Source organism: Nothobranchius furzeri, chromosome 13 (assembly GCF_043380555.1).
Source record: "Nothobranchius furzeri strain GRZ-AD chromosome 13, NfurGRZ-RIMD1, whole genome shotgun sequence".
Taxonomy (NCBI): Eukaryota; Metazoa; Chordata; class Actinopteri; order Cyprinodontiformes; family Nothobranchiidae; genus Nothobranchius; species Nothobranchius furzeri.
In genome coordinates, this window is record NC_091753.1 from 48,373,143 (window position 1) to 48,904,502 (window position 531,360).

The window sequence follows — 531,360 nt, forward strand, 5'->3', positions numbered from 1 at the left end:
TAAATGTCACTGTTTACATCTCTCTGGGATAAAGCCCAACTCATATTATGTGATGTCATGAGTAATCCATTGTCTTGCTATGTAACACATAAAAGAACTGAAGCCTTCTCACACTTGAGTTGGCCAGGCAGAGCCCGAAGAACCAAATGTCCTCTGCCTCTCTAACCTGTGGACTCCATATGAGTCTCGGTCGATTTTTACATGTTATATTTGTACGGATGATGCGGTGATCAGAAAGAATAGCTTCTCTGGCCTTGTGATAAAACCGTTAGCTGTCATGTTCTTATAAACTGTTCATGTGGTGCCTGAAATGCTAAATTCCAACATCTTTAACGTGTTTATTTTAATGGTGGTCGCATTCAAGTCGCGGATTTCTTCAGAGCAGGCTCTTGGATAGATCTGACTTAGTAAAAGCATCACGCTCACACTTAGAAAGAACTCCAGTGTGTTAACGATGCTGGCTTTAAGACGAACGGACTTATTTTTTAATTATTCATAAAACTTTATCAACTGTGTTGTTACAAATGGCTCAGATTATACTTTTCACAGCCTCTGTTGCTCTGGACCGCTGATCCTTTTCTTCAAAGACACAGAGGTACAATACAGCTTTCTGCGAGTGTGTTTGTAATAGTGATGCAGCAGGGGATGTCAATGCTTATCTGAGCCACAGATTGTGTGATGAGTACCCGGAACACTAACAGGCCAAGGAATATGTTTACTTCATGTTTACGTTCCAGTGATGTGAGACATGAGTTGGAAAATGCACTTCATAAGTTCAGCGTGGTGTGTATAGTCACACCAAGCATAAGCTAGGAGGTACAGAGCCTGTCACATGGAGACATCTACCAAGTGTTCCTGAAGTCCTTTGAAGTCCTACTGGGCTTATAATTGTTGAAATATTGCAGCCAGCTGTAGGTTACACTGCACATATTTGTCTTATACAATTTATATTTAATTCTAATAACTCCCCCAGACATTTTCTAATATTTTGTGAACCTTTTGCATTACATGCTTACACTCTACTTTTTTACTGTCACTCATGTGTGAATGGTCTGAAATGCAACATCTGTCGGATCATTGACAGTCCAAATAAAGAGGTTCAGTTCTTTTGCAATTTCACTTGTGGTTTGTCTTTTTTTTTTTGCCTGATTTTTACACACTACGAATTAATTTAAATTGATGACATACGAGTAGGTATTTTTTTTAACTTTACACCAAAAATTTTATTTTGGGAGATTCACTACCGGTGAACGTTTACTTCCGGGTCACACCATTTTTTTTTCTTATTTTACCCCGTAGCGGTTCATGAAGCTGATATGCGCTAGCCGCCTTGTTAATGTCATTAGTTTTATAAGGAAGATAATAAAAGCTTTTTGATGTGGAAACTTGTTCAAAGCGGCTCAAGGTATGTTTGAAATGTCCAAAGCTGCGGTGAGGGGCAAATATAAATATTAACTCAAACAAGCATTTCCGCTTTGACTAAAGAGTATCCGAAAGCTAGCTGTAATGCTAACTTAGCATTTACCAACGATAAACAGAAAGATGTTCACTTCGCAGATTAAGTAAAACTATTTACTTTATTTTAATGCATTTGAGAGTTGAGTCAACCGTTTCGCATGGCCATATTAGACATTTCAAACAATCATCTTCAGCGAACATTAGTTTTAGATTCAGGCAAAGAGTTGGAGCATTTTCTAATCCTGTCCGAGCTTCCACTATCTCAGCAGATGAATGTAATAGTCAGCCGGTGTGATATTTGGAGACAAAGCTAGATCTGAGGTGTTATTTATTACATAAATGTACAAAAAATCCTAATTTCATTATCACATTTTAAAAAAACAGCAGAGGTTTCTCCTGATATTAATGTAAGATATGTTTAGACAACAGTTTAAAATTATTACTATTTATGGAAATTGCATGTTCATACCAAACGTGTTTCATGTGTGTTTTTGCTTTAAACTGACATAATAACGCTGATGGCATCAACTAAAGATCTATTGAGTTACGATCTGTTTTGTTTGAGGAAAAAAAAAACCTAAACATTAACCGTAACACATTTTAATTTCATTTTGCAGGTTCATGCCTGCATGGCCTCGATTCTTGGATAAGTCTACCATTTAAGTCGAGCAATGTGGATGGATAATTTGCTAAAAGAAGCCCGTGATCATATGACATTTCATTGCAACTTCCTGAGCTATTTCTGTTTTTTCACATAATTCATTATGTCATTACCAAATGACTCAGGAAACCGAGGGAAAGAGCGAGAAAGGGGAGCCCGTCCAAAGGTGCGACAAAGCCGCTCAGAGGAAAGAAGAGATGCAGGCAGTGGCCGGAAAAATGGAAAGGGGAAGAAAAAAGGAGTCTCCTTACATGAAACGGTAGCTGAGCGGCCTGTCAGTGATGGGTTTGAGTATGGCGAGCTGTTAAATGAGCTGGAGGCCAGGAGCTTAAACTCATCGTCTCCTCAGGATAGTTGGAGATGGCAAGGCTCGGATGTTGTGTCATCGTCATTAGGACCAGACCCTGCTGCCAGACCAGGTTTGGGAACAGTGAGCTCCACCACAGACTTACCTTCTCTCAGTGAAGCAGAGGGTAGGGGGTCAAATGCCAGTCGCACTCTAAGGCAAAAAATACAAGATGCCGTGGGTCAGTGTTTTCCAATAAAGACACTCAGCGCAGCAGCACCAGCACCAGCTCCACCCCCACAGGCCTTTTCATCATCGGCTGCCTGCGCCTCCTCCAGGCGAAAGATCCATCTCAGTGAGCTGATGTTGGATGACTGCCCTTTCCCTGTAGGATCAGAGCTGGCTCAGAAATGGTATCTCATTAAGCAGCACACAGCCCCCATTACACAGCCTCCCCTGTTAGACTCTGCAGTCGTGTGCAGCGCTCCAACTTCAGCGATGGCCGTTGCGGTGGAAGACGTGGATGATAAGTTACGAGAGCGCAGGCGCATCAGCATCGAGCAGGGCGTTGAGCCACCCCCCAACGCAGAGATCCACACGTTTGAGGTGACGGCCCAAATTAACCCTCTCTACAAGCACGGCCCTAAGCTGGCTCATGGTATGAATGAATTAGCGGGGACTGATGGAGTCTCTGCTCAGCAGCAACAGCAGCTTCTTATCCAAAGACAACAGCAGCATCAACTTTTGCTACAGAGCTGTTTGGACACTCTGGATGAAGTTGCGGCATCGACCTCGACCCCTGAAGTAAACTCTGACCCTTTGGTTGACCCGGATCTAAAGATGACCAGTCTGACCTCAAGAGCTCTACGTCCTCAGACTGAGCATCATAAATCTCATGAAGGCTACCGCATTCACACCCAGATTGATTACATTCACTGTTTAGTTCCCGACCTGCTGCAGATCACTAACCTCCCGTGTTACTGGGGAGTGATGGACCGCTACGAGGCAGAGACGCTGCTGGAGGGGAAGCCCGAGGGCACCTTCCTGCTTCGAGACTCCGCCCAGGAGGACTATCTCTTTTCTGTTAGCTTCCGCCGCTACGGCCGCTCTCTGCACGCGCGCATCGAACAGTGGAACCACAACTTTAGCTTCGACGTTCACGACCCCAGCGTCTTCCACGCGGCTACGGTCACAGGGCTGTTGGAGCACTACAAGGACCCCAACTCCTGCATGTTCTTCGAGCCTCTTCTGTCCAACCCCATTCACCGCACGCACCCTTTCAGTTTGCAGCACATCTGCAGAGCAGTAATAAGCAGCTACACCACCTACGATGGCATTAACATTCTCCCCATTCCAAATTCTTTAAAGAAACACTTGAAAGAATATCACTATAAACAGAGAGTGCGCGTGCGGCGGATGGATTCTTGGTGGGAGTGATGAACTCTCAAAAAATGACTTAAGAACACACTCAGATGCATTTTAAGCCTCCTTAAATAGACTGTTTTCCTGTATTAACTTACACTACTGTACTTATTTATTTAACTCCTAATGTACATTGTCACCGTTGTACCAAACCACTTTGATAAGGCAATATGTAACCTCACTGATTTTGCACACTCCTGACTTCTTATAGCTGCAAATAAACAAAAATGTTTCAGATCTGTGGTGTTCAGGGGACTATATCTCGTCTGTGTTTTCAAGTGTGACTAAATGAGTTTAATTATCTGATGAGAGGGGTATGAATCCAGTTGATTATAATAGAACTGTTCCTCGGTCGCACGCTGAGATGTTGAAATGCATCCTCACACAGATTGTCAGGGAGGTGTTGAAGTGTGGCATGTTTTCAGGATTCGACTGAGGTACCGAACTCAGGACTTTTGATCATGTTTGAGAATTTTGTTTTGTATAACATCAGGTCTTTTTCAAATTCCAAATGCTTGTTGGAAATTGAAGAGCAGTCCTCTATCGTTGGGAAACGATGGTTCAATGGCAGAAAAAATGCAAATTGTACAATGTTGGTTCTAATATTGAAGATTTGATTTTCACCGAAAATTCCAAATGCTTCTCCAGACCGGAAGGGGAAAAATTCTCCTTTTCATTTTTAATCTTAACATTTTATTGCTAACTCAGAAGTCTGTAGAATTGTACTGAAATATATTAAAACAAGGGATTAGATTATTGGCACGTCATGTCCAAAAATACAAACCAGCACCTTCTTCAGTTAATATTTTCTAATGCATCTTTCAACAGAGAAACATTTGATTGTAATCATTCACACAATAATAACATATTCAATATTTTGATAATTATACTTGAAAATACATATTTTCAGAAAGGGCACTCGAGCCATTACTCTGCCTTCTTTTCAAAATTCCCACGCAGCAGTGGATGGTGGGTAATACCCTTTGCTGAAGTCCACATCATGGTTGCAAAAGGGGCGTGGTCAACTTCTGCACTGGAGAATCGGGACACCCTGGCCTACACACTTGCACCCCTGGATGGGAATACGCAATTGAGGGATGCAACGGCAGAAGTGCGAGTATTGGGATTGGGTCTAACTAGGTGGTGGGGAAAAACCATTCTTAACACCGTCCTTCGCCTGTGGTCTTTTACATAAAGCAGTGATTAACCTTGTAAAAACAAGTGAGCGTTAACACAATTTGCCTATTTAATATCGGAGCATTTTTTTGCTGGTAGTGACGTTGCAAAACCTAAAATGCTGATAATAGGGAGTTTGCAAATTTGTACTTTGACAGGAATTTTTAGTGCTGTTTATCATCACTATTGAGTGGACGACGGACCAAACTAGAAAAATATCTTGTTTTTTGGGATACCTAGCTAGGTGTGTACAGCAGCTGCAAATACAGGAAAAATACTATTTTTCTCTTGCAGTTATAGATGTTTTAATACGAAAACCGTGTTTTTCTTACATTAGTTACTTAGCTAAGTAGTTTATAGTGTGCAAAAGATTCAATTTACATATTATTTAATGAACCATAAAATGTGAGATTCCAATGAAATCAATCTTATGGATCGTTGGCTAATTTAAACCAGAAGGTTGGAACTTTTTATGGCAGGGATTATGTAACCATTTCGTATTAACTCAGAGACAAAAGAAAGAGTCAAGTTTTAAAAGTTTAAAGATTTATTACTAAACAAATTAAAACTAGACTACCTTTAAACACTAAATGTATGGTGTAACTAGGTGAAGTAGGACTGAGGATGGTGTATGTGTGAAATGTTCAGAACCAGCAAATCCGGAGAAACGATTAGTTCTGATGGGAGTGAAGGTGAAGTTTCGCGCTAAGCTTTGGTTTGGAGATTTATAACACACATTGAGACACCATTCTGCCGGCCTACGGAAGTCCCCGTTAGATCAGGAATGTCGAGGTCCAACTTGACCTTCTCTGGAACCGAAGCCAGTAGGAAAAGCAGCGACTGCCGACCAGACCATTCTTGAGATACTTCCCGGTCACGACAGTTTTATTGGCATCTAGCGAGACCATGAAGGGGTCGTGATGGTTCCGCTTTTATTCTGAAAGGAACCGTTGCAGCAGGTGGAACATGCAACAGATTTGATCCAGCGTGTCGTCAGGTTCTTTCGGCTGAAGAGGAAAGTTTACGGATTGGCCACTCCGACAACTTCTCTAGAAAGCTTTGAACTGAAGTTAAGATGATGTGGGCATAGTTTTTTTAATTTGGATGTTTTGATTTATGGTCGAATCAAAAAAGGGACAGATTTACCAAGCACCAACTAAACCACGCCTCAGATCTTCCAGATCTGATGCGAGATCTGTGGAGATGGTCGTGGATTTTAGGAAGCTTACCACAGTGCTGCCCCCCCCTCACAATATCCAACAGCCCAGTGATAATGGTGGACTCATTCAAGTTCTTGGGAACTATCATTTCCAGGGATCTGAAGTGGGAAACAAACATCAACTCCATCGTCAAAAAGGCTCAGCAGAGGATGTATTTCTTACGGCAACTAAGGAAGTACGGCCTACCACAAGAGCTGCTGATCATCTTCTACACTGCTGCAGTCGAATCCATACTTTGCTCATCCATCACTGTCTGGTTTGGGTCAGCCACAAAAATGGACAAATGCAGACTACAGCGTATTATTAAAACAGCAGGAAAAATCATTGGTGCCCAACTGCCCTCTGTCCAGGAACTGTACATCAGCAGGACCAGGAAAAAGGCAGTGAATATTGTACAAGATGCCACACATCCTGCATCTACTCTCTTCCATCTCCTCCCATCTGGCAGACGCGATAGATCGCTGTACACAAAAACTACCAGACACAAGAACAGTTTCTTTCCTTCAGCCATTTCTCTCCTGAATCTGTAGATTATTTTACCATCCTTTTACTATAGTTTTTAATACTTATTCAGTATACTTATGGATATGTGTGTGTGTGTGTGTGTGTGTGTGTGTAAATGAACATGTGTGTGGGTATACATGTTCTTATGTGTTTTTAGGTATTTTTATTCTCATTTATTGTGGTTGTTGTATGTTTTAGTGAGCAAACATCTACCAAAGCCAAATTCCTTGTAAATGTAATTTTACTTGGCCAATAAATGAAATCTGAAATCTGAAATCAAAAGGTAATGTGTCATGTGATTCTTAACGTTACGTGGATGAGAATGTCTAGTGCAGCTAGTTTAAAGTTATATTACTCATTATAATACTACTGATCATAACATTGTCATTTCACAGATTGGTTCACATTTTATTATTGGACTAACACTTTGTTTGATTAGCTTTATTAAAAACAGAGTTCTTCTGATTTATTAAAAGAAAGAGTCCTTTGTCTTCATTCTTCTCTTGAGCTGGAAATGAAGAAACGGTTTAGAAGCAAATGCATGACCTTGAGGCAGTCTCATGCAGATTAGTTCTTCCTGAGGAGAGAGAGAGGGTAAATAACCTTCGGTGGAACAGCCCCTTCATGACGTTACAAAATAATATGCAAGAAAAACCCCAGTCTTTATTTTTGGATAGCCCTGCTTACAGCTCCGGCGATCTGCTAGATTAATGTGATGCAACCGTCCTTTCGCGGGTGTCATTTGAAGAAAAATTACCAAAGAATGAAATGAAAAAACTAAAAACCTGCAAAAAATATCTCTTGGGTTTCCATGCTGGAGTGCACATTTGTGATGCACACCACTGTGCAGGTCTTCAATCACCCCTCATGTTTTGCTTTAGGCCCTTTTGAATTGCAACATTTCTGGCTACATCCATTAGCCACTAATGGTGAGAATAGACGTGAAACAGCCTTGAAAAAACCTAAGGGTACAATGCAACTCTTCATTAGCGTGTTGCTAAAGGTAATCTTTAAAGGTGTGATATTCCACGAGCGACCATACACGGCTCAGATTCTACATCAATCAGCTGCTTTGCTTTCAGCCCATGTCACAACCATCTGTGGGTCCTCCTACGGGGTTAAACTGCATGCAGCCTGCGCCAACTGTCTTCATTAATTTTAAAGTAGAGGATCAGACGTGGCCTTTATGAACTTGTCACCAGTGATGCGGTTGTATTATCAGAATGCAGAGTCTGACTGTTGAGCTGCCTAGTTTCATTAGGTTAGAGTCCCCCCCCCCCATCTAATTTTAATATGCAGACCCAAATCTTTGTGGAGGAAAAAAAAACTGATCTGGCTTTACTTCCTGCTGTTTGAAAGAGGTAGGGTGTCTCTACTCTAATCTCTTATTCCCATTTAATGACAAAAATTATCATAATGAGCTGACTCAGGTGGATCTCTGTAAATGAAAGGAAAATGAATATATCTGGAAGCTTTGGAGAATGACACCTGAGTTGTCATGGAGACAAAAACCTTTCAGCTTTGAAAATCTCTAAAGAGAAAGGGATGTTTAAAAATTGCTAATCATTGACCATGTTAAAGTGCACAAGTTAACCCTAACCCTAACACATTAGCTTAAAACATTTTTCATGCCTCTTAACAACGTTCAAACATCATGTAGCTATAAATGTTGTGGAGATAAAAAAAAAGAAAATAATTAAATTGGTTCTCTCGCATTTGTCTAAAAACATCAGCCAATGACACTTTTCAGACCAAAGTCTCGCCAAACTGCCAAAATGTCCACACTTCTCTGGGTCCTCCATTCATTACACTCTTGTGTATTCAGAAACAGAACATCACTGGTGTAAGAGGTCCTTCGCTCAATAATATCAGAGAAGGAGAAACAGCCAGCTGCTACCACTTCAACTTTAGCACAAACTACCAGAGTCCCAAAAAGAAAAACACCATTTGAAGTTAGTCAACAAAAGTCGCTTGGACCTAGAAAACAGTGACTGGTATTTAGCTCTATCTTGTTTTGTCTGGCATCGCGGGTTTCCGGTTCCAACAGAAGCATCTCAGGGAAGATACCGAAGGGGAGGGATGACTGTTTCGTGATCGTGTTTGCGTTCAAAACCTAGCTTGTTTGTAGATTTGTCACCTTTAATGCTTGACCGTCCTGATTTACGTTAAGTCCCTCTGCGTTGAAGCTGTTGCTGATCAAAGAAAGAGTCACAAAATGACAACTCGAGGAAAAACACATCCTCAGTGATCTTCTGAATCTCCGTGATGCCGTCTTCTCCCTGAGATGGCTGTTTTGATTTGATATGCGGAACGTAAATCATCTGTGACAACCACTCATCCAATAAAGAAGCAGCTATAATTTAAACAGCATGCGTTGAAAATGCTAACTCAGGACCTGTGGCCTTTGTATTCTTAATTAAGTCACTATAAAAGCTGAACTATAAAATGAGATTTACAGTGATGGAAGACATTTGACCTGACATGCATAGACAAGTGGCGCTATTCTCTGAACCTTCCAAACAAGCAATCTCAGCCCCTTGACAGCTCAAGGCGTTTGCCTTCTATTTTTTACAACAACGCCGAGCTCTGCTGGATGATATGCCATCACTGTGGGCAGAAATCCTCCAATAAGATATTCTGCGTTGGGAACGGTCGCAGCGATTTAATGCTGCTCAGAGGAAGCGAGTGCCTAAAAATGGGTGTTTTGCTTCTGCCCTTGTCATCAACTGTGGACAATTAATCTTCAGCGTGACCTTTAGATGCGTCCTTGGATGATTTCTCCTTCTCAATTTAACCAATTCATCTCCATTACAATGATTAATACAATACACGGCTGTCTATAATACAGTTCTAGTACTAAATTGCATACATTTTACTTGAAAAGTACAGTTTACACTCCAGTATAGTCGATTCAGTGAACAACTAAAAGACTTTCTATGTTGAGCAAAATGGCTCACGTCCTTTTCCCCTAACATGCTGTACTAAATCAGCACAGCAGGGGGCTCTAAAGAGCTTCTGTGTGTTGTGGCTGTTCTCAGGCCTGAGGATTTCTCTGCGGGAGGCCTTGACGTGGTGGGATTGAGTTTGGTTGCTGCAGCTGGCAGCACTGTGGCACTCATCGTGCAGGTATTACAGGTCTTGGGGGCGGAAGGAGGACTCTTCTTTTCTTGGATCAAATGGCCCAGAGGAACAGGGTGCTCAAGAAAGCAGAGAGCTGATTGGCTACACATACTTAGAGTGCCTTTTCCCCCCTTCCTTCCTTCCATCAAGAGAGAAGATTTCCCCTCCGAGCCTAATCTCTGCTGTTGGGATGACAGGGGTGGAGAATAAGCTTTGAATGTTCATAACACCTGACGACAATTACTTTCCCAAATACTATAATCTGCCAGTCATAATCTATAAAATGCCTTAAAAGGGCTTGACATTGCATGGATTAGGCTTATTTGTAGGAAACACCCATAACCTCGTGGTCTGTTTTGTAGGTCTGTGCCTTTTACTGGGTTATTTAGACCCACAGAAATTGTGGACTATTATGAAATGTGTATATCTGGGAAAGTAATTCTGCAGAGAGTGTATTGCACTGATTTCAATGTTTGCTTTTTTCTTTGCTATGCATAAAGTCTGACACGTTTCTTTAGACTGGAGGAGCAATCCTCCGTTAGAAGAAAAAATACCAGAAGTGAGAAAAGAGATATTTTTTTAAGCCAGCTGAATTGCAACCTTGTACATGACTCAGAACATTTTTGCCTACTTTCAATCACTTTTCAGATGAATCACTTATTGTCACAATAATGTAAAAAGCCATTCCCCCTCCCCATTATTAGCTTTTGAAAGCCTCACAATTCCCCTTGGGACGTACACAGTCACACAGTGGCATTGTTCCGACTGATATCTGTTTCCCTGGAAGCAAGCCTTTGATTGCACAATAGTTCCACCTATTTTAAATCAACTCCACTCTCTGTCAGGCATGCGGTGCCCCTGCAACATTAGTATTCTAATTTAGAGCCGCTGGTGTTTCGACTTCTCTATCTCCTGCTGACTAGTTTCACTCTACCAGAACAGGGACATCCCGTTCGATCTTCAAGAAGCTGCTGAAGACCCAGCCCTTCAGAGAGCATCTCCCACCCTTGCACTTCCCATCCCGTTTTAATGCTCCCCCTTTTTGTGCTCTTTCTTCTATTGTTGCATTCTAATTCTAAATTTTCACATCTGACAGAGCCTGACTAGAGTTCCTCTCTAGCCTGGCAAGCCAAATATGAATCTATAGTCTGGCCACGACCCATAGGAAGAGCCCATGCAGGGGGGAATCCACGGTTGTCTTTTAAGCTGTCTCTGCATGTTATCGGACAACGAACAACGTGACGTTCTCGCTGCTGTGGATGTCAGTCAATAGGGCAGTCCGCCATACACCGTCCAAGAAGATGCATGTACTTTTCCTAAAGATTACCTATATCTGCTTTTGACTCGAAGAAAAGGCCAAGTCTAAAAAGTCCAGAGTTTATGCCAAAGCCGTTTGAAACAAGCCGTTGGTATCTTGTTCTGTTCCGTCGCATTATCCCACCCATCAAATCGATAGAGTTCTGTTACCCCTTAAAGCTGAATGTCAAGCAGACAGGCATTGGGTTCCATTTTTAAAGTGAGGGTCAAGGCCTGGGTGGAGACGTATATTTCATCCACACTTCCGACCGCACCCCCCTCAACTCCCCTGCGCATGGACGTAATTTTCACTTTAGAAGTGTGTGTATGTGTGTGTGTGTGGGGGGGGGGGGTGGGGGGGGCACGGGGGGTCTTTACAGTATGCTCTACACAAACAGGCTTCAACACAAACGGTTGTTTTCCGCTTGGTCCTAGAGCTTAACCAGTGTCAGTTTATTATAGCGTAGTGTTGTTTTTGGATGGTAAAAAGTGCAGGGGTCAAAACTTGACTTTGGAAAAAGTGGGGGGGGGACATGTCCCCCCTGTCCCCCCCCCCCCCCCCCCCCCCAAATTACGTCCATGCCCCTGCGTGTGCTGTTGGAGTTTCTCAGTCTAAGAACTAGCTGTTAATGAGCGCGTGTGCACTCGCGCGTGCACGCAAGCATGCACTCACACAAGACTTACCCCTCAGGAGAAAAGCAGACACAGATTCTGCAGCATTCTGGAGGATTTCCTGTTAACCACGATCATTAGATGAAAAGCGGAGGAGGGCATTTATTTCAAGGAGGCGAGCGGCTCAGAGAGCCGGCGTGTCATATCGGCAGGTGAGTGGCTGAGCCAGGTGGAGGTGCGGCTGACTCACCTGGAGACCAGTGCGGTGCAGTCACGTAGTGGTTTGCTGACAACGTCACGTTTTGCAGCTTAGCCATCAGCCACAGCTAACTCTACATACATGTGGAGCAGAGTTTTTAACCTGAAGATGGAGATATACATTATGGTTGTTACGACCTCAGCCTGGTCTAGGTTCAGGGAGGCCTAACACAGGAACGTGAGAAAAGAAAAGGAACAATCTGACACCAAGTCACAATCAAAAGAAAGTCCTTTTATTAACTAAAGGTGTCCCTAAGGGATAAAAAAACCTGTTTAATGAAAACAGGAGTTTAATTCAGGCTGCAGGAACAAATGCTGAGGGCTTAAAGTAACTAAAGGAGCAAATAACAATGGGAACGGAAACTCACTGGTTCTGAAAATAAACCAGGAACAACGGAGCTTGCCCGGAGGCCTTACCAAAAGGTCCACTGGTGAACCAACTCACCCACGCAACAGTCAACTCTGTTAAGAGCAAAGAAAACCGGAGCTCAACCGGTTTTCTTATGCGGGTGGAAATTAAACCAGCCAGGGGCAACCGTCCACAAGTTCTCCAAAGTAAGCAATCTTTCACTCCAATCCTCTCTCCAGTCCTCTCTCTGTCAGCCTCAATCCTCTCTCTCTCTCTCGCTCTCTCCTCTCTCTCCCCTCTCGCGCTTCTGTCCTCTCTGAGCAGCGCTGATCTTTATCTGCTCCAGCTGGGTGATTCCTGATGGGAGTCAGCTGCATAGAGTGAAGCCAGGGAGCTGGGCGCTCTCCATGGTCCTGAAAATGGTGCAGGAATAAGGGTGCAGAGTAGAAGCGGAGTGCTGGAGAACTCAGGGTCCGTAACAATGGTTTAGGGCTGAAATATTAAATTTAAAGTAAGTTGCACTAAACTGCCACAGTGATTACACATGTGTACAGCACCATTAGACACTCATCTATACAGGTTATCAGAAAAAAAAAAGAAGTTAATTTAGGCGTTACTCGCTCTTTAAAGTCTTTGGTATGACCTGACTGTGGATTTGAATCATGATCTCCCAGGCCCAGGGCAGACACTCATACCACTAGGCCACTGAGAAGGTTTGTTTTGCTTTGGCAACTGTCCGTCTAGATTTCTAGGCAAGTTCTTCCCTGTAATGATTTTTTGTCCGCTAGTGAGCACAGCTCGATTCGGCTCAACTCAACTCTACACGTTCAGGTGGTTTTCTGTTAAAACTGAGAAATAGCTCTAGTTAGTGGGCTCATCATAGCAGGGTGGCCGTGGGATTTCTAAAAATAATGTGAGGTGCTTTGTATGCGACACAACAATAGTGCAAAGTGATTTGTACCTGAAAAACAAACACAATGCAACATTGGAAGACATCGTAGCAATTAAGGGTGTGTGTTGGCAAGAATCTGGGGAGACACAAGAGCTGGCAATAGTACAGGGGAGAAGATACAATAAATTGTGATACAAGCCAGATGATATTTGCAAAAATGAATTTAATTGGAATAGTCTGACACATTGGGTTGCACAGTGGCGCGGTGGTTAGAGCTGTTGCCTTGCAGCAAGAAGGTCCTGGGTTCGCTTCCCAGCCTGGGATCTTTCTGCATAGAGTTTGCATGTTCTCCCTGTGCATGCGTGGGTTCTCTCCGGGTACTCCGGCTTCCTCCCACAGTCCAAACGTCCAAACACATGACTGTTAGGTTGACTGGTCTGTATAAATTGTCCTTAGGTGTGAGTGTGCGTGTGTGTGTGTGCATGGTTGTTTGTCCTGTGTGTCTCTGTGTTGCCCTGTGATGGACTGGCTCTCTGTCCAGGGTGTACCCCGCCTGATTGCCCATTGACCGCTGGAGATAGGCACCAGTCCCCTGCGACCCCTGCGACCCTACGTGGACAAAGCGGGTTCTGGTTGGATGGATAGTCTGACACACACAAGCTCCATCTCATCACAACATCTCGTTGTTCTATTGCAGGGGTATTCAATTCTGGTCCTGGAAGTCTGGTATCCAGATCGTTTTAGTGGTTTCTCTGATTCAACACACGTGATTCACCTGTGCAACAGCTCATCAGGCTCTGCAGAAACCTGTTAATCACCTGCTGATTGAAATCAGATGTGTTGAAACAGAGTTAAAGCTAAAATGTGCTGGACCTCCAGGCCCGGAATTGAATATCCCTGTTCTATTAGAATGAAGGCAATAAAAACTGCTGCCAACTAGCAGTCAGAGTTTGCATTGCACTACCCGAAAAGGGTAAATTCTCGATTAAAAAAAATCACCACTTTTAAATATTGATTCAGTATCAAAACACAAAATACTACTATAGTTCAATATATTTATATTTTCTCACATCCCTAGTAACAAAGTTGAATATTTTGCTAGTCAGTGGCTTTCTGCCGAACGAGCAGCGAGGCAGAACATTTTGGAGTAACCGGTGACTCCGCCCCCTAGACTCTAACATCGCGTTTTCAGCTCGGTATGCTTAAAACCACATCAAAGTTGGTACTGAAAAAGGGGCGCCAACTTGTTACCCATTGCCTGTGGAAACGGTTGGAAACCACGATGAGTTGAGTTCCTGTCATTGGCCGGAAGATTCTGTCATGTTCTGGGGCAAATGTCTAACCCAAGACATGCAGAATCAGGAGACGAAGACGATTTAAAGGGAAACATTTTTTTTTATTTAAACGGAGAACTAAGGGCACACTGGAAGTCCAGCGGATGGGGAAACAGGAAGCAGCGTCTAGAGGGAAAGCAACAGAGGTGAGTATAGGGATTTGTGGTCCAAGGTGGGGTGTTTGTAGGAGGAACTTACGGTACGGAAGTTCAGGAGAGCTAGGGAGGGGATGAGCCGGGGTAAGGTCCAGGAGTAAATATGAGCGGTCCGAGAGGGTGAGAGATGTAGTTCCGAGATGAGAGAGTGGAGTTGGAGAGGGAGCGGAGCGGGTCGGCTGAGCGGGTGATGGTGAACCAGGAAGCGAACCGGTGAGAGATCCTTGCAGGGTTGGGTGGAAATCCAGAGATGAAGCCAACCTGAGGTGAGTAATCCAGACAAAAAATTCCTAATATTAATCGAGGTTTCAAAAACATTCACAAGAGTTCAAAAGACCAGAGACGAGTTAGTACGAAGGGCTAGAGACTACCAGTCAGTGATAATCTTCCGGCGTCGAGTCATGTTCACCATCCTCCTTATAAAGCCACCCCGCTGATGAGCTGATGAGGATCAGCTGTCGCTCCCTCTCCTGCAACCAAAACACTCAGAGTTGGTGAATGACGAGAAGCGTACTCACCCCGGCTCATGCCAGTTCTGCCGAGTAGGTACGAGTGGAAAAGGCATTTAAGTTGTTCATTGCTAGCCTTGATTATAATTTCATTGTTACATCCTTATTGGTGAGGGTGAGGGTTCACTTTGGACAAAAGCGTCTGGCAAATACCCAAACACGCATAAACATTGTTCCTCGTTACTGGTATAGGCCGTTGTAAGCAAAAGGGGGCTTCTCTAATCCAGCTAAAGAGTACAGGTGCTAGGTTGTCAGTCCTACATTTTAACAAACTATATTGGAACAAAATCCAGTCATCTACTGTTTGATTGTTTTTTGAGGTCCCTGCAAATTATGTAATTTGACAATGAAATCGAGTTGTAATGTGTATCATAATGAGTTTTTACAAACAGAACATAATGGATGAACAGATAGAACAAATATAATTATAGATACGCATTGTTTGTTCAAAGAAAAATGGTTCATTAAAACGAGGGCTTACAAATCCTGTTTAAAAAAGGCCATGCATCATTTTTGAAAGGTTCAGAATAAAAATTTTAATTGCCTAAAATGATACATTACCTTGCATAACACCTGCTCTGTGACTAATTAGGCTGCTGCTGCTGTGGTGACCGGGAACACGTAGACCTCGTCAACTATTGTAGGAGTCATTTCATTTAATGGGCACCTTTTAGATCAAGTCAAAAATTTAAAGTATTCATGTTTTAGTCCTTTTAGTTCTGTCTGGGATTAGATGGGTCTCATTAGCATCAAGCATATTGAATGCGGACTCAAAACAATAAGATCTAAGGCTTATATATGGTGCTCATATAGGAGGCAGCATATGACTGGCTATGGGTATTTAAGTTAACAAACTTCTTGTGCTTTCTGTGAGTCTGAGTGCTATAATAATACATGACTGGTTTATGTATAGTTTCAGATCTTATTTTATGCAGGTTAACGTGTTTTCTCTGGGGACCACACGCTGCATCGTGGCATTTTAATATGGTTGATATTATCCAGTGGCGGGATTTAGGCTTTTCTGTTTCATTTTTTCCGAGTGCGGTCTATCTGCAGAGGAAACTGTCAGGATGTTTTATTACGTCTCGAGCAACATGGCTTTCGTTCAATTCAGACTGTTCAGCAACTCACACATCATTAGGAAAATTCATTATTTCATTCATCGCCCCGTTTAAATTTGATTCTTATAATAAGACTCAAATAGATGATTTATGACTGTTTATGCATTTGCAAAAATAAACAAATAAATAAAAAAAGAACATTCATAATTTATGGAACACACTGATACAAAAACCATGTTTCCATTATGGCAGGTTTACTCATCCGTGAAAACTACCTGCACTGGGTCCACTCTAGCATGGACGGCAGTAATAACGCTGTCAGAAATGCAGATAAGAACCAATAAGGATTTGTTGTGCCTGACTTGGCAGTTTGAATTAGGTGGTTTTAATCATATCACCCATAAGAGGCTCATGACATTTTGTGTTGTTGCATAAATTAAAAGCTTTGCTATTATTTATGTGTTCAATTTTAGAATTAACCTCGGCTAAAGCAGAGGCGCCGCATGCCGACAGGCATGGCAGAAAATTGTTAAGGCCCCCAGGTCACAGGGGGCCCCTCAGAGGGCTGAAAAACGAATGAAGTCGGAACAGCAACTCTTGTGAGACTGAAAATCTCTGAAAAGGACAAGGAGACATCCACACATTTCCAAGTCTGCACCGAACAACGGGTCTTTTTGCTTGGGGCCCCATGAAACTTAGTAACTTTATAATTCAGATTTCAGTTAATGCAGCTTTTAATTTAGCATTATTAATAAATTATTTGTGATCTGCCTCAAATTATTTAATTTATTAGACCCAAATGGAAAAAAATAATTTTAATCTGTAGAGAGCTGAGCCTTTATCACCTTTCTACTTTTCTGTTTGCCTTGGGATCATAAAATATATATATATATATAAATAAATAATAAAAAACTGAATTATTGAACAATAAGTTTTTGATATTGTTGAAAATATTAAAAATTAAACATACAAAATACTAAGGCATTTTCCCTTTTCATTTACTCCTATAAAGCACCTTTCACCACCAATCAGAGGGAGCCAAAGTGCTGTAGACTGCAAACATACAACAATTAACATCAAAAAAAACATTCACACACACATGAAAATCAGCAAAAAATTAAAACCAGCCTAAAAACATTACTTAATACAAATCCAGTTCTTTATTAATTCACTGAGATTTTCTTTAAATACAAGAAATTAATGTTTTAGCCATTTAAAAAATGTGTCTGTTTTTTTCTCACACATTTAGAACCGTAATCATACATAATCATCACACAAATAACGCATTTCATGATGACTAAACCATAAACTCTTTTAAGATTTCAGAGCATCATCAGTTGGGACAGCCAATCACTAACTGGTTTTAACACATGGCTTATAGCCATTGACTGGGAAGAAAGCACATAGGGGCTGACAAATGTTAATAAAACTGAACACAGGTGTGGTGAAACAAACAGATGAACCTGTGACTGTCCTTTAAGCTCCACCCCCTTCTGGATATTAGGAAAAGCCATGCAGGCACAAATAAACCTAGTGCATTTCTTTTGACCAGCACAGAAATAATAAAGAAGAGAAGAAGTATAGCTACTAAGATGAGAGTTAAAGTAGGTGCAGCTTGCACCAATTATGAAGAAGGATTTAACTAGGAACTACAAGACGAGCAAGTCAGGTAAGATGGTATTTGTTTGTAAAATTGCGTGTTAACACCTGGTTGGCTCCATTTTGGTTCTGAAACGCACAGCCTGTGCGGGCCTGGCTGAGGTTCTGTTGATAGATTAAAGTTTTGATTTGCATTTAATTGTTTTTAATGTAAAATTTGTACACAGTTTATTTTAAATTAAGCAGATTTGAATAAAATTCTGGTTTGTAAGTACTGAACATGATCTCAGCTTGGCGTGGTCTTGGCTCGCAGCTGTTGTTGTAGAAATCTGAAGGTGGATGGGCTAAAGCAGTGATTCTCGACTGGGGGTCTCGACCCAAAAATGGGTTGCGTAGCCATTTTTAGTGAATCACACATCTTTATCAGGGCAAAAAGTTACAAAAATGAATCATGTAGTTTTATTTTTAATTGGATTTTGGTCTCTTGGACTGGAGTACACTCCTCAACAGCAGGTGGTGATACATTCAGGAAGTGCTAACCGCTTCCTGCATTTTTACAACACAAAATAGGACACAATTGTACGCAATCATAGCACTTTTATTTCAAATGAGTACACATAACTGCTGCTACTTTTCATTAAATTCATTTGAGAAGTATTTCTTGATTTGGGTCACGGCTAAGATGTGATGGTGGGTCTCAAACCCAGACCAGTTCAGAATCACTGGTATAGAGCACAAGAACTTCTGAAGTTACATTTTGGTGAATATAAATGCACTATTTAAACAGCAAGTTTTCATAATTCACATCTATCGCCTCTGTCAGTGCGCCCCGGGGCAGCTGTGGCTACATTGTAGCTCATCACCATCAGCGTGTGAATGTGTGTGTGAATGGATGAATGATACACTGTAGTGTAAAGTGCTTTGGAGTCCTTACTCTGAGAGGCGCTATACGAGTGCGGGTCATTTATCATATCTACAGTTACAGCTACATCACGGTTGCTACAAAACCTTGAATTCCCAGATTAAAACTTTTCAGCAAATTAAAGTTTTTAACGTTTGCATTGAATAAACTGTGTGGTCAAAATCCAGAAGCTGCTTTTGACGTTTCGAGTCCAGACATAAAACCACTGATAGGCGTAAAAGATGTCAGTAGAGTTGATTTATGTAAAAACATGAAAGTGTGGAGAATTGAATATCTGGTTTTAGCCTGACAGCAACGATATGCAAAAAACTGGAATTAATCTAATCTGAAAAGACGTGTATTCAGTGTTTTTATGCACGATTTGCTTAAAAATTCAAAATCCTGGCAAACTAAATGTTTTTGTGAAAAATGGACACTCCTGCCATTAAGTGCTGCAGCAAATGCTAAAGCAAAAAACAAAACAAAACAAAAAAACACCAGAAGAAATGATGACTTTTAAGTGACAAACCTTTAACACCTTCTACTGGTCGAAAGCCACATGAGGAGACTAGACAGTAAGTGGTTCTGACTCTGGAGGTACAAAACTGAAGCAGCTCGTTCAGCAAATAAAAAAAGAGCTTTTTCTCAAAAATTTTTTCAGCCCATTAAAAACATATATGACTGATATTTGAGATAAACCTCACCTATTACAGATAAAAGCAACAGAGATGACAAGAAGACACCATTAATATATGAAAAAGAAGCGTTCAGGAAAAAGATGCTCAAAATGGACCATTTAAATAAAGATGGGAGGTGTGCAAGTGCTACATGATGAGATGAGATGAATACAAGCCCACTGGGATCATCCTGACCTTCTCAGGCAATGGCTGTCTTAAATTTTTGAAAATGTAGGTATTTTCTGGCTAACTACTGCTCCCGGTAACATGCTGCAGGTTATTGATGGTTGGAGTTCACCTTTTGATTTAAATGAGCTGTTTGTACCTGCCAGTGTGATGTTTTAACTTGCTTTGTCTGTGAAATTAGTATTTGTCTACCAAATACTATCAAATGTGCATGATTAAGATCCTATGCAGATATGCATTTTTTCACTCAAAACAATGTTTGTGAGTGCAACTGATGCTACCTAAAGTTAGTATGTATTTAAAAACAAAAAGAATCGCATGTTCGGGGATTAAATTACTTACAAGGTAGCAAACATGAAACCGTTGCACTTTAATATTTAATACAACATTGCTTGATAATCATTTTTAATTAAAGGAGCAATGTGTAAGATTTTTACAGCGAAATAATCGCAAAACAGACTAATTACTCTATCACGTTGGAAAGAAGGTTACACTGAAACAGATTTCATTCTCAGCTCCTTACTCCTTTCATTACTCCTTCCCAAAAAAAAAAAAACGAAAGAGGAATGTAGTATTTGAGTAAGGTTACTGTGTCATCAGTCAGTTACAAACTAAATACTATATTTTACTTACTTTAATGAGTCGTTCAAAACTATAACAGCAAGACGGCCACACATAATCAAACAACCGAGAAATTTTACCGTAATAAGTGTAGTAAGTGCTCCCTATTTTAAAACACCCAAGAGTGATAATACTAGATATAATAATGTATTTATGTACTTATCAATGTACTGTGTATGTCATCTAGAATCTTCTGGTGCTGCTCCGTAAGTGGGAACAGCCATGAAACTCACAAAACAGTAGTGAGAAAGTGATTTTATTGCTTAGGAAAATAGCTGCAGTAACCACATTTGACCACAGGATGTCATTGTTACATTTTGCATGTTTGAAGCTTGTCCACAGGTGAAAAATTGCTTCAAAACCAGTAAAATCTGTCATTTCTGTCCTGACTGGGGATTTTTGCAGATTATGAATTTTTTTAACATTCAAATGTCAAATTCAAAAACTATATTTTTAATATTATTCATTGAGTAGCCTCTGACTGAATACACGGCTGTTGAATCAATGTCTGGTGAAGAGAATGATCGGGGTTGTCCATCATGTTCTTCCTTCGTCCAATTGACTCTAAACACCAGAACTGCCCCAAGTAACAGAACTGACCTTTTTATATCCGCTTGTTCAATGTTTTACAATCACTGACTCTGATGCTGCAGATGGGATTCTCTCTGTAACAGACTTCTACGAGATCATGCAGCCTCTTACTGCAAACACTGAAGGATCGTAGCTTCCTTAAGAAGCACCGTCAGCTCTGTTGCTTCTTGAATACTGGTTAGTATCTCCTGTCCAGTCTGCTGCTGAACACTGAGTTATTTACATTCCACCACCTCCACTTCAATTCAGTTCAAATTCAATTCAATTCAAAAATACTTTATTAATCCCAGAGGGAAAATGATTGCTGTAGTAGCTCAGAATAATAACAATAATCAACTCGTCAAAGAGTTGTTGTATATTACAATGGCTGTTGGCAGGAAGGATCTCCAGTAGCGGTCAGTGTTGCAGCGAAACTGAAGAAGCCTCTGACTGAAGACACTCTTCCGTTGTTGGACAGTCTTGTGAAGAGAATGCTCAGGGTTGTCTATAATTTCCTTGATTCTCTGGAGAATCCTTCTTTGCATTATCTCCTCCAGTGGTTCCACAGTCGTCCCCAGAACAGAACCAGCCTTTTTATTAGGCTGTTGAGCCTTTTCAGGTCCCTGCTTCTGATGCTGCTACCCCAACAGACGATGGCTGAAGAGATTACACTCTCAACAACAGACTTGTAGAAGATCTGCAGCATCTTGCTACAATGAAAGGACCTAAGTCTCCTCAAGAAGTGCAGTCTGTTGTGTCCCTTCTTGTAAACAGCTTGGCTGTTCTTTCTCCAGTCCAGTCTGTTGTCCAGGTGAACTCCAAGGTATTTGTACTCTTCAACCACCTTCACTTCTTCTCCCATGATGGAAACAGTGTTTGACTCCACCCTGTTTCTTCTGAAGTCTAAAATCATCTCCTTTGTTTTGTTCACGTTCAAGGTCAGATGATTGTTTCCACACCATGCCACAAAGCGCTCCACCAGCTCTCTGTACTCAGCTTCCTGTCCATCTCTGATACACCCGACAACTGCAGAGTCATCTGAGTATTTCTGTAGATGACAGGTCTGATTTGTACTGGAAGTCTGAGGTGTACACAGTGGCGGAGATTGATATGTGCAACATGTGCGGCCGAACAGGGCGGCAGTCTGCAGGGGGCGGCATTTTTCCTTTTTTTTTTTTTTTTCTAAAAAAAATTTTTTTTTTTAGCATCAACCAATACATAAACAAAACATAGAAATCGCATGTTCTTAATAATAATAGTGATGATAATGCTAATATTTCTGTAATAAAAGCACAACAAAGTGTAACCCATATCAACTACTCCCTCTCACATGACCCACGTCAGCTGATGTGAGGTCCCTCTCCTGATTGGCTCCTTCCACGTCGCGGCAACCATGAAAGCTGCTCCTGCCGTGGCTGTAAGCTTGTTGCTTGTAGAACGGTGTTGGAAAACAAAGCGTTTTTCTCCCCTCAATTCATTTATACTCTCATTTTACCTCAGCGGTAAGTGTTCTTAACATCTACCAATAACACCCTTTTACTTGTCAGTGACCAGTCGATCGTTTTCGCTATAAAAAATGACCTTGTTCGGCGGAGTTCCCACCGCGAGCAGAACTCCGGTTCAAAAACGCTGTTTTTGAAACACTTTTATTTACTTAAGCACTTTAGTGGGCTTAATTTGAAACCAAGAGCAATCAAATGATTATTGTTATGTGTTGCCTTGAATTCGGCTATGCTGTCTGTCAGACAGTTGTTTTCTTTTATTGTTGTTTTTATATTTGTTTGTAGCAAACGCTACTGGAATGCATAGATTGAGCTACGTAGCCAAGATGATTAATAATTGACCTGTTGTACATTCGTGATATGTTTACCGGTAAACTGAATAGAACTTGATGTGCTAATGAACACAGGGGGATCTCGCACAGGGCGCCATTTAGGCCAGCTCCGCCTCTGGGTGTACAGGGGGAAAAGGAATGGTGAGAGTACAGTCCCCTGTGGTGCTCCAATGTTACTGATCGCCTGGTTTGATGTGCAGTTCTTCAGCCTCACAAACTGTGGTCTGTTTGTCATGTAGTCTTTAATCCCCATTAGGGGCATAGTGTTTGACATATTCCCACTTCTTCTAAAACGAGCTAGGCTAAAGTTCAAGTGGTGCTGCAGAATCCCACATGGTTGATCTGCATAAGCTTTTTGGACCTTAGGGCTCATACCTGCTGTTTCTTGTTTTGGTTTAGTATCTCCTCCTGGAGACAGAAATGCAGGAAGCACCTAAGGTGGTTGATGACAATGATGGTGCAGCAGCAGGATCTATGACCAAGGTGGACGATAAAACATTTGAGACAGTTGAGGTGTCACAGGGAAGCTGTGCATCAAATGGATGTAGGTCTGTGTATCCGTGGGCAGGAGCGTTGGACCTATTGATGAATTTACCGTAAATCCTCTAATACAGGCCCGGGCCTTTATTTGACTCAAGCTCATCAAGCTCCAGGCCTTTATTGGAAGGAGGGCCAGTATTAGAGGCAGGCCTCTATTTCTAATTGAGCAAAATGAACTAATGGTTCGCTGGAGTTTTTGACAATTAAAATTGCGCCCACATTTTCAAAGTTAAACACATTTCTTTTAACAACGGTAGTTTCTGCTTCAGTCCTCTCCCCCCTCCCCCTGCGCAGCAGCCGCAAACTCACTGATGCGCCTGCAGCCTCTCGGAGTTCCTGCTGCTCTAAACATTAAAATAATTATTTCATTTTCTGTTCCTCACTTCTGATTACCTTCAATGGTGTCTGTTTGTTGCAACAGCAGGTACAAAAACTAACTTGTTTTTATTTGACTATTTTTCTGTCCTGCCTGTTTATTATCTTCCTGCATATCCTCTCAATCCTAAAGAAAAACTGCTACCTGGGTTCATATATATTCACCTCATGAGTTACCTTTGAACTGCAGTTTTAAAAGATCTACCGACCGCAAAAACAGCGGAGCGCTCGCTGTTTGGCGGCCGTATCAGTGATCAGTGCGTCGGAGGACAAGGTGATGCGCGCAGCGCCCTGCTCCACAGCAGCGAAACGCATCAGGCGCAAATAAAAGACAGAAAACATTAAAAGAAATGAACTGACATGAACGATCGCGTGTTAAATTAGTTTTTGAGGTGGCGACACCTGATTGTTACTGTGGCCGTGCTCAGGAGGCAGATCTACCGACCGCGAAAACAGCGGAGCGCTCCCTGCTTGCCGGGCGCATCAGTGATCTGTGCGTCGGAGGACAAGTTGATGTGCCCCGCTCCACAGCAGCGATACACATCAGGCGCAAATAAAAGATTGAAAACATTAAAGGAAATGAACCGACATGAACGATCGCGTGTCAGTACCTACGGTCTGGCACAGCGCGTTGCCCCCCCCCCCCCCCCCCCCCCCCCCACCCCCCACCCCCCCAGCGCAGGAGCTTGTCACCTGCTGACAGCAGGCTGCTGTCTTTTCCGAGGGCTGCATCTTGCCGGTCATTATCACGTGACAGCGACTAGTTGATGACAGGCATAACAAGTCACTACAGTAATCCCTCGTTTATCGCGGTAGATGCATTCCAGACCTGGCCGCGATAGGTGAAAATCCGCGAAGTAGGGACTCCCAGCATGCCCCTCGCGGGGATTCCCTTCACGTTGCACCTACATCACAAACCGCGGCTATAAACGGAAGTCGCCTTTCCAGCTCACCACTCAGTCATCGTTTCTTCAGATTCATGATCAGAGTTTCCAACCTACCGATCAATCCAACGAACAATCATAGTAAGTTGATGTAACCCAGAAGCTAGAACCTTAATGAGGTATTAACTAATTGGCTTACTAATATGATCCATCCTCAATTTAGATAAAATATAAAATATAAATTAAGGAAATTAACAATACTAATTAATAGATATCTAATTAACTAATAGATAATTTCATAATGAATTATTGGAAGGGTGAATAACTAAAATAACGAGTTTAATATTAAACATCGGTTAAAACAAGAATCTTGAACATCCCTAACAGAAACAGAAGAGGAAAGCTGTATACTATTGGTCCAGGTGGGAATCTGAAATTTCATTGGCTGAGAGAAATAAGTCCCGCCTCCGCGAAATAAAACCGTGCGACGCAGCTGAGCGAGAGGAGAGACAAACGGCTGTGCAGCACGCAGATACAGAAAGCAAAGACTGAGCGGTTAGAGAGAGAGAGAGAGAGAAAAAAAAAACAACGGTCGAGGCCGTGAAGAACCCTGATTTGGGTGCCGCATAGATAGAGGGAGAGGCGGACTTGACTCCTTCTAATAAGAGCTAGGAACTTGGAACCAACGCGGTGAGTAAAGAAAAAAGAAGAGAAAAAGCTAACGATGCAACTTAAAAAAAAAAAAAGGAAACTTAAATAGCTTATCAAATTAATTCCATTCTTATAGATTTGTGTGGAGACGACAGAGTGAACCAATCCTCTGTAGGAGGGAACCGTTGGAGCGCGTTGGTGAGTGAATGAGATTAAATTCAGTAAATTATTAAATTCAAAAAGCTAATTACAGCAACCGAGGTGACAGCAGTGGGCTGCTAGACGTTAGATCCCAGGAGTTAACATCTCAAACTACCAGTTAACGGTGGTAGGGCATATAGGAGTTAACGGCTCAAACCGCCAGTTAACGGCGGTAGGGCATATGGGATTCCCAGGAGTTAACGGCTCAAACCGCCAGTTAATGGTGGTACGGCCTAGATGTACAAGGTCCTCAGGGGCGTTATAGCTAACGCCATAGAATTAGCAATGCGTCCCTTAACCAAACATTTAATAATAAAAAAAATAGATAAATAAAAATAAATAAAAGCTAACTGATTAGGGAGGAATTATTTTACAAAGGTGGACCAAAGGACCAGAATTTATATTTTGTTGAATTTTGTTATAGAACATTTTATTTATTTATTTATTTATTTATTGTGTTACAGATATACAAGGTGTCACAATGCTGTATAGAAACACAACTAAATGTATCCTTGTTGTCATGAATGTATTTCTTGTTGAATAGTGTAGAGTAATAGAATCTAACTGAGCCTATTGAGCTGAACAATTGTTGTCATATGTAATTATATTTCCAGAGCTACTGAGAATTATTTTAATAGACAATCAAATTGATGTTATGTTAGTTGAACTGTGAACCCAAACATGATTGGCTATGCCAATAGAGTGAAGCATTTGTTTAAGTCTGTAAGACTTTATGCTGTGATGTGACGAGAAGGGTCGATGCCAACTTGCTAACAGTCCTGTTGTTTACAGGCTGGGTTTTTTTTTCCTTGGGTTTGATCCCGACTCCTATGATCACTCACTTGGAACGAGAACTGGATTTCTTCCTGACGAGGGAGATGGCGAGCCTTAACCACTGAACGAACCAGGACATCTCAAGTAACTGAAGAGCAGACTGCTCTCTTCTGTGAACAATCTCAACGGTGCGGTAGGAAAAAATCGCACCACCGGACTCTGACTTTCACCCCAAGCGTGGGGATTTGACATGACGCCGGCTGACATGTGACTCATATGATCAAATCTCATACCGAGCATTTTACTATTGTCGATTGTTTTCATCTGTTTTTGTGTGTTATCTTTATGTGTTATATTTCCCATTATTATTAAAATTTAGTATATAAACCGTTTCATGCTATACCCGTGACTCCAGTCATTCTTAAACAACCTCCAATTCTCCCCGAACCTAATTATTGGCCCATTTGTTTATTTTTTCTTTTAATTATCTTATTGTATCCTGTAATCCGGTTACATAAAACTTGGCGAGCCAGCCAGGAGAATTGTAGAGTTGTTACCTTAGCTAACCATTGACTGACATCATAAGAGTGCCTGGAGGTCACAGTGGTTTGCCATTTTGGCATTATTGGTACTTTTGAGTGTTTTAAAATGGAAGTTGTGAAAACAGAAAAGGTCAAAGTTTCAAATGCTGTTTTAATCAGTGGGTTAACTGATACAGACCTTGATAACGAAGTCTTTGGGTTTATGGAAGGATTCGGACCAGTTAACAGGCGCATTAAGTTACCAAACTGTGATCAGATTATTGTGGAGTTTCAACATGAAGCCACTGTTAAGGAATTAAAGAAACAATGTTTACCCTATGACAAACCTTGTACTAGGAACCCAGATGTTTTCTTCCATATTCAAGACCTAGCCAGCGCGTACAGTCTAGAAACTAGCACATCTGCCACTGATGCCTATCTGTCAGAGCTCAGGGACATAGCTGCGCGTAGCAATCAATCATTTAAAGACCTTCTAATGGAGGAACTGGCAAAAATTGGGGAATCTTTAGGAAGGGATACCCATGCATCTGAACCAGTCACTGAACCAGAGCCAATGCTCCATAGTGACCAAGTTACATATTCCCTGCCTTTAACACCAGAAGTTAACTATATGAACAACTCAAAGGACAATTGTCCACCTACAGAGACTGGAAAACAAAACCCTTGCATTCCACCAAATCTTTTAAACACACCTGAGGTTCAGCGAGTTATTGTGGAACACATTGTTAAAAGCAGTGAGGTTATCCCTCCGCCTACTTCACAATACAGACTAAAACCGTTCTCAGGGCGAGTTCCACACCCTTCTTTTGAAACTGACTATGATACTTGGCGTAGTAGTGTAGTGTTATGCATAAATGATCCTTCACTCACCAAGTCCCAAATTGTACGAAGAATCGTGGAGAGTCTGTCAGCCCCAGCAGCGAGCATCGTTAAAGCTCTTAGTCCAAAATCCGACCCGGAAACGTACCTTGAACATCTCGATTCAGCTTACGCAGCTGTCGAAGACGGCGACGAGCTCTTTGCTCGCTTCTTAAACACAAACCAGGACAGTGGTGAAAAACCTTCCGATTACTTTCAGAGGTTATACACCTTGTTAAACCTAGTTATTCAGAGGAATGGAATTTCCTCCAGTGACGCCGACCAGCAGCTGCTCAAGCAGTTTTGCAGAGGCTGTTGGGACAGCTCGCTGATTTCAAACCTGCAACTCGAACAAAAGAAAGACAACCCGCCTCATTTTACAGCACTTCTCCTCAAACTGCGCACTGAAGAAGACAAACAGGCTACTAAAGCAGCACGCATGAAACAACACTTAGGGGCACAACGAACTAGAGTGTATTCAAATGTGCAAACAACATGCTCTCAGAGTAAAAACACTTGTGAACTGGAAATAGATGATAACTGTGATGACTTACGCAAACAAATCGCTGAGCTCAGGAGCCAAATTGCACAGCTTAAGGTTAACAACACAGATAAAAAGGCAAAGAAAACTCAAAAAGAGTCAAAACCCCGTGTGGGGACTAAAATTCCAGATGAGCCCAAACAGATTCAGCAGATAACAGCAGTGGTGCCCAGACCAAAGCCTGGATACTGTTTTAAGTGCGGAGAAGATGGGCACATAGCTTCTAGCTGTAGCAACGAGCCAAATCCAGCACTAGTTGCAACTAAAAGACTTGCTCTTAGACAGAAGCAGCGCGAGTGGGAGATGTCAAAGCCAATTGCTCAGTCTCCTCCTTTAAACCGGTAGAAGCTCCTATCGTGGGACAGATAGGTGCTAAAGTAGAACCAAGTCCCTCTAAGGAAAGGACAGAGAGACTTTTTTGCAAGCCAGTTCATGCTCATTCAGTGCCAAAACTTCCCAAAAGATTAGTGGGTGGGCGATGCACAGCTACAGTCTCAGTTAACAGTGTTGAATGTAATTGTTTACTGGATTCAGGGTCCCAGGTAACCACCATTGCCAATTCTTTTTACCAAGAACACTTACCTGACCTCTCAATTAAACCCATCAGTAATCTGTTAGAAGTCGAGGGCGCAAACGGTCAAGCAGTTCCTTATTTAGGATACATAGAGATAAGTGTCACATTTCCAAAAGAGCTCGATCAGTCTGGACTTGAGTTACCTACCCTTGCGTTAGTGGTTCCGGATATAAGCTCAAACTCTGATACACCACTACTCATTGGCACAAACACACTCGATCCTTTGTATGAGCAATTGTCTGCCAATAACTTACCTGATTCCAAGGCACTCTCTTATGGGTACCAACACGTGCTAAAAGCCTTAGCAGTCAGAAAAAAACAAAGCAAAGATGGACGAGTTGGTGTGGTGAAGCTTCGAGGGAGAACCCAAGAAGTTCTCCCTGCAAATAAAAAACTGTTACTAGAAGGGTTTATGCAACCCAGCCAAAACAAGCATGAGCCTTATGCACTCATTGAACAACCCACCAATGGTTCTCTACCAGGGGGTATAATTGTAGACTGTTGCCTCATTTCCTTACCTTCACATGGTCCATACAAAGTACCTGTTGTACTAAGAAACGAAACTAACCATGACATCACATTACCCACTAACTGTGTGATCGCTGAGTTAGTTAAAGCCGATCGTGTTATGCCATATCCAGAACCTGACAAAAGTGATCAGAAAGTACTTGCGGCGTGTAGTTCGCAGCAACAGACTTCACCTTCAAACCCTCCTCTCAGTTTTGACTTCGGTACTTCGCCCTTGTCCGAAGAATGGAAAGGGAGGATCACCAACAAACTTAACACTTACTCCGATGTGTTTTCGCACCACGATCTTGATTTTGGTCATACACAACAGATAAGACATCACATCAACTTAAAAGACGAGACCCCATTCAAACAGAAATCTCGGCCGATCCATCCACATGATTATGAAGCCGTGAGAAAACATTTGGAAGCCCTCTTGGAAACCGGTATAATAAGAGAGTCGGAGTCTCCATTTGCCTCACCAATAGTGGTGGTTCGGAAAAAGAATGGTGAGGTACGTCTATGTATAGACTATAGAAAGCTTAATCTGCAAACCATTCGCGACGCATATGCCCTGCCTAACTTGGAGGAGTCCTTTTCTGCTCTCGCTGGATCACAGTGGTTTTCTGTGATGGACCTCAAGTCAGGTTACTATCAAATAGAGATGTGTGAAAAGGATAAACCTAAAACTGCTTTTGTTTGCCCGTTTGGGTTTTATGAATTTAACCGTATGCCACAAGGAATAACAAATGCTCCAAGCACTTTCCAACGGGTTATGGAAAAGTGTATGAAGGACATTAATCTGAAGGAAGTGTTAGTTTTCCTAGACGACTTGATCGTCTTTTCCAACTCCTTGGAAGAACACGAAACCAGACTTTCTCACGTTCTTGAACGGCTTAGAGAATACGGACTCAAGCTATCACCAGATAAGTGTCGTTTTTTCCAGACATCTGTGCGTTATCTTGGACATATAGTATCTCGAGATGGCATAAAAACCGATCCAGATAAGGTGGAAGCACTCAAAACATGGCCGAAGCCTCAGACTTTGAAGGAACTCCAATCTTTCTTAGGATTTACCGGTTATTACCGACGCTTCGTTAAAGATTACTCAAATATTGTCAAGCCACTAACATCTCTCACGGCTGGTTATCCACCCAAACGGAAAAACTTTAAAACACCACCATGTAGATCAAAGTACTTGAACCCCAAAGAACCCTTTGGGAATCGTTGGAGCCAAGACTGTGAGAAGTCCTTTCAAACTATTATTGAAAAACTTACCACTTCGCCAGTTCTTGGCTACGCTGACGCAAAACTCCCATATCTAGTACACACAGATGCTAGTACGACCGGACTCGGTGCAGCGCTATACCAAGTGCAAAACGGTGTCACACAGGTAATCGCTTATGCAAGTCGCGGTTTAAGCTCTAGTGAAACTAGGTACCCTGCGCACAAGTTGGAGTTTCTAGCCTTAAAGTGGGCCATAACAGATAAGTTTCATGACTATTTGTATGGGAACACATTCACTGTCATTACTGATAATAATCCGTTAACTTACCTCTTAACAACGGCAAAACTCGATGCAACGAGCTATCGTTGGCTAGCTGCGTTGTCCACCTATAATTTTGACATCAGATACCGTGCAGGTACACAGAACGTTGACGCGGATGGCCTGTCTAGGAGGCTGCATGATAAACCTGAAGACAACTCAAAATTCACTGAGGAATGCCAACGACTAGATGAGTTCCGATCTCATCTTTTATCCTCTGTCAAAGAAGTTGAGCTTCAACTTCAAGCCGAAGCAGTGAAGGCAACATGCCAAAAGCACATGGTCTTGGATGAGACTGATTCTCCTTGTGGTTTAGTTCAGTCACTTGCCATGTCTGCAGCGGCCATTCCAGACCTATTCCAGTTGGAAGACAATAGTGACAGTTTCTTTGCTGTGCCCAAGTATAACCATGCTGACCTTGTCTCCTTGCAGAGGAAAGATCCAACCATTGGCCGAGTCATTCAGCTGTTTATGACTGACAATAAACCGCCAACTGATACTATTGCAGAACCCCCGGTGGTTCTTAACCTTTTGAGAGAGTGGAAACGGTTTGAGTTTCAAAATGATTTACTGTACCGGAGACGCCAATTAGGACCAGAGACATCATTGCAGTTAGTCTTGCCTGATTCATTACGTTCAACAGTCATGCAAAGCCTACATGATGATATGGGGCATCTTGGGGTTGAACGTACGACAGATCTCATTCGGTCCCGTTTTTACTGGCCAAGAATGGCTAGTGATATCGAAATCAAAGTTAAAACTTGCGAAAGATGTATCCGTCGGAAGGCCCTCCCTGACAAAGCTGCTCCAATGGTGAGTATTACCACCACCAGACCTATGGAGTTAGTTTGCATGGATTTTCTCTCCATAGAACCAGACAGTAAGAACACTAAAGATGTCTTAGTGATTACAGACCATTTTACAAAGTATGCAGTGTCCATCCCAACCAAAGATCAGAAAGCCACCACCGTCGCGAAGAACCTGTGGGAACATTTTTTAGTCCACTACGGGTTTCCTGAGCGTCTTCATAGTGATCAGGGACGGGATTTCGAATCACGTACAATCAAGGAACTTTGTTCTTTACTTGGTATCCGTAAAGTCAGAACGAGCCCTTATCACCCTCGTGGCAACCCCGTTGAACGGTACAATCGTACATTACTCAGCTTGTTGGGAACTTTACAAGCCACTGAGAAACATCACTGGCGCGATTTTGTAAAACCACTTACTCACTCGTACAATTGTACAAAAAATGACGTGACGGGATACTCTCCCTACGAGCTAATGTTCGGTAGGCAGCCTCGGTTGCCTATAGATATTGCCTTTGGGTTACCGCATTTGAACAAGCCCTCTATAACTCATTCTCAGTATGTTAAAGAACTGAAGAGTCATCTGGAACAGAGTTATGACATTGTCATAAAAAACTCTCAAAAAACAGCGAGGAAGAACAAAGAACGGTTCGACAGAAACATTCGTGAGTCCACACTAGGTGTGGGAGATCGTGTTTTAGTCCGAAATCTTCGCTTAAGAGAAAAGCATAAATTAGCAGACAAATGGGAGCAAACAGTGTATATAGTTCTCAAACAGATGGAAAACTTGCCAGTATACACTGTAAAACCAGAGAACGGAGAAGGACCCAACAGAACACTCCACAGAGATCTTTTACTGCCTTGTGGTTTTCTCTCTTCATTAGAAAATGAAACAGAACGCGTTACGAAACCTAGCAGACCTCATACAAGACAGAGTTCAGCCTTAGAACCTGACCCAGATGAGCCACTTGACGAAGAGGTAGATGAGTTTTATTACTCTGATCTTCCACAAGTGCTAAACCGACCATCCTATCAAATAGAGGTCACCTTGCCAAATAGGGAACTCATAGCAGATTCAGGACCGGTAAATAATATTCAACAACAAAACACACTATCCTTACACACAGGGGATCGCAAGGAACCAACCTTAGCTGGTAATGAAAATGCTGAATTGTCCTTACTTGACAAAGGCATCAACACCGAAACATTCTTACCTGACAGAATGAGTGAAACTGCGACATTCTTACCTGAAAGAGTGAAAGAAGCAGCAACATACTTACCTGAAAAAACGAAAAAAAACGAATTATACTTACCTGACGTAGAAACGGGGGATGAAACTAACACAAACCTACCTCAATTGGATGGTGTCCTAAAGTCGCAGCAACGTGATGTAAGTTTTGAACCCATCATACACGATCAGACACATACATCTGAAAAGACCAAAGTCTTAGAGAATAGCTCATCAGCTCTGTCGGAAACAGAGAGCTCACTTCGTCCTGTCTCAGTTGAGAATCAAACCGAAACGGATGAGCATGATACTGTGCAACCAGAGATGTATGTCAGGAGATCTGAACGAAGTAGTCAGCCTCCTCAAAGACTAACTTACTCTCAATTGGGCAATCCACTAGTGACCGTAGTTAGGTCCCTTTTCCAAGGACTTAATAAAGCTTTTATTGACTCTCTTACTCAAGAAGTTGTGTACCCCGTAGAAACAATGCACAGGGACGTGCATGATATTTAATGGGGGAGGATGTAACCCAGAAGCTAGAACCTTAATGAGGTATTAACTAATTGGCTTACTAATATGATCCATCCTCAATTTAGATAAAATATAAAATATAAATTAAGGAAATTAACAATACTAATTAATAGATATCTAATTAACTAATAGATAATTTCATAATGAATTATTGGAAGGGTGAATAACTAAAATAACGAGTTTAATATTAAACATCGGTTAAAACAAGAATCTTGAACATCCCTAACAGAAACAGAAGAGGAAAGCTGTATACTATTGGTCCAGGTGGGAATCTGAAATTTCATTGGCTGAGAGAAATAAGTCCCGCCTCCGCGAAATAAAACCGTGCGACGCAGCTGAGCGAGAGGAGAGACAAACGGCTGTGCAGCACGCAGATACAGAAAGCAAAGACTGAGCGGTTAGAGAGAGAGAGAGAGAGAAAAAAAAAACAACGGTCGAGGCCGTGAAGAACCCTGATTTGGGTGCCGCATAGATAGAGGGAGAGGCGGACTTGACTCCTTCTAATAAGAGCTAGGAACTTGGAACCAACGCGGTGAGTAAAGAAAAAAGAAGAGAAAAAGCTAACGATGCAACTTAAAAAAAAAAAAAGGAAACTTAAATAGCTTATCAAATTAATTCCATTCTTATAGATTTGTGTGGAGACGACAGAGTGAACCAATCCTCTGTAGGAGGGAACCGTTGGAGCGCGTTGGTGAGTGAATGAGATTAAATTCAGTAAATTATTAAATTCAAAAAGCTAATTACAGCAACCGAGGTGACAGCAGTGGGCTGCTAGACGTTAGATCCCAGGAGTTAACATCTCAAACTACCAGTTAACGGTGGTAGGGCATATAGGAGTTAACGGCTCAAACCGCCAGTTAACGGCGGTAGGGCATATGGGATTCCCAGGAGTTAACGGCTCAAACCGCCAGTTAATGGTGGTACGGCCTAGATGTACAAGGTCCTCAGGGGCGTTATAGCTAACGCCATAGAATTAGCAATGCGTCCCTTAACCAAACATTTAATAATAAAAAAAATAGATAAATAAAAATAAATAAAAGCTAACTGATTAGGGAGGAATTATTTTACAAAGGTGGACCAAAGGACCAGAATTTATATTTTGTTGAATTTTGTTATAGAACATTTTATTTATTTATTTATTTATTTATTGTGTTACAGATATACAAGGTGTCACAATGCTGTATAGAAACACAACTAAATGTATCCTTGTTGTCATGAATGTATTTCTTGTTGAATAGTGTAGAGTAATAGAATCTAACTGAGCCTATTGAGCTGAACAATTGTTGTCATATGTAATTATATTTCCAGAGCTACTGAGAATTATTTTAATAGACAATCAAATTGATGTTATGTTAGTTGAACTGTGAACCCAAACATGATTGGCTATGCCAATAGAGTGAAGCATTTGTTTAAGTCTGTAAGACTTTATGCTGTGATGTGACGAGAAGGGTCGATGCCAACTTGCTAACAGTCCTGTTGTTTACAGGCTGGGTTTTTTTTTCCTTGGGTTTGATCCCGACTCCTATGATCACTCACTTGGAACGAGAACTGGATTTCTTCCTGACGAGGGAGATGGCGAGCCTTAACCACTGAACGAACCAGGACATCTCAAGTAACTGAAGAGCAGACTGCTCTCTTCTGTGAACAATCTCAACGGTGCGGTAGGAAAAAATCGCACCACCGGACTCTGACTTTCACCCCAAGCGTGGGGATTTGACATGACGCCGGCTGACATGTGACTCATATGATCAAATCTCATACCGAGCATTTTACTATTGTCGATTGTTTTCATCTGTTTTTGTGTGTTATCTTTATGTGTTATATTTCCCATTATTATTAAAATTTAGTATATAAACCGTTTCATGCTATACCCGTGACTCCAGTCATTCTTAAACAACCTCCAATTCTCCCCGAACCTAATTATTGGCCCATTTGTTTATTTTTTCTTTTAATTATCTTATTGTATCCTGTAATCCGGTTACATTATCTTACTTACTTCTGGAAAGCCCGGCATTTCCGTGTCACTTCGTTGACGCTCGAACGCTGGGGGTTTCCTAGATCAGCCGGCGTTTCACCGACGCTATCACTTCCGCTTCTGTGAAACCACAATCCCTATTGAATTATCGTATGATCACATTCTCTTTTTGTGGGTAAAACTCAAGAAAAAAATTTTTTTTACTTGTTTTTTTTTAGTTTTATTACAAAAAGTGCATTTTATGATGAAATTGATGAAAAGAACAAGAATTTCTTGATATTTCGCATAGAAAAATACCGCGAATCAGTGAAAAATACCGCGAATCTGCGAATTCCCCCTGAAAAATGCTCCAAAGAAAAAATCTGCGAAGCAGCGAATCCGCGATGAACGAACCGCGAAGTAGCGAGGGATTACTGTATAGTGAAGTTGACTAGTTCATACCCCTACTGCTGCTCTCCAGAGTGTTCTGCAGCATAATCAGCACGTTCTCTTTGAACTTGATAGTGTAATGACCTGGCTGGGGTTGTAAGCCAGGTGCATTCTGGGTATTGTGTTATATGTGTTTCCTATCGTTCTGCTAGTTCCTATGTGCTGATTTGCGTGTTGTGTGAGTGTTATGTAAGCCACAGTGAAGGTGATGTGTGTTCTGTGGAGCGGGTTGAATTAGCATGGTTAACTGACACCGTGACTCTGTGTGGTAGGAGCGTGATAGAGGATCGTGTCTGTAGCGTTACAAAGCATTGAAGAAAAAGCCCAATAAAGGTCCGCGTGAACCCCTACTGCCTCTTGCTGGTTGATTTGGGGACTATAACCCTGCTGCTGGGACGCTCGTACTTGCTTGTCACCACATTACACCCGGCCACAATAAGAGACCGGCCATTATTTACCTCCGCTGACTCCGACACCGGCCCAAATTGGAGACCCGGCCTTTAATTGAATACCGGCCTGTATTGGAGGATTTACGGTATTTAGTTTTACAGCTTTGTCTATACTTCCATCTATCTGCATTATCTAAATGTTCTTCACGTCTGACCACACATCTCATACACGGTTCTGCTGGCTGAGTTGTACTGCTTTTAGCCAATCAGAGGTCAGATCATCGTATATCGTTGAGGAAGACTCCAAATTCATCTTAGTGCACGTACAGATGGAAGTCCCAAAAAAAAGACGTAAGCTCAGAGGTGACAGGGCGTTTTCTGTAGCCACCCCTAGGCTCTGGAATGTGCTGCCGTTGAGCATTAAGGTCGGCCTCTTCACTGCCTGGTTTTAAATCTTTTTTGAAAACCTATTTTTTATTATTTGGCTTTTAACTCAGCATGAGAGTCTTTTTAGTGTTAGTTCCTATGGTTTAGTTTTTATGCATTTTTATGTTGTGTTTTTTTTTTTTTAATGTTTTAATTTCTGTGAAGCACTTTGGTCAGTTTTATGCTGTTGTAAGGTGCTATACAAATAAAGCTGCCTTGCTTTAAGCCTGATTTATACTTTTCCGTCTGCGTCGGCGCAAGGGCTCTCCGACGGGCCCAGAGGGTGACAGACATCCCCAAAATTTTAAACATCCGTCGAAAGTGATGGAGAACGCAAGCTTGTGATTGGTCACGCCGCCACTTCCTGTATATTTGTCACCAGCACCGCTGTAGCTCCGTTGGAAAGTAAACAGATATTTAGCAGCAGACCCGGTGTCAGTACAGGATCTGCTCGGGTGCAAGATTGGCTCTGGGTCCTTCGACTGCCGATGACGTCAAAGTATGTCAAACCCTCTCGGACAAAATACACTACACATCTATACTGTTGGAAAGAATTTAGCAGTGTCGTTATTAAAATAATGTTTCTTACGACGTAAGTTTGTGTTTATAATGGTATTTGTAAAATAAAACACTAAATTTTATTCATAATGTTGAACTCCTCTTTGAGCACATCCCTTGAAGGATCATAGGTATTAGCAAAACCTGTGAAATTGTATTTGCAGGAAAGAAGTGTGTCCCGTTTATTGATGTATTTTGTGTTTGGAGTTTTTGACGTCTTGTCCATGCGTAGTTCAGTTACGCTCATAGCTGCTAGCCAAAACTCTGGAGTTAAAAGATTTCTGGCTTTACTAAAATACCTGTCTGTACTTATTTGATTGATGGTAGTTTTACTTTCTATTAGACTCCAAATGCAATCATTTGTCACGTTTCTAATTCATAATTTGTAAGAATGTAATCAGTGATATTAGCATTAGCATTCCTACGGGTTTTTCCATGTATATTAGCATTGCGCTAACCACTCGCTGCCAAATTGCAGCCTTAATTTGCGATTAGAAAATCTCCTTTTGTCACATCGCAATTTAATTGCACATACAATTAATTGTTCAGCCCTAATATACATGCAGCTCTATGTTAAGTGTATTTTCACAGAGGTAATGATGGATTTCTTTGTAAAAGTTGTCCATCCTTCCAACAGAAAAATTTGCTTGGACCGTGATAACAATGTAACGTGATTACGTAACTTCCGTAAGGTTCATGTTCACCCAATCAACTACTTTGACGTCATCGGCATTCGAAGGACCCCGAGCCGATCCTGCACCGACACCGGAGCAGATTGAAGAACGCATCGCGGAAAAAGTCTGAAAATAATAACATTTATTCACCCGTGAGTGAACGAGTACAAAATGCGGAGCAAACGTGGACAGAAAAGATGGTAAAAGTTGGTTTGGAGGTGGCGACCGCATGAAGGGGTGGAGGAGAATGAAGGACAAATTTGTCTGTGTTATAAAGTCTCTGAAATATATGAACACATAAGTTAATACCTACACTATCGGGGACTGGATTAGTCAGTGTTATGGTGGCAGGATACCACAGAACAGCGCTACGCTTTATGTGAAAAACTGTCCAACACTCTGTGTACGTCTCTCCATTGCGGAGCTCATCGAGAAGTATAAATCAGGCTTTATTCTGCAGCCTCAAAGTCTCCCTGAAGAGTTTTGTCAGCTTCTTGTGACCACCGAGTCACAGGTTGTCTTTTGACAACGGGGCTGTCCACATTTTATTACCTGGATCACGGCTTTTGTGTTCCAGGTAATATACATTTTAGTATTTGTTAATTAAACCATAATAAAAGAAAAAAGTGCAACATCACTAAAGTGACTTGAGACAGTTGTGTAAATGAAATGCGTTCAGGGAAGAATTATAAATAAAGACTGCTGTTGCAGGGAGCAGATGGTCCTATCATAATATTTGCCACTGATGTTTTTTTCTTTACAACTCACTCACTTGCCAATGTTTTCTCTCCGGTAATAATATGAAACTTGTTAGCTATCGCAATCTGATTTCAAATTGGGGGACAGGCTGATGAAGCTCTGAGTACTTCAGCTCATTATCATTATGTTTAAATGGGCTTAGCAGGTGTGAAAGTCCTTTTTATGTGAACCATTCCCGCTCAAATCATTCATTGATTCAGTTCATTATTGTCTGCTGGAGACATATAGAACAATAGAGTTGAGGAACGTTGGGGATATTTTGCAGTGGAAAAATCGAGCACTGTAATTCCAAGACAAATAATCCAGTTTAACTTAATCTAGATACTAGAAAGTCACAGGTTCAAATCCCCTTTGTGGGCTTTCTGAGTGGAGTCTACACATGCGTGGGCTTTCTTCAGGTAACTCGGTTTGTTCCCATGTATGCTAGGCTAACTGGAGACTAAATTATCCCAGTGAGTGAGTGAATGGTTTGTGTATATATGTGTTCCTGTGATGGACTGGTGATCTGTCCAGGGTGTACCCCGCCTCTTTGACTCCTGGAGCTTAGCACCAGCTCCTTGTAACCTTAGAGTGGATTTTTTTTATGAGAGAGAGACTAAGAGTGTTTCTCAATGTCAAGGCGCCTGGCCTTGCGAGGCGATGTCTTCCGAGGCCAGGCGCCTTGCTAACGAGGACACTGTCCTTCCTTGGTCAAAGAAAATGGTTAAATGGAACAGACTTTTGCTGCGGTCACGTAACGTCACGTGACACGGGAGATAACGTTATATTTAGTACTTATTAGTTTCAATAGAAATATAGATCGAGACTTTTACTTTTTAAATTGTGTATTTATTTGTCAAATTAAATATGTAAGTAAGTTACTACCTGCAAAGCTGCAACTACTAAGCTAATTAACCAACCATAGCTAACTTCTTTGGATCTAAAAAACATTTTAAATTAATTGACTTACATTTAAACTTGAAATTCAATTCAATTCAAAAATACTTTATTACTCCCAGAGGGAAATTTGCCTCCAAAGTAGCTGCTGGCTTCTGATCTGCCTTTGAAAATACTGCGGTGCATTCTGGGAAATTTTGACCAAGTCTAGGCTACAAGTCACCTCCCATGTATCCTTGCTCAGCTAGCTAAACGGCTAACAAACGGAGAACACACGCCTCGGTAGAACATTAACATTGGAACACGCTTTGGCGGTTCTTGATGACGTATCTCCTAGGCAACCGGGGCGGGACCAAGACATCAAGGCGAGGTTCCTTGGCACCCTAAGTTTCAGGTAGACTTATATAATGAATATTTTGACAGCTGACTGACTGTAATAAAACAGTTGAGAGGGGGTTGTATTTAGTATTTAATGGACTACATTTAGTTCCTTTTGTTTCTGCTATTGTGTATGCTCTCACACATCTTCACTGAGCTTCTGATCCAGGAAAAACCATAATACAGATTATGTGATGCCACATGGACATGAAAATTATTGCAAAACGTATTTCCAGTGTGACAAAATGGTCCAAATGTATTTAATTTACAAGATATTCTGATAAACCCTAACCCACTTAAAAAAACACAAACATTGCTGCTTCAAGTAGATCGAAAGCCTCGTGGCACCTGGCCCCGTTGTAAATGAAGAACCTTGACAGGCTGGACACATTAATGACATTATCCCACTACAGTGAGCTGACCCATTACAGGCTGCACCACAAAGGATTCACTGAGGTGTTATATCGCAAACACTTTAAACCACCCTGGTCTGTTTCACTAATAGAAAAGGTTATGTCAGGCTGCCATTTGTTTAGTATAGATTAGCATTTACCACTTTTGGTCTCATTGAGGCTGATTCAATAATATCAATGATTATTAGGCAGCCTAGAGAGGAGCTTCAGGACAGGACAATAACATTTCTCTTTATCACTCGAATGCAGACAGAAAAGTCAGATTTTGTTTCTTGCATGTGAAAGAAGCAACGGTGATTTGGCATGATTTACTTTTTAAAATCTTGTTTTTTTCTCATGTAAATGTTCAGAAAAACCCATTTCTCCAACACCACGGGTGGATTATGTTTCAGTTGAGTGTGATTTACGGAATATCTGACTTGTATACCGTCATGGTCAAACGCAGGGGTTTACTGCTCAAACACAGAATGTGTTTACAACATTATTAATTGAAAAGCAGCAGCTTAAACATATAAGTGTGTCAACATTTGTAAACTATAGGACATTAATGTTTTAGTGACATAACTGCAACTACAATGTTGCGCAAACATTGTTTGTTTCTGAATCTCCTCTAAATGTCTCAAAAAGCTGAAATCAGGTTGAATCAAATGAAAGCCGCATTCATAAAATCTTCCTGGAGGTTTTTCCTAGAGTCATCTTTTATTGAGGAAAATTGGATAAATGTCTGCCCACTATCAAGTTTACAAGCAAAGGTGTTGGATTGTTCCACTTTTCAAGCGGCTGAGGATAATTGCTCAAGAAATCACACCTTTCCTTTGCTCTTCAAGATCCACTTGCTCTAGGTGTTTTTCATTTCCTTTTTGTTAAAATGGAACAAAGAAGAAATAAACCCCAGAAAAGAGATAAATGGTCACATTTGTCTTAACTGCATTCCAGTGGATTCCATATTTAACCCAGCTTGGCTCCAAACAGAAATAGATGCTGCTGATATTAGTTGCTGGGAGTTCAGGCTGTGATTCCCTACCAAGAAAAGGGACATTCCCAGTTTAAGCACTAAAACTGATGGGGAAACGATGTCCAGTGGTGATGAGGAGTAGGCGTGGCAAAGCAGTGAAGGCAAATCTGATTACACTATGGTTTGGCTCAACAGCAACTCTTTGGCACACAGCAAATTCGATCCAGCTGCCAATTTCTTGCTCCTGTGGCCTGGCATAGACAGCAGGAACTAATGTTCTTGGCATAAAGCGTCTATTGTGTTCTTCCTATTAGATCTACAAAGTAGCTAAATGAGAACTGTTATGTTGCAGGCTATCAATGATCTTACTACAGTGGTGTACACTGGATCTCAGTTATTTTTATCGCCACCTGTTCAGAAATATGCAAAGTAACTGATCTGTCTAAGGGAAATATTACCAGAAGAAGTAATTAATGTTTTTACTAAACAATATTTTATATTACATGTGTTAAGATTTATTTATTCAACACTTTTTTAAAAAAACTTTTCATAAAATTGTGCGTGAAAAAAGTACAACAGTACACAGCCTGAATTTAAATAACTACTAAAAGACTGAATTAACAGCTGTTTTTACAATGAATTTCATACAGGTGATGGTCCTTTAAAAACTAATAAAAATAGTTTAAAATTTTAATTTTTACACTTTGCCCTTTGAGACCAGCAGTGAACAATGATTCTGAAATGTCTGAATATTCATCAACACTGTGGCTGTTTGATTTGTTTATTTATTTATTTTTAAGTTCTCAGTAGTATGGGGAACCCAAAATGTTAAAGGCACACTTGGCAGTTTAGCTTGATTTTAGCACCCACTAGTGTCCGTTATTAATCATCTGTGGTCAAAGCAAAAGTGCAACTTATCTCCTCGCTGTGCGTTCATCTTTTTAATACATTAATCTAACAGCTGAAATGTCTCCTCAGCCTTCATTAGTGTCCACAGGAGTGAGTGATACTTAAATGAAACAAATGAGCTTTGTTCATGATCTAAAACGAGCAGGACACATGCTGGAAGCAGACTGCAGCGCCAGGTATGCAAACAAAGTTTTTTTTCCAAGTGTAACAGGTGCTGGCCTGGCATTCTGAAGTTGTAAATGCAGTATTCTGGCCACAGAGGGCAGTAGGGGTTTGAGTGACGTTATTAACCATGTAAAAGGTCATTTTTAGCACACACTGGCTCAAGAAAATGATTTAAAAATATGAAAAAGTTGCAAAGTATCCCTTTAATGTTCAGTTCCCTGTTCCACTTCTTTACCAATCTAGTCTAATGGCATGGCACTCCATCATGTTAGAAAGGGTGTTGGGTATGTCCAAATGTAGTTTTTTTTAAATATTTTTTTTTTACCGTGTCCTGTCTGGCTGTGAAGCAAGCAGAATTGATGTCTGAATGCTGGTAACAAGCCTTACAGATTTACTCTCAGGTGGAGCATCAAAGCGTCTGCTTTTAATGTCACGCCCGATACTTAAAACTTTATTGTTATTGTTTTTGAATGCTTTGTAATTCCAACCAGACACGGAGACAGAGGTGAAAGAGAAAGGAAAAGAAAAGGTGGGGAGAGAGGAGGAGGAGGAGGAGGAGGAGGGGGGGGGGGTCCACAAAAATAAACAATAATGAACAAGAGTCTGCTTCTAGACCTGCAGAAAAAGACAAAAAAAGCAAAAGGGCAAAAAAATGGGACACAACAACAATACAACAAGATCAAGCTATCACTGTGTCAACTTGATGAAGAAATATATAATCAACATTTGTTAGGTATTTTTATTTATTCATCTTTGTTGTGAAATCTTTTGTTAAATGTGTTGGGGAAAAACCTGACCTTACTTGTTTTTATGTTTGGGTGTTTTAGGAAACTCCTTTCTGCTTTAGGCATTTTGATCCAGTATCTGAAGTTTTCCTTTGTCCTGTGCATTCTAAGAACAGAGTGTTTTCCATTAGTTAAAAGCAAACTGGTCAGGTAGGAAAATTAGCTCAAATCTAGAAACTTCTCTTGTGATTGTGGAATTTGTGGGCGTGAATATTTTGGATTCAATAAAACCCCCTCCATGAGCTCGGGCTCCTTTGTGAGAGGAAAATGGCTTCCTTGTTGTATGGTCTGATTCTCTCACCCTCTGCAGAGTTTACACTTTGCAGAGCTTGTTGTCTGTTTAAGGTTTGTTACAATTTACTAAATTAAGAATCTAATCCCTCTGTGTGGGTGTTCTGACTTCCTTTAAGGTAATATAAGTTTAAGGTATTATAAGAACAATAGTATAAATTAAAATACGCAACATAATAGTGAATAATGCTAAATTAACTTGGAGAACATAGATTAAAATTACCTATCAACATTGCTTAACTGAAGAATCACAATAATAAATCACAGTGCATTAAGTGCCCACCATAGTCTTAAGACCTGTGTTTAATGTGCCCAAGCCCATACTTTTGAGAGCACCATGTGAGCACCTGTGTGTGTACACGCGCTTGCTTATGTAAGGTTTCTCTATAGGAGCGTCCAACAGAGAGTGTGAGGGACCACAGATCCACCCCCCCAAAGATGCGTAGGAGATGGGGGAGCTCCAACTCCCAGAGATCCAGGCGCTGCCCCAGAACACAGGATGTTGGGTATGTCCAAATGTAGGGTTAGCGTATGAGCAGGGAAAGAGCCCCTCTGATCTCGGTTAGCCTCAAGACGGACGCATTTTTTTCCAGTAATTTTGATGATTTTGTGTGATAATTGGCTGTGAAACTACCAGTATGCACCATATGCTAGAAAATGGTCCCTCCATGCAGACGGGTAAAATGTAAAAGTGCTGGTATTGCATGCTTGTATTATGTACCAGCCCTTTTAAAGCATTTTGGCCATGAGAATACACCGTGCCCATTATTAAAATTGTGAGAAAATGAGGATTTATTGAAGGACAAATTTAGTGTCCTTCAAATTTGGATGGCCTTGTTGCTTCGCTGACTCATTTGGTCTTAAAATGTGTACTCAGGATGCAGCCCCTGGATCTGGTCATAATTATTGTTCATCACCAATCTGTTCAGGAGGAGTTCCTCTAGGAGGGTGTTTAGGTCTGTTTCTTTTTTTATGACCGTGTTCTGAGGGTGAACTGTGAGTGGGCCCACTCCCTTGGCTGATAAGTGACCCCACACATAAATGGTCTTGGGAAGCTTTGCTGTTGGCCTGACACGGGGCTGGGGATGCATCAGAGAAGAGAAAATGACTTTATCCAACACATCCTCACACCCGAGGAGCGTCAAAAAATGACGATGGGTGACTAAGTGTTTGTTTCCGACGTGTTGGGTGCCCCAAAGTGTCGGGAGGCAACGTGCTGTGCCGGAGTGTTGTTTTCCAACTGCTGCAGTAAAACGGCGATTTCACTGAATTGTGACCTTTACCCTCTTGCTATTTAACCTTCCCCTCACCTCCATCCTAACCGTAACCCTCTTGCGCTTTCAAAACTTTGTTTCTAGTTGTAACGTCCCTCTCAAACATGGTTAACGAGAAGTTTAGAATGAGAAACTGAGTTAAGGTTGGGATGTGGGTGAGGGGAAGGGGAAGGTTAAATAGCAAGAGGTTAGAGGTTAAAAATGTGCGTTTTTCCGCAGGCGTTGGAAAGCAATGCTCTGGTACAGTGCGTCGCTTCTCGACGTGTTGGGACTCTCGTTGGAAACAAACGCTTGATCACCCACTGTCATTTTTCAACGCTTTGGGTGTGAGAATGTGTTGCTTCCTCAGCAGTTCATCATTCACAGAATTTCTAAGTGGTTTATTTGCTACTCTTGTATAGTGTTCTTCCTAATGTGCTTGCAGATGCATGCGCATGCCTTCTGCTATTACCGAGCAAACTCTGCACCGCTGGTGTGGTGACAGTTCTGGTGCTTTCTTGAGGTCCATGAAGCTTAAATCATAAATTCAGTAGAAATGGGTTTTAGGGATTAACTTAATTTTCCTAGCAAAGAGGGACTTTGCAATAAATTGTTGTTCATCTGATCACTCTTCATAATGTTCATTAGTTCATGCATAATTAATCCAGTGGCAGCAAACTTTTTGACAATTTTTGTGGGATTCTTTCAACTTTTGGACTGTATTAAACACAAATCAGCACAGCCTTTTCTTATAGTTTGTCTGTTCAGAGCTGCATTATTTTGGCTTGCTAGGTAGCCGATCTTTGAGCCACTATTTTGGGATATCCTCAAGCACTGATGATGCCATCTGTAACAATTTTTATTAACACCTGCTACACTCGTGTTGCTTATGATCACGGTGCATTCTCCGTGCAAAGCTCTCTCTCCCAATAAGTTCCCACCAAATTATCTTGGTCTCCTTTGATACAACGGTAGTCGGCAGTACTCATGAGATTTCCTTTCAATTTTTTTTTCACCCAACATCCAAGTGATAGACCCTTCTATCTTTTTTTTTTTAATTTTATTTCATTTCACCATTTTTGGAACTCGTCCATAGAGGCTGACATCATGCATGATGTCCTTTGCGCTATCTGAGCTGTCACAGAAATCCTATTTCCATTAACGACCCAAGTGCCAAGTCCGAAGCACTTGACCATCTGCTTTTTGAGCTATATCGGTCAAATGGTGCTCTGTCAGTGGCATCTGTTTAGGAAGATGGGCACCACTGCTCTAATTAGTGGCACACTCTGTGCCTCTTGATGACCACAAGAAGAGTATCAGTATTGTACCACAATGATCTTTTTCTGTATTTTTTGTTCTTTTTCACAACACAGTTACACCTTTTCTAACTTACATGTGGGTATTGATGGAAATATCTCAGTGATATTTTCCCAAAGAGCCTATATTTTTCAAAATATCACTCTGAAGTTACTATTTACAAGAGTATTTACAAGAGAGGAAGTGCCTCGCCTGCACATTCAAGGCACTACTGAAAGGTGATACGACTTTGTGTGCCGTATGAGATTACAGGATTCCTGGACATGCTGCCTCCACACATTTGTCCATCAGCCTGCCACTTGCACAGTTATTAGCCTGGAGTAGCTTTCAGGAGCAGCTTGCATTGACCTGACAGCATGTAGCTTAAGGGTGGCCGCTGATTGACGGGACTGAATTTTATCAATGAGAGAACAGTGACAGTCCAAATGTGCCTGTTTAATAAGGATGTGTCGGTTCACATGTTAAACCAAAATGAAGGGCTAGGTTCCTGCTGATCGCTTTGATGCATAAATCATGCAGATGCACCGTTACAGGACATGAATTTAGTAAAAGTAAAGCTGCTTCTAAAAGCTTTACTCAGCGATGTCTGATATCATCGGCCATCGGTTTTGACATTAAAACAGCATATTGGAAATTCTTGGTGTTGGGTTTTACTCTTTTAATGCCCTTATTTTTACATAGCATGCACACATTATACATCTCTTCAGCTACATCTTCTCAGTGTCAAAATATGACATCTGAGGTAACGTTTTTGAGATATTTTTGGGTCAACTGGTCTAACTCAAACGGAAGTAGTGTTTCAAAGACGATGTTTAAAGTTTAGGTATTAACAGGATATATGTGATGCTTTTAAACTAAAATTATTTACTTTTTCCTTTTTGTTATGAGGCGGGACTCAGTGGTATCAGAAATTAAGAGTTAGCTTTTATAAATATTAGGGGTTGTATCAGCTAGTCGACTAGTTGACTTCACTACTCTGTAGTGACTTTTTATGCCTTTCATAGACTAGTCGCTGTCATGTGATAATGACCAACAAGATGCAGTCCTCGGAAAAGACAGCAGGTGACGAGCCCCTGCGCGTTGGGAGGAGACGCGCTGTGCCAGAGCGTTGGTATCTGACGCCTGCGGTAAAATGGACATTTGACTGAATTGTGACCTTCATCCTCTTGCAATTTGCCCTTCCCCCTCACCCCCATCCTAACCTTAACCAGCTTGCGAATGCAAAGCTCTGATTGTTGACGCGCTCCAGACATCTGTGTCCTGAGCACGGCCACAGTAACATTATCAAATTAGGTGCCGGCCGCCACCTCAAAAACAAATTTAACACGCGATCGTTCATGTCTGCTCATTTCCTTTTATGTTTTTTGTCTTTTATTTGTGCCTGATGAGTTTCACTGCTGTGGAGCGGAGCGCATCACCTGTTTTGTCCCTCCGGTGATTTCACCTCACTGGTGCGGCCGGCGCGCAGCGCGTACTTTGCTGTTTTTGCGGTCGGTAGATCTTTTAGAACTGCAGTTGAAAGGTTACTTGTAAGGTGAATTTATATGAAGTCAGGTAGCAGTTTTTCTTTAGGATTGAGAGGAGACGAAGGAAGATAATAAACAGGCAGGACAGAAAAATAGCCCAATAAAAACAAGTTAGTTTTTGTACCTGGTGGTTGCAACAAACAGACACCATCGAAGGTAATCAGAAGTGAGGAACAGAAAAAAAAATAATTATTTCAATCTTTAGAGCAGCAGGAACTCTGAGAGGCTGCAGGCGCATCAGTGAGTTTGCGGCCCCTGCACAGGGGGAGGGGGGAGAGGGCTGAAGCAGGGGAACAGTAAAGATGCAGAAACTACTGTCGTTAAAAGAAATGTGTTTAACTTAGAAAATGTGGGCGCAATTTTAGTCGTCAACCCCCCCATTACACCCCCACCCCCACCCCCGTGCGTCGGAAAAAAAACGCTTGGTCACCCGTCGTCACTTTTAGCCGCTTCAGGTGTATGACGTCATCAACGACTAGTCAAAGTCAACTCGATTTTCATTACTTGACGGTCGGCTTTAAAAAAAATTAAGTCGTGCAACCCCTAATCAATATATCCAATATTGATGAAAAAGCCCACATCAAACATTCCCGCATCACTACCTTTTTTTACCTCAACACGGCAGCGGAAGTAAAATAAGGGAAAATTGGGGAAAAATCAAGGTGTTACCTGCGTCTTTCTGGGCGGGGGGTAGAGCGGGTTGTCCGATAATTGGAAGGTTGTAGGTTCGATCCCGGCTCCTGCCCGAGAATGCTGCCATTGTGTCTATGGGCAAGACACTTAACCCACCTTGCCTGCTGGTGGTCAGAGGGACCAGTGATGCTTGTGTTCTCACTTCCTTCGGTGCGCCCCAGGGCAGCTGTGGCTACACCGTAGCTCACTATCACCTGTGTGTGTGTGTGTGTGAATGCGATGAAATGGTATCTCATCATTATGAGATGGCTAAGTCATAATTATTATCTTTCAATCAGAGTGGTGGGAATGGGCCTCCAAACACTAGTTTGTCATTGTAAGTATTTTTTTTTCTTTTTTACCTTTTTAAAAAAAAATTTTTTTTTAATGTTGGACATCACAAATTTAAGCTTGAATATCTTTCAGAGCACAATAAAATTGAATCTTTAAGCAGTTTTAAAACAATATTTTTCGACTACTAGATATTGTTTGTGTTTTGAGTTTGGAAGGGCAGACCCGTAGGAGGCCGGGTGTGTTTAGATAAAAAGCAATCCATAATGGGATGGTAGCAGGGCGACTCCAAACCGAGTTGCCTCGGGGCAGGTTTGGCGCTTATCTCTGGCCTCATGTGGAATGTGCATGTTGTTGTGTCTCAGCAGCACACAGATATTCACGTCACAGTGGCTCCTGGTTTCTTCACAGCTCCACAAAAAGGCGTACGGATTGCGTAAAGGTGGTTTTATTTTACTGAGCATTGATAACAAGGTTATAATCAGGCCAGATAGTGAAACGAATCAGAATAGAACAATTACAGGAACATTATCACATACTTTTAACGCTTTTCTGTATGTGAGCATTACTGTTTAACTAGTGGGAGCTTGTTCCTTCAAGATGGGAGAGAAATAGGTGAGGATGTAGTGTTTGTGCAGGATTTTCTGCTCTTCAACAAGAAAACGGTACAGAAATGGCAGAAGCCCTGTGGTCCACACTGCCATGTTCTTAAACCGCTCTATATTTTTTAGAAATGAATTTTTTGTGTGTTTGGGCTCGTATAAGAGAACATTTCGAAAAGTTAAAAACTGATTGCTTCTGTTGAAAACCTTTGCACACCAATTTATCTGATAAGATAAAAATTTAACGCAAGCAGCAAGATAAATATTTTTATCTGCCAGCTGTTCATTATGTACAACTTTGGAAATGCAGCTGTTAATTCCTTCAGTGACGCATATTTTTAATTATGTGAAGCTGCAGGGTTAAGCCGCTTTGCAATGATAGCATGAAAATACATTATGTGTGAAAACAGTACAGTTTTCATATGACTGTCACATTCTAGCAGGATAAAATTAAAGAAAATGTATTTTTAAAACCAACTTGTCGTGTTTCAAAAGCAAGTATGTTCCAGGCCCTACAGGGGATTCTACTACAAGAGACCACTGCAAATGTATTGATTAAACAAGTGAATCACACATTTAACAACAATGTAAATTTGGTTTTAAATTCTACTACCCACAAATTAAACTTGGTTTATGCTTGACGCATTCACTTTCCGCTTGGTGATGCGGCTCGCGGATGGAACGTGCTTCACAACTTGCAGCGTTTATGGTTCACGCGGCTTGTCTCTGCAGTGAACCAATATTCTCCCAAACTGTAGGGGGCAGCATGGAGCTCTACGGCATGCATCCAACACTACACCATAGTAGAAGTAAAAATTCCTGTTGTTTACAACATGGCATTCCAGCATTTTTTAACAGCGTCCTCATCTTTTCCAACAGTGCGAGCTATTTCTCTCCAGGAATTATTTACAACATGTTGATCACGGTGATCTCTGAGAGCTGAATCATACAAATGTCTGTATTTACGAACCTCTGCCATACTAGTTCTTGCCAGTCCGCCATGTTTTTCCGCGTCCGACCGTCTGCGTGGTTAGAAAATTTTCTAGGTGCGTGGTGCGGAAAGTTTGGGCCATGCGGAGGCGCGGTGGAGGGGCGTGGTTGTTAAAATTAGGGATGAGCCGGACACTCGTTTCAGACGAGTATCCGTACGGATAAAGCATTTTTGATGAATACGAGCATGAAACGAGTAAAACTCGTAAATATTTGTAATCGTGCTGAAGGAAAATCCTCATTGGGTAACTGACTGTCTTCATGCGCTGTGATTGGCCAGTCAAACAGAGTGCCCGCCCCTCCCTACACACAAAACTGCAGCCGGGAGCTGACGGCTCAGTCCGCGTCCGGCCCATCCACGCACACACACAGACAGTAACGGATCTCTCTGTGCTTGCTTCACTGTTCACGTTTCTTCAGTACTCCCTATGTTTTCTTCAGTTTGCTTCTTTTTAAAGTTACTTTTACGTTATTTAAAGTTACTTTTATTGTAATGTACGTGGTGCATTTGACAAGACAGAGCTGAAAATGGCTCTTGCTGCATCAGTCACTGCCTCCCGCTCCGGTCGGGATTTTTCCCCCCTCTCTCCTCTTCCTCAGGATCCACTCCCTCTTTCCTGTTCACTCTCTCTCTTTCTTTACATTTTTAATCACAATTGTCTATTTTTTGCTCATTTTAAATATATTTTAATCATTTTATAAATTCTTTTTTCTATTTTACATGTTTTGTTTTTGTGAAGCTCCCAGTGATTTTTATCTTGAGAGGCGCTATAGAAATGATCTTTTCTTTTCTCTCTCTCTTAATTCATGCACTTAAATATTAATGTTCTGATTTTATTGAAAAACTTGTTCTGTAATAGTTCCTTTACCATGGTGATCAAAAACATTTAATCTCAACTCTAAGGCTGCTCTGTAAATAGTTTTCAAATAAACAATACACATAGCAACTTCTGATCAGACTTAAAATAATGTATTGATGTAAACCACACCCACTTCCGGCTAAACTACACCCACTTCTGGGTTAGGCCACGCCCACTCCAAGTACAGATACAGATACAGATAATTTAGATGGTTGAACAGATACAGATACAGATACAGATAGTGGTGTACTCGCTCATCCCTAGTGAAAATGATGCAATTTTGCTGCGCAGAGCCGTGCGGACCTCGCGGACGCTTCAAGCATAAACCAAGCTTTATACATCACAGCTACTTCTCCACTCACTCAAAATGTCAAGTGACTGATTTGAGATGTACTTTTTGAGATATTTTAGTTTTTTTTAACAACTTTAGAAGTTGTTGTTATATTTTTCATGGATGTTTAAAGCTTATTTATGCATTATATAAGATAAAATGTGATGTTAATGACCTCAAATTATTTAGTTATTATTTATCTATGAACCTACATTTATTGGTATCTGTTTATACCAGGCGTGGGGAACCCTGGTTTTTGAGGGCCGGTATCCTGCACATCTTTGCTCCAACACTTCTGATTGGTTGAGTCACCTGTGCGGCAGCTCATCAGGCTCTGCAGAAGCCTGTTAATCACCTGCTGATTGAAATCAGGTGTGTTGAAGCAGGCTTAAAACTAAGATATGCTGGATAGCGGCCCTCGGTGGACCAGGGTTCCTCACACCTGCTGTATACCATAAACGGTAAATGGCCTGTATTTGATATAGCACCTTTTAGAGTCCTGGAACCCCCCAAGATGCTTTACAACAGTTATTCACACACACATTCACAATGTAGCCACTGCTGCCCTGGGGCACACTGATGGAGGCGAGGCTGCCAGCCACTGGCGCCATCGGTCCCTCCGACCACCACCAGCAGGCAGAGGAGATAAAGTGTCTTGCCCAAGGACACAATGACTGTGACAAACTGAGCGGGGCTCGAACCTGCAACCTTCCGACTACGGGGCGAGCACTTTACTCCTGTGGCACCATCACCCTACTATCAGTATTTGAGATATTGGTAAAAAAACAAACAAAAAAGCCAGTATTGAATATCCCTAATTATTGGTCATTGACTTTTCCAAAACGTGTCATGATTTATATTTTTATGTCCTGGTGCACTAACATTTATTCTAAAATCTTTATGGTGTGATTAGATACAACCAAAGCACATCCATGTCCAAATCTCTATTTTAATCTGCCATCTATGAGTCGAACCAGCCTTTAGTTCATATCAAGCGATTATTTAAACCTAGGAACCATCATAGCATCCCCCCCCTTTTAAAAACTACTGACAGAGGGCCACAGGGTCTAGTCACGTTCATTATAACAGACAGCTGAGAAGATTTGGTTTCTGCTGCAGTCACCAGGCGGCTGTAATCAGGAGTCTGGCTCTGTCTCCATCTTACCCAGTAATTAGAAGCAGGGAGGATGTTGAAAGGCGCATTCATTTAAACCCGACATCCTTTTGTTTTATAAGAAATTAATCTCCTTGTTCGGTTCCTCCTGCGCACCATCAGCCTGCTCGTGTGATCGCAGTCCTCCATTATAACATGTTTTTATTGTTTTAAAATAAAACTTAGATTGCCAAGCACATAAAACTCTAATCAAAATATGCACAAAGGCTCCTGTTTTAAAAATGGGTTTCAGGAAAATGTGTCGAGAGGTGCACTTCTTGTTCTGCATGCCAACAGGAATTCTTGGCTTGCCGCCCTCGTGGCGTGCACTGAGGGAATCCCAAATTTCTGTCGTAAACGCACAGGAAGCTGACTCCTTTCGGAAGACTATGAATCATCCTGTTATCTCCATCTCCTGAGTAGCAGGGACTTTTGCTCTCCAGTGTATCGCTGTCGAGCCACAGCAAATGCAATGCTACCGGTTATGAGATTTCAACAGCGTTTGCAGAATTGGACTGTGGGATCAAACTTGCATGGCTGCACATACGCACACAGTATTAAGCATCGAAGCAGAAAGTAAGTACCAGGTGGGAGCCTGAGTCACACAAACGGGAGGATGATGGAGAGATCCGTTCAGTAATGAGCTTTTTAACTAGTCCCAGAAAGGTGGAATGAAGCGCAGTCATTAGTATGCCCGATGGGTGTCGAGTCATACCTTTTGGCCTCGCCGCTGTGACTCAAAACAACTAGACTTCCAGTCAGCTGATTAAATGCAGAAAATCCCTCGGCTTGATTTTTTTCCCCCCTAAATGGTGTTGGAACCTAAAGCCATGTTTACATTCTAAATATCCTTGGGATGTAATTTGTCCTCACCAGGAATGTAATTCGTCTGAATGTGTTTAAAATAACACTGAAAAGGTTGATCGTTTTAGTTTCTTATTCCGTTGTTCATCCGTGTGTTGAGTTTTTCACATTAAAGCAGATCCTAGAATTTAAAACCACATTTACCTTGTTGAATGTGGGCAGCTTGGGACTTCTGGCATACAAAAAAGGTCTGTGCCGTCGTCGACCTGCTAAATAAATAATGTTGTTATGGCCACAAAGAAAAGGTTTGTTCTGAGGAAAGCTGGTTTAGAAAGAAAAACAATGATCTTTTTATAAAGTGCCTCTCAAGAAAAAAAAAATCACGAAGCGCTTCTCAAAAACAAAAAAATGTAAAAAATAAAACTGATTTGTAAAAAATATGTTTAAAATGAGGAAAGTAAATAAAAAATGTGATTGAAAAATGTAAAGAGAGTAAGAAAATTATAGGAAAGAGGGAGATAAGTGGATCCCAGAAAAGGTGGAATAGATAGAAAGAGCGGTATGAGGAGAGGATGGTGATGCAAAAGTCAGCCTGAACAGGTGAGTTTTCAGCTGCTTTTTGAAGACCACTGAGTCCACTGATCTCAGGCTCAAGGGGAGAGTTTAAAGTTTAAAGGTGAGGTTCACTGAATTTTTTTAAATCATTATTAAACATTAAAATGATTGAACATTAAAATGGATTTCACCTATCTCCTGCATTAGCTTCTGATAGAAAATAGACAGTGAAACTCTAGGATTTCAAAAGCCTGACAGCGTGACATCACACTGTCACTTAACATTCATGGACTCACCCATCTTGACTCATGACAAGGAAGGCTGTTGTTGGTTTAGTGTCCAGGAAACCGCAGAGAACGTCTCGACTAATAGAAGCTAACTGTTAGCAGCAACTCCACCACACGGCAAAACTCCTCCAGGCTTGTGGTATTTGTGGAAATTAAACATCAACATTGCAAAGTGAACGGTCAGTGGTAGGGTCACATTGTTTTTATCCAATCTTAGGTGAGATGTCCAAATATCAGGAAGTAGTACTCCAAATGATGCCGTCTGAAGCTGTCCTCTGATCTGGCAGTCTTCTAGATCCTGAAACAGGCGCATCGGCAAAATCTTCCGCAAATTCAATATCCAGTTTCACTGCTTTGCAGATGACACCCAGCTCTACATTTCCAGTAAGCCCAACTCGACTCTCCCACCATCCTCCCTTACACTCTGCCTCTCTGAAATCAAATCATGGTTCACCTCTAATTTCCTCAAACTCAACGGCAATAAAACTGAACTTCTTCTTGTTGGCACTAACTCCACCCTCTCAACATCTGACAGCTTTTGCTTAACTATTGACAGCGCCACAGTCTCCCCCTCACCTCATGTCAAGAGTCTGGGTGTCATTCTTGACAGCTCACTTTCTTTTCAGGCTCACATTAATAACATAATTCGGTCAGCATACTTCCATCTACGTTCCATAAACCATCTCCGTCCCTCACTGACCCCTCACACTGCCGCCTTTCTCGTCCACAGCCTCGTCACCTCCCGTATCGACTATTGCAATTCACTTCTTTATGGTCTCCCCAACAAACTCCTTCATAAACTGCAACTGGTCCAGAATTCAGCAGCCCGTATTATCACCAGAACCCCTTCCTTTCACCACATCACCCTGGTTCTCCAGCAGCTTCACTGGCTCCCAGTTAAATTCAGGTCCATCTTCAAAATTCTCCTCCATACCTTCAAAGCAATCCACAACCTCTCTCCTCCATATATCTCAGACCTTATAAGTATTAACACCCCGTCCCGTTCACTCAGATCTTCTTCTTCCATCCATCTTGCGGTTCCTTCTGCCCGTCTCGCTACCATGGGGAGCAGAGCTTTCAGCCGCTCTGCTCCCCGTCTCTGGAACTCACTTCCCCCAGACATCAGGAACATCGACAGTTTTACCCTTTTCAAAACAAAACTCAAAACACACATGTTTAAATCTGCCTACAACTTCTGATTTTATTGAAATGTTTCTCTCTGTTTTTTTCTTCTTTGGGTTTTATTATTGTTTTATTGTATTTTATTACGTGTTTTGTGTAAAGTGACCTTGGGTGTCCTGAAAGGCGCTTTTAAATAAAATGTATTATTATTATTATTATAGATCCTGAAACAGGCGCATCAGGACTTTTTGTACCCGGAGTACAACCTACAAAGCATTCATTCCTACTAGAGACCACTGCAAATTTACTAATTAAATCAGTGTAGCACACATTGAACAAGTCATAAGCATCAGCACTCCAGCACCTTAAATCTGCATGCAACCCACTGAAACGTCTGCAGTATATAAATGTAGGTCATGATTATGCTAACTGCAGGCAAATGCTAGCCAAAGCTGCTGTATAATATTGCCAGAGCAATTGCTAATGCTAGCCCAAGCTACGGCTAACTTCCATGATTGAGCCTCGAGCAGGATCATTTAGCCGTCAGGATAAATCAGCCAATCAGAACACAGCTCATTTAATATTCATGTCCTGGCTGAGTTGGCCGGGTAAACCAATATCTTTTCAATGCAGGGCTTTGTTTGGGGGTTGTAGTTGAATTCATCAGAGCTCCTGAGCCATTGTAACATCTCTTATAGGACACCTTTAATTGGTTCCACTTGTGTGAGCTCATTAGGTTTGTGCCACCTCCCAGATGCATCTGCTAGGATGTGATTTAGAGCAGAGTGTTTCTGAATTTATAATAATCATTTTTGCTTAACATTTTCTTCTGAATAGCATTTATTGTGCAGGTCTAATTACTCGGATAAGTCCTCAACATTTTATTTTTGCAGAGAGACCAAGCCTTAATGAACATTTGTTTGATAGCAGAGAATTATGATTGGATCTCTGATCTGGATGCAGGAACATGAGTTACAAAGGTCACTTCATTGCCTTCGACAGACATAATAGATATTTTACTTGCGTCTCCTCGTTATGGCTACTGCCAGGATGTATAGAAAGGGTCAGGCTTCACATCGGCTTTGTATTCTCAAGCATGAAATTATATCCGAGCTCCTGTTTAGTAAGACACTCTGTCATGAATTTTTTTTTTTTTTTTTTTTTTTTTTTTTTTTGCTCAATAAAAGTACAGGTTTAGATGGCAGTGCAAATCCATGGTCGGCAATGTGTTAACAGCAAGCTGTTCCCTGGTTTAAATGGCCGTGTTCATACATGATCCCAGGGACAGGAAACCGTAAATCACTGGCTGACTTCACCGGTTGGTTAATTGAATTCTGCAAAGAGAAAAATAGGTTGAAGCTGGCCTTCTCCCAACATTCAAAGTAAATCTTGCTTCTGCCAAATTAGAGTTTCCCAAGTAAGATTTAAAAAGGCTTAAGCTGCATAAAGCCAGCTAATAATCACTGTTACAGATACATGGGGGCTCTTTGGATCTAGAGCTCGTTGGAGGAATTTGCTGTAAAATCTCCCAATATCTCCTCAAATGAAACAACCTGGATAAGTGAAAACATGCAGGAGTGATTTTTATCCAGCTAATGATTGTGGCATTTCTAAATGCCTTTTTTTTTTAAATGGGCCACGCTACCTGTCTTTGAGGGCAGATTTGGGACAGCTGGTGGTCAGAAGAAATGGAGAAAAGGCTAACCTTTCAAAAATAGTATCACATTAGGTCATCCATCCTTGTCTGTGTTTTCATTGTTGAGTTTCGTGTGAAGGGGGGGAGGAAAAAGAAAAATCACAGCAATCTCAATGCATCTGCAACTGGCAGCTGTCTCATGCAGCCAATCGAAAACGTATGGCACAGTGAAGCAGCAAAGGGCTGGGAAGACTTACTGCCCCACAGCGTGGTGCTCTTCTCTGACACTTGGCCACAGTTATCCCCCGAAGTGCAAGGTCAGTTCTTATCTCAGTTAACATATTGATTCTGTGAAGTCTTTGTGTGGAGAAAGCGAGAAGGTATTTCAGACTTTCCTTCCCTGTCAGGGATTCAGCTATTTACAGTATGTTACGTATCACATTGCAGTCTGCGACTACCGCTTGGTGAAAAGGCCGTTCTCATCCCAGGATCACATCATTCGGGATCATAATTTTAGTTAAAACCTGACTGGATGATCCCTAATCATGTTGTTTCTCTCCTGACTTTGACCGACAGAATCAAATTTGCAGTAATTTTGTATTTTCTCAAAGTTAACATTGATCACAAGCACGGTTATCGACTACAGTAGCTTGCTTAATTTGCTGTGTGGCTTGATGATTGCTGGAATAATTATCACCTGACTAAATAGCTCCTCGCCATTCGAAAGAGACCCGCAATTATCGTCTAGCGGCACAATATGTTGGGATTAATTTAAGGTATCCGTTACAAGTTGGAACACACCCAGCTATTAATTTTAAAGGAGCAGGTTTGTTGAAACTGGGGCTGTTTTATAACTTTGAGCAAAAGTAACCCCAGAATTTTCTAAAAAGCAGGATCATTTTCCAAATATTAACAAGATACTTGGTGCATTTGTTTTTATGTATGTGGATCCTAAAACATTTTATTTTATTTGGATTATTCATCTGACACAATGTCTTTTTTTTATCACAAAAAAAGCAAGGATGTAGCTGACAAATGACATCAGCATCATAGTTGTGGCATCAGCATACCTGTTTGTTTTATAACAGTGTTGAGCTGAGAACTGTTTCCCCACCAGCTTTCCTCCATTTTAGCCTTAAGCTCTATAATTTTGAGAAATTAAAATAAAATGGCCAAAAGTATGGAAGCGTACTGACATCAGTGCAGCGCAAAAAAAAAAAAAAATAGAAACCGTATCTTGTTAATAACAACATATAAGTCATTTTGACAAGAGTTTCTTGAATATCATGTTTAATATCTCGTATTAACTCTAAATCGTAAAATGACTACAGTTCAGATGTTGCATATATGATGTCACAGCAAACTCTCTACTCCCCCACTTAATACAAGGCCAGATTTATTGTGGTTTTGTCCACATTTAATGCTCATATTTAGTCCTGGAAGAAGGATGCGTAGCTCGCTAATCTCGGTTACTTTTCTTCCACGTCTGGTTCTCTTTGTCTTTTCACACAAAACTTAAAGTACCTTTTGCCACCAGTTAAAAAGAAATGCTTTCTCTGCATCAACATGTGTCTTTTAAAATGACGCATATCAAACAAGATCAGAAATGAGCTTTTATTGGCTCGTAGGCATTAGGGGACCCACAGCCCGAAAGTAGCTGGGCGTGACTTAGGCTCACTATTTAAAACCTAGCCCGGTAAGCAAAGCTACATTGTGGCTTCTGTTAAAACAGAAATCAAACATGTAGGCTGTGTCTAAATTCAGGGTCTGCATCCTACGATCCTACCTCGGCCGGATTCGTCGGCCGGTTACGTCACAGCGCCGCGACTCGGCCTGTCCCAATTCGAAGACTCCTTCAAATGCGGTCGACGAATGCGGCCTTCTTTTCGCCTGAATGAAGGATGGGTCGGGTGTATCCTTCAATAGGTAGCATTTCCCAAGATGCCTTGCGGGCCGGCCGGCAGAAAAACTTAAAAACAATGGCGGACAGTGAAGCGGGAGCTGTCGGAGAGGATTGCGCATATAAATGTCAGTATAAACTTGAAAACTGTCAGTTTAAGGACTTTTTGTGATACATGAACGTTATTTTAGTTAGAAATTTTTAGTAAAAGTGCTTGTATTGCGGTCTCGGCTCGTATGTTCGGCCGCGCTCGGTGTCGTACTTCTCCCGCTACGTTTCCCCCTGATTTTAATAGAAGTTTGTATTTTAGGACCAAAAGAGAAAACCAGGGAATTTATTAAGCTTAGGGCGGAGATGGACCACATGATCACCGGAGCAAAGTATTCGGCGGCTGTGGCATGGAGGTACAATAACATCTCATATTTTAAAAACTCGTTTGAGTTTATTTTTTTCTGCGAAAACATGAAAGGAATAACCCGTTGTCCTCTTTTCTCTTCCTGTTTCTTTTCTTACATGTTTGTTAAGACTATTCTGGAGAAAATGGGCATCCAGGGGAAGGTGCCAGCGATGAGCTTCTGGAGCTGATCAGGGAGGAATTGAGGCTGCAGAGGGAGGCAGAGCAGCAGAGAGCACAGGAGAGAAGGAAGAACTTTGACAGCTTTTTACTTTGCTAGAAAAAAATGGTTAAGGAAGATTAAACATGTACATGTAAAAGAAATATCTAAATAAAATCAGTTCTGCATTAAACTCTTGAATTTTATTTTGTTTACAAATGAGAATTGTTTACTAGAGGGTATCCGCTGGGTCTTGAAAAGTCTTAAAAGGTGATAAATCGGTTTTGGTCAAATTAAGACCCTTAGAAAGTATTAAAAACTATTAACACATCTTTGCTCAGGCTCAGCTAGTCTAAAGTATTTTCTCTGAATTAGCTCTCCAACAGTCAAGGAAATGATTAACCCCCAGAGACCCACGGTTGTAATATTACAACATCAGATTTAAGTCCACAAAAATAAACCTTCCCCATTTTTTTTCTTTTTAAAACCACATTTACATTGCTAATAGGTCCTATTGTTCAGTTCTGCAACACTATTGGCTGTTAAAATGTGTAAATAGACCCGTTTATCTGGCCTCCTATAACAACATGTGAGGGGTTAAAAAATATTTTGCAGTTGTTTTCTAAATTTGGGTTTCTGGGGGTTAAAAAGCTAAATAAAACGTCGAGCTCCATCGTTTAAGGTTCCTTCTGCCCAGCGGTTCCACGGTTGCTAGGCGACGGAACGTTCGCCGAGGGAGTTCATGAAGGCTAGGCCTGTCCAAATTCACAGCCGTTAACATCCGGTCTACCCGGCCGACGGAGGACGCAGCCCACGTCGGCCGGGTGGGCTGGGTCCTTCGAAGGATGCAGACCCTGAATTGAGACACAGCCGTAGACTCCCGTGGATCGGCTTTGTCTATTGGAGCTGCTGTAGTGGCCGGCTGCCATCTTGGATGGGTCTCCCTTTCCCGCTCTTTTTATTTCTACTGAGGAACGTGTTTACCCAACTAACAGACACATTTTATTATGCTTTATCAAAAACAGATACTTGGTATGGCATGTTAGTTAAACTGTAAATATAGTAAATAAAAAAAAATTAAAATATAAAATCCCAACAGGTGTGCTAGAAAAGTCAATAGTAATCCCACATGATCTCTTTTCAATAGTATGCCGGTTATTGCAACCATAGGCTGCAAAACAGGCATAGGTGTCCACTCTGCGTTGACTCCAGGTGGGTTTGGACTGAGGAACCCACCCAATATGGCGACAATGCTGTTACGCCCTGGGGCATCTGCAAATTCATGTCTATGGCTGTTACTGTTTAGATTGCTAGGGTTATTAAACCATCCACCACATTTAATTACAAAATCGGAAAGTGGAATTAGAAGCCAAATAAAAAACATGCGCCCCCTAGTGTCTGGTTTGAATGCACAAACTTTCTCTATGATGACCAAACATCCCTCGGTTATAATTTTTCACTTGTTTTTATTGATTTCTTCACCCTCTCTCACCTTGCATCAGCATATTCAAATATTAATTTTTGTTAGATGCTCAGCTCTAATTAATATTTTGATAATTAAAAAAAATCTTGATTATTTGCAGTGGAGGAGGTGGGACTTTCAGCACCATTTCTGTAATGAGCTCACTCTAGCTTTGAAAACCCAACATGGCTGCACCTGCAAACAGGATATATTGATTTTATTATCCTACAACTGAAGAACAAAGATACAAACATACCTACTAAGTTTATTCTCACCATCAAAAAAAGAACGTTTACAACAAAGTTCTCATTGAAGGTATAAAGGGCAGCAATCTAACCCAACATTATGCTGGTGATGAAGGTTTTCAGTTGTCCAGGTCATGGTAATCCAAGGGGTTCAAAATAAGGCAACTGGACTTCTTTGGGTTCTGCCATGGTCCGAGGTGAGCTGCCTGTCAATATCTTTTTTCTCTGAGTCCTGTTTGCTGGTGGGCGTGTCTGAGGGCCAACAGCTGCAGTTGATCCTGTCATCAAGGTCCAGGGGATTTAAGGAGCAGTGTGAGACAACACCTGGCTGGATAGTTACTCTTTTGGGTAGCTCTAGCCACGTAACCTTCCTCGAAGTTCTGCATCTTGTTAGAAAACCTGTCACCTGAAAGTTTCAGACAATTCTCCCCTGTTCGCCTCCAGGTTTCCCACTCCATCTCCCCTCGTCTACATAACCAGCCCAGACTCCTGCACTCCAGCTCACACTGCTGTTCCCCTGGCCGTCCGCTCTCAGCCGCTCACCTGCCTTCACCAGCATCTGCAACAACCTCACCTCTGGACAAACTATATTTCACTCTGTGGACCCCTTCAGCTCTCCCGGACCTGACCAAGCTCCCTCCGTGCCTCCTACCGCTACTGGAAAACGGTAAGCTCCCATCTAAGCCAGTATCTCCACAAATCCTCCTGGAAACTCGCTCTGTCACCCTCTTCAGAACCCCACCTTGGAATCCTGCTACCTGTATGCAGCACCTTCAGTTCCTGTTGCTACTCCTTTAGCTCATTTATAATCTTTTTTTTTTTTTTACACTTACCTGTTTCCCGTGTGTGAATCTGCATGTCGTGGATCAAGAAACTGCCTCCCAACATGACAGTTTATTGAATATCTAAATAGATTGACACCGAATCTTAACGAAACAGATTTTATATTGTTTAATGATAAAAAGAACAGTGATGTGTAATTGGAAATAGATGGGATTGCAATTCAAAGAGCAAAAGAAACTAAATTTCTTGGAGTTCTTATTGAAGAAGACTTGTCATGGAAATCCCATATTAGTTACATAAAAGGTAAAATTGCCAAATCCTTAGGAGTATTACATAGAGTCAAGTTTTTACTGACTAATTCTGGCTTGTTGGCATTTTACAATTCACTGATTGTTCCATACTTGACTTATTGTGTAGAAATCTGGGGAACAACATACAAAAACTATACACAACCCTTATTTATTTTACAGAAAAGAGCTCTGAGAATCATCAATTATAGTGGCTGTAGAGAGCCATTGAACCCATTGTTTATTAAATATAAATGACAGAAATGTCATGATTTAAAAGACTGGAAAATCTTACAAACCATGTATAAAGCCATTTTAGGTACTCTGCCAACAAACATTCAGGGGATATTTGAAAAGAGAACTAGTAATTATATGCTGAAAGAAACTGATGTGTTTACAAAACCTAGATTTAGAACTAAAATTAAGGAATGGAATATATCTGTAAATGGTGTTAAATTATGGAATAACCTTAAAAGGGAAATAAAAAACCCCGTCATTTACTATATTAAAAAAATGTACCAAATTGAGTGTACTAAATAATTATGCAAATGTTAATTAAATCAATGATCATGATCGCACTGGAATCTAGAACAGGAAAAAGTTTAAAATGAATCTGTATGTGTGTCTGACAAATGGAAATTGTATATAAATTGATTGTTTCTTTTGGAAAAGGGGTCAGAAATTATGAGATGTTTTTCTTCATTCTGCTCCTTTTCATTCAAATTAGATTTTTTTGTTATGCATTTCTTATTGTTTATATGTTTTATTTGTTTTTATTTTGAATTAAATAAGAGACAAAAAAGAGATGTTTTGCTTTTTATCTGTGGAGCTTTGTCAATTTTGACTAAAATATGGAAGGATCAACCCTATAAAATGTTGCTCAACGAGCAGAAACTGCCTATGTCTTCCTCTCAACCCTACCTCCTGTCCGACAGGAAAAACCTACATTAAATAGAAGGGAAAGGCCTCAGGTTTCACCTGTCCAACACATGTTGCAACAACCTAATCCCCAAACCGTTTCAGTCGGTAAATACAAAATGGTAAATGGCCTGTATTTGTATAGTGCCTTCTTAGGGTTCTACAACCCCCCAAGGCGCTTCACAACACAGTCATTCACCCATTCACACGGTGGTGGGGATGAGCTATGATGTACCCACAGCTGCCCTGGGGCGCACTGACAGAGACAAGGCTGCAGATCACTGGCGCCACCGGTCCGTCCGACCACCATCAGCAGGCAAGGCGGGTTAAGTGTCTTGCACAAGGACACAACAACAGCATTCTCTGGTCAGAGCCGGGATCGAACCTGCAACCTTCTGATTACTGGACAACCCACTCTACCTCCTGAGCTATGATGTAAGGTCACATCTTGTTGCATCTAATCAGTACAACGATTCTCCCACAAAAGAGGCTAACGACATAGATGACTCATTGGGGGGGGGGGGGGGGGGGGGGGGGGAGGTATGCATAGGTAGTTTCTGTTCTTTAAGCAACCTTAGAGAGTGAAAGTTTAAAGCTTCACCCTCCCATATTCCAGTCAGAACTGACAAAGCTCCTCGGATGAAAAGTGGAACGTCTTAAGAAACCAAAGAATTCCAGTTGCCTTCATTGGAACCCCGGATAACCCAACTCTGTTGTGCATAAGAACGTTCATCTTCAGTGCTCCTTTTCACTACACACTGTTGAGTCTGCCAGCACCGGAGGGCAACGTTCTAAACAGACTTCTTTAAAAGTTCAAGCTGCTTTTTTATGCATTAGAGAAGCAAATAAAAGTGTGGAATGACGTTTCATTCTGAAACTTTACACTTTGAGGAAATCAAAACAGCTGCAGGGAGTGGAACCCTGGTCTCCATTTGTGAGTCAGAGGCACCGGAGCCTCCAGTTTTAGACCTCATGTCATTCCCATTTAATATTTTCATTACACCGATTACACACAGAAAGCTCTGGAAAACCCATGTCGTTGTTGTAGCAAATTTAACTCTCTGCCCTCAGGAAATTAACTGGGCGATGTTGACCTTTGGTGAGATAAAGATAAATCCCCAATTTGGGAGATGGCTCTTTCATGAGGACACCATCCTGAAATAGAGGGAACTGTTTTATCACGCTTCACTTGTGCATGAACAGTAAAGCAGTCCCGCAATTAGAGTTTGGTGGTGCACCTCCTCCTTTATCCATTCTTTTCTTCCCACAACCAACAGCTTAAACCCACACAGCGCGTCCTTAGCGGGAAGATCAAATGCCGGTTTCTGATCTTGATCCAGTCAAATTAGCAAGGAAGTTCTACGAAATGTGGAAATATTTTAATATGAATTGTATAATGAAAGCTTAATTTAAGGGGTCGGTGTGTTATGGTAATTTTCTTCGTGCCTTGTCTGTGATGTTCTCCCTTTTTATAATAATTGCCCTTTTCTTTGTGTGCTTTCTCTGAACTTATCGTGTAGTTTTCCTTTTTACTGTTTTCATCTTGCATAAGTTTGGCAAGTGCATGCATTATTTAAAGGTGGAAATTTATGAAAAACAATCATGTAAAATCAAAATCCCCAAGAGAATAATGTGCTGCTAATATGTCATTAAGGTCATCCAGCGGGACAGTTTTTTTTCTTAAAATATCTACATATTTCTATCGTTTAAAAGCCAGTTTCTTTGTTTTGGCAACAATCTTTTTAAATCATCTTAAAGCCACAGGTGTGCTGTTCAATGCAATGATTTTTTTTATTGTTTTATATAGTTGTATCAAATTCAAATTCAAATTTTATTTGTCACATACACTGTCGTACACAGTACGAAATGTAGTGAAATGCCTTTACACAACTGCTCGTGACCTAAGGGTTGAAAATTAAATAACTGTACACCACGAATTAGAATGAAGGGTAAATTTAACTGGGAAAGAGTAAGGTAAAATATATTTGAATTAAAGTTGAATAATAGAATAGCTTTACAGCAAAATACACAATACAATACAAATTAGAATTAAAGGTAAATTTAGCTGGGAAGGAATAAGATAAAATATATATAAGTTGAAGTTGAGAATAAAATAACTGTACAACAAAATACACAGTATGTAAATGTATAAGAATGTATGAAGAAATAAAAATATCTATACAAAATAGCAGCTGAACAAGTATTAAATGGAAATGAAAAAAATATATATCTATAATGTCCAGAGTTGTGCAAACCACATTTTAGTGACTTTGTAGTGCAACTACGCTTAAGCAAAGTCCAGACTGTTCGGTGTGTGTGAGAATGATACACTATGATTCACTTAATCATAGTTTAAAGGAAAAGTTACTTTACACCAGAAAATGAAACGATTTTTTGGACGCTAATAGGTAGTAAGGCCTTTCATGTGAGAAACGGCCTTCAGCTTTTGTGGCAGCAAAGAAAATATTTAACTATTTAAATGATATTTCTATTTAATCCTTGCAAATATACTTTCCATTCCCCCAACTCATATGAAATTAAACCAGACGGTATGTTATTGTCTTGCTAAACATAGAATTATTATGCGTCTGTTTCTCTTCAATGTGAGTTTAATTTGGTATAGAAAGGATAGGATAAAACAGAACATGTTTTTAATGTCCTTAGATGCAGTATTTAATTTAATTATACCACTATGGTTACATTTGTAACTGTTTTAAGGTAAGGTAATCCTTTAAGGTAACCCTGGAGTTCAAGCCAGAAATGAAGGTGAAGACCCCAATTTACCAGCTGCAGGATTGGTTTTAAGCTCCACCCCCTTGAACAAACATTTTACTCAAAAAAAAACTGGGATTTTCTTCTTGAGCGTTTACTTCTCCTGAGTTTCTAAATGTTGCTACAATTTAAATGCATTTTAGTTCATCTTATTTAAAGGGAAACTAGGCTTGCTTTAGCACCCCCTAGTGTCCGTTTGTAGAACCAAAAGCAAAATTAATCTCCTCGCTGCGCGATCGTCTTTCTAACACATTAATCTAACAGCTGAACAACTCCTTCATTAGTGTTTACAGAAGCGATTCATCACTAAGTTAAACAAATCAGCAGTGCTCATGATCTAAAACATGCAGGAAATGTGCAGCAGCGCCAGGTATGTCAGCTCAAAACAGACCGGACTGGCAACTCTGAAGCTAAGTGGAATAATCTGGCCACAGGGGATGATGGGGGCTGGCATTAACCCTGTAAAGGCTGAGTTTAGCATATTCTAGTTCAAGAAAATGATTTAAGAACATAAAAAAATCTGAAAGTATGGCTTTAAAATATAAATACCAGTGTGGGGCCCTCTTCAGGTTAAAACTCTGCACTACATTAATTTGAATCAGACATAGCTAATGCGTAAGAAGTACCCACTACACAGTGATGTTACCGGTACTGTATAATGTGGCTGCGCTGCAATAGTCTGCAGCCAAGTCTTGGCCACACCTCCAGCTGGCTTGGCCAATCACTCTGCCGGGCGACCCCTCCTTTTGGCACATTTTCTTAAAAAGGAAGTGCAGATGGAATAAAATTCTGGGAAGGGGTGGGGGCTTGCTCTTTAATAACAGCAAAAAACAAAAATCCTAATAATCACTGTGTGTTGAAATGTACACATCTTTTGATTGGCGTATTGATTTTAATCAAATTTAACTACTACATCACCGACCTACCACTCGTAACTTAAAATGACCACGCTAAGGTATTGATCTAAGCAAGGCCATGCTGATTTTTCAGTTCTCTGTGATGTAAGCCATCCTGCTCAGAAAGTGTTTGCTGTCAAGTTTCTCATTACTACATCATCCCTCTTTAAATCCTACCGAGGATGCCAAAAGAAGACTGATAGCTTTCTGTAGCAGCATTTGCAGAGCCCGATAAGCCAGGTTTTGGTGGTGTTAGCAAGTCAAAAACCCTTCACTATCAGCACAAGTCCTGCTACAGAGGCCAGCTCCAGATGTGGCTCTGAATTTACTCTGGCATGGATAACTAAAAAAGATGTTCTGAAACATGTTGTACAGGTCACCACACAGACCTCCTCTTTCATTCGGCTACTTTGGATGCAGCTTGAAAATAAGCTGTGCAGTCAGCGGGCTCTGCAGCTGCAACATGCCCTCCAGCAGGTGTGATGTCAGTACCATGTAATACAGGATTTTCAGTGGATAACCCAACTGGCTGTGTATGAGAATCTTGCACAAATGACTTCAGGCTCAAAAAGAAATGACTTGTTGGTTTGTGGTTCAAGGAAGAGATTGTAAAGTGTGGAGACACAAGCATATTACAAAAGACACAACTATAATGGCTTTTTGTTTGGACAAGACCAAGTTTGAAATAATTATATCTGTTATTATTTCTGATATGCAGCAAATATTTCACTTTACAAAATCAGAGTCATCCCTGTTTGCATCTCTACCTGTCACTTGGCCTCGTCCCTCTGAGGCCTCTCCTGAACCTCTTTCTTTCATTAAATGTCATTGATGGACAAAGGCAGCTTTGCACAGAAGATGTTCGTTTGACAGCCGCACAGAGGAAACGTCTTTGAAATGGCGTCCAGCCTAAGAAGATATAAACCTAATTCACAATCTTTAAATTGGAAGGAAAGGTTCCAGAAAGAGGATGGCTTGTGTGCAGTGGTGCCCCCAGAAACTTTTAATGGGGGGGGGGGGGGGGGGGGGTTAGGGTAGCGCCTGAAGTTGGTTCTTGTGATAACTCTGAGATCATTTGGCTGTTAGTTGTGCATCGAACACTACTTCATTCCTTTTCATGAAAACAATACGTAGCCAACTCATTTACCTCAAATAAAAAGAACAAACAAAAAGGATCGCAGGGGGGCTGGTGCCTATCTCCAGCAGTCAACAGGCAAACAGGCAGGGTACACCCTGGACTGGTTGCCAGTCCATCGCAGGGCAACACAGAGACACACAAGACAAACAACCAAACGCGCACACACCTAGGAACAGTTTAGAGAGACCAATTAACCTGACAGCATGGATGTAGTTTGGGTTATATTATCCTTAACATAATTGGTCTGTCTAAATTGTGTGCGCGCGTGTGTGTGTGTGTGTGTGTGTGTGTGTGTGTGTGTGTGTGTGTGTGTGTGTGTGTGTGTGTGTGTGTGTGTGTGTGTGTGCTTTCCAAAGTCAATTTTTGTCCCCTTCACATTTTTCTATCGTAAAACAATATTTCTCTATATTAAACAGACACTGGTTGAGCACTGGGACCAAGCGGAAAACAACTGCTTGTGTTTAGTCCTCCAAACACACCCACATCACCCCGCATCCCTGGAGGAGGCTGGTAATTTTCCAGGGCAGGGCTTGGCCACCCCTTGGGGGCACCACTGCCTTTACTTACTTGTAAGTGATCCGTTTCATCGATTCAAGCCAATTTAACAGGACTTTGAAAGAATCTGGCCCCAAATCCGGTGACAAAATAAAAAAAAGACAATTTACACGTTTAAGAAATATTTGTTTACCTTTTGATTATTTTATGTGCATCCTTTGGCATGTTTGAGTGTGTTCCCTTCCAAAGAACCCTAACCCTTCAACACAGATGCGTGCGGAGACTTAGATGTTTATAACTTCCTTTAAAAAATAACTATTTTGAACTGTCTTGTCTCAGAAAATGGTGCCCAATTTTACGGCTTCCAAATCTAATCCCATATGAACTTTTTAAAAACGAGTCACAAGATGGTTTACACCAGTCAGTGCTGACAGCTAAAATAATGAGTACTATGCAGAAGTTTTACATTTACTCCACAACACTGCTAATTTTAGGTACTGGGCAGAGAGGATCTTTTCTTTACTAAAGCAACTATACGGATCCTTCTGAGCGTCACCATTAAAGGTTACATACTGCTTTTTATGGCAAACTAAGACTATTTTGTTACCTCAACCACAAAGTTCAAAGGCTCCTTTAGAAACTCTCTAATAGCAGTGTGACATAAATGAACTGGGGGAAAGCTGCAGCGGCACGACGGAAGTGTGTCTGCCTGCCCTTTTTCTAGAGGAAACTTAACACTTGTGCAGAATTCTCAGAAGTAACAATCTGATGCAAAATACTTTAACCATTTAAACCACCTTCAGAGCAGCTGTTAAAGCCAACGTGGTTTCACTGGGTTTAGCTCTGCAGGACTTCTTTCCCATTTGGCATGCTCAGCAGTTGCCATGGTAAGGTAAAGCTAGAGGCGGAAAATTCAGGACATGAGTGAATAACCACTAAACACCACCACCACCTCATAAAGCAGCCTGCGCTGCAGAATGCTTTTCAAAAGCTGAAAACCTTCTCTGTATGAACTAGGTGATATTTTGACCAAAGGCAGCAGCTGTCATTTCAACAGAACCTCAGGAAATGGTCAAAATGGGCCCTAATGTGTCTCCTTCTAAAAAGCTATCAATAGGAACAAAACAAAATAATGAAAAAGTGTTTTATTTGTGTGCATCAGGACTTTCATTTAAAGGGGCATTATGGAAGTTTGACAGCCAAAACATGTATAGAAATAATAAATTTCTTCTTCATACATTCTCCTGCAATGCCCTGGTCCTGTAGAGTGAGCCCTGGCATTTTTACTGTGATTGCCTGTTTTTCTGTAAAATCACAGAAAAAGAGAGTTGCTCGGGTCGAGCAGGCTGCTTCATGCACGTTCACGCTCAGGCATAGCCCGTAGCATTTGCTATCCGTAGCTTTAGCAGCAGAGGGAGAGGCAGTGCCACTTTGTCGCTGTTCCTAACGCCTAGTGACAAAGCTAGCTACATTTCTGAGGACCCTTAGCTGCTTTCTGTAGAACTTTCTTCTAGATATTTCCTGCAAATTAGCAACAAAATAGCCATTTTCGCTCCGAACTGTTCTTTGGTTTGACGTTGTTTCAGCTGTCATCTAGCATATAAATGATACAGATACAAAGGACATCACTGGTGCATTAGCTCACCTAGTAAGACGTTGGACTCCCCTGCAGTAGACTTGGGTTCATTTCTGGCTGTGAACTTAGTTTATTTAGAGTTTCTTTTTTACAATAATGGTATATTTTTTTACAGTAAGATGCCCAAATTTTTATTTGAGACTCGCCAAACGGCATTGAATTTACCGATAAAAAAAGATGTGGGTTCAACTTTCATTTTGGAACAATTTTTCAAGCAAGGGAAGGGAATGATCTGAGCATGCAGGAGGACTAACCCATCATAAACCTTTGTCGGCTGTGCTGAAGAGAAAGGTACAGAACCAAATGATTTAATGAACTAGCTGCGCATTCTCCTGTCCTCCCCCCCCCCCCCCCCCACACACACACACAGGACTGTCTCAGCTGTTATTTTCATTAAGGAGTGTGCACGTACAGCATGCACGCCTTGTGCACGAGCCTACTATTGATGCTGCCATTATGCTTTTCGCCTGAGGGGGCAATCGCGAGCATAAAAATTCAAAGTCCACAAAGTCCCTTTAATACAGTAATGGCATTCTGGAAAACAAACTAGTTTAAAACAATTTATTTTTCATGCCTCTTGTAGCGGTAATGAGTGGCTACATATGTAACAAATGATCAATAAGATGTGATAATTCCATATATAAATATGAAATATCGACCTGATGGATCTTTGAATGTTTAATCAGAAGATTATAGTTTATTTTACTTATTCAGGGACCATAAACACACTTTGTATTAATTCAGACAGAGTCAAGTATAGTTTAGGGAAATAGAAATGAATTCATTTTTATAAAGTAATATTTATACATGACAAGGTATGAATGAGATGATGGAGTGTAATGGATGAAGTGATTTAATGTGACGTGTGGAATGCTGGAATGGAAGCTAAATGTTTTAGCAAAACCTTTAAGTATCTGAGAGTTTTTCAGTGATCAGGCATGGACCTGACCACTTCGGCAAAAGTTTCTCAGCCAGTTTACCAGAGGTGACTTTTGTCTGACCGGACTAAGGAGCAAAGATGTTGTGGCTTCTTTGGCTAGTTGCACATCACACACTTGTTGTTCTTTCTTGGAGGCCAAACAGATGGTGTGTTTGTGTCTGCAAATGAAAGGTTACTTTCTGGTCAGTTTGTTGGTGAAAATGTGACCACTGGTACGTTACAGTCTTAACGTTCGAACATAGTAGAGCTTTAAATATGCTGTTGAGATAAATAAGTAAAGTGGTTCAGAAGCAACTACTGGACCAGCCGGCTGACATCTCGACAAACCGCCGCACATCCCCGGCCGGGTCCTCCATTTTTTACACACTCACATATTTAGCAACAGAACACCACTGGTGTGAGAGGTTCTAACATCAGAGGAGAAACAGCCGGCTGCTACCACTTAAACTTCAGGAAAAACTGCCAGAGTCCCAAAAAGACAAACATATTTTACAGTCACGGGCAACAAAAGACATTTTGACGTAGAAAACGGCGCTCTTTCATTTCCTCTGGCTGCACGGGTTTCTGCAAAAGTGTTTCAGGGAAGACGCCTGAGGGATGGAGTGTGTTCCGTTACCGTCATTCAAAACGTAGCTTGTTTCGTAGCTTCAGCTTCTTTTCTTATTACGCAGCTTAAATAGTTATTTGTGATCAGAAAGGAGTTTGCTTGCTATCGATGACATTCTTGATTTACTTTGTAAGCATTTGTTGTTATAGGAATCCATAATTTATCGTGTGTGTGTGTGTGTGTGTGTGTGTGTGTGTGTGTGTGTGTGTGTGTGTGTGTGTGTGTGTGTGTGTGTGTGTGTGTGTGTGTGTGTGTGTGTGTGTGTGTGTGTGTGTGTGTGTGTGTGTGTGTGTGTGTGGTGCACTGATTCCTTCTTATGCTTTGGCCAACAGCATAAACTTGACATTTGAAAAGGCTCAGCTGAATATAACACCTTCAAACAAGTTTTGAGAAAAACCCTCAAGTCAAATCCGAGCCTTTTCACAAACTATCTGATGGATCATCGTGCTATTTAGGGCTGTTTGCATGTTAAGTTCCAGTTACCTTCTGAGGAGTTTCTTACCTTGTCTTTCTGATTTATTTAAAGCGGAGATTCACCAAGGCTGTATAATTCTTTCTGAAATATTATTTAGGGATGTACCATGATTAGCTAATTTAAAACTGCCGTTTGGATGAGTTGGTCTGGAAACAAAAAGGCCAAGAATGCATGTTGCTTTAGTCATGATCACGTTGTGAGTCAGCCGGCTCGGATCAGAAAAACAGAAACAGAATTAGAAACGCTGAAGTACACCTAAAGGCTAGCCAGCAGTCTGTACCAAAGTCCCAACAACTTTCCTCTGCTGCACATATTCCTGTTTCATCCTCCGCTTCCCTGCAGTCTATTCTTTGGTTTAAAGTTTCAGAAGCCCTTCGCTAAGAACCACTGCTTCTGTGAGCAACGTTTAAACAGCACTTGCAAGAATCTCTTACCTCATGCTGAGAAAGAAAATCTCAAAGAAACTTTTATCAGCTTGGATTTCCCTGAGGAGAAATAAAAAAAGTAATGTTATTTTGTGGTATTAGCTCATCTATTTCTCAAGCGTGGTGGAATCCATGACTGCTAAAGATCGCTCGCTGTTAACGGCAAATAGAGTTCTGAGAATGTCTGATTATCTAGAACTGAAGCTCCCCTTTTTGTGCAGGATTCATGACATAACCATACACCGCACATCTGAAAGGCTCACTGATGGCATCAGAACAGAAAGGTCTTAAATAATAATAATAATAATAATAATAATAATACATTTTATTTAAAAGCGCCTTTCAGAACACCCAAGGTCACTTGACAGAAAATACTTAATAAAATACAATAAAACAACAATAAAATGCAAACAAGAAAAAACAAAGAGAGAAACAGTTCAATAAAATCAGAGGTCATAGGCAGATTTAAACATATGTGTTTTGAGTTTGGTTTTGAAAAGGGTAAAACTGTTGATGTTCCAGATGTCTGGGGGAAGTGAGTTTCAGAGACGGGGAGCAGAGCGGCTGAAAGCTCTGCTCCCCATGGTAGCGAGACGGGCAGAAGGAACCGCAAGATGGATGGAAGAAGAAGATCTGAGAGAAAGGGACGGGGTGTTAATACTTATAAGGCCTCAGATACATGGAGGAGAGAGGTTGTGGAATGCTTTGAAGGTATGGAGGAGAATTTTGAAGATGGACCTGAATTTAACTGGGAGCCAGTGAAGCTGCTGGAGAACCGGGGTGATGTGGTGAAAGGAAGGGGTTCTGGTGATAATACGGGCTGCTGAATTCTGGACCAGTTGCAGTTTATGAAGGAGTTTGTTGGGGAGACCATAAAGAAGTGAATTGCAATAGTCGATACGGGAGGTGACGAGGCTGTGGACGAGAAAGGCGGCAGTGTGAGGGGTCAGTGAGGGACGGAGACGGTTTATGGAACGTAGATGGAAGTATGCTGACCTAATTATGTTATTAATGTGAGCTTGAAAAGAAAGTGAGCTGTCGAGAATGACACCCAGACTCTTGACCTGAGGGGAGGGGGAGACTATGGCGCTGTCACTAGTTAAAGAAAAGCTGTCAGATTTTGAGATGGTGGATTTAGTGCCAACTAGAAGAAGTTCAGTTTTATTGCCGTTGAGTTTGAGGAAATTAGAGGTGAACCATGATTTGATTTCTGAGAGGTAGAGTGTAAGGGAGGATGGTGGGAGAGTTGAGTTGGGCAGTGTTTTGTTTTTATTAGTTAAACATTTTAGGAACACAAATTTGTTCTCTAAAGCACAACTTATTGTTTTTCTTTCATAATTTGTCACATTTAACACCATAAATGAAACGTTTTTCATTTTATGCCATTTCAATTAATATTTTTGGTTGAATCTAATGGCTGAAAACCCAGCTTTTTATTAAACTTGCTTCAGTTTTATGCACATTGAATTTCTTGTTTTGCAGACTTGGACTGGTTTTAATTTAATCACAGTCTGATATCAAAGTCAAATAAACCATAACAAGCACTTTCAGTTTGTTTTTCAAATGAAGCATCCTAAATCCAATATTTGTGCCTGATGCTGTGATTTTTCTATCTGGTTTAGTTGAGCGGGAAAACCATCAGGAGAATAAAAAAAAAGAGACTACGTGATAGAGCAGGTCTTTTTAAAATGTCCGACTTGAATTCAAAAGTTATTCAGAGCAGATTATGTTTTCAGTTTCAGATACTATGATGACCTCTTAAGAAGCGCTTTCTTTGTTACAAGGACTCGTTGAATTTAGCCTCATCATACCTCGCTACCCTAATACTCTTCTGTCCTTCCCTCGTGTTTTAAGACCTACATATTAAAGCAAGTCCTGATGTCGTGCTTGGGAGTTGGGATTCACAGAAGCTCATGAGGGTTTTGAAGTTGGAACTGGACCCGCAAGGACAACCAGCGTTGCTTAGCAACAGCACATCATCTTTAATACTTAATTAGGTCACTTTTTAATTTGTCGTCTGTCCGTCCATCATCCATCTATCCATCCGCCCATCCATCCATCATCTATACATCCGTCTGTCCATTCATCCCTTCATCCATTTGTACTTTGATTCGTCCCTCAAACAGTCCCTCTGTCAGTTCTTCTGTCCGTCCATCATCCATACATCCCTCCATCCACCCATCCTTTCATCCATCTATCTGCCAATCAATTCATCCATCCATCTGTACTTTCATTCGTCCCTCAATCTGTCCATCCGTCAGTTCTTCTGTCCATCCACCTGTCCCTCCATCTGTCTGTCTGTCCGTTCACCATCCATCCATCTGTTCACCCATTCGTCTGTTAATCCATTCATTCATCCTTCCATCCTTCTGTCCGTCCTTCCATCCATGCGTCCATCCATTCATCCCTTTGTTCATCCATCCTTTCATCCGTCCTTCAATCCATCCATTCTTCCATCCATCCATGCATCAATTCATCCATTCATCCATTCATTCATCCATCCACCTGTCAGTCTGTCCATCCATCCTTCTGTCCATCACTCCTTTTGCCAATCCATTCATCCTTCCATCTATGCATCCATTCATCTTTTCATCAATCCAACTAACCTATCCATCCATTTATCCGTACTTCCACTCATCCATCCATCAATTCTTCCGTCCCTCCATCAGCCTGTCTACCATGCATCCAACCACCCATCCATCCGTCCATCAATCCATCCATTCGTCCGTCTATCCATATTCACAGTATCATTTTGTTGCTCATTACCTGAGTTCATCATCTGATAAATCAACAGTTTTGCCTTTTGAGTCCGTTTCCTCTTCCTCTCCAGCGTAGAGCTTCCCAGGGAGGCAGAGGATTTAGATTTTACAAACTCTAAAAAAAATAATCGCAGCTTCACGGAGGACTTGACCAATGTGTCCTCACCACAGCCAGTAATGAGATGCTGAGATGCTGTTACAACTCTTAATTTGCCAATTAATATTATTATCTTGTCACCAAGTGTCCCTAAATGAACTTGAAGAAAAGCTGCAGTGGGAGAGGCATGTGGCTTCATTTACACAGCAGGAACATCCCTCCATGTCTGTGTGTACAAGTGGGGAAATTGGTATTTGGTCTTTGTGTACTTAATCTGTGAGGCTCTCCTCTCCATTTGTCAGGTTGTCTGAGTTTGTTCTCTCGGTCGGTGTTAGTTCCTGTCCTCCCATTCTCTTTTTCTCTGGCTGTAGTGTTTAGTGACTCATTTTGTGTTATGGTATGTCTCGCTGACTAAACGTTGTTAAAGGTGTTGCATTGCCCTGTTATTTTAGGTGAATATGCAATAAAACCCAGCACAAGCCTGCAAGATTTCATTGTATTCGTTTTTGATCTCTAAAAACGAATAATCTGTGTTTTTATCCTACATTGGCTAGTTGTAAATGGCCTGTATTTTACACAGTCACTTCCAGAGTCCTGGAACCCCCCAAGGTGCTTTACAACACAATCGGTCATTCACCCATTCACACACACATTCACACGCTGGTGGGGATGAGCTACGATGTAGCCACAGCTGCCCTGGGGCGCACTGACAGAGGCGAGGCTGCCAAGCACAGGCGCCACCGGTCCCTCCAAACACCACCAGCAGGCAGGGGGGTTAAGTGTCTTGCCCAAGGACACAACAGCAGTGACAAACTGAGCGGGGCTCGAACCTGCAGCCTTCCAATTACGGGGCAAGCACTTAACTCCTGTGCCACTGTTGTAGCCATTTTAGTTACTTTCTATTATTAAGTCACCATTGAACATGTGCCATTCACATGCTGTTGATTTGATTGCTGGTTTAATCAGACTTGATTAAATGCCAACACAAATGTCAGTTGGATTTGTTAACTGATGGCATGCAATAATCATACTGATCATCATCAACTATCTTTACCTGAGATGTTTTTTTATACCTATCACAAAACCAGCAGAACATTGGCCTCTGGAGGCCCGTCTCTACCATCAGAGATTACGGGTAATTTTACAGGACCTTTACGTTATGTGCATGTCTCGCTTTCACTGGGTGGGCCTAAAAGGACCACTTTCCGAGCCATCTCAGGGACCATCAAAGCACACGCGTTAGAGTATGAACTCCGAAAAAGGCCTGGCAGCGTCTCTGGGAGGTACTTGTGTTAAACTCGGAATGATTAGTTGTTTTCAGTGGGAAATGATTTCAGCAGACGTCGCCAAACAACCGGCATTTGTATAAGTGAAAGGTGAAGAAGAATGGAAGGAAAAGAAAATAAGCAGCAGTGACGCTGCTTTAAAATCAAAGTTCCTGCTTTGTGATCTCCTGGAGCGCCGTAAAAAAACGTCTTTTCTTCTGATCGCTAAACACCGCTTTTACGCCGCCGCTCGCCCTGTCCTCTGAATGGATGAAATTACGATGTACTTTGATAGAATAAAACAATTCTAATGTTATTAATGTCCTTGGATGCCTCTTAGAGCTGATCCGTGGTTGGTCATTACCAAATGGTTGTGATATACTAACATTTTTGCAAAGCCCCCCCCCCCCAAAAAAAAAACTTTTGCATGTCATTAAAAGCCTCCGTAGACTAGCTCCTGCTCAAACAAAATTTTATTTAAAAGAAATGGAAAAGCAGAAGATGTCAACCAGGACAGGATCCTACAGAGAGAAGCTGGTTTTATTTAGAAGAAGCACCTTTGGACAGACATTTTTCTAGTATCGTTCCTCACATCCAGTCTGATGACAGTCTAAAGTCACATGACTTTGCACATTCATTAGCATCTTTGTTTCATTGTCTGTTTTACAAGTAATCAAATTTTTTTTGGGAATATTAACAGAATAGAACTTTTCATCACTATGCAAAACGCTCCAGCTGCTCCTCAGCCTTGAACAGGTTTTGAGGTTCCTCGACTCTCTGCCTGAGGGAAGGAGGGTGAATAATTTATGGGATGGGTGGGTAGGGTCCATCTTTTATTATTTTCTTTGCTCTGCATCTGTTAGAGAAGAGCGGCTGCTGTCGGCTTGTTTTTGAGCAGGTGTGACCACTTTTTGAGGAGCGTTTGTATCAACCTCAGAGCTGTTCGCATATCCAGCCTTTCATGAAAGATGTCCAGATGCTCTCCACCGTCACCACACACTGATGAAAAGACCAGCAGCTCTGAAATCAGACCTTCCGGATTGTTGAAAATTGTTAAAACCAAGTGTGCTGTTGTTGTTTGTTGCCCTTGTCTGGGTTGGGGTTAGAACATGTGAAGGCCTAAAAGGCCATATTAGCAAAATGCTTCTTTAACACATGACTGGGCTTTGATAATAAACTACAGGTACGATTTCAAAGTGCTTCTACAGCAAATACACCCAGCAGGGATCTGAGATCTTTAGGAAGCAGTCAGCTGGTAGAACCCCGGGTCAGAACCTAACGGGCGAAGCCGCCTTTAGCTACTATGCTGCACACAGATAGAATCAGCTTCCTCATGACCTGAAATGCGCCCCAACTCTGGAAACTTTTTAATCAAAATTGAAAACTTGTATTCATCAGCCTTTGAATGAATGTTCTTATGCTGCACCTTCTGCACTGTCACTGCTCCCACTTTAACTTTGTCTTCTTTCTGTTTCTTAAATCTGAAATTGATTTCTGTATTTAAAGAGCAAGTCACCCCCTACCAGAGCCTAACTCCACTCCCATTTCCTGTTTGAAAAATGCACCACAAGGAGGCGTTGCCTGGCAGACTGAGAGGCTCACACTGGCATTGTGACATCAGATGGTACCAGCTAACATCATAGGCCACCTCTTAGCCAATAGTGATGGCTGGTTTAAATTAAAATGCAGAGTTTTTACCTGAAGACGGCTGACAGTTTTAGGCAGAATTTTTAACTAAGGTGCACTAAATGGCCAAATTGTTGACTACACATGTCTACAACACGATTAGGCACTCATTAATATAGTTTATCAGCAAAAAAAGTTGATATGGGGGGAAATTGCTCTTTAAATTTATCTAAATGTGCATATTTTAATGGTGCTGTCACGTTGATTTTAAAGTGCATGCTATTGTCACTCATGAAAAGCACATTGAATTGGCTCTGTGTGTGAAATGTGCTATTTTAAAGCTGCCTTGCCTAATAGGAAAATAGAAACATATTCAAATGTCAAATATCAAAACAACTGTTTAAATTTATAAGGCATGCCAGTTTGGACATAATTGTACTCTATACGTTTACACACAGATTACGCATCTTGTGTTTGATGTGTGCTTGTTTTTGTTCTCTTTGGGTGTCTTTCTGTGCATACCGGTGCTGAACAAACATTCATTTAAATAAAATGGTCCAATAAACCATATTTGAGAAGGTGATTTTTTTAAATATAAACTGAAATAAATATTTGTTCATCTCTAATTTCAGAGCATGAACACTATTAATCAGCCATTCTTTTCTTTGAGCGAGAAAACAATACAGCAAACTGCATTTTTCCATAAACACAATTGTGTTTGATTAGAAAATGACCCCATAAACATGTAAATGTATGCAAATTAGTGAAGTGCTGCTGTTAAACATGAGCTTTACGGTTGTCTATGTGGGAGTAAATTTTGACCTGAGCGTCCTGGTGGGTGAATCAGGACACCTCGGTATTAGATTCTGTTCTGGATCTGATGAAACCAGAGATGGGAGTGAGAGGAGGGGTAGAACATGATTCTTTGATCTCCATCTACTTGAACAAGCTCTGGCATAAATTGCCGCATCAACTATCAGCAGTGAAAATCAAATGAGATCTACAAAGCGGGAGCCCTGTCTGGTTCATGTGCTCTAACTATTGGCAGGATCCAGCAAGATATCATCAACAAAGTGGGCTTGCAGAGATGAGGCCAACTGATAGGCTGCAGACGTGTGATAGCTGATTGCTTATGTCTTTTTGATGAACAATCCTTTTTTAGATAGTCTCTGCTCACTCTCTTCCTCTCAGATGGTAATTACATATGTGCTCCGTGTGTGCATGGCACTTAAGATCAGCTTTAAGTTCAAACAGGAACTGACTTGATAAGAACTGTTGAATGATAAAACTGGAGAATTGTTCTTTGCTTTCAGCAAAACTTAACTTTTGTTAAGTAATATTTTTATTTTCCACTCTTTACATCAACTTTTCTCTTCAGACTTTAGTCACATAAGTTTGCCAACATATCTATCGTGATGGTTGACAGTGATCAGCATGTCCTACACACTTCAGCTCTTACCTGATAGATAGCTCCTGGAACAGCTTCAGTTTGGAGAAATAGACATTAGTTCTAATCAAAAAGATGAGCTAAACACCCGTCTCTGTGTGATCAGTTCCAAAGTGCCTCAAAACAACTCTGAGCTCAGAAATTTCAGAGTGCTATTGTTTAAAATGTCATACTGGTAACATTCCAGAGTGATTCCTGTCACATCAGGTAGAACTGCAGCAATTTCTGATGCAAAGAAATCTTGAAAGGAATCTTAAATAACTACAATTAATGAGAAAACAATTAGCAGTTTTCTGCTCCTCTGCCCTACTGGTTGAAAGTGGAATTACAACTGTTGTAAACAACCTTTCTGTAGTTGGCATTAACTGTGAGCTAACACTACACATGCCAGCTAATACGAAAATAAACTACGAAGTAAAAGGATCCACACAAATCCAGCAGCAACAAAGCCAGGTCACCATCAGTCCTTGATTTTGTATCCTCCTTTAACTCCTTAAACTTGTGTAGGCCACGTGAATGTTCACTCTGGTTTTAGCTATTTGCTTCAACTTTAAAGACGTTATTCTCTTACTTTTACTTCCAAGCTCCACCATGATGCTCACGGAAAAAGCAAACGTCGTCTTCTTGTGCTTTTTATTGACCATCGGCAAACTGAAACAGCTATCTGCTAGCAAAACAGCTGTAAAGAAGGTAAAGAGCACCCCCCTAGAACAAATATGAAACTGGTCAAGCGTCTAACTCAGTAATCACTGAGATCAATATTAAAGCTCTAGCTCAAAGTTTTAAAAACTTTTAAGCATTACTTTAACATTTAATGTAAATGAAAAATATTATACAGAACTCACCTCTTGTATCGTTTTGTGCAGCCATGTGAGTCTACTTCCGTCATTAACACTCAAAAAAACATCAATCCCTTTTCTATCAGTAATTTTCTTGAATAAAATGGCTGAAATTGCATCAGGATTCAGTGCAAAAAACTTCCTAAACACGTTTTTTATAGACCTCAGGAAGGTCACATGTCCCCTCTCATTTAATATTTAATTATTAATAATTAATAGTTAATATTGATGTTTAATTTTATCTCGATAAACATCAAGTCAATAATTTTACAAAAGTGAAAATGTCTAGTAAAACTAGATGCACCAGGGCAAGGTGGTTTAAGCGTCTTCCCCAAGGACACAACAACAGCAACTGACTAACCAGGGCTTGAACCTGCAACCTTTCAATTACGGGGGCGAGCACTTAACTCCTGTGCCACCGTTGCCCACATTCACAGCAAACAGGTGCACTTTTCTGGCACATGGATCCATAATATATATAGAAAAACAGAATCTGGTTAAGGTTACCATTTACCATAACTGGGAGTTGAGATGGCGCTCGCGCGGGTGCACGCAGCGAGCTGCTCGTCCTCTTTATGCAATGGAACCTTGCGTTTTATTGGATTTTATTGGCGTTTTATTGGCTTTTATGTATTTTTGTTGTCTCTGATGCTTTTTTGAATGGTGTGGCTTCTCTGGTGACTGATGATCGAGCTGCGCTGCTGAGGCTTCGTCCTCCCGTTGATGTAGCGGGTGCTGCGCGCTGGGAACCTCACGGATGGCGTTGCTGTCTGGACTGCCCGTGTGCTCTCTCCCCCCAAGCCGTGATGTGTCGGCCCTCTGTCCGCCCCAGCTCGAGAAGGAAGCATCGGAGAAGATGGGGAAAGAGAGGTAGCCGGCGCGTGAGACATCAGGCTGGACTTCCTGGATCCCTGAAGAAGCGGCTGGTCCAATTCGGCCCAGCTTCTGACCCGGTGGTTCTGAGATGTCTTATGGATTACTCTGCACCCTGCCTAGTGAGCTTGGCCGGTTCTGAGGGTGAGCTGGCACAGCGCCACGGCCAGTCGGCTCGAGGATCTCGCCAGACTGGGGTTTGCTGGGAGAATCTACGCTCGGTTACAGGCTCAGAGTTAAAGGAGACTGTGCCCGTGCGCGATCCCGGTGCCGCAGCCCCGCCGCAGACCCGCCGCAGACCTGGTTTGGTCTAGTCAATGCCAGGTCTGTGCTGAACAAAACTTTTACTCTTCGGGATTTTTTTAGTCAGCATGGCTTGAGTTTTCTGTGCATCTGTGAGTCCTGGATCCCGTTTGGTGACTCAAGCGCCCTGCTGGAGCTGGTACCACCTGGCTGCTCCTGTTTTAACATCCCCAGATCACGGGGCAGAGGTGGAGGGCTGGTTGTTGTTTTAAAATCCAGCTTTCCTTGTAAATGCTTAAGCTTGGTTTATGCTTGACGCATTCACTTTCCGCTTGGTGATGCGGCTCGCAGATGGAACGCGCTTCACAACTCTCAGCGTTTATGGTTCATGCGGCTTGTCTCTGCGGTGAGCCAATATTCTCCCAAACTGTAGGGGGCAGCATGGAGCTCTAAGGCATGCATCCAACACTAAACCGTAGTAGAAATAAAAATTACTGTTGTTTACCTTTTTTGTAATTTGTAATTTGAATTGCTTTTATTTTCGATTTATTCACCATATTTAACTTTCTCATGTACCATGTTCAGCGCCTTGGGCTTCCCGAGAGGATTGCGGAAGGCACTTTGTAAATAAAGCTTTGATTGATTGATTGATTGATTGATATATGTTTATATAAACTACTATTAAGGTTTTGATGCTTTTTTACTCTCTCTTTTTTACTTTGCCTGCAAACATTTTGGTCTCACACAGAATTTTTCCACTGCACCTTTAAAAAAAACGAAAACGGAAAGATTGTAGGTTCTTAGTTGCGGCATGAAGGTAACAAATAATACCAAACAAAAAAAATAAATGCACACCTCCACACACCTTTCACAACCCCAATCACATTTTCATTCCTCTCTGTATGACTCTAAAATGTCAAACTCTGAAAATGAATATAAATAATTGTGATGTGTCACCACGACCATCGCACAGAGATCATTATCCCACACTTTGGCACCCCAGAAACGAAAATATTAACTGCGTTGTTATGAAGAAGATGCGGTGAAATGCCAATTTCATAGAAATCACACCTTTACTTGGATTATAGATTACATAAATAATAAAATAATCAGTTCACCTCGTCCTCCATAGGAGAATAGGAAAAAGACGGAGAATAACCACAGTTAATGACTACACAGCTTGCAGGAACCAGTGTAATCGCCGGAAGCTGCATTGTTGCCTTCAGCTAACACAAATGAGCTTCATCAACAGGCCATAACAGCACAACATGACTCTTTTAACTCATTATTACATTTCAAAGGACAAATAATAAAAACAATTGTGAGCAAACATCACTTGGAGTTGCAGCACTCGGTTCATAAATAACACCAAACTCATATGAGTCATTTCTGCAACAAACTATGGCTGCTTTCAGACAGCAGGGACCTTTTCATGGTTCTTCTAACTGTTGGAGACGGCTACTTTTGTGTGGGCTTGTGTGTCTGGAGGAACTGTGGCTGACTGTAGTTCAAAGAGTAAAGAGGAATGAAGGGAACTATTGGTGACATGTTGCTGTGCAATGATTGGTCAAAACAATATGACCTTAAAACGGGGGTACGTGGATTAAAATTTAGGTAAAATGCTCAAATTTTTCATTTTGACTCTTAAGACCCCGGGTGAAAAACGTCTAAAACCCCTTTTTCCTACCTACTTATGACTGTTAAGCATTATGGATAGCTCCTCCCAGTGCTTTCCTTATTCAGCACCATGGAGAGAGGCACACCGAGGAGCCACAGCAGCTGCAAATCAACTCATCAGAAGCTGCAGAGATTTAAGGTCTTGAGAAGAGGTCGGGGGCAGAGAGGCAGATAAACTCCGGGTTTTTGGTCTAATATTCTCCCCTTGGTCGTATTGTGCTGTTGCCTGAAGCTAAGAATAACTTTGAAAACCTCCCTTCCTGGTTTGTAGTCCTTTTAGTATTTTGTGGACTTATGTTATGGTGATGTTTCTATGGGGTGGCTGTAGTAGGCTTAGTGTTTAAGTGGCCTAAAATGTTTCTTTCATGTACAGACCGTAGTAGCATATCCTTTTTCATTAGTTTGTTAACATGCTCACTTTATCCTCTCCGTGTTGTGCAAGAGAACCACTTTTTGTCACCTGTAGGTAATTTATTTATTTTGTTATATTTTGTTTGTAAAGGAATGAACCTGTTCCTGGTTTCAAAGAACCTGCAGCAGACCTTCTATTTGCCCCATTTGTGAGTAACTTTCGTCAGCCTTTTTGTGCTGGTCCCCTCAATACCTCCCAGACTCAAAGAGGGGGCGTAACACCAACCCTGTTTTATAACATTAAGTAGGTAATGTTTTATGATCTATGCTTCCCCTTAGTCCATTCCCTGGCTTCGACAGCAAATGGAATCCTTTACACAGGTCTAGTGTTGACCAATACAGTTGTGTATCCACAAGAGGGCGCTGTCCCTAGAATGCACTATGGAGCGATGCAGTGTCACACACCACCAACCTAGCTTGAATGCTAACTCGTCCTGCATTTAATGAATGTCGGGAGGGGAACAAAATGGGGTTTTATGCTTTGTGTAATGGTGCAAAGTGTGCTAAATTGGACAATTATGTTAGCCTTTTATTGCGTTAGCAGGGTGCTACCATCGCAAGTGCCAAATCCCTGCTGGTTTTAGAGGTTTCCCTTCGTGAAATCTGCAGACTTGATTAAAAAGTGATTAGCAGCTCCTGCAGAACCTGATGAATAAGGAGATAATTCAACAGTCAGGTATGTCAGAGCAGGAATGTAACAAGACTTGTTATTTAGTGCTACGTGTGTGTGTGTGCCATGCTACAGACCCCAGCTTTAAGGTGATTATGCCCAAAACATTTTTATTGTGATGGGTTTGAAATATAAGTGAAATTTTGGGAGGAAAATGTAAAATCTAGCAAAGATGGGTTAAAACGTGTATAATTTTGTAACATTTGCAAACCTAAATGAATCATAAAACTGTGAAGCTTTAGGGTTCAGTGGGTTTGTATCTGATGGAGCAAATATGTGATGCTCCATCCTGTCACATCAGCCAATTATGATGGAAATCCTATGAAGATGTTGTGGCTAACGGTTATAACGGGTATGCGAAAATACTGCAAAAACACAGCTTTAATTAAAAATGTACGATTCAGTCATCATCCAGAGATGCAGGGAGAAGTCAGTGAGTTATCTGTGGCAGTTCTAATAATTGATGTGCAAAATAAACTAGGATGCAAACAGGGATGCATGTGCAAACGTCTGGAAAAGAGAAGGATTTTGGTTAGACTTAAGAAAAATGTATTCATGGTTGAAATTATTTCTTAGAAATTGACTCATGCACTTGATTTATAACCGATCACGTGGACAGCAGTTTTAAGCATCTTGAGTATCACTTGATCATTTTAGGATTTTAGCACTCCATTATAAAGGCAGCCCTGTAGGATTAGTAAAAATAACAAATAAGAGTATTGTGCTCCAAGTGTTGTGTGTAACTACATTAAACTGTCAAATTGTCACCACAGACAATCAGAATGCACATGGAAAATTACTGGCTACAACACTGGAGTGAATATATATACAGCCACAGACAGATTTATGTTTATGTATTTAGCAGATGCTTTTGTCCAAAGCGACTTACGAGTGATAATCTGCATGTTGCCCTTGAGGCTAACAACAACAATAACAACAACTTGTCATCAATCATGGAGAGGAGGGAACAAAGGAGTGGATGGTAGAGAGGGGGGACGGGTGCAGGCAGGGTGCTAGTTTAGAAGATGCTCTCTGAAGAGCAGGGTCTTCAGGAGTTTCTTGAAAATTGAAAAGGAAGCCGCTGTTCTGGTAGTGCTTGGAAGGTCATTCCTCATTTGTGGAACGATGCATGAGAAAAGTCTGGATTGTCCTGAGCGTGGTGTAGGCACTGCTAGCCGACGATCCTGTGATGACCGGAGCGGCCGGGCCGATTTATTACATTTAAGGCTAAAAAATATTTTCTAAAGAGGAGCCCTCAGTTTTGTCAGTCAGGAAAGCGGTTTTTGTTCTAGTGAAAAGGCAGAAACCATCTCCGCTATTGCCTTTCCCAGGTGATGAGATCACAATCTGTTTCCCTGAAATTTGGTTTGGGATTTATAAATTCTGCACATCAATAAGACGTTTTTGAGCACAAGGGACAAAATCTGATCTTTTCAGAACAATCCACAAACGTTTATGTTTATTTATTTGGCAGACGCTTTTATCCAAAGTGACGTACAATTTTTAACTCGTAGGGCATGCTGTGATCTGTGGGGGAAACCGGAGTGCCCGGAGGAAACCCCCGCATGCATGGGGAGAACACGCAACTCCACGCAGAAAGGCCGCAGCAGAGTTTCGAACCTGCAACCTTCGTGCTGCGAGGCAACAGTGCTAACCACTGCGTCACTATGCAGCCCCCAAATATTCTGAGCATTAGGGGGGTGATGAAAATCGCGATGCTGATGTTCTCTGTTATTTGCACCGACATTGAGACACAAAGTCGATTTTTAAAACACACAAGAGTTAATAGCACAAGGACGGATTGTTGTTTCATGGCTGCCGGGTTAAACATTATAATCGTGCTTTACCTGCGGTTGACCTGTTGGTCTTTTAAACATCCTGCACCTCTTGAGCTGTGTTGCAGCTAAACGTTTCAGCAACAAATGAACGTGTGGAAGTCGTGGAAACAGTTGCCCCACGTCTGGTCCTGCATTGAAATTCCAGTCCTGTGAAAGACACAAACATGGAGAGGAAAGATAACAAGCTCTGCTCCTAATCTCCCTAAATGTGTTTGAAGCAGGTGCTTCCTGTAAAATGGGGACAACACACCAAGATCAAAGCAAATTGCTTCATAAATTCTGTCATCCAGTTCTGCATTCAGAAGGAAATGACCTGAATGCTATTCAGAAAACTAACACGTCTGTGTTTGCATCTTGAATTTGACTCTGAAAGCTTTGCAGGTTTTGGGCTAATTTGCAAGGCTGCACTAATATGCAGTTAGATTTAAAGGGGTGGAACACTGAACATGTTTTTTAAATAATTATTTCTGATTATAATCAATCACTTTGAGTTTTTCATGCAGAAATGAAAATAGTCTCCTACACCTATCTCCTGCGTTAGAAAATAGACGGTGAAATGCCAGGATTTGAAAAGTGGTTGCTTGAACTCACCCATCTTGGCTCATGACAGGAAAGACTGTTGTTTTAGTGCCCAGGAAACATTGAATGCTTTGAAGGTCTCAGCAAGCAGAAGCTAATCATTAGCAATAGCTAATCAACCACATGGCAGAAGCTCCTCCAGGATTGCGTTATTTGTGGAGATAAAATATCTGGCAAACAGAATTAGTGGTAGAGTCACGTTGCTCTTATCTAATCCAAGGCAAGATGTCCAAATTTCAGGAAGTAAAACTCCAAATCCTGCAGCTGCAGACTTGTCCATGCTGATCCAGGCGCATGGGCTTTTTTTGCCACCCCAAATACGACTTGCAAGGTATTCATTCCTACTAGAGACCACTGCAAATGCATTGATTATATGTGTTTGAGACATTTTAAAGGTGAGGTTCACTGAAAAATGTGTAATACTTCTTTTATAGAATATGGTCAGCAATGCTGAGTTTCACATGCATGCAGAAACGTGAAAATAGACTTCTACCCTTATTTCCTGCATTGGATGATGAAAGACGGAGAAACTCTCAGATAAAAAAAAGCCACACAGATCTACGTCATGCTGTACAATGAGCATTCGTGGACTTGGTTCACCACGAGAGAAGGCTGTTGTTTATTTAGCAGCCACCAGAGCAGAAAGCATCTCAGCTAGTAGAAGCTAACCATTAGCATTAGCAACTCCACAACATGGCACCACTCCTTCAGGCTTGTGTTACTTGTGGATGCAAAACATCAACATTGCAGAGGATGGAGGCGATGGAAGAGTCATGTTTCCGTTAGCCAATCAGAGGCGAGATTTCCGCATATCATGAAGATTAATGAGTAAAACCCTCTCCAGGCTAACTTCTACCTCCTGATCAGGAGCGTCATTGCTTTTTTTGTGCTAAGGACCACAGCAAATGTGTTGAAATAAGGAGTTTTAATTTTAACTTTAATTCATTTGAAGATCCTGTTAAAAAACAACAACAACAAAATAAATGTTATTTTGAAGACATTGCTGTGCTTTAAGAAAGGTCAACATATTAATGAATGTCACATCCACACGAGCTGCTCCGAAGCACGTCAGTAGATAAGTGGCCATGAAACAAATCAATGCTCTGTGTTCAGTGTGTAATGATAAGTTCACAGCAGCTACAAATGTGCTCTTTTTTCCCTTTTGATGCTTTAATCAGGACTTTTCTGTCTAGACTGGATGTTGCATCTTCAATCAAAGAAAGCAAGATTCCTCTGGCCTTCTTAAAGCTGGTATTTTGTCCCATTGTTGGTGGAGTATACACTGAGGACAATAACTGAGACAGTTTAAAAAAAAACTTTATTTAAAAGAAAATAAAGCCGAGTTTGGACTCATGAGTTTCTTCATATAATTTAAACCCAATAAAACGTTGTTTTTTTCCTCTGATGGGAAAACAACTTTGCATTCAAGAAGGCATTTCTTGTGACGTTTTTTGTTTTTCGTTTCGCAGAAATCAAATATCAGACAATGGCTTTTATTCAAAACAGTCCAACAATGTCCCATCGTTATGCAACGCAGCTTCGGTAATGAGAAACAGATTTGATTTTTGAGGAAAAATTGCTTTTGTGTTAGGGGGAAAAAATGCACAATATGCTGCTTTTCTACCCCCCCCCCCCCCCCCCAAAAAAAAAAAAAAAACAGAATTAAATCTGTCCCGCTTTTTCCAACATTACATAATGGATGGATGTTTGGAAGCTATTGTGGTGCTTGGGTTTGCAGATGCAGTGCGTCGATGGAGATGCTTTAAAAATTCAGATCATATTGCAGAAAGCATCTGAAATTGGTGACCATATGATCCTGTCTGCTGTGATTACCTGCAGCAATAGTAACTGATTACTTTGGTTAATCAGTTGCATAAAGAGAAGAGTGTGATATCTGAAGTGGTCATTTCCACTCCTCCTGATGGGGAGATCAACACAGCTGCTGGTTTTTACAGCTCTTGTTGCTGCGATCAGAGCTTATTTGCACCTTGTTTATGAAACTGTAATCCAAGTTGGCATGAGGGTAAAGGTGTGCATCACTCTGCATTTCTGATCCTGAATGTGTGTAGGCAAAGGGCAGAAATGGTTTAAATTTGTGTTGTGACTACTTCTAAATTCATCACATTTCAATAATAACACCAAATAGTTTAGAGTAAAAGAAAGCAAACATTCAAAAGTGGCCATATCATAGAAAATCCACTTTATGGAGCTTTTTACCATGTGATATTGTTATTTCCTCTTGTAAAACAAACAAACAAACAAACTCATTGTGGCTGCATTCATGCATTTTCCTGTTTCACCTGCAACTATTGAGTGTTACTTTGAAAATCTTGTAAAGCGTTAATGTAAACTAGTCCAGTCATCAGACCCTGCTCCTTTCCCGTAAGCCAGTCTCAGGTGTTTATTCAACTCATTTATTTTAGTGTTTTTAAAAATAACAAAATTACAAAATGAACACACAAACACAACTTACAAATATCTGAATGAAAAGTGGCAGATAGAAGAAGATCTTAAATATAATCTGCCTCACTCGCAGCAGTTAAATCACTAATAAATAAAGTGTGTTTAACTAATTAACATAAAGACAGCTGCGGAACAACATGCCAATGGTTCACAAACATACTTCATGACAAATGACAACAAAACATACATAAGAAAGAAAAAAAAATGATTTTTTTTATAAATGGCCTGTATTTGTATAGCCCCCCCCCCCCCCCCAGGGTGAATCATAACACCATCAGTCATTCACCCAATCACATACACACACACACACACACACACGCTGTGAGGATGAGCTATGATGTAGCCACAGCTGCTCTGGGGCGCTCTGCCTGAAGTGAGACAGGATATTTCTTAGTAAATATTTCATTTGAGCTTTAAATATAAATTTTAAAGTACTGTTAGACCAGATTGACATTCATGGTAGATCTAAATGACAAATGATTGATTTAATGGCAAAGTTTGACAGAAATATATGACAACATCAAATTTCAGCTCAATATCTGCAAAACTGAAAGGTCATTTTTAAGCTTTAGCTGTGGTAGCCATCTTGAATCGGGTTTGTTGCAGAAGGTTTATCTTATTTCCTGAGAGTTTCGTCAGAATAATTTGCTAATGAACTCACACTCCCATCACAAGGACGATAACCTTGTGGGAGAAAAGAGAAAACAAAATACTGCCTGTTAGGCTTTCCCTTAAAAATACACATTCATTTAAAACATGTCAAAAGGGGAGGAAAGGATGCATAAAAATAAAGTCATAAAAATGATGTAAATTCAGCGAGGCAGCACTTTTTTATGGTGGAGAAAAAAACGGAAACATGACATTTGTGTTAGTTTCACCCAGCTGCATTTTAAACCGATAAATAAAGATAATTAGGAAGATAAATCTGTCAAAACCATTCTTCTCCGTGTGGAGTTCAAAAAGGAAAGTGCAATATTCCTGTGTATACTTTCATCCATCTGGCCTTATGGAGGGTGTTCTGTGTTATGTTAAACTAGGTGTTGGTGTGCTCAAAGCATGAATAATGTGCCCTTTTTATAATAAGCATCACATTTCATGGTTATTTTATTTTTCCTTTAGAAAAACCATTCACGCCTTGACAGAGGAAAATCAACAGTCATAAATGCATAAATAGCCCAAGCATGGCCTCCCAGTTAGAGACCTATTCAAGTGTTTGAATAATTTTCAATTTTATTAACGAGGAACAAAAGGTATGATTCTGAGGAGAGAAGTGACCTCACGAATTAGAGGGAATGTAGATGTAATGAAACTTTTACTTGTGGTAATTTTGATGAGAGAGCAATCTTTTTTTTTTCCAGTCTTCTAATCCGTTCATTTTCAGTTTTTAATTTCCAGCCAACTTGGGCAGCTTTTCAGTTTTATACACCTTGCTTCCATTTCAGCTGAGTAAATGATAAATGGAGGTGCAAGTCACAGCGCTTCCTGAATACCTACTTCTCAAGCCTCATTCGAACGAAGACAAGCCACGAGGAGCTGCCTGTCAATTAAAATAATTGTCACAAAGGACACAGAAGCTATAAGAAGATAGAAAAGTGTTCTACAAGCAGTCATTATCTCAATTGACACTGTAATTAGAATGTGATAGTTAGCAGAGGAGGTCAAGTTATAGTTTGGGAGACCGGGGAAACCTTTCATTCGACCTTTAAAGATCTGTAACATTTAGCCGACTTTTCTATGGCGCAAGCTTTGTTCTAATGCAAGGGTCTTTTAAAAATACTGCTTTGAATATTTAAAGGTACAATATGTAAAAAATTTACAGTGTAATAATCACAAATCAGTCTAATATCTCAATCATGGAAGGTTATATTGAAACAGATTTCCTTCTCAGCCAGCCTGGGGGTGCTTTTGTGGGTTGCACAGTGGTACAGTGGTTAGTGCTGAAGCCCTGCAGCAAGAAGGTCCTGGGTTCACATCCCATGACTGTCTGGTTATTCGGTCTACCTAAATTTTCCATGTGTGTGTGTGTGTGCTTGGTTGTTTGTCCTGTGTGTCTCTGTGTTGCTTTGCGATGGATTGGCAATCTGTCAAGAGTGTACCCCACCCGTTTGCCCGTTGACAGCTGGAGATAGGCGACCCTGCATGGACAAGCGGGTTCAGATTATGGATGGATGGATGGTGATCTTGCCGCAGCAAGGAAACGTCCAGCTCCTGAGCAGCAGTCGGCGTGAATGGCAGTTCATCCTGAAACTGTTCAGAAACTGGACCAGTTCCACACTCCATGTTAATGAGGCATGAGATTTCCCACTAAAACCTTTTGGATCCAAAAAACATCACTTTTTAGTTTTTTGTTTAAAAAAAAAAAGAAAAAAAAAATCAAAACACAAAGTATCAATTGTCAAGTTTAATCTAAGTAATTTACAGTTTCAAATTTAATATCGGGGTGGTTGATGTTTGGACATTTCAGATAATGAGGAATTAGAATTTTATACTCTGACACCTAAACTCTGGTCCCATTAATCAACAGACAGGAGCTCAGCTAAGCAGGCGCCTTGCACTCCGAAAATTAAAACAATTGATGTCTGCAAATCAAGGGAAGGCTGTTGAAAGTCCTAAAGTGTTTTGAGGTACTCATTACCTCAGTTTGTGATGCAATTAAGAAATGCCAGTAAAGATGGACCGTGGAGGTCAAGCTGACATCTGAAAAAAATAACTTTCTCTGAGAGCTGATCGTAGGAGAACTTGAGAGACAAATTAAAATTCCCGTTTGACATAAGATAATCTTCCTGGCAGAATTAGCAGACTTTTGGCTGATGGTTCAGACTTTAATTATATTCAGCCACACCGACACAATTACCTTCACAGAAGAGTAATTAGATAAAACTCTCAACAGGTTCTCATCACTAAATTTATATTTCAAACTTTGCAACTGAACATGTCTAGAAGGACGAGATGCAGAACTATTCCTGTAGATTTCTGATATAGATATTTTCAGGTGCTTTAAATAGAATAAAACCTTGAATTTCATTACAGAAACCTCTCTAGCTGTGACACAAAACCAAGAAGTTAATGATTATCAACCAAACCATGGAAATGCGGGGGCTGTAACAAGAGGATTGTTTCTATATCAGGACCACCTCCAATTCCTCTGCGGACTAGCCTACTTCAAGACAAGTAAATCAATGATTTATCTGGCTCTCGTAGTCCCCAGATTATTTACAATCTCTGTTTAAATCATGAAAGAGCAGCACAAGTAAGATTAGACCTCTGGTGAAAATTACACGAGGAGGGCTGAAGACTTGTGGCCCGCAGCAGAAAGTTTTCATGAGCAAAACTTTATAAAATAATGTTTTGGTTGGAAACATGCATAATGCAAATTTCCATTTTTTATACCAGAGTTTTAAACTAAACCCATTTTATGTTGTAGTTACAGCTGTTTAGTCAAATATTTATGAATTCAGTTCTTTTATGAACTGATAAACTGTGAGTTTATCAGCTGAAGTGACATCCTCTGGTCTCAGAAAAACATTGTCCTTAACTCCATCTGACATAGCAGCTTCAGGCAAAACGGCTTCAGGAAAAAGTCAGTCAGGTGGCAGTGGTACTGTTGTCAGTAGTTATGTTACGGTAGCTTTATAGTTGCTTTATAGTTGCATTTATTATAAAAACATCCAGTCTGTGTGAAAGTATTGCACACCTAAGAACAGAGGAAAAGAGGCACTTTTATCAGGTCACAGCCAGATTTTTGGCCAAATTCATCTTCGACATTTGGCAGAGGCAGAACATCAGGCTCCTAATTACTGTGATATAAATTCCACCAACTCATTGTAACATAAACCATGACAAAAGTACAAGGAGGAGTCATTAAACCTTTTGTGCTGTTGTTGGAAGCCGGAATAATACATCTTCCCTGGACGCTGATGACGTATTTGATGTGCAGCGCCACCTGTAGGATGCTTCTATCTAACTCGCCTCTGATTGTTTGGTCTGACATAGTTTTAGTTGAATTCAAAGATACTTTATTAATCCCAGAGGAAAATTAGAGTTTCAGTACACACAATTCTGAGATCAGACATACATACAAAGACACATGACAAGAATTGGTGACTGTGGTCATTCGCAACCCGAGTCGCGCTACCTTAAAACAGATCAGAGGGGTTTACATGAGGATTGGTTCAGGCGGAGGAAAAAATAGACACTTCAAAGTTACCCTCCACAGGGAGGGCAGCTTTGCTATGTAAAAAAACACCTCAGACAGAAATACAACAGACTTCAGACATTACACAACATAAGTTTCCACCAGGTGGGGTGCTGGGATTTGGGACTCTCCACACGTCAGCAGCAGCAGCAGCCGCGATAAGCAGTGCTCTTCACCTCAGTCTGGAAAGGGGTGGGATGTCGTTGGGTTTTAGAGAGCACAGTAACTCCTGGAACGATTCAGCGGCCTTCACAGCTCGCAGTTCCGCCCAGGCCGGGATAGGGAGACAGAGTTGCCATGGCGACGGCAGCATTCCACATTTCTTCTGAAGGGGGTATTCGTTTCAGCCTCACGGGCTCAAGGGCACCAGATTCAGATAAGAAATTGTTTTGGGGCCAGACAGAGATGATTTCCTCTCTGTCTTAGAGTTCCGCTGGTCCTCAACCTCCCAAAATCCAATGATGGCGTAGATTAATCTATCCCAATCTGTGCTGATTCGTCCACTCGCTCCTTGATCGCATCCGTCTTTTGTGCCAATGCATGAATCTCAGCCAAAGTTCCAAGCTTACGACTCATCTCGACAATTATATGAGTCTGTGCATTCACAGCGCGGTGCAATCCATCTCTGAGCACCGGGAGTGAGCCAGTATTCCTCGACAGCTCTTTAATTTTCTGGTAAGTCAGGTAACCACTCAGGCCAAAGAGCTGGAAACCTGACACCAACACCACTGTAAGGTTATGAAGTTCGTTGTTTTCAACTCCACACAGCTGCCCCTGTGCACAATAACACCCGTGTAGAAAAACCAAGGTCGGGTGTTCCTCAGACTGTTTACATTCCAGGAGAAGAGTCCGAAGGAGAAGAAAAAACTTTACTTAATCAAAGTACTTTATTTGTGATTAAAATTATTAAGCAAAACAGATGTTGATCAACAATAATTCAAGTGAATGATCTGTGAAATAAATATGTCATGAGTTATGTTTAATGAAAACAGGACAACTGCACAGACATACTGACCCTCATCTCCATAGAAACGCATGACACATTGTTCCAACCAATCAGAGCTTTCGGCTGCCGCAGGAGAATCTGGTGTTGACTTCAAGTGTCCAATCCACTTTACTACAACTTATCAACAATTCAGAGATATAAAACAAGGCAACGCCATTTTAAGCTCAGTTCCATTTTGACTTCAGTTCTAGTCACCGTCATCCTAAAGAAAAGCACAGCCTGGCCAGATGTGTTTTCGTCTTTAAACTAAGAACTGTGAAGTTGGAGATTTTCGTCATTTAACAACCAGACGACGTCCTTTCAAAATAAGAGCACCTGCTGACGCCGCCGAACGGTACCGGGGTCGACCCTCCAGACGGGCTTTGAAACGTTGCGACCGCTGCACCGACAGCTCCAGCGTACATCCGAGGTTCTTGGACCTGGCATTTCCTGATCTACCTGGGAGGCCCCCACTGGGTACGTACACGGCAAAATAGCGGCTCATGTCATCACTTTATAAGCCTCGTGATATCTAGTCATAACAAAGACTACCAGATTCAATGATGTCATCCTAAAGAGTCTGAACCAACCACACACACACACACGCACCAACACAACATCCAAATCCATTTTCATCCATCACAGAGTTAGTCCTGGTAGATTGTTAAGGATTTATAATTACGAAATTAAAGATTCTCAAACGATCCCATCTCTCTCTCTTTTCTTGTCTCAAAGTCAATACAGAGTGTTTAATTAAACTCCCTGATGATAAAAACAGCCTATTCTTCTGTTTATAAAAAGTGATCTACTTACAGTGTATTAAAATACAACTCTAGATAGTTACATCACTTCAATTCCGTTACACCACGAATATCCAGACGTTTTCAGAATCCTCTACAGACAGTTGGGGGAGGCAAATCAGGTTCCACTGTTTCCAGGAGTCCATAATGTGCCCAACTGGATCTGTCTCAGAGGGGCAACCGGGAGCCCCTTCTCCCGTTCTCATCGTTGAGAAGATTTTGTCAATCGTGTCGAGAGACCAGCTGACCAGGCCCATTTTAAATCATTTCCAGTTTCCAGAAAAATGTAGAAGCTCCGTACACCCAAAGGCAGACAAAGAGCCTTGGGGATAAGATAGGGGGGAGAGGAGGTAAAAAAGCATCTGTGCTCTCCAAGAGCCGGAAGAAGAAGCTGGCCGGTTTCAAGTCTGATGGGTTTTGAGCGAAACGTCACCTGATGTTTTGTTTTAACTCTATGGTCAGAACGTCTGACAATGTTTTCCTGAGACTTGGGGATGTCCTAAAATGTACACCGTAGCTCACATCTATAGATGACTTTTAGAACGTTTCATTAAAATCCATCAAGCTGTTCATGAAATATTTCTGCAACACCACAGGGAAAAGAACCCATGCCTACACACACACACACACACACACACACCCTCCATCTTTTTGTGGGTGAATAAAACCACAGAGAGTCAACGGAGTCAACCATTTTAGCCCAGGCATCGCTGAATCCATGTTCTTTAACAGTAAAAGGATGCTACTTTATTGGTGTCATCAGGACGTCTCTCAAACTGCCTGTTCTGACATCTCATCAAAAACTCCACCTGGGGGGAACCACGTATGAGCATGCTGGGACAAAGCCTGGCAGGCTATCAAATGGATCAGCCAGTAACCTTTCTGTCCGTTTACGAGCCGTTTTTGTCTTTCACAGCTCATCTGCTGGGATTTTATTTCTTTTTTCCTCTTTTAACTGACTCTGGTGTGGCATGCTGTGCAGGCCACTGTCATATATCGTTTCAGCTCAGCATCTCTGTGTCACTTTAATAGAGAGAGGATAGCCGGTATTTTTCATGGTATTGGAATTGATACCAGAAGATTTTAATGCCCCTTTATATTGCCGTGCAGCGATACGGAGCCAGTCGGCTGTGCAGCATTTTAAACGTGTTTCCTCGTAGTGCTGCATTGTGAATATCGATGAGGTGTTGCTCTTTTGTTTAACTAGACAATTGTGAAATGCAGCCAAGCAAATGTTTGAAGCTTTTCAAGTTGCACAATAAAGGTCTGCGTAAAAGTGGCTTTGATTTCTATTGGATGACTTCTATTCATGATATGCACATATAATTTTACAATCCTGCAGCATGTTGGAAGCTAAGTACCATGAGGGTGAACGAAATAATCATCGCAGCTGGTTTTAGATGAAATCTACACAGCAGCTCAATCAGATAAATGTTTGGAATTACACGGATTATCTAAATCTTCTTGTCTGCGGGAAAAATTCTGAACAGGTAAACCGGGGTGATGGCTTAGCCAGCTTGTTTGCCAGACAGATGGAAATGCAGCTTTCTATTTATGCCGGGCATGACACACCAACCCCTAAGGCAACGTGGAGAAGGAGGAAAAGAGTCTAGGAGGGAGCAGATAAAACGAAGATGTTTGGCGGTGGTTAGTCCGCCTTAAGGAGGTGAGTGTTAGAACAGTTTCACTGCATCTGTTTGGGTGTTTTTATTACAAGACGACCATCCACAGTTATGAGGGGAAGTACTGACATGCACAGAATCCTTTTTGACAAATTAAGGCCAATGGGGAATACATTTGCAGTAGTGGGTTTATAGCTGTGACTTACTGCAACGGAGCAAGTGTCCGCACTCTTACGAGATTTGATGACATCCTGCTGAAGTCCTTCCGTCTGGTTTGTCCCCTCTCCAACCTTAACCTTTACTCTTTCTGCCTCTGGGCCATTGACTGGAATCATGGTGAGTCACAAAGGTCAAGCAAGACCTGTCAGATTTTTATTTTTTCATAAATTGACACTAGGAACCTTCCAAGGACAGTGAGGTGAGAGAGCCAACTTTTACCCAGTACACGTAACTATGGTTATTGGAAGTGACAGATAATTTTTGATAATGATGGCATTAAAATATGCACATGTTTGGGATTCAGAACCAGTTCTAGTATTCTAGCAGGTTTAAACAACAAGTTGTGCTAGTGTGGAACGGCATTTCTCAACTGTATGGGTAAAAAAAAGGCAACAAAATAAGATTAAATGAAAAATTGTAAAGTGGAGGACAAGGTTCATATAGGAGGCAGAAAATCCTTTTGTCATGAATAAAATATTTTATTTCTCCTGCAGCTTTTATTGAGATACCATAAATCTGCTCTCTTAAATAAAAATCTCATCTTATATTGCAGCTATTGTGTATGCTTACAGATGCGTGCATGCTGCTGAAATGTCTGCAGACTTTTTTGGTTGAATTATTTCAGAGTTTAAGTAAATATTAACAGATTCACTCTACCAAATGATATTTGTCTTTAAATGGTTACTAAAATTATTATTTTAACTGAATGTTAATGATTCACTATAATCTTTTTGTGTGCTCTCATATGTGACCTTCACTCATCCTGTCCTTTATGTTTATTTTTTGGATTTCAGCAGCATTGAGATGGAGGCCATCTTCTGAAATCCCATATTTCTCACCTAGGAAGCCTTTCTTTTCTAATCATAGACTTCAAAGACACTTTTACTCTTGCAACTAGCAACCATTTTCAAAAGAACCTGGTGAGAATGGCGAGGAATGAAGGCTATCGCTCCACTCATAAAAAGAATGCACATGGGCAGGAAGTGAAAACAAACCCAGGAATGCACACGTATGATGACGGCCTTGCATGAAAGCTTCACCAGAATGACTGACATTTATGCGGACCAATGGCACAGATGATCCATCCGGAAGAACAAGATCCTCTTGAGCAACAATGGACAGCTACATCTTATAGCTTGACCCTCCCATATTCCAGTCAGATTGACAAATCTCCTCGGATTAGAAGTGAAACATCTTAAAGAAACCAAAGAAGTCCAGTTGCTTTCATTTAAAATCCCTTTGGATAGCATATCAAGTGGATTGCGATTCAATGATTTCTGATGTCTCCAGTTCAGTCACAATAGCATTTTGATTTGATTCGAGAGGACAGGGAGAGACGGTTTCTTCACTGAATGATTTGACACTCCTCGCCATGACTCTGCTAGCTTCGTTGTTAGGTGATGTGCAGGCACCGGTAGAAAACGGCATGTCAGCGGAACTCCTTCTGGATTGATGACCATATGGTGACAATGGTGACCATGATGGTGACCAATCGATGTATTGATTTATCGATCGATATATTCTCACACTACTTCTATGTACCCCCTAGTGTAATGGGCCATTCCCATCTGTACCGGGTCGGCCCGGGCCGGGTAGCCCCAGTCGGCCCCAGCCTGGCCCGGTTGATTCCACACATCCTTGCCTTAAGCCCATGTGGGCTGATTCTACCCACCAATCAGAGGCTTGCTCTAATGGAAGGTGTGAATTTGCTGTCAGCAGTGGGTGTGTTGGCCCTGGTCGGCCTGAAGCAGACCCCCTCGAGAAGAGGGCTGAGAATGAGCCTTGGTTGGCCCGGGAAAATACCAGGCCACCCAGATATGTAAACAACCTACGCTACCTGGCCCGGGCTGACCCGGTACAGATGGGAATGGCCCATTAAATATCAGACCTCATACCTTTCCAAGCACTGACTCGTATGTTTCTGCTCCAGGTATTCTAGAATGTAACAAAGCTATTGCTCATCAGTCAGCTTGGTGGTTTTGCTGGACTGGATGGGGTCCTTTCTGTTTCTTTTGAAAAAAGCGAGATCTAAATGTACAAAATACAAGAACAGTGCTATTGATTGTACTTGTTATTTGTCTACGTGAGGGTTGATCCACCATAAAAACTCTTATTTACCTCCCCGTACGCCACTCGATTCCTTCCACATTGGCTTCCAGTAAAAACTTCATAACTTTCACCTCATTATGCCTCTGAGCCCCTTCGCATCTCTACACCTTCTCGTTTTCTACACCTTCCTCCTGCCATCTTCCTCATAACACCCCTTATGCTTCTGCTGCTTCTACAGTTATTAGAGCCGTCAGCAGTGCTGCCCCTCACCTCTGAAGCTCCTCCATCAGTAAAACATCTGGAACACTGACACGGCTCATACCTCGGAGGTAAAAGGAGTGACGATTTTATACATCTGATTGCATGAAGTGTTTGTGACGTGTCCTTGGATACATTAAATGCATTTTTATTAGGGATGGTTCTGTCAGCCTAATGTGAAATGATGGAGGGGAGCACTGAGATATGCAGTGTGATCATTTGGTTTTGCCTCTGGTAAGGTGAAAACTCTATCATGGTCGACAGCTGGGTGTTTCAGTGAGATTTTCTCTGGAAAAGGGAAAAGGTAAGGGTACTGACTAGCGAGGGATGTGCCTTTCTGATTAGCAGGAGAGTGTTTTTTTTATGTTTTCTGCAGATCTAATACTGCACACCCACGTTTGCTTTACAATTATCCTCCTTCTGTTGGGATGTAAAAAAAAAAACGTCCTCCTCTGGCAGAGGACAAATAAAAGGAGCAGGTCTCAGACCGTGTCAAAGACAACATTAACGTGAAGAACACTGATCACCTCCTTCAGTGCTGCTGGAGAACTGAAGGTCTTGAAATTCACGTGGGTGTTTTTTTTTCTCACACATACCACCCACCTAAAGACTGAAGCTGATCGGTGTATTTCCTGAAGCGCATCACAGGACAGAAAATAAGCAACTGTGCCATTAACTGAAAAGGCTTTCATCCTGTCAGATGAAGACCGCTGTGAAATCTTCCTTTAAAAAAAAAAAACAAAAAGACTTCTGGGCAAATGATTATAAAGTGATTGGTGAATGCTGTGTCCCCAGTTTCCCTTTCTAATCAGTTTTTTTTTGTTCTGTTTGATTACTTAAAAGGTTTTTGCTAGCGATCACACAGCTGTTATAGGCTAAGACGATTTCATGGTGTTCTGTTCTTGTGCCATGTTGCATTTTAAGCTTGAACTATTGATTTAGCGTTGCACTTAAGATCCCTGGCTGATGGCCTTTTTCTCTGGCATTTGAACAAAGATCGAGATGATATAAAATCCTCAATTATTTGTTATTTTTAAGGTTGATTTCAGCTGAAAGACCAGGCTTTAACCAAAGATTGAGACATCACATAAAAATACAAACTTGTGAGTACAAGACCAACTCACAATTTGCATTAAAGGCCTGACAAACATTTTCTTGGCTAACACTGGTCTGTTCATTAGTATTTAAAATTTTCACCATTTTGTCACCATGTAAAAGTTAGTGGAATTCATTGTGTCACAACTTATAACTTCTACCTTCTAAACTTTCAACATTTATAAAATGCCAAATTGTGCCACTGTAGTTTAAGTGCATCCATGTTTTAAAGACACAACATCTGCCTGAAGCAGGAGTCTGAAACCTGCGGTTCTAGAGCCGCATTTGGTCCTTTGGCCTCGCTAAAGTGGCTCTTTGTAACTAAACCAAGAATGACTTGAACCTGAGTAGCGTTTGTATTTAAAGCCATACAAGCAACTTTTTCCATCCATCCATCTTCTGAACCCGCTTTGTCCACGTAGGGTCGCGGGGGGGCTGGTGCCTATCTCCAGCGGTCAACGGGCAATCAGGCGGGGTACACCCTGGACAGAGAGCCAGTCCATCGCAGGGCAACACAGAGACACACAGGACAAACACACACACACCCACACCTAAAGACAATTTCAGACGGACCAATCAACCTAACAGTCATGTTTTTGGACGGTGGGAGGAAGCCGGAGTACCCGGAGAGAACCCACGCATGCACAGGGAGAACATGCAAACTCCATGCAGAAAGATCCCAGGCCGGGAAGCGGACCCAGGACCTTCTTGCTGCAAGGCAACAGCTCTAACCACTGCGCAGCCGCTGCAACTTTTTCATATTTTAAAATCAATTTCTTGAGCTAAAACTACCCTTTACAAAGTTAAGGACATGTCACTCAGACCCCACCACATCTGTGGCCAGAATATGGCACTTGCCACTTCAGAGTGCCGGCCTGGGCCCTGTTGGACTGGGTAAAGTGAGGCTGACATGCCTAGCACTGGAGTCTGTTTCTAGCATGTTTCCTGCATGTTTTCGCTGGGCTGATTTGTCTGATTTAGTGATGAACCACTCCTGTATCAAATCAAATCAAATCAACTTTATTTATATAGCACTTTTCATACAAAAAATGCAACTCAAAGTGCTTCACATTTTAAAATGGCCCCACAGAACCCATATTCCCATCCCAGCTCCCCTCCCCAAGTATAAAACAATTGACAATTATGGTTCCCCTCCCACAACCAACTTCCAATGCGGACATACACTCACCCAGACACTCGCACACTTGCACACGCACACACATACGTGAACAACAGAGTAAACAACAGGCGGAGTTCAGATGGGTCAGGTGATGAACGACACACCATCAGCAGAGCTATCTGCCCTGACAGCAACAGATCCACGGCAGCAGCCAAGACACCGGCCCATGATGCCCGGGGGGGGGGAGGGCGGAAACCCCCCACTACTGCCCGGGCACTACCTGAGGAGCGCCCCGGTCGTCGCCGCTGACCACAGGCCCCAAGGCAGAGGGCTCCGCAGAGGAAACACTGGAGGATTAAAATATAGAACTGTAAAATAACAAAAGCTAATATGGATAGAAAGTAACTGATAAATTAAAAAGTGACTATAAAGATGGTAAAAGAAAACATAATAAAGTAAAAACACTAAGATGTAAATAAAATTAAATTAATTAAAAAGAGATAAACAGGTATGTATATATACATACATGCATATATATATATAGGCAGAACTTGCGAGTTTAGCAGCATTCTCGCAGGACGTCCTTATCGCCCGTTCTTTCATTTGTCCACGACAAAGTTTGGGACCAGAAGTTTTGTGGATTAATGCCGACAGGATGCGCCGTTGGACTTCCAGCTGTAATCCACTGAACTGCTCAACCGTGAAGCATTTCATTTATATTTTAGTGATGAAATAAAATGAAAATAACCAAATCAAATGAACAGAAAATGACAGCAACAGGATAATTGGGGAACTTTAAGTGTTAAATGCTGACGTGCAAATGAAGTGGAACTGGGATGAGAAGCACAAGACAACTTTATTTTGTCTGCACACACCGAGGAGCTTGGTTCATCAAAGAAGGGAGGTCAGGGTGTGCTTATCATGGCCAGGTGGGTTTCATTTAATGTCATCCTCAGCAGTAGCAAGCGGGCTGTTTGTGCGACTGTGGCTCTCCAACGTGAAGAAATCTCGAGTTTGTTGGAGTGAAAATGTACCCGAGATGTTTGCAGCTTGTGCTGCTCCCACATGCTCAATTCTAAGTTTAGAATGGATCTGTGTTATGCTAAATGCAGCGTTTCAATGAAATCACACACATTTACATCACTCAAACCAATTTGTAAAAGCTTGAAGTCATCAAGAAAGATTTTATTTTACACATGTTTTCATTTGTCTACTAAACAAATGCAAGTATGGAATTCCGTCGAGACAAAATCATAATTAGCAATGTAATTAGGATTGTTTAATTTTAATGTTGATTTACACAAACATAACAACAGATGGCATTTTTTAAACTTTTCGTTTTTTGCTGTAATTTCTCATGCTCCATTAAGGGCTTCAGAAATTAACAACAGGAACTGCAGAAGTTTCTCATTTTGAGAGGAAACGGACTGTAATGTGCTGCAACCTGAGCCGCAGAAGCGCAACATCTGCATGTCATTATGGAGGGATTTTCAGACTCATTGAAAATTTCTATAATTATGTTTGTGGATATAAATGGTTTTAAATGAAGATGAGCAATAAAGATGCATAAAAGACTAACAAATTTTTAATCAACAGTAAGGCAGTGACGCGTGTTTAAAATGATTTTGTTCAGCAGAGAAACTTTCAGCTGGTCTGCGCCTGCACATGCTTTCAGTACAGGTCTGTATGTAATGGAGACAAATGACGTCTCAGCCTAAAAACAAACTGATGTCCATGCCATAAGATTTGAGTGTAACTTGCCGGCTAAACATGAAAACTTCATGGTGAAAATGATGAAAACATCATAATTATCATGTACCGGTGCACCAAAATGTTGGGAATGCGAATACTCAGACCTGCCACCTGTCCCTCGTGTAGCGGAGGAGTGAGAATTTGAAACATGGCCAGAGCCGTGAGCATGCGGACTCTGCTTTAGGTGAGTTGGGAAGTCCGACTTACAAATGTTGCTTTGGTGTCTGGTCTGCGGGAGGCGATTTGCTTTGCAGCAGTAGCAGCTCCAAATGTTGGAACAGTTTTCCTTCAGATAACCAGGCCACTGAGGCCTAGTCCACACATAGCAGAGTTTTTTTTTAAAACGAATATCCGCCTCTCCAAAAACTTGCATCCACACCACCTCGTTTAAAAAAAAACTCTGTCCACACGTACCCGGATAAATACGTTGTTAAGGACATGCCAGACCTGTAGGCGGCAGTACTTCCCCCGTTCTTAACCTCGTCCTTCGTCTGTGGTCTTCCGCAAGGAGCAGTAATTCCGCTTGCAAAAACAAACAAGCAAAAAGCGCTTGGACAATTGATAAAGCGAGCGCAGCTCTGAGGGCATCCATGCTGTCGGCTAGTGTAAACACAGGTCGCACACGTGATGTCAGCATTTTTTTGTCGCGGAAAGTGACGTTGCAGACCTTGAAACTCCGGTTTTGTCTGTCCACACGCAGACACCCAAAACGGAGAAAACGCAGATCTTCACTTTGGCCGGAGTTTTTAAAAAGATCCGTTTTCGTGTGAAAAAACTCAGTTTTCATGTGGATGACAGGCCAAAACGTAGAAAAATATCTACGTTTTGGCAGATCCCCGGCTACGTGTGGACAGGGCCTGAGTCTATTGGCTTTCTGCTGAAAACTCCTCTTTGCTCCCAGGTTTTAATTTAAGCAGAGAATGAATATCAAATGGAGAAAAACGTTGTTTCGTCATTTTTATTCTCTTTAATTTGTTTTAATATCTCTTGAATTGCTTTTTTGGCCGCTTTTAACCATTTGAACAGTAAAACACTTGATAGCTGCATCTTGACGTTTTCTACCAGAGGTCAAGAACTCATATTTTTTGTTTTATCCAAAAGAAAAGAATGATGTAACCTTTAAAGTTGAAAGTTTTGTCTGAGTGAATACTTAATTTTGTTTTAAAAACTGGAAACTTTTACTCTCAAAAATGACCTTTTTTTGTTTGAATCATTTTTTTTGACAGAATCAAATTAGTTTAAAAAAATAAAATTTTTGGAATAAAAATTATTTTTTCTTTTTTAAGTAAAACATATAATTAGATTTTATTGATAAATCAACACATTTAAAAGAAATACAGGTTTACGAGGTAAGGTTTTCAGTTTATTTATTTTTTATTTTTTTGCAGCTTTTCCATTTCCCAGGTTTCCCAGTAATTATTCAGGTTCATGCTGAAAGCCAAAGATTATAGTTGCACTTATGAGGTGCTGGGGTTGTGTTGTTTCTAGCTAAACCCTTTTAAAGCTCACTGAAATCACTGAAATGCCATTTGAGTTGAAGCCTTGATTACTTATTCTCAAAAATTATTAGAAAAAAGTCAGAATTGTAAGATTAATTCTGACTTTTGGCTGCGCAGTGGCGTGGTGGTTAGAGCTGTTGCCTTACAGCAAGAAAGTCCTGGGTTCGCTTCCCAGCCTGGGATCTTTCTTTATGGAGTTTGCATGTTCTCCCTGTGCATGCGTGGATTCTCTCCGGGTACTCCGGCTTCCTCCCACAGTCCAAAAACATGACTGTTAGGTTAACTGGTCTGTCTAAATTGTCCTTAGGTGTGTGTGTGTGTGTGTGTGTGTGTGTGTGTGTGTGTGTGTGTGTGTGTGTGTGTGTGTGTTGCCCTGCGATGGACTGGCTCTCTGTCCAGGGTGTACCCTGCCTGATTGCCCATTGACCGCTGGAGATAGGCACCAGCCGCCCCCCCCCCCCCCCCCCCCCCCTGCGACCCTTCATGGACAAGCGGGTTCAGAAAATGGATGGATGGATCTGACTTTTTTTTTAGAGGTTTAATCCAAAAAGGTTCAAATGAAGGCAACAGGACTTCTTTGGCTTCTTGAAGAAGTTTCACTTCTCATCTGAGGAGCTTTGTCAACTCTGACAGGAATATGGGAGAGTCAATGGTAAATGGTAAATGGCCTGTATTTGATATAGCGCCTTCTAGAGTCCTGGGACCCCCCAAGGCACTTTACAACACAATCAGTCATTCACCCATTCACACACGCTGGTGGGGATGAGCTACAATGTAGCCACAGCTGCCCTGGGGCACACTGACAGAGGCGAGGCTGCCGAGCACTGGCGCCACCGGTCCCTCCGACCACCACCAGCAGGCAAGGTGGGTTACGTGTCTTGCCCAAGGACACAACGACAGCGACAGACTGAGTGGGGCTCGAACCTGCAACCTTCCGATTACGGGGTGAGCACTTAACTCCTGTGCCACCGTTGCCCCAGTCAAGCTTATAAACTGGCAGTGTCACTTGTTGCTTAAGCAGAAACTACCTATGAATACCCCCCCTCCCTACTCCCTGATAAGTCGTTAGCCTCCATTGTGTAGGAGTCATTGTATTGATGAGGGTTTGACCTTGACTGAAACTGTTTGGGAATTGGGTTCAGATCTGTGTTATAGGTGCTGGAAAGGTGGAACCTGAGGTTTGACATAGATAGCTTCCTTTACTCCTCTCTCCAACCATCTATCTTCTCTGTCCAAAATGTGTACTTTGTCATCTTCAAAAATGTGTCCCTTGTCCTTCGGCTATAAGTGGACTGCAGAGTCTTGACCTGAAGAGGTGGTTCTCCTGTGTTATGTAGTTGTTTAGTTTCCCTAACATAAAGGTCTGGACAGTCTTCACTGCACCAGCCTGCATAAACAAAGCCACTAAGCCTCTGTTTGGGTGTCTTGTCCTTTGATTAGTAGTAGTAGATTAAGTAGTCTCTGTCCTACATTTGGCGATTTTGGCTCTAGTCACCCTACCAGGACGTTACCCCCCCCACCCATGCATTTCAGTCTGTGCCGACTGACAGCAGCAACCCCAACCACTCCCCAAACAACTGCAGATAATAATTCCTGGCGCTGCCCATGCCTGTCTCCCTCTCTCCCACAGCAACCCAAGGGGAAGGAGCAGATCTTCCCAAAACCAGCCAGTCTGCAACAAAGAGAACAGACACCATCTTCCCACACAATGTTTGGAGGGAGGAGAACTTTCATGTCAGTTGCAAATGCGGAACCTGGAGCATCTATGTCCCTACAAAGCTACAGCATTTCAAGATGGCGTATGACTCTGGAGTGCCTACCACAGTACCACAAAATACTGTGCCTTTAAACGTGGAATAAAACAGTATAAATCTGGCCATGTGGAAAGTAGTATCTGAATATCAGGAAATATTGTTCGGCTCCCCTCTGCTCTGGATAATTTCTACTACCCTGAAACAGGAGCGTGAGAGCTTTCCCCCCCCCCCCCCCCCCCCCCCCAAGGAGATCAACTCACAAGGCATTCGGTTTTCCTATAGACCACTGCACATGTGCTGGAAACAAACAAGTGAACTTGGTCTTCAAATGTCACTTGAGCTTTATTTGCATTGATGGTGGTGACATTATTGTGCTTTTTTCCTTCTAAAAATGAATTCTCCAGCTCATAAATATATATAGAAAACAAAGTTGATGCTTTCGTCCCTTTTTTCACGAGAATCATACACAACAAGGGGCTGTCTGCATATAAATGGTGTATAGAATTGCCTCAAAGCAACAAACACTCTAAGTTTATTATCTAGTTTTTTGCAAACTCAACAGCAGCTAAAGAATTAATCACATATTTTTGCTCTCATAGATTTAAATATTTTATTAGAAGCAGAAAAAATGTTGCCTTCTCTCACATGGCAGTGAAATAACCCTCCCACATCGAGAACACTTGTTTGTAGCTTTTGTAGTTGTATCCTTTATTTGCTCTTTGCCCAAAGCCTTTTCATCCTCTTGACTGCACAAAAAAAAAAAAAAAAAAAAAACAAGTCAGCTCAGGTCATTAGGATGTATTTGGCAAACAGCGCTGGCTTATTTCTAGGACCGACAAAGACTTTAACTTTGATAAAATCACAGTGACTTCTCTTTTTTTCTCTCTTTATTTGTTTCATTCAAAGTGTTAAATAAGTAAATAATAGAATAAGTAATCATTTAACCCAATTTCTTGAAGGTCAACCACCTTGTCGAGCACATTTTAATGAAAGAAAAATTTACTAATATATATATATATATATATATATATACAAACAACAACAAAAAAACATACATAAACATGAACACCAAACAATGAAATTTGAATGAAAAGGGGCAGAAGGAAGAAATATCTTATATTATCTGCACCTATTTACAAACCAAACTTTTTAACCCTTTGATGCATAATGGTCACTACAGTGGACAGGTACTCAAAATTGTTATTTATTTTATTTATGCTATTAAGCACAGCTGTTGAAGACTTTATTGCATGTGAGCCCCTTCATTTGGACTTCAGTAAGCCAAGCCAACATATTTCATGTTCAGAATGCACGCTGTCCACTGAGATGGACGTGTAATAAATTATTAGTAAATTAACAAAATGTTACAAAACATATATGTTGAAATTTGTTTCATTCACACCTAAAGATGTATAAAAATTGTTTAAATAATCATGGTTGAAGATTTCATAATTCATGCATCAAAGGGTTAATAATGCGTCCATACAATTCTCAATAAACAGCAAAACAAAACAGATCCATTTTATATTCTTTTAACTTACAGACCTAATCAGACACCAACTGAATTTAGGTTATTGCAGTTCTGTAATACACTTGATTTGATACATTTTTTAAATATATTTAGTGACTTTGATTCTTTTATGTCTTTGTCATTTGATAAACTAAACTGCATCATGATAACAACCCTGTGCAGTGACGAGTTTATGCAATCTCCTCTGTGGCGCCAAAACAATGACGGCTGAAGCGAAGCCTTAAGGGTTTGTCTTTACTAATCACGCTGCCAAGGCTGCTGATTGCATTTGCGATAATCAATGTGATGTCTTTAAAAAGAGGGAGGGTGGAAAAACGAGTAAATGAAAAGGGGAAATTTGCACCATCTATGAGGGATTTTCTTCATAACCCGCTCACCGACCAAATGATGGGATGAGGGCTTTTATTTGTCAAGACATAATTAGATTCTAAGCAGCAGTAAATCAGGTGTGTCCATGCTTGTAGTTGCTGCTACCTATTGGAAAGTGATCAGGATGAAAAATTGGTGGAGCTGCCGAGGGGCTGAGAAGATGCTTGTTTCAGCATGTTGTACATGTCACCCTTCCCACCACAGCTCCAATCAATGCTGCCTTGACAAATCTCCCCTTGGGTATGAATCATATTTTCAAGTGTTTGAAGGGCATTTGCTCACTATAGCCCTCACAGTGACCCAGCTCCGGCTAACATTTTACAAGCATTTCACACCGAACAGAAAACCCACTCGGTATTCACCAACTGACTCCAAGGTGTCATGCCCGTGCTGTACTCTATTATTTATAATGAGGATGCAGTTTCATTTATGGAGAAGGTATTTTTAAACAGAGGTTTTTTTGGTTGTCATACAAATAGGCATAAATACTAGATCCCGACACGTCTTCCCACATTTGCTGTGTTTTGACAGCTTCTGCGGATGAGAATGCACCTTGTGAGTTGGTATCATAAACTCGTTGACCTACGGTGATCAGGTGACTTGTGATCTCGCTTTGATGTTCAAATCTTTTTGGCACTTCTCCCGGTGGCACATGAATGTACACATGAAGGGACTTTGGTTCCCTTTTCAACACATTCTGATTTACATGCGTCAGTTCTGATGATAAGCGAACCAGATCAGAGAATGCGGGACAGATGAGGAGCATACTTGACAAGCAAATCAGATGTGTTGATGTTCAGAAAAATCCAAGCCTTCATTCTTCCCTTATTTTAATTTTAGCATTTGAACTTTCCGCAGCATTGGAATGAAACTGCAGCGTCAGCTGGATCCACGAGAAGCCAGTTTAACAATGACTGACACGAGGCAATAGTTTCTAGTAAAGTCAGGGGCCACCGTGCAAGCCTTGCCACCATTATTGATACAGCCATATGGGCTCTAAGTACCTTAGAAAATCTCTGTCACTCACCGCAGTAAGCAGCTACTAGCAGAAACATGACCTGAATCTGTTTTATGCAAAGTGGAAGTCTTACTGCAGAGTGTGCTGCAAAGAAAATGCCAGTTTCTCTTGATGTGAGCTCATCTTGGATACATTGGACACATTCTTTAGTCAGATGAGTCCACGCTATATCTTGTTTTGATGGGAAAAAGTATGTGTGTCAAAGATTTAAAACAATTAACCAGCAAAAAGTTGCCAAGTATCCATTAATAATGGTATATGGATGCATCAGAGTTCGTATTTGGCAATTACCTCTGATGCAAAGGCTAACTAGCATAGAAATCTAGACCACTGTAGCAGTAGCCAAATGTTTTGCTCTGCAGTTCAGTCTTGCCATTGCACAATTGTAGCCTCTACAAATCAAAACTACAAAATTGGTGTTGGATCAGGAACGGTGCTCAGTTGCTTTGGCATCAACTTTGAGTGATTTAGATACAGATAGAGGTGTAGCGTGATGAATTGTCCATCTTTGACCTAAAGGCCCTGCTCTATTTGCTCTGCCCAAGCAAAACCATAAGTTTCTGACACAAGCCTAATCTACAAGATATGGGCCAAGGCCACTCATGCTCTGTGCTTTTATCTAAACTGTTGCTTCCCCGGACAGCACAAGAAAGAAGAAAGAAGACGAAGAACCCTTCTCTTTAAACAATAATCAAACAACTTTGTTAGTCCAAGTAATCACGTGAAGCTAATGTTCAATCAATCTGTGAAATGACAATATTAATTACTTGATATTATAATCCTACGATAGTATATAATAAGTACTATAACTTTAAACTAGACACTAGACGGATCACACGTATGGTTAAAATCACATGACACATTCCCTTTTTCTGATCCAATCAGAACCTTCCAGATCTGATGCGAGGCGTGGTTTTGTTGGTGTTTATTTTGTTGGCAAATTCTGATTCGACCATAAATCAAAACATCCAAATTGTAAAACTATTGCCCCACGTCATGTTAACTTGAGTTCCAAGCATTCTAAAGAAGTTATCGGAGTGGCCAATCCGTAACTTTCCTCTTAAAGCCGAAAGAACCTAACTACAAGCTGGATTAAATCTGTTGCACGTTCCACCTACTGCAACGGTTCCTTCAGAATAAAGCTGAACCATCACGACCCCCTTTCAGGGTCTCGCTGATGCCAATAAACTGTCGTGACCTGGGAGTAACTCAAGACTGGAAGGGTCGGCAACCGCTGCATATCTACAGGCATCGGTTCCAAGAGGGTCCAAGGTGGACCCCCGACATTCCGGATCTAAATGGGGACTTCCGTTGGGGTACGTAGACCGACAGATGGCGTCTCAATGTGTGTTATAATCTCCAAACCAAAGCTTAGAGCGAAACACCATTTCACTCCCATCAGAACTAATCGTTTCTCCGGATTTGCTGGTTCTGAACATATTTCACACACACACCATCCTCAGTCTTAAGCCAGATTTATGCTTCTCCGTCTGCGTCAGTGCGGAGACACACAATGTCATTATCCGTCCTTGCGTAGGGCACGCAAGTACGTATGGAGTCGAGCCCACTTTTTTAAACATCCGTCGAACGAGACGGATTACGCAAGCTTGTGATTGGTCAGGATGCCGCTGTTGTTTACAGCGCCGCCATTGCAAAGAGAGCCGAGGATACTAGCGGCAGACACGGAGAAGCTTGAAGAATACCTCGCGAAAAAACTCTAAAAATATGAACGTTTAATTCTCCCGTGACTGGAGGAGTGAAAAGATGCGCAGCAAGCATTTTATTTGTGGACAAATGACAGGAAACGTGGGTTTAGAGGTGGGGAGCGCATGAAGCAGTGGGAGAATGAGAGACAAATACGTCCGTGTTAAAAGTCTCTTATATACACAAAAAACACAATATAAACACACTATCTTGGACCGATACATGACAGGATACCACAGAACAGCGCTACACCCTCTGTTGTCCTGCCGGGCAATTGCTTTGCAACACTCTCCAGGAGACAGAGAAGTATGAGAGCAAAACGCTTCCGTCAATCCGTGCGTGTCTGTCCCTTGCGGAGCTGATGGAGAAGCATAAACCAGGCTTTACTCCACCTTAGTTCATCATACACATAGTGTTTAGAGTCAGTCTTGTTTAAATTGTTTAGAAATAAATCTAACTTTTTAAACCTGACTCTCTTTCTTTCTTGGAGTTGATGCGAAGTGTTGCTCAATCCCTGTAATAAAAAGATCCGATCTTCTGGTTAAATTTACTCAAAGATCCATTAAGGTGATATTTCATATTTCAAGATATTTCACATTCTATGATTTCTAATTAAATGTAGGAACATATTCTCTACAGAGGTATTTAAGTCCTTTATTTTGAAAAAGTATTTATTTGCTGCTTCTTCTCTTTGATGGTGTATGGCGGACTACCCTGTTGACTGATTTCCGTAGCGATGCGTCATGTTGTTACTTGCTCTGATTGGTCCTTGTGCTGTCCAATAGCATGCAAAGACCATTTGAGAGACGACCTCAGATTCTGCCCCGACAAACAAGTTCATTCAAAGGACCATGGCCAGACTATGTATTTACACATTACACATTGTGTAATAAGTTTTAGGCAAGTGTAAAACATGCTGTAAAAATGCTTTCAGAAAAATAAATAAGTATTGTTTATTTTTAACAATATAAAAAATAAACTGAGTGACCCCAAACATACCACATGATTTGTGGTTATTAGGAAGCTGATTCTATCCGTGTGTAGCTAAAAGCTTCATCCTGTTTGGTTCTGACTCTTTATAAGTATTTGTAAGGCAGAATAAACTAAATTAAAGAGTCACCAATTTCTTTTTTTGTTCAGTGTCATTGGAAATAATGGAGATTTAAAGCCATGCTTTGGACCTTCATAAATCACTGTCTCGAGCCAGTATGTGCTAAAACGACCCTTAACAGGGTTAATGAAATGTCACTCAGACCCTGGCTAGAAAACTGCATTTGCAACTTCAAACTGATGCCTGTTGCAAAAATATGGAGCTGACATACCTGGCGCTGCAGTCTGGTTCCAGCACATTTCCTGCATGTTTTATTTCATGAACTCAGCTGATTTGTTTGATTTAGTGATGAATCGCTCCTGTAGACACTTAGGAAGGCTGGGGAGACATTTCAGTTGTTGGATTAAGGTGTTAAAAACACAAACATGCAGCAAGGAGATTTAATAACAGACACCAGGGCGTGCTAAAAGCAAGCAAAACTGCCAAAGGAGCCTTAGAAATGGGATTTGCATTTCTGAAATGACAATTTCTACAGAAAATGTAAGTTTTTGCATTTAGTCAAAAATATTAACAGTAGCTTGCTTTGTTTGCGTAATGTAAAGAGGCTCCCTGAGAAATGCGTACTTGTTTCACATGCATGCGATCATGAGTATAGTCTTCAACCCCTATCGCTTGAAGTTGTTGGGAGAAAATAGTCGGGGAACCAACACGGGTTTTAAAAAGCCAGACAGCTCTAGATCACACAGTAAAATTTGCATTTGTGAACTCACCGGTCTTGGCTTGCGACTGTGGAAGGCTGCTCAGAGCGCATCTCAGCTGGTAAAAGCCAACAGTTAGGGAAAGCATCTCAACAACATGACAGAAACGTTCAGGCTTGTGTTATTTGTAGAGATAAAACATCAATGTTGCAGTTTTTACTCAAGGAAGTAGAGTGAACAATGGCAGCAGAAGAGTCACATTGCGGTTATCCAATCAGAGGTGAGATGTTCGCCAATCATGAATATTAAGTGGAAGACTCCAAATCCTGTTGTTTCCTGCCTCCAGCTCCTTCGACTAACTTCTCCTTCCTAAAAAAGGAGCGGCAGAGCTTCTTTCCATAGAAAACAACTCACATTCGTTCGTACTAGAAACCACTGAAGATTTATTGAAATAAGTGTTTGCCTACTTTACGGAAACGTGTAAAGCAACACAATTTATAATACATACTTTGTAAAAGTATTTTTAGTGAAATATGCAATCATACTTTTCTGAAATTCTCATTTGGTTGCTATGAAATAATATTTTTTCTCCTCATAGACCATGGTGAAGAGTTTCTTTTTTTGTGGCCAGACAAACACAATAACCCACACATAATAGATATGAAAATTCAAATACAATCAAATTCTGCAGGAAGCCAACCACTGTCTGTTATGAGCTCCTTGTGAGATATAATATTACCTGCTATATATTCAGGGGTTGATGCTGTGTCAGTGGTAGCCAGGAAGCTAATGGTATCATTTAAATTTTATTTTGTGATTCATCAATACCCCCAGAAGTTCAAAAAGGGCCACCAGAACGACGCGACCGAGCAAGCAGGCTCTAATCTAGGAGCTGAAATGGTTACAAAATGGCAATCAAATCACTGTTGCATAAGCAGAGGCCTCTCTCTAACAGCATAAAGGAACCCTGTGCAGAGGCTGTGTTTCACTCAAGTGAGTGACGAGAGGTTGAACAAACACAAGAAAGTCATGACCTGGTTGCAGGGCAAAATAAAAGCTCAAACCTAACAGGTGATCCCTAGATTATTTCCAGAAAATGACGGTGCTGCTGCACGCAAATGATAACACTGCAGCTGCCATCCGCTCTTCAACTTTCACGGTGATACCTGATTCTTTGTATCAGCAGGAAACGGTTGCCAAGGGAACAGAATTACTTGACTGTTGATAAAGAATGTCGGGCAATCAAGAGGGAGCTGGAGGCACTGAATCACACTCTGATAGGGTTGCAGCACCTCCACTTTTTTTTCTGAGCAAGGATGTGGGAAACCTGACGATCCATCAGCTACTGCATGGGTGCTGGTCAGATCCGATGTGATCAGTGCTGTAGCTCTGTTGTGGTTCAGACGTCTATCTGGGGGAGGCAGCTGCAGCTGAGGCCATGTAAACCAGACATTTGTAATTACGGTCATTACCTGGCGAAAATAGACATTGGAAGGTCACCTACAAGGCACCGTCTCAGAGAAAGGCAGCAGGAAAATGTCAGTCTGGCATTCTCAGAAGACTTCAGATCCGTGGCGTCACATTTTTCTTTTTCCGCAGTGTTCTTGGTTGTACTGTAGTGAGTGAGGCTGTCAAATCTCCACACACAAGCCACTTGTCTTTATGTAACACATCTAATTCAATGCTACTTGTTTTGAGTGGAAACTGTCCTGTTCCAGCAAAGTGAATGTGATCAAGCTGGGAAATGTTGTGTTAAGAGGCACGTTCAAGAGGTGGTTCTGTTTGCACTCGGCAACAAAAAGTGTATTAGCTGCAAATCTGTGGGTGTTTTTAAAATGAAAATGTGCATTTAATGTTTTACTGAGTGTACACAACTTAAAGTCCAGCCTGACTCTCAGCTCAAAGGGTAGCACCACGTTTTTGTGTTGGTTTACATTGGCAGCATGCTAATGCATCCGTTGGATTAAACTAGATTCAGGAATTATGTACGATGTTTCAGAAATAGATCAAAGTGATTGGCTTATCGTGTACTGTGATATAATGTAGGAAATACGTCTTTTTTTCTGCTAAGGTGCAGGAGACTATTTTCATGTTCAGCCTGCATGAAAACTCTGACCGATATTATCAGAAATAACAATTATTGTCACGATGCGGCGGGAGGAGGTCGAACCCAAAGTGCAGAACCCAGAACGACTCGAGGCAGGAGAGGTTGTAAGAAAAATGAATTCCTTTATTTAAGGAGGAGGTGCAAAATCCAAAGCATGAAGGATCTGGGAAACTCGAGGAGGGCAAAAAACAAGGCTGACAACAGCAACAATGGACCGATGAAACATAGAGACGCAGACAGGGTTATATACACAGAGGGAACAATCAGGGAAACAGGTGACAGGTGTGTGGGGAGTGAGATCAGAAGGGATCAGGTGAGACTAAGGCCCTGTCCACACGTAGCCGGGGATCTGCCAAAACGTAGATATTTTTCTACGTTTTGGCCTGTCATCCACACGAAAACGGAGTTTTTTCACACGAAAACAAATCTTTTAAAAAACTCCGGCCAAAGTGAAGATCTGCGTTTTCTCCGTTTTGGGTGTCTGCGTGTGGACGGACATAACCGGAGTTTTAAGGTCCGCAACGTCACTTTCCGTGACAAAAAAATGCTGACATCACGTGTGCGACCTGTGTTTACACTAGCCGGCATCATGGAAGCCCTCAGAGCTGCGCTCTGTCACTACCCGATCCATCAATTGTCCAAGCGCTTTCTGCTTGTTTGTTTTTGCAAGCGGAGTTACTGCTCCTTGCGGAAGACCACAGACGAAGGACGAGGTTAAGAACGGGGGAAGTACTGCCGCCTACAGGTCTGGCATGTCCTTAACATCATATTTATCTGGGTACGTGTGGACAGAGTTTTGTTTTAAACCGAGGTGGTGTGGATGCAAGTTTTTGAAGGGGCGGATATTCGTTTTCAAAAAACCCCGGCTACGTGTGGACTAGACCTAATTAACTAAGTGGGGAAACGGAAGAAAACCTGGAGAGAGCACAAGTCCTAAAGGGGCACAGAAACCTAAGGGGAAAGCCTGGAGCGGGCTGGAGAACACAAAGAGACACATGAGGGGAACGCAGGATGTAGAACATGACAATTATAACAGGTTTTTTAGTGTTCCGCACCTTTAAAATCTTGCACTTGATCTTCACCCATCTATAGTGTGTTCATTTTGCGTTGTAGTGCAAGCAGCGAGGAGAGAGAGCTCACTGTTTGCTCATTTAAATCATGTTCAGCTTTAAAAACTGTAAACTGCATGTAATTATAATCCTCTTATACCCCCCCCACCCCCACCCCCACCACCACCCAAAAAAGGGGGGGGGGGGGGGGTTAAGAAAAATCAGCTCTGAGAATTCTTAGGAGCTGAAATGTTTGAAGATCAACCACAGTGTGTGTGTGTGTGTGTGTGTGTGTGTGTGTGTGTGTGTGTGTGTGTGTGTGTGTGTGTGTGTGTGTGTGTGTGTGTGTGTGTGTGTGTGTGTGTGTTAAAATGACTTAAATGATTCCATATGTTTAATGAATTCTCCGAAACAACCTGCTCTGGTTTTCTGAGCTCATAAATAACATGGAAAACTGAATATTTTCACTGAAAACTTTATTCAGAGTTATGAAAATCTAAATGAGACCTCACAGCAAATTTATGAAGAAATGTCTAAAACTGATGAAAGCTTCAGTAATAAGTGATCCAAAACTATGACCGTTCTGCATGCACTAAACAAACCAAGGTGCACACTCACTTTACTCACGTAACTGAAAAATCCATTCTTAAATCCCGTAACAGCCGTGAATCCTTCCTCTAGTTTGGAACTTGGCTGCGGGGATTTACTTCCACCCTGACTCAAAAGCATTTGTGACATCTTGCACTGATGGCTTGCGATAATGCCCAGCTTGCAGTTGGGTGCTCCAGGTGAAGAAAATTTTTTCGTGTCACAGTTGATCCCGGAGGTTTAAGAGGCGCGTTGATGTCGGGGTCAAATCTTCAAGGCGAACCTGAGACACAATTATAGCCTTTGCTTTGTGTACACGGTGTTGAAACAGAAAGATGTTCTCTCTTAACTGCTGCCAAAAAAAAAAAAAAAACAACTGGAAACAGAAAACCATCTAGAGTACCTCTGTAAGTAATAGAAAAGGGCTTTCTCTAAATTAGATACCGAACCATGACAAACAGCCTTAGACCAAGGAGACGAGAGTACATCTATCTACTGTCTGCCATATAAAGTAACTGAAAACTGGCTGTGAGGAAAAAGCAGGAGGATTCCAGCAGTTTTCCTGGAATAAACACACACACACACACACACACACACACACACACACACACACACACACACACACACACACACACACACACACACACACACACACACACACACACACACACACACACACACACACACACAATCAAAACTGGACAACTTTGTTGATGTTCCTGTACACTATGTTTAGGCAGTAGGGGACCCCTGGACTGGAAGCAGATGGGCGTGACTACATTATTCTGTTTTCTTTTTAACCAAGTTGTATTAACTATTGCCAATTCCATCCATCCATCTATTTTCATCTGCTTATCTGGGTCAGTTTGCTTGGGCAGCAGCAGAGAGGCCCAGACTTCCCTCTACTTGGGCCAGCTCTACTGGGGGATCCCAAGACATTCCCTGGTCCAACTACAGCGGGATCACTCTCCTGAGCATAAAGCCAATTCATGGATTCAGCAGAAGCAATGTGGTTTTTGTCCTGGCTGTGCAACACTGGACCAGCTTTATACCCTTACCCCGGGTTTCCACAGGAGCCGTCAGCAGCACGTTACTGCAGCAGCACGTCTTGCTCACGTAAGCTGCTGCTTGGCCCTTCCCACGAGACGCGAAGCAGCAGGGGAGCAGCTGTCACCGACCGAGCACGAAGTCACACGAGTGACTTCGTCAGTAAACACAACAACAAGCAGGAGAAAACTACAACATGGCTCCAAAAGGTTTGTGTTTTATGTTCTGTCCATTTTATAATCGCCAATACGGACCTGAAAAACAAACGAGACCGCTAGCTAGGTAATAACTTCTCACGGGGCCGCACATTTTTAAAAGTAAAGCAACCAGAAGGCAGTACGTTTCTTTATTCTGAAAATCTCGGGAGCTTCTCCTTATTTCCGCGTCCGATTTCCTGTCTTTCCTTCCCCAAAAATGTCGAACTTTACCTGTTTCAGAGGCGTTGCGCGTAGCAAATAGAACCGGCGCGTAAAGGCCGCGACATGCTGCTCCTGAGACGCGGCCGACTCGCGCTGCTGATGGCTTCTGACGGCTCCAGTGGAAAAGGTTCTGTTGACCACAGCAGTTCCTATCAGAAGCTATGACGTGCTGCTGCAGTAACGTGCTGCTGCAGTAACGTGCTGCTGACGGCTCCTGTGGAAAGCCGGGGTTAGGGGGATCCTGGAGAGTGTGTGGAAGTTCGCCCAATCTATACACATGTGTTTTGTAGATTTGGAAAAGGCATTAGACTGCATTCTTGGAGAGTTCCTGTGAGGGGTATTTGGGGAGTTTGGGGCACCAGGCCCTTCGATGTGAGCTGTTAGGTCCCTATATGACTGATGTCAGCTTGGTCCACATTGTCGGCAGTAAGTTGTGCTCATTCCTGTTGAGAGTTGGACTCTGCCAAGGCTTTAATGGGCAGGATTTCTAGACACAGCCAAGGTATTGATGGGATCCGTTTTGGTGGACTGAGGGCTTTTTGCAGGTGACGTGGTCCTGTTGGCTTCATCAGAACGTGATCTCCAGCTTTTACTATTGCTGATTACTTTCCATATTTACTCTTCCTTATTTCTTACTGGAGTGTATTTTGTGATGTTTCAGCAGAAATGCTGCCTCTGTTCTGTTTCTGTGATCCAGACCTGCTCTCATCAGTCATTACTCACCCTCGCCCTGTTTACTCCGAGGTTTTATGTTTGTATTTCCCGGATCTTCATGCAGTTACCTGTTTGGATTCACAGGGTGTTTGTTCTTATGGATTTTCTGTCAGTCATTTGCAATGCTTTTGAAATATTAGCTTTTTTTTGTTTCTGTGTCTATTTCCTTCACAAATCAGTTTTCAGGTGTTGAGTTGGGCTGTTACATACTTGGCCATTTATTCACAGTTCTTATATTGTCCAGTTCTCTCTTTTTGGTTCCTTGGATCTGGTTGTTTCTTCAGTTTTTCTTTTCGCATTACACATGCTGTTCAGTCAATGTCAGTTTTAGAGTATGTCTATTCAGTCTTTTCAAACATGCCGTCTGGTTTGGATTTTTGATTAAAATGAAGACACAGACACTTTACTTTTATTTCTGACATTAAAATACTCAATTGACAAAAGGGAATATTTTATTATTTTTTAGATATAGATACATACCTAAATATCTATACCTCTAGCAGGGATTCCCAAACTGTGGTGCGCGAGCTGCCGTTAGGGGGTGCGCGAGGTGAAAAGTGTAATGGCTGCGGAGCCTTTCACAGGCAATTGAAAAGACTTTTCAAGAATTTTTGGAAACTCGACATGACAACCCAGTGAGATTTGGGCTTTATCTGAAATATTTTCAGCTAAATGTGATAAAAGGAAACACACATTTCATTGTGAAAGGGTTCATATGGTAATGATTAGACAAAAAATATCAGCTCTGATTCTGTAAAACAATTAATATATTATTGTCATTGATTTGTGTAGTGAAAATTAGGGCTGCATCAATATAGGTATCGATCAATGTTATTTATTTTTTAACATACTAGTATCGATCCAGTAAGTAACAGGGCAGTAAACTGGGCTGATATTAACAACATTTTTCCATCTAGTTTCTGTTTGTGTATCTGTTTCAGAGTGAGGGGTGCTGATGTATAAATGTTTAGTCATGTGTCAGCGATTGTAATAATCTCAGAAGAGTAAATGTGTGTGGTATGTGTATATAATATCTATATAAGTGTGTGTGTGTGTGTGTGTGTGTGTGTGTGTGTGTGTGTGTGTGTGTGTGTGTGTCTGTCTGCACTTCATAGAAATAAAGTAAGACATTCAAAAATTCAGCTTGCATAATTTTCAGTCTATACAAACGCTGCTGATTTCAAGAGCATAAATGTTGACGTGTATATTTATATCAGTATATGTAAATATCGGCCATAACAGCGATATTATTGGATATTAGTGTCATCTCTAATTTAACATTAGTGCTTCCCTAGCTAAAAGGTCAATTCTTTTAATTTTGCACTAAAATTAATCTACCGTATTTTCTTATTGTCAGATTAAAATCTAAACCTGGTGTTCTTTCATGAACCATAAAATCTCTCTTGGTTGTAAATCTCAGATTCTTGTCATGTCGTAGACTCCATAACTCTTGATGAAACTGAAGCTGCTGTTGGTGCAGACTGGTCAGTCACTAAATTCTACATCAGCTCAAAAACCCTATTGGATGTGACAATTTTACAGCTCGTTGACACTGAACAAATTGTAAAATCACTTAACTAGAGATGGGTTGGGGATGAGGAGCAATGGCAATGGGACAACGAGAATTTACACCCCACCTGTCCTTCCGGTGACTCAGATCTTGGTTGCTCTCCATCAAACTAGTCCTAATCACACACTGACTCCAAAACTTACTGACTTTTTCTGAATGCAATGTTCGAAGTGGAAGCAGCAGCTGCTGCTGCCAAGAGTTTTTGACCTTTCTGAGGCTGTCTGAACAAACTGGCTAGCAAGAGGACGTTTTTTTTTCTCCTTTTTGCAGAATCACAGAAATTGTTGCTTGATGCATCATGGTGCAGAATTTTCTGAACAAAAATAGCAAGGTGTTGGGTTATGTGTTTGTTTTTGGGTTTTCATGCATATTTTGAAAAGTTTATTTCTTAATATTTAAATATTATGATGCAACACTGTGTCACGTTATGGAGGATAGTTCGGACCCAAAATGCAGATACCCAGGATGACACGAGGCAGGAGTAGATAAAGAAAAATCCTTTTGTTGGAGGAGCCAAAAAATAAAATAAATCCAAAAGGCTGGGAGCCAATAAATCCAAAGGCAGTTCAAAAACTAGAGGCCAAAAACACAGGAGGCTAGAGAAGGCTAAGATCAAAGAAACACTGGAGACAAGACAAGACTGACAGAATACAAACACACTGACAGCAACAATGGACCGACACAAGACAGAGACAAGACAGGGCTTAAATAGACTGGGAGGAACAATTAGGGAACAGGAAGCAGGTGTGTGGAGTGAGGGCTGGAGGGAAGACAGGTGACAACAATTATCTAACTGGGGAAGCAGAACCAAAGGAGGGCAGATGAACACAAAACCGAAGTAAAAGACTGAGGAAGGACTGACACACACAATCACACCCAAACACACAGAGTTGGGGAATGGACACACACACTCTGACACAGAGCTGGGGACAAACAGGCTGGAGCCACAACTGGAGGGGAAGAGGATAACTAAATGAACACAGGAGACATATAAATGAGACACAGACAAAGGACACATGAGGGCACTATGAAACACAAAAGGAGAACCTGGAGTGGGAACTGGAGGGGTTGGGAAACAAAGTGACACAGAACATGACACACTGTGATGGCCTGGAGAATTATGGGCTCGACACACGGGAGGCGACATCACCTCTCCTCCATTCATTTTCAATGAGACATGCGTGACAAAGCGATAATCGCGGGTCTCCCTCCTACCAAGCGAAACGCGAAAAACATGCGTGTGAAATTTTGCGCTCGTGCACGTGTCGTGCACAGGCGACCCAGCGACGCGATCCCAGAAAGTTGAAATATTTTGAACTTTTCATCGCTGTCGCTCGGACGAGGACCAATCAACGGAGGTTTCATTCACTGACCAATGAGCGGACAGGATGCTCCGTACACCTCTGAGCAAACATGGAGGAGAAGTTGATTATTATTATGTTTTATATGTAAAATCAGAAGTAAGATTTCACATAACTCTAGCAGCACCTTGTGAAACATCATATCTACCACTTTATTAACTCTGAACCGCTTAAATAACCTTAATTCCCTCCAACCTGACACAGCCAAACAAAACAACGGAAGTTTCAATTTTGCCATGGAACAGAATGCGTAGACGGCTTGGCCGCTGGCCGCTGCCGTGGGTTGCCTCCCGTGTGTCAGGAAATAAAAGCGACAGCGACAAATTTCGCTGATCGCGGTCGTTTGTCGCCTCCCATGTGTCGAGCCCCTTATCCAAGGTGTGCCCTGCTTCTCATACAATGATCGTTGGAGCCACACTCTCCACAACGTTGCACCGAAGCAACCAGGTAAAGAGGATGTCTGAAGTATTTTCTATTGTTTAATTTCATTGTTTTGACAGCTTTCAGATCTCTTTGTCCTAATTTACAGCAGATTCTTGTTAGCAGATAAAAAACTGCATGATTGGTGGCTTTTTCACTTGAATATCTAAGTGAAGAGTCATGGAGAATGATTGAGAATCCCCTTCATCTCCTTCAATGTACTCATCTGCGTACAAATGATACACATCCATTTTATATGTGAGGTGTTTAAAATAGGGGTTTTGACCAGTATGGCTTATGAAGGCATATGGGATATGGAAACATTTCTTCTAAAGCAGTGGTTTGCAAAGTAGTGGTCAGAAAAAACTAGGCTGAACAACAATTCAGCAATATCTATTGGTAGACATGTGGCGCAATAGGAAAAAATGGGGCAACAAAAAGTTCAGTTAAAGGTTTCCTTTCCTTTTTCATTATAGCCTGGTGTAACGTCCAGCAACGGCCAGTTTTTAGGTACTGTTTGACCATTCAACATTTGGTCAAAAAGGAGACACGAGACTGCATGTGTTCCCTTTAAATCAGCCTGCCTTCATCCCACCAGCTGGAGCTCAGAGCCTGCAGCTCTGACAGAGATAAGGAAATGTCACAACAATAACATTTTCTCCTCAAGGTCCCTCACAGAGCACCCTTTTTATCTAAGACTCCTTGATTCACAGAAGAAAGAAGATTTAAAATTATAATCATTAAATAAATGTTTGTTTATTGCTACTTATAATAATTATAAAATAACGAAATGTTTCACTAATCTGTGCTCAATGATATGCTTCAGCATGTTTACTTGACAAGGTCATAACCATATTGCACTCACACAAGAACAAAGTAAGGTAAAGTTAAGCCCATGACACATAAATAGCCTTTACCCCAGATCAGAGCCTCCGGTATCGAAGAAGGCGTTTCTGAGATTCTTGGTAACAATCTTCAAACTTGTCAGCCTCTGGTTGGCTACACAATCATAACATGAGAACATTAAAACCAGATCACTCTGGTGATTCATCAGTTCTAGAGAAGCTTCAGACCGGCCCCCTGAAGCACACCTCTTTAACCACCAAAGCTTTCGACACATCGTCAAAACCTTTTTGCACCTACAAAGCTGATACCACAACAGCTCCTGCAGAACAAGCTGATATTGTTTAGACTCCTTAAGAGTCCCAGACGCGCGGTTCCATCCGTCTGTCGTGACCCGAGACATCTCTGGACTGAAGGGTCGGTGCCACGGTATTCTACGGCCCTCCGGTGCCAGCGGTCATCCGACCTCTCTGACCTTCGGATCTACCAAGAGGGTCTCTGAAAACGGGTAATGTAGACACACAAATAGGGTCTGATGTGGTTTTTGATAATAATCAACTCATAGCTTAACGCAAACTAAATTCTTTTACATCCAGAACGCAACTCTCCGAGATACGGAAGTTCTGACTAACATCTCATTCACACATAGGTTTCATACATCACATCTAGTTCCATCCATCACAGTAAATGCTTAGTTAACATGTCATGTTTTAATTGTTGGTAAAATAAATCCTTACTTTTATAAACCTGACTGTTTTCTGAATCAAAACGAAGTGTGTACAATCCCCTAATAAATAAAGAATCCTAGAATCTTCTGATTAAAGCACAATAAAGACCAGGCAGGGTGATATTCTATATTTAAATAGAGTATCACAGCTTATTGAACATAAGTAGAGGTAATTTATCTGTTGAGCTCTTAAAGCACTCACTTTACCAAACCCTACACTGGATAGCTTAATACTAGAGTCCTTACTTTCCCCCAACCAATAAAAAACACAGACCCTTGCACGCCCTGTCACCAAGTCATCCCCTCTCATCTAAACAGATCTGAACAGAGAGCACATGATCTAAACACGATGGCGTATGGCGAGGTGGAGAAAAATGTTCACCAGTATAGCAATACTGAGCATAGCAAGTCTGATAAAAATAAAAAAAATAACAATGGCCACTCATTAAATTTGCAGAGAATCGATAAAAACCAAGCCTGGTAACAAAACCAACTTGTTCTGTCATAAGGTAATCACATAAAATAGCCAGGGATGTGCCTAAAATATATTTCCTACGTTTTTATCGTTAACAATAATTATTCATGTCGATCAATATTAGTTTTATTTTATTGGTATACTTTTTTCTATATAATCTAACCCTAGAAAAACCAGCTGAGAGGTTTCAGGCTTTCCTTAAGATGTTAAAATACTTAAACCAGCAATAATTGTGGTCAAAGGTCATTGCCCCTGTGGTTCTATGGTCAAATGGGGTTTGAACCATTGATCTTATTGTAGATATCAGTATTTTTATCAAAAAAAAAAGAAAAAAAAGTGCAGTACAGCCGCATAAATTTTAACGTTATCTTGTTGTCATTGAGAACACTTGTAAGGAAATTAAAGGCACCATATCTGGTTTATTTGTGTCTGTGCTGCAAATCTTATGCATGTTGGATTAAATGCATTGTTTGTCAAACACATAAACCTTAAATGGGTTAAGATTGTTATTCTTGGCAATAATCTGGACAGTAAAAATCTTTGTGGCTCTTATTGGTGCTTGGAATCCTTGAAAATGTTAGAATGTTTAATATTATTAATTCTTTATTTAACTAGGAGGGTCCCATTGAGATTAAAAACATCAATTTCAAGGGAATCCCGGCCAAGAGGCAGCAAAACAGCATTTTATTAAAAAAAAGTTATTACTGCTTGAAATTGGTCCTGACCTTGAATGAATGAATTGTTTATTCCAAGCCAATATGTCAAACAACCACACACACACACACACACACACACACACACACACACACACACACACACACACACACACACACACACACACACACACACACACACACACACTTTTTACATTGCAAAATACAGAAAAACAAGAAACCGCTTGGAAAGAAGTGGGACGAAGATAACTTATTTACTCCCACTCTTCTTCAGACCCTAATAAATTATAATTTATATGGTTGCTACCATTTTTACTTAAGAAATCAGTGTCAATGCCATATTTGCATAATACATACAATGGAATATAATAAATAGTAGAGTATGGTATAATATATACTACCGGTCATAAGTTTTAGAACGCCCGAATTGTTCCTGTTTTTACTGGAAATTGTGCAGTTTAATGTCACATTGCACTCTGAAATAAAAGCATAGTACAATTAAAGTATTTCTTCTTCCGGCTCTCGGAGGGTGCAGACACATTTTTCCTCCTTTCCTCCATATGTTATCCTCAAGGCCCTTTGTGTGCTGGGTGCATGGCTGCTTCTGCATTTTTTCTGTAAACTGAAATCACTAAAATGGCCCTGGTCAGTTGGTCACTCAACGCGATTGATACAAATTTTTCAACGATGAGAACGGGGGAAGGGGCTCCAGGATGCCCCTTCGGGACAGACCCAGTTGGACACATCATGGACTCCTGGAAACAGTGGAACTTGATTTGTTTTCCTCAGCTGTCTGTGGAGGACTCTGAAGACGTGTGGATATTTGTGGTGTTGGTGTCAGGTTTCCTGCTCATTGGCCTTGGAGGCTTCCTGGCTTACCGGAAAATTAACGAGCTGTAGAGGAATATTGGCCGGCTCCCGGAGCTCAGAGATGGTTTGCACCGCGCTGTGAATTCACAGGCTCACATAATTGTCGAGATGAATCGTAAGCTTGGGACTTTGGCGGAGATTCATTCATTGGCACAAAAGATGGATGCCATCAAGGATAGAATGGATGAATCAGCACGGATTGGGATAGATTAATGTCCATTATTGGGATTTTGAGAGGCTCGGGACCAAAGAACTTGAAGATAGAGAGGAAATTATCTCTGTCTGGCCCCCAAACAATTTCTAATTGGAATCTGGTGCCCTTGAGCCTGCAAGGCTCCAACAAAAACTCCCCTCTCAGAAGATATGTGGAATGTGCCGTCGCTATGGCAACTCAACTCTGTCTCCTATCCCAGCCTGGGCGGGACTGCGGGAAGGCCGCCGAATCGTTCCAGGGTCACTGCAAACCTCCAACCCTCAATGCTCCTCCCCCTGTTCAGACTGAGGTGACATGCGCTGCTTCATCGTGGCTGCAGGAACTGAAGTGTGGATAGTCCCAAACCCACCACCCCACCTAGTGGACACTTATGTGGTGTGATGTCTGAAGTCTGTTGCATATCTGTCTGAGGTGGGTTTTTTTTTTTGCAGAGCAAAGCTGCCCTCCCGGTGGAGAGTAACTCTGAAGTGCCTTTTTTCCCCTGCACCTGAACCAATCCTCATGTAACCCTCTTATCTCTATTAAGGTAGCGCGACTCAGGGTTGTAAATGACCACAGTCACCAATTCTTGTCATGTGTCTTGCCCATGTATGTCTGATCTCTGCATTGTATGTATTGAAACTCTAATTTCCCTCTGGGATTTATAAAGTATCTTTGAATTGAATCATGGAATCGATTTATAGACCAAAATGTATTCTAAACTTTTTACTGATCAAAGTAGCCGCCTTTGGCAGATATAACAGCTGAACACATTCGTGGCATTCTTTCTGCAATAGAAGTCAAATATTCTTCAGAAAGTTCTTCCCATATCTGTTGCAGAAGGCCCCATAAATGTGTGGCACTTGTAGGTTTGCTTTGCTTTCACTCTTCTGTCCAGTTCATCCTAAACCAGCTCGATGGGGTTTAAGTCTGGAGACTGTGCTGACCACTCCATGTTTTCAAGCTTACCATCTTGTTCGGTTTTCCTGAGGTAGTTCTGGCATAGCGTGGATTTACGTTTTGGGTTCATTATCTTGCTGTAGGATGAACCCTTGACCAAATAGGCACATGACGCTGGAGAATGCTGTGGTAGCCGTTTTACAAACCGAAGATTTCAAATTTGGATTCATTAGTCCATAATACCTTCTTCCAGTCTTCAGTAGTCCAATGACGGTGTTTCATGGCCCAGGCAAGCTTATTTCTCTTATTCTGACATCTTAGCAGTGGCTTTCTTGCCGCAACTCGTCCTGTCAAACCTGCAGCTTGAAGTCTTCTCTTCACAGTTGAAACTGAAACTTGCTTACTTCGACCACCATTAAGCTGTGCTTGAAGCTGTTGGCCCTTGAGCCGCCTATCACACAAGCTGTTAACTCTCAGAAACTTGTCCTCTGATGCAGTTGTGACTTTGGGTCTGCCAGACCCCTTCCTGTCAGAGTTGGCCCCAGTTTCTGAATGCCTTTTGATAGTGAAGGAAACTGTACTGACTGACACCTTGACTTCCTTTGCAATTTCTCTGTAGGAAAGACCAACATTTTTAAGTGTTATGATGGTCTGCCTCTCTTCCATTGGCCATTGGCCTTATTCTCGCCATTTTTGTAGCAACACACTGCAGTATAATACTTTTCAACTGATGCTCACAAGGGTATGGTACCACAGTAGGTTCCAACACTGCTTTTATGCTGACAGAGGTTGTTAGTACTCCAGAAAAGTTGGAACACCTGTGGGAATTAGTAGCACCAGCTTTTAAGACTTGATCAACCTCCATTGCTGCAGAACAGCTGTGTTCTCTGAAAAAGGCCTTTTTGTAAAATTCAGAAATGCACATTATTTTTCAGTTTTGAGTAACCTTACCTTTTTTTGTAACCTCTGGAAGTTCACCACTTAACTTTGTACTATTTCAAGCTATTCATTGGACTTGAATGACTTAAACTGCAACAAATAACTGGAAAAATTGGGGCATTCTAAAACTTTTGACCGGTAGTGGATTTTACCCATACCCACAATATACAATACCTTAAATATAATTCATCATCATCATTTTTGAACACAGTTAAAGTGATGCAGTAATTTCACTTCGCTCTGTAAAAATTTAAGTTGTAGTGTAATAATACTAATTTAGTCTGTAAGGACACACAAAAATAAAATTAGGTACAGTATATCTGTACAACATCCATTTCATGAGACAAAGATTTTAAAAAGTTGTTTTGAGCGTGCACATGTTAATCAAACGACCATAAGTTGTAAATCTCATTCACTTTTGAGTTTCTGAAAAGTGCTGGAATTTTCAGCAAAGGTGTAAAAAACCATTATTTTTCTGCTGAAGTTATTTTTCTTTATTCAAAGTGTCTAAGAGTGGTGCAGCCATGCATGACTAGAGCACGGCAGAAGCCGTTTGTGGCCCCGTAACACACACCTGAAAAACAAAACACCTGCTGGAATATGCTTTTCAACCTCTTTCCTTTTGAAGACACTGCACTACCTGAATCTGATTTCCAAGTCGCTGGTCTATGCTAAAGAGATAATTCAGCATATTGACAGTGGTTCTTAAGGACTGGGATTGTACTTTGCTCGTTAAGATTGAATCAAACTCTACTGTCTAAACCCTAATCTTAATTTCTGTGATGCTATTTTAAAGGTGTGGACCACTTGTTTAATCAGTGCATTTGCAGTGGTCTCTAGTAGGAATTAATGGATTTTAAGTCGTTCTCTGGGGAAAAAAGCTCCGGTGCGCCTGTTTCAGGAACTAGAAGTGAGCCACATCAAGGTTGAGCTTCAGACGGCAGAATTTGGAGTAGGATTTTCTGATAGTTGGTCAGCAACATGACTCTACCACTGACTCTGCAACATTGATGTTTTTCTCCACAAATTACATAAGCCTGGAGTTCTGCTATATGGTTGAGTTGCTAATGCTAATGGTTAGCTTCTACTAGTCAAGACGTGCCCTGCTGTTTCCTGGATGCTAAACCAACAACAGCCTTCTCCATCACTAGTCAAGCTGGGTGAATCCATGAATGTTAGGCCTGGAATTTACGTGCTGTTTAACGACACATACACGTGTTTAAAATGGCTGCCACACATTACTTGCATTGATTTAAAGCATAGTTTGTGCACGTCCAACGTGTCCAAACGCTGCACTATACAAGTAGCCAGTAGGCTGAGCTGTATCACTGCTGTCTTTTTTATCTGTTGTGACCTCAAAATTAACCGGTTACAGATCTGTTCTATTCATGCCATGTTTGTTTTGGTTGTACCCACAAACCCAGCTCTCTGTCTAGTCTGAGTAGTCTAGTGTGCCCCCTAGTGGAACCAGGGGTGGATTTAGGCCTGAAGAAGATCCGGGGCTTAACACACATGCGCGCACACACACACACACGTGACACGCACTAGTCAACATCATATATGTTACAAATCACAAATATTTTCAAATAAGACTCACAAACCTGAGTCAACACCAGTATCATCAAAGCTGGGGTTCTGTCTCGGTACCTTTTGTCTAAAAAAACGTCCTTATGTCCATCTTCACACATGCGTTTCAGGCAGAGACTGTAGAAGAAGCCAGGCACTGTAGAAGAAGCTGGCTACTGAAGGGCTTCTTCAGTGGTGGAGGCTCAGGCAGGCTGTATACCATGGTTTCTCAACCTTTTTCAGCTAAACGACCCCCCCAAGTCATGCTGAAATCCCTTACTGCCTACCAATGTCCCATGCAGAGAAATGGAAAGTTTTTTTAAATAAAAATCATAATAAAAAAATAAATAAACAATTCAGCCTTGAGTTTGAAACTGTTTCATACAAATATGTCATAAAAAAGTATCATAAAAAGTGTTTTTAGCTATTAGCAACAAGATATTGTAGGAAGCTAATAATCCTCGGTCCAGTAAATTTGAGCTTCGAGCAAACATACTGCTAATGCTACCTCTTTTAGAGTGTCTCTCTTTAATTACCTGAAAATAGTTCAGTTCCTTTAAAGCTTTGTCTGGATGCATTTTGGACTCCTTAAGCCGGGAGGATTTCATCGTTTCGTTTCAAAAAACTTTTCACAAAGCAGGCACATGGGGAGTTGTGGATTCGTGGGTGAAGGAATACGTCCATACCGAAGGTAGTGCACATTGTACTGTCGACACTTCTTTTTATTCTGAGCCATTGTCTGTTATGAATGTTCTGTACTGCTAGCGCCCACCATTAGCATCTCAGCGCCCCCTTCAGTGGCAAAAAACTTTCACCGCCCCCTTATGTAGTCTGAACGCCCACTGGGGGGCGCTACAGCCCCCGTTGAGAAACCCTGCTGTATACAAACTACTGCCAGCTGCTCCCTCTCTGTTGGACTTTGGCACTGCATGTTACTTCCACGTTTTGGATCTGGGGCTTTTCATAAAGCATTCGGGTCTTGAGCCCAAGTAGCCGGGCCTAACGCCGCCCCTGGGTGGAACAATCCAGTATTACATGCAGTGCCATGCCATGCAGCTGCAAGTATGTGAACAAAGACGCAGCCTGCTGCCTACACTAATGGGAGGTTAAAGAGCAAGTTTAATCCAGCCCTAAAGGGACAGTGTGACGTAGATCTGTCAGGATTTTCAAATCCTAGAATTTCACCGTCTATTGTCTATGACAATAGGTGCAGGAGACTTTTTTCATGTTCACACTGTATGAAAAACTCAGAGTGACACATTATAATCAGAAATAATCAGAAACAATTTCATTTTCAGCTAATCACACCTTATAGTATATTACATAGTCCTATATTGTGTGAGTAAGTTCACACATACTTACTTCCTGCACAAGACCCAAGTCATTTCTCTCCCTCTCACCCTCTTTCAAGTTGAACCTATTTTTGCGACTGTGTCACTGGTGGCAAGTTTTTAGAGTGTGACTCATCAAAGGCTCTGATTGACAGCCAGGAGGGAGACTAAATCCACGAGAGAGAAAGTGGTCGCATCCTAGCATGAAGCGAAGTGCACCTAATTAATGGGGCAAACAATTCGTCCAAGAAAAAAATGAAGGAAGCAAACTATTTAGGACACATTTACATGAAACTTGGCTTCAGGTAAACATGATAGGTCAACAGCTTTGGGCCCAGTGTGTCACCTGGGGGCAACATTTGTGCTTGCAGAACAAATCACATGAAAACTCAATGTGCCTCAGTAGAAAACACATGCGTGTATTATGAGCAGCACAGTAAAGCCAGAGCATGTGAGCTCCATCTGGCTAAGTTTTAGTTGGCTCACAAATTAATAAGTTGTCATGAGAAATTAGGTATAAAATATAGATGAACTCGCTCCTCTTTATTGTCTCTCTTCACTCTCATTATCTCATGTAGGACTTCTTGCTGATTTAATGTAATTTCAAAAACCGTCAAATTAAATATGCAAATTCTGCTTAAATATTTAGTCTGACAACTATTTTCATAATGTATGTCATGGTAAATGTGTGGTTTTCATGATATTCTTGACAAGAGTTGAAACAAGGAATTTGAATGGAGATACAACAGCTGAGAATAGTGGGCCACCGTAACTCCTGGTCAGTTTCCTCCTCCCAGAAATAAGTACCGGTAATTATTGTTTGGCCAAGGGACTCTAGGTTGTAGAGCAAACAGGAAAGCAGGTGTCCCGGTACATCCTGGAATGTGAATGCTTCAATTACCTTCTTCGTTTTCTTCGTGTCCACAAAGAAGTTAGCAGTAGCCCAGCTTAGTGTTGAGCACAGACATAAATACATATGCGTCATTGGGCACTGGAGAGGGTAACATCACATTGAGTGGGTTCCTCACTCTCCAACTGGAGTCAACGCAGAGTATGCATTTATGTCCATTTATTGTGCCGCTTAGTGTTGCAACAACTGGCGCACTATTGAAAACAGAACAGGTTGGACTTTTCAGGAACTTTTCTAGCCTTCCTGTTGGGATTTTATTCTGAATGCCATGCAAGGATTTTATTCTGAACTTGAGACTGTTCTCCACACCTTCATCTCCTCACGCTTAGACTACTGCAACTCTCTTTTCATGTGTTTGAGCAGAACCTCCCTGAACGTCTACAGGTGGTTCAGAATGCCTGTGCTCGGCTTCTGGCCAACTCCTCCAAACACACCCACATCACCCCGCTTCTCCTCCAGCTTCACTGGCTGCCAGTCAACTTCAGGGTTCATTGCAAGATCCTGGTTCTGGTCTATAGGGCCTTACATGGACAAGCACCATCTTACATTGGTGTTCTTCTTAGTCCCTACACCCCCAGCAGGCCCCTGAGGTCCAGTGATCAAAGCCTACTGGTTGTGCAGCGCACCAGGCTAAAGACCAAAGGTGACAGATCATTTGCTGCTGTAGCCTCCAGACTCTGGAACTCTCTCCCCCTGAGCCTGAGATCAGTGGACTCAGTGGTCTCCTTTAAAAAGCAGCTGAAGACTCACTTGTTCAAGCTGGCTTTTGTATGACCTTCTTCACCTCTCTCTATTCTGCTCTCCCCGCCTATTCCACCTTCCTCAGGATCCACTGATTTCCCTCATATCTATTCTGGAAAATCGATCTTACATACCTGGCGCTGCAGTCTACTTCCAGCATGTTTTAGAGCATGAACACAGCTGATTTCTATAATTTAACAATGAACTGCTCCTGTAGACACTAATGAAGGCCGGGGAGACATTTCAGCTGTTAGATTAAGGTGTTAAAAATATAAACGCACAGCGAAAAGATAAATTCAACTTTTGGTTTTACTAAATGGACACTAGGGGGTGCTAAAGGAAAGCCAAAACTGACAAGTCTCCCTGACTTCAACACAACTCATAAGTTCTCATTCAAACTCATTCATGCAGATAACTGCTCTCTAGATGAGTTTTAAAGTTCTTACGAGGCTGTTATCTTGAGTTCTAGCCTCTAAAGCTGGGGTATCTAAATCTAGTCCTGGAGAGCCGGTATCCAGCACTTTTTTAGTCTTAACCCTGTTTCAACACACCGGATTTCAATCAGCAGGCTTCAGCAGAGCCTGATGAGCTGCTGCACAGGTGATTCAACCACTGAAATAAACATGAGCAGAGAAACCACTAAAACATGCCGGATGCAGGCCCTCCAGGCCTGGAATTGAACACCGCTGCACTAAAGGAAGATAAATTCAAATGTCTGGACAGAAAACGTAGATTCCATTTTTATTATCACTCTTATTAATGTGTAAATGTTCCGGAAGAGTCCATTTTGAGCCGATAAACACTCCCTTCTTGCCTTCACCCCCTCACAAATACACTCTTCACGTGCACGTTTACCATGCTCTATTATTCAGTTTGTTGTCCTCTTTGTTCTGTCCCCTGCTTCCGTTCCGAATTTCTGATTTCCTTCTACAAGTTCTCTCCTTTGTCCCTCAAAGTAAACACCTCTGTGCCAGGACTGTTCCACACGAGATAACACATCAGAAAGAATTCCATATTTCAGGAAGGCGTGGGTTCGATGGTTGTGCTGCATGAGCAAACGCCTTTCTCTGTGTTAAGTTCTTTCCTGCAGATGTTTGTTCTCTTTGTGCTACGAGCCAATAGATGTTAGTCCCAGGCTAAAGTGTGACAATGTGTGGATTTAATGTTCAGCTTTCGTTCATTTTTCACACAAAACTCCTGATTTCAATCAATTACAATTGGAAGTTCTAGGAAACGTGGATGTCATCGTAATGCTTCATCTCCTGAATATAACAAAGAGAAAATAGCTTTCTCTGCTTGAGAACATGTTTAATCTCTGGTTGTGTGAAGTCACTGACTCAGAGTTTAAAAAGCAAACACAAAACCAACTCTCTGGTATTCACAGAAAAAAATGATTTGTTGGTGAAACTATCATTTTTAAGTGGAATTATCCGCCTCCATGTCTCTGTCTTGGTTTGTGTTTATTCAGCTCACCTTGGCATTGGGAGGCTTTCGGTGTTACTTTATTGCTCTGACAGCTAATCCTCCTTTTGCACTTAGGAGGGAAACATAGCAGCTGTTCCTACTCAATAATGACCTGAAAAAATTAAAACTGGATGAATTTATTAATTTTCATCAGACTAATCATAAACCTCCTCATGGAGAAGGTGTTGTCACCTTGGTAACTAAGGAGGCTGCGCTAGCTACTTTTTAAAGAGCAGGTTCACTGAGTCTTCTGCCCTTATTTCATGCTTTAGCTGCCAAAAATGAATAGTGAAATGTTCAGTTCAGAAAAAGCTACAGAGAGCTGTCACTCTCAGTGCATTTACATGCAGAATCAGAAATTTGAATGATTTCCTTTTAAAATGATTGTTAGCTCTCGACAGGACTACTCCTGATCGAGCCAAGGCACCTGGATTGTTGCATATGCTCCACCAATTCAATTCAATTCAATTTAAAGATACTTCCCAGAGGGAAATTAGAGTTTCAGTACACACAATTCTGAGATCAGACATACATACATAGACACATGACAAGAATTGGTGACTGTGGTCATTCGCAACCCGAGTCGCGCTACCATAATAGAGATCAGAGGGTTTATAAGAGGATAGGGCCAGGTGGAGGAAAAAAAAAGGCACTTCAGAGTTGCCCTTCACAGGAAGGGCAGCTTTGCTATGCAAAAAACACCTCAGACAGAAATGCAACAGACTTCAGACATAACACAACACAAGTGTCCACTAGGTGGGAAGGTAGGGTTTGGGACTGTCCACACATCAGTGCATGCAGCCACAATAAGCAGCGCTCGTCACCTCCGTTTGGACAGGGGGAGGAGGTCATTGGATTTTAGAGAGCACAGTGACTCCTGGAGTGATTCAACGGCCTTCGGTTGCAGTCCCGCCCAGGCTGGGATAGGAGACAGAGTTGCCATGGCGACGGCAGCATTCCACATTTCTTCTGAGGGGGGAGTATTCGCTTCAGCCTCACAGGCTCAAGGGCACCAGATTCAGGTAAGAAATTGTTTTTGGGCCAGGCAGAGATAATTTCCTCTCTGTCTTAAAGTTCCGTTGGTCCTCAACCCCTCTTAATCCAATAATGGTGTAAATTAATCTATTCCAATCCGTGCTGATTCGTTAACTCGCTCCTTGATGGAATCCACCTTCTGTACCAGAGCCTGGATCTCAGCCAAAGTTCCAAGCTTACGACTCATCTCGACAATTATATGAGTCTGTGCATTCACAGCACGGTGTAATCCATCCCTGAGCTCCGGGATTGAGCCAATATTCCTCAACAGCTCGTTAATTTTCCGGTAAGTCAGGTAACCTCCCAGGCCAAAGAGCAGGAAACCTGACACCAACACCACGAATATCCATACTTCTTCAGAATCCTCTACAGACAGTTGAGATAAGCAGATCAAGTTCCACTGTTTCCAGGAGTCCATGATGTGCCCAGCTGGATCAGAGGAGCACCCCGGAGCCCCTTCTCCCGTTCTCATCAATGAAAAAAATTTGACAATCGCATTGAGAGACCAACTGACCAGGTCCATTTTTAATAATTTCCAGTTTCCAGAAAAAATGCAGAAGCGCCGTACACCCAAAGACAGACCAAGAGCCTTGGGGATAAGATGGGGGAGAGGAGGAAAAAAGCGTCTGTACTCTCCAAGAGCCGGAAGAAGATCAGTGTCTAAATACACGATTGATAATGATTAAACTCCAAATCCTGCCATTTTCTGCCTCTCCTGCAGCTAACGTCTAATTCCTAACACAGGAGCGCCAGAGCTTTTTTTCCCACAGAGAACTACTCACAAGGAATTCATTTATAAATGATGAATGACCCACACCTGCATAGCACCTTTCAGAGTCAGAGAACTCCAAAGTGTTTTACACTACAATACACTGGAGACCATAGCACATGTATGGAAGAAATGAGTGAATGAGAGCTTTAAAGGTTCTCCTTTTCTGTGTTTCTTTAGTGAACGAGAATCTGGTTGATTTCAGCAGCATTTGCATCAGTTTGGTCGTTTTGGCAGCTGAAGTGGCTCTACTACATAGAGCCGTGTAACAAAGTTGTGCTCTTTTCACTTATTTCTGTGTGACCAGCCTGCTTCCTTTTCTGCAGACAGAAAAAAATTGATTCGTGGTTCCCGGATAGCTTTATCATCCAAATAGTGCGTGTTGTTTTGTGGCCTTTGCAGAAAAGGCTGATGCTGCCAATTCTGCTGAGAAAAGTGAATTTGTTTCACCGCCAAACACTTTAACATGATAGTCGTATGAAAGCATCCATTCTCAGTACATCCATCATCCATTTACGAACACCAAGGACACCAAGAGTCATTATTGGAAATAAATAAATAAATAAAAGTGAGTCACGCAGCTCACATTTCAAACAAACGCTTTGCGAGAACATATAAAAACAGTCTATCAACATGACGCTTTGACTCATTGTTCTTTCGTCTTTGGAGGAAGTGGTTTTGAAATGTTTGTGTCACATTTCAGCATTTTGCTCATATTGATGCCTCCCTGAACAGTTCCTCCATCATGGTGCGTAAAGAGATTTCACAGTGTCTCCAACATTATTGCAGGAGTTAATTGCTCAAAAGAGTCCCTGTGCAGTTAAACCCAAACAGGATTAAACAGCAATTGATCTTCCCCCTCGTGCTTTACGCTGACAACCTTTACCAATTACTGTATACTGGAAAGGAGCTAACAATCGTTAGTCCTCACTGCTAATCACACTCTGTTTTACAGAGCTGCAGTTTTGCTGCTGGTCTTTTCTTTGCTTTTTCTCCCCCGAACACGGCTCAATAAGACATTAATCAGGCAGGAATAATGGAAAGTCAGCATCTTCGGTTGAAAACATGATGTCAGTGCAAAGCTTGTCTTTGACTGTTGTAACATCTGCTGCATTTAATAACCCTGGTTTGGAAAATGATGAATGCCTTAACGTCTGCCTGTGCTTCCTCTGGCTTAGGGAGCGTTATGAAACAACATTTTACGCATCATAAAAACGTGTCGTTGCTAAACATATGCACTTAGACAGATCAGCCCATTAAAACGGATCACAGCTTGTCTAAATCTTACCCCATAGTGTGTCTTTTAACATGTTTCTTTGTCTTCTTTAGTGTATTTTAAGGTAGGGCAGACATGCTGCTTGGCAGTCGCACACTTTTGTCGGGACACACTTTGCTTTGATCACAGCATGAATTGCCCTGGCATCATTTTGAAAGCTTACGTAATGTCACGACATTTATTTCTGTCCAGAGGTGCATTAGTTTGTATGCTAATGATGAGAAGACTTCTACTGCACCTCTCAGTTTCTTCACGGTGATGAGATTTGGATTTGGAGGATTGTTTAATCTGTCAGTTCTTCCGTCTGGACTCAAACAAGACCTGTTTCTACTCAGTCCTTTAGCTCTACTCTCTCTATTATTAATGCCGGTGTTAAGTCTTCTTGAGTGTCTCAGCGTTAGGTTTCTTCTCCATGAAGATGCGTTCTTTATTTTCACTGTAAAACACTAATGTAGAAAATAACTGTTTTTATTATTTCAATTCAACAACATTCTCTAACATAAAAAACATTTTTAATCATTTTTAAAGATGTGGGTCACTCGTTTAATCAATACATCTGCAGTGGTCTCCAGTAGGAATTAATACCTTGCCTAATCCTAATCCTATCCCAGAAGCTCCTGGATCAGCAAGGAGGAGTCCGCTGGAGCAGAGAATGGCAGAACACGGCAGGATTTGGAGTCTTATTTCCTGATGTTTGGACATCTCGCCTGTGATTGGATAACAGCTACGTGACTCTACCACTGACTTGCAACGTCGATGTTTTATGTCCACAAATAACACAAGCCTGAAGGAGTTCAGCTGTGTGGTGGAGTTGCTAATGCTAACAGTTAACCTCTACTAGCCGAGAGGTTCTCTGCTGTTTCCTGGACGCTAAACCAACAGCCGTCCCCGTTGTGAGTCAAGATGGGCGAGTCCATGAATGTTAAGTGACAGTTTGATTTAGATCTTTCAGGTTTTTCACCGTCTATTTTCAGAAACTAATGCCAGAGATAGGTGTAGGAGACTATTTTCATGTTCAGCTTGCATGAAAAACTCAGAGTGAGCGATTATGATTAGAAATAATCATTTAAGAATGTTTTTCAGTGTTCCACACCTTTAATCAATTTGCTCAAGCTACTGTGGATTATAAAAAGCTCTTTTGTATATTTACTTTGCTCAAATCAGCCAGAGTGACAGATTTCTTCCCCCCCTTAAGAACTGGATCTGATTGTCCGCTACGTGCATTACATTAATTATTTATAGACTAGAGTATCCTGTTTGCAAAGTATTTTATGTTGGCAGAACCAAACGGCGACTACAAGATCATTTGAGTTGGCTTAACTCATCGGGTTTTACAGTGAAGATTGGCTGAACACTAATATGCTATTTGCACAGGTAACACTGACTACCCAATGGCAAGACACTTTATGTTACATCACGACAATGACCCGGCCACTTTACAGGCTTGTGGTATTGATCACGTCCCACAGTCTTTGAGACATGGGGACAGACGGAGACGGCTAAATCAGAAGGAAACTTTTTGGATATTTAAGCTGCGCGCTACTAAACATGCAGGCATTAATGATGACTTAGACTTTAGTGTTTTTCTTTGATTGGTTTAGTCTGTTTGAAGTTTTGGCCTCATTCTTGTCCCTTTTGCTCTTGATATTATAATTTTATTTCTATTGGGTGCATTTTAACCATTTGTATATAATGTATGATATTTGGTACATTTTATTTACTCTGTTTCTTTCAATTTAGTAAGGATGGCGCCTGATGGTGATTGTTGACACTTGTCATCTGTCCAACACATCTGCCATGCAGAGGTTTCTGATTGGTATGTGTTGGTTAAGAACTTCTCCTTCCTGCTGAGAACTGTTTGACTCCCTGACGGAGGCTACATTCGCCGAAACGCGTTGGAGATTTTAAAAAGGCCATATGTGACCTAGCCATTGCAATAAAGGCTTTTTAACTTTTTCTATTTGAGAGTGCCTTGGAGTGTCTCTTGTTTTGTCGACTGAATCTTCCCATCCAAAGAGCACCTCAAACCAACTTATGTTGAGTTCAGGAAGCGCTTCTTTATTAAAGGTATTTATAAATAGGATTTATTTGTTTAAACTCGTTAAAGGCAGAATTTAGTTCAAAAGTTTGTATGTAGAATTATGAACTCAAACTATTTTACTTTAGTTGGAAATTTAGTCCACTGAGGTTTAGTTCTTTTTATTTGTTTACAAAAAAGGATCATTAAACCAACTTTAATGGGTTTTTTTTGTTTGCTGGATGTAAAATAATAAAGCCTTTCCATGACAGCAGGAGGTGCGCTCTCAGGATGTGAGTTTGAGTAAAATTGTTTATTCCCAACAGATTTTTCCATTGCAGTATGTTTTGTCTAACCCAGTATCTCACTGCGCCGCAACCTTTGATGGCAGATGGTAAATGGCCTGTATTGGATAAAGCTCCTTCTAGAGTTCTTTAACCCCCTGAAGTGCTTTACAACACAACAGTCCGTCACCCATGCACACACACATTGGTGGTGGTGACAATCTACAATGTAGCCACAACTGCCCTGGTGTGCACAGAGAAAAGTGAGGCTGTCGAGCACTGGCGCCACCAGTCCCTCCGACCCTCACCAGCAGGCAGTGGGTTAAGAAATCTGGCCAAGGACACTACTCCGGTTATGGCCGAGCACTTGCCTCTTCTGCCACCATCCTGATGAGCAGTCAGACACAAAATTGCAAGGAAAATATGCTGAATGTGATGAATAAAACTTTTTGTGTAAAAATATAAACACAGTTGAGTAACATGGGGAAAGGGTTGTCACACAGTTTATATCCGTTTACGAGCACTTCACCTTCATTTGAATTGTGTAAGTAAATTTAAAGGGATACTTTGTAACTTGTTCATGTATTTAAATTATTTTCTTGAGCCAGTATGTGCTAAAATGACCCATTACAGGGTAGTGACATATCACCTCCTGTAGCCAGAATGTTCCACCAGCAACTTCAGACTGGCGGGCCACTCTGTTGGGACTTAGAAACATTTAAGCTGACATACCTGGCGCTGCACTCTGCTTCCAGCAAATTCCCTGCATGTTTTAGATCGTGAAAACAACTGAATTTTTTTATTTAGTGATGAATCACACCTGTAGACACTAATGAAGTTTGGGGAGATGTTTCAGCTGTTTGAAAGTCGAAAGCACAGCGAGGAGACAGGTTTTTCTTTCAGTTCTACAAATGGACACTAGGGGGTGCTAAAAGCTAGCCAAAACTGCCTAGATCCCCTTTGACAGTTCCAGTAGTGTGGGACGACTCTGCAGTTGGTTTGAGAGAACACGTTCCCTGCAAATATAAGCAACACAAGCAAGAACCTGCAATCCACAAGAGGAAGTGAGTCTAATCTCAAACCTTTCAAGAAACTTTGGAACCCCTGTCATGAACGCTGCTTGTAATTTGCCACCATCAGTCCCAGATTGACAAATCACTGGCTACAGCTGATTTAGTTGATTATTTAAACTTTACTTTTTTGACAAGGTAGCGTGCTTTGTGTCAGCGTCGGTCACACTGACAACCAGCAGAAACCATTTTTTTCTAATCCTTTTATGCATCACAGGGTGATTTCCTTTGAAAGATCTGCCAGCAGGACTGTCTTGAACTTTGACGATATTGATTAGGCAAAGCAGGCTCGATTGCTGGAACCTGCAGTTGGTGCTGCATAACACACGGTATTGAATATTGAATATTGAATGATTAGACCCTGGGGAAATTAATGAGATATCAGCAAACGGGTTCTATCACAAGTGGAGGTAAAATGACAGTGGCAGGGTTGGGGGCCGCTTTGGGGGTGGAAATGCCGTGAAGACTTCTTATCTATTGATATTGTGGAGCTGCAGGACCCCAAGGCTCAAATGAGACTCCTTTTCTCTTCCTGTGTACATACTTGACTTCTCTGAGGAAAGAAATGCATTAACATCTGTTTCACCTGAAGCACTTTGAATCCAACTGCGTGATCTCTGAATAAAAGGCTGCCGCTGTACAACAGAACAATTAGCTGCAGTCACCACTGTCACCGTTCCAATGCAAAACAACACAAAAAGAGACCAAACAGCTGTTCTGAAACATGCATATTGCACATCTTGCAAATTTCTCAACAAAAGCATGCCCTGAAAGCAAAAAAAGGAACTAAGTTGCAAGCTTTGTAATACCAAGCAGACCTGTGGTGTTGAGTGTTGGCGAGTATAGAGGGAACCTTGAACAGCCTGTGTTCAATGCTGCACAGATGTCCGATTGGAGTCCTGCATTGTCTCAATTATGGCCAAGTCCCAGATCTGCTGTTTGTGCCAGTTGGAAACAAAACATTGTATATTTACAATTTTATTTCTCTGCTGAGCTCTGCAATAAGCAAAAGGTGTCTTAAGGCATATATTGTTTGATGCCTGAATCAGGTTATTGTAGCACCATAATCCTATGCAACAACACTATATGCTGCTGGTTAGATACACAATCTGCATGATAAAAGACCCTTTTGAAATGTGGGATTATAGGACAGCACACTTTGTCTTATGTGCCCTAAACTACAAAGTACTCATTGTTTCCACATGGTGACAAGCCAAAAAAGCATACACTCTCCCCCTTTCTTCCGTCTATATGCAGTAAGCAGATAATCCCAGATTTACACACCGATCGTCCCGAGGCTCTATGAAGATTTGCTGAAAAAAAAAACATCAAAGAAAAGGTGACGTGAACATTGGGCCAAGAGTTTTCATTTAACAAGGTAGAGAAAAAGCTGTTGTTGTTGACTGCATGAGGTTTGCTAACAAAAAAGGTACTTGAAAGTGTTGTAAGGCCCATAAAAGAAAAGCGAAATAAGTTTATTTTCTTTAGTACCAGTGGGGGTTTGCCCTGCAAGTAAGACAGCTGTTGTGCAGTATCTAAGGCAGGATGCACTAGTACACTGTTCTGTTTTTAGCATCACCAGAGGAAAAACTACTGGCTATTCTGGTGCTTCTTCCCCTGTTCAGTTGGATAACCTGTCTGAGGTAGGATGTTAGCAAAGTGCTCCAGCCTTCGCCTTGCTTGCATTAAAAGATCTAATGCAATATGATGTAGCCGGCGTAGCGTAGATGGACCAAACTGACCCAAACATCGAGCTTGAGCAACCACACCTTTGCTTAAACCACTCGAACACGATTACGTTTCTCAGAGCGAGAACACCCAGAAACCCGACGGCATCTATGGATGACATATTGTTCATCGACGAGCTGCTCAGTTTAATACGGTGTTGCACCATTGAACACAAGTGACGCATAAATCCGTGGCTTTTCCCGAGGCTGATTCACCCCCTGCCCTGAAGCGTTTCCCCCTGTGATTCAGGCAGCTTTGACATTCACCTGCCTGCCATCATGGGCAAAGAAACAGACCAGTAGCTCTAACCTTTACTCAACCGGTGATTTAGCCTGCCTGCCTGCACTGATAACACACTTCATCAGGGTTGTCCTGAGTGGAGGAGATGAGGGTTGCTGTGCAGCGCTGCTGTGCTCAGGTAGGGCCTTTAGTCTCTGCCACCCATCCTCTGTGTGAATGCCAGATTCCTCCTTTCATCTCAGCCTCAGTAGAATCCATTTCGTACACCTACTGAACCCTGCCTCCCTTCCTTTCCACAGCACAAAACCGTCGGGCGGAGCCTTGAAAGTCACCTAAGTGCAGCTTGCACGGCCTCCAGATGCATCCACTCTTGAAAAAATGAGAAAAGCCTTGACATTCACTTCAGCTGCAACTCCAACAATAGTGGCACAATGATGGACTGCATGACTAATTTCCTTTATAATTCCTTTTTGCAGTTCTGCACAGTAATGTGTGTCATGTGACAAACGTTGATGTGCTCTGGAGCTTGTTAGCAGCAATTACAATGCCACAGTCAAGTTTGTGATCATATCTGGCAAAGCCTAATTAGGATGCAGCACATTATTAATTTTTTTAACTAAAGTGCCAGATAGATAGGCTTTCCTTAAAAGAAAGGTAAAAGAAAAGAAAGGAAATTCAAGCACCTGCTGGGAATGTCTTACATTGCACAGACTTGATATCCAAATCTTTATGCATAAATAAAGAACAAATTTATAGAAGAGGTTAACTAAAAAATGTATAATTTGTGCTTTTTTTTCTTTGACTAGTCACTCTGAGTTTCTTATACAAAGAGTCTTCTACTCCTATCATCTGTGTTAGCTACCAAATAGAAAATTGACAGGGAAACGTTTAGGTCAGGAAAACCCACACAGATCTTCGTCGGATAATAAATTTGCTTTCACGGCCTCACTCACTTTAGCTCGTGACCGTGGAAAGCTGTGTTGGTTTTGCAGCCACACATACTCTGTGTAAAATTCTATAATCTTATAGACACAATAGTTAGTTTTCTTTTTCCAGAACAATTGAGTCCTACTGAATGGCAGTAGATGCCTGCCCCATCCAAATGTGCTTTAATAACTAGCCACGCCCATCGGACGTCCGAGCCCATATCAGTCCGCAATCTGCAGCTGGGGTTACTGGAGGAGAGAGCAGATCGCGTCTTGGCTAGTAGAAGCTAACGGTTAGCATTAGCGACTCCACAACACAGCTGAACACGATGAGGATTATTTGTGGGAATAACATGTGAGGATTGCATTGTTTACCCAAGAAAGAATACTGAAGGGAGGCAGCAAGGTAGTTGTGTTGCTGCTGGCCAAACAGAGGCGAGATGTTTGCAGATCATGAATATTAATGAGTCAGACTCAAAATCCGGCCGTTTTCAGCCTTCCTACTTCTTGAAAAACGAGCTCCAGAGCTTTTTTTACTCCCACAGAAGATGATTCACAAGTCATTCATTCATACTAGAGATCACTGCGATTTGTTGAAAGGTGTGGAACACTGAAAAACTATTTTTAAATTATGATTATTTCTGATCATAGTCGGTCACTGAGTTTTTCATGCAGACTGAACATGGAAATAGTCTCCCACACCTATCTCTTGCTTAAGCTTCTGATAGAAAATAGACGGTGAAACTCTAGGATGGGAAAAGCTGACAGATCTACCATGTGCTGTCACCTAACATCCATGGACTCTCCCATCTTGACTTGCTATGGTTGAATGCTGTTGTTGTTTAACTGTCCAGAAAAAAGCAGAGAATGTCTGGACTAGTAGAAGCTAACCGTTAGCACTAGCAACTTAGCACCACAAGGCAGAAGCTCCTCCTGGCTTGTGTTCTTTGAATAAATCTACGTTGCAAATCAGTGATAAGAGTTGCGTTGTTGTTATCAAATCTATGTTTGTGTTTATGTTTATGTATTTAGCAGACGCTTTTGTCCAAAGCAACTTACAAGTGATAATCGGCATGTTGCCCTTGAGGCTAACGACAACAACTTGTCATCAATTATGGAGAGGAGGGAACAAGGAGTGGACAGTAGAGAGGGGGAATGGGTGCAGGGAAGGTGCTAGTTAAGAAGATGCTCTCTGAAGAGCAGGGTCTTCAGGAGTTTCTTGAAAATTGAAAAGGAAGCCGCTGTTCTGGTAGTGCTTGGAAGGTCATTCCACATTTGTGGAACGATGCATGAGAGGAGTCTGGATTGTCCTGAGCGTGGTGTAGGCACTGCTAGCCGACGATCCTGTGATGACCGGAGCGGCCGGGCTGAGACGTAAGCCTTTGCAAGAGAATTCAGGTAGATGGGAGCCGTACCATCTCGGACTTTGTATGCTAGTGTTAGCAATTTCAATTTTTTTGCGTGCTGCTAGCGGTAGCCAGTGGAGCTAAGATGAGATGTCCAAATATCAGGAAATTGTCAGGATCTGCTCCTACCCCTCTGACTATTGATCTCATCTGCCCCTGATTAGATGTTTATTGGACTCACCTGCCCCTTGTTATCCTGCCCATGTGTTCCTCATTGTTCCTTGTGTATTTATACTCCCTGTTTGCTCTTGTCTTTTGTTGGTCATTGTTGGTTTCCGCCCCGTTACGTTGCTCCTCTTGTATCATCCCACCTACCATCATTCATTAAATCCGTTTTATGTTACCTGAGCTGCATTTCTGCCTCCTGGTCCTGCTCCACCACACATGGGTCCACCTCCACCCACACCACATCGTGACAGAATGACCCAACCAACCTGGACCTGTGGTGAGCTCGAACACCTGCCTGGAGGATAATTTGTTTTTTGGTTTGATTCCGTTCCAGCGGAAGGAGTTCTGTTTCGAGGGGTTCGGCGCATCCTACCTGTTTCCGGGGTGGTTGAACCCATTCTCCTCTCCTGCTGTCTGCCCTGTCCTGTTTTTGCCTCAGGAGCTTAAGAAGTCCTGGAGTATTGGAGGAGTAAACCCCCTACGCACGCCAACGTTCTCCGAGTGGTAGGGCTCGTCTCCCCGCTTCTCTTCTGTTTCCATTCACCTGAGCCTCTGCCTGTGGATCCAGAGTATCCTGATGTGCACCTGCTCTGACCGGATTGTCGAGTACCTGCCGCTGATCCTGGTTCCCTCGCTCCGCTCCTCTACAGTTCATCAACCTTCCGGCTATCTCCAGATCTCCTCTAGATCTTCATCTCCGGTCCAGCCTAACCAAAGGGCTCCAGTTCATTCTGTCCTAGAGGTTTCGGTCCAGCCTGGTCAAAAGGGCGCCGGTCCAGCTTGTCAAAGAGGCTCAGTCTGCAGAGGTTCCGCCTGTCCGGGAGGTTCTTCCCCCGGCCCAGCAGGTCCAGCTGGTCCGAGAGTTCTCGCCTTCTGCTGCAGGGTCTACGCTTGCTGGTCCAGAGTCTACGCCTGCTGGTGCGGAGTCTATGCCTGCTGGTGCGGAGTCTACGCCTTCAGAGTTCCCGAGTCTACGTCCCCTCAGCCTCCCGAGTCTCCTGGTCCCCTTGTGTTTTTGTGTCGTCTGGGTGTCTGGTATCCGCCCCTTGAGGGGGGGTACTGTCAGGAGCTGCTCCTACCCCTCTGACTCTTGGTCTCATCTGCCCTCAATTAGATGTTTATTGGACTCACCTGCCCCTTGTTATCCTGACAATGTGTTCCTCATTGTTCCTTGTGTATTTATACTCCCTGTTTGCTCTTGTCTTTTGTCGGGTCATTGTTGGTTTCCACCCCGTTACGTTGCTCCTCTTGTATCATCCCACCTACCATCATTCATTAAATCCGTTTTATGTTACCTGAGCTGCATTTCTGCCTCCTGGTCCTGCTCCACCACACATGGGTCCACCTCCACCCACACCGCATCGTGACAGAAATAAGACTAAAACCTGCTGTCTGAAGCTCAGCTGTGGTGTGGCTCACTTCTTCACCAGTGCACCCCTTCCCCTTCGTGTACGACTTACAAGACATTCATTCCTACTAGAGACCACTGCAAATGTTTTGACTGAACAAGTGATCCATACCTTTGAAAAGAGAGAGAAATACATAAGTGTACGGCCACTTTAAGCATTATAAGCTTGGAAATGTTATTTTTAAGTTTGCTGCACAGGAAGTGAAGTGTCCGATTGTATGGTTGGGAATTGTTCTTCTGATTGCAAGGGGATTTGACAGAGCAGTCATCATCTAATAATGTGAAGCTGAGAGTTGTCTATTCAGCGCAAAAAAAGGTGTTCAGCAGAGGGTTTTTTCAGATTATTTCCCACCGACAGATGCTCTGTAAATCTGTGCTGCGAGTGATTGTGTATGTCGGGACAGTGGTGCGCGATTGCCGAGCGTTGGAAGGTGAGAATAGTCACCAAAGATAGACAGCTGCAGCATTGTGTTTATTGCCACTTCCTCTTGTGTGATCTGAAATACAGTAAAAAAAAATAAAAATCTCTGTGTGCCGAGCTCTTGACGGAACCCTTCATCTCGATGCCAAGGAGCTGCAGCCGCTTTCACTCATCCTCCGATTGAAGGACTATGATGGAACAGAAAAACTGTGTTTTTGCACTTTGGTCCACAGGAAGAATAAATCACAATGCTTGTGTGTATGCAATCAGACTCTTTTGCTCCTGCGATTGGAGGAACAAATTGTCTTCCTTGTAATCAGCCCCTCTTTCCCTGCTGTTCTCATCAAAATTCTCTGAATGTTCTGTTGCCATGGCACCTTGAAAAATCTGCTGCTGAGATTTTTTTTCTTCCTGAGATAGCAGTTCTCATTTTTTAGTCTGCTTACCTCACAGACAGAATCACTTAAGGTCAATTTATGAGAAATTGGGGTTTAATGTAAAAATAGATTGTTAGGACTGAGAAAAAAACTGAGGAGGGAGAATAAGCAACGAGTGCCGTTCTGCTGCGTAACTTCAGCAGGAGTTTTGTCACATTATTTCTGTCTGAATGCTCAAACACTCTCAGAAGTATGAGGTTTGAAATTGCTCTCGGCAGGACTGTGGATAAACCATCAGGTGCAGCAGTTAAAGTCTCTGTCATCCCTCCACACATCTGTTCTGTATACAAAACAAATATGATGGGCTGCACGCAGAAAAAAAGTCATTCTGAGGTGAACTTTAAATAAGTTCTCCCCAAAGACTTTCCTCAGTAGAAATATCAGGAGTGTGCTGTGTTTGGCTGACTCTTAACACCCTGGGCTGGAGTGATGCAGGAGTCAAGTTCACGTAAAAAGGTTTCTGCATCTCTGTTAGACTTCCATCTAGAGGAGTTACAACTGCACCGTCTAACCCCCAAAAAATAAACAAAAGCTATGTTTTAGATATGAAATTAGATCTTTAAGAAGGAATAAACACGATGACATCAAGAATAAAATAGAAAATGAACAGATTGAAATGAGGTGATGAACCCAGGTTTAACCTGTTCCAGACCCATCAGATTAAAGGGAAGGTACACTTTTTTATGTGGACTGATCACTGGTAGTAAGTGTCTTATTTGCAGTAGATAGCAGACAAATCAATATTTGATTCGGAAAAAGGGTAGAATGCCTTCTCCGGGTCAGGGATGAGGTCCTGCCCCAAGTGGAGGAGTTTAAATATCTCTTGTTCACGAGTGAGGGAAAACTGGAGCGTGAGATCAACAGACGTATTGGTGCTGCATCTGCAGTGATGCGGGCGTTGTACCGGTCTGTCGTGGTGAAGAGAGAGCTGAGTCGGAAGGCGAAGCTCTCGATTTACCTGTCGATCTACGTTCCTACCCTCACCTATGGTCATGAGCTTTGGGTAGTGACCGAAAGAACGAGATCGCGGATACAAGCGGCCAAAATGAGTTTTCTCCGAAGAGTTGCTGAGCTCTCCCTTAGAGATAGGGTGAGAAGCTCGGTCATCCGGGAGGGGCTCGGAGTAGACCCGCTGCTCCTCCACATCGAGAGGAGCCAGTTGAGGTGGCTCGGGCATCTGGTCAGGATGCCTCCTGGACGCCTCCCTGGTGAGGTTTTCCGGGCACGTCCAACTGGGAGGAGACCTAAAGGTAGACCCAGGACACGTTGGAGGGACTATGTCTCTCACCTGGCCAGGGAACGCCTTGGGATTCCCCCGGAAGAGCTAGCCCAAGTGGCTGGGGAGAGGGAAGTCTGGGTCTCTCGACTTAGGCTACTGCCCATGCGACCCGACTCCGGATAAGCAGATATGGATGGATGGATGGATGGATGGAGCAGACCAATCTCTAATCTCCCCTTCATTGGGAAAATATTGAAAAAGCTGTTATGATCCATCTGAACAGCTTTTTAAAGACAACAAGTTTCCAGTCAGACTCTGTGTAGCTTGTGATACTGTAGAAAGCAAAGAGACTTTCAGGCGTTGTCCATGGTTGGTTCTAATCTTATCTTGAAGACGGGGGTTATGTTGTCTCCATGGGTGATCACAAATTAAAGCAGATCACCATGATATATGGGGTCCCCCAAGGCTCAATTCTTGGACCACTGCTCTTCAATCTCTACATGCTCCCCCCCTGGGTCAGGTCATACACAATAACAACATTACCCATCATAGGTATGCAGATGACACCCAGATCTACCTAGCTCTATTGTCAAGTGACTGTGTTACCCTAGACTCACTGTCAGTGTTTGAAGCAAATTAATGACTGGATGCAGTCAAACTTCCTCCAAGTAAACAAAAACAAGACAGAAGTTATTGCCTTTGGAAATAAGAAGGATAGGGTGAAGGTTATTACTCAGCTTTACTCCAGAGGAATAAAGACAAAGACCCAGATTTGAAATCTTGGTGTCAAAATTGATTCAGACCTGAGCTTCACTGGTCACACAAAGGCTATAATTAGATCAGCGTTTTATCATCTGCATCAAATAGCACGACTCAGAGGTCTCATGTCCAGACCAGACCTAGAGAAACTCATTCATGCGTTCATCTCCAGCAGGCTGGACTATTGCAATGGTCTTTTGACTGGTCTTCTCAAAAAAAGCTGTGAAGCAACTGCAGCTTACTCAGAACGCTGCTGCTGGTGTCTTAACAAGAACCAACAGAACTGAGCACATCACTCCTGTTCTTAAATCTCTGCACTGGTTACCAGTAAACTGCAGAATCAATTTCACAGTACTTCTACTAGTTTATAAATCATTCAATGGCATGGGGCCAGAATACATGTGAGATCTCCTTCAGGTACTGTTTATATGCCAATCAGGGCTCTGACTTCCTTAGGAAACAGTCAGCTGGTAGAACCTCGGGTCAGAACCAAACAGGGTGAATCTGATTTTAGCTACAATGCTGCAGACAGATGGAATCAGCTTTCTCATGACCTCAAATGTACCCCAACTCTAGAAACTTTGAAGTCAAAATGGAAGACCTTCATGTTTTCATCAATCAGTACCGCACCTTCTGCACTGTAACTGCTCACCCTTTAACTCAAACTTTGTTTCCTATTAATTTTTAAATTATGTTTTCTGTCATTTTGATTTTAATGTTCTTGCTATTCTTACCAATGGAAAGCACATTGAATTTCCTCTGTGCATGAAAAGTGCTATAAAGCTGCCTTGCCTTGCCTTGGAGTCAGAATAATCCAATTTTAGAAAATCAGAGAGAATTTCTCATGGGGGTGTCAAACTAATGTCAGATTGGGGTCTATCCCAGCTACTTGAAACAAGTTAGGCTTAAAACATTCAGTTTTGAAATATTTTTATTGTGGAACATCAGTGTAGCCTTTCCACTGGATGCATAGCGGCGTGTAACGTAGTGTTCACATTTTTCCCACAAACTCAGTAACACGTTCCGTCTCACTGCTGCCACAAGATCACATATGAAGAATTGCAAACCACGCACAATTTCAGCAGTTCATGCGACAAGTTTCACCAAATAGAATATATACTAAGACATCACAATAGAGCTATAGACACATTATTGTGTGTGTGTGTGTGTGTGTGTGTGTGTGTGTGTGTGTGTGTGTGTGTGTGTGTGTGTGTGTGTGTGTGTGTGTGTGTGTGTGCGTGTGTGCGTGTGTGTGTGTGTGTGTGTGTGTGCTCTGTCTTCTTGATCCCCAGTGAGTCGTGGAGGATGGCTGCTTATACTGAGTCGGGATCCTCTGGAGGTTTCTTCCTGTTAAAAGGGAGTTTTCCTCTCCACTGTCGCTGCATGCTTGCTTAGTATAAGGATTGCTGTAAAGTCACTGACACTCGTCAGTGATTTGATGCAATTTGCTGGGTTCCTTATATAGGAAACACTATTTCTGATTGGCTTAATGAACTGTGAATTGGAATGTTTATTATGTGAAGTGCCTTGAGACGACTCTTGTCGTGATTTGGCGCTATATAAATAAACTTGAATTGAATTGAATTGAATTTCGGGACGTTTTACATCAGAAATTGGCCCAATCTGAGCAGCATTCAGTATAATCCCACTCTGCAGAAACCATCTAAACACATTCTGGAAGACTAATGTGTAAAAAACAGACTTGAAGTGCAAATTTAGCCGAGCAATGAGTCACTACACTTCTGAGATGCATCCAAAAATGTGTCACTTTGCAGCCAGTGGAGACCCACCCATAGACTATCACAGTGGTTTATAGTTGTGAATGCTTATAAGTCTGGTGCAAAGACTGGCAATGGTTAAACACGATGTTTGAATTGTTCGCTCATTCACTGCATAGGGATGTTTTTAGTAACCCCCAATTCACATTGGGAGTTTCTGCAGCACGTTATGGCAGTGGCACCTCTGTGTCAAAAATAAATCGGCTATGGTTTGATTACCTCGTTTTGCCACGCCACACTTTATTTATTTCTATATCCTTTATTTACCCAGATGAGTCGGCTGAGAACTCATTTTCATTTACAACGACGACCTGGCCAAGAAGCAGAAGCAACAAACACATAGTTAGGTTTTTCTTTGGTGTAAAGCTAAGATAAAAACAAACAAGATAAAAATAAGATAAAACAGACAAAAGACTGTTCCCATTTATAATATGTACAAGCAATCAAAACAGACTTGAAACACTATAAAGATTACTCGTAAAACGCGCTGCTAAAGATACAACTGGGTTCTATTTTTGCGGCGACGATCATCTGGGGCACGTCAATCTCCAAAGTCAGAGGGTTAGACAGGAAATCACCTGGTATTAGTATAAAGAATCCAGTAAATTTCAAAATAAAATACAGTTGGAGTTACTAACCCATTAACTTCCTGTGAGTTAGTCATTTGTAGAAGTATTCAATACTGGACATTTCTTGCACTAAATTCTGCCCTAAATATTATACTGTGGTACCATAGAAGTGGTGCATCAAGATGTAAAATAAATCAGTCAAAATTGACCAAATTTCACTGCAAACTGTGTCAGCAGGTCATGAAATTACTGGGAGAGTTTTCAGCCGTACACATTTTAAAATACAACACGGCAAATGTGATTAGTGATCAGATTTATGTGTAATTATATTCAGATCAGTATTATTGGAGACACACGTAGATATATTTTCTCGACTGAACAATGAAGAATAAATGCTGCCAGTCAATGTTTATTTTTGCAACGTGAAGCCTGTCTGAGAAAACAATAAGCAGTTATTTACTTTTAACACATGGCTGTCCTTCTATTTCATTAATTATTTGTACTTTATCCTTCATGACTGCTGTTATGTATTTCTTTTTATTTCTGATGTTTATGGTCCTATGTGGTCATTTTGAAGTGCTCAACACTAAAGCTGAATTGGATTGGAAATCTATTTTTCTTTTTCCACCGTGGACCCCAGAGAAATGTATTTTTCAACCCTCTGTATGTTTAGTACATATCGACAATAGATTTGACGTTGACGTAACTTTGAAAACGTCTCTGACCGTGCACACTTAGATCTTTCTGAATGCTGTCTACTTCATTTAAAGTCCTGACTACTATTACGCCCCAGAACCCAGCAGAACCACGCTTTTATGAAGAGTGCTTTAGAAATGAGGTTATAAACTAATAGCCAGATTTCCCCCCATTAGTCTTTCTCTCCCTGATTTATTGGACATATTTCAAGATGACAACGCCAGGATTCAACAGACTCAAACTGTGAAATAGTGGTTCAAGGAACAGGAGACATATTTCATTTACTAACTCGTCTTGTCACAAAAACAAAACCATTTAATCAAAAATGCAAATTTGGACAGAAGAAAGGATATTATTTGAGCTTAGTGAAACGTTACCTTAGCAGTCCTCTGTGAAACGACTGAGCAGAGCAACACGAGTCATAAACCATTATTCCTTCCTTCATTTTTAACACAAAAGCTGTCACTTTTTCAATACTTTTAATACTTTTGCAGTCTTTATCTGGAGAGAAAAAGCTCCGGTTCACCCGTTTGAAATCAGCTGGAGGAGTAGCTTCAGACGACAGGATTTGGAGTCTTATTTCCTGATATCTGTCGTCTGATTGGTGAACAGCAACACGACTCTACCACTGACTTTGTTTGCTTTGCGCCTTTGGTGTTGAATCTCCACAAATAACACGAGCCTGAAGGAGCTCTGCTGTGTGGTGGAGTTGCTAATGCCAACAGTTAGCTTCCACAAGCCCAGACTGTTACGACCCGGCTAGTGGGATTGCAACATAAGGAGGAGGCCTGGACACATGGTGCAAGTTAAAGAGTATTTTTGTTCAAATTTGGCCTTCAAAAGGCCTGATCCGTCGCCTTTTCTGAACCGATCGTTTTCCCGCCTATTTTCTTTCAGAAGCTAATGCAGGAAATGGGGGACCTCAGGTCCGAAGGGAACGTCCAGGCTTTTAAGAATAGGCTAAAGACCCACCTTTTTAGCTTAGCTTTTAACTGATTACTATTTATCTATAAATACATATTTATCTCTTTTATTATTTTTATCATTTTATCTACATCTAAGTGTTTTTACATGATTATGTTTTCTTTTACTATCTTTATAATCACTTTTTATCAGTTACTTTTTATCATTATTAGCTTTTATTATTTTATATGTTATATATCTTAAATCCTCCAGTGTTTCCTCTGCGGAGCCCTCTGCCTTGGGGCCGGTGGTCAGGGGCGGCGGCGGCCGGGGCGCTCCTCGGGTAGTGCCCGGGCACTGGTGGGGGTTTCTGCCCTACGCCACTGGGCGTCATGGGCCGGTGTCTTGGCTGCTGCCGTGGATCTTTTGCTGCCAGGGCAGATGGCTCCGCTGATGATGTGTCGTTCATAACCTGACCCATCTGAACTCAGCCTATTGTTTCCTCTGGTGTTCACGAGTGTGTGTGTGTGCGTGTGTGTGTGTGCAAGGACGAGTGTGCGGGTGATTGTATGTCCACTTTGGAAATTGGGTGCGGGAGGGGAACTGTAATTTTTAATTGTTTTATACTTGGGGAGGGGGGCTGGGATGGGAATGTGGGATCTATGGGGCCATTTTAATCTATAAAGCACTTTGAGTTGCATTTTTTGTATGAAAAGTGCTATATAAATAAAGTTGATTTGATTTGATTTGTAGACTATTTCCACCTTCAGCCTGTAAACTCAGAATGACTGCCCGTTTTCAAAAAAATAAAGAAAAAATGTGTTGCTCAGGGAACCTGCCATTTGAATCTAACCTACTACCCTCAAATGCATTTCAGAATGTATCATAAAATCTTTGTAACGCTTCTGAAAACCCCTAATTTAAGACATATGTCATTTAAACAAAAATGTTTTAGCCTCTGACACAAAAACACGACAACCTAATCTTTCAACACACCGAAATAGAACAGTAAGCACAAAGAAAACGCCAGACTAAGCATCCTTGTGTGGCTCTCCAGCTGCTGTTAGCCCACATGTTGTGACATGTTGTAGCCACAGAGGGCAGTGTCCCATTTGTGGAGCATTTATGCTGGTGGTGTTGGACTTACAGCTTTGCTCTCTGTCAAAAGAATCATTGTTTTAATCATTATAGTTTAGTTGTGCCTTTGTTTTGTTTGTTGTTGCATTTTGTTGTTTGCAGCAGGAAATGAGAACCGATTGTTTATGGTGCAGGTTTAAAAAAGAAAACTCCCTCCTCAGCTTCCCATTAAAGATCAAAGGAGATAGAAAACCATCCAGTTTCTGTTAAAGAACAACAGACAAAGAGTTATCAATAATAGCTGTCGCTCTCAGCCCCAGTGAGTGTGACATGTTTGCAGCCAAGCATAAAAATATTCAATAACATCCGAAATGCTTATAATCTAAATTGACTATATACAAGATATGCATAAAACATTTGTAAGGCTGCAGGCATGCAAAGATTCATTAACTGTAAAAGAAAGAAATGGTGGATGATTTAATGCCTCTGTGAGAAGTGAGACAGAGTGCTCTTAGAAAAACTGAATAACACTGTGCAGCAACTCCATTAGGAGACAGAGTGTCAAGGAATCATGTAGAAAGCCACTTTTAAGAGACCAGACGTCCTTCGTCTGCTTTTTTACTTCTTTAATTGCCAATCAGAAGGTCTTTCTTGGTCTGGTGGAAGGTAATTTAAATGTTATTATTACATCAGTGTGACCTTTTGACTCTTTCTCCATTTTAGAGTCTTAACCCAAATATATGAAATGGGCTGCCTAATTTTTTAAAATGTATCCAGTAAAATGTCAGAACTTTAATCACACCCGTTGACATATTTCTTAATGTTTCTAAATAAAAGCTCTGGAGAGCAGTCCTAAAAACCCTTTTATATGTTATATAAAAGCTAAAATCAAACACTCTTTACTCCTAAAGTTTTATAGTGTCCTCTAAGATGAGCAGGAGTCGTAATTTCTTCTTTTCCCAGCACTAAAATCCAGCACCTCACACTTCCCAGATGGCCTAATTTCTAGGCGACCTAATCCTACATTTGCTTCTGATAGAAAATAGACAGAAAAACACTCTGCTTAGAAAAGCCTGACAGATCTATGTCACACTGTCACTCAACATTCATGGACTCGCCCATCTTGGCTCACAACAGGGACGGCTGTTGTTGGTTTAACATCTGAGAATCAGCAGAGAACGTCTCAGCTAGTAGAAGCTAACTGTTAGCATTATCAACTCCACCACACAGCAGAACTCCTTCAGGCTTGTGTTATTTGTGGAGATAAACATCAAAGTTGCAAAGCAAACAGAGTCAGTGGTAGAGTCGTGTTTCTTTTAGCCAATCAAAGCAGAGATGTTCAAAAATCATCTGAAGCTACTTTCTCCACTGGCTGACTTCTACCATAGACATGAACATGTAGATGCCTCATTAGGCGCTGGAGAGTGCAACAGCGTTGCCGCCATATTGGGTAGGTTCCTCACTCTTCACACCCGACTGGGGTCAATGCAGGGTGAGCAGGTATGCCCGTTTTTTTGTGCAGCCTATGGTTGCAACAACCAGCACACTATAAACCAGTCACGTGGGATTACTACTGACTTTTCTAGCCTGTTGGGATTTCATATTTTATTTTATTTTAATTTAATTTATTTAATTTCTATATATATATATATATATATATATATATATATATATATATATATATATATATATATATATATATATATAAACTATCATGCCATACCATACGTCTGATTTATGACGGCCGGTCGTCGTCGTAAATGAGAATGAGTTCTAAATCGACTCATCTGGATAAATAAAGGTTAAATAAAAACAAAATAAGATCAAAGATGCTAGGCACAGGTATAGACATTGCTCCTCTGACAGAAACATAGGATCAACATCTAAAAACTCACAGAAAGTAGAGACTGCATAAACAGCATATAAACACAGACCATAATACACAAGGTAACATGCCTAAAACTAAAGAAAACACATAGGAATAAGACCCTTATTTAAAACAAGATGGCCACAAAAGTAGGAATAAAAACAAACAGAGGGAGATGTGATCACCGACCAAAAGCCAAGTGGTAAAAATATGCCTTCAGTACCGATTTAAATCTAGCAAGGACTAATAGGACGACTTACAAGGCATTCATTCCAACTACAGACCACTACAAATGAATTAGTAAAGGTGACCTTTAGGCAGTATGCATGCATTTGTTATAGTAGCAACAAACCAAAAATAGGTGAACAGAACTGTTTGCAACATGTATTTAGCAAAAGTATTCTTTTCTAAGATCTGGTGGCATTTACGCCTCATGAAAAGAAACTGGAAGAGGAGAAATATACTGAATTATCGCCTTCACAAAAAAGAGGGCAGGCACGTCAGGAAAAGTCTAGAGAAGGGTGTCAGATGCAGCTTCACGGATAATTAGTCACAAATGTGTTGCTGTTTTGCAATCAGAATACACTTAATAGACATGGTGAAATCAACTTTTATTTATGTTGCCTATGCATTTACCAGTGAATTATTTGTGCTATTTACTGTTAAATCAAACTCAAGGAGCAATTAGTGCAAATGATTTCTGGCAAAAATTACATTCTTTGTGCACCAGAGTCTGTCTCTTGATGTTCCGGGTCATGAGTGAAGAACAGGTAACAATTACTACGTTTACATGCAGCCAATATCCGGGTTATGATCGGGTTAAGGTCGGTATTCGGGTTTCTGAGTTGATCAGAATAACCCGTTTACAAGCATAAATAGAAAGAGTTACCCCTAACTTGCATAACCCGATTTAAATGCGGACGTTGGGGTAGCGTCAGGACGTATGGACTACGTCGAGACGCAATATGCGGTTACCTTCTTGTATATTTGGCTGTCTCTGTACTTTCGGCAGTCAACAAAAGACATAATGTTCATACTTTTCACCAGACCGATGAAGACAGAGGTTTCCTCGTCACTCCAAAAGTGTGGTGTTGTGCCGCGACTCGCCATGTTGCTCCCAACTTGTTGTTTACCTCCGGTGTTCTGGTGCATACAAGACGTCTCGCTACTCAAAAGACCAAGATTCCTTGCGAACAGAGCATGAGCAGAACACACACTTTGATGGGGATATCCCGATATGCGTTTACACAACCAAACATTCGGGTTAGAAAAGGGTTACCCCAGGTGTAGTAACCGGGTTTTTAAAAACCCGGTCATGAGCATATCCGGGTTTTTGGCGGTGTTTACATGGACCTGCGGAACCGGGTTATTGTGAATATTCGGGTTTTAAAAGGGTTACTGGCTGCATGTAAACGCACTGAGTCAGACGTTAGTAAACAAGATTATGAGTCTAATAAACAAAACAATGTTAATTGTTTACGAGTATCTTTTCAGAGTGGGGACCAGTCGGTCACGTGGGAAATAGGGCGGTGTCTTATTATTTTTTTGGTCATGCTGCAGAGATTTGAATTGAACATAAACGGTTCGTTTAGAGAAACGGTTGCTGATGTTCGAGCACAGTGACACAAAATAATTATCATTTCTAGCTAATCGTAGGATGAAGGTGAACATATTTTTGTTATGCTTTTCAAGTGCAGAATAACCGAACAAAATAAAAGACTTGACGTGTTTATTAAGTTCCACTTTGTTGAAAATGAAGCCTCCCTTTTGGCAGATAATTGTGCTATTAGCTAATGAGACAAAGAACTGAAAGGTGGTATTTAAACTAGATTTTCAAGCCCACAGTTTCAGTTTTATTGTGATTTGACAGACAAAAATACGAAGGCATCCAATTACATGTATGGTGTGTTAAATAGGACCGTTTTGTACTGTGATTGAGTGTACCCGTGTGGGTCTGTGACTGAATTAAGACTCTTCTAATCCATTACGGAGCTCCGAATGTGCTCTAATGATGCTGCTTTTCCTGTAGGCAGTGTTTTATTGTCCCTGTCACTGCGCTAATTTTAATCCCAGTTCAAGGTACGCATACACACGAGACCATTAGCTCATAGCTGAAATGATGGAGCAAGATTTTAAAGTTCCTTTGGGCTCAGGCAGGAGGGAGAAATGGTCAGATTTTGTCGGCTCTTAATGGAAATTGATTTGAAGAATTTGTTAAAAACAGCAACATCTGTGTTAAGATGAGGGGGAAAACAGCAGTTAAAGACGGATGCATTCTCAAGACTACGTTCACCTCATCCCAAATCGAGCAACCTCAGCATGTAATATGTTCCAGGTCATTAAGCACACCTCAGAGGATATTAGTGGCTGTGCGGTGGTGTCTACTGGAACTGAGCGCTGATCCCCTTCTCATATTTTGGATTTTAGGGGACGGCAAGTTCTCTGATTAGAGCGGATGGATCACACTGACCTAATCTGCTATTATGCTTTCAAAGACTACTGCGCAGTAATTTCATCACTTCAGGGAGTGAGGACTGTTAAGATGGACAATATCTCGATAACAGACTAATCAATCACTTTTAGAGTGCATTACTGTGAGAGGGAGCTTAGCCCCATGGAAGGCGGCCTGATATAAATAGCAGATTGGCTTCCTTCATGGCTGTTTTTCAATTTTCCATCAGTATTCTCTGCATGCGTCTCACGCGCTCACCCACCTCATGAACACACATCCTCATTCAGATCAGGCTCGGCGTAATCTCATTATGAAACTTGCATTTTACGGCACATTCTGCAGCACAACGATGCGCTGGAGGATGTGTTGAAAAGGCACAAAACTAGTTCGAGGCTGCATTTAAATTCCAATAAGCATTTATTTCAGCTCTTTAGACCAAACTGTGCCCCGGACACTAGTTAAGTTCCAGCTGGGGAGTTGAGTTTTGATCAAACATGTTATTTACAAGTTTCCTGTGTCTTCTGGTAGGTTAGCCCTCTGAAAATAAAGCATTGCTGGCCCAATCACTATGAAGTGCCCTTTAATTACAGCGGGCCACTTCTCTTGTACAAATAGTAGTGCGTTAGATAATTATGACCCCGTCATGTTGTTGTAGGAAAACAAAGATGGCGTGGAACATCTAGCTCTTCGTTATCTATTGCAAAATGGTGACTGGGTGAAAGAAGCGGTGCTGCAATGATTTACGCCTCCTAAAGTGGTCACTTTAAGGCCATCAAGTGTGCGTGCAGAACCGTGTGAGGATTATCTGTTTTATTCATGGCGCTTTTATTTCGTATCATTTGACAATTATTATGACGTTACATTTGGGAACTGTTAGGACGTAACTTGATTGTACATGTTTTGAAATAGCGAGGGACTCCACCTCTAAAACCTTTACATCATCTGTGCCAGAAAGGGGGATTTTCTCTAACAGGATAAAATCCATCCCTTCTAAAAACATTATTTATGCAACAACTTAAATTTTTTACTTTATATGCAACATTTGCAACCAAACTTCATAACATTTTTTGGGGGGGCGGGGCTGAAAAATGTGAGTGAAATTTTTTGGCACCGTGTGGTTCGCGAGCCTTGGATAGTGGCCGGAAGAACAAGATGGGGGATACAAGTGGCCTTCAGAGATAGGGCGAGAAGCTTGGTCATCCGGGAGGGGCTTGGAGTAGACCTGCTGCTCCTCCACACCGAGAAGAGCAGTGCCTGGGATTCTGGTTAGGGTGCCTCTCTGGTGAAGTTTTTCAGACATGTCCAACTGGGTAAAAACCTAAAGGAAGACCCAGGGCACGCTGGAGGGACTGTGTCTCTCAGCTGGCCTGGGAACGCCTTGTATGCCAACAACTTGGGGTGTGTATTGGCAGGAATCTGGCAGTACCGTTTATATCACAACACAGGGTAGATGACACAATGTATTGTGATTCAACAGCCGGACGATATATTTGTATTTTTAAGACAGAATTTAATTGAAAAACTCAGAGCAGATGCTTCCTAGACACACGGAGTTATCGTGATATCTTGTTGTTCCAGCAGAATGAAGGCAGTAAAAACTGCTGCCACCTAGCAGTCAGAGCTTTAATTGCACTGCACACAAGAAATACAGGTAACATTTGCACGTAAATTCTCAATAAAAAAAATAAACACACTGTTTTTAAACATTGATTTACTATCATAATCTGAAATATCGGGATATTTCAGTGTATCATGGTAAAAATGGTAAATGGCCTGTATTTGATACAGCGCCTTCTAGAGTCCTGGAACCCCCCAAGGCGCTTTACAACACAATCAGTCATTCACCCATTCACACACACATTCACACACTGGTGGGGATGAGCTACGATGTAGCCACAGCTGCCCTGGGGCGCACTGACAGAGGCGAGGCTGCCCAGCACTGGCGCCACCGGTCCCTCCGACCACCACCAGCAGGCAACGTGGGTTAAGTGTCTTGCCCAAGGACACAACGACAGCGACAGACTGAGCGGGGCTCGAACCTGCAACCTTCCGATTACGGGGCGAGCACTTAACTCCTGTGCCACCGTCGCTCAATGTTTTCTTACATCCCTATTAACAAATGATAAATGGACTGTGTTTGATATAGTGCATTCTAGAGTCCTGGGACCCCCCAAGGCACTTTACAACAATTAAGCTTTTGGAGTCAATCCTATTCAAGATGGCTGACACATCCAACCAACTGTTAAAAACACATATTTAGCTATAAATCAGCAAATGCAAAACATACCAATCAGAGAACTGGAAGGGTGGTAGCTCATAGTCATCCTCAACACTTTGAGTATTTGATCATTTTCACCAAAAGTTTGGCGTTATGAATTTGGCTATCTACCATTGAATATGAAACACAGACAACAATCATTAGATGGACTTCTACAGCTGATTAACATTTGGTGTCAACTTAATTTACTTTAATCTTGTTTTCCCGGCGCAGTACTGGCCAAAACACTACAGTCCATTTTGTAGAAACTCGGCTAACATGCTCAAAGGACAACACATTACTTGACACAGTTTCCTGAAAGGTGCAAAATGTAAGAATGAAGTAAGAATGACATCATGTGGTAAAATTTGGCAACTGCAATCTATTTTTCCAACAAAAAGCAACTCTCATCTGTCTCTACATGCTTGCTTAGTACGGGGATTGCTGTATGTCACCGTCAGTGACTCAATGCAATCTGCTTTTCTTTTGTATCGGAAACTTTTAACTAACTGACATGATGAACTGAATTCAATTGGAGTGAAGGGCCTTGACTTGTCATGATTTGGTGCTACATAAATAAGCTGAATTGAAGTAGATAAGAACATTAGTATATCTGGTGTTGGCACTCTTGGACGCTGTAGGGTATGGAGCTCTTACGACATTTATTACAGTAGCATGTCTCGGGCCAACACATTATCATAACCTAAGCGCTGTGGCAGAGCATCGGTTTCCGACGCCTGTGGTAAAAATATTACACTGACATTTAACCTCTAGCGTCTTGCTATTTAACCTTCCCCTCAGTCCCATCATACCCCTAACCCTGTTGTTCATTCTAAACTTCCTGTTAACCATGTTGGAGAGGGACGTTACAACTAAGAACAATGTTTTGAAAGCGCGAGAGGGTTACGGTTAGGATGGGTGTGAGGGGAAGGTTAAATAGCACGATGGTAAAGGTCAGAATTTGGTGAAATCTCTGGTTTACCGCGGTAGTCGGAAACTGACGCTCTGGCACAGCATGCCGGCTCCCAACATGTCTGTTTGCCATTTTGCTTTGAGCTTGTTGTTGTAGTTCTAAACGACACATTAAAGGAAGGAAATCATCACGATTTACTCATGTTGACTTGTATGGAATAGAAAAATTAGCTAGAGATATTTTTAGAATCCACTATTTGCTTCTAATTCAGCGTTAGCATTGTTAGCTCGATGTTACCTCATTGTTTGCCTCTAGCCTGCTTCACCCGATATTAGAGTAAAACAAAAATATACCGTGGCTTCTTAGAGGTACAAGAAATTATTTCTGGGTCGCTCCAGTTGTTTGGCTTCAGTTCTTTAAACACCTCTGGAGCTTTTTGCATTTGCTTGACAAGCGCCAGGTTGCAGCATTAGCTCATTGAGATATGGCAACCTCCCAAACTCACTGGTGGTAAACAAAGAGTACGTCCTTCTTTATTTTTTTCAAAAGGAGAACAACAGACAAACCCCATCCAGATGAGAATGAGCCCTGTTTCAGTATAACTGTCCTTCAAACACGATGGAAACCTTTTTGTAATTATTTCACTGTAGACGTTGTACACATTGCTCCTTTAAAATATAGCATGAATTGTTGGATTTCAACACTTTCTGTTGGCAAAATGTCTCATGAACAATTAAACAGATTTTAATTTAATTGTCTAAATTGATATACAATTTAGTCCTTAGTCAGTTTTTACAGATATTGACAACTTTGTAGATGAAAATCATTCATAGCACACCCGGGAGTGTGAACAGATAACAGATCTTGTGATGCTTTGTGAGACAGTGCACAATGACATTTTTGATTTTTAATCTATGGTACTACTCGTCAGTTCCACCAGACTTCCTTGTTCCTGTCATGCTTTCTGTCTCACTTCCATGCAAGCAGAAAACACAAGCGTGGATCAATAATCACAACGGAGGGTGCTTGGAACGTGTTGCAGATGTTGATATAATGATGAAGGATGGCTGCTTTCTTTTGCTGCTCTGAGAGAATCCACCATTTTCCTCCTTAGTGGGGAAAACACACATTTATGTTTCTCATGTCTGTTCATGAAGACGCTTGTCCCAGAGGAAAGGAGAACATACACGAGGTCAACGCGTGCTTATTATCACAGCCTTTAAAGATGGATAAGCATCAGAGCCTGAACATGGAGCTTTCACCCACAGAGGAGGATGGATGGTATTTTTGAAATGCAGCAATGACCCAACACCCCCTCCACCTCCTCCCTGTAGTCCCTCCCTGCCAGCCCTCCTTTGCAGCATCCTATTGAGCTGGACCATGATCTCCCAGCCCATCCTGGAGTATCAAAACACTCCCCTTTTCCTTCCTAAATAAACAAACTCTCTGGAAGTACCCAGTTTTCTCGTGCATATTTGGCTTTCAACGCAGCTCAAATGACATCACGTTGCTGCAATGCTGCATTGTCCATGAAAGGTGTCAGTCGTTTCCTGTGAGGACCCAGAAAGTGTCCAGGGTGGCTGCTTGGCTCTGCTCTGCTCCAGACATCATGGCGTGACAGCCGGGGATGCTTTTATTTGATCACGCAGGTGGACGACGCGTAAAAGAGGGCTGCTTTCCCTTTAATTCTCTTTTCTTTCCTCTGGGATACACAGCCAGATTTCCCAGCCTCATCCCGCGCCAAGCCCGGAGAAATCGACCGCGCTGGCTGCTTTAGAAGAAAGCGGACGGACCAAGTCGTGTATGAAAACTAATTGCTCGCATGACTGCGCATAGTATCAGAGGATAGTCTGGAGGGGGTGGTGAAGGCGCACACGGGCATCAGTACATGGGTGGGATTCCTTCATCCCGCCTCAGACCGGGGGAAGTTGGGACAACACGAGCGTCTGAGAGAACGGAGACTTTTCTTTCATTTTCACGCCAGCCTTCAACCGGCAGAGGATTTTTTACATCTCTGATTTTGGAGCGCCTCACCAGGAGTCCCGGACTGCAGATCTCCATCTCGTTTCACGAGAGGCGCGAGAGTTCTAGGGGATGTGACCCGCCGTGTTTATGCGTATTACAACCCAAACGGGGGCTGGATGCGTCCTCGGACTCTCCCGACTCGGATTCTGGTGGGATTTCAGCCTTCAGATCTCGATCGGATCGTTCTGGGATTTACTCAAGAGCATCATTATTATAAGTGACTCGATCTTAGGTGTGGTTGACTGAAGACACCCTCTTGTTTGAGACATTTCCGCCGCAGATCCGCACGTCCTCTGGATTTTGCAGCAACGCTTCGGACTAAAAAAACAGGAGGGGGGAGGCTTTTACGAGTGGATTAGGAATAAATAAACTCCACAGTCCACCACCTGCAGTTCCAGAGACCAGCGTGAGACCAGTTAAATAATCATGCGCACTGGGATCAAGTCTGTGGGATCTGCTCTATCAGTTCTACTTTTGGTGAGTCCCACAGACTTTGGTGACCAATGTCAAATATAGTTTGTCAGCTCTGACACAAGTGTGTGTGGTATCTATCTATCTATCTATCTATCTATCTATCTATCTATCTATCTATCTATCTATCTATCTATCTATCTATCTATCTATCTATCTATATCTATCTATCTATCTATCTATCTATCTATCTATCTATCTATCTATCTATCTATCTATCTATCTATCTATCTATCTATCTATCTATCTATCTATCTATCTATCTATCTATCTATCTATCATCTATCTATCTATCTATCTATCTATCTATCTATCTATCTATCTATCTATCTATCTATCTATCTATCTAGTTTCTGTGGTGGGGCAGTTTTTGATGCTTTTCCATCTGTTTATTAGTCTGAGCATGTTGGGCCTAAAGCAGCCCAGTCACATTGTTGTGCTGTGCACTGGATTCCAATCTGTCCATTAAAAAAATGATGGGTTAAATACCTGAGTCCGATTCCCACATGCCTGGGGAAATGGCCCGGGCGTGTCTGCATCAGCACAAGGCAGAGACCAGAACTTTGCTGAAACTGCTGCTGCTGAGACCCTCCCATGTCCAGAGGAGGTAGCTCAGAGAGAAGTGGCTGGATCATGAGTAAAACTTGTTAAAACGCAGGCCTGTGTGTGAGTGTGTGTTAGAGCCCATTTGATTTGGAGCTCCAAGCCGGCCCGAGGGCTGCCATCCGTAACAACCAGCAAAGAGGGTTTGGAGATGATAAAAGGCTTCCAGAACGTGCTGTGTGATAATGATCTCACTAATGCTGTGAATGACTGATGCTAATTATGTTTGCTGTTGGATTTTTTTCATTTGAAGCCTCTCTCGTCATTCAGCCCCAGGTCCAGCCCGGCACATGTGGGAAGTTGTTTACTGCACACGCTGGCTATCCTAGTTCTGGAGCATGAGGCTGAAGAAGTCACTGCCTGAACGTCTGCTGGTCTCTCAGGTGGCTCAAACAACGACTCGTTAGAGAAATAAGGGCTGGAGGTGGCGTGCATAGAGGTGTAGGACTGCACATTTGTTAGAGCGAGGTGGGGTTGGACGCCAGGGTGTTGCATTGAAGTCAAGTGCACCTACCTCATAGCTGTGCTTCGTCTCTGCACAATGCCTTGCAGGACGTCTCCCTGGGGGAAGGTGGTGGTACGGGCCAGCTGTGTAGTTCTGTCAGGATGAGGCCGTGAGTGCTACTGCAGCTTACAGTGCCTGAAAAACACTGACTGTATCTGCTGCATCTACTGTACACACCCTCTTTACCCTTATTAATGTAGCAGCAGCACTTCACCTCTTTAGCTCTGTCTGCTAAAGTCTGAGATAAAATAAGACACAAGGGTCCACGCATGGTCTTCTCGGTAATGTCGCCTAATCTGACAATGAACACATAAATAATATTGTGTCATCTCATCTGCCTATTGTTAGTATTTGTAAGTAAAGGTTTAATCCTTGTTTTTGTTGAGTGACCAGATCGTAAAGGTTCTGGCATAAACCTCCTGAAATTGGAGGTTAATGAGTTTCGCTCACAAGAGGTTCGGTACCCTTGAGCCATCCTGGATTTGTAATTTGAATTTGCAGAATGTGCTGTGGGACTCTTATGCATTTATTTACACCCCCCCCCCCCCCCCTTTCCCCCCGCTCTTTTAACCAGATGTATGTGATGCAGAGAGTGGTGATAATCACGTCTTTGGCTCGTCAGTGTGTTGCAGGATGTTACAGCAGAAGCTCAGAGCACTTGCTGTCATGTGTTCTCCTAATGAAATCAGACAGGATGGCCATTATCATTATCATGCATTATTGCCAACACCTCCATGTTCTGCAATGCTAATCCGAGCAACTGGGAAACAAACTCTCATCCGAGCAGGTAATGCATAAAAATAGTTGCCAAGCCATATGTGCAGTTTCTGCCTTAGTTGCCGTATACAGGCCATGAGTGGAGATTAATGGGGTCTCTCTGCTTTGTCATTCTGCCGTATTGTGTTACAGCAGCTGCTCTGGTGCTGGTGTCGTGTGTTCTCATTATGAAATCGGGACCAGGAGAAGGTTATCAGCCACAGCAGGAACGAAAGAATAACAGAAACACAAGCTATTGATCTAAATCCTGCAGTAGAAAAGACTCTATAAGGCGATGTATAAAGCTTATTTTGTTGGTGTTGCTTGTACAGTACATAAATAGCTATTTGCAGTGAGTCATGTCGGAGGCTTGACATTTTCAGGGGCAACATAATTTTCTCTAAAGATGACTTTATGATACTCGAGGCTTTGGGGTTGTGATGGACCATGAAATTTCATGGTGGGCATGTGCCTTGTTACAACTAGGTGTGTTTTTGATGCAGCACTCCACAAACCGATGAGAAAATTACATTTGCAAACAGAAATTGGTGGCACGATGTCAAAGTAGGAACGCCAGTAATGGACGTGGGGTTGATTATGACTGCAGACTAGAAATCCTGAGTGTGGTTCAGGGTGATCTAGATGCATATATAAACATGCACAGAGTGTTCTAACACCGTAGTTTTGAAATTGCATTGATGATCACACGTCTTTAGTGATAAACATTCATGTAGCGTTAGTTACTGATTTGGCACTCTTCAAATCTGCAAGGAAAAGTGCTGCGGGGAGAATATTTAGCCTTTTGTTTCGCAAAGCAACATTACAAGGCTGCAGATGAAGGGGGGCTGGGACGTCATCGTGGGGTTTTAACGACAAAGATGGTTTCCAGAAATCAAAATTTAAAAGAGAAATGATTTCAAATGCTGTATCTTTACTAAAACAGTAAAAAAAAATCTTAAATAATCAAACATGAACAGATAAAATGAAAATGAACTGTTAGTGCTTTCATTTTGCTCTGGTTTATTTATATTTGTGGCAGTTTGATTTATCCAAATGTTTTTTTTATTCATTTATTTTAAGTAACCATGTTTTTACAAGTGTTACTAAAAGTGATGTTTTATTTTGGTGTCATATTTTTCTTAGATGGAAGTTGACGTGTTGTTCATCTTTTGTAGTTTTTGTGGTTTTTTGTAGCCTTGCCAGCGGGGTTTGAAGTACACACAGGCCTTTGGGAGAGCTATAAAACTGGGGGGTGGGGGATGTTGTGTCCATCTGGTGTTCGTAACACTGCGAGGGAGAGATGTTGTGTGCCAGGTGTCTAACTAATCTCCATCAGAGCGAGTGAGAGTCAGGGTGTGTAGGACTGCGAAATGATCTGACTTTGACTGATTACTAGCCGAAAAAGGTGGAGGTAGACGTGGTGCGTTTGACAGAAGTCCAGGTAAGTGAGGATCCATATAAATAATTTAATATAAATTGAAACTTGGTCATTTTTGGGGCTCCCGCATGGTGTGTCAGTTGAAGGCCTTTGGGGGAGCCCATCACTCTTTTGAGGGAGCTGGACTCCCCTTAGCTCCCCCGTAACTCAAACCCTGCTTGCCAGCTATTTGTCAGTTTTTAGATTAGGTCAGACACTAGTTCTGATTTACCTACATTTGTCCTTTTAAAATCAACAGTGCAAAGGACTGCAATAAAACCCACCACTAACAAAAAAACAGGGTAATATGAAATTTTAAGTTCAGTGCATTTGAGCTCTACTTGCTAAATTTTCTTTTGTGCTAATCTGACGGACATAAATTCAAATTCAAAAAAACTTTAATCATCACATGAGGATAAATTGGGGGAGGGAAAAAAAAGGCATACCAGAGTTACTCCCGGCAGGGCGTAGCTTTACTATGCAAAAAAAATAAATAAATAAAAAACCCACCTCAAACATGTAAGTACGAACATCAACAGTTCACAACATGAGACACCGAGAGGAAGGCGGGGGGGGGGGGGGGGGGGCTGGGATCCTGTTTCCCCAGTGAGAGCAGCCCTATGGCGCTCAGCCACTGTAGCCACAGGTGGGAGGGAGATCTTGGGAGGAGCGCAGAGCACATTGACACCTGCAGGTTGATGACCTCGCCAGGCTGAAGTCCACCAATCCGAAGGCGGGGGGGTAGGTCGGGTTTTCACAGCATCTGTCTGTATTCCTTTGTGGGGGGTTTGTTGTTGGCATTCACAAGGCTGCCATGGCGTCAGATTCGGATAACAAGACTTTGTTTGGGTCAGGCAGAGATAATTTTCCTCTCTGCCTTGAAGTCTGTAACTGATCATTTAAATCCTCCAGTGAAGCCAATTCAGGTTTTAAACATTTCCATACCGTCCAGTGACCCTCTCCGAGATGACATCCATTTGCGCACTAATACCGGTATCGCAGCTAGAACATTGTCCAGCTTACGATTCACCTCGAGTAATGTCCCAGTCTGTGAGGTCTCCACACCGACGGTGCTTTCCGTGGGTGCGGGTCGCCCTCCAATCGCTCCCGTCTTCCCAAATTTCCAGAAAACCAGATATCCTCCCACTCCAATCAGAAGAAATCCAGTGATCATCAGGCCAAATATCCACACATCTTCGACATCCTCAATGGACAACTGAGAGAGGCATACGATCTTCCACTCCCTCCAGGAATCGAGCATATATCCCGCTGTCCTTTGCGGGCAAGTGGGAGCCCCCTCCTCCGTTCTCATCGTAGAAAAAATCTTGTCAATCGTGTTGAATGACCAATTAATCAAATCCATCGCTAAAAAAATAGGGGTTTTCAGAAGAAATGCAGAGAAGCGCTCTGTGGGCAGACAGGACAAAGAGCCTTGGGAAAAAAAGACAAGGGAGCAAAAGCAGAAGTGTCTGTACTCTGCGAGTGCCGGAAGAAGAAAAACTGACTGACACTTCTGGTAAGGCTCAAGCAAACACTAAGTTTCTAAATTTCCATGATAACATAGCAATCTAATGTTTTTCTGATGTAATTCATAACCAACATGTAAAATGGCTGAGTCCCTGCCCCAGACGAGACGTTTTAGATAAAACTTCCGTCTCATGAAATTCTTACATCTATTTTCTGTTTTTTAATTCTTGATTTTGTTTTGTGGATGACACAAATTAATACTCTCTTTTTTTACTTTAAGTCAGGCCGAGGTAGTCTAAAAAACTGATCTGTATATTACAAAACATGAATAAAACAAGAATGTGTTACTATAAACATATAGCCTTTTTATTGGCCAGCAACAGAAGGAAGCTTTTGAAGCTAACACCCCCCAAAGGTTAGCATTGAAATGTTTATTTCAGACATAAGTGATGCAGAGTCTGTTATCCAAGGATGGTCATTCCCTTATTAACATTTAACAACTCCTGCACTACAATCACCACTAAGGGTTTTCAGCACTGCATGAAACTTTGGACCCCTGCTGTGTCCCCGGGTCAGACATGATAGCATTGATGTGGTACAAATAAAAATACTTTTTAATATTTAGTCTTAATTCTGCAACGTTAATTAAATCACTTTGTTCTACGATGCAATGGCATGAAAGAGAAAGTCGCCTTACATCATTGATCAAAATAAGACTCAAAATTGTTTAGAAATGTTTAAAATATTTTAAAATTACACGTAAGGCAGACTGCAGGCGTGTGTCACTGGAAGGTTCAAATTTGCATGCCATATTAAAAATAATCAGTGTTGCAGAGTATCCATCTCCATTGCAGTAGCCTATCTACAGTTGTCATTGTGCAAGTGCTGGGTGCTAACGCGAGATAAACAAACCGCTTTCCCCATCTAAAAAAACACGAACGCTTGGACGTTGGTAAAAACAACCCGACAGATGCAAAATTCCAACATGTACACTCAGTTACTCATTACACACAGTGCTCAACAACACATTATCTCTAAGGCCTAGTCCACACGTAGCCGGTTTTTTTTTTAAATGAATATCCGCCGCTCCAAAAACTTGCATCCACACCACCTCGTTTTAAAAACAAACTCTGTCCACACGTACCCGGATAAATACGTTGTTAAGGACATGCCAGACCTGTAGGCGGCAGTACTTCCTCCGTTCTTAACCTCGTCCTTCGTCTGTGGTCTTCCGCAAGGAGCAGTAATTCCGCTTGCAAAAACAAACAAGCAAAAAGCGCTTGGACAATTGATAAAGCGAGCGCAGCTCTGAGGGCATCCATGCTGTCGGCTAGTGTAAACACAGGTCGCACACGTGATGTCAGCATTTTTTTTGTCGCGGAAAGGGACGTTGTGGACCTTAAAACTCCGGTTTTGTCCGTCCACACGCAGACACCCAAAACGGAGAAAACACAGATCTTCACTTTGGCCGGAGTTTTTAAAAAGATCCGTTTTCGTGTGGATGACAGGCCAAAACGTAGAAAAATATCTACGTTTAGGCAGATCCCCGGCTACGTGTGGACAGGGCCTTAGTTAGTTTTTTACTCTCAGTTTATTGTGTGTGTTGCTACTTTTTACATACGACCCACCTCTGGTCAAAAGCCTTTTTCGTCCACGCTTGAATGCAGTTTAACCAATACGTTCAGCTGGATCCCTTCATTTACACCGCCGCCTCCTGGATAACTTTAAATCTGAGAGTGTTGCTAGTACCGGCTCGCTAATCTTGAATGTAGGACCTTTCCCACCAGCCAAATGTATGGCACAAATATGCGCATGCCCTTTGATCTGCACCACACTGTGAAAATCCACTCTTCCAGCTTTTTCATGTGGTTGTGGACCTTACCCGGCTTTGGAAAATGGATAAAATATGTCCTCTCCGACATCCTATCTGGGTATCAGAGTCCGATTAGCACCGCCCCCAACAGCGGTGCTTATTTCTCTCATGTTGAACACATTCAGAAGACAAAATGACAACTCTGACACGAGCAGAGCTACTCGAAGCAGGATACACGCTTGCTTGTCCAGGGCAACATCCCACAATGCATAGCAACATTACAGCTGTTTTTATTTACTGTAGAATGTGCTGTTGGATGTGTTCCTAATATATCAATCATAGGTATAAAAATATCTGATACCATCCCACCCATATTTGGTTACACATTTATGACACTTTTGTAATCGGTGGGTTTTTTACGGCACATTTTACTCATTTCTCGTAAAGTTAAATATAAGTTTATCTGTTAGCGTGTCTGTTAACTGCTAAATGTCATCGTGGACTAATTCCTTGTGGTTATTTTGAACTGCAGAGATAAGAAGCTGATTCTAACATCATGAAAAAGTCATTTGTTTAGGCTGAAAAAGGTTCGTGGCCCTAACTTCAGAGGGAATTTTTAATTTTCCTTTGACAACGCTTGCTGTCTTTGCAGAACTCAGGCAATAACCGGAGATAAACAACAAAGGATCTGAGGATAATGTCATACAAAGCATGAAAGATTTGCAATAAGTGGTGTCAGTGACTAAAAAACATGGTTAACTGTGTGAAAATTGCACTGTGTGTGCAGACAGGAAGATGTTAAGAATGGAGAAAATGAGTGCCAATTAAGTTGGTAACAGGCAACAGAGTGAGATAGATGTTTCTCCCTAGGCAAAGAAAGTTATTTAGTGCTTAAGATGTATAAGAAAAAGTTCAAGAAATGGCATAATTACAGTAGCCAAAAAGATCAAAAGGGTAGCCACTAAAGCACTGAAGCAATTAAACTGCAGCCAGTCGCTGGGTTGACTTTCTAGGGTTAGCAAGCGACAAAGTGACAAGAACAAAGCAGCGGTGTACTTAAAGCGCCGAACACCGGAGGAACCGCAGGTAAATAACACACAGACCTCACGAGGCGAAAAACACATTCCACTTTTTAAACTTTGCTGCATCATGAATTTTTATAGGAGGGAAATGTAAGCGCTCTAAAATGTTGCATTCAATGTTGCTGTGATGTGCTACCTATGGACGTTTGATACGGCACATATGGGTGGCTTCTTACTCATCAGCGATTATTTTGTATAGCCTGCCGAAGACGTAAAGGATGATTTAATTTTTCTCCATGTAGGATGCAACAGGATGTTGGATTTGTTTGAACTTGTTCTAAAGTCAGCAAATAACGCCAGTGATCAGAAAAGTGCTCGGGTGGATTATAAATGATTCGGCTTGGCTGAGTTCAATGCTTTTTTTAGACTCCAAGTGGAAAATGTACTTTGCCTCATTTGTGTGAAATAAAAATGACATTTCCTCACACCATGGCGTGGTGAGAACGGATCAAAGCCGTCCAAACGTCTTTCATTGTCAACAAATTAAGATAAAAAAAATAAAACTGCAGTAAATAAAATCTTCTAAACCCTCCCAGAAAATCTCTAAAGTAACCACATCAAAGCAAACAAAAGGACATACCTTTTGTGTCTGGTCATGTTTTTCTTGTGTTTTCCTTTTTGACATTTCTATTCTGACTTGGTAACCTTTGAAAATAATGATTCGTGCATGTTTCCTTTCATCCTGGAGGCTTTCAGCTTCTCACGGCTGAGCGGTATATCTGAATACGAAAAGCTGTCATTTATTGTCACTGAGCATGAATGTGGGCTTGAAAAATACCTTTTAATGACACGGCTGTATTGCTGTGTTTGTTTTATCCAATGGAAGATAAAAAATGGAAAAGGACAAAACGTACCCTCTTGGTGCTATCTGGTCTTTCTTAAAATAAACACTAAAACGTAATTAGCAGTATCATTCTTGTCAATGGAAATTAAATATTAGGGATACACCAGTATGAAATTTTAGGCCAAAATATATGGAACTAGGAGTGGGACTACATTACATGTAACTTGTACCAAGCTTTGTAACGTGTAACTTGTTTTGTAACTGTAACTTTCGTTTAGTAGCATGTAATTCTTGTTTTGCAACACGTAACTTCCATTTTCTAACTTGTAATTCTTGTTTTGTAATATGTAACATTTGACACGTAACATGAAACTTTCATTTTGTAACTTGCAGAAAAAACAATGTACAAGTTTCAAATCACATCTCTCAAAACACAAATCTCGGCCTACAGTTACAAAACTCAAGTCTACAAGTACAAAACATTTTGTCCCAATTCTAGCTTCCTTTCCAAAGAACCAATGACGGGTTTGTCTGACCAGCCAGTCATGAGTCTTGAACCATTTTCAGATTGACGTTCTGGAATATGTGTGGACAATTCAGTCCGATTTTTAACCAGAACTGTGTTTTCAGACACACCACTTTTGTACCTGAACTTGTCCTTTCGGCTGCCTTTACACAGCAGGGAAAAGTTCCAGATGTCTGAGGGGGAGGGGGTGGGAAGGCTGTACCCAGATAGTGCGGTGGGCGTACATGCGTCATTTACCCAAACAAAACCATTCAGTCAAACATGCCGACGAAGAGATAGAATTCCTCTCACTGATCGGACTTATGTTGAGCATAATTCTGTGCACATGAAGATGCATAAGAGACCTGGATGATGAAGCTCAATGGTTAAAGGAATCACGAAAGCGGTGTGAAGTGCTCCGTCGCGCGTCCAGGAGACGGTACCGTGGTTCGCCGCATGCTGCAGGAGCGAGCTATCTAGGTGCGCACAGCGTCCCCCGGTCCCCTCCTCCTCCTCCCCCTCCTCCCTGTCCGGAACTCGACCTCACCAGTCTGAAGCAGTCCGGTCCTGTTACTAGGGGCTTCGTCCGGTTTAATTACGGAAAAGGTTATCCGGATGTTTGTATTCAGACACAAAGGTCTTACGGACAGAGTCCCGAACATTTCCGTTTTTCATGGCCTGTCTGAAGGGGGCTTTGGATTCCTGTCCACGACTATTCCTGTTGGAAGGAAGCTAGAATTGGGACAAAATGTTTTGTACTTGTAGACTTGAGTTTTGTAACTGTAGGCTGAGATGTGTGTTTTGAGAGTTGTGATTTGAAACTTGTACATAGCTTATTTTCTGCAAGTTACTAAATAAAAGTTTCATGTTACAAAATGAGAATTACATGCTACAAAACTAGTTTACACAGAGTGCTGTGAACTGTTCTTCTATTGTTTTTAGTAGGAATTTTTATCCTTGATTATTTATGCCTTTTTTATGTGTTTTACCTGGTTTTCATGCTTTCATTGTGTTTTGTTGATTTGATCAAGCATTTGGCTCTTTTATGTACAGCACTTTGGTTAGCTGCCATGCTATTTTGAAGCTTTTATCTAAATATTTACTACAGTTTTATTCCTCTTGTTACATGAGTATATTTTATTACTTGCTTTGCATGGTTTATATGATTATATTTTAGCACAGTTTTATTATTAAATATTATTATTTTACTGTCTATATGATTTTATTTATTACTTATTTTCTAACTTTTGTCATTTATATTAGTTCTTTTATTATATTTTTACTCATTTTAATCCAGTGTTGCCTCTGTAGGGGTCCTCTGCCCCGGGAGCGGTGGTCGACTGTAGCTTCCTGGGCGCTCTATAGGTGGGGGTCTATGCTCCCCCTCCACTGAGCGCCCTGACTTAGTGTGGAAGACCTGATGCTGCCGGGGCAGATGGCTCCTCTGATGGCATTTCATTGCCTTACTTTGCTGGGCTCATCTGGACTCAGCCAAATATAATTTTTACTTGTGTGTGTGTGTGTGTGTGTGTGTGTGTGTGTGTGTGTGTGTGTGTGTGTGTGTGTGTGTGTGCATTTAATGTCACATGAGGGAACTCAATCACTCACCTAGCTCAACCTGTGGTGAAACTTCTCCACAAATCCAATTTCCTCCAATTCCTTTCAGTCAGAACCAGTGAAATCCATCATGCCATCTACACGCCAAGCCTAATTTCCCCTTTACCTCTCCACCTGACAAACGCACCTTTACATGATCGACTAATCAGTAACAGCTGGTACAGCGCTGCGGTGCGTTCACTGACCCTGCTTAACGTAGGTGATCCGGAACGCATCGAAACAATTCTCATCAGAAGTGAAAAATAACAATACCTCCCCAAATGCTCACCTGGTTATGTGTACACACACACACACACACACACACACACACACACACACACACACACACACACACACACACACACACACATATATATATATAAACTGAAATGTGTGCTAGGTCAGGGGTAGGCAACCTTAGTCATAGAGCTGCAGTCTTGCATGCTTTCCAGCCATGCATGAAGTTGCAGCGTCTAATTGGCCGAACACACCTAATCCAGCGAATCAACAGCAGGAACAACAAAGATATTTGGAAAACAAGTATCTAGCTGAATTTGGAAAAAAGTATCTGTTTATATCAACCTGGTTTTATTTATCGGACCCGATACCGATATGTTAAAAACTGACTAATATCGTCCGATACCGGTATTTGCGCAGATGTATCGTAATAATATCAATAATGCAGAAATAAAAATAAAACATTCTGTTCTAACTTCATAATTGTAAACCTAATGATTCACCACACTGGCACATGTAAAAGTTATCCTAGAGCCAATCATTTGTAGTTGTCTACAGTTATTTTAGGTACATTTAGCTGACATGAGTTCCTTCTAATTTACTTTTAGATAATTTGGTTTTAGTTTTCTGATTGTACACCTTAATTTGGCTTGAAACAAAAAAACAAACAAAACCCCACCCATATCCTTTCTTGTGTTTGGCATTGCTTCTAAATACACATCCATAAAGTCAGTAACGTTCATTGAAAAGCAGTTTTATAGCAGGAGTTAAGTGTCTCTAAGTAAATAACTGGCGGTGCTTATTTTCCTCTCTGGTGCTATTTCATCATGTCAGGAAAAGTAGACTCACCAGGAAGACGTGATGAGAGACATCAGTCAGACCTCAAACTGTCACCAACGATGTGGAGGTAATGATGGAAATCTAACCTTTCTGGTGTTTATATCCTGCTGTTTTTGTGCAGGTGACAGGAAGCACTTCCTGTGATTATTTTTAACGATATTGGTCATCTAAGGTGTAATGATTAGATGAGTATGCAACAGCGGTGACAGCACTTATAATCTAGATCTGCCATATTCCACTCGTTTAAAGCAGCTGGAGGGCAAATATTGAGTTGGGGAAAGTGTGGAACCTGCTGTGAAGCACAAGGCGTTCAAACTACAGAGGTGTGTTTGTCCAGCCAATAAGATCCACTGGAGAGTACCTGCCAGGTCCATCCCTTCTGTTTACTCGAGGAAAAGATGTGGCATCTGTCATTCTACATCAGTGTGACAGACTGAAGCCTGGTTTATGCACCTCCGTCTGCAAGTTTGCGCTCACATGCACGTATTGATGGAGATGTTTTCCTCTTATACTCCTCCTTTGGTGTGTTTGTGTTGTACAGCAATTCTCCACCGGGACAGCAGAGGCGCGTATGAAACGGACCAGAAAAACCAAAAATTAAGCAAAGCGTTGCAACACTTAACATCTGGGCTGCATCCATCCAAGACGCGCTGCTTCGCAGATGTTGGAAACACACCCGTCCACTATGATTAGCTGAAACTAATGCTCTACAGACGTTACGCAGCACAGCGCTCACACATCACACACATGGAAAGCTGCGGTCACTCAGCATGAGCGCAAGATCAAATTCTGGAAACCCAAAAGAGATTGTAGCTCCTACTCTACTACTGTTTACCTTGAAGGTGATATTGATTTAGCTCATACTTTCAGTTGCTGCATTTGGTCATATTGATCAATACCTTCTACTAGAGCAGCATTTCCCCCCTTAAGCTCCCCGGAGCAAGCCAATTAAGAGAGCTGCATGCTCTCATACAGAATCTGAAATGTGCACAAACACACTCTTCCCCACAGTCCCATTAAATAATGCATAAGAACGATATATTATTGTGCAGCGCTTACCACCACAGGTCTCATCAGTCCTATTAAAACTTTCTCCTCTGAAGTAAGAAGCATTGGACGAAACGTAGAGCGTTTAATGCACTCCTCAAACATGACTGGGGCATTAGCAAAAAAGATTATGCCTCTGTGAATATGCCACTGCGATAAGAGACCTTCCTGTCCTTACCGATTGATTTGTTTGTCAGAAAGTCACATGGCGTACTCTCCATCAGGCTGCACCAGCCTCATCGGGGAAGTCTAAATCTGCTGCCTGTTAAAGGTTGCAAGACATTAGAAGCATTAATTGTTCTATTGAATCTCTGTGTGCTTCAGTTTTACAGACACTGGTGAAAAACTCAAGCCTGCTAAAATGGCTTGTTAAAGAGCAAGTCACCCCCAAATAAACTTTTTTTTTGCTGATAAACTAAATAAACGAGTGTCTAATCGTGCTGCAGACACGTGTCGTCAATAATTTGGCACTTCAGTGCATCTTAGTTAAAATTTAAATATTCTGCCTAAAACTGGCAGTGTTGTGCCGTTGTCAGGTAAAAACTCTGCACTGTATTTTAATTTAAATCTGCCACCGCTATTGGCTAAGAGGTAAGCTATGATGTAAACTGGTACATTATGATGTCACAATGCTGTCGTGAGCCTGTGTGTGTGTATTTGTTAGCGGCTCCGCCTTCTTGGTCTGCCAGGCAACAGCATTTGTTGCATTTTTCAAACATGAAGTGGGAGTGGAGTTAGACTCTGGTAGGGGTTGACTTGCTCTTTAATGATATTTTTCTTCAGCGATCAGCGCCCGCTGCTCTAAAACATCTGCAAGAATAAAATGCTTTACCCTATTTTGTTTGATTTTGTGCATCTACAAAGAAAAAAATGATAAAATGGCTTTCTTTAACGCCAAGGGTGACAAAGTAGTTGCAGCTTGAACAAGGGCAATCAAAAAGTATGTTGGGTTTTTAGGGAAGTATTGATTTCATGCCTTTGAAGTTGAAAAGTAAGCAGCCCAATATTTTTACAGCCTTAATGTGTGCAAGTGGAATTTCACAGGTGTGCTTGTGTGCTGATACGAATCTAACGAGATAAATAACGTGAAAATAAATAGCATTGGCAGCAGAATATCTTGGCTTAGTTCCACAAAATCTGTTAACTGTGGTGCAATCTTTATTAGATGTGATATATAATATTCAATACAGAACCAACTCCAAAAACATGATCAAATGGCTTTTTTTTTTTACAGAGCAGCCTTATCTCAAGGTGCAACTCTCTCTTTCTCTTTTGTCTCACGCTGCAGAATATTGCTCTTTAAATCTTTTTGACCTTTGACGGCTTTATACCTCTGAAATACTGAGTACATTCTCAGCAGAATAGATTTATGGTTCATCTGGGCAGAAATACAGCACAAATAATTATCGATCAGTGTTGTCAGCTTAATAGATTTAGAACATGTCCTCTATACTCTCTGCAGATGGATTATTTGTTTTTTTTAAGCATTTGCTTTATCATGCATTTGATCTTTATCCCAAATGTTAATTTGGAGGAGAGATAAACTGCCAGTGCTGCTTAAAGATGGAGTGGTTGTAACCTGCTTAATAAAGAGCCTGCACAATGTGGACGCTTTATTTGGCTGTATTTTTCTTTAAGTAAGCAGTATATCGCCTTCTTCAGCACATTATCACACACAAGCAAAAGGCTACTTACAAGGGGGGGGGGGGGGGGGGGGCAGTCTAAATGTGCTAAACAGTGAAAGGTTTCCAAATGTAATGAATAAACAGTAATAAAGTCTGAAGTGCTGAATAGTTTTTTAAATGAGAGAAATCTCTTTCATTTTATTATTTCACCTCAAATGTATTTTTGTGAACAGAACATCTGATTAAATGTATAGACAGGGACGGTTCTAAGGTAGGGTTCAGGTTGGGCCAGTGCCAAACAAACGTTTCTGTTATCCAGTCTGTAACAAGAAGTCCAAATGTCAGGAAATAAGACTCCAAATCCTGCCGTCTGGAACTATGTTCTCTTCCAGCTGCGTTCTCTGTGCTGAAACAGGCACACAAGACCTTTTTTCCCCCAGAGTATGACTGAAAGGCATTCATTCCTACATGGATGTAATTTTGGGGGAGACAGGGGGGGACATGCCCCCCCCACACACACACACACACTTTTTCCAAAGTCAATTTTTGACCCCTGCACTTTTTACCATCCAAAAACAATATTACGCTATATTAAATTGACACTGGTTGAGCTCTAGGACCAAGCGGAAAACTACGACCAAGCGGAAAACCTGTTTCCCATTAGAACATACTGTAAAGGTCCCCCACCCACACACACACACACAAACTCCGTGCCCCCCCCCCACTTCTAAAGTGAAAATTACGTCCATGACTACTACAGACCACGGCAATGTATTAAAATATGAGTGAAGGACCTAATAGCTGTGTTCTGAAATCTACTAAAATGCTGTTGTATCTGAAGGAATTTAGAGTTGAATTGTTATAATACTGTTTTAACAACACCATAAAATTTGGAGTACCCAACGTTGTCTCACAAATGTGCCTCTTTAACAGCAGCTGGCCATAGCACCCCCAGTCTAGACCCTCCCCTTAAAGGGACAATTAGCAAAAATTTTCTTATTTTTAAATCATTTTCTTGAGCCAGTATATGCTGAAATGACCCTTTGCAGATTTAATAAAAGGCCACCCAGCCCCCATTGCCCCTGGTGGCCAGAATATCACACTTGCAACTTCTCAGTTGCCGGTCCGGTCTGCTTCAAGGACGTTTCCTGCATGTTTTAGCTCATGAACCCAGCTGATTTGTTTAATTAAGTGATGAATCGTTCCTGTAGACACTTAGGAGCACTGGGAGACGTTTTGGCTGGTAGATTAAGGTGTTAAAAAGATGTACAGCGAGGAGATTGTTTCATGTTTAGTTGCTAAAAGCAAACTAAACTGCTTATTATCCTATCCTAGTATCCTGCCTTGCATCAGCCATAGCACAGGGCTGCTTGTGCTTGACTTTAAAGCAGCTTTACATAAGAACTCTATCGGCCGATGCCAACCACAAACCAGAGCAGTAGCAGAAGATTTTGTTCGACTGGTTGGTGGAGCCACGCCCCTTTGTAGCCTCAGGGAGCCTACACCTGACTCAGCTAAGTGCAGATGGAGCCAATCACAGTGCTCTGTTTGTTTAGGGAACTGGGTGAGCTTAGCACCAGAACGGCGACAAAACAAAACAAAAAAAAAGATGGCGGCGGTATTTTAAAACAGCTTTGGATTAAAATAATGCAGATTTGGACTTTTCTTTAGGACATGAGCAAACAGGTAATTCTTCGTTTTCTGCTCCTTTGATGGTGAATGGCGTACTGTTGACTCATTCCATCACAATGAATACATAACGTCATTCATTGCTCTGATTGGTCCTAATGCTGTCCAGTTGAAAGCATAGACGGTTTGAAAGACAACCGTAGATTCAGCCTCTACAACTGAACTGTCTAGGGGTCGTGGCCCGACTGTTACATTTATAGGATGGTAAGCTAGGATTCTGATCCATAATAAAGATTTTCAAACAGAACCTAAACAGCACTAAACACAAATGCACATGCACGCAAACCAACCTTCACCCAGTCACCCCACACCACACAAGCTCTACACTTAACAGATCCATGGTCCAGCACCTGAGGATCATCTTACTACCCACTAATCTCCCCAAAAATTTCATCTCACCTTATATTTCCCTTTTGACTTCATACAATTTGCTTGCAGCATGCAGCTTCTAGTTGATCTTTCTCAGTTTGGCTTTCAGCTCCACAAAACTAGTTCCTCTCCTTTGTGTCTGTTACAGTATGTTTGGAGCTAACTTTCCCCCTCTTCCTAATGGCGTTAATGAACGGTACCATGAGTATTTGTGAATAAGTGTATTTTTTCTTTTTTATTTCCTTGGGTGTTGGACTTAAAGGAAACCTAGAAGGAAAAGGTTTACCTGTGTTTCACATCTGTTGCGACCCCACTGATTGGAGTCTCAGCAGTTTTTGATATTTTCCCCCAATTTGTTCAGTAAAGTTAATAAATGTTGCAGAAGTTCTTGTTTCTGTGATTTCACTTCAGTAAAGTGTAATTTTGGTCTCATTTGAGTTTCATTCCCCCGTGACAGTCCACATGATATGAAGTATTGGTTAGCATAAAACAAATAGCGGTTTCTAACTTTAGCATCTTTAGCCCAGTAAAGTAATCTCTCTTATTTCTTTGTTTTTCCCTTTTCATCTACAATGATCTGTCTGCAGCTTTTATTTGCTGTTCTGATAACTTAACAAAAACCAGAGCAGTCTTGGCCAAATGTCAAGTTGCTAACGCCAACAGAAACCGCTATCTGTGTGGTGAAATCAAGACACTCGGGCACAACAAAATTAAACATTCATGATGTGTCCAAACAGCATGATACACTAATTTTATACAGTATGTATTATGGATGAATTTTTGGAAGGGGTGCTATTTGTACACACACACACACACACACACACACACACACACACACACACACACACACACACACACACACACACACACACAATAATTTTCAGCCCTACCATACTAACAGGAAATGACACCGTATGTCAGATGTTGTATGTCAGTAATTATTTTTGGTATTTTCAAAAAATAAAAACAACCTTCCTAAAACATATTACTTTGTTTATCATACTTTCTCTGAGGCTGTTTCACCATCATTAATAATAAATATATTGTTTATTTAGCTGCAATCCTTTTCTCTGCTTCCTTCGATCTGTGCACACTGAAACAAGGCATTTTTTAGAAAGAATTCTGGAATTTAAAGTATTTTTTCATGTAGCTAGACATCACTAAAATGTAAGTTTTTGTCTTTGACATAATATCAGAATTTAGTCATTTTTTTGCTCTCAAAATTTGCATAAACCTTTCTTTCCTTAACATCTGCTCTCTGTTTTGCTCTAGCCTTAATATTTTAATGTTTGCACATTTTCTGGACAATTTAGTTCATTTGGTGAACAGCCTGCTGAAGCCAGTGATGAAACAAGCCAAGGAAAGAAAAAAATCCCATGACTGTAACTATAAATTTGTTAAATTGTGTTGAACGTCACCATTTAATGTGACTTCCAGTCATTTGTCACACAATTTTCCACCTAATTAACAATGATATCATTGAAAACAGGAGAATCTCTCATGCAAATATGAAAATGGAGCTTTGAAGCTTTCATTTGTGTCAGAATTTGTTTTTAAGGAGGCTTCTATCCATCTGTGTAGCAATGATGTTAAAAAACAATGTGCACTGTATTGTTTTGCAGCCTCCGATGCTGTTAAAGTAGATTCCTCCCAAAATAAATGACTAGATTTTATTGGAACAATCAATGCATTTGACTCATGCATCATTTTAACACTAGAATTCCCAGTAACCATCAATTGGACGGCTGTCATTTTGGCCATTGAATGCAAGCTGGCTATGACATACTGGAGCAAAACGGGTCAAGCGCTCTATTATTAAGCTAGTTTATACCAGCTTCCCCCTCTCCGCCTGAAGCAGCATCATTTTAGCAGCTATTTCACACAGAGTTTGAAAAGCGAGCGAGTGCGCAAAAGCTGGAAAGTTGTATGCTTAATAATGGTGATGCTGTCCGTCATACGCGGGAAAACGTTATCACGTAAACAATAGAGCCGTTAGAATCATCATCAGAACACCCTACCACACACAAAATGTCATTAATCAGAACATTATACCACCGAGCAAACATAATAACTGAAGAAAGAGACCGTAAACAAGAGGACAAACACATACAACACGCTTTAAAGACCTGCGGATACCCGACATGGGCGATAAACGAAGGAAAACAACAAACAACAACAGAAAGAAAAGAACAACCAAAGACAAGAACCAAAACCAATGATAACCCTACCGTACATCAGAGGCATAACAGAAAAAATAAGAGCAAAAATGAAAAAACATAACATAAACACACCAACAAAACCATACACAATAGTTAGAAACAGACTAGTACACCCAAAAGACAAGATACCAGCTGGACTTAAATGTGGAGTCGTTTACGAAATCCCATGCAAACTCTGCAATAAAGCATAAATAGGAGAAACCGGACGCCAACTCAACACACGAACAATAGAACATAGAAAGGAGTGTGAGAAAGAGACAAGTCAAAAACACACAAGAGCAGCAAAACAAGAAGCAGAAAGCACAATAAATAAGTCAGCCGTAACATATCAATGCATAAGAGAAAACCATATAATGGACTGGGACAACACAAGGATCATAAACACCGAACAACAGAAATACAAAAGATGGATAAAAGAAGCTATCGAGATAAGGAGACGTGGATGTGGGACCATGAACAGAGATGTTGGGGTTTACTCGTTGGATCGTCCATGGGACTGTGTCATTGGTGAGGGGAGAGCAGCCAGCAGAGGGCGATAACATCCTCTGCTGCCCGCCGATAAACGGAGAAGGAAGTGACGCCACCATCAGCGTCAGCTCTGAGGAAGTTTTGCAGTCGGCAAACGAAACTGTCAGCAAGGTAAAAAAAAAAAAAACTTTTCTGTGTTTTAATTAGAACCAACAATGGAATTAGAAACCAGACACAGCAAGAGCATACCAAAGATGCTTCGCTGACAGGTTTTACCTATTTTTATCCTCATAGATTATTATTGTATCATATTGTAGTGAGTGACGTTTGACTGTCTCTGTTGATCCACATGAACAGATCTTGTCAGCCCAACTGAATTCTGGGATAATCCGTCCATTGCCTGTGATGTCTGGTCTGACGCTGCTGGTCTAATAATTATAAAGACAAAGAAATCTGGATGTTTCTGTCTGCCAAGTGCTCAGAAATGCACACATCTACTGTCCTTCAGCTAAATTTGCACCATCTCTTATCAGTGCTAGTCTTCCGCTGAACGCACCGTTGTCTTAAAATAACTCTCCGGGGTGCCGCTAACCTTCAACGCTGCCACTGGACTTTAAAAAGTATATTTTTATTTCTTGGCACGCTTGCAAAGACAAATTAGCTCTGGTATGCAGGAGGAGTTAGCTTTCAGTTTCTCCGCTGACTCTCTGGTGATGCGGGGAATCATCAATAACGACCTGCACTAAAAGCAGGTGGCTGACGTTGAACTGGCCAAAATGCTAGGTCGAGGCAAACTCAAGCGTTTGTAGAGAAATGGCAGTGACATAAGTGTCGGTCCTCGGCGTACCTGTCTGTCAAGGTGCACTGAGGAATGCCAAACAAACTCTTGTCAGAGCAGAAGCTTCTGCTTCAGGTTTCACGTGCACTGAGACGTGAAAAACATTCAAATGTTTATTATTAGAAAAATCACAAAACAGGATTTTAGATTCAGTTAAATAATTTCCCTGCATAGGACAAAAACAGCTTTTCTCTCGAGTAAAACTTGATAAATGAGAACTAGGAGCACCTTTTTTCATTAATGATGGGCAGCATTAGTTATGCAGGACATTCATCAACCTTGAGGGCCTCCCTCTGGATGTTTGGGTGGACGGAAGGTGACTCTGCTTGAACTGCCCTGTGAAAGACTTCACCTCCAGTTCACCATGATGCCCAGATGTATGCTTCTCCTCATTTCAAAGAAAATACCAAATCAGTCCTGCTGATGGAAGAAAATTGAAGTAAATAATTTGTTCTGTGGTTTGAAAGATTTAATAAAACATGGATCAGATATACCAGGAGGAAAGCCTGAAGCTGGAAATAACACGTAAACCACACAAATACAGAAGAATGATTAAAGATCGTAAATGGAAATGAAGAGATGACTCAAAAACACAGAGTTTGTTGGGTGACTCGTCACAATCAGGTTTTGTGAGACTCATTCATTAACAGTGGGTAAGTACGCAATTTATTAAAATATTTTAAGATCAACGGTACTTAAAAGTAATCAAAACTACGGCTGGGTTTGTGCAGTAAAGTTGTTCCACATCGTAATATCTGCTGTAAAGTACTCCACAATGTTGTAAACGGCGCCGTGGCGCTTGAGATACAACTGGCCACGGCCCTGCGCTTCTGGCACGCGGCGCGGCGCTCCCCGCGTGCCCACTCTCCTTAACTGTAATGGCTTCTATTTAAAATGAGGGCGCGACGCAGCGCATCTGCCTCCGCTGTGACCCACGCTTAAGAGGCATAACAAATGTTTTAAGCCAACTTGTTTTCCAAATATGCCACTGCAGATCTGACAGTTGTTACATTCTGAAACTTGAAAGAGACCCATGCCGACCTCTACTGAACCTGTGGAAAACTGCAGCAGCCATTTTGAAATGTTCCATGATTTTCTATTAGCCACATGCTGTCATTAGCTGGTCTCTGAAACTGTTCTGCAAAGAAGCTGCAGACCAAAACACACACACACACACACACACACACACACACACACACACACACACACACACACACACACACACACACACACACACGCGTTTTACTGCTGGCATGACCGTGAGCATCTCATGCATCGATGCCAGATCAATAAAATGTTTGATGCACTTTTTAAGAACTTTAGCATTTAAATTTTCAGGCAAAAACATTTGATTTGATTTTCTTTACTTTTAAAGCTGTAGTGCTTTGCAGCAAATATGAAAACTTTATTTAGGTTTAATGTTATATTCTTTCACTTTTAATAAAGTGGTAATAACGTAGACATATAGACACGTGACATGTAGACATATAACTCTACAGACTTTCCCTTCTGAGGACTGAACTACCTCTCTGGGTTTGATCTCTCAAAAATCTCTTTCATGTCTAAAAATAGAAAAGCGTGCCCAGCTGAGGTGATGTAAACCTGAGAACATTTTGTGAAAAGTTTCCCCCGTTAATTTTGCAAACCAGAAGAGGCTTAGAGCCACCAAGTTTCTCTCCAGGAACAGATCCCACCTTCAGCATCATCAGTTATACTTCACTTGGCCGCTGTCTCTCTGCTTTGCATTATTGAACGTGAAAGCACAATTTAATTGGGGAAATGTGAGGTGTTAATATGATAAACATAGACATCCTAAATACGTAGTATCAAATACTTTGCTTGCTTATTAGATGATCGGATGCTGCTCAGTGCCTCCTGCAGAGGAAATAAAGCTGCAGAGTGGGACAAAGAGCAAGATAACGTCGGAGAAATCCTCTACCTGGCAGAGTGCATGGCATCAGCTTTGTAATTGCAGATGGAGAACGCTTTGATCCACGGTTAGGAGGGGGAAGTCAATGGAGTGACTGTGATAAGACATTCACCACTTAAGCTCCTGTGTTTGGACTCCACTGTGTTTAAATTATAGAGGGATTTTATGTATCTCTGAAATTAGAAAATTGTCTTGCGTAATTATAAAATTTTGAAGCTTTTGCGGATTACGACTGATCTTATTTTCTTCATAGCTTCTGCGTCTGCGTTACAGCTAAGTGCACGTCCACTAAACTGTATTCTAAAGGATTTTGCAGTAGGGTGCTGTCGTATATTTGTCTATAATCATGGAACGCTTTATTTCCTTTAAAATAAATAAAAAAAGGAAAAAATCCCTGCGAAAATTGATTTTCTTCAGGCAGTTTAGTGTATTTTACCCCCGCTGTGATTAAAAGAAATATCCCAAATCCCTTCTGTAAAAGCATTTGACTCTAATCTGACCCAGGCTTTATCCAGTTCTGCTAAACTCTGTTCTGAAAAGCAAAGAGGCAACGTGTCACTCTGAAAGCAGCGAAACTTCCGGCCTGACGGCGTAACAACGTTATTCAATGTTGGCAAATAAACATATTTGCTTACTGAGTTTTTGTTTCTGCTGCAGGGAATTCAGTAAAAAATGAATAAACACACAAAACAAGGTGAGGTGCAACATACATTTGTAGCACTGCCCCTGAAATACAAGTAACACTTGAAAAATGAAGTCCATTGATTTCAACTTCAACTGAGAAACCCTCTAAAGCCAGGAACCCTTTGCATGGATTTATTATTTTTGGCAGCAGTAGCTCAGGAGGTAGAGCGGGTTGTCCAGTAATCGGAAGGTTGCAGGTTTGATACCGGCTGCTGTTGTGTCCTTGGGCAAGACAATTAACCCGCCTTGCCTGCTGGTGGTCGGAGGGACCGGTGACACCAGTGTTCAGCAGTCTCTCTTCTGTCAGTGCGCCCCAGGGCAGCTGTGGCTGCATTGTAGCGCATCATCATCAGTGTGTAAAAGAGTGAATGACTGGTTGTGTTGTGAAGTGCCTTGTGGGGCTGTAGAACCCTGAAGCTTGGTTTATGCTTGACGCGTTTACTTTCCGCTTGGTGATGCGGCTCGCGGATGGAACGCGCTTCACAAACTGCAGCGTTTATGGTTCATGCGGCTTGTCTCTGCGGTGAGCCAATATTCTCCCAAACTGAACGGGGCAGCATGGAGCTCTACGGCATGCACCCAACACTGCACCATAGTAGAAGTAGAAATTACTGTTTACAACATGGCATTTCAGCATTTTTAACAGTGTTCTCGTCTTTTCCGACAGTGCGAGCTATTTCTCTCCAAGCATTATTAACAACATGTTGATCACGGTGATCTCTGAGAGCTGAATCATACAAATGTCTGTATTTACGAACCTCTGCCATACTAGTTCTTGCCGGTTTGCCATGTTTTTCCGCGTCCGACCGTCTGCGTGGTTAGAAATTTTCCGAGGTGCGCATTACAGAAATTCTGGGCCGTGCGGAGGCGCAGTGGAGGGGCGTGGTTGTTAAAATGCCGCAAAATGACGCAACTTTTCCGCGCGGAGCCGTGCGGACCTCGCGGACGCGTCAAGCATAAACCAACCTTAAGAAGGTGCTATACAAATACAGGAAGCCAGTTACAATTCAGATTAGAGTGTGACACTTTGAGTCTAGAAAATGTAACCTTTTCATAATAATCTAATTGTCTGAGACTTTGAATGTGGGGTTTCATAAGACGTAAGCCATAATCATCAGAATGATAACAAATACATCATTGAAATATCTGGCTTTGAAATGAGTCCATCTGAAATAAATTAACTTTAGCACCATATTTTCATTTTTCAAGTTTTACTTTTACATTTTTAATATATAAATAAAATAATTATTCAAATAAATTAAGATAAACAGGTGATGGGATTTCATTCAGACTGTATTCTGTGTTTAATAAGGTGGACCAGAAAGAACATGCAGTCAATATTTCTGTTAAATAAATACATGATTTTATTTCATTGTTTCAGTTTTTTTCTTGCAAAATTGTTTATGTTCACCAAAGCCAAGTTTTAATCCAGAAAAGATTAAATCATCTAATTTTAGTTTAAGACTGCAATGATCCAAACCCAAACATGATAAAAATCAGAAACAAATATTAGGCTGCGGTAAAATTTTAAACTGCTGGTCTGGGTTAAATTAACAGAATAAATAAATAAATAAATAAATAATCCATTTGATTGATTTTTGTAAATAATAGTTAATTAAGATACACTGAAATAGGCCAAAGTTGAAACTGGTGTATTTTGGATCTCGTTAGCAGCTTCAATGCATTTCTACTCGGGTGTGAATTAAAATCGGGTTGAATGTTTGTGGTCCACATATCGGCCTAAATTCCACTTGGAGATAAATTAATCTGTTTTAGGGCTGCACGATATTAGGAAAGCCTGTGATATGCGATAACAGTGATTAATATTGCCATGACGACATTACTTGTGATAAATAAAAACTTAACTCAGGAACAAAAATAATCAAAAACAAAGAACTAAAAAAAAAGGACAAAAAAAGTCATAAAAATGAGAAAAGCAAAAGATGTGAGGAAGGAAAAAAACTGAAAGAAAAGGCAATCAGTGGATCCCAGGAAAAGCTGAATCAGCAGAAAGAGCAGAACAAAGCTACCTCAGGTGTTTGCTAACTTCAAAATTAAGTGCTGTCCGCCTCGGGGGCGGGCATCTAACCAAAGAGAACCCACCCAATTGGCCAAATGGGTGAAGAGCTCTATTTGATTTGTTAAAAAAACATCATGCTTCTGTTTGACAGAATCCATTTTGTGTAGCAAACATTTGAGCTGACCATTCAATTCAATTCAATTCAAGTTTATTTATTTAGCGCCAAATCACGACAAGAGTCGTCTCAAGGCACTTCACATAGTAAACATTCCAATGCAGGTCAGTTCATTAAGCCAATCAGAAAAAAAGTTTCCTATATAAGGAACCCAGCAAATTGCATCAAGTCACTGTCAGTGACTTGATGCAATCCTCATACAAGCATTTAGCGACAGTGGAGAGGAAAACTCCTTTTTAATAGGAAGAAACCTCCAGAGGATCCTGGCTCAGTATAAGCAGCCATCCACCACGACTCACTGGGGATCAAGAAGACAGAGCTGAAACACACACACACACACACACACACACACGCACGCACGCACGCACGCACACACACGCACACACGCACACACACACACACATATACCAAGTAGTGTTTCTGTGGTTACATTGCGATTTCTTAGTAAATATTCTATTTGGTGAGAGATAAACTTTATTGTGATATTTATCTGTTCTTTGCGATATGTATATTGCACATGCTGATATCGCAATAACAATATATTTGCGATATGTTGTGAAGCCCTAATCTGTTTGAAGTTTAGAATTTACTTGTATTTAAAGTAAAATTTAAAAAATCCACTTAGCTGAGTTCTGTTGGAGGTTTCATGCTGTTAAAGAGGAGTTTTCCTCTCTTCAGTCTCTACATGCTTGCCACACATGGGATGATGGTGCTGACAACAAAGAAGTCTGGAAAAAGCACCATCAGCCCATACGTGTCAGGAGTCTCAGAGAAACAGAGAAGAATTTTCTCCGAACACAACGTCCAGGTAAACTTTAAACCCGACAACACCCTCAGACAGAAACTGGTCCATCCAAAAGACAAGACACCCAAACAGAAGCTCTTATGCAGTCCAATGTAGTGAGGACTGTCCAGACCTTTACATTAGGGAAACTAAACAACAATTACATAAGTGTATGGCACAACACAGGAGAGCCACCTCTTCAGGTCAAGACTCCAAAGTCCACTTAAGGGCAAGGGACACACATTTCAAGATGACAAAGTACATAATCTGGACAAAGAAGATGGATGGTCTGAGAGAGGAGTGAAGGTAGCTATCTATGTCAAATGGGAAAAACCTACAATAAATAGAAAAGGAGAACTCGGGTCGCACCTTTCCAGCACCTATAATGTAGCTCTAATCTCAAATCTGTTTCAGCTTAAGTAACGCCCTCCTGCGTCTAGTCAAACAAACATTCCAAGACCGTAGTGTATAATAACAAATGACTCATTGGGGGACGGGTGTTCAATGGTAGTTTCAGCTCATTAACATTAGACAGCGGCATTTACCATAACAACCATTCCAACACAATAGGGCCTAACAACATCAACGGCTCCTTGAGGGGTAGAGAGGTGGGGTATTCATAGGTAGTTTCAGCTCATTAATCAACACCAGACAGGCGCCTTTACCTAGTAAACATCGGCGTGATCTTCTAGCTTCTTGTCTTTTGTTTGGCGACTTGAGCGCCACTTCCGCATTCCCGCCAGGCCGCGTTGTGGCGCGGTTTCTCCGTCCAAGTTTTTTAAGGTCAGTTTATCCTTATTCTTCAGTGGCTTCTCCTTCTGTTCCCTCCATAAGTGGTTTTTATAAACACCGTGGATCTAACCCTGCTATTTATGTCCACTAACTCCAGCTGTTTCTGCAGTTTCACCACACCTTCATCTCCTCACGCTGAGACTACTGAAACTCTCTTTTCACGTGTCTGAGCAGAACCTCCCTGAACCGTCTACAGGTGGTTCAGAATGTCTGTGCTCGGCTTCTGACCAAGTCCTCCAAACACACCCACATCACCCCGCTTCTCCTCCAGCTTCACTGGCTGCCAGTCAACTTCAGGGTTCATTTCAAGATCCTGGTTCTGGTCTATAGGGCCTTACATGGACAAGCGCCATCTTACATTGGTGATCTTCTTTGTCCCTACACCCCCAGCAGGTCCCTGAGGTCCAGTGATCAAAGCCTACTGGTTGTGCAGCGCACCAGGCTAAAGACCAAAGGTGACAGATCATTTGCTGCTGTGGCCCCCAGACTCTGGAACTCTCTCCCCCTGAGCCTGAGATCAGTGGACTCAGTGGTCTCCTTTAAAACGCGGCTGAAGACTCACTTGTTCAAGCTGGCTTTTGTATGACCTTCATCACCCCCTCTCTTTTTTTTCTGCTCTCCCCGCCTATTCCACCTTCCTCAGGATCCACTGATTTCCCTCTTTCCTATTCACTCTCTCTCTTTCTTAACATTTTTTAATCACAATTGTCTATTTTTTGCTCATTTAAAATATATTTCTAATCCTTTTCTAAATTCTTTTTTTCATATTTTTACATTTTTGTTTTTGTGAAGCGCCTCGTGATTTTTATCTTGAGAGGCGCTATAGAAATGATATTTTCTTCTTCTTCAGACAGCAACAGTTACCAAAACAACCATTCCAACACAGTAAGACCTAGCCACATCAATGACTCCTCGAGAGGTAGGGAGGTGGGGTATTCATAGGTAGTTTCAGCTCATTAAGCAACAACAGAAAGCTAAAGTTTTTAAGCCCAACTCTCCCATATTCCAGTTGGAAATGACAAAGTTCCTTGGATGAAAAGCAAAACATCTTCAAGAAGCCAAAGAAGTGCAGTTACCTTCATTGGAACCCCTTTGGATAACCATGACCTGGATGACCAAGAACCTTCAGCAGCAGATTTAATGCAATGTAACTGAAATGCAAATGCAACTAAACTGAAGTGAACCGAAATATGGCTTGTAACGTCTTAGTCCAACTGTGATTTGATCAATTATTTCTTCAAATGAAACACTGATAATGTCTTTGTCCTGCAAATCCAAGTTGCACCAGAAAAAATGTTTTTAATCCTCATAACAAATCGAAGCGTATCTCTTTCATGTATATTTAGTGTAAAAAAACTACTGAGGTTCAATATTAGTTGTAAGTTTCATCCTGTTGAACTTAGTATCAGCGGCAGGAAACAAGAGGCCCGGGTTCATGCAGAATTATGCGGTACAATAAGGCCTTTCAGAGTCTCAGTCAAACATGAAATTAAAGAGTTCCTCATGAATATCCTTACAGCTGTGAAAATCTTTGAATGTCAGTAATTTTAAGATTACACAGCTGAGAAAGCGAGATGTCTGACAGCTGGCTGTCACTTCAGTTGCTTAGGGGAAGAGACGACATCATGAGACGGTGAAATCCTCCGTGCATTTTACAGCTTTAAGTGACTTCCCCTCTGATCATTACACCTTTTGCCACAAGAATATTAATTTTTGACTGTGCTGTTTAAAAAATTGAAAGTAAACCATTGGTTTGCAAAACTCAAACTTTCTGATGTTTAAAAAAAAAACACTGCAGTCATTTTCTTGCAGTAATGAAACAGAGTTGAGTAGATTTCCTTCCGGAGACTCTGAACACTTTCCAATCTGTTACCTTCATTTCACTTGTGTGGCATTGTGACTTGAGCCTTTTGGTCTCACTCCATTTGTCTGCTTGTTGATGATACACACAGGTGTTATTTGCTTTGTTACCATGGTAGCGCACATCCTCCAAACCCGTGTTTGTGACATCCCGGTGGCTCAGCTGGATACAGTGTGTGCCGTGTAATCGTGATGCGTTGTTTGAATCCAGCAGGGAGGCTTCCTTACATATCGCTGTCCTTTCTTTTCCATTTTGTTTAACCGAAGGAGGATAAAGAAACACCCATTATTCGCGGCGGCATCACCAGGAATGAAAGAAAATAATTTCCAATGACATTTTTTTTATCTTATTCTAAATGACATAAAGAAAAAAACCCCCAGTAAATTCACGTTTTAAGGTTGCAGAGTTTGCAGCACTGTCCTTCTAAATGAGGGACACAATATCAATCAATCACCTGTCTGTTTCAATTAGACCACCAGCACTGAGACTTGAAGGTGAACAACAAGCTTTATTCCTAACAGATGCACCCGCATGTTTGACTGGAGGGGTTGTGTTCATCTCAGCATGATTCTAGACTAATCAGTGCACAACATATGGCTCATACTGCAGTCCAAGGCGACTCGTAGCTCTCACATGTCATGGTTCAAAGTGGTGTGGGTTTTGTGACGGAGAGGTCCTGGAACAGAGCAGATACCTGACACTTTCAGCGCTTTTGGACCAAACACTTTCAGAGGTTTTAACTGATTGTTAGAGGCTCAGTGGAAGATAAAAAGACCTACGTGTTTGCTTAAAGTTAGAGTCCCAGTGTGATTTCATCAAGGAGAAGAGATTTACGTATGGCTAATGCTCCCACCCCCTGAGCTGAACAGGCCTGGTGCTGGCCACATGGGTGCCCTAAGCGCAATAAAAATTTTGTGGCCGATCTCATTAATGTGATCGTGTGTGAACAGTTTAATAATAACGGGTTAAAAAGGCAATACTGGCAAGAAGTGCACCTAAAAGAAGAAAATAAATTACTGCTGACACAGGGAATCGAACCGGGGTCAGGACATGGCAAAGCAGAGATTGGCAGTTGACCCACTAGACCACCAAACCTAATAGAAGAGTATCTATGCCTAAGATGTAGGTGTTGTACGTGAGTCATCACGCGTGTTTTGTCAACGGTCTTTCACATTTGGGGTGTGGGGGTGTGCTAGCAGATCCGCTCTGTGATGCTGGCGTTCGGGGGGGGGGTCTCATGAAAGTCTTCTTGGGTTGGTGCCCCCCTGGCACCTTGGTACCCTACGTACAGTGCATGATGCGTGTGGGCGGGGAGCTGAAACTGAAAAGATGTCCAGAAATCCATAACTTCGGTGTTTGTTTTGGTTGTTCCATTGTAAACTTCTGGTGTCGCCTCATAGGGCATGTTGGGAACTGGAGCGCATTGTCATTGGTTGACAGCTCCCTCTTATGGTAAACGCTCATAAGCTCACTTAATTGATTCATTGAGCCAGGGGCCAGGGGAGGGACTTAAGGGAGTGCTAATTCCTGAAAGATGATCTACTTTATATCATAGAACAGGGTCAGAGAGTCGAATTTTGGCATTTTTAAGTTACTTTAAAATATCTGAACTGCATACCCCGGCTTTAAACACTAATAGGGGAACACTGACTGTGCGAGACCATGTGACATTCACCATCTATGAAAACAGCAATGGGTTCAGATCCATTTGTTGTTGTAAAACAGCATGTTGGAGGTATGGGAGAATAAAATGTGTTACTCAGACCAGTCTGAAATAAATAATCATCATAAAAATGTTATTGAAACTATAATACCAGAGCATACAAACAGCACAGGGCAGCACACAGGTCAGAGTTCACAAGCCTCACAGCCTCAGGGAAGAAATTGTTTGATGGCATTGTTTTTCAGACTATGAGACGGCTCAATCCCCTGCCTGAGGGACGAAGAGGTGAATAGTTCATGGGCCTAATGGGTGGGTGTTCATCATTAATGCTCTGGTTCTTCGTCGGCTGGTGTAAATGTCCTCTAGAGGAGAGGCTGTTGGAGCTGGAGCAGAATGTCTGAGGCATTTACTGAAATATTCAAAGAAAATCAAAACAACAGTGACATTTTTTTACTTTAGCAGGTGCTTGAACTGTGTTCGGCTAGCTCGGCCAATCAATGTACATCTTTGTATGCAGCAATGACCTCACATCACTCAGGAGTCCCTAAGGGCCTACTCTTAAACAAGAGCCTGAAAACGCTAATAAAAATAGTTATGAACACTGCAAACAGCTGAGGTATGAAGACAAAACAAAGGGGATTAAAGGTATATGGTTATAGCAGGGGTGCTCCTAGATAATTTTCTTAGGGGTGGCCAGAGAAAGTTTTGGGAGTGGCACACCAAATTGGTCCATGTGGTAACTCTAGAAGAGTTTAGCATGTATCAATGCGTTGCATGCTCCGTTATTCTTTTTTATTTAAAAAACATTATGCAACCAACACCTCAAATTTGAACAATATGAAATTTTCCCAAAAAAGACATTTAAAAACATTTGAATTGCTGTCATCACAAAAATTGTTGGCATTTAAACTTTTCTTTTGAAAATGGTGAGCAGGAGAAACAAGTACTCTTACAACATCCGATCATTTATTAACCTTTTTATATTTTTATTAGATTTTACCTTTATGTCTGATAAAATAATATGAAATTATAGTTTGTGTTAACATTATTGAATAAAATCTTTAAATAAAACAGAACTCCACCGTAGGCCATTCATCCCCTCTGCAGTAAGAATGTATAATTTCTCAGTTTAACTTGTACTGGCATTATCCTGTTACACAATACCATCGATGTAGTATTCAGTATGTGCTCAATACTTGTGCAATACCAGATTTGCATAGTATGTCTGTGTCCCTTATGCTGCAAACTTCTGGAACCCAAGTAAATTTTTTTTTGTGGTTTTTAGTGGTCGACGGTTACAATAATAGCTTACTGCCTATGAGTATATACATGTACCTTTGTTTATCTTCAAATTATTCTCTGTTTGTGCTGCTGTAGCCAGTGAATTTCCCTACTGTGGGATCAATAAAGTCTATTCTATTCTATTCTATTATAATATGATTAATTAAAATCCTCTGATGTGGCCAGTGGGGTGGCCAGCAATTCTTCAGGGGTGGCCCCTGGCGTACAAGTTTTATTGTAGAGGTATTAGCTAGCTTTTAGTAATTGTAAGTATTTTTTAGCCTGCATTGTTTAACGTTTTTTTTTTTTTTTTTTACCAATAGCTTATTTCATCATGGGACTGATGTTTAATGGCAACAGAGAGGAGATAAATTATGCCAAACTTCAAATATATCAGTACAACCAGGTTAAATCTTGTGGTTGTCAGTAAATGTTCACATACAGCAATAGTTCACATGTGCAAAGTCAGCATCATCGTTTCTCTAAGATGTGAAATGCAGAAAAAATGCTGTTTATTTTTAATCTCATGTTTGCAAAGAGTTTGCAAAAACCTCTCCACTATAAGGCCATTTGATCGTGGTTGACAGGAGCAAACACAGCAGAAAAAGTCAATTTTCTGGTATATCTGTGTTATTGTGGACAGGGCCTTAAAGGCCTCATATAAATCTCTAGAGAACAAACAAAACGATGTCAAAAGTAAAGTCTTCATCAGACTCGTACCAGCCTTGCAGTACAGATCCAGGGTTGAAGTTTCACATCAATTCTTTCAGCGCAAATTTTCTTCAGCACCTTAAGTGAGAAAGGAACACCAAAAATTGATGTTTTGTGTTTAAAACACCACACTTACTGGATAGACTCTGAGGGAAGCATCCAGAGTCGGCTTTATTTATTTAGCATTAACCTTAAAAAGCTCATAATTTAGTCATGTGGTTTTAAACCAGAAGCATCGTCTCAGTAAATCTCTTATTCAAGCTAAATAAAGTTGTTCAACCTCACTAGTAAATACAACAAAATCCAACCTGAGTTTAGTTTGCAGGTTTTCTACTGGCTTGTGGGTTTTTGGGGGTATTTTTGCAAATTCTCTGCAAATGAGCTCCGCTCAGCCGAAGGAGGCGGTCGGAGTAATCTTCCCCATCCAGCACAGCAGCACTCCCCGTGTTATCAGCAGTCTTCCAACGATTTACTTTGGCCGTCTCTGTCTGGCATAATTTACCTTCTTCTCAGTTATTCCACCACAGCCTGGACAGGACAGCCTGTGTTTACAGATATTATCTACCAGACTGGGTGCAGACTTCATCCCCCGTGATGGGTTGATCACATATAAAAGTTATCTCTTTACCTAACGTAATCCCCTCCTCAGCCTGCTCTTCAGTATCTTCAGAGAAAAAATTTAAAAGGGAAAATAGCTTTTTTTGTTTTTAAAGCTTACGTAAGTTAAAAAGATTAAGGAATCTTAATGATACTCCTCATTGGATGCCTTTTATGATAGTTTGAAGCTAAATGCATCTTTTGTTGAAAAATGAGGGAAGCCGAAGCAAGGCGATTTTGCTCTGCATGTTGATCTAGCCACGCTCCATAGGAACCTCAGCAGGTCTATCATTGACCTGAGCAGCCAATCACAGCGCTCTATCGGTTGAGTGGGCGGGATGAGGAGACGGAGTGGAACAACTAAGATGGCGGCAGCTCGTTTGGCATCAACTTTGAACGATTGAGAGTTGGGCTTTTCCTTGAGTCAAGAGCAGATAGAGGTACTTATGTACTACATTTAGAAAAGGATGCATATTTGCATCTTCTTCAACAGTGTATGATGGACTGCCCCATTCACTGACATTGGTAGCGCTGAGCATGTCACATTGTTTGTTGTCCAATAGCAAGTGGAGACAGTTTAACCCTCCCACTGTCCTAATGGGTGTGACCCCACGAGGACAGTTGACCATTGAGCAGGGTTGATGGTTTATCCCTTGAGGTCCATGTGGCGGGTGAGGAGTGAGCACCACCTCACCCCTGCCACATGGACCTCAAGGGATAAACCATCATTCCTGCTCAATAGTCAACTGTCCTCGCGGTAGGGCTGCTCAATTAATCGAATTTTAATCACGATTACGATCTGAGTTTTGAACGATTATAAAAAACAAAACAAGCCGATTATTTGCTCCTCCCGCTTGCGCTGCCCTGAGTTGCAAATGAAGCGCTCCTCCACAGTGTTGCCAACTTAGCGACTTTGACGCTATTTCTAGCAGCTTTTCAGACCCCTTTCTTGACTTTTTAATCCTAAAAGTACCTAGCGAACATCTCAGAAACATCTCTGGTAACCCTTAGCTACTTTCTGGATAACTGTCGTCGACATTTCCTGCAGGTTAGCTAAACACTCCGCCTGAGCTCCGGACCGTTCTTCACAACATTAGGAAAGGGAATGATGTAGTGATGTGTCGGTCGCTAAAGACAGCTCTCGGAGCCAGCTCCCTGTTGGAGTAACCAGAGTGAGTGACACACACCGCACCTGCGGACTCCTGAGCAGCTAAAAACGGCTAAATGTGCGCGTGCAGCGCGCTAAACACACGTGCAGCTTGCCCGATTGCTGTGAGACCGGGTTGGGGGGTGGGGGGTGCAGCTGTGGTTGGGACAATTATTACATTAACTGATGGACTTGTAAATAAATAGTTTATAAATAAGGTAGAAATAAGTTCCTCACGCTGATAACTAATAACTAACCTCTCTGAGGACACGGTACTAGTGCACTCTCCTACAGCACCTTGACACGACTCAATAAATGTTATGCAACATTTTGTGAACATCAATTTATTTGCATTTATTTGTTATAAATGCCACTGTATAATTCTTGCTGTCAGTATTTGCAAGATATTGGCATTTGGTTCTGTACTGGTTAGACTTAAATGAGTTAAACCAAGGTCTATAGCCCTTGGGTCATAGACTATGAGCTATAAGTATATTGGTCTTTTTATACTGGGAATCAGGAGTTATTTTAGTGATCATCTTGTTTCTTATTTTTGTCCTAATTGTGCCCTGAGCAATTTTATGACTGAATAAAAACAAATAAAATCATCATAAATTGAAAAATCGTCCTAAATAATCGTGATCTCAATTTCAGTCACAAAAATCGTGATTATTATTTTTGCCATAATCGAGCAGCCCTACCTCGCGGGGTCACACCCATTAGGACAGTGGGAGGGTTAAAATGGTAAATGGTAAATGGCCTGTATTTGATATAGCACCTTCTAGAGTCCTGGAACCCCCCAAGGCGCTTACCACACAATCAGTCATTCACCCATTCACACACACATTCACACACTGGTGGGGATGAGCTACGATGTAGCCACAGCTGTCCTGGGGCGCACTGACAGATGCAAGGCTGCCCAGCACTGGCGCCACCGGTCCCTCCGACCACCACCAACAGGCAACGTGGGTTAAGTGTCTTGCCCAGTGACACAACGACAGCGACAGACTGAGTGGGGCTCGAACCTGCAACCTTCTGATTACGTGGCGAGCACTTAACTCCTGTGCCACCGTCGTCAACTGTAGATTTCTCCCACAACTGTCTATGGGTCATGGCCAGACTATATTCACATATGTATACAGGATGGCTTGCTAGACTGAGAAGTTGTCATCGATTTGGTCAAATGTTGAAAATAATCTTTTACACAATCTCACAAAACATTACAATCTGCTGCATGGTCTGTTAGCACTTAGAGTATGTTTTGTGGATGACTCTGAACTACCAGTTCTTAATATTTTAGCTTAATATGAACCCCAGTCTCTCAACTGGATGCGTAAGTAGCATGTGACATAATGTGACAGACATGTTTTCAGACGTAGCTAAAACATTCCGCACAGTTGGTCCAGCAAGTTCACGAAATTATCGGAGCGTTGCAAGATCACATGTGATTTTGGCAGTTCACGCGATAAAAAGTAAGGAGAAAGACGGTAGCTTGTGTCCCAAAGGTCTGTAGGGCTTACCTCCACCTTGGATCCGTCACAGGTAATGACATACTTTGTTTTACTAATTAAGGAACTGGAAATCTGTACATGTGTTTTATTTTGGGAGTTGTGGAATACTTTACACTATCAGAACTGCTGTGCATGACGTGTTCTGGAAGCGCATCGTTTAAAAAAATAGACCCAAAGTGTAAATGTAGCTGAGCGTCCCAAGATGTGCACAGCCATCAACTATAATACAGATTATTAGCTGTGTAGTACACTTCGCGGACGTTAATGGATAAAAACGCATCCGGTAGAAATCGGGGGTTCGATTGACCAAGTTTTGTTTATTCTTGTGTTTATTGATTAGCTGTGGTGGCCATCTTGAATTGAATTAGCACACATTCACCGTTCATTTTAATTGACAAGATATTTAGCAAACACACACAGGCTAAAATGTCATTGCTACGAACAGCATGGTGGTGCAGTTGGTAGAACCGTTACCTCACAGCAAGAATGTCGCAGGGTCAAATCCCTGATGTGGTTTTTCTGTGTGGCATTTGCATCTTCTCTTGGGTATCTTCTGAGTACAAACCAAAAGCATTGTATGATTGCTTTGAGACGACATTATTAAACCCTTTATAAAACTTCTCTCCTGTCTTTTCCTTCCATCTTGTCAAAAAGACCACATGACAGGGCCCAATTAGGATACAGAAACCGTCAAACACTGTCCTTGCCTCAGAAGAGCCAAAAGTCAACATCTCTGTCAGGTTCACCAGCTGCAGGTGCAGAGGAAGGGTCACAGTGCAGTGCGCCATGAATAACATTTGTACACACCAGGCTGATGTACGCCCTTGCAAGTGTACTTTTCTGCTCTTTTTCTCTGGTGAGACAGAAACGCTCCATAGCCACAGTAATTTTCCTCTGGCAGGTACTGTTCTACTGTCTTTATCACATGTGTGCTCTCCGCTTGCATCTGTCTTTCATGTGAATGAGCCTGTTTTATGGTGCTCTCAGCTTTAAGTGTGAATGTAAAGTGGTAAAAAAAAAATAGAAAGATGTCCTTTGAGGCTGCAGTTGTGATTTAAAGACTGAGAACAGACGTTGGGCCGTGTTTAATTAAGCAGGAGCAACACAGAAAAATGGCTTTTTGTTAGCTTTATTTTGCCATCAGGTAAAAAAAAAAATTCTCTGCAAAATTCTGGCTCTCAAAGCGAAGGCAGTTGGAATAAAATAAGCACCTTTTCTCTCTCTCTTCTCTTTAGCTTGCCAACAGTCTCTCTGTGTTTTTGACAGGTTTATCCCAAATGTTTTGGAGGGCTTGTCACAGTTTCAGAGTTTAGACTTTCTGAGTTTTCTACACGTAATCCCAGAAAGGTGTTGAGATTAAGGCTGTGACCCATCTCCGTGCTTCAGCTGCATCTGAGGGCTAATTGTCTCATGTTTCCGGATTATCTAGATGTAATTCAGCGGTTCATACAAAGATCAACACCCTCGTTTTTTATCCTCTTCTAATTCAAAGTTGTATGAAAGCTGTGAAACATATTTGTAGCGTTTGTTCTCAACGCATCGCGCGGAAAGGGGCAGACACTTTGCAGTATGAACGATTCTGGTTGCATCCAGTTCAAGTATGAGTAGTAAGTTGTCTGGAAATGTAATAAAAGTTTAAAATTTGTGTTGGAAATGTGTTTTTCCGTCATGAGACGTACATAATTTATGTCGGTTCATACATTATTACGTCCTGTGGCTTTTAGAAGTAAACAGAAGCTTTTCAAATGATTGTGCTGTGATTTCCAGCTATGCTACACAGAAGAGGGGATGTTGATTTTCCTCTCTTAGTATTTTGCATAATATTTGCATTTGATTTAGCAGGTAGCTTCACAGCTCAGCCTGGCAAATATTCCATCAAGAACCTATCTTGTGTCTTTCTGATTTATATGTACTATATTAAAAAGCAGGTTCTTCAAGAAACCATTCTATACTCATTTTAAGAGCACACTATGCAACATTTTTCATATTTTTAAATTATTTTCTTGAGCCAGTGTGTGCTAAAATGGTTCACCGCCTCCTGTGGCCAGAATATTGCATTTGCAACTTCAGAGTGCCGGTCCGGTCTGTTGGAACTGACATGCCTGGTGATGCAGTCTGCTTCCAGCATGTGTCTTGCATGTTTTAGATCATGAACACAGCTGATTTGTTTGATTTAGTGATGAACAACTCCTGTAGACACTAATGAAGGCTGAGGGGACATTTCAGCAGTTAGATGAAGGTGTTAAAAAAGAACGCACAGCGAAGAGATACGTTTTGCTTTTGGTTCTACTAAGCAGACACTAGGGGGTGCTAAAAGCAAGCAAAACTTTGAAGTGTGCCTTTATAAATAAAGGCTAAACATGAAAATAGTCCTCTACCCCTATTTATAGCATCAGCTGCCAATAAAAAAACACTCGGATTAGAAAAAGCCTGACAGAGCAACGTCAAACTGTCACCTAAAATCCATGGACTCGCCCATCTTGGCTTGCAACGGGGTAAACGTTGGTTTGGCGTCCAGCAAATAGCAGAGAACGTCTTGGCTAGTAGAAGCTAACCGTTAGCATGATCAACTCCACAACATGGCAGAACCCCTTCAGGCTTGTGTTATTTGTGGAGATAAAACAGCGACATTGCAAAGCAAACAGAGTCAGTGGTAGTCGTGTTGCTGTTAGCCAGTCAGTGGCCAGATTTTTAAATATCCGTAAATAAGATCCCAGATCCTCCTGCCCTCTGCTCTCCACTCCTCCAGCCAACTACTACTTCCTGAAACGGGAGCGCCAGAGCTTTTTTCCCCACAGAGATTGACCACGCCGCGTTCCTTTAAGCCGGGCGTACACTGTGCAACTTTTTCACTCGTAGCACTCAGCTTCAGCTCAAACTGTACGACTTCCTCGCAGGGCAGATCTCACGAGTCATGCGCTCACACTGTACGACCCATTTCTCGGATGCGACCTGACTGCTCACACTGTACGTCTGGTAGCAACACGTTGGCCCTAAAATATGCTAAAATAGCAGTTTTTACTCAACACGTCAGACTTTTTTGTCTTGTTTTGCCTGTTGTCCTTCGGGAGTGCTGCAGGAGGACACACAGGGATTTATGGGTGTTGGATGAGGAAAACAAAATAAAGAAAGTAAATCTGTGTTTTGTGATCAGTTTAATTTGACACGAACACGACAAACACGCTTTCTTGGCAATCTTTGTGAGTAAAAAAACGTGTAGAAATTAAAACGAACAACGTGTGTTATTAGGGAAATAGCGGGCGAGCGGTGTTGATGCAGGATTGTGCATGCGCCGTGAGCGGTTCTGATACTTTTTGGGTCGCAGCTGCTTGCAGCCGCTTCAACAGTGCAATACCCTCACGAGGGACGAGCAAAATATCAAACACTCAAGAAGTCCGTGCGAGCTCACGATTGCCGATCGGTAGCTGGTCACGTGGTGTTAATCGCCTCTCGTAACCCCCTGTACACTACACGACGCTCAGCGCAAAACTCGCCCCGATCTTGTGGATTCTCGCACGAGTGGAAAATCGGCTCAAAAAAGTGAAAAAGTCGCACAGTGTACGCCCGGCTTTATACTAAAGACGAATGCAAATGTGTCAAAATGTGTGAATTGGTCTTTTAAAAAAACACTTAATGCAAGCTAATTTTAATGTGTATGCACTGCTCTAAATTATAACATGCAAAGGTCCCCACAGTGAAGTCAGACCATATTTTGAAAGATGTCATTATTTTGTCCTGATGTCGTTAGCCTTTAAACGTGTTAGATTAGATAACGCTCGGGTCTTACTTTGACAATTATGTTTATTTAATGCAACAGCGATCATCAAAAGAGCTCCGGCTGTCATTCATAAATAACTTTTTGGATAATATGGTAATAACTAAGATAGAATTATGAAAGCTTTCAGCGAGGCAGGTGATGAAGTGCCTCAGCAAGCATGTTGCTTGTGTGGGAGTGGTATTGTAAAAGAGAGAAAAAAAGATGAAGCTTGATTCAGAATGTTAATGTAATGAGATTTTTCTGCTATTGGTGTGCCCTTGTCCTCTATTTTTCTGCTCCACATGCACATCTTCATCAACATGCAAACATATGAGGGAAATATGTGTTCTAAAAATGCATATAAGTTATATTTACAGTGGCATGCTTATTCTGTTTCAAAATCAAATCTGGATTCATCATCTCGCAAATCTGATTAGTGTAATTCTCATTTCTGAAGAGCGAGCGGTGCGGCTGCAGTAGCACAAAGGATGAGACTTTTGACATTGAACTAAATTAAAATGACAAAGGCAGATAGAAAAACCATATTAAGATGTATAACAATTAGCAGCATGAGTCAGCTTTTAAAGCTCTGGGGACAAAAGCTTGCTTTGAATTTGGAAACATAAAAGGAAATCTAACTGAAAAATAAAGGTATCATAACTGAATCAATTAAGGTAAGGCAGAAGACTGTGCTTTGGTTCAGAGAAACATAAAATATTTTTTACATGTTCCGGTAAAAAAAAAAGGCATTTCATCCTTGATTTTATTCCCAGAGTTGGAGATCGTCTGTGAATAATTAGCTCAGTTTGAGCTTACTTTTTAAGAAGCTTAGAAGTACTGCGAGCTATAGTGTAAGCCGGCTTAGCGAGGTAAGTCTTGTACACCGACTAGTGACCACATGTTCTCGTAGTCGTCTGATGCAGCACATTTTCAGAATCTTTTCAAGGTTTACTGCAGCCTGGTCGTTGCCTGAAGGGTTTTTTTTTAAGCCTGAAAGGATGAAAAATGAAAAGGTAGCTGAAGAAATGTTATTGAATATGATGTTCTGAGCAGATTACCCACTCCTGTTTTAACTGGAATCCCACATTGTTTAAAGGTGTGGAACACTGGAAACCATTTTTGAAATTATTTATGATTACAATTGGTCACTCTGAGTTTTTCATTCAGGCTCAACATAAGAATAGTCTCCTACAACTATCTCCTGCATTTGCTTCTGACAGAAAAGTCTGACAGATCTACGTCACACTGTCACTTAACATTCATGGACTCCATCTTGACTCACGACGAGGAAAGCTGTTGTTGGTTTAACATCCAGGAGACAGCAGAGAAAGTCTCTTCTAGTAGAAGCTAACCGTTAGCATTAGCAACTCTACCACACAGCAGAACTCCTCAGTTTTTGTGTTATTTGTGGAGAACAAAAAAAAAACATCAACATTGCAAAACAGTCAGTAAATGAGCAGTGTTAATCCAACACTTAAAGAGTCAATTTCAACACTGAGTCAGTGAGCATATGGTCCCGCCCTGTACAGTGTAAAAGTTACACTGATCTCAGTGTTGCATACTCGGAGTCAATTTTACACTCTTTAGAGTTAAATTCCGTTTTGGAGTAAACCTTATTTAACTCTCACAATTGTTAAATTACTTTGACTCTATAAGATAAGTAACACTAGAGATGTGACGTTCATGAACGAATCAAATCTTTTGAATGGGTTTTCAAAGTGAATGATGAGAGCAGAGTCCCTGCAGAGAGCCGTTCTTCTTAACAAACCTCCCCGGAAGTCGGTCAAACTCACCTGCTGAAACTCCACCCACTGCTGTGACGGACGTAGGAGGAACCATAGATATGTATATAAACATGTATTTATATATAACCAACCCCATGCGCCTTCACGGACACCGCAGAAAGACGTTGCTCTTGATGCCCCCCCCCCCCCGCTTGGCTTCACTTCATTCAAAGGAGCCAGTCTTTTGAACGGCTCATTGAAGTAAACGACCGACGGCTGAATGAACGGCTCCCATGAAAGAGCCATAAATCCCATCACTATGTAGCACTCAAAGTGTTATTTTAGTATGACACTGCAATCTTAAAGTGGTGAATATGAAAATTTAACTCTAAACAGTGTTGCTGCTGTTGAACCAGGAAGCTCCAAGCTAGCTTGTACAGCTAACTCATGCTTCACACACCACATGCCTGTCAAGAGCCAATGAGAGCAGAACCCAATGCAAAGCATACATTAAACCATTCCACGTGAACCACTCCTAACCCTGAAAAGAGTGGAACGGCACAGTGATGTCATTCCTTTGAATGATCTCCTCACTTACGGTACCAACATGACACAACAAGTAACAATACATTTGCAACAGTGAACAAAGTAATAACTATGATCCCCCCCCCCAAATAAACATGCATAAACACCCCAAAATAGGACAAACTAACTAAAAACATGACTACCCACAATGCACTTTGCCCTCTGCAACTGAAGGAGAGGAAGAAGAAGGCGGAGCTTACCAGAGTACTTTTTACACTGCTTTGGAGTAATTTTCATCAACACTGGAGTATAGAGTAGTAACTCCAAAAGAGTACATTTTCTTTAACACCTGACAGGTTACACTTTAAAGTGTCATTAAAAAAACTGTTTTAACTCTGAAAATTTACACCAACACTGCAGGAAAAAGGGAGGTATTTTACACTGAATATCAATGAATTGACTCTGACAGAGTTCCCATCCTCTTGACACTGCTTATTTAACACTTAGGATTTTACTGTGTAGAGTCGCGGTTAGCCAATCTGAGGCAAGATGACCCAAAATCAGGAAATAAGGCTCCAAATCCTGCCATCTGAAGCTACTTCCTCCTCTAGTTCGATGCTCCATGCTTATACAGAGGCTTCAGGGCTTTTTCTCCTCAAGTACAGCTTAGGGGGTCCCAAACCGTTAAAACTTTCATTTTGGCAGCAATTAAAGTCTTTAAAATATAATTTCTTATTTTATTCTTATTTTATTCCAACTACACCATAATGACAATATAATAAGTCAGTGACCCTCCGTCTCTGCTTATTTCAGCAGCGATGGCACAGAGAGTAAGGTGAGAAATGTATAATGGCCTTGCAGCCGCCATCGCCTTTTAAAGATTTCCAGATTTTCCGAGCCATTACCTTTGAGAAATGAGCGCCTGTAAAGAGTGAAATATCCTGTTTGAGTGGTGTTTTCCACTCCAACATTGAGTCACACAGAAGGGGACCTTGTTTTTGTCAGTAAATCAACATGACCTGTGATTCTTGTGGTTGCACACAAGGGGGGAATCATTGGCAGGCCCCATTCTTCAGAACAGTTTTTGTCCTTTGCATAGAGCGCCGTTTCCAATGGATACGGGGAGCGACACACACCTGAAAGGCGCTTCAGTTTTCTAGTGTAACGAAACAACACTGATACGGAATGCTTCGATCTTCTGGTGTAATTATGTTGCTAATTTGTGAACGAATTAGCAACATAAACAAACACATAAAAAAACACATAAACAAACATTTCTATTTCCAGGAAAGAGACTTTGCAGCCATTAAAGCAAGTGGCGCATGTCACCGTAGTATACCTCAGAATCCTGTAGCATCCAGCTAAGGGCCATTAAATGCACCTTTTTTCGTAATTCAGACATCTCTCCATTTACTGTTTCCCCTTGGGAGTTTTTTTTTTAGATCACGATATAACTCCATCTGTCTGTATGTTATAAAAGACCTGCCTGAAAAAACTGAAGACTTAAAGATAAAGCTCAGATACCTGAGAAAATCTCTGCACTCTAAGAAAAATATCCATTTTCCTGTAACTGAGTGGTTTTAGTATTCAGTGCACCTCCACCAGCTCCAAAGGTTGGCTTGCACGCGTTTACTCAGAGGGCTATTGTGTAGGATTCATTTAATAATAATGTTTTCATTTAAATGTGCTTTTTGTTTAAACCCTGCAGTAATTACTGCTAGAGTTTAATCAGAATCAGAATCAGAATCAGAAAAGGTTTATTGCCATTGTTAGTGAACAAACGATTCACAAACTAGGAACTTGCTTCGGTACTAACGTGCTACATATAACATGAATAATATAATTAAAAAATAGAATAAAGTAGAATAAAGTAGAATAAAATTTAATAAACTAGCATAAAACTTTGCTATAAAAAATGGCAGGTAAAGGTAATATGGCCGATAACGTGACGTTATGTCAAGTACCGAAGACGAGCATGGTTGTGTGTTTATAAGCTGTTCACAAGTCTAACGGATGTTTAATGCTTTTCTTCTACATGTTTGTCTGAGTTGTTCTGTTCCCAGATCACACCAGGTTAGAATCCTGTTTAGCACTTGTGTTCCATCGATGATGTTGTTGGTAGTGATGCACCGATCCACTTTTTTCACATTCGATATCGATACCTAATATCAGAAGTTTCGTACCGGTCGATATCGATCCGATGCCGGTATGGAAAAACAATATTAAACTGTGTTACAAAATGAACCATTTGTTACTATATGAAAGACTGGGATCCTTCTTTTGTACAGGAGCACGATCTTTTCCTATTTAAAAAAATAAAAGAGACAAATGTAAAGAATAAACATTTATTTTAAGCCATCAGCTTCACACAGTTTGTAAAACATGTAAGACATTTAAATTTTACCCTGCTCAGTCAGTGCAGTTAGTGGTAGAACACCCACTATAAAACGAATAAAGAACTTGAGACTGAGAATAGTAGCTTGACTATTTTGGTTAAAATAAAATGGGACAAACCCTCTTTTAAATGGCTTAGTAAGTTCAAAATGGAAAATGCAATGCAAATAAATAAAAGAGCTGAAATTGAGTGGAGTGAAAAAGTTCCAAACTGCCGATCCTTTTGCTCGCCTCATTTTCAAATCAACGTATCAGCGTGGGACTGTAGCGCATGACTCACACCACATAGACATATACTGAATAGATCAATTCTTATGGATCAGGCCCATAGTCTCCGATACCTAATCTAGAATTTTCTTCTATATCTGTACCGATCCAGATATTAAGATCGGGTCGGTGCTTCTCTAGTTGTTGGTGGACGTTTTGCATATAAATGACAGGTCCTGCATTATAACCCAAGGAGAAACAGCATTTTGCACCTGTTTAATAACACAAATGTCATTAAAATCAACGGTTTTGTGAGAATACTCAATCTCCAGGAAATTCCCTCTAACACAGTAGCTATTTTTGTAAGAATCTCCTTCAGATGACATGAATTTTCTCAAAAGCCCACAGCAGATGACAACGGTGCAGACTTGCAGCTTCGCTCTGACTACATGATCAGGTTTCACAGATTTCCTGTATCCTGTTTCAGGAGGACCACAGGGGAAGATCAATTGAATGTGGGAATTTTTTTTCTTGTCCTGGTGAATTTAAACCCACTAGATTTGCAACGTAGAGATGGAATAAGACACATTTTCTAAAGCCAGTGTTGCAGATCACTGCTCTGCTGCTTGCCCCAGCCATGGGCATAAAGTCACACTGCATCCATTATTAATCAAATGCCTCTCAAGGACGACATCTGTGCAAATTGTTATGCAGGGTGTGTGGAAGTTACTTACCAGCAGTGACTTCAAAATTAAGTATTAAAAGCAGGAGTCTGGCCTTTCTTTATGCAGTCCAAGGATGTATCTTTGTGATGCAGAAAATGGCCATGAGGATTCTGCTGGAAATATCAGGCCTTTCTGTGTCTGAAGGAAACTGTATTTCTCTGAGATTACTCCGTTTTCTTATTTCGTTGTCAGAACAGAGTTCAGCAACAACCATTTATGAGCAAGGTTAATGTAATCATCAGCATATGCTTTAATGAGAACACTTTAAAGCAGGTGCTTAAAGGGTCATTTCATTCCAAGACTCACCGATTTAAAGAGCAAGTCACCCCTACCAGAGTCTTACTCAACTCCCACTTCATGTTTGAAAAATGCAACAAATGCTGTTGCCTGGCAGACCGAGAGGGCGGAGCTGCTAACAAATACACACACACACACACAGGCTCACAACAGCATTGTGACATCATAATGTACCAGTTTACATCATTGCATACCTCTTAGCCAATAGCGGTGGCAGATTTAAATTAGAAAACAGTGCAGAGTTTTTACCTGACAACGGCACAACACTGCCAGTTTTAGGCAGAATATTTAAATTTTAACTAAGATGCACTGAAGTGCCAAATTATTGACGACACGTGTCTGCAGCACGATTAGACACTCGTTTATTTAGTTTATCAGCAAAAAAAGTTTATTTGGGGGTGACTTGCTCTTTAACTTTTGTGGAGTTTTGATCGTCCCACAACTTAAACCAATAAGAGCTTTTGTAACCGTCTTGGATTTGAGGATGTTGAGATTGTGTCTCATTACTTTCACCAGCCCCTCAAACCAACAGGGTGTATTTCATTTTTTTTCCTCTCCCCCTGGACGGAAAACATCCTCCAAATTCGGACAGCCTCGAAACTGTAAGACTGAAATGAACGGCCTCAGGCTCCGTGGATGAAAATACTTCAGGGAATTTTTTAAACACTAAAAGTCTTTTATCTCCTTGACAAGACCAGAATGAGGTTTAAAAATCTCCATCAAAAATAGACGTTTTCTGATCTGACTAATAAAATGTGTAAATTGCAGACTAAAGCTAAAGCCTGAATGGTTTCTATAAATTCCCAGCAGACACTTTTTGCTGAAATAGAAAAAGGAGCTCAGCTAAAGGAATCCATGATTATTTTATCATAGCTGTCCGACAGAGGTGGAAAGTAACGGATGACATTTACTCACGTTACTGTAATTGAGTAGCTTTTTTGTGTATTTATACTTTTTAAGTTGTTTTTAAAATCTGTACTTTTATTTTTACTTTAGTATGTTTTTTTAAAAGAACTGTAATTCGCTACATTTTAAATCATATCCGTTACTGAGTAAAAATAAATTGCAGGCTTAATAAATTAAAAATATACCACAGTTTTGCTCAAAAACATCAGTTCAGCCCCTGTGATCCACTCGCTGTTTACCTACTCTCTCCCTCCTCTCCTGTGGGTAGGAACGTCCACCTTCGCACACCGTGTCACACCCTGTCCTGTCTCCCCTTTTGGTTTAGTCCTGTGTCTCTGTTAATTGCTCCCACCTGCCTCTCGTTTTCCAATCACCCAAACTCCCAGCCCTCTTGTATATAAACCCCTTCAGTTTTGTGTCTCGTGTTGGATCATTGTTTCTGTGTCCTGCGTGCTTCAGATTAAAGTTATAGTAAAACTTTCCTACCTGTCTGCCTGTCTTCCTCACCCCGTTTGGATCCTCACCTCATCTCCGCTTCGCTCACCGGCACGTTAGTGACACACCGGCGTTACATCATCAGAATTCTGCTCAGTTTGGTAGCGAGACTTGGTTCCGTGTTTGAAATGTGTTTCCCTACTGCAGCGGCAAAATAAAGTTTAGCACTCATAACAAGCGGATTCTCATAGCTCTGCTCATAAAACAGAAGACCTGCAGGCCTCTGTGAGTTAAAACATCCTGATACTGTTCAGGTGTAAATATTGTGCTCCATCCCTGTGTCTGAACTCAGAAGTTGCTTCTTGATGCCACAGATATGTGATTATTTAGCTTCTTTCTTTATTTTACTCCGGAATAAGAGATTAAATTATTACAAAAACTGTTTGATGTAGTTAAATTAGTCATGACGTGTGTGTGTGTGTGTGTGTGTGTGTGTGTGTGTGTGTGTGTGTGTGTGTGTGTTACACATATAGGACTGCATGAGACAGCGTGGTTTCATCAAATCCATGCATCTTATTTCTTGGTTGAAGTAATGGTGAACAAAAATAACTTCTATTTCATAAATAATGACGTCTCTACAGTGTCTACCATAATATTTTATCTTATATTGTACTTATTTTTGGTCTGGGGGTGTAACATATCATGATGCAAGCCTTTTAAAACATGTTCAAGTGTTACAAGAGCAGATAAATGCATGAATTTAAAGTTCATGTTTGGAGACCAACCTTCACAGTGTGGAGGCTCACGCTGGTGAGGAGACACCGTTAGTTCTAGTAACACCTGGGCTCCCAAGGCCTGTTCTGACAGGATGGACGTTACGGGACCCTTAAGGATTCCAGCTGGACGATTGGAGGATTATTTAGGAGGATTGGAATGAACAAACTGATTTCAGTGGTGAAGGGTTAAAAGAGTGAGTGAACCCACTACCAAGGATGAACTCTGCTAACTTTAAAAATCAGCTGCTCTAAATAAGCATGAAGGTCAGAGAGGAGCTCTAGGATGGACATGGATAAAGGAACTGTAATGTAGAGGTAAAGTAGGGCAGGGCCAACGTTAGCAGCTGTCATACGGTCCATCTGACATGTTTGAATTTCATTTGGCTTATGTGACAGGTTAGAGCGCAGTGTCATGTTAGTTTTGTCATGAAAACATTGAGATACCTCACATGCTGATGGCATCTAAAAAAATTAATTTATTTTCTCAAAATAAAGAGTAATTTTAATCATAATTGCAACCTGCCATTCTAGAAAAACCTCGTCCAATCAATGTGCACGTCCTGTTCTCAGTGAGTGGATAGAAATCCCTCCATCAAACTGTGTGTGTGTGTGTGTGTGTGTGTGTGTGTGTGTGTGTGTGTGTGCGTGCGTGTGTGCGTGTGTGTGTGTGTGTGTGTGTGTGTGTGTTACACATATAGGACTGCATGAGACAGCGTGGTTTCATCAAATCCATGCATCTTATTTCTTGGTTGAAGTAATGGTGAACAGAAATAACTTCTATTTCATTAATAATGACATCTCAGTAGTGACACACGAGCAAATTGTGAACTGGCGTTGTGATTTTGTGCTACTAAGATGTAGCCATCCTTACGCTGACAAAAATGTAACTAAGTAACTTACCTTGAGTACATTTTATTTAAAATACTTTTTACCTTTACTTGAGTAAAAATTTAGGCAAGTACTTTTACTTGTACTTGAGTAAAAAATTATCAAAGTATTGGTACTCGTACTTAAGTAGGAAATGTTAGTACTCTTTCCACCTTTGCTGTCCGATCAACCTTAAAGGTGTGAGTTAGAAGCTGTTCTTTGAGCCTCTATGTAAGACTGTTTAGCTCTGATACATGGCCAAATACAACTCCATAACAATGCTTTACAATGGAAGGACTGGTTTTCCCCTCCCAGTCAGCCAGGACGTAAGTATGAAACGAGCTCCATGCTGATTGGTCATTTTACCCTGATTGTTCTATGATGCTAGCTAGAAATCTAGACAGACAGAAACCAAAGCAAAATAGCTTTGCTGTGCGCGTCGGTTTAGCTGCGCTCCACTGGAGCCTCAGCAGGTCAGCCGTTGGCCACACTGGATTGGTGGTCCAGTCACAGCAACGTCTAGTTGCCTTTATTCCACAACAACAACAAGGTAATTGTAGGACTGCTTTGAATGGGGCCAGATTATGGAAAATCCACTTTTTGTAGCTTTTTATGATGTGATATTATGATCTCCTTATTAAAAAATTAGTTGCATTTGTTTCCTCATGAAAAGAAAATCTCAAGCCCATTTTTGGCTGCATTCATGCATTTTCCAGTTTTGGCTGCAAATTTAGAGTTTTAAGTCGGACTCACCTCGACACATTGCATTGGCTCTGGAACCCGAGACCTGGAGAGGGGTTGGACACTCTACTTTGCTGGAGTTGCTCCGGGTGAGAGGCGGAGGGCTGGGGTTGGCTTTTTGTTAGCCCCGAGACTCTCTGCCTGTGTGTTGGGGTTTACCCCGGGGGACAAGAGGGTAGCTTCCTTGCGCCTTCGGGTCGGGGAACGGGTCCTGACTGTTGTTTGTGCGTATGGGCCAAATATCAGTTCAGAGTACCCACCCTTTTTGGAGTCCCTGGGACGAGTGCTAGATAGTGCTCCATCAGGGGACTCCATTGTCCTGCTGGGGGACTTCAATGCTCACGTGGGCAATGACAGCTTGACCTGGAGGGGTGTGATTGGGAGGAACGGCACACCTGATCAGAACTCGAGCGGTGTTTTGTTATTGGACTTCTGTGCAAGCCGCAGTTTGGCCATAACGAACACCATGTTCGAACATAAGGATGCCCACCGGTACACTTGGTACCAGGGCAGCCTAGGTCACAGGTCGATGATAGATTTTGTAGTCGTATCATCTGACCTGCGACCGTATGTTTTGGACACCCGAGTGAAGAGAGGGGCGGAGCTGTCAACTGATCACCACCTGGTGGTGAGTTGGATCAGATGGCAAGGGAACATGCCGCGTAGACCTGGCAGACCCAAACGCATAGTGAGGGTCTGCTGGGAACGCCTGGCAGAAGAACCTGTCAAGACGGTCTTCAACTCCCACCTCCGGCAGAGCTTTGACCACGTCCCGAGAGCAGTGGGGGACATTGAGTCCGAGTGGGCCTTGTTCCACTCTGCGATTGTCGAGGCGGCTGTTGCTAGCTGTGGTCGTAAGGTGGCCGGTGCCAGTCGTGGTGGCAACCCCCGTACCCGCTGGTGGACACCGGAGGTTCGGGGAGCCGTCAGGCTGAAGAAGGAGGCCTACAGGGCGTGGCTGGTCTGTGGGTCTCCGGAGGCAGCAGACAGGTACCGGATAGCCAAGCGGGGTGCAGCAGTGGCAGTTGCCGAGGCAAAATCTCGGGCGTGGGAGGAGTTTGGTGAGGCCATGGAGAAAGACTATCGATCGGCTCCAAAGAGGTTCTGGCAAACTGTCCGGCGCCTCAGGAGAGGAAGGCAGCAACTCGCTCACACTGTTTACAGTGGGGATGGGGAGCTGCTGACGTCAACTGAGGCTATAGTCGGACGGTGGAAGGAATACTTTGAGGAGCTCCTCAATCCCACCAATGCGCATTCCGAGGAGGAACCAGAGCTGGGAGGCCTGGGGATGGACTGTCCGATCTCGGGGGCAGAAGTTGCTGAGGTAGTCAAACAACTACACAGCGGCGGAGCCCCGGGGGCGGATGAGGTTCGTCCTGGGTATCTCAAGGCTATGGATGTTGTAGGGCTGTCATGGTTGACACGTCTCTACAACATTGCGTGGTCATCGGGGGCAGTTCCTAGGGAGTGGCAGACCGGGGTGGTGGTCCCCATCTTTAAGAAGGGTGACCTGAGGGTGTGTTCCAACTATAGGGGGATCACACTCCTCAGCCTCCCTGGAAAGGTCTACTCCAAGGTACTGGAGAGGAGGGTCCGATCGATAGTTGAATCTCAGATAGAGGAGGAGCAATGTGGTTTTCGTCCTGGCCGTGGAACTGTGGACCAGCTCTATACCCTTGCAAGGGTGATGGAGGGGGCATGGGAGTTTGCCCAACCAATCCACATGTGCTTTGTGGATTTGGAGAAGGCTTATGACCGTGTCCCCAGGGGCACCCTGTGGGGGACGCTCCAGGAGTATGGGGTGGGTGGCTTTCTGTTAAGGGCCATTCAGTCCCTTTACCAGAGGAGCGTGAGTTTGGTCCGCATAGCCGGTAGTAAGTCGGACCTGTTCCCAGTGAGGGTTGGACTCCGCCAGGGCTGCCCTTTGTCACCGGTTCTGTTCATCACATTTATGGACAGAATTTCTAGACGCAGCCGTGGTGTGGAGTGTGTCGAGTTTGGTGGCAGGAGAATCTCGTCTCTGCTTTTTGCGGATGATGTGGTCCTCCTAGCTTCATCCAGCTCTGACCTTCAGCTCTTGCTGGGTAGGTTCGCGGCCGAATGTGAAGCGGCTGGGATGAGGATCAGCACCTCCAAATCTGAGACCATGGTTCTCGACCGGAAAAGGGTGGCTTGCCACCTCCGGGTCGGGGGAGAGGTCCTACCTCAAGTGGAGGAGTTTAAGTATCTCGGGGTCTTGTTCACGAGTGAGGGTAGGAGGGATCGGGAGATCGACAGGCGGATTGGTTCGGCGTCTGCAGTGATGCGGACGCTGAGCCGATCTGTCGTGGGGAAGAGGGAGCTGAGCCAGAAAGCCAGGCTCTCGATTTACCGGTCGATCTACGTCCCAATCCTCACCTATGGTCATGAGCTTTGGGTAATGACCGAAAGAACGAGATCGCGGATACAAGCGGCCGAAATGAGTTTCCTCCGTAGGGTGGCCGGGCTCAGCCTTAGAGATAGGGTGAGGAGCTCGGACATTCGGGAGGGACTCGGAGTAGAACCGCTGCTCCTCCGGATCGAAAGGAGCCAGTTGAGGTGGTTTGGGCATCTGGTCAGGATGCCTCCTGGACGCCTCCCTGGGGAGGTGTTTCGGGCATGTCCTGCCGGCAGAAGGCCCCCGGGTCGACCCAGGACACGTTGGAGAAGTTACATCTCCAATCTGGTCCGGGAACGCCTTGGGGTCCTGCCGGAGGAGCTGGTGGACAAGGCCGGGGAGAGGACGGCCTGGAGCTCCCTAGTTGGGATGCTGCCCCCGCGACCCGGACCCGGATAAGCGGAGGAAGACGAGACGAGAGACGAGACTCTGAAAATCTCGTAAAACGTTACTGGAAACTAGTCTCGTCATCAGGTCCTGCTCCTCTCCAGCTGTATCCCATCTCCTTTGGCCAGCACAGGATGTGTTGTGTATAATATAACCAACCTGGTAGTCCAGTGGTCTAAGTGCTCAGACCGACACCACTGCACTACCTCAGTCAATATAGCAAATGATTGACCTAAGATTCTCTCTTTGGCATGAATTTTTTTTTAATTTTTTCAGAGCAGGCATGGGTAGAGTCTCACTGAACTTTAGCATTTTATTTCCTGGTATGAATCCAGGCTGTCAAAAATAACTCGTATTTAAGACAAAGGACATCTCAGTAATGCCAACGGTAATATTTTATCATATAGGGTGCTCTCAAAGGTTTAAAATAGCATGATATGAGCCTTTAAAAAGACTGCAGGTACAGCCAGGTCTAAGTACAGAAATCCACAGGAAAGAACATTTTACAAAGACAGAAATGTGAGTTTGTGCGGTTGCCTGACAACAACACCGTTTCATTAAATGATCACAAACACATCGTCATCAAGTTCAATTTTGGCCTAATTACACCACCTGGGTTAACTTGGTGTAATGTTAACAGCTTAACAATGTTGTTTTCCCTTTGTGTGGCCACATGATACTGTTGCTATAGTGAGAGTTGTGGTTCTGATAGAAGTGTAATTAAAATCCGATTTAAGGAGCCGGTGACTGAAGGTCGATGTGGAAATTGGATCTGGTTTGACTCATCATGTTGCAACCAACAGGAAATCATTTCACATAACATTATGCCACTATTCACTCCCTTTTGTTCAGTTCCAGGAGATAAAGATGGGAATACAAAGAAAAAAAAGTATGATTGTTTGGCTGAAATTTAGAAATTGTGTTCCCTTGTGCCGCCTCCAAACACCTGCTCATTTTTCTTCAGTAAGTTTGATTCAACTATTGAGATTCATGCAAAACATTATAACAAATGCCAATTATTTTTGGCAGACCTTCATATATCACTGTGACCTCTCACAAACAAGTTCAGTTCATTATTAATAAAACTGGCACTAAGAAGAGTTGTACGCTGAAAAGAGTTAAACAGAAGACTCTTTAACACACAGATGTAACTGAACCTTTTTAGCATTTCTGGGGAAACAAAACTGCTTATGCTGGTGGAGATCATCAGTCATCCAGGTCATGGTAATCCAAAGAGGTTTAAATGAAGGCAACTGGGTTTTCCGCTTCTCTTCCAAGGAGTTTTGTCTATTGGATGAGAAGAGAAACGTCCTCCAGAAACCTAAGAATCCCGGTTGCCTTCATTCAAACACCTTTGGATTTAAAAAACTACTTACAAACTTTTTATTGTATACTCGGCTTGGTCAGTATTACTGTATTACCGTATTCAGCTGGTGTTAAAAAATAGCAACGGTGTCAGTTCCAATACCGTCGTGAACAGTGGTGGACTGTGACCAAAATTCGGCCCTGATATTTTTATGAATCGTCGGCCCTCCCCATTGGGAGAGCGGTGGGGGTGGGGGGGTGTTGCAGCCCGCGGACTCGTCTATAGGCCGAATGTGAGATCCAATATGGACTGAGACTGTTAAATTACGAGCAGGGCCAGACCGCTGTGACCGGGAGCCCTGGCCTTCCAGATCAGCTCATTCTCCATGGGCGGAGATCAGCGGGACATTAGCTACATGCTAACATGGTAAAACAACTCCTACGTCATTGCTCTATCGCATTTTTCTCGCTAAAAACGTCTGGACAAACTGTTAGCTTCGGATTACCACGCAGCTAATGCTCTGCAAATCACCAACTGTGGAGTAGTGTCGGCCCAAGCTGGGCAAGCAGCCCACTTGGCTAGGCGGCCCACCGGGACAGTGCCGGAATGCCGGATAGGCCAGTCCACCCCTGGTCGTGAACAAAACAGTGCATGCAGGAGACAAAGAATAAAAAAATAAAAATAAATAAAAAAGGTCATTTAACGTATAAAACAGATATGTGGTTGTATTTTCTGTTTTACTTAAATAGTTTCAAATGTTTTGTCCAAATTTTAGAGACGTTCCATAAAGTTTATGAATGGGATGTCGTCACATGACCGCACGTAGAGAAAAATGGCAGCCAGCTGTGGTGTCTGAAAGAACCCGACTTCTGCAGTTTGGGAGTATTTCGGGTTCAAAGCAAACTTATAAGGAGAGCCAGTAAACACTGATGAGGTAACTTGGTCAAACAAAGATGCATCGTCGTCGCAGAGGAGCGAGTTGAAATAGTTTTCTGTTTGGAGCCAGATGACAACACACTTAAATGGTGGAAAATAAGCCGCCAGCCTTCCCAGATGTTGCGACTAGCCCCAAAGTACCCGTGTGTCTGTGCCACAAGCTCATGGAAGTGGCTTTTCAGCAGTTCACAACGTCCTAGGTCGAAGCCAGAAAAGATAAACATGCTGTTTTTTAGGTGAACAATCTTTTTATAAGCTGCAATTTTTTTAAGTTGTCAATATTATGTGTGTTGTGTTGTTGTGGCGCTGAGTGAAGAAAGATGAATAATCTTAATTTCGTGCTTTGTCCACGTTCCAACCCTAATCCTGGACAAAATGGCTGAAGTGAGCTTTTGAGAAGAGGGGTGGAACAGCCTGGGGTAGAGCTGCTGCTCTTCCTTATCACAGGGGGTCAGTTGAGGTGGTTTGGGCATCTAGTTAGAATCCTACTGGGATGAAACCCCTAAACAGACACAGGACTTGCTCAAGGGCCCGTGTTAGAGCTGGGAAATCCACGGGATCCCCCTGATGAGGTAATGGAGTTTTTGTTGTGGGCATGTCTTGACCGTCTTCCTGGACTTCATAGCTGTTACTACAACCCGACATGCAACAGTGAAACAAAGATGGAAGGATGTTGAGGCAGTGAATGTCTGTAGGGACATGACAAACGTCTCTAGAAATGTTGAAGCAGATATTGTTGTTCTAGCCGTTTCATTAGGACATCACAGCTGTGAACAGAACTGTATGGATGCCCAGTTTAGACTTTTTCCATCACTGATGGTCTGTTCTGATTTGTTTTGGGAGTAAAATGTATTTTTCCATGTTCTGCTTCTTGTTTGACACACAAACTCATTTTCCCTGGGAGTAGTCCACAGTAAACTGGCAGCAACCACCGTGGATCCGTGGTATCTGTGAATTCTTGGACCAGCTAATAAGAGAGGGTGTCTGCTCATAATCCCATCCTCACTCGTATTCAAATTCGCTGTCGCAGTTGGAAATAAATCCCTTTATAGAGGGTGAAGGTTCACGGATGAAGTTTCAATGAAAGTCTCTTATCAAAACAGAGTTATTGTGGCAAGTTATTAAATTATCTTGTGAGCGACTCAAGTCCAGCCAAAGGGTCCTCTCTCCTGTCGAGATCCGTGGTTGAAAGGCATGGCTCTGTCAGCGCACACTCAGTGGCTGACATTCAGCTAATGGATCGTCACGCTGTTATATATTCACCACCCTGCTGTTTCTGTGAACTGGTTGGATTTGGGTGCGAAGGGAGTCGTGGTGGGCGTCTACTCGGAGCGTACCCGTGGGTAAACAGAAAGAAGCGATCGTTCACAGGCACAAGCCCTAAAACTGCACCCGCTGACAACAGAGTGACAGCGTGGCCTCTCTCAGAAGAAAAACGAGGAGTCAATTGACCAGCAGGCAGAAAGAGATTTGGTGTGTTCACAGAAATAAAGTAGTCTGAAGTTCACTTTGCCGTGGAACTTTACCTTCTACAAAACCTATAGTGACACTTAAAGGCAGCAATGGATCCCTCAAAAAAGCTGCACGAGAACTGCATAAAACGGTGAAAGCATCCTTTTTTCAGACCACAATTACTGGAAGAAATTGCCACTGTGGCCCCAGAGAATGAAATGGGCTTTCAACAGTGCTGTGACCTCTCACCTGTAAATGCAGTGCACTCTGTGACTCTGGTTTATAGAGCTGCACCAATGACGCAATCATTTTTCAACATGTATGCAATTTCTGAAGGGAAAAGGCATCATTTACAATAGCTATTAACACGTCATTACCCTAAATCTACTCCAAGAAACAGTGAGTTGAGGAAACTACCATCTGTCTCCAATTAGGAGCTTTTTTTTTATTTTTTATTTGGTGACTGTAAAACTCACAAGTTAGAGAAATCCCCAGCACCATCTCATTCAGATGCCGTCCACCACTGACTGTGATGTCTTTGAAGTTGAGATCCCAAATTGATTTTCTTTAAGTTGCTCCAAAGGGTTGGGGCCGCTATCTTATTAGCACCATCCCGATCTCCGTGACTCATTAAATCTGAATGTGAGATGTGTGCGTTTCTAAATCCGAGAGAAATCATCACTGCCTCCCATAATGACTCATCCGTCTCTTTCGAACGTACTGATGACAGCGGCTCGTGTCGTCCTTGTTTACGTTGTTCCGTCATGTAACAACAAAAACAGTCGCCTAGCATGCGGGGTGCGTCTGCTGCTCTAATGACTTCATGAGCCATGCAGGCGATTTGATCCTCAGAAGCAGAAAGCTTCAAGAGGGCCTTTTAGTGCAAGATGCTTAACCTGGCCAGTTAATCACCCATGCTAATTTTATCTGCTGTGAGTCCATATGCTGCACGTCAGCAGCCAACAATGGGCCGCTCTCATCTAAACCAGAGTCCAGTACAATCAGAGCATTATCAGATCAGCCCAGTTGCTCAGCTGAGTGGCAGATTTTGTTATAATTTTATGACACATTCAATAGCTAAATGATTTTGCTAACAGTTGTCCATTAATATTTGGATTTTTGATTAGAAATATGTTTATTAGAGATGCCAGGAACAAGATTTTAGTACATCTTTTACTAGAATGATCAGGAGACCAATTATTTAATGTTCATATCAAAACTTAATCAGTTAACTGGTGAAGGAGGCACACACTCGTTTAAAAATAAATCTGCTGCGGGCTCTATGAATGGAATGCCCTGTGAGTCCCTTTAAGGCAAAAGCTCTGGCACTCTTGTTTCAGGAAGTAGAGGTTAGTTGGACGAGTGGCGAGCATGTAACATCACAATTTGAAGTCTTTATTAATATTTATGATATGAAAACATCTCACATCTGACTGGGTAACAGCGATGCAATTCTTTTGCTGTTCGCTCTTCTTTTTGGAGTAAAAAAAGTGCAGCCTTGATGTTTTATCTCCACAAATAAAGGCATGAACATGCTCTGTCATGTTGTGGAGTTGCTAATGCTAACAGTTAGCTTCTACTAGCGAAGAGGTGCTCGGCTCTCACCTGGCAGCTAAACCGATACAGCCTTCTGTGTTCCAAGGTGGGCGAGGCCATGAATGCAAATTCACATCTGTGGTTTATTCTAATCTGAGCATTTCCCCATCTATTTACTTTCTGTGGCCATGGAAGACCGACTGTATTTCAGTAGTGTTGTGTTACGGCTGGAGCCCTTTTGTGTTGTGTTTTCATTTTCTGTGCTTTTTTGTGTTCTCATTAATGCTGCATCTGAGGAGCATGCCTCCAGACTATGGTCTGGTTGCTCACCCCTGCACCAGCTGAGCCGGGTTTTCATCAGCCGCGGATTGCTGAAAGGACCTGCTGGAGCTCCTCACCAATGGGGACAACAGTGCAGAGCTGCCTTTCCTCTGGTCTGTTGTCTCCCACGTAGGGCTTTGATATTGATTAGCGAAAAGAAATAAGCTGTACGAGTAATCTGTTACCTTTTTGAGATTTGTTATGTTGCATTTTAGTGCTTGAGCCTGTTTTTGGTTAAATGGGTTGTTTCACTGTGGTTTTTTTCTAGAGTAAGACAAAAAAAAATGGAGAAAAGTAAATAAAACCTTTGTTAATTTTCCTTTGTCATGCATCCTCCATGTTACCCCAGGCCCCCTAGACACCTGGGTTGTAACATATTGTATGTTTCTTTGTGAATCTCACATTTAGTAATGTTTAAACAAATAGATGGTAAATGCTAATTTGAATGAATTGGATAAGTTGCTTTTGTTTAGTTTTTATGGCTTTTGCTAAACCTGCTCTAGATCACTGAACTGAAACCATCATTTAAACCCATAATTCTGATGGCACAAAATGTCCACATGGAAAAAAACCAACATGTTTCTCTCACTGAGGAAAAACGTTCATGAGTTTCCACGAATGCAAAAACTCCAGCATTATAAATTTGATTGTAAAGCCCTTCTGGCTTTGTTCACTTATTACGATTCTTCTCATTTATTTAGTGTAATCAGGACCTTACTTCAATGTAAAAGTAATGGCACAGATTCACACTGTAGCCCGTTTTGAGTTTAGTGTGATTTAAAAGTTTGTCGTCGTCTTCCTCCGCTTATCCGGGTCCGGGTCGCGGGGGCAGCATCCCAACTAGGGAGTTCCAGACCGTCCTCTCCCCGGCCACCTCCACCAGCTCCTCCGGCAGGACCCCAAGGCGTTCCCGGACCAGATTGGAGATGTAACCTCTCCAACGTGTCCTGGGTGGACCCGGGGGCCTCCTGCCGGCAGGACATGCCCAAAACACCTCCCCGGGGAGGCGTCCAGGAGGCATCCTGACCAGATTCCCAAACCACCTCAACTGGCTCCTTTCGATCCGGAGGAGCAGCGGTTCTACTCCGAGTCCCTCCCGAATGTCCGAGCTCCTCACCCTATCTCTAAGGCTGAGCCCGGCCACCTTACGGAGGAAACTCATTTTGGCCGCTTGTATCCGCGATCTCGTTCTTTCGGTCATTACCCAAAGCTCATGACCATAGGTGAGGATTGGGACGTAGATCGACCGGTAAATCGAGAGCCTGGCTTTCTGGCTCAGCTCCCTCTTCACCATGGCCGATCGGTTCAGCGTCCGCATCACTGCAGATGGTAGGACCTCTCCCCTGACCCGGAGTTGGCAAGCCACCCTTTTCCGGTCGAGAACCATGGTCTCAGATTTGGAGGTGCTGATTTAAAAGTTGTTTCTGAAAATATTGATTATAATAATGAATATGTGTCTTAGCTGTGGAACCTAAATGGTTGTGTTACTGCTGTTTTTTTGCTTATATTAAGATACCAGTAAAGAAATTTGTCTAAAGCAACAATCCTTAGTCCACATAAATTCCTGTTTTAAATGTAACTTTTTTCATTTCTGATTTCCTGAATTTACAGATATTATAACCATAATCGCTTGTTTCTCTTCTCTATTATTATGTGATCATTTGAGGATGCTATGTGGGCCTGTCTTTGTACCTCTTCCTTTTGGTGAGACACTACACACACACTTTTCTTTCAGCTCCACTAAACATTTTTAATGCACTCTTGTTCTTCTCCAAAATACTCTCAAGCATGCTGGTTGTAGGCAGGTGTTTTTTTCTTTTGAAGCATTTTCTGCAGGTACTTATTTTTTTCATTTATTTATTTTATAATTTAGTTTTGCCACCACCCTTCCACCTTGTTGCTCACTCCAGTCGTGACGTATCTGTAACTTAAGAGCCTTACAATGCTGCTTAGAAAAATAGCAATACTGCTCACTCTTCACTGACGATTTCTTGCAGTGTACTGGAATCCTGTCGAGTTGTAAGCACAGAAAAAAAAAGCCTCCGCCCCGTCCTGGAGGTCCTGGAGGGGTAAACTCAAGCCAGTACAATTTAAATTACCATTAAAGGCAAAACAAAGGGTGTGCAGCATCAAGGAGAAATGGTGTTCAATAAAAAACATTCTGAAGGAGAATTTGTCTAATTGGCCTGCGCTCTTGTTCAATTATAAGCTAATTTTGCTGATTTTTAAAGCTGCTGAATGTTTGCTTAGCTGTTAAAATAGAAGCATAGCTAATTTAAAAGTTCTACAGCAAGTGAAGAAGGCTGTTACGTGCACAAGGTATGTGAGTCATTTCCCTCTTTTCAAGAAAGGGATAATAAGATTGCGGGAAGCTAAAGGTTGGAGCAAAGGGGGTTCAAATCCCTTTACTGTCTGAGAATGAATGAGAAGTCGTCTCTTCTTCCCGCGGCACGTGCAGAAGAAGAAAGTGGAAGAAAAGCTGCTAAGGATATGCGGAGGGGCTTTTATGCAGCTCTCGTTTGTTGTGCAGCTTCTAAAGAGGGCAGGAGGAAACCCCGAAAAACGTCATCATGAACATCAGTCAGTCATTATGACTGATTCATTTTAAGAGTTCAAACAAAAGTTTTTTATAGTAGAAAACGAGTTGCAAATAAAAACAGTAGGTGTTTATTGCGTTTTGCCTGACTTTATCTTTTGGAGACTTATTGTTTTATAAGTTAGGGTCTATGGTCAATACAAACATGCTTTTGAAGTTCTTTGCACAGAACATGCCTCACATAAAGTGATGTCAGCAGTTTTATTCTGGAATGTTACTTTCCAGAATGAATGATATAATCGAGATCAATTTAATTCAAGATGGCCACCGCAACGTGGTAGGACTCGGTTACCTTTATTGTTATCGAGCAATCAATAGGCAGATTGGTGCTGCGTCTGCAGTGATGCGGGCGTTTTACCGGTCTGTCATGGTGGAGAGAGAGCCGAGTCAGAAGGCGAAGCTCTCGATTTACCGCTCGATCTACGTTCCTACCCTCACCTATGGTCACGAGCTTTGGGTAGTGACCGAAAGAACGAGATCGCGGATACAAGTGGCAAAAAATGAGTTTTCTCTGCAGAGTGGCTGGGCTCTCTCTTAGAGATACGGTGAGAAGCTCAGTCATCCGGGAGGGGCTCGGAGTAGATTCGCTGCAGTTGAGGTGGCTCGGGTATCTGGTCAGGATGCCTCCTGGACGCCTCCATGGTGAGGTTTTCTGGGCACGTCCAACTGGGAGGAGACCTAAAGGGAGACCCAGGACACGTTGGAGGGACTATGTCTCTCACCTGGCCAGGGAACGCCTTGGGATTTTCCTGGAAGAGCTGGCCCAAGTGGCTGGGGAGAGGGAAGTCCAGGCCTCTCGACTTAGGCTACTGCCCCCACAACCCGACTCTGGATAAGCGTATGCAGATGGATGGATGGGGATCGAGCAACAATTTGATGCTGTAGCCAAGATGCCTTCCTAACACATAATCTGACTACTAACAGGTCTTGCGAGGTTTTGCAACATTACATGAGATTGCACATTGCAATATTTTCAAGATTTAGCTGAATACCCCAACTTCATCAACACACCTGACATGACAGGTGGTGGCAAAATTGCAAAATATTTATTTTGTTGTGACTGAATCACCCATCCTTTTTATTCATAGAAACAGCAGATCTCCCAAGCACCCCAGACAATAAATAAATGCAGCAAAGGCATCAATCCTCCAATACCACAATTTTATACACTGTGTATAAAATGAAGGCTTTACCAACTTCCTTTAACGCAACATACAATCATTTTTCTCAGTAATGCACAGCAAGTTTTTTTTTAAAGATTTATCATAGAAAACTTATTCCGAGGTCCACCATTTGTCTTTTCGGCACTGCCTTATTGAAATAGTGTTTTTCCTCTATCTGCTGACTGCATAAGTTCTTTATATTTTGCAAAGCCTCTATCATTTTTCTATTTACACTGAATAAAGTCCAACCACTAGCACAAAATTGGATTGTAGCGGCAGTGTTTCTCCAAGTGTAAGGAGTTTGCAGATGCCTGGTGAATTGCTGTTGGCTGTGCTTGTTAAGATGGCCTGGATGCGGCGGTGAGATTACGTTTTAATATGTAGCTCAGTTTTTATGTTATGAAAAATGGTTGCAAAGGGTCCCTCAAACCGTCTAGCAAATCACCAGTTTGCAAATCCCATTGATTACTGGTACTTCACATTCTTGTTTGATAAGGCCTTTTTGGTTTTGGCCATCTGAAATTAGCTGTAAGCAGTGGTGCCAACTGCCTTTGACAGCGTAGTTGAAAATGACCCAGAAAGTGGCCACGTTACTAGATGACACACTGTAATTTTCGTATTGATGATGTTGTCATGTTACACTGCATTGGTGTTCTGCTCATAGAAATGAATACATAGATGGCCCACTGGGTGCTGGAGAGTGTAACAGTGTTGTCGCCATATTGGGTGGGTTTCTTAAGCCTGGTTTATGCTTCTCCGTCAGCTCCGCAAGGGACAGACACGCACGGATTGACGGAAGCGTTTTGCTCTCATACTTCTCCGTCTCCTGGAGAGTGTTGCAAAGCAATTCCCTGCCAGGAGAACAGAGGGCGTAGCGCTGTTCTGAGGTATCCTGTTATGTATCCGGTCCAAGATAGTGTGTTTATATTGTGTTTTTTGTGTAAATAAGAGACTTTTAACACAGACATATTTGTCTCTCATTCTCCCACCGCTTCATGTGCTCCCCACCTCTAAACCCACGTTTCCTGTCATTTCCGTCCACAAATAAAACACTTGCTGCACATCTTTTCACTCCTCGTCACGGGAGAATTAAACGTTCATATTTTCAGAGTTTTTTTTGTGAGGTATTCTTCAAGCTTCTCCGTGTCTGCCGCTAGTTATCCTCGGCTCTCTTTGCAATGGCAGCGCTGTAAACAACAGCGGCGTCCTGACCAATCACAAGCTTGCGTAATCCGTCTCGTTTGACGGATGTTTAAAAAAGTGGGCTCGACTCCGTACGTACTTGCGTGCCTGCCGGATCCCTACGCAAGGACGGATAATGGCGTTGCGTGTCTCCACACTGATGCAGGCGGAGAAGCATAAATCAGGCTTTAACTCAACTGGAGTCAACGCAGAGTAAGCAACATCTTCCCATTTTTTGTGCAGTCTACAGTTGCAACAACCGGTGCACATTATATTTATTAATTATATATAAATTTATTAATTTTTGATCATATTGTAATTATCATGCCATACCACATGTCTGATTTTGTAAAAAAGCATAGTAAAATGTTTATAGTTGGGTAAACACCTTCCTCAGTAGAAATAACTGAACTGGGGGCGAATGGGGACCCATTCAAGATGGCAGCCCGCTGCTGCAACAGCTCCAATGGGCAGCGCCAGTCCATGGGGGTGTTTACGTATAAGATGTCTGTGGTTCTGCTCACATGATTCACGTGGTGGTCTTCAGTTTTTCCTCAATATCCAATATGAAAAAAAAGGGTTTTCTTGTAAAACATCTGGTTTCGTTCGTGGTGAGATTGGCGTCATTCAACCAAGAGAGGTTTCTGTCAATCCATGTAACATGATATGCAGAGTGTTCCCTTTCCAAGTGTCTGGAAAGTGTTCCGGATACAGAGTAGGATGTTTTGCTTATCTGCAGGGAGTGTTAAAGGTGTGGGAAACTCGTTTAATCAATACATTTGCAGTGGTCTCTGGTAGGAATGAATCCCTTGCAAGACTTATTACCCCCAAATTCCACTACCTCCGCTCCGCTGCGCTCCGCTCCGACACGAACGCCGGAGCAAAATCGGTCCCGTTGTAGTCAATCAGAGCAATTCCACTACTGCGGCCATGCTCCGGCAGTACGGCGCCGTGCGCTGCCCTCTGTTCCGGCGTCCGGCAAAAATAGAATCTATCCTATTTTTGCCGGACGCCGGAGCACCTCTGCAGTAAATGGACAGAAATCACAAACGCCCAACAGGAAAAGGAGCGAGCACAACTTCCGTTTTTCAGTGTGATGTAGACCTGTCAGGCTTTTCAAATGCCAGTGTTTCACTGTCTATTCTCTATCAGATGCTAATGCAGGAGAAAGGTGTAAGAGTATTTTCATGTTCAGCCTGCATTAAAAACTCAGAGTGACCAATTATAATCAGAAATTTTTTTAAATGATTTTTCAGTCAATCACACGTTTAGGAAAATAGCTGTGTCCTCCGAAATGTTGCAAAATGTGTCGCTAGGCACTTACTGGAAAAAAGTTGTTAGAAATAGAGACAAAGTTGCTAAGCTGGCAACACTGGCTGTAGAGATTATTTTAGGCATAATAAATGAAAAACACTCACTTATGTTATTAAAAAAGTCACAGTAATATAAATGCTTTATGTAGTTGAGGAGAATTCAGCGTGGCTGCAGCATAGTGGGTTTCCCATGACCTATTTGAACAATGTAATAATGTCTCTGTGGGACGGAGAGCTCTCTGTAAATGAGCCAACTTGGCGAGATGCCTGGACGTTATAGCCTCCTATAGTACAGGAGCATATAAAGAAAAAGGTCCCATTAGGAAGTGACCTTTGTGATGTTCGAGTAATGTTTCCTGATAACTAATCTCCTCCCCTTGGGGTTGCCTCAGATTTTTGGGAGATCACATTGACTTATTGTTACTTGTGTCAAAGTATTTTTTTAAAGGCCAAATTTGTCCTCTAAGCGAACCTGTTTGATCCAATGGGGCAGCTTTTTTTATTACTAGGAATAACATCGGCACGCCCACTGTAAATGTCAGTGCCACTTTGTCCTTTATCTCTTGAAAGATGCCAGCACAAGTAGAACTTGATGTATTTCAAAAGTGATCATGTGTTGTCCGAGTCACTTTAGGTATTGCCTGCCTTGCAGCGAGATTCGATTTTGTTGTCAGTGTAAATCCACTCTCCCTGAAGCATCCTTGGCTTCATCGCCAGCTCGCACGAGTATAAGTCTCCATGCTTTTCACACCCCTGCATCTCCACCTTCTGTCCCCACCGGAGCAAAATGTATTTGTGCTTATCCGTCATTCACTGCTGGGCTCTTCGTTTCTGCCTGCTATATCACCTACACTTTTGAAATTTTGACTGGGAGGAAACGAAACATCAAACCTCCCAGTGTTTTTCTGGGTCAATTGCAAAATGAAATACAGTGGGACTAGTCAGGGATGCAGTAGCGCTGGTTTCCATGGTAACTGCAGGGGCTGTATTTAGTGCAGTAGTTTCTCTGCGCCCCGGCTCTTCGTTTTCAACCAGGCAAAGACGGAAGAGTGAGGACCGATCCCATGAGGGGATAAGCTGAAAGTGGGGTAACGTCTCCCCATCGCCGTCAAACAGAATCTCTCAGCCCGAGGAGGCATCGTGTCAAGAATTCCATAACGGATTTCAGAAAGAGGTGATGCACAAAGGAGACACAAATAATCAAACTCCAAAGAAGTAGCAGGCATCAGTTGTCTGTTGATGCATAGTTCTGACCTTTGAAGTTAGTTTTGTTTGGCTGCAAACTGTCAAGAACAAATGGCGGAAATATTTTACATTGTCACTATGTGCTCAGGAAATGACAGCTGATGAAAACATGAAGGTTAACATGTGAAATGGAGAGCAGGAATCCAAAGTTCATGGAGAAAGTTTTTTTAACCTATCAGTTCTATAAACTGTTTCTTTTACCTTGACTTTCTTCACTGATCAAAACAGCTTCTTTTGCAAAGGAGCCCATTAAAGGTGTCCTTGAGTTTAAACAACATAAAGCTTGTCGAATATGGTCAGCTTGAGGTGTCTAATGTAGCATACCATAAAGTCTGCACTGTCTCCAAACTGCCTTCCTGTGTAGTTATAGTTTGGGTTGATTGAACAAGAACGGCCCAAAAGACATGTACCATGTTTGGACAATGCAACCATTTTTATGTACAGAGATTTTCTAGCCAGAGGCTATTTTGCAAACTTGGTCTTGGTTGGACTGTAGACGATAAAAACAACAGCATGTAAATTAGTAAGGATGCAAGGGCCAGGGAGAAAAGCTGGTTTTAACACATCTTAAGTTTAAACACACCCTTAAATTTGCATGTCCAAACCCACTTTGACATAAGCAATATACAAATGTTGGTCACAGTAATGCTAATCGCAGAACAACGGTAGTAGGTGTGCGACTCTAACAAAAACTCACGATTCAATTCATTCTGATTCTTGGAGTGAAGATTTGTTTCAAATTGATTGACAATCAATAATCTGATTAACATCCTTCCATCTATCCTTTTTCAGTGGATTATCTGGGGTCGGGTCACGGGGGCAACAGCCTAAGCAGAGAGGCCCAGACTTCCCGCTCCCCAGCCACTTGGGCCAGCTTCTCTGGGGGAATCCCAAGGCGTTCCCTGGCCAGCCGAGAGTCATAGTCCCTTCCTGTCCTGGGTCATCCTTTAGGTCTTCTTCCAGTTGGACGTGCCCAGAAAACCTCACCAGATTGGCGTCCAGGAGGCATCCTGACTAGATACCTGAGCCACCTCAACTGGCTCCTCTCAATGTGGAGGAGCAGCAGATCTACTCTGAGCCCCTCCCAGATAACTGAGCTTCTCACCCTATCTCTAAGAAAGAGCCCAGACACCCTCCAGGGAAAACTCATTTTGGCCGCTTGTATCCGCGATCTCGTTCTTTTGGTCAGTACCCAAAACTCATGATCGTAGTTGAGGGAAGGAACGTAGATCGACCGGTAAATCGAGAGCTTTGCCTTCCGGCTCAGCTCTCTCTTCACCATGACAGACCGGTACAACGCCCGCATCACTGCAGATGCAGCACCAATCTGCCTGTCGATCTCTCGCAACATCTTTCCCTCTCTCGTGAACGAGACCCAGAGATACTTAAACTCCTCCACTTGGGGCAGGACCTCATCCCTGACCTGGGGAAGGCATTCTACCCCTTTCCGACTCTTAGTAACAAAGAGTATCAATTCCAGAATTAACTACTTTCTTCTGTAAACTGGAAATCTGCCAGGTGTCTGTGAAGTAGTGAGGCGTGAATGTGATGAAAGTTACTCTGGAAGTCCATGCATCACTTGCTAGAATGATAAAGTACAGAAGCCGTTAACTGTCAAACAGTATGAGTAGCGAGTAAGTTTGGAAATGTTTGGAAAATTCCATCTCAAGTAATGAATCTTTATAAATGAGAATCTCAGTTCGAATGTGTATCGATTTATTTATTTATTTTCTGGCACCTTTAAACGCAAGCCTGAGCTACTGCTAACGCTAGCCCAAGCCACTGCCAAAGGTAGTCAGAAACTACTGCTAACAAGAAGAAAGCAAAAAATGAGAACGTTGGAGCGCCACTAATGTTCCGGAATGTACTGGTAATATCCAGGCTTCAAATTGATGCCAGATAGATCTGCAGCTTCTAGTCCGTGTCTCCTTTCTTGTTCATACGCACAAACCTTGCTCCACAACCTGCCAGTCACTCACGTTGTTCCTCGTTATTGGACCATTGTGAGCCCCATCGAAGTCTCATAAGATATATAGAGTTTGTTATTGTAAAAAACCTCTAGGATAGATACATTTGTTATGGAAGCATTTAAAGCGCTAACTCACACACTGAATATGCATTATTGTGGATAAATTACACTAAATGTTACTACAAGGTTCAGCATTGCCATGCTATACCCTGTGGATAGAACTTGATTGGAATCATTCTGCAACAGGATAAAGACCCCAAACACACCTCTGAAACTTAGCAGTCAGCCAGCTTACTGACTGTAATCAAGTGGCTAGCACAGTCTCTGGTGCTGAACCCTATTGAACTGTTGTGGGAGCTTGACAGTATAGCATGAAGGAAGACTCCATCAAGCCAATCCATCTTGTGGGAGAAACTCCGGGAAGCGCAGAGTGGATCTCAGCCAGAATTCCTCAGGTCTGCTGGGCTGCATTTGCTGAAATCATGTTTATTATTTTTTTTCAACTGTGTTTTACGAAAACATCTTAAATTTAGACATTGTATATACATGTATGCTATTCAGACTAATTTCATGTATCTTGTTTAATATCCCTCACAATTTAAGGCTCAGATCTTGAATATAAATGAAAATAGGTCACTATTTTCATTCTATTTAGAACATAAATGAACAACGTTTTCATCACATCTGGCCAGCTTCGGCGAATGTTTGCCAGCCTCAAAGTGCTGACATGAAGACATCATCACCCATTTGTTATAATCAGGCAGGCCTGCTGCTCATGACAAACATGCCACTTGGAACAAAATTCATTTATGTCAGAACACAAAGATGCATTTCAGTGCCAGGTGAGTGGGAGATGAGAGGAATTTTGAAGCTTGCTGGGTTGTTGTATTTAAATCAGGCTGAAGGAAAAGTGGGACGAGCAGACGGCTTTAGCTGTTTGAAGACGGAGTATTTTCCTGCATTTTGCGTCGAGCACCTGATAGACGACTGCCACGCTAAAACATAAATGACTGCAGTTCATTTCAGGTTTTATTTCTATCTTGCCCTGCAACTGTTAAGTAAACTAAGCTAAATATAAGAAATGTTTTGTGAAATTTAAAAAAAATAGTAATTAGGAGGGAAATTAGAGTCTTTACAAATTTTTCCTAAAGGGTTTTAATGGAAAAGATCTAATATAAACCATTTAACATTTAGTGAAAGCAACCATTGTACTGCTTTTAGACTTTTCTGGCTCTTAGCAAACATCCACTGAAAGTTTAATGATGTAAGAAGAGCAAAGAGAACTATCAGTATGTTTGGGTAGAACCTGTCAAAGATGGGACAGCTGGCGCTGCGTGTGTGCAGCATGTTGACTCTTCTAACAGCAGTTAATCTTCTAAATACAGTAAATATATTGCGCCAAATTTTAAGCGGCACTAATTTGTTGACTAATCTTTAGTTGTATCATAAATATCTGATTGCTACAAGTGAAAAAGTTGCACAGTGTACACCTGGCTTAACGCATCACAGACAGTAGGATTATATGATAAGATTATCTTTAGAGACATTCTGGTAGTTGCAACACATTCTCACACCCAAGGCATCAAAATATGACGACTTGGGACTCCCCAGAGCGTCTGGAGACGACCATCAGGGACAAACAGCTGACGCAGCATCCCAGAGCGTCGGTATCCGACGCCGGTGGTGAGACGGACATTAGAACTACTTGTGAACTACTTAACCTTCCCCTCACCCCAATCCTAATCTTAAGGTCACAGTTTATGGACCTTAAGGTTAGGATTGGGGTGAAGGGAAGGTTAAATAGTCGAATAATATCCGTGTGACCTCGCGCGTCAAACAGTGACGCCAACGGAGCCATGTGTCCCAGCGTGTTCCTGATCGTCGTCTCCTGACGCGCTGGGGCGTCCCGAATCGTCATATATTGAGGCTTGGTCACACGCGTCATATTTTGACGCCTTGGGTGTGAGAATGTGTTGGTAGTTGTGCAAAACCATGAGATTGTTGGGAGGGGCAGGCCTGGTCAAAAATCAGTGCCGTTCTCTTGCCTTGTCAACTGGACTTACCCTTTTTTTTTTACCCCAGCGTGCGGCGAAATACAGGGGTTTTACCCAGGCGCTCTTTTACAACAAAAAGTGATTCTGACGTGAAACATGGCCAGAGTACTTCCACACTGCTGATCTAGTGGTGTCACAAAATCACGGGAGAATGGCAACGGGAGTTCACACGATAACAAGCAAGGAATAAAATTGTGGCCTTTTTTCTGTTCTGTTCACATCGGGGGCTGTACACGAAATTATGCACATTTATCCGCATGTGACTTTTATTTTGAAGGTTTCTGGATGTTTTACACAGCCTTCATGTTTGACTTCCTGTCTGGCTCGATCTACACTGCAGAGGAGTTTAACATGTTTTGGAAGCGCAGTTCGTAAAAAATAGACTCAAAATATAATGATAGCATGCCTTTGCTTCGAGGACACGTCCAAATGTTACATTTTGCTGTCGGTGGAAAGAAACCCGTCCACTGTAATGGCGGCTAATTTCAACACCCATGGCCACTTCGCGACACTCAGATTTCACATAGACCGAAGGGGTTAAGGGGAGAGGTCCTACTTTAAGTGGAGGAGTTAAAGTGTCTCAGGGTCTTGGTAATGTTTAAGGCGCATTGGAGAATAATCTACAGTGATGTGGATGCTGAACCAGAGGGAGTTACGCTGGAAGATGAGACTCATGATTTATGGCTTGAACGTAATCCTCTGCTGGGTGGCCAGGCTCAGCCTACGAGATGGGGTGAGGGGCTTGGACATCCGGGGACTGTGCTGCTCCTCCACATTGAGAGGTGGTTCAGGCCCTTGTGGAAAGTTCATTGTTGTCAGAATTTTCCTCACAAGTCAGTAGGATTATTTTGCAACAATACCGATGCCTCTTGCCTGAATTTCCAATAGCGATCACGTCCTACGCGTGTAAATTTATTGCATCACAGTTTGTATCATCAGTGGTCATGCTTCATGTTCTCCACCTTTTGTATTTGCTCCTCCGTCAGCTAATATTCATTCATGACGCTTCCACTGGCAGCAGCTCAACATTTCGTGCATTGAATCTAACAATAGATCTGTTAGGAATCTGCAGCGAACCTGTCTACAGAGGCCATCTCAGAAATCGTGCCAGTGAGTTCTGCTAATGTCGGCGAGACACCTGTGAGAAAGCAGGAAGATTAGAGCGTCTGAAGAGCAGCTGGTAATGAAAAAAACAAGCTGGAGTTTTGGTTTTCCAGCAGCTACAAACAGGTAGAGTAAGACAAAACAATACTGACGCGTGGGCAAATAGAGCACAGCACGCCAGCTCTGTTCACCACAGCTTACATCTCTTAATATCTGTATTTGCACATAATTCTTGTAATCTCACACAAGCAGCTGGGTGGAATATACAAATGTAATCCATTTCCTCCAAGGATTACTTCACGATAAGTAAGAATGAAACCTCCGCACTGTTTGTGCAAAGTCTGCATATGTTTTTCCTTTGGAAGGCAGGTTTTAACAGCAAACGCTGTGCAAAATCAAAATCTACACTCAACGAAAACAAAGAACTGTGAACAATTAAACGAAAGTGTGAAAAATTTAAACCTTTAGTGTTTTTTTTTTTTCATTTTTAGGGGAACCAAGCACTGGGAGTGAATCTGCAGTTCATTCAGATCTGTTTCGTTGTGTCGCAGATACGTTTGAGAACTCACTTTAAAATCAAATCACACAGCAGACTGTCGGCACAGACAGCTGTGTAGATGAAAAATAAATGATTACGGTGCAGATGTCATCCCGTAGCAACGTATAGCTCGCAGGGGTGGTCATTTGGTGTTTACAGTTTCAGCATTCAATTGACAATTTAATATAACAGTCAACAGCTCAAAGATTACAAATTCACCTCTGTGTTCGATAGCCTGTCACAGAGCCGGGTTCATCTTCGTGTCATTATTTATATCATCTTATACCTTCATCATGAATCCAAACATCCCTGCTTTCTGTGCTGCGTGTGCACAGTGTGATTTTGAATGTCTAATGTGAATTTCACTTTAATAATAATAATAATAATAAAAATGCATTGAACTTATATAGCGCTTTTCTAGACACCCAAAGACGCTTTCACACACTCTTACATTCACACACTGCTAGTGATGGTAAGCTACTTGTAGCCACAGCTGCCCTGGGGAGGTCTGACAGAGGCGAGGCTGCCATTTGGCGCCGTCGGCCCCTCTGACCACCACTAACACAGGCAAGTTGGGTGAAGTGTCTTGCTCAAGGACACAACAGCAGGATACCCCAGGCGGGAGCTGGAATCGAACCCATGACCCTCCGATCATGAGGCAACCCACTCTACCACCTGAGCTACTGCTGCCCCGTTTAGTTTTAAAAAAGTATTTATTTACTTTACATTGCATATGAAAAAATATTTTGAAAGTTTATTTAAAAATAATTAATAAATTATGCACTAACACTTTGCTGCCAAGTATTAAAATGAGTCAATTTTAAATAAAGTGTTTTCACACATCATCTATTTTGCGATAATTTAACAGCAGTCGTTGCTGCTCATTGCTTCTCTGTTCAGTTCTGAGATCTGCAGCAGTTTTGGACCCAAAAGTAAAGGTCAAAAATTCATGCCTTTTTCATTTCTTTTTACCTCACTGTTGAGATGTTTTTTATAGTCAGTCCATGTTTAGATTAAAATGGTCTTTGTGGTTTTTAAACATATTTTAACGGTTTGAAATGTTGAAAAAGTTGGTTTTAGAAACCTCTCTGCAGATAAAAAGTGTAAGAGAATCTCAGGAATGGTGTGTCTGTTATTACTGGCCAATTTTAAAGGGAAAAATAGATTATTGGCCTCAAGCTTTTAAAGACGCAACCTTTATATACCATGCTTTATACAACTAACTCATCAGCTACTTCTGTGACTAAAATATCAAAATATGACCGATTCTAGGTTTCTGACTGAAAATAGACGATTAAACACTAGGATTTGAAAAGCCTGACAGATCTACATCACACTGTCACTTAACGTTCCTGGACTCATCTTGACTCATGACGGGGATGGCCGGTTATGTTTTAACGTCCAGGAATCAGCAGAGAATGTCTCGACTAGTAGAAGCTAACCGTTAGCATTAGCAACTCCACCACATGGAAGAAGCTGCTCCAGGCCTGTGTTATTCCTGAAGACAAAACATCAACATTGCAAGTATGTGGTAGAGTCACACTGCTGTTACCCAATCAGATGTGAGATGTCCAAACATCAGGAAGTAATATTCCAAATCCTGCCGTTTGAAGCTCAGCTGTGATGTGGCTCACTGCTAGTTTCTGGAAATGGTGCACCCGTATATTCTCTGCAAATGTATTATTTAAAAAGTGTCCAACACCTTTAAAGTTTAAGTAAGCAGTTTAGCAGATATGTGGTTACCTAGAATGATTTATTATTTCATGAGCCTAGCAGAAATTGGTATTAGTTTATGTCGGCTTTGGAAATTGAGACTTTGAGAAAATCTGTGTATCGCCGATATCACAACCTGAATAGTTCATGAAGGGAAAAATGTGAGAGTACAGGTATGGCAAGAATAAAACTGAAACCAAAGGTTAAACGGGTACAGAAAGAAAATCATACAACAAATAAAGTTTATTAAGTCAAATAAAAACATCTGAAACAAGCAACATGACAGAACCTCTGACGGTCTGCTGCTCTCTGAAACCATTTTAAAATAATATTGCAACATGCACGAATACGTAGAAAACTGATATGTTTTTTGTTGTTACACAAAAAAGCTTTAATAACTCCAAATTTCATGCCACTGAACACTAATTGCATTGTATTTCTGCCAATAGATCATCATGAATGTTACACTCCACAAATGTCCGTATGCAAATGAAAAAAGCACTAAAATCCAAAGCAATACATTTGCATGTTTAAAACAAATCAAAAAAGTTAATTTTTTGAACATTTGTTGGCGCTGCTAGCACTTTCTTCTGAAGGAAGAGCAGGGCAACTCCAGAGCATCAAAATAAAGCATCATCTTTCTTCGTGCCATTAATGTACGGGGCTGATTCTATTTGTCGTGCACACATTTTAATTTATTTCCTCCACAAAATGCTCAGCCGAGGTGTAGACAGAGGAAGGATATTCCTGGAAATAATGGCCGCTGTTTGATTTATAATGAACGAATCTGCAGAGGAGTAATCTACTTTTGTGATGCTCGGGGCCTGAGTGAAGAGCTGTACGACTGCGAATAAACACCACCTCCGGACTACAGAGCTGTCATTAATCAGGCCCTTAGCTGACAGTCCAGCGCCTGCTGCCGCATTCCCTTCAGATCCCATTCTAGGATATTTATGTTGATCGTCTCTACACTCTCTTCCCTCATCTGCTCCTTTCCACTACCTCCTTGTCATTAATTAAAAGCATGTAGCACATTTCAACTTACAGCTCCGTCTTCAAAGTGTGCACAGCAAATATCCCCTTGGAATCCTTTTGTATTGTGTCTTATTTTATTTTTTGTCTAGGAATCTGTTTTTCCATCAATGAGACCAGCTAACATGCTAAAATATCCTGTTCAGTTTAACTCTGGGCAACATGGCGTCTAACTGAAGTTGCAAAATGGGTCTTTTGAGTGAGAATGAAGGGTCTAAATTTATCTTGCTCGTTTAAGATACACCACTGAGTTTTGCAGCCCCGTGCTTATGCAAATGCAGACCCACTTTGATGGGACGAGCAGCATCTTAATCTGACAGTGTTTGCTGTTGGACAACAGAACATGCCAGTTACAAGATATCTGTATTAGAACAAATGTAGCAATTAGTTCAGATCTTTGAAAGAGGAACAAGTCATTTCTCACTGGTCATAAAGATAGCTCTTGGAACAACCTCACTTTTGAAAAACAGAGATTAGTTTTGACCAGATTGTCACAGGGAAGCTGGTTTAAAATTTGATTGGTGCCATTTTAAAAGTCTCTAAAGATTCAAAGGTTGGTGTGAACACTAAACTAAACATTCTTAAAGATGCTTAAAATCCTTGAAAGTGTTTGCAATTTAAAGGTGCAATATGTATGACAAATGACACAACTGCAGTCCATTTTTTAAGCAAAACTATTAATCTCTCACTCCTGATCCATGAGTTTTATGGCTGTTGCCATTTATGGATTAGCACTGGAAGATTCTATACGACATGAAAACATATATCAGACACAGGAAGTTGATAAGTAGGTAAATACATTGTCATATATGATGTTAACAATTTTGGGTGTTTTACGGTAGGGAGCACTTACTACAGTCATTATGGTAATCTGCCTTCCTCATAGAGGAAGTACGGTTGTTAATCGTCTTGCTGTTATAGTTTGGAACGACTCATTAAAGCAGGAGTGGGGAACCCTGGTCCTCAAGGGCCGGTATCCTGCATGACTTTGCTCCCACACTTCTGATTCAGTGGTTAATTCACCTGTTCAGCAGCTCATCAGGCTCTGTAGAAGCCTGTTAATCACCTGCTGATTGAAATCAGGTGTGTTGAAGTAGGGTTGAAACAAAAATATGCTGGATAGTAGCCCTCGATGGACATGGGTTCCCCACCCCTGCATTAAAGGAAGTAAAATGCCACGACTGGCTCTTTATTCACTTAACGCACATTGCACTGTAAGTTGTTGGTCATTGAAAAAGTAGCATGAGAGTTGTGTCTTTTCCTCTAATTTACCGTTAGCATTGTTAGTTCAACATTAGCCTCTAGCCTACTTCACCTGATATTAGAGTAAAACAAAAAGATGCTGTTGCTTCTTGGGGGAACAAGAAATAACTTCTGGGTCACTCCTGTTTACTGGCTTTGGTTCTTTAAACAACTCTGGAGATTTTAGCCTTCCGGTGTCGAATTACAAATGCCTGTGCTGCTGTGTTAGCTCGTTGCAGATTCAGAAACCTCACAGGCTCACATGGAGTAAACAGTAACTTCATCCAGCTTTTTTTGTTTAAGTATTACCTTCCTTTCAACATGATTGAGACTTTAGACTGTTTTGTGATTACTACATAGTGTAATTCTCACATATTGCAACTTTAGTGTATCTAAAGTTTTTATTTTTCATGAAGTTTTTTGAGAATAACTGAAATTTCTTGATACCCGTTTAGAAGTTTTCTTAGGTTTTGTTTGTGTCATCATAATTTTAAGGTGCTGGAAAATCTCAAAGTGCTTGAATTTGCAAAGGCGTTAGCAAAGGTGTAAGAACTCTGAATAACATATACCTTTACACAGCCTGAAATGTTGCATGAATTTGCTCTGATTTAAATAATCAATGCTTAGTAACCACAACAACTATTTTATTGCCATATCTTTGGAGGTGAAAATACACTTTTTACAGTCTACAATTCTATCCCTCCAGCTGTTGTTTAGCAAAAATATATAGATAAGTTCAAATGTTGTGCCTTTGAGGATTTATATTCCTTATATGCAATCCTGCAAAAATAAAACTGCTTTTGGGATATAAATTAAATAGATCAAAAACTCTGTTTTAAGCTAATTTTATAACCAAGTTTATTCAGTTTTGTGTTAAAAAGCTATAAAATTCAGGACATACACCATTAAGTTGAATGTATACTTGAATTTTATCTATTAATTTGAGGAAATATTTTTGTTTAACTATTATATATCAATGGCTAATAGTTAGCCACCATTCTTGCATATTTATGGCTTGTTTGTGGAATCATCTTAAAATTACCCCCTTTTAGTACTTTCCTTTGAACAATGTTTTTGTTCAACATGGTGGAAATTATCACAATACACTGTGGGCAAAAAAACTTACCGCAAAATTCCACTATCTCCGCCCCGCCCCCGCTTTCCGCCGCCGCTCGCTTCCGAAGGCAAATTATACTATACCCAATCTACAACGGTTCCGCTCCGGTGCGGAGACCTGAGGTGCGCAAACAGGCATGTGCGGGATTTTCGAGATCTTGCAATACAGTCCGAGCAATAAATGCAGAAGTTAGATCCAAACACCCGTTGTGTGAGAGAAGCATCGAAATGAACTGTTTAATCTGCCCATCATTTGTGTTGAGAGATCAGCAGTGTTTGGATCAACAAAGGGTGACTACTTTGATAGTAGAAACTGTGTTTATGGCTTATTTTTGTGCATTTAAAGTTCAACTGCCTTTTATAGTTATTAAAAGTTGTTAAACCTGTGCATATGAAACAAAAAACGTTTTTGTTTATCGATTTATTGTGAAATAACGGAAGTTGTGTCCATTGACTGCGGAGGTGCTCCGGCATCTGGCAAAAATAGAATCGATCCTGTTTTTGCCGGATGGCGGAACTGAGGGCGGCGCACTGCGCCGCACGGCCGCAGTAGTGGAACAGCTCTGATTGACTACAACGGGACCGTTTTTGCTGCGGAGTTCATGCCGGAGCGGAGATAGTGAAATTTTAGGGTTAGAGTTCAGCATGCCGCTTCGAACCAGACTAACTCTGCAATGCAAGCAATCTGTATTTGAATAAACTGCTCTGAAATTCTTGCGATGGGCTGTTTAAGACAAAATCTTACATTCTTTCAAAAATATTCCAGATATCTGCTGGAGATATGATTTTCTCGTCATTCTGCTGTTGTGTCCTTGAACAAAACGCCTCCTCACCTACCTTGTCGCCTCAGCTCTGTGGACGTTGCTTTTTAAATCCATAATCCCGTAACAGAAGCCGACTGTACCATTCCTTTAAGGTCCTGCTGTTGAAAGATTATTGCATTTGGATTTAGCCAAGATGGAGTTTTCTTTTTTTTATGGAAGAAGGCTAAGAAACACACAAACCAGATACACAGGAAGCTACAGTGTGTATAAATAACCTTACAAGACACTGGAGAGAATCTTAGAACACAAATGTTAAATCTGCTCATGCTTCTGCAAATGCACCACTTTACTCACCTCTGCAGCAAAAGCAGGTTGCTTTCATAAGACAACTGAAAGGTTCCTTTGCGAGTAGCTTTCCATTAGTGCTTCTGTACACCCACACTTCTTTTTCCTCTCAGAGGCACATGGTGCATCGTATATGGACTCTGCTATTGTTTGCTTATGCAGCAGCTCCCCTGGAATCTGTCACAGGGACTGTCAGAGATAGGGATTGTTTTATTCCTCGTCAAATCCTGTGTTTCTCCAGCTCTGCTTTTGGAGTTGGGGGGCAGGGAAATTAGATTTTCATGGCAGGCAGATGCCAAATTTTATTCTTTTTAGTTTTCCTTCAGAGCGGCACCGTGCTGACTGTAAATTCAAAGTGGGCTTCAAAGAAAATTTTGGCAAGTGAAAGATCCAAGGCTTATATGAATCTTTGATCAACTCTGTGGATTTATATTAAGATTAGCAGGTTCAAAACTTAATGAGGCTCCAGTTAAAGTTGGGGGGGAGACGTGAATCATCTGGGTTATATTTAAGGATTTCCCATATTTCAAGCAGCGTTCCACACTGGAGCCGTATTGAGCGTTAAGCATTCTTCCAGCCCATGTAGGTGCATTGTTGTGGGTGGGGATGTGTGCCACGAGGGCGAGCAATAAAATTATCAAACAAAACACGTACTATCCTCAAAGCTGGCCTTTCTTCAGAAGTTTAGAGGGCATGGTGTAAAAATATGTTGATGGTCTGGGGAGGAAAAAAATACGTTTTGAGAAAATAGTTAAAAGGTATCAAGTACTGAGTCCATTTAAAACACGGAGTCATTTATCAGGCATGAACATTTGCTACAGCAAGCCGACCGTGGAGTAAATAAGACAACGAGATGCTGCTGCGTGCTGCTGAGGTCACAGCTCGGGTCAGACGACAGCATGTGGGATTTTGTTTTTTATACATGCTCCAACTAAAAACACCATGAATGTTTTCCATATTTATGGGGATGTTTGTTACCTGGATACCTCTGGGAATATGTAGCTGGGAGCAAACTCAGATGTCACTGATCTGGTGACATTTTCTCACTGAGACTTTAGTAACAGTAGAAATAAAAAAGTAAATAAGATCTTAGATGTCCACAAATAGCAAACATCTGAAGGAGTTCTGCCATGTTGTAGAGTTGCTAATGCTAACGGTTAGCTTCTAAAAGCCAACATTTTAAACTATGTACAGCTTTAAAGCTACAATGGCAACTTTGGAAAACAAATGAGCTTAATTTCTTTCATGCCTCTTAACAACGCTCTAGCAAAGCATAGCAGCAAATATGTTGTAGAGATTAAAAATGACCGACAGAAAATTCTAGTGGTTCTCTTGCTTTTGTCTAAAAACCTCCACCATTAATACACACACACACACACACACGTCCTGCACACACAAGTGGAGTAAGATGGCGCTTGCGCACGGTCACGCTGCGAGCTGCTCGTCCTCTTTACGCACTGCCTTGCATTTTATCGGTTTTTATTGGCGTTTTATTGGCTTTTATGCACTTTTCTTGTCGCTGATCCCTTTTTTGAATGGTGTGGATCCTCTGCTGACATATGATCGAGCTGCGCTGCTGAGGCTTCGTCCTTCCGTTGATGTAGCTGGCAGCGCGCGCTGGGAACCGGGCTGTGCGAGCTTTGAACCTCACGGACGATGCTGCTGGTTGAACTGCCCGCGTGCTCTCTCCACCCAAGCCGTGATGTGTCGGCCCTCTGTCCGCCCCAGCTCGAGAAGGAAGCATCGGAGAAGACGAGGAAAGAGAGGTAGCCGGCGCGTGAGACGTCGGCCTGGATCCCTGAACAAGCGGCTGGCCCGATCCGGCCCAGCTTCTGACCCGATGGTTCCGAGATGTCTCCTGGATTACTCGGCGCCCTGCCCAGGGAACTCGGCCGGTTCTGATGGTGTATCGGCACCGCGCCATGGCCGATCGGCTCGAAGATCACGCCAGACTGGGGTTTGCTGGGAGAATCTGCGCTCGGTTACGGGCACAGAGTTAGAGGGGACTGGGTCCGTGCGCGATCTCGGTGCCGCAGCCCCGCTGCAGACCCGGTTTGGTTTGGTCAATGCCAGGTCTGTGCTGAACAAATCTTTTATTCTTCGTGACTTTTTTATTCAGCATGACTTGGGTTTTCTCTGCATCTGTGAGTCCTGGATCCCGTTTGGTGACACAAGTTCCCTACTCAAGCTCATACCACCTGGCTGCTCGTGTTTTAATATCCCCAGATCACGGGGCAGAGGTGGAGGGCTGGTTGTTGTTTTTAAATCCAGCTTTCCTTGTAAACAGCTTAAACCCACCATGTCATTTTCTTCCTTTGAACTGTGCTTATTTGAACTGTGCATCTCCCCCCGCCTGCTCGTTGTGCTGATTTATCGCCCTCCAAAGACTGACTCTAACTTCCTTAATGATTTCTGTGATCTTGTGACAGACTGCATCCTAAAATATGATTATGTCCTATTTTTTGGTCATTTTAACATCCATATCTGCTGTCCTGATAATGTGCTTGCTAAAGGTTTTTTTAATTTGCTAGAGTCATTCAATCTAACTCAATGGGTATCATCCCCAAATCATGCCAGGGGTCACACCCTGGACCTGGTTATCTCTTATGGTCTACCCATCATGAACCTTGTGACTTTGCCTCCTGTGTTCTCTGACCACTCTCCTATACTCTGTGATGTTACGTTGACATGTCCTGTCCCTGTGTGTGAAGCTCCAGCTACTAGGTTCAGAGCCCTGGATGCAGAAACTATTTCAAAGTTTGTGGACTGTATGTCTGTAAGGTTAGAGACCTTTAACCCAGATCCATCTAACGTTGATCACTATTCACAACACTTTGATGTACTTTGTAATCAGGTCCTGGACGTGGTTGCCCCTCTCAAACTGTGCAAGTCTCGACCTAGGAGGGAGCCATGGCTCTCTGATGTCACACGGGCTTGTAGGCGGGCGTGTAGATCCTCTGAGAGAAACTTGAAAAAGGATGGCCTACAGGTCTCGCGTGAGTTGTTCAGAGCATCTCTGGTTGCTTATCAGGATGCTGTGAGGGCTGCCAGAACGGCCTATTTTGCAGACATCATTGAGACAAACTCCAATAATCCTAAGATTCTCTTCAAAACACTAAACTCAGTTCTGGTGTATCAGGAGCCTAGCTCCATGTCTCCTACAGCTGCTGGAAACTCTGAAGCTTTTCACAGATTCTTTGTTGATAAAGTTTCAGGCATTAGAGCAGTCATTTCTGGTAACTCTGTTGACCCTGTTCCAGTTCATCCATTACCACCCACCCTGAGCTCCCTCAATACAGTTTCATACTCTGAGCTGAGTAAGCTTGTTGCGAGGCAGAAGCCATCTGGCTCTCCACTTGATGTTCTACCGCCTCGTCTCTGGAAGGCTGCCTTTCCGTGCCTTGGCCCTTCACTTGGTCAGATTATCAATGGGAGCCTCAGCACAGGTGTGGTCCCAGCTGCTTTGAAAGCAGCAGTTATTCGGCCGACCCTGAAGAAACCTGGTGCTGATGTCTCTGTGATAGAAAATTACAGACCTATCTCTACCCTGCCCTTTACATCTAAACTGCTTGAGAAAGTCGTTTATCAGCAGCTGGTCTCACATTTAGCGGACTCTGATCTGTTTGAAGTTTTCCAATCAGGGTTCAGGTCTGGCCATAGCACAGAGTCTGCTCTACTGAGGGTCCTAAATGACATCTATCTATCACTAGATCAGGGAACATCTGTGCTGCTTCTGTTATTAGACCTGACAGCAGCCTTCGACACAGTTGACCACGCGATTCTACTCGATCGCTTGGAACGATGGGTTGGGATCAAAGGGTCAGCTCTGGATTGGTTTAGATCGTATCTCCAAAACAGGACATTCTGTGTTAAACTGGGTGATGTTTTTTCTTCTTGGGAGGGGCTCCGGTGGGGGGTCCCGCAGGGGTCGATCCTTGGTCCACTTTTGTTTGCCATTTATCTGCTACCTCTGGGGTCAATCTTTCGTAAACATGGCCTATCATTCCATCTGTATGCTGACGATTGCCAGATTTACTCTCCATTGTGTCAGGAGAAAGGTCACTCTATTCAGTCCTTTGTCTCCTGTCTTAACGAGGTGAAGTCTTGGCTAATGGCCAACTATCTACATCTGAATGAGGGAAAGACAGAGCTCATTGTTTTTCACTCCAACAGCAGGAATGTGGATCGTTATGCTGATCTTGGCCCTCTTTCTCCATACTCAAAACCAGTTGTTACCAGTTTGGTGGTGAAACTTGATGTAGGACTTAAATTTGATGCCCACATCAATTCTGTGATCCGGTCCAGTTTCTTTCACCTGAGACGCCTTGCTAAAATCAAGCATATGCTGTCGAGAGCCCACCTGGAGCGGGTACTGCATGCCTTTGTTATTTCTCGGCTTGACTACTGCAACTCTCTATATGCAGGGTTGTGTCAGTCAACACTGCGTCGCCTACAGGTTGTGCAGAACAGCGCTGCCAGGTTCCTGACTGGGACTAGGAAACGGGACCACATAAGTCCAGTTCTGGCCTCCCTGCACTGGCTTCCGATTTCCTATCGCTCACAATTCAAAATACTCGTCTTTGTTTATCATTTCTTCCAGGGTGGTGCTCCCCCCTATCTGGCCACACTCCTGAACAGACACTCCCCATCACGTACTCTGCGCTCCTCTGACCAAGGCCTGCTCGCTGTCCCTCGGTCTAGGTGTCGTACCCGTGGGGACCGGGCTTTCTCAGTCCTAGCACCGTTACTCTGGAACCAGTTGCCACCCTCAGTTAGGCTGTCCCCTTCTCTGACAGTCTTTAAGAATCACCTAAAAACACACCTCCTCCGCTTGGCGTTTCCAGAACATGTTTGATTATGGCCCTCTATTATGTTGAATCCATTCCACAGTTTTCATTGGCACACTCAATCCATCCACTCAATCCAATTGTGTTTCACACATTTGTATTTTACCGGAATGTTTCATCTATCTTGTAATTTCCATTTTGTATTTTGTAATTTGAATTTCTTTTATTGTTGATTTATTCAATATAATTACTTACAACTGTACCATGTTCAGCGCTTTGGGCTTCCTGACAGGGTTGCGGAAGGCGCTTTATAAATAAAGCTTTGATTGATTGATTGATTGATTGATTGAATACATTTCAGACCAAAAGCAACCATTGGACAACCCGGTTGTCGGAGTCGCCCAACCGCCACATTTCTACGGGTTCTCCTTTGATTACGCACTCGTGCAATTAGCAACAGAACACCACTGAGAGGTTCTCCGCTCAATATCAGTGAAGCAGATCAGCTGGCTGCTACTCCTTCAACTTTAGGAAAATCTACCAGAAACTACCAAAAAGAAAAAAAAAAGTTTTAAGTCATGAACAACAAAAGACGTTTGGACCTAAAAACCAGCGAATGGTGTTTAGCACCATCTCGTTTCCTCTGGTACTGCAGGTTTCCAGTTCCGGCAGAAGCACCTCAAGGAAGATACCCAAGAGGAGGCGTGAGTGTTCCATGACCGCGTTTGCGTTCAAAACCTAGCTTGTTTGCAGATTCACCATAACAGCTTCAAGCTAAAGATGTCAAACGGTATTTGGGTTGCATTTTAAGATGTATTTCCGTTTGGCCGATTTTGATTTATTCTTTCAGCAAAAGCTTTTAGTTTAGGTCAGGTTGATCAGTGAGCTGAAAAAGCTTCATCTTGCACCCCTCAAGGTAATTTATTGTGGATTAAAGATGAAGGAATTGATGTTCGAAACGCTTTGACCTTTGTGCCACTCAAAGTTACGTCACCTTAGAGCCACAGTGTCTTTGGTGCACTTAGGTTTTTAGTCTGTGTTCTGACCCTGACACTTGATTCACACCCAAGATGCACAAAATAAAGAGGAAATTATTTATTTTTGCTATAAATGGTGAAAAGAATGTTTTTAACTTCAACTTTGGGTTTTGGGAGAAATGAATGGACTGGATTTGTGTAGTGGTTTTCTAAGTTTTTTTGACCTCTTAAGAGTGCTTTTACACTGGAAAGCACATTCGCTCCCACGCCTCTGCAGATTGGGGGCAACAAAAGGTTCGGTGTCTTGCCCCGACATTTGGGGAAGAGAGGATGGGGTCGAACAAACAACCTCTTGATTGGCAGACAACTGCTCTTCCCCCTCTGCAAAGCCACCACAGCTCTGCTAATGTTTTTGACAATTGTACAAGTAAATACAATTTGCCCATACTGAAAAAGTGAGATTCTTTGATGACAGCATGAATATTGAATGCTTTTACTTGAAAAAGAAAATGTATGCATCCAGAATGATGTTGTTCGTCACTGATTCAAAGCATTCAAACATGTTAATATTTTATCCAAGTTTCACGTCCATTTAAGGGCAGATCCTTTTAATTTTTTTTTTCTCACAGGAACATCTGTATTAAGGCATTGAGGATAATCTGTGGTGTGTGACAGTCAGTGGAATAGGTTTCTACAGCGTTAATAATAGATTAGGGATGCACAGTCAGAATAACATTTCCCAATCCTTGGCTGTGTGTAATGACTTGGATATGACCGCCATCTTGTTGGCTAGAAATTAAATCCCCTTCAATCAAATTCATGTTTGAAAATATGTGGCTCTGATTAAACGCCTTCTGTGGACTTCCATAGTTTTCAGCTTCTCTCATAAAAAAGACTGTTCTTCAGGTGTGGCCATCGAAATTTATACTGGACAATGTGTTTCTATAGGCTCCAATTATAAGTTTTTAAGCCAAAATGGGAGGTGGCCACCACCGCCGTTTTGACCGTGTCACAGGTTCCGTCAAACCTAGACAATTCCAAAATAAGGAAAACATGTGGAGCTGAGGGTGGGGCTGTAAGGCTGGGATCAAATGACAACACCCGTTGAACTGAAGCGATGTAGCTACAAGCTAACCCAAAGCTAATGCTGAGGTGGGAGCTAAGCTAACAGAGGTAGCTACCTTGCCACAACCGGAGTTAATTGTGCACAACACCAGAGCTTCTGAGTCAGAGATACGCCGGGCTGACCGCTGGGTAAAACCGGGTGGAACACAGAGGTCTCCCGAGATCTCCACAAGCCGGCAGCCTGCGCAGCAGACAGGCGCCGCGATCAGAGATGCGCCGAGCTGCAGCTGAGGGGAGGGGACCATTACGATAGTCAGAATCCAGCTCCACCAACATGTCATATTTCAACCCATTTTCTAAAGTGCAGCATTATGTTAAATGCACTGGGTTTTACCCTATTACATTTAAATTTCATGGTTTAACAGTACATGTTAAAATCTAAGTTCAGCTCGGCAGTGACCTAAAATACATAAATATAATTTTACTTACCAAAAAATATGAAGTGGAGACTCCTTGGACGCTCTGTTAGTGAAATTAATACCACAGCAAGTCATTTTGTCAACAATTGCACAAAAAATATCCAAAAAAGAACGCACATATGCTACAAATAATGGTCTAAGAGACTGAAAATCGTGGAACAGTTTTCAGGCGAGGCCGAGGCTCAGACTGAGGCCTTTCCCTGGAGCTAGCTCTGCGGTCATGTGGGTCTGATGCTCATTAATTATTCAGAATTTTAGGCTTTTAATACACTTAAACAGAAGAGTGACAAAAACATTCACCCCCCTCAGAGTTGTCATGAGTGTAAACTAGATCATTTAAACCAAAAACATGTTTTGGTACCAGGCTGTAAACATGTTTATTTCTGCTGTAAAATTGATATTTTTAACATGGGAGTCAATGAGGATGTGCTCGCTTCTGACACCAGCCCCAGCGGATGAGGGTGGAACTGCAATTTTTGTCACTTCCTGTTTTGCTTCATATCCAGACCCAAACTATGGGGGCTTGGGTGTGACACATGATTGTAAAACTTTACAGAAGAAACTAGAAATAAAGATGTGTGCTGATAACGTTTCTCCTTTGAACAACTCCTGCAGAATGATCTTCAAGCTTCACCTTCTGACATTTTCACTGGAGACTTTGGTCTAATGGAAAAATCATAAAATGTCACAAAAAAACAAGTCTGGCACATTGGTGGAACTTTGGAGATTGACAAGATTTTAAATTATCAAAAGGTGTTGAGGTAAAGTTTTTTCGTGAACATAATATCTTCATAGACCATGAAGCAAGACTTCTGTACGGCTTCGAGGAGATTCTGGTCAACCATCCGGTGTCTCAGGAGGGGAAAGTAGTCCACTACCAGCACTGTTTACAGTGGTGACGGTGTGCTGCTGACTTCTACGCGGGGCGTTGTGGATTTGTGGACAGAATACTTCAAAGGCCTCCTCAATCCCACCGGCACTCTTTCCAGTGAGGAAGCAGAGTCTGGGGACTTTGAGTTGGAACTCTCCAATCTCTGGGGCTGAGGTCACTGAGGTGGTCAAAAAACTCCTTACTGGCAAGGTCCCGGGGGTGGATGAGATCCCCCTGGAGTTCCTTAAGGCTGGATGTTGTTGAGCTGCTTTGGTTGACGTGGCTTTGCAGTATCACGTGGACATCGTGGGCAGTTCCACTGGACTGGCAGACTGGGATAGTGGTCCCCCTATTTAAAAAAGGAACCCGCAGAGTGCGTTCCAACTACAGAGGGATCACACTTCCGAGCCTCCCTGGTAAAGTCTATTCAGGGGTTCTGGAACGGAGGGTCTATAGGATTGTCGAACCTCAGATTCAGAATGAACAATGTGGTTTTTGTACTGGCCGTTGACCACTGGACCAGCTCTATACCCTTAGGGAAGTACGCCCAACCAGGGTCTCCCGAGCTGACCCCCTTAGACTTTTATCTTTGGGGTCATCTGAAGACATTTGTCTATGGTGTGAAGGTACGAGATGTGCAGCACATGAAACTACGGATACTGGAAGCCTGTGCTGGCATGCCTCCTGCAGTATTGCTAGCAGTGTGTGAAGAGAAGGACAAGAGAGTTGCATTGACAATCCAACACAATGGGCAACACATTGAACACATTCTATAAGTGGTCAGAAACTTGTAAATAACTCATGAAAGAATAAAGTTACGTTCAAACCAAGCACACCATTGTTTTTTTTTTGTGAAATGCCAATACGTTTGATGTGTCACATGACCCTTTTCCTACTGAAAAAACAAAAGTTGGATCCAAGATGGCCAACTTCAAAATGGCCACCATGGTCACCACCCATCTTGAAAAGTTTGCCCCTCACATATACTAATGTGCCACAAACAGGACATTGATGTCACTGACCTTTCCCATTTCCTTAAGGTGTGTTCATATAAATGGCCCACGCTGTACGTGTTTTGTAGATTTGGGGAAGGCGTATGACCACGTCAGTACCCTGTGAGTACTGGTCTTGAAATGTTTCCTGTGATTTTGTGACTGCGCAGGGCCAACTGCAGATAAAACGCATACGTTGAGTACACATCCAGTGGAAAGGCTGGGTAGCAGCTAATGCAAAATTAGCTTCATCATAATAAAACTCGTACTTTAACAGGAAATAGGACATCCGGATGTTCCATTAGCTCCATTAGACTATATTTCAAAACAATCTCAACTTTTTTAAACAAGCATTCTGTAGCTCTGTGAACAAATGGGGAAAAGTATAAAACGTTTTACACTTTGTAAAAGTTAAAATAATGATAATAACGATGATTCAATGCCAATTCATACACCCTCCATGTTTTCTTCCTATGTTTGGTTTATGTGCAGTTGACCAGAATGCCAAAAGGTTAAGCTCTGAACGTCTAGTTTGAATAATAAGGTTGACTTTAACCGATGAATTATTCTGTTATTTAATTTTTTGCCCTCTATGTCAGATTTCTGTGGTTCATTCTCACATATTAACATATGGACTTCATATTGTTTATATTACATTGTTATAAAATGCTAATCTTAGCCTGGAGACTCCTTTGTTTTTTATAAAGACGATATAAAAATTCACTCAATCCTGCAGTAAACACGTGCATTTTTGATGCTTTCTGTTCTGTTACACAGACATCAAGGTTAGAAGATCCTTGTTGCCATTTCCTTTGCGCTGCTGTAGTTGCAGGTGTCTAGGATAGATTGCCAGAGAAGAGTTCTCATGATACTTCAGTGGTAAAGAAGTGGTTAAATTTTGCAAAGTCGGAGGTGTCAGTGACCGGAGAGCTGTGCTCCATCCATAAAAGGTCTGACAGGCGAACAGCAAATCGGTTGAAAGCAGCTGAATGTGTGTTTTCAGCAGCGTTTCCCTGTGTGACAGGACAAGGGACTACTAGAAGACGTGTTTCCTATCAGGAAGAACAAGATGCCTCCGGCTGAATTTTTTCGAATGGTAAAATGATTGTAAACACGAGTAACAGAGAGGTAATAATTTAGCAGATGTACTATTTGCCACAGTGATACAATAAAACACTGTAGGGAGTGTTGCTGTGCATCTGGAAAGGATGTGTTAATTTTATTTATTTTTTTATTCTGAATGCGTTTCTCCAGTCGCTGCAGACCTCTTGTGCTTCAGTTTGTTTAGAATAATTTTCTATTATTTATGCACGCACGCCTTTCCCGTCGGGAATTCTTTGCAAATTAAAGGTTTCATTTGAGCCGTAAAACTGAGCCCTAATTTAAACAGGCTAATAAAAAAGTGAGGAATAGAGCAATTATTGTGTGTTTTGTTTTAGCGCTGGGCTATTTTGATCTTGTATTCATTGAATTGCATTTCCTGTCACTTATAGTAGAGCAAGTTGTGACAATATCACTTTATGTTCCCTTATCCTCTGCAGGATGTGAGCAATTCCAACTTGTGTGCTTTTTAAAAGGCGTCTCGTCGCATTACTCTTGGACAAGTACACAGGGCATTAAAAATGCAGTGAAACCAGGCATTGTTTATTCTCGCTTAATGGTATTTTGAGTAGCCCAGCGTTCAGAAATCGGCACTGTTGCTCTCTAAAGACTTGTATCAACATAAATAAGCTTCTTTAAGCTGTGCAGCAGCGCTGAAAGAGTCTGAGATTCCCAGGCTGTTGTTGAATGTTCATGTTGACTTTGGATTTTGAGCTTCAGAGGTCAGCTGAGATCTCAGATGTGTAATTATTTCAACTCTCATGCTGAGGTCAGGCTTGCTAAAAGCCTGTTAAGGACTTTTTTTTATTGACGTACACTTGCTGTAGGAACTGATTAATTAGTCATTTATTAGGTCATGTAAAAATCACCAATCAGTTCATTATAAATCTTGCCAGCTCTGCAAAGATTATACCTTTTCAACATTTCCGTAGCACACACTTACTGCACACATTCAACTTGATTATAAACAACAAGTATTACATTCATCGTTTCATTATTGAGTATTGTTTCAAATCCAGATCTAAAGCAAAAACTAAAAACCTTCAAATAGGAGCCTAAACTAAATGTTACAAAGACTTTATGAGTACCTGATGCAGATCATTACTTGTTTGCAGTACGATTTATGGTTACAAATAATGCCCAAATTAAAAGTATGAGTTAATTTAAACATACTGCTAGTTTTTGCTGCATATGTAGCCTTCTTAATACGTTTTCTATTAAAAATGTTCAGTTTGTGTGGGCGGGGCTACGGAAAGAGGAGTAAAAAAAGTCCCAGAGTAAGAGTTTCAGACAGATGAGACAGGGGAGTGAAGCCAAAGTGTTTTTGTCCTCCCTCTTTTTTTTCTTTTATGGTTTTCATGGGTTATGCTTTTGTACAGCTGGTGGATAAGTCATTTTTCCATGTCAGCATTTTTTTTGCTGTACATGTATGTTTTTTAAGTTAACAGTTCAATGAGAGCCATCTCTGAGATTTGAATGAAAACACAACCCTTTCTCCCCCTCATGGTCAGTGATGTGTGGAAGCCATTTATTGTGAAATAAAATGTACGTAAGTGGATGTTGAACACAATTGGCGAATGCTGCGCAGCACTTCATCTAAATTGCGTGAAGCTCTACAGGACGGGGGCGGGCATGTGCAAGACTATCACCTTTATGGCTTTCTAAAAATTCCTACATAAGTCCTGAATGGGAGAAAACTCTGGATTGCTGCTTTGAGTTTCATTCATTAATGACCTACATTTTAAAAAATATCGTTTTTTTTTTATTGGAAAACACACATCACTGAAAAAAAGCTAAATAATCTGCAGGCGTAACCCTACGTAGTTAAAAATCTTGTTTTTCCAAAACACTTCCATCATTAGGATAGAAATATAATTCCTAGATTGCTACTGTAGAGTAAGGCAGGGTGACTCAACCCTCCCACTGTCCTAATGGGTGTGACCCCGCAAGGAAAGTTGACCATTGAGCAGGGTTGATGGTTTATCCCTTGGGTCCATGTGGCAGGGGTGAGGAGAGAGCACCTCCTCACCCTTGCCACGTGGACCTCAAGGCATAAACCATCAACCCTGCTCAATGGTCAACTTTCCTCGCGGGGTCACCCATAAAGGCAGTGGGAGGGTTAAGGTATAGGTTTGTTTATTTATTTGGTAGACGCTTTCATCTAAAGCGACGTGTAATTGTTAACCTATAGGGCATGTTATGATCTGGGGGGGGGGGGGGGGGACCGGAGGAAACCCACGCATGCATGGGGAGAACATGCAACTCCACGCAGAAAGGCCACAGCCGAGTTTCGAACCTGCAACCTTGTTGCTGCAAGGCAACGGTGCTAACAACTGCACCACCATGCAGGTATATATGGATAAATGTAGAATTACATTTCTGTAACATTTTTATAACTTCTCTTTGATTTTAACACTTCTACTTAATGACTACCCTAACCGTGTATTTTCAGATGTAATGTACTGAACCGTAGGAACAACTTAATGGCAAAGCAGAACTTTTCTCCCTCATTTCATCTGAAACAGCTGGGAACATTTATTCAAACAATTTTGACAAAAAAAATACTGTTTGCATGAATAAATGCTGCATGGAGGCACAGTTGGCTAGCACATTTGCCTTGCAGCACTGAGGTTGCAGGTTAAACACCCAGCTGGCACGTGCAGATCGTGCATATTCTCCCCGTGGTCTCTCTTAAATTTATATCCTTTCTATAGAACTATTCACATGGCTCACTCACATACTGGAAGACCTTTTTTTTAAATAACTCAGTTCATTTAAATGTTTGTGAATCAAATTGTAAGAAATGTGTATCTCTGCGAGAGATTGGTTACAAAACTATAAATAAGATGATTGTAAAATCATTGAGACATAATTTAGACAGCCTTGACTAAATTACTATTATAAAATTTGCACAAATATGCATAAAGCACCCATCTACAAACGTTTGAGAACCAACTTTAAAGGTATATTTTGCTAATGTTCTTTGAGTGCCTCACAGCAGTTTTATTTAGTTTAATTTTGTATACAGGTATGTATGTACGTATGTACACGTGTGGTTATCTATGTATCCATGCTTATGTGTTTATATTTACCTGTGTATATCTATATTTATAGATATCGTTAATTTTACTATTATTTATTTACTTTCCTTTTCTTTTTTCTTTTTTTTAAGTTTGTTATAACTTTCTAACTCTGGCACCTTATTTGTTATTGGTTGTGTTGTAGGAGGACCTGCTCAAAAACGAGATGTTACATCTCAAGCAGTTTATCCTCCTGAAAAACATAAGTTAAATAAATAAATAAATACATTTTAAATCATTTTCTTGAGCTGTGCTAAAACAAGCCTTTAAATGTCACTCAGACTCCACCGCACCCTGTGGCCAGAATTCCGCACTTGCAACTTCAGAGTTGGTGAGACACTCCCTGTTGGACTTAGTAAAGTGGAGCTGACATGCTGGCACTGAAGTCTTCTCACTTCACATAATTCCTGCACATTTTAGATAATGAACATTTAGTGATGAACTGCTCCTGTAGACACTAATGAAGGCTGAGAAGACATTTCAGCTGTTAAATGAAGGTGTTAAAAAGAAAAAGGCACGACGAGGAGAAGAGTTTCACTTTTGGTTTCACAACGAGTTAAAATGAGGCGCTAAAGGCAAGCCAAAACTGCTGAGTTTCCCTATAATTTAGAGTTATTCAGATTAGTAAGAAATTGCAAATAATATTGTCACAGTTTTTAACATTTAGTGGCTCAAATTAAACAAAGAATAGAAATTTGACAATTTGGTTTTGAGCAAATCACCGTCCAGTAAAATACTGATTTAAGTTGGCCCTAGATGTGAATTTGTAAAAGATTAGCTGTCTCTGTGCAGCCCTGTGGTGGATGGCAGTCTGTCTAGGTGTAGTCCAGCTCTCACCTAGTGACCGCTGGACAAAGGCACTGGCTCCTGTTGACCCTGAACAGGAACTAATGGATGTAGAAAGTGAATGGATGTGTTTTAATTTTGTTTAGGGTTCTTTTAAGGTGTAAATCATTGAAAAAGGGTAGCGTTCCACCCACATTTAGGTGAACATGTGTTCTATTACATCAAACTTGTACATTAGGTTGGGCCTTCTTTCACTAACCAATTAGCATCCCTGGTCATGGTAGGATGGTAATTAGTTGCAGTAAAACAACTCATCCAATAAAATGTCCATCTGTTCACCGTTAGTCATACTTTACCCCATAAACAAAAGTTGAATTTAAAGTAACCTAAAAAATGACGTATTCATGGTTATAGTTGGAAGGATGTTCCAACCGACCAAACACATGTAGACTCTAGAAACTGGACCTCATAATAAAAAGTACAGTGTTTAGGTTCAGGCACATGGATCGTGGTGAATTTCTGCTCTCTGGGTTATCGGCCTCCGACAGCTCTGGCTCTCTCCGACGGCTGCTGCCGTCACTGCAGCGTGCATCACACACTTGTCAAAGCACCTCTCCTCCACCCACCCTCTTTCCGCTGAGAGTCAACACCACGGTCTCACCACACATGTACGTACGTGCTCGTGGACACCCTCACAAGACTGGTATACAGAAGAGCACGCGCGCACACGCGGCACACTCGTATACAGACACGTTCCCATTATGGTGACAAATCCCGCCTGAGCTGGCTCCCATCTGTGAGTAATGGTGCGGTGTGTTGTACGAGTCAAACTCCCCCGTCATCTGCCTTTCCCAGATGGATCCGCGGGGTGTCCAAGGGCTTTATCTGGTGGCCAAGATTGTAAAACGGTTTAGATCTAATCCTTGCATAATTTGGTAGGAAAACACAGAGAACTGTTATGTCTGAAGAGAGCACCTTCACATGCATTGGGGTCAGGTTTATCGTCATGACTCGACTGGCTTTAATCCATTAAACTATGACATAACCCCTCTTGGATCTTTGCCCTGATCCCCTTTTGTGTGTGTACATTTCACCCCGTCTTTATTTTGACCCCATAATGAGATTAACACCAGTGGCACCAGCACTTAAGTATTGCTTTAAGCTCTGCAGGGCGAGCCTTCTTCACCGGTTACTCTCAATAAGGCTTTGGTTACATAATCAGAGTCTCGGATCTAAATTTAAACAATGACACATTAGTGACGAATAGCCTGGTGCAAGAGCTTCTCGTAACGTGGCAGCCTGGTCAAGGCGCCTCCAATTACATAAAACGTTTGTTTTAACTGACAAGTTATGGTAATTACTGTGTTTATTAGACTGTGTGGAGGAACTTTCCATTAAAAATGAAGTTGCCAATCACCAGTTTACAGAACCTCCATGTTTATGAGTTGAAATAGTTTTTCCCAGCTTTTGATTTTGGAATTAAAGTGATAATAAGCTTCATCCTAAAACTGAATAAAATTAAACGTCAGATTTTCATGTTATTCCCATTCATTCATTTGGAAATCCTATTGTCAAATAGTTTTTCATTTTAAAAGTAAACCAAACAGAACTTGGGTGAGAGGAAACTCTTTTATTCTGTTTTCTCTCTCCTTGTCCCATGGTGCTTTGTTTTGTTTTTTTCCAACGTAATACTCAAGAGAACCATTTAGAACCAACGTTCATGTTTTTCTTCCTTAAAACCCTGATCTCTGGTTCTGTGGGACCTACGTGACACAATACAAGAGCAACAGAAACTCACATATAGACAGTGTAAAAGGTTTCTCATTTGACTTTGATAGAACATGCTAGAAGCATTTTGATGACCTTTGATTTATTTCCTGTAGAGATGACGATGATTTATCCAAAGTCCGTTTTCTTGTTATTCATCATTACCTTTTCAACTTTTATTGATCAGCGTTCATGAAAATGCCCCGTGTTGGTGTAGATTCTCATTCATCCATGACACATCAATTCTAAGTCTATAAAAATGTTACATGATGGCAACTGGGTTTATTCTCTTGTTGATAGATGGTTTACCTCTCATACTGGATCCTGGTATTACTGTCATGATCAGCTCCTGTGTCTTGTTGGTGTTAATTGGTCCCACCTGCCTCTCATTCCTTAATCACCTGTGACCTCTTGTGTTTCAGCCCTGTCAGTTTTGTGTTGCGTGTCGGATCGTCTGCGTAGCTCTGTTCCAGGTCTTTTTTGTTATTCTCAGTTTCTGACGTCTCCGCAAATTAAAGCGACTTTAAACCTTCTACAGCGGTGTGCTCTCACCTGCTTTGGATCCAAGCACCCTCACATCACAACACTTACCCCGGCTTTCCACTGGATGGGTAAGCAACATTTAACACAACTGATGCATTTCCACTGGATGCATAAGCGGCACGTAACGTAATAGATGTGTTCTTCCTGCAACCTCAGAAGTGTGTCCCTTCCCTCTGCGTTTCAGACGCAAATTGGTAGTTGGTCCCTCAAGGTGCTTGTCATTTTGCTAGAAGTTGAATGATCTGATGAAGTACTTGCTCAAACATTGTGTACTTAGAGATTTCAATCAAATCAAATCAAAGATACTTTATTAATCCCAGAGGGAAATTAGAGTTTCAGTACACACAATTCTGAGATCAGACATACATGGGTAAGACACATGACAAGAATTGGTGACCGTGGTCATTCGCAACCCTGAGTCGCGCTACCTTATAGGGTTGTCACGGTATGAAAATTTAACCTCACGGTTATTGTGACCAAAATTATCACGGTTTTCGGTATTATCGCGGTATTTTTTAAACGGTGTTGCATATGTTCAGAAAGCATTGATAGTCCTGTTCTACACAAACTGAAATAGTTCTGAAAAGGTTTAACAGTGTTTATTAAACCTAAAATAACACAAAGCCTTAGCAAAAGTGCAACTTTTCACAAGTAAAGGAACAAATAGCTTATTTTTCTGGAACTTGTTACAGTAGTCAGTGCAGGTTTAAATGATACAAATCCAAACATTCGAAACATAAACAATATGTAAACAAATCAAAGAAACACCACTTGTTTTCTCATATACTTGTTTTCTTCATTATCAAAATGAAAATCTAAAACTCCAGTCCACACTTGACTTGAGCACTGTACAAGTCAACCTTAAAAAATATGTATTTAAAATAAATATCCACTTTAAACAAATGACTAAAATAACTACTACACTATGTAATCAAATCCAAATGTTCAAGTATAAATGGCATTGAATAAGTAAACAAATCCATGACAAGGAACTAATTGTATACTGTATTTCTCTTCATCATCAACAAATAAGATGCTTCATCCAGCAACAGGGTGTCCGTGACACGGTTTAAATGCTGGCAGAGGGCGCTGCGGCTGCAGTATATAGTGACTCGTTGCATTCTCCCTCAACCAAAAGTCCTCACGTCATGCATTTCAGCTAAAATGCTAATGTTAACTTACCTTGCACTGGCTGTAGAGACGTGGGTGATGGTCACGCAGATGTGCCATTAGATTTGAAGTGTTGCTGCCTTCTGCAGACACTTGTTTCCTGCACGTTCTGCAAACGGGATAGCCGTCTTCTATTAACTGTCCCTCAGCATTTTTCAGAAATCCCAAATATGTCCATACTTCCGATTTAGTCTTCTTTGAGGGCTGATGGATGTCCTGGGCGCTGCCGTCGCCTCCTTCGGCCATTATTTCAGCTTCAAAGTTTTGGTGCCGTTGCAAATTAAAAAGTGCGTGTGCGCGCAGCGGGAACTTCAGCTGAAGCGACGGTGGCTGGTAAGGGTCATCGCGCCGAAACCGCGGCCACGGTAAACCCACCGAGATAATATAGTTTTTTAAAAACTGGACGGTTATTTTTATTGTCAACTTTTTTACCGGGGTTTACCGCTATACCGGTTACTGTGACAACCCTACTACCTTAATAGAGATAAGAGGGGTTTATATGAGGATTGGTTCAGGTGGAGGGAAAAAAAGCCACTTCAGAGCTACCCTCCACTGGGAGGGCAGCTTTGCTATGCAAAAAAAAAACACCTCAAACATATATGTAACAGACTTCAGACATTACACAACATAAGTGTCCACTAGGTGAGGGTGGTGGGTTGGGACTATCCACACTTCAGTTCCTGCAGCCACGATAGAAGCAGCGCATGTCACCTCAGTGTGGATAGGGGAGGAGCATTGAGGGTTGGAGGGTTGCAGTGACCCTGGAATGTTTCAGCGGCCTTCCCTCATTCCCGCCCAGGCTGGGATAGGAGACAGAGTTGAGTCGCCATAGCGATGGCACTTTCCACATATCTTCTGAGGGGGCAGTTTTCTTTGGAGCCTTGCAGGCTCAAGGGCGCCAGATTCTGATTAGAAATTGTTTTGGGGCCAGACAGAGATAATTTCCTCTCTGTCTTAAAGTTCTTTGGTCCTCAACCTCCCAAAATCCCAATAATGGACATTAAACTATCCCAATCCGTGCTGATTCGTCCCTTCTATCCTTGATGGCATCCATCTTCTGTGCCAATATCTCGGCCAAAGTCCCAAGCTTACGATTCATCTCGACAATTATGTGAGTCTGTGAATTCACAGCGTGGTGCAAACCATCTCTGAGCTCCGGGATCAGGCCAATATTCCTCGACAGCTCGTTAGTTTTCCGGTAAGCCGGGTAGCCTCCAATGCCGATCAGCAGAAAACCCGACACCAACTAATGACCATCTGTTGTTAAGGTCTTACTTTAACACAAAATTACAGCTTTGCTTGAAATAGGGAGCCTAAGTCTCGTCCCTTTCCAGTCGGCTCATGGGACCCTGGAAGAACGAATAAATGAATGCAAGTCAACGGAGCAAAACATTTTCTAACCCACTTTGCCTTACGGATATGTTGTACTGCACTTTAAGTGAAAAGTAATGATGGGTGTTTCGACCACGCCATTCACGTACTTTGAGATTTATCAGCCTGTAAAAGTTTGTAATTTGCATTACTACAAACTAGAAATCGGCACGTCGCATATGTGACATCACCACATAATCTCCTCTCCACAAAGGAGCTGCTACTTACCATATGACCAGATTTATGGTGGTCCTTTCCTCCTGTGGGAAGTTTGCTGAACTTACAGCCCTTTTCCCTGAGTTTTCTCCGTGTCAGTTTCGATTACGTCACTTTCTTGATGCACATTTGTAGTCCTGGACTTCACACAAAACGTAAAATAGCGTTTCCCCCCATTCAAAAATAAGCGTGTTCTTGGTATAAAAATGTGTCTTTAAAATTCACGGACATCATATGTGAAATCCATGGCACAAAACAAGCTCAGTGGCCTAGTGGTAGAGTGTCCACCCTGAGACTGGGAGATCAGGGTTCAATTCCTGGTCGGGTCATACCAAAGACTTTGGAAAAAATGGGACCCAACGCCTCCCTGCTTGACACTCAGCATTACGGGGTTGGATTGGGGGGTTAAACCACCAAATGGCTCCAGAGCGCGGCTGTGTCTGCAGCTCACCGCTCCCCCAGGGGATGGGTCAAATGCGGAGAACAAATTTCGCACACACACCTGTGTGTGTGACAAATGATGGGACTTTAACTTTAACTTTAAGACAAGCGGAATTAGAAAATAGCGTTTTTAGCCACATTGACTTGCATTCATTTTCTCGTTCTTCCAGGGTCCCATGGTCCAGAAGTAGATGGGTGTGACTTATGTTCCCTATGATTTAGGTATTTAGTGACCCCCCCCCCCCCCCCCCCCCCATCACCAGGGAAAATACACATCAATAATTTTATTTTGAAAGTTACCAGATGCTTTACACTGCTCATGTGTTTGGCTTCTCTTCTGGCCCGATCTAAACTGCTGAGGTTGATTCGTTCTGGAACCGTGTGTAAAGTACAGACCTGAAGCGTACACTTAGTGGAGCGACGTGACATTGTACTTGTGGGATATTTATTTATTTATTTATAAACTCATTTTTAAAGAGGATTAAACCTCTTGAGATGTACCATCAAACAAAAACAAAGCAAAAAACTGAGTTAATATGAAGAGACATCAGAAACATTATTGACAAAATGAAGAATTAACTGACATGGCGCATCGTAAATCTAAAGGTGAAAATTCAAAGCATTTCTGAAAATCAGAAAGAAGCCCAGTCGAGTATGTAGAGAAAATATAAAGTGGGGGTTTAAAAATGTCCTAGACGCCCCACTTCACAGCCAATGGAAACCAACCCATCCACTATAATGGTGGCTGTTAGCTGCGTATGTCACTTCACAGGGGATTATTAATCCAGTGGAAAACTGGGGTTATAAATTATTGTAGATTAATACACACAGATTAGAGCAGTTAGGGCGAGGCGTTGAGCCACCCTCCCATCAAGAGTGTCGTTATCTCCTGTTAATTCCTTCTGAATGGTTTAGATCACATGTTCCAAGGACTGGTTGTGAGTTCCCGTCCAAGATCAGGACTGAAGACAACTTTTCAAGCAAGAAGACAATTTGTCCAGTTGTCTTTATAAAAGTATTTTCACTCTCACGACCATGTTCCATAAGCATTGTGATAATAAAAAAAACATTTAGTGTTTAGAATATTTTTGGCCTTCAACCGCTAGCTGTGGATTACAGTAAATTCTTGTATTTGAATGAACTGAATTTTGGCTGCCAAAATACAGTAGGGCTGCTTTTTGCCAGCCAAATCCAGACTGAATACCAAACAATTTGCATAAAAACAAAGACGAGTTGAAGGAGCCAGCACTAAAAATGTCAACCATTGGCAAATTGGGAGATTATTCTGCATAACGCACACATGGTGGAATATAACAAGTACGTATATACTTGTTTTAAAGGCCAGCCCACACCCACATTATAAGAGTTTAGGCATTAATTGATGAGTCTTTATAAAACTCCTAATTTAAGTAGTTAGGATGCCTGTGTTTGTTAAATTGTGCAGGTTTATGTCCCCAAATGTGTGATTGATGCAAAAATGTAAAGCCAGACATTTTTATTATATTTTAATCCTGTAAATGTGATTATTTAACCTTGGAAACCCGCAAATGGTTGTCATTCAACATCTTTCACAGTGTCTGTAAAATTTATTTTATTTTACTGCATTTATTTTGTTTTATGGTGGATTTGTCACTTACCCACACAAAATAAGCACTGTATGTTTGCTCAGATCCTACACTAGTTAACAGGATTTATCGGTTGAATAGAAAACTATTGATAACACAAAAATAAGTCGAGTAAATAGCATCATGAAGCAAACGCCTCACATTATTTTCAAAAGCATCCGTCTACCAGCACCAGCTGATCTACACCCCAGTGCTTTATGGAAGAAATAGTCATGCCACACTTGTGGAGATGTGTTACTTCGTGTTCTGCTTCTTTTTTTTTTCTTATGCAGCAACCTTTTCTCTATTTTTGTCTGCCAGTTCTGATAAGAAAACTCTCTCCAGCTGTTCCCGGGAATGATTTGTCTTCCAATCACATTAGCTGTCTGAATCCAATACTGTTACCAGGAGAGTAGATGGCACCTCACTGGCTCCTAATGTATAAACTTCATTCTTAAGAAACAAACTATTTAAAGGTGCAATATGTAAGAAGGAAGTGAGAATCACATCCTGTGGTCAAATGGGGCAGCAGTAGCTCAGGAGGTAGAGCAGGTTGTCCAGTAGTTGGTAAGTTGCAGGTTTGGTTCCAGCTCCCGCCAGAGAATGCTGTTTTGTCCTTGGGCAAGACGGTTAACCCACCTTGCCTGCTGGTGGTGGTCAGAGGGACTGGTGGCGCCTGTGCTTGGAAAGCCTCGCCTCTGTCGTTGCTCGCGGACTGTTTCGCTTCCGTTGTTCCCGTGTTCTGTACGGGGGCTTGAGCGTGAAGCTGCCATTCGTTGTTGGCGCCACGCCTGAGTCTATGTAGGGGAAACACTGCTGGTGTTGGCACGCTTGGGTGTTTTACAGGAGGGAGCACTTACTACACTTGTTACGGTAATATTTCTCCATCATTGGTTGTTTGATGTCTTGTTGTTAGCTTGCCATTGTCGTTCTGAAGGAGTCATTAAAGTAAGTAAAACTCCACAGCTGACTCAGTCACTTCACACATAGTTCACAAGTTGTTGGTCTTTGAAAAAGTAGCTTGAGATATTTTGAGAACTGACTATTTGCTTCTAATTCATAATTTAGCTTTGTTAGCTAACTTTAGCTCAACATTGGCCTCTAGCCTGCTTCACCTGAATTAGAGTAAAACAGACAGATTCCGCAGCTTCTTAGGGGTTCAAGAAATAACTTCTGGGTTGTTCCTGTTTACTGGTTTCTGCTCTTTAAACAACTATGAAGGTTTTTGCAAGCTGGTGTCCAATCACAAATGCCACCAATGTTAGTTTCTCTGAATTTTGAAGCAGCTAAATGGGACTGAAGCTTGTTTGTGTGTCTGTGGTTGAAATGTGTAAAAGCAGATTTTCTGGAGCCTAAAAGTAGCTTGTAAACATTTTAGGGAATTTAAAAAGAAACATAAATAATAGTGACAGAAACAACAGTTGTCAAGCTAGAAATGTATATATTTTTTCATTGTTATTTTATTTTAAATAAAAATCCTTTATTATTGGTTAGAGCTCGTAAAGTAAGATGACTTGGTGCAAGTGTGCCTGATATATTTTTGGCTTTCCCTTCATTCTTTATGTAAGTTGTCTGTAAGCCAGCTGCCATCACCTGTACCTGAGGGCATCATCTTGTGATTGACATATCCAAAAATCTTTTAGCAAACAATCTCTCTGACTGCAGTCTTCTTTTTTGTGCTTCTCACTGGCCGTTCTTTGAGTCTGATAGAAATGTTATGAGCATTTGGCCAGTAATGTCATTTACTCATGCAGACACATGTGCATAGTTTTCCCCTCTCCCTTTTTCATTTTTGTCTGCCAAAGATGCCCTAACTGGTCCTGACTTTACATTTTATGGACGACTTAACATTTGAAAGAAGACATGAAATCTCATTTTACTGTATTAAAAAGATGCATGAAAAATCAAATCAGGTGAAAATGTCACACAGCGTGAGTTATTTGGAAATATTGCAAAATGACAGTTGGATAGCACGCCCAATATTAAATTTAAAGGGACTATATATGTAAAATCCCAGTTATAGTACATCAGAAATGGGGTTCTTGTCAAAAAAAATTGCTTCTTTTTCTCTTTTCATGAAACTCTGCAGCAGTGATTTTTCTGACCTTTCTGTCAGAAAAGTCCAATTTATCTTAATGGAAATCTGCCTTTTTGTGCAGTGAAGACTAAATCAAACCTGTGCAGCATCTCTGTTTAACCCCCACAAGACAACAGGCAACAAACCTTGTTTTTATAATGTTACAATAACGCCATGTTTCTTATCAGGCATGCGTTTTACTTCGGTTTGTTTTTCTTTTCGCCCATCATGTCGAATCTGAGTTATGCTGGCACATCTTCATGGACATGTGGAAGATGATTTACGGTGAGGCACAAAATTGGATTGGGCACCCGTGGTAGCTAGTTCTGATTCATGAAACTGAGAGAGCTGCGTTAGGGATGTTAGGCCTTAAAGAGTTCTCTTTTCCTTGGGATTATCTGGAAAGGAAGAAGTCAGATGGAGCTGACTGGCACGGCAAGATCAGCTTTCATCCAAGTGGAACACGTCTTCAGGCATGCAAAACATGCAGACTTAGTCACATAATCCCCTTTCAATATAAGCAACGATGTCAATACACTGACGTAAATCGGTAGGATACGATGGGTTTTACTGGCTTTCTGCTGATTTTGATCACAAGCTTTGCTTTTATTAGCTATTCTAGGGCCGTTGACTCTGTGGCAACAATAACATCTGTTGATAAAATTATTTGTGTTTTATTGTTTATGCACCAATGTTGTGGCATTTAGAGTTGGCATGAAAAACAAACAAGTTTATTTATTAGTTTGTGTACATGTTCAACTGAGAACATCAAATGATGGCTTTTCTGGTGTTTCGGTTTAAAACATGACTAAGCATGATTAATCACAACCGGGGGGGGGGGGGGGGGGGTACACTGACACAAGGCAAGTATTATTTTATTTGTAGTAGCCATGAAAGAAATTATCGATACACTGAAATATAGATGTTGTGTTATGATACTAAATCAAAAATTAAAAGCGGTTCTTAGATTTTTAAAAAAATAGAGAATCCACAATTTCACATTTACTGTATTTCTTTTGTGTGACGGCGTTCAAACTAAGACTGGGACGGTTCTTACTGCCTTCACTCAGATGATATGTATAATGTCTCCCCGTGTATTGTGCTCTGTGTGTGTGTGTGTGTGTGTGTGTGTGTGTGTGTGTGTGTGTGTATTAGTATCGTCTCCCCTTTTTATTGCGATCTGTATCGTGTTTTCGCTCCTGTATTGTGATATGTATGTTTGTGTGTGTGTGTATTATATATATAATATATATATATATAATAGTATTGTCTCCCCTTTATTGTGACACATATGCTGACATCTTGTGACATGGGGCGACGGTGGCACCAGGGGCGGCATCAGGCCCAGCTACTTGGGCTGAAGCCCCGGATGTTTTATGAAAAGCCCCGGATCTAAAACGTGGAAGTAACATGCAGTACCAAAGTCCAACAGAGAGGGAGCAGCTGGCAGTAGTTTGTATACAGCCTGCCTGAGCCTCCACCACTGAAGAAGCCCTTCAGCAGCCGGCTTCTTCTACACTCACTGCCTGAAACGCATGAGTGAAGATGGACATAAGGACGTTTTTTAGGCAAAAAGTACAACGACAGAACCCCAGCTTTGATGAGACTGGTGTTGACTCAAGTTTGTGAGTCTTATTTGAAAATACTTGTTGTGCTGCTGGTTTGCCTAAAGTTAGCTTATCAGGTAAAGTTGTTGGAGAAAGAAAGGGAATATTTACTATCATCTCACACAAAACACTAACAGGAACAATACTCTTCCCTGAATATGCTTAATATGTAGCTTCAGATTAAAAATTATGTGATACAAGACATATGATGTTGACTAGTGCATGTCACGTGTGTGTGTGTGTGTGCGCGTGCTTGTGTGTGTTAAGCCCCGGATCTTCTTCAGTCCTAAATCCGCCCCTGGGTGGCACAGGAGTTAAATGCTTGCCCCGTAATCGGAAGGTTGCAGGTTCGAGCCCCGCTCAGTCTGTCACTGTCGTTGTGTCCTTGGGCAAGACACTTAACTAGGGCTGCACGATATTAGGAAAACCTGCGATATTCGATAACAGTGCTTAATATTGCGACATCGATATTACTCACGATAAATGAACAAATACTAAAGTATGCAGTGTTGATGTCATCTGGCGTGTGACGTCTGCTCTGGGTTCAAAGCAAACAAAAACTAATGCATGAATTCCATTACAACATAACATTTTTATTGAAATAATATGCAGCTGCACCTGCTACTGTATTAGCAGCAAAACAACAAACTGCATGCATGCAGTTTCTCAGTGACTTTAAAACATCACCTCCACCATAAAACTTTTTCTGATGCTCCAAATACAGAAAAACATCCCTTACCAGGGTTTTTAGAATAAATAAAAAATCTGAAAATAAGTTTAAATGTTAAATAATAGTTAACATCACTTAGATGCAACAGCAAATTCTCTCATTGCTACTGAACATTTTCTCCACTTATGTGGTTATGATATAAGGCTGTTGCTGCTATTGGGAGGTGAACTGTGCCGGGCCAAACTAGGAGAATATTAAGATTTTCTGAGGGAAAGAGAAAAACAATTGTCACTGGGGCTAACGGTGGGTTGGTTCACCGGCACGTGTCGGAGTCAGCCCGGTTATTATCAGCTGCTTAACGACACCGAGCGGACTCACGTTCACGTTTGAAAGCAGCGCTGATTCCAGAAACCTCAGCACAAAGTGCGTTCGTTAATCTGAGCCAGCATGACGAACAAGGGAAGCGAGCGGCAGCGGAAAGCGGAGGTGGAGCGGAGATGGTGGAATTTTGGGGTAAGGGTCTACTTAGGGGGCGGGCGTATTACGTGAACGGACCCATCTGATTGGCCGCATATCAGAAGGACTACATTTGATTGGTCAAATACTTCAGCGTGAAAAACAGAGCTGGTTTACAAAAAGTTGATGTATGACACGGATGGAAATGTTTGACCCAAACATTTATCGCTGTTTTTGACGTGCTTTGCGATGGGCCTATCACACGTCCTGTTATTGCGATGACGATAATTTTTCGATATATTGTGCAGCCCTACGCTTAACCCACCTTGCCTGCTGGTGGTGGTCGGAGGGACCGGTGGCGCCTGTGCTTGGCAGCCTCGCCTCTGTCAGTGCGCCCCAGCGCAGCTGTGGCTACATCGTAGCTCATCCCTACCAGCGTGTGTGTGAATGGGTGAATGACTGATTGTGTTGTAAAGCGCCTTGGGGGGTCTCAGGACTCTAGGAGGAGCTGTGACAAATGCATGCCATTTACAATTTACCATGGATCGTCTCCTTGTGATATTTATCGCATCGCCTTCCCTTTCTTATGACCTGTATCATATCGTCTCCCATGTATTGTGATATAGATATTGTTGCCAATTCACACCCCTAATTTTTAAGATTTTTACATTGCACACAAAGCCCTTATCTGACTGCAAATGATTACGTCTGAGGAAAACGTATTTCAGGAAGTTCCTATTATATCCCATCAATATTTGGTGCTGCCACCTCCCAGTTCCTTCAAGCTCATTAAAGTTGTATTGCGTCTCATCTTACATTGCTTTCTCATGGATCTTCGGTGGTGCTGTTTATGGATGCTCATGCCTAGTTGATAAACTTTCATCATCAAGTCTTAAATGTTAGAACGCAGAGTGGTTGAAATTTGAAATTAAGTACATAAGATCTGCCCATTCAGCCGTGTTGCACACAATTATTTCTGCGGCTCTCAGTGAAAACGCAGAAGTGGTGAACGACAGGAAAACACCCTGATCACTGGAGACACTGAGCTCATTTTAAATCCATTTGAACTGAACTGAACAAAACAAAGTTTTAGTAATTATTACTTTAATCAAAACTTCTTAATTGGCTTTTACTCTTTTTGTGAATACTTTATACTGTGCTCCTCAAAATATACCGAGATTAAAATTGTCAGTTTTTAAAATTGTGGTCATTATGATTATTTATTACTGGTTTGTCTACAAGACTAGTGTAACTGCTGTTGCTGTTTATTTCTTCATTTATTCATTTTTCCCATTTGTAAGAAACTGGGTTGGTTGTTTCCTGTAATTTTATTTTGAAAAGCTACATGAGCTGCTCTGCCAGCCACACCCTTAATTTGATGAATACAAGCCAGGTGTGAGGAACACACACAGCCTGGATGAAGTGCTGGCAAGCAGACAGCTAATGGACTGAAATCATTCAATCTTTTGCTAAAGAACTAACTAGTAAAAGGACTTGAAGGAAGACAGATGGATTCCCTTTGTGTTTTAAGCAAAACAGCCAATAGGCCTAGTCCACACGTAGCTGGGTTTTTTTTGAAAACGAATATCCGCCCCTCCAAAAACTTGCATCCACACCACCGCGTTTTAAAAACAAACTCTGTCCACACGTACCCGGATAAATACGTTGTTAAGGACATGCCAGACCTGTAGGCGGCAGTACTTCCCCCGTTCTTAACCTCGCCCTTCGTCTGTGGTCTTCCGCAAGGAGCAGTAATTCCGCTTGCAAAAACAAACAAGCAAAAAGCGCTTGGACAATTGATGGATCGGGTAGTGACAGAGCGCAGCTCTGAAGGCTTCCATGATGTCGGCTAGTGTAAACACAGGTCGCACACGTGATGTCAGCATTTTTTGTCGCGGAAAGTGACGTTGCGGACCTTAAAACTCCGGTTTTGTCTGTCCACACGCAGACACCCAAAATGGAGAAAACGCAGATCTTCACTTTGGCCGGAGTTTTTCAAAAGATCCGTTTTCGTGTGGATGACAGGCCAAAACGTAGAAAAATATCTACGTTTTGGCAGATCCCCGGCTACGTGTGGACAGGGCCTTATTTGTCTTTATTTTGTTGCACATTATTGTATACGTTTTAATTGTAATATCCTGTATGTTTAGTTTCACGGTTTAAGGGAGGTCTAAGGAAAGGAGGACAGAAGAGGTCCACAACGAAAGGACGTTCAATAAACCCGTAAAAGAAATCACTTGCGTCTGTGTTGCTTGGAGGGAATCTCAACTAGAAAATGAGACCACCTCAATGTCTTGTGTATTATTTAACATGTGGTAATAAGCTGCAGGTAGACTTGAGACGCGTTCAGGTTTAAAAAATCCTCTGAAGCAGACAAAAAATGCTGTTTTCTCTTTTTATTCTTAACTCAGACACAGCTACAGGCAACAGATGTGTGATGAGACCTCTTTTTTTTCACTGAATGGGTAAATTTAACATGAAACCTTATGTTTAAATGGTGAAAGGACTGCCTGTGTGTGTGTGCCATGGTTTACAATAGGGGTTATTTTAATCGCACGTGCCTGGCAGCAACAAGGCAGCAGGAGCTACTTTGAGAAGTCTCGTCTGTAACTAAAGCGATGCTGCTTTGTTTCCAAGCTGGCGGTCATGTTTATATGTTTTTTCTTTGTTAAAATTTTAATGGCGTCAGTCCTTCTTTCGTTGGAGCAAGGCAGGTGACAGGACAGTCTCCAACACCCCCAGCTTACTCAAGCTGATGGTGCCACGAAAATGCATCACGCATAAATTAAAAAATTCACCACAGTCATAATCTTTAGAATCTCAATCGTAACTCTTGTGTTTTTCATAATATATTAAGTAAGAAAAAGCAAACATCTAAATGACTTTGCAAGAAAATCCCTTTATGACAATATGGTTAAAAAAGCATGTTTAGCTTGCAGGCTTGGACCTTCATCATATGTTGTGAACAATGGTGTGAATGAGAACGTAAACGTGTTAAAGTGACGGTGTAAGTGCAACAGGGGCAGTGCATACCGAAATCTTTGCAAGCAAGCAGTATTTTTGTGTTCGAGAAAGACTTTACCGACGGAGGGCCATTAGGGTCAAAAATCCATGGGAGCCAATTTTTGTATGAGTATTTCGTCATATTGTTACAACGCCTCCAATATACCAATATACTGGGCATCTTTTCATTCATTTTAAACAACCGTGAATATTTCAGTGCTCAATGGTACAAACTACACATACACTTTATATCATATCATTTCTATTGTCATATGTCACTTTTTCCTCACACATATTATAATTATAATTGTATTAAAATGGCTTGTCTCAAAATGCGGCTTGGCCTTTTCGGTTTTTGTAGATTTTTAAGATGTCGTATCTTTACTTGTGTGTGGAAAACAGACCAAGTTGTAGAAAAACATCTACACTTTGTGGGATACCTGGCTACACGTGCTCAGCGTCTGAGGGTCTGTGGGTGTGTTTTCTTTTCTGGAGCTCTCAGAACATCCTCTCAGCTGTTGCGTCTCCATTCAAATTCTGCCCTTTCAGAATTTTGCACAGACGCCAGCATATCGCAACTGCTTTGATAGTGAGTGATGTCACTGATCGGAGCCATAAAGCATTCACAGTAACATTAAGAACATTAAAAACATTTACTTCGTCTAAGTATACCATAATTTAATCCATTCAGAGGACGAGAGCAGCTGTGTGACGTAAAATGTGGCGTTCAATGACCAGGAGAAGCTTTGTTTTTTACAGTGCTGTGAGACAACAAAGCCCCATGAATGAAGTCGTTGTGGGGGAATTTGGCCGTGTTTTCCCGTGTCGAGAGTCTCATTTGAATCGATCAATGCATATTTTCTTTCACTTTCTTTTTGCTTCACCAACACCTCTTCTAATTTTACTACTGCCGGTTGTTTTGGACAAGTCTGCTGATGTCATTTCCTACTGAGTTACAATCAATAAGCGAGAGTTAACCAAAAGTTCTGCTCAGCTTCTCCACCGGGCCGTTCCGAGTACCTACCCCTGTTCAGGTACTCAGGAAGTTCCTGAAAAAGGCCTGGAAAACGACCGTTCGTCTGGCCCGGTCAAGTGGAGACACGCGGATGTCGGGAGGTTCCTGTAAGCTTACCCCAACGTTCTGATAATGGAAACCTATGAGACGTTTGTCGTCCTGTTTGCTTTTGAGATGTGAACATGTTCCTGATTGAGTGAACTTCTGTGAAACTGGATTAGAAGCAAAGCCATGTTGTAAAACCAGGAAAGCCTGAATGCACCCTTCTGTCTGAATTGAGAAACTTTGAGATGAGAAGCTCCGTCTGAACACTATGGTTCAACATTCATCTACAAGGGGTTAAAATACCTTACAGTGCCCATCCAAATAAACTATGAGCCATGTCGTGAGTCCACTTCAGTCCGGTGGAGAGAGAATAGACCTTCATACATCAGAAAAATCACACAGGGCAGAAAACAAAAGAGCCGTCTTCTCAGATCCCGCTCCAACTCACAGGTAAAGGAAGCGCAAACTCTGAAGCCATCCTCCTGAGGTAGTTTTACTCTCAGCAGCTTGAAACCTGTGACTAAAGAGTCTCACTCTTCCCAGGCAGGTAAAAATATCACAGGTGACAATGACCTGAACAGCCTACAGGATGGTGACACACAAGTGAGTTTAACAGCTTTCAAAGCTGCTCAGCTTCCAATCCCGAAACTCCTGAACAATCTGTTAGAACTGAAGGAGAGGTGAGATGAGTGGTAAAACCTCTTCAAAGTCACCAAATCTGAGGGCCATTTCTTGCCTTTTCTGGATTCAGTCATTAAAACAAAAGGATTTCAATTCAATTCATTTTCAATTCAAGTTTATCTATTTAGCGCCAAATCACGTCTCAAGGCACTTCACATAGTAAACATTCCAATACAGGTCAGTTCAATAAGCCAATCAGTAAAAGGTTTCCTATATAAGGAACCCAGCAAATTGTATCGAGTCACTTTACAGCAGTCCTCATTGTAAGCAAGCATGTAGCGACAGTGGAGAGGAAAACTCCCTTTTAACAGGAAGAAACCTCCAGAGGATCCTGGCTCAGTACAAGCAGCCATCCTCCACAACTCACTGGGGATCGGGAAGACCACACACACACACACACACACACACACACACACACACACACACACACACACACACACACACACACACACACACACACACACACACACACACACACACACACACACACACACCAAGCAATGTTTCTATGGTTACATTGTGATTTCTTAGTAAATATTCTATTTGGTGAGAGATACATTTTATTGTCTTTATCCTAATCTATAATTAAACAGGTAAACTAGTAGTAGCACATTCAATGTCAAAGACAGTAAAATATTATCAGGAGAGGGAGAATGTTTAAGTGGTTAGCTACAGTGTTCAAGCCGATGGCCGCCACCATGCGGCTACCACGGCTCAGCAGAACATCATTGTGCACTGTAAACCCGAATAAGTTCCCAGAACTCAAAAATTTTGAGGCAATCAATTGCCTCAATTTTTTTGAGTTTTGATACTGAAAATTTTAAGTTTTCATAAATAAAATTTCTTAATAAATTTTACTCATACATTTGAAGTTTATTAAATTAAAATTGCTCATCCAATCAACTCAAAAGTTCAACTGTACACTGTAACCTCGAATAAGTTCACTGAACTCAAAATTCATGAGGAAACTGATTACCTAATAATTTTTAAGTTAACTTATCTAAAAACTATAAGTTAACCATAATTTAAAAAATATGACCTGAATAAAATAAAAGCATTTAACTACATCCAACCAATAACTTAGCACATAAGCAACTTACAAAGCTTTATTTCACTAAACTTGCATATTTCATTTTGATTGAACTTTATTACATGTTTTTACTAACTTAATAATATAACTTATACGAACTCTAAATGGACCTATTAAACCCTAACCCAAATAAGCTGAATTTACTTAAAAGTGACAATGTGGCAGGCTAGTCAAGGCAGTAATTAACACCAGATCATGAATCACACACCCCTAGATGCTAACAGCCAATAAAAGTGGAACACTCAAAGTCAAGTCAAGTCAAGAGTATCTGGTGTGAACAACCACAGTATTAATAACAATGGGACAGCACAGCCGTACAGCATTACTTTGACCAACCTCTTCACTTATGGTGCCAACATGATACAAAAAGTAACATCACATCTGCAACACTGAACGAAATAATAACTGAGAACAACAATCATCCACAATAAACATGCATAAACACCCCAAAATAGAGCAAAATAACTGAAAATATGTCTATCCACAATGCACCACGCCCACCAGTTGTTTATTGTTCCTGAAATCCAACACAATTGCTAGTTTGTGGTTGTTTTTCTTGTAAATCCACAAATATTTAAAATAATATACAAGTCTGTTTATCAGACACACTTTAGGGTTGACGTAAAGATGAATGGAATAATATAGAAACATAACATAATAAATCGATCTTTCTTTGGTTAATATTACTCATTAAAATTAAGTTATGTTTACTTAAAAAAAGAAATAGTTCAGATTAATTAAAACGTTTGAGTTCTATGTACTTAAAGCAAGAAAAATGTTGAACAAGCTCAACACATTTGAGTTCTAAAAACAGTTTTTTAAATTAAGAGTTTTATCTACTCAATATATTTGATCATTTAGAACTTTAGGGTTTACAGTGTGGCTTCTTCTGGGGAGAAAAACACTTAGAGAGAAAATAAAGTTAACAGCTGAAATAGCAGGAAATAATACTGGTAAAGAGCAGACTGTAGAAGAAAGTAGTCGAGTGTGGAAAGGTTTCAGTGTGTCCTCCAGCAGTCTAAGCCTATAGCAGCATAACTACAGAGATAACCCTGGATAATCTATCCTATTTAGATGGAGGCATGTTGGAGGCAGGGCAAGGGAGAGCCGTCTTTACCGACTGTACACTCCACCTCCCTCTACTCCCCCACTTGTTCAGATCTAGGCTAACATCAGATTTTAACCATAGGCCCTATCAAATAAAAATGTTTTAAGCCTATTCTTAAAAGTAGACAAGGTGTCTGCCTCACGGACTAAAGCTAAAGTCAGTGCAAATGTCTGGATGAATTAAGCAACTTGGCTGCAGACTGATGTTAAACCTGTGGTGCATTTATTTTAAAAAGAACTTGATGTGCATATGCTGTTTTATATCCACAAACTGCAGTTTAGGAACGAGTTTTAGTAGCTCACTCATTCATCAGACATACTGTGAGAGCAGTTTACGAGAGCCAGCTGTGGGCGATATAATTAAAACCAACTCACAAGCTGACGATGAAACTTGTTTGTATTTCCTGTCATTTGCACAGTAGTGTCATTATTATTTGCCGTTTTTGCATCCTGTGTCAGTCAAAATCTCATTCAAAAGTTTAATTTTTTTAATCATTTGTAATCACTGAAATTTGTCTTATTTGTTTTGGTCCAACCAACCATTTCCCAGAGGTAATTATCTTGTAATTTAATCCTTTTGAAGCTCTTTAAGTTTGCTTCAGTTTGAACTTTGTAAATGAATCATTTATAATCCCTCTGACATTTCATAATTATGCTGAGTTAAATATAACAGCGATGATGGTTTAGTGGGTAGGTGATATTAAAATTCTCAGACAGAAACAAAAAAGCATCTTTTAGAGTAGAAATGAGGCTTGTGTATACACCGAAACAGGAAAACCTGCGCATGTGGCCTCGGAAATCTGACGAAACTCTGCAAATTAGGGATGGACATAATATCGGCATCAATATCGGTATCGGCTGATGTTAGTCATTTTTCAACATATCGGTATAGGTTCGAGAAAGAAAACCGGGCCAATATTAACTACCAATATTTTTTCCATCTCGTCTCCATTTGTTTGCCTGTTTCAGAGGGTGAGGGGGGTGATGTGTAATTGTTTTGTCATGTGAACAGTGAATGAAATCAACTCAGAACCATAAATATGTGTGTTGTGTGTACATAATAACGTAAATTCAGCTTTAATAATTTTCATTCTATACAAAATCTGCTAATTTTAGAAGCATTAATGTCAGTATATCAGTATCTGCAAATATCGGTTATCGGCCATAACAGTGATATTAATGTCAAAAATCGGTATCGGCCAAAAAATTTCATATCAGTGCATCACTACTGCAAATGGATATGTGTGCATTTATACGCACATGCTAATGTGCTGGTGCTTATGTGCAGTAGGTAGTTGTAATTTTGAAGTGAACAACATTATATTTTAATGCTGGTTGCTGTATGTGCAACTCTGTGGCCTTTTTGGGTAAACAAACATTTTATGCATATTTGCATGAATGGAATGATAAATCTCAGCGCATCAAAAAAAATGTAAACAGGAGGGTACATGTAACATATAATTGTATTTCTGGTGTTGTGTGTGTGTGTGTGTGTGTGTGTGTGTGTGTGTGTGTGTGTGTGTGTGTGTGTGTGTATCACGCTGTGATTTGGGTCTTTGCACCTCTTGCACAAAAACGGTTTGCTCATGTGAGCAGCCAGACTGGATTCTCCCTGCAGCCCATTAGGAGACAGTCTGCTGCTTTTAAATGAGATGTTCTGTCTTTACCGACTCAGATCAAAGCAACTGGCTTATTATACATTATAGTAGATCTCCTCTTTCTTTTGTAGGAGGTTATGATGAAATGTCCATCCATACTCACAGGAAGAACGGTATTCTCGCTCTGCTGAGTTCTTGTGTGTAATAGATCATTATCGGTAAAATCTAATGGAGTAAAATAGAAAATAGTACCAACGTTTGAGCAGATGAACATTGATTTCTTTGCAGCTGTACTCTGTTCATGCTTGAACATCTGCACAAGCTAATTAGAATTGATAATTTACATGATCATTTTAAAACATCAGCATTTTTTAGATAATGAGAACTTCAAAGAGAAGTGTGCTAATTGTTGGATGTTTTGAATGATCTCATAAATCACGATGAGTGACTATTCCCCAGTGGATGGTACATTAATTGCTTTAATCAGTTATTGCCCTGAACTGATTATCTGCTACAAAAGCCAAATCGCGTGGCCTTGTATATCTTAAGTAATGAGGAAATATTTAAAGAGTGGCTGCCTTCTGTTGACTTGCATAAAGATGGATGATGGGTGTTTTCCTACATCCACTGTTTACAAGCTAAGATTGCTTGTTTGCGGGAGCTGTAAGAGTTTAAAAGCTCAGGATGTGGGTCTGGAAGTTCTGCATACCTCTCGGACACAATCATGGAGTCTTTTAAGCATCGAATAACTGGGGGGGGGGGGGGGGGGGGGGGGGGAATACAAGCCTACAGCCGGCTGATGGTGAGTCTTGTAAATACAGAACATATGAGTTTAACTCAGATTATCACTGCTGTTATTACCAATAGTAGTGCAACGCCATGATTCCTGATATGCATGCAGCTCTTTAACGTTTGTGCTTTGGATTCACCAATTCTGTGAGCATCAAATGTGCCAAATCTAAACTAAATTTGAATGCAATGGCTGCTGCAGACCTTCAGTTTTAGTTCAACAGCCCAAGCCCTCTTGGTGGTGTTTTCATTGAAAGGCAACTCCAAGCTTAGCCTTTATTTCAGTGGTGCCTTGTGTTTGAAATATGCGCAGAATGCAAATATGAGTTAGATTCCTGAGACGAGTGAGCCTTTTTCTATAAACAGCACATCATATCGGGTTTAATGTAAAACCTGCAGATGTCCTTCAGCTTTCCGTGGCGTCCTTACAGATGTTGCGCACCTACTAATGTAGTCCCACAGCAGCACAGATGCTGGCTTCTATAGCAGGCTGGGTGCTTGTAAGAAAACACTACACGGCTATGATGACAGAAGTATTTTTAGATGTACATTTTTGCAGCCAGTATAAAGTGTAAGATACGACAAATGATGGTGTAAGACATGCAGATGTGTTACAGATATTATTATATAAGTCGGACCGAAGCCGGGATGGAGGTTGCCAGCGTTGCCCCCTTCCCTCTAACACACTGTCTCATACCTGCTGATTATTTATGCGATGCTGGTAAATGTGCTGAGCGTGCCTTGGTGTATAAATAGCAGTATGGACTTCAGAAACTGCAGCTCACTGGGGAGAGAAAGAGCTTGCAACCGGAGCATCAGATCATGAGCAGCATCCTTCCTGACTCATCAGGAAATGTGGGAATCACTAATCCCTCATACGTGTGTGTTTTTGCATGTTAACGACTTGTGAGGTGCCAGGCGGACCTTCCTGACTTCTAATGCACAAAGTTGTGTCGTGTTTATTGGCTAATTATTTATACCGGGAGTTCATTATTCGATAAGGGCATTTCCTTTGGTTCACTGGCTTGAATCCGTGATTTAGGGGAACGCAGACTTGCAAATGTGGCCATTTTTTATTTAAAGCAGCTACTTAACCGAAGGAATTATTGGAGCGTGTCTTATTTGATGTGATTCTCTCGGGCAACTTGTATTATTGCTCAGTGCCACTGCGGTCACTCAGTCTGCACCTCCAAGAGATCTCTGTCCTCAGAAGAGGAGTCACAACATCCCAGTGATGGGAACCTTTATAGTAAAACATCGTCACGTCTTTTTTTATTTCCTGATCATTTTTCGCCCCCGCCGTAATCTCTGTGTGCTCCAGCTCTCCGCTGCCCACAGATCGGGCAGCTTCTACTTCGCCTCAGGTTGTTGCTTTTGTCTGGAGCTCTCTCAGCTCTCGAGGTCACGTCGGCTGCCCCGGGGGCATCGGCTGTGGTCAGCGTGCCAACTGTGGGGATGCTAAGAGGGCCATATGCTGTTTTGAAATCAGCAGAGGCAGCAGCGTAAGACAGCCTGTTGGTATTTGATGGGATGTATTAGTGGCTTAGCATGCACAGCAGCACTCCAGCATGCAGCAGACAAAAGCAGTCGTTTGTTGGATGTCGTTTCTTTCTCATCATGCAGCTTGATGTTTAGCGTTCCACCTTGAGACAAGAGAATGAAACTGACAAAACAATGAAGAGCTGCCAAGACTTTGCCTTTACTTTGAAGTCACTGGTCAAGTTCTGGGTGCATTCTGTTTAAATGTGTTAGAGATCATCAACACCTGCTTATTTTAATCATGCAGCAGAAGTAGATGTGGTATCTTCACACATGGATTAGACGTGGCTTGAAAAGCTCACTTTTCCATTCTTTAATAATCAGATCAATAAAAAAATGAGCCGCAGGTACAAGCAAATTCAGTTTTAGGTTGGTAACTTTTTGATTTTCTTTGTAATTTTCATCTAAATAAAACAACAATATAAACTATTTATTTTCATACCGCGTTAGGGGGTGAGAAAAATGAAAGCTTGCAGCTTTCCAAACAAATTCTATGCTTTGAAGTTTGTGAAATAAGTCCTGAAACTCTGAACAAATTGATGTTTGTCCTTGAGAATGGCTGCAGATGAGAGGCCTGGGTTGCTCGGCTGGCTCTTACAGCTGCAGTCGGCTGTACGTGTTTGTATTTTTATAACATAGGTGTGAGAGTCACATGCCTTTCTCCTGCATGGTGGTGATTATGACTTTTTGATTGGGGCAGCAGTAGCTCAGTGGGTTGGCCAGTAATCAGAAGGTTGTAGGTTTGACCCCGGCTCCCGCCAGAGAATGCTGCTGTTGTGTCCTTGGGCAAGACATTTAACCCGTCTTGCCTACTGGTGGTGGTCTGAGGGACCAGCGGCGCCTGTGTTTGGCGGTCTTGCTTCCGTCAGTGCGTCCCAGGGCAGCTGTGGCTATGATGTAGCTCATCATCACCAGAGTGTGAATGTGTGTGTGAATAGGTGGCTGACTGATTGTGTTGTGAAGTGCCTTGGGGGCTGTAGAAACCTGAGAAGGCCATTTACCACTGATGGCTGATAATTCAAATTCACTTCTGAGAAATTAGTCAATTTTTTTCATCATCTTGATAAAACTGAAAAGTAGTTAAAGGTGTGGTTCACTCGTTTAATCAAGGCATTTGCAGTGGTCTCTAGTAGGAGTGACAGCCTTTTAACTCATTCACTGCCAGCCGTTTCCTGATCAGAAAAGCCCTTCGCTGCCAGCATTTTTCAGCGTTTTCACAGTTTTTTTGAAGAGTCACAGAACGTTGCGCTCTATGATAATGTCAACGCCAAAACTGCCAAAATAAAGAGTAGACTCACCTCTTACATCAGGAAGAATCTGAGCGTTTTGAGCGTTATCTGTTCTTTCATAATCTGTTGTCGAATTGTGATGGGCAGAAGCTTTTCCGGTTCGCGCCTCGCTTTTTTTTTTTTACAGCAAAACGGCCCAAAACGATCTCCTAACACATGGATTTCCTGCTTCCTGGTTACGTGACGTGTGACGTACGTGCATGAAGATCGGCTTTATAGCTGGAATGTTTGTTCTCACAGTGCGGGGGCTCGTTCCGACGCCCACACAGTATAAAAGAAATGGTCAATGGCAGTGAACGCTTGGATTTAAAATGACGACTTTTGTCCTCAATAGCAGTTAATGAGTTTGGTTGTGCTTGAAAAAACAACACTGGTGCACCATTTCCAGGAACTAGGAGTGAGCCACATCACAACTGAGCTTCAGACAGCAGGATTTGGAATCTTATATCCTGATATTTGGACATTTCGCCCAACTTTACCACTGACTTGCAACTTTGGTGTTTTATTTCCACAAATAACACAAGCCTGGAGAAGTTCCGCTGTGTGGTGGAGTTGCTAATGCTAATGGTTAGCTTCTACTAGTCAAGTTGTTCTGTTTCCTGGACGATAAAAATAAAAACAGCCTTTCTTGTTGCGAGCCAAGATGGGTGAATCCATGAAATCATAAAGTTAATCAAAATAATTAAAAGACAAAGACAAGAACAGGCAGCAAAAACAGCTATTAAAACTCAGTGAGGATAAAATCATCCAGGGATTAACTATACAGAAGAACCTACAAACAAAGGTAAAACTAACAGAGTGTAAGAGAAGAGGGGGGACTTTTTGTTTCCAACTCAAAAAGCTAGGTTAAAGTGGTGTGTCTTCAGACGTGATAAAAATATGATATGAAGTCATTCATGATGTGAAATGGTAGAGCGTTCCATAGTCTGGGGATGGCATGTATGAAACTCACTTTCCATGTGATTTGTATGACCTCTTCGGTACGATCAAAAGGCTTATGTCAGGCAAGAGAAGAGAAGAGTCATTCAGGGCGTTGTAACTAACAGGGAGCAGCTTGAAATGAAGCCAGTATTGCACTGGAATCCAGTGTAGACTGGCCAGGATAGGGGTAATGTGATTGCGTCAGTCGGTGTTCATAAGGAACCTAACTGCCACGTTTTGCAGGAGCCTTTTGCCTCATTTAGGGTGGAGTTAGCTTAGTCCAGGTGAGAGATAATGAAGGCATGAATGACTAACTCTTAGTGAAGTATCTTTAGAATAGCTTTTAACCGTGTTATGCTGTGAAGTTGGTAGAAGAAAGATCGCTCAGTAGTGTTGATGTGAGGCAACATAGACAAATTAGAGTCGGGTCTGGCCTCCAGGCTTGTTACACAGGTGGGTGGGAAGGTCATTTAGAGTTGTAGATGAGTGCATCGGTCCTACTGTTTAGTTTCAGGAACTTTGTAACCTCAGTGACGCAGTTGGAGAGCATGTCCGTACACAGAGTTTAACGGGAGCTGCTGACAAATTCTCTACGTGGTCTGCCTTTGCTTTCCTGTCGGAGAGCCATTTGTTGCAGACGAACAATGGCGTCTCTGCAGATGAAGTAAACTAGGCTTAAGAGATGAATTGATGATTTAAAAAAATTTGGAGTAAGAAGTCGCCAGAGCCAGTATGTGGGTTTAATGACGTTAGGTGTTAAAAGATGCTCTGAAACAAATCAGCCAGTGTGTGTGTGTGTGTGTGTGTGTGTGTGCGTGTGTGCGCAATCTCCATTCTCCTCTGAGCAAGTCTCACATCCTACGACAGTGTTTTTAAATTTGAAAAATAGTAGTTATCCAAATGTGGCGTAGAAGTCCTCCCACAAACTGCGTCTTCTCCCTCTTTTTAAGTGTTTGTGCATGCAGAGCATGTGTTTGATGCGTCTGCGTGGGAGCTTGATGGGTAGTTAGAGTGCAGTCACAATATGTGCAACGACAGCTAAAGCAACACGAATAGCTCCTGTGCTATTTGCAGTTCCAGAGTGTGTGCAGTGTGTATTAATCAATTCCTCAGTGTCGAGTGCTTCAGGGGACGCAAAGGCAGGATGGACGTCTTGGTGATGTGCGGCATCCATGAAATTGTGCTTCTCACATCACCGTTTAAGGTCAGCCACGGGGCTTGCTGCTGTATGTTTTGAAGGAAAATAAAGGGTTTAAGCATTATTAGATTTGTTTAGAAGATGCTGGGTGTTGCCTGTGGTTCATGATAAGGCAGCTGTTGCAGGAAGGAGGTGAGGTTCAAACACTGAAGACAATGAGGAGGTGTGTTCCTTTTGATCGATGACCACTGAACAAACTCTGAAGGATGCTCTCAATGTCGGGGGTCTTTTGTAGAAGCTTACCTTGTTTGCACTTAGAAAAGAGGTTGGTAAATATTTCTTGCTTGGACAAACACGCTGCAGTCCTATGGCAGGAGCTGATAAAAGGGACCATTGAGATTCTAATCAAGATTGCTGTTTTGGCAATTAAATTTGGCGGCGGGGGAATCGGAGCTATTCTTCAGGTGTCATTATTCCTGAAGATAAAGAAGTAGAACACAGTCTTCTTTTCTTTAGTGCTAAAAGCTTCAATAAATTGTGATTTATCAGGGTTTACCTCGAGTTGTTTAGGAATGACAAAAAACCTGGAAGAGATTTAGCCGACAAACGTCCCTGCTGAAGTTTAAGTAGGAATCGGTTGCCCTTTGAAAACTGTTTACGACCAATCGGTGTGGCGTTATCTTTTGTCTGCATTTTTAAAATATTGCAAAAGAGACTGAGGCCAAATTTTGTATTTGTGCTTTTTTACTAAGATCGTCAAATAGCCAGCCAATCAAAAAGAAACAAACAAAAGACAGCAAAGCAAATTTTAAAAAGTACTGAATTCAGATTTTCTGTTTTATTAATAATGTTCCTCATTTAAATTAAAGGAAGTCTTGGTTAATAACTTTAATAGTCAACAATAATGCACATTTTTACCAGAACTACTGTTAAAAGTAATTTGTGTATTTGTCACAGGTATAAAAATCAGTTAAAACATTTAAATTAAAGGCACACTTGGGGGTTTTGGCTTGCTTTTAGCACCCCCTAGTGTCTGTTTAGTAGAACCAAAATCAAAACTCTTTTCCTCGCTGAGCTTTCATCTTTTTAACACCTTAATCCGACAGCTGAAATGTCTCCTCAGCCTTCATTAGTTTCTACAGGAGTGATTCATCACTAAATCAAACAAATCGGCTGCTTTCGTGATCTAAAACATGCTGGAACCAGACTCTGGCACCAGACATGTCAGGTCAAGTTTTTCTTAGTTAAACAGGTGGCGGACCTCCAGTCTGAAGTTGTGTGACGGTCTGGCCACAGAAGGCGGTGAGGGTCTGAGTGACGTTTCATTTACCCTGTAAAGGGTGGTTTTAGCACATTCTAGTTCAAGAAAATGATTTTAAAATAGGGCTGCTCGATTATGGCAAAAACAATAATCACGATTATTATGACTTAAATTGAGATCTCGATTATTTAGGACGATTTTTCAATTTATGTTGATTTTATTTGTTTTTATTCTGTCATAAAATTGCTCAGGGCACAATCAGGACAAAAAGAAATGAGAAACAAGATGATCACTAAAATAACTCCTGATTCCCAGTATAAAAAGACCAATGTACTTATAGCTCATAGTCTATGACCCAAGGGTTATAGACCTTGGTTTAACTCATTTAAGTCTAACCAGTACAGACCCAAATACCAATATCTTGCAAATACTGACAGCAAGAATTATACAGTGGCATTTATAACAAATAAATGCAAATAAATTGATGTTCACAAAATGTTGCATAACATTTATTTAGTCGTGTCAAGGTGCTGTAGGAGCGTGCACTAGCACCGTGTCCTCAGAGAGGTTAGTTATTATTTATCAGCGTGAGGAACTTATTTCTACCTTATTTATAAACTATTTATTTACAAGTCCATCAGTTAATGTAATAATTGTCCCAACCGCAGCTGCACCCCCACCCCCCAACCAGGTCTCAGCAATCAGTGGCAAGCTGCATGTGTGTTTAGCACGCCGCACGCGCACATTTAGCCATTTTTAGTGGCTCAGAAGTCCGCAGGTGCGGTGTGTGTGTCACTCACTCTGGTTACTCCAACAGGGAGCCGGCTCCGAGAGCTGTTTTTTTAGCGACTGACACATCACTGCATCATTCCCTTTCCTAATGTCCTGAAGAACGGTCCGGAGCGCAGGCGGAGTGTTTAGCTAACCTGCAGGAAATGTCGACGACAGTTATCCAGAAAGTAGCTAAGGGTTACCAGAGATGTTTCTGAGGTGATCGCTAGGTACTTTTAAGATTTAAAAAGTCAAGAAGGAGGTCTGAAAAGCTGCTGGAAATAGCGTCAAAGTCGCCAAGTTGGCAACACTGTGGGAGGAGCGCTTCATTTGCAACTCAGGGCAGCGCAAGTGGGAGGAGCAAACAATCGGCTTGTTTTGTTTGTATAACCGTTCAAAACTCAGATCGTAATTGTGATTAAAATTCGATTAATTGAGCAGCCCTATTAAAAAATGTGGAAAAAGTTGCAAAGTATCCCTTTAAATTATTTCTGGTTCAACTTTTACACAATGCAGAATGGAGTTTTTGATCTAAAAGCTGGATAAAATGTTAGCGGTTATCTACTACTGTTGAGGAAAGTTGCTCGTGTGTTCTTCTGGCCCGGAGTACCCCCCAGCACTATGGGGTTTGATTGGGAGAGTTAAACCACCAAATAGTTCCCGAACACGGCTGTGTCTGCCGCTCACCACTCCCACAGGGGATGGGTGAAGTGTGGAGAACAAATATCACACAACTAATGCGACTTTAACCTAACTCAAAGTCGTGGGGGATGGCTGCTTATACTGAGCCAGGATCCTCTTTGGTAAACAGGAAACCTTTAACTAATTGGCATAAAGAACTAAACTGAATTGAAATGTTTGCTTTGTGAGGTGAGACGACTATTGCTCTGATTTGGCGCTGAATAAATAAACAGAATTTAATTAAATCTGTAAATTATTATGATAAAGTTTCTTTTTTCAGAAAAACATATAATAATCCTTCATACAATATGAACATCAAAATGCTGAATAAATATGACACTAAAATGCAGATCATTTGTAATAATTGTTGCCTCTGATACTCTGTTTGGGCTGAATGTCAGTATGCTGTCAACACTCACCCCAAAAGTCTCTAATCAGAATAAAACTATTTAAACTGAAATTCGTTTGCAAAATGTACAAGAAGACAAGCTAAGTAGCTATTTTTCTTCAAATAAACTTTTTACAACTCTACAAAAAAAAAACGGCTTCACTGGGAGGACAATGCCGTCTGCATGTATGTAGATGCTACGTGTTTCTGTATAATGGCATCTGAGTCTTATGTAATTAGCACAGCCTTCACGTGCATATTTAGCACTCTTTAACAAGATCCTCATACTTTAGTTTAATTGGATAATATATTCGGACAAAACTGGTGTTTATTTGTGCTGGAAGGAAAATATGGCTTTCATCTACTTCTTTTTGAAGTTGGGAACGCACTGTTTGTGGGAAAGAACACTTTTTTATTGTGTAAAATCTGCACTCATTTTCTCTGCGTGCAAAACTAGAAAAGAAAAATAAACAGTGTGTGCGCATACAGTAGAGAGCTCCTGTGGAAACGAGGCAATGCAGAGTTGAAGCATGTCATTTGTCTCTTTGCACACCTCTGTCACTTATCCTGTCAGATCAGGGAGGGCAGAGCAGAAACGCTCCCAAACGCACGACTCTGCTTTCTACACAAACGCTCAATTAATCACCCACACATACAGAGTCCTGTAGACGCAGGCAGGCTTCTTTAGCATCATGCTTGGATTACTTTGAAGCAAAGGTGAGAGGTTCTAGCTGTACACAGCAAACTGCAACACACTCATCCTCATACTTTTTTTACTTTTTTTTTTTTTACCTGCGGCGTACATTCGGGCTTTTTCACAAATTCAACAGACTGGCAGAGCCAGGGCAGCTGTCAGTAGCTATTATTTAATCATTTAATTAGGTAGCTAATAATGAAAAGAGTGTCACATTCAATTGAATGAGCCATGATGGGTTTTCTGGGTACCACCCATAAAAACTCCACCACCGAAGGTCGGGTGGTGGCTGCTGTTTTATCCGGTTCCGTTGAACCTACGTAATTGTTTTTTTTTTTTTTTTGTAATTTTGTGGACCATAATCATCTAAAACCAGTTAATTGTGCAGCTTGACCTTTTGCATTGTACAAGCCATTGGAAGCATGCAGAACTCCCAAAAGCACACGTAAACAGTGTTCAGCGTTATTCATTGAATTTGTCCACTGCTTCTATTATCTGTGATGGAAAATGTTATATTTGAAGAAAAATTCACCTCTGTCTAAATGAAGCATTCACTGTGTGATTTGGGGTTAATTATCCTGCTTAATGGAGGAAAAAAATAAACATTAGTTATGCATACAAAGCAGAAAATCATCATTGTACAAAGAAGCAGGGAAAACAATATTTCTGCTTGAGAATTTCATTTCGTCAGGGCAGAAAATGATTGTTCCACCTCTGCAGAGACACCAAATCACTGGTATTAAGTTGGGAAAGAATAAAGAATTTAATTCTAAATTGAACCTTTTTGATTCTGACGCTATTGCAGCTGCTGCTGTGTGGCCTCCTCTGTTATTTTTGCTTGCACATTAAGTGTGATCCCTTATTTTTCTCTGCAGGCTGCTTTGAAGTGAACTCGGTGAGGAACGTCCAAAACCACGCAATACTCTGGTGAGTTATTACATTTACATGTATTTACAAAAGCGCACGTTTGAACTCAGATGATAAATATAAGGCAGTGTTGGTCATGTACACACGTAAGTAGGTTTTTGTAAAACAAAATATCCTCCCCCGACCATCGAGGAAAAAAAAAACTGGTCAGCACCTCCTTGTTTGAAAGTGAAAAAAATTCATTGCAATGTGAAGCACATTCATAGTCATGTCCAGCCTGTTGGTGGCAGTAGTTCCCCAAAACTTCTGTGTCTTTCACCCTCATTGGACATGGGATAACTAGGTGGCAGGCAATAACCATCCTTAATGTTGTCTTTCGCCTGTGGTCGTCCAAGAATTGTACGATGAAATCATCACAAAAAAAGCCTAATGTCTTAATCATGTTAAACCTTTTTACCTCCTTTAATGAGTCGTTCAGATTTATAACAGCAAGATGACAAACAACCACACTTCACGTAATGCTGGAGGAATATTATCAGGTGCATTGTGGCACAGTTGTTAGCTGTTAGTTGTTGGGAAAGTTAGTTTAAAAAACGAACTAGTTCAAAGTTCAGTTCATACATTTTAAAACGATCTAGTTCGTTTCTTAGTTCATAATTAAAAAAAAAGTAGAACTAAGTTCACCGTTCCAAAAACGAACTAGTTCATTGTTCTTTTTTTCTCATATATATATACCGTAAATCCTCTAATACAGGCCCGGGCCTGTATTTGACTCAAGCTCATCAATCTCCAGGCCTTTCCTGGAAGGAGGACCAGAATTAGAGGCAGGCCTCAATTTCTATTTGAGCAAAATGAACTAACGGTTCGCTGGAGTTTTTGACAATTAAAATTGCGCCCACATTTTCAAAGTTAAACACATTTCTTTTAACAACGGTAGTTTCTGCTTCAGCCCTCTCCCCCCTCCCCCTGCGCAGTGGCCGCAAACTCACTGATGCACCTGCAGCCTCTCGGAGTTCCTGCTGCTCTAAACATTAAAATAATTATTTCATTTTCTGTTCCTCACTTCTGATTACCTTCAATGGTGTCTGTTTGTTGCAACCACCAGGTACAAAAACTAACTTGTTTTTATTTGACTATTTTTCTGTCCTGTCTCTGTTTATTATCTTCCTGCATCTACTCTCAATCCTAAAGAAAAACTGCTTCCTGGGTTCATATATGTTCACCTTATGAGTTACCTCTGAACTGCAGTTCTAAAAGATCTACCGACCGCAAAAACAGCGGAGTGCCGCTGCTCGTCGGCCACATAAGTTAGGTGCGTCACCGAGGACAAAACAGGTGATGCGCCCCGATCCACAGCAGCGAAAAGCATCAGGCACAAATAAAAGAAATAAAAGACAGAAAACATAAAAGGAAATGAGCCGACATGAACGATCGCGTGTTGAATTAGTTTTTGAGGTGGCGATACCTGATTTGATAATGTTACTGTGGCCGTGCTCAGGACACAGATGTCTGGAGCGCGTCATCAATCAGAGCTTTGCATGCGCAAGCTGGTTAAGGTTAGGGTGGGGGTGAGGGGAAGGTTAAATTGCAAGAGGGTAAACGTCACAATATGGTTAAATGTCCGTTTTACGGCGGGTGTCAGTACCGACGTTCTGGCACAGCGCGTTGCCTCCCGACGCGCATGAGCTTGTCACCTGCTGAAAGCAGGCTGCTGTCTTTTCCGTGGACTGCATCTTGCCGGTCATTATCACGTGACAGCGACTCGTCGATGACAGGCATAAAAAGTCACTATAGAGCGGTGAAGTCGACTAGTGACTAGTTCATACAACCCCTGCTACTGCTCTCCAGAGTGTTCTGCAGCATAAGCAACACATTCTCTTTGAACTTGATATCAAATTTTCGCCTCCTCTTCGTCTCCGCACGGTTAAAGTTACCCTCGCGGTCTGTCACTGAAAAATCAAAAGTGAGACGGATGACACAACCGCCCCCCGTACTTGCTTGTTACCACATTCCACCCAGCCACAATAAAAAAACGGCCATTATTCACTTCCGCCGACTCCGACATTGGCCAAAATATGATACCCGGCCGTTAATTAAATACAGGCTAATATTAGAGGATTTACGGTATATATATATAAAACACCTCACCAGGGAGGCTTCCAAAAGGCATCCTGACCAGATGCCCAAGCCACCTCAACTGGCTCCTCTTGATGTGGAGGAGCAGCGGGTCTACTCCGAGCCCCTCCCGAATGACTGAGCTTCTCACCCTATCTCTATGGGAGAGCCCAGCCACTCTTCGGAGAAAACTCATTTTGGCCGCTTGTATCCGTGATCTCGTTCTTTCGGTCACTACCCAAAGCTCATGACCATAGGTGAGGGTAGGAACGTAGATCGACCGGTAAATCGAGAACTTCGCCTTCTGACTCAGCTCTCTCTTCACCACGACAGACCGGTACAATGCCCACATCACTGCAGGTGCAGCACCAATCCGCCTATCGATCTCACGCTCCAGTTTATCCTCACTCGTGAACAAGACCCCGAGATACTTAAACTCCTCCACTTGGGGCAGGACCTCATCCCTGACACGGAGAAAGCATTCTACCCTTTTCCGAATCAAGACCATGGTCTCAGATTTAGAGGAGCTGATTCTCATCCCAGCTGCTTCACACCCGGCTGCGAACCGCTCCAGCGAAAGCTGAAGATCACATTCTGATGAAGCCAACAGGACCACACCATCTGCAAAAAGCAGAGACCTGATCCTCAGGCAACCACAACGGATGCCCTCCACACCTTGGCCATGCCTAGAAATCCTGTCCATAAAGGTTATGAACAGAATCGGTGACAAAGGGCAGCCTTGGCGGAGTCCAACCCTCACTGGGAATGAGCCCGACTTACTGCTGGCAATGCGGACCAAGCTCTGACACTGGTCATACAGGAACCTAACAGCCCTTATCAGAGGGCCTGGTACCCCATACTCCCGGAGTACCCCCCACAGGGCCCCCTGAGGGACGTGGTCAAACGCCTTCTCCAAATCCACAAAACACATGTAGACTGGATGGGCAAATTCCCATGCACCCTCCAGGATCCCCCTAAGGGGATAGACCCGGTCCAGTATTCCACGGCGGTTCAACAATCCAACGGACCCTCCTCTCCAGAACCCTTGAATAGACCTTACCAGGAAGGCTCAGGAGTGTGATCCCCCTATAGATGGAACACACCCTGCAGTCCCCCTTTTTAAATAAGGGGACCACCACCCCTGTCTGCCAGTCTAGTGGGACTGACCCCGATGTCCACGCGATATCGCAGAGCCGCGTCAGGCAACACAGCTCCGGTCGGCCGCCTCAACAATGGAGGCACGGAACAGGGTCTGTTCAGACTCAATGTCCCCCGCCTCCCCCGGAACATTTTGGAAGTTCTTTTGGAGGTGGGAATTGAAGCTCCTTCTGACAGGAGACTCTGCCAGGTGTTCCCAGCAGACCCTCGCAATACGTTTGGGCTTGCCTGGTCTAACCGGCATCCTCCCCCACCATCTGAGCCAACTCACCACCAGGTAGTGGTCAGTTGACAGCTCCACCCCTCTCTTCACCTGAGTGTCCAAGACATGCAGGCGCAGGTCAGACGAAAAATCAACAAAGTCGATTATCAAGCTGCAGCCTAAGGTATCCTGGTGCCAAGAGCACATATGGACACCTTTATGTCTGAGCATGGTGTTCATTATGGACAATCCATGACTGCCACAGAAGTCCAATAACAAAACACCACTCGAATTCAGATCAGGGTTCCTCCCAACCACACCTCCCCAGGTCTCACTGCCGTTGCCCACGTGAGCTTTAAAGTCCCCCAGCAGAACGAGGGAGTCACTGGAAGGAGCGCTTTCCAGCACCCCCTCCAAGGTCTCCAAAAAGGGTGGGTAGTCTGAACTGTAGTTTGGTGCATAAGCACAGACCACAGTCAGAACTCGTCCCCCCACACGTAAGCAGAGGGAGGCTACCCTCTCATTCACTGGGGTAAAGCCCAACGTACAGGCACCAAGATGGGGGACAACTAGTATGCCCACCCCTGCTTGGCGCCTCTCAGTGGGAGCAACTCCAGAGTGGTAGAAAGTCCAACCACTCTCAAGGAAACTGGTTCCAGAGCCAGAGCCATGCGTTGAGGTGAGTCCGACTATATCTAGTCGGAACCTCTCAACCTCACACACCAACTCAGGCTCCTTCCCCACCAGAGAGGTGACATTCCATGTGCCAAGAGCCAGCTTCTGTAGCCGAGGATCAGACCGCCTAGGTCGCCGCCCTTGACTACCACCCATCACACACTGCACCCAACCCCTTTGGCCCCTCCCACGAGTGGTGAGCCCATGGGAAGGGGATCCACGTTTCGTCTTCGGGCTTTGCTCAGCTGGGCTCCATGGGTTAAAGTCCGGCCACCAGGAGCTCGCCAACGTTCCCCACCTCCAGGCATGGCTCCAAAGGGGGGGACCAGTGACCCACGTCTGGGCGAGGGAACATGGTTTCCATTTATATAATTCATCATAAGAGGTCTTCGGGCTGCTCTTTGTCTGATCCCTCACCTAGGACCTGTTTGCCATGAGTGACCCTACCAGAAGCATAAAGCCTCAGACAACTTAGTTCCTAGGATCATTGAGACACTCAAACCCCTCCACCACGGTAAGGTGGCAGCCCAGGGAGAGGATTTAACTCACTTTAGACAGGGTCTTTATATCTTCTCTTTCATTTGGATGATGGACCAAAACTATCTTCATTTTGTGGGATACCCGGCTACGTGTGCACAGGGCCTTAGCAGCTATGCAGAGAGAAAGACTTTGACAGCCACACTTGGAGAGAACGTCATTGCCCTTTGACATAATTGATCTTTTAAGATCTAGCTGATTTGACTCATCCTTTGTAGCAGCAAGGCAAAGCCTACAGTTGCTCCCATTTCCCCCACATCAGAGCACAAATGGATTTCTAAAACAGAGCATCTCATTCTTCTCCTCGTTTGCTTTGGAGGGAAGCAGAAAGCCTCTGCACAGTGACTCTGTTAGCTATCCTCTCACATTGGCAGTGTTGGCCTGGCGCCACGGCTGTTTGCCTCATAGCCTGCTCTATGGGAGTCGGCTCCATTATCAGAGCCGCCGCCTCGCCACCCTGCAGCAAACCCGACGTTCTCTTTTGCTCCAGATTTAATTCCTTATCTCAGTTTGAAAAACAGGCCCTCTGATGAACAGCAGAAAGCACTTCAGGCCACTGTGAACATGGATCTAGAATACATACTGTAGATGCCTCGATAAACCCATTTGTGTGTTTAGTGGCTCATATTTAAGTGTGGTTAGAGGTCATAGATCACCAGGGGAGTCTTTAGTATACAGTTAATAATTATTCACAGAAGAAAGGCTCTCCTCACCATCATATTGTACATCGGGGCAATTATTCACAAGGCTGCCACGATGCAGGCTGTAATCAGTAATGTGCTTCCATTATTCTATGGAAGATTTTCCCCCTTGTTTTGCTAGCAGATTAATAATAGCTGCTGTACCAACTGCTGTATTCTCACATGACCTAAACTCAGCATGAACCAGAGCCTCGCGTGTGCTCCTTTTGTTAAAAGTCTTGCAGGAGAACATTATCACCTCACAGAAAATAGAGCAGCTGGATACTCTTTATGGCAACTTTTCAGAAACGCTTTTGTATGAGAAACATACCCAAGCTTCTGACTATGACAGCTCTTTGGATGTCCATTTCTTCTCAAATCCGTTCCTACTTTTGAATTATTTTTCTACTTGCAAGTTTGTCTTTCTTCCCCAATTTGGAACAAAGTTGCTAAATTTCTTACATTTTATCAATGCTTTGAAAGGCCACTACAGCTGCAATTTGTATCAACTTCATCAGGTACAAAAGTCATTTTGTTATCAAAAATTTCTCTTTTCTTTTCCTTACATGGTAATACCCTGACAGGCCTGTAGAAAGTGATAGTTGTTCTGTCTTTCCTGTAGTCTAATGTAACATTTAGAATAATAAATGCCTGTAGAATAAAAAAGAAATAAAGAAAGCAGCAAATCCCTTTTAAAGGGGATAGATTGCAAAAAAGAAATAACTCATTTTGCATTGTTTTGTGCTTCCATGTGGGTCTTTAATGCCTCCAGAAACACTCCACATGTCAGACCCCTGTCCTTCTGCTTTCTGTTGGTGTTTGGTTTTAGGAAGTATGTGTCTAAACAAACAGTTTCAAAAAGTCCCTGTTTGTGATGTCACAAATGGGAAATGAGCATTAAAACCACATCGCACCTTGAGGAGCAGCGGCTCTACTCCGAACCCCTCCCATGTATCAGAGCTTCTCAGCTTATAGCAGCCTGAGTGGAGAACAGGTGGGCGTGGCCAACTATAGCTGGGATTCTTAAAGAGGCAGAGCACTGAAATGGCTCATTCTGGAAGGTACTGAAACTGTCAAGATTAAAACTGCTGAAATCTCTTTACGTGAGAGAGATTTAGTGTAAAGAACTTCCTAAAAAGGAGAAGTCATAAAATGTCTCCTTTAAAAGAACCAAATTGTTCTCAGAGAAAATTTATATAATTTTCATAATTAGACAATTTCAGATGTGTGTGTGTGTCACATTCGAACTTTGACCTACATAGGTCTGAAAGACTAAAATGTCTGACTTTGAGAAGTTCATTTTGTTTTATTCTAATTATGACTGCATGCTTTGCTAAAGTTTTGCACAAACTGGTCTCTGAAACGTGGAAAGGAAGTTGTTCTGTGGCTGTGATTTAACAAAGACTCCTTGAAATCCAAAGACTTGTGAACTTTCCATCTCAAGTTTTTTTCTAGAGTTCCTCTCCTGTCTCCTGTTTGTTAGAGCAGAGATCACTCACTGACAGAGGAGGAACCAGAGTGGGAGGATAAAACATACATGGCATTTAATCGAAGTCTTTTGTTACACTTAGTAACACCCTTAACTTGGTTTAGATAACTAATTTATTACATTTGGGGAAACATGGGGAGATGAAAGCTCTTGTCTTTAAAAGGGAATGTTAAGGAGCTACGTTCATGGTTTTAAGAATACGTTTGTAGAAGAAGGTAACTGGAGCTCTTTAGGGCTCACAAACCTGATTGTTGTTTGGGTTTATTTTGTAAATCAGCCTCATTAGACGTGTGTTTTAATCCCTGTTAAAGTGCAGTGTGTAGTTTCCTGGCGAGAGGGGGCAGTGCATACATTTCACTGTAGTTTTACATCATATCGCTGTGACTGTCGCTAGTTAAAAAAACATTTCAGTAAATGTTACGTGTGTAGCAGAAAGCCTGCGACCTCAGCGTGACTCCTCAGACTTTGACGGAGAGAACGCAAGGCTGATTGTAGTTTTCCGGCACTGTAGTTTCTAGATCTGCTCGGGGTCCTGCGCCTGCTGATGATGTCATCATGCCACGGCAGTACCTCTCAGCCAAAATATGTGGCATCTCTTTTTGATTCTGTTCTTTCACATAGTCTTTGGAAAGAGTTTGGCAGTTTTGTTATTAAACTCATTTAGTGTCTAAATGTTTTTGAACGTGGTAATGAAAATTCAGTAAGTCGTACGTCCGGCCAATCATCTAGTGTGATGTCAACGACAGGCACCAGACCCTGAGCCGGCAAGAAGGAAACATGGTGCCTAATATGGCTGCCCCCAAAGACGCATAGACCTACGCGCAAAGTACATTAGACCCAATTTTTTGGTTATATGCTAAAAAGCTGCCAATATTTTTCAACAACTGGACATCACTTTATTTATTTTCAACGTTTCAATGAATATTTCCAGACATTAATGGTAAAAACTACACATTGCCTTCCTGGCACTCGCAGAGTACAGACTCTTCTCTTTTCCCTCCCTTATTTTTTTTTCCCAAGGCTCTTTGTCCTGTCTGCCCACAGAGCGCTTCTCTGCATTTCTTCTGAAAACCCCTATTTTTAACCATGGATTTGATAAATTGGTCATGCAACACGTTAGATTAGATTTTTTCAACAATGAGAACAGAGCAGGGGGCTCCCACATGCCCACAGGGGACACACCCGGTGGGGTATATGCTGGATTCCTGGAGGGAAAGGAAGATCACATGCCTCTCCCAGCTGTCCACTGAGGATGTCGAAGACGTGTGGATATTCGGCCTGATGATCACTGGATTTCTCCTGGTTGGAGTGGGAGGATACCTGGTTTTCTGGAAATTTGGGAAGACAGGAGCGATTGGAGGGCGCCCCACACCCACAGAAAGCACCGTCCGTGTGGAGACTTCACAGACTGGGACATTACTTGAGGTGAATCGTAAGCTGGACAATGTCCTAGCTGCGATACCGGTATTAGTGCGCAAAACGGATGTCATCTCAGAGAGGGTCACCAGACGGTATGGACAAGTTTAAAAACCCAAAATTGGCTTCACTGAAGGACTGGAAATGATCAGTTTAAAGACTGAAGGCAGAGAGGAAAATTATCTCAGCCTGACCCAAACAAAGTCTTGTTATCCGAATCTGACGCCATGGTAGCCTTGAGCGGCTACAACCCCCCACGAAGGAATGCAGACAGATGCTGTGAAAACCCTCAGAAATGTGGAGGATGTTTTAAATTGTCAAGCCAAAGGTGCCAGCAGGGAAGAGAATAAGCTAATCTAAATCCAAGACCATGGTCGTGAATTGGAAAAGGGTAGAATGCCTTCACCAGGTCAGGGACAAGGTCCTGCCCCAAGTGCAGGAGTTTAAGTATCTCAGGATCTGAAGAGAGAGCTGAGCCAGAAGGCGAAGCTCTCGATTTACCGGTCGATCTACGTTCCTACTCTCATTTATGGTAACAAGCTTTGGGTAGTGACCGAAAGAACGAGGTCCTGGATACAAGCGGCTAAAACGAGTTTTCTCTGCAGGACGGATGGGCTCTCTCTTAGAGGTAGGGTGAGAAGCTTGGTCATCCGAGAGGGGCTCAGGATAATGGTAAATGATAAATGGCCTGTACTTTCATAGTGCTTTCTTAGGTTTCTACAACCCCCCAAGGTGCTTCGCAACACAACCAGCCTACAACACAACACAACTCTAACCATTCACACACACATTCACACGGGTAGATCTGCTGCTCTTCCACATCGAGAGGAGCCAGATGAGGTGGCGCTGGCATCTGATTAGGATGCCTCCTTGTGAGGTTTTCCGAGCACGTCCAACCAGGAGGAGGCCTAAAGGATTTCAACAATCACTGGTGCGTTAAAAACGCAAACGAAGTGTGTCTTGTTCAAAAGTAAATCAATGATCCTATAAATTTATAAAAAATCAAATTCCTCATTAATCTTTTTTAAGGAATACTAAAAATATGTATTTCTCCTTTTTTCATCTATTAAAAACCACTGATTAAATCTTGAAATGAGAAAGGCCTTCAAGCAGTGCAGATTTCAGCTCTGATCACTGTCAGGCTGCTGGGCTTTACATAATATGGCACACTGAGTGGACATTGATTTTTGATTTTTCTTGCTTTTAACCGGCGATCCTGCAGGATGCTTGCCTGAACAAATGGAGCATCTTAATTTGCACACGGAAGCCACTATCTGCCCTAATTTGGCAATTGGAATGAAATAGAAAGTTAATTATCCGTATTATGAGCAATGACAAAGCCTTTAAAGACAAAAACCTTTTGCATTAGCAATTTAATTCACCTAAAAATACATGAAAGGAGATGTAGGGTTTTTTATGGTTTAATGACATTAGCGAGGATGGGGTTGAGTGGAGTGTCTGGTTCTTTGGTTTAGCATAAAGACCATTCTTTTTAGTGTGCGGTTTTAAATCAAAGCTGAATAGTGCTCATACAATTATTGTCGGTTATTTACTTCAGATCCATTTATTGTCATTCAGCATCATGTTTAGGACATGAGGGAACAAAATGTATTACTCAAGCAGTAATAAACTCCTAAGCCTTGTTGACCAGACTCTAAGAATGCTCAGTCTTCTGCCTGAAGAAGTAGTGAGTAGTCCATTCTTGTCCTCTAATGATGGAGGAAGGAGGGGATTTCTGGTTAGAAATGATGATTTTTAGCAGTGTGAGTGCTGCTTATTTTCTTTTCCTTCCCTTCTAGATCACCAACAACTCTTCCAATTTTCTAACTCTGGTTGTGTTGGCAACATCTGCCGATCTTACTGGGTTACAACCAATCAGCATGAGTTAACCAGAAGTCCCACTCAGCAACTCAGCTGGGCCAGTTCTGAGTACCCCACCTTAGGTTCTCTGTTGATCCCTGGAATGGCCTGTAAAATTATCCTTATGGTATCTGGTGAAAAAGAGACACAAACGCACATAACGTTAAATTCCAGTAAATTAATAAATGGTCTGTATTTGATATAGCGCCTTCTAGAGTCATGGAACTCCCCAAGGCACTTTACAGCACAATCAGTCATTCACACACACATTCACACCTTGGTGGTGATGAGCCACATTGTAGCAACAGCTGCCCTGGGGTGCACTGACTGAGGCAAGTCTGCCGTACACAGGCGCCACTGGTCCCTCGGACCACCACCAAACTAGCAAGGTGGGTAAAGTTTCTTGCCCAAGGACACAGTGACAGTGTGAGCAGGGCTTTAACCTGCAACCTTTCGATTATGAAGCAAGCACTTACTTCCTGTGCCACCATCACCTCTGTACCCAGAAGTTCCAGTAGTGAAAATGGGCCTAACAAGACTCCGGGGATATCTTGTCATTGGGAGTACCGTGAACAGGAGGGGCCATAGGAAACATTATTGTGTATAGTACCATGGAACCAACTAACCAATTAAAATGGCAACGGCCCGTTTGAACGGCTTTGGCATCAACTTTGCTCTTTCTCTTTTGCTCGTGTGTGTGTGTTTGCATCTGCTTGAGATGGGATTGAGGGTGGGAGGAGGGAGATACAAAAGCGATCTTGGATGTTAATCAGTGTGGGAGGGGTGGGAAACCGACTGCTGTGTGCTTGTTTTTAATATGGTAAAGTGGTTTGACCTGCACTTGTTGTACGAAAAGTGCTTCATAAATAAATTTGAGTTGATTAGATTTGAACTTTGGACTATTTAGACTTGGGTTTACCTTTGAGTCAAGAACAGAGGTACTTAAGTTCTTTGGAAAAAGGACATATTTGTGTTTTCTTCAGTGTATGGGAGAGTGCCTCGTTGAGGGGCATCCTTAGAGGTTAGTGCATCGCGTTGTTCATTGTCCAATAACATGCAGAGACAGTTTGAAAGACAACTGTAGACTCCGATTGTCGACTGAATTCTGTCTATGGGTCCCGGTTTGCCGGGCTAGTATTTATCGACTGGTGAAAACGATTTTTATTCAGTTCTATTTTAAATGGATTTTGGTCCAGATCAGACCTCTACACAGAGCTCCATTTACTTCAGAAATCCAAATGTGGCGTTGGTGTCAATTTGTCGCTAAATGATTTTGGCCGATGGGATTTTTTTCTGTCTCTGATCTTTGGTCTTAAACCCAAAGCCACTAAAACTTAGTTGTATACATTCATTGGAATTCATTTTTCCAGGGTGACGGTCTGCAGGCATTTTACAGACATTTTTCTCAGAGCAAAATGTCTGGAGGATCAAAGAGTTGGTCTATGTGAGAACTGGTATCACCCGCTGCATTGGTCTTTTTTAAAATTAACGTGTCACCGTAGTAGTTATTTTTCACTATAGCACACTAATATCAACATAAAAAATGGTGAGCTTGATCTGCTTTCATAGGAAAATTGTAAAAAATAATTATTATACTGATTGTGTCCTGCCCCATCTCCCTCCCGTCTCCCTCCTGTCTTATGATTTTAGCTTTAAAAGAACGTTTTCCGGGTCCAATATCCAACTCTGAAGTACTTGTGTGAAATCAACTTTAATTAGTTTAGTTGAAGTCTTTTAAGTTCCACTATGAAAGGCTTGCTGACACATTCTCAAACACATTTATTTCTCAAATTTTTAACTGCACGATACATGTGATGTTTCTAATTTGTTTTAAAATTTCAGACAAATTAGTGTGTTGATTATTGTTATGAAACTAACAGAAAATTATATTTTTTTGTTTTAATAATGGTATTCTGTGGAATCAGCATATAGATGCTCCAATTATTAGATGATCTTATAAAAAGCTTTTTGGAGGAACACGTTAAAGCATCTGCTGAACAGATATTAAAGCATGCCACTTATGAAACTGATGTTATGATTTGAACTTGTCATTTTCTGTCTGAAAACATCAAGTTTTCCTTCTGTAAGTCCAACTTTTGGCATTTTTAATTCATAATGATTTTAAGCACATCATTCACAAATCCAAATATAAACCAGAGGTCGCAGTATAGTAAACAAAACAAGTTAATAAATAATTATGATGCAATGTAATTAGTGTGGTTGTGTCGGGAAGTTTGCAAAAGGCTTATTTAACAGTTCCGCTTCCACAAAGTTTGAAAACAACTCCATGAGCATTACCCTGGGTTATGAAATGGCTCAGCATGTCCTATAAAGAATTTAATAATTATCATTATGCTGTGTTTAATTAACCCGCCCTGAGCAGGGTCTTTCATTAATCAGTGATTGTAAAGAGCAATACAGAAGTGCATATACATATCCTATCAGCAGAGTGTATAAAAGTCTCTGTTTTATTATAAAGCACAAAAACGCAAGATTAACAGACGTGTGATTGTTGAAAATACTGCAACAATCTAAGAAGTTGTTCATTAATTTTCTGCTATAGGACATTTGATGTGCTTGGATGCTAATATCCTGAATTGTAGGTTTTGCCTATCTGTTACTTTAAATGTTATAATGAAGCACAGATGGCAGAAGCATAACTTTTGGATTTCTTTCTTTCTGTATTTGTGGCATTTCCTTAGTTTATCTGCTAGGAAACGTTTCTTGTTCAGGAAGTACTTTGATGAGAAACATGTTAATATTAGTGTCATGGATTTTATCAATATATTTATCAATAATCCATTTCCTGTAGTCGAAGAGAAAAATGAGACAATGAACAGACAAGTGAAACAGTTATAACTGTGGCATAATGCACGAGGCAAAATGTCCCGAACATCTGGTTACAGAGTTTATTTATACCAAGAGATAAGAAAGAAATGAAAGTGAGACCCTATATGAGAGTGGTAGAGAGAGGTAGATAGAGGTAGAGAGAGGTAGAGAGGTAGAGGTAGAGAGAGAGAGGTAGAGAGAGGTAGAGAGAGAGGTAGAGAGAGAGAGAGGTAGAGAGAGAGAGAGAGAGAGAGAGAGAGAGAGAGAGAGAGAGGTAGAGAGAGAGAGGTAGAGAGAGAGAGAGAGAGAGAGAGAGAGAGAGAGAGAGAGAGAGAGAGGTAGAGAGAGAGAGGTAGAGAGAGAGAGAGAGAGAGAGAGAGAGAGAGAGAGAGAGAGAGAGAGAGAGAGAGAGAGAGAGAGAGAGAGAGAGAGAGAGAGAGAGAGAGAGAGAGAGAGAGAGAGAGAGAGAGAGAGAGAGAGAGAGAGAGAGAGAGAGAGAGAGAGAGAGAGAGAGAGAGAGAGAGAGAGAGAGCCGGACCCGGATAAGCGGAGGAAGACAACAATGACAAATTAGGAATACATGTAAGAGTATCATTGTCGCTCTAATTTCAAATTGTTTACTCAGTCTGTTTTGAGTGATGGGCGCTCCCATGACTGGAATGACACAGCTGAGCTCTATAAACTGTCTGAATTTCTAGAGTGTCTATCAGCCGTTACCAGCTGGCTAGAAGATAACTCCGTTCAGTTAAACTCTGAAAAGACTGAATGTCTGATCATTGCCCCTGACAGCATGGTCCCCCTGATTATTCTAAAACTTGGTCATTTATCTTCTGCCGTCAAGTCAAACTTGAGGAATATGGGTGGTTTTGACCAATCAATGTCTCTTGAAGGCCACTTAAAAGCGCTGGTCCGAAACTGTTTTAATCACTTAAGAAATATCTCTAAACTGCGAAGGTTGGTGTCAAAACACGAACTTGAAATGGTCATCCATGCTTTCATCTCCTCCCGTCTAGATTACTGTAACACACTCTTCACATGTTTTCACAAAAAAGCCCTTGACCGCCTTCAGTTGGTCCAGAACTGTGCAGCGAGGCTCCTAACAGAACAGAAGAGCACACATCACTCCTATTCTGTCTCTGCACTGGTTGTCCAGGCTCTAAGGATGCTCAGTCCTCTGCCTGGCAATGGTTACCCATTAACTGTAGAGTTAATTTTAGAATCCTGACTATAACTTTTAGGGCTCTACATGGTCAAGCTCCTCCCTATATTACTGAAATGTTAAAGCCTTGTGCTCCAACCCGAGCCCTCAGGTCCACAAACCAGAACCTTCTAGAAAATTCAAAGGCCGTAGTCATCGAATCCATCCTCACCTCTTCAATCACCGTGTGGTACGCTGGAGCCACCATCAGGGACAAGAAGAAGCTGCAGCGTGTTGTACGCTCTACTGAGAAAGTCATTGGCTGCAAACTCCCCTCCATACAGGACCTGTACACCTCCATGATATTGAGGAATGCTTGTCGGAGAACAGCTGACCCGTGTCACGCTGGACATAGTCTTTTTGACTCGCTCCCATGTGGCAGGAGGCTCAGATCCATTCGGAACAGAACCTCTCACCACAAGAATACTTTCTTCCCTTCTGTTGGTCTCATGAATGACAATCCTAGTAGGGCTGCCCACTCCAGTTGCTTGGTTTCAGTCACATGACCCTGTGTTGTTTGTACCTGAACTGATCTGCTCTGATTAGTACCTACACAATAGCCATTCCTCTATTTATTGCCACTTTATATTATTATTTTATCATGATTATATTCTTACTTCCTATATTTGCTTATCTCTCTTTTGCACCAAGTACCGCAGCAATTTCCCAATGTTGTCATTTCTCGTCCCTATGGCAGTAAAACCCTTCTGATTCTGAATGTCTTTTTTTTTTTTTTTTTTTTTTTTGCTTTCTTTGTTTATTTAGCCAGTGTGAGTCCATGTGAGGTGAGCAGAGTAAATCAACTAAAATTCTGCTTGGAAATGACCAAAGTCAAAGATGTTTGGCGACACAAAATATTTTGCAGGAAATAATGGTAAATGGCCCTTATTTGATATAGAGCCTTCTAGAGTCCAAAAACCCCCCAAGGTGCTTTACAACACAATCAGTCATTCACACCCTGGTGGGGATGAGCTACGATGTAGCCACAGTTGCTCTGGGGCGCACTGACAGAGGCGATAATAAATAAAACTAAAATATAAAAACATAAAATCTGCTTCAGCTGGCTAAATAAATGACTGCCAACACCACGGGGATTCGCACCCACGTCAGCACATGGCAAAACGTAGTTGGCAGGCAGATGCTTTTACCACTGGACTGCCATAGTCAACACAGTAACCAACTCGCATAACACGTTGTTGTAGGTGTGCTTTGTTGGAGCGGACATAGGCCGAGATTCACTCATTTCTGGTTATAAATTCAGGCTGATGAAAATAACTCATATATAGGATAAATGACATCTCAATAATGCCAACGCTATTACTTTATCATATAATTTTTTTCTTAAGTTATGGTTCTGTGGTCGATACAACAGTCATTTTGAAGTTCTTTGCACAAAGTCCCTCTCACATGTAGTGATTCTAAGCAGTTTTGTTCTTGACGTTTTCAGCACCTTCTGGAATGACTCGGTTCAGGTCTGTGTCACTTTGAAACAAGTCAGAGCTGGCCACGCCCACCCCTCCCCTTTTCAGACTACCATAGGTTGAGAAGCTCCAAAATATCTGGGAAGAATCAGAGTAGGGCCGCTGCTCCTCCAACAGGTGAGGGTTGGTGCTACTCAAATTTCCTTGTTTGTGACATTACAAATTGCGACTTTTTGAAACGACTCATTTTAGGCACATTAGTAAAACCAAACACTGACCGAAAATGGAGGGGCGGGTTTTTTCATGTTTATTTTGCTTATAGGTGAAGTAGAAAACCACATAGCAGCGCAAAAGGATGCAAAAGATTCATTTTGCACATGTCAAATTCAGACCTTCCTGTGAGCTGAAAAGGTCCCGAGGCTCAGTCGTGTGTTTTTACACATTGATATGCTGCAGATAATTAGGAGGAAATTAACCCCATCCAACTGATATGATTCAGTATTAACCTTAAAGGCCCAGTGTGTGATATTTTTACCAGTTTACTATCAAATCCTGTGTTTCCAGTTCACAAACTGGTCCTTTTTCACTAATGTTTCTCACCAACATCAATTCTACATATTCATCTCTACTTGAATTTTTAAATTTTTATATACATAAACTGTGATCGACGCTCCATGGTCATCCACCATCTTAAAATACAGTAGCTGTTTAGGGACATACGAGCTCCACGTTACCCGTTTGGACTATGACTGTAACCTGAAAGAACCAGCAGAGGGCAGCAGTGTGCCCCGGAAGCATGGAGTCTGCTAATTCAAATAAGAAATAGAAAAGAATAGCTACACCATTGCTGTACTTGTTAGTTTGAATTTAAAAAAAATTAAATCAAAAGACATAAAATTTGTCAGTTTCTCATCATGTCCGACACAAGGAAGCTGCATTTGTTCAGACATTTGCCTGCTATTACTTAGATGCCAGCCTCCAATTAGTGTCTCTGACTCCCAAACTCACCTCACGTTGTTCATTCGTCCTTTCCGAGTATTAGAACTCCCGACCCTGGTCCAAGCGTGTCCGTTCCAAAGTCCTTCTACTCAAGTCTCCTCTCTTCCCGCAGCCTACCGTCTCGCCCAACACGCTCGTCCGCTAGCCAGTGGCTAAATCAGCGTTGTTTACTTTATCTCCACAACACTCTACTAATGGCGATGTAGTTCATGTGTTACAGCAGGGGTGGGGAACCTTTTTCTTATAAAGGGCTATTAAATTTTTTTAACAGTTCTCTGAGGGCCATGCTATAATAAACGCATACCAAGTGATGCAGTAGAAAGAACAATATAAAGTCTATAACTACTGTGTTCTAAGCCTGGGAATTGCTGAATTTTTGCACATTAGACTCACCTAATGAGATGGCTGGAACTGTCTTTCTTTGGAGAGGCGTTTGATGTCAGCTGGTAGGGTTGAAGATGCTATTCGAAGCTGGTTTTCCAAGTTTGGATCAGTCAGTCTTGAGCGGAAGCAACTCTTTGCAAGTGTCAGTTTTGAGAAGAACTGTTCACATTTGTTTGTTGTCCCAAACAGAGATGCAAACTTCAGGGCATGTCTCCTCAGGTTGGGAAAATCCTCTGCACAGATGTACAGTTTGTAAAAGTCCAGCAGTGAGAGGCTGTTGTACTTTGCTTTGAGCTCAGTGTTATTTTGCAGTTCAATTATTTCCATTTGAAGGTTGTCTGGCACATCAGATGGTTGCACATTAAACGGTGTAGCAAAGATGTCCAGTTCCTTTTGAATACTTTTCACATCTTGAAGCCTGTTGTCAAATGGCTGGATGAGTTTTGCACACTCAACAGCATATTCAGTTGTAACATCAGGTTTTTGCTCTTGCAGGGTTGGAAAGTGCACTGTGTTTCCCTTTTCCAGTTGTCCTTGCCAGAGCTTTAACTTCATTTCAAATGAAGTGACATTTGAAAGCAGGGAGCTGATGAGCTGGTTGGGACCTTGCAGCTTGATATTTAGCTCTGACAGGTGCTTGGCGATGTCTACCATAAAGGCCTGGTCACTGAGGAACTTGTCATCACTGAGCTCCAAGACAGGTTTCCCCTCCATCTCCACGAAATGGCTGACTTCTTCCCGCAGTGTATAAAACCGTACAAGCATATTTGCACAGCTCAGCCAGCGCACTTCACAGTGATAAACAAGATCTCCGTACTCTGACTCAAGCTCGCAGAGGAGCTCATTGAACTGGCGGTTGTTCAGCCCTCTACTTTTGATGAAGTTGATGGCTGACGCAACGGTTTTCATTACGTTGTTTAGCTTCAGGGAATGTGCACAAAGACTCTCTTGATGTATGATACAGTGGCAAATAATTATCACTTGCATCCAGACCCAAACGGCTCATTACTTTTTTACCAATGCAGTCAATCCTTTCTGACCTCCAACCATTGCAGGTACTCCATCAGTGGCGATCCCGCTCAGCTTTTTGAATGGCAGTTCAAAATAGTTCATTGCCACAACAACTTGTTGAAACAAATCTTCACCTTTAGTAGTGCCGTGCATGGCTTGCAAAGAAAGCAACTCCTGTTTCAAAATCGACCGTAATTCCACGCACAAAAATTGCTAGCTGTGCTGTGCTAGTGGTGTCTGTCGTCTCATCACAGGCCAAAGAAAAATACTCAGTTTCTTGCAGTGTCCTTCAGTGTATTTTTAATATCTTGTGCCATATCAGCAATCCTATCAGACACGGTTCTTCGAGACAAACTGATGCTTTGAAATAATGGCACCTTGTCGGGGACGAGCAGCTCTGCGGCAGCTACGAGGCACTCTTTTACAAACTCTCCTTCAGCACGTGGTTTCAGCTTCTTTGCTATTAATGCACTCACCTCAAAACTTGCACGCGTAATATTCTCTCTGTCAGTCTGTGGACGTGTGAAAGATGCTTGTTGAGCAATCAAACTCCGACGAAGAGCACTTATTTTATCCAAGCGCATTTGTCCTTTGAACTCCGCAAGTTTACCATGTTTTGAAGTGTAATGGCGCTCGAGATTCGCCTTTTTCATTGCTGCCAGCGCAGCACACTGGCTTGCCTTTCACTTCAACGAAGAAAAAATCAGTTGTCCATTTTTCCTGGAATACACGGCTTTCTGCATCCAACTTCCTCTTCTTGACAGCAACCATGATGACCCGCACTTGTATAGCGCCTCTCAGAGTAAGGACTCCAAAGCGCTGTATCATTCATTCACAGACACATTCACACACACATTCACACACTGGTGGGGATGAGCTACAATGTAGCCACAGCTGCCCTGGGGCGCACTGACAGGCTGCCGAGCACAGGTGCCACCGGTCCCTCCGACCACCACCAGCAGGCAAGGTGGGTTAAGTGTCTTGCCCAAGGACACAACTGCAGAATTCTCTGTCCGGAGCCGGGATCGAACCTGCAACCTTCCGATTAGTGGACAATCCGCTCAACCTGTTGAGCTACTGCTGCCCCATGATTAACGCTTAGTCGTCTGTCTCTATCACATAATGATGTTCATCTCATGGTGCATTCACTGACGCTGAGCCTAACTCGGACATACAAGTCCATCTGTTTTATTGCTGAAAAAACATAATTTTTCCCCCAACTTTCTAAAACAAATTTTCATTGATAAATTCTAAAGGTTTTTGGTCTGGCGGTCCGGTTAAAATGGTCTCTGAGGCCGGACGTTCCCCACCCCTGCGTTACAGAGACGCTCCGGCACAGACAGCTTCTTCTCAAGGGTTACCATTAGGCCTGGGTCTTCTTTTGCTGGTAATCCACGGGAGTTTACACACAGCGTCTCCCCGGCTCTAGCCACGGCTAACTAGTAGCTCGTGGCGCCCATCTCCACCACGCCAGTCGTGAGCCACGATTAGCTGGTGGACAAGTCAGCATTGTTTACCTGATCTCCAGCATGTCCCCAGCTCACCAACACTCCTTCACCAGACGTGGTTAACGATCCGTCAGTGATCGCTCCATATCCATATAAGTTGGTAGCGGCAGCCAGTTTGTTTACATCGAGGCACTGTGATCCACGTGAAACGGGTGTTGTGGGAAATTATGTTCCCCTGAAATATTCTGTTTCCCTTAGGCAGTCAAGAGCAAATATGTTCAAATTCACAGAACCTATTGACCATGATGAGGACTAAACAACCTCAAATAAAAGACGGTTAAACTGAGTGAGATTACATCTTTTTACATAACTATAAAAAATGACCAATAAGCTTGCTGCAAAAGAGTGAACAAGAATGTTTTTACTGTATCTTTTTTATTGTTTTTAGGAGGAAATACAGATAAAAAATCACAAGCACAACATTATTACATAACATTACATTATTTTACTGTAAAAGTTGATCACAAATGTTGTGAAAATAGCCAGAAGTGTGATCTCCCGACACGGGGGGGATATAATTTTTCAGGGCAACACAATTTCTCACAACACCCTGACCTCCTGGCTGACGTCACCCCTCCTCCGTGTGTGAATCGTGACAGCTTCAAGATCTAACAGAACTAGCTTGCTTCCTTCAGAACTGGTAGGTTGACCAAACAGTCATGATTATAAATGCTTTTTAAAAAAGGTTGAATAGCTTGTTTTAGGCTTTGTGTGGGTTAAGCTAGACAGGTTGGAAATTGATTATACAGTCAAACTCATGAGTGAGCCACCGTAGCTGCAATACTTTCTCTGAACTGCATGGTGCTAAAGAGTCACATTTTTTCATCATGATGTCAATGGATTTCACACACGGGGCCTTTAAAAGAACTTATTTCTAAACCTGATTCACGACACAAACATTTTGCGATATTTGTGTTTAAGGATCTGTGACATATTCTTGATCAACAATGGATCAAAAATAGGTTTAAGAGCTCTGCAAAAGCAGCTTTTTCTTACAAGCATGTATCACATGAAAGAAACCAGTTGTAAATCAAAACCTATTATTATCTGGCTCATGAATCGTTGTGTCACACCTCATCTGTGCTTTTTAACTTCTTTGATCCCTTATTCTAGTAATAGCTGAAGTCATGACTCACTCAATTATAGATAAACACATTAGGAAATGGAGGTTAACTCTCAACGCTAAGGTCAATTTACTAGAGCAGCTTAAGGTTTCTCCACCTTTTTTCTGACATTTTCAGACAAGTCTTCCAACACGGCTTAATGTTTTTAAATTACCAAAAAAAAAGGTGTTTTTTTACTCACCTTTCATCCGTCTCTCCCACCCTGCATGTTCCACCTGATTCGATAGCATCCTTGGGATAACTCTCATACATCATCATTAAACAGCACAGACTCTTGGTACTTTATCAGAGTTTGCAGTCCAGCAAATATGGTACAAAGGGGGCAGAAAACCAATCCCTTTGATGAGCAACTACTTATGATGAAGAGGTGAGTAAACAATCCTCTCATCCACTGCCAGTGAATAAGGTCCAGCAAGTCTTACACAGACTTACACAGAGTTTGATGTTTGATCCCAAAGACAAGCTGCACATGAGATGTTATCCTCTCAGATCTCACCAGGAAAGATGAAGCGTTTTCACTCTAAATACAAGACAAAACAAAACTAGAGCTATTTTTAAACAGATCTGCATGCTTTAATTATTAATTAGCAGGCTGCATATCATTGTGTCTCAAAGACAAAACAGAGAAAGGAGCTGCAGCCAGTTCACTTTCTGATAAGGCTGAGTGATTGGACGAATTAATGTCCCATGACAATGGTCCTAGCCCATGGACGTAATTTTCACTTTAGAAGTGGGGGGGACACGGGGGGGATCTTTACCGTATGCTCTAATGGTTGTTTTCCGCTTGGTCCTAGAGCTCAACCAGTGTCAGTTTAACATAGCGTAATATTGTTTTTAGATGGTAAAAAGTGCGGGGGTCAAAACTTGACTTTGGAAAAAGTGGGGGGGACGGGTCCCCCCCGTCATCCCCCCACCCCAAAATTACATCCATTTCCTAGCCAGAGATGAAGAATTGTCAACAAGTCATCTCCATGCTGTGTTTTTCTTCAATTCAGCAACTAAACCAGGTGATTTCAATCAGCACAGTGAATGAACCTTGTTCAGTTTCCGAGCAGAACAAAATCACGGCATGGACTTGACTTGTTGAAGCCACAACTCCCATCTCTGCTTCTAGCCCTTTGATGATGGGACATTACAGACTTACACGTAAAAACAGCGTTTTTTGCAACACTTTTTCTAAGGACATAAGCATGTTGAAAGCCATTAAGAAGCTAGGATTCCTGGGATTTCAATGTTACAGGAGAAATAAAAAAATCGTGCAAAAGTCCAATTTATTCAGTAATTCAACTTAAAGTGACAGTGTGTATTTTTCTGGCGATAGGGGGCAATAGATGCCTAAATCATTGCAAGCAAGCAGTATTTTTGTGTTGGATTAAGATCATACCAACGGATGCCCATTAGAGTCAAAAAGCCCTGGGGAGCACAAACTTTGGCAAAATAACAAGTACATAAGACTCCCTTCCATCACTGGCAACAAGTGAAGAGGAAAATGTGTAAAACAACATTTGAGAATGATGAAAGTTTTGTAACCATTTGTTACAAATCAGTAAATGCATTTTGTCCCGTGGGCTCCCGTAGAAGGACACATGGCATCTAATATGGCGTCGCCCAGAGACTTAGGGTGTTTCTCAATGCCAAGGATTCTTGCCTTGATGTCTTGGCCCCACCCTGGTTGCCTGGGAGATACGTCAGCAGGAACCGCCAAGATGTCAAAGTGAAAGTCAAAGTCAGTTTTATTGTCAATTCTACCACATGTGCAAGACATACAGAGAAATGAAATTACGTTACCCTCAAACTCTCGCTAGAGTATGGGAGAGAGAGAGAAGCTGCTGCGTGTGCACGCGCCGCCAGCATTTCATTTAGATGAAAGAGGATTACATGAGGATAAATTGGGAGAGGGGAAAGAAAAGGCATACCAGAGTTACTCCCAACAGGAAGTAGCTCTACTATACAAAAACAAAAAACGCCTCAAACAAATAAGTGCAAACATCACAGTTCACAACAAGAGACTCCGATAGGGAGGTGGGGGGGGTGGGGGGTGGGGGGGGTGGTGGGGGGTGGGGGGGGGGGGCTGGGATCCTGCATCCCCAGCGGGAGCAGCCCTGTGTGGCGCTCAGCCAACTGTATCCACAGGTGGGAGGGAGATCTTAGGAGGAGCGCAGAGCACAATGAGTTCCTGCAGGTTGATGACCTCGCTAGGCAGAAGTCCTCAATCTGAAGGCGGGGGGGTGGGTCGGGTTTTCACAGCATCTGTCTGCATTCCTTCCTTCGTGGGGGTTGTTGTTAGCAGCACAAGGCTGCCTTGGCATCAGATTTGGATAACAAGACTTTGGGTCAGGCAGAGATAATTTTCCTCTTTGCCTTCAGTCTGTAACTGGTCATTCCAGTCCTTCAGTGAAGCCAATTTAGGTTTTAAACATCTCCACACCATCCGGTGACCCTCTCAGAGATGACATCCATTTTGCGCACTAACACCGGTAATGCAGCTAAGACATTGTCGAGCTTACTATTCACCTCGAGTAATGTCCCAGACTGTGAGGTCTCCGCCCAGGCGGTGCTTCCCGTGGGTGCAGGTCGCCCTCCAATCGCTCCTGTCTTCCCAAATTTCCAGAAAACCAGATATCCTCCCACTCCAATCAGAAGAAATCCAGTGATCATCAGGCCAAATATCCACATATCTTCGACGTCCTCAATGGACAACTGAGAGAGACATACGATCCTCCACACCTTCCAGGAATCGAGTGCATATCCCGCTGCGTGTGTCCCTTGCGGGCAAGTGGGAGCCCCCTCCTCCGTTCTCATCGTAGAAAAAATCTTATCAATCGCGTTGAATGACCAATTAATTAAATCCATTCTAAAAAATAGGGATTTCCAGAAGAAATGCAGAGAAGCGCTCTGTAGGCAGACAGGACAAAGAGCCTTGGGAAAAAAAAGATAAGGGAGCAAAAGCAGAAGCGTCTGTACTCTGTGAGTGTCGGAAGAAGATGTGTTCCAATGTTCATGTTCTACCGAGGTGTGTGTTCTCCATGTGTTAGCCGTTTAGCTAGCTGAGCAAGGATACACGGGAGGTGTCTTGTAGCCTAGCCTTGGTCAAAAATTACCCAGAACACATCATTTCAAAAATGTTTTTATATTAGTTTCTCACTTGAAATCTCCCCTGAGAACACATCCTGATGTTTTCCCCTCCATCATCAGTTTGAGTTTGCACAGATCACCTCCAAACTTTGAAACCTGACCATCAACACATTAGTTCCTAACAGCATGAAGGATCTCACAGATGAGCAGTTGCTGATAAAGAGAGCTTCTAGAAACCAAAGCCAATTAAAACTAAAAAGCTGTGATTAATGACGTATTTACCGGGAAACTTAGTGAATCGGAAGCACAAATTGTTGACAGTGGGCTCACCGTTTACAGGGCTTGATTTGTCACGCTGTGCCTCACTATCAGAGAGGCGTCATGACAAAAGAGACGAAAATGGAGTCGGGGAACTAATATCATAAACAAGAGGAATACTTTGGATTATATAAAGAGGCGGGAAGCAGAGATGACCTGAAACAACAATAACTGCGGCCAATTTCTCAGAAAAGTACACCAGAAATTAGATTAATCTTTTCTAAAAATAGAAAAATAGAACATTGACATCTGAAAAATACAGAAATTTGTTTTGACTCTTGCTGATTCCCCCCCCCCCCCCCCAATCTTAACGTTCAAGACTTGTGTTGTTTTTGTGCTCGCCCTGTTATTACAGTTTTTATTCAGCGGTGCCGGTGTTGCATGGTGTAGAATAAAAACAGCAGCTAACAGAAGTGACATGCTCTCAAGCAAAGAAGGATGGGAGTGATAAGAGGAGGGAGAGACGGCTTCCAGATAACAGAGAACGTTAGAGAAGGAGGTAAAAACCAAATCTGCTTTCAATCACTGTGGACAATGGGAGATTGAGACTGTGTGGATGACTGCGCCACACAAGTCACAATAATATAAAGGAATCTTTTATTTACCCTCATTTTGAGCTGCTCTCGTGCTTGTTTGTTCCTGCTTTACTGAGTGTCCGTATATACATCTCTATATTTACATCCCTCCCTTGGTTTACCAGGCAACTGTCACATCCACCTTTTCTTGTTGGATTCAGCATCCTTGTGCTAAGTAACTGTTGCAAACAGCTTTTTTTTTTTTTGCCCGCCTCACACCTCTGTTGCATCTTCATTACAGCTGATCAAAATGAATCAAGTGCATATAGAGAGAACAAAGATGTTCACATGGCTGGATGGGTGTGTGGTGTTGACGTGTGCACGACTGCTGATACCAACACCAGTAGCTCACTTTAATGCCAGTTTGTTGTGCATGTATACGCTGATGTCACAATGCCTCTGCGATGCCTGTGTCAATTACCAGAAGGGTTGTGAGCATCAGATCCACAAAAATAGCTTTGTTTTTTTCAAGCCGATAAGGAACAGCCAATGTGTCAAAAAGGCTTCTGGAAGAAACTGAATCATGATTATTTAGGTCAAAACTGAAATCATGATGATTTAACACCATTACTCACTTGGTTAGGAAACACACTGCATTTGTTTTCCTTACAGGAACAAAGTGATGCAGTTTTTCAAAATAAGAGCATGATTGGGCTCCTCGAACACCAGATTATTTATTTTGATCAATGTTCTTAGAACTAGTTTCCCACCAGTTGTTATTTGTAGATTTTTTCATGAATAGCTTCAGAAACATGCATTTTAACTATTAAAAAGTCCTCTGAAAACAATGTTTTCAGCAAAAGTAAGCATTATTTATATTTTTAAGACGTAGGAGTATACATTTTACCACTCTGGGGTAGGTACTGGATCAGCTCGAGGTCCTGTGTCTGCCTGATGTCACGCTAGATGATTGGCTGGATGTACAATTTACAGAAGTTACATTACCACGTTTGTAAAAGTTAAGTTAGCATGTTGAAACTAAAGATTTTGATTGGTCCAGACAAATTTGCAGTTGTAGTCCTTGGGGTTGTAGTTATGTAGAAAAAAGAAAACAAATAAACAAAACATTTTGGGGGGAAAATATGTTTATTTTGCCAAAGGAAATGTAAAATAAAAGCAAAAATATCATTTGATTAATGGAAAAAAGCTTTGATTTTTATGAAATGGGCATAATTTCAAAGAACTTAATTAAATGAATAGCAAGTATACAACCTTTTGAATTAATGAATGGATTTACTTACATAAAGAACTAACAAATATACAGAAGAATTCCACATTTATGCAAACGGAGAGAGCTGCTAATTATGTAAATAAATATTAAAAGTTTGACATAAGAACTTTTGTGCTTTTTGCTACAATCTGATATAGTTTTTATGTAGTTTCATTTTTTTTTTACAAAACAAAGACAAATTGTTGTTTTATTGACAAATTACAGTTATAAAGAAACATTTAGGAGGTAAGAAACATGAATTTAATAACTTTTTTCAAAACCTATGTGTGAAAGAACAATGTCAAAAAGGAGATGCAATCTATTTTGGCCGAGTGGTTTTGCCGTAGTGTGACGTCATTGGCAGGCGCAGGACCCTGAGCCGATTTGGTACCTAAACCAGAATGAATCTGGGTGGTCATAGAAATGCCTGACCAGAAGAAGGTCAAAGAGATGACATAGATAGACATTAAATGTGTGCCAACTAGCTAATAAAGTATCTCCTAATGTACATGGAGATAAATTGTTACAGAGTGTGATAAAGCTAAAAAAATAAATCTGAGTAAAACAATGGTTTTTATTTTCACACATAAAACTGTACAGAGACAAATTATATAATTAATTATATTAATATATAAAAAAATAATCTTTTAAATTTTTAATAAAAAATATGTTTTGGAAGAACCTGATGGTTTTAAAAAAGAGTTTTCTGTGCAAAAATCAACTTATGGTCAAAACATTTAGAAAGACAATAAGCCATGTATCTAACACAGATTTAATGATTTGTATGCCTTTGGAGTTATAGTCCTACTTCAATTACTCACGATTTAATAAGATAAAAAAGAGCCATATTTCAGGTATAACCCTATCAGCTCTGATAACATTTTACTGTGTGAATGTGATCTGTAAAATCTTCTTGGGCAGATATAATCCAATCACAAGGTGGCCTCAAATTATTCCTGCTGATCTTTACAGAGAGTTCCATGACGTCTGGATCTTTTAGCTCTTGAGGGAAATTATTGCTTTTATTGCAGATGGCAGTCTGAGCTCCTGCTACTCTGCAAGTGTCATTGGGTAAAAAAAAAAACAGAACCCCAAGTTGCTCTCTATAGACGTTGTGTATGCTGTGTGTGTGCGTGCGTGTGTGTGAGAAGAGAGAAATTTAGAAGTGGTTTATTAAGTGCTTTGTAAACCTTAGAACTGATTATAAACCTCTATATAAGTGCAGACAATTTACAATAAAGACAAATTACAGCTACAGTGTAGCACATTAGCAAAATAAGCTTTCTATTAATAAACAGAGTGATAGCAATCGCAGCGTTTTGAATGAAGTGTGTTATTAGAGGAAAAAAGGACACAAAAAAAACAAGGTTTCCTGTAAAAAAAAATCACTTTAGGTATGAAAATCATATATTATCCCCTTAAATTTCCAGGTTTAATGAATGCAATAGGGGTTTGTCCCATGGGCGGGATGCTGGAATGCTAAGGGCTTAATCAATGCCCCTGAGTAGGTCTGGGTGGGGGCCGGGGGCTCGGGGTGTGGGATTGGCCGGCCCTGTGTGGGGATCTGGGCGAGGCCTTGGGGGTCGGGTCCTGACCATCGACATACATATATGGACAATGGGTTTCCATAGACTCCAATAATAAGTTTTTGTACAAAAATGGGAGGTGGCCACCACCACCATTTTGACCGTGTCACAGGTTCCGTCAAGTCCAGACAATTCCATAAAAGGGAAGAGAGGTGGGGCTGTGGGTGGGGCTGTAAGGCTGGGATCAACTGACGACACCCGGTCGAACTAGCTACAAGCCAACCTGAAGCTAACCCAAAGCTAATGCGGAGGTGGGAGCTAAGCTAATGGAGGTAGCAACCTAGCTACAACTGCAGTTAACTGTGCACAACACCAGAGCTTCTGAGTCAGAGATACGCCGGGCTGACCGGTGGGTAAAACCGGGTGGAACATAGAGGTCTCCGAGAGCTCCACAAGCCGGCAGCCGCACAGCAGACAAGCGCCGCTGTGATCTGAGATCCACAGAGCTGCTGCTGGGGAGAACCGGGTGGAAAGGTTTCCATCCCAGAGCTCCATAAGCCATCAGCCCGCGCAGCAGACAGAAGCCGCGATCAAACAGAGATGCACCGAGCTGCCGGGAGACCCAGCCATCAGCCCGCGCAGCGCACAGAAGCCGCGATCAGACAGAGATGCGCTGAGCTGTGGGGAGGGAAGAAACGGGTGGAAAACATCGGTCTCCCGAGAGCTCCACAAGCCGATAGTCGGAACCCAGCTCCACCAACATGTTATGTTTCAACCCATTATCTAAAGTGCAGCATTATGTTAAATGCACTGGGTTTTACCCTATTACATTTAAATTTCATGGTTAAATAGTACATGTTAAAATCTAAGCTCAGCTCGGCAGTGACCTAAAATACATAAATATAATTTTACTTACCGAAAAAAATGAAGTGGAGGCACCTTGGATGCTCTTAGTGCAATTAATGCCACAGCAAGTCATTTTGTCCAACAATTGCACAAAAAGTATCCAAAAAAGAATACACAAACACAGAGACTCAAAATCCCAGAACAGTTTCCAAGCCAGACCGAGGCTCTACTGAGGCCTTTCCACGGAGCTAGCTCTGTGGTCACGTGGGTCTGATGCTCATTAATTATACAGAATTTTAGGATTTTAATTCACTTAAACAGAAGAGTGAGAAAAAAATTCACCCCCCTCAGAGTTGTCATGAGTATAAACTAGATAATTTAAACCAAAAACATGTTTTGGTACCAGGCTGTAAGCATGTGTATTTCTGCTGTGAAATTGGTATTTTTAACATGGGAGTCAATGAGGATTTGCTCGCTTCTGACACCAGCCCCCAGCGGATGAGGGTGGAACTGCAATTTTTGGTACTTCCGGGTTGAGACCACTTTCTCAGCCGCATTGTGGGGGCTTGGTCCTGACATGTATGCTGCCGGGAAGAAGGCAGGAACATACGGTAGTGCCTGGCCCAGGCTCAGGGGCCTCGGGTAAACCTTGGCTCCTCTGCTGTCCATCACGGGGGAGGGGGATGTCCAGGAGGGGGAGGACCCAACCTTACCTGGATGTCCTATGTCTTATAGATTCTGGAAGCTGGGCAATTGCAGGGATGGGAGTAGATATTCTGCTAGGGTGGGGCTGCGTTGGTGCCCTTGGCTCCGTGGAGCTCTGCAATACTGCTGCTTTGGGCCTTGGCAAGATGGGCTGGGGTCTCCATGCCCTGGGTGGCATTTTGGCAACGGGGGTGCCTATTGGGGCCAGTGTGGGAGCTGGCTCCCTGGAGGGCTTAGGCCAACCAGCCATTCCTCCCTATCCCCACACATTTTTCTCCTCCTGCTCCCTCACATCATTACACAAACATACACATAGGACTTTGGGGGGTGGAAAAATCAGGGGGTGTGTGTATGGACCCCATTTCCTCATTCCTGTGGCAACCTGCCCCCAATTTTATTTGCACATTAAACACTTCCACCAATGACATTCCACGCAAACACACACTTAGGGCCTTGGTAGTAAGCACGTACAACGGCATTTGGCAAGGGGATCTTTCAGCCTCATCCCAGGTGCCGGTGCCCACTTCCAATTTTAAACTGCACTTAGACACAGAGGGCTGTGGGGGGAAGAGGGGTGGTGTGGTGGCATCAGCTGGCGTAGGCCAGATGATGCTTGCACTGCCCGCTCACGGCAGCCACGAATACACCTCGTCAACACGCACCAACACTGTATTGGAGCAGGCGGAGGGTGACTAGGGGTCTTAGCACACCTCTGGTGTCGCTTGGCTTCCCGGGGCTGGAGGCTAGGAGGGGGATCTGGCCGTCTGGTTGGGGTCTGGGGTGGTGGGTTGCTGTGCTCCGCGTTGGGCGGGGGAGCCTGCTCATCAGCACCCCAGCAGAAAGGGTCGAACTCTGGTAACCGGTGATGGTTGTACCCTTTGTGCAGCAGTACCAGGACCAGAGTGAATATGGTGTGTATGGGGAGTATGAGTAGGTGTCTGGCATGCATTTTGTGTGAGGCTTAGGTTGTATGTCTATGTGTGAGCATGAGGGAGGGAGTGTGTGACTGTGTTTGTGTATGACTGTATATGTCGGGGGGGGGGGGGGGCTTTGACTCCTCCACTCTCCTGGGACTTCTTTTGCTGCTATACATCTTCACCTCCCCACCCCCTGTCACACTTGGTGTGGAGTCTGGTGCCTTGGTCTGCCTGAGTGTTTGCGGCTCCCGGGTTAGGGGGTTTAAGATTTTTAGCGTCTGCCTGATTAATCCCGGTGGCTGCCTGGTGGGATCTGGGTCCCTGGGCTCTGTTGGGTCCCCGGCGGGGCTGGTCGTCCCTGGGTCCCGGGTCGCTGGGTTCCGGGCTCGGCTGGCTTGGGGGTGGGAGGCTGGAACATCTGTATGAAAGATGTTATCTTCCACTATTGGCTAATCCTGAGCAGCGCACAATTCAGATGGCATGGGTCTTTACGGGACGGGGGTTTGCTTTGCGAAAAAAAAAACTTGGCATATTTCCAACAATATATTACAGACTATTATTTTTACAGATTTATAACAAATCATACACAATTCCTGAAAGAGGGAAAAGTAACAAAAGGGTTCAGCTGTGCTTGTGAAGTAAAGGTGAGAGCAGAGCCGGCAAAGTGTGCCATGTGATGTCCTTCACAAGTGTCATGTTTAATAGCTCATGCTGTGAGACTGCCTCTCCACAGGCAGATAGAGTAGGACGTCCCAAACTGCACCAAAAACGAGCTCACAGAGCAACATTCCCCTAAAAGCTGCTTATTTTCTTTCCAATCCAAAGGCCTCCAACTCCAAAGCAGCTGCATCAATTACACGAGCGAGTCGGCCCGTTCGATAGATCAAATAAAATAACTGAATTCTGGCGAAAAGCAGGAACACAGAAATGACACGGTGAGATGAAGCGTAACAGAAATTCGTAACTGACATTATGTTCCCCTTTGTTTGTTGTGTAGCACAACAAAAGGAGTTATGAATTATTCAGCTTCTCCCCGATGGCCGCCCATTTACTGCCGCTCACTTGCGTCTGACTGGATGCTTTCTTCTGCCGTGTTCCTCAGCGGTCTGACTGCGTGGAAATGACAGCAAGATGCATGTGACCTCTGAGTAGGACTCCGCCATCATTCTAATTCTTAATTTATTCATTACGCTCTGCTTGCACCAGGCGCTGCAAAGCCCCCTTATCATAAATACTGTGGAACATCAAAAATGAATGTGAAGGGGAAGGAACAGAGAGGATTATTGCAGCTATATGTAAATAACAAGGTGAAATATGGCTCCCTCCCTCATCAGAGTGCAAGCAAAACAAGGAAGGAGGTGAGAGAGGAATAACAGAATGCAGTGGTCATAGATAATAACCCCATTTGCAGTACTGTAATCCATGAAGGGCATCTTCCCGTAGACAGCACCACATGTAATTTTTCTTCACCGCTGCTCCTTCAATCACGCTGATGTGAGGTTGCCTGTAGTGACTGCCGAGAAGAGAGAAGATGGTTGATGCTTTCTCTGTGAGGCATTATTTCAGGAGTTAACGCTCACATCTGCACGACTAGCTGTCAATACTGTTTGAGGGCTCACTCAATTCTTCCGGATGGATGTTCATGACATTGGAAAATGGCATGTGACAGCAGACTCTCGCAGAAAGTAAGGCTGAATCTACAAATTGTGACACGTTATGTATCTTTAAGATCTGCAAGGTGATATTGATGATGTCTTTTTTACAACCTGGCGTTTGCAAGCAGAAGTCTTGTGTGTGTGTGTGTGTGTGTGTGTGTGTGTGTGTGTGTGTGTGTGTGTGTGTGTGTGTCTTAGGGATGTGAAATTTTTGTTTTGTTTGATGATACTGTATCAATATTTAAAAGTAGCATATATATCTTTATTGAGAATTCACATGCAAATATTTATCGTATTTTCCGGAGTATAAATCGCACCAGCCATAAAATGTATACTGAAGAAGAAAAAAACATATATAAGTCGCATTTTTGGGGGAAATTTAATTATTTTTCTTACTAAATCTGAGACCAAGCGTTTCACATTGCAAGGCAAGTACCGGTAATATAACAGAATAAACAACGTGGGCGCAGTAGCGCGCCACGGTCTCCAGCAGAGGATGGCGGTGTTTGAAACCCTCCCAGCGGGAGAGGGGAGCTCATTCCTGGGTCGGAGCCGGCCCGCAGCAGCGAGCCACAGGCTGCAACAGGTGATGGCGGGGCAGAAGAGCTGAAACCTGGGTCGGATCCAGTGCGCAACAGGCTCCAGCAGGTGATGGCTGTGTGTTTTTTTATTCCCAGCGGGGCCGGAGAGCTCATTCCTGGTCCGGAGCCGGCCCGCAGCAGCGCGGTATAGCCTACATAATTTTGTATATAAGTCACTCCGGAGTATAAGTCGCAGGACCGGCCAGACTATGAAAAGGAATGAGACTTATAGGCCGAAAAATTACGGTACTGCATTTCTTTTGTGTGGTGCAATACAAACTCCAATCGCTAGTTGGCAGCACCTTTTACTGTCGGCAGCAGTTTTTACAGTCATTATCACAGAGTAAGATCTTGCGATAACACTGGGTGTGTCTTGAAACTGAACGGCCTGAGTTTTCTGAAGTAATTCAGTATTAAAAATTGCAAATAACGTCAGAATTTTAGTATAGTAAATGTATGGTATCATCTCCCCAGTATTGAGAAATATATTATATCGCCTCCCTCTATTGGGATATGTATCATATTCTCTACCCTGCATTGCAATATATGTCATATTGTTTTCCTCTACTATGATATAACATGTTGCCTTCCTTTATTGTAATAAATATCGTATTAAGCCCCAGTACCAGTCAAAAGTTTTAGAACGCCCCAAATTTTCAAGTTTTTTCATGGAAATTATTCAGTTTAATGTCACATTGCATTCTGAAATGAAAGCTTAGTACAAATAAGCAATTGGATATTTAAAAAAAATTATGGAATTAGTTTATAGACCAACATTTATTCAAAACTTTTTACTCATACAAGTACTTTGGCAGATATATTATTAGTAGCACCAGCTTTCAAGGCTTGATCAACCTCCATTGCTGCAGAACAGCTGTGTTCCCTGAAAAATGTATTTTTGTAGAAATTAGAAAAGTACATTATTTTTCAATTTTGAATAACCTTACCTGTTTTTTAACCTCTGGTAGTTCACCATCTAACTTTGTACCATTTCAAGCTATTCGCTGGACTTGAATGACTTAAACTGCAATAAAAACAGGAAAAATTGGGGCGTTCTAAGACTTTTGACCGTTAGTGTATATTATATCGTCTACCTCTAATGCAATATATACATATACATATCGTATCGTCCTCCTTTATAGTGATACATATCATATCGTTTTCCTCTACTGTGATATATCATATCGTAGGGATGTAAGAAATTTTCGACATCGCAAATATTGTGATATTTTTCCTGCGATATTATATCGATATTCAAAAGCCGTGTGTTGAATATTTGGAAGAATTGACATGCAAACATTTGTGTATTTGTTTTCTTTTGGTGCCAACTAGCGATCTGCGTTTGAATGGTTAGTTCATTGGGTTTTGTTTCCACCACTGAAATGTAAATCCCTCTATTATGGTTCAGATACCTCATGTTAAACATGTTACATATCAGTTTGGACCGTTTAGTGAATTTTTCTACAATAAATTCAGTCTAAAAAAATTGCCAATATCATCTGGCGCAATATATCGCGATATATTGTGTTATGGACCCGGGCCATTTGGGTTTTTCCCTGAGTTTTAGAGTGTGTGTGTGTGTGTGTGTGTGTGTGTGTGTGTGTGTGTGTGTGTGTGTGTGTGTGTGTGTGTGTGTGTGTGTGTGTGTGTGTGTGTGTGTGCACGCGCGCAAGAGAGAGAGAGGAGATGCACTACCTGTCTCCCATCTCACTAGATTGCCTCCCAGTTAGACTCTCCTATCTGTTCCTGATGATCAGCTCTGCTAGCAACATACCGTAAATCCTCTAATACAGGCCCAGGCCTGTATTTGACTCAAGCTCATCAAGCTCCAGGCCTTTATTGGAAGGAGGACCAGAATTAGAGGCAGGCCTCAATTTCTATTTGAGCAAAATGAACTAATGGTTCACTGGAGTTTCTGACAATTAAAATTGCGCCCACATTTTCAAAGTTAAACACATTTCTTTTAACAACGGTAGTTCCTGCTTCAGCCCCCTCCCCCCTCCCCTGCGCAGCAGCCGCAAACTCACTGATGCGCCTGCAGCCTCTCAGAGTTCCTGCTGCTCTAAACATTAAAATTATTTCATTTTCTATTCCTCACTTCTGATTACCTTCAATGGTGTCTGTTTGTTGCAACCACCAGGTACAAAAACTAACTTGTTTTTATTTGACTATTTTTCTGTCCTGCCTGTTTATTATCTTCCTGCATCTCCTCTCAATCCTAAAGAGAAACTGCTACCTGGGTTCATATATATTCACCTCATGAGTTACCTTTGAACTGCAGTACTAAAAGATCTACCGACCGCAAAAACAGTGGAGTGCTCGCTGCTTGGCGGCAGCATCAGTGATCGGTGCGTCACCGAGGACAAGGTGATGCTCCACAGCGAAACGCATCAGGCGCAAATAAAAGACAGAAAACATAAAAGGAAATGAGCCGACATGAACGATCGCGTGTTAAATTAGTTTTTGAGGTGGCGACACCTGATGTGATAATGTTACTGTGGCCGTGCTCAGGACGCAGATGTCTGGAGCGCTTCAACAATCAGAGCTTTGCATACGCAAGCTGGTTAAGGTTAGGATGGGGTGAGGGGAATGTTAAATTGCAAGAGGGTAAACGTCACAATTTGGTTAAATGTCCGTTTTACGGCGGGTGTCAGTACCGACGCTCTGGCACAGCGCCTCCCCCCCTCCCCCGACGCGCAGGAGCTTGTCACCTGCTGACAGCAGGCTGCTGTCTTTTCCGAGGGCTGCATCTTGCCGGTCATTATCACGTGACAGCGACTAGTATAAAAGTCACTAGGCATAAAAAGTCACTATAGTGAAGTCGACTAGTTCATACAACCCCTATTGCTCCCCAGTGTTCTGCAGCATAATCAGCACGTTCGCTTTGAACTTGATATCACATTTTCGCCCCCTCTTCGTCTCCGCACATGCCAAATCGCGGTCTGGCACTGGCAAATCAAAAGTGAGACGGATGACACAACGGAACCCCCCCCCCCCCATGGTATTCACCTCCGCCGACTCCGACACCGGCCAAAATATGATACCCGGCCGTTAATTGAATACAGGCCAATATTAGAGGATTTACGGTAAAAATCAGCCAGCCCTCAGTTCAGGGAGCAGCCGACCAGAGAGGTTCTCTCTGGTCTGTTGTCTCCTCAGCAGCATTTGGTTTTGTTAAATTAAGTTTAATGTAACAACGTTGTTGGGTGGTTTGAAAAACTCTGTCTAACTGCAACCATTGTCAGTGCAAAGGAAACTTTACACTTTGCTTTGCTTTAAATAAGATATCACTCGGTTAAGGAAGTTATGTGATGGTGCTTTGAAGTTTTGGTATTGATTTGGTTAATGAGAGAGTTTAGTCGTTACTAGTTTTGAGTTGCTGCTGATGTGTCTTTTTTTATAATCTGTGTTTTCTGTAATAGTTATGTAAATAAATGTTGTTTTGTTAATTGTAACACGAGAATATGCATCCTTAATTGTAACCCCAGGCCCACAGACAGCCTGGATCGTAACAATCATATCGTCTCACCCATATCGTATCATCTCACTTGTATCGTGATACGTATCGTATCACCAGAATTTCACCAAGACACATCCCTATCACACTGTCTTTCTCTGTTGAGATTTATATCGTATTGCAGGGGTCCTCAACTAAATTTGTTCAAGGGCCGGAGTTTTTTCCAGCTGACACCATGAGGGCCAGATGCTCTTCTAAAATAAAATAGAACTATGATTCTATCTTCACTTATGAATATTTAAGATGGCTTTGTTTTCCATGTAAACTATTTTGATTTTAGTTGTGTTTGGAGAACATAAACAATTATATAAATACAAATATTTGGAACATGAATTGTGCTGCTACACTTCAACGTCCCCCCAGTTCGGGGGTGTTGGGGCCCACAGGGTAGGGGGCTGAGTGGAAAGCACTAATAGTAGAAGTGGTGGAATATTTTTTTCAGGGTTTTAAATCACAGAATCCAAAGTAAGCAGGTCAGACAACTTTTTCGGAAGAAACACAATCAGTTATCTCAGCAAGTGACACAAGGTGACGTGTTTGCATCCAGGTTGCAAATCCCTGTAAAGGCTGTAGTAATTATATAGGAGGAGGAGTGAAGAGAGGGTAAATGACATGGTTAAAAAATGGAAAAAGTCTGCGTGGGGAGATGGAAGTGATAGATTTATCAACAAAACACTGAAGTCAAGAGATAGCCATTTATTTCCAACCATGAGTCAATTTTCTTTTTCTTTTCTTACAGTTGCAGTTATTCTCCGACCTTCACATGTTTTTGGATTAATATTTATTGTAAATATGGTGTTAAAGGTTTCACAACCCTTAAGTCATCTCCTTAACACAAAGCTGTAGTTTCCACCCATATCAACGTCTTTCCTGAACTCTATCCCTTTACTTTCGTGTCTGAACTATTGTGTTAGCGCTGCTGCACTTGTTATTGGCTCAGCACATTAAAGGAAACAAATCCAATCTGGGGGATACCTAAATAATGCATGTCTTGGTAAAATAAATAAGAACCATTTCAAAGCTTAAGCACAGTGTTAGAAAATGAAGAAAATAATGAAATATTTTAAATTATAAGACAAAGAGATGGACATTCATTTATTTTTAAAAGTTGTCATTCAAGATTTCACAAATTATCAGTTATTCTAACCTGCTAAGAAGTTCCATCGTCATATCAATATATTATGTTATATTATATTTATGCATATGCATTTAATAATACATTTATTCCACTCATCTTTAGCTATTAAGAAAAAACAATTATTATTATTATTATTATTATTATTATTATTATTGTTATTATTACAGGTTAAAAGGAAACTAACGCAAAATGCAATAACGAAAGATAAAAGACCTGCTGCTGAATTTAACAATGATTCTTAGTCACCAGCAGATGTTTCAAAAAGCCCAAATTATGATTCCTTTGGCCTTCCGTAAATCCACTTCCCGCTGACTCGCTCACTGTTACAGATCACTGGAGTGCAAAACCTTTCCACACTGCTGATTTGAAAGAAACAGGCAGGTCTTGAAGTTCCTGAGTGCTGTCTGAACTTGTCATTCATGCTTTGCTTCAGTGCAAAATGCTTGAGATATTATTTTCATCTATTTTCTGTCGTGGCGGTTAGCGGTGCATTAATATTCATGTTATGCTACTGTCCCTGTGTCATTTACTTACTCGTTATTCTTTTGAAGGTTGCTGCTGTGATTGGCGAATTTCCCCACTGCAGGAACAATAAAGTTATTCAAATTCAAATTGTCATAGATTTAAAGTGCATTCAAGAAACAACTCATTTATCAGCCAGGTTTGTGAATCCACACATGCAGTAATCAAGCATCCCACCCACCCATCCATCGAACCATCAATTTTGCCATCCATCCGTCCATTCATTCATCCAATCATCCATTAATAATACTGTACTCAAACTAAGTCTTCCAACAGTAATTAGAATCAAGTCAAAGCTGCCATGAACAATCTAAAGATCTGCATGTTAGTTTTCACTTTTTTGTAGTACCTGCCATTGAAGTGCAAAATCTTTATTGTTTTATCTGAATGTGTTTGTTAGCCACAGTTTTCAAGCAACTTTGCTTTTAATTTGAATGGCCAGATGGCAGAAAGAAGGCAAAACACACTGGAGTGTCAAATAATATGCTGCCATTATTTTTATTTACAGCCCCCATGTGCTCTGAGGTGAGTTGTCTCATTATTCTGTACAACTATTTTCCTGAATGTTTAAGCAAATGCCCTTTTTTTCCATGTGTTGATCATGAATGATTGGTAATTTACCAATTTGGAGCATAAATTACCACTATACGACACACACTGCAGCCAGCACTTTTCTTAAAATTTGAAGGAAGCGAATGTTTTAAATGTTTTGAATGATAAATATAAAACTGTATTTATCTAAAGAGCAACTCAGTAAGAAAGAAATCAGATGCTGTAGGTGGAGAAGGTGACAGGGCAGATTTGGTGGCTATAGGACCCTGTCTTTTTCTGGATTCTGTGTTTACCCTTCTCTTTTTCTTTTTTTATTCTGATTTTTAATCAAAAATGCGTCCTTTTTTCTTTTATTTCTTCTTATTATATTTTTTATCTTTTTTATTGTTCTTGTGAAGCACCTTGTGATTTTCATCGTGAGGTGCTAAATACAAAATGTCTTCCTCTTCTTGTGTCTCCATACAAAATCGTCTATTTCAGAACTTTGCCAAGTCATTAGCATATCTAAACAGCTTCGGCAGTATGTTACATCACTGATCAGCATCAAAAGGTGTGCACGGACATTAGTAACATTAAAAACTGTTTTATTCTGTCAAAGTATGCCAAAATTGATTCCACTCAGGGGATGGGGAGCACTGTTGTGTGATGTAGAAAGGGCCAGAAATAATGTGTTTAAATTTTTTTTTATGTCGACCACAAATCAGTGTAAATTACGGAGTTTTAGCGTCAGTTTTAAAATACTGTTTCACCAGCAACTTTAGCAATTTTATAAATGCTGGTTGTTTTCCAATGTCTGCCAATATCATCTACTGAGTAACAACCAATCAGCTTGAGTTAACCACAAGTCCCGCCCAGCGACTCTACTATGCCATTTCCAAGCAGACACATCAATACTAATACTCAATTGGTCCCCTGAAGTAGCCCGAGTGGTCCTTTCGGGTTGGAAATGGAGAAGCACGCATACTGGGAAAATTCAATAAAAGTACCTGGACGCTCCAATAGTGGAAACTGGCCATCCATCCATCCATCTATCATCCACCTGTCCATCCATCCATCCATCAATTTTGATCTTCTTATTTGGGGTCAGGACACAAGGGCAGCAGCATAAGCAGCAGCCCTGCTTGAAAAACCTCCTCTCGGGGATCCGAAGGCCCTGGCCAGCTGAGAAGCATAGTCCATCCAGCGTGTCCTGTGTCTTCCTGTGGTCTTCTACCAGTTGGACGTGCACAGAAAACCGCACCAGGAAAGCATCCAGGAGGCATTCTAACCAGGTGCCTGAGCCACCCTAACTGGCTTCTCTCAGCGTGGACAAGCAGCGGATCTACTCCTAGTCCCTCCCACATGACGAGCTTCTCACCCTGTCTCTAAATGAGAAACTGGAGAAAACTCATTTTGTTCGCTTGTATCTGCAATCTTGTTCTTGCGGTCACTACTCAAATTGGGTGACGATGGCACAGGAGTTAAGCACTCACCCCGTAATCGTATGGTTGCGGGTTCAAGCCCCGCTCAGTCTGTCACTGTTGATGTGTCCTTGGGCAAGACACTTAACCCACCTTGTCTGTTGGCGGTGTTTGAAGGAACTGGTGGTGCCTGGTAACAGCAGACTCGTCTCTGTCAGTGTGCCCCAGGGCAGCTGTGGCTATGATGTAGCTCATCACCACCAGGGTGTGAATGTGTGTAAATGGGTGAATGACTTGGGACGTTCCAGGACTCTAGAAGGTGCATTATCAAATACAGACTATTTACCAAAGCTCGTGACCATAGGTGAGGGTAGGAACGTAGATCGACCGGTAAATCGAGAGCTTCGCCTTCCAGCTCAATTCTCTCTTCACCACGACGTACGTCGCCCGCATCACTGCAGAAGCAGCACCAATCCGCCTATCGATCTCCTGCTCCATCTGTCCCTCACTCGTGAACATGACCCCAAGATACTTAACCCTCCCACTGTCTTTATGGGTGACCCCGTGAGGAAAGTTGACCACTGAGCAGGATTGACGGTTTACCCCTTGAGGTCCACGTGGCAGGGATGAGGTGGTGCTCACTCCTCACCACTGCCACATGGACCCATGGGATAAACCATCAACCCTGCTCAATGGTCAACTTTCCTCACGGGGTCACACCCATTAGGACAGTGGGAGGGTTAAACTCCTCCAGTTGAGGCAGGACCTCATCTCTTACCTGGAGAAGGCATTCTACCCTTTTCCGACTCAAGACCATGGTGTCGGATTTAGAGGAGCTGATTCTCATCCCAGCCGCTTCACACTGGGCTGTGAACCGCTCCAGCGAAAGATGGAGATCACGTTCTGATGAAGCCAACAGGACCACATCATCTGCTAAAAGCAGAGACCTGACCCTCAGGCCACTAAAACGTATCCCCTCAACATGAAACTGGCCTAAAACTTTAAAAACGAAAAAAAAAAAAAACCAACATATTCATCGGAATATCACACTGTTGTATTAACATCGTAGCTCCACAATCACAGCCTTTAGATTTCACACGATCACATGGCAGACTTCATGTTGGGGAGTCATCCTTAAAGGCTGATTGTTGATTTTAAAAGTGCACATAGGAAGTTCCAGAGAAAATGGAGGTAAAATCCACTCATTTAACAGAAATGTTTGCCCCCATAAATGGATCGATAACTACTCTAATCACTTTCCCAACCTTGATTCTGCACAATTTGTTTCTGTCTGGCTGAGACATTTGTTGTCTCTAATCTTAAATGAGCGCTAGTGTATTTTTAAACTTGCTATTTGGAGTTGTATTTTTTTAAAATATGTTGATATTGTCTCAATCTGTAAAATGTTTATCATCCAAAACTGTGATTTGAGTTTTCTTGTCAGTGCCACTGATTATTAGTTCTGCACCGCAGCCCACATTCAGATGCACGTGTCGGTGTGAAGCAGGGTGCTCAGCAAGCAGAACCAGGTGTCGGCATCAGGGTGGCACTCTGATTAAATCTGTTGCCTCTGCTTGTTCCCCCCTGCGTGGTCTCCTTTTGGCAAATAAATTAGAGCGAGGTGACCTTTCATCCGATATACACAGAAAAACTTGAGTTTTTGGGCTTCAAGAACCAGACATGTTAACTTCAATTAATCATGAGCAACATAACAGCAGGTGACATGCGAGGGATGGTTCACTGCGCTGTGCACATATTTTACTCATCATCACTCCGAGGCAGTGCTCTCTGGCTCTGTTCAAACGGACAAAGGTCTCACCGACACACGACCGCTTTGCAACATCCCAGATAATGACTGGAATTCTCAGGAGGGTTACAAGCAAATATTGGAAGATCTTTAGATTTGTACCCGATTTTAAAAGGCTGCAAAGCTTTGTGGTAGCTAAATATAGGAGGAGAAAATGGTTCAATGTTTACAGAGAAATGTTTCAAGATAATTTGTTCAAGGATGTAGTGTTAATTAAAAATGTAAATACCAGAAGGGAAATTATTATTATTATTATTATTATTATTATTATTATTATTATTAAAAGCATTTCAATGTGTCATTTTTCTTTTCACAAAGATTTATTATGCATATTTCAATGAAGTTATTAGGTCATTGTAATTTTCAGAAAATTATAGCAAATTATTTAATAAACCCTTAATAATAACATTAATAAATTCACATTAAACTTTTTAATATTGAAAATAATATATGAAAAATGTACCTTTTAGACAAAAAAATACATTTAAAATGCTATTTAGAATTTTTTAAATAGGATTTGTGTTTACTGTGTCTCGACCTTGTTGCAATTTAATTGAAATGTTTGCTAAGTTTATTTGATACATTAAAGCTGCAATCTGGAGTTTTCTCCCTTTCAGGAATTATGATGTTTTAGAAATCCATAAAAGTGATGTACTGTTTTATAATGTAGGCAATACATCTTATTTTTGTAATTTAATTTTTTTTTTTTTTTTTTTTTTTTTTTGCTAAGCTCGTCCCCCATAGAGCCCCATGCAGTTTGAACTGAGTGCTGCCCAGCATTGGCTAATAGAGTTAGACATCAGCTTATGTACAGGATGTCCCTAGAAGCAGAGAGTTGGTGACTTTTCTCATGAAAAAGTAAGTCTTTATACATACACACACACACACACACACACACACACACACACACATATATATATATATAATATATATATATATATATATATATATATACATACACACAGCGCCAGCGCTCCGCACACGCACAGCATGTAGGGCACCACGCCGGGCAAGGGGCACCAAACGCAAGCTTATGAAAAAATTATATACATATGATAAAGACAGTGCCACGAAGCCATTGTGCTTAGGGCACCAAAATAGCTAGCAACGGACCTATGTATGTATATATATATATATATATATATATATATATATATATATATATATATATATATATATATATATACACACACACACACACACAGTATATATACACATACAGTATATGTTCTAAAAGGAGAGGCAATGCTTTTAGCCGTATGTACGGAAGTGAAAATGTCTTAAGGTGCAATAAATTAGTCAGCCTCTAGATGGTGTTGTCGGATAATAAATACTCTGGATAGTCACTTTAGCTATTAATTATATATTAAAGAAGCTTCATAGGGATTTTCTTGATTTTCTGGTTAGAAGTGCTTGCTATTTAATGGCATCTTCCAACTTTTTGAGGAAAAGATCTATTTATAGATCTAGATATATATATTATAGATCATTTGAGGCTAGAAGACAAGATTGATATTTTTACCACTTTTTAGGCTTAAAAATATAAATCCAGCTCCAAAGGCTCCAGTGAACAGTGATGAAGTATTTCCTTTAAAATATTCAATTATACTCGAAGCCATTTTACAAACAACTTGAATACTGATGAATGGGCTGTTTTTGAGCTGATATAATGGGCTAAATTGCTCGAGCAGGAAACACCAAACAGCTCATCTGAGAGGACAAACGTCACCCAGCAGCAGGACAAAAGGCTGCAATCTCACTCAACTGACGGAAAGCAATTATTTACAATAAAATTGTTTTATTGGCTGCCACCAAAAAGTGTTTATTGCCCATGTCTGCGTATGCAGTTGTACATGAACCACTGGATTATTTTTAATAAAATGCTCAGAAACCAATTGTTAGATGTATATCTATGACTGATTGACTTTTGAAGTCAGTCTATTTGAAGAAAGCCGTCAAATCTAATTAACTTTAACCAACTCACACAATTTGAATGTATATCTAAAGTTAATTAACTTCTGGAGTCTCGGGAAATTGGGACATCTAATGGGTTTTATAATGAAACCTGATGTGTGTTCTGATGTCTGACACCTAAGACCTGAGGATGTCCTAAAATGTACATTGTGCGGCCTTCCATTATCGGCCAATATTGGCATAAAAACGTATTATTGTTTAAAAGCGGTTTTGAGTTGGAAAAGGGTAGAATGCCTTCTCCAGGTCAGGGAGGAGGTCCTGCCCCAAGTAGAGGAGTTTAACCTGTAGGGTTAGCATACGTATGTATTTTGGGTGCTTTTAAGCTAAATATACTACACTACATTTGACCAATAAGATGTGAATTTCTATATAAATATGGAAATCCAGTCTGATTGGTCTTTGAATGTTTAACCAGAAGAATTAGAATTCTTTGTTTATTCAGGGATCGTAAGACACTTCGTATTAATTCAGAGAGAGTCAAGTTTATAAAAAGTAAGAAATTTATTTTCTAAACAATTAAAAACATGACAACTAGGAAACACTTTGTGTGATGAATGAATCTAAGTGGATGGAATGTGAGGGGTGATGATGTGTGAATGTGATGTTATCAGAACGTTCGTATCTGGAGACACTGAGTTCTGAGTGGGAGTGAATTTGGTCTGCTATAAACTACAAGTGATGGTTTATAAAACCACATTGGACGCAATCGTGTCGTGTCTACGTCACCTTATCGGAGACTCTCTTTTGGATCCGAGATGTTGGGTAGTCCTTGGACCCCACGGTACCGAAGTTCGTAGAGAAACCGCAGTACAACCAGGTCAGTCCAGAGTCGTCTCCAGGTTACGGCAAACAGGTGGACTTGTTTTGCATCTGTGGAAGGACTCTTAGGGAGTTGGAGCTGTGTCAGCTTTGTTCTGAAGGAACCGTTTGCGGTGTCAGCTGTAGCGTGCAACAGGTTTGACAGCTTGTCAAAAATGCGATGGGAGAAGAGGCTTCCTCCGATGGCCAGTCAGAGTTAGGCTCGGCTGAATCACTCAGGAAGTGATTCTGTTTTAATAATGGCCATATTTTGGTTTACTGACAAATCAGAATTTGCCATGAAAATGGGTTTTGCCAACAAACCTCAGATACGAAGATGCTGATTTTGTGGATAAGAAAATATCTATGTGCAGTGACGTTAACGTTAACATGAGTCATGGAGATACGGTGAGTGTGTCTTGTCCAGTCACATACGCTATTAAATATATGGGTCATATGTTTCATTTCATCCTCATTAATCTTTCAATGTAATAATAATATTCATTTCAACTTCAGTAATTTAAGCACAGACTAATCAAAACATTTCATTTAACCATATTGTCCATTTCATTATACAATTAGTTAACTCATATTGTCCATTTCATTATATGATTAGTTAACTCATATTGTTCATTTCATTGTATGATTTAATTATGAAAGTTCATCCTCCTTGTTCTGTGAAGCTCAGCAGTCTTAGATAAGAGGAAGCTGGAGAGAGACCTTGGTCAAGCAACAGTATCTTTCTTGCAGATTAAAGGCACCAGTTAAAACATATGTCTCCATATGACCCGATACTGAAGAAGTCCAACTGTAGGTGGAAAACTGACCATTTCTGGAGGCTACAGAGTATTTTGGGGTCTTGTTCACGAGTGAGGGAAAGATGGAACACAAGATCATTAGGTGGATTGGTGCTGCTTCTTCAGGAATGCGAGTGTTGTAGTGGTCTATCATGGTGAAGAGACGCTTCAATCTACGTTCCAATCTATGGCCACGAGCTTTGGGTAATGACCGAAAGAACAAGAATTTGGATACAAGCGGCCGAAATGAGTTTTCTCTGCAGGATGGCTGGGCCCTCTCTTAGCGATGGGGTGAGAAGCTCGGCCAGGGGCTCGGAGTGGCCCCACTGCTCCTCCACATCGAGAAGAGCCAGTTGAGGTGGCTTGGGCATCTGGTTAGGATGCCTCCTGGATGCCTCCCTGGTGAGATTTTCCGGGAACTTCAACTGGGAGGAAGCCTAAAGGAATACCCAGGACATGCTGGAGTGACTATGTTTCTCAGATGGTCTGGGAACACCTTGGGATTCCCCCAGAGAAGCTGGTCATGGTACTTGGGGAGAGGGGAAGTCTGGAAGTCTCAGCTTCGGCTGCTGCCCCTACGACCTGACCACAGATAAGCGGACAATAATGGATAAATGGATGTTTAAAGTTTAAGTATGCATGATAGTTACATTATATTGGTATATTGTATATCTGTAAACGAGCCGATGTCATGGTAATAACATCTATAAACTATTTATTAGCCATTTTTAAGGGTAGCCTTATTACAAGGGGTAACACAACTTTATTAATGGTTTAAAGATGGATGATTTGCCTTTCTTTAAGAAATGTTAGTCAATAGTCGTAAAAATTTTAAAATGAATTGGTATGTGTTGATAACAGATCAAAAATAAATGACACGAGGCATACTTTTAGTCCTCAAGTCCCTAAACACAGCCATCTGAGACAGATCGCTTCAATGACAACGGTTTGAAAAGAAAACATTTTCTCTTTTCTCTCTAAAGTCTCTTAAAAAAGCTAGCCAGACAGAAATAACTGTTTTCACACTTTAAGCTTTGGATATTATTCATGGAAAGCGCAGAGCACATTTTTAGAGGTCCATTTTAACATTTTATAAAGTCCCAGTATCTCACTAGAGGTGACTTGTTCCGCCCTGCACTACTCCATATCCATTATAGATGGCTGGCTCTGCCGCGGCTGCAGTATACATATGTTTACAACTGTCAAATGCACCAAGAGGAGTCACTGAAAGTCTTGAAAAAACAGACATCCATCTGAGTTGGATGGATCCCGAAGACCTCGCTGTAACACCATCTCTCCCAACTATATCAATAAAACATGCAGAGATAAATGTGCCCGAGTGCTCCGAATCAAAAACAAAACAACTAGTGCGGCACCAGCAGTAATATGCAGCGTCCAACGGGGAGATGGGTGTTCGCCATAAATGGGTTTGTTTCCAGATGTTGCAACAGATCGTTTGATTTGCACATCATAAAAACATCAGTAATATGAGAGTTCATATAAGGTTATCTTTAATGTTTTCTACAGTAAAAATGAGACCACTTGACAGTTTAACTCAAAAGGCCGGTTTTCTTTATATAAAGTTTCTACCGAAGCAAAAGCTGACACAGAATTTAAGATTACAGAAAGGCTCGTGAAGTATTTCCTCCTGTTTGAATGTTTTTTGTGTAGAAAATCGAGCAAGGATCCAAGGCGCCATCAGTATTCACTTTTAACTACAGACTCAGTTGTAATTAATAGTTTATGCTTGGTGGCTGGTGGCTTTGAGGTTCACCGTTTGTTCTAAAGACCTCTGGAGATATTTAGAACTTCCAGCACATTCAGTGAGACTTCTTATTTTAATCCCATATTATTTATTAAATACCTACAGAGTATACGCGCGCGAGAATTTAAAAGAAACAGAGCAAGTCAGGCAGGATTTAGTTCAAGCAGAACACCGTTTTTTATGACAAATGGCTCAAATCTGTATCTTAATCTGCTTAAAAGATAACATGAGAAAATAATGAAGTGCTTTCGATTTCTAGCTAGAAAAGTCCAAATTTGACATGTTTTTGAATGTTTTTCCTCACAAATGTATTAAATGTAAATGTAAAGTTTTCTTTTATAGGAGTTAAAGTGCTGCAGATTATTGGGCAATTATTAAAGGGGCAATAAGTAAACATTTTGTGAAATGATAGCAAACATTTCTAATGTCTTAATCTTGTTGGATGGAAGGATGTGCCGATGTAGATTTCCTTCTGAGCCGGCTGGGGGGTTGCCAGTTTGACTTATTTGGAAAAAAAACAAAGAGAGACGCAGTCATTGTTTAGTCTGTCCTGCCACCATACCTCCTGCTTCAGTGGCCAATCATATGTAAGCTTGAATGGTTGCCAAGTCTTCAACTCCAGAACTGCACCAGCATTTGTACGTCGGCAGTGAGCCAGTTACAGGAGCTGCCCAGAAGTTATTTCTTGTACCCCTAAGAAGCCCCATTATCCTTTCTGAAATATCAGGTGAAGAAGGCTAGAGGCTAATGTTGAGCTAACAATTTAACCGGTGAATTAGAAACACATAGTTGGCTATAAAAATATATTAAGCTACTTTTACTAACAACTAGATAAAACAATGAAATATATTTACCTACTTATTGTCTTTGTCAAGGGTGTGTCTAGGGGTAGCACATGTTACCCGCAAAATCTGATTGGCCACCCCAGGTGCCACCTCACTGAGCTCCATTTAAACTAACCTTACATTGTCCACAAAGGCTTGAGGTTATGAACCCTAAAACAGTTGGTGGCAGCATGCACCTTTAACATTTGTTTCTAGCCCCAAGCCTACAGAACATTTCTGTATAATTATTATTATTGTTGTTATTATTTAGTTTTTTCATATTAACATAAATGGTATTTAGAGTCCTTGTCGCACTCCAATCCAATCGGTCGCAGTATGCACCGAGAAGTGGGTGCAGGCTAACTTCCACAAAGCAGCTCGTCGAAGAAGATGGTCAAGGCACAATGTGGAATTTACATCTTCACTCCAAAGGCAAGGAAAAAAAAAGCGTAACCATTGATGCCACCCATGCATAAACAAGTGCCATATGTGGGTCACTCTAGAATCTTCTGTAACTGATCCGTTACTGAAACCACCATGAAAATCAGGAATGGCAGGGGGGAGGGGGGTCTGAGTGTGGACTCTTTCTGATAAATGTACAGCAGTACCCAAGTTTGACCAAGAGTTGTCATTCTTACTTGCACCTAGGGCTGGGCGATATGACGATTTTAGACCGTTTTACGATCTACACATCTGACGGTCTGTCATTTTTGAGAGACCTTTTTATCACGATTCACAGCTCTGCTTGCACCTTTATTATAAATATGCCCATTAGCATATTCATGTCCTGGACACGTCACACGTGGGAGGGGTTAACGGTTCTTTTCACACCAAGGCTGATTTAGGGAGTTTAGAATGGCCTGCATCAGGGCTCCTGGGACAGTTGGAAGCCAAAAGAAAATTTCTCATGCTTCTTAGAGATTCAGAGCAGTGTTTTAGACTGCTGATAAAAGCATTCTTTGTCCCGTTGAATGCTGAACATTGAGCTCTACGAATTGGGGGGATGACTTGGCAAAAAAATGACATATTGCCTATATTTTAATGACGTACAGATTATCACTTTTGCAGTAAACAAATCTGGAAAGGCAGAAAACTCTAGATTGCTTTTTATTAAAAGGATTGAATTGTGGGAGGAGTTTGGTGAGGCCATGGAGAAAGACTATCGATCGGCTCCAAAGAGGTTCTGGCAAACTGTCCGGCGCCTCAGGAGAGGAAGGCAGCAACTCGCTCACACTGTTTACAGTGGGGATGGGGAGCTGCTGACGTCAACTGAGGCTATAGTCGGACGGTGGAAGGAATACTTTGAGGAGCTCCTCAATCCCACCAATTCGCATTCCGAGGAGGAACCAGAGCTGGGAGGCCTGGGGATGGACTGTCCGATCTCGGGGGCAGAAGTTGCTGAGGTAGTCAAACAACTACACAGCGGCGGAGCCCCGGGGGCGGATGAGGTTCGTCCTGGGTATCTCAAGGCTATGGATGTTGTAGGGCTGTCATGGTTGACACGTCTCTACAACATTGCGTGGTCATCGGGGGCAGTTCCTAGGGAGTGGCAGACCGGGGTGGTGGTCCCCATCTTTAAGAAGGGTGACCTGAGGGTGTGTTCCAACTATAGGGGGATCACACTCCTCAGCCTCCCTGGAAAGGTCTACGCCAAGGTACTGGAGAGGAGGGTCCGATCGATAGTTGAATCTCAGATAGAGGAGGAGCAATGTGGTTTTCGTCCTGGCCGTGGAACTGTGGACCAGCTCTATACCCTTGCAAGGGTGATGGAGGGGGCATGGGAGTTTGCCCAACCAATCCACATGTGCTTTGTGGATTTGGAGAAGGCTTATGACCGTGTCCCCAGGGGCACCCTGTGGGGGACGCTCCAGGAGTATGGGGTGGGTGGCTTTCTGTTAAGGGCCATTCAGTCCCTTTACCAGAGGAGCGTGAGTTTGGTCCGCATAGCCGGTAGTAAGTCGGACCTGTTCCCAGTGAGGGTTGGACTCCGCCAGGGCTGCCCTTTGTCACCGGTTCTGTTCATCACTTTTATGGACAGAATTTCTAGACGCAGCCGTGGTGTGGAGTGTGTCGAGTTTGGTGGCAGGAGAATCTCGTCTCTGCTTTTTGCGGATGATGTGGTCCTCCTAGCTTCATCCAGCTCTGACCTTCAGCTCTTGCTGGGTAGGTTCGCGGCCGAATGTGAAGCGGCTGGGATGAGGATCAGCACCTCCAAATCTGAGACCATGGTTCTCGACCGGAAAAGGGTGGCTTGCCACCTCCGGGTCGGGGGAGAGGTCCTACCTCAAGTGGAGGAGTTTAAGTATCTCGGGGTCTTGTTCACGAGTGAGGGTAGGAGGGATCGGGAGATCGACAGGCGGATTGGTTCGGCGTCTGCAGTGATGCGGACGCTGAGCCGATCTGTCGTGGGGAAGAGGGAGCTGAGCCAGAAAGCCAGGCTCTCGATTTACCGGTCGATCTACGTCCCAATCCTCACCTATGGTCATGAGCTTTGGGTAATGACCGAAAGAACGAGATCGCGGATACAAGCGGCCGAAATGAGTTTCCTCCGTAGGGTGGCCGGGCTCAGCCTTAGAGATAGGGTGAGGAGCTCGGACATTCGGGAGGGACTCGGAGTAGAACCGCTGCTCCTCCGGATCGAAAGGAGCCAGTTGAGGTGGTTTGGGCATCTGGTCAGGATGCCTCCTGGACGCCTCCCCGGGGAGGTGTTTCGGGCATGTCCTGCCGGCAGAAGGCCCCCGGGTCGACCCAGGACACGTTGGAGAAGTTACATCTCCAATCTGGTCCGGGAACGCCTTGGGGTCCTGCCGGAGGAGCTGGTGGACAAGGCCGGGGAGAGGACGGCCTGGAGCTCCCTAGTTGGGATGCTGCCCCCGCGACCCGGACCCGGATAAGCGGAGGAAGACGACGACGACGACGAGGATTGAATTGTAAACGGGTGTAAGAAGGTTAAAGATGACTCTCTTACTTCTCAGTTGGTTATAATAAAGTTGTCTGACAACCCACAAGACCATTGAAACAGCTAGATTTTGGTGACTGAACACAAGTGAAGAGGCTGCTTAGGATCAGATAAACTTCTGGCATGTCTGTGCTGAAGCATTGCACCTGATCTTATCCCATCTCTCCTTTCCTGTTTGTTCTCTTCATTCTGACTCTCAACAGACAAACCCTGTTACTGTCGGCAATAAACCCGGACACAACACAAATTACACAAGTCCAAGTGTCAACAAACATGGAAGGAATTGGGATGTTTTCAGAGGCAGAGTTTTTTTTTAACCTGTTTGGTTGGTGACTGGTGCACCACCACCTCCTCCACAACCCATCACTGTGACAGCACTGACGGTCCTTGGGCACAACTCTGACATTATTTGCTGAAGGTAAACAAGGAAAAAATATCTAGCGAGCTTCAATGATTCATATTTAGTCCCAGCTCTTGTTTACAGACAAGTTGTCACATTCACTTAGCAAATTGCACTGGTTGCTCTGGGCTCTGTAAAATGCTGTTGCCCTCCCACTTTAGTGACATAAACAGATAATAAATTTAAAAAGTTGAATGTTAATTTAAATTTTCAGTTTTTCCACCGCTCTGTCCTAGGTGCTTTTGCTTTTAAATCACAAGGATGGACTAGCAAAGGTGCCACTTTTACTTTTCTGTTTTCAAATCTGAAACGTAATTGTATAAAATTTCAAGCATCTGAAGGCAGCTTCATTACTTTCTCATAACCCTGCTTAGAGGCTTGTATGGGACAGGATATGCTTATACTTGTCTTACTAAGCTCTTGTAATCGTCATGCTTGAATTTCTGAGCAGAGCCATGTTTTTTCTGTAAATAGCGAAGGAATGATATACCTTAGCTGTGTGGGGGATTATAATTAAAACATACCTGCTGCATGGATATGCAGGTGCAATAAATATGATTCAGTGTTGAGCAGCTACAGATTAATGTAACGTACCTTTTATACATTTCTTTGCAACTGCATGTCGTATGCTTATGGAGCACTGGACCATGAAATCACTTGGTTTTCATGCAGCACAATTGCATTTGAAGGTTGAAGCTCAATGGGGCAGAGGTAGTTGTAAAACCTTTATTTAGGATATCAGTCTTGTCTTATGTTATTACAGCTGCACAATAAGCTAATGCCGTGAGATTTGCACATTAACACTCTTATCATATTTTGGATAATCATGTTCGGTTTCTTCATGAACACCAAACAAATGTACAGCAGTGGGTGTTCTTTAAAGATCAAGTCACCCCTAAATCAACATTTGTTGCTGATAAACTATATAAATGAGTGTCTAATCGTGCTGTAGACGTGTGCAGTCAATAATTTGGCAATTTAGTGCACCTTAGTTAAAATTTAAATATTCTGCCTAAAACTTTGTGTTGCGCCCTCTTCAGGTAAAAACTCTGCACTGCATTTGAATTTAAATCTGCCATCGCTAAGAGGTACCCTATGACATTAGCTGGTACCACATGAAGTCACAATGCTGTTGTGAGCCTGTGTGTGTGTATTTGTTAGCGGCTCCGCCCTCTCGGTCTGCTAGGCAAAAGCATTTATTGCTTTTTCAAACAGGAAGTGGGAGTGGAGTAAGACTCTAGTAGGGGGTGGCTTTCTCATTAATTTACAAGAAACATGAAAAATAAAACCCTAGAGATGTCCAACTACAGTACAGTGATCCCTCGTTTATCGCGGTAGATGCGTTCCAGACCTGGCCGCGACAGGTGAAAATCCGCGAAGTAGGGACACCATATTTACAGTATTTATTTAACAGGAGAGAGAGCGCAGCTGATCCTCATCAGCCTGATCAGCAGGACGGCTTTAAAAGGTGGACGGTTATCCAGATACGACGCCGGATGATTAACTACTGCCTGACTCGCCTCTCCTCCGGATTCTCTCCCATCTTGGAGACTTCTGGATACTCACCGGTTCGCTGCCTGGACACCAACTCCGCTCTGGCGTCCCGCTCTCCACCGTGCTCACGCTCCCTCTCCGTTACCTCGTCCTCGTCCTCCTCATCCGTCTACTCTGCCACCTGGAAATCTACAATTCGCCTCTTAATATCACCCCGGCTCAACTCCCCTCCACATTCACCCTGAACTCCGCATTTTGCAGCTTCCTGGTTTACCCTCCGCTGGATCACCAGTGCGCCCTCAGTTCTCCTCATCATTAAAGAAATAAAATTATTGTTTATCGTTTACCTCGACTCGAGTCTGATTCTGTATGTCTTGGGTTAGACACTTACCCCAAAACATGACAGAAAAATACCGCGAATCGGTGAAAAATTCCGCGAATCGGCGAATTTCCCTTGAATAAATCTTCAAAGAAAAAATACGCGAAGTCGTGAATCCGCGATAAACAAACCGCGAAGTAGTGAGGGATCACTGTACTACCAGAAACGTTACCCATATTTTTAATACACTGGCAGGGGTTTTTAGTAGGAATGAATGCTTCGTAAGTCCTTCACTGGGGGAAAAAGTTCAGATGCTGCTGTTTGAGGTCGTAGAAGTCAACTGGAGGATAAAATGGCAGCAGACAGCAGGATTTGGAGTCTTATTTCCTGATATGTGTACATGTCTCCTCTAATTGGATAACAGCAACGTGATTCTACCACTAACTCCATTTGCTCTGCAACATTTATCTCCACAAATAACACAAGCCTGAAGGAGTTCTGCTGTGTGGTGGAGTTGCTAATGCTAACAGTTAGCTTCTACTAGTGAAGACGTTCTCTGCTGTTTCCTGAACGCTAAACCAACAACAGCCCACCTTGCGCCTGTGACAGAAGCCGTGCAACCCCCTGGTTACCGGGCAAGCACCTAACTCCTCTGACACCAAGAGATTTAATTGCAATGCTAACCCGTCTACTTGTTAGCAAAACTATCTCCATATCTGTCCGGTTAAGTTAATTATTTAGCCAAATCCGTATTTACCTCCATGTTTTAGAATAATTTGTAATATTAGGAAGCAAAAGGGATATAATTACACATTTCCCCTTTTAGAAAAGCTTTTTAATTTGCTCTATAAAAACATAACTGCTCTCAAAGGCAACAGTGTTTATTATTCATATTGGCCTACTGAAATCTTATCTTTAATGATTTGTCATTAGTTGCTTAGAATTAATTTAACATTAGGATGTTTGATGTTCCTGTAACTCAGTATTTGGTTTAACTTGATTTTGGCAGAAAAATAACCCACTGCCACAATCCTCCCATGCGAGATTTCTAATGTAACTTGGTCCAATAACATTAAAAAAGACATTTCACAGCTGCGTTTCCGCACAATTATTTGATCCCTTCATTGCGCAGAGTGTGGTCTAACACCGGCGATATACGTCTACGCTGGCTGTAGTCTCCAGCTCATGGAAATGAGTTTTTATTTATTTCTTTGCTGCAGTTTGAGATAAAATATTACCATAACATTTTTCAGACGTTTTAACTTCAAGGTTTTCAAAGCAAATTGACAAACATTTGAAGGCTGCAGCTACTTGAACATGTGAATTTTCTGTTTCCAGAACCTTCGGGGATATAAAACAACATTCCACACTGAATCTGAAGCATGGCGCTATATTATATTTGACTGTGAACATCATCCAACATGGCTGCCCGGTGCTTGAAAATCTGTGGTAGCCACAGGAGTCTTTCATTTATTTTCACTTTCATTTTCTTTATTTTTCAATAAATCAGCCGCACACTGAGTATTGTAAAGTGAGGCTCCTAGATTTGTTTATTTACTTTGACATGTTTCGAATGTTACCTGCAGCCTCCCTCTGATGTGTCACCAGGTGTTTCCTGAAGGGAAAAACAGCTGATGGGAAACACATGGTGACACTTCTGAGGGAGGCTGCGGTTGACAATCTAAAGAAAGAATCTTTTTTTACACGTCTGAAGGAAAGTGAAATGATTAATTGACAAAAACAAGACCTAAAAAACCATTCGAACATTTTTTTTACTTGTTTCCGAGGAAAGGTCGTTATATTGGTCTGATGTATCTCTTTAGTACAGCCAGTTTGCTGTGGTCACCAGTATGAATGAATGCCTAGCGAGTCGTTCTCTGTGGAAAACAGCCTCCAGCGCTCCTGTTTCAGGAAGGAGACGTTAGCCGGAGGAGTGTGTGTGTGTGTGTGTGTGTGTGGGTGGGTGGGGTGGGGGGGGGTGGGGGATTTAAAGTCTTACGTAATTCATGATGTTCAATGCAATTCTGTTTATTTTTATAGCACAAAATCACGACAAAAGTCGTCTGAAGGCACTTCATAAAATAAACCTTTCATTGGAGTTCAGTTCATTAAGCCAATTATTTAAAGTTTCCTACATGAAGAACCCAGCAGATGGCATCGAGTCACTGACTAGCATCCATGTCTCTACAGCATGTTTCTCCTACATATGCCGCTGTGCCACGGCTGAAATTCCAGCACCACGCCTACGAGATTCCATCCCCCGCCCCCATGGGAGATGCACAGAAGTGAAACATTCCGCCCGCAACACCGTCCCCCCGCTCTCACGGATGAAGCACGGCAGCAAAACTCTTTCACTGCCTCCATTATTGCTGTGCGACTTTGGTGTGTTATCTCCACGAAATTGGTACCACGCATCGGCCATTGGCAGACCGTGACCTCTTCATGTTCAAATCGGCATTGGAAAAATGTACTTTGGTCGATCTCTACTTGTTACCGAGATCAAATCAAGTTCCTACAGAATAAAGTTCAACAGATGAAGAGCTCCTAATGTCTTAAAAGCATCTTCATCCCTGCTTCAGTTCAATGATTGACTGGTTAAAAGTGGATTCTTGAAAAATGAGAGTGAAATTATGAAAATCGTCTACTCCGATGTCTGCTCAGAAAAAAGTAACACAGTGAAACTAGCAATAAATTGGAATATATGGTGAAAAAGTCCATTTATTTCAGTAATTCTGCTTAGACTGAGAGACCATCTAAAGGCTCTGCAACCTATTGCAGGTGTTCAACATTCTAATTATCTGAGATTTTGAATGTGAGGTTTTCATAAGCTGTAAGCCACAATCATCACAATTGTAACAAATATAGGCTTACAACATCCCACTGCACTTTGGTTCTTTTTAAAACACAGAAAAGTTTTTTTTTTTTTTTTTTACCTCGCTGACAATTTCGTTTGCCGACTACAAAACTTCCTCAGAGCTGACGCTGATGGTGGCATCACTTCCTTCTCTGTTTATCCGCGGGCAGCAGAGGACGATGTCGCCCTCTTCTGCCCGCTCTCCCCACACCGATGACAGTCCCTTGCACGATCCAATGTGTAGACCTCATCATCTCTGTTCATCCACGTCTCCTTATCTCCATGGCTTCCTTTATCCATCTTTTGTATTTCTGTTGTTCGGTGTTTATGATCCTTGTGTTGTCCCAGTCCATGGATCATAAACACAAATTCAATCATCGGCTCTGAGGAAGTTTGGCAGTCGGCAAACTAAACTGTCAGCAAGGTAAAAAAAAATACCTTTTCTGCGTTTTAAAAATAACCAAAAATGCAGCTAGAAACCCGACACAGCAAGAACACACCAACAATGTTACAAAATCTCACTTTGCATCTAATGAGTCCATCTCATGTTACAGTTTCACCTTCTAAGATTAATTACCGACATAAATTAACTTTTGCACCAATTTTTCAAGTTTCACCTGTAAATCTAACTAGTTGGTCAGTGATGAAAAGATTGGCAGTAGCTGCTTTGGGTTGAACTGCGTGACAAGAATAAAAATCACACAGCAAATATAAAATGTCCATGGTGGGATTTAACTGGAGATCATGGGATTTTTCATCCATCAGACCTACACACACCATAATCATCAGCCACTGAGCAGCTTCGGTGTCATAACACGAGGTAATCATCCGCAGCAATGGAAGAGGCTCCGATTGTTATTCCACGTGTCTGACAACTTTATGGAAGGAGATTTCTGGAAAGATGTGTTTACTGTTTGCTTCTGATCTTTCCAAGTTTACTCTGTGGCGTTCATGAAATAAGATTTATCCATTTATTGAATCAGCAGCTCATTTTGTTTTCCCCACGCCGAGGCTACGTTAGCTGGTGTTCGGCTATCTAAATGGTGCTTTAGAATTTTATGGCTTTCCTCCATTCGAGCTCAGCTACAATTAGAGAAGGGAAACATTTTAGAAAGCTGCGATTTGCATTCGAGCAGCGTAGTTTCCTCCTTTCCAAGGGCAGCTGCCTCTGGTTCTGCTCTCCTGTTGACTGTTCTCTTCAAGCAGCAGCTCACCTGTCACAAGGTTTTAGAGTGAAACTTTTCCTTTAGGCACACTTCAGACTGTTTTCAGTGTTATATGTACCGTTCTGCACTAGTCACTTTTGCTTTGCCGCTTGATTCCTCTTTGTTATTGCGTTTTAGGCATTAAGTTGGCTTTTGTCAGAGCGCTCTTGCTTGGTTTGATAACGATTTTCTTGCCTGCCAGTAATTTTCATGTAAATAAATGAAAAGAGGAGTAAAAAGGACCAGGTGGAAGGGGTAAAAGGGACTTCCTTTAAGCATCTTAAGCAGGAAACTCAAATGCAAACAGTCCTAATAGTCATTAGGAGTGCAATACTTTTGTTTTTGTGATTCTACCGGCTCTCTTAGTTTCTTTCTCCTTGGTAACCTTGCCTTCTATCACCAGATTCATGAGTATTGATTGTCTGGAAAACACACACACACACACACACACACACACACACACACACACACACACACACACACACACACACACACACACACACACACAACATGACCTGAGATGGCCAAGGTTCGTGGAAGCTACTAAAAGAACAATAATTATCCAGTTAATCTGCTCCTATGCATTTTTCCCTAGAACTGCTTTGTTTCACATGAATAGCTCATCTTGATTTGTAAACAAACGCTAATCCGAAACAACCACCTGCCTTCTATGCTTTCATTCCCAGTTTACTGTGGGAATTTTCAACGTTAAACGGGATCTATCTGATGCATGTAAACAAATTAAATCTACACTTAGTGGCGTTCAGCCAATATGTGAACAGTTTCGGGGCGTTGCTCTTTATGAACCCCTATTAGTGAGGTGTAATTAGTCTTTGACTGTGGTGACGCAGCTGAGCTGTAGAAAATCCATGAACGTGTACGGTGCTATGATTGATACCTTGCCATAAAGTGCACGTGATCCCACGTTTGAACCAAGCCATTAATCAGAGAACTGATATGAGGAGTAAAAGACCACAGCCAGTAAAACTTAAAAAAAAAAGAGGAAATCGTTCGATGGCAGGTGGTTTCATGGATCTGCTGAGGAGGAGTTTCACCTCACGGTTATTACACCTATCAGGTCACTCAAAGCCTCTGAGCTGCATCACTATTTTCTGAAACGAGTGTCACTCGGCTCCAGAGCCGTGATTATATTGAGATTGTCCTTTAACAAGCGATAGGTGCTGCATCTGCAGTGATGCGGGCGTTGTACCGGTCTGTCGTGGTGAAGAGAGAGCTGAGTCGGAAGGCAAAGCTCTCGAGTTACTGGTCGATCTACGTTCCTACCCTCACCTATGGTCATGAGCTTTGGGTAGTGACCGAAAGAACGAGATCGCGGATACAAGCAGCCGAAATGAGTTTTCTCCAAAGAGTGACTGGGCTCTCCCTTAGGCATAGGGTGAGGAGCTCGGTCATTCGGGAGGGGCTCGGACCCGCTGCTCCTCCACATCGAGAGGATCCAGTTGAGGTGGCTCGGGCATCTGGTCAGGATGCCTCCTGGACACCTCCCTGGTGAGGTTTTCCGGGCACGTCCAACCGGGAGGAGATCTAAAGGTAGACCCAGGACACGGTGGAGGGACTCTGTCTCTCACCTGGCCAGGGAACGCCTTGGGATTCCCCCAGAGGAGCTGGCCCAAGTGGCTGGGGAGAGGGAAGTCTGGGCCTCTCACCTTAGGCTACTGCCCCCACAACCCGACTCCGGATAAGTGGATGGAAATGGATGGATGGAGAAATATTAGTGAAAAAGGACAAGTTTGTGAACTGGAAACACAGGATTTGATAGTAAACTGGTAAAAATATCACACACTTGGGCCTTTATGGTCCACATTAAAATTTTAATCTATTTTTGTTTTCTCACTATTTTTTTATTAATTAGAGACAATTATAGCTGTCATTTAACAAGGCAATATAATATCCATCCATCAATCCATTATCGTTCGCTTATCTAGGGTTGGGTCACGAAGGCAGCAGCCTAAGCAGAGAGGCCCAGGCTTCCCTCTCTCCAGCCACTTGGGCCAGCTCCTCCAGGGGAATGCCAACACACTCCCTGTCCAGCCGAGAGACATAGTCCTTCCAGCATGACCTTTAGGTCTCCTCACAGTTGGCCCAGAATAGCTCACCAGGGAGGCTCAATATAATATTGAATAATAAAAATCAAAATGATAATATCCAGCAGTAGTATTTAATGTTCTACTGTACATCCCATATGTTAAGAATTACTTAATTTTATCAGTTTTTTTTTGTTTGCTTTTATTCAGCAGAAAACTCAATAAGATATCAACACTAAAATGTCCTTTTTTTCAAGCAGCTGAACTGCAGGTCAAAGGATCAAATCAATACATAATTGTACCACTGTACTTGAATTGCATTATTTGTAATATTTCAAAAATATTACTCACTTGCTTCAATAGTTTTTGTGTGTGGTTATCCAAGGACGTTATCGAGCAACAAAAAAGACCGAATACGATTTCACTTTCATCAACAAAAATCTGCCCTTTTTCACCTCTTCTAGCAGCCTAATAGTAAAATCCTGAACGCGGTGGTTGGGTGTTGCTTATGAGCACTCTAAAAAATGTTATTATTTTCTTTTACTGGCTGCTTTTAAAGGTAGATTTCAGTGTTGAAGTTATTTTAGAGAAATGCTTCCTGTGACCCAGCTGGCCTTTCATTCTCGTGCAAAGACACCCACATTATTTGTTCTCCTTGTGAATGAGTGACAGAATATAGCTAAAGACTGAAGTCTCAGTCGCTCCTGTTGCCACGTTGAGTACTCTGGTTAACAGCTGACACCACAAGTGACTGTTTGTTTCCCTAACAACTGTCTTTGTCTTGCAAGGATAGGAAGGACATGATGGGTATTGGCTTGATGGAGTTCGTCCTTTGGCCAAAGTTGTGTGGCACATCTTCCTATACCTGGGGGAGGAAAAGAACGAAGCAAGAAAGAAAGGGGTCAAATGTTGTGGCTTGGATAGGAAAATGGAGCAAGAAAGTGGATTGTCTTACTCAGGAAAAGGGATGAAGCTGAGGCCGGCATGTTCACAGATCCGACTTTTCACTGTGGGCCAGGTGACTGCCTGGAAATAAAGATAAAAGTAAAGAAATATAGGCAAAAGTCTACCTTTTTGTACACTATCAACACCCACACTCTCATTTACCCTCATTCATTCCTCCTGCTCCTGACACAAGTCAAGCCTAAGATAAAGTGGGATTGGAAGTGGATTGGGATGATGTATCAAAAAGCAAAAGCTTCCGTCATAAATACTTCATTGGCTGGATGAATAGCTGAAGGTGACAAGCTTTAGGTTCCACTCTGAATACAAATTGATGTACAGTAAAGCCGGAACCTGAGTGCAGAACTCTGTTTTTTCATGCATGACGGCTCTCTTCAGACAAATGTGAGTGATATGGTAATCTCTCTTGGGTTGTATGCCTCTGCAGAGCAAGTAAAACCATGACATGTTGTGTGGATTGTTTTTGAATTTTGGGGACAAGTGAGAAACTGAAGGCCCTGCAACCTTGTCAGTCAACTTGCTAAGATGTGTTACTGAAGAAGACAAATGTTGCAGTAGAAATGGCGAGATTCTTATCTGTTTACATTAAGGTATGCAGTGGGTGTGTGTATTGGCAAGAGTCTGGTAATACAATATGTATCACAATACAGGGAAGACGATACAATATATATCACAATACTAGCAATATGATATGATACATATTTCAACGCAGCTGAGGCGATACAATAAGTATCACAAAATGGGGAGACAATACGATACATATCAAAATCTAAGAAAATGATACATAAATATCACAATACTGGGGAGACGATACAATATATATCACAATACGGGAAAGACAATACGTTATATTTCACAATACGGAGTGACGATAAGGTATATTTTACAATACGGGAAAGACTATACGTTATATTTCACAATACGAACAGATGATGTGGTATATTTCACAATACGGGGAGACAATAAGTTATATTTCACAATACAGGGTGATGATACGGTATATTTTACAATACAGGGAGGCGATATGATATATATCACAATACGAGGGAGACGATAAAATATATTTCACATACGGGGAGACAATACGATATATATCACAATGCACGGGAGACGATTCGATATATTTCACAATACTGGGGAGACGATACAATATATATCACAATACAGGAAAGACGATACGTTATATTTCACAATACGAACAGATGGTATGGTATATTTCACAATACGGGGGAGACGATATGATATATATTACAATACGAGGGAGACGATACAATATATTTCCGGGAGACAATACGATATATATCACAATGCACGGGAGACGATTCGATATATTTCACACGGGTAGGCGATACAATATATTTCACGATACGGAGGAGACAATATGATATATATCACAATGCACAGGAGACGATACTGTATATTTCACAATATGGGGAGACGATACGATATATATCACAGTACGGGGCAGACAATACAGTATATTTCACGGTACGGGAGAGACGATACAATATATATCACAATACGGGGAGACAATATGGTATATTTCGCAGTACTGCCCATCAGCACCCCAGCAGAAAGGGTCGAACTCTGGGAACCGGTAATGGTTGTACCTAGGGATGCACCGATACCGATCGATACCAATACCGGTATCGGTAAAAGTTAACCGATACCAGGAACCGATACCAATGCAGTTGCTTGAAAATGGCTTCACTGTAACTTTTCATTTCTGTTCACCTAATATTTTAGTTTTGTGATGATTTCCATTCATATATTTTACTTTTTATCTTCCTCACAGTCTTTTCCTGTTGAAAGCAGAGAAGAAAATAAAATCTGTATTCCAAATCATTGCATTTTTTTGTGTGGTGGAAGAATCGGTAATCAGCATTGGTGAGTACTCAGATCCAAGTTTCGGTATCGTATCGCTTTGGAAAAAAGAGGTATTGGTGCATCCCTAGTTGTACCCCATGTGAATTAGTACCGGGACCAGAGTGAATAGGGTGTGTATGGGGAGCATGAGTGGGTGTATGGCGTGCATTTTTGTAAGTCTTTGGTTGTATGTGTATGTGTGAGCATGAGGGAGGGAGTGCGTGCCTTTAGACACTCATTTATACTAGTTATCATCAAAAAAAGGTTGATTTTGATGTGATTTGCTCTTGAATAAAAATATAGTCACTGCATTTTAATAATGATTCATTATTAGGACCAAACATACTGTGATATTTCAGAGTGTCAATGTTTTCTTACATCCCTAGTGTGCAGATCAAGGCAACAGTCCCGTGTTAAAGCATGCAGCAATTATTCTGATCCATTAATCACCACATTTTCTAGTCATCACTGGCACATTTACCCGCTCTTTGTTTTTCCATCTGAGTTCCAAAAGCTTTATCAAAATATTATAAAATGTTCATCACGCTCCATTTTACACTATGTTCTCCGTTAGCAGAAATGATGCAGTGAAATATTAATGACACGCATTCATATCTGTGGTATATTTGGTTGCATTTTTCTGGTGTCTCTGCCTCTATTTATGTTTTTTTGCTGTTGTTTCATAATTAGATCAGCGTTCGTATTGCACCCGAAGCGTCTAAGTGGGGGGGAAAGGGAGTGGGCTCAGTCAATGAGATTATGAATGTATGATCTCTGGTGTGCAGTGAAGTGTTACTTCCTTAATAGATTATTTCCAAAGATTGCAAAGTAAACATCCTAAAACATGTCGCAACAAATTGAAATAGTCCTGCTCACCTCCTCTGCAAGTTTAACAAATCGGTTTGTGTCTTGTCCTCCAGGTGCAGGTTTTGTCTGACTCTACTTCCTGACAGCTGCCAGATCAAGATGTTGACGGGAAAACAAGTGATGGAGACCAGGGCTTGATATTTGGTAAGCTTGTTCCACATTGCTGCGTATTTATTAGCTGTTAGCGATTTCAAGCCCACAGTTAGCTCTGGCAGCTTTAGTATGCTGAAAGTCTTGTGTTAGCAGTGATGCATCAGCAGACCTAAGGAGCAGAACTACTGTATGTGCAGCAATGGTAGAAATTTATCACAGATACATGCAGTGAAACTAGAGGTGCAGGGCAAAAGTGGGCCAGATACAATTTCTGTGTGTGCAGCACAGTTAAGCAACTATCAAGTGGGCATATTTATAACTTTCTCATATTAATATTTGATGCACAATACTATACTGGATTATAAACATTCTAATGAATGCTTATTGTGAAATAATAAATTTTGGCTAAATAAAGTTAATGATTAGTTTCAGCTCACAGTAAAACGGTTATTTTACACATGACCATGACCAATAAAGCAAGTGCTGCATCCCCACTTTTGAAAGTAGGGGAGCAACTTTTTTATGCTACTCTGCCGCCTTTTGAATTATTAATCCAAGCAGATCAGATCAATTATTACTTGTTACTATTATTACCCTTACTCTTATTATTACAAATCCAGAAAATAGCATTAAAAAAAACCTTGACCTTCAAGTTGGTTGAGTACATTTAAGCCCATATGCAGCCTCCCGCAAGTTAGTGAATCAGGCAACAGTCATTGCTGGGGTAAGGCAATGTTGGTGCTTTAAATGGTTCCCTAATGTTTTAGCTTTTGACCTAATAAACTTAAAGTTGCAGGAATTCTGGACTCTTAATGCATCTCCAGTTTTAACAGAATCTTGTCAACTATTACGTTGTTCATGCTTTCAAGACTGCGGCTTTTAGCTCTCTGTAATAGTTAAGGTGCTATCTGTAAGAATTACATCCTGTGGTCAAATGTGGTTACTGCAGTCCATTTTGAAGCAAAAAAATTACTTTCTCACTGCCGTTCCGTAAGATTCTAGATGACAAGCAAAGGCGAGTCATATTCAGTAAGTTGATCAATAGATAAATCCATTCTAGTGGTAGCATTCTTGGGTGTTTTACGGTAGGGAGTACTTACTACATTTATTACAATAAAGGACAGCAGTAGCTCAGGAGATAGAGCAGGTTGTCCAGCACTCGGAAGGTTGCAGGTTTGATCACAGCTCCAATCAGAGAAGGCTGCTGTTGTGTCCTTGGGCAAGACACTTAACCCGCCTTGCCTAATGGTGGTGGTCGGTGGGAACAGTGGCTCCAGTATTTGACAGGCCTCACCTCTGTCAGTGTGCCACAAGGCAGCTGTGGCTACATTGTAGCTCATCATCACCAGCGTGTGAATGGGTGTGTGTATGGGTGGATGACAGATTGTGTTGTGAAGTGCCTTGGGGGGTTGCAGAACGCTAAGAAGGTGCTAGACAGATACAGGCCATTTGCCATTTAATATTTCTCTGGCGTTAGAGGATGTGTTGTTGTTTTACTGTCTTGCTATTAACTTTCTATTATAGTTCTCAACGACTCATTAAATAATGTAAAACACTAATATTGACTCACTATTCACTTCACACACATTACACTGTAATAATGAGTTGTTGGTCGTTGAAAAAGTAGCTTGAGACATTTTTAGAGCAGACTGTTTCTAATTCACTGTTAGCATTTGTAGCTCAACGTCAGCCTCTAGCCTTCCTCACCCAATATTAGTGATGGGTACCGAATTCGGTACTTTTTAAGGTACCGACCGAATTCCATAGTACCGTCTGAGCACCGATTCACGTCTTTTGAAACTGTGCCTCGTTTCGGTACCCGTCCTTCATAACAAGAACTTGCCTAGACAGCTGCGCATGCGCAAGAGCGTTATGTCGTCGGTCCCTGCGAGCCAGTTGTAAACAGAGCAGCATGGTAGAAAGAACGCACACTAAAGCTTGGGTCCACTTCACTAAATGTGATGGGTAACTGGGTGATGATGAAACCAGCGACAACGATCTAAGTGAGACATCCTCATCTTAATCTGCTCCGGTAGGTAAATAAAATGTTTAAGATAACGTTAGCTTGATATGTTAGCTTCCGTTTCACTAATGGTGCGTTCGCTTTCTCCTCGGAACTCCGAATTTCTGACTAGAAGAACATGAACGCGCTCTAAAGTTTGGCTTCACTTTACTAAAGGCGACGGGTGATTGGGTGAAGATGAAACCAGTGACAATGATCTAAGTGTGAGGCATCATCGTTTTAATCTGCTCCAGCAGCTAAATAAACTGTTTAAGATAACGTTAGCTTGATATGTTAGCTTCCATTGCCACCATTGATATCAGCTAATGGTGCGTTCGCTTTCTCCTCGGAAATTCTAGCTTCCCAGTAGGAAAAATCAAATGAAAAAGACGGCAAAAGGAATGAAGATACACAGTAAATTTAGTTCACAGTAAAGATGTTTGCTTCAGTTTAATTATCAGCTTATAAAACTACAAGGACGATGTTAAAATACTAACAGTTGTATGTTATGTATCGTGATATTAATCAAATATGGTTATATATTGAGAAAAATATATTTTAATTATAAAAAAGTTATTTAAGAATAAGAATTAAAATATTTAAACACTCAAAAGTATCGAAAATTGGTACCGTTAAGTACCGGTATCGATCCCTAGGTACCGGGAATTAGTACCGAATCGATTCAAATGTCAAAGGTATCCATCCCTGCCCAATATTAGAGTAAAACATAAAGTTGCTGTGGCTTGTTAGGGGCACAAGAAATTACTTCTGGGTCGCTCCTGTTTACTAGCTTCAGTTCTTTAAAAAACACATTTCAGTCCCTTTGCGCTGTTCAGATCTAGAAATCAGCCTGAAATAGGTGTGTGTGTGTGTGTGTGTGTGTGTGTGTGTGTGTGTGTGTGTGTGTGTGTGTGTGTGTGTGTGTGTGTGTGTGTGTGTGTGTGTGTGTGTGTGTGTGTGTGTGTGTGTGTGTGTGTTTTGGACTGAACAGTATTGCTAAAATAGATTTTAAATGTTTGTATTTAACCAAGAAAAGGGAAAGCATAAACAGTACATTTTAAAAATTCCACCAACAGACAGCTTGAACATGAGGTCACCCAGTTGTATCTTACCAATTCTATTCCCCTTTTTTAAATGTAATTAGGCTCCGGGGCTGGTTACTTCTAGGCATTAGATTTAATTTGTCTACAATACACACAATTTACTCAACCTTTTACTGCATTATCTATACATTAATCTGTAATATAAATAGCCTGTTATTGGTGTATGTTGATATACTGGTTGTAAATTATAAATGTGAGGAAATGTATGAAGGCAAATGTTTGATATTTATGTTTGAAAGGCAGGAATAAAAGGCAAAACAAACAATGAGCAGTCGAGACGGATTTATTAAAGGAACAACAAAGAAATTCTCTAAATGATTCTTAGTGCTGCAGCTGCTCATGTAGTCAGGTCTTGCTTGACAGCAACCTGATTCTTGACAAGCGATGATGGCGAGAGTTAAAATATGTGAAGATGAAAGATTTTTCCAGCAAACAAATTCAGAATGTCCTAGAATATGTCGTGATGATGGTCTAAATATAGCCTGGCGTGAAAAATAACGTCTTTTTACACATAATTTCATCGATCCTGACAACAAATCTATTAATAAAACAAATGGCAACAAAACAAATAAAAATATGTTGTCACTGGTGCTCCAATATGCTGCATTGGAATCAAAAAGTGTCAACCGTAAACCATGTGATATAGCTCTTATGTACAAAAAAGCTCTTGTCTAAGCTTGCGCTGTTACCGCCTGTCTCTAAAATGGGCCGTAAAACACTGCAATGGCATAAAATGCTGCAGCAGTACATAAACTCTCTGCTACATGGTACAGTATAGTAAAAAACTATAAATTAAAACTCTGCACACGATAGAGGAGAGTTAATGAGCCATGCCGCCTCTTCATGGAGCAGTCAGGCGAAAGTACAGGAGCTACCTGTATCCTCCTAGCATCTGTCTGGTAGACTCAGTCTGTTTACACGTCAGGGCGCTTTATCTCCATCTCTGTTCTAACTGTACTTTGCTGGGAGCGTAGGTCTAGGGAGCAGTGTGGCTGACTACCACTGGGATATCAGTAAGGGATGGGGATTTGACGGGAGGTTATTCTGACCTCTCTGTGGTCAGAACCACTTTGATATTTGGGGTCAAGCGGGTGGAATTGCTCAGTGCACAGAACAGAGAAATAAGGCTGCCACTTGTCCCCTTCTGGTTCAAAGGGAATGTCGGGGCAGAGCTAATTACCCAGCTTGTGTTATGAAATTGAACATAACCGCTGCTCCCTACAGTGTACCCCCCCTTCTTGTTGATGTACACCTAACGAGCTGAGTCTACAGCACCCTGCATAACTCTGCATATTTTGTACACCCGGAGACATCCTGTTCTGTTTGTGTCCCCCAAAAAAAAGAAACAAACAAACTTCCGTCATTACGATGTTTTCTACTGATTTTTCCAGAGCAGCGACGTTGGCCCTGTGTGTGTTTCTTTGGGACATTTTCTCCCAGTTGAATTAATTCTGCTTGTGAAGTTTGAGGGCAGTAAAAAGGGCAGCAAGCAGATTCCCCCCACCCGCTTATCTCTTCTAGTGCTTATTTATGGTACCAGCTGAAGAAATTGTGTTCTGTAAGTATGTGCTGTGAATTTATGTTTTTTTTTTTTAGATTGAGAAGAGAGTGAGTAGGGGGGGGGTCAAGATATGACTTTAAAATTCAAGTGCACATCTCTCCTCTGTCTTGTGTTTTGTGGTCTGCCTCTCTTGTCAAAGCAATTTGAATCTTGCAGGCAGTGTTTCCTGGAATACCAAGTACTGAGATCAGTGACAGGCAGTGTCGAGTGGCAGCTCAGGGGTGCTCTAGAGGCTTACAGCACATGTTGGCATGTGAAGATATCATCTCTGCACCTGATCCTTGTTAATGCCGTACTAATCACCCAAAGAAATTAAGCCATGCACTCAGGTGCCACCTCTGAGAATAACAGAGGCAAAGAAAAAAAAAAGGAATTTTAAATAATGCAGCTGAAGGTTTTTATGTTTTTTAATAAAAGGTGAAAGCAAACGCGGTGAAATCAAGCACACCTGCACACACGCAAGCCCAAGTCGGATTCAGCAGACGCATAGCTCCAGGAGAGTTGTGCTCAGCGTCTTGGAGCTCTCGCTGCTTTTCTCTCGCAGTCAAACATCTTTTTGTTGGTGCAGATGCATTCAGGGTTGGCAAACACGTCGAAGACTGAGTCACTTAAACATCCACTCCTTGAGACGGAGTTGATGCGTCGTCTATTGATTTCTTCATACATCGCGTTTTTCGTGGATGCACATTTGGAAAATGGGCGTCGTTGGAAGGTTCCTTTTCTTCTCTGTTGTCGACTTTGTCTTTGAAGCCTCTGGTGTTGCAAATTTAAAGAGAATAGGCAAGGGTCTGTTTAATGACACATGGAGGTGCAGCTTCATCTCAGAAACATCCTCATTAGTCACGAGGACCATAAGTGAGTTAAAAAATCCATTTACGTTAATGGCCAGGAAAAGCACAGTGAGTGTTCGCGAGCATAAACAAGCCTCTGTCCTAAAGCTGCAAAACCAGAGAAGCTCTGATCTGTGTTGTCATATCAAAACCCTGGAGCTCATTCATTCAGCATAAGAAAGGGTTGGGTTATGCTGTACTGCAGTGCTTGAATGCAAAAAAGAGTAACAGAAAACGTCTCTACTTGCAACTCACTTTTATATATATATTTTTTTTTCTTTGTAATTTTGGCAGCAATCTGTTCATCTGTCATCGCGAATTGCAGCGCAGCAGAGAGGCTTGTGTCTGTCTCAGCAGAAGCTGCTCAAATTAGAGATGGTGGTAGAAGTTCAGCCACACAGGCAGAAGCATGCTCAAGTGTGCTCGGATGAAGTTGAGTTGGTTCCATAAAAAAAAAAAAACATAAAGATTGTTTACTTGAAGTGGTAATTTTTTTTTCTAACAGGCCCTCTGTTTTTTTAGCCTAGAAATCTAGAGAAGTCGTAGCAGTAGCTGTAAGGTTTTTCTCTGCAGGTCGGTCTCGCCACGCTCCATCGTAGCTTCAGCAGGTCTACCATTTGGCTCAGCTACGTTCTGGCTGAGCCCATCGCAGTGCTCTGTCACAATGGGCAGGCTTAGCACTAAAACTGCAGAACATCTTTTGTTATCTATATTGACAACAGAGCTCAGATGACGCAAAACTACAAAGATGGCGGCAGCTCAGGAACAACGGCCATTTGAAATGGCTTTTCCATGGATTTTGGATCATTCAAACTTTACGGTTTTTGTTAGACATGAACAAATAAAAGCTCTTAAGTCTTTTATTTTGAAAAAGGAAAGTGAATGGCGAACTAGCCTGCTGACCGATTTCCTAGCCATGACTATGTCGTGTTGTTCGTTGCTCTGATTGGTCCTTGTGCTGTCCAAATGCGTGCAGAGACAGAGTCTGCCTCTACAACTGAGCGTCTGTGGGTGGTGGCCAGACTATATATTTACACGTATAGGGTGGCCAGGATACCGCATTGACACTTCCTGACATAGTCTCCTACACCTATCATCTGCGATAGCTTCTGATGGAAAATAGACAATGAAAATTCAGGATTTGAAACCCTCACAGATCTACATCACTCTGTGAATTAACATTCTTGGACTCCACCACATAGCAGAAGCTCCTCCGAGCATGTGTTATTTGTGGAGATAAAACATCCACATTGCAAGTCAGAGGTAGAGCCATGTTGCTGTTATGCAATCTGGGGTGAGATGTCCAAATATCAGGAAATAATACTTCAAATCCTGCCGTCTGAAGCTCAGCTGTCATGTGGGTAACTTTTAAGTCCAAGAAGTGGTGCACAGGTATAGAATGTTTTACAAGGCATTCATTCCTACTAGAGGCTAGTGCAAATGTATTGATTAACCCTCTCATGCTCAAAACAAGTTTTGGTAAATGGACAAACAACTAAGTCCTTCAGGGGTACTTCTGAGGTAAAAAATGCTCATGAATGTGGAGTAACCAGGTAGGTAGGTTTTAACGTTGCAAATCTGCAATGCCTGCCTCCAGAGGGTTAAACAAGTCAACCACTCCTTTAATGGGTTGACTCTTTTTTTTTTTTATAACGGTGTTAGCTTTGTTTGCTCACTGTGTCGGTAAAGAGATGGTAAATGGTAAATGGCCTGTATTTGATTTAGCGCCTTCCAGAGTCCTGGAACCCCCCAAGGCGCTTTACAACACAATCAGTCATTCACCCATTCACACACACATTCACACACTGGTGGGGATGAGCTACGATGTAGCCACAGCTGCCCTGGGGCGCACTGACAGAGGCGAGGCTGCCGAGCACTGGCGCCACCGGTCCCTCCGATCACCACCAGCAGGCAACGTGGGTTAAGTGTCTTGCCCAAGGACACAACGACAGCGACAGACTGAGCGGTCGAACCTGCAACCTTCCGGTTACGGGGCGAGCATTTAACTCCTGTGCAGAAGCTTGTTAACTTACCTTCATAGTTGTATGCTGGTGAAGGTTCTCAGTCATCCTGGTCATGGTAATCCAAAGGGTGCAAATGAAGGCAACTGGACTTCTTTGGTTTCTTGAAGATGTTTCGCTTCTCATTGACAAAGCTCCTCGGATGAGAAGCGAAACGTCTTCAAGAAACCAAAGAAGTCCAGTTGAGCCCTTTGGATTACTTGCATAGTTATGAATAAAGGGGGACATGTGACCTGGATTATCCTGTGTGCGTCGCCAACTGTTATCGTCTGTAGGTCACATTAACGCTACTGTGACCTGGAAGTTATTCAGCTGGCTAAATAATCAAGAAGAGTCAAACCAGGGTTCCATGGCAAATAGCCTATTATGTGCCAGATCTCAAGGGAGATGTTGAAATTACAAACTTTCTGTTTACTCCTTTTTCCCCCTTCTAAATGTGAGCATCTGGACATCCATTCTCACATTTCCACCCCGCGCTGCTCCCTGTAAGTGGTTCGTGATGTAACAATGCCAGTATCTGTGTCCATCTGTGCACTGCTCTAAACAATGCCACATCTTTTCATATAGTTTAACGAACTCGGCGTACGAGAGTAGGCCACATGACAGTGGTACGTGATAGCTGGTTTAGAGCCACAGCTCCTCATTGTCTACCATGCTGCAAGGAAGAGTGGGAGCAACTTAAGTGGCCTGGCAAAGTCTCTGCTTCCATCTGCCTCCATGCCTCACAACGGAGCCCAGCTCGCACCACTTGAGATGGTGCTCACGTCCAAGTTGTTACTGTAATTTGCATTGGCTCATAGGCAGAAGGCAGCGAGGAGGTGGAGAAGCTGCACATGAGGCAGGGATCTTATAAGTGGGCCTGGCAGCACAATGAGCTTGCATGGGTGCACCATTATGGACAAGCGGCATTGGCAGAGTTATATTAAAGTGCAATAATGAGACTGAGCAGGTTTCCCTGCTGCCCAAGATTATGGTTTGTGGTGGCGCATAAAATAATTTATAAAAATGTACGGTTGGAAACCATCTGAGTCACATTTAGTTTTGGTATTAGGCCCTTTATTGCTGGGGTGTTCTACATTTACTTATCTCCTCTGGCTCTTGCAGCGTAAGAAGCCCATCGGTCACAATACTGGTGCAATTAAAATGACTGCACTCCTTCTTATGTATTTCACCATTTAGCAAGTTATTACCCGAGTACTCATTGTGATGAAAATCCCACACAAATAGCAAAAATGAACTTAATCTAAATATGAAAAATCTTGGCAGTGCATCAAACTTAAGACCACACAGTCCTTATTGTATTTGATTATGCTTCAAAAACATCATTTATTGCAGATATTGGATTAAATATCTAAAAACTTTTTGTTGTATAATTTGGAAACAAGTTGCCAAGACGGTCCTTTCAGCTCGATCCCATTGAGAGATTTCCAATGTTCTCGTTTTTACGGCCTAATTTGTTTCCTTCTTAATAGCTTTTGGACTTTAATTTTATTCCTCAGTTAATGTATCAAATGTACTAATTAACTAAAGCCAGAAAAAAGCACAATAGCTTACAAAGCCACCTCCATCCAATAGGTTGCGAACTAATTATTTGTGTCACAGCCAACCGCAGTGACTATAATGAACTTCCTGTAGCTGGTGGCAAAGTCACAACGTGCAGTTTTAAATGTCTCCCCAGCAATCAGTCCCACCAACAGATCCCGTTTGTTACATTGCACTTATTAAAGGGACTTTTCAGACTTTTGAGTTTCAATGCTCACGATTGCCCCCTCAGGCCAAAAGTGTAACGGCAGCTTCAATAGTAGGCTCGTGCACGAGGCGCGCATGCTGTCCGTGCACACTCCTTAACGAAAATAACAGCTGAGAAAGTCGTGTGTGTGTGTGTGTGTGTGTGTGTGTGTGTGTGTGTGTGTGTGTGTGTGTGTGTGTGTGTGTGTGTGTGTGTGTGTGTGTGTGTGTGTGTGTGTGTGTGTGAGTGTGTGTGTGTGTGTGTGTGGCCCAGAGGACAGGAGAACGTGCAGCTAATTAATGAAATAATTTGGTTCTGTACCTTTCTCTTCAGCACAGCCGACAAAGGTTTATGATGGGTCTGTCCTCCTGCATGCTCAGATCATTCCCTTCCCTTGCTTGAAAAATTGTTCCAAAATGAAATTTGAACCCACATCTTTTTTTATCTGTGAATTCAATGCCGTTCGGTGAGTCTCAAATAAAAATGTTGGCATATTACTGTAAAAAAAAAAGACAATTAATGTAAAAAAGAAGCTCTAAATAAACTATGTTCACATCCAGAATCAAACCCAGGACTTCTGCATGACAGTCAGACATCTTACAAGGTGAGCTACACTCTAGTAACATTCACAGTATCTGTAACATTTATATCCTAGATGGCAGCTGAAACAACGTTCAAAGAACGGTTCAGAGCGAAAATGGCTATTTTGTTGCTAATTTTCAGGAAATATCTAGAAGAAAGTAGCTAAGGGGCCTCAGAAATGTAGCTAGGATCATCACTAGGCGTTAGGAACAGCGACAAAGTCGCTGAGTTGGCACTACCTCACTCTCTGCTCCTAAAGTTACGGATAGCAAATGCTACGGGCTATGCCCGCATGAAGCAGCCTGCTCGACCCGAGCATCTCTCTTTTTCTGTGATTTTACAGAAAAACAGGCAATCACAGTAAAAAATGCCAGGGCTCATTCTACAGGACCAGGGCATTGCAGGAGAATGTATGAAGAAGACATTTATTATTTCTATACATGTTTTGGCTGTCAAACTTCCATAATGTCCCTTTAAGTTAAACTGAATATACAGCTATAGCGAATGTTGATGTTAAAATGTCAGACTAGTTGTATTGAGTTTCATTTACTTTGGAAGTTTGGCTGAACGGCAGCAGTTTTATACAGCAGCTAATCGTTTTTGTGCAATGCTCCATTTATGAGGAAGAATCTGTTCCACCAGCATTCGGTCGTGCAGATTTTGTTTACAGCCATGAAAAAAACACAATGCAGATAAAACTTAATTATGTGACTGATGAGAGAGACAAGCGTGCCCTTTAAATAGCAGCACCTGACAGGGTTTAGCATGAGCTTATCTAAAGCTGTTCTAAACATTTTATTCACATAATTAGTAGTTCTAATCATACGTCATTGATTTAATAAACTAACCTGGTTTTCTCCTGTGAGAAGTCATTGGAGGAAGAAATGAAAATGCAAGATTTAGTTGTTTCAGTGAGTTGTGCACATTCACTGGCAGTAGGGCTGCACAGTATATCACAAATATATCGTTATCGAGATATCAGCATGTGCAATATACATACCGCAAAAAACAGATTAATATCACAATGAATGGTCAGCTCAAATATTTGCTACACATAATGCATTCTGTCCATCAAACTGAAGCTTGATGTTTTTTTAACAAATCAAATACAGCTCTTAACCCTTTTGGCCAATTGGGTGTGTTCTCATACGTTAGATGCCCGCCCCCGAGGCGGATAGCGCTTCATTTTGATGGTTAGCAAACACCTGAGGTAGCTTTGTTCTGCTCTTTCTGCTGATTCTGCTTTTCCCGGGATCCACTGATTGCCTTTTCTTTCATTTTCTTTTTCTCTTTCCTCACATCTTTTGCTTTTCTCATTTTTATGATTTTTTTTCTTTATTTTTATTCCTGAGTTAAGTTTTTATTTATCGCAAGTAATATCATCATTGCAATATTAATCACTGTTATCGCATATCGCAGGGTCTCCTAATATCGTGCAGCCCTAGCTGGCAGCGTTGTTGTTTTATCTTAGAGTTGCACAAGATGTTTCTATTATGAGACGCTTAAACGTTTGCTCTTTGAGTTCCACACCAATTTATCTCCAAATTACCATGTTTGGCTTTTCTATCAAAAAAGAAACGCATGCCTGGTTGACTCCATCATAAAATCAATACAGAGAATGACAACCATGCATCATGTTTTTTTTATTCCTGTGTGTGTGTGTGTGTGTGTGTGTGTGTGTGTGTGTGTGTGTGTGTGTGTGTGTGTGTGTGTGTGTGTGTGCGTGCGCGCGACAAGTCTTTTTATGTTTAAATGGACACATTTTGACTCAAACCTGTAGCGTGTGGACATTTTGCTGGTCCACACAATGTTAAGCACCCAAATACATGGTGTCAGAGATATGGTGTGAATTAACTTTTAGTTTAGGTTACGGTTAGGAATATAATCCCATTGGTTATGGTTAGGTTTGTGGAATAGATTCTCAGTGGGATCCCCTTGCCGCCCAGTAGCTCCACAGAGTTTGGTATGGAATTAAAAGGAATGCATACTCACTCATGATCAGGTCCAATACAGAAACCCGGTATCTGGTTTTATGGGAAGTGTATCTGCAAACGGTTGTTCCGAGAGGCCGTCTGCAATCAACCTGTTGAGATGAAGTGTGCTGTGTAAGGTGCAATGGGACCATTAAGTCTCGTGGGTGCATGTGCCCGTTGGGTGACCCCAAATCGTGCTTGGAGTGTCTTGTCATGTGCTGTGGGGGAGAAGGACAGAAGGACATGAAAGCAAAAGAATGACCTGAGACATGTTTGTAAGTGCAATGAAATAGAGTTGTATGTTGGTGAGTGCAAGTGCCCAATCTGGTTGAGACCAAACTGTGCTTGAGTGTTTTGTATGTTGCAGAAGGGAGGGAGAGAGAGAACTAAAATGCAAGAAGATGGGGTCAGGTCCAGTGGCCTTAGGGTTAGGGTGTGGGTTAGTCATAGTAGTCACTAAAATGAGTGGAAGTCAATGGAGGTCACACAAACTTATAAAAACAAGTGTGTGTGTGTGTGTGTGTGTGTGTGTGTGTGTGTGTGCGTGCGTGCGTGCGCGCGCGTGTGTGTGTGTTTCACAGAAATTTAATACCCACACTCACACTTAAGACTGTACAAAATAAAATTTTGATGTCCTGGATTTAGATCCCGGACAAGCCCCCATTATATAACCTGGCTCAAATGGCCATGTCAAACAGAAAACACTCCATGCTGAGTTGATCATAGTGATTTATGGAATATAAATTAAATTGTTACAAACAAATGTTCATATACAGAGCTGTTCATAAGGGAAGGATGTAAGTGTAAATGTGTCCATGGGCACACAAACGCAAAACTAATTGATTACAAATGTAGTAGCATACCTTTGGGGAGAGAAGAGAGATAGTGTATAGATTTAAGAATGATTTTGGTAAGCACAAGGCTTTCTAGATCCTCGGTCACTCCACATTACATTCCCAGTCAACCATCCAGAACAAGAGGTTGTACGTATCTACCAACTGGAGACCTGCTGGTTTGTAACCTTGGATGCTTAAGCAAAATGCCCATCCAACAGCTTGTTTCCCTGTTTTTTATTGTTGCTTTAATTAACAGAGGAGTCAGCTGGAGGAGAGAGTGGTAGACCACAGCAGGATTTGGAGTCCTATTTCCTGATTTTTGGACATCTTTCCTCAGATTGGCTACCAGCAACACGACTACCGCTGACCCCGTTTGTTTTGCATTGTTGATGGTTTATCTCGACAAATAACGCAAGCCTGGAAAAGTTCTGCTGTGTGGTGGAGTTGCTAATGCTAAGGGTTAGCTTCTACTAGCTGAGACGTTCATGAGTTAAGATGGGTGAGTCCATGAATGTTAAGTGACTGTGTGACGTAGATCTGTCAGGCTTTTCTAATCCTAGAGTTTCACCATCTATTTTCCATCATAGAAGACTATTTTCATGTTCAGCCTGCATGAAAAACTCTACGTGGCAGATTATAATCAGAAATGATCATTTTCAGTGTTCCACACCTTTAATGAACTAGTCTAGATAAGGAATACACTGTTATTTTTCAGCTGGGCCTTATGTTTTCATATAAATCTGACCAATAACACGAATAAAGTTTGAAAAACATATTTAGCAATAAAACGCTCAGTTAGTAGTTTTTTATTCTAGATTGCTGGCTGTCTAGCCCCGCCCCCTCAACTACAAACAGCAGCACAAACAGCGCAGTTGATAAATTCCCACTTGATGCAAATTTGCTGGCCCACTGCCTCCCTGGATGTATTGACATTTCAATATGCTTTATTTGAACACAGAAACAGGATTAGTGAAGCTTTCAATGTGTGTTTGACAGACATTCAGCCTAAACCTGCTTTGCACTGGCTTTTCTGTGAAGTGTGTCAAATTAAAGCTGCGCCGTCCATTATTTGCATGGACTTAGCAAATAGGAGTCACTGCTGCCTGGCTCTAAGGTTGTAACACACACTCATAAGCATTAGGGCCTCTGGGGGGATTTTGGGATACTGTCCTCTATAGCAATTAGAGCTGTATGAATTTTTCCATTATTGCATTCAGTTATTACAGAAGATTTATTCATGTGGATCCTGTTGGTAATAAATCTCAATTGTTTTTTGTTAATGAAATGATACCGTGGTCAGAAAAGAGAAGGCGCGTGTTATTTGACTTACAAAATGATAAATGAGGTCATTTAATCTTGAGGGTCTGCTTGGGAAGATCTGCCTTGAGCTAAATGCTGTTTTTGGCTCACTAATGTTCACAGTGTTTGCCAGCTTAGTTTAATGTCTTAGCATGTTAATTTAATAATTAGCACTGAACATGAGACAGGTCTGAGAAAATCTTAGTAGTTTAAACTACTTTAGACCTTTATTTTTAAAATTCAGTAGTTCTACAGTCCTTATTGTTCCTAACCAGTGGCGGTGCCAGGGGGGCGCTAGGGGGCGCTATAGCTACCCCTGGATTAGTCATAGCACCCCCAAGTAAATATTTGATTTATTTTTACAATTTAATTTTAATTTAACGTGTGGATGTGATAATATTTAACATACAAAACAAAAACAATCAGTAAATTATCATATAGATAGTAAAAACTTTAACCCAAACAGGAAATTGATCTTAACCTTTGACCTCATTTTCCACCTGCAAACTAGTGAAAAGTAGAGCTAGTGGTAAAATGGATCGGTTTTTGTTGCCCAAATTTCCACGGGTACAGGCAGAAACGAATGAATCTTTGGAAGTGATCTCAGACCCACAAAAACCTACGGATCTGGATGAAGAGAGTCAACCCTCAACCGCCGCAGCAGTCGAGGGTTTTGCCGCTGGAAATGCTAACACTAACATTAGCTAACCTTGCAACACTATAGATGGTTTTCTGTGTGGCTGTATGTGTTTATGATTTCATGGAAAAGTCAGCGATTGTTCATATGTTTATGATGTATATTATTGATTGTTTCAGGTGTTGTTGAGGTTTTGTGCACGCATGTGTATCTGCTAGTGTTGAAGGTGTTTTAGAGAACAATAGGTACGCATGACCACTTCCTTCAGAGCACCCTCAATAAAAAGACTAGCTCCTTCATAGCACCTGCAGAAAAAACATTCTGGAGCCGCCACTGTTCCTTAAATATAGCAATTAGGTCAGAAAAGCAGCCTGACTATAACAATGATAGACTTGTACCGCTCTACCTTTTTGCACAATTAATGCGGCTTATTTCCACGGGGAAAAGTTTAGTAGTTCATCCTCGTTTTTCCTCCAGAGTGTAAATCAGCTCCGCGCTCGAGTTTTGCTGGAGCACATAACAGGTATACATGAGTACATACTGCCAGAATCAATGCAGTATAGAAGCTGTGGAAGGAGGGAGAAGTCTGGAGTCCTTAACATCACCGTAGCACTAAATGGCGCCAAGGAAGAACCAATTTAGAAGGTCTATTGAGTTGGTTTAAACACTGTGAGGTCTCTGCTAATGAAGCAAAAAGACAAGAGTTATAGCAAGCAGTGAGTCGGTGGGTAAAGTGGTGGATTCAGTGGAAAAGAAAAAAGAAGGAACATGCTGTTTTAGCATAGAAATCACTTAATTCTTTCACTTATTCAATGAAGTTTAAAACAGTCAAAAATTGAAATCTAGTGAGGATCACCGTTTCTTTTTTATTGTTTGCAACTTCTGTGTTATCTGGTTGTTTAACTGGGCTCTGTTTTCTCTTTTTTTGTGCATTTTTTATTTTTGGCACAAACATGTCAACTGGGTTTAGGAAATGTCTTAGAAGATGCAAACTAAAGAGATGAATCAGTAAACTACCAGTGGTTGCAGTGACCAAATTTTAGGACGGGGTGTAATTTTTACTTCATTTCTACTTAATTCACCTTTAATTTGACCCAAAAAGTGTCTGAGCCAGAAATCTGCAGCAGAGATTTTTTTCATGTTGACTGCAGAGCTGCGATGGAGCAAAACTACAAAGATGGTGTCAGTTCAGGAACGCTGCTCAACAGAAACAGCTTTGCCATCAAATTTGGAAGATGTAGACTTTTATTTTTTTTGGAGACATGAGCAGATAGAGGCACTTTTACATTCTCAGTGGCCTAGTGATATGAGTGTCGCCCGAGGACTGGGAGATCGGGATTCAGATCTGGTCAGGTCAAAGTTTTTTTGGGACCAATGGCTCCTCACTTGACACTCAGCTTTAAGGGACTGGATTAGGGTAGGGATGGGTACCTTTGACATTTGAATCTATCCGCTACTAATTCCCGGTACCTACGAATCGATACCGGTACTTAACGGTACCAATTTTCGATACTTTTGATTGTTTAATATTTTAATTCTCTTTTATAATTAAATATATATTTTTCTCAATATATAACAATATTTGATAAATATCACGATAAATAACATTCAACTGTTTGTATTAACATCGTCCTTGTAGTTTTATAAGCTGATAATTAAACTGAAGCAAACATCTTTACTGTGAACTAAATTTACTGTGTGTCTTCATTCCTTTTGCCGTCCTTTTTCATTTGATTTTTCCTACTGGGAAGCTAGAATTTTCGAGGAGAAAGTGAACGCACCATTAGCTGATAACGGTGGCAATGGAAGCTAACCTATCAAGCTAACTTTATTTTTAACAGTTTATTTAGCCGCTGGAGCAGATTAAAACAATGATGCCTCACACTTGGATCGTTGTCACTGGTTTCATCTTCACCCAATCACCCGTCGCATTTAGTAAAGTGAAGCCAAACTTTAGAGTGCGTTCATGTTCCAGTCGGAAATTCGGAGTTCCGAGGAGAAAGCGAACGCACCATTAGTGAAACGGAAGCTAACAAATCAAGCTAACGTTATCTTAAACATTTTATTTACCTACCGGAGCAGATTAAGATGAGGATGTCTCACTTAGATCGTTGTCTGTTGCTGGTTTCATCATCACCCAGTTACCCATCACATTTAGTGAAGTGGACCCAAGCGTTAGCCTGCGTTCTTTCTACCCTGCTGATCTGTTTACAACTCGCTCGCAGGGACCGAGGACATAACGCTCTTGCGCATGCGCAGCTGTCTTGGCAAGTTCTCGTTATGAAGGACGGGTACCGAAACGAGGCACCGTTTGAAACGACGTGAATCGGTGCTCGGTCGGTACTATGGAATTCGGTCGGTACCTTAAAAAGTACTGAATTTGGTACCCATCCCTATAGGGAGTTAAACCACCAAATGGTTCCTGAGCATGGCTGCTGCTGCAGCTTGCCGCTCCCCACTGGGATGGCTCAAATGCAGAGATGTAATTTCACTAGTGTGATGATGACTAATGGGACTTTAACTCATTAACTGCCAGCCATTTCCTGATCAGAAAAGCCCTTCACTGCCAACATTTTTCAGTGTTTTCTCAGTTTTTTTTAAGAGTCACAGAACGTTGTGCTATATGATGATGTCAATGCCAAAACTACCAAAACAAAGATTAGACTCACCTCTTACATCAGGAAGAATCCGCGCATCTCGAGCGTTATCCGTTCTTTCATAATCCGTTGTGGAATTGCGATCGGCAAAATTCGCGCCTCACTTTTTTTTACAGCAGTGGCCCAAAACGATCTAACACATGGATTTTCTGCTTCCTGATCACATGACATACGCGGATGAAGATCAGCTTTAGAGCTGGGATGTTTGTTCTCGCTCGTTCCGACGCCCACACAGTAAAAAAATGCAAATGATTACTTTAGTCGTCAATGGCAGTCAATGAGTTAAGGACAGAGTATGGCAGATTGTCCAAATGGCCCATTTTTACTGTGATGAATATGTCACATTGTGTGTTGCTCTGATTGGTCCTAGTGCTGTCCAATCGCTTGCAGACACAGTTTGAAAGACAACTGTACATTGCACCCCCTACGATTGTGCTCTGTCTATGGGTTGTGCCAGGAATGTGTTAAAATCTTACGTTAGGGACATTAAATCATGTTTACCATTCGCTGTGGGCAAAAGTATTATTAATTTCCTAAAGTACTTTTCATCTTAGACTGACGATGCATTATTGTCTTGCTTATGAGCAGAAACGCAAAATGAGAATGAAGAATGATTCAAATCATTTTGTCCATTTATGCATCTATCCATTTTCTTCCGCTTATCGCAGCACCAACCCGACTTATCGTTCTCTCAACCCATCTTTCCCTGATTCGTAAACAAGAACCCAAGATACTTAAACTCTTCCACTTAAGGCAGTACCTTGTTCCTGACCTGGAGAAGGCATTCCACCCTTTTCCGATTCAAGATCATCAGTCATTTTATTTATCACAAAAATACACTGAGTGTCAGAGGCGGACATAACATTTGTATAAACATGAGTTTTGGAAGGGAGCAGGATATTACTTTTCTATCCTGGACTGCAACTGATGACATCATTAAATCTGTTTGGTATTAATCATTCTGCAGTTATAGCGAACAATTCTGATCACAGCTCTAGATCTGAGTTGTTATTCTGTCACTGTCAATCCAGTTGAAAGCCTTAATATGAAGTAAAACGGTATGGATTGCAGCACCAAAATCACTCAAACCTTTATGCTCTGAGCGCTTGAGAACTGTATTTCTAAATGACAACTCAGATTATACATTTGCCAGTTTAGAGTGGATACATCTGTGCATTGCTTTAGGCCACAAACCCACGCCATAAACCTGCAACCAGAAGAAAGAGATATGAAAACAGCATAAAACAGAAGCAATACAATAATTGTGAGATGCCATAAAACAAAACCATTTCCCACGACGATTACCGCTCTGTAAAACACTACTGAAGGTTCCGCCACAACAATACAGACATTTATTATGCGATAACGTGCACCATGATTAATTTTGCATTGCTTCTCATTTAATTTTGATGCTTCAACAAATATAGGAATTTCATCCGTTTGCTCTTCCGCAGCAGAAGGGGAAGACGTCTCCACCTCCACACGTATCATTAGATAAAAAATGAGACTATTTATCTGCAGCGTAACCGCTGCAGTGTGATCAGGTGAGTAAATATCAGAAGCCAAGGCTCCTCACTGCGCATGAAGCCCCACAGAAGCTCTCGCACAAGAAAACGCTAATCTAAAGCCGGCGAGTGGCCACTGTAAATCAGAGGCCATTGTTGATTCTATTAATCATGACAGGGAGCAGATAGAGAGCAGTCACATGTTTTTTTTTTTGTTTTGTTTTTTTGCAATTTCCCCTCCTTCGGTTATGGGTGCGGCATGTTCACGCAGTGGACTGACTCAAACAAGACCGTATTTGATTATTCCATTATGGAGGTTATCTCAGATGAACAATATGGCAAATATATGGTAATCAGCATCCTGTGAGTAAGAAGTGACACACACACAAAACAATGAGAAGAAACAATCACTTCACATAAAATAAGAGCTTTTGCATATAATTGGTAGGATTCGAGAATAGCTGGCTTTTGATTATTCAAGTGGTCTGACATTTCTAGGTAGCCGTACATAGCAGGAGTGTTTCTGAACATCACCATTTACAAAGAAATGCTTTAGCAAATGATGAGAAAGGGAGCATTTGAGGAATTTAGTGGGCAACTCTTTGGGTGATCTTGGTAAACTACAGTTTGTTAAACATTGAAAAAGAGAAAAAAGGAGTTATTTGTTGTCAGAAGTTGCCAAAAGATTAAAATCTATTTAAAGAATGGGCCAGTGTTCCTAGCACTTTACAGGTGGAAGTGTGAAGGATTTACCAATGTTTAAATTGTTATAGTTAGAATAATTATATATCTGTTTTTATTTGAATCTGTCCTCCTTTTGATTAGCTTTATTGCTTTCCAACATAAAATCAATGCATGATCATAAACATATTTGCTCTCTACCAAGCTTTGGTATCATTAATTTAACTTTTGTTGTGGTTGACCACGATTTAATTATTATTTCTGATTATAACCAGTCACTCTGAGTTTTTGATGCTGGCTGAACATAAAAATAGTCTCCTACACCTCTCTCCTGCTTTAGCTTCTGGTAGAAAATAGAATGTGAAATGCCAGGATTTGAAAATCCTCACCTGTCTATGTCACACTGCGAATTAGAATTCATGGCTCCACCCATCTTGGCTCGCTCCCACCCACAGGAAGGCTGTTTTTTTTCTTTTGTAACTTTTCTCACTAATGCCGGTATCACATCAGCTGCAAAACGACGCAAAGTGGAGCGCTCCCGAAATTTGCGCTCTGCTCCTCTGTTCATATCAGGCGAGAATTTAACGACAGCTTCTGCTCACACCTACTGTTTTCCAAACCCTCCCCCCACCACCCCCCACCAGTTGGCCTCTTCTGTTTTGCTTTGACTTCCTGCCAGAATTGACACGACTCGTGACAAACTAGAGCACATGCCGAAGCGATCGTCGCGCTTTGCAGCTGATGTGATCAACACCGTAGGTTAGAAAGGGTGCCAAATAGAAACACTCTTCATTCCACGGCGCCTCGCCGCGCTTCCACGTCTGATGTGATCCAGGCATAAGACTAGCCATTAGCTTGATGTGCACTTCTGATTAAGTCTGCGTCACATATAGCAGGAATATAATGACATCAAAAAGTGCAGTGTGAACTTAATGGCAGTGTAGAAGAGTATGACAGCCTTTGTATGAATCATTGTAAAAACATTTCAAATGAGTTATTTTTAACATTGTAATAATTAAATATGTAATTTACCCCTTCTCTGACTAACCGTTTACTCATCAGTTCAATAAGTGTTTAACTGTCTCTCTAAATAAAAAAAAATGCAATGCTTATTTTTTTTAAACCTTCTTTCTTCTCCAATCAGAAGACTGCAATCAGCTGATTTATGAAGCTTATTTAGCTGTATTTTATGTAATTGTAATTTTAAAGAGGCAATGTGTAGTTTTTACTGTTAATCTCTGGAAATATCCATCAAAATGTTGTTGAAAAGGAATTAACTCATTAACTGCCATTGATGACTAAAGTCGTCATTTGCATTTTTTTACTGAGTGGATGTCGGAACGAGCCCCCACTCCGTGAGAAGAAACATCCCAGATCTAAAGCCGATCTTCATCCGCGTACGTCACACATCACGTGATCAGGAAGCAGAAAATCCATGTGTTAGGAGATCATTTTGGGCCACTGTTGTAAAAAAAAAAAGTGAGGCGTGAACCGGAAAAGCTCCTTCCGATCACAATTCGACAACGGATTATGAAAGAACGGATAATGCTCGAAATGCGTGGATTAATCCTGATGTAAGAGGTGAGTCTCCTCTTTGTTTTGGTAGTTTGGGCCATGACATCACCATAAAGCGCAACAATCTGTGACTCTAAAAAAAAACTGTGGAAACACTGAAAAATGTTGGCAGTGAATGAGTTAAATGATGCCCAGATGTAGAAAAATATTGGCAGCTTAGTAACATAAAAATGGAATCTAAAATACATTGGAGTACTCTTGGACGATAATTCAGTAGCTCAGTATATCTGTCAATAGACATGTGGTGCGATAGAAAAAAAATGGGTCGATAAAACTTCGATACAAAAATTTCCTTTTTTCATTATAACCTATCAGGTAGCAGCATACTAGACTCACTGCTTACCTTTAACCAATAAAAACCACAGAGTCGGGCACCAGCCCCCCCTTCCCTTCTCAAGCCAAAATAGAGCATGAAGCAGCAAGATGTCTCAGCGAGAAGAGGCGGAGAAAAAAATAAAAATACCAAACATAAAATAGCCACGGCTGCACATCAAATATATTCTTTACGTTTTTTAAATATCTTTCAATAATTATCGATATCGATCAAGATAAAAAATTGTTATTGATATACTATTTTTCTATATCGTCCAGCCCTATGTTGGAACAGGTCTCTGGGAGACGCCATGTTTCCTTCTACGGAAGCCCGGGAGGACAAAACACATTTACTGATTTGTAACAAGCGGTTACAAAACCTTTGCCACTCATAAACCTTGTCTGATTGGTTTGTCATTTTGAGGTTGCACTCCCAGGGATTTTTGACCCTAATGGCCATCCGTTGGTAAGGTCTGACCCCGGGTTTCCATGGGAGCCGTCAGCAGCACGTTACTGCAGCAGCACGTCTTGCTCGCGTAAGCTGCTGCTTGGCCCTTCCCACGAGACGCGAAGCAGCAGGGGAGCAGCTGTCACCGACCGAGCACGAAGTCACACAAGTGACTTCGTCAGTAAACACAAGAACAAGCAGGAGAAAACTACAACATGGTTTGTGTTTTATGTTCTGTCCGTTTTATAATCGCCAATACGGACCTGAAAAACAAAGGAGACCGCTAGCTAGGTGATAACTTCTCACAGGGCTGCACATTTAGTAACCCTTTTTAAAAGTAAAGCAACTGGAAGGCAGTACGTTCTTTATTCTGAAAATCTCGGTAGCTTCTCTCCATTTCCGCGTCTGATTTCCTGTCTTTCCTTCCCCAAAAATGTCGAACTTGACCCGTTTCAGAGGCGTCGCGCGTAGAAAATAGAACCGGCGCGTAAAGGCTGCGACATGCTGCTCCTGAGACGCGGCCGACTCGCGCTGCTGACGGCTGCTGACGGCTCCAGTGGAAAAGGTTCTGTTGACCACAGCGGTTCCTATCTGCAGCTATGACGTGCTGCTGCAGTAACGTGCTGCTGACGGCTCCCGTGGAAAGCCGGGGTTACTCAAACACAAAAATACTGCTTTCTTGGAATGATTTATTTATGTACGCCTCCTATCGCCAGGGAAAACGCACACCTTAAAAAGCAGCTGATGCAAACTGATATTTCAAATAAAATTAACAACCATCATGGATGCACATTTTATTGTTTTATATTCAGGGAGTTTATGATGCTGCAGCAGTTTGCTACTTCTCATTTGAAAATTTTAGATGCTATTTAATTGAGTAGACTGTTGTCATGCAGAAATAATTATAACATGCAAATGCAAATCCTCCTGTTTACTGAAACAGCCCCCACCCCACCTTGATTAGATGTGACCACAAATCCCCAGGGCTGTGTGGCCTTAGGTTAGGCACCCGCCAGTGGAAACAGAGATGACACCAATGAACTCTGCCTGTCAATAATTATGCCTGTTTCCTGACAAGGGCCTCACAAGGGCAGCTAGGAGTTCACTGCCTCCACAGTCTAATTGGCATTTACAGTTTCCTGAGTGGCAAAGTTATGTCGGTGAAATGTTCTAGCAATCAAGCAGCTCTGGGCAGATGTTGCTCTGAGGTGAACGCAGATGACTGCGTTGTTCATGCTTTAAATTATTCTACAGCTACCTTGGACTGTCATTAAAATCCACAGTGACAACTAGAAATGTTTTTATCATCAATTAAACTACTGAAAACTTTCAGAAAGTAGCACTCATAATGTGGAAAAGTATTTTTGCTGTTGTGGGCAACAAATATCTTTAACATGTGAATGATTAGTGGAGTATCTCGTTTGTTGTAGAGCATTAGCCATGTTTCTGCTATAGAAGTTACGGGAAATTTCTGTGAGGGGTGAAAGTGATGGGAAAAATATGATGGCTCTGTTCTCAGCTATTGTCTCCACACAGAATCAGCCCTTCCAGGATTCTGCTAAGACGTCAGCTTATTGTGACTGTTTCGGTAGTGAGTGATGTCACTGATTAACAACAAAAGGCTCTCATGGACATCAATACAATTATGTTTCATTCTGACAAAGTATGCTCTTCTTTAAAGAGACAATGTTTAGTTTTTACTATTCATTTCTGGAAATATTCATCAAAATGTTGAAAATGAATGAAATGATGCCTAGTGCTGCGCAGTGGTTAGAGCTGTTGCCTTGCAGCAAGAAGGTCCTGGGTTTGCTTACCGGCCTGGGATCTTTCTGCATGGAGTTTGCATGTTCTCCCTGTGCATGCGTGGGTTCTCTCTGGGTACTCTGGCTTCCTCCCACAGTCCAAAAACATGACTGTTAGGTTGATTGGTCTGTCTAAACTGTCCTTAGGTGTGGGTGTGTGTGTGTTTGTCCTGTGTGTCTCTGTGTTGCCCTGCGATGGACTGGCTCTCTGTCCAGGGTGTACCCCGCCTGATTGCCCGTTGACTGCTGGAGATAGCCCCCCCGCGAACCTGTGTGGACAAAGCGGTTTCAGAAAATGGATGGATGGATGGATGGATGATGCCCAGTTGTTGAAAAAAATTGGCGGCTTTGTAACATATAATCATGAAAATCAGATCTAAAATACATGGGAGCGGGTCTAGGTCTCAGGACGATGCCATATTGGATGCCTCTGCACCTGCCCGGCCCAAAGCCGAACCTGGCGCGGCTACACCGGCCCGGCCCAAAGCCGAACCCGGCGCAGCTACACCAGCCTGGCCCAACGCCGAACCCGGCGCGGCTACACCAGCCCGGCCCAACGCCAAACCCGGCACGGTTCTACCAGAGCTACTAAACCAGGCTCTACCAGGCCTGGAAACAACGGCGGCGTCGGGTGGATTCTACGGTCGGTTACGAGTAGATACAATGATTGGAGAGGGGCCTGGAAAAAGCAGTGGAGGCGTGTGGATCCTACGGTCGGCTCATGAACAAGAAGCAGCACAGTAGCAACTATAAGTAAAAATGCCACCTAAAAACAAAGAAGAAATAGAGGAAATAAAGAAAGCATTAGACTTCATGTCAGAAGCGCTATCTACAGTTGCTAAGCAGCAAAAGATGATCATGGATCTCGTAGGAGAAATTAAAGAGCTAAAACATCTAAATGAGGAGGACGACAGGAGGATTATAAGTCTGGAAGGCCATATAACAGAACTCGAGCAGTACACCCGCATGAATGATGTCATCATCAGCGGATTGGAGATCATGCCCTGGTCTTACACCAGGGCAGTTACACAGCAGGAAGGCGAGGTGCACACTGACATGGACATGAACTCTCTGGAGAACCAGGTGACGACCTTCTTTACTAATAACGGAATAGCTATATCTAACACAGACATTGAAGCTTGCCATCCATTGCCCCGTAAAAACAAAGATGCCAAACCTGCCATAATTTTTACGATTCGCAAACAGGAAATTTAAAAATGCCCTCCTTAAACAAGGGACGAAACTCAAAGGAACGGAACTGTACGTGAATGAACATTTAACAAAGAAAAATGCAGAGATTGCAAGGAAGGCACGTATCTTAAAAAAACCAGAGAAAAATACAGTCAACATGGACAGCAAACTGTAAAATATTCATTAAACTGAATGGGTCACCAGAGGAAGCCAAAGTCTTAGCGATTAAACACATAGAGGAGCTGGAAAAGTATGAGTGACTATGGAAATGAACGCAGGTAAAATGAACCATAAGAATAATGATGACACAATCTTCTGACCACACAGAATATAAAGTATACGAATTAGATAACGACATAGATCCAGAAAACTATCTCTATAACAATACAAACAACTTTGAACATTACACAGAGGAAACCTTTAACAATAATGTGAATATGGACGGAGCATTGTCAATAATTCACTTCAACAGCAGAAGTCTAAACAAAAATTTGGGTAAAATAAAGGACTACTTGAAAAACTTTAAGAAATTCAATATAATTGCCATATCAGAGACCTGGCTAGGCAACGATATACTTACTGAAGTGGGAATAGACGGATATGAACTATTCACAATGAACAGGAGAAATAAAAAAGGAGTTGGGGTTGCCATCTATGCAGCTAATGACCTGAGATGCACAATGCTCAAAAGTATGACTGAAACAGTTGAAAACATCTATGAATGCTTAACTCTGGAGATAAATATTGAAAAATCTCAAAATATAATCATTTCTTGTATTTACAGAACACCTGGAAGCTGCCTTCAGACGTTCACAGATAGAGTAAACGACATATATGACAAAGTAAATAATAGAAAATCGATAGTATGTGGTGATTTCAATATAGACCTGTTAAATCCAAACGAACATGTTAAAACCACCGATTTTATAAACACAATGTACGCCACCAACTTATTTCCTTTGATCACAAATCCTTCCAGAATAACAGTAAATACAGCAACACTAATAGATAATATATTCATAAATAAGAGAAAATAAAATAACTTGTGGGTTACTCAGCAACGATATTAGTGACCATCTTCCAGTATTTGCCATCATACAAAATTTGAAAAATACTGGAAATAACACAAAATTAGAAGAGCCCAAACTGACCCGGTGCAGAACAGCGGAACACATTCCAGCACTTAAAACGGACTTAAAGAACAAATCCTGGGAAGGACTATATAAACAGCATGATCCAAGTAAAGCATTTGAAACCTTTTTAACAAAAATACTTGAATTTTACAATAAAAAAATGTCCATTTAGAAAACAAAAACAACAACAAAATAATAAGCCATGGATGACAAAGGGGCTACAAAATGCCTGTAAAAAGAATACACTATATAAACTATTCATAAAAACAAGAACAAAAGAGGCAGAAAACAGATACAAATCTTATTTAAAAAACTAACTATAATTAGAACTAGTAAAAAGGAATACTATGACAAATTACTACAACTGAACAAAAATAATACCCAAGGAACATGGAAAATATAAAAAAATGTTATTAATAATAACGATAGCAAAAAATGCCCAATTGACGCTCTGACCAGTGAAAATGGAATTCCTATAGATGAACATGGAGAAATTGCTAACGCACTAAATGATAAATTTGTAAAGATCAGGACCAATCTAGCTAATAAGATAGGAAAACCCATAGGCTAAATTGATGTTACTAAACACATAACTGCTAAAATAAATACCATTTTTATTAAGGACACTGATGAAAAAGAAGTCATTTCCACTGTAAAAAAACGTAAAGACAATAGATCAAAAACTCTGAGGGTTTTGACATGTCATTAATAAAAAGCATAATAGAATGTATTGCAAAACCATTTGCATACATTTGTAATCAATCATTGAAAACAGGTATTTTCCCCAGTAAAATTAAAATTGCGAAAGTTATACCAATATTTAAATCAGGTGATAAAAAACTGTCATCCAACTACAGGCCAGTCTATTGTCTCAGTTCTCCAAAATAACAGAGAAAATATTTGTAAGCAGACTGGATGATTTCATTGAAACAAATAATCTACTAAGTGAGCATCAGTATGGATTCAGAACAAAAAGATCAACGGCAATGGCAACAATTGGAATCGTAGAGGAAATAGCAAAAGCGATTGTTAATAAAAATAATACAATAGGAATTTATTTAGATCTTAAGAAAGCCTTTCATACAATAAATCACAATATCCTGCTAACCAAATTATATAAATATGGCATAAGAGGAACAGCATATAACTGGTTAAAAAGCTACTTAACAGGGAGACAACAATTCACAGAAATCCAAAATGTAAAATCACCAACAAAACAAGTGTACTGTGGGGTACCTCAAGGTTCAGTGTTAGGACCCAAGTTATTCACACTTTACATAAATGACATCAATAAAGTAACCAATCAATTGAACTACATTCTCTTTGCAGATGATACCAGTATGTATGTCACAGGGAAAGACAAAGAACAACTATTGAATATGGTTGGAAGTGAACTAAAAATACTAAAGACCTGGGTTGACAGTAACAAATTATCATTAAATCTAAGTAAAACTAAATACATTATATTTGGAAAACAAAAACAAAACAATCTTCCTAAATTAATAATAAATGGGGTAGAAATAGAAAGAGTAAGTGAAATTAAATTCTTGGGTGTCACATTACACCAAAGGCTGAGCTGGAAGCTGCACGTAGAAAATGTTAAAACTAAGATGTCTAAAATTATTGCAGTGTTAAATAAATCCAAACATATTCTAAATGGAAAATCATTATTACTCTTATACCAATCATTAGTACTTCCTCATATGATGTACTGTCTGGAGGTCTGGGGAAACACTTACAAATCTCACATAAAACCCATAGTTTTACTACAGAAAAGAGCAATAAGAGTAATTACCAACACGGATTACCATGCACCAATGCACCCCCTGTTTATTAAACTAAAATTACTTAAATTTACAGACCTGGTCAAATTACAAACAGCACAAGTACTCTATAAAGTACAAAATAAAATATTTCCGGATTGTATTCAGAAGCTATTCCAGGTCAAAGAAACTCAGTATGAACTAAGGGGGGAAGGACAATTAGTCAGAGAGAAAGTAAGAACAAATGTTAGAAGTCAGAGTTGCACAACAGTAGGAGTCAAATTATGGAATAACTTGGACACTGGAATCAGGGCATGTAAAACTGTTAAATCATTTTAAAAAATGTACGTCAAGAAGATGATGTCATACTGCCATAATGACCGTATGTGAGCTAGTGTATCTGATAGATGTGAACGAAAATGTAATGTTCTTGCACAAGTTATAGTATTTAAATCTCTGTTTTGATCATTATCGTACATTGACTTATTAAGATTACTGGTAGTTTTGTATAGTTCTGTCTTTAGTTCTGGGTATCTTTCCTCTTGTTGAATTATGGTTGTTGTTTCTCAATATATTTCAATTATTATTTTCATAATTATTATTTTTATCTCACTCTCATTTTTATTATTACATTACTTTTATCTTATTATTGTCATTTCTTTTTTTCTTTTTTTTTTGAGAAGTAATGTGATTGAGTAAATAGGGTAGGCATAAAAAGCTAGGCTTCAGCCTACACCTTTTTGGTTACTATAATTGAGATTCTGTATTACTGTGTTCTTTCTTTTCCTTTTAAATGACCAAAACAAATAAGTAAATAAATAAAAATTGTTGTTTTACACATTTACCCCATCACTTGTTGCCAGTGATGAAAGGGAGTCTGATGTGCTCGTTATTTTTGCTAAAGTTTGCAATCCCCAGGGCTTTTTGACCCTGATGGGCATCCATTGGTAAGGTCTTACTCCAACACAAAAACACTACTTGCTTGCAACAATTTAGGTATCTACTGCCCCCTATCACCAGGAAAAAAAACACGCTCTCACTTTAACCCATTCAGGGGATGAGGAGAACATCTTGACAAAAAAAAAGTGACCTTTTTACAGATAGTGGCATAAAGGAGGTATGGTGGTGGTCTCTGCACTGATGTGGGCTTCCATTTAACTCATGCATAACTAGCTTTTTATTGCAATGGAAGCCGCGCTCATTAAGTTTTTTTTAGCAAGCTGCTCCTAAAGGTGACTGTCCCCCACCATCCCCATGCATCCGCTGGTGATCTAACGGAGAGAAACTCCTGGACCGCTGCATTACTCCCGTTTATCATCTCAGCTGATTCGGTTTACAAAAGCTAAACTTACGGCCCGTGTCTAATTTCATTTTCAATATGGTTGCCGGTCGTAGCTTAGCAGTAACCCCCATGATCATGACACCTCCCTCTGTTGCGCCAAGGCACAATCGTTATTTATAATACAGACAGTTACCGCAAAATCACTACCAAGCATCGCCATGCCGGCATGGCGGGTTTATAAGACAAACCATTACGGGAATGTTTTGCTGATTTACTGGCACGGTGTGTCTTGTAAAAAGGGCTTGTGTGTAAAAAGCAGCATTCATTGACCAGAAGGAAAACTGTGTTTTACAGTGCTCTATTGGAGACCATAATATGCTGTGAATTATGGTGTTGTGGCAGGATTTCCATATAATTATTTTGCTTTGGGAGCAATTAAAGGTAGTTGCTTTGTTATTTCCCTTTCATTTAGTTTCACCAGCAACTCTTACAAAATGCCAGTTGTTTGGTAATGTCTGCCAATACAATTTCCTATTTACCCACAAGTCCTGCCCAGTGACGGCTGTATCAGAGTATATACCCTAATGGCCACGAAACCTGAATGAACCAGAGATGTTTTGTAAAGAAGGATGAATCCAGACTCTCATTGGAAGCTATAGGAAGTAGGAAGAAACAATAATACATAATGGCTTAAATTAAATAAAACAGTCCACAAGTTCCATCCATCCATCCATTTTCTTGCGCTCATCCGGAGTCAGCTCGCGGGGGCAGTAGCCTAAGTCGAGAGGCCCAGACTTCCCTCTCCCCAGCCACTTGGGCCAGCTCTTCCGGGGGAATCCCAAGGTGTTCCCTGGCCAGGTGAGAGACATAGTCCCTCCAGCGTGTCCTGGGTCTCCCTTTAGGTTTTCTCCCAGTTGGACGTGCCTGGAAAACCCCACCATGGAGGTATCCAGGAGGCATCCTGACCAGCTGCCCGGGCCACCTCAACTTGCTCCTCTTGATCTGGAGGAGCAGCGAATCTACTCCGAGCCCCTCCCGGATGACTGAACTTCTCACCCTATCTCTAAGGGAGAGCCCAGCCACTCTGTGGCTGCTTGTATCCACAATCTCGTTCTTTCGGTCCCTACTCAAAGCTCGTGACCATAGATGAGGGTAGGAACGTGGATCGACCGGTAAATCGAGAGCTTCGCCTTCTGACTCAGCTCTCTTCACCACGACAGACCGGTACAAGGCCCGCATCACTGCAGATGCAGCACCTATCTGCCTATTGATCTTGCACTCCAGTTTTCCCTCACTCGTGACCAAGACCCCGAGATACTTAAACTCCTCCACTTGGGGCAGGACCTCATCCTTGACCTGGAGAAGGCATTCTACCCTTTACTGAATCAGTCCACAAGTTAAGCCAACAAAAACTAGTTTATTATAGCTAAACAAAAAATAAATAAAAAGAGACGTTGCGGCAGGAATCCTCCTGAAAAGAGAAACAGATAAAACTAAGAAACACCAGAACAGCTAAACAAATTACCAGCTGGAAAGCAAAATCACCCTCTCAACCAGGGGAAGAAGAATATAAGAGAAACGGCTAATTAAAGACCTTCTCTTAATGTCAGACTAAACAGAAAAATTACACCCTCCTCCACTAAGGAGTAAACCAAACCAAAACACCTTCATTCACTAACCAGTGGCCAAATCACCGGGCCCACTTCCACACGAAGAAGGGGTGAGATAGGAAAGGAATAGCCACCCCAAGCAGCATCTAGGTGTGTTTAAGGCCTAGTCCACACGTAGCCGGGTTTTTTTAAAACGAATATCTGCCCCTCCAAAAACTTGCATCCACACCACCTCGTTTTAAAAAAAAACTCTGTTCACACGTACCCGGATAAATACGTTGTTAAGGACATGCCAGACCTGTAGGCGGCAGTACTTCCCCCGTTCTTAGCCTCGTCCTTCATCTGTGGTCTTCCGCAAGGAGCAGTAATTCCGCTTGCAAAAACAAACAAGCAAGAAGCGCTTGGACAATTGATAAAGCGAGCGCAGCTCTGAGGGCATCCATGCTGTCGGCTAGTGTAAACACAGGTCGCACACGTGATGTCAGCATGTTTTTGTCGCGGAAAGTGACGTTGCGGACCTTAAAACTCCGGTTTAGTCTGTCCACACACAGACACCCAAAACGGAGAAAACGCAGATCTTCACTTTGGCCGGAGTTTTTAAAAAGATCCGTTTTCGTGTGAAAAAAACTCCGTTTTCGTGTGGATGACAGGCCAAAACGTAGAAAAATATCTACGTTTTGGCAGATCCCCGGCTACGTGTGGACAGGGCCCAAGGTCAGACCAAACACTCCATCAGCCAGCACACCATCAGCACCTCTCCAGTCTGAGATGAAAGACCGACAAACTGGGTAGGGCTCCCTGAACTCTGGTTCAGGCTAATTAACCAAGTGAGTGCAGCTGCCTGCTCTGCTTGGCAGAACTGAAGAGAAAGAAGAAGAAGAAAAAAAAGCACGTGCAGAGTTGCAACAGGAAAATGATGAAGATTAACAAGGCTGCCCAAACTTCTGCATGCTGTAACTTTGTTGTGTAATATTTTCTGCCACATTTTACTTTATAGTTTTCAGAGGAAAGCTCTTAAAATGACATTTTCCGTGTTTTCCTGCTGTGAAACATTTGATTTATGTGACAGTCAGCATTAGCAGGAGGTGCCTATATATAATTATTTAAAGTTGATAGGACTCTTCAAACTAGAACGTGCCCTAATTAGGTTTCAAATAAAGAAAATCACAGATGTTTGTCTGATGTTTGCGCAGAAGTGGGTGAGAAAGCAGATTCCCCTTCCAACAAGCCGTTTGGACTGACACCCGAGCTGCAGATTTCACAACATTCAAAGACAAATGACGATCCCTCCAGCTGCATGTCGACTCTAATCGGTAACACTGGATGCTCTGTGTTTGCAAGTTAAAAGAAGCGAAGAGTAGTAAATAAAGACAGAAACTTTCACTTTGCATCAGAATTTCCCCTGTGCTCTTCTGGCATCCTAAACTTTTCATTTTTTAATCGTTTTAAGATTGCAGTTTAACGTTTTGAGAATATTCACGCTTTGGTGATTTAACAGATTCCTGTTGTGACCGTGTGAAGCATGTTCTTAAAGAAGTTTATCTTTTGTTCACACACACACACACACACACACACACACGCACACACACACACACACGCACGCACGCACGCACACACACACACACACACGTGTCCCCCAGCACTAGTTTGAGTGAGGAAAACCCGGCAGAAGATGGCACGTGGTGCTAATTTATTCCTCTCTTTGTTCTCTCCTCTTGACAACTCACTTTGTTGTTGCTGCTGTTGTGTGGTGTATTGGTCTGTGTGTGCATGGACGTGCCATTATTATCCTGCATGTAATCTCCTGAGTATATGTGGGTAGTTTGTGGTCTAATGTGTTTATGCTCGCGTAAAAATGTGCGATACAGAAGAAAATATGCTTGTTCGGAATGATGTTAGGTGTTACCAGAGTCGGAGATCAGCTTATTAGGCTATCTTCAATCTGTTGTTTTGAAAAATAAAACATTTAGTGTTTTGTTTGTACTTTTTTATTCCATTACTTGTGTTGTTTTGAATCTGTGGTTAGATTTGATTTACCTTCATGGTACATTAGCAAAGCTCTCTCCTAAATAGTCAATTTGATTAATTAAGTGGTGATTCAACTCAAGAAAAACTGTTTGAGATGCAAAAACTGACCTACAGAAAATCACCCATTTAATTTCAGAACACCAAAATGTTTTTGAAGCCCTGTTGTGAATAAATTAGGAGCAACAGTTTGGCAGGTGTTACCTATTGTGACTTTATTATGCTTAAAGCTGCAATCCAGAGTTTTCCCCTTTCAGGATTTATTCATGATTTTTTTTAGAAATCTGTAAAGGTGATAGTTGTATCGTTTACTGTGATATGTCGGCAATATGTCGTTTTTTTTTTTTTTTTTTTGCTAAGCCCGTCCCCGTCCCATAGAGCCCAATGCAATTTGAACTGAGCATTGATCAGCATTAACCAATAGCGTTAGACATCCGCTTACGTACAAATGTCAATCACAGAGCGCGTGCGAGTGTTTGTGGGCGGTCCTAGACAGATGCAGAGTTGGAGATCTAGTTCATGGACAAGTAAGTCTTCAAAATATACATATATGAGTAAACATGACTTGAGGATAATAATTGCAAAGCAATGTTTTAGCTCTGTTTCTCGGCTGGAGGTGATCGTTCAAGAACGAGAGGTGTTGTTTTCACCCGTGAATATGAAAGAATTAATTGGGTTGCAATACATTTGTCAGACACTAGAAGGCGCAGTTAGATAAAAACTACTCCTGATAGTACCTTTCAATTATAATAGTTCTAAGGTCTAAACATGTTTATGAAGTTCAATGCAGAAATTCCCTCTCACAGAATGTAGTTTCAGCAGTTTTAATCTTGACTGTTTCAGTACCTTCCAGAATGAGCCATTTCAGGGCTCTGCCACACTTACCCCACTCAGGCTGCTATAAGCTGAGAAGCTCCGATATCTGGGAGGGGCTACGAGCAGAGCTGCTGCTCCTCCAACAGCTCTGTCTTGCACGTAAGAGATGGTTCTTTTCTAATTTTCCCGTTTGTGACGTCACAGACCAGGATTTTTTGATATGACAAATTTTAGGCATGTAATTCCTAAAACCAAACACCAACAGAAAACAGCAGCAAAGGATAGGTGATTATTAAACGAGGTTCTTTTTGCTTCGGACATGAAGGTGTTTCTAATTACTGTCACATTAAGGGCCTGGAGGAGGTTTGGACCCAAAATGCAGACACCCAGAACGACATGAGGCAGGAGTGGATGTAAATGAAAACATTCCTTTATTAGGAAGAACAAAAAATTCCAAAAGGGCAGGAAGCCAAAAACCAATGGCCTGAAACCCTGGAGAACGAAAGCTCACTTGAAGAGCACAAAACCTAGAGACGAGGAACAAAACAACGCTGACACCATACAATGGACCGACAAAACAGTGAGACACAGACAGGGTTTTATACTCTGGGGAAGATGAGAGGGAGATGAACTGCAGGTGTGTGGGGAGAGAGAGACCAGGTGAACTCAATTACTAATGAGGGAGGAAACAACATGACCTAAGAATAAAACCTAAAGACAAGAAGAGCAGGAAACATAACTAATATTCTAAGGGGGGAGCTGAAACTAAAGGAAAACACTACAGAAAGAAAACTACAGGGGCGTGACTAAAGGGGGCCATGGGAGCACAGGACCTGGGAGGGGGATACTTGAGGAGGGAAACCTAGAGGGCAGAATATCTAGGGAAAAATTAAGAACACCAGGAGACACATGAGGAAGACGCAGACAAGGGCACATGAGGGCGCTAGGAGACACAAAAGGAGAACCTAGAGAGGGATGGAGAACACAAGGAGACAAATGAGGGAAGACGCAGACATAGATCTGACAATTACCTTTTACATGGTTCGACCGTCATCTGCGGTCTTCTTCAGAAGTGTCACAGGTGTTTGTTTGACGCGTCTTTATCAGCTGTTCTTCTGGTGGGCGCGACCAACCCGGATCTGTCAGATCCGCCAGGTCGGTCACGCCCACCTCTGCTGGCTGGTCTTTGGAGAAGGGAATCCCAGGTGGGCGTGACCGACCTGGCGGATCTGACAGATCCGGGTTGGTTGCGCCCACCAGAAGAACAGCTGATAAAGACGCGTCACACAAACACCTGTGACACTTCTGAAAAAGACCGCAGACGACGGTCGAAACATGCAAAAGGTAATTAGAAACACCTTCATGTCCGAAGCAAAAAGAACCTCGTTTAATATTTAAAAAGAGAACATAATGGACATTGTAAAGGTAAGGATAGGTGAGTTTTGCATACATCTAATTAAAATTAGATAAAAAGAGAATCCCATCGTTTCCCTCATTCCTCCTCTTCCTGATGCTGCACAACGTTTTCGCTTCTTCCACCATAAGGACAAAGTCCATCTAGGACTAAATCAGTGAACATAGATCTCTCTGCAGGCTTGACATAACTGTCTTTATGGGTGACCCCACGAGGAAAGTTGACCATTGAGCAGGATTGATGGTTTATCCCATAAGGTCCACGTAGCGGGGTGAGGTGGTGCTCTCTCCTCACCCCGCCACGTGGACCCAAGGGATAAACCATCAATCCTGCTCAATGGTCACCTTTCCTCGCGGGGTCACACCCATTAGGACAGCGGGAGGGTTAAACACTCCTCTCTGTGCTGACTAGCTGTCGGACTCTATGACGATGTGTTTATAGGAAATAACCACAAAACTAGCTCTGGAATAGGTGCAATCTCTTGGTAATGTGGCAGTGTGAGCGTCACAGTGTCCCGATCGATCATGCGCCCTGGCTACTTGGCCAAGGGGATGTCCCTTTGGCTGACTGGTAAGCGCGCATGACTCTCACCCGGGAGTCTGGGGATCGAATCCCGCCAGGGTCCTTGATTCTCCACCTTGCCACAGTAACTCTGGGTCTTAATGAACACGTGTGACCTGCTGACAACAGTTTTATCATAGCTGTTTCTTTGAGAGAAAATATTTTCAACATTTTGGAATCTTGTTCTCCTGACTTTTTATAATAACATTCACCTTTTTTTTTCCATCATGGGCCTTCTAACACGTTATCCCCTCTAATACTGTTGTCTTGTTTATCGGCTGCCACAAGGATCTGAATTTCCCCAGTGGGACGAATAAAGGAATAGTCTGTTTTACTCTAATCTATTCTATTCCACCTTTCAGTTTTCTGCTGTATTTACTCAAATTTGAAATATTTCTTTTCCATTTTGAAGGATTCCCTTTGCTGCCTCTGCAGAAGCTGCTGTCTATCCGATATTTAATCAAATGATATTGGCCTTTCTTAATTGCCCATCCCTTAACCGGGTATCAATACACAGATATATGCATGTGCAGAAAAACATACCAACACTAAACCAGTCAAGCAGTGTAATGACAGTTATTAATGCACCAAAGAGAAACCTGAAAGATGCTTCTGACCTCCTGAGACTTAATTATTTTCCCTATGCAGCTGTCATCGCCATCATGAACAAAGCACCTTGTTTTCTCTCACTCCCTCCAGCATTTAAATGAAGTCATTTTATCCAAGCTTGTTGATTTTCCACCCACAGAAACGCACCTCTAATACAGATGAGTCATCAGTCATTACTGTCCATATGGAAGAGATGCTTAGCTTTCATCCTCTATGTACTGGATTTTATTTGCCAGATCTGATGTAGAGTTATTATAGAGGAAACAGGTGCATAAAACATGAATACAAATGCTATAGATCTGTATGCTGATATAATGGTGCATCATGGGAATTTAAAAGCAAAGGTCCAAGAACACCATGTTGGTTTATCTTTAAGGTGTTATTATAAAGTTTTCATTTTCTACCTGACTTGCCTTTTCTTTAGTTGAGGCTTTCTGTTTCTTTGATTTCGTTTTTGGCACAATTTATAGAAAAAGGGGGAAAATGCTGTTTTGCACTTAAATGTTTGACTTTCAGGTGGATCTGTTGCTTAATTTTATCCCCTTTTTGTGGGTATTTTCTGGGTTTCTATCCGTCACACAAAACATGAACCTTTATCAAGAAACAGTTGTTGTGGAACATGAATTTAGAGAGTTTCGCTGCTCCGTATGCTTTTGGGCATTTGCCATAACGACTTCAGGTGATGGTGATGTCAAAGGCTGTAAACAATGTTGTACTTCACAAATACCTTTAACCTATAATGTTGATCTGAGACCAAATCTAAATGAAAATGTAACCTGTGATCATTGTTACACTCTGTGTACCCACACTTGTTTTATTTAAAAAGCATGTCACCCCCAAATCAACTTTATTTTTTTGCTGATGAACTGTAGAAATGAGTGTCTAATCATGCTGTAGACATGTGTAGTCAATAATTTGGCACTTTGGTGGATCTTAGTTAAAATGTTCAGCCTAAAACTGTCAGTGTTGTGCCGTCGTCAGGTAAAAACTGCACTGCATTAGGTTAAAATCTGCAATTGCTACTGGCTAAGAGGTACACTATGACATTAGCTGGTACATTATGATGTCACAATGTTGTTGTGAGCCTGTGTGTGTGAGTATTTGTTAGCGGCTCCGCCCTCTCGGTCTGCCAGGCAACAACATTTCTTGCATGTTTCAAACAGGAAGTGGGAGTGGAGTAAGACTCTGGTAGGGGGTGACTTGCTCATTAAAGGCCGGGGTCACTGAGTGACTGATCAGTTTAAAAAACAATAAGTAAAAAAATATTTTCTCAGAGTTTAAAGCAAACACAGTGATGAAACACTCACCCCTCCCCTCAGGTATCTTCCCTGAGACGCTCCTGCCAGAACCGGAATCCAGTGTTGCAAGAGGAAACGAGACAGTCCTAAACACCAGTCATTGTTTTCTACGCTTTAACATGCAACAGAGACCGTCTCTGCTGGTGCAAGCTAACCGTTAGCATTAGCAACTCAACAGCATGGCAGAACTCCTTCAGGCTTGTGTTATTTGTGGAGATACAACTTTATTGTTGCAAATCAAACTGAGTCCATGGTCGAGTTGTGTTAGCCAATCAGAGGCAAGATGTCCAAATATCAGGAAATAAGTCTCCAAATCCTGCCGTGTTGTCCCATTCTCTGCTGTAGCAGACTTGTCCGAGCTGATCCAGGCACTTCTGGCCTTTTTTTTTACCCAGCGCACGACTTAAAAGACATTCATTCCTACTAGAGATCGCTGGAAAATGCATATTGTTGTAGTACTTAAATGGTCCTGTGTTTTAGTTGTTGTTGCTGCATTTCCTTTATTTGTTTTAAGGGGATTTTTCCTCATTTAGAAGTTTTATCTTTTGGTGAAGTTAGAAATACTCAGTACTTTACTGGTTGTAGATAAGTTCCATGCCATTACCTGTGAAACCTCCATAGCTTTTGGATACATGCTGCCGTCTTCAGTTCTGTTAGATGTAAAGTCTTCTCTCCATGAAGAAATCAGGAAATCTTCTACAACCTAGACGTTAGTAACTGTGCTCTATTTTTACATAGAAACAAACCTAAGAATGGCTAAAACAACCCTTTAAATAGTTTATGTTTATGTTTATGTATTTAGCAGACGCTTTTGTCCAAAGTGACTTACAAATGATAATCGGCATGTTGCCCTTGAGGCTAACAACAACAATAACAACAACAAGACAGTTTACCGTCAAAGTGCCCAGGACTGCAAGTGAGAATTAGCCTGTGTGGCTAAATCTGGCAAATATACAAGCACCCATTGTCGTCATTGTGCATTGGCCTAAATTTAAAAATTGAATTAACAAAACATTAACACAATTCATTTAATTATTATACGTCTTTGGGAAATTTAAGAATGCTCAACTCTTCCTCTACAGCGAGCAGCGTAAATCATCCTGTAATGATTTAAATTACATGTATTTAATAAGCCATAAGGCATAGGATTCCATAGGAAATATGAAATCAACCTTATGGATCTGTGAGGTTATTTTAAACCAGAAGATTGGAACTTTTTATTGCAGGGATTAGATAACAGCTTCGTATTCACTCAGAGACGACAGAAGAGAGCAGGGGCGGCGTTAGGCCCGGCTACTTGGGCTGAAGCCCCGGATCTTTCATGATAAGCCCCGGATCTAAATCGCGGAAGTAACATGCAGTACCAAAGTCACACAGAGAGGGCGCAGCTGGCAGTAGTTTGTAAAGTCCCATTTAGTCGTCACACACACAGGTGTGTGGTGAAATTTATTCTCCGATTTTGACCCATCCCCTGAGTTGCAGACACGCCGCGCTCGAACTATTTGGTGGTTTAATCCCCCAATCCAACCCCAATCCAATGCTGAGTGTCAAGCGCGGAGGCATTGGGTCCCATTTTTCTCAAAATCTTTGGTATGACCCGACCAGGAGTCGAACCCCTGATCTCCCGATCTCAGGGCAGACACTCTACCACTAGGCTACTTAGTCAGTATACAGTTTACCTGAGACTGAAGAGAAGCCCTTCAGCAGCTGGCTTCTGCAGTCTCTGAAACGCATGAGTGAAGATGGATATAAGGACGTTTTTTTAGACCAAAAGTACAACGACAGAACCCCAGCTCTGATGAGACTGGTGTTGACTCAGGTTTGTGAGTCTTATTTGAAAATATTTGTTGTGCTGCTGGTTTGCCTAAAGTTAGCTTACTATCAGGTAAAGTTGTTGGAGAAAGAAAGGGAATATTTACTATCATCTCACACTAAACACTAACAGGAACAATACTCTGCCCTGAATATGCTGAATATGTAGCTTCAGATTAAACATTATGTGGTACAAGACAAATATATATGATGTTGACTAGTGCGTGTCACGTGTGTGCGCGCATGCGTGTGTGTGCGCGCGCGCGCGCGTGTGTGTGCGCGCGTGTGTGTTAAGCCCCGGATCTTCTTCAGTCCTAAATCCGCCCCTGGAAGAGAGAGAGTCAAGTTTAAAAGTTTAAAAATTTATTACTAAACAAATTAAACTAGACTAACTTTAAACACTAAATGTATGGTGTAACTAAAGTGAATGAGACGGAGAATGGTGTAGTGTGGAATGTTGCTCAGAACAAAGCAAATCCGAAGAAACAATTAGTTCTGATGGGAATTGAAGGTGATGTCTTTGTGCTAAGCTTTGATTAGGAGATTCATAAACACATTCAATGCCATTTCGCCGGCCTACATACCCTTAGCGGAAGTCCCCGTTAGATCAGGAATGTCGAGGTCTAGCTTGACCTTCTCTGGAACCGAAGCCGGTAGGAAAAGCAGCGGTTGCCGACCAGACCAGTCTGTGAGATACTTCCGGGTCACGACGATTTTGTTGGCGTCTAGCGAGACCCAAACCTGGGTCTTGATGGTTCAGCTTTTATTCTGAAAGGAACCGTTGCAGCAGTTGGAACAGCAACAGATTTTATCCAGCTCGTCGTTGGTTCTTTCGGCTGAAGAGGAAAGTTACGGATTGGCCACACCGACAACTTCTTTGAACTGGCGTTAAAGATGACGTGGGCATAGTTTTCTACTTCAAATGTTTTGGTTTATGGTCGAATGAAAAGATGACAGATTTACCAAACACCACCAAAACCACGCCTCCGTCAGGTCTGGCAGATTCTGATTGGATCAGTAAAAGCAATGTGTCATGTCTTTTAACGCTACGTGAGATCAGTCCTAGTGGAAACATTTAAAGTCATATTACTCATTATATTCAATAGGATTATAATACAGTAATTAATATTTTGATTTCACAGATTGGTCACATCTTATTTATTGACTAACACTTTGCTTGATTAGCTTTATTAAAAATAGAATTCTTTGATTAATTAAAAGGAGAGAGTCCATTTTTCATTCTTCTGTTGAGCTGAAAAGAAGCATTTTATAAGCAAATGCATGAGACCTTGAGGCCATATCTCATGCAGACTAGTCCTGTGTCAGAGGAGAGGGGGAAACAGTCATTTCATTCCGTTATAATCCTAACTGGAAACACAACAAACTGGTGCGGTGTGTGCTTGCCCCAGGACAGGAAGCCCCAGCAGCGAGTAATTAAAACTGCCCTGAATGTTACCACAAGGTCACATTTCTGCACAGAACCCAAAGGATGCTAGGAGACAAAAACTCCTGCAGCCACAGTCTGAACACGCTGCTGCAGTTTGATCAGTGATACAGAAGCATCTGCTGCTGTAACACAAGACGATATTTCCTTTAAGCTGCCAGGTCACAATAAAATTCAGCTGCCTCTTCACATTTATGCTGCAGCATCTGGTTAAATAACAACATGTGTGCTGTATTTTCTTTTATTATCTATATATGATTATTTAACACTAATTCAGTTTCTCGGTGATGAGATGGAAATTAATAATTAAAAAATGCAAAAAGGTGCATTTATGCATGACTGGCCACAAAAAAGCAAACTTAAAACTCCAGTTCACCTCGTGTGCTCCCACTGTTGTCGAGAAACCGGTTCAGTGACCGGCACTGATATTAAGCAATAAAGAAAATGTGAAGTGGAGCTGCCCTTTTCATTTAATTTATCTGACCATTCATACATCTATTCACGTCCCCTGTTACCTTCTTTGCACCCATTAAGATTGAAGCCTCACTTCTCGAGCAGCTCATCTTCATCTTAATGCAATTCAAAGACCTACATTCTGCACTAGAGTTGCCGTGGCAACAAAGTCCCCCCACACCCACCCGCCCATCCTCACCGAGATGCTGAAAGATCAATAGAGAATCCTTGACGGCGTGGCAGGAAGTGCTCTGGCACAGATGGTCCTCCGAGAAACCGCAAGCTTTGTGTCCTAGTTGGCATCTGAATACTAACACAATGTAACTAGTTCCCATAAAGGTTTCTGGCACACACAAAGTAAGAGACTTCACCGTCATCACCTCAGTTGTAGTGTTGGTTTGTAAGGGTCTCAGAAAAGGTTTGAGGGTTAACTCAGGCGCGCAGATAGGGTGGGGGACGGGGGGGATCTGTCCCCCACAGATTCAGATCAACCCCGATCCGTCCCCCGCACTAAGGCCGGAAAGAAAACAAAATCGGAGGTTTAGCGCTTGAAGTTCCTTTTTCCAATTACATTGAATGCAGCATGACGTAAACAAACACCAACTCCCGAGGCGCCAAAGTGGTTGCTGCTAGGATGCAGGATGAAGCGAAAAAGGCAAGCAACGATTACTGCGTATTTAAAAAAGACCAACAGTGTAAGTAGGCGGGACCGATCTGCCTGTTTGTGCATGTTGGGTCAGTGTTGGGACTTACCCGTTAAAAGCGCCTCATTGCTGACTTTAACAAGTCTCATCTACAAATATGATCCCTCATGAAGTTACTACTTTACACCAGAAGGTAGTGGAGATGTGGAACCTTCAGGCTGAGCAAAGTTTGGGAGTTTTTAGAGTTTGAAAATCGCCTCCCGCCGAGAGGCTCCCAGTCAGGGAGAGGAGGAGATGCGTGCAACATGAAGAGTGTAAATATTAGATAAAACGTATAATTGCCAGCAGGTCTGGTCTTTGTTGACTGATCACTTTGTCTGGTAATGACTGGCTCCGATTATGAAGCAGAATATTGACTCTGAAGAAATTCATTCATCCAGCCTGGACGATTGAGCTGCTGCAGCATCAGACAGCTGGTGCTGCACGAGAGGTGTGTGGAGTTTACAAGCTCCAAACGTTGGGTTTGATGTTGGTTTAACCTTCTTTGGGACGTGATGGATGTAGAAATGATGGTAAAAACACCGCTAACGTGACAGACGTAGCGACAATGTAAAAAAAAAAAGCTGTAAAGGGGCAGATGCCGATGCGTTAGATATGGAAGTCAAGTTTTCCCATGGACGTAATTTTCACTTTAGAAGTGGGGGGGACACGGGGGAGGGGGGGGGGGGGGTATCTTGGATGCTCTAATGGGAAACTGGCTTCAACACAAACGTTGTTTTCCACTTGGTCCTAGAGCTCAACCAGTGTCAATTTAATATAGCATAATATTGTTTTTGGTAAAAAGTACAGGGGTCAAAACTGGACTTTGTAAAAAAGTGGGGGGGACATGTCCCCCCTGTCCCCCCCCCCCCCCCCCCCCCAAAAATTACGTCCATGAGTGTGCCACATAATCGTAAAAAAAGTTAAATATAAAATTTAAAAAGAGATTTATATATAAATTCAAACTTTCCATATATAATGAACATTTCTAAATAACGTAAAATACGAAGGAACATCTGTTGGTCAGGCTGAAAAGTTTGGGAACTACTGCTCTAAGTGATAAGTGACTATTGTTTCTTATTATATTTTATGAGCAGTTTTTTAGGGTTTTTATGTTTTCTGTAAAGATTAGTATGCTGAAAATCATTTAATGTTTTGCATAAAGCATGAGGGTTTGGTTAGTAATTGATTGTAAGAATAACTAATGATTGATTTAAATAGTGGGGCGCCTCTGTCAGTGCGCCCCAGGGCAGCTGTGGCTACATCGTAGCTTATCACCACCAGTGTGTGAATGTGTGTGAATGGATGAATGATACACTGTAGTGTAAAGCACTTTGGAGTCCTTACTCTGAGAGGCGCTATACAAGTGTGGATCATTTATCATTTATAGTGTTGATCAGGCAGAGTTTTGTTGCCAGCGTTCCTCTGCACAATGGCTTCAAACACGAATATAAAAGTTAGTTTTTACGTAACCCATTGGATGAAATTATACAAACTGACTGAGCTCTAGTTAAGGCACTTACAATAGTGTGTGTGTGTGTGTGTGTGTGTGTGTGTGTGTGTGTGTGTGTGTGTGTGTGTGTGTGTGTGTGTGTGTGTGTGTGTGTGTGTGTGTGTGTGTGTGTGTGTGTGTGTGTGTTTGGGGGAGGGTACATTGGAACTTTGTCCCCCCCAGTTTGAAAATCCTATCTGCTGTGCTCAGCGTTGGGCGGGGGAGCCTGCTCATCAGCACCCCAGCAGAAAGGGTCAAACTCTGGTAACCGGTGATGGTTGTACCCAATGTGCAGCAGTACCGGGACCAGAGTCAATAGGGTGTGTATGGGGAGCATGAGTGGGTGTCCAGCGTGCATTTTTGTAAGTCTTGGGTTGTATGTGTACAGTATGTGTGAGCATGAGGGAGGGAGTGTGTGACTGTGTTTGTGTATGACTGTATATGTCAGGAGGGGCCTTTGACTCCTCCCCTCTCCTGGAACTTCTTTTGATGATATAGATCTTTGTCCCCCCTCCCCCTGCCACACTTGGCGTGGAGTGTGGTGCCTTGGTCTGTCTGAGTGTTCGTGGCTCCCGGGTCAGGGGGTTTAAGATTTTTGGCGTCTGCCTGATCAATCCCGGTGGCTGCCTGGTGGGATCTGGGTCCCTGGGCTCTGCTGGGTCCCCGGCAGGGGTGGTCGCCCCTGGGTCCCGGGTCGCTGGGTCCCGGGCTCGGCCGGCTAGGGGGTGGGAGGCTGCGGGCGGGCCTGTGGGCTTGCCGCTGATATCTCCCGGGACTCTGCTGGCTGCTGGTTTTGGCCCCCGGGGCGATCCTCTGTGCCTCTCAAGGGGGGCGGGGGCCTTTCTGGTTGCAGTCTCCTTGGGGTTCCTGTGTTCTGGGGCTGCGCCTGGATCTCTGGGACTTGGAGCTCCCCCCCTCTCCTGCGCATCTTTGGGGGCCAGATCTGTGGTCCCTCACACTCTCTATTGGACACTCCTGTAGAGAAACCTTACATAAACAAGCGCGTGTACACACACAGGTGCTCACATGGTGCTCTCAAAAGTATGGGCTTGGGCACGTTCAACACAGGTCTTAAGGCTATGGTGGGCACTTAATGAACTGTGGTTTATTATCGTGATTCTTCAGTTAAGCAATGTTGATTATATATTTCTTTATCAAGTTGACGCAGTGATAGCTTGATCTTGTTGTATTGTTGTTGTGTCCTTTTTTTTTGTTCTTTTGCTTTTTTTTTTCTTGTCTCTTTCTGCAGGTCTAGAAGCAGACTCTTGTTCATTATTGTTTATTTTTGTGGAACCCCCACCCCCTTCCCCCCTCTCTCCCCACCTTTTGTCTTTTCCTTTCTCTTTCACCTCTGACTCCGTATCTGGTCGGAATTACAAGCATTCAAAAACAACAACAATAAAGTTTTAAGTATCAGGCGTGACATTAAAAGCAGACGCTTTGATGCTCCACCTGAGAGTAAACCTGTACGGCTTGTTACCAGCATTCAGACATCAATTCTGTTTGCTTCACAGCCAGACAGGACACAGTAAAAAAATAAATAAAGAAATAAATAAAGAAAATCCTATCTGCACCTGGGTTAACTTATACAAGAATGTTAAAATCTGCTACCACAGTTTCACAAATAAAATTTATTTCACATAAAAAAAATATTACTTTTGCATGTTGAATTCCACTGGTCCATTCTTAGAGTTACAAGGTGACGCGAAAGTCCAAATGCAGCGAGCAAACATCTGGGTGCAGCTTTGTCTCTAAATGCAGTTTAATGGTGAAGAGAAGCTTAGGCTAAAGTAGGTGCTGCGTCGCTGGAATTGAGTAAAATTGGTCAACAGTCTTTGATAAACTCTCCCACTGGGTTGAACTTGTGCTTCAAGCTGTTCCACTGCCCTCAGATAGTGATATCATAGGGAGCCAGATTTTAATGAGAGCTCTGATTGGACAGCAGTATTTCATGACTAACGAGGTGCACTGTTGTCTGCCAGTTATATGCCAACCAGACTGCAGTGTGTGTGTGTGTGTGTGTGTGTGTGTGTGTGTGTGTGTGTGTGTGTGTGTGTGTGTGTGTGTGTGTGTGATAAATAGAAGTAATAGAGTTTACAATGTCGGCTGACGAATGCTCCATGAGTACGTATAAAGCGATTTAAATGCAGCTTCAACATTAAGTCACTGTTAATTCACATGAATCAGGTGAATCTGAGAGGAAGCAGAGTCCTTTTATTCTAACTTCTTAAGTGTTGCATGTAATATGTTGCATAAATCTCACAACAGGATATTTTTAAAGGTGTCCTAGAATAAAAAAAACAACATTCATTGTGTCTAATGCAGCATACCAAAAAGTCTGAGCCAATACCAGCTTCGGTGTACATTAGTAATGTTGTAATGGCCACGGAGAAATGGTTCTTTCAAAGAAAAACAGGTCAAAAGCTTAGATACACTCCTACATTTGCATGTCCCATGTTCAGTGTTTGCAGTAGAAATTGGTCGCTGTAATGCTAACAGCAAAACAATGCTTGCCCACGCTACTGCTAACGCCAGAAGGATGCGAAGCTTGCGAAGTTTTCATTCATTTCATCTCTTTGAACATCTTAGGTGTGTTCTTACTGTGTCGTATTTCTAATTCACATGAATCAGGTGAATCTGAGAATAAGCAGAATCCTTTTATTCTAACTTCTTACGTGTTGCAATCTCACAACAGGATATCATCTCCTTGTCTGGTTAGATAACGTAAATTTGGTGAGACGATCTTTAGTAGTTCGCTACGTCTTTTCGCAGAAAACCTTAAATTAACATTTGCTGCCTGTCTAAAATGTCCGCTTCAGAATTCACGGACATCATATTTTGAATCCATGGCACATACAGTACAGTATCAAGCGGGATCAGAAAATAACTTTTATCGGCCCATACACTCATTCATTTTGGGGGGGGGGGACCCATGGACTAAAAGTAGATGTGCGCAACTTATCCGTCTCTCCACCGAAAGTAAAAGCATCACAAAACGGCCACGAAAGGTACTACATGAATTTGCTGCCATTATAGTGTACAAGTTACTTCCCATCGTTAGCAAAGTTTTGGACGCATCTCAGAAGCGAAGGGATGCTATTGTTACATTTCCAGTTTGTTTTTTTACACGCTACGCTTCCAAAACATGCCAAACTCCACCGTTTGGGTCGGGCCAGACAGGAAGTCAAAAACGAAAGCAGTGTAGGACATCCAAAAACTTTCAACATTGAACTTACGTGCAGATAAACGTACGCCATTTCCTGTGTAGCCCCTGTAGCCGATGTAAACAGAACAGACAATTAACCACAGATCTTTTTGGAGATGTGCATCTGTCTTTCTCCTTATTTGTTATTGTGTGAACTTCTGAAATCCTGCATGGTGTTGCAATTCTCCCGTGGTTTTGTGACTTACCAGCGGCGTAGAATCTTTTGCTTCCTGTCGGGAGGGAGCTCGTGGTTAAAACGCCCCTTTCACGTCCGTTGGAAAGAAAGGGATATGCTCCCAATTGAAGGGCTTTATTATGGGGTCAGCCATTTATCAGGGCTCCAGGGCTATTTTGAGCCCCAACAAAGTTTCATATAGTTCATAAAGACTCACATGAGTTTCCTATCACAATTAGATGCAACATCAGCACCAACTTGTACATGAAGTAGTTTTAAAATTAAATGTGAAAAATTGGACAAAGCATCAGAAATACTAGAAAAACAGATGCTATTTGTGCTGAAAATGTGCAGCCAACTCGTACTGAGTCAACTATAATAATTACACAGAAAAACAGACATCGCTGTTGATTGACACTCTGCACATGGCAGAGAAGCAAAGAGTCATTCTGTGGGATTGGATGAAGTGGTGGGCTGCAGCAACCTTTGTGTCACTCAAAATCTGGATGAGAAGAACTAAGTTTTTATCTCTCCTTCATCGCCATCAACAGGCTCTCACATCAGCGGTGCAGCTTAAGACAGTAGCAGCTGAGACCGGAGTCAAAGTGGCTAAAACACCTGGCAATATGTCATCGGCGCATCTCTGTTTATGTTCCACCGGGGTCTCTTATGGTTATCACAGCCGAGGATCACTCTTTACTCCTGTCACCAGAGGCGTGTACTTTCCTAGGCTAAAATCAATACCTCTAAATGGGAATCAGAGAATAAGAACATCCTCAAAACCCGACAATCATCCAGGGACGCCTCCACAAACAGCCCTCTTTCCCTGTTTCCACCTTTGCTTTTTGTTGCTGTGATTTACATGACAGGTTTCTATCTAATTCTTATTTTTTAGACTTGTTTGCAGTTCCTCGCAGGAGCAAAGGCAGAATGTGAAAAGGTTATAAAACTCCTCCAGCTCTTTTTGACAAGTGCCCTTTGCTGGCTTTAATTCTTCGCCCTGATGTGAAATTCAGAGCGAGCAAAACAAAACAAGCTTTTGTGATATGATGCCACGGTTATCTAATACAGGAAAACTGCGCTGTGATCATTCAAGCTATTATATGATCCAGCGGTGATGCAGCTGGTAGCATGAAAAAAACAACGTTCTGTTATTTCCATTAAAAAGGCTGCAGAGACGCGGGCTTCTTGCAGCGATTGTGCAGCCTTTCATCATCCCAGGTGCCATTATTTCTCCAAAGCTCTATTTCATTTTGTGATTGATGGTTCCCTGGCAGCCTCAGCAATCTCGGTCAGACTCTACATGCTTGCAGCAGGCTCTCATACAGGCTATGATTCTATTTATTAATTCAAAGATCTCATTTATTTTCTTTCTTCTCACCATTTCGACTGTCTTTCTCTGTCTCAAACACAGGCCCGGGAAAAGAGTAATCGACAATGGACCGGCTGGTTCTGTGTGTGCTGCTCTGCACAGCTCTGGCAGAGGGCTACAGCTGCCCTGGCCGCTGCATCTGCCAGCATCTCTCCCCGACTCTGACGCTGCTCTGTGCAAAGACCGGTTTGTTATTTGTGCCCCCCACCATTGACCGCAAGACCGTGGAGCTGCGACTCACCGACAACTTCATCACCATCGTCCGCAGGAAAGACTTTGTCAACATGACCAGTTTGGTCCACCTCACTTTGTCTCGCAACACCATCAGCCAGATCATCCCCAACGCCTTTGTGGGCCTGCGCTCTCTACGGGCGCTCCACATGGACGGGAACCGCCTTAGCGTCATAAAAAGTGACCACTTTAAGGGGCTCGTCAACCTGCGGCACCTCATCCTCGGGAACAATCAGATCCACCAAGTGGCCGCCACTTCTTTTGATGAGTTTGTTACCACCATTGAGGACTTGGATCTCTCCAATAACAACCTGCGCAGCCTTCCCTGGGAAGCCATAGCCAAGATGTCCAACATCAACACGCTCACACTGGACCACAATCTAATCGACTACATCGAAGCAGGGACTTTTACGCTGCTCACTAAGCTAGTCCGCCTGGACATGACCTCTAACCGGCTGCAGAAGCTGCCGCCCGACAGCCTGTTCCAGCGAGCTCAGGTTCTGTCTGACGCCAAAGACTCCAGCTCGTCCACTCTGGCTGTGAGTTTCGGTGGGAATCCCCTTCACTGTAACTGTGAGCTGCTGTGGCTGCGCAGGCTGACGAGAGAAGATGATCTGGAGACCTGCGCCTCACCGGAACACCTCATGGATAAATACTTCTGGTCCATCCAAGAGGAGGAATTCATCTGCGAGCAACCCCTGATCACCAAACACATTGCCTCGAAGCCCTACGTGATGGAGGGCCAAGGCGTGACTCTCAAATGCAAAGCTGTGGGGGATCCAGACCCGGATATACACTGGCGGTCGCCAGATGGCAAGATGGTGCACAACAACTCCCGCACCGTCTTGTATGATAATGGCACGCTTGATATTCTCATCACCACGCTGAAGGACAGCGGGGCGTTTAACTGCGTGGCGTCCAACGCTGCAGGCATTGTCACAGCTGCTGTTGAGATCAACATGATCCCCTTACCCTTGTTTGTCAACAACACAGGCCACATGCGAGAGGACCCAGGCCTCTCGGACATCACCACGTCCTCCAAATCTGGCAACGACACAAAAGGCTACGACAAGCAGAACAGAAGAGTGGTGGTCACAGAACTGACCTCCTCCTCCGCTGTGATCCGCTGGCCATCTGAGCGCCACATCCCCGGGATTAGGATGTACCAGATTCAGTACAACAGCTCGGCTGATGACACGCTGGTGTACAGGTAAGTTGTGTTTGTGGAGGGCTGGATAGCGGGATACAGAAATGCTAATGTAGCAGATGCGTAGGGAAAGGCGAGACATCCAGCGTTAAAATCTCCTGAATAATTTAAAGGTCTGTTTCTGCAAATTGTCAGATGCTAAAAATGCTAAATGGTTTTGTGTAATCAAAACTAAAAGTAATCAGAGTAAAAAAGAAGAAGAAAATATCATTTCTATAACGCCTCTCAAGATAAAAATCACGAGGCGCTTCACAACAAAATTAAAAATATAAAAAAGAATTTTGAAAATGGTTAAATATATATTTAAAATGAGCAAAAAATAGAAAATTGGGATTAAAAATGTTAAGAAAGAGAGAGAGTGAACAGGAAAGAGGGAAATCAGTGGATCCTGAGGAAGGTGGAATAGGTGGGGTGAGCAGGATAAAGAGAGAGGGGGTGAAGAAGGTCATACAAAAGCCAGCTTGAACAAGTGAGTCTTCAGCTGCTTTTTAAAGGAGACCACTGAGTCCACTGATCTCAGGCTCAGGGGGAGAGAGGTCCAGAGTCTGGGGGCCACAGCAGCAAATGATCTGTCACCTTTGGTCTTTAGCCTGGTGCTGCACAACCAGTAGGCTTTGATCACTGGACCTCAGGGACCTGCTGGGGGTGTAGGGACTAAGAAGAACACCAATGTAAGATGGAGCTTGTCCATGTAAGGCCCTAAAGACCAGAACCAGGATCTTGAAATGAACCCTGAAGTTGACTGGCAGCCAGTGAAGCTGGAGGAGAAGCGGGGTGATGTGGGTGTGTTTGGAGGACTTGGTCAGAAGCCGAGCACAGGCGTTCTGAACCACCTGTAGACGGTTCAGGGAGGTTCTGCTCAGACACGTGAAAAGAGAGTTTCAGTAGTCTAAGCGTGAGGAGATGAAGGTGTGGATAACTGTCTCAAGTTCAGAGCGGGACAGAATGGTACTCAGCTTAGCAATGTTCCTGAGATGGAAGAAGGAAGAGCGAACAAGAGAACTGACATGAGAATCCAAGGTGAGAGCTGGGTCAAAGGTCACACCAAGATTCCTGACAGAGGGTTTGGTGTGGGAAACAAACTGACCAAGAGAGACTCTGACTTTGGGAAGCAGCTTGTCTGGGGCACAGATGAGGATCTCAGTCTTATCTTCATTCAGCTGTAGAAAGCTCCCAGCCATCCAGGTTTTGATAGAGTCTAAGCAGGTGTGGAACAGCTGCAGCTTAGACATCTCATGGGGCTTAAAGGAGATGTACAGTTGGATGTCATCTGCATAAAGATGGTTGGAGATTCCTTTGAAGGAGTTCAGGATGTGCTGAAGAGGAAGCAGATAGAAGCAGAAAGATCTCAGGTGGCATCAATATTAGGGCTGCAACTAACGATTATTTTCATAATCGATTAATCTGTCGATTATTTTTTCGATTAATCGATTAATCGGTTTGTTATTGTTTAGCTATTTAACCTATACAAGTGATGGATGCATTTCAGTTAAGAAAAAAAACATAAGAGAATTGTGCAGTTGACTGCAATCTATTTTATTGCACATGAACACAGTCAGCAGTATAAAATGAGCTAAACAGTGCAAAATATCAGTCCAGAATAATTTTTTAGCATTAGCTGGAAGCCTGCTCCTTCCACCATGGATAGTGGCCTCATGTCTTTTACCAGCATGTTTAGAATAGAGTTTGTAAGTGGTATGAATTGCTGGGGGGTGAGTGTCTTGTTCCCCATGTAGTTGTCCATCGTTGCTTGTTTTTTTTCTGCATAAGAAACACAAATAGACTGAAATAAGTACACATATAAAATAAAGCAGCACACACACTACAACACTAAATCAATATTATATTATTTGAATTAATTAACAATATACAGTGATCATTTATTTTGAGGGTTACGTTCTACAAAATAGCCCGCAACAGGAGATATTCAGAAAAGTCTAATTTTTTACTATTAAAAAGCTCTGAGTAAGAAGCTCATGAGGTTTTTACTTTGAGTCGGGAGCGTTTAAATTAGCTAGAGAAATGTGAAAAATGTTTATTTTGTGTAATACTGTTTAAGAAACATGATAAAAATGTGTTGTGAGGCGTTTTACAGCGTTAGATAGTAAAACAGCCTTTTAATAGTAAAAAAAATGACTTTTTCTGAATTTCTCCTGTATTTAAAAATTGAAAGCGTACAACTATGCCGCGTTATATTCACCTGGACACAGCTCGTCTGTATATTTTTCTCCGCGGAGTTGTCCTTTTTTGAATGAGGAACATAGTTATGGGTTTGCGCCGTTTTTCTCTTAACGAGAACATTCTTATAAACAGACGTGCTAAATTTGGCAAGCGCATGATACACAACACGGAGGAGATTCACGATTGCATTTAGTCAATCAGAAGTAGGACAACGCAGACTGACACGGCAAAAAAACATGTTTAACATCCACTATAACGAACTCAGCTAAAACACTAAGTCCAGCTTGTTTATTTTCTGTTACTTACCGGGCTGGCTCTTCCAAATGACGGCTCACTTGACCGCGGTGCTCTTCCTCTGCTGTATCAGCCCCCACATGCTTTCGTCTCAAATGTTCACTTAGGGACGTCGTGCTTCTGTGCCATGCTAGATGGTTTTTGCATATTTTGCAGGTCACCCGTCTTTTCAAGGCATCTAGAGTGAAGTGCTCCCATACTCGTGAGGTTTTTGTCCGGGGTTTCTCTTCAGTTTTGTCGCTTCTATTTTTCTTCTGTATTTCCTCTTGTTCCGCCATCTCTCACAGCAAGATGAGCGTCAGTAACGTGATACGTCATGAAAACCGAGGGCACTCATTGGCTCATTTCTTCTTCTACGGCTCCACTGGTAGATCAGTGGCTCATTACTGCCACACACTGGCGGCAAATTTAACAGCTTGTAACCGATGTCAGATTGTGGTAAAAATAGACTTTATGCGGTAAAATATGATTATTAAACAACTAATCGATGACTAAAAAAGTTGTTAACTATTTTAATAATCGATTATAATCGATTAAATCGATTAGTTGTTTCAGCTCTAATCAATATGCAACGCAGTGAGCTCAAGTTGCATCAAACACACCTAGGATACTCTCACTCTGAGTGGATGATTGTAAGCAGCTGAATGGATTGCAAGTCCAGTACCCTGAGGGACAGAACGGTCTCGTCAGCATCATTAGAATATAATACGACAACAACAACACGCGGTCCAACAATTTCACTGCGTGTAACAGTTTGTATCATTAAGAAGCGTCTGCAATAATTGGCTGCAACGCCGAGTAAAGAGAGTTTGTGTAATGTCGGGCTTTGTACTAGAGGTGGAGAGAGGATCCAGGCTTTTGTTAAAGGTAATTATCACATTACAAAAACACTCTTCTACAAATAAACATCAGGACAAGTCTAATTGATCTTACCAGGATTAATGAGGTTGAGGTCAACAAACGTGGTTCCCTTCATTTTTTTTCCTTTTCTTTTCTGTCTTTCTTAAGCACCCCAAACAGTTAGAAATGACTTTTTAAGTATTTTACTGTGCTAATCTGCCCACAGAATTCATAGAAGTAAAGGTTAACTTGGCGCGAAGGAGCAGACTCGTCCTAGATATGTGCACAGTGATGTGAAACAGCATTGCTCCCTCACAGAGCTCATGTGTTTTTCCCTTTCACACACCACCGTTACCCCCTCAAAAAATAAAACGATGGCCAAAGATATCTAGCAGCGGACACGGAGCAGCTCGAAGGACTTCTCATGGGAAAAAAGTCCAAAAATCCAAATGTTTACACGCCAGTGACTGAAGGCGCACAAAGCAAGTGTTTTATTTGTGGACGGAAGTTACGGTAAACGCGGGTTTGGAGGTGGCGGGAGAATGAAGGACAGATTTGTTTGTTTAAGCCTTAGAGACCCCTCAAGCATTTTATTTATTTATTTTATTCATGTTTTTTGAATAACTTTGGCTGTGCTGATGCAATTCTTTACATTTTTTGCACTGGTTTGTGGTTTTTTTTTTTGAGGGGGGGGGGGGGGGGTACCAAAAATAAATTCCATTTAAAACATTGCAGAGACAAAAAGAGGAACACTGAGGTCCCTCAGACATGTTTTGTGCCATTGACTCCCATTCAAGCATTTTTCAAACTAAGCTAAATATCACCATAAATATGTTTTATTTTACTCCAACTGTGTTCCTGCAGCCACCAGGGACTGAAGTTGCTGGTTTTACTTTTTTCTTTTAAATGGTATGACTTCTCTATAAATGGCAGGGCACTGCTTTAACTTGTACTTTAGTAATGTATGTTTTAAAGACGTTGTGGCCCAAAAATATTTTTATGCTCATTTGTGACTCTCTAGAGCCTCACAATTCACCCCCTCTGGACATAACACACACAAAAAAAGAAAATTATTTTAAAAACTAAAAAAAAAAAAAAAAAAAAAATTCTTTTTTAATTATAATGTTGACTCTTATTTATTTATTTTTACAAAACATGGCACTAATGGGGTTAAATCTCAAAAACACTCAAATATTTTACCATGTTTGTTGAAGACTCAACCTAAGGGAAGAATCTGTGTAAAAAATAGACTTTTGAAATATTATGTAATTTATATTATACCTTTTGCCAAAATGCATTTTTTGTGTGCGAAGGACCTAAGTGTGAGATTTGCTGAATATCTGACGCTACACAGAAAAACACAGAGTAAACAAAAATAATTGTATGCTCTTCTGTGACTCTCCGTCTAGAGCCCTCACAATTCACCCCCAAAAGAAGTCCTCTGGACGTAACACACAACAAAAATTATTTAGTTTTTAATATTTTTATAATTTTGATTTTTTTAACAAAACATGATGCTAAAGGGGTTAAATCTCAAAAACACTCAAATATTTTACCATGTTTGGTGAGGACTGAAGCTAAGGGAAGAATCTGTGTAAAAAATAGACTTTTGAAATATTATGTAATTTATATTATACCTTTTGCCAAAATGCATTTTTTTGTGTGCGAAGGACCTAAGTGTGAGATTTGCTGAATATCTGACGCTACACAGAAAAACACAGAGTAAACAAAAATAATTGTATGCTCTTCTGTGACTCTCCGTCTAGAGCCCTCACAATTCACCCCCAAAAGAAGTCCTCTGGGCGTAACACACAACAAAAATTATTTAGTTTTTAATATTTTTATAATTTTGATTTTTTTAACAAAACATGATGCTAAAGGGGTTAAATCTCAAAAACACTCAAATATTTTACCATGTTTGGTGAGGACTCAACCTAAGGGAAGAATCTGTGTAAAAAATAGACTTTTGAAATATTATGTAATTTATATTATACCTTTTGCCAAAATGCATTTTTTTGTGTGCGAAGGACCTAAGTGTGAGATTTGCTGAATATCTGACGCTACACAGAAAAACACAGAGTAAACAAAAATAATTGTATGCTCTTCTGTGACTCTCCGTCTAGAGCCCTCACAATTCACCCCCAAAAGAAGTCCTCTGGACGTAACACACAAAAAGATTATTTAGTTTTTTATATTTTTATAATTTAGATTTTTTTAACAAAACATGATGCTAAAGGGGTTAAATCTCAAAAACACTCAAATATTTTACCATGTTTGGTGAGGACTGAAGCTAAGGGAAGAATCTGTGTAAAAAAAAGTGACTTTAGAAATATTATGTAATTTTTATTATACCTTTTGCCAAAATGCTTTTTTCTTTCTTTTTTTTTGTGCAAGGGTCCCTAGCTTAGCTTTTTTTAAGGAACCTCCAAGGGTTAAAAAAGTCTCTGAAATACATAAACACAATATGAACCCTCCGTGGACTGGAGAAACGTCTGCAATGGTGGCAACGTACCCCCAGAAAAGTGCTACGCCCTCTGTTGTCCTGGCAGGGAACTGCTTCTCAGCACTCCCAAGGTGCCGGAGAAGTCCAAAGAAAAACGTCTACGTACACGCGTGTGCCTGACTCCACACTCGAGCTTACGGAAAAGTACAAATCAGGCTTTGATCACAAATTCAGCATAAAAACCACAAGCTGTGGTTGCTTTGTTGCTGAATGAAACTGTCAGTGTGCATTGTCTTAGTGTGTTATTTGATAATGCAAAAGATAAAAGAGGAGTAATTGCCATTGGAGGCAGCTGAGGGTCTGTGATGATAATGCAGGGTGATGAAATCACTCACGTGGAACAGAGTAGTAGCTACTGTTTCAATACCTTCTAAGAAATACAGAAAAATGCTCTTCTTTTGAACTACGTGACTCAATTTAACATTATTTCTGATTTTTATATAAATGGAGCCAAATAATAATAATAATGGTTGACATCCTTTCATTTGCCACTTTTTCTTAGCTTTCGCGTGACACGATGAGTGACTTTCTTGTATAATTTTCTCTGTATTTCAGCATCAAGCCGAGTGTTCTGTCTTTAGGTGGTACATTATTCCCTACAAATGATTCCCATCCAAGTCATTCCCTTTGGGGGAAAGAGACAAGCTCCTAATTATATTAACGCCAAAGTTGACCTGAAGACAAAGCCTTCCTCCTGTGTGTTTAGTATAATCTCACAGTTACAAACCGTGACCTGAGGTAATCGTGCATCCAAACTGTCTCCACAGCATGCATCGCTCGTCCTGCAGCCCTGCAGCTGCAGTGATTTATTACTGACACAGTCAGCTCCTTCTACCACATTTATCACCTTTGCTTTCGTCGTATACCTGAAAGACTACATCTCAGAACAATTTTATAATCCAACAAGGTGCTACTATTTCACTGATCATCGATGTCATTTATTTCTTTGAGTGATTTATTTCATCTTTTGCAGATCAGTTTATGTAGGTGCCGTGTTTTTCGCTAAGCCTTACGGTCTTCTTTTCCTTTGCCCTGCAGAATGATCCCGTCAACCAGCAAGAACTTCCTGATCAACGATCTGGCTGCAGGGCGGGAGTATGACCTTTGCGTTCTGGCGGTTTACGACGACGGCATCACGTCGTTAACAGCCACGCGCGTGGTCGGCTGCGTGCAGTTCCACACAGCCAACGAGGTCAGCCAGTGCCGCTTCATGCACAGCCAGTTCCTGGGGGGCACCATGATCATCATCATCGGCGGCATCATTGTCGCTTCGGTGCTGGTGTTTATCATTATCCTGATGATCCGTTACAAGGCCTACGGCAGCCCAGTTGACACCAAGGCTAAGGTCAGCTCCAGCATGCACTCGCAGACCAACGGCAGCCAGCAGCGGCTCCAGCGCTCCATCTCCAAGCAGCTGCCGTCTGACGAGGACCAACGGGATTCTCATGTGCCCAAAGAGTGCATGGCTCTGGTGCTCAGTGTGGACAATGAGAAAAAGGAGGATCTGACAGCTACCACCGCCGTCCTGGAGGTACAGCTGCCCCCAAACGTAGACAAGATGAAGAGGAGAAGCAGCTTGGATGCACAGCGATCTGGGCCACCATCTGAAGACACACAGACAGACAGTAGCCTGACGGGCTCCACCATGTCCCTGTGTCTCATTGGCCCCAACGCCGGCTCTAAGGAAGCTCCCCGGCTCAAGGACAAGAAAGGTGCTCTGGCCAACGTGGGGTTGCTTCCTAACGAGCTGGCACGAACTAGGCACAGATTCTCCTTTGATGGTGGGGATTACTCCATATTTCAGAGTCACAGTTACCCACGCAGAGCGAGGACGAGGTGGCACAAGTCCACCAACCAGCTCAACATGGAGTCATCGCCGCTCGCCAACAGGAGAGTTACGTTCAGCAGCACGGAGTGGATGCTTGAGAGCACAGTCTGAGAAAACACAGTAACAAAAACAAGCCATCTCAGTCGCTCACAAACATGCCACAAACACAAGGCTCCTGCACAGCAGAGGGCCAGAACAAGCACACATGCTAACTTTGTTGGAGAACAGAAAAGTCTCCCTTCATCCTGCCTCTCCCCCATCACACCCCCTCAGAAAGAGTTGTCGGCCATGTTCCTTCTTTACGCAGCGGTGCCTTATTCTTTAAACGTACGAATGGAGGATGCTGCTCACTCTGGTCATAAACCGTCCCCTCCATCATCGCCTCTCAGTTCCTCAGAGGTGGCGGGGGGGGGGGGGGGGGGGGGGGTACTTTGACTTTTTCATTTTCACCGTTTTCTAGCGGCTCGCCATGGGGACGTGGCGTCTTGATGTGACTGTTTAATTGTAAAAACAAACAACGAGAGGAAAAAAAACAGAACTTGATCAAGCAGTAACTGTAAAGTGAACAGCCAGGTATCCTGTTATGTCGGTCATGTTTTTGATTCTTTCAAAGAGAAAAAAAAAATGTTTGCACAGAAGACACGAGATACGAGGACAAGTATCGCCAACGGTCTATACAACAATAAGAGTAAAACAGGCCGCCGTTTTCAGCTCGGATGTGGGAGCCTGCCGTGGATTCCGCTTCTGACGGTCGGATGGTGTGATGTTCAATAGGTATCGTTCCAGATGTGACTGTATATTAATCAGTTCTGTATCTGGCTGGTCTAGATAAAAGGCAACAAACAAACAAACAAAAAAAGACATATATAAGTATATTAAAAACATTGGTGTATGTGTACTAACTATGTAAGTAAAGAAGTCATACGTCACATGACTTTTTACAGGACATTTTGGGTGCTGGCTGCAAGTTTTTACATTAAAAACCTGTGTCATCACACCTCCTCGGTATTTAGTATGTCAACGTTTCAACCATTTATCCCCTCTTAGGGTATTAAATTTTTTTGTGTGGGTTAACTGTATCAGTGGCATTTTCTTCTCGCTGCTGCGGGGGGCTGTCCAACGCTGCAGTAGCGAGGGTCACGCGAATGGAGATGATGAATATTTGATTTCCTGGTGCTATTTATAAGGTTTCTGTGAATGCATCGCAGCGGCAATGGAGTGGAGTGGGATGTGTGACGACGAGGGACGAGCCAGCTGGACGCGGCGGGGCTGAATTCTAATGAAGCCGGCTGTTATACAATAATGTAGGAGGTTGAGCTGGCCACCAGGAGGAGACAGACCTTTCTGAGGTTTGTGATTACATTTAGACTTCAGGAAGAACAGAGTTTTTAAAAAATGAACCAGATTATCATAAAATCACTTAACTTTGTGTTTAAAGTCAGTATTTATTCTATATAGATGCTTTTTGAAAAGTTCTAATTAGTTTTTCTGTAAATATTGAAGTTGAAAGCCGTATGACAATTTTATACTAGCTTACATTGTTGATCTGTTAAAAACCAACAAATCATGTATTTTTAATTTAAAAAATAGATGCTTTTTAAAGCATAAGAAGCATATTTTGGTCTTCAGCAGCATTTTTTCTATTCTACTGGTTAAGGCAATAATTAGGAAACACAATAATTCACAAATACATTTACTTTTTAGGATCCATCCATTGGGGCGATGGTGGCACAGGAGTTAAGTGCTTACCCCGTAATCGGAAGGTTGCAGGTTCGAGCCCTGCTCAGTTTGTCGCTGTCGTTGTGTCCTTGGGCAAGACACTTAACCCTGCTTGCCTGCTGGTGGTGGTTGGAGGGACCTGTGGTGCCAGTGCTCGGCAGCCTCGCCTCTGTCAGTGCGCCCCAGGGCAGCTGTGGCTACATCGTAGCTCATCCCCACCAGTGTGTGAATGTGTGTTTGAATGGGTGAATGACTGATTGTGTTGTAAAGCGCCTTGGGGGGTTCCAGGACTCTAGAAGGCGCTATATCAAATACAGGCCGTTTACAATTTAATTTACCATTTTCATCCGCTTATCCAGGGTCAAGTCAAACAACCTAAGTCTAGAGGCCCAGACTTCCCTCTCCCCTTCGGCCAGCTCCTCCGGGACAATCCAAAGGCGTTCCCTGGCTAGCTGAAGAACAGTCCCTCCAGTGTGTCCTGGGTCTTCCTTTGGGTCTCCTCCCAGTTGAACACGCCTGGAAAACCTCAGGAAGCACCCTAACCAGATGCCCGACCCACCTCAACTGGCTCCTCTCGATATGGAGGAGCAGCGGCTCTACTCTCAACCTCTCCCTGTTGAACGATCTTCTCACCCTATTTCTAAGGAAGACACCCTGTGGAGAAAACTCATTTTTTCCTCTTGTATCCATGATCTCGTTCTTTTGGTCACTACCCAAAGCTCCTGACTATAGGTAAGGATTGTAGACCTACAGTGTTGCCAAAATCGCATACATAAAATAACATTTGATCATCTCAGAGCTGCACGTGAGAGTGTTGCACACCATCGTGGATTGTTTACACTCCGTGTGAGTGATGAATGGGATGTAAAATAATATGGTACTAAACAGAAAAAAGCATGTCAGCAGTGAAAAAGTACGGTTAGGTTGAATAACGGATATTTGTTTGCAGCTACATAAAACACCCTCTACTTCTTCCAGATGCTTCGCACAGACTGAGATGAAACCAAGCTGCTTGGACGGAGAAAAGATCAAATGTGGTGCAGAATAAATAAAAGTCCAACTGAGGCAGGCTCTCAGCTGTCTTCAGTGTCCTATTTGCATCCGCAGTGACAGAGAAGATTGAGTCTAAAGGGGTCATCCTTCATCTTCCCTCATCACCACTCATCCGGAAGATTTGCATTTCACACCGGCTAAAATTCCCACTCCCATTTAGAGAAGAGACTAAACTTTGGGATATAAGTGCTCAGCTGTCAAGTTTCTGGCGCACAAACTTTGCAGCTTCAGTCCATCTGCATTAACTACTGACACTTACAGCATGGATACTTTCCCTCAGCTGGAAAGTATGTCAGCCCGTTCCTATCTGTAACCATTATTTAACACCGAATCTGCTTAGGTAGGAGGATGCAGAGATTTCGCCCTGACTTGAAAGAAATTGGCTTGGACAGCTGAAGTAGCAAACAGTAGGGGGAGAGCTAAGTGTTTCATCAGCAGTTCTGAGTGGCTGCAGGGAAAAAAAACTGCATCTTGATGAAGATAATTATTTCTTTCACTCAAGATCCTGTTTTATATTTAATGCATACTAATACGTGTTTGAAAAGCGCAATCTGAGCATGGTTTAGTACGTGTAAAATTCAAGTCTTTCCCATGCAAATCACTCTGTCTGCATGTTAATTATCCTTTTTAATAAACTTGTGCAGGTGTGCTGAACATCAGGCGTGTTCACCGATACTGCAATGGGCTCATTTAATCAAGTACAGTCTGTAGAAACTGTAAAACACATTTACTAATTCTTAAAGGGACACTAGGCAGTTTCGGCTTGCTTGGACACCCATTAGTGTCTTTTTTAATCGTTAATTGTGCTTTCATGCACACTTAAGTTGATTTACAGCAATAAACTGTGAGACTTTATCCTAGTTTACATGTACGTTGGAAACAAACTCTCGAATGAAGTTCACTACGGTTGGTGGCTAGCCCAGAAATCTAGACTGACCCCAGCAGAAGTCAAAAGGAGTTTGCTCCGCAAGTCGTCTAGCCACGCTCCACTGGAATGTCAGCAGGCCCAGACAGTCTTACCCCGGGTTTCCACAGGAGCCGTCAGCAGCACGTCTTGCTCGCGTAAGCTGCTGCTTGGCCCTTCCCACGACACGCGAAGCAGCAGGGGAGCAGCTGTCACCGACCGAGCACGAAGTCACACGAGTGACTTCGTCAGTAAACACAACAACAAGCAGGAGAAAATTACAACATGGTTTGTGTTTTATGTTCTGTCCGTTTTATAATCACCAATACGGACCTAAAAAACAAAGGAGACCGCTAGCTAGGTGATAACTTCTCACAGGGCCGCACAGTTAGTAACTTTTTTTAAAAGTAAAGCAACCGGAAGGCAGTACGTTCTTTATTCTGAAAATCTCGGGAGCTTCTCTCCATTTCCGCGTCTGATTTCCTGTCTTTCCTTCCCCAAAAATGTCGAACTTGACCCGTTTCAGAGGCGTCGCACGTAGAAAATAGAACCGACGCGTAAAGGCCGCGACATGCTGCTCCTGAGACGCGGCCGACTCGCGCTGCTGACGGCTGCTGACGGCTCCAGTGGAAAAGGTTCTGTTGACCACAGCGGTTCCTATCAGCAGCTATGACGTGCTGCTGCAGTAACGTGCTGCTGACGGCTCCTGTGGAAAGCCAGGGTTACGCCGGGAACACACCAGATGCGGAAGCGCGACGATGTGCCACAGAACAACGAGGGCTTTGTAGCGTCGTCATGGATCCATTCTTTACAGCTTCTAATGGGTGCCCTTGTTAACCTCTGCTCTCAGTCACATCAGCTACAAAGCGCCGCGAAGGCTGGCGCCGTGCAGCGATCATTTTGGCGTGAGCTCTAATTTTTTCGTGAGCCACGTCAATCGTGGCACGAAGTCAAACCAAAGCAGAAGAGGCAGGCTGGTAAATTTAACAAAAGAGAGAATTTTATCTAAATAAAACACAGCGATTGATAAATGTGATTTTTTTCTGTGTATCTAAATAGTCTATAAAGATGAAAATGAACACACACACACACACACTCCTGTGGAGAAACATAGTTTCCATAACTTTAAATGCAGTTTTACAGCAAAAGATGGATTTAATAAATGTGAATACAAATAAATACATTTAATTCAAAGGTAACTATAAAACAGCACTGTACACTACCACAAACACTAGGTTATCCACTTACCCATTTAGAAAGGAACTGGCCTACAAAACAGCAGCAGGATCAGCGTAGTTTCTGATATCAACAAGCGGCGCTAACTGGTTACACACACACACACACACATACACAGCAAGGGCACGGGGATGGGGGGTTTGGAAGTTGATGTGTTCCCATCGTCATGTCTTGCCAGTCAGCGCTCTATCGGTTTGTGACGGAGTGGAACAACAGAGATGCGATGGCTCATTTGAAACCTTTTGACCTTTCTCAGTGGCCTAGTGGTAGCGTGTCCGCCCTGAGACTGGGAGATCAGGGGTTTGATTCCTGGTCGGGTCATACCAAAGACTTTGAAAAAATGGGACCCAATGCCTCCCTGCTTGACACTCAGCATTAAGGGGTTGGATTGGGGGGTTAAACCACCAAATGGTTCCCGAGCACGGCTGTGTCTGCTGCTCACCGCTCCCCCAGGGGATGGGTCAAATGCGGAGAACAAATTTCGCACACACACCTGTGTGTGTGACAACTAATGGGACTTTAACTTTAAACGTCTTTGGCATCAGTTTTGGACAATTTAGACTAGAGATTTTATTTTATTTTATTTTTTTGAGTCAAGAGCAGATAGAGGTACTTATGTTCTTTATATAGAAAAATTATGTGATTGCGTCTTCTTTGACTGTGTATGGCGGACTGTCCCTTGACTGGCATCCGTAGTGGTGAGTTTGGTTCGTTGTTGTTCAATAGCATGCAGACACACAACCGTAGATTCTGCCACACGATTGAGATCTGTCTATGGGTCGTGGCCAGACTATACATTCCCATTCTATAGGATGGCCAGGCTAGGGATCAATGGTATTTTGGTCAAATCCTCACAACATTCTAAATTTCACAAGCTCTAGCTCAATCTGATTAGTTCTTGTGTTATAAGTTGTTGAATGACTCACAGGAACAGGAAAATTAAACACGATATTCATAAAACCGATAGAACTGTTGCCACATTGGTGTTTCACAGCATCACTGTCATAGTGTTAATGAATTGGGCTCATTTCAAAACTTTTACATCAAATGAAGGCTTTCCGAGAGTTTCATCAGAACCCACCGAGTGGTTTGTGTGATATTTTGCTAACCCAGACAAAAAAAAAAAAACATTATCGCCTGCCTTTCACCTTTAGGCAGCTAAAAACACTTAGCATGTTTGGAAAAATAAACGTGGCCAGCGAGGGATTTGACCTTTACGCCTTGTATTCCCAGAGACGTTGATGCACCGACTGTTCAGCTGAGGAAAAACAAGGTTCGCCTCGAGGCTTTTTACAAGGTCACGTATAACTTCACACCAAAATGTTTATCAGATGGGGTGGTGTGAGAAAAAAACCTGCTCATCTCTTCTGATTTCACACGACTTTCATTTGTCTTTTTCCCAGACCCTGGCAAAAAGCAGTCGAGCGAGCTGAACTCGGCGCTCACTCCCGCTTAAAGAAAGCACTTAGCCTGTTGACACAGATGTAGCAAAGGGCTGCGGGCTTTCACGGTGCACACATTTTTCCTAAGTGGTTTACCAACACTTCCTCTGGCATCAGATTATCTAAAACCCCCTAATGGTCGAGGCTTACATTTGTTAGTATTTTCCACGGCGGATGATGGTAACAGGGGCAGATTGATGATGTATCTGAGTAGAGTAGAGTAGAGTTTTCGAGGCCTGTTTATAGCATTAACTGATCTTTTTGCAGGCCTTTTACAGATCACCAAACGGGGTGACAATTCGTTACTCGTCATATCAGCTCCTTAGAACTTCTCAACGAGTGCAACAGAAAAAGGAGCTCCCTGGCAACTTTCTAAATGTATTCCCTTTGATCATGAATGGCAGCTTATTAAGGTCTATCAGCTACATCATAAACAAGGCATGATTTTTAGACTGAGGCAGCATTGTCGGTAGGCGTTTGATCCTTAATAACCCCCCGGAGAGAAAGCTGCCCCGTTTCTTTCTGAACAAAACAACTTGACAAATCAAAAGAATCACAGCGTCTGTTATCGGAAAAGGAAATTTACTAATGCTGGGGGGTTATTCCTAAGTGCTGAAATATAAAATATCAACTCGGATATGAGAGCTGCTGTTTTAAAACAGTTTTTTTTTTTTTTGGCTCGACAAACGTCGGTCATCCACACAGATCACAGAGAGCCTGTCGGAGGAATTATGGCCGTGTGTTTAGGAGAAAAATGTCAAATTCTATTGAACTTTCATTTGTCACAATATAAAAGTTTCTGAATTGTATTATTTATAGGTAGCAAATCCCCCTATAAAATCACCATGACATCAGACTGGAATTTTTATTTATTCACTATGTACCCATCCATCCATTTCCCTCCGCTTAATTGGGGTTGGGTTGTGAGGGGCAGTAGCAGAGAGGCCCAGACCTCTCTCTCCCCAGCCACTTGGTCCAGCTCCTACAGGGAATCCCAAGGTGTTCCCTGGTCAACCGGGAAACATAGACCCTCCAGCGTGTCTTGGGTCTTCCTTTAGGTCTCCTTCTGATTGGACGTGCTCGGAAAACCTCACTAGGGAGGCATCCTAACCAGATGCCCAAGCCACATCGACTTGCTCCTCTTGAAGTGGAGGAGCAGCGGTTCTACTCCAAATCCTCCCAGATGACCGAGCCTCTCACCCCATCTCTAAGTGAGAGCCCAGACACCCTGCAGAGAAAACTCATTTCGGTCACTTGTATCCGCGATCTCGTTCTTTCGGTTAATAACCAAAGCTCGTGACCATAGAGCTCCGGGAGTTGACGTCACTTCTCCCGGCATGCAACAGTTCAAATCGAAACGGCACCATATTGGCAGGCAGAAGCCGGCAGCTGGACTATTTGTTATTGTCAGAAAACTCAATCAAACGGGAAATATGGTAGATTCCTGTTGTGCCCCAGGATGCAGAACAGACGCGGACGACATAAGGAATGAGTCATCTACAGGATTCCCCAAGATCCGGAGCGCCGCAAACGTTGGATCATTGTAATAAAACGCGCTAGTGACCGGGCGAAAATGAAGCTGTGGGATCCCGAGAGTAAAGGTTTTCGCTTATGCAGCGACCGCTTCATATCAGGTACTTAAACCAACGTTTCCTCAACTGTGTATGGTATTTATTTTAAATGCTTTTATTATGATTCTTAGTGGGCTTCCTAAACTTATTTTGGCGTGGCTTTTTCTGTCTTATTAGTCATAGCAACAAGTAAACATCACGTAAAACGTTGCCTCGTGATTTCTGCGTGCTGCCGTTTACGTGTTTTATGATCACAGCAATTAACCGGCTAAGCTGTGTTTCATTTTTAAGCAATGGTTGATCAATTGTCAGATCACACATAAAAAGCACTTTGGATTGCTATTATCTGTCTCACCGAGACTACTTACGTGTAAATCTGTTATTTGTCCGTCCATCCATCCATTTTCATCCGCGTATCCGGAGTCGGGTTGCGGGGGCAGTAGCGTGACTTCCCTCTCCCCAGCCGCTGGAGCCAGCTCCTCCGGGTAAATCCCAAGGGGTTCCCCGGTCAGGTCCGGTGTTGTGCCGGTAAGAAGCCCGCTCCGACAGCTTCTGGCGTTGGAGCGGGCAGTAGAGTCGAGAGTCCCAGACCTTCTCCCCAGCTCCTCCGGCCGGGGGAATCCCAAGGGGTTTCCCCGGCCAGGTCCGGTGTTGTGCCGGTAAGAAGTCCGCTCCGACAGCTTCTGGCGTTTTTAAAAAGTATCCCAGGGGCACGGTAAGGGTCGGAGATGTTTAGTCTATTTAATTTCTGACTATATAAAACTAGTTCTTCTGTTTTAAAGTGTGAAGTAAACTCCGACGAAGTAAAATCCACGCGGATCCCGTTCATGTTCATGGTTACATCCGTGTTTGTTTACCTTTTTTGCATGCCAAAATGGCGTCCACTAACTGAGAGTCACGTGGGGTCCGGAGCTCTATAGGTGAGGGTTGGAACGTAGATCCACCGGTAAATCGAGAATATTCTTCCAACTCAGATCTCCTTTCGCCTCGACAAACCTAACGCCCGCATCACTGCAGACGCAGCACCAATCTGCCTATTGATCCCTCCATCTTTCCCTCACTTGCAAACAAGAGCCCAACTTGAGGCAGGACCTCATCCTTGACCCAGAGGAAAAAATTCTACCCCTTTTGGACTCAAGAACACGGTCTCAGATTAATCCAACAATTTAATAAAACTCAGTCAACAGTTTAAATCTATTTTAGTTGTGAGTCTGTCAGAAATTATTTTAAGTAAAATTATAAATGTACAATTATAAATGCAAACTTTAATATCTTTGTAGACCTGGGTTATGACTTTATATTTTAGTGAACTACATGACAATAATAATTTATATTTGTATGAGTATAAAGGTCAGAAAGGACTTTTTTGGGTCCTCAGATTAACAAAAAATATGGAACTAAAATAAAAATAAAAAATACATGTACAAAATACAACGTTCCTGTTACAAAACAAGAAATACAAGTACGAATTGAGAATTACAAGTTAGAAAACTAAAGTTACAAGTTACGAATCCAAAGTTACAAGTTACAAATCCAAAGTTACATGTGATGAAACATGTTCGAAGTTACAAAACTTGGTACAAGTTACGCTGAATATTGTCCCAATCCTAGTTCCATAAAAAAAATAGCCTGTTAAATTTTCTTTGAATATTTTTCAAATCAAAACTAAATAGTCCTCATTTATATCAACAGTTCCAGTAAATAAAAAGTTAGTACAGCTGTTTTATTCTATTTTATTTCTAGTGAACACTTACAAACTAGTGGATTATTTCTTTATTTGAGGATTTTTAAAGTGTGATTTAATTATCAAGTTTAAAAACTATAATTACCATCAAACTGATTGTAGATGGCTTCCAAAATTGACCTTTGATAACAGAGAAATAAAAGCCGAATTTTTAGCTCATCAAAGTCTCCAATCTCTCCAAATTCAGACATTCATACACAAATCACTCTAAACACATTTCTAACACGGAGTTTTGCATTACGTGGTTATTTTGGTAGGAATGTCAATAATTCCTATTGGATTTGACCTCTGGGTACACTAGGGCTGCGGCATTTTGCTGATCTATGCGCTTGTAAAAACCCTTAAATGCAAATCTAACCACAGAGTAATGACTTTTAGTCGATAATTCTGTGTTGACTGCTCTAAAATTAAATGCGTCATTCACTTGTTTTTTCACTAAATGTGTAGCGGTCTAGGACGAAGGGAAACCTTGGGAGTCATGTTCTGTGGATTAAATCTCTTGCGCTCCAGTGGTTAGAAGCTTGTCAGAGAAGTGGGCAGTGGAAAATCACAGGATTATGAGTCTTGCTCATTAATATTCATGATATGCAAGCGACTCACCTCTGATTGGCTAAAAACGACTCTTCTGCAACGTAGGATTCTTGGCAACATTGATGTTTTATCTCCACAAACACAACTCTGAACATGTTCTGCCACGTTGCTGAATTGCTAACAGTTAGCTTCTACTATGAAAACGTGTGCTGCCCTCTCAATCCAGCCTTCTATAATTAGAAGTCAAGGTGGGCGGGACAATTATTTAAGAGTCTGGCTCTTTCTGACCTGGACGTTTCACCGGCAATTTCTTCTCTGTGGAAAATGCAAGCGATAGAAGCTGAAGACATTTTTCACGTTAGCATGCCAATGCAACTCAAGAGTGACCAATCACATTTCAAAAGGAATGAGTATTAAATCGATTATCAGTGAACTAGACCTTTAAAAAATTGTGAGCTACACTTTGGTCTTGACTACATTCAGATTAGCTCACCAGTCTTAAGATTAACACGCTTTCTCCAGAGGCCATTGGGGAAGCTATTAAATGGGTGAGATAAGAATTATTTATGAGACATTTCTGATAAATAAGTATTAAATACTTGGTATAGAAACAAACTATTTACTAAGAAATATTCTTTAAAATGCTGAGAATGTATTTATGTACTTTCCCCCTTAATCTGTAATCTTATCACAACACCCTTGTAGTATTGGTTTCTACTTAAAGAGCAAGTCACTCCAAATCAACATGTTTTTGCTGATAAACTATATAAATGAGTGTCTGATCGTGCTGTAGACAAATGTATTCAATAATTCGGCATTTTAGTTAAAATTCAAATATTCTGCCTAAAACTGTCTGCGATGTACCGTCGTCAGGTTAAAACTCTGCAATGCATTTGAATTTAAATCTGCCATCGCTATTGGCTAAGAGGTAAACTATGATGTTAGATGGTACATTATGATGTCACAATGTCGTGAGTGTGTGTATTTTTTTAGTGACTCCGCCCTCTCGGTCTGCTAGGCAACAGCATTTGTTGCATTTTTCAAACAGGAAGTGGGAGTTGAGTAAGAACCTGGTCGTGGGTGACTTGCTCTTTAAGGGTTTAGTGAATTAGTTAACTCCATACTGTGTTTACTACATTACTCAGACAATATGATTAGATTTATGCTTAAACAAAACAAATTTAAAAAGTGAAAATGTCAAAATAGGGTTTTATTTTTGTTAAGATTCAATATTCTAAATACAAATGTTGAAAATACATACAACCACATTAAAAGTCAATGCACAGTCTATCATACCCGATGAAAGTGGCATAACTTCACTTTTTATCTCTTTAAATAAAAAAATCTGGGAAATTCAGGACAGAAGTCTGAGAGGCAACAATCAATCACTGAGGCTGCAGCTTGCAGCGTTCCTGATGAGACAGGAGGTGGTTACCATCCTTCTTCGGGCTGCCTGCTGACTGTACCGCAGGGCTGATGAGCTACTGCTCCTCAGAGCACTCACGCAGAGGAGCAAACACACGAGTTGGCTGATGATGAACAAAATACAACACAAAAACAGCCCTGCAGTCAGGAGGCGCCCTCAGCAGAGTCCAGGCGAACAACATAATCCACAATAGTTTTCCTGGTCGTTAGCTGTGCGTCTGCTCCCATCTGTGTGTCTCAGTCTGTAGAACTGTCATCTGAGCTCTCCTCGCCCGCTGCCTTCCAATTTTTTCTCTTCTTCTTTTTAGAGTCCAGCTCCGAGTCCCAATCCTTGACAGAGTCGTGCTTTCGCTTTTTACGACTGTTAGTCCGTCTTTCACTGTTTTTCTCATCACCGCTGTCCCCTGAGCTGCTGCTGTCCTCGTCACCCCCTCTGGTTTTCACCACTTTCTTGTTTTTGTGTCGGCCCCTAGTACTTTTCTTCTTCCTTTGTTTGCGTCTCACATCACTTCTGTCATCGGAGCTGCAGTCGCTGTTCGAGGGCTCATCCTTCTTCCTCTTTCCATCGCCACTTTTCTTCTTCTTTTTCTTCTTTCGAGATGATTTTTTGGAGCGTTTGGACAAATACGCCTCAGTGTCAGACTTGGACTTTTTCATTTTGTGGCGCCCAGTCTTCCTGATGGCACCTCTTTTTTCACTGTGAAAGTAAGTGGACAACGTAAAAGTAGTCAAACAGATTTTAGCCGCAACAGAACACCTCGTCTGGTTAGAGTGTCAGCTTGTTTTGTTATCAAGTACCAGCTTTTCGAAAGCACAGTGATGAATCGAGTCTGAGAGATCCGAGTTGTGTTGTGTTTTTGCTTACTTGTCACTTTCAAACTCCTCAGGATAAAGCTCCTTGAAGCCACTGTGTCCCCATCTGCCATGTGAACACAAGACATGTGTGAACATTACAAAGCCTTCTATAATAGCAAAGGTGTGTGTGTGTGTGTAATGGCTTACAGAGCACAAAGAAAGAAAACTCAATTTGTTCATGCAATGTACCTGTCAGGATCCTTGGCCTCAAATTCATAGAGTTTGCGGGTCCAGTTTTGAGCTTCTCTGTTGTCGTGCTCCGAGACTCGCTCCTTGCTTCCACTCCTGTTTCTAGAGAGATCCGGCACGCGATCGCAGTGCATGCTTCCTCTGGAATATGAGCATTTTTCACACGTCAGCGAGCGATCATACAGCAACAGCTCAAAAAAAAAAAACTTCCCAATCCAAAGTTTTCCCCATTTTAGGAATTCTATTAGCCTGGCAAGCCAGACTAAATAAATGTATTATTCAGTCTGGCCACGCTCCATTGACGGCTCTCGGTTGTGGGGCGGGTTCTGCCGTTGTCTTTCAAATGATCTCCGCATTCCACTGGACAATGAATGCGACATACTCTTGTTTCACTCTGTTGCATCAACCCACCCACCAGGCACATAAGAGTGCCCTGATTGGCCCACAAAGCGGATTAAGCTCTGTGATTTGTTCACTAAGCAGATAGAGCACTATGAATGGCCCACCATTATGGACCAATCACAGCTCTTTATGTGTTTGAAACCCCTCTAGAGCTGTGATTGGCTAGCCAGAGTCCTGGTAGGAGCTGCTGAGGTTCCAATGGAGCATGCCTAGACCATTTTTTGCAAAGCAAGAATTTGGTCTAGTTCACTAGGCTGGAATTCTATATGAACTCTTTAGGAATCCGTTAATGTGATAGTCCTGCCCTTTACTGTGATTTAATGTAGGCAATACATCAGATTTTGTTGCTGCTCAGCATTTGCCAGTATCATTCGACATCCGCATACGTACATTTGTGTGTGTGTGTGTGTGTGTGTGTGTGTGTGTGTGTGTGTGTGTGTGTGTGTGTGTGTGTGTGTGTGTGTGTGTGTGTGTGTGTGTGTGTGTGTGTGTGTGTGTGTGTGTGTGTGTGTGTGTGTGTGTTTTAGCTCAGTTTCCCGGCTAGAGGTGTGCGTTCACAAATGAGAGCTGTTGCATACAGCGGTATCACGAAGGGGGGAGGGGCTAGTAGGTGCTATTTCATTTTATGTTTAATAATAATTTTTACATTTCCCATTTCTATGATAGTATTTAATTATTTAATATTTTATTATTATCTTCTGACTTTGTTCTTGTGAAGATCTTTGTGATTTTTACCTTGAGTGGTGCTACATAAAAAAACTCGATTCTTCTTCTATACATTTTTCACCGCTACGTGGTGCCCTTTGAGAAAAAACTTGGGTTTTCTGCTTTAAGTGTCACAACTTGGGTTAAACTGGAATTTTTACCTCATACTGGCCATATCCGGAAAAGGTTTGTGTTGGGATGTATTGATCTCCCAGTCTCGCATTTTCCACATCTCCATTTCTTCTTGGATCTGCAGTGGGTCAACAAAAATATGTATACCAACTGGGTGAAAATTTGGCACAATTTTGAGAGGGCCTCTAAAAACCCAGTCATTGATAAATACATGTACATTTTTCCCATAGAGCCTTTTTACACCAATTATTAGACACAAAATGGGCACCGCATCAGGTAATTCTAGCTGGTTTTGTTCCCCTGGGACTCTGGGCTTGATTGTTCATGTTGGATGGGGGTGTCCTGGGGCTCAGGACCTCTGGGTTAAAGGTACTTTGTTGTATTACTGATTTGAATGGTGTCCCTCTCCCATTGGATCCTGTTCACGAACTATTTGATGACTCACGGATACCACGTTCAAAGATAACCTGTAGATTGCAGGATTGACTGCAATGGAGACAAGCAAAGATGGAAACCACCAAGTATATATAGACATGGCCTGTATATATACTTCAGATACTATGGCTATAACTTCTAGGATGGACTGCATAGGTAGCCTTAAGATACTTCTCGCCAGCTGGAGTGGGGTGTACTGACTAGTGGACATGGGGGACGAAGTAGGGAGAGTAGGTTTGAATTGTTAACGTTATACAAACAGGAAGTTGGTTGTCGAGTGTTTGAAATGTTCCGGTATTGTTGAAACTTACTATTAATAAAACATTTGACAAAAAAATATAAAACACAAGATCATAGAAACAGAATAAGCATTCTATTAAATGCAATTTTTTTTTTTTTTTTTTTTTTTTTTTTTTTTTTAAACCAGATCAAGTAAAAAAGCCTATAAAAAGGTGCTATTATACAATATTACTGTGTGATGCTGGACGTTCCTGGTGTCACTCACCTTGCCAAGTTCTTAACTTCCCACTACTGCTCATGATGGACTGTAGCTGGTAGCTTCTCTGTGCCAACATTAAAAACTATTTATACAAACTGGATTCATAAACTCAATACAATGAAAGAAAAGAGTCAGTTCAGAAAAATCAAACAAATACCAAACCGGGACTGTTTGTCGTTTTAACAAAGATCTCTATTTAAAGATCAATTATTTATAAATGATGAGGAGGAAAAAAAGTTTTGGGATTTGGAAGCAGACCAAACTACCACCTTGAGCAGAGGCTGTGGTGCACCATAAGCTGGTCTAGCGTCTCTGATTACATTCAAATGAGATTCAGACTCTCGTGAATTGAGAGGCTGCTGTCCAACAGACATGCAAAGACTTGCCTACAACAAGAATATAATGAAACTGAATGTGCAGTTAATCTGAAAAGACAAGCTTCCATTACAATAATGTTCATGTTATGCTTTTTTGTTTAGTTGACAAAGTTTTTTTTCTGAAAAGCTACAATTGCACGTGTGTAACCCCATCAACTACTTTATAATCCGTGCCCAAGTCCGGTTCCTGCCCCAGTTCAGGAAATCTAATTAAACTTATTTTGAATTGATTGGGCAATCACCTGGAAGTAGTGAGAAGGGTCTCGTAGGTTCATTAGCAGTGCCAAGTGGAGCTGACTGGCACAGTTGCTGCGCACGGTCTAATCAGCTTCTTCCATCATATGCAGCGACGTGCTGGGAAACGAGAGCCTGCCAGAACCAGGCGCACAGGAGAGATGTCCGCCTGCCAGCCAAGGCGTCATTATTACTGAGAGTGGTTGCTCTTTATATCCGTTGTTGTGTGCTACACTGTGCCGAGCATACTCAAGAAATGCAGTTTTTATCCATGCGGGAAGGAACTTCGAAACAGCAAGTTGAACTTCTAGTCAACTAAGTAAACTTTTTCTTCTATTGCTGCGTGGGGAAATGAACCGTCATGACATCTTCCATGGCAGCGTGGAATGGGACTGATGAGAAGGCGCTGCAAAGAGGAAATTCCTTTCCTTGAGAAGATGTTTACAGTAAAAGATGCAGAACCAGACCCACCGTTCCACTCAATGAACTAGTCACCACCCTTCCTCTCACACGAAACATTGAGCCACTTCAAAGCTGAGACGACTAAGGAGCAGCTTCTTCGTTGGCGGGTGTGAGGCTCATCTCCCTTAAGTGGTTCTTTGTTTACTATATGATTTTATCTGTTTAATAACTTAAGGTGGTCCATTTTTTTCGGTTGGTCTCAGTAACACGTTTTGTTTGGCCGTGTCGCTAACGTGCCGTTAAATATTCATGAGTTAGCCTGAATCTAAAAAACATATCGAAAAAGTCTGAATCTGAAGTGAGCAATGTCCAACCAAACCTCCATTCATCCATAAATACCCTAAGCCACTGCCGCACTGGGATGGCATTTTAAACTTGTGTAAAATAAGTCCAATGTTCTAAAAAACTTGCATTTTTTTTACAGTTTACTTATCCAAATTGGCAAGCAATTATTCAGAGATCCATTATTTCTACTTATTTGATAATATTAATAATAATAATAATAAACACAAAGGTCCACATTAGTGCCTGCTGGTCCAATACCAGTGCGTATTTATGAGTTAGCCTGAATCTAAAAAACATATCGAAAAAGTCTGAATCTGAAGTGAGCAAACAAACTGGTGTGTATTTATTAAAGTGGCAATTCCTTGCATGCCCAACCAAACCTCCATTCATCCATAAATCCTCACTTCCTGCCTTTTTCTTCTTATTTGCGCTGCTGTGGGTGGCTGCATGTTGGAGTAGCTCTATTGACTATATGTAAGTTTTGCCTTTTCTTGGGCATTTTTTCTTCTAGTGTCTCAAGAAAAACGGTATTTTTTTGGACACTTTACTTTTCTGTTTCTGGTGCTGTGAAGCTTAAAGGATTTTTACTGCTATTGTTTAGCTTTTTTCACTTTTTGAGCATTTGTTATGATGCGTAACCATGGCAACACGCTGGTTTACAACGGGGAGCAGCTGATTAACATTGAAAAGGCTGAAATAATACCTCAACTGAAGCCACAAATCCCAAATAAACTAAAACGCAAGAAGCGTGGATGCAGAGCGGGAGCAAAACGGAGACAGAGAAAGAGGAAATTCAAACCATCTCTTCCATCGATCATAATGGGCAATGTGAGATCACTGGCCATCAAGATGGAGGAACTCCAAGCTCTTTCAAGGACTCAGCCAGAGTTTCGGCAGTTTCGGAACCACTGGAGGAGATAATGCAAAGAAGCATTCTCCAGAGAATCAAGAAAATGATGGACAACCGTGAGCATTCTCTTCACAAGACTGTCCGACAACGGAAGAGTGTCTTCAGTCAGAGGCTTCTTCAGTTTTGCTGCAACACTACTGGAGATCTTTCCTGCCAACAGCCGTTGTAATATACAATAACTCTTTGATGACTTGATTATTATTATTATTCTGAGCTACTACAGCAATCAATTTCCCTCTGGGATTAATAAAGTATTTTTGAATTGAATTGAATTTGAATTGAATTGAATAAAGGACATCTACAGGAAGCGGTGTCTGAAAAGGGCTAGGAAAATCATCATTAGCTGTATTGACCCTGCTGCCCTCTGGGAGGCGCTACAGAAGCCTCCGGACTAAGACCACCAGGTACCGGAACAGTTTCTTCCCCACAGCTGTCAGACTCCTGAACTCTGCCTCCTGACATATAACCCACGTTAAACTCATGGACTGCTTGTATTAACTACAGCCTGTACATACTTACAGTTATAGAATATTCATAACATACTTCATACCATGTACATTATAACATACATAATAGATCCATTTCTGTAATATACTTACACATCTATATTATTGCTAACATATATTGTAATACCATGTTGTTGTTCCTTTTTAAGAATTATATTGTAATACATCTATATCACGGCTAAAACACTTTCTGGATGGATGCAAACTGCGTTTTGTTGCCCTGTACCTGTACATGTGCAATGACAATAAAGTTGAATTATATTCTATTCTATATTTAGTTTGAAAAAGGCCCACATTTCTTCTTTACTGATTTCCAAAGGTGAACCAAACTAAATACATTTTAACTTACAGATAAACCTTACAATACTGATCTAAAGTAACCCATGAACAAATTCTTAACAAGATTCTAATTAATGAAATTTTATAAATAAAAAACTCCAACATTTGCATCCGTGTTGCCTCGTTTTAGGTTTTAAGACTATATAAATACCTTCCTGTCACCTGGGGGAATAGTTTTTAGTAATTTACATTTACACTGGGAATTCTGAATGTACTTGAGTTCACATTTGCAGCTTTTTTTCCTTCTACAGAATAATCAGTGTGTTGCATTTTGACGTGTGCTTGGACAGATGATCAAAAGTAGAAGTACTTAAACGTAACACCAAAAAAACATCTCTTTTCCTAATGAGCACCAGCTGGTTTGATCAGACAACAACGCATAGAACAGTTTGTACAGCTCTTTACTCTCATCACTGTAGTTGATAGCAGACGTCTCATGCATCTACCCAGGTAAGAACATCTCACACTTCCGGACACAAATGAATTAAACCCAAACGCACCTTGTTGTGGGCATCTGTGTGTCGGATTACATTCCGCAACAACGTCTTCCCCATCGGCTGCTTAGACATTGTGAAACCTGACATGAGAGACACAAAAGCCAAACACACACGTGACCGGTCATCAGTGGATAACTGTAACTACGCTTGGAGCGCGCAACAACAACACACTTCATTGATTGAGAGCTCATCAAGTTCTCAAACGCTACTCACACGTTAGCTTTGCTAGCTTAGCTACCGCCGTTTTGGTGAAAATACAACAAAATAAACACGTTTCTAATCTATTCGGCACCGTTATTATTAGGATAGGACACGTTAACCACCACACGTGTTTACTATCTAATTGTAAATGAGTCAAAAACTGTACCTTTCAGGAGCGAGTAGCAAGCAAACAGAAGAAAAACACAGCTTTGTTTTTAGCTGTACTTCCGCTGCGTCACCGAATGTGGGAGAAACTTTATGCTGATTGGGCCGATGGCTTGTCAATCATTCCGAAAGCAAACAGTTTTGACTCGTGAAAACATCATGAAACTGGGATAGCAATGATACTTGTAGTTTAATTGTGTTTGTTCGGTGGATTTTTAAAGTTAACACATTTTTTAATGGTACCAAAAATCGTTGAAAATGCTTCAATTAAAATCTGGTATTTCAAGAATTTGAAAGGTTTGGGAGGTTGACTGTTACAAACTTTACAAAACTACTTTTAATCCAAAGAGCAGTCACCCCAAATCAACTTTTTCTGCTGATAAGTTATATAAATGAGGGTCTAATTGTGCTGTAGACGCGTGTAAGCAATAATTTGGCACTTTGGTGCATCTTAGTTAAAACTGAACTATTCTGCCTAAAACATTTGATTTTAAATATGCCATTCCAGAACGACACTGCTCTGGGTGGCTGCATGCTGGAGTAGTTCTGTTGACTATATATAGGTTTTGCCTTTTCTTGGACATTTTTGCTTCTAGTTTCTCAAGAAAAACGGTATTTTTTGCACATTTTACTTTTCTGTTTCTGGTGCTGTGAAGCTTAGAGTATTTTTACTGCTATTTTTTAACTTTTTGAGCATTTGTTATGATGCGTAACCATGGCAACAAGCTGGTTTACAATCGGGAGCAGCTGATTAACATTGGAAAGGCTGAAATAATACCTCAACTGAAGCCACAAATCCCAAATCAAAGTCAAAGTCATTTATTGTCATTTCTACCACATGTGCAGGACATACAGAGAAACGAAATTGAGTTTCAGCGCACACAATTCAAAGATCAGACATACATGGGTAAGACACATGACAAGAATTGGTGACTGCGGTCGTTCGCAACATGAGTCGCGCTACCTTAATAGATAGATGAAAAGGGTGTTACATGAGGATAATTGGGGGTAAGGTAAAAAAAAAAGGCATAGCAGAGTTAGACCCCGCAGGGAGTAACTCTATTATACAAAAAAAAACCTCCTCAAACATATAAGCAAAAACAGCACAGATACAAACATCAGAGTCCGATGGCGAGGCGGGGTTGGGCGGGATCCTGAAGCCTCCAATGGGAGCTGCCACTGCGGCGCATCGACCAGCTGCAGACAAACAGGTGGGAGGGAGAGATAAGGAACAGAGAGCACATTGAGTTTCCCGCAGACGTCTCAGTCTGAAGGAAGAGGGTGAAGGTCGGGACACAGCATCTGTCGGCATTCCTCCTTTCGTGGGGGTGAGTTGAGGCAGCCTTGAGAGGCTGCTATGGCGTCAGATAAGGATAACCATGACTTTGTTTGGGGCAGGCAGAGATAATTTTTCTCTCTGCCTTAGAGTCTATAAGTGGTCATTCATGTCCACCAGTGAGCCAATTATACGTTCTAAACATCCCCACATCGTCCGGCGACCCTCTCCGAGATGACATCCATCTTGCGTACTAATACAGGCAACGCCGCGAGGACATTATCCAGCTTACGGTTCACCTCGAGTAACATCCCAGTCTGTGAGGTCACGGCGCATTCCATGGGCGTGGGTCGCACTCCAATCGCTCCCGTCTTCCCAAATTTCCAGAAAACCAGATATCCTCCCACTCCAATCAGAAGAAATCCAGTGATCATCAGGCCGAACATCCACAAATCTTCCACGTCCTCGATGGACAACTGAGAAAGGCACACGATTCGCCAGACCTCCCAAGAATCAAGTGCATATCCTGCTGCGAATGTCCCCTCAGGACAGGTGGGAGCCCCCTTCTCCGTTCTCATCGTAGAAAAAATTTTATCAATCGCGTTGAATGACTAATTAATTAGGTCCATATTTCCAAAAAGAGTAGTGGTTTCAGGAGAAATGCAGAGAAGTGCTCTGTAGGCTGACAGGACAAGAGCCTTGGGAAAAACAGATGAGGGAGCTGAGAAAAAAAGCGTCTGTACTCTCTGAAGGCTGGAGAAGAGAACGAGCTAAAACGCAAGAAGCGTGGGTGCAGAGCGGGAGCAAAACGGAGACAGAGAGAGGAAATTCAAACCATCTCTTCCATCGATCATAATGGGCAATGTGAGATAACTGGCCAACAAGATGGATGAACTCCAAGCCCTTTCAAGGACTTAGCCAGAGTTTTGGCAGTGCAATGTTGTGTTTCACTGAGACATGGCTGCATGACCATATCCCCAATTCCAGCGTCTCTCTGCCAGGATTCCTGACTGTACAAGCAGACAGAGATCTGAAGAGGAGCGGGAAAAGAAAAGGAGGTGGAGTGGCAGGGCTTGTCAACAACAGATGGAGCCATCCAGGTCATGTTTCAGTGAAATGTCGTCTCTGTAGCCCGATGTTGAACTCTTGGCAGTAAGTTGTCACCCATATTATTTGCCAAGAGAGTTCACCAGCGTTGTCTTGGCAACCTTTTATATTCCACCTTCAGCCATTGCTGAAAATGCATGTGATGCCATCAGAACTGTTGTCGCTAAGCTACAAACCCAGCACCCCAATGCATTTGTGGCTATATCTGTGATTTTAATCATGCCACGCTCTCTGCTACACTTCCAACATTTCAACAGTTTGTCAGCTGCTCCACCAGAGAAAACAAGACATTGGATTTGTGTTATGCAAATGTAAAGAATGCATGCATGTCCAAAACAAGACCTCCTCTGGGAAAGTCAGATCACAATCTTGTTTTTCTCTGCTCAGAATACAAACCTCTTGTTCAGAGGCAACCTGTGACAAGAAGAACTGCGAGAAAATGGTCACAGGATGCTGAATAAGCCCTGCAGGGTTGTTTTGAGACCACAGATTGGATGACTCTCTGCCAAGGTTATGAAGAGGACATCAATGCCATGACTGGATGTGTCATTGACTATATAAACATCTGTGTGGACAACATCATACCCACCAGAACAGTGAGATGCTTCACTAATATCAAACCCTGGATCACCAGTGAACTGAAGAATCTGATAAAAGAGAAAAAAAGAGCCTTCAAGGAGGGAGACAAGGAATTATTGAGGAGTATACAGAAGCAACTGAAGACCAAGATCAGAGACAGCAAGGAGGCATACAGGAAGAAGTTGGAGAACATACTACAGAGGAACAATATTAGAGATGTCTGGTCAGGGATGAAGAAGATCACAGGCTTCAAGCAGAGAAAGGATTGCACAGATGGCAGCATGGACACAGCCAATGAACTGAACAAGTTCTTCAATAGAGCTCCAGGAGTTGACGTCACTTCTCCCGGCATGCAACAGTTCAAATCGAAACGGCGCCATATTGGCAGGCAGAAGCCCACAGCTGGACTATTTGTTATTGTCAGAAAACTCAATCAAATAGGAAATATGGTAGATTCCTGTTGTGCCCCAGGATGCCAGAACAGACACGGACAACATAAGGAATGAGCCATCTACAGGATTCCCCAAGATCCTTAGCGCGGCAATAATTGTCATAAAACGCGCTGGTGACTGGGCTAAAATGAAGCTGTGGGATCCCGGGAGTAAAGGTTTTCGCTTATGCAGCGACCACTTCATATCAGGTACTTAACCCGTTTCCTCAACTGTGTATGGTATTTATTTTAAATGCTTTTATTATGATTCTTAGTGGGCTTCCTAAACTTATTTTGGCATGGCTTTTTCTGTCTTGTTACTCATAGCAACAAGTAAACATCACGTAAAACGTTGCCTCGTGAGTTCTGCGTGCTGCCGTTTACGTGTTTTATGATCACAGCAATTAACCGGCTAAGCTGTATTTAATTTTTAAGCAATGGTTGATCAATTGTCAGATCACACATAAAAATCACTTTGGATTGCTATTATCTGTCTCACCGAGACAGATCTCAGACAGATCCTGAGACGCTCCTGCCTGACATATTTATTTTATTCACGGAAAAAAATCAAACTAGTGATTTCTCTTGGCGTTCAATTTATACATTCAAACAGCAGAGCACTCTGTTTAAACTACTTACATGTAAATCCTACACGTAAATCTATGTTATTTGTCCATCCATCCATCCATCCATAGGCGTCATTTTAACCGGGGACGCCGGGGACATGTCCCCGGCAAAATTTGTGATTGGCAGCTGTGTCCCCCCCACTTTCAAAAACGCCTGCTGATGAGGATTTTTGTTTTACCAGCTCAGATCTTATCCAGGGGTCGGCACCCTGTTCCCATCAAAGAACCATTATTACCCGTTTCCCACGGTAATTTTGGACGGACCTTAATAAGCAGTGACTTAAGTGAAGCAGGCAGGTCGCGCTAGAAAATTTCGTTTAAAAAGATGTCATAAATGTGTTCCCCCGTCATTTTTATTACTAAAATATGAAGTAAAAACTCACAATTTAATTTTCATTCATTTGTCATTAATATGTAGTCTACACCCGTGCGTTAAGTGGACCATCTTCCAGTAAACGCACAGCATCCAGTCCACCTCTCCAAATGCGTAAAATGTGCATCAGCCGCTAGTTAGGCGCACGCGCACCATCAGCTGATCAGCCCAGACAAGAGCAGAGCGACTAGAGAAAGACTAGAGGATAATTGTGTCTGGATGTGGATGGAGATTACATTTTACAGCAGCCTGATCATCATTTAAATACGTAAACCATCACCTGTCTTCTAGTCCACGCTATCAGCATTATTTTATATTTTAATTGGTGTGTGTGTGTGTGTGTGTGTGTGTGTGTGTGTGTGTGTGTGTGTGTGTGTGTGTGTGTGTGTGTGTGTGTGTGTGTGTGTGTGTGAGTGAGTGAGTGAGTGAGTGAGTGAGTGTGTGTGTGTGTTTTCCACTTCAAACACTGGTCTAACCAACCAGACCAGCGTGTCCAGTAACACATTAATGTTACAATTAAACAGTTTCACTTCATGTAGGCTAGGAACATTTCACCTGCCGTGGCCCGACCGCTTCTGCTCCACATAAACTTTGTGCGTGATCAAATGTCTCTACGCTTCATGCGGAAGATGGGAACAAGCGCTGTTCAGCCAAAGTTTCATAATTTCATAAAAAGAACATTTTCCAAGTGACACATCCCTCAGAGAGACCGGGTTTCCAGAACGCTTCAGTGGGAGGAAATCATCGCATGCGCGTGGTTCTGCACTGCGCTGCACTGCGAACCCTAGATCTTCAGCTCACTGTCCACCGGGGGCGCTCCGAGCCGCGCTGAACACAGTGTCCAGTATAAAGAGCTCTGATGTTCTGATGGGAATATTTTACCTCCGCGTGTGCGTTAACGATTAAAATGTCAGCTCATCCATGAGCATCCGTGTGCGTCGGGGTAATTTTTTCAAACCAAGCAACATCCTTGAGTACATCTGTCAAAATAAACAGTCAAATGGAAATATATGTAACCTGCCGTTTAACTGTTTTGCCTTCCTGTGAAGATTGTTGCAAAGAGAAACAATTAAACTTGATTAACCCCAGAGCCACGCAGAGAACCATGCAGAAGCGCATGCGGGAAGATTCCTCCCACTGAAGCGAGTGTTTTCCAAACCCTGTCTCTCTGAGAGACTTGTCACTTAGAAAATGTTCCCTGATGATGAAACTTTGGCTGAATAGCGCTTGTTCCTGGCTCCAATGTGGCGACACATCCAGGAGCCGTCTGAGGAGAAGCCCAGAATCTCACATCCTCTTCAGCTCATAAAGTGCCTATATGATTACACACAAGCGTGACCGGTCAACCACCGCAGACCGGGTTGGACCTGTTCAGGTTTACGCAGACAATCTTTACATTTAGAATTGGCATACAGGTGTAAAATTAATGCAGTAAAATATAAAGCATTTTATTTAAATATCCATTTATTATTTTACAAGCACAGAGAGCCGCATCAGATGGATGGAAGAGCCGCATGCGGCTCCAGAGCCGCGGATTGCCGACCCCTATGCTAGCCTACTTTATTGTCCCCAGCAATTTTTAAACCCCACTCAAGTGTATGGTTATTGTCCCCAGCAATTCTGAAAACAAACTGACGCCCTTGCATCCATCCATCCATCCATCCATCCATCCATTTTCATCCGCTATTCCGGAGTCGGGTTGCGGGGGCAGTGGCCTAAGTCGAGAGGCCCAGACTTCCCTCTCCCCAGCCACTTGGGCCGGCTCCTCCGGGGGAATCCCAAGGCGTTCTCCGGCCAGGTCCGGTAAGAAGTCCGCTCCGACAGCTTCTGGCGTTTTTAAAAAGTATCCCAGGGGCACGGTAAGGGTCGGAGATGTCTAGTCTATTTAATTTCTGACTACACAAAACGATTTCTTTGGTTTTAAAGTGTGAAGTAAACTCCGACAGAATAAAATCCAAGCCGATCCTGTTCATTTTGTTTACCTTTGTTGCCTGCCAACATGGCGTGTACTCTCTGAAAGTCACGTGACGTCCAGAGCTCTATAGGTTCAGTTGAGGAACAAACCCAGCATCCTCCTTGCCTGTCCCCAGCCAATCAGACATCCCATCCTCCTCTGATCCAACATTTTCCTGTCACACGCCAGCTCTTTTGTCCTCTAACGCAGTCATGGACTCTTCTGGTTCTATAAATCTGTCTTCAACCCTGTCAGGAGATGCTGCTGCCCCATTTACCTCACCCTCCCACCTATCTGTGTCTAGAAGACAGGTGGAGGCAGCTGGAGAGACTGGACAGGAACAAGGCTGCAGGTCCAGATGGTGTCAGCCCCAGAGTACTGAAGGCCTGTGCAGAGCAGCTCTGTGGGATTCTGCAGCACCTCTTCAACCTCAGCCTGGCCCAGGAGAAGGTTCCAGTCCTGTGGAAGACATCCTGCCTTGTTCCAGTCCCAAAGAAAACTCGCCCATCAGTCAATGACGACTACAGACCGGTTGCCCTGACGTCCTGGAGAGACTCCTGTTGGTCCACCCGAATAAGCAAACTAGAACATATCAGGACCCGCTGCAGTTGGCTTATCGCCATGGAGTTGGAGTTGAAGATGCCATCATGCAGCTGCTTCAACCAACCCACTGTCATCTGGACAAAGCAGGCAGCACTGTGAGGGTCATGTTCTTTGATTTCTCCAGTGCATTTAACACTATTCAGCCTGATGTACTTTGCCGGAAACTCCAGAAGACACAGGTGGGGCTTCAGCTATCGAGTGGATTAAAGACTACCTGACAAACAGACCACAGTTTGTGAGGCTGAAGAACTGCAAATCAAACCAGGCGATCAGCACCACAGGGGACTGTACTCTCACCATTCCTTTTCACCCTGTACACCTCAGACTTCCAGTACAAATCAGAGACCTGTCATCTACAGAAATACTCAGATGACTCTGCAGTTGTCGGGTGTATCAGAGATGGACAGGAAGCTGAGTACAGAGAGCTGGTGGAGCGCTTTGTGGCATGGTGTGGAAACAATCATCTGACCTTGAACGTGAACAAAACAAAGGAGATGATTTTAGACTTCAGAAGAAACAGGGTGGAGTCAAACACTGTTTCCATCATGGGAGAAGAAGTGGAGGTGGTTGAGGAATACAAATACCTTGGAGTTCACCTGGACAACAGACTGGACTGGAGAAAGAACAGCGAAGCCGTTTACAAGAAGGGACACAGCAGACTGCACTTCTTGAGGACGCTTAGGTCCTTAAGTGTCTGTAGCAAGATGCTGCAGATCTTCTACAAGTCTGTTGTTGAGAGTCTCTTCAGCCATCGTCTGTTGGGGTAGCAGCATCAGAAGCAGGGACCTGAAAAGGCTCAACAGCCTAATTAAAAAGGCTGGTTCTGTTCTGGGGATGACTGTGGAGCCACTGGAGGAGATGATGCAAAGAAGGATTCTCCAGAGAATCAAGAAAATGATGGACAACCCTGAGCATTCTCTTCACAAGACTGTCAGACAACGGAAGAGTGTCTTCAGTCAGAGGCTTCTTCAGTTTGGCTGCAACACTGACCGCTACTGGAGATCCTTCCTGCCAACAGCTATTGTAATATACAATAACTCTTTAATGACTTGATTATTATTATTATTCTGAGCTACTACAGCTATCAATTTCCCTCTGGGATTAATAAAGTATTTTTGAATTTAATTTAATTGAATTGAATTGCAGGGCTGCCAACCCTCACGCATTGAGTGTGAGACACATGCATTTGACCCTCTTCACACCACACCACCAATATGTCACGCTGATCAATCAACCCCCACCACCCACCCCACCCCACTCTGCTGGTCAGTGAACAGGGTGAAACGGTCCACGCGTCATTATTAATTGAACTCCTAATTGTCTTTTTATCTTGCACCCTCTCTTTTTGACAAATGTTTGAATAAATGTGACCTTTAGCAGATTAATGCTTCATAAAACTTGAATTGTGAAAAGCATAACAACAGGTAGCAGGTTTAGGGTTATACTCGTTTAGACAAAGAACCCATGTATGTTTGCATTTAGTGCCCACTAGGGTTTTTAACTACATACTTTGCACACTTTAATCAAAGTCAAAGAAGCCAGATAATGAATATGTCCTGGTTTTGTACAAGAAATATGAGGGAAGAACACAGCAGAGGTTAGGACAAGTACAAAGTAAAGTCACAGATCCACATAGGGACACTGTTGAGGGCGGAAAATGGATTTTTCCATTTTTGAAAACAACTGAAACCGGACTGGAGGACAGCAGTTCCATGAGGGCGGTTGTAGACAAGTAAAGACTGAGGAAGACATATCTTAAAGGACACTGTCTTATGTCAGACTTTAAGAAATACATTTTTTGGCTAATCAAGTGCATAAAAAACAGTTAAATTTAAGTTTTATTGACATATTAATCAACTCTTCTACTTGATTGTAAAGGAATCAGAGTCAGACATATTTTAAATTGGTCAGGTGCATGAAGTAAGAATGACATCCTGTGATCAACATTGGGTACTGTAGTCGATGTTTCAAAACAAACTAACCTCTTTGCTCCTATTTATGAGTTTCTTGGCTGTTGTGATTTCCAGATCAGCAGCAGAAGATTCTAGATGACGAGTGAAGACGTGTCATACACAGTAAGTTGGTAAATAGATAAATACACTTCACTGCATAATCAAGATGATGGTAACTGAAAAAAGTAGCTCGAGATATTCTAATGCCGTTCTAATTCTCTCAACTATCTCAACATTAGCCTAGCCTTCATTAACCGATATTGGAGTAAATCAAAAAGGGGCTCGGAGTAGATCCGCTGCTCCACATCGAGAGGAGCCAGTTGAGATGGCTCTGGCATCTAGTTAGGACACCTCCTTGGTGAGGTTTTCAGGGCGTGTCCAACTGGGAGAAGACCTAAAGGAAGACCCAGGACATGCTGGAGGGACTGTGTATCTTAGCTGGCCAAGGAACGCCTTAGGATTCCCCTGGAAGAGCTGGCCCAAGTGGCTGAGGAGAGGGAAGTCTGGGCCTCCCTGCTTAGGCTGCTGCCCCCACAACCCGACCCTGGATAAGCAGCTGAAAATGGATGGATGGAGGGACAAGAATGAGAATATACTTGCTCTATCATGGCTGCCACATGTAACTTATGTCTGAAGTGTTCGTGCGGGTCCTCTGAAATTAACGAGAAGCATCCGCAAGCTGCAATATGTGAGTACCCAGTAGAGGGAGTGTGTCTCACTGGCAAAACGAGCAAGACAAACTCTCCATTGTCACACTGCATCATTGGAGCCAACTGTCATTGAGCGTGAGACACGTGCATTTCCCCCCTTCACATGCTGTCACGCCACACCCCCATTTTCTCACACTGGAAAAGCAACCCCCCGTGTGAGGGAGGCGACACGTCACAGTTGCATGTTCATCATGAAGAGGCATTGCTTTCGGCCATAAATACGGGAAGTGGAGACAACAGCTTGTGGTGCAATACATTAGTCAGCTTCTAGATGGTGCAATTGGATGGAAAATACTCCAGATTGGACCTTTAATTTAATGTAATTTGCTGAAATAAAGCCTAAATGTCCTGTCTTGACTCTTGCTTGACACAAATAAGCCCAAGTTATGTCTGTAAACAGCTACACTACATGCATCCCAGTTTCCAAATGACTGTTCTCACAGGATAGCATATGATGCCATGGGAAGCGGGTAGTCGGCAAACCAATCATGAACACATTTATGGGAATCTAATTACCAGCAAAACATAAAGATTTAGTTTGTGCAAACTGTTCTATTCAATTTCAATTTAATTTTATTTATATAGCGATAAAATCACGACAAGAGTCATCTCAAGGCACTTCACATAATAAACTTTCCAATCCAGGTCAGTTCATTGAGCCAATCAGAAAAAATGTTTCCTATATAAGGAACCCAGCAAATTGCGTCAAACTTAACTACTTAGGCTGTACACCAGAGAGAATACCCTGTCAGTCAAAACAGTTTTAAATTCATGATTTGGGGAGAAAGCGCTGCCTAATTAACTTGTACCCTACTTAGGGATGTTTATCTACTTGGTTACATGAACATCGTTCCATTTAGATCCCTCCTAGTAAGATCAGTTGACTCATGGGGATCTAAGCATCATTTTATTTCACTGAAGCATAATTAGAAATGTCTTTCACCCCTCTTCCGTGATGCTTTTAATAGGCAGAGCCGTGTTTTGTACCTCATCACTCATCGGTTCCACTTTTTAGGTTGCAGGTTACTCACATCTGCTGTGTTTTCCACAGTTTAGCTCAAGCTTTATTACCACGTTTCTGTCTGAAAAACAGGACCTTGGTGGAGTTTCTTTATCTGCTTTGTGCATGTGTGAGTGCGTGCAATGGGCTCTAATAAAATGAGTGTCTATGATTGATCATGCTCAGTATGGAGGACAGATCCTGCCAGAATTCACAATAAATGCATATACAAGGGGAAAATCAAAGAAAACAAATACTTGTTGGAGATATTTATTTATTTCTACATTTATGTCTATTTCTAAAATTTTCTTTTCTTTTCTTTTTTTTATTTTTTAATGTTTTACAATCCATTTTGGCAGGGTCAGTCCTCCACAGACTGTTGTTAGCTTAGTGTACAGAAAACAGCATGTCTTGGCTAGTAGAAGCTAAACATTAGCATTAGCAACTCCACCACATGACAGAACTCCTTCAGACTTGTGTGATTTGTGGAGATAAAGCATTGACGTCGCAAAGCAAACATAGTCAGTGGCAGAGTCATGTTGGTGTTAGCCAATCAGAGATGAGATGTTCAAAAATCTGGAAAAATACTTCAGATCCTGTCGTCTGATGTTACCTTTCCTCTGGCTGAATTCTCCATGCTGATGCAGGCAAAAGGTAAGACTGAATTTACATTTTTGACCTAATGAAATTAGCTTTGCTTTTCATTTAGCTGATTATTGTCATTGGATGCTGTTGATGTAGAAAATGTGGATTCTATTGAGATGAGCCTCTTTCCATTAAGTAAGTGTGCAGTTTGCATTTATTTGTGACTATCGGGTTCAATTTGTGTGACTCATTAGTAATTTTGAGTCCCCCAGTGGTGATATGTTAACTCATCTGAAAAATGACTCGCAAAAATGCGCCCCACCCAAAAAAAGAATTCACCATTCGTCATTGTTCTCGACAGAGAGAGCAAACTAGAGCTGGCCACGCCCACTCATCCCTGCCAAGGCTGCTATTGGCTGAGAAGCTCCAATATCTGGGAGGGGCTTGAAGTAGAACCACAAACCAGCCAGGAGAGGTGAGAGGTGGTTTTATGCAAATTTCCCCGTTTGTGATGTCATAACCTGGGACTTTTTTTAAACTGCTCATTTTAGGCACATAATTCCTAAAACCAAGTGTTTATTGAAGCATTAGAGACCCACATGGTGAAAAAAAAACTATGCAAAAGGTGAATATAGCATAATATGTCCCCTTTAACGTTACCGTAGCAACCTGGTGTTTGATTCGCCTTACTTTTTAACACACATCTATAATAATTTAAAATATATTTATTATATGCACATTTACTTTGAATAGCTGCTTATTTATAATAACTGTAACAAAGTGATTTTCTATTCTGTTTGCATAACAGAGAAGAAGCCTTAAGTCTTCTCTAAATTGCATTTGACGGTAAAAATTGACAGAATTTCCAGGGACAAAACCTTATCAGTGATGCTTCATGCATATTTATTTGAAGGTCACCAAAATGGAAAATATTGATGACTTGTTCTTCACAGCAGGCAGAATCATAATTTGCAATCAGAATTCATTGTGACCACGTAAACAATCTGCTCTATTTTAGAAACTCATTTGATTTACAAATGGGCCGCCTGGTTGTTGTCTAACCCGCTTTCTTCTCACCTCCTGGCTCCCCAGTGGTGGAATGACTTTCACTCCACACTTTGAACAGCAAAGACAAGGCTTACTTATTATCCCAAAATCCTTATAGTCTGTGGAACAAACATTTTGTTTCCCCTCATTCCCTTTAGTCACATTATGGAATGCCTAACTTTTATTGTTTCCCTGCTTGGGGACCTGAGTTTGTCCTTGTCTTTGTAATACTTGAACAAAAAACAATCGAAGTAACGCTAAAGTGAATCTAAGTCGGTTGTCACGGCTGCCAGCCTGAAGAGGGAAAAAGCAGCCAGGATCACCCAGCTCTGGTGATTGACCGGACACCGCCCCGCCTCCTCCTCCTCCTCCTCCTCCTCCTCCTCCTCCCTTCCAGGCTGCTGAGGAGCACAGCTGAATCTGAATCCATCTGATGACCAACACCTGGGATAAAAGAGCTGTGCCTTCAGCAGTCTGCGGGACAGCAGTGCAGGGGTTCTGCTGTTCTCCATGATTCGTTTTGTTTTAACCCCTTCGTTTGCTTGTTCGTGCCTTCGTTTTGATGAGTTTAACTTTTAAAGTTTAAACTCTTGAGTGATCCTTTGGGATCTTGTGTTCGTTTGTTTTAAAGGTTAACTTTGTTTGTAGAAATATGATTGACTTCGTTTTAAAACACCTAAAGCTTGGTTTATGCTTGACGCATTCACTTTCCACGCGGTGATGCGGCTCGCGGATGGAACTCGCTTCACAACTCGCAGTGTTTATGGTTCATGCGGCTCGTCTCTGCGGTGAGCCAATATTCTCCCAAACTGAATGGGGCAGCATGGAGCTCTACGGCAAACATCCAACACTACACCATAGTAGAAGTAGAAATTACTGTTTACAACATGGCATTTCAGCATTTTTAACAGCGTTCTCTTCTTTTCCGACAGTGCGAGCTATTTCTCTCTAACAATTATTAACAACATGTTGATCACGATGATCTCTGAGAGCTGAATCATACAAATGTCTGTATTTACGAACCTCTGCCGTACTAGTTCTTGCCGGTCCGCCATGTTTTTCCGCGTCCGTCCGTCCGCGTGGTTAGAAATTTTCCGAGGTGCGCGTTGCGGAAATTCTGGGCCGTGCAGAGGCGCGGTGGAGGGGCGTGGTTGTTAAAATGACGCAACTTTTCCGCACGGCTCCGCGCGGACCTCGCGGACACGTCAAGCATAAACCAACCTTCAGTTTGGTAAAACTTAAGTTTTAACCAGGTGTTTTAATAGTTGATCATTCCGAATGACACGTACCTTATTTGCTGTTAAAAGATCAAAATGATCCCACACAGCAGAAACTTTTCTTTTCCTCTCTGGCTCCATTTTCTTGATGTAAAGAGGGATGTCTTGTTCCATCTTTGAAATGGTATTTTTTTCGCGGCGACTCATCCCGTTGACAGATGCAGAGTCGATACCATATAAACACAGTTTGGCGCCTCGGCAATGAGCGGCACAGCAGCAGTGTTGGTCACGTGACTTTTTCTTAAAGCAACACACGCATCGACACTGATCGACACAGGTTTCGCTCCGTATGTATGTCGATGGTTTCGCTCCATGAGCTTGACACATGCGCCGGTGTGTCGGTGTTGCTGGACCCATCACTAATCATTCGTCTTTTAACGTTAACCTTTTTGAGTTTGTGTGTGTTGCATTATCTTTATAATGCTCGTCGTCTGTTTTGCTCGTTTTTGGAACCTTTTTATAACAATGGAACCCTTTTAATATCCACTGTCCAGTTTTTATGTTATCCCCATCCTTCACATTTTACCATCTCATGTCGGGGACGTAACATCGGTGCATGATGAAACTGGAACAACTTTATGGAGGCTGACTGGCTTCGTAAGAATTGAATTAGCCAATCTGATACCTCTGCATCTTCCGCACAAATTGCTTTTTCCCTTTCTTGTTTCTTACCTGCAGGAGCTTTTAGCTGTTGCCTTATACAATCAAGTAGTGTTTGAACACACCCTATCTGCAATTTATTTCTTTAACAGGGCACATTGGTTATTATCTTGCATAAAACACAACATGCTGAATTTTATAGGGTGTGAATGTGTGTGTAAATGGGTGAATGACTAATTGTTTTGTAAAGCTCCCTGGGGAGTTCCAGGACTCTAGGGGGCGCTATATCAAATACAGGCCATTTACCATACATAGTATATCCTTTAAGTTCCAATAGTTATGTTTCACCAAAGATCCTTTAACAGAATCACAGTGGAATCAAAACATATCTGTTTATATAAAGTTGTTTGTAGCAAAACCAGCAAAAGATGAAGCATAAATAATTTAACATTTGTGTGGTAGTTATTTTTTTAATTGATTAGCAATAATAATTTTTGCCTATAGAGCCCCATGTAATTTTAATTGACTGCTGCTCAGCGTTGGCCAATGGGGATTCTAAGTCACGCCCATGTACTTCCGGACCATGGGTCCCTAGAAGAACGAAAAATGAATGTAAGTCAATGGGGCTACAAATGCTATTTTCTAGTTTCATTTGTTATATGCAATGGATTTCACACATGAAGTCCTTGAATTTTCGAACGGGGGGTTTTGTGTGAAAATAAGTCCAGGACTACAAATTCGCTTAACGAAAATGACTTCATCAACCCAGACACGGAGGAAAACAGAGCTGTAAGTTCAGCTAACGTTATATGCTTTCTTCAGGAGGAAAGAACCATCATAAATATGGCAATTTGGTAAGTAGCAGCTAAGCTAGGGAAGAGGATATTCTGTGGGACGTGCCGATGTCTCATTTGTAGTCATGCTAATTATGAACTTTTACAAGCTGATAAATCTCAAAGTACATGCCTGGCCAGGTCGAAACAAACATCATTACTTTTCATTTAAAATAAGTACAACATATATGTGATCCAGGGCGTAAGGCAAAGCGGATTAGAAAATAACTCTTTTAGCTCCATTGACATGCATTAATTTTTCCGTTCTTCCAGAGACCCATGAGCCAACCAGAAAGGGAGCCTCCCTATAGCATTCAACATCTGCCTATGTACAGATGTCAGTCACGGACCACGCAGGTCTGTGGATGTCCTTGACGGAGCGACATTTTCGATTAGCTTACAAAGCAAATGACACAGCAAAAAATGGAGCAGCTAAAACTGCTATCACAGCCACATAAAATACTGATTACGCAACTGCCTGCCTACTTGAAGATGGACAAAAGTAAGAAAAGCCCACAAATTAAACTTGCTAAAAAGCATCTCAAAGACTACCTAACAGTGTACCTTGGACCTGCGTTTGAGTAGGCTAGTGGAAGGCTCTCCGTGTTCAAGTTGAATGTCGAACAGATGCAGAATTGGCAACAATTCTTCTGTTGAAGTCTTAAAAAAATACAAAAATGCATATGTTATGGCCGGCCGTTGTACCAGGAAGTAGCACATGTAGTCAAAAATTCCTTTTCCAAGCTTTATTTGAACCTGCGTCAGGCGTGTTAATTTTTCCCTCACTCCTTTACTTACTGTCTCATCCAAATACTACTGGAGTGTTTGATAAATGGTTATTCTATTGATTTTTGCATTATTGATTTTTGCATTTTAGATTAAAGACAATACGATCTTTGTAGACTGATGTATTGTCACACTCGTATGTGAGTTAAGTGTTTGCTGTTTTAGTAATCCAGATCAGATTTAGCAGATTTCTATATATTCATCAATGTCAGATAAGAAAATACAGACACATTTTTTTATTAAAATCCATATTTGATGTGAAAATGTGTGCAAAAGTTGTGAATTTAGTTTGAGTCGTGGACTTTATTTCACTTAGTAAATAAAGCACACAATTTAAAGCAAATTAAGTCCAGAACTGTCAAACATCAGAAACCAAAAAATATACATACGCAAGCATGTAGAAAAGAAACATTTAAAAATCATATTCTAAAGTCCGTTTACTCTCGTGCAGGTTGTGCCAAACCCTGCTGCTTTCTCTGCTTACATCTTGCTGCATTAGTCCGGTACTTCACATACATATTCATGGGCCTGCAGAAAAGTATAGCTCTTGGTTGCATGTCTTGATGGTGCTTATATAGAATTTAAGGATGTCATTTTGTTCTGGACAGAACTGCAAGCTGACACATAAAAAGCTACTTCACAGTTTTGCTGATGACACCAGCAACATTCATAATAGCTTAATGACAGTGTCTGCACCCCAAATGCCTCTCAGAGGAGCACTTAAACATGAGAAGTGCATGCTAGAGAAGATTTTTTTGTGTCTGTTGGCTGTTATTGAAGATATGAATCTGATGCTTTAATGTTTTTGAGCTTTAGTTTATTGAGGTCCTTCTTTCAGGGAAAGAAACATGATGAATGTGAGCTAGAGGAGCTGTAAGTGTAGGTTCTGGTTACCCATTCTATAAATTCCATTGCCACTTCTACTCCCAACTTCTCCTGGCTGCAGGAAATATGTTATTATCCTCCAGCCTGTCATTGGTCCAAACTTGTAGGGTAAATAATTTCAGATTTTTTAATGGGCCTTTTTGTATCCATTTAGTTTTTAAAGGCAAAGATAAAAAAATACAGTGGCGCTCCCAGAAAATTTTATAGAAGGGCGGTGAGAGGAATCCTGGGAATATTTTAAGGTGGCACATCATATTGGTCCCTGTGGTAACTCTGGGAGAGTTTAGCCTGTAGTTGTGCATTGCATGGCTCCTTCTTTCTGTGCATCCAACACTTAAATCTCAAATGTAAGAAACACAAACATTTCAGGAATTAGACAAACTTTCACTTTCTGTGTTGATTCCAAATGCTGTCCTTATCCTATCATACTCTGTAGTGAAAATGACTGACACTACCTATTTATGAAAAATGACCAAGAAGATGCGATATTCCATATACATATGAAATATCAATCTGACTGATCTTTGAATGTTTAATCAGAAGATTCTAGTTACTTATACTTGTTCAGGTACCATAAACACACTTGGTGTTTATTCAGACAGAGTCAGGTACATAGTTCATGAAATGAAACTATTTATTTTTCCTAAACTGATTATACATGTCAAGATATGAATAATGATATGTGATGTGATGGACATGAAGTGATTTAAGGTGAGGTGTGGAATGTTGTAATGGAAGCTCGATGTTGTAGCAAACCCGTCTGAGAGAATTTGTGAAGTCTGGGTTGTAAAGGAATTTGGCTGTTTGTTTAATTAGAGATTTAGTTATAAAACCCATCCGACGCAATCTGTGTGGAATCTACGCACCCTTATGTGTGGAGATTCTCGTGCAATCCAGGGGGTCATGAGGTCGTGCTGGTCACTTCCGGTGGAGTGGACCTCTGATACCAGGAACCCGTAGATTAGCTCCGATAGGCCCCGTCTAGTCTGAGATCTCTCCAGGTGATGACAGGAAGCTGGAATGCTTGTTTGCATCTAAGGCCTAGTCCACAGGTAGCCGGATTTTTTTTTAAACGAATATCCGCCCATCCAAAAACTTGCATCCACACCACCGCGTTAAAAAAAAAACTCTGTCCACACGTACCCGGATAAATACGTTGTTAAGGACATGCCAGACCTGTAGGCGGCAGTACTTCCCCCGTTCTTAACCTCGTCCTTCGTCTGTGGTCTTCTGCAAGGAGCAGTAATTCCGCTTGCAAAAACAAACAAGCAAAAAGCGCTTGGACAATTGATAAAGCGAGCGCAGCTCTGAGGGCATCCATGCTGTCGGCTAGTGTAAACACAGGTCGCACACATGATGTCAGCATTTTTTGAGAGGGTGCTCGCTGCAGACCTACAAAGGCGGAGCTGCACCATAAGGTGGAGCTGCACCAGAGTCAGCCCCGCCCATTCACGCAAACTCAGTCTAGCCCACTGACTTCCGTTTTTGTTTTTCCAACTTTATCGCAAACTAACCTGACCCACATGAATTACGGCTGTTACTAGTTTACAGTCGTTAATGCTATGTTCTATGCTTCAATTAAACAAGATAAATATAACTTGCTACATGACAAAGCCTGAATATATCTCGAAATGAAAAGGTTTCTTTTAATGAATATCTACCCACAGCCGCTCCAAGAAAAGTGATGTACAACAGCATCTGTGATTTATGTATATGCTCTGGTAGTCCAGTGGTGAGATCATTTAACTTAAGTTTTGCTTTCACCTCAGCTGGTGCTGGTTCGATTCTCGGTGAGGTCGGCAACAATCCATTTAGCCAGCTGAAACATTTTAATTTGTTTATATTTTAGTTGTAATGTTTATTTTCAGCAAAATATTTATGTCTCTAAAAGTTCTTTGAATTTGATCGTTCCTAAACAGTATTTTAGTTGAAACTCTGCTCACAAATGGACTCACACTGGCTAAATAAACAAATAAATAAATAAACACATTAGTCATTATATGTTAAACGGTATACCAGTAAATTGTTGTAAACATAGTACTGGCAAGTGTAGCTAGAAATGAGGAAAAGGGGTTGTGAGCTACCTAATATTTCTGCTAGTGGGAGGCGAACCTGCACAAAACTGCATGTCAACTTGACTCTATAACCACTACACCACCACATCTTAAAAAAGTCAAGTGGCGTTACATTTGATTGTCCTATCCGGTGTGTCTTTGTAGATGGTATGTATGATTTTTCCGGCGGTGTCTCAGAAGAAGTCATTTAAGAAATAATTTGTCAGAAAATTCACAGAATATCCAGATTTGAGAACCAAGACCAGACCCTCTTCGGGGGAGGAGACCAAATTGAAGCTGAGATGGGAAGAAAATGCATGAATGAGGCCAAAAATGGCTTTGGCGTGTTTCTTATGAGGAAATGACAATATAACATGATTAAAAGTTCCAAAAGTTTGATTTTTAATTATATGGAACCTTTACAAAAACTGTTCAATTAACTTCTCAACTCCGTCCTCAATTTTTTAGCTATAACACCCTCTTTGGTTCCAGAATGCTATCAAGTCTGACAACTAGAAGGAATTGGACTGACTCTTATGGAATGGGCGGGGCTGATTCTGGAATGGGCGGGGCTGACTCTGGTGCAGCTCCACCTTCTGGTGCAGCTCCGCCTTTGTGGTTCTGCAGCGAGCACCACTTGCATTTTTTTGTCGCGGAAAGTGACATTGCGAACCTTAAAACTCCGGTTTTGTCTGTCCACACGCAGACACCCAAAACGGAGAAAACGCAGATCTTCACTTTGGCCGGAGTTTTTAAAAAGATCCGTTTTCGTGTGAAAAAACTCCGTTTTTGTGTGGATGACAGGCCAAAACGTAGAAAAATATGTCAGGAACCGAGTTCAGAAGACCCGTGAAGACACCAACACAGTAAAAATATATTTAAAAAAGTCTTTATTTAAAGCAGAGGTACCTGGAGGGCAAGGCTGAGGCAGGTTCAGAGGCAGGCTAAGGTCAAAGTGGCAGGCAGAGAGCAAGGCAGGGGTCAGGCAAAAAACAAGGTCCAGAGGCAAAGATCAGGCAGGGTGGATGGCTGGAGAACTACTGGCAAGGCTGTAATAATCTGGCATCTGTTGACTGGATGGCTGGTTCTTTTATAGCAGGGGAAGCAGGTGAATGGGATGAGGCTGATTACAGGAGCAGGTGGAATGAATGGAGCTGATTGAAGCTGACAGAGGTTGCTGGGGAAAGCAGGGCTTGGCTGGAGCTTGGTGAGAGGAACCAGGTGAGCTGAATGAAGGTATAATGAGGAAGTGGAGGAGGGTGAAGGATGGGAGTCATGACAGAACCCCCCCCCCCCCCCCCCCCTCAAGGGCGGATACCAGACGCCCACAGGAAACCAGAGCAGGGTGGGAGGAGGGGGACCAGGAAGGAGGGCCAGAGCAGGGCGGGAGGAGGGGGACCATGAAGGAGGGCCGGAAGGGTCTGGGGGGCCGGCGACGGGGAACCAGGAGCCGGGACTGTGGGAGTCTGGGGGGCCGGCGACGGGGAACCAGGAGCCGAGACTGTGGGAGTCTGGGGGGCCGGCGACGGGGAACCAGGAGCCGAGACTGTGGGAGTGTGGTGACAAAGGACACTGGCGGACGAGGACTAAGAGGGGACACTGGACCAAGACCACGACTAAGAGGGGACACTGGACTACGACTAAGAGGGGACACTGGACTACGACTAAGAGGGGACACTGGACTACAACTAAGAGGGGACACTGGACTACGATTAAGAGGGGACACAGACACTTTAGACTGGGGAACTTCAGACTGGGGAACTTCAGACTGGGGAACTTCAGACTGGGGAACTTCAGACTGGGGAACTTGAGAGCAGGAGGGGTCCTCTTCAGAGCAGGGGCAGGAGGGGTCCTCTTCAGAGCAGGGGCAGGAAAGGTCCTCTTCAGAGCCTGGAGGCGTCGATCTTTGGACTGGAGCCCCTTGGACAGGCTGGGCCGGAGCCCCTTGGACAGGCTGGGCCGGGACCGGGGCCTCTTGGACCTCATCCGTCGAAGCCGGATGCGATGCGTCCTCCGAGACCACCGTCAGCGCAGGATGCGATGCGTCCCCCGGGACCACCGCCGGAGCAGGATGCGATGCGTCCTCCCGGACCACCGCCGGAGCAGGATGCGATGCGTCCACCGGGACCACCGCCGGAGCAGGATGCGATGCGTCCACCGGGACCACCGCCGGAGCAGGATGCGATGCGTCCACCGGGATCACCGCCGGAGCAGGATGCGATGCGTCCACCGGGATCACCGCCGGAGCAGGATGCGATGAGTCCACCGGGACCACCGCCAGAGCAGGATGCGATGCGTCCACCAGGACCACCGCCGGAGCAGGATGGGATGCGTCCACCGGGACCACCGCCGGAGCAGGATGCGATACATTGGAGGGTTCTGGGGAAGGTGACCACCTCTCACAGCAGGTCAGACCCTCCATGGCGACGTCCTTCAGTGCAGACCCATATAACCTCCGGACATAAAGGTAGTAATTACCAAGTGCTGGGACCGCTATCAACTCTGGATGGGTGGAGAAGATGACATTTAACCTATCAGCCGCCCGCAGACGTAAGTGTGGGCAGGTTGGCTTGGAAAAGACCTCCCACACAGCCTCCTCGACCATCTGCATCATCCCCTGAACAATCTCCTCCGTCGGGACCAGTCCAGAAGCAAAACATGAGGTGCCGTCCGTGGAACCCGCCGACACCAGCACGGGAGAAGGATTAACCCTCTTATCAGCTCCAGAAAACCTCCGGGACCGCCGCCGTTGTGACCTGACAGGAGAGGTTTGAGGCTGGAGCGGCGTGGTCATGAACCCGCTGCACAAGACGTTTGCAGCAGGCCTGGACAGAGGAGTGGAGCCTCTGCGTGGCTCTGGCCTGATGGCCAGCCGCGTTCCCCAGAACGGTGACTCCTGCTCCTTCTCTAGCTCCATAAACTCCAGGAGCGTGAGATCCTCCATCACAGGTACGATGAAAAAAAATAAGAAAAAAAATACTCCAAGTGCTGTGTCAGCGTTGGGTCAGATTTTTGGCCAGATTATTCTGTCAGGAACCGAGTTCAGAAGACCTGTGAAGACACCAACACAGTAAAAATATATATAAAAAAGTCTTTATTTAAAGCAGAGGTACCTGGAGGGCAAGGCTGAGGCAGGTTCAGAGGCAGGCTAAGGTCAAAGTGGCAGGCAGAGAGCAAGGCAGGGGTCAGGCAAAAAACAAGGTCCATAGGCAAAGATCAGGCAGGGTGGATGGCTGGAGAACTACTGGCAAGGCTGTAATAATCTGGCATCTGTTGACTGGATGGCTGGTTCTTTTATAGCAGGGGAAGCAGGTGAATGGGATGAGGCTGATTACAGGAGCAGGTGGAATGAATGGAGCTGATTGAAGCTGACAGAGGTTGCTGGGGAAAGCAGGGCTTGGCTGGAGCTTGGTGAGAGGAACCAGGTGAGCTGAATGAAGGTATAATGAGGAAGTGGAGGAGGGTGAAGGATGGGAGTCATGACAAAATATCTACGTTTTGGCAGATCCCCGGCTACGTGTGGACAGGGCCTAAGTCTGTTTGTTTGGCTCTTAGAAGAGCCGTTTTTCTGATATCAGCTGCAGCGTTGCAGAGAAGAAGAAAAGAAAGTTTCATTTCTATAGCGCCTCTCAAGATAAAAATCACGAGGCGCTTCACAAAAACAAAAAATGAAAAAATATAAAAAAGCATTTAGAAAATGTTTAAAAATATATTTAAAATGAGCAAAATTAGGCAATTGTGATTAAAAAATGTTAAGAAAGAGAGAGTGAATAGGAAAGAGGCAAATCAGTGGATCCTGAGGAAGGTGGAATAGGTGGGGAGAGCTGAATAAAGAGAGAGTGGTGAAGAAGGTCATACAAAAGCCAGCTTGAACAAGTGAGTCTTCAGCTGCTTTTTAAAGGAGACCACTGAGTCCACTGATCTCAGGTTCAGGGGGAGAGAGTTCCAGAGTCTGGGGGCCACAGCAGCAAATGATCTGTCACCTTTGGTCTTTAGCCTGGTGCGCTGCACAACCAGTAGGCTTTGATCACTGGACCTCAGGGACATGCTGGGGGTGTAGGGACTAAGAAGATCACCAATGTAAGATGGTGCTTGTCCATGTAACGCCCTATAGACCAGAACCAGGATCTCGAAATGAACCCTGAAGTTAACTGGCAGCCAGTGAAGCTGGAGGAGAAGCGGGGTGATGTGGGTGTGTTTGGAGGACTTGGTCAGAAGCCGAGCACAGGCATTCTGAACCACCTGTAGACGGTTCAGGGAGGTTCTGCTCAAACACGTGAAAAGAGAGTTACAGTAGTCTAAGCGTGAGGAGATGAAGGAGTGGAGAACGGTCTCAGGTTCAGAGCGGGACAGAATGGGACTCAGCTTAGCAATGTTCCTGAGATGGAAGAAGGAAGAGCGAACAAGAGAGGTTTTTGACTGGAGGTCAAAGGAGAAGATGGTTTCAAAAATCCTTCTTCACCGATTTGGCCGAATCGGGAGTCAGCTAGGAACTGAATTAATCAGGAAGTAATTCTTTTTTATTGAACCCATTGCTTATACATCTTGGCAAATCAGAATTTGACATGTTTGAGGGCTTTACCAAAACTTTCCTTCAGATAAAAAAGGTGGTTGACAATTGATGAATGAGAATGTTTTAAAACACTTATGTGAATTGAATATTAACATTAATATATGTCTTATTGTAATGTGTATGAGTGTAGATATTAATTAATTTGTTAAATCCAACACATACTGGTCTCATGTTGATAAGATCTGAAATGGATCATTGCAGGAACAACATTCATTTTAAAGCCATCCTTGATTTAGGCACAGCTTATTCAAACATTTGATTTAAACATCTTGTCCATTCAACACATATGATTAAAAAACTGTGAAGTTATTTATAATTCAAGATTACATTTCCTCAGAGTGAAAATGCAGGAGTCTGCATGCGGCCTTGAGTGAGAATGTTTTGTCTTCTTGTATGGAAACAAGAACTGAGCAGCAGAAGACAGATGTCTGCAAATGAAAAGTTATTTCCTGGTCAATCTGATGGTGAAAAATTGACCACTTACGTACGTTACACTCTGTAGAATTGACTTTCTGCTGTATTTGCCAAGAGCAAATGTGACAAGTACACAATAATGTAATAGTGTACTTGGGTATTGAGAAATGACCACTGCATCTCTGCTGCACTTTTAAAAAGAGAAAACCTGACAACTGCCCAGCCAGCAGAAGGAAATTGGTTTCATTTTTGTAATCTTCCTTCCAACATGATTGAGACATTATAGTGTTTTATAATTTAAAATTCTTAATTATTGCACATTTTCGTTGTAAATCATTAAACAAATGATCAAAATACATTTATTGTAAACATATTGGCTTTAACATTTATGTTTTGATTAAAGAACATTGTCTTGGTTTGTGTTAAGATGAATGTGCTTTAATAAGGGGGTGGTCAATTTTTAAAGGGTGGTCATGACCCCCTCTTGGGGACGCCACTGCAAAAATAGCACAAAAAGCAGAAATAACGAGAGGAAAAATGAAACATGTCTTGCTGCTCTGGAACAGAAAACGGTGCAGGAAGGAGGGAGGAAACACGAGGGAAAGGGGGAGGGTAAACTCACCCAGACAGGACAGGAAGAACTGATCCCAGGCTGTGCAGTCAAGAAGAGAAAAAGGAGGGAGGAGGGGGGAAAATAATGCAAAATAGCCAGACAGAGATGCTCAAGAGCTGCATCGGTTCTCGTCTGCGAGGAACAAAAACATTGTGCTGGTGAATGGAAGCGCGTGAGTTCAACCACCAGGCTGAGGCGCGTGCGATGAGAAACCAGGCAGACTTCAATCGCTGATGCTGAACAGCTACTCCTCTGTCCCTCCGTGACTGCCTCGGCCAGATCGGACTGAGCCTGGTATGATTTGGGGAAAGGGGATTTGTTTATTCGGATTTGCAGCTTTATGTTTTAGGAATATTCAGCTGGTGTTGAACGTGCTGCTATTTCTGATTGAACACAGTGTGCGACGTGGAGACTCCCGCGGTTGCTGCTCCCCTCCCTACAGCCTCCGGCTGTGCTTGGGCTATGGTCCTGACTGAGAAACTGTTCATCACCCAGATGCTGAGCTCTGACTGTATGGGAGGCTAATTCCGCAAACACCAGCATGGGAGCTAAGCAGATGAAATGGTAAGAGCTGTATGTTTGTATTTATTCTGACACTGTGCCAGCTGAGGCTGCTATTTTTATCTATGGGAGCATCAGGCCTTTTCTCAGAGCTCTTGCTGGAGGCTGATCTCTCCAACTTTAGTCCAATAAATTCATTTCATCTTAAGATTTGTTCTTCGAAACCGATGTTCGAAACCCAAAGAAAGTCGGTGATTGTCAGATTTTTAAATTCGGTGGACGTGGGTGTGTCCCGTTAGGTCTTTGAGCAAGAGCTGTTGTTGCCTAGCAACCCTTGCCTAACTATCAGCTCCTGGCTCTCCCATGTTATGTTTTAATTAAAAATGCTGCAAAAAGTGATTTTAGAAATAAATAAGACATGTTTTTTTCCGTACAGTCTAGACAACTATTTTAGTACAAGCAAGTTTAGAAAATATAAATTATACCCAATTACAGTTTAGCTAGCTGTAGACTGCTAACTAGCTAATCCTGTAGCTACAGTGTACAGCAAAACGAAACTGTTATTATTAGACATTTAAATGTTTTTATGCCACATTTACTGTTGGTAAAATATTTTAACATTTGAAATTGCTCCACTTAAGGAACATGTACAACTCCCATTCTGTCAGGTGTTACGAGCTAAATGTAGCTAGCTAACATAAAACAGCAATACAAGTTTTGCTTTAATGAAGAACATACATACTTCTGTAATATTAGAATTTTAGTCTGCATGATGGGAAAAAAGACAGTTTCTTCATCATGAGCTGTGACATAAAGAGGAGTTATGATACACAGTTCTAGTTTAGTCAGCATTTCACGTCAGTCTTTGCTAAAATAATTTCTTTGACTGAACCAAATTTAAGATATACACACAAGTTAAGTTGAAGTTGTTGTTTTTTTGCTCTGAAATATAATAATAATTTAATGGCCATTATAAAATCTTAATTTAAACTGCCTCAAGATAAATAAAGTTAGAAGAAATATATAAGATAAATGCTAAGTATTTAAAGAGTAATAGTAGTTAAAATACACTTGGATACATCATGACAGGAGAGGAAGTTTATATATTTTTAACAATTTACCACAGCAGATCAAACAGTTAATCTAATGCAATGTAGCTCATCTTTTGCTAATCCAGATTGCTGCTTAATCCTGGGCTAAAGCCATATGTTCCAGATTTGTATTGCATGTGTTCTGCTGATACAATATCAGCAGTCAGAATGTTGTTTCCTTAAGACGATAACAACAGTTATTCCACCAATTTTGCCATTGTAGTCTGCTTTTTAGCACTTAGTGGACTTTATAGAGTTATTTAACCAAGATTTACATGCATGTAGTTCTGGAAGTCAGGGTGCTAAAATGGTAAAGTTACAACCCATCTAATAAAAGTACACACCTCATAAAACTCACACTTCAAACATCCCAAAATGTGTTAGCATTTATCTCTCAGCTATTCTGCAGTACGATTTTACACGCTCTTTTTGAAGTTTAAATATCACAAGAATTTGTACTCAGATCTTCCACACAGACAAAGTGCAAAGTCCATCATGACAAATGATAGAAGTGTGTGCTGTTGGTGTTGACGCTGGCTGTGCAGAGTAAGGGGCTCGACACACGGGAGGCGACAAACGACTGCGATCGCGGTCGTTTGTCGCCTCCCGTGTGTCGAGCCCCTAACGCGAGGAGATAAGCATAAAGCCTCCTCAGCTACAGTCTAGTCTTGCATCATATAGGAGGGGGAAACCGTGCAATTGAAATCCCTCTGGACACTCTTTGGTTTCTAAGCACAGCTTTATCCCACAGTTAAATCCTCCGCTATCTTTTTCTTCTCAAGGTTTTTATTTTCTTCCCAGGAGCAGAGTGTTAAATTCTGGTGCATTTTTTGAAAAATAAATAAATAAAAAATGGAGTTGTGACCTGTTTCTGCAGCTGCTTGTCTGCTTTCACATGCAGACACTCAGACGTAGTGAAGGAATCGGCTTTGCTGCAGGACACAGTAGCTGTTTCCTAAGTTTTTACTTACACAGCTGAGTAAAAATGAAGGCACACAGACTTATACTCATAAAGCTGCAAGAAAATCAGCTCTTCAGACCTCATCCAAGTATAGTATTTATAGCATTAACCCCAAAAAGAGAGCAAAAAATTTCAAGAATTTCCGGTGAAGAAAAAGAATCACTTGCGTGCACTTCTGTAAGTTCCAAAGCTATTCAGTTTTTAAAAAGTATGTCTGTTTGTTTGTGTTTGATACAGTTCTCATGAGGGAACAATGTGTTAAAAACAAAGCTTAAATTATTGGTTTTTTTTTGCCAAGATGGAACATAATTTTGTTTTGGTTCTCTGCTGAGACTCGGCAAAGTGTAAATCTTCATTTAATGCTGCCATGTTTATTTACTGCTATTCACTTGGCAGGATATAAAGATTCATCCCTGCCTGTTCCCACCATCTGTTTCAGTCTCAGCTCAGCCAGTCCTGCACACTCCCCCAAAGAGGAGTATGTCATCACCCAGTCCACTGACACCGCCAAAGAAGAACCAGTCCATGATGAGGACCAGGGAGCACCTCAGGAGCACAAATCTGAGCCAACTGAGAAGAAATCCATCCCAGGTTAGTTGGCTGCACTTGTAGAGCCAGAAATGTTGCAATAAAAAGACATACCGGTAGTTATTTCTACTGTCCCTCTATTCCTGCCAGAAGAGGTGTCACTCTGTGGACTGTGTCCCTCCCTCGGCCACAATGGACAAGAGGAAGAAAAGTCCTGGGAGGAGCAGCTGGATGCCCACCAGGAGCAGCTAGAGAAGGAGATGCATGAAGCCAGAAGGATGGTATTCCGCCTACAGGTGAATCTGAATGATATCTTTTTTTAAAGCGATACTTTGCAGCTTTTTCATATTTTTAAATAATTTTTTTAGCCAGTATGTGCTAAAATGACCCCAGGATTTTTCAACCCCGGTCTTCATTTTATGATGAATCACTTCTGTAGAAACTAAGGAAGGCTGAGGAGACATTTCAGCTGCTAGATTAAGGTGTTAAAGTCCAAGTCACCCCAAATAAACTTTTTTTGCTGATAAACTATATAAATGAGATGTTTAATCATACTGTAGACACGTGTCAATGATTTGACACTTTAGTGCATTTTAGTAGAAATTTGAATATTCTGGCTAAAACTGTCAGTGTTGCACCATCTTCTGGTAAAACCTCTGCTTTACATTTGAATTAAAATCTGCCACTGCTATTGGCTAAGAGTCCCACTATGACGTTAGCTCGTACATTATGATGTCACAATGCTGTTGTGAGTCTGTTTGTGCTTATTTGTTAGCGGCTCCACCCTCTCCGTCTGCCAGGCAACAGCATTTGTTGCATTTTTCAAACATGAAGTGGGAGTAGAGTAAGTTTTTTGTAGGGGGTGACCTGCTCTTTAAAAAGACAAATGCACAATGAGGAGTCAGGCTTTGCTTTTGGTTCTACTAAACAGACACTAGAGGGTGCTAAAAGTAAGCCAAAACTGCCTAGTCTTCCTTTAAAAACAAATGTCAGCGTAGTCAAACAATTTTTGACAGTGATTAAAAAACATCTAGGGCCTCATGTATCGAGCTTGCTTCCGCACAAAACGGGGTTGGAAAACTGCGTAAGCAACTTTCCACGCAAACTTTGGGATTTATGAAAGAAAACTTAGCAGAAAAATGTGCACAACTTTAAGTTGACTAAGGACCTGGCTTACGCACATTTTGGACATGGAGAGCACCTGCAGTGCTGCTGCTGAGAAGGATAAAATTATGAATTCCAGCAGCATTATCACTTGTACCGCTTTGTGCGCACACAGAACAAGACCACCCACATGTAAAGACACGCACGCAGGCACACTCACACACACAGCCCGAAGCGCAGAATACGGAATGCTGAATATCAGCAGGGGGGCAGATTGAGACAGAATGTCATGCGTCTGTGACTGTGTGTGTGTGTGTGTCCTGTCACTGTGACCCAATTGATCATGCACCCTGGCTATGTGGACAAGGGAGATCTCTGTTTGGCTGACTGGTTAGTGTGTGTGACTTTCACTCAGGAGTCTGGGGATCGAGTCCAGATCGGACCATTTTTTAAATATCCGCCACAGATCTCTCTGAAGAATTCACAACATTGACGGCTTCAGCAACGCTGTGCCACTCCGTGGATTTCTCTTATTTTTTTTTGCAAAAGCACTTCCTTTCATTTCTCCACCTCACCCACAGGTACCTCAACTTCTGCTTGTTAAATTGCGCTTCGTTGATCTGCCTTGATCTACGGTCGCCATCGTCATTGGTGGAGCGCTGCAACAGCCGGCTTATGTATATGCATGAGGTCCACAAGGCACTTTGCATTGACTATTTATGGCAGTAAGTGCAAAGCAGCTGAGAACCTTTCTAGATAGTTTCTGATTCATGAAGTGGAGATTGCGTGCAGCTGTGCGTACTCCATGTTTGATAGATCACAAACCTACTTGGCGTAAGTACTTTTTTTTTTGCTGAAGTGCAATTTTATTAAGGATTCTATGCAATGTTTGATAAATGAGACCCCAGATGAGTCAGAGGAAGGTTGCAGCTTAAAAACAGCTCACAGTTAGATTTTAGCCTCTTTCTTTGTCAGAGAAGTTAAGTTTTCACAGATTTAACCTGAATAAATTACCTGTAAATTATGACAAATAGAACTTAATAATTTCTTTAATATTTTCTTGATTTCCCTGGACTTTAGTAGAAAGTTTGACACGTAAAATAGTTTTAATTAAACTAATTATACCAGCCAGCGATTAAACTAGTAAGAAAAATACGTTTAAGGCTGTTTCTATTTGCAGTCAACATAATTAGTCATCATATCGTTTCTCTATTCATTATTTTTGTCATTTGCAGAGATAAACATATAATTGTGGAAAGCACATAAATAATATGTTTATTATCCAGACACGCTTTAAGTGGGATTAAAGTGATAAACTTTAAAAGAGTTAGATAACAAATAGACTGATTTGAGGTGTTTTGTGCCGACGCTGCATAAAGAATGGGCAAGGTCAAAAAGTAAAAATGGATGTGCCTAATAACTTCTACAGAAATAGGGTTGTCACTAAACGTGTGTAAGATTTACTGCATCCACTCCCAATAAGTTAGAATAAATTTTTTATTGGGCCTAATTCATGGACATGTTGCACAGCAAACACATTGAGATTAATTGTGGGTAAATCCTGTTTTTTGTATTTTTCGCAAATGTTAATTGTTGCATATATTTCCTATTTTATTTTTATTTTGTGTATTTTAGACTAATTAGACTCAACTGTTCCCTGAGCGATATTAGTGATCATCTAATCTATTTATTCTACATATATATTTACTAAAGATGTGGTTCTCGTTGTACTCCTTGTTTCCTCCTCTCCATGATTGATGTCAAGTTGTTGTTGTTGTTATTGTTGTTGTTAGCCTCAAGGGCAACAACAAAGCGTCTGCTAAATACATAAACATAAACATTCTCTTGTTTGCAGTGGTCTCTAGTAGGAATGAATGCCTTGTGTGTTTTACTCTGGGAGGAAAAAAAGCTCTGGTGCACCAGCTTCACAATCTAGAACTGGACTAAATCAGAGCTGAGCTTTATGGGCCATTCCCATCTGTACCGGGTCGGCCCGGGCCGGGTAGCGTAGGTTGTTTACATATCTGGGTGGCCTGGTATTTTTCCGGGCCAACCAAGGCTCATTCTCAGCCCTCTTCTCGAGGGAGTCTGCTTCAGGCCGACCAGGGCCAACACACCCACTGCTGACAGCAAATTCACACCTTCCATTAGAGCAAGCCTCTGATTGGTGGGTAGAATCAGCCCACATGGGCTTAAGGCAAGGATGTGTGGAATCAACCGGGCCAGGCTGGGGCCGACTGGGGCTACCCGGCCTGGGCCGACCCGGTACAGATGGGAATGGCCCATTAGATGGCAGGATCTGGACTCTTATTTCCTGATATTTGGCCATCACACCTCTGATTGTATAATAGCAACACAACACTGACTCAATTTGCTTTGCAACACTGATGTTTTATCTCCACAAATAACACAAGCCTGAAGTAAATGTGCAGTGTTGTGGAGTTGCTAAAGCTAACAGTTAGCTCCTACTAGCCGAGACGTTCTCTGCTGATACCTGGGGTAATGGGCTCGATACACGGGAGGCGACATCGCCTCTCCTCCATTCATTTTCAATGAGACATGCGTGACAAAGCGATAATCGTGGGTCTCCCTCCTACCAAGCGAAACGCAGAAAACGTGCATGTGAAATTTTGCGCTCGTGCACGTGTCGTGCACAGGCGACCCAGCGACGCGATCCCAGAAAGTTGAAACAGTTTCAACTTTTCATCGCTGTCGCTCGGATGAGGACCAATCAACTGAGGTTTCATTCACTGACCAATGAGCGGACAGGATGCTCCGTACACCTCCGAGCAAACATGGAGGAGAAGTTGATTATTATTATGTTTTATAGTAAAATCAGAAGTAAGATTTCACATAACTCTAGCAGCACCTTGTGAAACATCATATCTACCACTTTATTAACTCTGAACCGCTTAAATAACCTTAATTCCCTCCAACCTGACACAGCCAAACAAAGCAACAGAAGTTTCAATTTCACCATGGAACAGAACGCGTAGACGGCTTTGCCGCTGCCGCGGATCGCCTCCCGTGTGTCAGGTAATTAAAGCGACGGCAAAAAAATTTCGCTGATCGCGGTCGTTTGTCGCCTCTCGTGTGTCGAGCCCATAAGCCCGTCTCTGGGCCGCACAGCCCCAAGTGTGAGTGGAGTAAAACTCTAGTTGCGGGGTGACCATCGACATATATACAGGACAATTTGTGTCCATAGGCTCCAATTATAAGTTTTTGTGCCAAAATGGGAGGTGGCTCTATTAAATTTAAATTTCATGGTTAAACAGTACATATTAAAATGGTAGTTAGCAGCCACTTTGATAAGCTCAGCTAGCGCAAGAGCGGCAGTGACCTAAAATACATAAATATAATTTTACTTACTGAAAAAAATGAAGTGGAGACTCCTTGGACGCTCTATTGGTGCAATTAATGCCACAGCAAGTCATTTTGTCCAACAATTGCACAAAAAATATCCAAAAAAGAATACACAAACGGCACAACTAATAGTCTAAGTTGAGAGACTGAAAACGGCGGAACAGTTTTCAGGTGAGACTGAGGCTCAGACTGAGGCCTTTCCCCGGAGCTAGCTCTGCGGTCACGTGGGTCTGATGCTCATTAATTATACAGAATTTTAGGCTTTTAATACACTTAAACAGAAGAGTGAGAAAAACATTCACCCCCCTCAGAGTTGTCATGAGTGTAAACTAGATCATTTAAACCAAAAACATGTTTTGGAACCAGGCTGTAAACATGTTTATTTCTGCTGTGAAATTGGTATTTTTAGCATGGGAGTCAATGAGGATTTGCTCGCTTCTGACACCAGCCCCCAGTGGATGAGGGTGGAACTGCAAATTTTGTCACTTCCTGATTTGCTTCATATCCAGACCCAAAACATGGGGGCTTGGGAGTGACTCGCACTTTAACCTGAGACCCTGTGTCCACATGAGGACATTGGCTTCTTGCACTATAATATTTTATTCTCTTCAACTTAGACCTTTTTTAATATTTACACACTTGATATTGACTAAGTGTAAACATTTTTCTATTTCTTTTTCTTCTTTTTTTTAAGTTTGTCAACATTTTAATGTTTTTTGTTCACGTTTTATGAGTCGACTAATCTGTAATGGCTAGAATTGTGTTTTCCTTTAAATCACACCAAATACAAATTCAGATAAAATATGTATATGTATGTATAATACATGGTATACGTGAGAATAATATTTGTAAAACAGTGTGCTGCATTTTTCTGCCTCTAGATGGTGCCCTTTCACAACATAAATGCTGGGTTTTAGCTGAATTATCCAACCCAATTAATCTACGTTTACATTTGTTTGTGTGGTCAGGGTTTGCTGCTGCACGGTTCGCTCCCTGAAGAAGACCAGGATGGATCCGTAAACTTCGGAGACGCCCGGGCGACCACCGAGCAGCAGCTGGTACATCCCACGTCCCTCTGTCTGCTAACCTGAGAAACTTTCTCACCACTCTGGTGCAAAGTGTCTGTGGCAGGCCTTCTCTTGTGATGATGTTTGCAGCCATCACTCCTCTGGAGAGCACATATGAATTCTCTCTAATCTGCTAGCCCACTGTCATGCTCTTCCATCGCCTCTTCATATGTTGTTCTGACAATTTCCCGTTCTCTAATTATCCCGCTCCCTTTGAAGGTTCTAATCCGCAGTCGTCTGGACCAAAGCACGGAGGAAGCCCTTGATCTGAAGGTACAGTAAGTAAGTGGAATTGGAATGAATTTAGATGAGCTTCCTTTTCTTTAATGAGCGTGTTCATGCGTGCTCTTCATAGAGGGAACTCCTGAGGCACAAACAAGAGACGCGGCACATTCAGGCCATCAAGGTAAAGCGCTTACTCTGATTTTGTACTTGCACTGTGAATTAAAACAAATTAACGGGCGTAATTTAGGACGATTCAGTGGTTTTTTTGCAGAAAGAAAGTGCAGAAATTAAAAACAAGCAATAAACAAGGCAGGTGGATGCACTTGATCTGTATTTGAGACTTAACCTCTTTGATCTTCTGCTCCTCCTCATTAGGATGCTCTGCAGCAGCGTCTGGCGGTGCAGGAGGAGGCTGTGCTGCAGCTAAAGCAGGAACTACTGAGGTGCAACATGGCCAAAGATCAGTTGGAAGGAGAAAATGTGAGACAAGTGATGATTTCCTTCATGACCTGATCAATTGTTTCACTCGGAGGCAGCTGAGAGAAATCCAAAACTCGTGTTTCTGCCTGCAGGAGGAGCTCCAACGCAAGCTGAGCGAAAGAAACAAATTCCTCAGTGAATACGAGGTGTAGCTTGATGTTATTTAGATGTCATTGAGATTTAGTGTTTTTGTAGATATGAGCTTTTACTTTTTTTTTTTTTTTTTTTTTACCATCTAGCAGCAGCTTGGCAGGAAGGACAGATTCCTGCTGCAGCAAAGGCTCGATGAAGCCCAGCATAAAGCACAGGAAGGGAGCCACGTACGGGTACGGACCACGGCACGATCTTCTCAAATCACAACTTCACACACTTGACTTCTCATCAATTAATCACTTGCAAACACCTCAGCTGCTGATGCGTTTAGGAGAGAACTCAACACTTCTAAGATTGGAAACCCGCAGGACAGCAAATGGCGTATTTGTTGGGTTTCACGAGTAGATTAATACACATTTCCTGCACCAGTGGAGCTTTCTTTGCAGTGTGATGTGAGAATTACTCAAAACAGAGTGCAGCTGTTTTCATCCTCATAAGATACACATCACCTGGTGCAGCAATGTGAGCCACTGATGTGTTTATAATAGTTTTTTTGGACAACAATAAAGCTTTTATTCAGATGAATAACCCCAACCTGCTGTGCTGTACCACTAGCCACAGTTTGTTCTTTTTATTGCCTTTTCTAACAATGATTATTTTAGTTCATTAAAAAGGTTCGCCTCACACATCTGTATTAATGTAAACTGTTTTCGCTTGACAGTCGTTCAGGAGTGAAAATGGTGGCTATAGTAACTCGATGGCATCAAAGTCTCCTGCAGCGTTTCAGCACAACGCACCAGTATGTACTCTTCATTTTTTTTTATTATTTCATTAATATTCAGCAAAGTTTTGTGAAAAAGCAGGACTTTGATAAAAAAGAAAGGAAAAAGTTTAAATCAAAAATATTAATTGGTTTAGTTCTAAGAAAAAAATGTCAATTATCTTTTCAGATTATTAAGTCGTAAGTATTACGTTTTAATGTCTTTTTTTAACTTTAATAATTTTATGTGAATAAGATATTCAAGGTATTAATACACTTTAATTACACACAAGAGTCTGACTAATAAGTTGTGTTTTTGGAGAGCTAATATTGGAAAAATTAAACAAATTTAAAGCAGAAACAGTTTTTTTGTGAGAGGGCATCATCTAGAGGTGGAAATAAGGTATTGCACCTTAAGCCCCACGATTACAGCTGTTAGCCTGACTCTCTTTCTTGAATGCGCACCTCTAGTTGACAAACTGAACTAAAACTGTTTATTTTACGATGATTATTTTCATGTTATGCTTTTTATTTTATATATAATTCCCATCTCACCCTCAGTGGGTGGTCTCATCCTTCCAAACTCGGGTCCTCTACCAGAGGCCTGGGAGCTTGAGGGTTCTGCAGTATCTTAGCTGTTCCTAGAGCTGCTCTTTTCTGGACTGAGATGTCTGTTTTTGCTGGGATCTGCTTTAGCCACTCCTCCAGTTTGGGGGTTACTACCCCGAGTGCCCAGATGACCACGGGTACCACTGATATCTCCACTCTCCAGGCTTTCTTGGGTTCTTCTTTGAGGCTCTAGTACTTCTCTAGTTTCTCGTGTTCCTTTTTCCTGCTGGGTGTCGCCACATCAACCACAATGGCTGTCCTCTATTGTTTGTCCACCACCACAATGTCCGGATGGTTCTCCATCACCATTTTGTCAGTCTGGATCTGGAAGTCCCACAGGAACTTGGCTCTCTCATTCTCATCCACCTTAGTGGTGTTACCCACTTTGATCTTGGGGCTTCCAGTCCATACTCTGCACAGATGGTTCTGTACACGATACCAGCCACTTCCCCTGCCAGCATCGTACACCCTGCAGTTATGTGGTGGATTGTCTCAGGGACCTCTTTGCATAGCCTACACCTTGGGTCTTGTCTGGTGTGGTAGATCTCGGCCTCTGTTGCTCTGGTGTTCAGGGCCTGTTCCTGTGCAGCCATGATGAGAGCTTCTGTGCTCTTCTTCAGACCAGCTCTTTCTAGCCATTGGTAGGATTTCTTGATATCAGCCACTTCAGTTTTCTGTCAGTGGTACATCCCATGTAGGGGTTTGTCTTCCCATGATGGTAGATGGTAAAATGGTAAATAGCTTGTATTTGTATAGCACCTACTTAGGGTTCTACAACCCCCCCAAGGTGCTTCACAACACAATCAGTCATTCACCCATTCACACACTGGTGGGGATGAGCTACGATGTAGCCACAGCTGCCCTGGGGCGTACTGACAGAGGCGAGGCTGCCGAGCACAGGCGCCACCGGTCCCTCCGACCACCACCAGCAGGCAAGGTGGGTTAAGAGTCTTGCCCAAGGACACAACAGCAGCATTCTCTGGTCGGAGCCAGAATCAAACCTGCAACCTTCCGATTAGTGGACAACCTGCTCTGCCTCCTGAGCTACTGTTGCACCTATTTACGGTATTTCCAGCGTCTCCTCCTCTATTCGCTATTGTCTGAGACATTCACTGAGCACGTCATCTGTTGGGGCCTTATCCTTGATGTACTTATGGATCTTGGAGGCTTCATCCTGGACGGTGGCTCTCACACTCACCAGTCTTCAGCCTCCTTCATTAAGGTTAGTGTACAGTCTCGGTGCTGGATTTGGGATGGAACCCTCCATGCATGGTTAGGAGCTTACTTGTCTTAACATCTTTGTCCTGTCCTATCTATCTATCTATCTATCTATCTATCTATCTATCTATCTATCTATCTATCTATCTATCTATCTATCTATCTATCTCTATTATCTATCTGTCTATCTGTCTGTCTATCTGTCTATCTATCTATCTGTCTGTCTGTCTGTCTGTCTGTCTGTCTGTCTGTCTGTCTGTCTGTCTGTATGTATACAGGTGCTGGCCAGTAAATTAGAATATCATCAAAAGGTTGAAAATATTTCAGTAATTCCATTCAAAACGTGAAACTTGTACATTATATTCATGCAATGCACACAGACCAATGTATTTCCGATGTTTATTACGTTTAATTTTGATATTTATAGGTGACAACCAATGAAAACATCAAATCTGGTATCTCAGAAAATTAGAATATTCTAAAGGCCAATGAAAAAATGTTTGTTTCTCTAATGTTGGCCAACTGAAAAGAATGAACATGAAAAGAATGTGCATGTATAGCACTCAATACTTAGTCGGGGCTCCTTTTGCCTCAATAACTGCAGTAATGCGGCGTGGCATGGACTCGATCAGTCTGTGGCACTGCTCAGGTGTTATGAGAGCCCAGGTTGCTCTGATAGTCGTCTTCAGCTCCTCTGCATTGTTGGGTCTAGCGTATTGCATCCTCCGCTTCACAATACCCCATAGATTTTCTATGGGGTTAAGGTCAGGCGAGTTTGCTGGCCAATCAAGGACAGGGATACCATGGTCCTTGAACCAGGTGCTGGTGGTTTTGGCACTGTGTGCAGGTGCCAAGTCCTGTTGAAAGGTGAAGTCTGCATCCCCATAAAGTTGGTCAGCAGCAGGAAGCATGAAGTGCTCTAAAACTTCCTGGTAGACGGCTGCATTGACCCTGGACCTCAGGAAACAGAGTGGGCCAACACCGGCAGATGACATGGCACCCCACACCATCACTGACGGTGGAAACTTTACACTGGACCTCATGCAATGTGGATTCTGTGCTTCTCCGCTCTTCCTCCAGACTCTGGGTCCTTGATTTCCAAAGGAAATGCAGAACTTGCTTTCATCAGAAAACTTAACTTTGGACCACTCAGCATCAGTCCAGTCCTTTTTGTCCTTGGCCCAGGCGAGACGCTTCTTGCGCTGTTTCATGTTCAAGAGTGGCTTGACACACGGAATGCGACACCTGAATCCCATGTCTTTCATGAGTCTCCTCGTGGTGGTTCTTGAAGCGCTGACTCCAGCTGCAGTCCACTCTTTGTGGATCTCCCCCACATTTTTGAATGGGTTTGTCGTCACAATTCTCTGCAGGGTGCGGTTATCCCTAGAGCTTGTACACTTTTTTCTACCACATTTTTTCCGTCCCTTCGCCTGTCTGTTAATGTGCTTGGACACAGAGCTCTGCGAACAGCCAGCTTCTTTAGCAATCACCTTTTGTGTCTTGCCCTCCTTGTGCAAGGTGTCAATGATTGTCTTTTGGACAGCTGTTAAGTCAGAAGTCTTCCCCATGATTGTGGTGCCTTCAAAACAAGACTGAGGGACCTTTTAAAGGCCTTTGCAGGTGTTTTGAGTAAATCAGCTGATTAGAGTGGCAGCAGGTGTCTTCTATATTCAGCCTTTTCAGAATATTCTAATTTTTTGAGATACCAAATTTGGAGTTTTCATTAGTTGTCACTTATGAATATCAAATTTAAATGTAATGAACATTGGAAATACATTGGTCTGTGTGCATTGCATGAATATAATGTACAAGTTTCACGTTTTGAATGGAATTACTGAAATATTTTCAACCTTTTGATGACATTCTAATTTACTGGCCAGCACCTGTATATATATATATATATATATAATGTGTATATGTATAATGTGTATATGTGTATATATACACACACACACACATATATATATATATATATATATATATATATATATATATATATATATATATATATATATATATATATATATATATATATATATATATATATATAGTGCGTGTGTGTGTGTGTGTGTGTGTGTGCACATTCGAGAAAGAGGCATGGCCGTAAATCTCCAACTGTACATGAATCAGAGAAGAACAATGCTCGCTCTCTTACTGCAAACATTTGCAGCATTATGTTATGAAAGAAACATGACAAGGAGACCCAGAAGTGTTGAGCTGAAATGGGAAAACATTCCACTTTCCAAAGCGTTTTGTCCCCCTCAGTTCTCCGTCACATGCAGTGATAAAAGACGCCACGCTGATAAGGCAGGAGTGAAACAGCGTAGCAGTAAACATGCATCTGGCTTGACTTTTTCAACATGTTCCACTGAAACACTTGGTTTTAAACAATGTTTCTATCATGGTATTGCATCTTTATTTCAAATTTGAACTATTTGATTAATTTTTAGAAGTAGGATTACATAAAATGTTGAAAACTTGAGGTTTTCTGACACAGGGTGAGGAGCTGCAGCTGGTTAGGGAAGCACTTCGCAGTCTGAGGGACAGTTTCTCGGGTCACGACCCCCAGCACCACACCCTGGACACTCTGGAGCAAGGCGTGGCCAGTCTCATGGACCGCCTGCACTCACTGGACGTCCAGCGCAGACAGGACAGAGGGGTACGCACTCACTGGTTATCTCTGAATGAATTCTTAAAAGTTGTGGCATGTCTGTCAGCTTAAGCGATGACTGAATCACACGGTTTACGGTGAGTAATCTGTCGTCCTAGGAGGAATTTAAATCACCAGGTCGTAGAGCCAACTCAACAGACCGTGACTCCTGGCCGCCAAGCTCTAGTGAGACAAACCAACTCTTTGTTTCATTTTTTTATTAATAATATTATTTAGTATTTGTCATCCCCTGCAACCGCACAAATGATAGTGTTTGTTTCCTCTGCTGTGTATGGAGAAGGCACCCGCTGTGAGAACAGAGCTATTCTCTAATTGTGAAAAAGAACATCACTTTTTTTTTTATTGTTCCCAGAAATGGCACACTCACACAGCAGCCCTGGCCTAGACGCTGTCGTCTCCACTAAAGTGCTCTACTTCACAGATCGCTCGCTCACTCCCTTCCTGATTAACATCCCTAAAAGGTGAAAACAAAAACCACTTTTAATCACTGGCTTATGTCGCTGTCCGTTCCTTGCTGCAGGGTGCGTTATTTTTAAGAGAATTACTGTCTTGGCTAGAGATGGATGAGCAAAACTTTAAAAGGGGTCCTTCAGCGGCTCGGTGTTTATCCCAGAAAAGCTTAATGTTGTGTGTGAGCGTGCGGACGCGTAGATCATGACTGACAGCGTGTGCTTTCAGGCTGGGTGAAGTGACACTGCGAGACTTCAAGGCTGCTGTAGACAGACAAGGCAATTTCAGATACCACTTCAAAGCCCTTGACCCAGAGTTTGGCACCGTGAAAGAGGAGGTATGACTCGGCGTTCTCTTACATCAGCTTTATGCAAAGATGCACTCCTTCATCTCTGTGTTTGTAACACCGTAGGGTATAGCTCCTTTGCATCTTTTAAATAAAAGTATGTTTATTTTTTTTGTTGTCTATTTGAAGTTTTTTTTATTAACTCATTTGAAGTGTGTTGATGTGTAAAAGTTTTAAATAATTATCCACTGCAGATAAATTCCTGAACATAATCTGTTTGGAGAAATAGTGTCACAAGTTACCTTAATTCTTCTGACAGGACTGATAAGCTAACGGCTAGTCCAAATGCAGACAGGCCGTTTTCAAAATAGTTCCAATCCCCTTTTCACCGCCTTCAGTTTCACAGTACATATTTATTTACATAGAATTACATGAACGTTGGCATGTTTCAAACCATATATCTATGTGCTAAAAATGGCTAGTTAGAATTTATCCACGTCCAAAGAGGTGTCTTAAAGCTGTCTTAAAGCAACTTTAGGCCTGGAATATACTTCGTTTTTAACCTCAAGTTGGCGCAGGCAGCAGGCTACATCTTTGTTCACATATTTGCTTTTGCACGGCATGGCACTGCACTTGCATGCAGTATTGGAAGATTCCACTAGGGGGCACAGTAGAGTACTGAGATCGGATAGAATCCCAGGTTTGTGGGGCACAATCAACACAAACATGCAGAAAAAAAGACAACAGCGGTATCGTAGAGGGTGTGAAAGACCGCTGAACCAGTCACCATGGTGAGTCTGTCTTGCTCATTTTGTTAATTCTGCCCACTGGTTACTGGTATATTGTACTGTTCGAACGCATCGTGTTAATTCCGGGGGACCTGAAAACACAACACTTCAAATCAACACAAGTTAGGTGAGGCAGCCATTTTAAACACGTGTAGGCGTCGTTAAAAATCAAGTATATTCCAGCCCTTACAGTGTTACATTTGCTGACAGTTGATGAAAAATGTATTCCATAAAATGCCATCAATATTGTATAAAAGTTGTTACGGTAGCTTGATAAATAAACTGTTAATAACTATGAATGGCTGCATAAATGATTAAAAAAGAATATATTTTAGTTTAACATGAAACTTGAAATTTTGGAGATTAGGTTTGATTCAAGATGGCAACTAACATCTTTGGTTTTGGCTAGCTGTTAGCGCATGTGTTCTGACAAATGCTGCGTCTCCACTAGACGAGTTCTTGGATATTTTTGTCCTCTCGGCATTTGTCCAAACAAATTTGGCTCTTTAAAGGACTTTACTAAGACGTCACCATATACCGTATTTTCCGTACTATAAGTCACACTTTTTTCATAGTCTGGCTGGTCCTGCGACTTATATAACAAAGTGACTAATAAACCAAATTATGTATACCGTGCTGCTGTGGGCCGGCTCTGGACCAGGAATGAGCTCCCCTGCCCCGCCATCCTCTGCTGGAGACCGTGGTGCGCTGCTGCGCTCTGATTGTTTATTCTGTTATTATTACCAGTACTTGTCTTGCAATGTGAAACGCTTGGTCTCTGATTTTGTAAGAAAAATAATAAAATTTCCCCCCAAAATGCGACATAGTCCAGTGCGACTTATGTTTTTTTTTTTTTCTTCATTATACATTTTATGGCTGGTGCGACTTATATTCCGTAAAATACGGTAGCAACCATTGCAGCAGTGAGTGAGATAACTGATTAGTGCCAAAAAGCCCCCGCAACCATAAACTCGGGCTGTTGAAAAAATCCTAATTATTAAATGCACACTTTTTAGTTTTGCTTGCTTTTAGCACGCCCTAGTGTCCCGTATTAATTCTCTGTGGTAAACCAAAAGTGAAACTTATCTCCTCGCTGTGTGGTGTCATTTGACGTGTCTCCCAAGCCTTCATAAGTTTTTACATGACTGATTCATCTATAAATCAAACAAATCAGATGTGTTCATGATCTGAAACATGCAGGAAATGTGCTGGAAGCAGACCGCAGCACCAGGTATGTCAGCTCCATTATTTTTCTATGTCCAAAAGGTGGTGGCCCGCCACTCTGAAGTAGCAAATGTGATATTCTGGCCACAGAGAGCGGTATGGGTCTGAGTGACATTTCATTAACCATGTAAAGGGACATTTTGGCACATATTGGCTCAAGAAAATGATTTAAAAGTATGAGAAAGTTGCATAGTATCTCCTTAACTTCTCCAACTGGGTAGGAGGCAGATCGTTTCTGCAGTCTGCTCAATCCTCCGGTGAGAGTGTTCGAGCGGGGGAGCATTCTGGGATTCTCCAGAACTTACTGATTGCTAGTCTGTCTCAGACGGCGTTGCAGAGGGATTTCTGCTGAATGTTTCAGTGTTGTGAGTACGGATGGATGATATATTCATATCGATATCGGTCCGATGAATAAAACTGGGCCGATTTTGACAACCGATCTTGTTTCCATTTGCTTATCTGTTTCAGAGGGTGATGGAGGTGATGTGCATTTGTTTAGTCATGTGACAGTGATTGCAGTCATCCCAGAAGAGTAAAATGAGTGTGGTATGTGTACATAATAATGTAAATTCAGCTTTAATCATTTTTATTCTGTACAAAATCTGCTGATTTTAGAAGCTTTAATGTCAGTTTATTAGTATCGGCAAATATCAGTTATCGGCCATACCAGGGATGTTAATATCGGATATCGCTATCGGCTCAAAAATTTCAGATCCGTGCATCACTGGTTGGGAGTTTAGAAACAGCATTTTTAAAGCCAGATCAACTTTGCTTATTTTCTTTTCCGTCCATTCTGCTTCACTGACAACTGTTCCAGTTTTACAAATGCTGGTTGTTTGGTGTCATTTGGTGATTCAATTTCCCACAGAGTTACAATCGGCGTGAGCCAACCACAAGTCCCGCCCAGAATCTCTAAAGGGCCTTTTCTGAGGACACACCATGAGGCAGGTACTCATTTGGTAACAGAGATGGCTCAGGAAGTGGTCTTTTTGGAATGGCCTGGTGAAAGGGAGACACACCAAAATTATTCAGATTTCCATTTAACGAAAACCGGTCTATAAAAGCTACTTCTCCAAACAGAGGCTTTTCAGTAAGCTATTTACAGCAGGTAACGTTGTTGTTATTTAAAACCTTTACACACAAGCAGACAAGACAGCTATAAAAATGCGTATAATGTGTGAATTGCTCTGAAACGTAAACACTGAATGTTGGCTGTTCAGGTGTTTCAGGACGGAGCGATTGTCCCTGGCTGGGAGGGCAAGATTGTAGCGTGGGTGGAGGAGGACCACGGAGAGCGGAGGTAGAACCCCAAACACCAGAGATGACCACTACAAACCTTGGTTGTTGCCACTGGACCAACACACCACCCAAACTCATGAGATGCCATATGAAAGAGCATCGGTCGCATATTAAACCGGGAGTTAGCAGCTTTGGATATGCAGCCATATTTAAAATGTGAATGTTTCATATCAAGAAACTGACTTGACATTTGGGTAAAATATTCTTTAATATATTGCCTACTATCCATATTAACTTGTTAAACAGCCTCTTATTGGTCCGTATTGTGATACTTGAAGCTCTAAACCCTAAAGCAGTGTTAGCTAAAGCTGTAATCGGTCCAGAAACCTCAAAATGGGAAAAAAAAGTTTACTGACATTTTTCACAGGTTCCATGTTGCCAAATGTTGTTGTTGTTGTTGTTGTTCTGCATCAGTTTGGATGTTTTAATAAACATAAATTATTGCATGGATCATTTTACTCAACCATTTCCCCTTTAAATTAGCAACAAAAGGGTTCTGCATCTCACTGTTGTCCACCTCTAGCGAAACATCAGGAAACCTTCACAGAATGTTATAAAGACTAACACAGAGGTTAAGTAACAAGTGGATTTTGGCCCACATGGGGACAATTCCACACGTTTTCCCCAAAACAAACCCTTGCTGCTGAACGTGGAACGACTCCCAGGCAGATGTTTGTTGTATGTTTGAGCGTCTGTGCGTTCCCTAGAAAGGTTTTTTTTTTTGTTTACTTTGATGTATGTTTAGCCTCAGAATCCTCCGTTATCTCTGTGTTTATTATATTTCTTGCTTCTCCATAATGGCGACTGATTACAAAACATCCACCGTCAGTACAAGCCTTTGTTTCTTCTTGTTGAAGACAGCAGACGCGGTGTCTTCGTTTACAGTTACCGGCAGCTCCAGAAGCAGGTGGTACACGTCCGCCACCTCCAGAAGAACATCCTCCTGCAGAGAAAAATGCATCCAGGACTCTGTAATACTCCCTGTAGACCTGTTATGTGTTTTTATCAGATCCAGCGATGCGCTGAAGCCCAACGGACTCTTAAGTGACTCGCTATAACTCTTAGAGGGTTTGTGTGACTGCTAACCTTTGACACTCTCAGCTGGCACTCCGACACGGTGCGAACCTTTGGCAGCTCCACTGTCAGCTCCAGGCTGCGAAGAACTCCTTCTGTGTTGGTCTTCACCTCAAGTTGGTACTCTGGCTTCTGAGGCTCCACAGAAGTGGCAGAGATTACTTGGATCAAGTTCTTTTTGGGTCGCTCTGCAGGTCTACAGATAATTTGGGCTGTAGGGTTCTCTTCCTGTTTCCCTGACTGCTGGGATGAGAGTTGCTGCAGGAGGGAATGTGGAGTCTGACTCACTGTGGTAAGAAAGGTGATAATACATTTTAAATATCAGACTAAACTAAGCTTAAGCGGAGATAATAACAGGGATTAAACACTCGTTTACCTGTTTGTGTTGGTTTGAATGTGTAGTGCTGCTTCTGAAACCCAAGTCGACACTTAAATTGATCCGGGCTGCCATTTGGGCTACACCGGACAACACTGAACTCCTGAGATAGCTGCATCCCATGATGCTGCTGGGCAAAGTTCAGGGCCAGCTTATAGACATAATTAATGTCTTTATCTTTATTCTTCTGTAGCACCGCCGGATTTAACGCCACATCCAACACGACAAACCAGCCTGCATGGAGAAAAGCTTTGAGTTCATGTTTGTCTTAACGAGCAGGCCTGTGGTATAAAACACACCTTGGGCTTCAGTGGTGCCTGTTTCCAGTTTTCCTGTACACACCGGTAAAGAACTGCTGTCATCCCGAGGTGCAGGTACACTTTTCCAGCTGCATATATTAATGTAAAGCAAACCTGGTGTTGGTTCCTGATGAGAACACAGATGTACACTCACAACAGGACATTTCAAAATTATAAATAAGTTTGACTTCATTTATGAACGTGACACGAGTCAAAACTGTTCATCAAAGAATAATAACTACAAATTTTACTGATCCTTACACATTTATTTATGAATTTTCATTCTAGGCTGGTAAAATGTGGATATTTGAAGCTGGGGCAGTGAAGATTTATTCTTAAATTATATTTGCTAATTCTAAAATGTTGAAGTATGGATTATGAATTTCTTATTTTATTTTCACACCGTTGTTGCTACTCTAATGTTACATTATAACCATTGTTGCTCCAAAATAAAAATAAAAACTAATTCAATGATTTTTGTAGACGTTAACGAGTTTTAAATTATAACTATCGATTGGACATTTAAATATTAACATCTAAACTTATATTTAACAATAAAAAATGTTTTTCTAAAACAACAAATGGAGACTGAATGTATGATACATGGGGCTTCCATATATTAGCCTTCCTGAAGTACACCTGGCTGGAACTTCCTCACCTGTCGCCAGTTTAACTTACCAGGATTGGAGTTTTAATGCAGGAGTGGAGCTCAGGTGGAGAACATATTTCTGCTCCTTTCTTCATTTGCTCCTCGATGAATTTGTGGTATCCTGCTGGGTCATTCTGAGACAAGTCATCCAGCATGGACCAGAACTGGTTGACCTGCTGCAGGACATCCTCTGTCCGGCCAGCCGAGGACATGGTACGCTACCTGCTAGCTACTTTTAGCTAGCTAGCCCCTGCTGCTAGTTCGATTAGCTTCAATAGAGGAGGGATACAAGCTAGAAAAATGCTAGAGTGTAAGCGTTAAAAATAGAGGAAAAGGTTTGTATGTGGTATATTTAAAAAAAAGTGTCGTTATTGTTTTAAGAATTTAAAAACGAGCAAAGTCGTAATAAAAGCATTAACGATGCAAAAAGAGCCCCAGCTGCGCTAAAGTTCGTTGCTATGGAAACCACAAAACTTTAAATCGTCGCCACCTAGCGGATAAGATGAACTGCAGCTTTAGTAATCATACCCCACATAGCTGACTGGTCTGGGCCAGATCTGGCATCAGCATGGCACTGCTGGCTGACTGCTGGCATGGCAACCAGCGTTTCAGCCGAGTTCTGGCACTAAATACATACCAGACATGACCCAATAGTGGTTAAGGTGTATGTGGCCCGGATCTGTATGCTAAATGTGGGTCTATTAGGGCTGAACCTATGTTGCCCATTGCATGCAATTCTCCATCAAATAAATACTTCCTTTTTTTTCTAATTTTAGAGATACCAGCATCCCATTCAAAATTCTATGAATTGTTTTTATAATTTGTTTGCTAATACATTTAGGATACATTATGACAAATTTTGTCACTGCAAAAAACTTGGTAACGCTTTAAAAGATTGACTGATATATGTGGGGGTGGGGGTGGTTGAGTTGGTAGAAATCATGTTGCAGTCAGGCGAGCCAAGCCATTGTGTTAAAAAGAAGCATGATTTTATTATCAGTACATAAATAATATAACAGAAAACACATGTTGATACATTCTGTCTATTCATATGTGAACACCATATAACTGACATATGTATTTAATGTATGATTGTTCATAACGTCTCAAACACACTAAGGGCATCCTCTTGTTTGTTGTTTTCAGTAACTCTGCAAACAAAGAGAGTGATCATTAGCAATCAGTGTAAATTGTTTCATTGTGCAGCCTTTAGTGCTGCAGAGCAAAAACATAATGCAAATGACTGTAGTCAACAATCTCATGTGATCTAAACAGTTTTGATGTTGTAGTTCATTATTGCAAAGAGGGAAAAAAGGCCTTCTACTACTAGAAAAAGCAACTGAGAATGAAAGTTTTTGAAACAAATCTATAATTTTTAACTAATTAATTTGCTAACTATATTGCAGCTGTTTGATTAAACGGTATAGCACAATAGGGTTGGCATTACATTGTTTATCTTTGTGGTTTTTTGTTATTTTAACAGCAAAATAAACCAAACCTCAATTATATGATAGATCCAGTCCAAGAATTCAGCCACTTTGGTGTAAACCCCTGGATGGTTTGGTTCCGCACATCCTGTCCCCCAGCTGACGACTCCCACCAGCCTCCACACATTCTCATCCTGGCAAACCAGAGGACCGCCACTGTCCCCCTGGAGAGGTAGATGCACAAGCTCTTCTCTAAATCTCTAAGCACAAACAGTGGTGTCAAGTTCAAATACTTTGTTACCCTACTTAAGTAGAAATCGTGGGTATCCATACTCCACTGCAAATGCTATGTCCGCTGCTTAAATTTTCATACAATTTCCTCTGTCTTCTACTCCTTACAGTGTAAATTAGCCTTGTTGTTTATATTTCATTTCAGATTTTCATTGTTAAAGAAACCCTCAAAGATAAAAAGATATATTGTAAGATACGATCTAGATAATTTGCACCAATGCATTCGGACACAGTTGGTTTGTATCATCCACATATGGTTCAAACAGGATACAAAAGGGATCTTTGATGTTATTCTGTATGGGAGGGGTGGGAAACCGACTACTGTGTGGTTGTTTTTAATATTGTAAAGCGCTTTGAGCTGCATTTTTATAAAAAGAGCTTCATAAATAAATTTGATTTGATAAGACGAATGCCGCGGGTATGTATGCCCCTCCTGCAATGGCGCCTCCAAGGGGTGGCCAGGGGTGGCCATGGCCACACCTAGAAAATTGCTGGGCCCCCCAGCAAAAGCCAGTGTTAATAAATCATATTAATGTTCACTCAAACCATAAATTGATCTTATTTAATCAAGACATTATTGTAAAACAAAATTAAAATAATACAATTAATGAGTAAAAACTTAATCAAAATAAAAAATACATGTGTTTCTTCTGCTCATCATTTAAAAAAAGTTTTTATCTCCATAGTTTTTTTGTGTGTGTGAACACAGCAACAGGTGAATTAAATTTAAAAAAATACATTTTAAAATAAAATTAGAAATAACATTTTAAACAGCTGAAAGGTATTTTTCTGAAATGTTTGTGTTTGTAAAATTAAAATAGTTTTGGATACGTGCTGTTTTAATAAAAAACAATAAAGTAGCAATGCAATACATCGCCACAGGCTAAACTCTCCCAGAGTTACCACACGGACCAATTTGGTGTGCCACCCCAAAAATTTCTTTGGCCCTGTCTGGCCACCCCTATCAAAATTTTCTGGAGGCGCCCCTGCCCTCCTGCTATAATAGAGTTCATATGGATAAAGTTACTTCCTTCCTTTTCTTCATGAAGAGCGATTTGTCATGATTCTTTAGTTTTTATATGGTCTTCTAGCCCAGGCTCTGCTGTTTGTAAGAGGTGCAGCTTGTTGATATTCATTGATATGATGCTACATTTTCTTTTATTAAGTTTATTAATCATAATTACCACATTAAATTTGCACCCATAATTTTATATAACATTATAGTAATTTTAGCCTTTAGTACAAATGTTTTCTTGGAATTGGTTTACTCAAGTAAAAAGCTAGAACTGATACTGAATTCTCTATAGTCTTTTAAAACCATAGTATCTATACTTCTACCAGAGTATCCATCCATCCATTTTCTGAACCCGCTTTGTCCACGCAGGGTCACGGGGGGGCTGGTGCCTATTTCTAGTGGTCAACGGGCAATAAGGCGGGGTACACCCTGTACAGAGAGCCAGTCCATCGTAGGGCAACACAGAGACACACAGGAAAAAAAAAACAATCACACACACACACACACACTCACACCGTAAGGTTGGTTTATGCTTGACGCGTCCGCGAGGTCCGCATGGCTCTGCGCAGAAAAGTTGCGTAATTTTGCATCATTTTACCAACCACGCCCCTCTACCGCGCCTCCGCACGGCCCAAAATTTCCGCAACGTGCACCTAGTAAATTTTCTAACCACGCGGACGGTCGGACGCGGAAAAACATGGCAGACTGGCAAGAACTAGTACGGCAGAGGTTCGTAAATACAGTCATTTGTATGATTCAGATCTCAAAGATCACCGTGATCAACATGTTGTTAATAATTCTTGGAGAGCAATAGCTCGCACTGTCGGAAAAGACGAGGACACTGTTAAAATTGCTAAAATGCCATGTTGTAAACAGTAACTTCTACTTCTACTATGGTGTAGTGTTGGATGCATGCTGTAGAGCTCCATGCTGCCCCCTACAGTTTGGGAGAATATTGGCTCACCGCAGAGACGAGCCGCATGAACCATAAACGCTGCGAGTTGTGAAGCGCGTTCCATCCGCGAGCCGCATCACCAAGCGGAAAGTGAATGCGTTAAGCATTAGACATTAGACAGACCAATCAACCTAACAGTCATGTTTTTGGACTGTGGGAGGAAGCCGGAGTACCCGGAGAGAACCCACGCATGCACAGGGAGAACATGCAAAATCCATGCAGAAAGATCCCAGGCCGGGAAGTAGGGCTGCTCAATTAATCGAATTTTAATCACGATTACGATCTGAGTTTTGAACGATTTTAAAAAAACAAAACAAGCCGATTATTTGCTCCTCCCGCTTGCGCTGCCCTGAGTTGCAAATGAAGCGTTCCTCCACAGTTTTGCCAACTTAGCGACTTTGACGCTATTTCTAGCAGCTTTTCAGACCCCCTTCTTGACTTTTTAATCCTAAAAGTACCTAGCGATCACCTCAGAAACATCTCTGGTAACCCTTAGCTACTTTCTGGATAACTGTCGTCGACATTTCCTGCAGGTTAGCTAAACACTCCTCCTGTGCTCCGGACCGTTCTTCACAACATTAGGAAAGGGAATGATGCAGTGATGTGTCAGTCGCTAAAGAAACAGCTCTCGGAGCCGGCTCCCTGTTGGAGTAACCAGAGTGAGTGACACACACACCGCACCTGCGGACTCCTGAGCCACTAAAAACGGCTAAATGTGCGCGTGCAGCGTGCTAAACACACGTGCAGCTTGCCCGATTGCTGTGAGACCGGGGTGGGGGGGTGGGGGGTGCAGCTGTGGTTGGACAATTATTACATTAACTGATGGACTTGTAAATAAATAGTTTATAAATAAGGTAGAAATAAGTTCCTCACGCTGATAACTAATAACTAATCTCTCTGAGGACACGGTACTAGTGCACTCTCCTACAGCACCTTGACACGACTCAATAAATGTTATGCAACATTTTGTGAACATCAATTTATTTGCATTAATTTGTTATAAATGCCACTGTATAATTCTTGCTGTCAGTATTTGCAAGATATTGGTATTTGGGTCTGTACTGGTTAGACTTAAATGAGTTAAACCAAGGTCTATAGCCCTTGGGTCATAAACTATGAGCTATAAGAATATTGGTCTTTTTATCCTGGGAATCAGGAGTTCTTTTAGTGATCATCTTGTTTCTTATTTTTGTCCTGATTGTGCCCTGAGCAATTTTATGACTGAATAAAAACAAATAAAATCAACATAAATTGAAAAATCGTCCTAAATAATCGTGATCTCAATTTCAGTCACCATAATCGTAATTATTATTTTTGCCATAATCGAGCAGCCCTACCGGGAAGCGAACCCAGGACCTTCTTGCTTCAAGGGAACAGCTCTAACCACTGCGTCACTGCGCAGCCGATCTACCAGAGTAATGAATGTGAGTACTTCTACTCTGAACATGCATCACAGAAGAGGAGGAATCTTAGTTTTCTAAACACGTCTGACCTGACACGCGTCTACTTTCCCCTCTGTGTATCCCGCACAAAGCATTCGTGGTGTGATCTCTCCGTTGTACATGCAGGAGCTGTTGCACCTCTTTGTGCTTATTATAGGAACTGGCGCCTCTTTCAGAGTATCAGGTGAATGAACTGAGGGGGGGAAAAGATGCATGAAGGTAACTTTGTAAATATGAACGTCACGTTCCAACACCGTGTTGCAGTACTGAGAATGGAAACTCAGCTTACCACCATCAGGCTGTGTGTACCCCCATCCAGAAATCCAGCACTGCGTACCACCTGGGAGGTCATAATCAAACTGAGGCAAGCAGATGGGTCTAATTGTATCTAGTTAAAAAGAAAAAGAAGGTTTGCCTCTTTAACACAATAAATCTGACTGTTTACAACATTACTGGATTAAACGATGATTCTTTTCACCTAAACCGTTTTACTGTGGGGACTTTAATCCATGTGGTTTAAAAGATTTACACCAGCTTTGCCCTCTTGTGTTTGTCATGTAAGGACATTAGTGTTGTTTTGCTGCTACACCAGCCCACATGTTAATGGCTGAACCTTGTGCCAGGCAGACCTGAGAAATTGAGTGGCCTTCGCAGCTTCATCAAGGCTATATCGCTGTCATGGCTCCTATGGTTGTAATTCTTGTTATAGATGATCTTCTCCACTGCATAGCCTGCAAGTTGGGCTGTTTTAGCCGAGCTGCGGGTCACGATGCCAGCATAGACCATCCAGCTGGACACCTGAGGTAGCCTGTAGCTGACATTTCACAAGAGAAAGTGAAGTCAGACATTCATAAGGGGGAATGCTCAGCTTTTAATGACTGATTGCTGTCCTTTAAAGCAGCTGTGACCTTTGGCCTTTGATGGTGTTAACGTTAGCGCTCTTACTTGTGCACACAGTGGGCTGCTGTTACTATCCATTGACTGGTGATGATAGAGCCTCCACAGGTGTGACGGTTGCTGTAGTAGAGGCTGACCTGCCAGGGCCACCTGCCCAGCGCGGCCTCCATTCCTCCTATTATCCTGGGCAGCTTTGCTCGCACCCCGCACTCTATAAGGACCCATTTATCAGCAAGGACAGCAAATACATTCATTCTCTCTGCTTTTTAAAGGGGACATGTTATGCAACACTTTCCTTTTGCTTCCCTTTGTGCTGCCATGCGGGTCTCTATAAACACTCCAAACTTGGCAATAACCCATCCTTTTGTTTTCGGTCTGCTTGATTATAGAGGTTATGTGCCTAAAACAAACTGTTTCATAAATTCCACATTTATGATGTCACAAATGGGTAAATTATCATAGACCCACCCCTCAACTCTCCAGGCGGGAGGAGCAGTGGTTGTACTCTGAGCCCCTCCAGGATGTCTGAGCTTCTCAGCTTATAGAAGCTTGAGCTGGGATGGGTGGGCGTGGCCAGCTTCAGCTTTTTTATTTTAAAGGTACAACTTGTAAGAACAAACAGCCTGTGATCCGTGGTTACGTTGTCTATTTTTAAGTAAACATATTACTGTCTCGTTGCTTTTCCTTGGGTTTCATAGCTGTTGCCAGTTACAGAGCGGCACCAGAAGATTCTAGGTGACAAGCAAAGACGAGTCACAATAAGTTAAGTGGATAAATACACGTATTCCTGTTGCGGCAGTCTGGTTCCAGCACATTTCCTGATGAACACAGCTGATTTAATTTAGAAAACAATGAAGGCTGGTGAGAAATTTCAGCAGTTAAATTAAGGTGTTAAAAAGAGGAACGCACAGCGAGAAGTTTTGCTTTCGGTTTGACCACAGAGAATTGATAACAGAGACTTGGAGGGTCTGAGGCCCTGTCCACATGTAGCCGGGGATCTGCCAAAACGTAGATATTTTTCTACGTTTTGGCCTGTCATCCACACGAAAACGGAGTTTTTTCACACGAAAACGGATCTTTTTAAAAACTCCGGCCAAAGTGAAGCTCTGCGTTTTCTCTGCTTTGGGTGTCTGCGTGTGGACAGACAAAACCGGAGTTTTAAGGTCCGCAACGTCACTTTCCGCGACAAGAAAATGCTGACATCACGTGTGCGACCTGTGTTTACACTAGCCGACAGCATGGATGCCCTCAGAGCTGCGCTCGCTTTATCAGTTGTCCAAGCGCTTTTTGCTTGTTTGTTTTTGCAAGCGGAATTACTGCTCCTTGCGGAAGACCACAGACGAAGGATGAGTTTGAGAACGGGGGAAGTACTGCCGCCTACAGGTCTGGCATGTCCTTAACAACGTATTTATCTAGGTAAGTGTGGACAGAGTTTGTTTTTAAAACGAGGTGGTGTGGATGCAAGTTTTTGGAGGGGCAGATATTCGTTTTTAAAAGAACCCGGCTACGTGTGGACTAGGCCTAAGAGCAAGCAAATCTGTCAAGTGTGCCTTTAAAGGAAATCAATTCACTGGAATGTGAAGTTGTTGGTAATTTAAAAAGTAGCTTGAAATATTTTAGAGCTGACCATTTGCTTCTAATTCACCGTTGGTTTTGTTAACTCGCCGTTGGCCTCTAGCCTGCTAGAGTAAATCCAAAGATATCTTAGCTTCTTAGGAGTACAAAAAATAACTCCTGGGTTGCTCCTGTTTACTGGCTTCAGTCCTTCAATCGACTCTGGAGCTTTTTGCCTGTCGGTGTTGGATTACAGATGTCTGCGCTGCTGCATAGCCTGCTGCAGATTCAGCAACCTCACAAGAGTGTAAACAGTAACTACGTCCCACTTTTTTATTCTTTGAAGGTAGAAAATCTGACAGCCCCCAGCTGGTGGAGAATGAAATCTGTTTTTATGTAACATTTCTTCCATCACGATTAAGACATTAGAATATTTTGATTATTTCACTCTAGAATTCTTAGAAATTGCACCTTTAAAGTGACAGAGCCCTGAAACGCCTCATTCTGGAAGGTACTGAAACTGTCAAAATTAAAGCTATGGCTATGTGAGAGGGATTTATTGTAAAGAACTTTAATAAAATGTTTTGTATTAACAGAACTAATAAAACTGAAGTCATATGTCCCTTTTAAAAAGAACAACTAAAGGGTTTGGTACCAGGTGCAAAGTTAATCTGAAAGTTGACTTTAATTTGCTCACCAAAGCACTGCAAAGCGATAACCTTCCCCGTGATACAGCTCTCCCTAAACGAAAATAAATCGGGTAACTAATGATGCATAATTAATTTGTTTGTAGCTGAAATTGTCCTTGCACAATTTACATAATTATGAGCATGAATCCTCAGACAAGTTGTCCTACCTGAACTGCCACATATTCTCCAGACTGCTCTTTTGCTCCGAGGTAATTTGTATAAAGCCATCGTTGTAGTTTGGTCCAATATCTGTTAGATTCACTCCTTTATGCTTTGTCAGTCTGGTGCAAAGGAGCCAAAGCATATAGTGGAAAGAGTGTTAATAAATCACACTCATAAGATGTGACACAGGACATCACATATAACCAAAGCTTTTGCAAAACAGGCTAAAATTCAATCAGTGAGTCTGTGTGCACGATGGCGATCACACCTCAGATAACCCAGGTGTCTGCAGACCAGTGTTCCCAGTGAAGAGTTCCACCTTTCAGAGCACACCGGCAGCCAGGTGTGTGGCTTCTGCAGCTGGATCTCCAGGACTGAGTTTTCTGGGCTGATTCTGTAAAACACTGAACCTGATTGATTGAAAATCCCTCCAGAGACCAGCTCTCAGTCAATAATAACGAACAAGAGCGTGGGCAATGATTGGTAAACGCACAAGTAGCCCTGCTAATAAAGTTGATCCAAACGGGTGATGAAGTGTGATGTTTTCATGTTAGTCGATGGGAATCTCTCATTGGCGAGCTGAAGGACAACAAGACGCAGCAGCTGCATATTTATCTTGCTGCCATTCAACTAAAAAACACTGCAGAGGTGAACTGTGATCCTGGATGATGAGTCACTTCATAATGAATCCGGTCCTGATTTTATTTATGAAGCAGAAAGAAAAGTGAAACAAAAACAGACCTTTCCTCAGGTCCGAGATGGAGACATCCTCGGACACGTTGCAGAAGGACGGCTCCTTCGTGTCGCCGAGCCCTACTGGAGTTTGGGAAGAAGACGGCCTCAGCAGAAGTTTGACTGAATGCACATAAGAGTGGATTAATGAGTCCTTTAATCTTCCATTCAGACAGGCAATAAAATCATTCTCCTAATTCTACAAGATAATCTGAATAAGTACTTTTGAGAGGAGGATGTAATTTAATAATTTCATATCTGAAGGGCTGCCAAAAAGACTATAAAGCTCATTTAAACAACATGAGGTATTAGTTTTGAAATGGTTTTCACCCGCTCTAGAATAATTTCTCTTAATCTTAATTAGCTTCATTAAAGCCAGAGGACTTGTGAGATAGAATAAAATCTTGGTTTCAAAAACCAGACGATGGAAGTTGAATTTAAATCTGACCAGTCCTGGTTCGTTGCAGTGTTGGTTTCACTTGTGTGGGTCGCCAGATCCAGGCTTCACATCGGTAATTTAGTGTAATAATAAATGAGATTAGTGAATCATTTAAAGAATTAAACCGTTCTTTATAGTGGTGCCAGATGGATTATTAGCCACACAACTGTGTCAGCCCTCATTAGGTCTTTGCAAATATAAATTTGCAAACAAGTGCAGCATAGAGATTATGGTGATGAATAATATATTTCTTAGTTTGTCCACCAGGGAGCACTGACAAGTCTATCATTTGATGTTAAACGTGCCTCAGGAACCCTTTAAAATCTTTAATATTGTTAAATAGAGTTCAAGAGCCACAGGGTGAACCACCAGCTACCTCTGTAATCCCCATCATACTAAATCTCAATGTCTTTAATGAAACAACAGTTTTTACACAATCTGAAGAAATTATCATGAAATTATAAGAGGAGCTGTTAGGATGTAATCCTTAATCCTACACTATAAAGCTGCAGCTGCTTTAATGGTTCTAACTGGGCCTTTTTAAGGTTATTTTCAACTTCTAACTGCAGCTAAGCTCATTTAGTCATTCCTTCTCACGAACACAGACTCACCTAGAAACCAGACACCTGCGACCAATCCTCCCAGGAGTCCGACGGCGCACACAGCTGCCAACAGTCGCACCAATCTGTGAGCTGAAGCAACAGTTAATACTTGAACCCTGATGTGAGCTGAAAGGAATAATGAAATGTCAGTTAAGTAAATCGCGTGGTGAACACGCAGCACTGAGAGGTATGAAAACAAGAAGCTTTGTTCTGTACTTGTATACCACAGAGGAATTAAAAAGCACGTCATCGTGGAGTCATTTTTATGAAGAAGTTCCTCTGTTGGTTTAGAGGCTGCAGCTCACCGTGACTCGTGGAACGGCTGCCCTTCCACCAGCCCTGGACTTCTTCAGTTCCTGCAGCTCCTGCCGACGCCTCTGAGTGCAAAGGATGACCGATGGCCACTGGGTTTTCAATCACAGATACAGCGTCTCCATCAAGACTCTAAAAGAAGTACAATGGGCATGTCAAGTCACATTTACAGCTCAACTTTTTGGTGACCGTACTGAGCAGAGGTCGACCAATATTGTTTTTTTCTATTGCTGATGTAAAGAATGGGTCGTATACATCTTATTTATGGACCATAAAATGTGAGATTCCATAGAAATATGAAATATCAATCTGATGGATCTTTGAATATTTTAACCAGAAGATTGGAACTTTTTATTGTAGGGATTAAGCGACACTTCGTATTAACTCCAAGGAAAGAGAGAGAGTCGGGTTTAAAATGGTTATAAAATTTATTTCTACACAATTTAAACAAGACTAACTCTAACACTCTGTGTACTGATGGACTAAGGTGGAGTGAGACATGATATGATGGTGGTGTGTGTGGAATGTTATTCAGAACCAGCGGATCCGGAGAAGTAGGTAGTTCTGAGTGGGAGTGAATGTTTCGCTCTAAACTTTAGTAGGAGCTTTATAACACACATGGAACGCCATCTGTCGGTCTCCGTACCCCAGGGGAAGCCTCCGTTAGATCCAGAATGTTGAGGTTCTCGTGGACCCTCCTTGGTACCGAAGCCGGTAGAAAAGCAGCGGTGCCGACCAAACTAGTCTTGGAAGGCTTCCAGGTCACGACAGGTTATCACTGACGTCTCTGAGACCCTGAAGGGGTCGTGAGGTTCAGCTTTTATTCTGAAGGAACCGTTGCGGTCAGCTGTAACTTGCAAAAGATTTTATCCAGCTTGTCGAGGTTCTTTTGGCTGAAGAGGAATCCGGATGGCCTGTCCGAGACTCCTCTAGAACGCTTTGAACTAAAGAAAAGGTGGCGTGGGATAGTTTTTATAATTGTCATATTTTGGTTTACTGGCGAATCAGAATTTGACATGCAAAAAGAGGGCTTATAAAACACCACGCCTAGCCCCAGAAACGAAGGCTCTGATTGGGTGAGACAAAAGGAAATGTGCCGTGTGACTTTTAGCATTACGTGTCATTAGTGTCTAGTGCAAATGTCCAAGATTATAATAACTTGTAAAATACTACTGATCACAGACTATAATATCAATTAATAACATTGTCATTTCACAGATTGATTGAACATTGGGCTCACATTATTATTGGTAATTAACAAAGTTGTTGATTATGTATTTATCAAAATAGTTCTGGTCTTTGCTGACAGAGAAGAAGCAGTTCAGTTGAGCAGAGTGCATGAAAGACCTTGGCCACTATCTCATGTAGATTAGCCTGTCAGAGACATTATGTCTCTGCTCGAGCAGATGCAGCAGACCTTTAGGTCAAAAACAGGACATTCATGATGCTACACTGATACCAATGCCTATATGTAGGAGACATGGTCAGCTGACGGCAGATTTGTACCATAGATTTCCATGGCCAATATCTAGACATTTTCCACCGTATTTTCATGCTAAAATGTCACTGATAACATTGGTTGATGCACAAAATTTCTGAAGCTGTACAGCTTACCACATGACCAAATTTAAAGTGGTTTTCTCCACTTTAATGCTCCTTATTCATCCTGGACGAAGGATGTGAATCTTGCTAAACATGCAGCCATTTTTCTCCTCCTCCTCTGCTTTGATTATGTAAATTTGTTGACGGGCCATTGGAGTTCACTTGGTATTTTCACGCAAAACCTAAAGTAACTTTTGCTGTCTGACGAAAATCAGTGCTTTCTTGGTATCAAAATGTGTCTTTGAAATTCACAGACATCATGTGTTAAATCCATGGCACATCAAAAGGAGCGGCACATAGACACCCATTAATTTTTTCTTAGCAGTAGGGGAGCCATGGACCCAAAGTAGATGGACATGATTTGGTCTCCCTCTTGATGTTTTTCAACCACAAAACCGCAGCGTTTCCTGGAGCCACGAAATGACTAAAGGATTTCAAGACCACGCGTGATTCTGGCAGTTTGCGTACTTGAACGTTTTCCTGTTCTTTTTATATTGGCCACAGATTTTTCACAGATAATGATGTATAATTTTCCAAAAGCAACTGGAAATCAACGTGTTACTTTTATTATGGAAATCTCAGGACGTTTTACACTGTTTTTGTGTTTGATTTTCTGTCTGGCTCGATCTGCACTGCTGAGCTTGACACGTTCTTGAAGTGTAGCGCGTAAAAAAACAATGGGATGTCTCTAAATCGTAATGTTTTGTGGCCGGAGGAAACGTTCCCATTAACTATAAAGGTGACTATGCTTCACAGACGTTGTGTGATGCTTACGTGTCCAGTTGAAATGTCCAATAAGACAAAAAAGTACAAAGATCTCAAAAATGTTTTTATTGTTTACTATTACTCAGAAATGCGTGTTCAGTAAGCTAATTCCCAAGTTCTGTTTTTTTTAAGTTATAGTAACTTCCATTAAAATGCATTTTACTTTGTACGCACAAGTGCTCCAACACATAACTGTCTCTTACGTTTAAGTGTATATTGAAAGTATTTAATTATAACAAAATTCGGTAACACTCTACAATAAGGGTCCCTTTATTAACGCTACTGTTATTGGTAACTATTAAGTGACCCTAAGGTTAGGATAAAGAGCCAGGGGGTGTGTCTGCTTAGTAATACATTACATAATATGGTTAAGAAGTCGTTAATACTACATTTAATAGTTTATTAATGCGTAATGCACTAAGTCACGTTAATAAAGGGACCCTTATTGTAAAGTTTTACCTAAAATTGCATAGTTGATTCCTCCATAAATAAAAACTACAGCAGCTTCTTAGATGGATTTATATGTTTTACGTCCTGCAGAGGTAAATGTCAGCAGTCCAACAGCAGATAAAAGATTCAGCTCTAGAAAATGAACAGTGTTAGGGCAATGCTAGGCAGAGCAGCCTGTACTGAGAGTTCCTCCGTTTCTTACCATGTTTTCCTGAAGTGCAGGGCTGAGGAAAAGGCAGCAGTGTCCTTTTTCATCTGTAGGCCCGCGGCAGATAGATGCAGGTCTGTCCCGCTCGCAGTCGACTCACCGTTTACCGTTTTAACAGAATACAACTCTGGATTTTCCCTTCACAAAGGGACCATGAGGTCAGCAGCGGTGCAGAGAATGAGGCTGTTGTTTGTCCGTGGGGTCATGGGGCCGGTGGAAGCAAGCTGAACCAGGTTTTTAGGGGGGGGGGGGGGGGGGGGGGGGGGGCTTCTCCAGAGATACCTCCAAGCCTATTATGGATAGGACACTTGGGAGTTGCTAGGTGACACTTTACCTGAGCCAAAAGATTCTCCATTTTCTCCTAAGATGCGTTATTACCTGACAGTTTGTCCACTCAGAGAAAAAGTCATTATTGCAGATTGTTGAAAAGTCTCATATCGTGCCAATCCTCAGCATTTGAAATCCAAAGCTATCATCTCTCACCACTCGGCAGCGAAATGAAGTTGGGGCTGTCCGCCTGCTGACAGATGACTTTCTTTCTCTCTAGCAGCTCACAGTTACATTTCTCCTTTAGTTCTGCTGGAACAGTTTTCCCCATTTGTGTAATCTTTTTGTTTTAATTACTTGAGAAAATGCAACTTGAGTGAACGTCCATTACCTCTGTAAGTGGATGAGTGCTGAATCAGAGAGGTGATCCAAACCCACAGTCACTTTATTCCATTGAAGACGTGCAGGAAAAAAAAAACGTAGCAAGACGAGTTATTTATGCACGTCTCATATTTGTGAGGTGGGATTAGCCTGCATCCAGGTGAAAGGAGGAACTGCCAGGAAGAGAATTCCCCCTCATCTGAAGGTTGAGGCTGAATCCAAAAGATGACCCAGATCTGTTTGGTTCATCTAACATCACCGGATTGTTGGACATAAGAGTGATGGGCAGTGTGGCAGAAATAGATATGAAATATCAGAGGCTTATGAGGTTAATAATATTTGATATTAGTGCAGCACTAAATTGTTCCCCTGCAGAGGTAAATAGATAAATGACATTGGAGCAATTCCCTGGTGGAGCATTTGATGTCTCCCTCCTCTGATGATTACATTTTTTTTATCCTGCGGCATAAATGTAAAAAAAATCTGTATCCATCTTACTAATTTTTGTGTGACAAAAGCATTTTTTTCTTTTGGAAGGCATACACATACGTATGTATATCATGGGTTTTTCTTCTTGCATGCAGTCTTATCACTGAAAACGTATATAGCCTGAGACACTACAGGACGACTCTAGTTGTTGGTTTATAGCTTCAAGGTGGGATTTCAAACGCTCCAGTCTTCATCCAACTGTTATTCGTCACAAGTCGTCTTTTTACTTTTTATTTTTTTCCAATAATTTTGTGTCTTTATTTTCTTGCGGTTTAAGAACTCTTTGTTGCTCAGCTATCCAATCCAAACTTATTAGGTCTTAAACGCTTAAAGCAGCAATCTGGTGTTTTCCTCCTTTCAGGAATTGTGTATGATGCTTTAGAAATAAAAATATAGTCTTGGCCTCTACTGTGATATGATGTAGGCAATAGGCACACTAAGGAATTTGGTCATTAATAGATGTCAAAGATCGTTCCTGCCTAAAGAACTATATTGTGGTTTACAGTGAGCTGTTTTTGCTGCTGCATCCTGATTTTATTATTAATCCGTTAACAAACGTGTGGTTGAAATGGTTATTTTGCAAAGTGGTGAATATTGGTAGATCAGATTTGAGCATCTCTATTCAACGTAAACCAAAAATGGGGTGTTGCTAAAATGCTAATGTTAGCTTAGAGGTTTGAGTTTAGGGTGCAGCTTAAAACCTGTGGAAACATGAACAGCCACTGTGTTTTTCACTAATAGAGGAAATATTTATAAATCTAACAGGCCAAATGTTTGCTGTCTTTCATAAGAGGATTATGAGCTTGTCTGGCCACTGTCTCCCTGCTTAGAGAGCCTGGACTGGATCCGCTCCTTCTTGTCTCTGTCCAGCGCTCAATTCTTGAACATCAGATGCATTTTTCTGGTTACCGTCCAGTAAAATCCAACAGTTAGACAACCAAGGAGAAAAGATCTGTCTTTTTTAGGATTTGGACTTTGTTGCCTCTAAAGCGTTCCTTTATTGCCAAAGTTCATCACAGCAAGGCAACCAAACTACTCGTGTTTTACTGTCGACCGCTGAGTCGGATGGATTTCAAGCTGTAATTCTAAGTTCTTTGAGAAAATTGTATAAAATCCTGCTGAAAAAAAATATTTTTTCCTGAAAATACTCAGTTTAGATGTTACTGTGCAGCGCCTGACTCTGGTCTTAGTGGCACAAATCCAGAATATGTCAGCGGCTTCACATTAGTGGGCTTTACAACTGATCCAGGGTCTGCCACTTCTTAAAGGTTTATTACTGCAGGGTTTGATCTTCCTCTCCTGTGATTTAGCGATCTGTCTTTTTTCCACTTCTGGTTTTCTAATGAAATTACAAACGGAATAAAAAGCTACCTATTAAAGGCCTATTCAATTATTTTAATTTCCTGGGTGCTGTGTGGCTGCTCAGAGGACGGCGCTCCCACTGATTACTGGGCTCAAGGTGTGATGAGGCAGTTTTTTTGTACAAATTTGCATTTTGTGACCTTTTCAAACAATGACTGAACAATTCACAGCCATAACAAGATCATTTAGGACTGAGACTTTGGTTTGTCTTGGAAACTCGAACATTGATTTTAGTATTTCTCTCTTTAAAATGCTAAAATAACACAAATCACTCATTGTTTTCTTATTTAACTTTAATTGAAAATGTGACAAATTATTCTGACTTGTGTGTCTTGATTCAGCTTGATGATCAGTTCATGGAAACAATGTCAGATTTATCAATTAAGCCGATTAAATTATCCACTTCTTTAAAAATGTATTCTAAAGAATTTCAGTAGCTGAAACAAAGACTATTTGTTTCTCAACACAGTATCTGTAAAATGTCGTGGTCTGCTAGTTAGTCTTAACATATAAAGCTTTTTCGTAAACTCGCACCCCTCCCGTCAGCTATCATCCCTAGATCATGTCCCCCTGATACCCGGACCTAGCTTGGCAAGCCAGACTAAATAAATGTATTCTTTAGTCTGGCCACGCTCCATTGACGGCTCTCGGTTGTGGGGCGGGTTCTACCGTTGTCTTTCAAATGATCTCCGCATGCTACTGGACAATGAATGTGACATACTCTTGTTTCACTCTGTTGCATCATCCCACCCACCAGGCATATAGAGTGCCCTGATTTGCTCACAAAGCGGATAAAGCTCTGTGATTTGTTCACTAAGCAGATAGAGCACTATGATTGGCCCACCATTATGGACCAATCACAGCTCTTTATGTGTTTGAAACCCCTCTAGAGAGTTGTGATTGGCTAGCCAGAGTCCTGGTAGGAGATGCAGAGGTTCCAATGGAGCGTTCCTAGACCAAACTTTGCAAAGCAAGAATTTGGTCTAGTTCACTAGGCTAACCCGGACCTGCATTGCCAGAGGAAACAAGAGAGCGCTAAACACCAGTCAATGTTTGTTTAGGTTCAATCGTCTTTCCTTGTTTGTGGTTTTAAATTATGTTTTTCTTTTTGGGACTCTGGTAGTTTGTCCTAAAGTGGCAGTTGGCTGTTTCTCCTTTTCTGGTGTTATTGAGGAGATTTTTAGATAAACGTGACAGAACCACTTTATTTATAACATTGCTATTCCATGATGTTAAGAGACATGAAAAAATGTTTTAAGCCAGCTTGTGTTGCAGATTAGCTGTTGCAGTTGTGTATTTTAGAGATTAGGCTTTGTATCGGTTGTGTTTTTATAACACCTTCTAGGGTTCTGTAACCCCCCAAAGTGCTTTACAACACAACCAGTCATTCCAGTTACACACACACACACACACACACACATACTGGTAGTGATGATGAGCTACAATATGGCCACAGCTGCCCTATTGGGTCAGCCCTGGAAACAAGGCTGTCAAGCCCAGGCGCCCCTGGTCCTTCTGTCTACCACCAGCAGACAAAGAGGGTGAAGTGTCTTGCTCAAGGACACAACAACTTTGACATACCTTGCGGGCTCGAACCTGCTACCCCTGGGCCACAGGGTGGGTACTTGACTCATTTGCGACACTCATCCAGTAGAAAGAAATCAGTCAGATTTGATAAGAGATTGACAGAAAGTGCATGCTTGGATTGGTGACACACTGATCTGGAAATGTGGGCCAATACCCAATATAATGATTATAATAATATGATCACATGACCGGACATTTACAGCACGACCAACCCCCTTCCCTCCCACCAGATACAACTAGATTGAAATAAATCTTGGTTGATGATATCGGCTCAGCTTTTCTTATTGAACCAATACCGATTTGGAAGCGGATATGTTGTGCATTCCTGATTTTTACAGACTTTGACAGAATTTGTTTGAAAAAATGAGTTCGGACAGGATTTTAAATTTGGGGCACAACTATTCTACCGAGATCGGTTACCAATGCCACCCTTTAGCTGAATGGTTCTTAACCTTTTTTGAGTCGTGACCTCCAGAGATGATTACATCTCTCAGAGCAGGAAGCACTGCCCTGGTGCTCTCAGTTACTGACTTTCAGGTGACCTGTGCCCAGACTGGTCCTTATTATTTTTTGGCTGTAGCCTCTGCTGAAAATATCCTTCTAATCTATTTTAGCCAGCGTGTGCGTTTTCCCACTTGGACAGGTTGGTCAAACCTCATTTTAGTCGGCTCCTATACCAAATTAAGCTGACAAGGGGAAATAATCAGAGAAATCAGTTAAGCTTCAGACAGAAAAATAAACAAAAACAAACTGCTGTCATTTATATTAATGTGTTCAGAAATGACTGCACTGACCTTTACACTGTGTTGTGACTGAGGTGGCTGGCGGTGCGAGTTATTGGTGTCATCATAACACACACTGTAAACTGTCCAGGTAAATGATGCAACACAGCATGCGATTAGATGTCAGCTGTGGTGATGTGCTGCCATTTAGTGGTGCAGATGAGCAACTGCATCCAATTTAAAGCTCAGATCAGTCCAAAATGGGACACATTTTAGTGTAAATATATACAGATGTGTTAATCTAGAAATCAGGAATATTTTCAGTATATTTGGGTTATTTTTCTCTTCTGCTGGATGTAAAAGTGGAGTAGCACACATGCTGGATAGTTTGCAGCTTTATTAGATAAACCCTTTGACAACTACTCTAATTTGAATGTGTTGTTGTACAACTTACTGTAATTACTGAGCTGTGCGTTTGTGACGGGCCTCAGCGTGAGCGCCTCTCTAAATGGTATGTGGCTGCGTCTGCATTGAGAGTGGCAGGATGAGTAAACGGCTGTCATGTACGTGCTTGTGTCTTGTCTCGTAGAGGCTAATGATGGTGAGTACGGGTAAGAGCAGTGACGCTCCCCCACCAGATGGTGAGTAATGTGGTTTGCTTTAGCTGCCCACCACGCTCACTTTAATTAAACAGAGGAGATTACATTAAAACTGACTCCCACACAGTCTGCTCCTCCACCGAGCGTGGCCTTGGACCGAGAGTGGGGTTGGTGTTGGAGGCAAGTCTCTCTGGTCACACAGTCGGACCTGGCTTCAGGGCATTTGTTCACAATCAAGAGTCGGACACGTTTGATTATTAGATATGCTAAACACAATATTACCACAAATTAGCAAAGAAATCATCTTCATTTTTATTTTATTAATAGCTGCTGAGTTTACTGTCTGGGTTTTTTATGGAGAAAGTAGTAACTGACTTGTGAAAGTTAGGAAGTCATTTGGTGTTTTACAGCACTTCAGGGGCGGCTTTAGGCCTGAAGAAGATCCGGGGCTTAACACACACGCACGTGCGCGCACACACACGTGACACGCACTAGTCAACATCATATACAGTATGTCTTGTACCACATAATTTTTAATCTGAAGCTACATATTAAGCATATTCAGGGCAGAGTATTGTTCCTGTTAGTGTTTAGTGTGAGATGACAGTAAATATTCCCTTTCTTTCTCCAACAACTTTACCTGTTAGTAAGCTAACTTTAGGCAAACCAGCAGCACAACAAATACTTTCAAATAAGACTCACAAACCTGAGTCAACACCAGTCTCATCAAAGCTGGGGTTCTGTTGTTGTACTTTTTGTCTAAAAAACGTCCTTATGTCCATCTTCACTCATGCGTTTCAGGCAGAGAGTGTAGAAGAAGCCGGCTGCTGAAGGGCTTCTTCTTCAGTGGTGGAGGTTCAGGCAGGCTGTATACAAACTACTGCCAGCTGCTCCCTCTCTGTTGGACTTTGGTACTGCATGTTACTTCCGCGATTTAGATCCGGGGCTTTTCATGAAAGATCCGGGGCTTCAGCCCAAGTAGCCGGGCCTAACGCCGCCCCTGCAGCACTTCCATTTCTTTTTAAATCTCTGGCTTTCAAAGACAAACACCTTCATACGTGAGATTATTTCTAACCATTTAGCTGTTTCAGAAACGCATTCTGAGTTTGTAAATCTTGTTCACACTTAGTTTTTCTTTAATTGATAAACTATAAAAAATTTTTTACTGGTCTTTTTTTGTAACTTCATGCTGCATCCTGCAAGATGCTTCAGAAAACATCAGGCTTTGTAAAAGATTAATCTTGTTAAGATCTCTGAAAATGTCCGTTCACTGAGAAACATTTTAATGTTTGTTTTTGAAATACGATCGCACTCGCAGGCTGAACTTGAAAATGTTCTTCAACCCCATCGCCCGCATTAAGAAACGGGTAAGTGATCAGGTCAGAAAAATCCGCATCACAGGGAAAAGTTGGCATTCATAGCCCCGCCCACCTTGGCTTTGGACCACAGGAAGGAGAGGCGAATGTTTAGCAACTCCGTACCATGGAGCAACGCATTCAGGTTAGTGTTAGAGAACTCATCAATGTTGCATTTTTTACCAAAATAAAGAATGAATGAAGGCAGTGGAAGAGTTGCGTTGCCCTTAGCCACTGATAACGAGATATAGTGAATATTAATGAGTTGATTTCCAACCCTCCACTCCTCTGACAAACTCCTACTTCCTGGAAAAGGAGCGCCAGAGTTTCTTTTCCACAGAAAATGACTCAAGGCTTTCATTCATACTAAAGACCCAAGCAGATTTATTGGAAAGACAAGTGAAAGAGAACTTTAACGGGATATTGCACCCAAAAATGAAATTTCCCAGAGTTGGACAACTGGGAAAAAATTATTTGTAACCAACCCATTCATTCTCATGACTCGGCTGTACTACTTTAGCTTTAGCTTAGCATAACACACTGTTAGTGGATGGATTCAACTAGCATTATGTTACTTATTTTCACTTGCAGTCTGTATGATTATTTATGTCACCAAGCACAATTGGAATAACTACGGAGTGATTTTTAGGACATTTAGCTTACAAAGCTAGTTGGATCCATTCACCAACTGTGTTTTATGCTAAGCTAAAGCTAAAGGAGTACAGCTGGATCAGGATAATGAATGGGTTGGTTAAAATAGATGTTAACCACTTAACTAACTCTGGGAAATATGACAACAGACAAATTTCACTTTGAGTGGAATATCCCTCTAAGTTACATTCACAAGACGTGGGTGTTTGCAGTTAATCCACTTTAAAACTGGCTGTTTGTCAAAAAGGATGTTAGTACAGTCTTGTGTATTTGACAAGTACGTTCTTAGCAAGTACAGCAGAAAGTATGTTCTACCGAGTATGGGAGGACGACGACGGCATTTGGAACAGAACAGTACTCCACTGAGTCATAAAAAAGTGACTTGACATGAAAATAAAGGTCAAGTGTGTCCCTTAAATAACAAAATAACAATGAATACACATTTGGTACACTTTTGATTGAAATTGGTGTAATTCCAGCATTTCCGGCAGTTAAATGAAGAAAAAGCTTATTTTTGACCAGAACAGGGGTATTTAAGGCAACGCTGCTTTTATTTTGATAGTGGGTCAGGTAATTAGCATTTTGAGGCATCATGAAGAGTCTGAAAAAAAAAACAAATACACACAGCAAATTTTACAGGTTAAACACATTTATTTACAATTACTGATAACTTTACTTTTAGTATTTCTGTTATAAAACCTTACAGTTATCAGCCTTCTCCTCGGCCGTTTGGAGTATAACGAGTTGTGATGCCATGCATCGTGGGATACTTTGCTGTCCCAAATCTGCAGAAAGATGCATTGATGCATCCTCGATATGAGAGGTGGAGCAAAAACACACTCACGAACTTGCCATGGTATGTACATAGGATTGGAACAGTGCTTGAGCCGTCGTTGACGACGTTTCACAAGGACGCGAGTACACTAGTTCAGAGTGTCCACGTAGGGTTGCCCACCTTACCGATCTGGGAGCAAGGCAGAGTCCAATATCCTCAGTTCTATCATCCAGAGCAGATCTGTAAAGTTCCCCCTCATCTCAGAAGGATCTTATAGATCCACTGCCCTGCAGGACTCCCCATAGGTCTTGTAAGGACAAAGATATCATACCATGTTGAGAGAAGGAGGTTTTAATTTTGTGGCTGATGAGTGTACATTCAGTGTTTAATTTGTCTAGTGGATGGAACCGATTGGAGTCTCATCCTGCAGCATCAGTTAAACCAGATTTGTCCCTGTGGTGAAGCAAAACCAGACAATGAGAGCACGGGGTTATTAAAAAGTGCCTGAACACTACTGGCTGGAAGTCGTATAGCTGGAAAACAAACAACACAATAAAGTAACAATAAAATCACAGCCTACTCGGAGGCCACTTTATGGGAAAAATGAGAACAATGAATAGGAAACTGAGCGGGAATGTTGTATAATAACCAGTTAAGCTGAACAGCGTCAGGGGAAAACCCAGCACCAACAAGCGCACTGTAAATATTGAATTGTTATTGTAGGGACTCACTTTCAGCGTTGTGCAGCGAGCTGCAGCAGAACTGATGGATTTTACCCTGTTAGCATGTGGCACAAAACCCAGTCCAGCTGTGGCTCTGGCAGGACGCCATCGCTGAACCCGGAACAGCTCAAGCTGTTTACAAGCAGCCCAGATTATACAGATGATACACAAACCCTGTAAGACGCCAGAGTCTGAAGCTATTAGGGGAGATCAGCAGTGATGATGGGCTAATAAACAAAACATCAGCGAACTGTCCAGAAGGAGTTGGATTATTAGATGCACGAAAATTTGGGTTACATTAAAAATATCTGATAATTCAGAGCTTTTTCTTGATAGACTGAGACTAATGGATGTAAAATCTGATAAATGCTTCTTTAGAGGTCGACCAATATCTGTTTCTCTATTGCCGATACCGATGTGTAGCAGTCATGGTCAGCCAATGGCCAGTGTGTGCTGCTGATTTTCATGACCAATATCTAGACGTTCTACACCTTATTTACATGCTTAAGTGCTACTTATAACATCAGTTGATGCACTAAATTTCTCAAGCTGAATTCATTTTTTAACGCTGAATTTAACCAACTGTTAAAATCAGACTTCTAATTGAAGTTAATCTAATTAAAGTTATTGAAACAAATCATTAAACTGACCAAGTATTCATTTTCAAAAGATACAAATGAAATTAAATTTGAGTTGAAAAAAAAATTGTACAACATTTATTACGCAAATATTAGTCAGAAATGTAAATATATATTTAAATCAAATACTCCAGCAGCACCTCTCTGGAGCTAGCTCCATGCACGTTCCATGAAACAAACCTTAGTGCACCCATAGATGTGTGTGTGAGTAGCTATAATATGACGCCTTCACGTGTATGAGATAAAATAAGTAATTAAATGCATACATTAATCTTATAGTAAATAATAGAGAGTAAATAATAAGGGTATTATTATAATCATTATTATTATTTGCAACATGAATAAAAAAATAGTAGCAAAAAATAATAATTTATTTAATTAATTTTTTATACAATATTAATATAAAGATATTATTGCTGATAATGATAAAGTATAAATAAATAATAATAATAAATAAAAACAATAATAATAATAATAACAATAACAAGACAAGCCCAACAGAGTTTTGAAACGCCTTAGGCTACTTATCCGTGTGACTGTGCGTATGGAGTCTATGTGTGTGTGTGTGTGTGTGTGTGTGTGTGTGTGTGTGCACGCAAGTTGTGTGCTGCAGTGTGGAAAGGGGAAAAAAAAGAAGCTGATTGTGCCATGCAGACGTAAAGATCCAAGCAGCTAAAAAAAGGGAAAGAAAGGAATTATAAAGGTTAAGAAAAGGAAAAAAAGAAGAAAGAAAAGAAAAAGTGTTGTGGGTGTGAGGTGGTGAGGGAACAGGTTAACATTTCTAAACGGATCTAGCAGCTATAAATCCTGACATGTTCAAACCCAGTGAGTGCTGTAAATAATAATAAAGTTGTACCTGATGTTTGTCTAATAAAGCCAGTCTGTTACTCCTCGTTCTTAGTAGATCTTACCGTCAACAAACAGTTAAATTGGCTTTACTAAGGAAATAAAGCCAATGCGTTGTATAAAAAATGTAAATATCAGCCCGATATATCAGCTGACCAATATATCGGCCGGTCGATATATTGGTCAGCTAATAGTTTGATCTTTCCCTACTTCTGATATTGTGAGGAATATGATTTTAAATGGATTAAATTTGATTTTAAAGGTTAAAACTGAGGTATCTGTATGAGAAAATTCTTTCGTAACCATTATTTGAAGCCAAAAAAAAAAAAAACCCCCAACATATAACAATATTTGACTGCTGTCACGTTTTTCTTCTTCTGGTAAATAAATCTACACCAACTTTATATCTAAACTCTTTCTGAGATGATTTTAATTTGTTTTAGTAACATAAAACTACTGAACTAGAGTTAAAACAATAATTACAAAAGGAATTGAATAATTAACCCTTTGATGCATAATGGTCACTACAGTGGACAGGTACTCAAAATTGTTATTTATTTATTTTTGCTATTAAGCACAGCTGTTGAAGAGCCCCTCCATTTGGACTTCAGTATGTCAAGCCAACAGGTTTCATGTTCAGGATGCACGCTGTCCACTTTGTTGAAATTTGTTTCATTCACACCTAAAGATGAATGAAAAAAATTGTTTAAAAAATCATGGTTGAAGATTTCATAATTCATGCACCAAAGGGATAAGTCAATAACTTTTCTGTTAAAATCCAATTAAAACTTTTTTTAAATGTATTAGAAAAAAATGTGAGTTCTTACAACATTTCAGTTGTTTGATACTTTAAATTTAACCTTGAATAATTATTTTCTGTTACTACAGTAAGATATCACATAAAAACCTCCGTGATCTCAAAAAGCAGTCTTTTCTGAAGACCTGGCCGAGCTTTGCAGACATTTTTATGAACAATCTTTTAATCATGTCAGTCCAGCTACTCTATGTAGCATATGTCTATGTAACGTGTTTAGGAAAATATGAGATGGTAGAGGACCAAAAAACTATCGGGCCCAGAAAAAAAAAGAGCCTACAGATGAGCATTATCTGTAATTTGTAATTTCAAGAAACATGACCAGAAACGACCTGGGAAAGAAGTCCGTATGTCAACTTTTTAGCTCAAGTTTTATTTTGGAAGAAGTGTTGTCTTTTGTATTTTTTTATTGATGAAAGTAAATAAATTAGACATAATTGTATCTTTATGTTACCTTTAAGTAATATGAAGAGACAAAGTTCACAGAAAAACGTAAAAAAAATCTTTCAAGGCAAGTCAAACGGATTCACTCTTTCTGAAAGAGGTTTGTTTTAAAACCTGCCATACTTATCTGGTTCTTTTTAATGCCAGCAGGTTTAACATAAATTTGATATCACACGTCAGGCTGGTGTAAATGAAGTGTCTGTGGGGGAATATTGGAATAAATAAACACACTGATGCTCTAACGAACTTGGGGAGCGGAAACAGCAGGCAAATGAGACGGGATGCATAAAATAGTAAATTATTTTATTCCTTTTTTTAACCATGCCACTGAACACTGACGCATACAGAGTTGTGCCTGAATCCACACCGAGAAACACTTCCACACACAGTGTTACAAAGCTGTAATGAAGAGGGGATTTTACTGCACACATGGCAAGAAGAACAACCCTGATTGGATGCCAGGTCAAGCTTTGATCTGGTCCTGAGGTAGACAGACAGTGACATAATCTAAACAATGCTAATCACATCCTTCTAGGACACATCAAATAAAAGACAGCTGCATTATCACAACATTCACAGATCAAAGAAAAAAAAACCTTTGCAAACAAAAGTGCTCCATTTCTTTTGGTCCACCGAGGAAATCCATTTTTAGTGCATGTTCACGCATAATAGATACAATGAATGTGTGTTTTCCATGGCGCTGAGTGTTGTTGGCTGCTTACGAAGGCATGGGTGATGCCCACAGATGCCACGATGCGCCATACACCCAGAGATGTCAGTCCATTGTCACTTTGAAGGGAACAATTTCAGACGAGCATTTTCCATCAAAATTGCTTTGGACTTGCATCAGATTATCAGCCACTATCACAGCATGTTGCTTCCAGTTGCAATGTTGAGACAAAGTGGATCTACATGGCAGTCTCTTTAATCAACAACAAACAAACGCCCAGAAACACCGACCAACAGCACAGACCCGTGTACTCAAGCACATCAATGCTCTACCTACGAAAGAGGCACAAGGGAGGGGTCTTAATCAACTCTTATAAAACACACACACACACACACACACACACACACACACACACACACACACACACACACACACTAGGATGTTTGTCAAATCATATCAAATGTAAACAGCAAATTACTGTAATACAAAAATACAACGACTCTATAAGGCCCGTTTGAGGCTCACACGTGGACACCATGACAGTTTGTACGTTACAGCTACACTACGACTGACAACAACCTGCTCGTACCAATCAGACATCAGAATTTTCTCGTCACGTTTTATAAAAAAACTTTTTACACCTTTCTTTTTCCACTAGAAAATTTTGACTCTGTGATTTTTGTAAGACATCTATATATGGGCAATGATAAAAAAATAAACTACACTTAAAAGCCCTGTAGAGGCTTGTACCCCCCCTACACACACACACACACACACACACAGTTTGATCACAGATATTGAGACATTACCAAAGTAAACCTACTGATGGGGGAATAGTTTTCAGTGACTTTCAAACAGACTATGAAAAATGTGGAAGGGGGAGACGGAGCTCGCTCTACCAGAAAACGTCCCAAGAGACACAGGCTGTGGGGTGAGAACCAGCACATATTTGGTAACAAATAAACAACATAAATAGCAAAACCTATTACAAAAGCAGCTCAGATTGCGAGTGAGCCACTTTGAGTCAATAAACACCGACTGCATGAGAGACGAGGCAGTTAAAGAGCTCACGAGGTCAGCCTTTCAAGTAAAACATGCACGAAATACACAAAACTCCAAAAACAATAAAAAACAAAACAAAGTCACAGAAATTCAGGAGAATAGCGTTGCAAATGTCAGCTAATCGAGCCTTGGTGGAATTATTCTACCATCGGCTACACAATCGTAGCCGCCATTCAGAATGCGCCTGCTACACGGAGTCATCGTGATATTGATTTTCACCACAGCGGATCCTTCACTGATACAGTAATGAACTCTGAGTGAGATAGACAGGAAGGTTGTGTGCAGGAGGGCTAGAATAATGAAATCATCAGGAATCTGCCAAAGGTCGTTGATCAAATAAAAGTTTGAAACTATTGACTAAAAAAAACTTGAATCTCTTGACTTGATCCTGTTAGATTGACTTAAATTTTGTCTCACTGTGTCAAGTTGCGTCTAAAAGATTCAGGAGGAAAACAAATCGATCGATGGTGAAACCGATCATTAGTTGTGTAAACACCTTTGCATTTCTCTCTGTCCAGGAGAGATGATGCAATAAAAATAAAAATAAAAAAACAGTAAAAAAAATTTCTAACACCTCAACAGGAACGCACAATCCATCAGCATTAAAACCAGCAACACAGGTTTCCACCCAGTAGTGACAATGTTGTGTCAGACCGCGCCTGGGGTCCAAGTCCCGCTCAGACGTAACAGACATACAAGTAGGTTTTTTCTATCCTCCAGTCGGCCGGCACCTCCTCGGGTTTGTGGCCCTTCATGTGCTTCTGCATGGCAGCCAGGCTGGGGCAGAAGTCCTGGCAGATGGTGCACTGGTACGGAGAAGCTCCGTTGTGTGTGCGCAGGTGCTTGATCATGGCTGAGTAGTCTCGAGACCGTTGGTGGCACAGCTTACACTCAAACGGCTTCTCACCTACAAAACAAATCCTCAATGAGGCTTTAACCTTGCCTTTAATGAGTTATAACTTCATGAAAATGAGTTTGTGTGCCTAAATAGGAATGCTGTACTGGGCTGGCTTTAATTTAACGGCTGCATCAGAAGCTCTGCTGTTGAATGTATATTCATAGTTAAGATGTGATACACAACCTAGGTAACCACAGGGTGTCACACTTGAGCAGCAACTAACATAAAAAGAGACAAAATTGAAAATTTATACAACAGACATAACCACAACCCTAAGCCTTTAATAATTAAAGCTGCAGGTGCACTCAGACCTGTTTGATTAAACTGAAATGATGCAAATTTAAAATTCAGCATGAATTTCCAGCTGCTTATAAAATATGATAATAAAATAATAGGGGAATACTTTTCTGCAGGGCTGCAGATCACATCTTCTTGTGTATTCGCTCCTAAAGGCACGGCCGACTCCTCTGTTCTGTAATCTCTACAAAAGCAAGTGCGACTATTTTCATCTCAAGGATAAACGACTTCTATCAAAACTTGTGTATGTTTGTCAAAACGTTGTGGAAATAATCTCACATGATTATCTAGATGTAATGGGACTCATGATGAAATGATGAAAGATGAGTCAAAGCAAGAATGACACGTTTAACTATTTCAGAAAATTTAACAAACTAAGAAATTCTCTAAAAGGTAAACTGAAAAAGACTAACCGCGCGCTTGTGCACTCGTGCTTTCGAACAAAAATAATTGGTAATGTTATCAGACCTCCTTATTTGTTCTGACCGTTTTGGCTGATTAAGTGCCAAACAGGGTCACAAAATTGTGTTTGGGAGGAAAAACGGATTCAGTGCGTTTTTTTATCTTAATTAATTTCTGTTTAGCAACAAAAAAAAATCCGAACAGAAAGACCGATCTGCTTTTATGCTGCATCTGTGATTGCCTCTAAATACATGTGAGCCCTTTCTAGTGTGTCTGAGTTCTGTACGTCTAGCTGAGTTAATACAAATAATTAGGGTTTGAAGAAACTGTTGATATACTGAAATATTGCAATATTTCATGTAATGATACTGAACCAATATTTAAAAGCATAGGTGGGATTGAGGAGCTCCTCAAAGTATTCCTTCCACCGTCCGACTATAGCCTCAGTTGACGTCAGCAGCTCCCCATCCCCACTGTAAACAATGTGAGCGAGTTGCTGCCTTCCTCTCCTGAGGCGCCGGACAGTTTGCCAGAACCTTTTTGGAGCAGATCGATAGTCTTTCTCCATGGCCTCACCAAACTCCTCCCACGCCCGAGATTTTGCCTCGGCAACTGGCACTGCTGCACCCCGCTTGGCTATCCGGTACCTGTCTGCTGCCTCCGGAGACCCACAGACCAGCCACGCCCTGTAGGGCTCCTTCTTCAGCCTGACAGCTTCCAGAACCTCTGGTGTCCACCAACAGGTATGGGGGTTGCCACCACGACTGGCACCGGCCACCTTACGACCACAGCTAGCAACAGCCGCCTCAACAATCGCAGAGTGGAACAAGGCCCACTCGGAGTCAATGTCCCCCACTGCTCTCGGGACGCGGTCAAAGCTCTGCCGGAGGTGGGAGTTGAAGACCGTCTTGACAGGTTCTTCTGCCAGGTGTTCCCAGCAGACCCTCACTATGAGTTTGGGTCTGCCAGCTCTACACGGCATCTTCCCCTGCCATCTGATCCAACTCACCACCAGGTGGTGATCAGTTGACAGCTCCGCTCCTCTCTTCACTCGGGTGTCCAAAACATACGGCCGCAGGTCAGATGATACGACTACAAAGTCTATCATCGACCTGCGACCTAGGCTGCCCTGGTACCAAGTGTACCGGTGGGCATCCTTATGTTTGAACATGGTGTTCGTTATGGCCAAACTGCGGCTTGCACAGAAGTCCAATAACGAAACACCACTCGAGTTAAGATCAGGTGGGCCGTTCCTCCCAATCACACCCCTCCAGGTCAAGCTGTCATTGCCCACGTGAGCATTGAAGTCCCCCAGCAGGACAATGGGGTCTCCTGATGGAGCACTATCTAGCACTCGTCCCAGGGACTCCAAAAAGGGTGGGTACTCTGAACTGATATTTGACCCATAAGCACAAACAACAGTCAGGACCCGTTCCCCGACCCGAAGACGCAGGGAAGCTACCCTCTCATCCCCCGGGGTAAACCCCAACACACAGGCAGAGAGTCTTGGGGCTAGCAAAAAGCCAACCCCAGCCCTCCGCCTCTCACCCGGAGCAACTCCAGCAAAGGAGAGTGTCCAACCCCTCTCAAGGACTTGGGTTCCAGAGCCAGTGCTATGTGTCGAGGTGAGTCCGACTATATCTAGCCGGTACCGCTCAACCTCTGCCACAAGCTCCTGCTCCTTCCCCGCCAGCGAGGTGACGTTCCATGTCCCAACAACCAGTTTTCTTGTCTGGGGATCGGACCGCCAAGGCTCCCGCCTTGGTCTGCCACCCGATCCACATTGCACCGGACCCTTCATGTTCCTCCTGCGGGTGGTGGGTCCACAGTTGGATGAGCCCATGTATCCGGTTCGGGCTGGGCCCTGCCGGGCCCCATGGGTGAAAGCCCAGCCACCAGCCGCTCGTTCATGGGTCCCAACCCCAGGCCTGGCTCCAGGGTGGGACCCCGGTAACCCTCAGGGCCGGGTACTCCAACTCTTTGACTTTACCTCCATGAAAGATCCTGTGAACCGTTCTTTGTCTCACCCTTCACCTAAGACCAATTTGTCATGGGAGACCCTACCAGGGGCACATAGTGCCCCAGACAACATAGCTCCTAGGATCATTAGGGCACTCAAACTCCTCCACCACGAAAAGGTGACGGTTCAAGGAAGAGGTTTTATATTGGTTGTATTAAAACAAAGAAAACAATCTGAAGTTGTTTATAATTTACCGGTCCAGCCCACTTGGGACTAGATTTCCCTCAATGTGGCCCCTGAGCTAAAATGAGTTTGACACCCCTGCCCTACAGGCATAAGGGGTTCGGACCCGAGAAATGGAGAGCTGGTCTCGTGTGATGTCCGGTTCTGACCAGAGAAATCGCAAGCTAGGATTCGACACTCCCCATATTGTGATATAAAACGTATTGCCTCCCCAGTTTTTGGCTAAATATCGTATCATCTCTCCAGTATTGTGATACACATTGTATCGTCAACCTCTTGCTAATACATACCCCTGAACAGAATCCTCTAATAACTGCTTGTATATTTTAAGACCTACTCCCTGTCTCCTCTTTCAGCTCTAAACCATTATTTTTTGAGCCTGCTGTCCTTTCTGAACCCTCACCTGTGTGAACACGATAATGCGTCTCCAGTTGGTGTTTCAGGCTGAACCTCTTGCCACAGCCGTTGCACTCGTAAGGCTTCTCCCCCGTGTGGATGCGTTTATGGCCCCTCAGCGTGCCGTCGTCTCTGAAGCAGCTCCCGCAGAATTCACACTCAAACGGGTGATCGCCTGAAAACACAGTCGTGTCACGACAGCAGCCTCCAACACCAACACACAGTCACGGCGGGGAAGCATCAAACTTTATTGGTGACACACTGCACATGTAGCTGCATAGGTCAGTCTATCCAAACACGCTCATCAAGCAGGGGAATAATGCTCGTTCAGATGCTGCTAATGTTGTGACATGAGGAAACTCCTCTCGGTTGTCTGCTAATAGCTAATAAAAGTCCTCAAGACATGTGCTGCTCTGTTCTCTATACTGTAGTTAATCTGTTTCTCTCCTAGGCCAAGGGTTTGACTCATCTCCAATGACCTATGTGCCTCATTATCTCAGTGTCCACAGCAACAGCCAACTCAGAGGATACATTGCTCTCCTCATTACAGGCCCATTCTCCCCCAATCCCCCACCCCACTGTGGAGCAGATGACATTTACAAAATGTTACTTCCAAGCAGAATGGCATACAAACAAGATATGCCGCCATGGCCAAAACTCCCTTCACTTCTGTCTCTTCACATCAATTATGTATTTCTCCTGTCTAGACATCAAGCCATCCTGACAGCTGGTAGTGTTATTTAAGGTAAAAGAAGAAAAGGGGACATCTTTTCAGTAAATATCCCTTCGTCTCCTGCGGCACCAAGACTCACCCTCGGTACAACACAGAGACGAGTCACTTCCATTTGCCTTTCCTTCAATATTTATTTAGGTTTCCTCTTTCGTTTTTTGGTGAACCGCACAAGAAGTGACAGCCGTGAACGGCAGAGGCCCAAAGGCTGTCTTGAGATCCCCAAATATAAACAGGATGAAATTGCCCAAAATATGCACCGGCCACAGAGGTACAGTGCTGTCATCAGAGAGGTGAGTCATCTTATCGAGAGAGGGGAGAAGGAACAGTGGGAGAGGATGCGTGCAAATTGACTCGAACCTTACAGCCAATAACCCGAGGAAATTAACCCACTTACAGAAATAAACACAGCCGTCTTTGTCTCTCCCTCAACATATGCACACGTTTGACACCAGCATGTTCATGTTTTATGACAGCAGCTGACAACAGCGGTGGTGCGAGTGATCTCTTACCCGTGTGCGAGCGCAAGTGTCTTTTGAGGGTGGTGTGGCTGGGGAAGGGGCGCTCACAGTGGCTGCAGATGTAGCTGTGCATCCCCGCATGGACCTCCATGTGCTGCTGCAGGGCCTTCTGGGTCTGGAAGCGCTTTGCACACAGCAGACAGAACACCGCCATGTCAGTCCCTGGAGAACCCACAAGACACAGGCGCGGAGTTATTTCAGTAGCATACACAGACAGGGCCTTAAGTGGGGAAACTGGGTCACTTCAACTTTGTGTTGAGTCCTCTGAGGGAAAAGCTTCTTTCAAAGAGCAAGTGCCTCTACCTAAACTAACTCCCCTAAAAGCCCAGAGGCGCTTTCAGCTGCGAGTTTTTATACGTTCTATTTTCAACCATGAAAGTGATTGTTTTCTTTAAGAATTTCCCCGCACAATGCACAGCATGCCAATCACACAATCAATGGCTCCTTCCTGGTGTGTTAGATGTGTAATTATTCTCTTCATTCCCCATCAGGAGTCGGCTCCAGCCTGTGAAGTCCTCTGTTTCTGTGCTCAAAGAGCAGCTGATAGTGGCTCCACCCTAAATGATGCCTACACTATGCACTCCGTGCAGAATGTTAAGTAGTGATATCAAGCCATTAAAGGCAGGACCGCAGGAAAAAACACAATCCAGTTTAATCCTGTGTGTGACCTGGCATCTCTTTGGGGCTGCTTTCCTGTTTCATGGAGTGTGGAGAGGAATACAGATGGGGAGACGCTGGCAGGGGCAGTTTAAGTCAAAATGGCTTCGTGAAGAAGATCCACTGGCCGTCATACAGTCAACACGTGATCTACAGGCTGCATGCGCCAGAGCTCAGATCTTTTCCTGTGTTCATATCCGTGCAGGACTGGTGGGACTGGGGGACGGGTTAATAAGCAGATCTCACGTAGCGTGCATGTCCTGGAGAGCGAGGCTTTAATGTGAGATTATGAGGTCCTTATTTCTCTGTCTGCTCAGGTTGTGGATCATTTACAATGTGAGCAGGTCCCATTGCTCCTGACTCAGATTCAATCAGACATCTCCAGCGGAGGATCATTAGTAAACAGAGGACTGTGCCAGCACTTCATTGGAATTCAAGTGGGGTTGCTGTGTCGCATTTAAAATGCAGTCTGATGAGGTCCACTAAATCAAATCATTTGTTACTGTTATTGAAGTGCCTTGAGGCAACTGGCAATTAAATTGGAATTAACGCAGGGAAAGGGATACAGCACACTCATACTAAGAGGGAAGAGTGTCAGACACTTGCTTTAGGTTCAATCAAGTTAGCAGACAGACGAGCCTGCTCAAAGAAACGAACAAAACAAATTCACATTTTCACGAGTCAAACGCTGTCTTTCAGTACTGTTTACTAATCCATACATCACCACTTTTCTAATTCTTCACATTTCAACAATAACAAAGCAAATCTGTTTAAATTCCCTCGCTAAAACGAAGCTGGCGATTCCTAATCATTAACAAAAACCAGGATGGGAGAAAGGACATGTTCCCCTGAGCTCAACACTTCTCAGTGAGGCGATCTGGTGGAATGAACCACACCTTAGCCCATGGACTTCTGCACAAAGGGCACACAATAAGGTTCAGGCCCTCACTGGCCAGGCCTATTAGTCATAGCCTCCTCGTGCAACTGGTACAAAACCTGCCTTTATGCCGCCGCCTAATGACCAAGACCCTTTCTCACCCGCGGATCACAATATTTTAGTCGCAAACAAAGGGCCTTCAATTCTCACCGCCTCTGCAACTCCTCCCCACCCCCTGCACCTGCTGACCATACAGGAAATCATTCAGCTGTCTAACCAGCTTCATTTTCTGCCTGACTCATACCTCACTAATGCCTGGTCACTCAGTGACAGCGAGGGCAGCGTAATGATCAGTCTAAAAATGGCCAAAGACATTTCAAAAGCTGAACATGCAGTCTCTGTATGACCTGTGATGTTAAACTTCCTCCTCTTTCACCAGTTTGTGTCTAATTTATGTGCTTCCGCCAGCAGGGGGAGTTGTTTCTGTTAGTGTGACCACGCTGTAGGCTGAACACATCATAAAACACCTTGTGACTGCATCAAAGCAGCTTTAATCGGCCGCCATTAGCCGTCGCATCTCGTAGGCGCCAGTTTCAGAGCAGCTTGCATACTTCAGGCTGTGAAAGTTTGGTTTCTGCGCGGAGGTAAACCGCCACTCTGCGACACACTCGGCAGACGTTCACAGATGTAGACTTGATCCTTCTGTCACCGACAATCCCGAAACTTGAGAATAGAAATGACGAATATTCTGTCACAAGAATCTGCCTCTTGATCTGCGGTTGACACACACTGACAACAGCTCAGCAGCCGTTTTTTTTTTTTTTTCTTTTTATTCAGCTCAACTGACGGCTGAAAATAAAAATATACCAAATAATGTCTTGAAGTGTAAAAGAGAAACCTTTGGAGCCAAAGGAGTGTTTGTGCGCGTTAGCGGTGGCATTTCGCCTCGCTTGGCTCTCTGTTAACTTTTCAAACAAAAAAGGTTTTTGCGGTCGCTGAGTTTTTCTAGCAAGCTTTGGTGGGAGGTGCAGAGCACTAAAGTTGGCTGCCGTCGCCCCCGCTTTCTCACCCCTAACCACACACAAAAGGTCTGGGATTTGACCTTTCTGAGGCGCCGGCTGACCCCTCCGACCTCTGCCCCTCAGTGGGGTAAAATACCATCTAATCAATGGTTTTTCTTAAAGGCTGGAGAGTTGACTGAGCATTGTGTTTAGTGGCTGGGGGGTTAACAGTGGGCGTAATGATTTTCTTTTAAGCAAATCTACATTTACTGTGTGCATTATAGTACAGAGCTGCTCTTCTAATCCATGATTAGGTCAAAGACGGGAGACAGTTTAAGGCTCTAAAGTGGTTTTAGCGTATCTTCATTAGGACAGTATGTAAGCTCATGTGATTTAACGCGGTCTGCCGTCATACATCTGTCACGTATTGAGTCCAGCTGAGGTGGAAGCTAGCCAGGCTCTCACGCTGTCTGAGAAACAAAACCATGTGTCTAGGCAACCAGATAGGATCATGGTCCTCGTCAGGGTGAAGTGTTCGAGCTAATCCCTTCATTCACAAATGAGCGCAGCCTGTTTCTTTTCATGGGGGCAAACAATAGTTTCCCACCCTGAGAATCTGGGAGCAAACCCACTGCAAATTGGACAAAAGACTGTATTGGTGAGGACCACAAATTGGCTTAGATTTGTCCTCACTTTTCTCATTTGTTCAGATTGTCTGCTAGATTATTTCCTGTAAGTATAAAATTCAATACGTGTCTTTAGAATGTGAACTTTGCAGGAGTCTTGAGGGAAGTACTTGGATGTGAAATAAAGAAGAACCCCCAAACTTTATATCTGGGTCGGGCGTCAAAGTCAGAAATCCGACCAGAAGCCAGCTACCTGTACAGTTACGCTGAAAGCCAGCAGTGAAACTATAATACGGACTTGTCTTCAAACTGTATCCGTGTCTCGATGGATGGAGATTATGGAAGAACTACACACTATGGAAATAATTACGTGAGTTCAGACTGAAAATGCCATGAAAAAGAACTGAGGAATGGAATCCACACAAACTCCACGATTAAAGATGTTGAACAGTCGTTTAACTCATTCACTGCCAGCCGTTTCCTGATCACTAACGCCCTTCGCTGCCAGCGTTTCTCACCGTTTTTACTGTTTTTTTAAGAGTCACAGAACGTTGCGCGCTAGCATGATGTCGATGCCAAAACAACCAAAACAAAGAGGAGACTCACCTCTTACATCAGGAAGAAGCCACGTGTTTCAAGCGTTATCCGTTCTTTCATAATTGTTGTCGAATTGTGATCAGCAGACGCTTTTCCGGTTCGCGCCTCGCTTTTTTTTACAGGAACAGCCCAAAACGATCTCCTAACACATGGATGTGTTGCTTCCTGATCATGTGATCTGTGACGTATGCGGATGAAGATCGGCTTCAGGGCTGAGATGTTTGTTCTCTCAGTGCGGGGGCTCGCTCCGATGCTCAAACAGTAAAAAAATGCAAATGACGACTTTAGTCGTCATTGGCAGTGAATGAGTTAATCAGTGCAGTGGTCTCTGGTAGAAATGACTTTAGATCTGTCAGGCTTTTCAAATCTAGAGTTTCACCGTATATTTTTTATCAGAAGCTAATGCAGCAGATAGGTGTAGGAGACGTTTTTAATGTTCAGCCTGCACGAAAACTCAGTGAGCGATTACAATAAAAATAATATATAAAAATATTTATTCTGTGCTCCACACCTTTAATTAGACTTTTTTCTTTACTATGAATTGTGTATTGAACGTTTTATTTTCATCTTATATTATGTTTTGTGAGCATTATTTCCAATATTACAAGGAAATATATGTATTATTAAGAGTTAAAAAAAGGATGTGAAGATCTAATTTGTGTTTGTAACAAAAAACGGTGACTAGCTACGTCAGTAATGAGAAGTTTCCCACAGATTTCACAGTTTATAACATATCAGTGATGATCAAATGTGTGTGTGTGTGTGTGTGGGGGGGGGGGGGTAGTCTTAGTTCAGCATAAAAAAATCAAGCAGGCTACATTATGTGCAAGCCTTCACATGACTCGTGCATTCATGCTTATTGAAAGTACACACACACACACACACACACACACACACACACACACACACACACACACACACACTGCTACAGTACCTTAAATAACCCCAGGCTCTTATCAGTAGACTGCTAATCTACCCGAGTGACGAACAAACGACTCAATAATTAATGCAACACAAGATGCATGTTTAAGCACCATTCCATGGTCCGGCACATCGAGGTTACACACACACGCACACACACACACGCACACGCACGCACGCACGCACACACACACACACACACACACACAGACACACACACACACACCTAGAATGTTTACAGTATTCTATGCAACCACCAGCTTTTACATGAAATCTATCCACGTGCAAATGCATCTTGGTGGGTGGGCAGAGCTCAGGTCAGTTGAGGTAGAGGCTCGTACCAACTAAAAGTGGGCATTACCAGGGTGGCGCAGAGTGATGGCGGACGTGCATTTAGGCAGGCTAAAAGGTCTGCATTAAGAGGGATGCATTAAAGCTGGGCCTGTATCTGAATAGACTACAGGAAGGTTTAATTAGACTTGGTGAAGCAGCCTGTAACGTGTGGAAAGAGGGCAGCTGCTGTGAGCACTCGTACTCGCTCCTAAAGGCAAGGTGGCAAAAGGCTCAGACGCTAGGCGAGTTATCGTCTTGGTTCTTCCCCAAAAATAAAAAGGTTTGGTGCCTCGGATCGTCGTCCGGGCTTGGTGAGACAGACCCCTTTGTTGTGAGAGCACTTCGGAGACAGATCCATTCTTTATTTTGGGCACTGACAACTAGGTCAGAAGAGATGATGACAGAGCCGTGGTGAGGAGTAAACAGCAACACATGATGTTGTTTTCCTCTTATTCCTGGCATTCGACACCAGCAGCAATCCTCCTGCCCTCAGGAAGCCCCCTCCCCCGACTCCAGCAACCCACGGACGTTCACCTTTGACATATCAAAACGAGATTTCACTGTAAACTTGTGCTGAGTAGCAGAATGAGTAAAGTGCTTCAGATTAGGACCCCCCCCCCCCCCACACACACACACACACAGGGACACACGCAAGTAGCATTATGTCCCCTCCAGAGGACACGGACAGTGCTGCTGAGGGTCTGACGAGTGTTAATCTGCTAAAAGGAAACTCACTTGGCTCCCTGGTTGTGTCACAAAACACAAGTTTATTCCTCCATTTCCAGTCATAATCTCCTCCCGGCTGATTAAATTACCAGTGGTTGGTGTCACAGCCCGGGTGAGTGCGTCACAGCGGGCCAAGCCAAGATCATTACAAAATAAGAGCGTGATGTCCTCCTGTACCCTACTCTGGATACTCCGCCAAACTGAAACCGAGCTCTGGGTGTTAAAAACTCAGAGAGATGGGGGGGGGCATCGTTAACACCCCACCTCTCCATGTGCACATCCATTAAGTATTCATATTGTGGGTGCCACCAGGAGTTACAGTTACGTGCCAATGCTCCTGAGAGGGTTATCGCCTTTCTCTGACAGTAGCAGAAAAGGTGTGGGTTCAGACACCATTGGGCAAATGTAGCGTCAGACAACAGTCTCACTGCCGAACACCTGCAGAGCAGCTCGTTTACACATAGACGGGTAGGGCTGGGCGCCGTGGACAAAATCCCTATTCCCCCAAAACAAACAACTTTCAGTCTTTAATTTTCTCTTTTAAGGTGGATTTGAAAATGATTTTAGATTATTTTCAGAAGCCGAGCAAGTATCAAAATCACAAACGTTAGAGGAGGACAGAACGGACTTGGACGTGACCTGCTGAAATCAAAATGGGCAATGGAATCTCTGCTCGCTGAAAATATAAAATAAAAATGAAAAAGCTGAAAAAAGATTCAGAGAAAACTTACATCAGTGAAAATTTAAGCAGCTTTTAAAGAAGAAAAGTCTAGATGCACCTGAATCAGGAAGTAGAAGTCAGCTGGAGGAGAAAGTAGCTTCAGACCATAGACATGAACACGTAGATACGTGTGTCATTGGGCACTGGAGGGTGTGGCAGTGTCGCCGCCATATTGGATGGGTTCCTCACTCTCCAAACCCAAATGGTGAGCAACTATGCGCGTTTTTTGTTGCAACAACCGGCGTACTATTGAAAACAGATCATGTGGGATTACTATAGACTCTAGTTGGGATTTTATATTTTTATTTAATTATATTTATATTTTAGTTATGCTATACCATATATCTGATTTTAAGAAAAAGTGTAATAAAATGTATTCTTCAGTTGGTTAAACCTTCCTCAGTAGAAATAAATGCACCGGAGGCCGATGGGAACTCATCCAAGATGGCAGCCCTCTCTTATGCCAGCTCCATGGGGTCTACATGTCGTTTATGATGTCTGTAGGTGGAGCTGGTTCTGGAGCTAAAACGGATCAGTGGTTTCCCCCGACTTTGTCAGAACCTGTGCTCGGCATCATTAGCAGCCCAGCTATGACGTTTTTTCCGACTTCTGGCTAAACTGTTCTGTCTCTGTCGTGGCATCCTCCATCTTTTTCTTTCCCTTTCAGGGTGCTCATTTTTTCTAGCCATGTAACCTGTTCTGCAGCAAGAGGCTAAAGCTACATGAACATTAGCCATTAGCATTTTCATTGTGGCTCTGTTCCAGCCATTGGTCCAGACCAGAGCAACACTTAATGAGTGGCTGTTCATCTGTTCTTTATATCAACGTTCTAGCAACCCATTCTCAACCTATCTAGGAAGTTAATTTGAAATATGTATTGTTATTGTTTCATCACCCAGTCCTACTAATAAGCATTTTTCAACTTTCATTATACAAAGTTATACATCAGTGTGTGAATGTGTGTGTGTGAATGGATGAATGATGCACTGTGGTGTAAAGCACTTTGGAGTCCTTACTCTGAAAAGTGCTATACAAGTGCGGGTCATTAATCATTTTATCAAATACAGTTCTAGAAAGAGAACAGGCACTTCCTGTCTTGATCGTCGGGCCTTCATCAACCGCACTTATTTGTGTTTTTTATTATTTCAATGTTTTTTGAACGTGGTAGAAACTTCAGCAAGCTGACGTTCGAAGCAAGACCTTCAATATTTTTGTAAACTCTTTTGCAAATGCTGTTCAAAATTGAAATCTTAAAGGTCAACTTTGCTCATTTGCTTAGTAGGACCTTGTAGTTTGTTCTCTAGGAAAAAAGCTCTGTGCGCCTGCTTCAGGAAGTAGAAGTCAGCTGAGGGAGAAAGTAGATTCAGACGGCAGGATTTGGAGTCTTGTTTCCTAATGTTTGGACATCTTGCCTCTGATTGGCCATCAGCAACACAACTCTACCACTGACTGTTCTGCAACGTTGAGGTTTTATCTCCACAAGTAACACAAACCTGAAGGAGTTCTGCTGTTTGGTGGAGTTGCTAATGCTAAAGGTTAGCTTCTACTAGTTTCCTGGACGCTAAAACAACCGCCTTGCCCGTCGTGAGTAAAGATGGGTGAGTCCATGAATGTATGTCGTAGATCTGCCAGGATTTTCTAATCCTAGAATTTTATCATCAGTTTTTTATCAGAAGCTAATGCAGGAGATGTAGGAGGCTATTTTCTGTTTTCTGCATGAAAAACTCAGAGTAACTGATCATTTTCAAAAATAAGTAAAACAGGTTTCTTGGTGAACCTGCACCTAAAGTATTTCTACATTATTTTCTTGTTTACTTTTAAATCTGACTCACTGTTTATTCTTTATAGCGGGACAATAAAGGGATTTTCTATTCTATATTATTTATTATATCTCTTCTACAACTTGCTACAGCCCATTGAGATTTTGGCCAAACTTCTTCGATCCTTTTTGAAAACTCAGATATACAATCTAAATATGTGCTTTTATTTTTTTAATGTCAGACCATTGAGAAACACTGAAGTGTTTGCAAGGTGACAAATTTTTCACCCGCCATCCCAGTGGAGGTGAGGATCGTGTGTCTGTGAAGCTGTAACGCCGCTGCTGTGAGGCTTTAGCTGTGGCCTGGATGCCAGGAGATGTTGGCATGTGGTGTGTGAGAGGACCTCCCACCTCCCTGTTGATAAATTACGGAGCTCCATGACAGGAACACGTGAACCCAGCCAGCATGACGAGCAAGTTCCGATCTGTGATCTGAAGTCTCATAGTCGGGGCTTACTCAACAGCTCAATGCGTGCTGCCCAAGTTAAACGAAGCGCGCGCGCGCGTGTGTGTGTGTGTGTGTGTGTAAATACCTGTGTGTGTTTGCCTGTGGGCTTCCAGAGCATCCTCAGAGGAGAACGTTGCTCCACACTGATCGCACACCAGAGCCTCTGCAGGAGCTGTAGGTGACAGTCGCACATTTACATTAAGTCTCACCGTTGTTCCTTTAGCATTTCAAGAGTGGAAATAAAATGACCCAAAAGGAGTTCAGTCGGACGCTCTTGTGATTTTCAGGCGTTAACAAAAAGGACCAAACGTGCGTGGTACAATGGAGCCGGGGACAGCACCGTGAAAACATGGCTGGGGGCCAAATAAAAGCACCGGACGGGGTGCAATGGTCCTTGTTCTTGAGGAAAAAGGGAGCAGAGTTGAAGAGTTTTATTTACCGTGGTCTGTTATCAGCCTGTGAACAGTGAGCAGGCTGCCAGTCTACAGAAGGACTGGGTGTTCTGTGTACAGCAGACACTTCCTGCCTGCGGCACATCCCTTTATCACAAAACAAATAAAACACACACACACTTCAGAGTCAACACCCCAAATCTCATCACATGGACTGTAACTCCAGCTCCCAGGTCACCTCTGGAATGCCCTTGTCTATTCTGATGAAGACATGAAAGAGATGAGCATGCATACATTCAGCCCTTGTTGTGCACTCACCTCACACCTGCACACACGTACACACACACACACACACGCTCTCACACACACACAGCTGTTTGGATGTGGGTTGGCTCTCACTGAGATGTAAATCGGTTTCAGATCCATACTGGCCCAGGGCTCATTCACTGATCTATTTTCTGCTCAGCTGGCTTTAAATGAAGTTAAAATGACTCATTAAAACACCCACAAGCTTTGGGAACTCTGTGTTCTGCAGCCTAAATGTGGTCCTCTTTCAACTCGCACGATGCCTCTGCACACAGACGGAGCGCCACAGCTCCCAGAGCAAATAAAACACACACACGCACGCACACACACACACACACAGAGAAAATGCCCAGATCTGCTCATTTCTAAAAACAACACTTTCTGAAAACGTTTTGTTTCACGGAACAGAAACAAAACTCGGCTCGGCGCAGCCCCGCGTAGCAGGAACGGTGGATCCTGATGTTGTTTGACGCTGTCCAGCGTGGTGTGTTGTCGTGTGAGATTGTGTGATAAGGGAAGAGGAGAACATAGTGCATTGTCTTGTGCAGTCAAAGGCACAGAGTGTGCTCTCATCCATAAACCATCAAACTGTCTCCAGACGCGGCTGCAATCGTCCTCCATCAAAACACTTTGTCTGGCATACCAAAATAAGAGCCAGCATCGAGCTGAATACCAAATCAGCCCATTAGAGCGGTGGAGCACTCGCTCCTTAGCAACCAGCGGGATCTAAGGCTGCTATACTGAAATACACGGCGACAAAGAAATGAGATCCGCATCTCTTGTTTGCTTTTTCAAGTATTATAGGTTGACACGTTGGATGGGGAGAGTTTATGCAAAAATTCAAATTGGGTTAAAGGTGCTGCTGTTGCAGATGCCACGTTGAACAGAGAATCAAAGCACGCTGTGAAGGTCTGAGAGTGATGCGAAACAGTGTTTGTGTTTAGGGTTGTGTGGAGGGAAAAAAGGCACGACTCAGGTGAAGTTTAAAGGAGCAGATTCCCTCTCATCTGTCATTCCTGAACAATCCTCACGGAGCAGGCGGAGGGGACAGGGACTCTGCCTCGTCTGTGCATGCGTTCAAACCGCCGGATCTGCTTTAGTTTCATTTTTAGTCTCTAGCCCCCCCCCCCCCCCCCCCTATTTTGGATAAAGTAGCTGGGAGAGCAGTCAGGTCTGATTAAGTCTGCATTTGGGTACAGTGTGTTCCTGGACACACATCTGCGAGCAAGCCATCACACACGCTTCGGAACACTGGCAGAACACCCAGGCCTGCCGGCAGCTGATGATGTCATCACTCAGAAGGGGCAGAGCTGGCGAGCCGCCAGAGTCTCCCAAAAAAAACCAAAAAACAAAAAAAAAAACCAGGAAGGATTCAAATGGAGAGAGACAGGAGAGGGAGGGACCTGGAGCGTGGAAGAGAAAGCATGATTCAAGTACTGGAGCAGCACTAACTGATGTGGGAGGAAACGGGGAGGGGGGGGGGGTGAACAGGTGCACGTGAAAGGCCGCACCGCTGTATCAAGAGAGTTGATCAGCGCTCTGACGTGAGTGTGTGTGAGTTACTGAATACCTGTGTGAGACAGCGTGTGCATCCTGAGCCTCATGCTGTCCTGGAAGTGTTTGCCACAGTATTCGCAGCTGTTGCCCTTTTCCTCGTTGTGCAGCCTCCTGCGAACAGACCAACACGGACGTGAGATGAGAACGCTGCCAGAAACTCCCGTTTCACCTTGTTGATCAACCCAATAACACCCGTGGCCGCAGCAGCAACCCTGGAAGCATCATCGCCCCGATGACGAGAGGAAAATGTTTTAGTTCAGACAAGAAAACCTCGCTGAACGCAGCGTCGTTGGTCTGAGAGCTGCGTGTGAGCATCAGAACGCATGAATGCTGAAAGAACACAGACAATAGGATATCTGGCTAATTTCAGAGTGTAGACATCCACGTGTCTACACACACACACACACACACACACACACACACACACACACACACACACACACACACACACACACACACACACACACACACTACTTCTGCAACTCCAATGAAAGGGAGATGATTCGCTGTAGCTCTGCCGGCAGCAGAACCTATCATATCACACACAATCTGAGCATGTGAGGCATCTGCACTGTTGTCCTCACATCACCCCCCACCCCCCACCCCCACCCCCCCAGCACAGCAAATGGACTAAAAGCAGGGCGGCTCAAACACACGTGCTGCTTAAAATAAACAAAACCTGAGATGCAATTTAACACATGACATTAACGTCACCAGAAAAACAAATCAGCCCTTCTTTCCAGCAAGTCATCCTGTTTGTTCTATGGAAGACGATTAGGGCGGTGAAAAGGGAGAGAAGAATACAAATATTCTGACTTCTGAGATTAAAGTCAAAATTCTGAGATTAATGTCGTGAATCTTGAGAACAAAGTCAGAATTTTGAGATTAATCTAAAAATTCTATTAATGTCATGAATCTTGATAATAAAGTCCAAATTCTGAGATGTCATTAATCTAGAGCAGGGGTGTCAAACTCATTTTAGCTCAGGGGCCACATTGAGGGAAATCTAGTCCCAAGTGGGCCGGACCGGTAAATTAAAAACAACTTCAGATTGTTTTCTTTGTTGTAATACAATCAATATAAAACAAGGCTGGAGCCTGAGGACAGTGTATCCAAAATACCGGTAATACAAGTGTAACACCTGAAGTGTACTTGAAAATTAAAAAAAAAAAGTCAATAAATAAATAAAAAACATTCCTTAGTGATTCAAAGAGCTTACACAGATCACATGGTTAGGTCAGTTTCATGCAGCACTTAAAGTATATTTGACTCATTTTACTTTACATCTTTTAGCTTTCACCAGCACATCAGTATCAGAAGTCACATCCTGAGTGGCGGCCAATTTCAGGATGTGATTCAAGTTCTTGTGTGAGCCTTGAGCGCAGCTTTGTTTTATTTATACTCATTACAGAGAAAACTTGCTCACAAAGATAAGTTTATTTTCACTCTACATTGTAAAGTTTGAAAATAAAGTTTACACAACCATTTTGCGGGCCGGATTTAACCCGCTTGCGGGCCAGAGTCGGCCCACGGGCCGCATATTTGACATCCCTGATCTAGAGATTGTCATAAATTTAGAGATTTTTCAGAATTCTGAGATTAAAGTTAGAATTCTTAGAAAAAAAGTCAGAATTCTAAGATAAATGTCATAAATCTGGAGATTTTTCAAAATTTGACATTAAAGACAGAATTCTTTTTCTTTTTTATTTTAAGTGGCCCAAATCCTGTTTCCTCACATTATTCTGATTCATTTAGTTCAGATTAATGTTTGGGTCCTGCTCATTGAGGAAAGCTCATGTTCTCTTAGGGACATCTGCATTTAACATTTCAGGTTGCATCATTTTCCTCCCTATATGCAGACGCTTTAGTACCATCTCGATACTTAAAGACTAAACATAATTAGATTTTTAACTTGGTGTTAACTGCTGCCATCTTAAAAAATTTATACACCCAATTTATAAATGATGCATCTTAATCCCATTTTCCTGGTGTTTTTGCGTCTAAAACTGTGCTTAGAGACGCTCACCAAACCACACCAGCAAATGTCAGTCAGCAGCTCAGGTGTATGCTCAGTGACCTGGTTACAGACCTACAGCTACTTCACCACGTCCTCAAGCTGAGCCACCGACTCGGCTCCTTTAACCTGCGGACATCTGTGTGTCTCTGTGAGTAAGGAGAGCATCTCGAAATATCCCACAGGAAGCTCTTTTTAAATTTTTTCTTCTGGCTCTTGAGTGGCCCGTCCGTCCGTCCGCCTGCTTTACCTCCCTGAGGTGCCGGATGGTGGACCAGAGTCTCCTCGAAGCCGTACGGACGTCTTCCTCCATGGTCTCACCGAACTCCTCCCATGCCTGGGTTTTATCCTTGGCGACCACCCAAGCCGCGTTCCGCTTGGACTGCCGGTACCCGTCAGCTGCCTCTGGAGTCCCACAGGCCAAAAAAGACCTGATAGGACTCTTTCTTCAGCTTGACAGCATCCCTAACCGCCGGTGTCCACCAGCGGGTTCGGGGGTTGCCACCACGACAGGCACAGATGGTCCTGTGACCACAGCTCCGGTCGGCTGCCTCAACAATGGAGGCACGGAACAGGGTCCATTCAGACTCAGTGTCCCCCGCCTTCCCCAGAACATTTTGGAAGTTCTGTCGGAGGTGGGAATTGAAGCTGCTTCTGACAGGAGACTCTACCAGACATTCCCAGCAGACCCTCGCGATACGTTTGGGCCTGCCTGGTCTGACCGGCATCCTCCCCCACCATCTGAGCCAACTCACCACCAGGTAGTGGTCAGTTGACAGCTCCGCCCCTCTCTTCACCCGAGTGTCCAAGACATGCGGCCGCAGGTCAGATGAAACAACAACAAAGTCGATCATCGAGCTGCGGCCTAAGGTATCCTGGTGCCAAGAGCACATATGGACACCTTTATGTCTGAACATGGTGTTCATTATGGACAATCCATGACTGGCACAGAAGTCCAATAACAAAACACCACTCGAATTCAGATCAGGGTTCCTCCCAACCACACCTCCCCAGGTCTCACTGTCGTTGCCCACGTGAGTCTCCCAGCAGAACGAGGGAGTCACCAGAAGGAGCGCTTTCCAGCACCCCCTCCAAGGTCTCCAAAAAGGGTGGGTAGTCTGAACTGTAGTTTGGTGCATAAGCACAGACCACAGTCAGAACCCGTCCCCCCACACTTAGGCGGAGGGAGGCTACCCTCTCATTCACAGGGGTAAACCCTAACGTACAGGCACCAAGATGGGGGGCAACTAGCATGCCCACCCCTGCTTGGCGCCTCTCAGTGGGAGCAACTCCAGAGTGGTAAAAAGTCCAACCCCTCTCAAGGAAACTGGTTCCAGAGCCAGAGCCATGCGTTGAGGTGAGTCCGACTATATCTAGTCAGAACCTCTCAACCTCACACACCAACTCAGACTCCTTCCCCACCAGAGAGGTGACATTCCATGTGCGTAGAGCCAGCTTCTGTAGCCGAGGATCAGACCGCCTAGGGCCCCGCCCTCGACTACCACCCATCACACACTGCACCTGACCCCTTTGGCCCCTCCCACGAGTGGTGAGCCCACGGGAAGGGGACCCATGTTTCCTCTTTGGGCTGTGCCCGGCCGGGCTCCACGGGTGAAAACCCGGCCACCAGGCGCTCGCCAACGTGCCCCACCTCCAGGCATGGCTCCAGAGGGGGGGCCCAGTGACCCACGTCCGGGCGAGGGAACACGGTTTCCATTCATATAATTCATCATAAGAGGTCTTCGGGCTGCTCTTTGTCTGATCCCTCACTTAGGACCTGTTTGCCATGAGTGACCCTACCAGAGGCAGAAAGCCTCAGACAACTTAGTTCCTAGGATCATTGAGACACTCAAACCCCTCCACCACGGTGAGGTGGCAGCCCAGGGAGAGTGGCACGCAGCTGATATGTCAGCCGCAGGTGTGAACAAGTGACGGCTGTGATCCTAACCGCGGACTAATACTCGTCATCTTTCTAATGATTAGTGATTAGTGACTTTAACATCTGCAATCCAGTTAATGAGTTTTTCAAGGAAATAGTTAGATTTTGTTTTTTGTTTTTTTGTTTTTTTTTGGTGCTGTGACAAATTTAGACTGACAAGCTCATAAAAAGGCAAAAATAATCAAACGGGGAATACAAATGAGAGCAGAGCGAAGCCGCGAAGTACAAGTCATCCATCGTGTCGGCGAGGCGTCCAGCCAGGTCCCTGCTGAGACACTCTTCTTTGTTGATGCAAAGGAATGCATATCAAATAGCCTGAGAGACGGGCTGTTGTCGGACGCACGTTCACAAAAAATCAAGCAGAATAAAAAAACTAGGGCTGTGTAAGTAATGTTTTTGTCACACCGAGGCCCCTTTGTATCAGTCAGCTCACAAAGACCCAGTTTTAAACTTCCCCACACGTCGTCGTGGCGAAGACGTGAGCGCAGGTGTCCCTCAGAATAAATTATCATATTTACTGTTGCTCCTTCCAGCCTTTCGCTCGGTTTGTGAACAAGAGGAATCCTCTAAATCAGGAAACGGTTCGGTTTGAGACTGCTCATGTCTGTCATGCTTTAGATGTACGTGCTGAGATTAAACGTGTGTGTGTGTCTCACCTGTGCTGCTCTATAGCCTGCCTGCTGTGCAGCTGAAGGCCACATTCTCCACAGCACTGCTGGCTCTTAGCGTGGCCCTCGTGTCTCATCCCTGCTGCAAACTGGCCCAGTCTGCTCAGGAGCTCCCTGTGGCGCAGCCCCTGGTGCAGCAGACCTCCGTAGGCCCTGGGATCCAGCGGCATGACCAGCGACGGGGCCTTTGAAATGGTGACTGGCAGCCCCTCCGCTGTGTGGTTGGAGCCCATGGAATAGATGGAGGCCAGGTGTTTGTCGGTGATCCCGGGAAAAATTTCCAGAGCGTTTGCCGCCACTTGCCCTCCGTCTTCGGGGCTCGTGTGAAGCTCGCGAGCACTGGTGATCACGCTGCCTCTCAGGGGCGTCCCTGGGCCCTCGTCTCTGGGCTGGTCAGACATGCAGCTTCCCTCCCCAGCGCTGGAGGATCTGCCCTCACAGCTGCTAGCGTCGTCCACCTGCATGTGCTCTGATTTGATGCTTCTGACCACATCCAGGGATGAGTCCTGGGATACATCTTTGCCGTGACGCTGAGCCTGCTCGGAACTCTCCATGTTGACCTCAATGCCCAGCTTGGGGCTCAGTTCAGGAGCCGCATCAGGCTCTGGACCCGGAGAGCTCCTCTCTGTCATGTGGTACAGTGCCAGGTGGTGTAGGTCAGTGGGAGTGGCGCAGTTGCTTCCACCCTGTATGGAATGCTTCTTGGACATCAACATGTGTCTCCAGTGCCTGGCCCGGCCGTGGTCACTGTGGTTCCTCACCGCCGCCTCCTCGCTCTCCTCCGCCTGAATGGTTTCCAGCACTTTCAAACACTGCTCCTCCAGGTACTCGATCTCCAGTATCTCCGCGGCGTACAGCAGGTCATCTAGGTCCTCAGCTGTCGCCTGGAGCGAAGCGGTGTAGGCGTACTCGAGGATCTGCTGGAAAGTCTTCGGGGACAAGAAGTCCAGGGCGTAGCGCAGGCTGCTGCGGTGGAACAAGATCTCAAACATCTTGCTGGTGCAGGCCAGGACGGTGCGGTGCGCTGGAAACTCGTGGCCATCCACCGTGATGATGACATCACACAAGGTGCCGGTAAGACGCAGCTGGTTGGCCCGCTGCAGGAGCGTGCTGGGATGAGAGGGATTGTTGAGCTGGAGAACACCCATGTTTGTCAGAGCAGAGGCACTTGGACCTCAGCATGAGGTGTGGTCGTGTCCTGCCTGCTTCACTGGCTCCAGCTGGTCGTAGCTCTGTTTGGGTGGAGGAGGAAAGGCAAACTGACTCACAATACCATAAAAAAGGCTGTTAATTACACTCCAGTGGACACTTTTATCTCTGCTCAATCAAAAGGAATAGTTTAGACATATTTTGAAGCAAAGCATTAAATATTAAATCACAATCGGTGAAATCTGCACTGCCGAGTGGTTCCTTCAGAGGTCTTGTTTGATGCACCCTACATGTTTATGTATTTTAATTAAGAATCAAAGGCAGACAGCAGGTCGATACGCGCGGAGCAACAGTTTCCACTGCGGGTGATTAATCTGAGGTCTGCTGGAGCGCGGTCACGTCGCTGGAGTAGCGTCTGCATACTGAGAGGTGACGGTTCACTTTGTCAAGCTACACGCGCGCGCACACACACACGCACTCGCGCTTCAACAGGTAGGATTATCACAAACAACTCTGAAGAACGCTGATAGTTACCAGATGACGCGTAAACGTGTCAATAAGTTAATAAACTCCAAATATCTGACTGACGCGTAAAAATGAGCCGACGTCCGGACGCACGCGCGTTTCCCCCCGCATCATTAGAGGATGAGTCTTGATGCTTTAGTACCTCCGGACCTCTCAGCTGCTCCTGCAGGGATCAGGGACGCTGGCACTCGGCACCCTCCACAAACCGCAACCTCGGAGCGCATCAGGTGCGGACGCGCAAAACCCGCGTTTATTGTTTAGACGCTCTGAGACAAACGGACCCCTCTCCGAAAACAACACATGAGCCTCGCGGTGAGCGGAGCAGACTCGGACAGTTAAGTTTTATTACTCTTTAATAAAGACAGAAAGACAAACTTGTGATGATTTTTGAGACGAATCTAAAGAAACCAGCGCGAATAACGGACACGAATCCTAAAGATTTCCCTTTTAAACGGAGAGACGCTGAAAAGTTGCTCTGAGCGCAAACAGCTGGAAGGAGTCTGAGCTGTTCTTACCTCCGTCTCCTACCGCTGATTATCCAGCCAACATCATGCTTTCACATTTCACACAACCCGCTCCAAACTCGCTCCTGCTCCAAGTAAGCGAATCATCACCCCGCCACGACACGTCAATCCTCACGCAGGAGAACCGCACTTCCGACAGGAACCTTCAAAATAAACCCACGTGGCGAAGCAGGAAGGCGAGGAAGCTGCAACTCTGTAATTGAAAGTGCTTAAATCTAAATATGCATTTTATTTTATATTTACCCCAAAGCTGTATTAGCTATTAAATCTGCAGACTTGTGACCGAATCATGAATTCAGGAACCCGTTCATCTGTTTTAGAGGTTTTAGGCACGAGAGAATGGAGCTTTTCACACAAGAGGAGCAGAACGTTTTAGGACCTCACACCGTTCTGGTAATCTGGTGAGATGTCGCTCTCCCCTCACTGAAGCCTCCCTTCAAAGTGAAAATGAGTTTGTTTTTTATAATCAGAGTAAAAATCCAACTAGCTTCTAAATTTAGTTTGTAGGAGTTTTAAAAACTGTATTTAGTCGGTATCAAGTTCTCATCTCAGACTTTATTTACACCTTTACTCACCTAAACACCACACCATGGCTATTATTAGCATTAGCAGAACATCTTGTGTATTAAATATATTGAAACTCATTGAACCTCATAAACATAAACGGTGTTTGGGAGTGACGAAACATAAATCTTCCTTTAAGGCTTTCTTAAAAATTAAAGTGACAGTGTGTATTTTCCCAGTAGATAGAGGACAGTACATACCTAAATCACTGCAAGGAAGCTGTATTTTTGTGTTTGAGTAAAACCATGCCAACGAAAGGTCATTAGGGTAAAAATCCCTGGGAGTGCAACTTCCAGCAAAACAACAAGCACATCAGACTCCCTTTCATCGCCCCTGATTTCACATCTCAGACTAAGTGTGATGAGTTTGCGTCCTTCACTGACAAAATCATAAACATTAGATCAGCCATTCATTCCTCTAAATCAACTAACACAACCAGACCATTGAGACGTCCACACAGCAACAACCTGGCTATAGTGCCAGCTTTCAGCCTGATTAGTATTAACACACTTGAGGAGATAGTAAAGACCTCGAATTCTTCTTTCTGCTTTCTGGGCAGCCTGCCAACAAATGTCTTTAAAATGTTTTAGCTGCCTGAAAGCTGATGTACTGGAAATTGTTAACTGCTCTTTAATGTCAGGAGTTTTCCTAAATCACTGAAAACTGCCGCTGTAAACTCCTTTTAAATAAGATGAAACTAGTTCCTACCGTGTTGAGCAACTACCGACCCATCTCTAATATCCCTCTGATTGGGAAAATGATCAAAAAAGCAGTAATGATCCAAATAAACAATTTTTTGGGGGGCTATGTTGTCTCTATTGGGGATCACAAATCGAAGCTGATCACTATGACACGTGGGGTCCCCCAAGGCTCAATTCTGGGTCAGATGACAACATTGCCTATCATAGCTATGCTGATGACACACATATCTACCTAGCCCTATCACCTAGTCGTCCACTGGACTCACTCTGTCAGTGTCTAGAGAAAGTGAACGCCTGGATGCGGTCAAACTTCCTTCAGTTAAAGACAAGACTGAAGTTAAGGTTAGGATGGATGTTATTGCTCAGCTAGACTCCAGTGGAATAAAGACAAAGACCCAGGTTAGAAATCTTGGTGTTTTCATTGACTCAGACCTGAACTTCTCTGGAAATATTAAGGCAATAACAAAATCAGTGTTTTATCACCTTCATCAAGGTCTCATGTCCAGACCAGACTTAGAGAAACTTATTCATGTGTTTATTTCTAGCTGGCTGGACTATTGCAATGGTCTCCTAATTGGTCTTCCCAAAAAAAGCTGTGAAGCAACTGCAGCTTGTTCAGAATGCCACTGCTGGAGTCTTAACAAGAACTAAAGCTGGGCGGACACTGGGCGACTTTTTCACTCGTAGCACTCAGCTTCAGCTCAAACTGTACGACTTCCTCGCAGGGCAGATCTCACGAGTCATGCGCTCACACTGTACGTCTGGTAGCAACACATCGGACCTAAAAATATGCTAAAATAGCACTTTTTACTCAACACGTCAGACTTTTCCGTCTTGCCTGTTGTCCTTCGGGAGTGCTGCAGGAGGACACACAGGGATTCATGGAGGTTGGATGAGGAAAACGAAATAAAGAAAGTAAATCTGTGTTTTGTGATCAGTTTAATTTGACATGAACACGACAAACATGCTTTCTTGACAATCTTTGTGAGTAAAAACACGTGTAGAAATAAAAACGAACCTGTGTTATTAGGGAAATAGCGGGCGAGCTGTGTTGATGCAGGATTGCGCATGCGCCGTGAGCGGTTCTGATACTTTTTGTGTCGCAGCTGCTCGCAGCGCTGCTTCAACAGTGCGATACCCTCACGAGGGACGAGCAAAATATCAAACACGCCAGATGTTTGTGCGAGCTCACGACTGCTGATCGGCAGCTGGTCGCTTGGTGTTAATCGCCTCTCGTAACCCCCTGTACACTACACGACGCTCAGCGCAAAACTCGCCCCGATCTTGTGGATTCTCGCACGAGTGGAAAATCAGCTCAAAAAAGTGAAAAAGTCACACAGTGTACGCCCGGCTTAAGAGAACGGAGCACATCACTCCTGTTCTTAGATCTCATGATTACCAGTAAACTACAGAATAGATTTCGAAGTGCATCTACTAGTTTATAAATCACTCAATGGCATGGAGCCAAAATACATGACCGATCTCATTCTTGTATTTACACCCAATAGGGCTCTGAGATCCTTGGGTAACAATCAGCTGGCAGAACCTCAGGTCACAACCAAACACGGTGAAGATGCTTTTAGCTACAGTGCTGCTCACATATGGAATCAGCTTCCCCGGGACCTCAGATCTGCTCCAACTCGTGTTTAAATCAAAACTTCAAACCCTAATGTACTCATCAGCCTTTGAATGAATTGTTTCTTATGCTGCATCGTCTCCACCTTAATCTGGGATGTAACTGCTCAACCTTAATTCTGTCTTTTCCCTGTAGCTCTAAATTATAATTTTATCTGTGTATATTTTTACTTTGTGCTCTCCTGTTTATTGTCCTGCCAGTTAGTCTATTTCCAGAATATTTCTCTTATCCGACGGCACCATCTAGTGGCTGACAAGCATATCACACAACAAGTCTGTTGCTCTGTTTAAGATGGCGACTTCACGTTTCTTGTTTATAAATGTGCTTCTGTAGCCGACAAACGGAGCTAAAACATGTTGTTTTACGAGTATTATTCTCATGTCATGTGTTCTCATAAATTTATATTTTAGAGACTTACTTGTCCGTGAAAAGTTCATCAACTCTGCATCAGCCGAGGTATTCCTCAAAGTCGAAGCATCTAAGCGGTAGTCGAACGCTATTGGTTAGTTCTGGTTGGCGCTTAGTTTCCTATTGCACGGAGCTCTGCAGGGCAGGGGGCGTGCTTAGCAAAAATAAATAAAAAGACGTATTGCTTATATTATATCACAGTACATAAGATAATCACTTTTACGGATTTCTGACAAGTCGTACAAAATTTCTGAAAGTAGAAAACTCCGGAAATCTACTTTATTGCTAATTGTAAAGCACATTGAATTGCCCCTGTGTTTGACATGTGCTTTGTAAATAAAGCTGCCTTGCCTTGCCTAAATGTGTAAAACAACGTTTATAAATGGGGAGAGTGTTGTAACCATAATGGGCTCCCGTATAGGAAACATGACGTTTAATATGGCGATGCCCAGAGACTTAGACCCACTCCCATGTATTTTAGACTCAATTTTTATGGTTCTATGTTACGAAGCTGCCAATATGTTTCAACAGCTGAGCATCATTTCATTCATTTTCAACAACATTTTGTTGGATATTTCCAGATTAATGGTGAAAATACGTTGTTTAAGAGCGTTAAAGCCTTTTTGTCGACTTCCTTCGGAGAGAAATAATGTCCACCATGCAGTGGAAAATATTTAAAACATGTTCTTTGAAGTCAACATGCTCCTATCAGAAAATGACCAAAATTCAGAGGTCAACCACTTTGAATGTAAAGTCTTCCGTGACCATGTAAAAAGAATTGTAGGGTTGACTATGTGATGAAAGGGTGTAAAGTTGGTTTGTTTGGACATGATACACAGTTGTAGTGGCCTATTTATTTTTTCTTCATTTCATTTTCAACACATCAAAAACCAGAAAAAAACATAAAATTTCCAAGGAAGTGATTTGTAAATCAAACAAAAAGCATTTGAAAAGAGGGCAAAAACAAGTGATGGCGTATCCAGTCCTTTGTCTGTCCCCCACAGCCATGTCTTCACTCAAACAAGTAGTACTTTCTTAAAATACTCTATAAAAAATAAACCTGCATGCATATACAGCTGTATACACATCCATATGCTTTGGAGCATGGTGGTGGAGGTGTAATGGCTTGGGTTTGTTCTAAAGCCACCAGACCTGATGAGGTCATCCAAGTTAAATGTGAGAATACCAATATATAGTCTCAGCTGGAGGCTGAGTGTAACTGGATTATAATCCCAAAAGACACTGGGAAAGATGAAAAATCAAAATGTTTTATCTGCAAAAGTTTATTTGTGTGTTACACACAATGCATTCTACTTTGAAGTGGGCTCATCTAACTTCCTGTGTAGCCACGGTTGTCGTTGGCTGACTTGACAGACTCAGAATCATCAGAGTGAGACATCAGGGCAGTGAGAGCTGTCGGTCCACCACAGCAGCAATCAGAGACGTCTACAGGACATCAGAACAGGTCTACGGAGAGGAAACTATGGGAGGAACACCTGGTTTTCCTCAAACGAGAATCAGAGCTGGTACATTTCGAGTATTCACACCAGTTCTGCTCTTCAAGAGGGGGAAATGATTCAACTGGGTAATAGGACAAGTCTGAAACTGGACGTCAGGCTGGGTCACTGTGTTTGTTGACGCTCTGTTGACACAACACGGGTTATGTCACACCAGAAGGCCTCAGTTAAAAATATCAAGACCCCACTGGCCCAAAGTGTGGTTGTATTATTTACTCCTGCACAAACCTCTATGTGGAAAAAAATCTCAACCTTAACCTTCTTGATCTGCTGATGTAAAATAAAGTAAATAATCCTGAGCTTTCAAGACAAATCCCCAAAATATGCATTTACTGCCCTCTTCTGTCCAGAACACATTACTGCATGACCCAAACCCATGATTCAGGGCTCTGTGGTAACCAGAGGGAAGAAAGTAAATTAATGTAATGACAAAATAGGCCACGACAGAATTAGATTGAAAACCATTTTATTTAGTAAATGGGTTTTTCCTCAGACGGTAACAGCAGATGTTCTGAGTCTGACCCAATAAAAACAAAAGGACCAACCAACGAGGGAGCCAGGGGGTCTGGGTCATTTTAGTTTTTACACTTCGTACCTATAGTCAGTTCTTTTCACATGACACCTGTTATCTAAATCGTAAAAAACAAAAGTTAGTTCTCCTGTCGGAGGTGGACCACCCCACTTCCTGTCAGCCACTCCTGGACTCATCAGGCAGCTGCTCGTGAGAGTTGTGATACAAAAAGACAAAAAAACAAAAAAATAAAAACTGAAATCTACATTACAGAACACTTGAAAAACAACCAGGGGAGAGAAATAAAACGTGTGTAATTATTCCAGAACAATCTCGGCACATTAAATCAACATAACCCCCCCCCCCCCCCCAAACACGGGCGCACCGACATGCCTTTAGGAACACGTATGATGAGTTCACACCAAGGCTCCAACGCCCTCCTTCACTACAGAGCTGTGATCAGAGACAGACATTTTATACGTTACACCTGTTAGAATGACCACATCAGTCCATTTATGGTACTTTTGGTTCTAATAACACATCAAATAAAAAATAGGCTCCCTCACAACAAAGCTATGCAGGTTATCATAGGAGCTGACGGCGAGACGATCTACTGACACACGGGTACGGCGCACAAGCTGGCAGGCAGGAATGGAAAAGAAAGCTGTGCAGTTTAAAATAGTACAGAAAATGTTTTCAGAAGCTTCCTTTATTAGATTTTTACTTCAGAGTGTTTGGATCTGCATAAATGTGAAGGCGACAAACAGCCGCCGTCCCTCAGACAGCGTGTTCCTGACCCGTGGCTCAGTATCTACTCATCTGTGACCATTTGTGTTCAAGAAGCTTCCTTTTTCAACCAAAAGTTCGGTTTAACGGCACTAATGTAAGGCAGTGACAGAATATATTTAATCCTAAAATAATCCAGCTCTTATCCAGTGTCGTTTGGGGTTTCTGTGGCATCTTTTGTTTCTTCTCTTCCCAAAACAGGACTTGGGCCTTTTCTTTTCTTTTCTTTTCTTTTCTTTTCCAGATTTTTTTATTTTTACAGATTAAAAATCCCCCAAACAGACAAAGTGGAACGATAAACCTTTATAAACTTTACAACCATTTGCAGGGCAGACATGCAGAACAAGCTATTGAAAGAGACTAGCCCACACAAAAGTCAAACGTAAAAAAGAACGCAAACAGTTTCAAATGTGCACAGTACAACATTAAAATAAGAAAAATAATTTCATATATAGTCTTTTTTTCCCCTTACATCTATATTTCTGATAATTATCCAGTTGTGCGCAAATGCAATTCAGACTACGCACAATAGAAGATTCATATATATATATTTATATATATTTACCAAGCAGAGACTGCACTTAATTAATCGTCCTGACTGGTTAAATCAAACAAGGAATACAAAATTAAATAAATCTCTTCATGAGCTGCAAATAAATTCCTGGGTGTGGAGGTGCACTCTAAACCAGTCAACACTGCCGTGTTGTTAGGAGCGCTACAAATAAAAACTCTTGATTAGTTTCACTGTGGCGTGGCCCCGGCCCATCATACTTTGCTCTCTGTGGCGTTTGTCTGAATGACATTGTTGTGTGCTGCAGAGATCAGAGGATGTGGTAAGTCTCCCTCCTCCAGTTTGCTTTTCTCATCAGCATAAATCTTTCTGCAGAGGGGAAAAAAAAAAGAGACACATTAGAAATGTTGAGTTCTGCGGCGCGGCGAGACGTCCCAGCAAACAAACGGCTTGGCTGAACACATCTTTACCCAATATGTAAGACGACACCGTGTTCAGACATCTTCTTACATATTTCTTCACCACCTTGACAACAGTCGAATAAAAACACAGATAATGACATATCCCACATCCCATAAATGTTTAGCAGATACTATATTTGAATCACTTTGGCTGTACTAAAACAGAACGGAGCTTGTACGCGTTTCCAGCAGCTGCCTGCAGCTGAGAGCAAGAAAGCCCCCGCCTGTTTACTTTCTGGATGAGGTCTACGGCTTCCAGCTGGGAAAAGAGTCATCTAATCAATACGAGCACATTTCAGACATAGAATGTGTCACGTTACTATTTAGCTGCTGTTACAGGTTCACTCAGACATGACCTGACTGTCGAGCAAAGAGCCACGATGCAGCTCTGCCTCAGGAGGCTGGGGGGTGCAGCCGCTTCACAGAGAGGCTTTTAATAACAGAACACACAAAAAGAGCCCTCTGATGGCTTTAATCAGAATAGTCACAGTGACATGTCTGACATTTAAAACATGAAATCAAGGTTCTTCTGTTTGGTTTGATTTTTGCTCATAAGAGTCAAGCATCAGCTTAGATGTATCTGCTTCAGATACACTTATTAGGTATTATTGGAACTATTAATTTCTGTAATTCAGCTTATAATTTTTGCATCTGTCTGTTGCAGGGTGATGTCGATAAAACGGCACTCAGCAGTTTTTAACCAATTTCTTTAAAAGTGAGGTTCAGTGATTGTGTTGGTAGAAACTTTACTAATTCTACATGGGACAGCAAGCTGCAGACCAGAAACAGCACTTAAAGAGCAAGTCACCCCCTACCAGATTCTTACTCAACTCCCACTTCCTGTTTGAAAAATGCAACAAATGCTGTTGCCTAGCAGACCGAGAGGGCGGAGCCGCTAACAAATACACAAACTCACAACATTGTGACATCATAATGTACCATCTAACATCATAGTGTACCTCTTAGCCAATAGCGATGGCAGATTTAAATTCGAATGCAGTGCAGAGTTTTTGCCTGACGACGGTGCATCACTGACAGTTTTAGGCAGAATATTTAGATTTTAACTAAGATGCACTAAAGTGCTGAATTATTGACTATACGTGTCTACGTGTTTTGAATAAAACTTGAAGAATAACTGGCAATTGCACATTTTCAGAGGTCTTTCATATTTTATAACATGCTATTTGATATAATGGTTTACAAACACAAAGGGGTAATTTATTAGAGTACTCGATTAATCGATAAAAGATTCGATAGAGTACTCAATTACAAAAATATTTGATAGCTGCAGCCTAACATCTGTTGTTTTTCCACTTTAAACCAGGAGGAAGGAGGAGCAGGAAACTGTTTGGTGTTAGTCTCTAAGTGCGTGACTGCCTCCGTTTAAAGAAACGTTTACGTCTGACATGAGTGATAAGCTAACGGCTAGTCTGACTGGATCATTGCAGCTCTACTAATTTACATGTCAGATTGAAGAGTCTTTACACTGCTGCCCATTTACATTACTTGGTTATTTACATTGTTATGAAACATTTGCAGGACAAATTAATTTTAGCCTATCACCCCAAGTGGATGGCTGCCATGTTGAAAACTGTAAACCAGAGGAGTTCAAGCAGATATTTCATAAACCTACACACTGGCATTAATGTATAACAGTGCAGTGGAAAAGGGAAGGTAGTTTGTAGAATAACATTTGGCAGTGATCCACCTTAGCTACACTAATACTAGCCATTAGCTTATCAGTCTTGCCAGATTTAAACTTTATTTCTCTAAACGGAGGTCATTCAGGAATATGGTAATTATTTGTACACAAATGCTCTAAAATCTCTTTAATTCCCCCCAAAACAACAAGTTAGATGTGTTTAATTATTTACAAGGTCATTTCTGTGACCTTTTTTTTAAACTTATTTATCTAAACAGAAACTTTAATTTCTCAGCCTCTGAAGCACCTCGCTCTTACCTTCCCTAATATCTACAGAAGCTTAATGGTTTGTGACTATCATCACTACAGCTTGAGAACATAGATGTGAGGCCACTATCAGAACTTTACCAGACCTTCGCGGCATGCGTGTATCTCTATTTCACCGGGCTGGACCGAAAGGACCATTTTCTGGGCCAGTAGAGTTGCTGGGTGGTGCTTGTGGTTAACTCATGCTGATTGGAACTTTATCGTCACCTTACAACCGGCATTTGTAAAACTGAAAATGTCGAATGGTCGAGCAGAATGAAAGGAAAAGACAATACGTAACACTGTTTAAAATCGGTTTCTAAACTCTCAAAACCGAAAAACGCCACGGAAATCCTCCCATAAAACCGCCATTTACGGAGCTTCGTGGTCTCTACAGAGCGTCGTTAAAAAACGCCTTTTCTTCAGGTCACTGAACACTTCTTACTACGTCCAACAAGTGCTCTCCCGGTCCACTGAAGGGACTAAATTCATGTTTACAATGTCCGTGGACACCTTTTGGTGCTGATCAGCGCCAAGTTGTGATTTATTGCCATTTTGGCAAAGTCATGAAAGGGCCGACTTTGTAAAGAGGCACAACAGAAATTTCCCAGAACTCCTGTATTGGAAACGGCGCTACAGTGTTGAAGCGGTTTGAGTTAAACACCAGAAGCGGTTTTCCAGATAATCTACTGAAGCAAATAAAGATAAAAGCTATATTTTAGTTGTTTATTGAAACCTCTTTTAAAACATGACCTCCATGTCTGAAAAGGTGCTCGTCTTTGTTGGATGTGACTGTTTCTGGAAAATGGAACCCACAATGGAAAACTGTCGCACACGAGCAAAAAAATGACAACCATCACATCGCCTCTATCTGGAGCGTTCCCCTAAAAGTTCCCCCTCATGTCATTACCACAGTTTACTGTTACAGTAGCTGATATCGTGTGGTCAATGGCAAGATGCGGTGGTGAATGAATGGGCATACACATTACACACACTCACACACACACACACAGATAAACCTCTAGAGGGAGCCGTACTCATCGTTGACAGGAGGAGCGGTCTTGACCAGAGTCTCTGAAGCCTCCACAACTGGGCCTGAGGGGGGGAGGTCTGTTCCGTCTCCACTGGGCTGGGAGGGGTCTGCGGGCGGGCTCTCTAAGCTAATCAGATCTGAGAGGGGTCGAGGGTGTCTTCCTGTGCCGTTTGTCAGCTCCAACTCTAAATTAGCGTTTTTGAGCTCTGTGTCTGCAGGCGTTATGTCGTACAGGTCTGGCGCTGGCGTCGGGACTTCGTCGGAAACTGCAGAAACTATCTGAGTGATCGGTAACAGCGAGGAAGCATCTGGATCTTCAGCAGCCCCGGTATCATCTGAGGGAACACCTCTAACGGGTTTTGTTGCGGGTATGTTGTTGTCAGCCGATGACTCAGTGGGTTTGACTGTGTCAAAGGCGGCAAAGCTAGGCGAGGAGGAATCAGGAGCAGGGTTATAATCTGGGTTAGGATTAGGTTGTGGAGGTAGCCTAGTGACAGGTGGATTTGGAGCAGGTGTCTTCATGTCTGGAGTAGAAGGGGAAGATGTAGAAGACACAGCAAGGGGGGAAACTGGGGGGCTGTTTTTAGCATTCATAGCTGCTAGTTTTGGAGAGTGTTTGCGTTTTGGTGGGATCGGCGTTCCAGGTTTTTGAGGTCTAGGCTGTTCGGGAGTTCGAGGAGGGGTTATCTTCTCCTGCTCCTCCTGTGTTTTATAACCCCTTTCTTCAAGCAAGGGGGCCATTTTAGCTTCTACAGCGGTGGAGGAGATGACCGGTGCTGGCGGCGCCGCGTTAGACTCTGGGGTCGGGGCCGGAGCAGCGAGAGGGGTGGGTGAGGGTTCGTTGGCCAGGGTGGACAGGCTGCATGTGAGGGTAGTGGTCTCGCTAGAGGGGCTCTCCTGGCCAGGGTCGTTTGTTGCGGTGGCTGTGTCAGAGTTGGTGGCTACAGAGGAGGGGGTGTCCAGTGCCAGAGAAGCCACCAGCCTGAGAGAGCAGGGAGAGAACAGAGACACACAGACTAGACACCGGGGTGACTGTGACAGAGGAAGGGTGGCCCGGACCAGAGCATGCAGAGGGATTAGTTGGCTTCAGAAACTCAAACAAACTGAGACAAAGCAACTTAAAAAGAGCAGCTGTTAAGCCTAGTGAGAAAAAGAAAAGAAAAAGGGCGTCATGCTGTGAGTGAACATTAAAGGATACATCCCATACACACACCAACATGGAGTACACCAACTAATGTTCTACGAAAGGCACCAGCCTTCCAGCAGGAAACTACAGCACCACAAAGAACCACCTACAAGGGTTAAACAGTACCAGTGTCAGCCTCAGACACACTCCTTATGGGGCAGGGCTAGCTGTGGTTGGTAAATGCCTTTGTGAATTGACCACACTAAGGAGGAACAAAGTCTTAGACTGGTATTGCTTCAACCTTCATATAATGAGACAGAAAATCTTCCAAGCTGAAGAAGAAACACAAAGTACAATAATTCCTCTGATGGGGAATAAAAACAGAAAAGCAACAGGATTTTTTGGACTCCACTCGAGAATGATAACTTAAAGACGAACAAGGTTCAGATTTCATAAAGGTTAAATAACACTGATTCTTCAAGTGGAGTGCAATGTACAACAGCTAAGGACACTTGAGCGTTGAAAGGCCGAGGGCCGTTTCTCCTGCTCTACTCACTCTGGCTTTGTGAGAGGAGTCGTTTCATTGGGTTCTATGGGTCCTGCTGCATTGTGATTGGCTGTGCACTCGTCCTCTGTTCTGACTTCCACTATCGGCTCTTTGGACTCATCTTTACTGTAGGATTGAGACAACAGTGAAGATTAAAAGGGAACCAGTAAGCTAATGGTGGACTGGCTACGTGTCTGAGACTCACACAAAAGCTGCTTTTCCCTCCTCCAGGTTGTGTCCCTTCGTCCCCGTGCCCGATTTGCCACAGAGGCACATGATGAGGCCACATTTGTTGACAAAGTAGCATGTGACGTCCACAGCTAGCAGCAGGAGCACAAACACCACCACAAGGATCCCCGCCCACAGCATGGTGCCCATGGGGAGCACTCCCTCTTCACCCAAATCTGCCAGACAAGAGACGAGCTAAAGAGACCCGGAGCAGAACACACGTCTATAAAACACATAAAATACTACGGTGAAAAACTTACCTGCTACAGAGCGATTCATGTTAGAGCGCTGATTTGTTGTTCAGTTAAATTATGTGATCAAATAATAATTTACCAAGGTAAAGCTTGCTTATGCAGACTGTGTCTGAAAACCGCATAAGTGACTTTTTACTTAAATTTAATGATTTATAAAGAAAATCTGGACTGAAAAAGATTGCGCCTTTAAGCAAACTTTGGACCTGGCGTAAGTAGTTTGGAGTTGGGCAGACTGGTTGCTCCCTACAAAAGCTAAAGAGGGGCACAGTCTTTGTTTACAATGAGAGAGCTCGAGGGGTTGCTAAGTCTGCACCGGCTATCTCCGTTGAGCTGGGATTTGTAATTTGTCACCGGTCGACAAAACGCCACGGCATCTTTGTGTTGTACTTTAATATCGGGTGAAGCAGGCTAGAGGCTAACGTTGAGCTAACGATGCTAACGGTGAATTAGAAATAGTCGGCTCTAAATAATTCTAAAAGCTACTTTTTTCAATTATTAACAACTGGACATTACAGTAAAATGTATTTGCCTACTAATCAACTTGCTGTGTGTGACTCGTCTTCTGGTGCTGATCCGTAACTGGTAACAGCGGCTCAGAGCTACGCGGACTACAGCACCCAAATCTGACCACAGGATGTCATTCTTACATCATGCACTTTTATACCAGTTCATTCTCGTAAAAGTTAGCCATCAGGCAGGCTAATGTTTGTTTGATATGATGAATGATACATCCTGCCTAAAGCCCTTTTGGGTTAAATAAAATGTTCCCCCTTATGGAATATCACCGTGATCCCTGCGAACC

At 42.1% G+C, this 531,360-nt stretch overlaps 9 protein-coding genes and 1 long non-coding RNA gene across 18 annotated transcripts in view; 5 read left to right on the forward strand and 5 right to left on the reverse strand.

Moving 5' to 3' along the window:
- Nucleotides 1–1,283: 1,283 nt before the first annotated feature.
- Nucleotides 1,284–4,064, forward strand: socs9 (suppressor of cytokine signaling 9). Its single transcript, XM_015951181.3, has 2 exons — nt 1,284–1,405; nt 2,076–4,064. Exon 2 carries the CDS (start codon nt 2,223–2,225, stop codon nt 3,840–3,842), a length of 1,620 nt encoding a protein of 539 aa, XP_015806667.1. The 5' UTR covers nt 1,284–1,405; nt 2,076–2,222; the 3' UTR covers nt 3,843–4,064.
- A 20,582-nt stretch (nt 4,065–24,646) lies between these two features.
- On the forward strand, nt 24,647–28,412 carry LOC129163801 (zinc finger CCHC domain-containing protein 12-like). Its single transcript, XM_054742563.2, has 2 exons — nt 24,647–25,349; nt 26,145–28,412. Exon 2 carries the CDS (start codon nt 26,775–26,777, stop codon nt 28,410–28,412), a length of 1,638 nt encoding a protein of 545 aa, XP_054598538.1. The 5' UTR covers nt 24,647–25,349; nt 26,145–26,774.
- Nucleotides 28,413–58,532: 30,120 nt separating this feature from the next.
- Nucleotides 58,533–59,150, forward strand: LOC129163802 (uncharacterized). The gene is made up of 3 exons (XR_008563589.2): nt 58,533–58,668; nt 58,851–58,944; nt 59,066–59,150. It is a non-coding gene; the product is annotated as an uncharacterized lncRNA (long non-coding RNA).
- Nucleotides 59,151–162,661: 103,511 nt separating this feature from the next.
- On the forward strand, nt 162,662–404,461 carry lrfn1 (leucine rich repeat and fibronectin type III domain containing 1). 3 transcript variants are annotated; one of them, XM_070543566.1, is made up of 6 exons: nt 162,662–163,764; nt 284,804–284,855; nt 322,495–322,511; nt 346,929–347,019; nt 394,902–396,300; nt 403,154–404,461. In XM_070543566.1, the coding sequence occupies exons 5-6, from the start codon at nt 394,925–394,927 to the stop codon at nt 404,052–404,054; spliced, it is 2,277 nt and encodes a 758-aa protein (XP_070399667.1). In that variant the 5' UTR covers nt 162,662–163,764; nt 284,804–284,855; nt 322,495–322,511; nt 346,929–347,019; nt 394,902–394,924; the 3' UTR covers nt 404,055–404,461. The 3 variants fall into 3 exon arrangements, with proteins under 3 accessions (XP_070399667.1, XP_015806665.1, XP_054598536.1); XM_015951179.3 differs by lacking the exon at nt 322,495–322,511 and having other exon boundaries at nt 162,663–163,764; XM_054742561.2 differs by lacking the exons at nt 162,662–163,764; nt 322,495–322,511 and adding an exon at nt 252,428–256,374.
- A 10,874-nt stretch (nt 404,462–415,335) lies between these two features.
- nkapd1 (NKAP domain containing 1) lies at nt 415,336–422,856 on the reverse strand. Its single transcript, XM_015951178.3, has 6 exons — nt 422,763–422,856; nt 422,399–422,475; nt 417,881–417,969; nt 416,613–416,753; nt 416,434–416,487; nt 415,336–416,265 (listed from the first exon to the last, which is right to left on the reverse strand). The coding sequence occupies exons 2-6, from the start codon at nt 422,465–422,467 to the stop codon at nt 415,806–415,808; spliced, it is 813 nt and encodes a 270-aa protein (XP_015806664.1). The 5' UTR covers nt 422,468–422,475; nt 422,763–422,856; the 3' UTR covers nt 415,336–415,805.
- A 24,117-nt stretch (nt 422,857–446,973) lies between these two features.
- On the forward strand, nt 446,974–466,207 carry dixdc1a (DIX domain containing 1a). Of its 3 annotated transcripts, none has more exons than XM_015951173.3 (16): nt 446,974–447,332; nt 447,436–447,602; nt 450,031–450,182; nt 450,270–450,415; nt 455,555–455,644; nt 455,873–455,926; nt 456,009–456,059; nt 456,254–456,358; nt 456,451–456,504; nt 456,598–456,684; nt 457,173–457,250; nt 461,536–461,697; nt 461,808–461,874; nt 462,062–462,170; nt 462,388–462,496; nt 465,678–466,207. In XM_015951173.3, exons 2-16 carry the CDS (start codon nt 447,580–447,582, stop codon nt 465,759–465,761), a joined length of 1,371 nt encoding a protein of 456 aa, XP_015806659.1. In that variant the 5' UTR covers nt 446,974–447,332; nt 447,436–447,579; the 3' UTR covers nt 465,762–466,207. The 3 variants fall into 3 exon arrangements, with proteins under 3 accessions (XP_015806659.1, XP_015806660.1, XP_015806661.1); XM_015951174.3 differs by having other exon boundaries at nt 456,601–456,684; XM_015951175.3 differs by having other exon boundaries at nt 450,273–450,415.
- On the reverse strand, nt 465,946–468,857 carry pih1d2 (PIH1 domain containing 2). The gene is made up of 5 exons (XM_015951177.3): nt 468,184–468,857; nt 467,506–467,632; nt 467,207–467,440; nt 466,843–467,117; nt 465,946–466,699 (listed from the first exon to the last, which is right to left on the reverse strand). The coding sequence occupies exons 1-5, from the start codon at nt 468,364–468,366 to the stop codon at nt 466,565–466,567; spliced, it is 954 nt and encodes a 317-aa protein (XP_015806663.1). The 5' UTR covers nt 468,367–468,857; the 3' UTR covers nt 465,946–466,564.
- A 242-nt stretch (nt 468,858–469,099) lies between these two features.
- tmprss5 (transmembrane serine protease 5) lies at nt 469,100–481,889 on the reverse strand. Its single transcript, XM_054742560.2, has 13 exons — nt 481,691–481,889; nt 478,665–478,803; nt 478,369–478,449; nt 477,328–477,441; nt 476,855–476,990; nt 476,592–476,705; nt 476,433–476,476; nt 474,230–474,392; nt 473,914–474,098; nt 473,574–473,672; nt 473,335–473,477; nt 469,653–469,805; nt 469,100–469,305 (listed from the first exon to the last, which is right to left on the reverse strand). Exons 1-13 carry the CDS (start codon nt 481,691–481,693, stop codon nt 469,297–469,299), a joined length of 1,383 nt encoding a protein of 460 aa, XP_054598535.1. The 5' UTR covers nt 481,694–481,889; the 3' UTR covers nt 469,100–469,296.
- A 13,650-nt stretch (nt 481,890–495,539) lies between these two features.
- Nucleotides 495,540–518,447, reverse strand: zbtb16b (zinc finger and BTB domain containing 16b). The gene is made up of 7 exons (XM_054742557.2): nt 518,319–518,447; nt 516,118–517,361; nt 511,522–511,619; nt 509,339–509,425; nt 500,519–500,689; nt 499,284–499,451; nt 495,540–495,987 (listed from the first exon to the last, which is right to left on the reverse strand). The coding sequence occupies exons 2-7, from the start codon at nt 517,275–517,277 to the stop codon at nt 495,758–495,760; spliced, it is 1,914 nt and encodes a 637-aa protein (XP_054598532.1). The 5' UTR covers nt 517,278–517,361; nt 518,319–518,447; the 3' UTR covers nt 495,540–495,757.
- Nucleotides 518,448–525,075: 6,628 nt separating this feature from the next.
- ncam1b (neural cell adhesion molecule 1b) overlaps nt 525,076–531,360 on the reverse strand; it is a 134,495-nt gene continuing 128,210 nt past the window's right edge. For 3 of the 5 annotated variants that reach the window (XM_015951168.3, XM_015951166.3, XM_015951164.3), the window contains 4 exons: nt 530,282–530,480; nt 530,086–530,202; nt 528,408–529,385; nt 525,076–525,330 (listed from right to left, as the gene is read on the reverse strand). In XM_015951168.3, the coding sequence (XP_015806654.1) occupies nt 525,216–525,330; nt 528,408–529,385; nt 530,086–530,202; nt 530,282–530,480 (1,409 nt within the window). In that variant the 3' untranslated portion in view covers nt 525,076–525,215. Of the gene's footprint in view, nt 525,331–528,389; nt 529,386–530,085; nt 530,203–530,281; nt 530,481–531,360 lie in introns of all 5 variants that reach the window. The other 2 variants (XM_054742552.2, XM_054742553.2) reach the window with 2 other exon arrangements.

Excerpts from the sequence above, each read along its gene's own strand:
- socs9 (XM_015951181.3), top strand. The coding sequence starts at position 2,223 with ATGTCATTACCAAATGACTCAGGAAACCGAGGGAAAGAGCGAGAAAGG.
- LOC129163801 (XM_054742563.2), top strand. The coding sequence starts at position 26,775 with ATGGAAGTTGTGAAAACAGAAAAGGTCAAAGTTTCAAATGCTGTTTTA.
- lrfn1 (XM_070543566.1), top strand. The coding sequence starts at position 394,925 with ATGGACCGGCTGGTTCTGTGTGTGCTGCTCTGCACAGCTCTGGCAGAG. Across the intron at positions 396,301-403,153 it reads GATGACACGCTGGTGTACAG|AATGATCCCGTCAACCAGCA; the intron begins GTAAGTTGTGTT and ends TTTGCCCTGCAG.
- nkapd1 (XM_015951178.3), bottom strand. The coding sequence starts at position 422,467 with ATGTCTAAGCAGCCGATGGGGAAGACGTTGTTGCGGAATGTAATCCGA. Across the intron at positions 417,970-422,398 it reads ACACAGATGCCCACAACAAG|ATCCAAGAAGAAATGGAGAT; the intron begins GTGCGTTTGGGT and ends GACCCACTGCAG. Across the intron at positions 416,754-417,880 it reads CCGGATATGGCCAGTATGAG|AGGAAGCATGCACTGCGATC; the intron begins GTAAAAATTCCA and ends CTCATATTCCAG.
- dixdc1a (XM_015951173.3), top strand. The coding sequence starts at position 447,580 with ATGGGAGCTAAGCAGATGAAATG. Across the intron at positions 455,927-456,008 it reads AGGAAGCCCTTGATCTGAAG|AGGGAACTCCTGAGGCACAA; the intron begins GTACAGTAAGTA and ends TGCTCTTCATAG. Across the intron at positions 456,359-456,450 it reads ATCAGTTGGAAGGAGAAAAT|GAGGAGCTCCAACGCAAGCT; the intron begins GTGAGACAAGTG and ends TTCTGCCTGCAG.
- pih1d2 (XM_015951177.3), bottom strand. The coding sequence starts at position 468,366 with ATGTCCTCGGCTGGCCGGACAGAGGATGTCCTGCAGCAGGTCAACCAG. Across the intron at positions 467,441-467,505 it reads AGGCACCACTGAAGCCCAAG|GCTGGTTTGTCGTGTTGGAT; the intron begins GTGTGTTTTATA and ends TTCTCCATGCAG. Across the intron at positions 467,118-467,206 it reads ATTCAAACCAACACAAACAG|TGAGTCAGACTCCACATTCC; the intron begins GTAAACGAGTGT and ends TTCTTACCACAG.
- tmprss5 (XM_054742560.2), bottom strand. Across the intron at positions 476,477-476,591 it reads GAGAATATGTGGCAGTTCAG|GGAGAGCTGTATCACGGGGA; the intron begins GTAGGACAACTT and ends ATTTTCGTTTAG. Across the intron at positions 474,393-476,432 it reads TATCGCTTTGCAGTGCTTTG|AGTGCGGGGTGCGAGCAAAG; the intron begins GTGAGCAAATTA and ends GGGTCCTTATAG.
- zbtb16b (XM_054742557.2), bottom strand. The coding sequence starts at position 517,277 with ATGGGTGTTCTCCAGCTCAACAATCCCTCTCATCCCAGCACGCTCCTG. Across the intron at positions 511,620-516,117 it reads CAGGCTATAGAGCAGCACAG|GAGGCTGCACAACGAGGAAA; the intron begins GTGAGACACACA and ends GTCTGTTCGCAG. Across the intron at positions 500,690-509,338 it reads CCACAGGCAAACACACACAG|GGACTGACATGGCGGTGTTC; the intron begins GTATTTACACAC and ends TGGGTTCTCCAG.